The following is a 470032-nucleotide window of genomic DNA, read 5'->3' on the forward strand; positions in this document are numbered from 1 at the left end:
GATAATAGTCGCACTGATTTTTATCTTTCTTTCATCGCTTTGTTCATTTTCATTCATTCCTACGAGTATGAGCGGCAAGTGGCACTCGCATCGCTTACACCAACCCCGCTAATATCCGCTTTAATTACTGTCTATTATCACCCACTGCCGCTGTAGTAGACACTTGTCTACACTAATTCACTTAAGTATATGTACATAAATATGAGTATCCGCCAACAGTGCCACCTGTACGCCTCAATGCCTGCAAAAACAACTGCTTGTCATGTCGTGCAGTGGCTGATGTTAATGCACTCATTTACATTTTCATATTTCCCTCAGCAGTCACTCTGTCAATTTGTACAAAAAAAGAATTTGTTGGCACTGGCGGAGTTGCTTTGAAAGGCATACATATGTATGTATATATAAGCAATATGATTATTATTTTTTATTATAGCGAGTATATGTGTTGTTTTTGTTATTATTACACATAATTTTATGCCACCATTGTTTGTAGCGTTACAATTAATAAAATGCATACATTTGCATTGCATTAAAAAAAAGCGCGCAAAAACCAACACAAACACACACTCATACATCATAAAACACGTGTGTATATATGTATGCATGCATTCGCATAAAAGGTTAAACTAAAAACTGAACTGAACTTATCTAACCAGAGACTTTCCTTGCGAATTCTTTTTTACCTTCACATTCATGGCTTTGCAAAAATTCGCAATTTTATTACATTGTTGTTGCTTATAATTGTTTTGTTTGTTGCTGTTTTTGCACAATATATGTATATTATTTTTGCGTTTTTTGCTTTTGCTAGCCCAACCAAACGGATTTGCAAGTTAATTTTTTTGCAAAAACCCCGCTGCCAACTCCCTTGCTTTTGAGCACAAAAACACTAATATACAAAAATACATATATGTACATATGTATATACGCACATAAATATATACACACAAAACACATATAACATCATTTTGCCTTAAAATATAATCGCATGTGTCCATAATTTAATTTTATTTGTGTAAAATTTAAAACTTTAACTACTCTGTGTTTGCTTTATTTTGAACTGAAGCGCTGCTTTGCACTGCATTTACATATAACAACAACAAGCTCTAGGTTTGAGTTTCAGTTTCTATATACAAATTCATATATAAAGGGTGATTTTTTAAGAGCTTGATAACTTTTTAAAAAAAAAAAAAGCATAAAAACGCAAAATCTCATCGGTTCTTTATTTGAAACGTTAGATTGGTTCATGACATTTACTTTTTGAAGATAATTTCATTTAAATGTTGACCGCGGCTGCGTCTTAGGTGGTCCATTCGGAAAGTCCAATTTTGGGCAACTTTTTCGAGCATTTCGGCCGGAATAGCCCGAATTTCTTCGGAAATGTTGTCTTCCAAAGCTGGAATAGTTGCTGGCTTATTTCTGTAGACTTTAGACTTGACGTAGCCCCACAAAAAATAGTCTAAAGGCGTTAAATCGCATGATCTTGGTGGCCAACTTACGGGTCCATTTCTTGAGATGAATTGTTCTCCGAAGTTTTCCCTCAAAATGGCCATAGAATCGCGAGCTGTGTGGCATGTAGCGCCATCTTGTTGAAACCACATGTCAACCAAGTTCAGTTCTTCCATTTTTGGCAACAAAAAGTTTGTTAGCATCGAACGATAGCGATCGCCATTCACCGTAACGTTGCGTCCAACAGCATCTTTGAAAAAATACGGTCCAATGATTCCACCAGCGTACAAACCACACCAAACAGTGCATTTTTCGGGATGCATGGGCAGTTCTTGAACGGCTTCTGGTTGCTCTTCACCCCAAATGCGGCAATTTTGCTTATTTACGTAGCCATTCAACCAGAAATGAGCCTCATCGCTGAACAAAATTTGTCGATTTGTCGATTTTTCGATTTGTCGAACCGAACACTGATTTTGGTAATAAAATTCAATGATTTGCAAGCGTTGCTCGTTAGTAAGTCTATTCATGATGAAATGTCAAAGCATACTGAGCATCTTTCTCTTTGACACCATGTCTGAAATCCCACGTGATCTGTCAAATACTAATGCATGAAAATCCTAACCTCAAAAAAATCACCCGTTATAAATTGCTGATTTTATCCTAAGTGGTTAGTCAAATGTCTTTTATTTTTGCCAATTTCACATCTCCACCTAAAATTGTTATACTTTATGACTCCAAATTTTGATTTCATTTCATTTCTGCTACTCACTGCTTACTTTCGATCTCTTAATATTGCTAATTTGGTGCGAAAATTTTGTGTGTCAAAGTTTATGCGCTTTCGATGTACGTTTTTGTCATTTTCACACAGTTTCTGGGGTGATTTAATTAATTTTAGCAAATAAAGCAGTGAGTCATTTGTGTGCGGATTTAGTAGAAAATTGCTTTCATTTTCATTAGAAACTTTTTTCTTCATTTTTCATTGATTGAGCAATTAATGACTTCATACTAGAAAGAATTTTCTTACATTCAAGTATCAGTTAATTAGTTAGTTCTAAATGCGATTTATAAGTAACAAAGATTGTGATTTTGAAGTAGTTAAAAGGTCTGTTGTTGAAGATAGATAAGATCTATACTTTTTTGAAGCATAATAGCACAGTATTATTTTAATATATTATTAATTAGAACTAATTAACTCAATCCTGGGTCCTTAGTTGATTCAGTTACTTATTCAACTCATTGAATAAGTTTATTAGTTGACTCAATTCGCTAAAGAACTCAATTAATTACACTTAATTTACTCGATTAACGAATTTATTGACTTAATTAGCTAATTAACTTAATTAATGGGTTTATTTTAACAAATTGACTTATATATCTATTTATGTAACTCCATTAATGAGTCTCTTCGTTGGCATAATTACAAAAATAAATGGGTTACTTAATTTACTCAATTATTGGGTCAGTGAGTAATAGCGTTTTTACACAGCCAAATTAATTGATCAATCAAAATTTTTATTGAGAAACCCTTTTCTGACTGTTACACTGCCGGCTACTCGCCATAACCGACCAGCTTTTTGGTTTTGCTTTTCATAAGAAGTTGGTAAGTTTCATCAGCTGATTGATATTTTTAGCAGCGACATCTACCGTAGTTTTTTTTATCATAAAATTAAGCCAATCGCAGAAAAATAACGTATATATAATTACAAATGCGGTCTTTGTCACAGAGCTGCGTTTCATATTCATGTCAATTAAAACTCAATTAAAAATTAATGTAGATTTTTATTTTGTATGATAAAACGATCTTAATAAGCGCTTTAATCGAGCAGAGGCCGGTAAATTGACCAATTAGCTTCTGTGTAAAAGGGCTATAACTCATTTACATATTTAACTTAATTGAGATCCATTAATTACTTGACTCAATTAACAAATTAACTTAATTTATGTGTCACTTGATTTCCTCAACTGACCCATTAACTCAAATGATATGATTAATGAATTAAATTAACTAATTAACTCAATTAATGGTTCTTTTAATTGACTTACTGAGTTAATTAACTCAATTTATAGATCGCTAAATTGATAATTTGCTAACTGACTCACCTAAAAGGAATCTGAGTAGCCAAAAATGATGGAAAACACGTAACAATCTAATTCATGAAACACCAGTTAAAAGTAACTCAATATAATTCGGTCCCCATGCACCAGAAATAGCAAATAAAGTGGTAAACGCTTAGTCACTAGCCCATTAAAGTTTAATTAACAAAATATTTCTGCTAATTTCGTTGGAAAAAGTACTCGAAGGACAAATTGACCTTATTTTGCAAAATAGCAATTAAAACCTAGTAAACCACTTTAAATTTTATTTAGAGCAATATAGCATTTACAACATAACTAATAACAAACACACATACCGACAAACAAATATTACATTTTGGTCATTTTTTAAATTAATGGAAAGCACTAACATTTTCAAGCTGTCAACAGCGCGCTGCTGACTTTGCTAAGCAAGCAATAGGCAATAAGCTGTGATTATGTATGTGTTTGTATGTATAAGTAAATATATTTGTAGTTATAACTGTTTGTTTGTATTCATAACTGTATGCTCGTAATTCGCTTTACCGCTTTTTTGCTTACAATGTTGCCGTTATCGCCAACAGTTATGTTGCTGTTATGTCTATATGCTCTTATATATGTCTGCGTCTATGTATGTATGTATTTTTTTGATTGTTTGCCAGTAAATATTTCAATTGGCATTTATGGGTGGAGCTGCGGTGGCGGCTACTCAACTTATAGCCGTTCAACTTACGTCTAACCACTGATTTGCCACAATGTACTAACTGCAACATAGCATTAACATAGCATAGCACAGCATATACAAACATAGGAAGCACAACTATACAAAACAATAAGAACAACAACAACAACTTGCTACAAAAGCAACAATGCATGAACACGTCGCACAATAAATTCCAACAGGTGGTGAGCCACCAGCATATTAAGCGTGCTACAATTGTGGCGAAAGGAGGGTGGCGCTGCTTATGACGGCGCTCGAACGCTGAGTTTTGAAGACTGAAGTCCTAAGGCTGCTGCACTTACATAGTATATACATTTATGTCTCTATATCCATAGACGAGTTCTGTCCATTATTTATGCATACATGTACGAAAATGCGCAAAAATCTAAAATGTAACGGTACTTAGCTGCTGTTGCCGTGTAAAGTTGACAATTATAGCGCCAATGTGTTTTTTTTGGGAAGCAAAAATTATAATTGCTCTACATGCATTATAAATTTGGTATGATTTTTTTACGCGACTATGCGCTCGAAGATTGTGGATAAGAAATTAAAATGCTACTAACAGCCGTAATTGCTGCTGTTTTAGCGCAACAACAACAACACAGAAACGCTTTGTTTGGCAGCAGCGTTATTAATTTGGCAAATACTTGCCACTTACGTTCGCTTAGCGCATGACATCACGTCTCTTGTTGTTGTTGCTGGTAGATGAAGCTCGCCTGCAACGCACATTTCACATTTGCTCGATTTTCATGAAAATCAGCTCTTGGATTATGCGCGCTATTATGCAGTTATTTATAACATGTGCATGCCACTGCATTGTGTGGCAATTGTGCTGAACAGTCTCTACATCTGATGCTCTCACTTACTTTGTTCATTTCCAATTTGCTGCAGTTAATTTTACGTTTAAAGCCAACGAAATTACTGTTGCACTAATTAATGTCTGTGCGTTTTTCTCTTCGTTCTTATTTGGTGCCAGCGTTAATCCATTTAATGCTCCAGATATTCCATTTTGGTGTTAAAATGTTCGGCGTTTTTGGCTCTTTGGTGCGTGTGCGCCCACTTTGGGCTTGCCACATGTCTGGGTGCTCATAAATTTTCAAACTCTAATTTTAGTCCAGCGCTGTCGGTTAACTTTGTTGTTAGACATAAATTAATTTTCGCTGTTTTTGCCGTTATCGTTTCGATCGTTTAACTGATAAAGCCAGCGGTTGAAAAGGTGAGTGGTTTGCTGTGAGTTGTGATTAATGCTAATATAGGTGTCAAGTGTGTGTATTTGCATATCGAATTTCATATAATATACAGCTGGTAGTAAAGTGTATGTTCACATATGTATGTATATTAAAATATTATCGAATTTAACGTAAACTATCAGCAAGCGATCACAGCTAATCCACCGCTCAATAAGCCAGTAGGTTCACATTTTAGTTTTATTCCACAAATGCTACCTAGTCAGTGAAAAATTTAAAACAAAATTGACAAAAAACAAGTAAGGAAGTGCTAAGTTCGGGTGTCACCGAACATTTTATGTTCTCGAAAATTATTTATTTAAGTTTATTAATATAACAAACAATTTGACTCACATATTCGGCATATATATGGTATAAAGTCCATTGAAAGTTTGAAAACCCTAATATTAGGTATATGGGAGATAGATGAAGTTATGACCCGATTTAACTCATTTTTAGCACGGAGACATATTATTAGAAGAAACATATTCCCTAAAAAATGTCTTCAAAATATCTGAGAGTTTTAACTATAATTTCGGTTTAAAATTTGTTAGATGTACTCATATTCGATATATAGGGTCTTGAAAACTTACGGACAGATTTCGACGATTTTTAGAAGGGCGATGCCACTCTTTAAATGAAGCCTTTTTGCAAAGTTCTGTTAAGATATCTAGTTACACTAGTGCTTTCTTTATATATTATAAAGTAAACTATTCAGACCGTCTTCAAAGTTCTGGTATAACATACCATTGGGAAGTTAGGAAGATATTATGAACCGAATTTCATTGGAATTGGTCAATTAGTTTCGGAGATATGGTTTTTGACCCATAAGTGGGCGGATCCACGCCCATTTTTGTATATAATTTTAAGTGCAACACTTGAGTTTCAGTTTCATGAAGATATCTCAATTTTTACTCAAGCTACAGCTTGCACGGACGGACGGACAGACAGATATCCGGATGTGAACTTTACTCGTCACCCAGATCAGTTTGATATATATAACCCTATATCTAACTCGTTTAGTTTTAGGACTTACAACAAACCGTTATGCGAACAAATACTCTCTTTAGCAACTTTGTTGCGAGAGTATAAAAATGGATAATTAATATTAAGCCAAAAGGCTATGCTTATAAAAGGTTTGATTAATGTTATTCATGTTCATAAATAGATTGTCAAGTTCTCTGATCTTGTGGATTTTATAACAAATTCTACTTTTTATATCTATATAATCCTTTCATGGAGTTTCGAAGCAGTCCATCCATTTTGAAAAATCTTATGAAAAATCATCTGTTAAAATAAGGTAAAAATAGCTTGACAAAAAGTTGAATTTTCCATCATTCCTAAAAACTAAAGTCTTCTGATCTGTCCAGTATTTATGTATGCTACCACTCTCAATATTTGAAACTGCTAAACGAACTTGGGCAGCCGACAGGAACTACTAGGGATCCCACCTAAGCGGTCCAACTCGTTATATTCGATGAAAGCAGAAGCCAATAGAAGCCAATTAAAGTTATGAATTATTGCATATTTTATCGCCGCTATTGTCCTGAACTAAACCTTTGATCCACTCTACTCTATAAAAATATGCTATTATTTAATCCGAGTTTTGTAACAAAATCCGCTATGATATCAGTACGTGTCCGTAATTGAGCTGCATGTTCCTTTGATTGGCCACTGAAGGGATTAAATTCAATAAAATGCATTTTTTAAACTCTCGGAAAAATATTTGCATTTGAAGAACTAAACTTTCATTAGAGCAATTTCAAAAGCCAAAAATGAAGTAGTAATAGAAACGTAATTAACGTAATGAAAAATCAATAAAATTAACTACTTGCTCGTTCTATTCTAACAAATCTTACTTTATAATAAACACAATATTTTGTGTTTATTAAGTTAGAATCTTTAGAAAAATCTGCATCCTACGGTCTTTTAAGCGTCATTTACTATCTATATCTTCACTAACCTGAAACTCACAAACAATATCGCTGTTTTCAGTTAAATATGTCATTGACTCTTTTAAGTACCTATTTATATCAGTATGCCGATTAGTTACATTTTATCTTTGTCATATTCTTTGAAATATCATATGCATATTAGTATGTATGTATGTCTACTCATAATTCAAAGTATTAAGCCGCATACAGAATTGCGTCATCTGGTAACCAAAAAATTAGTCAGCTGCTGTAGAACCGCAAGAAAGCTATAAAAATACACAAACAATTCCATTTAATAAAGATACACATACACTTTCTCAAGCACAAAACGCTGGGAATCAACAACAAACGAGTTTAAATGAGATGAGAAAAAGAACAGTTAGCAGCAATCATTCTGTTAGGCGCTAAAGAAGAGGTTGAATAAACAAAGGCATATGGCATCACACACACATTCAACTTCTTCCAACCAAAGCTTGCGCATAAAAAGCCTTAAATTTTATTATTCTGCGCATATAAATTACTTTCGTTTTCACTACAGCGCTGCGAAAGTGTGTTAACTGAGTTAACTGAGAGAATCTGCAAATTAGCATACACGAATCTTTATATATGTGTGTTTGCCTATCAAAGTACCAAAGTAACAAAGTATGAAGTCAGAATAGACAAAGTCAAAGCAGACAAAGTTGAAGAAATAAAAAAATAAATAAATAATTAAGGGAAATTAAACCAGTTTCTTGGTTGAGTGTATTTATATGTCACTAATAAAGTCAAAAGTTACACGCTGTCAAAAAATATTTGCATATGTGTCTCATATGTTTGTATTTTGTAGTCCAAAAAACTCTGTTACATAGGAATTTACCTAGTAGTGGGTCCAAACTAGTCACTAAGCTTTCATTAAGCTCTGTATTATCAAGTAGTAATCCTTGGAATTCAAATTCTGCTCAGTTCATTCTTGATATTGATTTTTATTTTTTTCATGTTATATATATACATATATATTACATATAAATTTTTGCATGTCTCTTACGCTTATCAGTTATTATAAGCAATGCAAAAATAGCCTGTAAAACCTGCATCAACTGTTATGCTGCAAGCTAGAGAGCTTTTAATGCATTACATTGAAGTACTCATACATATACATATATTTAACTGTAATTTATCTCCGTAAGCTCACTTTTGCCGGTTGCATTCGTCAATATTGTTGCAAAGTCAGCAAAGAACTAAACTGATTCATTTGCTACTTTCAGTATACTCTTGAGATATACTAACTTTACTCTCAGTATAATGCTCTCTTTAAATCATTTAATGCGACTATTTACTCTTCTGGAAAATTGCGTTTCTCTTTGCAGAGTTTTCCAACTTAAAAAGAATTTAAGTACTGTGCGATTGTAACTGCATCAAATATTTTCCGCGATATTCCCTTGAAAAAAATAATAATGTGTGAAAATAAGTTGGCAGAAAATGTTGTTTGTTGAGGAAAACATTGTGTGGTTTTATAAGAATTTAGATGTATTCGATAGATTTTCTGGATTATAATATTTAACTGCGGTATCATTTGTGGAAAAATTGTCGAGATCAGATTATAACTTTTCAAGTTGTCTGATATCGAACATGAAGAACTCAGTGCTACGATAGGCTAATGTCGGTAAATCTCTCAGATATTTTAATGTAATTCAAGGGATTTTTTCTAATAACGTGCATCGGTACAAAATGGTTAAAATTGGAACATAACTTCTCCTAGTTCCCAGTGGGCTTTATTCCCCATTTATCGGTTAATATTAGGTTGTCAAATATTCCTTCCGCTTTTTTGCTCTTTATTCAATGCTTTATAAAAAGCGTTACAGTGATGATCTGTTTCCATCTAGACGACAACTTCATAATACCCCCCGCGTAGAAGCCCCCCTCCTTATTTGAGAAAAACAGCCACTTTTGAGTTCAACTTTACACCACCAAGGGCGTTCGCCATCGACAGGAACAGATGGTAATCGCTTGGCGCTATGTCCGGGCCATATGGTGGATGCGATAAAACCTCCCATCCGAGTTCCCGTAGCTTGTGACGAGTCATCAACGATGTGTGTGGTCTAGCGTCCTACACCCTTCCTGTTGGCCAATTCTGGATGCTTTTGGTAGCTCGTATGTTTCAAGCGGTCCAGTTGATGGCAGAATTAAGAGTCTGACCATATGGGAGCAGCTCATAGTGGATGATTTCCTTCCAATCCCACCAAACACACAGCAAAAGCTTCCTGGTCGTCAATCCCGGCTTGGCCACTGTTTGGGACGATTCACCGGCCTTCGACCATAACCGTTTGCGTTTGATATTGTCGTCGCCAGTCACCATCCGCTTCAAACATGGGTCGAGTTCATTCCGTTTCAGCTGCATGTCGCAGGCGTTGATTCGGTCCAGAAGGTTTGTTTGTGTCAAATCATGCGGCGCCCAAACATTAAACTTTTTTGTGTATTCAGCTTTCTGCAGATGGTTTAAAATGGTTTGGTGACTAACTCCCATCTCCTTTCACCTGAACTTACTTGTTTTTATTTAAACTCAATAATTTTCAATTATTTTGTCGTTCATAGAACCTTTCGATAATGACCTTTAAGAAATATTCTTTCTTCTTGAAAAATTTTCATTTCCGCATATGTTGAAAATAATCGCTAAAATATCTAATAAAATGGAAAATTGTTGAGCCATAGCATTTAAAATAAGCTCATACTATCTTTTAAGCAAGCTTGTATATTTCATGATCAAAGGTCACACCACTAATTATGTCATATAAGCACATATTGATCAGCTGTAGCTCCAATACTACAACAGTAATCTTTAACCTTTGAAAAAGCTTATCAACCGGCATTTACTACATTAAAGTCTAAACTTAACTGTTTTGTTAATACATTTTACTAAAAGTAATCATTTTAATAATTTTATAGCGTGAAAAGTTACACAATTTCTAAAGTCAATTTGCTCGTGTGTGTTTGTGCCCTTGCTGCAAGTTCGTTGCTTAAGTCCTTCGTTTTCGGCAAATCCAATTTGCGCTCCCTTTCGAATGTGCCAAAACAACGCATGCGATTTCACGCTCACTTTCTGCTGTGCTCTTACACGCAACGTCTCTTTGCGCTAACGGTGCACAAGCAATACAAAAAAAAAAACAACAAATTGCCTAAAAACAAATTCCATGCCATTCACCAGCCAGTCAACCAGCCAACAACGTAATGAATTGGTTCAGTCATTCATCGGAATTACAACTATCTCGGCGCGCTCGAGATTTGCATATTCATTCGTCGCACACACACACACACACACCAAAAAGCGAAATCTCAACGCGCTACTCAGTTGCTCTCCGCTAATGCATTTGTAGTATGCCATTCAGTAGTTCATTCATTGAAATCACGAAGCGGTCAGCGAGCGAGCAAACGAACAACAGCCGAGCGCGCACGAAGCGGCAAATCGGCAAGTGAGTTGAAGACCAAAGCTTTTACCACACTTCTGTGTGTGGCACTTCTTAAGCTAAGCTCTTGATGCAGCTTACCAACATCTCAGCTGTGTTGCGGATCAACGGACAACGCTGTCGCGCATGCAGTAGCAGCGACGCTGACGTCAAAGTGAGTGGCGCTTTGATGGTTAGCGCTTTGCAAAAGCAAGCGCATTCTTTACAAAGCTTGATGTTATCGCGCGCTTTGAAGTCGGCGCAGGCATCAGCAGCGACGCTGGCCGCAACATCTACTCACACATACTTCGCTGCAGTGCAATTTTGCAGCTCTAATGTGTGTAGCTGGCGCTCGCTGTTCAGGTAACGTCTAGCGTTGACGCTGCTGCATGGTTGGTCGTTCGCTCGCCAGTTCATTCGCAAGGTTTTATATATTCGTCCGTTCGGCGAGTGGAGCTCAGTTTGGTGCTTAAGCGCGGGGCGTGTATCTCGTACTCTGGATTAGCTTGCTAGCTGTTGGTTCGACGCAGTGAATTAACTGTAATTTTTAGCTAATTATTTGGGGCAGCAATTTTTTCTTGCTTATGTGCGCATTGTGATTAGTGCCAAATGTAACGGATATCCTCGAACTAAATTTGTCGAAAAAAATTTTAAAAATTATTGGCATAATAACCAACAAACAATAAGCAGCAAATGCAGCTGCTGCGTTTTTTCTTTTGACAAAAGCCTAATTTGTGCAAAAATTCAGCGCTTTTCAATAAAGAAAAAATAATGCTTTAAAAAGTGTTTGAAAATAAATAATTAATCTGAAATATTTCTGTGTGCCACAACAGGGTTTGGATATCGCCCGTTTCGCTGAACCTTAAATTAGTTTAACAATTTGTTATACTGCTGAAGTGAAAAGAAAACTATTTGCTCAAGAAAGGAGTATTTATTAAGCAAAAAAACAAAATCTGCATTTTGAAATACTGAAAAAATTCTTGCTTTGAATTATAAAGCAAACTGCAATATTGTGTTGTGCCGAAAGTAATATTAGACATGTTTAAGAAAATGTCGGTCAAGTGGAAATCGTTTAATGGATTACAAGTGACAGCTGTTCTGTTGGGAGTGCTTGCACTTATCACGGATTTACAAACAGTGCAGGCCGTACGCGTGGCTGGACAGCGCGGCAAAGGTAGGTGTTGACAATTTGTGAATGAAAGGAGACTTTCAATACCTTTTAAGTGAATTAAAAGCAAAAATCGCAAAAAAATATTATTGTTTATAAAGCAAATATCAATAAAAAAATAAAATATAAATATTATTTATAAATGCTCAAGGATATCAAGTGGCACATTAGTAAAAAGCAAGCAAATTATATTAATTGATAATATTATCATTACTGTGAATAATACCGATAATGATACAAATTATTGAACGTTATAAAATAAATGAAGATTTAAATAATAGCAAAATTTTAAAATTATAAATCAAACCCGCAGGCGACTTCATTAAAAAATATTAAAAATTATAAAATAAAAAATATTAATAACATTATAATTTAACACGTTGACTGCCAACTACGAGATAACTCGTAGTATGATTTCTCTTCCAGGAAGCCAACTACGAGTTAACTCGTACTACCAAAAACTACCACTTTTTGTGTAGCTACGAGTAAAACCGTATTATAATAGTGTTAGTATCGATAAATGGCTTCTGGGAAAATAAAAAAAATTTGGGTTTGGCTTCCGTGAGCTTTTTTTTATTAAAAAAAAATTTTGTGGAAAAATCCATTCAATATAGTGCAAAAATTCTTTCAATATAATGGAAAAATTAACTCAAATACAATAAATAAAGCAATATATTATAGTTTGTGGTAGTTTTCCACATAAAAGTATTGGGTTCTTGATAATTATAACAGTAATTTTAGAGAATGTTTATAAATCTAAAAAGAAAGGAAATAATAATAAAATTATGACAATTTTAATAAATAATAATAACTATAAAACAAAATACTATAGAAAGCAAAAATGATGTTTTTTTTAGGAAAAAAGGACCTACCTACTACGAGATAATTCGTAGCGTTCTTTCCCAGACGCCAACTACGAGATAACTCGTAGGTCCTTTTTCTCATCAAAAAACATCATTTTTGATTTTTGATGATGCCAATGATCTAGAAATAGAGTTTTTAGTAATATAATGTGAAAAAATCAAAATGTCATTTTTGGACAGTTTTCAGAAAATGACCTTGGCAGTCAACGTGTTAATATATATGTATGTATAATTATTTGCTATTTTAAGCAAACAAAAATTATTAGAAAATAATTTTTCATTACTGGTTTGAATTTCTATATATTTAAAAAATTAAGTTTTAGTTACGGCAAGTATTTATAAATATTCACAACTTTGAGAAGTGAACTAATCATTGAGAAAAACACTTCAAACTAAAATATTTGTCAATATTTAAGCCGGAAACCTTTATTCTTAATATTGCTAAATAGAAATATAAAACCATATAACAATAAAAAAATCGATAGAGCTCATTCGAGAACATCCTTATTTTTTTTTAAGGAATATAAATATTGTATATATTGATTTAATACAAAATTCGCCATCTTTATATATAATATTCTACTCTACGTGTGTATGTCACTGAATTCCTCCTAAACGGCTGGACCGCTTGGAATTAATTTTTTTATGTCTTCAGCGGGATTCGAAAATAGTTTGTATTCACCATTCGCACCAATTAAAAAAGCGAATTTAATTAATTTTAAATTTAAAAAAAATTTGATGTTTTATATTTGCCAAGAATAGATGTAGAAACTGCCTAAAGGTATATAAAATTTTTTTTGATTGGGAAATATTTCCATTTAATCCAATTATACATTAATTCCACGTTGTACCAACAAAGAAAATGCTTTGTTTAATATCCCAATTATCCGGGTACGCTAGTTAATAATATAATTTTGAATTCAGATATTAATAGAAAGACTTTGGTTATCTTCATTATTGCAACTCTTGAGTATTTTTTCAGACAGGAATATCAAATTACTTTTATGAATATGCCTAAAAATATAGAATATATTTTCTAAAAGAATTTCTTCCATTCGGAAGACAATTACTGGATCTTCTTTTTGACATCAAAACATATATCTTGATAATTATATATGTATATGTATGTATGAGATCCTTGAGTACTTTATCTGCAGTGGATTTAAAAAAACAATTAAAAATTCTTGGTGAAGTTGTCGACATTTTCTCACTAAAATACATTAGATTATATCCTTGCTTATAGAAAATGAAATTTCGATTTACTTTCATTTCGTAAAACTTTATTTTTTCTGCCTTCGATAATGTGAATAATATTTTACACACTTTTTCTTGCCATCAATGCTGATGAATACGGGGCACCTACCTCTAAGAGGCTAACAGCAGAGACTTGATACAGTAGAATCGCAGAAAATGACGAGTCACTAGTGCATTATCTCTGCGAATGCCCAGCCTTCTGCGTTTAGGAAGAGATACCTTCTATGGCTCCCAATACTCCAATCTAAGAGAAATTGGGCAGCTGGGGTGGAGAAAACTCAGAAGCTTCGTTAAATCGACCGAGTTATTCAGTTGATGCTTATCAAGGTACCTTCGGGGAGCACAATAGGCCTAATGATGACCTAAGCGCGCCCGCTTGCGGTCAGGCTCTCTTCGACTCCCTTTTCAACCAAACAACCAATGCTGATGCAAATTCTTTTCAATTCTTTAATCACAGGATGTTCGTGTACCCTTCCAATTTATTCAATATATGATAAAAATATATATATATATTTTTTTTATTAATTTATTATTTATTTTTTTTTTTTTACTTTATAAAAATCAGATGATTTAACTTTAGTGCATAAAATTTCTTTCTAAGTAACTGACTTATAAAATTTTATAGCCATATAGTAAAGGAATTCTAATAGCAAATTTTCTAATTTATTCACTTTTTCAATTTCTAATTTGTTCACTTTTCTAAGCTCAAAATGGGGAATTGCTAAGAAAATATGTGTTTATTATTTAACATTCTGAGCTCAATTTACATTACTTTGGAAGTATTATTATTAGAAAAGTTTGCCTACAAATCAATATTATCTCTTAGTTATAACAACGTCAAGCCACTGTGAAGAAAAATAATTATTATTTCGAAATGGTATATGAATTGGTTTTCTTCATGAATATCGAAAATTGTGCGTGCTTTAAAACGAATAATTTTTTTTTTTTTTAATTTTTTATCTGCAATATTAATCTTGCAAAGCAGAGCAAAAAGCCTGCATTAATTAACTGCCAAAAAGGCTAGGCCTGGCTAATATATGAACAAAAATTCAATATGAATTAATCATATGCCCTGCACGTGCGTGCGTTGCATGAGCAGATATAAAATATTATTATTTTTTTATTTTGAGGCACAAAACTATGATTTCAAAAGCCTAAAAACGCGTGCCACCAACGTCATTAGCGAAAAGCAAAAACGAATTAAATATTATGATTGCGATTGCCACAAAATGTTAATTGAAAAATGCGTTAGACCAAACAAAGCAACAAAGCAAGCAGCGCTTTGGAATGCTGCCCACCTGCTCATCATTAATCATGCGCTCATTAATCATGACGTGTTAAAGATGCGCTCGCCGCCGTCAACAGGTCAATATGGACACGCCGACGGCAATGCCAAGACAACGAACGAAAATCATCTTTCACACTTTAACGCCGCAACAGCGGCATGCAAATGTATGAAATGTTGTTGTTGTTGTTATTTTTGTTTGATAACTAATTGATTAGGTGCGTGGAAGGTGTTGCAGTGGACGTCAGAGGTTTTTAAATTTATTTTTTTTCGATTTTTATTTTAATCTATTTTTTAAATTTTTTGATTTTTATTTCTTAAAATTTCTGTTGAAAAATGTTGTTGTTGCTGCATACAATAGCCTCTAAATGAATCTTAAGCATGTGCAATAAATTCACTGTCACTTTTGACAACCGATTTCACTGATATTTGCCGTTACTTTCAAGCATCTCTCTCTATGTCTCGTGCCGTCTAATGCCAGCGGCCAAATGTTTCCTTTTCGAAAATAAAAAAAAATAACAATAATAACAACAATAATAAGCGTTGTGATAAAATAGTCGTGTAGCCATCAATCTCACTTGTTCATCAGCACATAATTGCTTGCTACTGTTTCAACTTGCTCTCGGTTTGTATGCAACATAGCCATAGTTGTTGTTGTTATTGGTAAATCGCAAAAAAATGAAAGTAAATTTAATTAATGTATGTAATCATTAGCTGCAGCGCTTGCCGCAATGAGTTCGTTGCCTAAGCTATTGTTTTTGTTTAGCGCGAAATACTTGTGGGAGGTGTTAAATAAATACCGAATACTCGCGTACTCGCTAGTTTAAGCGAAACAATGTGAGAGAAATTGCATTCACACATCGAAGGCGCTTATTGTTTTATTTATTCATTTTTTTATTTTATAGAAATATTATTTTTCATTTGTGGGTGTTTGTATGCAGTCGGTCTTAAGGGAAAAAAAAAAGTCTTTTGTATTGAATTTGTGGCGCGCAACAGAGTTCGTTGTTCGATTGCACACATAAACAGCTAATACACCGTCTTTACATATGTATTTATATATATAAATATGTGTGGTTGTAATCGCTTGTCTTGTGTGGCGTGTTTTCATGCAATTAATCTGCATTTCAGCGCTGTTGGTTTTCTTCTTATTAATTAACCAGCACTGCAACTGGTCATTATTTTATTAGAATTGTTAGAGGAAATTGTTATGCAAAAAAAAAAAATTAATATATGTGTGTATATATGTAAATATATGAGTCATGTTTGTTATCCATTGCATTGTTGCGTCTTTATATCAATGATAAAAATGCAGATGCGCCTCAATTTATGTATATAGATCTCATTATGCCGCTGATACAACTATGTATTTGTGAGTGATTTTACTCTCGCGCGCAGTATTATGAATATACATATGTAATTTTATTCGCACATATTTTCAATGATATCAAATCACAAATCAGATGTCACGCGTATAAAATTATAATAAAAATTATGAAATACTTTTATTGCCAAATTTTATGGAAAAAAGTGTTGCATAAAATTAATTCATTAAAAATTTATTGAAAATCAGCATTCAGACTATCACTGAATACATTAAAATCCTTATATTTTCCTTATCAAAAAAATCAAAAATATTTTTCTCTTGTCTAAATAAATATACTAACCTATAAATTTTTGGTCTGAACTCATAACTTCAATTATACCAGAGTCTTAAAAAAAAATCAGTGTAATTCTCAAGCCAAAAAATGACCTAAAAAATGTCTATCACCACTGAACTCAGCTGTACTAGGAAAATGGTCGCCTAGCAAATATTTTTGAGACTTAAACTCTAAATCACTACACTTAAATATAATTCTTTGGATAAAACTACCTAAATTGAAGTTAAAAATTTTATTTTCAAACTGATTTCTTTGTGTTAGAAATACTAGTTGAACAAAAATGATATTTTTACATATGGCAACCCTTTTTCTTAAAAAACATACATCAATATGTATACTAAAATACTTCCCACAAAACGCAATTTAAACATCTTTGAATCAAAGAATTCATTAGCTAGCTAAATTTCTGAAAAAACTTCTTTCAGTGGAAGACTAAGCAATCGCTACGGTCAAAACTGCTGTCCGAAACATTAATTGTGCAAGGACTATACTATTTTCCAATAGGTGTTTCTTGACCAGGACAATACTTCAGTTTCTAATGGAAAATCGTTAAACAAATATTCAGTGCAATTTTCTTGATTTTTATTAAAAGGTAATGCTTCGGAAAGTTGTTCTTTTAAAAAATTTAATTGATAAAAGTTTTAGAATATAATATAAACTCTCTTTGATACCATTGTGGGGATATTTTAACTAATTTCTTAATTTTTTACTATATGGCAACTCTATCCAAAGTTTTGTTATTTATAGTGACCCCAAAATATCTATTTGGCTATATTTTTGTACTAAATGAAATAATTATTCTTCGAATTGTCAAAAATATGGCAACCATATCAAAAGATTTTGCATATTTTTGACAAATTAAAAAAATTAAGACAACTTACAGTTAGCATTGACCCAATAAACTAACAAAATTTTTTCCAAGAAAAAAAATTCATTTTCATATGCATACATACCTACAAATATTTATATCTATAAGTAAATCAAAAGAATTCCGACTTAGTTGCCAACAAACAATAGCGTCCAGTTTCCACACAAGCCAATCTTAATTAAGAAATATCGACGATTTTGCAATAAAAAATGAAACAAACACACAAGTTCAACTGAAAAATGCAAGAATCAAAACAAAACTCAAATTCGGCGCAAAGCAGAATCGAAAAACAAAATATGTCAATAAAAATGCAACGAATATCGCACATACAGATGATGAAAAAACTATTCTTACAACATACGAGTATGTAAACACACGCATATGTATCAACATACCAACAACTGTGCTACATACACATGTGTTTGCATATCGATTGCGGCAAGTGGCAGCAACACTAGCAGCCAACCAGCCAGTTGCAACTCACAAGTAGACATTGACAAATGCCGGTGATCAGTTGTTGTAAACATGCATGCAACAACAACAACAACAATAAAATAGTCAAAAAAGAAGAAGTTGTTTACCAAAAACAACAAAAGAAGCGGCATATTGCCATTTGAAGTGTATTTGCAGCAGCTCCGGCTGTCAGTCAGTAGCTGCTGTTGATGTGCCGCGAAAACACGAAACACAACAAATAGCAGAAGAATGGCAACAACAGTGACGCTGAGAACGAGAAAACAAGAAGTGGCTGAAGCAAAATATTAAGTGTTGCAAAAAAAACAAAAACAGCGGCAAATATGCAACCATTCAGCGAGTGCCACAGTTTAAGTGTGTGCATTTACTCACTTATGTGCCACTTGGCTGCGGAGAAGAAGAATAAATTGTTACAACAAATAACATGAGCAACCGCAATAGCGACACATATTGCGCTATGTTTTGATGCGTTGACGTGTTGGTCGCTGCAAATGGAAAATTATGGCGACAAAAAATTAACAAAAACAATGTTGCATTTGTTGTATGCCATGGATGTCGCATTGCGCAAAATTGGCGCAAAGAAAATGTGTCTTCTGATTGACGCATAACATAATATGACTCAACAAACTAATGTTGATATTACAGTGGTGATTCTCCAGCTACAGTTGACTGCCGGTGGAAATAATTGATGACAGCGATTCGCAACAATGTTGCTAGACACAACAAAAATTGAAAATTTTACACATACTCAATGCAAAAGCTTTGTCGTCATATAAAGAACACCATAAATGAAATCACACTTTATGAAATAAATTTTAATTCAAAGAATACCTGGCAACCCTATTTTTGTAATTCTTATTTAATACCTGTTTTTTAATATTTTAATTTTTAAATCTGTATTCTACCACATTATTTTTCCAAATGTTAAAAAAATTTAATTAACTCAATAGTAACTATAATATTAATATTAATATTAAGTTTTTTTCATAGAGAGATGGCAACCCTATTAAATTTTTTTTAAATAAATGTTCTAAATATTTTGTATCTAATAGCAATATGGCAATTCAATTCAATTTTGGTAATCTCAATATATAAAAAGTATTGCAATTTTATTTTCTGAGATGGCAACCTTGTTTTGAAATAGAATTAAAAAATTGTCTGCTAACACTAAATTTATTATATTTTACGATAGGCGTACCTCAATATTTTTTTTAGTTTTTGAATAATATGGCAACTCTATTCAGCCATTATTAAACTCAACTAGTTTTATTTAAAATATAATAAATTTACAATATTTTATTTCCTAAACTTGCATACTGTCATATGTGCTTAATGGAATTGTATTACGTTGAGAAATGGCAACCCTGTCATATTTTTTGCCTCCTTGATGCCTCTTGCCTCTTTGAACTCAATATTTAGTGACATTTCCTAAGATTTACTATAATTCTTATAATTATTTCTTATCTAATTGAGACTATCCTTTTGGTTTATTATTAAGATAAGAAGCACTCAAAAGTGAAGTTAATCTTCTTATAATTTCAACAGTATCCATTCTCCAATGAGTTTATGAGTTACTATACTTGACTGAATATACAATATAGAGTTCCATCATCACATACTTCTTCTTATTCACATATGTATTCGTATATAAATAAATTACATATATGCATGTACAGTGGAACTTCTTTATAGTGAACTTCCCTACAATGAAGCTCTTCCTATAATGAAGTCATTTTGAAGACACAGCTTTTTGGTTCTACTTTCGATGCATTTTTGTCTCCTTATAATGAATTTCTATATAGTGAAGTTTTCTATATAAAGAACAAATTTTACTGCTTGAAAATCAAGCTTCACACGTTTTTGTCTCTGTATAGTGAATTTTTTTTAAATATGTTTTCGGTTACACTCAATTATTTGTAACTGCATATTCTCAGAAATAAACGAAATGTAATACGGGGAATCTCAAAATGAAAATACATACATATGTACATTGTAGTAGGAGTTCAGTTGTGTTAAGAAATTGAAGTATAAATGACGCATTGAAGCACCATTTCACTTGAAAAAAAGTTATTAATTATTAACAAAATTAAAGAAGGGAAGGTACGAAAAAAGATATTGCTAATCAGTTTGAAATACTTCCCAACACTTTATCAAATATTCTAAAAAACAAGGAAATGATTTTGAAAAATGTAGAATGTAAATGGAATAATGTAATTCAAACCAAACTTACTGATTATTTTAAATAAAATAACAAAAGAAAAAAATGAATTTCTATATAATGAAGTCTCCATATAGTGAAGCGATTTTCAGGTCCCCTGCGAATTCACTGTAGGAAGTTCCACTGTATATGATATATAAGTCGAACCAGAAATATTGTACGTGTCTCAATTAAAGACTTAAATGACTTGTGACAAGCAGAAGCTAGCAATCCCGTCTAGTCAGACATGCCATCCACCAAGACTTGAGTAATGCATAATAACTAGATATATATGTTATATATTTATATTGTATGTGTTTGAGTATGTATATGTATGCTTGGCATGTCTATTACATATTAGCAACTTCATGCGTCCGTGCACTTGTTGCAGCAGACACACCAGTTTGTATACCGTTTTACGCCATATTTTCATTTTATTTATTTCTATATGTCTTCAATGCAATTTAATTTAATTTTTTATTTCACTTATAAATTATATTAAACTACTTACTATAAACGACATACTTATATTAAACAAAAACATGCTTGCAACATTGTTGCACAGCAATATGAAAACTGTAAACAAAGTTATTGTCACTTTTTAGTAATTTTAATTTGTGCGCATTTCTCAATTTCCTTCCTACATGCCCATTTTCATAACTTTCCGCTGCATTTTTGTGGTTGTTGTTGTTATGTTTTCTGCACTTTAGTGTAGTAAATTGCAATTATACAGCAAATATATATTTTTGGTCGACTTGAACGAGTTTCCACTGGTGACATAATTTAGTTTTTCACTTCATTTTCTTTTACTTGAGTGCATAATGAGCATGTTTGTAGGTTTTGAGCTGCCTTTTATGCCTTTGTACTACATATATGTATGTGTGCAATAATATGTAATATTTTTTATTCTGTTTATTATTACACATAGTGTACTCTTATATTATATTATAACTTGTCATCATTAGTTTGCCTTTTTTATTTTACTTATAATATTTTTTTCTTGCCACCAATAACCGACCGAATGGCATTTATATAACAAGCACCTGTTGTAGCTTGTACTTATAGACATGATGTCTTGTGTTGTTTCCTTTTGAAGGTGATGTCAGTCAACATGGCGTATGAGCGACTTTTGAGTGACATAAAAGACATTTCAGATGCATAGTTATTGCAATCATATGAGATTGGAGAAATATATTTATTCAATTATGTTTTCAAAATTACTAAGAATTATAATGACTTGTGGCAGTTACTTCATTTGGTTGTGAACAAGGCACGCATATGCTTCTAAGTGATATCGGATATGGATTTTCTCAATACATTTTTTAACACACTAAAATAAAATAAAATAAAGTAAAATAAAATAAAATAAATAAAATAAAATAAAATAAAATAAAATAAAATAAAATAAAATAAAATAAAATAAAATAAAATAAAATAAAATAAAATAAAATAAAATAAAATAAAATAAAATAAAATAAAATAAAATAAAATAAAATAAAATAAAATAAAATAAAATAAAATAAAATAAAATAAAATAAAATAAAATAAAATAAAGTAAAATAAAATAAAATAAAATAAAATAAAATAAAATAAAATAAAATAAAATAAAACAAAATTAAATAAAATAAAATAAAATAAAATAATATAAAACAAAATAAATAATATCAAAAATAAAAAAATCAAGTTTTTGTTATAAAAAAACATTTTTAAACTCCATAAGCATGCATACATACACACCTACCGTTATTCGTTCAAAAAATTGGCTCAGTAGCACAGCAATAGAAATCATGTAGCCAAAAAATACGAAAAATAAAAATTTCATAATAACAAAAATATGCGGCGATTACAAAATACGAGTAGCCAAAGGACGCACAGTACAAGCGTTCATTCAAGCATTTAGCACAAGCACACCTACAAACAGCACACACACACATGTATACATACAAACAACAAACTATAAATGATACGTTGCCAGCGACGGCTGTAAAGCATAATAACTGTAACTGTAACAGCAACAAAAATTAACTGCAATTACCCCCAAATTTACTAACTGTATATATAAACTATATATCAAGCTTATGCCTGGTAGAGCGACTTCAATTATTGATTAGCCTGCCAGTACGTATGAGCGATTGAAGCCACTGACTGCTCGCTAATAGCCTACTAGCTAGTGGCCCACTACTTGACTCAACTTAAAAATTACAAAAACAAATATTGGAAAATCATATGTGTGTATATATGGAAAAAAAAGAAAACAGTTAGCAGCATAACAAGTACGAGTAAGCTGTTAGCGCTACTCCAACGACAGCGTGTCTGTGGCAGTTGCAGGCGTCATGTGTGCATGTGTACCGCTGTATGTTTGTATGCGCATAAAAACTATTGCGTGTTGGAAAAAATTGCTAGCTTTTAATTAAAAAATATGTAAAGTTGTTGTTTGGTATTTTGCAGTTGTTGATTTTATTGATCGATGTGCCATAAAAGTTGTTCATCATTTTTTTTTCGATTTTTTTTAAATATTTTTTTTTTTTTAATTTTTTTGCTCTCACATAGAGCTTTTTATGCATTTTCTTTTCTAATTTTCATATTTTTTTCTTATTGATTCATCCATATGATTTAATAAAAGAGTTTAGTTGCATTTTATATACTATATCTAATATTATTTTGTAGGATTGTTGTTGTTGGTTTTTTGAACGAATCATTCAAAAATGTAATTTATATAAATCCCACATATTTTTTAAATTTATTCATAACGACTTTTTCCATTAAGTCTTCTCATATACCAAACTCATTAAACAAAAAGTTACTCATACGCCACGCATCACCTTCTTAGAAAAACTCAATTTAATGCGCACCAAAGGCGGAAATTGAAATAAAATACAATAATAAATTGAACAGCATGTCAATTATCAAACCAACTGCTTGCTGGTGTAAAAAAAAACTCTCGATAACAACCTGCAGCATTCGCACCTGAGTGTGAAAGAGCATAAAAATTACCATAAATTTTTTACAACATGGCAACACCAGCTACATGAATACACATATAATTTGATTTTCGGAAATTTATGGCACATTTTTGTTTAAAATCCGGTAATTTTTGTTAACCACTTTCTTTCCAGCAAACTGCTTTGAACGCGCTAAAAAGCACATCGCTCATCTGCAAAAATTGGCTTGCTTTTGGGCTTTTGTAAACCACTCGTACATTATGGCAGCCATATTTTTGTAGCATTTACATTATTTTCAATGCGATTTTATTGTTATCTTTTATTACGTTGTTTAAGCATATGCTACACTTAATGAATAAGCTGCTATAGTTTACGAAGTAGATATGAAAGCTGCTTTATGATGCGTGTAAAGCGGATTACTCGAAATGCTTAATAAGCTTAGTGGCTTATATAGCGAGTTTGTATACATATATCAATGCTACTTTAGTTTAATGAAATGCTTTAACCGCTATTTACAGCTAAATAACAAACGCATTTTACCGTTATACAAATGTCATTGGCTATTGTATAGACGCAGTTTGTGTTGAATTTCGATTTCATTAGGTTTTTTTTTATTTTTACTTTTCACTTTCATTGTAATATAACTGTAAAGAAACGCATCACAAAGCGCTTGTTTGCGGGAAATTGTAAACAATATTGAAATTGAATGTATATTAAGCAAATCTATTTTGTAATCATGTGAAAGGTGTTGTGTATAAAATGATGAGGATGATTTCATAAGAAGTTGAATTGCTTGCTTACTTCCGCTTGACTATAACTTTTATATGCGTAGCTATAATTCAATGATGTTTAGCTTGTGTAATACTATCGTATATATTATTTGAGAAGAGTTTTTTATTATTATTTATATCTTCCTCATTGCGGTCACGAACTGTTGCAATTTTTTTTTTGACGTTCTCTTAATTTATAAAATTTTGCTTTCTCCCTTGTTGCTGATGGATATAAACCATCTCTGTCTATTTTTTTTTCTTTATTCAATAGTTATTTTTTAATTAATAATTTTGAATCTTGCCAGTCCAAAAGAACTCTTTCTTAAAGTATCACCAGAATCTCAATTTAATATATTCATCTGACATTGAAAATTACTTTTTTATTACAAATATTTGATAAATATATATATAGGAACCGCTTTAAAGGGGGGGTAAGGTTTGTTTCGTCGAAAAAAGACCCTTTTTCATGAATTTTTTTGGAAAAAATGATTGCTGTAGGTTTATTTTACTTATTATTATATGAAAGTACAACATTTGAATGATACTTAAAAAAAGTTTTACCGAAAAATAGCGAGGAAAAACGGATTTATCGTCGATCTCTGCAGACACCTCTAAAAAAATGTTGTGCGGTGACCAGCCTACAGCATCACTGGATCATCCGAAACCAAAAAATCAAAATGCTTTCTTTAGTTTATTAGTTTATCTTTGAATTGACGTCGAGTTTTTTTTAATTTTTCATTTTTTCAATTTTTGGTACCATTTTCAAACCAAAATGACGATTTTAGACGAAAAAATCGACCTAATTGTTATTGTAAAATTGTAAGTAATTAAACTTTTTGGAACTCGACGTCATTCGAGAGCTATATATATTTAGAATATTTGTTTAAAATTTCAAAACGATCGATGCAGTATTTTTTTCTGTAGGCTGGTCACCGACTTTAAAAATTACATATTTGGGAAAATCGATTCAAAGTTTTGTACACTCAGCGCAGGTAACTGGAGGTACCGTTATTCAACCTGCTGTAACTTCGTTAGTTTTTCTCCGAATGACCTAAAACTTTAACACAATATTCTTGAGATGTTGATGGTTCAAAAAAAAAAGTTGTCAAACCTTACTGAACTTCACTGAACCATGTCAATGCTCCCATATAAATCGTACAGCTCATCGTTCCATCGTCTGCGGTATTCGCCGTTGCCAATGATTAAGGGACCATAAATCTTCCGCAAAACCTTTCTCTCGAAAACCCCAAGAGTCGTATCATCGGATGTTGTCATCGTCCACGCTTCAGCAACTTGTAGAGTTTGATTTTGGTTCGTCGAGAGATGACTTTACTTTTCAATTGCCTACTCAGTCTAAAGTTGGCAAGATTGATTCTGCGTAGGATTTTGAGGCTGACCTTGTTGGTATTGTTAACGCTGGTTCCCAAGTAGACGAAACTAGATTATGAGTGTCAGCAGTGACGTGGGAGCCAAGACATGAGTGCGCTGACTGCTTGTTTGATGACAGGAGATATTTCGTCCTGTCCTCATTCACCACCAGACCCATACGCTTCGCTTCACTTCACCCAAATACGACAACAATTCCTTTATAATGAATTTAAATCATAGTATTCAAAAGTTCAGATTCCCAAATGAATATTTTAAACTCGCTTTATCTCTTTCTCTCCCTCTTTCTCTCTCTCTCTCTCTCTCTCTCTCTCTCTCTCAAATAAATAATCCATAAAGTCTTTTAGGATAAGAACTTAATAGATTGTATTTTTGTTCCTGCGCTATCTCTTTCTTCATATCTCACTCTCTCTCCATCTCTATCTCTGTCTTTATCTCTCTCTTACCTCTTATTGTATGATAAATAGTTCATATGATCCCTCAGGCTATGCACATAGTGTATTATATTTTGACAACTCTTTAACCATAATAGTCTTCAATGAAACAATATTTAAGCGCATAAACAACAACTTACTCCATATTACTTTGTTTCAAGTAGATCATTCGAAAGTAACTTAAAAAAATGGTTAAAGAAATAAAGCTTCCTTGAAAATCGTGTTTATTACGCTTTAAAGCGCCAACAATTTGTGCTAATTACAACAAGAGAATCGGCTATTGAGCAGCTGTATTAGGCGAAAACAATTTCCAAAACAACTTTAATTAATTTATGCGCGTTTAATGCTTATGTCGAAGACAACTAAACTGTGGAATTTAGTTCGAGTGATTTTGTGCAACTGCCAGGCATTTCACAATTTCACTAATGACATAATAGTGCTGTAATTACAGCAGTAAAATGGCAGGCTACACTTGCACTGCGCTTTAGGAGTCACATTGCGCATGCGCGGTGGCATTTAGTGTTTATTCGAAGCAAGATGGAGTATAGTTTCCGTTTAACTGTGGTTTATAAATTATAATTTTTTTATTATTGATTTATATTATATTTTATTATATTTATTTTTATTTATTTTTAATTTTTTATTATTTTTTTATAATTTTGTTTTTATTTATTTTTTGAACTCTATTTAGAAATTATTACTTATTTCACCACTTTCTTTTTTACAAACAAAAATTTGGGATTTATGGCTAATTGCCGCTTTATTACGGCATTTGACTGCAAGTTGTCATACATGAACAACTGTATATGTATATATGTATGTATGTATGTGTGTTTGTGTCGATGGCATGCATTTCTTTTTCTTTTTTGCTCAGATGTGTTTTTGTTTTAGCCTTAGAAAAAGTTGTGCGTCTGCTTTTGGCCATTATTAAATTTGTAGTTTACGGCCAAACAACAGCAAGTTTACGATCTAGCAACACCAGCGCATACAACAACAACATATACAAACACTCACAAACAGGCGATTGCACACTCGTACAAAGGCAATAATTGCGAACAAGTTGTACTGGTAGCTAAGCGAGCGAATGAACTAAAAGCCTGTCAGCTTGCACAGGCGACGTGCTTGCTTGGCTGAAAAAAAAAACAGTTGTACAACAACAAATAACATGTGTATATAAATTTTCGTACACACCCCTACTTAATACAAGTGAGTTTACGTTTGTCTTGTTGTTGCTGTTGTTATTGTTGTGTGATAAATTTCGCCAACTGGTTGACTGTCTGCATGACCCCTGTTATTGGCAGTGGCTCATCACAGCTGCAATTTCGATTTTTCATTTTATTTGTATATTTTGTTGTTATTATTGTTCAAATGATTTCAAGCGAATTCCACTGTTAGTAGTACGTGCGTTGCAAGTAGTACGATCTGTTGCAGCCGTGACTAATTTTTCGACCACACTCGGTTATTCGTTATTATTGTTTATATTTCCTTAATACAATTTTCATTTTGTTTTCGGTTTTTCTATTGAAAAATTATTTCAGCCACATATACCGCAATGAGTGATGCGTAATACTGTTATTTTTCATATATTTTATGGTGTGTTGTATGCAGCACATGACTGCTGGCTGGCATTTTGAACATAATGTTAACTAATTTTTCGATATTTTTCGTTAATTATTTGGCTAGTTGTTGATCTTTTAGATAATCAGTATAAATGTTTCGCCGCTGTCATAACAACTTATTCAATCAACGTTGCAACGGGAAATGAAAGGATAATAAAGCTTAAAGCTTTTCTCATTCACTAATGCCGTTTCGTTTATTATTTTTCCGGTGCAATACAACACTTGTGATTCGCATAAAACTGCATATAATGACCGGATGCCATTACTACCGACACATTCTTGTATGTAGTAGTTGCCATATTTAGCAAGAAAACTTCATAATTTCAGCAATGACTTGTTACAGTTATTACGGCGAGTAAAAGTGTTAAGAAAAATTGCTCTGTTGAAAGAAGTTTGAAAATCAAAGCTTTAATACTAAGTCCAATTCTTGGTTCGTATTTCTTCAGAAAGTTCATCACATCCTCTCAGAGAACACAAGCGAAGCCGAGGCTTTACAAACGGAATATCAAAGTTACAAAGAGAGAGATGTATCAACTGAGAGATGAACATAACTTTATAGTCGCTAAGAGAGTACTTTTCATCAACATTTTGAACATATCAGAAAATACAATCAAGTCTCCCACTTTTAATGAAACTTATGAGAGAACCGATTGTTTCAGAATGAAGTTTAAAAAATAGAAATAATTTATGGGTTTTCCGAAGGCTTTTTCATCTAGAAGTTTAACAAACCAATAGCAATTATTCACAGCCAGAAGGGACCAGTACTTATACCCGATATGCGTATGACTGTCCACTCGGAAATCTTTCTGAAATTCTTTAGGAAATATACTGCTTTAACAACAAAGAGTACAAGAAGTCATGAGTCATGACATTTGATATATCTCTCTCTCTTTTCTCGATGCGTATTCTCTCTCTTTCCTTCTCTCTGTGTATTCCTTTCTCTATCTTGCTCTTCTTCTGATAGGGAGTTTATGAGAATCCTTTTGATCTTATGAAATAAGCTGTTCCCAGATTTTTTTCCTAGGACTATTAACTTGGTACTATTCGTGAAAAATGTATGATTTAATGACTTAAGCCGCTACAACAACATTAACAATAACATGGATTAAATTGAACTTTTCGAGTATTTTTTTTGAATTTTTTTACAACGAAGTAAAGAACGAGAAATTTCGATGAACTGTAGCTAAATTCATCTAACACACAAGCAAATCTCCGCTGAATATCAGCATAATTACTCGAATTGTTTTTGTTGCTCTTTCGACAAACTGCAGGGAAGTTATTAATAACCGCACCAACGAGAGAAACCATATGTAATTACAACAACATATGCGCTGTGTCCAAATAAGCTATCAAGTGTGTGCTACTTTTTTATGCTTGCCACAAGTCAACTGGGACCACAGGCGCAGCTTGATGTAGAAGTCATTGATGCTTATTTGTTTGAGCGATTATGTGTGTGTGTGTGTTTGCTCCTCTTTGCAGGCATGTAATCAGTTGCCGTTAACTCCCATAGCTGGTAGCTAAATCGCTTCGCTTACAATCTTAATAATATATCGACATTTCCTACTTTTCCTTTTGTTGCGCTGATTGCTTGCTGGCGCGCGCATACGTACGCACACGCACACACTTATGTAGAAGTTGTATTTATTGCGGTACATACAGGAAATTTACAATTTATTTGCTACACTTGTCTTGCCTGCGACAGCGTGCCTTGCACTTTAAGCAAATTAATTATGAATTGGAAAAATAATTTGAAAAAGTATATTAATGGAAAATGCAATAAAAAGTTGAATTAAAAAAAATATTGCGCAATGTACACACATGCTCAAAATATTGCGCAATATTTTTTTCTTAGTACATATATGACTTTTTAGATGCAAAAGGTATGTGATAAAGGCCACTTGAATGATATGCGGCAATAATCGGAGCAACTTTTAAATATACCGATCCGCACATATGATTTTCTACAAATATTTATGTAAACTCGCGTATGTGTGTATTAATTTTTAAGTCAGTTCGGCGTCAAAATGCCAGAGTTGAAACACTATTACTGTCGCTGTTGTTGTTATTCACGGTAGTTAGTTGCCACACATTTTTCTTTTCGCTCAAAACTCGCTAGCAGTTGAGCTGTAGTTCGGTTTTCGAAACTAAGTAGGCGGATGGGCTGGGCAGTAACGGTACTTTTTGTCGCAGACAGTGGCTGTTGCCGCATATTGGGTGTGTTCCGGTAGTTGTCGCACGGTTTCCAGCAAAAGTGAGTTTGATAAAAAAAATATAAAAAATGAATTAAAATGACAAAAATGCCGGCGAACTTTAATTTACAATTTTTTGACACTTAATTGGTAACGGTAAATTTATAAATACATATTATACGTATTTACTATGTATGAAAAAGTTGTTGGTAATTTTATAAATACTCAAAATTTATTTATTTTTTCTACAAATCATGCAAAATATTTTTTGCCACCACCATCTGCATACTAAAAGCGAAAACGTGTTAAGTGAGTTAGCAAAAAATTTAATTTCTCTTTCACAGCTGTGCAAAAATTTCCTGATGAGCAAGCAAAAATTAAATAATCATTGAACCATGTGATAACCGCTTTTGGTTTAAAAAAGTGAAATGAAGTGCAACGAATTTTTTTTAATGTTTTATTAAACATTTATTCTCCACTTTCGTTACGCCAATTACTCATATTTGATGCCAATTAAACTTGTTCTAGAACTTGATTAAATTTCTTGTTTAGCGAGGATATGTATTACTTCAATGTTTGCTTAAAGATTTTTAGTGTGAAATTAAATTCTGAATTGCATGCAAATTGTTACTTGATTTAATCAAGCAATAATATAGCCTTAATTTTTAACATAACTTAGCTAGTTTTGTTTTAATTTTTAATTTTAATTATTTTAATTTATTTTATTATTTTTTCAATTTTTTTTTGTTATTTTAATTTTAACTTTAACTTTAACTTCAATTTTAATTTTAATTTTAATTTTAATTTTAATTTTAATTTTAATTTTAATTTTAATTTTAATTTTAATTTTAATTTTAATTTTAATTTTAATTTTAATTTTAATTTTAATTTTAATTTTAATTTTAATTTTAATTTTAATTTTAATTTTAATTTTAATTTTAATTTTAATTTTAATTTTAATTTTAATTTTAATTTTAATTTTAATTTTAATTTTAATTTTAATTTTAATTTTAATTTTAATTTTAATTTTAATTTTAATTTTAATTGAATTGTATCTTATTTATTTATATAATGCATATAAATCTCAAGACACATACATTGTATGTGTAATAGCCACAATGTGATATTTTGTGAGAAAGTCTTGCGTGTTAGCCATCTACTTACCGAAAGCCAATATACTTCATTTCACACAACGCCTTTCATTTGACATAAAAGTGAAATGTCTGCAGCTTATTGTTTTACCGTTGGCATGTTGTTGACATTTGACTGTCAATTGGCTGTTGTCACTAAAACTGAAATCGAAATGAAAATGTGATTGAAATGGAAATGGAAATTGAAATTAAATCAAATACATGCAATTGAATTACTTTGAGAAAAAAAAAACGAAGAAAATGGTTAACGAGTGAAATAGCTTGTCCAATTGGCCGCTTTGTTGCTGTTAATCATTAAATCGAAATAGATAGGAGGCAAGAGTTTCTTTTCCATTATTTTCTATAATGTATTTATATGTGACTGTTTTGACATATAACTGGAAAAGTGAACTGTAAACTGTCGCATACAAGCAATAAAAATGGAGCGGAAGAGTATAAAAAAATATTTCCTTTGAAATTAATGACTTTAGATAAGAGCAAGTAAATTAGTTTTCATTTATCGATATTCAAGAGCTAACTATTTTTACTTTTATATCCAAAAAGGTATCCTAATTTATATAAAAATTATTTTCTTGTATTAAATTACCACTGAAAAAGCAAAAAAATTATATAGATATCATTTCAAAACACGATCTTGAAATTAAATACTGAGCTTAGTTATATTTTTACCTGCAAACCTGAAAATATGTTATCTAGTCGCCAACAGTCCCACACAAGCATACCACTCACTTATATGGCCTTATCTAATTGCTGGCAAAACGTGCGCGTGCGCTGTGCGTAACCAAAAATATTTACAATACCAAATCACATACAAGACCAAATCCATGTATAATCATCATCATATATAAAAACGTATGTTTGTATGTATGTATGTGATTGGCGTTGCAACCGTTTAGCCGGTTATAGCCGAATCGACGATAGTGCGCCACCTGTCTCTCTCCTTTGCAGTTCGGCGCCAGTTGGAGATCCCAAGTGTAACCAGGTCGCTCTCCACCTGGTCCCTCCAACGGAGTGGAGGCCTTCCCCTTCCTCGGCTTCCTCCGGCGGGTACTGCATCGAACACTTTCAGGGCTGGAGTGTTTTCGTCCATTCGGACAACATGACCTAGCCAGCGTAGCCGCTGTCTTTTTATTCGCTGAACTATGTCAATGTCGTCGTATAACTCGTACAGCTCATCGTTCCATCGTCTGCGGTATTCGCCGTTGCCAATGTTCTGAGGACCATAAATCTTGCGCAAAATTTTCCTCTCGAAAACTCCTAGTGTCGTCTCATCTGATGTTGACATCGTCCAAGCTTCTGCACCGTAAAGCAGGACGGGAATGATAAGTGACTTGTAGAGCTTGATTTTGGTTCGTCGAGAGAGGACTTTACTGTTCAATTGCCTACTCAGTCCAAAGTAGCACCTGTTGGCAAGAGTTATTCTGCGCTGGATTTCGAGGCTGACATTGTTCGTGTTGTTGATGCTGGTTCCCAGGTATACGAAATTATCTACGACCTCGAAGTTATGACTGTCAACAGTGACGTGGGAGCCAAGACGCGAATGCGCCGACTGTTTGTTTGATGACAGGAGATATTTCGTCTTGTCCTCATTCACCTCCAGACCCATTCGCTTCGCCTCCTTATCCATGCGGGAAAAAGCAGAACAAACGGCGCGGTTGTTGCTTCCGATGATATCAATATCATCGGCGTACGCCAGGAGCTGTACACTCTTGTAGAAGATTGTACCTTCTCGGTTTAGCTCTGCAGCTCTTATAATTTTTTCCAGCATCAGGTTAAAGAAGTCGCACGATAGTGAGTCACCTTGTCTGAAACCTCGTTTGGTATCGAACGGCTCGGAGAGGTCCTTCCCAATCATGACGGAGCTTTTGGTGTTGCTCAACGTCAATTTACACAGCCGTATTAGTTTTGCGGGGATACCAAATTCAGACATCGCGGCGTAAAGGCAACTCCTTTTCGTGCTGTCGAAAGCAGCTTTAAAATCGACAAAAAGGTGGTGTGTGTCGATCCTCTTTTCTCGGGTCTTTTCCAAGATTTGGCGCATGGTGAATATCTGGTCAGTTGTCGATTTTCCAGGTCTAAAGCCACACTGATAAGGTCCAATCAGTTTGTTGACGGTGGGCTTTAGTCTTTCACACAATACGCTCGACAGAACCTTATACGCGATGTTGAGGAGGCTTATCCCACGGTAATTGGCGCAGATTGTGGGATCTCCCTTTTTATGGATTGGGCAGAGCACACTGAGATTCCAATCGTCAGGCATGCTTTCTTCCGACCATATTCTGCAAAGAAGCTGATGCATGCACCTTATCAGTTCTTCGCCGCCGTATTTGAATAGTTCTGCCGGTAATCTATCGGCCCCCGCTGCTTTGTTGTTCTTCAAGCGGGTAATTGCTATTCGAATTTCTTCATGGTCGGGTAATGGAACATCTGTTCCATCGTCATCGATTGGGGGATCGGGTTCGCCATCTCCTGGTGTTGTACTCTCACTGCCATTCAGCAGGTCGGAGAAGTGTTCCCTCCATAATCCCAGTATGCCCTGGACATCGGTTACCAGATTACCACCTTGGTCTCTACATGAGGATGCTCCGGTCTTGAAACCTTCGTTAAGTCGCTTCATTTTTTCATAAAATTTTCGAGGTTTGTATGTATGTCTGCTAAATTACGGCCACTGTGTAAATGAAAGTCAAGTCAAGTCATGCAACAGCCGGCGGCACTTAGAAACAATGCACATAATTGCAACATATGGTTCGAGATATTTTCGTTAGGTGTGCCGATCATTTGTAATTTTGTTGTAGTTGCTTAAATATTTACACGGAGCGATCGAGCGTTCGATCAATGGATCAAATGCTATGAATTCGGCGAAAACAAAGTCATTGCCAATAACATTTACTACTTGTATTTTACAATTTTTTTTTTTTTGATTTCGAATACCGGTATTTAATTGGAAAACTTGGTAGAGAAAAAATAAAATAAAATAGAATAAAATAAAATAAAAAATAAAATAAAATAAAAAATAAATAAAAAATAAAATAAAATAAAATAAAATAAAAAATAAATATAAAATAAAATAAAATAAAAAAAAATAAAATAAAATAAAATAAAATAAAATAAAATAAATAAAATAAAATAAAATAAAATAAAATAAAATAAAAAAATAAAATAAAATAAAATAAAATAAAATAAAATAAAATAAAATGAAATAAAATAAAATAAAATAAAATAAAATAAAATAAAATAAAATAAAATAAAATAAAATAAAATAAAATAAAATAAAATAAAATAAAATAAAATAAAATAAAATAAAATAAAATAAAATAAAATAAAATAAAATAAAATAAAATAAAATAAAATAAAATAAAATAAAATAAAATAAAATAAAATATAATAAAATATAATAAAATAAATAAAATAAAATAAAATAAAATAAAATAGAATAAAATAAAATAATAATAATCAATAAGTAATGAATATTAAAAATAGAAAATAATGAATTTTTAAATAGCTCAGGCTAAGTAGCTTAAGGCGGTATTTATTGATATTTTATTTTAAACCTTCTTCCTCCAAACAAATTTATCTCAATAAATATGTAAATTTAAATCATTTTATTGTATTATTAGCCTTAGATGTTTTAAAAATATAACATTATATATAATCATGAATGCAATTTGACATTGTTTCTCGGCTGTTAAAAACGGAAGCACAACAAAATAAGCTAACTCAGAATTCGAAAAAATCAAAAATAAAACTGCAACAACACCAAAAACAGGTAGTAGACTGCGCATAAAATGCACAAATATGCAAAATTTAAGATATAAAACAATAAACAATGCATGGTTGGAGAATAAAATTGAAAGGTCATGCTGAAAAGTAGCAAAGCGTAACATAATATCACACCAAACTAACTTTCCGAGGAAGAAAACAACAAATTCAAATGCGTCGGCATTTCTAAGTTTTAGTAAAATTTGCAATAAAAAAATCTAAAAAATCTACCAAAAACCAAACAAATAAATACAACAACAACAGCAAATAAAATTCAAACATGTATTTTTTTTTTGTTTTGACCGTTATTCATAATCCACTAATTAGTTTTACATACAAAGAGTTGTGCATTTTTTTGCCTTGCAATGCTGGCGAATTCTGTCGTTATGCTACGGTGTTGGCGGCGGCGGCTTTATTGGGCAGCTAGAAACAGTTACAGTTGCAGATCGCATACAAATTTTAATAAAGCCAGCTAATAAAGGTTAAAACCGTTAAATGCACACACATATGTACATGTATAAGCCGTTATGCGAGTCTGCACGCTTCTGCGCACGCCTGAGTGAGATCTTTAGCGATCGTGTGACAAAACACAACCAACACACCAAATTCAGCCAAGAGAAAAATACAATTGCAAATAAACAGCAAAAAAGCGCAGTTGAAACAATGCCAAACTGAAACGGGCGAAAAGATAAAAGACCAACTTCCATTTGGCTGCTGGCTGCTGGAAAAAAAAAATTGTCGAAGCATGTTTCAAATTGATTACTTCATCTGTGCAACTTTTTTCTTTTCTTTGGTTGCTTTGTATTTACTCCTTTTTTCGTTTCTTTTTGTTACACAATATTTAATATTTATGTTTTTGATGTTTTGCGCATTCATTTTAGTTAGTTCGCATAACCTTGAGCTCTAATTCGCCACACACATACACACCCATGCGAGAGTTGAGTGTATATTAGTGCATATGAACAATGCATTTACTTGTATATAGATGAGATATAGTAGATATGTATAAAATATGTATCTAAATCTTTTAATGTCAAGTAAACGACGAACAAAGCTAGATTTCCCAAAAGCGTTTAGTAAACAGTTGATGAAAAAAGTTTTAGTGTAATTATATTATATATAGATATAGCTTTTATATATACATACATATATATTTTGATACATATATACAACTACATTGGCGCTCAAACTAATTAAGATGCATGTAAAAGAAACCTGACCAGCAAAAACTGTATTATTTTAATAATTTTCGAGGTGGTCGCCCATGGCACTGGGCGTCTGTGTGTGTGTTTTCACTCGATATAAGCGTAAATGTGATAATTATTCTATTAATTAAGGCAAAAAATGGTAAAACAAAAATAATAGGATAAAGATTAATATTAGAATACTCGCTTACTCTTATAAATGTTTATATAAAAAAAAAAATTGAAAAAATTGTTGAAAAAATTTATTTAATTAATTAAAAGAAATAATTAATGAAATTTAATTAATCGTATTAGCAAAAATATTAAAATAAATATATTTTTTATATTCCCCATATTTACAGCAAAAATATGATCCAATCAGAAGATTGAATTAATACAAATATTCTAATATAACCTTACTGATGGAACCTTTCCTTTCTTATCTCTGTTGTATATACATAATTATAACTAAAAAACTCCATTATGTGAAAACTGATCCATCCTCATTTGGAATTTTTTTTACTTTGTTTTTATAACTTCATTTTATTTTTATGACTTCAGTGGATTCAGAGCATTTTCCAAAGATCCTCGAACACAATGATTGATTAAAGTTCAATAAAGTTCATTGCAAAAAGCTCTTGAGTAGATCTGGCCATATATACGATACGATTCGACGAAGTGCTTCAAATAAACAGCTAACTTTGACCAAAAAGTCAAGTGGAATTTCTTAGACGCCATTTTTTATCATCTTGATATTCAACTGTTTTGGAACGTTATCGTTTCGAAATATAGAAAACAGAAGCTAAGAGTATAATGAGTAAGAGAGGTATGACAAATTCCTTTCACTTCCAACCAAAACCACAATTATCTGTATTCTCTGGTACTCTTAAAGAACCACAAAAAAAGCACAATAAAATCGATAAAATGTAGGGGTTAATGAATTTATTTTAAAGGAATTCCATCATTTCATTCCTCAGTAACTTCTCACACTCTGGTTTAAAGTACGACAAACAGGTGACTTCCACTTAGAATTCAAATTATTTTCAATAAAGAACAACTTTAAGCACAAGCATGTATTCAATAAATATACACAGAATTTAGTGCAATAATTTTATGGCAACTAATTATAGCACCAATCCATTCGACCTTCAGTGCTACTGTAAGCATTTGGGACTCCACACACTGAAGCATAAAACCAAACTGAAATGTGCTACCGAATTGCCAATTGTTATGCAAATTCAAATCTCTGATTATTAAACAATAAGCTACAATAAAAGTGACAATTATATTAATTATAATTATTATGACGTTTTAGTGGTTTTTATCTCCACATTAATAGTTGAACCAGCCAATAAACATTTTATGCATATAACGGCGGTAGTTTAATTAGCGCATAAACTGCATCGTTTTTAGAATGGAAACTCTGATACATTTAAACATTTATAAAATTTCAAAATCGAAATAATGTTTTCGACCATTAACCGTGTATCGGTTATTACTTTGTAAGCCTGTGCAGCTGAAATTTGAAGTTTGGCATTTGAGAACTAGTTTTTGTCAACAATTTCGTTGACTTATCTATGTGTGTGTATGTTTGTATGAGTATATGGGGGTCTTAGTTGAAGCCTTGAAAAATTCCGCTAAATAATTCGCTGCATTATTAATTTTTGCATTAGCATATTTGTATGTTCTAGTCCACACATTTTCAGTTATGGCCTTCGGTTTGTTTTCAAAAAATTTTAATTATATTTTTATTAGTTCACTATGAGATCAAATTTGGACAAGCGCAGTGGTTTTTAGGAATTCTGTGTGGACATTTTTGTTTTGAAAGTGTATTTTAACACTACATTGTTTTTTTTAATATTTGATAAGTGGCAACTCTATTTCACAATAAGTTGAAATAAAAGACTCCCGCTTACTTTTCTGTAGGGTTTCTTAAAGTACAAAGCTTTGAACATATTTTTTACAATATTTTGATTTCTGTTTCGATGGGTGGCATCTCTGATTTTACATTCATTAGAAATAAAACATTAAATCTAATCCAGATATGGCACGCTATAAAAAGTATGAATAACAAATAGCAAAAATATACTCTAAACTCAAAAGAATAAACTAATTTCGATAGGCAAACAAAACTACTCAGTTTCGTGTGGCGTATTTCCAAACTATTACGTCACTCTCGGCAATAATCGATTGCACGAACTAAACACTATTTACTATATCCAACTACAAACACACTTGTACTACGAGTGAAGCAATAAGTGCAGACGAATATGAGCGATCATGTCCAAATTCACCTCTAACTCCTTAATGCATTTCGTATATAATTTGAATATTTTTGGCGCAAGCAGTCATTTGTACTCGTATATTTGTATGTTGTAGCCATTGTGGGCGGTGTTGCAGTGTGCTCTACTGGTAATATCTTTAAAATTGGACGATTTGCAAATTAGTGTAATCAAAGTTTGCCAAATGGGTTTCATTTATGCATTGGAGAGCAGGCTAGCAGGGCGATGAATAGCAGGTAATTGGGGGATTTTGATGAGGTATGAAAAGAGATTAGAATTTCGAAAAAAATTTAAATTCACTTGCCAAATTTCTTAGAAAAAAATTTATAAAAATGTTTTAGGACATAGACTATTTTTAAAATAGGTAAAATCTTTAGAATGCACTAATAATTTTTTGATGCTGTTTTTTTATACTAAAAAACCATTATGTGAGCCGAAATTGATTAGGAATTAGGAAGAAATTAAAATTAATAGATTTTCTCAGTTTTTAAAATTTCGATTTCGAAAATTTGTTTTCGAAAATTTGTTTTCGAAATTTCGTTTTTTCGAAAAAATTAAATTGTTTACTATAGCTTTTCAGTTTTAAGTTTTAGAAATCTAAGTACTCTCGCGTACATCAAATAATATATTTTAAAAAAAATTTTATTTCATAATTCTAAAATCTTATTTTTCTTAAATCAGTCTGGCAATACTGTCATTATTTTATAATCATAGATTCACGACCTTAATTTCATTATAAATTATGATTATCACACACATTATTTCAACTAAAATGTGTTGCATAAATATTATAAAAATGCTTGTTTATCTTCTATGCTTTATAATTTTTGGAGAAAAAAATCGTTATAAAATCGGCCTAAATATAGCAAAAATTTAAAAATTTATGATTTAAAAAATTATCTTGATATTTCATAATCTGTTCAATCTTATTGCACTGCGGCTTATTATGCAACCACGAAGTATTAGATCATTCCCTGGCATTCACTTGTCTCGTGACCTACAAGCATTGAGCCACATTGCAAACTCCATTGTATAACTTTTTCAAAAAAAAAAAGCAACAAAAAATTGCAGTACAACAATCATAAGCACATTTTCACTCTTTAAGTACGCATGCGCACCATTTTGGCGCAAAAATATTCTTGCCTACATGCCACGACCGATTGAGGTCAAATTCAAGCGAAACCAGTGCGCGGCATACAAAAGCGTGCAAAAACATAAACAAAGATTTGTTTTTATTTCAATTTAATTTTTTTGAAAAATATTTTTTTTTATAATTTTTTTAATTTTTTTTTTAGATTTTTTTATAATGTTTTTATTTTATTTATTTTTTTTTTTTAATCTTTATATATGTTTATTATAAACAAAAATCCAAAACAGAAACAACAATCAGCAACATAATTTATTGCCGCTTAAAGTCAATGTGAACTTTATCTCTTAGCACAATGGCAAGAACTCATGCAAGACAAACACAAACACACTCACTCACACTCTTAAAACAATGAATATATGTATGTAGAACTCAGACTTGAAATTTTGAGCAAGCAATAAAATTTTATTCGAAGTGTCGGAGCGCACGCCACGCAGTCATTATGTTGCCGTTGTTGCATATATATACATATGTATGCTCCACTCGTCAATGGCTCTTTAGCAAACTTTTTGTCTAGTCCAGCCTTTAGTGGTGCGCTGATTGAACTTCGCGCTGCAGCATTTCGGCCGGAATCGGCACACAACTGTAGCTAACACCGGACAGTAGTAATAAATCGATTTGGTTCTTTGAATTTTCTTATTGCCACAAAAGCTTGATGATCGTTTGTCACTCTTCTCTCTCTCTCTTACTCTGCTCTGCCGTCCTTGCAACATATTTTTTGTGAGCAACACATTTTTGTGTGAGCCACTTTTTGCTGCAACTCAAATTCAGATCTTGTGTTTTTGTGGCACCTACACATACCAACACGCGTGCTGCAGCACCTTAGAAAAACAAAAACAAAAATCGCAGACCATGTTATACTAAATAAAATTTTAGCACTTTATAAATCGGTGAAACTAGGTTACCACTGCGGCAAAACAAAAAAAATCATTAGAATAATTTCGTGACTCTCTGTGTGTATTCACTTTGTTACTCGCGCCAATGGAAAATTGCATAATGACATTTTTTAAATACTCAGCATCGCGTAAATATATTTGCGATCGTTTACTGCAAACTGATATGTCATAATAATCGATTAGATTACTTTAAGTGTTGAATATTTTCAATTGCTATTACTTTATTTCTTATTAATAGAACCGGTCGCTATTGGTAGCGTTGCAATCTGAAGTGAAATCAATTGTTTATTAAATGAAATAATTTATCGAGCTGGTTGGGTGTTACAAGTGGTCTCGAGTTTGAACTTTGAATCGAGCTACAAAAGCTAGTTTTAGCAATAATTTGACGACAGCGCCACCTATCAAATTATTTTTTATATATTTTGCCAAATATATTGTTTTGAGAACCAATTTAGATTGATTTTTAGATTGGAACATAAAATAATTCTTGGAAATATCTAGACTACACCGTCATCTGTCAAGATAGATCAGCAACCGAAAAATTGTTCATGCTAAGAGAGCGCACCATTAAAGAAATTATTATACAAAAGAGTGTACCATCAAGTTTAAGCTTTTGTCGGGAATTCTATTGAAAGCTTTTTCATTTCAAAAAAAGCTCGAAGGTTCAATATTTCCTGAATTGATGAAAGATTGTGAGTCATATCGGTAGAACGATGAAATTTGTCGATTACACATAAAAACTCAATTGATATACAAATGTAATAGCATTTTCACACAGCCAAATTAATTGTTCAATTAAAATTTTGATTGAGAAACCAGTTTTGGCCCTTCAAACTGCTGGCTACTCGATAACCGATCAGCTGTTATACATTTTTGTTTTTGCTTTTCATAAGAAGTTGGTAAGTTTCATTAGCTGCTTGCTGTTTTTAGCAGCGACAACTACCGCCGAGTAGCGGCAAGGCCAGTTAATTGATCAATTAGCGCATGTGTGAAAAGGCTATCAAAGTCAAATCATCAGAAAAATTGCACAAAAATGTACTTTTGGAATAGAAAGGTACTGTAAACCTACAAGGATTCAAAAAGTAAACAATTAGCTCTACAAAAATTATCGAAAGTAAATATTGACTTGATAACAAGAGTAACATGAGCATTGTAACACTAATGGAGCGCGAAAAGGCACATTCAAATATTACCTAATCACCATGAAACCCAAAAAACAATTTACATATGCAAATATATCACCGAAAATAGCCATTGCTCATACACATTAACCATTGCTTAGCCTTTTACACCACTTCACGAAACCAATTAATTTCGCCATTTGACTTATTAGTCACTAAACTAAATGCATAACACAAAAACCCACTTACCACAGCCACACAGATTACACACAAGCAACCAAGCATGTGACAAATGTTGCACAATTGCATAAAATGTTGCAAGCACACAGAATATATGGCGCATGCGTCCAGGTAAAAGCGCATATTTCACTCAGCATACGTTTATCACGACAAATGGCAAAGTAATAAATTATTGGATTTTATACACAACTTGTAATAGACAAGAGAGAGAGGCAGAGAGGGGGAAAGTGAGCGGTACTAGAGCAAAAGGCAATGCGACGGATTAATTTAAGGAAAAACTTACAATCAGCTGGGCCCAACAGCATATCTATCCTAAGTGCACTACTTTGAACCGCAGTAAACCTGGCATCCATGTTGCCACACAGCTGTGACTTAGAGAAAAACAGCGAAGAAAGCGTTTAATTGGCATGAGTGGGCAATGCGGTACATAAATAAATAATGACAAAGCGGCAAGTAATGAACTGCTGATAGCGCGGACATAAATGACACACAATTAAAACAGTTTTGTTGCTATTTTCATTTGTTGTTGTTGTTGTTATTTAACAAAACTGTGCACCATGACATAAGTCAAGCGAGTGACAGCCCGCGTTTGTTTGCCTTTCATTCTACGTGTGTTGTAGCCATCTATTTTCGGCGGTATCAAGTTAAAGCAACGTGACTCGAACTGATTTGCAGCAGCACACACATTCACGTTCGCTTAATCATTCGACCGGACTACTGTGAAATGCCCTGTTATATAAGCGTCTAACAATGCAGAAAAATGTGCGACGGTAAAAAAGTGTAGTAAAATTCATTCAGTCTAAAAAGCATTAAAGCATTAAAGCATTTGAGTATTACATAAAGAAAGCAACTAAATAAATAATAATAAGAAATAAAAAATGGACACAGTACTTTTACTCCCATTGTTCACGCTTGCCTCGTCGTGTACGTGCAACGTGCCACAGCGGCAGCAGCAGCTTGTTTGCACGGCTGTTTTTCTTTTTTGTCTTAAAGCAACTTCTTCCATTTTTTAGAAGCAAAATGATAGAAATAAAAATCAGCAATAACAAATTGTACTCTTGTTGTTGTTCCTTTATAATTTTATTACGCTGAACTCAGTATTACCGCTATATAAGTATATGTGCACCACTTCTTGAGCACTTTGTAGCACAGTCAGTCACACCATTAAGCGCGCGTTCGACCCACATTGTTGTCATTGTGCTGTTGTGTTTTTCAGCAGCAGCTGTTGACAGTAGCTTGTTTATAGCTAAAAATGTCACCTAACCGCGTAGCGTTCGTTACTCTTGTCATGATCTGTTGACAACACTTTTAATTTTGTTGTAGTCTGTGATTTTTTTTTTGCGCCTCTGATTTCTTCCATTTGTCTGCGCGTACTCTTCGTCTTGTCTTAATTTAAATTGGCTTTTCTTCTACAAGTGGTACAGCTCCCCAAAGTGCAGAGTAATTTTTATATGCCCATTTTGATTGGAGATTTTTTCCTCGTGACAAAGAAGCCGTACGTCTCAAGAAGCAGAATGCGAAGAAGAGTGTAAAGTTTGCTGATTGTCTTGTATTTTTTGTGTTTTTTTTTTGGATTCAGTGACATGTTGGAATTTTCAGCCAATTAAATTTCTAGAGGAATTTTTAATTGAATAATTTGTGCAAATTAGGCAAGGCTGTGCAACAATTTAATTAAATAATTAAAATAGAAATTAAATTGGCAAAAAATATTAAAGGAAACAATTTCCTCTTAATGACAAATGTTGGGCAATCATTAAAAAAATTGCAATACAATTATTAAATTATTGAAAATATTTCTCGGCTTTATGTGGAATTACAAATACTATGTGTTTTATGTGTTTTTATGACATATAATTTATAATTAATTAATTCAGACAGGAATAACCTATTATTTTAAAACATACTTCAAATAATAAAAACAATTAGATAAAACGTAAATAATTCAGTATTTAATTAAAATTTTTTATTTTATTTTATTTTATTTTATTTTATTTTATTGTATTCTATTTTATTTTATTTTATTTTATTTTATTTTATTTTATTGTATTCTATTTTATTTTATTTTATTTTATTTTATTTTATTTTATTTATTTTATTTTATTGTATTTTATTTTATTTTATTCTATTTTATTTTATTTTATTTTATTTTATTTTATTTTATTTTATTTTATTTTTTTTTTTGTTTTATTTTATTTTATTTTATTTTATTTTATTTTATTTTATATTATATTATTTTATTTTATTTTATTTTATTTTATTTTATTTTATTTTATTTAATTTTATTTTATATTATTTTATTTTATTTTATTTTATTTTATTTTATTTTTTTAATAATCATAAATATTTATAAACAATCCTTCTAATCAATATATATTCTCTTTTCCTTTCAGGTATGTAATTCTCAACTACTTTATAAGTTATAAAAACAACATCGTGTGACCGTTTGGCTCAAAACATACATACAGAGCACGAATGTACCAAAAGCGTCTGGCAAATGACCCTGCATGCCAACTAGATTTACATAACCTCTTTTTTCGAGCATAAAATGCCTGTGTAAGTACCCCGCCATAATTGTCGTTAAAGTCCACACACGTTCCCATAAGTGAAACACCGTTAAGTGACTATACAATTTTGCAAATAATTTGTTGCACGACGTGTGTGGCATGAACCGCCCACTGCGTTTGACTGGCTACTTGTTTAGCTCATTTTTTCCATGTGTGTTTTTAAAAAAATTTTTTTTTTTATATTTTTCAAATATTTTTAGAATGCTCGACATTACTGCCAGCCGCGCTAACGATAATCACCGCAATGTGGCACTTTGTTAGCCCGCATTTTTAGGACTCAAATACTCAGTATAAGTATGTATGAATGTTGATACAATACCAGAGTTGTAAGTATCAAATTAAATTTCTGGCAAACTACCACTCTATTTGGCTTCTAACTTTGGCGTTCATTCGCAAATCCCTTGCAGCAGCCAGCGTTATATGTAATTGGCTAGCATTTGGTTGAAAAACAAATTGTGTGGCCAACAGCGTTTATGCGCAAAAGTAGGCTCGAACTAATGAAACGGTATTTATAAGGAAATGCAGCCATATGGGTGTAACGATCTCGCGTGGGGACTAAGACTAGCTAAGTGAAAATGGATATGCGGAAATGATATTGCATGAAAATTATAATATTAAATTATGCAGTTAGCATGCTTAGACACACATTTGAGCTTTTTCAATAATTTTTTAGTTTTTTAATACATTTTTATAATTTTTAAAGTCCTATTCGACGAATTATGAGCTAAGTTGTCAGTGCGAAATTGACTTCAAATTGATTAATTAATTTTCTTTGACCTTAAAATCTATGAATTTTTGTACTATTCATTTAAAAAAATTCAAAGTTCGCAAATTCATTTCCACAAACTTTCAATCGTTCAAATTTCATTGCTACAATTGCATATGACTTCACTTCAACTGTCTGCACGTAAATCCACTTACAACTTAATTAAGTTAGCGTTAACTGATTACCTACATCACTAATTTATCTACAGACATATTGACATAAAAACACATATACATATAATACATATATACCTATACATAGTATATGTCGTCACGTCCATTTGGTGAATGAGTCATTAAAACCAAGAGCATGTGTGTAGACCAAATCAAAAGACTTAAGGCACAAACTTGCCGGTGACTAAATTAAGTCATGTGAATCTAAGCGTTTGTAACAAAGTTAATACACAACAATAACAATAAAAACGCAATACAACAATGTAAAAGCAAATTAAATAATTTATTTGTCAACAAATGCAATTACTCAACATGCAAATGCGAAACATGAAAAACCCAAATTAGTTGCTGAAAATAGCGAGCAAGACGCAGCTATTTATAACAGGCCACATATTATATATATAACACTATACATATGTAGCTTTGTTTTTGTGCCAACAACTGCAAATAGTATGTTGTAAAATTTCTTTCACTTTAACGGGCAGGTGTAAGTTGGGTGTTGCTTTGCCATGTTGCTTGTTGCTCAATGATCGACAACTAAATAAATGCAGGCGTCTATCGTTGCTGCTGCTGCTGCTGCTGCTGGTCGATTAAGCAGCCAAGCGTTTGTCGAAAACACGCAAATGTTGCAGCAAATCCAAATGAAAATACAATGTGCACTGTATTGCGCAAAGCTCTTGGGCGAATAGCAAAAGCTATTCAAAAGCCAAAAATTCATGCGAAAGTGAGTTAATAAAGTCAGTTTGTTAAGCAAAATAAAAAGTAACAATAAAATAACAAAATAAGTACATAAATTATATATATAGTGAATTAATTGCTCTAATTGAAGAGTCACACAAATATTTCTATGGTTTCATATACATACACTGTGTATAAGTGCGATGCTAAAGCTGAAGTCTGCTGAACTCATATTACGATTTTCATACAAATTGATACCGTTGTAATCAATTTGAAAAAAAAAATTATATTTATTCATCTACATAAGCAAATCAGCCGAATACTCTTCGAATTAAAAAGAAACAATTTGACAACATATTTTCGTTATCTTCATATATTTTGCGTCAGCTAACCCTGAATAAACTTCCGTCCACCCACACTAACTCTATCATTGTTAGTCAGGTCAGTCAGTCATTGCACTGCGCATGCGTCCCACTCTAATTTGAGTACATTTTTAGTTTTTGTTGTTATCATTATGTCAGATACAATGTAATGAAGCGTAATGATTTTGACATCATTATTTGCATGTCAGAGCGCAACTAACAGTAAAAAATAAGAATAACGGAAACAAATGGAAAAATTGCGACATTTGACATATTTTTGGTATAATTTAAATTTAAAGTCTAGAGTCTTCTAAACTTCACAGCTTTCGCAATACTACTGTTGAAACTTCTTGGACCTATCGTCATCTGAACAGGCGCCTCAAGTGATTTGTGATAGATTCAAGGCGCTTTGTCGTTCTATTGGTTATAATTTATTTTCAGAAGCTCTTTCTTCTTCTTCTTGACTGGCGTAGATACCATTTAGGCAGTTATAGCCGACTCCACAATGTTTAAGGGACTATAAATCTTCCGCAAAACCTTTCTCTTGAAAACTCCTAGTGACGTCTCATCGGATGTTGACATCGCCCACGCTTCTGCACCATAAAGTAGGACGGGAATGATGAAGGACTTTTAGCGTTTAGTTTTTGTTCGTCGAGAGAGGACTTTACTTTTCGCCTACTCAGCCCTTAGTAGCACCTGTTGGCAAGAGTGATTTTCATTGGATTTCAAGGCTGACATTATTATCGGTGTTGATGCTGGTTCCCAGGTATAGGAAATTATCTACAACTTCAAAGTTATGACTGTCAACAGTGACGTGGGATCCAAGACGCGAATGCGCTGACTGTTTGTTTGACGACAGGGGATATTTCGTCTTGTCCTCGTTCACCACCAGACCCATGCGCTTCGCTTCCTTATCCAGTCTGGAAAAAGCAGAACAAACGCGGTTGTTGCTTCCGATGATATCAATATCATCGACGTACGCCATCTGCTGTACACTCTTATAGAAAATCAAACCTTCTCCATTTACCTCTGCAGCTCGTATTATTTTATACAGCATCAGGCTAAAGAAGTCACATGATAGTCAGTCACCTTGTCTCAAACCTCGTTTGGTATCGAACGACTCGGAGAAGCTTTTTTGATATCGAAAAATCTTAGATATATGTACGTCATGGAGATTCAGAAAAATACTCATCCATAGCTAAATTTCAATTATTCTTCTGAAGTAGTAGAAGAAAATATTCAAATGAAAAAATACCACAAAGAACTATAGAAACAATTCTGAATAATAACTAAATCGAACAGAAAAAAATTACCAAAATTTATTCTTTAAATTTATAAATATTTAAAATTTATAGCTTTCCAAGATTCATTCAAAAAATCAATATAAATTCAATTTCTGCTGTTGTTTCCGCTTTTTTATCTGCAAATGCTTTGGCAGACAATTATGAACTAGTTTGACGACAGCTTAAATCACTTTATACAACAACAATTTGTGTTTCATAAATTAAATTAAAGACTGGAAAGTAATAACGGTATTCAGGTGTCCTAATCCGAAATTATTTTATATCGTCTCTATTAACACCTGTTATGAAGATGGCTAATATTATAAAAATATCACTTAACGGTTTTGATACCTATAGTTAAATAAAAAAAAAGGATATGGGAACTTGTCGTGATCTTCACACAGAACTAATTATGTAGCTGAGACCCATCGAAACAAAGAGACCCGTTTTTTCAAGCTATTGAAAGGGTAAATAATTTTGGAAATCTTTTTGTTATTTATTGCATGAAGAACGTGACCAGCTGACCAACTCATTAAACCAATATTAGCAGTACATATACTTGTACTGAACAAGTTTCTCTATTAATAACATAGAAACTGATTTCTTCTCAATTCGCTTATCTAAGAACTGGTTCGCCGTTTAATATTCATAAATATTTTTAAGAAATACATCTTCTGCTTTCTTCGTGCTTTCATGCTGCTGATTCACCGGCACTAATGAATTTCTTAGATTGATTAACATGCGACTTGAGTAAACAAATGACGAGGATCTGGTTTTAAGTTTCCTGTTTATAAAAAACTTTGAACTGTTGAAAAAAATGTGTTACGTAATTCTAAAAATTCTTAAATAAAATGATTTTGCTTCAAGCAGTGGTTCAACTTCACTAATTCAACAATACTACACTTCTAAAACTAACTAAGTTATTTTATTAGTTTTAATAATAGTAAAAAATTTTTGATAAAATTTTTATTCAAATTAAAATTATTTTTGTTTCATATTTTTATAATTTATAAACTTTTTCTTAAAAAAATATTTTGTTATAGAATATTTATAATTATTTTTCATATCATAATCTCACAATTTTGTCATCTGTTTATTATTTATTTTAATTCGAACGTTTTTCTATGTCACACCAAGCTGAGATCTTGATTTGGCAGTTTTTCATGAGACTCGCTTCATTCAATTTACTTAAAATTCAGCCATTCTGTTGCAGAGCCAGCAGAAAAATCCCACAAATATTTATTTAGCTGCCGCAGCTGGTAGCTGCCGCCTGACCTGCTGCTTTTGCTTCAATGAAAATACTTACTCGTTGAGTGGCACGAACTAAAACTTAGATCTAGAGCGCGTGATAACTGCATCGATGACAGACACAAATGAGTTGTGGTTAAAAGAAAAACAACGACAGTTTAAATAAAAATAAATTAAATTTTGCTTACCTTTTCATAGTTTGCTTTAAGTTAAAGTAACTTGTGTTGAATAAGTGAAATTGAAAAAACAAAAAATAATAAATAAATAATTAATCGCCAAAATGAATATTAAAATCAACATTTTCATAAAATATATATGTAAAAAAGTGTACGAAAATTTTTTAAAATTCAAAAAAGATATCATAACATCTTGTTATGTTCAATGTATTTTGTTTTATTTTATTTTATTTTATTTTATTTTATTTTATTTTATTTTATTTTATTTTATTTTATTTTATTTTATTTTATTTTATTTTATTTTATTTTATTTTATTTTATTTTATTTTATTTTATTTTATTTTATTTTATTTTATTTTATTTTATTTTATTTTATTTTATTTTATTTTATTTTATTTTATTTTATTTTATTTTATTTTATTTTATTTTATTTTATTTTATTTTATTTTATTTTATTTTATTTTATTTTATTTTATTTTATTTTATTTTATTTTATTTTTTTTTTTTTTATTTTATTTTATTTTATTTTATTTTATTTTATTTTATTTTATTTTATTTTATTTTATTTTATTTTATTTTATTTTATTTTATTTTATTTTATTTTATTGTATTTTTTATTTTATTTTATTTTATTTTTTATTTTATTTAATTTAATTTAATTTAATTTAATTTATTTTAATTTTATTTTATTTTATTTTATTTTATTTTATTTTATTTTATTTTATTTTATTTTATTTTATTTTATTTTATTTTATTTTATTTTATTTTATCTTATTTTTTATTTTATTTTTTATTTTATTTTCATTTATTTTATTGTATTTTTTATTTTATTTTATTTTATTTTTTATTTTATTTTATTTAATTTTATTTTATTTTTCGTTATTTTATTTTATTTTATTTTATTTTATTTTATTTTATTTTATTTTATTTTATTTTATTTAATTTTATGTTATTTTATTTTTTATTTTATTTTATTTTATTTTATTTTATTTTATTTTATTTTATTTTATTTTATTTTATTTTATTTTATTTTAATTTATTTTATTTTATTTTATTTTATTTTATTTTTTATTTTATTTTATTTTATTTTATTTTATTTTATTTTATTTATTTTTATTTTTATTTTTTTATTTTATTTTATTTTATTTTATTTTATTTTATTTTATTTTTCTTTATTTTATTTTATTTATTTTGTTTTTTTTGGATCAAAATTACTCTTTTTAAATTTTCAGCAATATGTGTTTATTAATGCCACAAATGTAAATCAACATTAGCATAGCGAAAAACAGTTCAAGGTTTCTAACAAATAATTAATGACATTCCCTTAACTTAAACATAGTTTCCAAGCACAATTTGATTTGAGTGGATTTTTTTAAGGTTGATACATGGCAAACACTAATGACCGTTACATGTGATGTGTGGGAGTGTCACTGCTAAATTGTAATCAAATATAAGAAAAAATAATTTCAAATGCAATTGCTTTGAAGGTACAGGGTGCTGGCATGACAAATGCAATAACCCATAGCATTCTGCAAATTAATCGATCACATTGACAATTAAACCAAATCTACTAATCAATGTTAATTGCTTATGCTCATGGTAGACTAAATCACTTCATGCTATTACTATTGCTTAATGACAAAGCAAAAGGTAGGAATTTACAAAAAATCAAGCTTTTAATTGCCAAAAAATATTTGTGCAACAAAGTAATGCAACTCAAGCGGACTAAGTGTGAACGGATCGCACTCAAGCAATTCAACTCGACACAATAGTGAATATTATTTATTTGCATATTTATTTCGCACTTTTTTCACTAATTGCATGTGAAGTTCGCATAACGCTCACCGATTGCATTTTTGTAGCACCAACAACAAAGTGTAACTAACTGACTTTGTATGCTAATGAGCTAAATAAACGAAAGACTTAAGACACAAACGCGCCGCCGCCAAGCCGACATGCCGACAATGTTAGCTTTGCCGAAATTGATACCTTTGCAGTAGAAATGAATGCTAAGAAAACGGTAAAGTCATTATTAATAAACTGACAATGTGTATATGTGTGTGTTTGTTGCTGTTGTGGCAAACAGGTGGGTCGGTAATTCGATATAAACACTTTTATATATAACTGCCTGCAACGCCAACGCCGCGGTAAACGTTCATAAATAAAAAACGCAAAATAATATTGAATTAAAGAAAATTAACCAAAATTAAATAGTTTCTATGCAAATATGTAGCTTTAGCTAAGCGTTTATTTAGCCAAATGCGCAAATGTGCTGCCTATAAATAGCGTTTATTTGCATTTGCCGCTCCTTTGCGCAACTAAATTGCATACCAAGCGTATTTTTACCACGTACAAGCAGCGCACGCAAATTGCTGCCACCGCTTCACAAACGCGCACTGCTGCCACTTAGCCATCACACTTGTGTACTTAAAGTGCTTGTTTGCGCATTGGCATAAATTATTGAAAATCGTTTTGAGGCAAAAAATACAAAAAAAAAATCTTATTTTTTCAAACATTTATATATAATCCAGCGCACATACACAAATATATAATGATCATGCCACATTAACACTTTGCCACTTAAGCGCATTTAATTGCAAGCAAAACAAAATATATACAAAAATAACACCAACAAAAGCGCCACTTTGCCGCCACAAGGCCTTAAACCCAAAAACAAAATGATCAGCACGGCTAATAAAGAGAACACTCATTATTGAAATTGCTACAAAAACAAAGCGCTTTGTGCCTTTGCCGTACTTTTAAATCGATTTCCATTATGATTTTCTATTTGTGCCTGCCAATACAGTTAACGGTTGGTCTAACTTTGTTCTGTTTATTAACTTTTACTTTACTTTGTGGCTTTTCATTCATTCTTGTTGTTTGCAGCTCACCTGCTCACCTGCTCACTTTGCTCACTGCCATATTTTACCGTTATAGTTTTTTTATTTGCTTAGTTTAGCACGTTTCAACCATTTAATTTTAGTCTAGTCACTGCTTCTGTTATAGTTTAAAGCGTTTGCTGTTATAATTTTAATTAAAAAGCTGTGTGTAATTTCGTAAATCAAATAATATCATCAACAGTTGGGTTGCGCATTGCTGCGGGTGGTTTCTTATATACATATAAATAATTTTTAATAATGGGTTGGGTTCAATTTAATCAAATATAATGGGAAAATACGGTATAATGGGAAATTCGGATAATAACCACGACCACCAGAACTACAAAGGTTAGGTTGAGAATTACTAAAAGTACGTTAACTCACTATCGAAAAACGTCAAAAACATACACGAAAAACGTCAGAACGTACAGAATAAATAGCAGAAAGAAGCTGCACTCAGATTTTTTTACAAATTGGAAAATGGGCGTGGCATCGCCCACTTATGAGTCAAAACCCATATCTCAGGAACTACTCAAAAGATTTCACTGAAATTCGGTATATAATATTTTCATGACAATCTGATAAGACTTGTGGAACATGGATGCAATCGGATCACAACCACGATAACTTACCATATAACTCAATTTTGAATTCCATCTTATTCATTCACTTTATAAAATATACATAAGGAACCAATGAAGATAGCGAAATAAAGCTTTGCACAAATACAATAGCGTCCATAGAGTATATGATCTGTGAGTCAAAATGTGTGTTATCTTAATAAAAATATAGCAATAAATTGCGAGATTTTAAAATGTTCGGTTGCACCCGAACTTAGCCTTTCCTTACTTGTTTTTTTATAAAAGTGATATCCCTGTATGTTAAATCTAGAATATTAGGCTGAAATTACTTCTTACTGATATATTTAACATATTTAGCGCTCCTTTTAGCGAACTCCTTTAAAATACCAAACAATAGTCATTAGGATGATATCGAATAACCAAGTGGAAAGGGAATCAGAATAATAAGATTGAACCAAAACAAATCAGAAGCTATTGAAGTGCCAACAAACAATAGCTTCGACAGCTTGACACAAAATATTTGCACAAACATTACCACTAAAAAAGTTTGTTTTATTTATTAATTAAAACACAATTATTTAATGTTTGAAGAAACAATCAAAACTACGAAGTTAAGCCAGTAAAAACGCTATATCTAATATCTGTAGTATTATGACAGATCTTATACTACCATTTTTCTCAAATTTTCCTTCATTATTTGTGAGTTAACATGACATTCAATGCTAATATTTGATAAATTTAAGTTTTTTGATTACCTTTATTTTTTGTAAAAAAATATCAGAAACAATTTTATGTTACCATCCATGTCAGATGCTACTGTAAGATTTGTGCTTGCAACCTTAGAATTGCATAATTAAAAAGTACTTCATTTTTGTGGCTTAAGCAATAAGAAGCTCACCCAGAATCTTCAAACAAAATTTCATGAAAGGTCGGTATAAATTTCTCTAAGCTCTGCGAACAAAAAAATCGCATGATAATAGATGTTCTTACATATTAACACATATAATATGGTATAAATAATTGGTGAAAAAATTTAAGTTTTTTAGTTCGTTTAAATAATATACAAACTCTTAGGAAGCCTAAAATCTTGCAGTATAATATTTCTTAGTTGGTTTATTCATTTGATGAAGTTGACAAATTGATTAAGGTACTCTAAGAGTAACCCTTAACTGGGATATGCTCTTATAAATTCTGTATTAGAAATTTTTACTTATTGAAGTATAGAATATAGATATTTTTAGACTGTGTGATGTTTATTTATGTACCTTTTGAGCTGTTATAAATTGATAAATATATATATACATTTATCTTTGTCCAAAACAAAATATAAACTAATGATTTTCCTTCTCTTTATTTTCAGGTATGTGTTTGTCATTCTAATCAATTCACTATTTACTGTTAAAACATCACAAAATACTTATGGTATGGTATAAAATTGAGGTTATCCCAGTTAAAAAGACTCTAATGAATAAACTGGTATTGATTGAACATATTAGGCTTTCTTATAAAAAACAATAAATTTGATGGCTAAATTTCTAGAAAGTTGTAAGTTATAAAAATTATTGCTAAAAACTAGTCGATCAACTTGCTCACGAACTTGAAATTTAAGTCAATTAGAAAAGTCGTATGTGAAAATGCGCATTCTATTCGATCAAGCATTGAGCATTCTTTGCAAGAATTAAATATTTTTTTATATTGATTTTTATGATTATTTGATGCCACAAATGTGCGCATGCATGCATCAAATTATCTTTTACACCGTTATGTGGCACGAATAACTCTTCTTATGACCAGCAGCAGAAGTTGCCGATGCCGATGATGAAGAAGAACTAGTCTTGCCACATTCCATTGTTGATGATGATGATGATGGCAACTTTCAGCAAACAATAAAATTTATAAGCAAACAATAAATCACCAAGCGACAGGCCACAGGCAACAAGCGACACCAAACAACGTGCAACAACACAACGTCACAAATGCCAAAATGTCTGCCTCAAATCAAGTAAATAACGCAGCATTAATTGTTATAAAGCACATTTAATTTAACAATGGCCATTTACGCGTTGCGACGCTAAGTGACGTTACATGACACATGTGTGTGTGTGTTGCCGACAGAAAAGTGCCGCAAAATAAACAACAAACGCACACTTGTGAGTGTCTTGCAGGTGGCATGCAGCGTTAGCATTGGCAGCAAAAGCAAAAAAAACCGGCGCTTAACAATGAAGCCGCGCCAAGCCAAATGCAGCCAGAGCCAAAGCTAAAGTAAGAAAATCACAGAAAATAAAAACAATAACAAATACTCGTAACTGTGGCAATCACCAGCAGTGACAAGCAAATCAAAATACTGGGTCAGTGTAACAGACCTAAACAGCACTCACATGAACGCTAGTGAACATGTGCGCCAATATTTTATGGCGCTGGTGTAGTTGTAGCATGTGTGCCGTTGCCACTTGTACGTGCAACCAAAACGTGCCAACGTCAATTGCTGGCGCAGAAAGATGTAAACAAAAACAAGCTTAGAGAGTGGAGACCCACTAACGTGATGCACAGCGTTGCCATATGTGACAACTCGTACAAGTGTGCTTGTATGTAGTAAACACAGCGCCTTTGCCTTGCCTTATGAACAATAGTGGGCCACTGTGGCATGCCACAGCACTGTGGATTCCACACACACACTTGTAGTAATTATAGCTGTGTGGCATCTTTGCTGTTGCATGCGCGAAATGCGTTTCATGTGACAGCAGAAAGTGAGCAGCATACGAAATGTACACCTCTGTACCTTGTCTGCGCCGTCGTTTAGCCGCAAAAAAGTTAGCAAAACAAGTCAAGCATATTAGACCGATACGACACGCACACACATACAAGCCAACATAACATTACAATGTAGCAGCGCTATTAATGTGCTTGAGACTATTAAATCGACGCATAACTGCACATAACTAACTATATATAGTGTATACATATATACATACATATATATTATATATGTATATATATTTACTATATAAACTCTTGGCTAATGCCACATATTTTCCTTTTTTTCTTGTCTTGCAACAGCTTTTCTTTTTTGCCACATCTTCACATTGTTGTTTACCTTCTTCTTCCAAGCACGAATTGCATAGGTTAATTGCCTTGCAGTTGCTGGCTACCGTAGCAAAATGTGTTGGCTTCGCATGTATCCACTGCTGTTTTCATATTTTTTTTTTTACTTTTGCCATAAAGTGTGTCACGGAAAGTGTAAGTGTAAGTGTAAGTAGTGCTATGGAAATGTGTGTTTTTGATTTGCATATACCACTTTCATAGATATTTGCATTTCTTATGAGTTCGTGCTTAACGGTAGTACTGACATAAGAATATGAGAGGCATTCTTCGTAGACTATACTGGTCTGTTCAAGGTGATAATGCAAAAGTTAATCGTAATTTAAGAATTTATTCGGCAATCTTATTTTTAAGCCAACTTGTGACTCTTAGAACAAATAAATAATATTATTTATTTTTTAAGAAGCATAAAAGCTTATATTAAGGTTTTTTATATCTACAATTTTAACCTTGTTCCGACAACCTTCCATAATACTTTATCTATACTTCAATAATCCATTATTAATTCTCCATTATCTTATTAATATACGGGCCATAGCGTTCCTCTGCTGCTTTTCTTAGAAACCTATCAAAACCCCGTGAATGAACAACGCTCACATTGGATCATAGATCTTTTCTTTTATCTCGAAATTTCTAACAGAATTATTTTTGTTCCCATATTTTACTATGATGAGAAGATTTTGAATAAGGTAATCCTGAGATAGTCTTATTCAACAATTTTGTCGGCAAGTTCACTACAATTATACAAAATCCTTTCTCGGACCATTAGTGCTGGAAAGTTTTTGTAAGTTGATATAAAGTAATACAAAAACCCTCTTTCAGAAAATTAAAATTATAATTCGCTTCGGTCATAAAGCAGTTGATCCACATTGATTTCATTATTGAGTGTTGAAAACCCGAACGCCTCACATATCTTGCCAAAATAAAAAAATAAAAAAGTCCATGACAGTAAATATCTATGCTCCTTAATATAAACATTGTCATCAAAACGTGATCCATTCAGGAGTCAAATATCATACCTATCACATTGAAATCTCAAATACTTTTTGATTTCTAACTCAAGTCAAATTGTATTGAAATGTGAAGCGAGATCGTCGCATATAAAATCTATACTCTCTTATTTTTGGGTTAGTTTAAACTATTGTTTTGGTAAAAGAACTCTAAGGACATACCGAGTTCCAATAAAGAATCAGATCTCCAAAAAACGATATATCGAAAAGATGATCTTAGAGAAATATTGAAACTAGCTCAATGAATTTTTTTAGACCTTTTACTATTACTGAAAAGAAACTCACCACATGGTGAAAATGAAATATTCTTTAAAAAAGGTGGCTATCATTTGTAGATCAAGATACTTAAATTTACTACATATCAATATCGCTTCGAAGACAGCTTTCAGGCCAACATCAAATAAAAGGCGTTAAAAAGCTATGAGAAATCTTCATATAACCTTAGACCTTAAAAACAGGATTGCATGTTAAAGTTGAAGATTGCACCCTGTAATGAATTATGTAGTATATTCATTATTCGTTTCGTTCAACTTTACTGACATCGAAAAGTCCAGCGCTTGGGCTCTTATTTCTGAAAAAGGTCTCCAAATATCTAGCGAAGGTCAACAATGGATCTAGTGGTTATAATAATACTATAAAGCAATTAATTCTAGTAGTACTAGTTCTTAGTTATTGAGGTCAATGTATGTCTGAGAATTCTGTATCTTTAACTGATGGATTAAGACATCGTAACACCATCGCCTTTATTTCTCATTTTTTAATATGGCTGGTGGTACATATAATGCAATTCTTATGTCATTTTTGTAAATTAGTATATGCCTTTCAACTCGCAAGCAACACGTCTAGCCACCTACTTGCCACAAAATACGCTATGAACATGCTTGTAGCCAGATTTTAAAGCGTATTTATCAATCCACACGTCAATTAAAATATAAGTAAATTGAATTTCAGCATTCGACACGATTTATAGACACAGTTTTGACCAGTGTTGCTTATACATAGTAAGCGGACTCACACTCGTGCTAAAATTTTAATTTCTTTTTAGTATTATTTCTTAATTCTATTGGCGCATGTTTGCCATTTCAACTGCTTTTCACAAGCATGCAAGCCCTGTCATTGCAGTCCGCAGCAGCAGCCAATTTATGTCTAGCACAAGCCTATACGTGCTTAGCCTACAATGTGTATGGGCACAACAACAGCACTCAGCATATGCTACATGCAACAATGTGTGTTAACGCCGCCTTTGCAATTTGTGCTGTTTTCGCTGCAAGCGTCTGTATTTGCTTTGTATATGTGTGTGTGTGTTTATGGTTTAAGAACAGCGTCAAAGTCGCAATGAATGTAGGAAATATTTGCGGTAAATAAAAGAAAACATTCAAATATTCGATTTCATTATTGGTTTTGGTTGATTGGAAGGTTGACTGACTGGCTGTTTGACTGCAGAGCTGGTTGCTTGCTTGGCTGTCTAGCTCGCTAGCTAGTTGGCCTGCTAACTGGCTGATCTGTGTGACTGCTTGCTGCGACTAGTTTGCTTTAGTTTAGTATGCATTAGCTTAGTGACTTAGGCAGCTAACTTGTAAATTTTGCTGTTGTTTGTTGTTGTTTTTATTGCTTGTCTGGCATTTTATTTCTTATTTATTTCGTGTTGCGGGAAATGTTATTGCTTTTATTTGTGTTATTATTCTATATATACACACATATTTCTGTATTTTTTTTCTTTTTTGTCTAGTCTGTGCTAGTCAGCGTCGGTGCCTTTTGGGCTCGCGCTCAAATAAATTTATTCAGCACAAACACGAATGCTGTAGCAAAATATATATTTGAACACCGACACTTGCGCGCCGTCTAAACAACCTTAAAATGTACTAAACTATATTTACATACTTGTGCAGCATGTAGTTGAACATTTATTTTATTTTATTTATCATTTTATATTTATTTGAATTGCATGCAACATTATGCAATCGCCATGCGAGTCGCCATTTGTTACATTTTCTGGCATTCTGCTTGTGGAAAAATAAATTTTTTGCTAAATTTTCTGCTAATTTTCGAATTTTGCAGTCTACATATAAATAATGCATTTTGTTTATACTTTGTCGGCTGGTTTGACATCCACACTTTCGTGTGCTAATTTATGGCGTTAGTTCCCATTTTGTTGTCTTAGCGTTGGCAGGTGACGCTTATTTCGAAAATATTATATTTTTTTCAACAAAATTTTGTGCTAAGCTGCTGTATTACATTCTACCGTTCGCTTATGCAGTTTGCGATTTACCGTTTGTACATACTTACACTAACGGGTTGTAATTGTTGCAGCCGTAAATGTGTCAACTTCTCTTTGAGTTGTGTTGTGTATAAAACACTCAGCGTTGTATTTTTCGGTTAAACCCAATCAGCTTATTAATGTCAATTAAGCATAATTAAAGAAAAACTAGCATACTAATTGAATAGTAATTCAATAGACGAAAATTGTGGTTACATTTCATGTGTGCCAATGCGGCTAAATTGCAAATTGTGAGCAATTAATAAAAATGTTGATATGTACACATGCGAGTTAAAAGTGCTAGCTTGCCTATTTATTTATGTGTCCTCATGGCAATTTGCACAATCTGGCTATATTTTTGCTTAATTTCTGTTGGCGCATTAGGGTGGTTCTAATTAAATTCAAGTTATTTTTAATTTTACAATTTTGCAACTTTTGTAAATTTAATTTTTGTATGCAGATAAACTCAATTTAAGGGAAACATGAATTTTGAACTTAAAACAAAAATTAATTTAAAAAAATAACAAAAAAATTTAATTAAAAAAAATTTTTTTTTACAAAATTAATTATGAAAAACAGTTAATATTTTCTTATAGAATTTTTATAATTTTTTAATCAAATTCCAGCTATTTAGAAATCTTTAATTTTACACATTTTTGTTTAATATAATTTTAAATATAATTTAAAAATTTACTCCTTTTCTGCATATATAATATGTAACTTATATTTAAAAAATATTTTTAAAGTTTTGATAAAAATCTAAAAAAAATATAACCACAAAACCCAATAAAAATGCAAAAAAGTAACCAATTGAACTAAAAAAGCATTTGTCTAAATTATTTAAGAAACTACATCTCAAAATTTTAAATGTATCAACATTTATGTTGGACGATAAAAAGTATATAAACCGCACCCTAATGTGAAAGTTATAAAAAATCATTAATTTAAAAAAAATTAATTAATTTTTCTGAAATTTACAAATAAAAAAGCATTTTAAGACTCAGTTTTAGGCTAAATATCATATTCCAAAATTAGCACAAAAATATAATATTAAAACTTAAATTTATTAAAAAAATATTAAAATATTAAAATATTTTTTTGAATAAAAATAAATTTAAGTTTATAAAATCAAAAAAAAAATTTATTAAATTTATTAAAAAAATATTAAAATATTTTTTTGAATAAATATAAATTTAAGTTTAAAAAATCAGCCAAATATTTTATAATATCTTCTAAATATTAAAAAAAAAATAATAATTTTTTAAATATTAAATATTTAAGAGTCAACCAAAAATTTATATAAAACCCCTAATGCAACATATTTGATTCGGCTCAATTATTTATTTAATAAGCAAGCAAGTTCGATATTTTTCATAATTCCAACGTTTCGTTCAACGAACACAACATTTTCAACATGTCGCATATTTTCGAGCAAGACATACACATATGCATACATACATAGATACATATATGTATAATCGCACATATTCACCATCAACATATGTTTGTATAGCATGTTTATAGATAAACAATGTCGTACAATTTAATTAAACCACATAATTTGTTATAAATAAGCCTTGTTGACTAGCTGCGATAAGTGTTAGTTGAAAGCAAAAACCAAAAAAAAAAAAAAAACAAAAAACGCAGAAACAACAAATCAAAATTGCAACAACAGCGCAAGTGACAACCGACAGTAGTCAGCCAGTCCGATACAGCCATTCACTAGTAGAGCAGCGGTGGCGCAAAAACAGTGTCCCCACAATTGCTTAATCCAAATAGTGGCTACAGGCATTGATTTAGGTGACTAGCGTGGCTGAAGGCAATATATTCATATATACTTCCATACATATGTATATATATATATTCAAACACGCATCGGCATGTGACATGATTTTTTAAGAACGGCCAGCTTGCTTATGAATTTTCGCGGCTTACACATGTTAGGCTAACACTTGCAACAAAAGTGTGTGTGTGTCTGTAGGTTATATGTAAAATATTTTTTATATTTTATTTTTTATTTTTATTTTTCAATTCTATTTTAATAGTCATTATTAAATGCCATTTTCTTCCTCTACTAACACCAGCAACATTTCCTTTCTTTCTACACAAAAGACACCTGTTGCTAAGCTTCGATTTCTTTGTAGACACCTTTTACATTCTATTTGTCGCGTAAATAACTGTCATTTTGCTTATCAAGCTTAGAACAGGTAGCGCTCGCGCACTCATTTGAATACAAGACTTGTTACCTAAATGGCGTTAAAATAATGTCTTGTTTTAATTAACGCAACGCTAGGTGGCAAAAAAAAATTTTGTAATTAAAAGTAGAACGAATTATTGCATTCATAATGAAATGCGAACGCTTGTTTTATGGCGGATAGTTAGTAAAGTCTATGCTAGTGCATAAAACGGCTATGATTTACTTTGGTGACAAAGCACTTAGTCTGTGTTGTTAATCTTATAGCATAATTACATCATGCTAGAACTGAATTACGGCTCAAGAACTGATTTAATTAAATTTAGAAATGGAAAAGAATGCGGCTTAACCTAAACTAGACATAATAAATAGTATAAATCATATATTTATGGTGTTTTATGTTAAGCACAACTAACTTTGTGGGCTTTATGTGCGCTTTATGTGAGCATAAAAATATCGCTGTTTTTACTGTATGTTCCTGCTCTGTAACATACCCTGTTCAATAAATTCACATACATATTGCTTGGCAAATATCTCCTTTCCGCATTTTTGCTCTTTATTCTATGCTTTATAAAAAGTATTACAGTGATCGGTTCACATATGCGCCGAAGAACTCGGACAACCACTTTTCACAAGCCTCTTTTGAGTTCAACTTTACACCACCAAGGGCATTCGCCATAGACAAGAACAGGTGGTAATCACTTGGCGCTATGTCCGGGCTATATTGTGGATGCAATAAAACTTCCCATCCGAGCTCCCGTAGCTTCTGACGACTCACTTTTGCTGTTGGCCAACTCTGTACGCTTCTGGTCGATCGACTGCTTCAAGCGGTCAAGTTGTTCGCAGTTTCAGCAGCATATCGCAGGCATTGATTAGGTCCAGAAGGTTTTTTTGCGTCAAACCATGAGACACCCAAACTTAAAGTAGATGGTTTAAAATGGTTTGGTGACTAACTCCCATCTCCTGGGAGCTGTCACGAGATGTCACACGCCGGTCTAACTCGATGTTTTAAATGATTTGATCGGTATTCGTTGTCACAGGTCTTCCGCCGGCTGGCTTATCCATGGTGTCGTTTTCAACCTTCTTCGAGACATTTTTTTATTTTGAAGGATTGTATAGACTTCTCCGGAATAACAAGATCTTCAGGATGAATTGGTCTGCCAATGAGTTCTCATTCATTTAAAATACTGTGGAAAAAGCAGAGACTTTAAAATATTCCATCACATCTGAATATTTGTAAAAACCTTATAGAATTCGATTGCAAAAAAAATTGTATCAAACTTCTCTCAAGAAATCGTTATAAGTTTACCTGTATATTTTCGTACTACTTGATTAACCCAACATTCCACCACTTCAACCATCATTACCACTGCATATTGTCGTTTCTGTATTAAATTGAGACTCAGACTATTTTAGCGGCAGAAAATAATGCTCAAATAATTTTAATTTTATTAGAATCACGTGATGATCGTATTACAATATGAATCCATTCCAATGAGTTAGACTCAACTGTCAAGGCAACTGCCTTATAAGAAATAGATCTATGAAGATACCATATCAGATATCATTATATGTCTTCAGCATCAAGCAAATCGTATATTTCCTACATTTTATTTTAGGTCCATTCTATATTTTGTGATCACTTAATGATTTCTTATAATACTTTTTACATATGTTTTAAACAAGTTCAATTTACAACAACACTTGAACACACCTTATACAGTTATTATTTATAATTTATTTACTGAACACAAAGAGTAATTTTACTAAATACATTCATAATTACAAACAAATATAAATACTAGTGACTTAGCCTCAGACTACAAGATATGCAAATCAGGCACTCACTTGTACTAAATACCATGATACATATATACATACATACTTATATATGTACTTGAGATAGTTTAAAGTTAAACTAAAATCAATTATTTACACTATTTAGTTAAGCGCTCAATTTGTTGTTGTTGTTTTTTGTTTTTGTTTTTTTTTCTTTTCAAATAATATATGGCATATAAACACATATTAAATTACTTAGTGCACAGCCCAGAGATGTGGGCACGTTTTTATGAGCGTCTGCTGACTTCTATATATATGTGTGTATGTTTGTGCATGTGTTTTACTTTAAACGTTCCGCTTATTATAAACGGTAAAGAATAGAATATCAATTATTAAACTCGAAGTATTCTCACGCTATTGCGCCAACACAGATTCCCACACTACACGAAATGTTAGTATAGAGTTCAGTGAGTATATAGTATATAGTCTAGTTTATGTTAGATTTCCGCATGCGGAAGTCAACTGGTGGTATATCTAGCATTAACTGCAGTTTGAAGCGCAATAAGTTGAAAAGCGATAAACTAAATATTTTTCAACTTTTTTTTATCAAAGATCTCGCACAGCTTGCGTTGTAGTCACTAAAAATGTCTTATTTTTATTAACAAAAATTTCTGTCAATTGCATATTTGTCAATAAACATTCCAAATATATTTCTCTAAATCAAAAAAATGCCTCAGCATATTTTAATTGCCCGCATGTTTTCCCTGCAGCCATACAAGTTCGTTGCTTAAGTCTTTAGTTTCCTCGCTTTGGCGCATGCAAGTTGCGGCTTACCACATGCGTGTCTCTTTATGTATGTACTTGTACACTCTCTACGCCAATGGCATGCAGACAAAAACTGTCACTGCGCGTTAGTAAATTTTATAATTTTCCGACAGACAGACACAATGCTAGGTTTTTATTTTCATTTAACGACAATATTACGCCGCAAAGGCAAATATTTTATGTTACGCAATTTCCTTCATTTTCATTAAGATAAAAATGCTATGCTTAAAAGTGGCAATTAAATTGCCTGCATGTGGGTTAAATGAAGCGTTCAAAATGTGAAATAAACGCAAAAAAAAAAGTTAAGAAAAATTTAATAAAAAAAAAATTTTGTATGAAAAAAATTTATAAAAAAAAATGTATGAATTTTTTTTTTTAATATTCGCAATCGCACAAAAAATGTAGTGCAATATATTTTAGCCACGCACGAAATCTACAATTTTTTCACTTATTGTCTGCAACATTTTTCTAAATTTTTTTTTCTCATATTTACCTCAGCACACTTTCGCTTTTTAGCGCTTCACTCACATTTATACACATGTACTTACAGATTTTCGCATAAATATATGAAATATCAAATCTTTATATATTTCTTTCCTACACATTTCTGTTTTGCTTTTGCTTTTCTGAGACTCATCTGCCACTTTCCATTTCACTTGCCCGCATTGTGGTTAAACTCTAGCTGCTTCTTCAATGTGAAATGTTGTTGTTGCTATTTTTGCACTAAATTGTTGCACCATAAATAAAATTTATAACAATTTTCATTGCACATAACTTAACTTTAGCACTTTCAACACGCAATCTCTTGCCATAAATAGTTATGTGTGTGAGTTTACATAGTTTTAACGGCTTGGCGTTGACCGCGGCTGTACTGCCGGATTTTTTATTGCATTTTTTTTTATTACTTAAACGAAATTAAATTAAATTTCACTCGCATAACAAGTGAACCAAATGTTAGATTTCCATGTTATGAGAGGACATGGTGTTGGCAAAGAAATTCGAAGAAATTTTTTATGAAGAAAAATAACTAAGAGAAAATTTTATGAATTCCAAAATTTTTAAATTTTATGTGAATTCTGTAAATTCCGAAAATATTTTTCAACTGCTAAAAAAGCACTGATTTATAGTTACCCATCCAAATTCTTAACTTAGTTCACTCAAAGCTTCCCAGAAATTCTACTGTGCGCTGCTAACCTTTAAAAAAGTCTTCAAATTTTATAATAAATCTTCTCAGTGCGTCTCTCACATGACACCTTTCGTTCAGTTGTCATGCACCAATACCCGCAACAACAAGAATGCTTGCACCGGCTGTCATAACTCGGTCAATAACGCACTGTTAGGTAACCTACCTACTGAATACTTAAGTGTAAACAAACGTTGGTGAAGCGTGAAGCGTTTAATTATTGACTGACCATCAAAACTATTTCATATAATATTTAATACAGTTAGTACTGTATAATTATATTTTTTTAATAAACTTGAATTTAAGGTACCCTGTACTACAAGCAATGCGATAATTGTTTATAATTAATATAAAAGCAATTTTTTTTCTATTTATAAATTTAATTTTAATGAAAATTATTTCAAAAATAGTTAAAAATATAAAAAAATTATAATTAAAAAAATTAATTTGAATTAATTAAATAAAAAATCTTTTCAAAAAAAGTAAGAAAACTAAAAACAAAAATTCAAAAATAGTTAAAAATATAAAAAAAAAAATTATAATTAAAAAAAATTTATTTAAATTAATTAAATAAAAAATCTTTTCAAGAAAAGTAAGAAAACTAAAAATAAAAAAAGTTATGTTAACTTAAAAAAATAAAAAAACATGTAATAATTTAGTTAATTAAAAAAAAAATAATTTTATTAAAATAAATATTTCTATAGGTAGTTCTTTACATATATATATTAGTATACCAAAATCCAGATAAATTTCGTAATGTTCACACACCTCTGTGACACATGCAGCAATTAAAAATCACACACAATTTGCAAAAATAAAATCAAAATTAAGCCCCAAAAAGCGCTTGCACTAATACTATATTTTATAGCGCTTGCATTTTTCTGGCCACATAAATAAAGCTCACTCCCTGTTTGGTGGGTGTAGCAGCTTACTCAGCATTTTTTGTCACAAATACTTGCATTATAAGCAATGGCTTATACAGTATACTATTTTAATACTATTTTCAATTTTTTGCCAATAGTAAACTCACATACTTAACCTAACGACATGACACTTAACCCTTAACAGTTGACACAAATAAAAATGTCAACAACATAAGCGACATTCGTTTAGCATTCGAATTTTTGAATTTATTGACTTAAAGCTTGGGAAAGTATCTAATAATTTAGATTTAAAATAAATAAAATTATTAGTAATATTTTCAGATAATTTAATTATCTTTTTTTTTTGCTTTTATCATTTGTCTATTTTTAATGTAATTTTATTTTGAAGTCCCACCCCTTCAAAAGTCGACAGCCATTTCACAAGAATAATTGAATAATTAAAATTTTTAATTTCGAAAAAAAAAATTATACAAAATTGTTGTTGTTCAAATCTTGCGACCTATTTTCCAAAAAACGGTAGTATAATAACTTATTTCAAAAGCATTTTTTCAATTCCACCACTTTTTACTCCCAATTATAAATTGTTTTCAGAACCTGTTGACCGAGTAACAGCGTAGACTAATAACCTACTCATCTCAATTGTCCAATTAGAGGCGTGCGTCATAAATTAGTGAAGTAACTGGGGAGTATAATTACAGTGTCATGCTGACATATGTTTACTTAATATTAACAAGCACAAAACAGACTGGTCTTGCCTCTCTAATCACTTTGCACAGTCAGTGGCAAGCAGCACCGTTAATCGCACGTCAACTAGACTGTGGGAGTGAAATTAATTTGACGTGTACTTTCATTCACTTTTCTTAGGTGAAATTAAAAAAAATGACAAATTGAGGGAATTGTGTGAATATTTCAGCGGCTAGTGGGTGTTTATTATTGCAGCGAGAGAAAAAAATTGTCAAAATAAACATATTTTATTTTTTTTTTTTTTATTTTTTAAATATTTACTATTTCTAGCTTTCGTAGTCACATCTAATTTCCACAGCTAAATTTTATAAAATTTTTACTTTTCATGTATTATTAAGCCCCACCAACTTGAAATACAACTCATATATGCACCATATAATAATTTTACAATTATTTGCCTTACTTAATCCAACAACAAAAACAAGTTGTGAATGAAAAAGTTAATGTTAGTTTATTGTACGGCATATTTGCCAATTCATTTCCTCCATAGAAATATTTGCAAAAACAGAAAGCATTAAAGCACTTATGATGTAATTGGCCAACATTAAACTAGTTTCTAGCATAAAACTTAGTTAAATACAACAACAATTGCGGGCATTTCCAGCTTCGGCATTTGTTTAGGTTCACCTTGAGATTTACAAGTAAATTTAATGGCAACTAACACGCACACCTACGTACGATTGCGCGTATTCAAATACATATAAATGTGTAATAAATATATTAATAAATAATATAATACAATAAAACATATATATAAATACGCAAAAACAATAATAAATTAAAGGAAATAACTTTGCTTTGAGTATTGACTAGAGTGTATATAAAAATATTCCAAATTATTATATAAAAAATAAAATAAAATTAAATTAAATTAAATTAAATTAAATTAAATTAAATTAAATTAAATTAAATTAAATGAAATTAAATGAAATGAAATGAAATGAAATTAAATGAAATTAAATTAAATTAAATTAAATTAAATAAAATAACATAAAATAATATTATGAATACTACTAACATACAACGTTTTTTTTTTTTCTAAGGAATACGCTCAAAAATTTTTCAACTTCTTTCGACACTAAAATATTTGAGTGTACATTTTTGAATGGAATAATTTTTTTCACTAAAATTTTATATGAATCACTATTTATTATTTATTAAAACAGAACAAAGCGTATAATTTAGTTAACCTATTTTCCACACAAAAAAAACTTTGAACTAATTTATGCCCATAAAAGGTAGTTGCCGTACCACAAAATAAATAATTCCGCGAAATTCCAACCCATATTTGGAAAGAATTAAAACATTTATGCTCTCCAAAATGACCATAACATAATTTATGAAGCTTCAATCAATTTTATACGAAAATAATTAAAGCCTAAACGCCAGTTTTATAATTATTTCATTAATTTTGCCATAAACACTGAGATTTATAATACCCAAAGTGAACGATTTTTTCAAGTTTCTTTTGGCAAACAATTATGAACTAAAACGTGACTGTGAAAATATGAGAAGCATGCAGAGAATTCCAACAAAAACAACAACAAAATGTTGTCAATGGAATTTTTGGGGCTGCTGCATGGCTTAACTGCACTAGAATTAAAAAATATATATAAAACCAATAAGAAAGAAATAAAAAGGCAAACATAGAGTTGTTGTTATTGTTCGCTTTTGTGCACTTGTTTGCCAAAAATGTCATGGGCAATTTTTTCAATTGACATTTGCCGACTTCAGCTGCTGTCAAAACAACGGCAGGCCTCAGCCAGCACAAAGTGGTCCAAACCAACTGGTTCAAAATATTTAGTTTTTTGTTGTTGCTTTTAAAGTATGTTGCATTTTCATATGAACTGCAATATTTATATCAAAATTATACGAAAATATACGCTATTATTCCACTAAACCGCATTTGCCACTAGCAACATCACTAAAGTCCGCAGTGCGGCTGTCAGGTGGTGTCTCTTATGGTGTGAGGAGCATGCATACATATTCAACAACAAAATATTTGTGGATGCTCGGTTTTGGCCAAATTGCTGCTGGCAGCGACATTCGCCAACACAATGGCGCCATTGTTTGCAATATCTATGGCGAGGATGAAGTTCATGAATTTTCATATAAAGACATTTAGTTCGGTGTTTTCTTTTACCATTTTTGGTGCGTTGCAGCAAACATGTTTACACACTTAATGAATATTTAATGCTTGTTGTATGCATAATAAAAAAGTATTGCTTGTTTGAATTGAAAATAAGTTTTTAAATTACATATGTGATTTTTTTTTTTTCATTTTAAAAAGCTTAAAAATTCGCTATTAATGAAAGTGTGCTCTGGAAAACTTATTTAAAGATTTCAACTTAGTTAAAAGCTTTCAAAATAAATAGAAAATTTAATGAGCTGGCAACTCATAAGTGTGTAAGGGATATCATTGTTACTTCAAAGTGCAACTGAAGCGTATTTTCGCTGTATAGCTTATAGAAATTGTTTAGAAAATTTTTCTCAGAAAAAAAAAAGAATTTTTTGCCCCAATTTCTATAAAAACAAGTGAAGATTATATCTTTTTCCATTTTACTGAATTTTTTTTTATGTTTTTCTGTGCCTTTTCTCCCTTGTAATGAATTCAGGCAGAAAAAAGTAACTTAACCAGTTCCTAATGCTTTATATGTATATGCAAATATTCAGATCATATTTATCACACGATTACTAATATATTTATATAAATATAGGTGAATAATTTACTTGGTGAAAATATATATGCATATTTATTAAAATATTCTTTTGTTCGCAAAAAATCAAAAATAACAATACAGAAGTTTGAGTGAAAGTTTCCTTCAGATATCTTTCTGAAGACAATTTGTAAAGTTTTTATGTCATAAAATGGAAATCAACTGTCTGAAACTAACCAAAAATTTTAACACAATTGATACAAATGCAATTTTATACCACACAATTTTCATATTATCAAAAAAGCGCTTTGTTGAAATAACACAAAATGGATTCAATTTAAATAACAATCGCTATAAATTCCGGCTTTATAAAATCATCTCATAAGCACCATTGCTGTAAGCCATTTGTTTAATTTTTCCCTATTTAAACATAAAATTACTTTGTTTATGTTTTACCGTTAAACGCTTATGACTATTAACACGCTGACACCTCTAAATTAGTAAGCAATAAAAATTTACCGCTAAACGTTTTATGCTAAACGCCTATTTAAAACACCCAAGTGGCATCAAACTACTAACTATGAAGCTCAAAAAAGGCCGAAAAAAAATTAAAAATAACTTATTGCCGAATAAACATTCATTTACATACGCATAAATTCAAACGCATTATGAATGAACGTAGGCAGGCAGGCGAGTCATTTAGCTGCGTCGCGCATGCGTAAACATACGCATACGGCCTAAAGTTAACGCTTTGCCTAGCGGCATTTGAACTGAAGACACACACGGCTTTGTGACGCGTTTTCGTTATTCAAATTCGTTAATTTATCTAATGCTGCCGAAGGAGGTGGCAAAATTCATTTGTGCTCGCTTCGTTTACGCATTCGAAATGTAAACAAAACATTTATCTTCATATTTTTTTGTTTTTTGTTGTTGTAATGTCTAAAGCTACTGCGGCAGCGCAGCGCTTTGCCGTAAATGTCTCGTAAAGTTACAACTTAATAAGTGATGGCGTTACATGTGTCGCCATAAGTCAACGGAAGACAAATAGCCAGCACAACAACAACAATAATAATACATGTGTGAGACATTTGGCTCCACTTATGCACCTGCTGGGCTGTGCTGGACTATGTGACTGTTTTTTTTTAGCTTTTTCATCTTCTTTGCGCGCGAGCATGGCTTCTTGTTGTCAGCACATGTTGTTGCTGCTGTTGTTTATTTGTCATTGTTTACAACACCTCAGCTGGCCACCAGTGTTATTACAGGTGTTATTTGTTTTCGGCCTGCCTTTCTGCTGTCGTTCTGTCGTTCTCCTTTTTCGCATTTTCGAATTTTTCGCAGCTCAACTCCTCGACTTTGTTGTTGTTTGATTTGGCGCACGCATGATTTGCGCATGCTTGCCGTCACAGCCCAAATATAGTCTACATACATACATACAAACATATGCACACACGTGTGCTTGTTGTTGTTGCTAGATATATGCGTGTTGGTAATCTTCGCCGCGTCATGTTTTATTTATTTATGTTTTTGTAATTGCTTCTTCTTCTCTTTTGTTGTTGTTGCTGTATTGATAGGCTCCACACTTTATGATGACGCTGCTGACACACTTTTGTTGTTGTATTTGCATTTATTGTTGTTGTGTGCGCTTTGCTGCCTTTGGTAAAAGCTGCTTCAAGTTCAAGTTCAAAGCTGCGGGAGGTTTGCGGCGCTCAAATCGTGTGTTTACATGGCAAATGAAGTGTGCACACATTTACAGGGTTACATACAAACATACTGTACATAAATATGTAGTTAAATATTGGTAGGTAAACTTTAGTGTGAGCGTAAGTACTTGCTAATCGTTGTGCGGTGACTCTTTCGCTTTTGTTGTTGTTTGTTTAAGTACCGTGTGAACAAATTAGTTTAGTTGATACACTTATTTCACACGATTGACAGTTGATTTATTTCGAAGGGTGTGCTTATTGACTGTAATTGGTTTTTCATTTAAATAAAAAAGCTATAAATATTGATCTAAAATAGGTATTGATTTCAATGAAAATTATTATTTATATATAAATGTTATATTTTCATCTATTTTGAGCACTTATAATAAATATTATTATTTCTTTTTTTTTCAGTAATTAGCTTGATTTAACTAATAATTCATACTTTATATATTTTATTTTTTTGTCATAATATCTTTACATAGAAAATTTGCTGATAATATTTACGAATATTGTAAACTTTGTATTAAATAAAATTCTTCATTTCACAAAAATTTTACAATTGTAATCGATAATATCTATTTTTGTGCCAAAATTATTCGAAAATTTACAATTCAGTACCTTAGAAACTTCTTTAGGACGTTATTCTCTTGAATTAAATTATTTTTTCCAAATTTGAAAAATTCAAGAATTCTGAATTTTGTTTTATTTTTTTTGTTTTATTTTATTTTATTTTATTTTATTTTATTTTATTTTATTTCATTTTATATCATATTATTTCATTTTATTTCATTTTATTTTATTTTATTTTATTTTATTTTATTTTATTTTATTTTATTTTATTTTATTTTATTTTGTTTTATTTTATTTTATTTTATTTTATTTTATTTTATTTTATTTTATTTTATTTTATTTTATTTTATTTTATTTTATTTTATTTTATTTTATTTTATTTTATTTTATTTTATTTTATTTTATTTTATTTTATTTTATTTTATTTTATTTTATTTTATTTTATTTTATTTTATTTTATTTTATTTTATTTTATTTTATTTTATTTTATTTTATTTTATTTTATTTTATTTTATTTTATTTTATTTTATTTTATTTTATTTTATTTTATTTTATTTTATTTTATTTTATTTTATTTTATTTTATTTTATTTTATTTTATTTTGTTTTATTTTATTTTATTTTATTTTATTTTATTTTATTTTATTTTATTTTATTTTATTTTATTTTATTTTATTTTATTTTATTTTATTTTATTTTATTTTATTTTATTTTATTTTATTTTATTTTATTTTATTTTATTTTATTTTATTTTATTTTATTTTATTTTATTTTATTTTATTTTATTTTATTTTACACGACAGCAATTTTAAGCATTAAAGTCTTTATATTTTTCACATTTACGAATTCACACAGTGATTATATTTAATGTACCCAAATTGGAGGTTTTCAAGCAAACTCGCAGACACAAATTTATGTAAATCAAGCTGCTAATCACGCTAGTCAAAGAAAAACTGGAAAAAAATACGAAGTAAACACATGCAAATGCCAAAGAACACTTACAACCATTCTAATCAAGCAGTAAATAAAAATACATACATGCATTCAAACTAAAGCAAAAATCAAGCAAAACAATTTCCGTAAAGGTCGTTAAGTGCAGTGGCATTACGATTGCAACAACAAGTAAACAAACGAACATTCGCCTTTGTATTTGTTTATGTATGTTTATATATAAATTACTCAACATATTAGCTCATTGGGTAGCATTCCACAGTTATGCATGTGATCAAAAGTTGTTCGGGTGTCTAAAGAAATCAAGCCCATCCTCAATTTTACATTGAAATATAAATAATATATCATCATAAATCAGCAATCAAGAAACCACTGTGATTTATGCACACTCACACACCTACATATCCATACATACATATGTATAATAGTTGCAACACATTCTCCACACATATGTGGACATGAACCCATAAATAACTAGTTAATCTAATACATCACAATGTCAAATATTGGTATCTTGTCTATATATCTATAAATATATGTGAATATACGGTCTCACTAGCTTAATTGCATTGAAATCCTATTAACTGCGCGACACTAATACGATTCGTAACGGATTTAATTATGAGTTTATGCATTTAAATCATAGCAACTAATACACCTAAATGAATATAAAAGAATTATCGTATAAAGACTCATATAAGTATGGCGGGATAACACCCTGTAGGAAATTTTTTACTGATATTCATATTAAATTAAATTTAAGTTAGTTTATCGTCCAACTCGAATTGGAGTATGATTTATTATAATATTTATATATATTTAAGTATCAGAAAAATTCCTAAAGAATTCGTAAATGCTTTTGTGGAACCTAATTCAGATAAGTTCCACATCTTTTAGGTAGAATAATATATACAACATTTTTAAATTGATCACAGAACTCTTTCGTAATCAGACCGCTCTCTTGCTGTGACTTGCTTTATGTTAAGATACAATAATTTTTTTTTTCAGAATCCACACTCTGTTCTAAATGTCCTACTGAGTACTTTAAAACATCACCGCCTTGTTGTTTTTACTTCATTTTATTTTCTAACACCCTATTGTGTGTTCGCATTTGTTTTTATACGCGTGATTGGCTATTTTCAACGCTTCTCCCATAGCTAATCGCCCCCGAAGCAAGCTTGAGAATTGAAACGGTGTTGTAATGCACATTCTTCATACTTAAAATATACATGCATACACTCGGCCCATTATATAGGAACATACTATGTATATGCAATTCATTCATTACCATACGTGTCGGCTCACGCGAGAGGCTACACCTATGTTTTGTTGTTGTTGTTGTTGCTATTTCTACACTCATGTTCTTTTGTTTGGCTGTCTACGCTGATTGCGCTATTTCCCAGCAATTAGCCACCCATTTGCTATGGTTTCATTAACTCAGTCAAGCGTCGTGGCGTGGCTTGGCAGTGTACAAAATCGGAAGACAAAGCCAAACATACCTGAAATAAATACATGCATTCTAGCACCCGGTAGACGGTGGGAGCTTTCAACGTTAAACACTTTTGACTGACTGTGCTAAATATTATTGTGCTTAAGTGTTCGCATGAAACAAGCTTAGCGTAATTATTTAGATTTAATTAACTTGAAATGCAAATTTAGTGCTCTACATATTTGTTGTTGTACATTTTAGTCCTTGTTTAGTCGTATGGAGATTGGTAAATTGTGAGATTAATTTGTAATAATTTAAAGTTCTGAAAAGGCGGTAAAATTGGTTTCAAAATTTACAAAAATATTTAAGATGTATTCTGGCATTTAGGCAATCATATAATATAGTACTTATTTCTCGCTTTTTTTGTCTTTATTATATCAATTAATATCTTTTTTTTATTTTATTTATTTTCAGGTAAATTAATAATAAACAAAAATGATAATCCATCCTTAATGAAATACAAACCAATTCGAATACAATTCAAATATCTGTAAGTAATGGAGAATTGAATTTGAGTCATCTTAAAAGCATGAAGAAAGCTTGTTCAAGTGTACGAAACAGATATAATTCACAGTATTAACTGACTTTGATGAAATATTCATAAAACCTCAGTACAAATGAGGATACAATAGACCGTAGGTCGCAGTGCGATCCTCTAATAAAACCTAAGTACAAATTTTGGAAAATGCACCGAAGTAATCCGAATGCGGTCTTATGAATCAAACAGAAATTATGATAGACAAATTTGCCATTTTTTTGTTCAATTAAATTCCCCATTCGATTAGCATATATCTATATATAAATATATATATATATAAATTTCATATTTTAATCGCAATGTCCATCCGCCAGTCCGGTTGGCCAATTGGTCAATCGATAACTTGATCTGGATATTCTAATATAACTTGACACACTTAACCCTTGGCACTATGAGAAAGTTAGCATTGTAGATGGTAAAAATCGGACTACTGCAACGACTAAAAAAATGCAGTTTCAAATTAAGCTATAAAATATGGAATACTTGATCATGGTACGGAAGGAAGAGTGGTTAATTGATAGGCGAGGTCACAGCCCAAAAGAGATTTTTACAGTGGATGTAGGCGACGACACCTTCCGAATTTCTAACTTCTGTTAAGGACAATGTAGACATCAGAATAAAATGTGGTAAAAGTATGTATTTGCAACGATAAGCTTTTCGAAAGAGTGAGGTATATCCACTGATTTCCGACAAAATTTGCCTAAAAAATGTTTGATATCGATTATATTTTCAAATAATTAGTAGCTCCCTAAATAATTTCATTTTATAAAACAGTTAACTAGAATATAATTTAACGTATACCTTACCCACAGCAAAATGTGGACCGGTCACTAGCACATATATAATTTTTTCAATAAATTGAATATTCCGAAAAAATTATATCCGATAGATACTTTTCAGTAATCTCTCTTTCCAATTCATTTAATTTATATTTTTATCCCAAATATCATTAAAAGTAAAATATTCCGAACAAAAAACTATCCGATAGATGGCGCTACAATGTTTAAAATCATAATCCCCATATTTTTATATGTTTAAATGATATTAAAGAACTGTATATTTTAATGACAGCATTCTGGCACATTTACGAGTCACAATCAAGTTCTTAACTAATTATCTACAAGTATTCATTCTTACTGATCTCCGCACTCCGAGATTAACTTAGATAATCCTTAGTTAAAATAATTGTGCCTTTACACGCACAGAGCTCTTGAATGCACCACTTTGCCATAAACTTTTTGGTTTCTTAATTATTTTGGCTTGACAGCTGTCACTCCAGTTACCATAAGTGGTGAGCAAGTAATCGTTGACTTCAACGCAATGCAACCAATCAATTAAATAACCAAATGTGTAAAATATTTCTTTTTTTTGGATTTTTGGAGCGAATTGGCAGCTTTGGTTGGATGTGAGTAAAAGTTGTTTGTCGACAAGCGACAACGCGATAAGCAGAGGAATAGCACGTGTGGCCGTGAAAGAGTAACCAAATATGAACTATAACAGTACTCTAATTTTAGAAAATTGCAAAAAAAAATAATTAGTTTGAACAATACTCTGATTTAAGGAGTTTGAAATAAATTATTTTTTTTAGTTTGTGCATTTCTCAAGTTTTGTTTGTAAATGACAAACCATTATAATGGTAGTAAATATGTATATATACGATTTTAAATAAGCCTTTAATTATATAACATCAAAACGTGTTATATTTCACACTCTCTGTATCAGCAATCTACAAATTTATTTCTGACCTATAATTTGTGAAAGAAACTGCTTTGCTGCTTCCTAAAAATATCTCGCAGCTAATAAAAAATGCGATAAATTTGGTTAAGTGAATAAAAACAATCAAATTCGGCCGCAGGTGAGCATTTTTTGAAAAGTGAATAAATTCACATAAATACAGGGTGTTTGAGATTAGGTCAAAAAAGCTATATTATTTAATGATTTGGTAAATGTTTCGAGCATACTTCTGCGAAATATAATACAATTTAATGGCTTTAAATTTCAATGAAATATATTATAAAAATTATTATTATTTATTTATTTATTTAGAAAAAATGTGGCAACCTTATTTAAAAAATTTTTTTTAATAATTTAATAAAAATTTTATTTTAATGAAATTTGAAAATAATATTTCAACAAATTTTGAATAAAACTTTCTTCGAATATTAGATGGCAACTCTGTTAAAAAATATTATTATTATATATATTAAATTTTTTCTTTTCGCTACTTACACAACAATATAATAATTTCAAATTAATTGGCAACTCTTGACAATAGAGGGCAGCATAGTATCGTTAGAAAAAATATGCACTTATTAAACCGCTTCACATCATTAGTAACAAACTGCAGACAAAATTGGCCTCAATCAAGTTAACCACCCTGTATTCGAACAAAAAATGCCTTAACTCCACAGCGAGAAAATAATTGCGATAAATTTGTTTGTGTAATAAAATCAAAAAATAACTTTAAGTAGATGTAACGGGTGATTTTTTTGAGGTTAGGATTTTCATGCATTAGTATTTGACAGATCACGTGGGATTTCAGACATGGTGTCAAAGAGAAAGATGCTCAGTATGCTTTGACATTTCATCATGAATAGACTTACTAACGAGCAACGCTTGCAAATCATTGAATTTTATTACCAAAATCAGTGTTCGGTTCGAAATGTGAAAATCCGCTTTTTTATCGACAAATTTTGTTCAGCGATGAGGCTCATTTCTGGTTGAATGGCTACGTAAATAAACAAAATTGCCGCATTTGGGGTGAAGAGCAACCAGAAGCCGTTCAAGAACTGCCCATGCATCCCGAAAAATGCACTGTTTGGTGTGGTTTGTACGCTGGTGGAATCATTGGACCGTATTTTTTCAAAGATGCTGTTGGACGCAACGTTACGGTGAATGGCGATCGCTATCGTTCGATGCTAACAAACTTTTTGTTGCCAAAAATGGAAGAACTGAACTTGGTTGACATGTGGTTTCAACAAGATGGCGCTACATGCCACACAGCTCGCGATTCTATGGCCATTTTGAGGGAAAACTTCGGAGAACAATTCATCTCAAGAAATGGACCCGTAAGTTGGCCACCAAGATCATGCGATTTAACGCCTTTAGACTATTTTTTGTGGGGCTACGTCAAGTCTAAAGTCTACAGAAATAAGCCAGCAACTATTCCAGCTTTGGAAGACAACATTTCCGAAGAAATTCGGGCTATTCCGGCCGAAATGCTCGAAAAAGTTGCCCAAAATTGGACTTTCCGAATGGACCACCTAAGACGCAGCCGCGGTCAACATTTAAATGAAATTATCTTCAAAAAGTAAATGTCATGAACCAATCTAACGTTTCAAATAAAGAACCGATGAGAATTTTATGCGTTTTTTTTTTTAAAAAAAGTTATCAAGCTCTTAAAAAATCACCCTTTACAAAAAGCGACGCTGCGATGTGAGCTATAAAATTCACAGAAGCTAAAAGCAATTTGTTTATCAGCAGTTGAAGATCTTTCGGCTTGATTGCATGCCACAAGCACATAAACTGACAAACATTTCACTCATGCATATATACAGTTATGTACCTGTATGTTAGCGTAAGAATGTCATGGATTTATATTGTTACCGTATATTGTGCAATAAGTTCGGGTTCACATGCAAATGCAGGCACATACACACACACACCAATGTGTTACTCTTTACTTAGATCCACCGCTGAAACTTGCCTAACGTGCACCGTTAAGTGCTCGCCATCGCGTCTCAGCTGCAACAATGCTGTAGTTCACATTGCAACACATCTGTTGTAGCATGCCACATGCACTTCGCGTCAATTCAGCAGCTGGTACGTTCATCCATTGCTGGTAATAACAATCAAACTCATTGCCGGTGCGGGTATGACACGGCGTATGCGGCAGCGGATATTACACACGAGCGCATTTATCGTGCAGGCGTACTAATTTGAGTGTGTGGCGCCCTTTAACTGTAGACAAATGATTATATTCTTGTTTGCACAGCGCTGATTACCCATTGTTTCTATTCAAACACACATGATTTTGTATAGACTATAGTGTGTGGGTATGGGTATTGGTTCTTGGGTGCAACCTTAAACTAATTTTTTAGCAATTAAATTACAACATTACCATGTCAATAAAAAACAGTTAGAAGCAAATGTACCGTGTAGGAATAAAATATAATATTTTTTGTGAAATTTTTTATAAAAATATTTTGATTAATATAACATGGGGGGTAATGTTAGAGCAAAATATGGGTATATTAGTTTCCAAAAACATATATTTTTTTATTTTAAAATGAAATTACATATTAAATAAGACAAATTATGACTTTGAAACGATATTTGGAGTCCTTCTAGAATTACAAAAAAATTTTTACCATTTCGAAATCAAATTTAACTGCCTGTCTTGATGTTTGAGCTAGTACATATGGATCAAACTTGACTATTATGTCCAAAATCATAGATATTCCTAATTTATTACAGCTTTCCTATAGGGAAGTCATTTGTGTTGCATGTGTGGCCCAAATTATTAAAATAATATGCATGAACTTATGCAAAATCAGCTTATTTGCAACACTTATATGCTCATATTCATAAGTAGATACATATTGTTCTACTTACATACATATACATATACATACATCGAAGTAAATTTTTACCACCATCTCAAGCTATATCCGATACAATCACCTAAATAATGTTCTATGTACGATATTTACATTAGATGTGAATGCGCAGGTCATAAGAGTTTTTTGTTAGTTTTAAAGGTGCAGTGTGGGTATGATTATTTCCTTAGCTTTTCCGTTATATCGTTCGCAATGTGTCCAAAAAATATCACACTACTTTGAAAATTTGTATAGCTTTCAATAGGGCGTGGGCGCAATCAGTTGGTGTTTGTTTGCCAAATTTATTTATTATATTGGAACTCTGAGTTGCCAGTTGCCACAGCGTGATTGCTGCGCCTGCATTTCACATTGTTTTTGTAACATTTTTTCTAGCAGCTAGTTAGTTTATGGGTACACAAGTGGCTTCAAATATTTACATATGTTTAATGAAGGGTACAAATGTTTATACAAAATTAAAAACAAAAACTAAAATTAAAAAAAAATATAAAAAAAATATTAATGAAAAATCAAAAAAAAAATCTTGAAAAATATAGGGCGTTTTTTTTTTTGTTGTACTGAGGTTTTTAATGAGACAATAACGATTATAAGCATTGTATTTCTTCAAGAAACCACACATTTAAAAATATGATCTTCATATTGCAATAAAAAGTTTCGAAAAGTTTTTTTAGGAATAATATACACCACTAAGCCCTATGAAATGATTTCTGTCAATCCAAAAATAACAACAAATATTTATTTAACACACAGTCACTTCCTGCGTGATTACTTCAGGCATGAATTATGATTACTTAAAAAATATTTATAACAATATTCCCACTAAAGAACAAATTAATAAAAACCTTGCTTTAAACCAATTAAATTTAAATTAAATTTAAAAACTACTTTCTACATATATAAATTCCGCCCACTAATTATGCATCGATGACAAATACTAAACGTTTCGATGCAAATTACTTTAATAACCCTTCAAATTCCATACGATTACACAAAAGACTTAAGAAACAAACTTAAACATGAACACTGAGCGCTGACAGGCAAAAGTACAATAAAAAGCGCTTATAACTAAAATAACACTCAAGCTTTCAAATGCCACAAAAGCGAATGAAATCTACGAGACATTAAGGCATAACAACAACAAAAAGTTATCAGTAAAAAGACAGAACAAGTACAGTTATTTTGCATATGTAACAAAATGAGCGAAGCAAAGTTGAAAGTTGAATGAATAAAAATTGTAACCAAATATAGACTTGCAACAACAACACTTACATTTTTACAACAATAAAGCTATAGAAATATTATAAGTCAACTTGCTTAGTGCATAAATAAGTTTTAACCAGCAGCAAGTGTCAACAATAAAAACAACAACAAGTGTAACTAAATAAATAAATACCAAAGTAACACACAAGCGACAAGCTTTTTAAAAGGCAAGTGTTGGAAATTCGTAATAAAAATTAAAAAAAAAGAAATTAAAATAAAAATAAAAATTTTAATGCAAATAAAATGTAGAAATGTAAAAAACAAGCCGCAGCTGTTACAATGACATAATTCACATGCCCATTAAGTGTGATAGTGACGGAAGGGTGCAGTAAAGTGCTGAAAGCATGCGCATGCGTTGCAGACAGAGCGCATGCGCGAACACCAACCGAACAAGCAAGGCGCTAACACTAGATAAATACACACACAATTGGTTTACTCGGACAGCAAATGGTAGCACAAAAAGCAACAACAAATGAAGTAAGTGTAAAAATAGACACTGTATTCCTAAGCCAGCACACGGGCTAAGCTTTTCAAAAGCGTCTGTTCAACAGGCAAGCAAACGCATTCAACAATAAATTGCCAGCGCCATGGACACTCTGGACACCACAGCGCATTTTTAATGCTTAAATAGCAAGGCTGCAGCCAAACAAGCAGACAATCGCATTTTCCCCAATTGGCGGACGAGTGGCCAAAAAACCGGCCGCCTAAATCGCAATATAACGAAACGTAGCGAATAGGCATGAAAATGAAATGAGCCAAAGAGGCAGTAGAATGCGAGTCTGCGAGTGGTAGACAATCTTTAGTGCTCAATATATATAACATGCGAGCGTTTATTTCCAACATTTGTAACTTCATTAGTGCAGCACTCCTCCCCATTGTGTACTTCAACAGCTATTTAACAAGTTGCCTTAGGCATTTGTTAGGCTTTTCTAATCATCAGTTGTTAATCGCAGGGGAGCGAAAGTGAAACTAAATGCCCGATTGTACGCAGCTGGAGTTGCGCTGGATTGTCGACCTGGGTGAAGGCTCAATTTTTGTGGGAAGTGCCTTTAGTTATGCGAAAGTGCAAATAAATACGCAGTAATTGTGCGGTCTGTTAGTTATTTTAAATGGTTAACAATGCAAATAAAAATGTGAATTTTATAAATGGCGTTAATTTGACTCTATTTAATAAAAAATCTTCAACATATTTCCGGTGAAATTTTTTTTCAATGAATTTACTGGCTTATAAATTGAAAAAATATTGCCAGATTTTAGTATTATATAAAAAGAAAAATTGTATTTTGAAGCTCCAAGTAAGCTTATAAATTTGAAAATAAAAGTTGTTCAGCCATGTATTAATCTAGATATATTTATATATGTACCAACAGCGCTACTAAATATAGTTAATTTCACACAAATTTCGCCTCTGATTGACCATATAAAAGTTTAAAAAAACAACCATACAAATTGTCTAAATAAATTGCATTTTAAATATAGCCATAATTGATCGCTTAAGCCTTTTTAGTGGCAGCGAGTGAATGAATGCGTTCAAGTTCAGACCACGACACACATACAAACTTACGCTATGAAAGCGCTCAAAGTGTGGAGTGCAGCATGATTTTCACTTTCATGCCTTCACTCAAAGCTTTCAGGCGAAATTGGAAACTTATTTAATGCAAAAAAATACCATAGTTTAACCTTGACACTGCAGGAGGCGTCGTTGAGTCTAAGCAATTTTCCAGTTGATGCGAAAAGCTAAAAATAAAATAAAAAGTGCCTTAAACAGCGCACTTAAATGACAGTCAAAAAACGGGCTATTTTCGGGGAAGTAAGAAAGTTCGTCGTTTTTCGTGCATTTTTAGCCAACTTAATGAACGGTTAAAGGCTATTAACTGATAGCGCAAACGTGGAGTTTTCAGCTTCACTCGTGTGAATGCAACAAGTTGAAGGCTGTGCGTTTAAATAGATTTAATTTCATGTATGTCTGTATGCACATGTAAGCTTCTAGTTAAATATATTTGTAAATATAACGGTATAAACTCGTACAATTCATTTGATTAATAGAAATCCCGTTGATTACACATTTCACTTTGTTTTATACAAAACACTCTCTATGTGTTGTTGTTGTTGTTTTCTACGTCAATTTGTTAGACCATTAACGGTGTAATCGTCGATTAACTGCCCTGCTTGACATGGCTCGTTTGTGACCTCCTGCCTGCTGATTGCTTGACCGGCACCGGTGCGCATGCACAAGCAAACAAACCTGATATACAATGTACTTATGTATGTAATGCATATGCATAATACAGGCTTGTTTGTTCATATGTGCATGTGTGTGTTTGTTATTGAAAGCGCAATTGATTGAGGCGTAAATTTTTCTTTCATTTTTTATACTTTTCATTTTATTAAAAATGTTTTTTTATTCTATTTTTCAATGCATGAAATCGCGTTTTTGGGCTTTCACTTTTCATTGTGCTAAATCAAGATATGTAAATAAAAATTTTGGGCGTATAAAAAAATCATTTTATTGCACTAAACAAATATACAAATTCAACTGTGATAATTTTCAAAAAAAAAATTATATAATTTCATATTCCTTGCCACAAATTTTATTACCTTATAATATGATTATACTTAATCATCATCTTATCCCATTTCCATGAACAATTTTTGGAACAATTTCCTCTAATGACCTCAATGGACTCATTGTATGTTCTTCGATATGAATTTCAAGATCCTTAAGGGTCAGAAAAAGTCGAATCATGTGAACATAGTGGCGAAGCGATGTTTGTGTTTCGCCAAAATTTTAAACATAATGTAATTAAAGTAAAATTAGGATTATTAATTGATGCTCCCTTTTTATTATATTCGCTTGGGTACAGAAAAAATGGTACAGAAAACCCATACTCTCTTGCTAAAAAAAAAGATTTTTTCTGTACCCAAGCGAGTACAATGGGAGGGAATGGGTTTAGACTAACACGATGATATTCGAGCATAATTTCATACATTGTCTCGATATTAAAACCGTTACAGCAAGTGAAAGTGACGAATCGCATGAATTACTGATTGCAAAATCTCCTAAAATTCACAAATCTATTTCAAATATTCTCGATGCCTTTTGCAATAGATTTTTTTTTAATTTGTCAGCAATTTTTACATTCGAACAAATAATCCTTCCCATAGAAAAACTGTTCGACCAACCTGTTTGTAAATTACAAGCATTAATATTATCATACCTCCCAATATAAATCTCATGTGTATTAAGTGGTTAGGTGGGTTTCAAAATTTCAAAATATGGAAATTTTTTTTATCTTTATAATAGTACAATATGTTTAAAAATGTTCCAAAAATATGAAATCAATCCGAGTAATATTCTAAGAGTTATACATTTTGGATGTTCCGCCCATCAGGCCACGTCAGTACGATTGTAAAACTTGATACGCATTTATCTTAAAACTAAAATTTTCAAGCCGGTGGACACGATAACTCAAAAAGTTATTAATCGATTTTGTTCAAATTATGAACACATCTTTGGAATACCATTTTACTAGTTACTAACATTATCTAGAACGAAGCATTTTTTTATATTTATATTATAACTATTTTAATCGATCCAATGATGCTGAAAATTTGACAAAAAAAATTAATGTTTTGGTTTAAATTCTGTCAAAAATTCAAATTTCAATATATTATTTTTTCCTTCGTCCATTAACTAGATTTATATATATGTACTATTGAAATATTTTTGGTTTAGTGTTTAGATGAACCAATCATGAGTTATGATGTCCACCGCAAGACCTTTTCTTATACACGTCATAGGAGATGAAAAAAAAAAAAATAATAAAAATTTTACAAAATATTGTTTAAACATTAACCTTTGATACATTGTATAATATATTTCATTAAAAAAATTCATTCAAAATTCAAAATATAAAAACAATTGTAAAAATTCCCTTGTTTTTAGCCACTGAAACCCACCTAACCCCTTAAAGATTCAATTGGTGTCCATGAAAATATACAAACCTGTTTTCGTTTTTAGATTCATTTGATCATTTGAAGATAATATCACTATTCCAAGTGCATTTTAGACTAACAAATTCTCCTCAAAATATTCATTAAGCTTACAGCGATGACTCATAATTAATTCTAGCATATTTTTACAAAAATAAGAAATAATTATCATGAATTTGAAAATATAAAAACAAATCTCAGATCTTTAGTATATTTGTGAGTAAAGTTGCCTCAAAGAAAATTCCCATTAATACAATAATTTCGTCAGTATACATACAAATTTCAACACTTGTTTTTAAATTATGTAGATATTTATCTTCGATTCGAGATTCTGTGAATATATCGCAAGCGGCTTAACGGCAACACATTAAACCCGTAGAACGGAAGCGGAATTGTGACAAAGCTATAAAAAGATCTTCCAATACCATAAAAAGGAAAGATCAGAAAGCTTGCTTATAAAAATATGAAGAACTATACATATTTACAGACAATATATACAAACCGTCCAGTACCGACAGCTGCTTAACGCTAATCATACCGCCATTTCCAGCAGCTCAATTGAAAAATTGAAAAGAAACTTTAGCCTTTTGTGACCAATTTGCAGGCACGTCACGTTCGCCAACGCAGCTGATGCGCTTTTCGCTTTGCTGCCAGTGAAAAACAAAAACAAAAATAAATACTCGTGTACTTACTCGTGTATATCCATCAGTATGCTTGTATGTTTACTTGTTAGTGTCAACTGTAATTTACGAGCTTGTACAATTGAAATTTACGATTATTTTTAATGTCATTCGGAAGCAATGTTGTTATTATTATTTTAGCTATATGCTTGTGCTCTTGTTTTTGTTTTCTTACCGTTGTTGTGCGGTAAAGTATGTAAATGTTGACGATTTGATTGCTTTCAAATTAGCGTAAAATGTAGAGCGACGTGTGCGACATAGAAGAAGACACAATTAAAATTTTAATGGAGATTGCGTGGTTGCGATGTGAAATTGAAGATTTCTTAACAACTTTTACACTCTTCTTTTTGTGAACTGACCTTAGTCGGGGAAATTTTTAAGAATGCACATATATAATTTTTGATAATGTATTATGATCATAAAATGTGAAAATAATAACAACAAAAAAGCAAAAAATCATTTCATTTAAAATTTAGCTTGAAGATTATAATTAATTTGGTTGCAGCTGCAACTTTTAAAACACTTTGAATACCAAAATTCCTCTATGTATTAAAAAAAATTTTGCATTCTATGAAATCTAATTATTAGCAATATTACTTTGTCATTGCATTCCACATTTATTAACAAATCGAAATGATATGTTTGGTATGCTCTTAAGTGTTTCCACTCCTACTTCTTTTGGTCACCCATGTTTAGCTTCATTAAATAAGGTATGTCACTAAATTAACAAATTACATTAAAAAGAGAATGTTAGCGCATAATTATTTATATATTTGAAAAAAAAAGTTTAAAAAATATTTTTCAATATATGTCACCCATGTTTTTATTCTTAAATATACACACACATATGTATGTATAATTGAAAATTACTTGAAGTAATTGTTTGGTTAAATTCAATTTATTTTTACCAAGAGCTTATATGTGGATCTAAGAGCACTACTAGTCAATGGAAATTATCGTTAAAAGTATTTTCTTCAAATCTACAAAATTCGATAAGATGTGGAGGAACAATAGTCATTTGCCAGCTCTCTACTCAGAGTGTTTGCTATTTTTTCTTTTCAAAAAAATTTAATAAATAATTAATTAATTTAAAACAACCAACAAAGTAAGTGTCGAGTTAGGTCGACGATGAGGCCGATTCCGTTTGAAGAAAAGAGTTGTTGAGTTTAAACGTTATAATATTTAGGGTTTATTTATACGGGTGTGTGTTGACAATATTGGTTAATTGTTTTATATTCTTATTTGTTAGAATTTAGTGTTAGTATATCGCAACTATATTGACCTGTGGTGCAATTCCTTGTGTTGTGTAGGGTATTTGCTCCGCTGTGTTGATGATATGTGAGTTGTGTTTTGTTGATCTTCTCCTTATTTAGTTACACTTTGTTTTGTATGATGTTGTGTTTTACCGATTTGTTGTTCTTCGTTATCACTTCTTTTGGGTTTTGTGAATTTGGGTTTATCTGTTTATTACTTTAAATTATGTGTTTTGAATTTATTTGTGATTTTCACTTTTCTTTAGAAGCGCGGGTTTTTGAGTTGAGCCGTTTTACTTTCTCTGTTTCTCTAAGTGTTGTGTTCGTAATGTGTGATAAGCGAAGTTGGGGCGGTTTATCTCTTCTGCATTACCTATCTATTACTTTTTGGAGAGTAATGCAGAGGAGTATTTGTTTGCACTAAACATCCCGGCCGCCTTGCAGTATCTGCGAAATAAATAAGTATTAGTGGGGTATGAGTAAATTTCTGGAGTATACTTATCCATTATAGGGTGCAAGTTAGGGTCCAGTTGAATGCTGTGCTCTGGGTTACCGCGGTGGCATTGTTTGGGTTGAACGATCCGGGTAATGTGTGGGTAGATATCCGCTCCGATCTCCAACATTATATATGCTTTGCTGTGAGTTTGAGGGTCAGAGAGGACTATGTTGTCAAAGGGTATTTGATCAACGTCACTTGAGTCTCTTAAGGGTCGGGTTTAAAAGTGTGTAAGGGTCTGTTTAGCCAGTAAGGATGATCGCCTGTTCTCTGTGGGTAGAGTTTGAGATCTAGGATTCTCAAAAACTTCGTTCTCGTTGGCTGGGTGTAGTCTTGGGTGACCGTGTAGAGATGAATGGTGCTTTCCATTGCAGGTGGAACATCGATTCCTACTTGTGCATCCTTCCGTCTTGTGTGACCTCGCTAAACAGTTAACGCAATAGCGGTTTTTGATGACGGTACATGTGGCTAACCGGTGGTCATCTTCGCATAATCCGCATGCTACTATATGACGATGAGTTGTTCGTCTGTGGGTTTTTCGAGTTGTTGTGATGATCATCGCTTTGATTTTTCTTCCGAGTAGTGGGTAGGGTTGATATATAGCGCCCATCAGATTTATTTTGGGTAGTTTTTTGAAACTTTTCTTCACATATTTTATTAGATCTGGGACTTACGGGATCCTTAGGGATTTCCTCCACCTCCCCAAAGCTAGTGAGTAGATTCTTCGGGTTAATAGTGTTATGAAACGATGCTATTGATGAGTTTTTGGAGGGTTGTGTAATGGGTCCGGACAGAATCCATCCGAATATTGTCTCTTGGGCTAGGAGTGAGCCTATAATATTTTGTTTTACTCCACCTAGTAGGATATTTGGGTAGATGTCACTACCAATTAATATGTCCACGGGTCTCGGTTTGTGGAATTGGGTATCCGCTAGAGTGAAGCCAAGATTATTTAGGCCCAGATTTGGGTTTATTGGGTATGTGGGTACATTATCGGAAAGGCTATTCATGATGAATGCTCGAGTCGATATTTTGTAATTTGTGTTTATGGGTGAACAAAGGGTAATATTGGAAATTTTCGTGGGGGTTGCTAGAACCGTGTTGGTTATTCCTGTCACTTGGGCTGATACAGGGTAAGTGGGTATATCCAGACTTCGTTGAAGTCTTTCAGATATAAATGTAGCCTCTGATCCTGAATCAATTAGTGCTCTTGCGGAATATCGTTGGCCATTATGTTCTATCTGAACCATTGCAGTACCCAATAATGTTTGCTTCCTACTTCGGTTGAGAGGGTCTTGAGATGTTTGAGTGGACTGTATAGTAGTAGTATAAGCTTGCTGGGTTGTGTTCTGGGTGGGTATTGCGGTATCAGGAGTTGAACTGGTCGCTATTGGGGTTTCCGAGGTTGATTCAGGTTGAGGTCTAGTTTCTCTATGTATCAGAGTATTGTGTCTTTTATGACATTTGCGACAAGAGTATTTACTATTACAGTTCTTGTAGCTGTGTGAGATTGCTAAGCAGTTATAGCAATAACCATACTTATTGATTGTGGCAATACGGGTCTCAACATTCATTGCTAGAAATTTGGGGCACTCACGAATCGAGTGATGCTTATTGCAAAGTTTGCAACTTTCTGCTTCCGGATGGGGTTGAGAAGAAGTGTAATTGTTTTGAAAGTTTGAGGTTCTATTTCTGGGGTTAAATCTTTTTTCATCGGACCTTTTATCTGTGCATAGGTTGGGTGAGTGGGGTTTTGTTACTGAATCCTTGAAATTTGATACGGATTCGAGGGTTTTATATTTATGGGTCAAGAAAGAGTCGAAATTTGACCATGTGGGTATAGAAGTAATATCTTCTAGGGTAGATTCGAATGCTTCTAGTGTTTGTTTCGGTAGTTTCGAACTACAAAGATATATCAATATCGGGTCCCAACTTTTTGTGTCAATCTCAAGATGGGTTAAATTGGTGAACACATTGTTAACCGTTCGTTGCAGGGCTTTTATGGCGTAGCCTGTTTCTTGAGTGACATCGGGTAGGTTGAGAAGGGTTTTTAATTGGGTGTTGACTTGCATTCTATTGTTTTCATACTGCTCGACCAGATTCTTCCAAGCCAGTATGAAACCATCATTCGTAAGGGGTGTGTTTTTAATAGATTCTCTTGCTTCGCCTCGGGTCTTCTGGGTAAGGTGAAAGAGTTTTTCAACATTACTTATTCTGGGGTTACGGATATACAAGGCCGTAAACATATCTCGAAATGTGGGCCAAGCCGTGTAATCTCCGTAAAATATATCGGTGTCACATGGTGGTAGCTCAATCTTGGGACCGAAATCTATTGTAGAGTCTTCTGAGGCTCTTTCCTTAATGGGTTGGGATGACGCGTGGGTTTTACGTCTGTTTACATCTTCGTTTATTGAGGCTAAGCAGGATAGGTACATATTATAGGATTTCTTGTATCTATCCTTGACTTTATTGAAGTCGATGGTTTCGCGGGTATCACTAGAAATTCTCCGAATAGCATCATATGCCCTTTCTGCTTTCTCGTAAAGCGAATTTAGTGTAACTCTTTTAATTTCTAGGGTGTAAACTGTTTCTTCTTCAGCTTGGGTATGGAAATGATCTTCCACGAATTCTATTAAATCGGTGGTAGTGAATTTAAAATCCTCCATTTCCATGATTTGGGTGGGTGTAAACAATATTATTTGAGTGGGTATGTATTAAATAAACAGGGTAGAGAGTAAAATTTATAATTTGAATTTATTTTCAAAATTTTCGTTTTTTGGCTTTTTTGTTGAGTACGGGTTAATATTTATTAGGAAAACTATTTATTTTTGTGATCTATGGGCGAATTATGGGAATAAATTCGTAAAACAAATTTGCAATGAGTTTTTGCAATTTTTCCTACTGGGTCACCTTACGAATTTCCTATTGGGTGCTTGCTTTAGTGTGCAGTGCCTGTTATTGGTGATCGCTACCAACAATTCTTATGCGAACTAGATCGCTAGTTCGTATGCATGCAAATGGGTGCGGGTGTTTGTATATATTAAATATTTTTGACAAGAAGAGTGCAATAGCCGACGGCAAACAATTATATGTTTTTTATTGCACTGCTTCTTTTGGGTACATGTATGTATGTAATAATTAGTGCAAAGCAAAATCAGGTAAACTCAAGGGAGACAAATAAAATGAATTTAAGTACGCTTAAATACACAATTTGAAATTTGAAATTTTTGATTCTGATTTGCACTTTTAATAAAAATAAAAATAATGGGTCGCACAAAATATTTCTCAAATCTTTATAATTTTAGTGTTTCAAATTATTTGTTGTTGGTGGTGGTCGGTGTACAAACTTTTTGTTGGGTGCACTGTGTATTGTTGTTATTGGGCGTCGGTGTATTCCAACGATGTTGTTACTGGGTGACTCCTCTTCTCTCCTCCAAACTATCCGGCTCGAAGGACCAAAAATGTCGAGTTAGGTCGACGATGAGGCCGATTCCGTTTGAAGAAAAGAGTTGTTGAGTTTAAACGTTATAATATTTAGGGTTTATTTATACGGGTGTGTGTTGACAATATTGGTTAATTGTTTTATATTCTTATTTGTTAGAATTTAGTGTTAGTATATCGCAACTATATTGACCTGTGGTGCAATTCCTTGTGTTGTGTAGGGTATTTGCTCCGCTGTGTTGATGATATGTGAGTTGTGTTTTGTTGATCTTCTCCTTATTTAGTTACACTTTGTTTTGTATGATGTTGTGTTTTACCGATTTGTTGTTCTTCGTTATCACTTCTTTTGGGTTTTGTGAATTTGGGTTTATCTGTTTATTACTTTAAATTATGTGTTTTGAATTTATTTGTGATTTTCACTTTTCTTTAGAAGCGCGGGTTTTTGAGTTGAGCCGTTTTACTTTCTCTGTTTCTCTAAGTGTTGTGTTCGTAATGTGTGATAAGCGAAGTTGGGGCGGTTTATCTCTTCTGCATTACCTATCTATTACTTTTTGGAGAGTAATGCAGAGGAGTATTTGTTTGCACTAAACAGTAAGCCTCTTGAAAAGTATAAAAGATGATGATTTTTTAAGTATTATAAGCTCTGAATATACCGTCCCAATTTTATTATACCAATTTATAGTATTTATATCAGTTTTTTTGTTGCCCGATGATGTTTGATGAATATAAGATAGCTAAGCTTTGACCATATCGTTATATGGGATAATTTCATTAATAAGAAATCAATGATACAATTATGTATATGAGCCCCCTAAAGCACAAGTGGTATAACTCCACTTTTTCTTCTGTCGAGATATTAAAGGGTTTGCTAAAAGTTGTATATAAAAATCAATATTGAACTTTTGGACTACTTTTTTCAATAAAACTTCAGAAAAAGGTGTTATTTAACTTAAATTGATGTTTTTGAAACTTTTTGTCCACTAACTCTTGTTTTATCGAGTACCGAAAATAAATTATACCATTTGTGCTGTAAATGGTTTTAAGATTTCATTTAACTTATAAATAGTTTAAAATCTGTTTCGTTTTCTCATCTAATTTTTCATGTATTATCAATAAAACTTAAATTTATTTCATTATTGACAGTATAATAAGTGAAAAAATATTTTTTTATTCATCGTCACTTTCTTGAAATTCTTCCTGAAGTGGGCAAACATCTTCAGCAGTCTCACTAGTAACAAGCCCCTCGAAATAATTGTGGTGTACTGGAGGGATGTATGGCAGCAAGTCCATCATATCTTTCCTTTTTTCTTTTGAAATAGGCCGAACTCTTGTGTACAGCTTACCCTGATCAATGATGCAAACATTAACGGGTCGTCCTTTTTTTCCTGCTGGCTTGAAATCCAATGTTGAAAACGGCATATCTTCAGATAGAGTTTCCTTAAAAAGGATTTTAAATGGCTCACTTTTTGTGTAGCGTATCCATTGCATTTTCAGCCACGATACAGGTTGGCCTTCACAATCTTTTTTTCTTCTGGTGATTTTTTTTAGGATGTTTTCGACTGACAAAAATATATCGATCGTCATAACTGTCACATGAAAGGCATTCTTTTTCCTTGACAACGCAATAGTTCTATACCAGTCGTCAGGTGTAAATATTTGTTGCGACTTACTAAAATTTTCAATAGATGCAAAGTCACAGTCATTGGGGAGGAATGAATGTCCACTTTGCATGAACTTTTGGTCCATCATTTCCTTCCGCATTTTCCTCTGCTTCACCACTTTCATGAGTACTGGGTCTCCCTTCCACATCAGTAGCTGCTTCATTGTCCCCTATGGAACCGGGATCATCAACGGCTGAAACCAAAGTTTACGTTCAATTATTTGAGAAAGTATAAACATTACGACATGAATTAGCATTTTCGATTAAGCACCAAATTGGGTTTTACAATAACAACAAACGAATGAAGAAATTTTGCCATTTTTCAGCTTAACACTTAATTCTTAATTTCACTACTGTTACCTTCACTTGAGTACATCTAAAGAAATTATTACAAAAAAACACTGAGAATAAGTCTTCCTCCCATGAAATTCACTGCACGAATGGTGAATTTGTCAATTATACCACTTGTGCTGTCAACGAATAGGCGGCAGCATTCACTGCACTAGTAATTTCTGCTTTTTATGAGGTTGCTGTGGGAACTAGAAGCTACCACGTTATTGCATTAAATAGAACACATTTTCCTCAATACAGTACCATAACTAACTCGAAAAAAAAATGGAGTTATACCACTTGTGCTTTAAAGGGCTCATATGGAAAGCACAGATTCACCGCTATCAGAACAATTGGGACCGTGACAATATCGTTTGAATCTTACTGTGTAACCTACAACATCCATAAACAAACCAAATCACTCACTGTACTGATACTGTAGCAGCAAGTCTGTTTAATTATGCACACGTTCACACTCTCATACAATTGCTTATCTCCTGCTCTCTTGCACTTCATGGCAATACGAATAAATACATATGTATATGTACATAAGTACCGCCGACTTGTATTACTTGTGTTGTAAAAATCGAAAGTGGTTAACGGTAATCACTGGTTTCGTTCCAGACCGCATAGCAAAGGCATGACAAAGCCGTTAGGTATACAATACTAACAACAATTACAAAAAAAAAACAACATTAACCTTGTCAGTGGCGAGTGCAACACAAATTGGTCACAGCTTGGCGAGAGACTCGACAACAATGCGATATCCACATTTGCATGTGTCCACTCAACGTTTGACAAAGATATGAATGATTGGGGAGATAGTGGATAAAGTTGGAAGAGATAAAAAGTTTATATGTATATATAATACATATTAAAAAAGTAAAGTATAAGTTGTATACCGAAACGCCAACAATGTTGTAGCAGAAAGTGAAAATTGTTTAGGCTTTGTATCGAAATATAAAATATAATCAAAGATTTTGTTGCACATAATTATTAGCGCAAATTTACGCCGGTTTGTCAAATTGTCAGCCTTTACCCCACTGTTACTCTTTGCAGTATTGCCTTGGCTTACGCTATAATGCTGAGTTACATTTTTCAATTTTTTATTTTGCTTTTGTTGTATCACCATATCGGTGTCTACTAAAGTGCTCAATGGTCATGGTTGAGCAACAAATAAGTTCAATAGAGTCTTTTATATAATTATGTTATAGATATATGCAAATATTTTTTAAAAAATCATAAAGAGTGTAAGAGGTATATATAATTTTTCACACAATTTCCCAATAGTTTTTTGATTTTTTTTTTTAGATTTCTTTATTTTTTGATTTACAGCAATTTTTTTCTCAGTGTATTACTTGTTTAACTTCATTGATTTTATCTTTTTTATTATTTTATGCAATTATTTGTAGTTTCTTGGACACAGATTTATAGGGAAAGCGTTCAAGGTGTTTGATTTGAACGTGAAATCTATTTTTATTGAATTGCACTTGAATTTGCAAGTGAAAACTAATCAGTTTTGACAGCTGTGGTACAAGTGACATTGCATAAAACTAACTGTAATTTTGTTAGTATATTTATTTTGTTTTACAAAGTAGTTAAATTTTGTGTTATCTGCTATCCAGGAGCTGGTTGAATTAAAGTATAAATTGAAAATTAAAATAAACTTAAATCTGAATCAATTCATTTGTGGGCAGTTCTTGGATCATTTTATTGTCTCAAAGATACAATTTTAATCAATATATGCTGTTGATATCTTGAAATTGGTCTATAGACAGTCCTTCAGGCTTGTTATGGACTTAAGGGGCTATATCAGGTGACATTTTCAAAAAATCGTTTTTTTTTTTTATATTTTGCTTATTCAATAATTTATATAAAAATATACTGGGAAAGCGGTAAGATCGTATCTTGAATAGTTATTGAATGTCAGCATTCTAAAGATCGACCGCTCGATGGTATGCATAAGCAGCTATAGTCGAAACTTTAAACGCGTTTTTCTCGAAACGACATTTCTCAAAATTGGTGACTTCATAACTCCGATCGACTTCAAATTTAAACTGAGTATTCTTCAATATATTTACTATACAATGACCTACGATCTTTTTGGTTAAAAAATGTCAATTTGGCAATACAAATAATACCATTTTTTTAACCTAAAAGACGATTTTTTTTAGAACTACGCCACTTTGTCAATTTGTGATATTTTTAAATAATCGTAGGTCATTGTACAAACAATATATTTAACTTTAATAGCCTTTTTGAATTTTTTTGTTTCAGCAACTCATTCGGCCGGTATCAAGTCAGCAGTTAGGGAACTTTTGTTTTTGGCACCTCCGAAGACGGCACATAACCCTATTATTTTTCAATATTTTTGTAAAAAAAAATTTTTAAATGTAGCAGAAAATATACCTTATTGTGTGTAATAAACTTCGAAACAATCGATCGAGTACTTATAATTTTATCTAATTTTTCATGGGTTACACTGGTTTAGCCCCTTAAGGAGCTGATTTTTGTATCAAAAATATATTCAGAAAATTTGCAATATACATATATAATAGTTACAAAGCCTTGAAAAATAAATGTTAATTAGTAGACATAAATTTAGAAAATACTTATTATAAAGAAGAATATATTTTTATTTAAATATGAAAAATTCATGCTACCTTGAATTTTGCAACCCAGAGGAGAATTGCACTAATTTTAATATTTTCCTATTTAAATTGCTATAATTGCCACTTAATTAAGATTACGATTAACTAATGCATCAGTTGCGTTGAAATCTGCAATTTAGTACATTTTTTGCTGCCACAAAAGAGTTTTTTTTTTGGGTTAATTCATTTGTTATATGTTTATATCTCTATATACCTAACATCGATATTCCAACTACATGTGCTTTGTTGTTATTTCCCTCGTGCGCGTGGCGCACTCAAGCGAGTGTCTTACTTAGCGGCCTTAATGACCTCAGACACTTTACCACCTAACCACTTTGCCAGCGAAGCAGCTAAACGCCGACTATATGACTGTGATCATAAAGTGCGCTGATGCTTGAAAAGTTCTGCCATAAAAATTATAAACAACAATAGCAACAACTACACACACACATACATATGAGTTTGGCATTAAATTAGCTGCATTATTTGCCTTTTTCAAGACTCACTTCATACCCAAACATTAGTGAGCTGAGACCCGGCAATCGATTGGCAATTGTTCTTTCAGCTGTCGATGTCGATGTTTTGCCTCTCGTCAAAAAAGAGGCGCACCCACCGCTAAGCTTTTCGACTGACTGCAGCAATAAAAAGTGAAGCGTGCATTATACGCTTGTTGCAACATCAGCAAACAAACAAACAACGGACGGTTAGTGAGAACAACAAATAAGCGCTATTTTAGTGGCATGCCATAAAGGTCAGGCAGTAGCAGTTTTTATTTTATTTTTGTTGTTTTTTTATTTAGTTTGTGTTCTGCTAGACAATGCACCAGCTTGGTTGGAGGTGTACCGGTTTGTTTGTGTTGCACATTAAACTCTTTGTTTTGCCCACTGACATTCAACACAAAAGACTTAAGACGCATACTCGCTGGCTTACTCTGTTGTGTGGCTTTGTTTGCAAATTGGAAAGTGAAGTTTTTTAGCATTTGTGGTTATGCAGTTGTAGTCACAGCATAATATTAGTTTTTTTATGCTACTTTACCGTTAGTTTATGGTATTTGTTTGAGACACACGCAGCAGCTACAACAACAATTGACAGCTTAGTCGCTAACACAAACAAAATGGAAAATCTGGAAAACGAAAACACATTTTGGCTGGCTGCATAATTTAAGCCATAAGCATATGGCTGATAACCATTTTCATCAGTCAATGTCAAGGATTTAATGCTAGACATCAGGCAGTACGTCAAGCGTTGCAGCATTAAGCAAGTGTGTGTGTGTTTGTTTGTGTAAGCAGTAAGCTAATTTCTTGTTTGTTGATTTGTTGATTTGTTGCTTGTTTTACTTGTGCTATACATATTTATATGTATTTTTATTTTTATATTTTTTCTATTATTTTCATATTTATATTTATTTTTTTTTTAATATTTTTTTTTTTACTTTATTTGACATTCATGTCATTGCTTTCTAAGCTTTGTAATGTTAATTTTGCGTGAAAGCAAAATCATATTCATAACTAAACAATACACTAATACAACCAGTATACAAAAGTGATAGTTAAGCATTTCTCTGCAGCATGCAACAACCACTAACAACAAGCAAAGAGTATAGTGAGTTGGCGTGCCACCAATCCCTGTGGCTTTATTATGCGAAGGCACCGCTAATATGTGGCAATAAGTGTCAATAAAATTGTAATACGGTTAAGGAAATAAAAATAATTTACATAACAGTGTCTTTATATATTTTATTTCTTTCCTCTCATTTCCAAAGCCACAACAACAATATCAAACGAATTACCGACTGGCTTGCGCTTTTCAATTATAATGAATAGTTAGACTTATTCAACTTGAAATAAGCGCTAAACAAATGAAGCGCACACAAGCAACAATAAAAGCACCCAACCCTCAAATAACTCCACCTCAGCGCTGCCCAGTCAGACCTTATAGACCCCGCGTCGCTGAGACGCCAGTAGTACAAAGACGCGCTGAATTTGTTTGTCTAACTTCAAGGTGTTTTTTTTTTTTGTTACTTCTAATTTTGGGGTTTTTAGTTTTCCGCTTGTTAGAAGAACCAATTATTTTATTTGCTATTGTTTACTGCTTTATTTCTTGCAACCATTCCATTTGTTGTTTTAATTTGGTGCGCTTTTGTGTGCCTTACCACAGTTTTCGACACTTAATTTTCTGCTCCAAAAAGAATCGAAATTATGTAAACTGCCTCGTGCTGATTTTCACGCCGCCAATGACACGCAAATTGAGAATAATAATGCGATTGAATGCGCATGCGCCAGCTGCTAATGCGCCGAAGTGCTAGGAAGTCGTGAGTAATGGGCGTGCTATTGTTTGGTATTAGCATATTTTCGAATTTTTTCATTAAAATCGATTTTCTTTGTTGTATTATTTAAGTAACTAGCAACTGTTACGTAATAGTTTTGTTAGGAAAAATATTTTAATTATTTAGAAATTTAGTGTTTCAAATAAAAAATAATATGAGTAATTACGTAAGAAAAAAATCATTGATATAATGAGGATTGCTTCAGTGATTGAACAAAGTAGTCAAATGCTTTGATTTTTGGTTGTAGATGTTTTCAAGTTTTTCCAAAACAATTTTAAAATTTTTTTTTCGACCCTAAATGTAGGCCTTGTTGGATATACGACGAAAACGTTGCCTACATTTAGGCATATTTTAGTAAATTCACATACAAAATAAATTTTAAAATGGATATGATATTTAATTCATACAGCATTTCATACTAATTAAAAACATTGAAATAATAAATATTTTTATTTTTAATCAAGAAATTACTAAAAGTCTCCAAAAACAAATATTTACACATCATTTCCTTTCCGCTATCTTCCAGATCAAGCAACCGCCGGCTCGTTATATACACCACGCATTGCGACCACATCACCATTGGAGTCACCATTCTTCTCCGCCACACATGGCGTTGTACAGACACATCCCTCATTGGGCGCCAGCATACCCAGTCCACTGCCACTAAATGGCAACAGCTTGGGCAGCGGTGGTGGTGTGCCCAATACGCTTAGCGTTGGCAGTGGCTATCTGAATTCACGTGGCAATTTGCCAAAATTCAATACCGCACGATATCCGACAATTGCGAACACTGTGGTCGATCCAAATCCACAATCGCCATTCCGTCATTTAGATTTCTCCACTAGTGCTACCGCGGAATTGAGGCGCAATCCGACATTATCGGCGCCTGATGAGTGCGCACGTGCCTGTCGCGAGGGTGAACCACCACGTATCTGCTACTATCATTTCACCATGGAATTCTACACCGTACTGGGCGCGTAAGTAGAAACCAATGGCTTGATTAGCTATAAAAGAATTTACTTGTTTGAAAAGTTGTGCTTTAGATATCTGAAATGAAAGTTTTGTGTTTTGCGGATAGATTTTCTCTTTCCTCTTGATATATCTTTTATGAGAATTACAAGTTATGAGATTTGTGTCTGAGTTATGAGATAATGACTTTTCTGATTAACTATGGTTTCCAAGAAAATAATATTAATGATATACCACGTAGGTTGACAAGTCCATATAGTTTCTGTAAGTGAGAGACTCTAGAATTAAGATCATATCCCTCGTTAGACCTTCATAAGGCACATGGAAGATTCTGAGTACTGTTTGGATCTCTTTAATTCAGATTGCTTCTAGTATATTCTCAGAATCTCGTTCTTGTTCTGGGAAAGATCGGGAATGATGAGATATCTATGTGACTGAGGCTTAGTTTGTAACAAAAGAATGATTGTAATAGGAAAATGCTGTCGAAAGTTTGGAAAAACAGCATAAACGGTCCAACAAAATATAGCTCTCGTTTAAACGAGGAAAGCTTTTTAGCCTACCAAGTGTCTTGTATTGTCTTTGCATAATAAAATTTCCCTCTCAGGTAATTTTTGAATTATTATGTCAAAAATTTGCTATAATTCATCAAGAAAAAGGAAGACATTTCGGCTTCATTGTATTATTTAATTGAATTTCATAATACTTAAATCCCAACTTGCATAATAATAAATAAAAAATACAACAAAAAAATTTTCAAAATTTTCACGCAATTTTCAAACAAAACTGACGGGAATATCTGTCACAACAATGATGAATACTTGACATACCGCGGGAAATTGTATCTTAACGAGCGCGCACACACACACATTCAACCAACAACAATTTGCGAAGCACATCAAAGAAATTGTCAACCGCATAATTGACGTAGCCGACAAAGTTAGTAAGCCATAAAGCATTCTGCTAAGGCAGCGTTGAAAAGTCTACAAAAGCGATATCGCAGATCCAGCAGCCTGTTATGCATAGCAGCAATAACGAATGCAGCAACAACAACAACAACAGTTATAGTTGTTTGCTTTTGCGGCAGAATAAAAACTAGTCGGATCAGATGAGGCTTGCACTCAAGCCTGTTGGTAGTGGCAAAAGTGTTGTGTTAGAAAAACAAAAAAAAAGGCAAATGAAAATGCAAATTTTCAAAGTAAAAGCAATGCAAATAAGCAAGATAAATCGATGCTGCAATTTACATACTTTCATGCACATATATGTATGTCTATATGTATGTGCAGGCATGCGTGCTGAAATGACATATAGTCATATACCAACACAGGCGCTTATTTATTGGGTTGCCATGATAATCACATTTATATGGCGCCGCAGTAGAATGCATATGGACAACAACAAGCGCGGCGTTATGGAAATGCAAAAAGTGAGAGTATTTATTTGCAAGTTGAAAAGAGACCCTGCAGGAAATTTTATGTGTTATGAAGGAGCGAATTTATAGCGGAGCCCAGAGAGAGGTTTCTTTTCGATTTTAAATTATAAAAAAATTAGTTATTGTTGTTGTAATAATGGAAAGAGATTTTTAGAATACTTTCAAGGAATATTTTCTAAAGTTGAAACACGACTCTCGAGCTAGCTCTTCATTTAAATATTTTTTATTTATTTTTGATTTTTATGTTTTTTAAGAAAAATTTTAACGTGATAATTTCAAATCAGATAAATTTTTTTGTCTAAATTAAATATAAAACTGAACTCTCCAAAATCTAAAAATTTTATGAAAAGTTTTTTAACCTAAAAAATTACTCAAAAAAGTACCTCCACTGGCTTATGAAAAATATACCTATTCTAAAAATTAAATAATCATAATTATATGGAGTGGAAGTTTTGAAATTTTATTCAAATTGAATTTAATATTTTTCTAAACAAAAAAAATATATTAAATTGTTCTCACAGGGCATGTACCAACCACTAGAAGTGTGAAGTGTGTATGAGTCTATACACACATTGATTACAAAATTTTCCATAGCCAATAGATTCCCACGGTAGTTTAAATGACAACAATGACAAAAATTGACAGTCATTATATGCGCGATGCCTGCGATGCTGGCTGAATATTACCGCAATAACAATTAGTGTGAGAATTTATGATTTGTTGTTATGATTTGTTAATGATATCGCTCAATTAGTAATTGATTCTAATTGTTAATAATTTTTCATTAATAACCAAGACATTTTTTTTCATTAATAGCGTAAGTGGAAAAATGAAAGGTATTTGCGATATGTTTCTAGATAATGATTAATGAATTGATTCGAGCATTTTTTTTTTTTTAATTTGTAACTATTGGATTTTTAAGCTCTATAGCAAAACTATGCTCCAACACACGTTCGCTTTTCGTTATAGACGATGGCAAGGTCCTTCAATATTATATTTAATATTACAATATTTTCAATTTATGCTACAAATTATACACTTCACTCTAAAAAATACACAAATACCCTAACATCCCAGCTCATAAATAAATATTTAGTTCAAGGTCGTACTAAAAACAGTCACAAATAATGCCTGATTAATACAGAAATATCTATGTTTATAATATTTTACGCAAAATTAAAGCTTAGTTGAAATTTAGTTTAAATACTTTTTGATTACCAGCTCTTTATTTCAAGTACCTACACCCAGTTTACCAATGAAGCACTCGCTTTTGCTTCCAATCGAATTTCGCCACTTTCAATTAAACTTTCTGGTATAAAATGCACAGCCTGTTTGTTGTTTGTGCAGCGATGCATGAAACGCCATAATCAGGGGTCTAGGAGTTTTTCCAACAATTTAATTACAATTATTTGCGCATAAAAACACGGAAAAGCGCCGGGTTGCAATAAAATTTTCTTAAAGCAATGCTTATTTTTTTGTATATTAAGAAAAAAAATACGAAATCTATTTAAAAAGTGTGGTTATGTAAACATGGAATTATTGACGAATTATTTACACAGTATAGTTAAATAGTAGTTAAAAGGCAATGAAAGCAAATAGTTATGGCTTAATAGGGGATTGTATGGATTTAGTATAGTACAAACTGTATCAGCTTATCAGGAATGGTCGCTTAATATGAGATAAAGTTCCATAATACGTAATATTTTCATAAAAGTTGTGGACACTAACACCACAAGAGGATGAGATCTTCTGGTAGGGGAAGGTCTTTTAAATGGCCATTGTTTCATCGGGATCCACGGATCTCGGGATCATCGCAATATCAGCGGATGCTAGTAGTAATAGAAGCTGCGTGGAAGATGACGAGGTGGAATTATCACAGCACTTTCTTCTGAAATATCCAGCGAGATCAATACAAAGATTTTTTTAGATCTCACTTTCTAAAACAAAGAAAACCGCGCGAACTAACGAATATAGGAATGAAAAATCTGTATATTTGTAGGGGATCCGTCGAGTCTTAATATCCAAACAAGGAGCGTGTTTATCTCTGGAGAACAGCCTCACAACCTAACCTCAACTAAGACTGGTGATCCATACAACCTAGGTTGTATTTATGTCCTTTATGTTAGAAATACTGTCTCTCAAATTAACACAGCTAATGTTCATGTAATGATTGTCATTTAAATATGTTCCTGAGACGAAAGTTCACCGTTTAGTAGAGTGTATTGTATTGTAAAGAAGAGACTTTCAAATTGTTTCTTAATGTTTAAGATCAGTTCTTTCGTATTTCAAATTATCAAATTATCCAAACTATCCCTTCAATCTGCAATATAGATTTTAAATTTGGATTTGATATAACTATAGTTCTAGATCGTACGCTGTGAGAACCAACAATAGTTTATGCCCCCATAGACAAAAGACATTGTTGTAACCCCTATAAAACTGTCATACTAATCAAATTCCATTAGTTGCCTTCTTACTTGACAACCTCAACCTACCCTAACCAGCTTTGGTACAACCTACTATATTCTTATGATAAATTATAAATTTACATACTAAATTTTAAGTGACATAAACAAGTTACTCTAGTTACTTGCCATTTTATCTAACCACTTTTACATTTTTGTCGCTTTAATTTGCAGCGCCTGTCAGGTGTGCACACCGAATGCCACCAACACGGTATGGAGTCACTGTCAATGCGTACTTGCCGATGGTGTTGAACGCGGTATACTCACGGTGAACCGTATGATACCCGGTCCCAGTATACAGGTGTGTGAGAATGACAAAGTTGTTATCGATGTGGAAAATCATATGGAGGGCATGGAGACAACGATACATTGGCACGGTATTTGGCAGCGTGGCTCACAATACTACGATGGCGTGCCATTTGTGACACAGTGTCCCATACAGCAAGGCAACACATTCAGGTGGGTTAGAAGATTGAGAGGAACATTTAAAAAATATGTAATATTTCATATAAAAAATATATATAAAAAAAAAATTATTTATATAAAAAAAATAATAATACAATTAAATAAATTTTTTTAATTCTAATTTCTTTTTAATTAAATAAATTTTAATTTTTTTAAGTCAAAAATTAAAAAAAAATTTACTTTAAAAATATTTTTTTATAAAAAATTTTATAATAAAAATATGTAATTATAAAAAAAATATATTTTTTTTTAATTTTTAAATTAAAAAAATATTAAAAAAAAAATATTATCGAATAAATATATATTTATATTTTTAAATGCGAATAAATATTTTTTCTTTAAAATATTAAAAAACATAATAATTAATAAAAAAAATTATTTAAATAAAAAAAAATAAAAATACGAAGAAATAACTTTTTTTTCAATAAAATATTTTTTTTTTCACAAAACAGATACCAATGGACCGGCAATGCTGGCACCCACTTCTGGCATTCTCATCATGGTCTGCAAAAATTGGACGGTATTTACGGCAGCATTGTAGTGCGTCAACCACCATCACGTGATCCCAACTCACATTTGTACGATTTCGATTTGACCACACACATTATGTTGATCAGCGATTGGTTGCATGAAGATGCCGCCGAACGTTATCCCGGCCGTTTGGCTGTCAATACTGGACAAGATCCCGAATCGGTGCTCATCAACGGCAAGGGTCAATTCCGTGATCCCAACACCGGTTTCATGACAAATACACCACTCGAAATATTCACCATTACACCGGGACGTCGCTATCGTTTCCGTATGATTAACGCTTTCGCATCCGTCTGCCCGGCGCAAGTGACAATTGAGGGTCACACGATGACAGTGATTGCCACCGATGGTGAACCGGTGCATCCGGTTGATGTGAACACAATTATATCGTTCTCGGGTGAGTAATACGATAGTATGATAAGTGATTTAGAGTAGTGGAACAATAGTAATGTTTGAACTATTTCTAAAAGTGAGAAAAAGGCAATATGTGTCACTTGTCAATATGTGTAACAATTGTTGTTGTTATTATTTATTTATTTTTTAATTGTTACTTGACTGTTTGTTGTTGTGATTTTATGCATAAAATTACTCGCATTTATTATACAAAACTCATGCACACTACCTAATACACCCATATCTCATGTTACTCTAATAACAAGCTGTCACTTTGATTGGCCAGTCATGCTGCGGTGCCTGGACATAGCAACGCACGAAACTCATTCATAATGTGAAAATACTCATTAATAATCAATTGAACTCGAGTGTTTGTGCGTAGTCTAGCGCCCCATTTATGGTTTTTAATATTTATAACTTTGTAATGTCATTCGCATGCAACACCCTGTACATTCAACTGCTAAGTCAGATCAGCGATCGATGGATCAGCGCGAAGTTGCCACTTGCTAAATGCCAAATATACCACACAATAATATGGTGTAAAGCATAGACAAAATAAGAAACTGTATAAAATTATAAAAACAACAACAACATAATTCTAGCTAGGTCTAGTTAACGTTAGAAATAAATTAATAAGTTAACATAAAGCACAGTTTCAAATGCATTACAACAACAGCAAAATTATGGCGATACATTGCTGCTACTTGAAAATAAAACTGCTCGCATACCACTAGTTAGCAGTATGTATAAATTAGTATAAATAGACAAGTGCGCGCCACAAAGTCATACATATACATATATTAGCACTTAACATGTCTATTCATTACAGTATACAAATAAACATAGTCTAAACGAGGTGGAAAGGAAACACTTAGTAGTCGACACTGATAATATTGATTTAATGCGAGTTAAATTATGGTGGCTTAAAGGCCACGCAGGTCCATATATAATCCATTCTAAATCTATATGTTTGCATATTTGCATAATCTATATGCTTGTTGGCAGGAAATATATACAAATATTAGTGTAATGGACGCTGAAATATTGCAAGTGAGAGTTTAAGGCAAAGGTGAATGAAATAATTTTCGTTTGCATTAGGGTGGTACTAAGTTTTTGTGGTTGAACATAACTTTAACTAGATCTGTAAAAGATAAATATTTATTAGCTACTTCTCCATACTTTTTAAGAAATAAATAAAATACAGCAGAGATTTTAAATTTTCGATGGTTACTTCTTGATCATCCGATAGCTGTAAAAAACACCGTAGATGGCGCTGTAGTCAGAATATTTATAATTCTCCTGTTTAGGGTCTGTTTTTATTAATTTTTCGAACACAAATTAATTTTTATTAAAAATTTCTAAAATCCAATAGATGGCGCTGTGGTTAAGAAATTTATTATTCTCATTATTAGGGAGATCTGGTTTCATTGTTAAAAAAATTATGTTTTCTCAAAAACTTCTCCATCATCTAGTGTCTATATAAAGTCCATAGAATTTATAGAATTTAGTTTTTCTTCATCATCTAGCTACAATAAAAAGGACGTAGATGGCACTGGGGTGAATTTATTTATTATTCTCATATGTTGAGTATATAGAGGTATCCTTTCATTAATTAAAAATAAAATATATATATATTTTGTAAAACACTTCTCGATCAACTAGTTTCAATATAAAATCCATAAGTGTCATTGTAGTCGAGATATGTATTATTCTTCTTTTTAGGTCTGCTTTCGTAATTTTTAAGAAAAAATATTTTTCTGTAAAAAATAGATTTCAAAACCCCAAATTTTACGCTTTTTCGCTGAGTAAATCAGTTCTTACTTCATTATACTTAATTAGTCAACCACATTACAATTAATTAACAAAAAATGTTTTTCACATCAAGTGCACCCCTAATGTACGCATATTTTAACAATCCATTATTTATTGTGAACAGCTTATTTTCATAATATAATCTGTTAAGGAAGTATATTTGTACAAAATACTTGTTCTATTTCTTAATTGAAAAATTAAACTCATATAACTGTAAGTCTGCGTAATGTATTTACTTTATGACTAAAGGTGCGAACAATTGCTTGGATTAAGCAATTACTTCAATTAATTTATTAAACTAATAACAAACAAGTGCAATAATAAATTAATAATTTTATGATTATTAGAGTTCTTACAATTTCTAAATACTTTAAAGCGAGTTGCAATAAAATATGCACACTCACGTAAGCTATTACGTTAGCAACTCATTAAAAACAAATTGCAAAACAAGTGTTAAAATAAATATAACTGTCATAAATTACGGCATTTTAAATGCGTGAAAGGCGTTTAGCACACAAACATTTTAGTGCATTAGGAAATTGATTTAATTGATAGGCAATTAGTGATTAGTAATTTGCTAAATTAAGGGTTCGATTGCAAGGCAAAAACATTAAAATTATTTATTATGGTTAACTGTCAAACTGTAAAAATTATTTTTAACGTAACGGATGTTATTAAAATATTTAAATTTTACTTGTAATAACTATTTTATATAACTTTTATGTTCAAAGTTGAATTAATTGTTAATGAGTGGTTGTGTAAAAACGCCTTAATTGTTCAATTTATTAAATAATAACCTGCAATTTCCTTCTTCATTATCTATTCCAAACAACATGAGTAATAATTTCGGAAATTTCACTTTCTCTTTCACACAAAAGAAACACCGCAACAACCTTCATAAATCGCATATTCATGCTCGACTTCTTGAAATTATCGGTAATGCGCATTCAATTAAGATTTTGTAACCATTGAGGTAGACAAAAATGTATGGAAATTTGTATGTGGGTCATAGCTTGCTCTGATTTTTCATAAATCTTCACTTTTATCGCCTATAATTGGTTAAACAATTATCCACTTCAACAATGATTACAAACCTCGGCAAGGCAAGCTTTTAAATACTGCTGCAGGTGTTTATCGCGCCAGGCCCACTTTCTTATCTCTGCTTCTTATCGCATACATAATTTCAGTTCACTATATTACACTTTATATGTTTTCCGACAAAAATATTACAAAACAAATTTTCTAGCCAGTCGTATAATCAGCTACCAGTGCGGTTTTAATGAATTGTGCATTTTATTGTGCTCCACAAAGGCAGTATAAAGCTTATGAGTACTTATAAACCGTTTCATGGAAATCATAAACACGCGCACTCCACTATTATTACTAATAATCAAGTGGCTAACGGCAATTAAAATTTGAATTTCAGTGCATTACACGCGCATTTACATTTTTGGTATAATTTTTGGTAGAATTGTCTCATTACATGTGAGTAATTGGAGATCAAAAGTTGAGTTGTTTGAAATGGAGTATGAGTATTACATACCCTGAAAAGAATTTGGTTATATTTATTTCTAAGAAATTTCATGCGATTTTTGTTATAAAAGTCGTAAAATTTTTCTTATTTCAGAATTGTGTTCATTAAATATTCAATGAAATATTTTTTGATTATTTTTCTATAACAATTAGTCACCATGCATTGACCTTTGCCAAAATCTACACACAACTGTGTCTTTAGCCTTTCTATTGTCTTATTAACTTTAAAACACATTTGCTATAATTAAGTGCTTCACAAATACCATTAATAAACATTTACCAACACAAGTAGTCAACAATGTGTAATTACAGAAGAATTAATTACACTTATTAATAACGATTTTTAAGCTCATATTTTTTAATTGAGTCATAAACGAAGCTTAAGCGTTAAGTTGAAATATCTTTTGGTCGCCATATCATAATTAAAATAATTAATAAAGTAACATAATGCACAGTTACAACAATGCACCGCTGCAGTTTTATCGCCAAGACCCTGTCTATTTATTAAATTTTTACTTTATTTATCTCTAGTTTTTTAGTCGATCAAAATATTCTGTAGATTAACTAAAACAAGTTTAAAAAAATGTTTCAAAGGTGACTTGTATCAATAACTCATACACGATTTACTTGTACGATGCTCTTAATAGAGTTCAATTAGCTTTGTCACCTGTAATTACAGAAAATTCACAGCTTGAATGCATTGAACCAATTTGTAATGTTATACTTGTACCTTGTTCATGACTAGCATCTAAATGTAACAGGTTAAGCATTGTTTAAGCGCTCCCTTTTGCGTTGAGACAAACAACTAAGTAGATAATTATGTGCTAATTATGTAGAGCAGTCAATTAGTGACTTGACAAAACAAATTTTACGCTTGTAAGCTATTTTATAGTAATAATTATATAGTATGTAGAGTGGACCTATTGTTTAGTGAACTTTATTGTAATTTTATTAATAATAATTTATTTTCTGGTTTGCGGAATTTATTGAACTAAACTCAAAGTTAATTTAACAGTAGTTATTAAAAAATTACCAAAATTTAGAACTAACGATTACTAAGGACTTTTGCTAGACTAAAAATTCCTGATTTTTGGTTGCTCAAAATCAAACAGTCCTTAGAAAATATATATTTCGATCTATATGTCTGGAATTTATTAAGTTACATCTAAACCTTATGTATTCTTCAATTGAATCATCAGAATTATGTAAAGTTTGTTCATTTAAATTGGGTGTCAAAAGCTCCAAAATCGAAATCATAGGAATTATGAAAGATACATTAACATTCTAAGATTTAATTCTACATAGATACAGCATAGAACATTACAAATACGGTTCAAGAAGTCTTGAGTTGCCTCTAAAATCTCTGTTGATCTATTTCTGCCATGAAAAAGCTTCTTCAGCTCGGAAATTTACTGTTAACTGCCGATGGGCGATCGTGATCAAATGTAATTTTGGATGCTGATCGAAAATAATGTGGTTCAAAAAGTCTTGAGTTGCCTCTAAAGTCTCCGTTGATCTATTTCTGCCATGAAAAAGCTTCTTCAGCTCGGAAATTTGCTGTCATCTGCTGAAGGGCGATCGTGATGAAATAAAATTTTGGATGCTGATCGAAAACAGAACGATCTTACGTCCGATCTGACAAATGTAGGGTTTCATAACTATTAAACCAATTCGAAATAGCCGATGGGCTTTTATAAGAAGCTTTTAAACATATAACTTCTTCTAACCACATAATACCCGCGGAAATAAGATACCCAAAAACTAATATTGATATTTTTATTGTTTTTTCTTTTCAAATAACAAATGCAGTTGAAAGACAATTTATTAACTGTAAATTGAATTAATGCTGACACATTACATTAATTTGCCAATATTAATAGTATTGGCATTTCCCAATAATTGTATTAATCAATAACCACACTAACTGATCAACGAGCACACCACATCAGCACTGAGCAGTCATATGTGAGCGCGATTCATAAACGGGCTTACAACAATTACGCTCTCAATAAATATGAAGCGGGTGTTCCCAAGTGGTCAGCTGCTAATGTGTGACTATTAAATGTTCAGAAATCAATTAATTAAAGAAATCATGGTCAAATCATTACAACAAACACAACTAAAATAATGAAAAAGAACAACAACAACAACAGTCAACTGTCTTATAGCTGTTGTTTAAAGAATTTTAAATTTATAATTAATATTTTTTCAAAATTTTACGCTTGTAAGTTTTCAACATTTCCTAGTTAAGTAATAATGTATTATTCAACAATATGTTACAGTTTGAACTTTTAAGCTATTTTTAGATTTATTTCTTATTTTTTATGATTTTTTTCTCAATGATTTTCCATTTTTGAATGTTAAACATACATGTGTCTGTACATGAACCTTTCGAATATCGCACACTCATTCACTCACTCCCTCACTTCTTTTGTGTCACAAATGCATTGCAGGCGAACGCTATGACTTCATTATCAATGCCAATCAACCTGTCGGCGCTTACTGGATACAGGTGCGCGGTCTGGGTGAATGTGGCATTCGTCGCGCTCAACAGTTGGGCATTTTGCGTTATGCGCGCGGCCCCTATCAACCAGCATCGGCACCACCAACCTACGATGTCGGCATACCACAGGGTGTGGTAAGTAAATTGACTTTTAGTTTTTCTACATTTTTTATTGTTGTTTTTGTTATTGCTCTACTAAAATCGAAACCAAAATAAGACAGATCATAAGAAACTATAACAACAATCACATAAACATATTTCACAAGTGTAATGGCTATTCAGGGCATAGCCTTTAACGATTTATTTGCATATTTTCGTTCCCATTTGAACGCTTTAATGTGTGCGCGTTCGAGAAAAAAACCCGCGTGACTCAATACACAGGCGCTTGCGCATGCGCAACAGCGTATATATGTGTGTTTGTACTTTTGCGCTAAGTGATTGTATGAAACTGAGATAATTATATTTTTACAATTTGATCGTCATCTACGTTCTGCATATAAGTTGGAGTCTGCGTGGTTTTGCTCGCAATTAAGCAAAAATAAATATTAAATGGTGTTAGTATGAATACATTGTACAATTAAGACAAGCGCAAGAATATTCTTAGACTATTTATATGGTGCAAATTTGTTAGATCATAGTTTATTCTAATTTCAATAACAAAAGCGTATTGATAGTGGTATTTTTGAGTCAAGAACTTAAATTTAAGGCGGAACAATTTTTGCAGAAAATATTGTGATATGTTTATAAAAGTTGGATTATAATTGTTTTTTGTAGTCCAAGCTGCTCATATATTATTTATTGAGCACAGATTTGAAAGAATTGTAGTTGAAATAGAGCGTACAATGGATGGCCATATATTATATACAACCTCTTAAGAAAGATTGTTGTATTTTTATTGAAGCGGATCAGAGATAGCTTAGCGGATATCTATGCTGGATTCTTTAAAAAATCAAGGAATTGAAAGTTGCAAATCTTAAGATATATTATAGACCAATTGAATAACGCAAATATTCCTAGTCTATAATAGATCAGTGTAACTAAAAAGGATTCACTATCAATGACTTTGCCATAGACCACCCTATATTTACTAGTGTTCCAAGACCATGAATGCGTTCTTTCTTTTCCACAAAATTGTTTCCTCGATATTAGCCTTAAGGTTCTCATTCTTTCATGATTCTAGGTATACCACCTTATATTAACTTAGTTTTCCAAGACCATAAAGTTAGTTCTCCAAGATGGTTTATGTTTTCCAAATTTTTACTACCTAGATATTAGCCTTAAGGTTGTGATTCATCATTAGATTACTGGAGGAATTAAAGACGGTTTCCATTTCCCTGAAATTCTGATTATTTGTTCTTTTTTCTTTTTAAAATAACATCTCCAAGCTAATTAGGCGACATCTTTGAGTCTGCTGTTTTGCTTCTCAATTTTTATTCATGAGACATTAACAAGTCCTACTAACTGCTATGTAAAATATTCGTATTCGGGGTTATATTACCCAAATTACTGTCAAGAACAGGAAAAAAGGAAAGTACGAATGCTTCAACAACCACTTAACATGGACCACCCAGATCTTAGGTCTTACACTTTTAACTATCAAATAGTACAAATTTCGTTGTCGTAGTCTGAATGTTTCATGAACAGAATTCGTTTTTGAAGCTCTCATCCTTGCAAAATTACTAGAAAAGCAACTACATATATTATTAATACATTGAAATTATTATACAGAACTTAGCTCAAATTCAACTGTTCAGCATAGTTTTTAAATATTATATTTCAAATTTTAGTTTTTTATTTTTTTTGTTTGTTTCGCCAACAAAAACGACCAAAGACCTCGCAAATCCATAAGATTAGTACGAAAAAAAGTGATTTACACAAAGTAATTAGTTCAATGACAATAGCAAGTTCATAAATCAATTAAGAACAATGAATAAGACACCAGACACCAACAGTAAAATCAAACAACTAAATAAAGACAAATTCAATTCCGTGATTACTTTTGAATAACGAAAATGCAGAACTCTTAAGTGAATAGCATATCCGCCGACGTGCATATAATTGATTTATGCCAATCAATTTGTAAATTCACAGCACCACTCAAACCAAACCAAATAAACTATGAAGGTATTAAATAATAATGAACTAAAGAACAATTGCTACCAAGCTTTGAATTTGCCATTTCAAATAAATTGCGGCCAAATGGCAGCATGTGCAATAATAAAAATAAAATTTATAAAAAAAAAACTTTAGCATAAATTGCATAAGAACATAAAAAAAACAGTTTACAAATTGTGTACCGAAAAAAATGGCGTCCGCTAATGCTTTGTTTACGCGCCAGATCGCCTGTTAGCCCGGTAAGTCAAAGACATTCCAATGCACCACCGACGCTTGGTGACTGTGTGACTAAGTTGTGCCAGCATCAGCGCCCCCCTCCTAAAACACCATACTCCACTCAAATCCCAACTATGTAACTCTCTTAACATAACCTACCCGCCAGTCCCGCTCCTTCTCATTTGCTCGCGCGCAAAGCATAAGATCACGCACCAATTTGTGCTTGCAATCACACAGAGAAAACGTGAGTTGCTAGAAATAAATTCAATAATATTTATTTAAACAAATATTGTAAAAAAAAAAACAACAAAAACAAAGCAAATTTGTACAGAAATGCTCGTAAGCAATTGTGAAAATTGTGGCATTTACAATGGCTTGTAGCGGATCCAAATGCCAAAAGCATACATATTTCCATTTATACCTATAACTATATTGTATCTAGCTAATCGCATATAGCACGTTTTATATATATACATATATGGCTATACATATATATATATATAAACTTATATAATAATATTGTAATTTTGGTTTATGGCTAAGCGCAGGTGCGCTTTGTATAGATCATTGTAAATACCGTTATATATATATATACATATATCAATATGCTTGTGATGAGCCTTTATTGTAGGTTTTACAATATTTTTTTTTTAATTTTCTGGCAACTCTATTTTATAATGAATTCTGAACAAGCTCGAAAATGGTGTTTCAAATTTGGCTAAATTGTCTATATAGCTAGCTGCTTTACAGGTTAGAGCGTCCAAAAATTATTTTTGTTCGAAAAAAGTTTAATTGCTTGAGATCAGAAGATCAGAGGATCAGATATGCAGTCTTGAAACAGAATTTCGATAGAATTTTGTCTCAAAAGTGTTCCACAAGAATTCATTATAAGACTGAGTTAGCTTGAAAAAGTATATAAAATTATTATATTTTATTATTAATATTATATATTAATTATTATAAAAATATAAATAAATATATATATAAATTAAAAATTTCACTCATCTCTTCCCCCAAGCTGTATATGTATTTTGCTAATCGATTTTTCTTTTACAATTTTTTTCTTTACAACCAACCAATTGAATACCAACCAATGAACCCAAACACCAAAAAAAAACCGTCATTATCTGTAAAAAAAACCCCGAACTGCTCACTGACTTCACATCTAAAATCGCGCAAATGCAAAACTTTTCGGCAATAAAACAACAAAATTTAAAATCAAAAACAACAAAAACACGATTTGATGTGAAATTTTTGTATATAAAAACCAACAAAAAACCTCAATTTATATTCCAAAAAAAAATATTTAAAAAAAAAATTAAATATTATGGCACAAACATATGTAAATAACTGCACACCACAATGCTTATGCTATAAAACTGTAAAAACAAATAATTGAAAATGAAAAAAACACGCCAACGCATGAAATCACAAAAAAAGGTCATGAATCCACTGGACGCACAATGTAATACGCCCCGTAATGATGCTGTGTGTGTGAGCCAGCTGAAGAGTGCTGTGGAAATTGATCGTGGCCTCTTGACGGAGAAACCGGATGTGAAGATCTTCTTGCCTTTCCGTTTCTACGTATACCGTCCCGAGGAACTCTTCCAGCCCAACACTTACAATCGTTATTTGGGTGAGTTTTTCTGAAGTTTTTCTAAAAATGGTGTTTCTATGTTTGATTCTTCCTTGCAGTTGCGCCAACTGGCGATCACGTCATCTCACTGATCGACGAGATCTCTTACTTGTCACCACCAGCGCCGCTCACCTCACAGTTCCATGAAATCAATCCCGAACAGTTTTGTAACGGTGATAATCGTCCAGCAAATTGTGGTCCAAATTGCATGTGCACGCATAAAATCGATATACCATTGAATGCGATTGTGGAAATGGTGCTGGTTGATGAAGGTGAGTTTTCATTTATTTTAACGAAAATTAAATTGAAAAATTATAAAAAAAAAACTTTTTTTCATCAAACTAAACAATTGAAATCGGAAATGAAAAAAAAAATAATATTAAATTTTTTTCGAAATTCTCCTTAATTCGATATCGAAAATTCGAAATTTAAATTTATAACAAAAATTTTAGTTCACTGAATCATTACAAACATATATCACAACAACTACATATCAAAAACCGGCACAACAACCAACCCGTATTGTAAACGAAAATTCGAAATTTAGCATAACCTCCATTTGCCAACCAATCGTGGTTATTAGCTTTTATCTCCCCTGGATCGTTTGATTTGTCTCGTCTAAATAACGTTATTACGTTTAATACATAGCTACGAATTCGCTGTTAAAAGTCGATCGTCATGATAAGCAAAAGCGCAATGCCTGCCAGCCATGCCAGGTGCCTCCCAACCGGATACAAAGCGATCGTAGAGCAGTGCAGCCGCTATAGATTGTAGAAATATTATAAAATAAAACATATTAATGTACATATGTACAATACAATTTGTAATTCAGCAAGCCCGGCACCCACGAGCCAACATTTTCAATTCAGCGCAAATTAACGTTTATGGTAAAATTATAAAATCAGCAAATCGGATTGTTGAATTGGAAATTGTGAGAAAATTGTCTAAAACAAAATGTTTGCGCTGGCAAAAAAATAAAAAGTAGCAGGTTTAAAATAATCATAAGCAATGAGATAAAGACAACGAAACTGTAACACCTACGGGCATTTCCGATACTAATTCATTCATTGAAAGAGATCACAGAATTTAGACTTTGCTTAGTAAACTGCTTTTTAAGAAGTATTAAGGCGTTTGCACTAAATTTGGACTGCGTAGACATCGTAATAAGTTTTAGGTGTGTTCTCACAGCACCATTATATAGTTACATAAGGTCCCGTACAAGTTTTCAGCTGTTGATTTTTATCTAACTTAAGCTCTTAAGTATAATTCCTCTTCTCTTCGGCTCCACCAATACAGTGGAGCTATCGCTTCATCGCTATCCTTACATGGAACCTTATTGAATACTTTCAACTCTCCATCCATTCTAGAAACATCTCTCGCAAAGTCTCTCTCGAATAGTCTAATAAACGTGTATTAACTAGTATGGCAGGTTTGAAGTCTTTAAAATTACTTGTTTTAATTGTCGAGAGAGATCTTACTTTCATCGGCTATCGTCAGATAGAACCTCATACTTTCGGTTCTCCATGCAATCTGGCAACAAAATGCAAAATCTCTATCGAATAATCCAAGAAACAGTACTAGAATTATTAAAGAGATTTAAAGTCTTTCAAATTATTTCTTTTAATCGTCAAGAGAGATCTAAAAAAGTGCAAATAATTCTCGATTCAAGAGTGACAGTAACGACTGTAATCACTAACAATATAGATATCGTGAAAAATGAGAACGAAGCGTGCAATGACCATCTCTGATGAGAGAGGAGAAATAATTATCGAGTTTACTAGTGTAGTCAGTTCTTAGAAGTCTAGCAATTTGAAATCGAATAAAAATTATTCTAACTTAGACTGTGATATATATTTATATATTCAATAATAATTCATATTTCTCAACAATTTCTTAATTTTTTCTCCACTTCTTTATCTACAGTACAACAACCCAACTTGTCACATCCATTCCATTTGCACGGCTACAGTTACAGTGTCATTGGTATTGGACGCTCGCCGGACACTAGCGTTAAGAAGATTAACTTGAAACACGCTCTCGACTTGGATCGACGCGGTCTGCTGCACCGTCAATATAATTTGCCACCAAATAAGGACACAATACCAGTGCCAAATAATGGTTATGTTGTGTTGCGTTTCAGAGCGGACAATCCCGGTAAGTTGGAGGAGAAGATTTCGATTTTTTTTTTTAATTTAAATGAATTGCAAATATTGTCATGTAATCTAATAACTTTGTTTGGTCACAGGTTTCTGGTTCTTCCATTGTCACTTCCTCTTCCACATAACGATCGGCATGAATCTCGTTTTGCAAGTTGGCACGAACGCTGATTTGCCACCAGTGCCACCAGGCTTCCCCACGTGTGGGGATCACAAGGCGCCCATACCGATTAATTAAAACTAATAAATAATCTAAATGGTGCCAAATTCTTTCTAGACTTCATCTAGCGTATAGAAAGTGAAAGAAATAAAATTTAGTAAAAATATTAATAATAAACAACAAAAGCCACAAAAGATGATACCATATAAATAATAATAATAATAAAAGAACAATGTGCTTTGTACAAATAATAAGAGCCACGAAACGTAAAGCGAGAAAAAAAAGCACAGTTAACGGGAAAAAATTTCAGACAAAAAAAAAGAATTAGCAAAACTATATGCTAATAAAGAGAATAATTTAAACAGCAAAACAACAACTGTAAATAAAAGCTAAAAGTGAAAGCTCCGTGCAAAAACTCAAGATAACAAAAACAACAATAACAAAAAATGCTTGAGTATTAGAAGTACATTTGGAGCTCGCAAAAACCAGCGTGCTAAACTAATATGTATACCAACCAACAACAAAAATAAAAATAATAATTTTGTGCTTTTTTGAGCTTTACGAATGCGCAAGCTTTCCCAACATAAGACTTTGCATTTACATACATACGCATATGTAAATGTATATGCGTGAATAAGCACATACACAACACCCACATACATACAACAGAGCGAGAGAGAGAGCGAGAAAGAGAGAGGAATGGCACATGAGTGGCTGAGTGGCGGTGGTTAAAGCGTTCTAGAAAGTGGGAGTTACAGCGTGGTGGACCGAACGTGGAGTTTGATACCGAGTAGGAAGCAATCGTCGTTTGTGCGCAGCAGTCATAAATAAAATATAATAAAAAAAAACCCACAAAAACAACTATACGATATACATATACATATAATAATTTTATTGATTTTCTTTTGTTTCCATCTATCTATCCATCTATCTTTCTATCAATCTTTCTATATTTCTATCTTTCTATCTATCTATCTATCTATCTATCTATCTATCTATCTATCTATATTTCTATCTATCTTTCTATCTATCTATCTATCTATCGGTCTATCTTTCAATATGTTTATCTTTCAATCTGTATTTCTATCCATCAATCTATTTGGCTTCTGCTGCTTCTTTGTGTATTGTATTTCATTTTCTTCATTTTTACTTAGTTTATAATTTGTTAGCTTAAACATGACTGTAAAATAATTAAGTTGCTTCATCATTCTTCTTCTGATTTTGTATTTGTTAGTTCCTTCTTTTCCTACAACGAAATTTCAGCTACAAATCTGTAGATGCACACTTGCCTTTGTTTTGTTGTCATTTATTTAATTTGATTTTTTTAATTTTTTGTTTTTGTAATAATTATAGTGCCTAGTTCGCCTTAAGTGTAAAGAAAAACTAAAAAATATATCGAAACTGATTGTAAAGAAATATATGTACATATATAAAAATACTGTATGTATGTATTTTTTGTATTTATAAATAAAACAACAATTTATGTTTTTTGTTAACAAGTGTGTGTAGCTAAAAGAAATTAGGCTTGAAACAGTTAGCGCAACTTTATAGGAGTGTATTTTTCAAAACAAAAATTCATTACTAGTTTTGTATGTACTATATGCATATGTGTTACCCCCAAACAAGAGCGCGCCATGGCACCAACAAATTTGCAAAAATAACACACACACAAACATATGTACATATAGCAAATACCTACTATTAAATATATGCACTCCAAACCGTTGTAAATAAACATACATACATATGCATATATGTCAAGCAGTACATATTTACTTATAAACCTTACATACACAACAACAACAATTGACATAATAACCAAATAATTATAGAACACTTGTTTACAAACTATTTATACCGACTGTATGTGGCTGGCGCAACGCTGCGTCCGACAACATCGCCAAAAATACAACAGAAAAAACGAAATGTAAATACACAAAACAAAAAGAAAATTATAAAACAATGACACAAAAGCAAAGCGTCAATTTTTTTCAAATTCATACATAAATATCTATTAAAATTTATAAAAAAGGAAGAAGCGTAAAATTTTTTAAAATACATAAAAAATTGTAATGAAAATATTTGTAAAATAAATAACTTAATAAATAAATATAAATTTTTTAGTTTAAATATTATTATTTTTTATGACTCCGCACAGCCTAACCATGCACTTTATGCAATTCACAACACATTGAAAATGTATAATGAATATTTAATAATATTTACTTGTATATAATATTTGTAAATATATTAAATTATGCATGAAATACCATGTAAATTTAAGCCAACAAGCACAACCGACAAGAAGAAGAAGAAAAAATAATGCCAATGCCATTTAAGGTTAGTATTTTATACGAAAAATATAACACATACTAAAAAAAAGAAGCTTTGAGAGCTTTCAGCCAGTAAAAGCTCACATAAAAGCTTTATTTAAGTTGAAATTTAATATAAAACTTTAATATGCAGCAAAATATTATTTTAAAATTGCTTAAAATAAGCATAACGACTTTCATTTACAAGTGAAAGCTCAGCGTTTAATCTTCGTCAGCAAACCACTAATTTTAATTTTCAGCATTTAATCTAAATCACGCATACTTTCATTCGTTTTCACACACACTTCACTCTCCATTATTCGATCTACTCCCAAACAGGTCATGAACCCCTTAGATGCCATCTGCAATCGGAAACGTAACGATGCTGTATGTGTTTCGAATTTGAAGAATGCCAAGGCAGTGGACAAAGGTGTTCTGGTGGAACGACCTGATGTGAAAATCTTTCTGCCATTCCGTTTCTTTGTCTACGATGTGAAGAATCTCTTTATAGCCAATACTTACAACCGCTATTTAGGTAAGTTGTGGAGGTCCTTATCTCACAGAATAGTTGTATCTTGTAAAAAGTAGTTGTTATCGTAGTTTATTATAATACTCTGCATGTTTGCGTTAAAAAAAGCTTTGCGCATGAATGACTCGTGTGTACTCGTGCGTACGTAGAAACGAGTGCTTTGTTTTTCGTGTTCGTCATGATCGAATGCTTTAAATATATATTTTCGATCGCATGATGTTCATAAAAAATATATATAGCCGCTAAATTAGTCGTGTTGTCAATAAAAAAAAAAATTCTACAGTAGTAAAAGCTTTGCTCTAGTAAACCTATGTTGAATATTTAGGGTTCTCACAATATTTATAAAATATAAATATATTCCAATATATATAATCAAATATTTATAGCTCGTCCAAGTTTTACGCGATCCATGCTTTTTAAGACAAGCTTTAGCTCTTCTTATACATATATATATATTATTTAGAGAATTCTTCTTTTGTTATTTTACATATTATATATACTTATTCAACAAAAATATTTGTTCCATTCTTTAAACCGCTTAAGTTTCACAAATATGTAGTAATTTTTGAGCTTTTATAGTTTAAGAAATCGTTAAATACGAGCTTGTTCCCAAAAACATTTGAAAAAACTAGTTCTGTACATAAACTCCGTTACTCCTATATTCCAAGCAAGAGAATATTATCTAAACCTGCTTCAAAGTAGTAATATTTAAGCTGTTTAAAAGAGCTTCTACAGACTCATCTAACTCTGTCTATCTCCGAAACTCTTCTGTCTGTTTTAACCTACCTGCCTTCGTCATGTTGACACCACAATTCCTTTTAAGATTTTTGAGATCGGATGTCTGGATATCTGAGTATAAAACTGACTAAAAGCTACTCCTTTATTCCACTTTGATTTCTCAGTTTTTACCATATAATATGTAGATCGTGCTGAGTTGAGGTTAGGTAAGTGAGCGGAATCAATGTATTCAAGCTATAAAATTTTAACTTTCTTTAAAGATTACCACATCCGTTAGCTTATGATTTTGCTAATAATTAATGATTATTTCTTGACGTAGTGGCCAACATTTCTCTCCAACTACGAAGATCCCCTTGAGAGTAATTGAAGTATCGTTTTAACTCAAAGACATGATAGAGCTTCTACTTCCTACGAGTTGATATTGTTTAGTCAAATAGAGGATTTTACAATTTTTAAAACACCTAATGAGGATAATTTTTATTGATAGAACCCAATTCGGAGCACAACTCATTTAGCTCTCGATGAAAATTGAGATCTGCTCCTCTTAAATAGAAGAAAACCATTCCCAAAACCGTTAGCACCCCACACAAAGTTACTAACCATATTTAACAATAACACCAAACCAAACAGAAACTCCAACTATGTAAATTACAGTTGCGCCCAGCGGTGATCATCTAACATCACTGATCGATGAAATCTCCTACATCTCACCGCCATCACCAATGATCTCACAGATGAGCGATGTGCCACCGGAACTCTTCTGCAACGGTGATAATCGCCCCGTAAATTGCAACAACAATTGCCAGTGTGTACACAAAGTGGACATACCATTGGGCGCAGTCGTGGAAGTAGTGCTCGTCGATGAAGTACAACAAACCAATCTCAGTCATCCGTTCCATTTGCATGGTTCATCGTTTTATGTTGTCGGTTTGGGACGTTCACCGGACAATTCAATTAAGAAGATCAATCTGAAACACGCTTTGGATCTGGATCGTTTGGGCATGTTGGAGCGTGATTTCACCAAGCCGACGCTCAAGGACACCATCGCTGTGCCGAATAACGGTTACACGGTGCTACGGTTTCGTGCTAGCAATCCTGGAGTTTGGCTCTTCCATTGTCATTTCCTCTTTCATGTGGCAATCGGTATGAATTTGGTCTTCCAAATAGGCACACAGGAGGATCTGCCGCCGGTGCCGCCCAATTTTCCACGTTGCGGTGATCACTTGCCGCCCATCAAGTACTTCTAAGGGGGGTGCTTTCAGGTGATGTGTAGCTACAAAGGAAGCACGACATCGCGTTGCCGTTGTGTGCGTGTGGGCGTGCCAGTTGAATTCTGTTTTGTTGTAAATAGCACAATTTCGCCGAAACCGCACCAGGTCTCTATTAATTTATATGTACTTGCAACTGTACAACTCTCACTTGCTTAATCGTAATTTTTTAGTGATTTCTACAGCTATACATATATCTATGTTTGTATGTATTTAGTTAACTTGCTGCAATGTACCGCTATTTTGTTACACTTTTTGTGTTATTCGAAATTCTTAAATATTCGTAATTTTTGTACTTTTAGCGTAAATTCTATCACTCCACATATTTATATCAATTGTAGACATTTTTGTAATTTAAGTTATTTGTATTATTTGATTCACTCACTATATATCTATTTGTATGTATATATACTATATAGTTAATGTACGATATTTATATGTATGTATGTATTTACGATATTTTGTGTTGCTCAAAGTCACAGCAGTAGCCTATTTCATAGTGTTACTTGTAATTAAATACTAAATTATTGATTTTTTTTATTAAAATATAAGCATAATAAAATTTCGCATACTAACTTGTTAAAAAAAAAATAATAAAATACACAAGGCCTTTACAAACGGTAAGTACAAGCTTTGCTCAACATAGTTAACCTATAAACCTCTAGTGAAATCAATTAGCATGAATTAGCGCACGAATTTTCTTTGAAATCATATTTTTTTATAAATAAAATATAAATAATAAAATTATTTTTTATCAAAAAAGTAAATACAGTAATAAAATAGTGTAAAAAAACATTTATTCTCTTACAAAAAATTTCAAATTCCAAAAAAACAAAAAAAAATAAATAATATACAAAAACTCAAATTTCCACTTTCCCACACACCAACTCTCCACACACAAGCATACTAATCGCCCACTTATCCATTTTACAGTCGCTTCGGATGCGGATCACTTGATCTCACTGATCGATGAAATTTCCTATGTCTCAGCACCGTCCGCCATACTCTCGCAGTACAACGAAATACCGCAGGAATACTTTTGCAACAGCGACAATCGCCCTGCCAGGTGTGGTGAGAATTGTCAGTGCGTGCACAAGGTGGACATACCGCTGGGCGCCATCGTGGAAGTGGTGCTGGTCGATGAGGTGCAGCAGGTCAATATCAGTCATCCGTTTCATTTGCATGGCACACCGTTTGTGGTGCTCGGCATGGGTCGCTCACCGGACGTACAGCTGCAACGCATGAATCTACAACATGCGCTGGAGTTGGATAGACGTGGTCTGTTGGAGCGTCGTTTTCTCAAGCCTGCGCTGAAGGACACCGTCGCGGTGCCGAATAACGGTTACACTGTGTTGCGGTTTCGCGCGGATAATCCGGGTGTTTGGCTGTTCCATTGTCACTTTCAATTTCACATCGCGATCGGCATGAATATGGTGTTCCAGGTGGGCAAACCCAGCGATTGGCCACCAGTTCCGAAAGGATTTCCACGTTGCGGCCATTATAAGCCATCGATTACGAAGTGGTAACGTGACAAGAGATGTTAAAAAGATTTCTTGAAATTCCTGAGTGAATTTTCGAGTGATTTATTAAATGTCTTTGTTGAAATTTATGCTCCTTGTTGTACTCATTGTTTTTGCTCTATGTTTAAATCTTTGCTGTTAACTTTCCAAGTATTTTTTTTTAATTACAAGTAAAAATGTATTGCGTTGGAAGATTAACTGTTAATTGATATAAATAAATAAATATGTGACTATAATATGTATGTGGTACAAAGAGCCTAGCAATTGGAAATGCATATTACTACTTTAATAATTATCCATAGTCATATCGCTATCATTGTTGTATGAGATTTAAGTAAATATAAACTATTAAAATAAAGAAATTTTAATTTTTGTATTAATTAAAAATAATATTTCTGTATTTTTTTAAATTAAAAAGCTTATAGGTTATGTTCTCAGCTCCTTTGTTTGATGAGTTCATGATGTGATGGTGAGTTAACAGAAATAAGGATGGAATTGTCTAAATTAAACGGAATTTTCGATTAAGAGAACCTGATACTTCTTAAAAGAGATCATTTTAACCTCAATGTGCAGGTTGTTTATGTTTAGAGATTATGAAGAGGTAATTAGTACTACTACTGTAATTAGTAGTAATACCTGTTACTGATTTCAACAGGTCGGATAGAGGTATGTAATTTTATTAAGCACAGTTTTCTAGGATGATTGGAATGATCCGATTTTCGATCGATAGCTTAATTCTTCATGTAATAAGTTGACGAAATCAAACAAAATCGACGAAATTAATCAAACACCGTTCCCACGACAGTCGGTTCTAAGTAACCGAAAGGGACTCGGATTTTTATCCGGCCAAGGACTGTCAGATCGGCAGCATTCCTCGAAATTGTTTGGGCAATGTTTTATGCCGCTACAACAACAACAACAATACCGAAATCAAACATTTTCCCAGACTTCGGAAACGAACTTGTTCCGGTAGCACCGGATTGTTGTTGTTGTTCGGATCGCATACAATGCCTTCTTCTGATACGCTGGTATATGCACTTCATTTCCTGGACCTTGCGATAGATGACATCGATTGCCACTGGCTTTGCGTTCCTTAAAATTAGGCTATAAATAATAGGCAGAACAGCAAATGCCGAGAACTTCGCCGGCTTGCCTTGGGTCGATATTATACTCGTAGATCAATTACTGATAACTCTTCTTATGAGTATCGAAATGATTTCGACAACTAAATTTGAGCGTTTTCAACATTTTCAGAAATTAAATATGCAAGAATTATTCAGATTCATTTAAAGTTAAATTAGAAGCGCTTGCTGCACATACTTCGAAGTCACAAAATATATATTCAATTATTTCTAAATTATCTACCGAAATTTTACGCCAAAAGGAATCAAATTGCTGACAAACAAATACTCCCCCTTATGCAAAAACATCACACTGATCATGCTACCACAGCTTGAGCTGCACTGACCAAATGACACTTTTTATAACTTTTCATAATAATAAAAAAAATCACTTTATTTCACTCAAGTCACGATCTCAACGACTTTCTTTTTATTTTAAATCAAAAAGCTAAAATAATAACTGTAAAGCAGCTTACAGGAAGTAAGTTCTTGGCTTTCTGTATGAGAACAATTTCCTGTTGCCCTTGTGGTGTACTCTTTGCACCAATGGGAACTTGATCTTGGAATCGTGGAATTGTTTGACATGCACACGACGTGTCTTGCTGGCTGGGATAGAGTCAACCTTGATGATTTGAATTGAATGAGCACGAGCACGATGACGAGCACCCATATCACGGTAACATTGTGTCACGGCACCACCAACCGCCAAGTCACGGTATTCGCGGTACATGTTGTGGGTACCGGAACGGGAATCGTAACGCAACCAAATGCCAAAGTTCTTAATCTTGGTTGGAGAAGTTTCGTAGACCTGTTTCAATGAAACAATTTCACCAGTGGTCTTCTTGAACTTCTTCAATTGACGCAAGAAATACCAGAAACGCGACTTGGCCACGATGTTATCCGGGGCAAAGATACGCATTTTGTAGAGAGGAGTTTGTGGCTCCTTCTCGGTTGGCAACTTACGGCCAATCACTTCGTATTCTTTCAACTGTAAAGAGATAATTAGAGAAAAACATGTTAGTTATAGAAATAAACAAATGCATTCCAATAAGTTGAGGTTCAAAGGAAATTCTGACAGCTGATTTGTTACAAAGTAAAAATATATGCACAATTTAAATTCACAAAGCATTTTCAGAAAACAATCGAATGCAAGAAGTGAAGTTTTAGAAACAGTAATTTAAGTGTTTTTTATAATAATCGTCCAATAGTTTTTACCCAACATCGTGTCTAATCAGAAATGACAGCTCCTCGCCGCCGATATGAGCACGTTGGTTGGCACATTCGATTATTTCTGTGTTATGGATGTTTCTTGCATTTATTCTTCAACACTTGTGCACTTCACTTTTATCTTTGTTTAAAATCATCATATTCAACGAAAAAATATTTAAAATTCAACTAAAATTTAATAAATTTTAGGAAAAATTACCTGTCCCTTGGCTTTCATTTTAGCAGCGTTCACAGAAAAGGAAGAGAAAACCACATCCAAGTTCACACCTTAACTTGTAGGGTTGCTTCGGTGACATTTAGCAACACAGAGTTGCATTTAACAACGGGTATTCGGTTTATTATTAAAATTTTTTTATATTTTTTAATATTATTTATTTAACAAATATAGAAAAGCTGACAATTCTCTTTACACAAGAGTTCATAGTTTTTATAATTTTAAAATTTTTATAACAATGGTAGCTTTAGTTTTGATCAGCCGATATATAGTATTAAACATGTTGACAGCCACTGTATTTGTCAACAACAGATGGCGTAGTAAACAGGAATTTGTTTACATTTATCAACCAAATATAAATCAAAAAATTATTTACTTAAAAAATATTTAAAGCAAGAAATTCAACAATGGTTAAACGAGAAGGTATTAAAATAAATATAATAATATATTATTAATAAATAACCACAATAAACATATTGCAGATCATAAAGAACACAGGCGTAGCAAGAAAACTAAACATGCGACTGCTTCACCAAACCTTAACAAAACTACGACTTCCTCACCATCTTTAAAAGAAGAAATAATATACGATGCTGAAATGATTGACGTGGTTGATGTAGTTGACCACGAGCAGGAAGTCGCCAACACGACAATCTCGTCAGCGCCCAGCACCCCAACGCCTACCACACCTGTACTTACACCACCAAAGGCAAGCACCAGCAAAAATGCGTCTAGCAGCAGTAAAAAGTTAGCTTCGAAACAACAGACAACAACTGCTGCTAGCACCAGTAGCTCACCAGCAGCATCGACAACACCCGGCGCTAATCCAAATGCAGCAAACAACAAGAAGTCCAAGAAGAGGCGCGATAGTAGCACCTCTAGCGAAGAGGAGCGCTGGTTGACAGCGATCGAGTCGGGTAAATTAGAAGAAATGGACGATGAACTGAAAAAAATGAAAGATCCAAAATTGATGACGGCACGTCAACGCGCCATGTACGAACGTAATACAGATAAGGAGCCTTCTCCTGGCGGAGAATTACTTATGTCGTTACCGAATGGTTATCGCGAAAAAGAAAAACCGCTAACGGCAGAAGATATACAAAAAGCTCAGCTCAAATCACAAAAACGCAAGCAACTTGCTGATGAGAAACGTGAAAAGGACAAAAAGAAAACCATGGAACGTTTACTCAAAAAGCAAGAAAGTAAACAACGCAATGCAACACGAAATAAAACGACAAAAACAACTCAACCAATGATTACATATCGCAATACATTAGATGGTGCCTACATACACTTACCAGCTGAGCATGAATTTCCACTGCCACCACAAGCGCCGCGCTCACCACCTAAAGTACAATTGTGTGGCATAACTGGTTGCGATAACCCAAAGGTATATAATTGCTCCAAAACAAATATGCCGCTGTGCAGCTTTGCTTGCTATCGCAAAAACGTGCAAAATATTAGACAAATAATGTGCTAATCATTACAATATTATTAATTATATATTTATGTTATGTTTTATATTTAGTATATACAAATACAATTGATTTCACTGATTCAGCAAATAATTATTAATTATTTCCTGTTGCTCTGACTCCACGCGTTGCAAGTACTGATATTCGTTACGCAGTCTTTCTAATTCAATATTTTTCTCATGTATTTTACTTTGATACACCTGCTGCTCTGCCTGTCGTTCCTTCGCAATAGTTTTCAACAGATTTTGTGTACCGATAGCTCGTAGTTTCTCTTTTTCCACATCTTTTGCGAAACCACTTATGATTTTATGAAAATCTTCAGCATATTTCTTAAATTCTTGCAATTTGTCTGCATATTCCAAACACTCTTCGCGCAATTCATTTGTTTCGTTAGCAATTGCTGGATCTTGTACACGCAGCCGATAGATATCATCAATGTATAGTCCGGCTTTCTCGAGTTCTTCCGACATATTTTAGTAAATACTGATACCAAAAATCACCAATGATTTATTAAATAAGAATTTCACTGAATACTAATATTTATTATGTGCTATGCAGACTAGACTTTAATGTAATTTTTCATAATTTACTGCATTTGTTTTGTTTATCCATTTAATAATTACCATAGCAACAACCGTTAATATCTTGACAAAACGTTTGATCAACAAATACGTTTGACAGCTAGGAAAATATTTGAAAATCTTTTTTTTTTTATATTTTCGATACATAATTATTATAATTTTTGTCATAACATTTTTAATAACAGATTTTACTAAACCTTGCTTTTAACTGACACATATCTCTAAATATTTCTTTGGAATACATGTTCATTCATATAAACTTACATATATATGTAAGTACATATGTATTCATCAAATAACTGTTTTTATATTTCTTCTTCTTCTTCCTTACTTTAAAAATTTAGTATTTACTATATGCACTACAATATGTATTTCAGATATATATATTTTCCTTTATCTAAATGTATATTTTGAAATAATAGTGAAAATATTTGATTCATCAATGCGATAATTTTTATTTGTTGGTATGTAAATTATATATGTATGTATGGATCTTACAATCTGCCTGTGTGTAAGTATAAAAAAATTAATTTTAAATATAAACCGCGTCCGTGAAACTTATCAGTTCCGCACTGGCAACAAACGCAATTGTATAAATATGAAACTAAAGAGCAATTTGTAAATTGCAAACTGATAATGAGAATGTTTGTGTATGCATTTAATACTATAGCGTGTACAATTGTTAAGCAACAGATCATCAACATATTTATATGCATATGATTTTATGTGGTGAAAAAAATTGTGATATAAAAAAATAAGTATGTTAATGTGCCCGAACATGGCAAATACGTTTAAGAATTTATGTAGTATAGACCTTTAGCGTAATTTTATGCGTCTAGTCTTTCGTGCACTGAACATACAGTTTTATTGTAAATTTTCGAGCAAAATTTGTCTTTAGCATTTTAATCGCGTACGCATGTTTTCAAATTCCCATAATAGTATCATTCTTTGGCGATTTACACACTACCTCCGCTAACATCCCGCCAAAGTTAGGGAAATGCGGTGCGTTGTCATCCAACGTATTGTTTCATGAATCAAGTGGGGTTATTGCGTTTGTTCGAACGTAAACGTGCCAAGCTGGTGCGTTCCTCCTCCTCATCACTGGTGTACTGCTGCATGCCGGGCGCCGCCACAGCACCGCGTACCGATGATGTTGCCTGCAATAATTCCTGATCTGGTGCATTACGATTCTCATACAAAAGTACTTGCAGCGTTTCCTCATATATACGCGCTTCGGGGAATTCGACTTTTGTGTGTTTTCGATCTGTGGCATACACAATGGACGTGCAACATACTTCAGCAACTTTTTTACCATGTCCATAGAATGACCAGCAACATATTTCACTTGGTCCAATGACATCTTTGATGAATAGTATGCGCTCATTGAAACGTAAAGACAGTTTGTCAAAAAGTTCGATATTTTTCAGCAGATTATCATCTGATGTGCTGGTGTATGAATATTTATTATTTTGTCGCTGCACTACCAAAATTACAGCTGGCTTTGACGATGAACTTATCAATAGTTGCTCCTCCTTTTGCGATGTAATTAATGGTATACGACAAATTGGTTTGGGTTCCTGATGTGCTAGTAGTGCACGCTCGCATGACATGGCCAATTCGGTGATGCAATAATATTTTGACTCGGCAAGCAATTCAGCTATTTCTTTATGAGATTCTGGTAGCGGTACCGTACCGTCACGTAAATAGTTCAGTATGGTGCCGAAGTGATTGCCACAACGATCGATTAAAATCCAACCTAAAATGCAAAACATTAAAAATTAAGAGGAAAAAACATCAAAATGTGGTACAAATGATTCATAACTGTAAGAATGTGATTAATTTGTTTGTTAGAACAACTTAATTCGCACTTCTCTTTTCAATTATAAGTTTTTCTGCCTGCTTACCTTCCGAATCAGTTAGCACTTCCATACGTCCGCTGAACATTGCACTCAACATGGTATCGTGTTTGGTCAGTGTACCAATCGTGGTGTAGTACAACCTGCCACCCACATTCAACTTAACATACTGCGATGAGTGTCCCTTTAGCAGGGTTTTCTGATCACCCGACATTTTACTTGTCGCCACTAATCCTGGTCCAGGTATTAACTGCACTTTTCCAGCAGCACCACTACAGCTTGGCACTAGACTAACGCCACTGGAGCTTTTGCAAACGCTATCTTTGGCGTTGCAGGTGCTCGACGTTATTATTGCGACGGTATCAATTTTGACGACCTTTAGACGAGTAGGAGAGGTTTTAATAAATATACTGCTGGTTTTGTAAGCCACCTAAACTTCTAGCTAGAATAGTTGCGTTGGTTTTGCAAGCAAACGATTACAATTGTAGCACTTTAAAGCCGCAAGTTTTCGTAAAAATATTATTCAAAACTCTTTGTTAAATACAAATTCCACCATTTTGAAGAAACACTACTTTCCAGCTGCAAAATAAAAATATATCTTTGGGAGGAGCAGAAAACAGCACAAATGCACCAAGTTGACAAATTTTTCAAGACCATCGTTGCCACATCGGTGATTTAATTTTATTTAATACATTTCGGTGGATTATGGGCTACACAGATTTTTTGAGGAATTGTGAATGTAAGACGATCTTTTGCTAGACATCGGATGATAGGTTATAAAATATTTTTAATTTTTGTTTATAAATTTCAGCTTTTCGGAATATTTTGTTTTTTGTGTAATAGAAGTTTACCAAAGATATCTATGTATATAGAGCTTTTTAAATACTATTTTCATTTTTGACACACAGCCGCACCAATCACCATTTTTTTTTAATTCTTTTAATTATTTTTATACTCACTACCCAATTATCCATCCCCGTCAAGCGAAAATAATAAGAACTCCACTTTTTTTTTATTATAACTGTTGGGGACCTTACTTTATTTAAAAACTAAGTATTTTATTTCATTTTATTTACCATTTCATTGTGTATATATTGATTTTGTAATAATAATTAATTAAAATTATGCCTTCTTGTGTATGTATTTATATGTACGAGTTATCTGTAATTTACTTTACAAAATATATAAGTGTATTATATGAAAACTAAATTGCTGCTCCGCCATCGCGTTCTTTCCACAAATTCCCACAATGAACTTTTAATTATGTATGTATGTATGTTGGTGGGTCGCCTTGCTTACGGATATGCAACAATAAAGTGTGATAATTAAGAATAGTTTGTCTGTTGATCTAAAGTATCGTCGGTGTAATTAGAGTGCAATGAGTGAACATACGTTCATTACTTGCATTACAGCAAAATCAAACGTACATAAGTATACTGCAACCAAAAATATAATTATACGCTCTTTGAGCTGACAGAAATTTCACTAATGAGAGCTTATTTTATGCCTTACTTTTATGTTGAACTCAAGAAAATATATTCCAGTTCTTGTTGCTATTGGATTGGTCAATATTTCGTACAAAAGGTGTATTACAAGAATCCACTGTAAACTTGGTATTGTTGTATTGATTCTGCCGCGAATCCGTTTTAAAATCTTAATATTAGTCATTGTGAAAATTAGAACTCTCATGTAGACGAGATTTTGTGATTTTCTTACAAATTAAACATATAATTCCTTCCGTTTTATAATAAATGGAGTAAACCAATTAGGGAATTCACACACTCCAATTGCTGCTTGTTGTTAACAAAATATATGTATTTACGTCGAGGACACCGCAATATTATCAGTATCCGCTGCATCATTGCTGCTTGCCGTAGTGTTGCTATCGCAATCCTTTTGATCCGTAATACTTGCAACTGCTGCCGCTGCCTCAGATGAGCTGCTACTGGCCGCTGCATCGCTGTTACTGCATGCAGTTGTCTCCACTGTGGTCTTGTTTGTGTTGGTTGTTGAGGTAGTATCCTCATCAGTCTTCAAACGTTTTGTTTTGTTGGCATTTTCGGCTTCATTGGAATTGTCATCGGAACTTGGTGAGGCTGCGCGCTTCAGACATGGTTGTTCATTCTTTTGAGCACATGCATTAGTGTTAGATGTTTTAGCGGCAATATCCTTAATAAGCACAATTTCCTCGGGTTTTAGTTTAGTTGGCAATTCCAAAATTTTGGATTCGAAACGCACAATGACAGCTGTCATATTGTCACAGCCCGTGCCATCGCCAATGGTATTGGGGGCCAAGCAAGTATCAAAAAGCTTTGGAAGTCAATAAAAATATTTATTAAATATTTACTACAATAATAGATATGTACAATTAGTTTAACTTACCTCCTCACAGATTTGTGATATTTTTTTGGAATCATCCTTCAAACGTTGACGCACAAAATCGACCACCTCCTCACTTGATAAATAGTTCCAAATGCCATCGCAAGCCAATACCATGAATTCGTCCTCTGCTGTGATAATAAGTTTTCGCACATCCGGCAACGCAGATATCATTTGCGCTTCGGCGGGCAACTCCAAATTCTGTCAAAAAAAAAAAAATTTGTTACTGAAAGTTGAAACTAACTTATTGTTTTCAAAACGCCTACCATTTTATAGGCGTGATCGCCAATAGCACGCGATAGATTCAAGCCGCCATTTACACGACCATCTAATGTCACACGTCCACCAGCTTTTATAATACGCGATGATTCTTCTTCATCTTCCGGCTTATGATCCAAACTCATGTCGATTGCTTTACCATTACGGCAAACTACACATCGCGAATCGCCAGCGTTCGCCACATATAGATCTCGACCGTTTAGTAGTGCAACGACAGCAGTGCAACCACTATCCTTGCCAGGCTCCTCAATCATATCGGCACAGAATTGCTCGTTAGCAAGTGCGGTTTCCTCATCCTCTTCTAAAGAACAAAAACAGGCATTTATTAATATAATCTTTTCAAGTTACTGATAATAATAAAGACAACTCACCCTCTTCTTCTTCAACCTCTTCATCAGACGAATATACACTTGAATTCTCAGCTAAAGGCAGAAATTAAATAAAATAAACTTTTGTATTTATTGTGTAAAATAATATGCCTACCTTCTTCAACTTCCTCGTCTTCGGAGGAATATACCAAGCTATGTTTAGCATCGCCTTCTTCAGCATTCTCTGTTTGCATAAATTATTATTTATTAAACAAAACCAACAAAAATATATACAGAACTCACCTTCATAATCGGCATCATCATCGGTGGATTCTTCCTCGCCACTCACGGTTTTCTTAAGCTTCTTGGACTCCTTACTGGTGGAAGTAATTGCAGTGCTGCCAGCCACTTGTTTATTTGCTGCGGAAGTACTGCCGATGGTGCCATTTTGTATTCTCTTCGCAGCATCATTCGAACCCGAAACAGTTGTGTCCATGTCAGCTGCAGCAGAATTTTGTTTTTTAATTGGCTTTTTCTCTGATGAAGATACACTACCATTCTGTTCAACCTCTTTGGTGTGTGAGGAATCCGGGCAAACCTCCTTATTATTTTCCGAAGACGTTGCACTATCAGTGGCCAATGTTGCTGCAGGACCGTTTGCAGAATTCTTTTCTCTGTTGCTCTCCGGTTTGTTGTTTTCCACCTCAGCAGAAATATTATTGGTAGGCTTGCTTGCGCTCGAGCTGCTGCTGCTGACGGTAGAATCCTCCTCGGGTTCATCTGTGTCCATTTTTGCCGCATTGCCGCTGTTTGATGAACTTGGTCCCGATTCGGAAGTTATGGATTCTGTCTTTGACGATGTACCTACAGCTGGTTTGTGCGAAGAACTGGCACCACTTTCGCCCGATAAAGCAGCAGCCGAAGCGGCAGCAGATGTAGAAGAACCCTCTGGTTTGGATTCTGGATCTAATACGGCTTTATTTGTAGCATCAGCTATAACTGCCGCTGCACGTCGACCACGTAAGTAAGGTGATTGCGGCTTGGAGCCAGTCGCTCCATCTTTAACGCGTTTCAGTGATGGCATGCACGGTCCACCTTTATATTTTTCCAATACTTCATCTAAAGGCAAATGACTCTCTTCATGTAGCTCAGCCAAGTCTTCAAAGTCTTCATCATCCTCATGAGCATCACTATCATCTCCATCAAAGCCTTTCTCGCCAGCCAACACTTTTAATATTTCCACTACTTGTGGTTCCAGCAATGTTTTATCAAAACCCAAAAAGGCCTCCTTTAAAGCCTTTTCGAATTCTCCACCTTTGTATGTGGACAATTCCTTTAGAAATTGCGGTAGCTTATCCGCACAATAGGTTGCTACTTCGGCACCCCCATGCCCATCGTAAACGGCAAAAAATGAGGTATTTCCATCGAAATTTAAAATGGAATTATGAGCATCCTATTATAATAATATTATGTATATAGTAAAATGGAAATATTTGTTTTTCATATTTATAACTCTTACTTCCTGATTATTGCGCCATCCTTGCATAGAGCTAGCTCCCACTGTCAATATATCATTAGACTCGTCCGTAGACACCTTGTCCGTTTTCGGTTCGGATAGGTACGCGCCCATTTTGCAGTACACAACGCGTCAAAACAGTTTAGCGGCAAAATTTATTTAACACGTAAAAACACAAACACTGCGGCAGGGAATTCAAATTCCAATTGTGGAAAATCAATGCTTTAAAGTCGAAGCGTTGTTAAGTTAACAATGTATACACACTCAATGCCGGTATTTTGTGAACGCTAAAAGCGGGAACAAAACTTGTGCAGCTATTACATAGCACGTGGAAGCAGAATATGTGAATAAGTATTTTTTTTATTTAGTTATCGATTAATAAACTAAATATCCAGGCGCATTCTTTATCAAATACTTACCACTGCTACCCCTTCCTAAAATAATTGATTTTATTTCTCGCCTTTGCTTTGCCCCGACTCTTGATTTTTTGCTTTCTTGGCTTTGGATAGCTTTCCTCGTTGTGTGTATCCAACGCCTTATTTTGGCAACAACGCTTGCAATGCTGTCCCCTTGTGATGCTTCTTGCAGCTGCTCTTCTTCTTTTTTTATTTCTTCGGCGTTTTTTCGCAACCGATTGAGTGCAAAAACCACTGCAAATTTTTGTAAACCAATTTGTTTTCAATGTCACCAACACTTTCTGCACCTTCCGGCACGTTTTTCTTCGATTTATTGTATTATTTGCGCAATTTTTTCACAATTTTTCAAGTTTTTTTCCAGGCGTTGACCTGCAGACGCAGACGTACTAGTGGCAGGCAGCGGTGGCGGCGAAAATGAAATTGGCGAATGAAAAGAAATTTATAAAGAACCGCAGCGCAAGGAATAAAAAACATAAAGCGTGGATAAAGATGTGGTTGCCAGACTCAGCACATGTAAGTATTTTTATTTTTATTTTTTCAAATAGGAATTTATATAATTACAAATTTTGTTAAGTAATGCGAAAATTCAATAAAATTAAATAATTTTTGAAAATCCATTATGTTATTTGATGAAAAAAGACATCGAAAGAGATTAAGGTTATTTGCTGTAATTCAATAAATCTGGTAATGTCATATTGATGAAATTGGCTGCGAATTGGATTTAATTCAACGGCGTCAAATAACAAGCTGTGATGTAATGAATTGGAAAGCTGAAATGATTGCACGCAATTGTTAAAATATCAATTTGCAATGGATTATAACTTTTAAAAATAAACATTTTATTTATTTATAAATGTTCATATGCGTATACCCAATAATAATACCCAATAGGACATATGTTAATATAAAGGAAATACACTTTTGTGCGCTCGCTGTGTGCAATTGCATTTTCTTTTATGCTCACATTTCATTTCCTCCTATTTTCGCTGCTCAGCCGTTTGACAGTTTGAATCAGTAGTCAAATATCATTTTACAATTAAAGATTTGCAAAAAGTTTTTATAACTTAGAGAAATTAGTGTTATTATTTGTTATAAAATAGTTTTTTTTAAATATAATGTGTATTAGTGTGCATGGTCTTATAGTATTACTGTATAAATTATATATAATATAAAGTATAGTCGGTGTTCAAGTGCTTTCTGTGAGTGGAGCGGTGCATCATTCGATTTCCGGTATGTTAATGCAATATTAGTAGCGTTTTGTAATGAAATATTTTATTAATTTACTAGGAAGTTCGAAAACCAACTGAGTATGCAACTGCGTTATTATTTTAATTTAAGGTAAGGAGTGTTGCTGAGTTAGTAGCAGGTATGTAATTACATCTATAATTATGAATGTCTGCCGATACTGAACAGCGCGGAAGTTTACATCAGACATTGAGGTTTAACATATAAGAAATATATACAATCAGTGGTTTGACATTGTCTTGTCGGGTGGTTACCACAATTAGAAAACATAACCTAAAATTTCAAATTCATTGCTGATATGCGGCTTTTTAAATCGTTTTACTTCAGACTCTGAAGTATAAATATTTTCTTTGTTAATACTTTAGCGATGATTTTACTATAATGGCCCAAAAATCACAGCAATAATAATAATGTATACTTTCACGTAGCTTAAACGATGCAAAGTTATTTTAATTTTGTAAACAATTTACATCGATTTAAAAATGCATTAGAAAAGGAGGCAGAAGTTCCAACAGTACTATTGATCAGCTCTATAATGTCCCAGCCTAATTGCTAACTCTTCAATTAAACATTGTTTTACTAACCACTCCTTGAATATTTGCTCTTCACGAGATAAAGATAAAAAAACTTATTTCCTCTTTGAAATTATAGAAAATTTTAGTTTTAAATTTAAATTAAAGAATTTAAATCAATACTATTACACATACCTCAAACATTGTCATATAAACGCAAGCAATTCACTCTCATTCCTGACTAGCTTAATGCCGTCATTGCAATATTCCCAGCTATGTAAGGTACATACGTGCGCTTGCTTACCTAATGCGCTATAAAACTAAAATTGACGAAATGTAATAAATAAGTGAAGAATAAAATTGCACAAAAATTGTGCTAACGGTATATATTGCAAAAAAATACTATAAAAAATGTCAACCAAACTAGCGACAGTGCAATGTCAATCTGTGCTTTAGTAGAGAGAGAGAAGAGGCGACGTGCAACAGCCGAAATACGTTGATATTTCAAGGACGAATTTGTAAAAGTCACATGCAAAATTTGATTTGGAAATCTGCAAACAACTAACAGCCGAAAGGAAGAATGTCATGCACGGCAGGCAGCCAGTGCGGGGGAGTTGCTGTAAAAGTTAAGGTTATGGCCATGAAGTCTACGTTTTGCTTGTGCCTGGTATTGCTCCTTTATTTGATGCAACTAGAAGCATAAATATATTTGCATTTCTATATATGTATATTTATATGTTGGTTTATAGTGTACCGTTGAAGGTTGATACGTGCTTGCCGCTGTTTGCAGATTTCGTAAAAATCTGTACCGCGCGTCGCCTCACTTCACATTAAAAGCTGCATACAAAGTAATTGGAAGCATGCTGAATATATGGCTTAGTCGCGTTACTGGTGTGGTACAGTGTCTATTAAAAGAATTATATTTAATGTAATTTATTAGCATTGGTTATTAATTTTCCCACAGTTTCTAGATGGAACATAGCGCGTAATTGAGTCTAATTGGATAGTAGTTCGTAAACCTAAGCTCTCCATGGTATTGTAAATTTATATTGGCGCCTAAAAGTAGACTAAATGGATATTCTAGGTACAGTTATGAGATAGAAATAGCATACCTTAGGAAGTATTGTTTTTTTTTTTAAACAATGGTAGTTTAGTATTCTAAATGAAGTAAACTTGACCGTTTGGTATCCACAAATATTTTGAGAATCGTTTATTGTTCTAAAGTGTCCCACATGGAACTCTTTTTATTATCATATATGATCTTAAATTTTGACTTGAAAGGAGAATACATATTTCACATTATGTTTCATGTCAATTGTGTGATTCTTAAAATCTTATTAACACTTTTAAATATTTTTTTTTTACAAAATAAAGTACTTCTGAAGCACAAAGGTTGATGAAGAAGCAAAAAAAAAAATAACAAATGAAATGGAACTGAATGTTTCTCTTCAAATATAAGATATTTGTCACTTGTTGCCATTATATTGAACATGACTGTAAATCCTAAACAGAGCTAATAATCATCAGAGCCATATTTGTAGTATACTTTTAGGCTTTATAATTGATTTTGACTTGATTTTGGATATATGGAATAGAAATCCCTTTAGCATTTCAAGTCTATCGACAAACTTTGAAATTAAAATGAAAGCAATTATATTCCAAGCAACTTTACACCAAAAATTTCCAAATTCACAACCACTGTACCTCTCAAAATCAGCATCCAGTGTCTTTTTGTGCCGCACAAACACTTGTGCGAAGAACTCAAAAGCGCGGAAGTGTCACTGCGTTGGTGTGGCAATCCAAGAAATGCCAGTCAGGATAACGAAAGTTGAACGTGCCTACGTGCGAAATAATCTCTTATCTCATTGGGCTTTCGAGGCTGCTCAAGCACGTTAACGCGAAAGTTTGCGCCTGTTCAACAAGAGTCGCTCTCTCTCGCACAAAAAAAGAACACACACACACTCAAAATAAAATGAAAGACATGCAAACAAAAAATACTTAGAATACTCGTATAACAGTGAATTCTATTCGCAATAATAAAGTGAAGTGCAGCGTGTATGAAGCCTCATTGGAAGCACACCAAAACAGCCGCAAAGGGAAGCAAAAGTTTTTGCGAAAAAGTCAAATTTTGATGGTTGCAACCAACAATGGCGTCGTGTCAATGATAAAGCGCACAAACACATACAAACATGCCACATACAAACGACAACAACAACAAATATATATAAAACTTGTGCATTTGCATGGCAGAAATGCCTCGTGGCAGTCAAGTTTCTCTACTTTATTTTTCCTGTTGACCTTTAACGTGGCGTACGTGCAAATGCGCGCAAAATTAAAATTGTTAGTACCGTTATGTTTGGCTGGCGAAGCGCAGCAAATCAGTGTGTGGCGCTGGCATGGCACATCCCACCGCTGCAGGTGTGTGTGTCTGTGTGCGGCTGCGCTGCGCTTACGAAATTGAATTCATAGCCGAAATTGTTGCAAATGAAATTAAATAAAACGCTACAAAAGAAATAAAGTGTTGCTTACCACTCACTTTTTGTACGTACATACTCGTATATTTGCATGTTTCAGCTTGTTGTTGGTAGACTTTTGAGTTGCTGCCAAACAATTGAAATTTCAAGTGCAAACACTTTTTTTGGCATTTAACATTGTGGCATGCACTTTTCAGCGCAAATTAATTGAAAGCATTTGCAGTTGAGCGAATTTGATTGTTTTTTATATTAATTTTGATTTTGGAAAAATATCACCGTTATGAAATGTTTAATATTATATTAACAATAATGGTTGGATTTTAATTTTACCAGTCAATAACTGTTTACTTATGCACCAGAACAAATTGAAGGCATTTTTTTAATCAAAACTTAATAAAATAATATTTTTTAACGGTTATTAAAGGTTCACATTTTTTAAAATGTTCAAATTAAGTTCAATTGGATTAAGGGTCTTTGTTAATAAAAATATCCGAAACTTTTTACTACAACAGCATTGAATCATCGTCCTTTCCTTATTGATAGAAAAAACTTAAACATTTTTTTGAAAAATTTATTGTCATAAATGTTTATTTCATTTAGCCCTTATGTGAGCACCCAGTTTTAGCCATGTTAATGAGCATCCCGGGTACCCACCACACTAATAAAATACTTTCGAAGTTTAGAAGCGAACGAAATTCTGAAAAAAAAAAACAATTTAATAATTCTCTTAAGAGTATATAACAAGTATTTTAGCTGTGTTTGACTCTTGTCGCACATTTTATTTTTTTTTCTGGAAGAGAAATCGGTAGAGGGATTTCCCGCGCTCTGCGGGTGGGGCACGATCAGTTTTCGCCTTTACACGTCGACACATATCCGAAATGTTTGTAGTTGTGGTATTATCGAAGAATATCCTCATTTCAGTAAATTCGGAGTACAGAGTGATGCAGCTTGGTCATAGATAAATTGAAATGAAACTCTTTGATTCGAGAGAGAGCTTTCAAAACTCGTATTTTTTATAATATTTACCAAAGATGCCACTGCTGAAAAATATTAGATTGAACATTTTATAATTAAGTTTTGGATAGTTGAAAGTCACTGGTTCTTGTCACGTTTGCTACCAACTGACAATGAAAAGGCGAAGAAAAACTGGAAAAAGTTGTACCAACATCAAAAGGCCTGTATGCGATGAACACTCTATATCGAAAATAACATGTCCTGATTGTGCTGAACAATAAATGAAGTTTTACTAAATTTATGCTGCCAATTCATGTAATTATTTATTTATTATCGCAAGTTATCTAGTTGAAACATTTCTCAGTATTTAATCTCATGTGTAAATGATGATTGCATTGTTTTATTTATAGTGGGTACCCGGGCACCCGGGTGCTCCCTGCGAGTTCACTAATTTCAAACATATTTTTCAATTTCATTAAATTTTTTTTTCAATTTTGAATACTGAAAGAACTTTGTTGAAAGCTAAATCGCAAGGATCCGGAAGCTCAGTTCGAAAAAAAAAATATTTCACCGAATTATTAAAAGAAAAGTATGATGGTGGGTACCCGGGTGCTCAACGTGTTCGCCATGGACAGGAACAGATGGTAATCACTTGGCGCTTCTGATCGATCACCTGCTTCAAGCGGTCCAATTGTTCGCAGTAGATGGTGGAATTAAGCGTTTGGCCATATGAGAGCTGCTCATAGTGGATGATTCCCTTTCAATCCCACCAAACACACAGCAAAACCTTCCTGGCCGTCAATCCCGATTGGCCACTGTTAGGGGCGATTCACCGGCCTTCGAACACGACCGTTTCCACTTGATATTGTCGTATGTGATCCATTTTTCGTCGCCAATCACCATCCGCTTCAAAAATGGGTCGAGTTCGTTCCGTTTCAGCAGCATATCGCAGTCGTTGATTCGGTCCAGAAGGTTTTATTGCGTCAAATCATGCGCCACCCAAACATCAATTTTATTTGTGTATCCTGGCGCCTGGCTCTCAAAAGCACAACTTAAGGATTTCCAATCGCTTAGTGAGACAGCTGCCTCCATCATTTTAATTTAAAAAATTTTTGAAAAATTTCATCGAAGTACAACAGTTACATATTTGGAAATTTTACAATAGCAGGTATTGAAACTGCCTTAGGAATCATATAAACAGTTATGAGATCTTGTAGAGAATTGTTTTTCAAAACGTACCCAATGGATAAAAGAAAGCTTTGATAATCTGAGTTTTCTTAATATAAAATCTGTAAAATGGCCAGGTGCTTGTATTACTACTTTTCTGAATACTTTAACTACACACTACAACGCGCATTGTAAAATTTCCATTATTCGAAAAGAAAAGCACAACCTTGAAGCTACTCACTCACACCCCTCCTCCCATATCTATATAATAATTGAAGTTGTAAAGAAAGCGTGAAAGAATATGAGCAAGCGCGTGTGGACAGCCGTGTAACACAGTTCGTCTCAATTATTTTCTTATCTTTTGCCATTTCAACCGATTTCGATGCAACGTTTCAATGTGTGTATTCGTGATTTCACGCTCTTCGTCACTTACATTGTCGTTTCTGCAGTGTCAAGTAGCGTTGCGTAAGTGTCTGTTCCTCATTAAATTTGCTCAGTTGACACATTTGTAGTGACTTGTGTAAGTGTGTGTGTGGACGGACGGCGGTACATTTTCACATATATATACCGTTATACATATCCATGTGTATGCGAGAGCGCTCAAAGATATTGAGGAATGAGGAAAAAATATTTAATAACAATAACTGAATGTAAATATAAGACTCATCTTGTCTTGGAAGTCGGTTTGAAGACGTGGGTGGATGTGTAATCTGTACATATGTAAGGCAAATAATTCAACAGTTAAGTGGCTTAAGTCATATTGACAGCGCTTCTCTTGCATGTACATATGTATATATATACTTGATGTACTGTATGTATGTGTTGATGTATATAGCTAGCTGTTGATATTAAATGCGGTGACAATTCAATTCTCGCATTGCTCAAGCACCTGTCAACTATCAAGTGGCTTTCGAGTATTCTCAAGTAGCAAGTGGTTATATTAAAAGAAAATATTTGATATAATTACATTAATAAAATGGTGGGTGGAGTAATTCCGCTTCAAATTTAATTATGCGAATTTTAGAAGAAGAAGAAAATTTTATTTATTTTATTTAAAAACTATTTTACTTTTTTTACATGATTTTTTCAAAAAATCTGTGTTTTAAGGTAAAAATAGTCGATTTCAATCATGAAATTTTTGTTCGATACCAGATGGGATTTTAGACAGGTTGATTCCTTCCTGTGTGCCTTATCCGAGCCGCAGTACGGTAGAGCTTGGTCTCTTGATGAACTATAAGGCTACACACAAAGATTCCTCGCTGTTTGTAGCAATAAATTTTAAAAATTTAAGGACTTTGTCTATCTCGGAACCAGAAAAAATATCACCAACAATCGAAGCCTGGATATCAAGTACAGAATAACTCTTGCCAATAGATACTTTGGGATCGGTAGACAATTATGAAGCAGATTCCCCTCTTGACGGCCAAAATTACGCTCCATAAGTCTCTTATCCTTACTGTCTTATTATACGGCGCAAAAAATGGACGATGACGAATCGAAAAGAGAAAGCACTTGAAGCATGCGAGAGTACTGTTCTCCGCAAGGTCTTTCGAGCCGTCCGGGTTAGCGATGAGTTTTGAAGAAGATAGAACCATGGTCTGTATGAGCTCTACGGCGATATGGATATAGTTATGGGCATAAAAATCCAACGAATTCGCCGGTTGGGCCACGTACGCATGGAAGATGAAGTCTCACCGAAAAGCTTCTTTGATACGAGACCCATGGGTGTCAAACGGAACAGTACACATTCAATGGAAGCACCAAGTACATACTCACCTGTCTGCACTTGAGATGCATAACTGGAATGATTTCGCAACAGATTGAGAGAACTGGCAAGGTTTTGCGTTGTCTGTTCAGACCGACCCACGCGTGGCCACGGTTGTAGAAAAAATATCAACTTGCATATATATTTGTCACATAAGTTCGACTAGAATCTAGTTCAAGCTAAATGTTGTATATGCTTTCTATGATATATAGGATATATAGTGCTTAACAATATATAAATTATATAAAAATCTCTTTGTAGATCTCCCTATATCCCATTCTCTCTTATTCTATTTTGAAAACCTAACCAAACTCTTGTATGCTAACAATTCACTTGTTAAACATATATTGTCTTAATATAAATTGTTTGCCTTTAATTTATTACAACGCGTCGTCGTCGTGTGCGCGCCTGTCTAGGTAAGCGTTTGTCTTTTTGGCTTATTGCCTGCAAACCTGATTGACTGCAGCGAACCACGGGGGATTGCCACATTGTCTATGCCACACATCATGTAACGATTACAAATTTTGTTATGTGTTGCACGTGGCGACTAAGACAAAACAATACATGACTCGTATTACACGCACACACACATACATACATAAATACACGTGTACTTGCGAGATTTATATAGCTGTTTATTTATTGTTGCGATGATTTATAAATGAAAATATGGCAAAGAAGGAATTGGAGGGGGAGAAATGATATGAGATATGTGTGAATGTGCGAAGTTGTTTTTGTGGCTTAATTTGAAAAAAATTGTGTATAAAATCTTTAAATTGTTTAATGTTTTATAAAATTTATAAAAATAAAATCATAAACAGGAATTAAAAGAGTGTAATTTAGAGTATGCAAAATTGACTGAAACTTGATTTAGATGACCTAAAACTTTATTATTATTTAAATATATCGATTAATAATGGTAGTGTAATTAGCTCTATCTAAAGCAGACTGGCGAACCCGATTCCCCAATCGATGACGATGGAATAGATATTCCATTACCCGATCATGAAGAAATTCGAATAGCAATTACCCGCTTTACAACAAGCGGCGGGGCCGATGGACTACCGGCCGAGCTATTCAAATACGGCGGCGAAGAACTGATAACGTGCATGCATCAGCTTCTTTGTAGAACATGGTCGGAAGAAAGCATGCCCGACGATTGGAATCTCAGTGTGCTCTGCCCAATCCATAAAAAGGGGGACCCCACAATCTGCGCCAATTACCGTGGTATAAGTCTCCTCAATATCGCATATAAGGTTTTGTCGAGCGTATTGTGTGAAAGACTAAAGCCCACCGTCAATGAACTGATTGGACCTTATCAGTGTGGCTTTAGACCTGGAAAATCGACAATGGACCAGATATTCACCATGCGCCAAATCTTGGATAAGACCCGAGAGAGAAGAATCGATACTCACCATCACTCACCGCGATGTCTGAATTTGGTATCCCTGCAAAACTAATACGGCTATGTAAACTAACGTTGAGCAACACCAAAAGCTCCGTCAGGATCGGGAAGGACCTCTCCGAGCCGTTCGATACCAAACGAGGCTTCAGACAGGGTGACTCACTATCGTGCGACTTCTTCAATCTATTACTGGAAAAAATAATATGAGCTGCAGAGCTAAATAGAGAAGGTACAATCTTCTACAAGAGTGTACAGCTGCTGCAGTAAAGTCCTCTCTCGACGAACCAAAATCAAGCTCTACAAGTCGCTTATCATTCCTGTCCTGCTTTACGGTGCAGAAGCTTGGACGATGTCAACATCAGATGAGACGACTCTAGGAGTTTTCGAGAAGAAAATTTTGCGCAAGATTTATGGTCCTCAGAACATTGGCAACGGCGAATACCGCAGACGATGGAATGTACGAGTTATACGACGACATTGACATAGTTCAGCGAATAAAAAGACAGCGGCTACACTGGCTAGGTCATGTTGTACGAATGGATGAAAACACTCCAGCTCTGAAAGTGTTCGATGCAGTACCCGCTGGAGGAAGCCGCGGAAGAGGACGACCTCCACTCCGGTGGAAAGACCAAGTGCAAAGTGACCTGGCTTCACTTGGTGTTTCCAGTTGGCGCCAAAAAGCAAAAAGGAGGAACGAGTGGCGCACTCTGGTGGATTCGGCTATAATCGCTTAAGCGGTTTCTACGCCAAATATATGTATATATATATATAGCAGACAGTAACATCTTTAAGAGAGTTTGAAGAATCTCTTCAAAACTTTAGCATATCTCAGAATATATCTTAATTCTTTTCATTTCAATAAGAAATCGCACAGAAGAACCCATATTTACGAGGTGTGTTCAAAAAATATCGGGATTTTTTCGTTTTTTGAAAAAAATATTCAATAATTCTACATTAACATTGTCGTCTTCAAACTAACGTCCATTCGGTATTATGCACTTATGTCAGCGCCTCATTTTCCAATTGTCGAAACACATTTCAAACTCGATCTTTGGGATAGCCTTTGACTCTTTCAGTGATTTCTCGTACTTCAAGGGTATGCTTATCCACATAAAAAGAAATTGACAAGAGGACTCTCTCAACCCGTGAAATTTTAAATTTTACAATTACCGTTACTTTTTAAACGCGTTTTAAAACACGTATGATTCGATTTCGACTATTCATACAGTGTAAGTATTAAATTTTCTTGGGGCAATGAAGTAAAAATGAATGTAAAAATGAAGCAAACGAAATGAACACTTTTCTGTCCACACTTATATGAGTTAAGAATTCTGAGTATATTTTTTCGGTTCAAATAAAAAAATGTGAAATTTACTCATTTCCGTACCGCACCACAGCATTTTCATTATTTTTCCACTTGCCACAATCACTTCAATGCTTGCAGCTGCAATTACTGTGATTTTAAGACTTCATCATGTCGTGCATTCAATTTTATAACCGACAGAGATAAATATGCATATACATGCCAGGCAGAACTACGGCAATATAAGCGAACAGGTACGGCGAAAAATGCAAAAATGCAACTTCTTGGTTATTATACTGATGGACGTTGCTGTGGCAACTTGAAGGAGAGTGATTTATGCAAAATGAAGAAGAAGCGCAAACTTTGCAGCGCTAAGAGAATTGATTCAGCTGAAGCTTTATTTTTTTCTCTAAAGTAATTTAAAAAAATACCATTTAACGTCAAATAACCGCATAAAGCGAAGAAATAACAAACAACAACATATACACAATGAGCGCACGCAACACGTATTGAGCGCAAATGCACAGCAACTCATATCACTAAAGTACTGTAATATGTCAAATATAACATATCACAGATACATATATGGAGCGTGCAGCATGCCACATGCCATATGCATGACACTTGCAACATGACATATACGCAATAAACACATTTGCAATTCCCTTTGTTGGGCGGACAAGTGATGAAACCGGACATCTGCTTGCCACAAGCACGTAACTGGCACATACACAGAATGCAACTTGACTGCAGCACAATGAAGCATGTGAGCGCTTTGTTGTCCACGTTGCGCACGTGACCTCATAAGGCAAGAGCAAAAAAATAAAAGAATTGTAAAGCGCACATAAAAATGAAAAACACAGCAAAATAGCGCCGGAATTAAAGCGTAACACTTTCACCACAGAGCACGTAGCTAAGTGCATGCAAACACACACACACATACACACACACGGAATGCAGGTATTTCTATGACACCTTTGAATGTTACGCATACGCCGTGGCGCACGAAATGCCAAAACAGCGAATGGTCATTGCTTAGCACCCAAAAAGAAAATATATACTCATTTGTAAGTGTTAATGTATTTACAACAACAACAACTCAATCACTGTGTTGGCTACTTCAAATCACTTTCACTTATAAATCATATAACCCCTTGCGCTTAGCAACCCACAAGTCCCTCCCCAAGCGCCTGCATGCCTCATTGAGCACAATAGCTACTTAGATTGAAGAGGGGAAGGCGAAGAGCATTGGCACAAAGAAATCTCCACTGACACTTTAACCTCAATAAGTATGCTTTCATTCAACTTCTACAGCTCAGCTGCAACTTGCAACTTGCACGTCGTGCAACATAGCTTTAGCGCAGCTGCTGCATGTTGCAGTGCGCATGAAGTTATTATATGCATGCATGTACACACACACACACACTCACATTGGTGTACATATAAATAGCATAGCATTGGATTTCATGCGCTTTTAATGCTGCTGGTGCTCCTGCAACACCGTGGTTTGGCATATTGCATTGAGGCGATAGTGAAACGGTATCAGCCAGCTGACATGTTGAAAGCTGCTAACTGAATTTTTAATGCTGCGCTTAGTAGTGGTTTTGTGTTGCTGTCTATCTTTATTTAACATTTGCTTTTCTATGCGTACGTATGTGTGTCGCTGATGTTTGCCGTGTTTGCTATAGAAGCGTTTTTTCATGGTGACCAGCTTTTCAACACTAATTTTGCAATTTTACTAATTTCAATGCAACGAGCTTTCGAATTGGAAGTTCTAGACTAGTTTCACCTACATTTAAAATTTAACAAATATATGTTCCCGAAAATATATACACTCATTCTTATTAGAATCTCACACATTAACCCACATTCTCAAACAATGATTAAAAGCAAACAAATGCATGATATTTTGTATATAAACTTGACCTCCTTCAACTCATGTAACGAATTCGATCTATTTCTCACTATCCCCATCACTCCACCTTCACAATTTGTACAGCTTGATTGCTCATGACCCCCAGACTCCCTTCACTCGAGCCATATAAATTTAAACAACCTCATGCTCACATAATTCATAAAAATATAAACGATATTGATTGCACGTAGCCTCGGGAAATCTAAAAAAAATCATACCCCGCGTCCCTTCATATTATAAACAAATTTAAAGCAATATTTAAACCAACTTGACCCCACGTAAATCTTCAAAATTTAAACCAATATGACCTGAAGTTATCCCTAAAAATATAAATTAAACGTACGTCACGTGACCAATTTAAATTTAAACCAAGCCGACATTAAGTTCCCCTTCCAAATATAAAAAAAATTTACCTAACGTGTTCTTTCCAGATAGAAGCTATCTTGACTTCAAATTACCCCTCAAAATATAAACAGACCTGACCTCATGTGACCCCAAAAAAAATAAACAAACTTGAAATCACGTGACCCCAAAATGTAAACAAACCTCTCATCACGTGACCCCAAAATGTAAACAAACCCCGATCAAAGGTCAATGACCTCGACCAAAGGTTTGTTTACATTTTGTTCGAGGTCATTGACCTTTGGCCTGGGTTTATTAATATTTTGGGTCAGGTCATTGACCTTTGGCTGGGGTTTGTTTACATTTTGGCCGGGGTTTTTTAATATTTTGGGTCAGGTCATTGACCTTTGGCTGGGCCTATGACCTTTAGCCAGGGTTTGTATACATTTTGAGTGGAGGTGAGTTTACATTTTGAGGAGTCAGGTGCGAAGAGGTTTATTTACATTTTTGAGGTCGCGTGAAGGCAAGTAGGTTCACCTTTTATAGATCACGCGAGGTTAGATTAAATTATATTATTAAACATCGCTTTAGGTGGGGATGGTATACATTTTGGAGGGTTACGTTAGGTCAGCTTTTTATTTTGGGAGCGGTTGAAGCCAATTCGGTTAATATTTTGTGTTGTCAAGTTTTTTTATATTCTGTGGGGTCACGTGATGTTAGGTCTGTTTACAGTTTGAGTGGTCATGCGAGGAGGAGGTTCTGTTAAAATTTTGAAAGGCCCCTGACGTCAGGTTGGTTGTAATTTTGGGGAGCACGTAGGGTCAGGCACTTGGAGTGAGGCTAGTATACATTTTCAAGAGTCAAGCGAGGGCAGATTTTGTTACATTTTGAGGTGCCGCGTGAGGATAGGTTGGTTTATATTTTGAGGGTCATGTGACGGCAAGTAAATTTACCTTTTATAGTTCACGCGAAGTTAGATTTTTTAATATTTTTAGTGCCACTTAGGTGAAGATGGTTATCATTTTGGACAGTCACGTGAAGTCAGTATTTCTACATTTTGAGGGGTTGCGCGAGGTTAAATTGGTTTATATTTAAAGGGACCACGTGGGGTCAGATCTTTTTATATTTTGATATATTTCGAGGTTCACGTGAGGTAATGTTGGTTTACGTTGTGAAAGATTACATAAAGTCAAGTTGGTTTACATTTGGAATTCTTAAGTGTGGTTAGATTTGTTTATATTTGGACGAGTCACCTGGCCATCAGATCTTGTTTTTTTTTTATATTTCGAGGGGTCAAGTGAGGTCAGATTAGTTCACATTTCAAAATTGAGGTGAGGTCAGGTTTGTTTATATTGTTAGGGGTAACTTTGGTTGAAGTTAATTTACATTTTAAAAGGTTACGTGAGGAGAGGTTTAATTAACATTTTGAATGGCCAGGCGAGGTCAGTTTTTTTCACATTTTTTGGCGGTTGGGTTACATTTTGGGAGTCATATGAGGTGAGGTTGGTTTATATTTTGGTGGGTTACTTGAGGTCTGGTTGATTTAACATTTGGAACGCTCACCTAAGGCCAGTGTATATTTTTTAGGGGTCACTTGAAGTCAGATCGGTTTACATTTTGAAGAGTTACATGAGACCAGGTTTGTTTATATTTTTAACGGTTGATTTAATTTCTTCCATACCATAATCGAAGTTGAAATTCTACTAAACTCCAACTGTTCAGCGTCATCCAAATTGAACGCTTTCGCTAAATCGAATACCAGAACATTTTCAATTACATTCTTCAGGAATGTAAATTCAATTCTGCAATCTTAACGCGAGTACGCGGTTGTATACCGCTGCTGTAATGGAAATTCCTGTTGCGACAATTGATTGATGTGCAGCGAGGACGTGGCAACGCCAATGCCATGGCCAGGTCGCGGTGACACCCATCGTGTCATTTAAATTATGATGCCGTCTTCGAACTCGCTGCACGGATATGCGTGTGCAGCGCGCCAAAGCTCGCTCGTTCGAATTAAAAATGAAATATTTAGCGGGGGTTTGTGTTTGGACGCGCAAGTGATTTCCCACAAATGCGAGTAATTCATCATTTAGTAGCAAGTGCGGGAATCGCGCACGAAATTGTGGCAAGAAAAACACTCACAAACACTTCACAACACGTTGTGTGCGGGTGAGAATGTGTGCAGCATGGCGAACGCGGAAATGCTAAATTACGCAATTTCACTTGTGGCAAGCTGTGGCGTTCGTTGGCTGGCAACGGCGAAGGGGTATACGTGACTGTGAAACACCAAAATAAATGGCGCTAAAAGTGAGAGTTCATAAAATAAATTTTTTAAATGACAAACGCTCCGCGAAGCACACAAGTGTTCTTAATGCACAAATTCGCACAGGTGCGCGTGAGTTAAACGCACACAAAAAGTGTATAGTGATTTGTGGTAAGCCAGATAATGTTGGTTAGGGTGACCTTTGTGCCAGTTTTTGTATGCTTCGAATTGGAATTGCTTTTAAGAGATTTTGGAAAAATGTTGTAAAGCAGATTCATTCAAGAATTGAGTGCTTAATGGAAAACATTTTGAGTAAGGAAGTAAAAAGAGTCGGCGAATAAACTCAACAGATCGTCAAGGATTATGTACAGCGTTTAAACGTTTTAGCTATAGTTATTGAACCCGGTATGAAGACAAGGACCAAAAAGTCAAGTGTAGAGTAAGAAAATTCGCAAGAAATTCGCTCATAGAGACACTTTAAAAAATGTTGAGAACAGTCAAGAGTTCCCTTTTGTTGTCCATTCCTTAAGGGCGCCTCAGAAAATTTACTTTTTAATATAGATATTGTGTACCGGCCTTGAATTTCGGATATATATTTGTTTGAGATAGCGATGAAAATTCTATTGCTGCAACTAAGTACACTTCCTTGGCTCTTCGAAGAGGTTGGTTATAGAAATGATTGAAATCTGAACATTACCACGCCCACTAAATACCGTTAAGCTATCACTATAAAAATCCATATCCCAGCAACTACTTTAAATATAAGATATTTATTATATAGACAGTAGTATTGTTTAATGAGACCAATGAATTTCACTTAGCATCCATTTTACATATCACTTCAAATGTTACGTATACGACATGACGTCTACTCTCGCAAATAAAGCAACGATAGGCGCAGTTGTGATGGAAGACCTACGTGTATTAGTAAACAGCAACAACAATGAGAAATTTAGTGCTTAAACCAACAACCACGTATTTCATAGCAAACGTATGGCAACACTGCAACAACAAACCACAAATACAAAATATATGAGGCGCTTGAGCAGTACTCGTGCTTGAGGAGCAATGAACCATTTTAAACGAAATAAATATGCTAAGCGTTGCAGCATAAGTGGCAATGGAATGCAGTAAATGCGGCTGGTGGCAACAAAGCAGAGCACAGCCGTAAGCAACAAATGGCGTTGCCGCAAATGTTGCAATACATACTCTTATACATACATACTCGTATAAGCAACATACATATATGCACATATGCTTTCAACTGCCGCAATAGATGCTATCCTGTGTGGATTTTGACTTGTACACCAACAAAACCGCCTAAGTCTGCCAAATTGTAAGCATTGCTTGTGTTTTTATCTACGAAAATTGCCTAGAAAGCATGCCTGGAGTCAGAGTGCTTGTTGGTTTGGCTGCTCAGCCGCCATTTGATGCAATGCTTTCGGCTTTGATGCTATCGAAATTGTATTATACGCTAGTTCTGTATTTGCTATGATAAGCACAACACTGTACGCCACCAAAAGCACATGTGTGCAATTCGCATATTTTATGCAATTTACAGCTGACGATGCGGTGCCAGCTTGGCATCTGAGCTTCGGAAATGCATTTGTGGCATGCCCAAGTGATTATTTGCAGGGAGAATATTTTGAATGCTTTAGTGTTGATAAAGTAGAAAGAAATTGAAGAGAAATGCGAAGAAAGTTAAAATGTCTTTCGATCGAAGATTGATTGAATGCTGCATCATCTCGGTAAATGTTGGGGATCAGAGCTCCTTCCAGGTTATTGACGAATAAAATTTAGTTTCTGATCGCGATTGGTATTGCTGTTATTAAAAAGCTTCATTCAAATCAGCTGTGGGGAGCTTAAAACTTCCAAGCAGGTGTGTTAAAGAAGGTCAAGATACCTAGTACACAAAAATAGGAGAAGTAGATCGAACAAAACAACGATATTTGGAATCTTTTTGACCTTACCATGACCTTTTTGAAAATTACCATGAAAAAGCTTGGCGCGATCAGGTGTGTGGAGCTTAAAGCTTCAAGCCTTTTGTGTTAAGGAGAATCTAGATGCCTAGTACAAGTCGACAAAAGGATAATATTGAACATAAAAACGTCATTTGGAAGTACGACTTAATCCGTCTGCCATTATTTGTCTCAACAAAGCTTTTGGAGAAAATGAAAAAAATTAGGTTAGCTTAAGTTCAGTTCTATGGCTGCTTCCCGAGATGGAGATAACATTTGGACAGCTAAATTTTTGTGTTGCCAGAATACTGCTGAAACTAAGTCTCATTTATCGAAAAGTGCTTTGAACCCATCACGAGCATGTTAAGACATGTCCATCTCAAAAATAAAATAAGAAAAGATGAAATCGCACCACAACGAAAAAATCACCTGTAAGCCTATGTGTGCACAATAAAGCAAAAACAGTGTAATCGCAAAACAAAAAGAATCCTGCAATAACAAACATCCCGAAAATGTTAAAGGAAAAGTGGGCAGACAAAATATTTTAGCAATGTCGGCAGCAAGTAAACAAACAAATAAATAAACTAACTCGCCATTGCTGTCGACCTCTTCCGTTTATGCGCATAACAGCTAAAACAAACATAGACGATTGCTTGTGAAAATATGCGCCTGTCAAGCACAGATACACAAACACCGCTACACTAACACCACCGCAAGTATGCGCAAGTTGGCATGTGTGTTGGCGTTCGCAATCGTTCAAATTCGGAAGTTCAGTTACAGCGCCAGAAATTTATTGTTCACACATTTTTCAGGTCAGGGGCGACAAATAGATTTTCTCGGTTACTGACACTTTCCTGCCATTTTATAGGTGGGCATTTATTTGCTGTTTTCGTGGAGTTTTTGTGTTTTTTTCTGGTTTTTGTTTTTGTGCTAGCCAAATGTAATCTATGGGTATATTTACCTTTAAGGTTTAGTCGTTCTCTGTGCATGTGTGTGGAAGTTGGTAAAAACAAGCAGGCGTTTAGTTTTAGCTTATCTATGCGCTTGTTAGCATAACCGCTTATGTACTTATGCTGAAAGGTGTGAATATATGTAATAGTATTCGCTAATTCCTGTATATATAGGCATATGAATGTGTGTAGGTATTTTGAAGGAAATAGCAGTGAAAATGTGAATACAGGGAGACCATTTCAGGTTTTCTATTTCATAAGTTTTAGTAAAAAGAAATTCATTATATTTGGTTAAAATTAAATATTTTACTTAGTAAAGTTAGAGAAAAATCTTATATGAACCGTTCGTTAGATAACTTGTTGAGATTTTGAAGGAAATTTCATAATGTCACTCAAAATTACTCAAGAGCTAAAGAAGATTGGGACAGTCGATTTTCACAAGCTTCTCTTGAGTTGAATTTATCAACAGCAAAATCATTCGTCATAAACAGGAACAGATAGTAATCTCTTGGTGTCAGGGTCGGGCTATAAGGTGGATGCAAAAGAACTCTTAAACCATGCTCTCGGAGCTCCTGCCGAATGCCTACGACGAGTGTGTTCAGGCGTTGTCCTGATGGAACACAATTCTTTTCTTATGGGTCAAAGCCTTCCTACAGAGCTCGTATCTGGCAATACTATAAATCTTTGAAAGGTCTTGACATAACCTACAAAACGACGCTATGGATGATTAGTTTGGATATTGGGATCATTAGTTATAGATGTGTAAACATGGAGTTCACTAAAGCAGAAAGTCGCGCTTTTTAAAGTTTTCCTTCGTTAAAGGCAAATCCGCTAGAGAAACGTTCCGTGAGATGAATGGTGTTTTGGGGGATGGTACTCTATCACTATGAACTGCGGAGGAATGGTTTCGATGATTCAGAGCGGGTGAAAACTACACCATAGATAAGCCAGCCGGCGGAATACCTGTGATGACGAATACCGATCAAATCATGGAAAACATCGAGTTAGACCGGCATGTGGTAGTTAGTCACCAAACCATTTCAAACAATCTGCAGAAGGCTGGATACTCAAAAAAGATGTTTGGGTGCCGCATGATTTGACGCAAAAAACCTTCTGAACCGAATGAACGCCTGCGATATGCTGCTGAAAAGGAATGAGCTCGACCCAATTTTGAAGCGGATGGTGACTGGCGACGAAAAATGTATCACATACGACAATATCAAGCGAAAACGGTCGTGGTCGAAGGCCGTTGAATCGTCCCAAACAGTGGCCAAGTCGTGATTGATGGCCAGGAAGGTTTTGCTGTGTGTTTGGTGTGATTGGAAGGGAATCATCCACTATGAGCTCCCATATGGCCAGACGCTTACTTCTACCATCTACTGCGAACAACTGGACCGCTTAAAGCAGACGATCGACCAGAAACGTCCAGAATTGGCCAACAGGAAGAGTTTAGTATTCCACCAGGACAATGCCAGACCACACACTTCGTTGATGACTCGTCAGTGGCTGCGGGAGCTCGGATGGGAGGTTTTATCGCATCCACCATATAGCCCGGACATAGCGCCAATTGATTACCACCTGTTCCTGTCCATGGCGAACGCGCTTGGTAATGTAAAGCCCAAATAACGACGGGTATTTTACGAGAGGGATATTATGAAGTTGCCGGCTAGATGGAAACAGATTATCGAACGAAACGGCGCATATTTGAACTAAATTCGATCACTGTAACACTTTTCATAAAGCATTAAATAAAGAACAAAAAAACTTGTAAATCTCTTTAAATAACTCTTTAATAGCTTAAATTTTGCAACTTTGCATGAAATTAATACATTTAAATTATAGCTTAAGCAAATTTTCCACTCATTAATTTCATTAATAATTAAACTCACAAATTTCTGTCGATTTTTAAATTTGCTTCGGGCAATTGCAATATAACACTTTCGCCACCGCGCTGCCCTAAACCAGCACCGCCCAACCGCCCAACTGCCTAGAGCACAATCGAAACACTTTCACCGTCAGGTGAAACGTGACAAACATGCACACACATAAATTCACACATTAAATATATGCGTACATACTTATATACTTCTATACATATATACTGACCATTCACATTGCCATTTTCGCACGTCCACATGACCACCCTTCAAGCCATGAATCTTCCTCTAACCAGCGCCACGCAGCGCATAGCAAAAGCTGCATAGCACAGCATAGCATAGCGTAGCGTAGCACATAAAATAAGTCAGTATTGCAGCTTATTGTTCTCGCACTATAACGGCTTTATTGCTATCTGCAGGTGGTTTTATTGCCTTAAAATCAAATTCGGATGCTGCGTGTCGTGCAAATGAAGACAATCTGCACGTTGACTACAACAACAACAGCAAAAAACATATAAAGTACAAAAAGAAATTTACGAAGAGAAAAAGCTGCTGAGGTAGCTAAGGGCAGTGGGAAAAATCCCTTCAAAGCTGCTATTTGAGCAATTCGGCATTGTAGAGGAAACCAGTAAAATTTGGCAGGAAGCATGAGCAAATGTAAAAAATACTAATAAAAAAGATTTCCATAAAATTTATTGTGATTATGTTTCGTGTAGCGGACAAAGGGTGTAATGAACAAATATAGGGTGTGTTTTTTGGAATTGTTTAAAGATTACTACTGTCAAATCAGCTGTCAAAGTAAACGTATGGTTTTTGACAGTTATGTTTAGAATATTTTGACAGTGACAGTGGCATGAAAGAACTTACACTGGAACCATTTTTTTAAGAATTTTGAAAATTACACCATTTTAAGGACGAAATTCTGATGACCTAATCACATCAAGATATATGCTGGTGAAATTATTGCAAGATCTGTGATTTGACTCTGTTAGTCTAAATCTTTTTATGTTATATAAGGCTTATTTGAAAACTTGGACTGAAGGATGGCTCTTATACCATACAGTCATGCTGTGAATTTGTCCGAAATTGATTTCAGACTTTAATGCCATTTAACTTCCGTACTATTGAAGTCGGAATAATGGCAATATCATTATTTTTTCTGTTAGATTTAAAATAAAATTTCCTAACCTCTAAAAAATACCCTTTAATTGTAACATTCGACTGGTTGGAAAAACGGAAGTTTCCATTACATATTTACTCATACTGATATTACAAGTACACAAGTGTGTATGTATGTGTGTGTGGCTTGGAGACGTGCTTGTGCGTTAGTTTGTTCCTTGCACAACTTTAATTGCAAGACCTTTGGCAAATTTGTTTTTGTGGTCTTGCACAAGACGAGCAATTGCGTGCAATAAAGTAAAATATAAATGCCAGGTTGCATTAAATTTGCAATGGATTTAAGTTTTATTTAAAGTTGAAAATTTAATAGCTTAGTAGAGAAGGCTAATAGGTGAATTCTAACGTTTTATATATTACAAGAGATTTGTTTGGAAATTTATTATTTTGCTCAAAGGAAGGAAGGAAAATTAGTTTTTCCAATGGAAATTAATTATTATAAGTTATAAGTTAACGGATCTTAAGAAGATATATTTGCGGTAATTAAAGGTTTCAGAGTTATGTGAGAAATAGATGTGGTTGATTTCGGGTTTATATATTAGGTTGGCAAACATCTCCCTTCCGCTTTTTTTGCGCTTTATTCAATGCTTTATGAATAGTGTTACCGTTATCGGATTTAGTTCAAATATGCGCCGTTTCGTTCGATAATCTGTTTCCATTTAGACCGCAACTTCATAATATCCCCCTCGTAGAAGCTGTCCTCCTTATTTGCGAAGATCTCGGACAGCGGCTTTTCACAAGCCTCTTGGTCTGGTATTGTCCTGGTGGAACACTACCTCCTTCCTGTTGGCCAATTCTGTGAGCTTCGCCTTTTTCAAGTGGTCCTGTTGTTCGCAGTAGATGGTAGAATTAAGCGTCTGGCCATATCGGAGCAGCTCATAGTGGACGATTCCCTTCCAATCCCACCAAACACATAGCAAACCTTCCTGGCCTGTGATCCATTTTTCGTGGCCAGTCACTATCCGCTTCAAAAATGGGTCGAGTTCGTTCCGTTTCAATAGCATATAGCAGGCGTTAAACATCAAGCATTTTTGTGTATCCAGCCTTCTGCAGATGGTTTGAAATAGTTTGGTCTTCTGGGCTCGATGTTTTCCAGGATTTGATCGGTATTCGTCATCACAGGTGTTCCGCCGACTGGCTTATCCATGGTGTCGTTTTCACCCACTCTGAATCGTCGAAACCATTCCTCCGCAGTTCGAAGTGATAGAATACCATCCGCCAAACACCATTAATCTCACGGAATTTTTCTCTAGCGGATTTGCCTTTAATGAAGGTAAACTTCAAAATAGCGCGAATTCCGGCGTTAGTGGACTCCATGTTTACACGTCTATAACTGTTGAACGCAATATCCAAACTAATCATGCATAGCGTCGTTTTGTAGGTTATGTCAAGATCTTTCAAAGTTTTATAGTATTGCCAAATACGAGCTCTGTATCGCTTTATACATAGCCGCAAAATTCAAAAGACAAAAATGCGGAAGGGAGATATTTTTGAGTTTTAAGAAATCATCATGTTTTCGACTCTAATATTGATTGTAAAGTTAGAGAACTAGAATATGACTTTTATGAATCGGAGTTTCTTTCTTATACACTTCTTAGTCATGTTGAATTGTTCGTGAGAAAATCGGTACATTTTAAAAATTTTGAATTTTTAAAAATTCTTTATTTCTTTCTTAAAAATGATCAGCTCTTAATAGATAAAAATAATATTTTTTTGAAACGATTGGGTTTCTCTGAGTCAATAACATTTTATATATTCTTTAAAGCCAATGTTGAAGTTTTTAAAATTTATCCCCAAATATAAATTCCAATATTTGGGGATACTCAATTTTTAAAAACTTCAACATTGGCTTTAAAGAATATATAAAATCGGTTATTAATACAATAAATGAAATGTTTTCTTTGAAATAAAAACAATTTTGTATTACGACTTAAAATCAAATTTGCACTTTTCCAACACATTTTGACATATGGCTAACAATGCATTGTCCGCCGAACTTTTGTAAGTAACGAGAAAACATCGAAAAAATATTAAAAAATTTTATACCACCATAAATTTTATGTGGCACATAAATTTTTAATGCTAATGCTTGCTTTTTTACGATTTTATGAATGATTCGCTTTCCGCTTTGCATTACTGTGACATTGCGTTGGCGCTCTGTGTCCTTTGTTTGTTTATGCGTACGGCAAATGTGATGCTTATCAATATATGTTTTTTTATTTTTGTTTATTTGCGCTGCAATTTGATTACTTTTACCACATTATTGTCATTATTATTTTTTGTGCTGAGTCACGGACAATGTACATACATACTATAAGTAACGACAAATTGTAGGTTTTTGCCCATTGCTTTGCTGCTATTGTAATTTACGATCTACCTGTTGTTATTGTTGTTACCTTGCACACACAATGTCTACTCGCGTACTTGTGTTCCTTTCTTGGACATTACTGTTAGTTTTTATTGTGCTGCCACTCAAACGCACACACACACACACACATCCACCGCGAAGCAATCTCACAAATCGCCTTAACGGACTGCTGTTTTAAAGCAAAACCCATTTAAACTTAATGTCCAGCAATCCGATTGACTTTCATGACGGTGTTAATGTCAGGCAGTTTTTAAGAACAATAAAAAAGCAACAAAGAAAAGTCTGCGCGGACAAATAAAATGGACACGCGTAAAGACTTGGCTATCGTTATAGTGCAAGCGGCGGCATTTTGTGGTATCTTATTGGCTTGTCATAAGCTGGAAAAAGGATGTTGAAGCCCCTAACAGTCGAGATATTTTTCACGCAATTGCGGTTGGACATAATATGTCTATTGATATTGTTTTCCTGACATTGTTTCTTTTTTGTTCGAGAAATATGACCATAAAATGGATTTGGGACAAACACCGGAACAAATAGATCCTTTTGGATTATATAAGGATTTTCTATTTCATTAAAATTACATTATGTCAGACTTACTAGAATCTGGGTGGATTGTGATCTTGGGGTAAATTGCATTTGATATGGAAACATTTTAATTTGTTTCAAAGCTATATAAACCAAACATACTGGACATATTTCCCAATACCACCCTATCAAACAGTCTGAAAATGAGTGAGACTCTCTCACAAAAGTAGCGTTGAAGATTATTTAAAGTGATCTATTTACATTGCTACCGAAAAATGCCTAAAATACTAATTTATATAAAAGTGGTGGTCGAGAGACTGCACTCAGATTGTTATACAAAGCTTGAAATAGATGTGACCCCGCCTACTTATAGTTCAAAAACCATAACTCAGGAACTACTCGACCAATTTCAACGAAATTCGTGACAATTGCTCGACATAGTTTGAAAATGTGCGAAATCGGTTCACAACCACGCCTTCTTTCCACATACCACAATTTAAAATTCAATCCGATTCTTTCACTTTACAATATTTGAGTTAAGCAACAATGAAGATAGCTTAATAAAATTTTCTACTAACTTTATTTTTAAGGTGTGGTATCGCCCATCTACAAATTGTCCAAACAATAGTATAACTTTTGAAGGTCTCAGATACCAAACTTTAGGGCCTCAGTGCACATAGATAATTTTTATCGAAAATATCGATATTTTATAGAAATGCAGAGGGAATCTTTATTAAGATTTTGAAACTTTCACTTCCACTTTGTGATATCTATACTAATATTATAAAGCTGAAGAGTTTGTTTGTTTGAACGCGCTAATCTCCGAAACTACTGGTTCGAATTGAATAATTATTTTTGTGTTGGATAGTCCATTTATCGAGGAAGGCTATAGGCTATATAGCATCACGCTGCAATAGGAGCGAAGAAACAGTGGTAAATGTGTAAAAAACGGGGGAAATTATTTATCTTTGAGGGCTTCCGTTCCTTGCGCTGCGAAAGCGGTTCAAGATACACAAAAGTTATGTATGAAAGAATTATTTCTTCTTTAATGATCTAAAAAAAAGTGAGTACCGTTTTTGTGATAACTAATAATTTCTAAAATTTCAATAATTTTTTTTTATTAATTTATTTTTCTAATCTATCTATCCAAAAAAATATTGGAAAACTCGGGAAAGTGGTAACAGAGAATTCAGAATTGCAAATGGAACATCTACAATGAATCATTGGTGTGATTGAAGATTTGTGTTTGCTTATGAGTGGCAAACTTTTGACTGAATTTCATTACTGAATCGTACATTGGAATGTGAGCGTGCATACGACAGAATAACTTTGGAACAACAACTTCAAGAAATGTTCCATTATTGAATGAGCAGCAAAAAAGTGCCTATGATGAATTGATGAAGACTGTCAATGATGAAAACAGTGGACTATTTGATGCGCTCGGCGGAACTGGCAAAAATACGACCTCAAAATGGAATTGTGTTGGATCTCGCATCTACTGGAATTGCTGCAATGCTACTAGAAGTTGGAAAAAAGGCGCATTCGGTACTGAAGCTTCCGTCAAACATGCAAATCAATGAAAAACCTGTTTGTCATTTTGAAGCAATCAGTTATGAAAGATTTGTGTAATAATAACTGTCGCTTTGGTGACGTAGTGCTCCTGTTATCAGGCGAATTTTGACAAATATTTCCTGTTATTTCGAAATCAATAGTGGCGGACGAATTGAACGCATCTCTCAAGTCATCGTATTTGTGGCGACTCGTGAAAACCATACGATTGACCATGAATATGCGAGTGTTCCTGCAACAAGATAGCACCGCAGAAGATATTCAAGGAATTGGAAATGGGCAAATTCCGGTTGACACTTCTAATGATTTGATATCAATCCGAACATTGGCCAAAATTATCGTAACTACTATTGGTTGAGTGCACGCGCAATTTTAGCTGCCAAAAATACCGATGTCGATGACTTAAATTATACGATTCAATGATGACTTAAATTATACAAGTCAAATTCCGGGAGATTTGTGTTCGTACAAATCGATCGAAAATGAAGTGTTGAAAATGAAGACGAAGCCGTGAATTATTCAGTGGAATTTCTAAATTCTCTGAATTTGCCTGACAAGTCACCGCATCCTTTGCGTCTCAAAGTTGGATTTGTCATTATAATGCGCCGAAACCGTGTAATTGAATCCGACTGATTGTGACGCAGCTATCGAATAATGTAGTAGTTGCAAGAATTTTGAAAGGGACAGAATGCTTGATTCCACGAATTCCTTTGAATTCCAACGATTTGCCATTTCAGTTCAAACGTATTCAGTTTCCAGTGAGACTTGCATTTGCGATGACAATCAACTGGTCACAAAGACAGTCGCTGAAAGTGTGTGGTATAAATCTGAAAATGTAATGTTTTGCACACGGCCTGCTATACGTGGAGTGTTCACGAGTTGGAAAACCATTTCACATTTACGCACCGGTAGAAAAAAAAACCAGAAAGTTGTTTATCAAGCTGCGTTGAAAAAATGAAAAAATCTACATTGAAAAAATGTAGAAAAATCGCAAATAAATGCTTTTCAATACAATATCAATTCAACTTAATATTCTTTTAAAAACAAATAATTTCACGCAGGGCAACGACTGCGGGATCAGCTAGTATTGTATATTTTTGAAATATCATTTGAGTTTGATTTTAAAATTTTTCAGACATAATACAGTTTTGTCTAAAATAGGAAGAATCAAGGATTTTCATTCTTTCGATTTACTCTAACCTATATTTCGGCTATGATATCCGGGGTGATATCGATATTAAGTGGGCATGTTTCTAGGCAAATATGAATGAAATCGGTCCAGACCTTTCCTTTTAAATTAATCGTATAAATGGATTTTCAGCTCTTGAGGTTTGTTTTATCTCATAGGTATTGAGCCTTGATTTTTTGATTGAGATGCATTTTTTAAATTTTTTTTTTTAAGTTAAAATCTTGGTCATGTAATTTCTGGTGATGGAAGGCCCCCTCTGAAATTCCATTTTTACATTCGTCAATGCTAAATTTTAATTTCACGTAAATCATATTCAAAAAAAAAATTTTATTTTAATCCAAGGCACGAAGGGGTGGGACTTTAAATGTGGGATATTGAAAGCAAAAATGAACGCGCTCCCCAGCATTTCTTATTTTTTCGATTTATGCAGATACATATATTATCTTCGAATACTTTAATGTGATCCGGCTTACATGCCAGCTGCGATTTGCATATCAAATCCATGGCATTGCGTAGCAAAACATCAAAAATTTTCAGCATTTCACTTATACACATAAGAGTAGATGTGTGTGTGTGCAAGTGAGCATTTGCTATGCAAATAAACTTTGTTTTGGTTTCATTTCGAGTGAAATGATGAACATTTTGCATTTGCCAGCAAACGCCAACAGCAAGCGAACGAAACGTAACGGGCAGTAAGCTATTCAACCACGCAAAATTCAATGCGAATTTTCGTTTTGGTTGATTTTCACAAAATTGCTCAGAATGATTTTAGAAATTGTTGCTTTGATGTCAATGCCACGCATATTATGCCATTATACCACTATGTGGCAAAGTTTGATGGAAAGTGGATACGGGGACGAGGGGTGTGCAAAAACGATTGCTTTCGATTGTTTTCTTTTTCATGTGTGCTTGTGTGTGTGTGTGATTTGATCACCATTTTATGTGTAAATTTGCGATTTTCTGGACAAGTTACGACGGACGTGTGTGTAAAATATATACATACAGACTGTTAAGTATTTATTTATATACCTCGACTATTGTATTGTATTGTATATATGTATATTATTTTTACATTTCACTGTGCTGTTATTATACCTATATATATGTTTGTATGTACTTAAATACTCTCGCTCAATTTCAGCTAATTTTGCACTTTAATGCGCATTTGTTTGTGTTTGTGTTTGTGCTTGTGAGGCATCGATGTGTGCTATTTGAACTCAAAATCCTCGCATATGATTTATATAGTCGGCCGCATATGTATATTCTGTATGTAAATTAGCCTAGCATGGCGGTTGTGCTCGATTTGTATGGCGCTTCATTGTTTTTCTAAATGTATTGGCATTGTTGCTATTGAATTTCACTTTGTCTGTGCTATTTTGTGGCCATACTCGCATTGGCAAGTGCTTAAATGTATGCAAATATTTTGAAATGTTTCTTTTTTCCAATGTGTCGGTGCAAAATTCTGCGTGTGTTAGTTTATCGGATTTTATATTATGAGTTATTATTATTATTGTTGGTGCTGAAATTCACCAACTCTATTATTACCTCTCGGAAAAAGTAAATTTAAACATTTGCAGTGAAAATCTGTGCTTGTATGATAAAATGGCTTAAGTCGACTTAAGTGAAAGAGTTGAATTTGAGTAATTTTAATCAACATATTTGAGAGTTGGCATTGAATTTACTTTTATAAAATAATTTAGACTCAAGAGCCTAAAATTACCATAAATTATTGATGAAATTAATGATCAGAAATTTTCTAGATATCATAATAATTTTGTAAGCTTAAGTCAACTTAAGCAATTTAATAAATTCCCATTGAAATGTATATATTTTCGTCCAATTAATATATTAAAGTATGTGTTATTATATTGATATAGTTTTATTAAGATAACACACAATTTGACCCATATGTATATTCGTCCAATAGAATAATGAAAACCATCATATATAGTATATGAGGGCTGAAGTAATTCCTGAACCGTTTTAGTCATTTTCACCACCTAGGTACACCATATCCAAGACTATGCTTAATTTTGCTAAGATATCTCACATATTAATCGATATATGCGGTATGGAGAAACCGGAAACTAATCTGAGGTGGCCGGATATGGGGTAACCGGAACCGGAAATGAGCCAACTGAAACAGTGAATTATGTTACCGGAACCGAATATGGGGCACCATGAACCGGATATGGGTAATGGTCTTACCGGAACTCCAGCACCGATGTTACCGGCACCGGAAATGTGGTAACCGGATAGGGCTAATGAAGTTACCGGAATACTGGTTAACCGGATATGATGTTACGGGAACCGATGTTACCGGAACCGGAAATGGAGCAACCGGAACCTGATATAAGGTGGCCTGCAGAAAGTCTGGTTCATATAGCTTTATTGGTTTCCGAGATATTTACAAAAAAAACTTATTTAGGAGCGGGGCCACGTCCACTTTTCAGAAATAATTACATCCAGATATGCTTCTTTCTAGTTCGATTCGTTATACCAAATTTGGTTTCATTTCGAGTGAATTGCTTACTTTGTCTGTGTAGCAGCCGCTAAGGCTAGACGTGTTTATATGAGCTTGACGATTTTTGCTTATTAAAAGCTCAGACTTCGTTGCTTCATCGTAAATTTTTGGTCCATGTTCCAGAATCCATATTCCCCAGACATGACTCCAAGTGACTTTTCCTACTACCAGAAATAAGGCGAACCTTAAATGGCTGTCGTATTACAAGCATCGTTGAAAAAAATCAATGAAAGAGCCAAAGGCTATCACACAAATCGAGTATGAGAAGTTTTTCGACAAATGGAGGAATCGCTGGAACAATTGTATAATATCGACTGGGGACAACGCAATAAATTTTTTTTTCAAAAATCGCAAATTACCGTTATTTTTTTAAAAGACCCAATACTGAGTTCTTTTAAAGCCAGCTTAAGATATCAATGTACTACCGTTATGCCTTAAACTGCTCATATAAATGACTCTCCAATCATTCACTTTGTACTTGGTAACAAAAACATACACTTCAGTAACAATATAATTCCGGAAGCTTCACTAATTAAAATTCGTATTTTTTCAAGTAACCACAAAGACACACACAAACACATACATATATGCATAAACACTTTCAAAATCTTGTACTAATAAAGCCCAGTGGACTTGTAGCAACACCTTTCATATTTGGCGCCTTACAGCTTACACCGACACACACTCATAGAGAAGTCTCACCTGTAGGTTTACAGCATTTTTCTCATCTTCAAGTGCGATTAACTAGCCCGCTGTGAGAGGCATAAGCTGGCGCTATAATATCCAGCATTCCTGTGGTGTTAATCGAAGCAAATCCAAACAAATTTTCCACTTGAATTTGTGCGGCCGTGAACTTTATGCTAAATTAAAAATGTTTCTATACTCCTGTGTGCGCGGAGGCATTTGTATTGCTGGGCTGTTGAATCTCTCACCTGTGACATTTAGGCGGCGCTGCTGCTGCTGTTCGATGTAGGTGCCGCTATAGAGACAAATTTAAATACTCCTAGTAACGTAGGCTGACTGGTGTGCAAACACCCACTGTCACAAAGATATGCACTTTAGACGCCCACTTGTTCAGCTCAATGGCTGCTGCTTGGTGTGATATGACAATGGCTCAGCAGTCAAAGCTAAACCGGAAGTGGGCGCGCGAATCTTGTGTTGGCATTAAAAAAGAAGAGAGAGAGGGAGTGATGGCGCTTTAGAAGTAAGCGAAGTGTGAAGAAACAAAATGCGGGGGAAAGCTAGGTTTCTTTGTGACCGAAGAATATATATATAGAATAAGTCTAATAATATTTTCCGCCTTCTCAAAACTTCACACTAATTCTTAATTTTCTAACCTTAAAAATAGTGCGTAACCTTATCTCAATAAACCTACAACGCTTCCATCTTAGTGACAGCGGCAACGTAATGCCAATTATTGCAACCTCTAAAGTGAATGAAAATCCATGCGATTTGACGGATCCGTGTCAACACTCAAGCAGTTTAGTTGAGCTTAGCTTTGTAGAGAGTGATGTATGAGCAAAGCACCTATATACATATATACAAATAAGTGTGTGTCTGCTAATAAGATAGAGAGACAAATAAGCAAATCGTCACAGGCCACAGGTAAGCGTGACAGCCGCAAAGTATCACGTGACGGTTTATATTTCCCATGCGACATTTGAGTGACACTCTCTGACATTTGCCGTGTATGTGTGCGCTGATACTCTCGCATTTCGGGTGCTTATCACATTCCCTTTTGACTTTTGCTTTTCTGCCTTTTTGTGACACTGCTATTTGCTTGCATTTGTAGGTGAGTTTGAGAAATGTTTTTGAGTGAAATTTCTCTTAGAGTTGTGCATGCGCAATGCGGATGAGTGGTATCTCTTGAGTGATTCTCTTTATTAGTTTAAAAAAAATTAGCTTTATGGCTTGTATAGGAATTTGTAGTGAGGATAAAGGAGCCGTTGGTATGTTCAATCGAGGAAAATGCATGCGTGGGATATGTTTCAGTAGTGTCCAAATATTTTTTATAGGGTAAATGATGAAAAAAAGGTAGCGGTAATTCACTAAAGATTTGTTGTGGAAGATGGACTACTGTACCAAAATACCAAACTATTACTAGTTATCTTTTTATTTCCGTATTGAAATAAAAAATATTTCGTATTTGTTCTCTCTTCACTCAGATCATCTTATTCAACCCAAACCTTTTGCAGAAACATCGTTCAGATTACTTTCGTGTTAGATATAGAGTTATATAAAGTGATCAGGGCGACGAGTGGAGTTCAAATCCGGATGTCTGCCAATCCGTCCGTCCGTCTGTGCAAGCTGTAACTTAAGTAAAAATTGAGATGTCTTGATGATTGACTTTGCACACGTGCTTCTTGGCACCATAGGAAGGTTTTTTTCGAAGATGGGCGAAATTGGACCACTGCCACGCCCACAAAATGGCGAAAACCGGAAACACATAAAGTTACATTACTAATTCATAAATAAGCTATGACAATAAAATTTGGTACAAAGGATCGCACTGTGAGGTAACATATTTGGTTGTCATTTTTTGGGGAAAGTGGGATGTCCTCGCCCCCTACTAAGTTTTTTGTACATATCTCGTAAACTACTAAAGCTATATGAACCAATATTTCTAGAGTCGTTTCTATTAGGTACTACCTTATACAGTACAAAATGGAGGAAATCGGTTATTACCCACGTCCACCTCCCATACAAAGGTTATGTTGAAAACTACTAAAAATGCTTTAATTCAGTAACGAAAACCACCAGAAACCTTAAATTTCATTACAAAAAAGGTACGGAAGGGCTGCACTGAAATTGGTAGGCAAATTTTTAAGTGGGCGTGGCAGCCCCCTTATGGGTCAAAAATCATGTCTTCGAAACTACTGGACAAATTTCAATGAAATTCGATTCGTAATATTTTCCTGGCATCCCAATGATATGTTATGAACACAGGCCAAATCGGTTCACAACCACACCTTCTTTCTATATACCAATCTGAAACGTTTACTTTACAGTATATAAAGTAAGCACTAGTGAAGATATCGGAATAGAACGTTGCACATATACGGCATTCATAGTGTGAAATCTCCCTTCTAAAAATCGCCGAAATCGGTCCATAAGTTTTCAAGACTCTATATATCAAATATGAGGACCTCAGTGTTTCAAACGATTTTTTTTTACCGAAAATATAGTTAAGTTTCTCAGATATTTTGATGAAATTCAGAGGGAATATATTTCTTCTAATAATATGTCTCCGTGCCAAAAATTAAATAAATAAATAGAGAGAATATAAAATGTTCGGTTACACCCGAACTTAGGCCTTCCTTGCTTGTTTTTCATTAATTTTATAAGTCGAACCATTAATTTTTTCTCTCTAACGGTAACTTAACCTCTTATTGTCTCAAGTACTTGGGTAAAATTTGACAGATTATCTTACAAATTTGCCCAGTCCATGTAATTTACTCATGTTGGAAGTGAAATATCGTGAACTATTTTGATTGGATACAAGTCAAATATTCGTTTCCATTTCATCAGTTCAGGATAGGATAAGTGACAGTTCTACTTAACTCATAGTGCCTCGAATAATTTGCTGATAATTCATTTTATTTTTAAAACGAGGTTCCTCATTAGTAACCCAAGGAAGCTGATTTACGAGATCTTGGAACCTAAGGATCCATGAATTAATTAGTTAGGACATTTTAAAATGTTCAGAAGTATTCGAAATATCATTCAGATACCCGATTATAAATGATTTCTGAATCTTAATTCAATTTGATCTGTCTATATTTGGAAGTAGCTTGATGATCCTGAGTTCTCTCTGAAGAGGTATTCAATAGGTACATCGAAACGTCTTTAATATCAGTACTATTTTCAATCAATTTAACCAGAACCACTTGTGATCCTGATACTAAATGGTTAGATATAGAGGAGTATACATTTAGATTTCCTTCAGCGATTGTTTTCTCTATATTCGAAACATTTATTAAAAAACTCACTTAGCGCTAGAAAAACATTAGTCAATAGCCACTTGGTCAACACTTGTAGGAAACGCTTGTATATGCAACGCTCTCAAAATTATAATTTCACTTAAGTTCCACACAACTTGGCGGTTAATTAAATTTACACACCCTACCCACCGCGGTTATAATTATTGTGAAGCAAACAATGCAAGCTCATTTAACTAACAGTTTCAACTGCTGTCAATTTCATGCAAGCGGCCGCAGCGCGAACAAAGGCCGACACAGACCTCAACCTCAGCGCACCTGTGGTGACAAGGATATCAGCGCTATGCCAAAATATTCCCCGACGGGACAGCGTCTATGTAAAGTTAAGCGACAAAGCCAAGCAGATTTGGAGACAACAATACGAAGAACAACAATAACAGCATGTACACAAATTTATATGCAAAGTGAATCGCTGCCGCTTCAGTCGACGTAGCCAACTGAGTTTGCAGTGAAAAATCTTCATTCTTCTTTAAAGTCTTTCAAATTAGCCTTTTTTCTACATAGCCAGCTTAGACATTTAGACGCCTGTGGCTGTGGTCATAATAGCATCTTTTCTAGATAAAATCCCACTCAAATTGAGTCTAAGCATTGAGTGAGCATAGTGGCGCACTTAGAGACCGGTTTAACGGTATTTTCGTTTACACTCATTGCCAGCTTTTGCACTCAACTCAACTTGCCTCTCAACTCAAAATGAGTTCTATTGCTCACTATCAAAAATGGCTTGCTGTTGCGCTCTCGAGCGTCTGGCGCCTTAAACAGAAATGTGTGAATATCCGAAGCGTACGGTCGGTGGCGGTTAAAACTCGTTTCGTTCGACGACAAAATTGTTGAAATGTGAATTTTTTGTAAATCTTTTGTAGCGGTAATTCCTAAACGAAAAATCAAAACGAAATTCGCAATTCGAGAAATAAACGCGTATAAGCGCCTAAAAATATGCAAATGATTTTGTGGCAAATGTGTTAAAAAAGTGAGCGTGTAATAAAACGGGACTTATACGAATTTTGCTTGCATCGCGCTTTCGTGTGTTATTGCTTTATTTTTTCGTACAATTCAAAGGACGAGCAGAAATCATTAAATCAATTAGGCCAAAGGATAAAGAGCGCACAACGGCGGCGGCAGATGTGCACACAGTATTAAAATATATGTAACCGTAAGAAATGCAGAAGTTAAATAAAAACGTAGAAAACGCGCGTGAAAATTAAGGAGAAACGCAATGAGTAAGTGAGCGCGACGTATGGCAAGGCTAGTAAAGGTAGTACGAAAAAATATCAAGCTAAGGAAAAAAGCGCGCCCGCCGCATACACTCTCACGCAGACCAACACAAATTTGGTATATATGTATACACCCACATAGCGTGTAACGGTGGTGAATGAAAGTGAAAGCGAAAGCTGCTAAATAGAAACGAAATAAAAACGAAGTTAGTATGAAGTTTGTGCATTTCGTGAAATTCGTACGAAAACGAATATACACAAAAAGTGACAAAGCGGAATAAAGTATTTAATATATATTGAAAAAATAATACAACAAAAGTTGTAAAAACTACACAAATCATACGTATTTAGCTGAAAACATTGCATACATTTAGGCGCTTGTGGCAAAAAATCAAGAAACTGCTAAAAATTGGACCACGAAGCACGCTTAAAGGCGAGACAACGTTAATGCAACAACAACAAGCAGGCTGTCTTCAAATGTCCTTAACGCTACACTAAACATTCATTGGTTGCGCACAAAAGTATGCAACGCGCTCATTGAGATGAATTTTTAAAAAGCTACACGAAAAATAAAAGACAAACTAGGTCAGTTTGCGTGTGAACGCGGACGCGCGACGCCAAACTGAAACTGCTGAGCGTACAACACAAAATGGGTGTATAAAAACAAAAGGGTACAAACAACAAATGAAGTTTACAGGCAAAAGCGACGAAACTACTAAAGCACAGTAGAAAAGCGAAGCAAAGCGGCAAGGCAGTGAAAGCATGAAATAACAAAGGCTAGGCAAAAGAAAACTAAAAACGCAAAGTGAAACAAGTTTTCCAAGCGGAGCAAAAAGAGCGAGCGCTCCGTGCATGTGAGTGTTGTGTGCGTGTGAGCTTGTTTGAGCCAAAGAGCCGCAACGTGTGCGTCCCGACAAAGGTGAGTAACAAACGAAAAAACTAAAAAAAATTGAAACGAAAATAGGAAGTAAACAAGAGAATTAAAAAGAAATCTGTAAGCGTCGAAAATTTCGGCAGAAACTGTAAATTTTTCTTTTTCTTTGTCTCTAACTTTGTGTTTGTGAAGCAGCCGTTGTAAAGTAAATTCTGACTGCAGGCGTTTCGCACACACAGTCAACTTGACAGCGTACGCCACAGCACTTTGTGTTGCATATTTGATGTCACACTTGTTAACAGCAAAGCGACACGCTTGCGTTACAAGACTCCGTGTAGGCGTGTGGTTTGTTGGCGGCTGCATTGCGGCTTTCGCTTTGCCTCAAGCTGTTTGCACTCGTGTGTTGGAGATGTAAATTTTCTTGTTATTGTTATTATTTTTTTTTGTTTTTGCGCGAAGTTTGTTGGCTTTGAGTTAACACAATTTCACATTTATATTGCATATTTTTAGCGTCTATCGCGTTTGAGCGTTGATTTTTCTTATGGTAATTTTTACTTTGACAATTAAATTGTGAGGGCCTCTGAGATATGTACCTATATACATATAGAGGTATTTTTAATCTATATTTTTTCGAACAATAATTTGTTAGATAGGCTGTCTTTAAAAACGCTTAATCGTGTGATTTTGAACAAGTGGAGCACTTTAATATGATACTTAAATCTTTTTTATCTATTTTTGACTGTCTCGGATAGTAATCCGTGTTTCCATAAAATTCATATAATAGCTAAATAGAAAAGCTCTTTCTTATAGATATGGGTCTTAAAAGGTTGTAAACAACAGCGTCTCATGAATAGTCATATCAAATATGGTAGAGCCAATTCTCGAATTATCTTAAGACATCTTTCACCCATATACAATATGTACAGAGACTGGAAAATGTAAATATTAGGTTTTCAAATATCCTCTCTATCCGCTTTATTGTATTTTGGATTTCGCGACTATATATAAAGCGCTACAGAACTATCTGTAACTATACATCTTTGAAAGACCTTGACATAACCTACAAAACCGACGCTATGCATGATTAGTTTGGATATTGCGTTCAACAGTTATAGACGTGTAAACATGGAGTTCACTTACGCCGTCATTCGCGCTGTTTTAAAGTTTTCCTACATTAAATGCAAATCCGCTAGAGAAACGTTCCATGAGATTAATGGTCTTATGGGGTATGGTACTCTATCACTTCGATCTGCGGGGAAATGGTTTCGACGATTCAGAGTGGGTGAAAACGACACCATGGATAAGCCAGCCGGCGGAAGACCTGTGAAGGCGAATACCGATCAAATCATGGAAACCATCGAATTAGACTGGCATGTGGCATCTCGTGACATCGCCTAGGAGATGGGAGTTAGTCAACAAACCATTTTAAACCATCTGCAGAAGGCTGGATACACAAAAAAGCTTGATGCTTGGGTGCCGCATGATTTGACGCAAAAAAACCTTCTGGACCGATTCAAAGCCTGCGATATGCTGCTGAAACGGAACGAACTCGACCCATTTTGAAGCGGATGGTGACTGGCGCCAAAAATGGATCATATTCGACAATATAAAGCGAAAACGATCGTGGTCGAAGGCCGGAGAATCGTCCCAAACAGTGTCCAAGCCGGGATTGACGGCCAGGAAGGTTTTACTGTGTGTTTGGTGGGATTGGAAGGGAATCATCCACTATGAGCTGCTCCCAACTGGACCGCTTGAAGCAGGCGATCGACCAGAAGCGTCCAGAATTGTCCAACAGGAAGGGTGTAGAGTTCCAACAGGACTACGCTTGACATACACTTCGTGGATGATTCGTCGAAGCTACGGCAGCTCGGATGGGAGGTTTTATCGCATCCACCATATAGCCCGGACATAGCGCCAAGTGATTACCACCTGTTCCTGTCCATGGTGAACGCTCTTGGTGGTGTAAAGTTAAACTCAAAAGAGGCTTTTGACAAGTGGCTGTCCGAGTTTTTCCCAAATAAGGAGGGGGGCTTCTACGAGGGGGTATTATGAAGATGGAAATCTAATCTAAATGGAAACAGATTATCGAACGAAACGGCGCATATTTGAACTAAATCCGATAACGGTAACACTATTCATAAAGCATTGAATAAAGAGCAAAAAAGCGGAAGAGAGATATTTGACACCCAATATGTATCTTAAGGTTCCAATAATTATCTCAGGATTTGGTGCAATCATTTTTTCTCTTAAAATAGTAAGGTTTCATTTACCAACTGCCACTTATCGGCAATCAATGGCGTTTCACCGAGTTTATCTCTCAAAAAAATCAATCAACCGTCCGGAAAGAAATTTAAAAATTGTAGAAACAAGAGAAACGTTAACTTCGGCTGTACCGAAGCTAATATGCCCTTCACAGGTGCATTTCTTTTAGTAACTATGTGTTTAAGCAAATCTAAAGACGTAAGAAAAAGTTAGTAAAAAAAAAGAAAACATTTTACTAATTCTTTTTATCCGGGTTGTTTGCTAGAAACATTAAGGTTATATAGTTAACCGATCTGAACAATTTCTTCGAAGATTATATTATTACCTTAAGCAGTAATCCATGTCAAATTTCGTGAAGATAACACGTCAAATGCGAAAATTGTCCATACAAGCCATTGATTCCGATCGTTCGGTTTGTATGGCAGCTATATGCTATAGTGAACCGATCTGAACAATTTTCTCGTAAATTAAATTATTTCTATGAGCAATAACTCACACCAAATTTCGTGAAGATATTTAGTAAAATGCGGAAGTTTTCCATACAAACCCTTGATTCCGATCGTTCAGTTTGTATGGCAGCTATATGTTATAGTGAACCGTTCTGAACAATTTTTTCGGAGATTAATTTATTTCTATGAACAATAACTCACACCAAATTTCGTGAAGATATGTAGTAAAATGCGGAAGTTTTCCATACAAGCCGTTGATTCCGATCTTCAGGCAGCTATATCTATCAGCAGCTATCGGCAGTTCCGACAAATGAGCAGCTTCTTGAAGAGAATCGATTATAAAGTAACAGGTTTGTGTTTCAATAAAAAAAGACTTTGCGAACATGTTTTGAAAAGTTTACTCGACCTTTAATAGGTCTTATGATTCTTTTTTTACTATTCATTATAAATCTTTAAAAAAATCAATGATAAGGATAAAATTTAAAATTTTTCAAAAATATGGTTTTCGTTTGGCTTCATAACAATTACTTGACATTGTTTAATCACTGAGAGGTTTTAGTGAATATAAAATTATTGGAACTAAGGGACTTAATTTCATGGTACTTCAGAAACATACAAATTGAAAATAATAAACTCTTCTTTCATAGCTATTTATATCACAAAAATTTAACACAACTCGCTCTAGCATTACAACATACATTAATTAAAAACAGAAGTGCCCAAAATCTCATCATACATAATACTCAAAATACATATGTCAACTACTTTGCATAGAAATAGCTCGATGGCAGTGCTAGAAAACATCCTGAAACCTAAAACCACCAAAGTCATTCAAAACTATGTCAACACTTACCAAAAGCTAAAAAGGTGCAAACAATTTGACATCAGCGAAATTCGGTCGAGACTACACAACCAAATTCGCACAAATACAAACACACATACATACATACACACATGTACTTGAGTAGCAAACAGAGAGCGTGAAACATTAAACCGTAGCGAATATATTTATTTATACAGCTTTGCATTCGACTGCTTGAGTGGCTCTGAGTGGGTGAGTGAGTGGGTGAGTGAGTGAGTGAGTCGATGAGCTAGTGAGCGCGCCAAAGCGTTTGTATGCCTTCACACACACTCACATACACTCAGTGAGAACGCCAGTGAGAGTGTAGCGCAAGCAAAATTCAAAATAATATACGCACTTTTAGCCTTGAAATTGTAAGCTATAAGGATTTAAGCTTCTAAGTGTCGGTGTGTGTGCGTCCCCGTGTGTATGAGTGTGTGTGTGTAATTGTTGTGCAGGATAAGGAGGTAGCAATGTGGCATAGTGGTGAAGGAAGTAGACAAATGTTTATATAAAGTTGTAGAATTTAGGCGAAAAAGGAAATAAGAAGTAGTGAATTGGCGCTGAAGGAGAATCTACGAAAATGTTAGAGAAAAGAAATGTGTGAAAATACAAACTAAGGTTGAAACAAAGCAAGGACAATATGAGATTAAAGTTGCTAAAGTACGAAATTGTTGCAGTTGGTATGCTGCACTGTTTGTGTGAATATTATTATTGTAGAAATAAAAGTTGATTCTTACGAAATTCCAATTTTATTTATTTTATTATCAAGAAACCATAGCAATATTTCGCTGCTTATATTTAATATATTTTTTTACAATTTTCTCTGTTGTTTTGTTCTTAATTTTTCCTTATCGGTTCTTCTTTTATATAAATATTTTTCATAAACGTAAATCAGATCTATATCAATGATGTCTAAAAAGTTTTGAAATTTTTATTTCAAAATAACAGAAATAATCCAATAAGGAAGGGCTAAGTTCAGGAGTTATCAAAGATTTTATACTTTTATAATTTATTTATTTAATTTCATAGAGATAATACACAATTTGACCCAAATATTCGGCATAAATTCTATTAGAATAACAAAAATCATTATATAATATATAGTATATGGATGCTGAGGTAATTCTTGGACCAATTTCACCAATTTTCACCATTAAGGTACACTATATCCAAGATTATACGCTCACATAATTTTGCTAAGATATCTCATATATTAACCTATATATATGATATAAAGTACACTGGAAGTTTGAAAACCCTAATATTAGTATATTGGAGAAAGGGATATTTAGGGACTCGATTTTATCCATTTTGACACAAAGCGATATTATTAAAAGGACAGGACTCCCTTTGAATTTCTATAAAATATCTGAAAAATTAACCGATATTTTCGGGAAGAAATTCTCCAAAGACACTGAGGTCCTTATGTTCGGAATCTGGGGCCTTTATAGTCCGTTTTCGACAATTTTAATATGAGTATTTTTACAAAGTTTTATTCCGATATCTTCATTAGTTATTAATTTAGGAAGTGAACGAAACAGATTGTATTAAAAATGGTGTTATATGGAAAGTAGGTGTGGTTGTGAACCGATTTCGTCTAACTGTAGCACTGGAATCTTAAGAAATTGTTAGAAACCGTTGGTGGTTTTAATGAAATTAGCGAGTAGCTCCTGGGATACTGTTTTTGACCCATAAGCCCTAAAAAATTCGAGTTATATTTGCCTTGAGTGACCTGCCCTATATACTTCAACTGTTCGAAGACATGTCAAAAACTTGTAATAACATTAAGAAGATCAGTTATATGCCCGTATGTATTTGTCCCTGTTACTCCTGCAAAGAGCCATAGAGTCGAGTTATAGTTAATTTTTTTCCGTATATTACTGGTATTTTAGTTCTGAAAACTATTCATTTGTCCAAATTTCTCTAAAATTCCAGTATTTCTTAGAATATCGGTATTTATCTGTAGAAATAATAATCAAAACCATAGATCAGTGAAGCTATGATTTATATATTGCATAGTACAGTATCTTTTAAATTCTTGGATTTCCGAATATATATTGGTTCCATAATTAAAGCAAGTAGTTTGGTTAGATAAAGACAAGCAGACATATATGTTTTAATACTCAATACACTATATTTACAAAAAGTTGAGTATCTTTGTTGAATATTGGGAAATTGTCGTTGTCGAGGTTCAAGGTTAACAAATAAAAGATCTAATATAATATAGATATAATCGAATAGTTATTAATTATAATTTATTGATGGCATGGTTTTATACAAATAAATTGATTTTTTTATTATCATTCGAAGATTTATTCTAACTTCCTTGAACTTAATAGTAAACTTCGTATAAATCATTAAAAAATACTCACTTTTAATCAACACTAAAAATAACAGCTTTAATCACTGGCTGAATGTGGGCGGTGGTGAAGAAAATCTTGCAGTGAAAGCGTGGGTCCGTATGGATGTGGGAGTATGCAATATAGTATGTACTTATGTGCCTACAGTACGTAGGCGAATGTTAAATGAAATATGCATTATTTATGCGAATAGCATTGAAAGCGTAATGCACAGTTCAAGGATATTTTTACGTTACGCAAATATCAGGCAACACACAGATTTGCCACATACACACACACTTATATAATATATACAATACAATAACAGTTTTAGTGAACACGCAGTGTAGCAGGCAATAAGCGCACTGAGCAACTGCATGCTTGCTATAATGCAAAAACGATGGCAACAAAAATAAAACACAGAGATTGAGTAACAATAATATTTGCGAGGCTTTAGCCTTACAATGCAGCATATTTGTAGTTGTTTTTGTATGAAGCGCTGCCGAAAAAACAGAGAGTCACATGTGTTGGTGCTTGAGTTGAGTTTGTGTGTACGCTTGTGTGCACTAGCATAAGGACAGTGTGTAGTAGTAAGTGCCCTTGAGTCGGCAAAAGGCATTTACACGCAAACACACACACACACACACACACACACACACATGTATACAATGGCAGCTGAGCTTTAGCGTATGCATTTGCGTTGACTGCAGAGACAAAAGTATTGATTTTACGCGGCAAATGCTACCGCTCTTATTAGTCCTTACGAATACTACCAACAGAGCGGCGACGACTACGTTCAACGAGGATGATGACGACGTCGAGTGCGACAGCGTTGAGATGATGACGATGTTAACGACGACAATGACTACATGACCCTACTACGGCTTTACTTGCTGCTGGTATTGCTGTTGTTATTGCTGGCGTGCGCGTAGTAACACAAAAGCAGCGCAAAAGCATCGGCATCATTGCTGTTGATTGCGTATACGCTGTGGAGGACACACAGTACTGAGCCACAAGCATACAAGTGTTACGCAATTGTCTCGCTTGTGTAACGCTTGTAAATTTGCATGTATGTGTGTTTGATTGCAGAAAATGATGAATATACTTTTTGTTTTTAATTTTTGTCTATGAGTTCGATGGAAGATGAGTAGAATGAGTGTGGCATAAAAAGTAAGTTGCTTTACTTCTAGTGTACAAACAATTAAATTATTTTGGAAGACTACATTCCTACATTAAAATTAATTTTATTTAAATAAAAAATAAATTTTTATGAAAAACATATTTTAAGTACCGATTATTTTCAGGAATAGAAATATTTTATATTTGATAAATAATTAAATTCTGATTGTAATTTATTGTAAAATAACTGTATGTATAGGGTATTATTTTAGAGGTATTGAATTTTCTATAAATTGGCATTTGTATTGATATTTACGTTCGGAATATTTCGATAATCATTCTTAAGGCGTTAAGCCACCCTGAGTGCATGAGAATCTGATGGTTTTTTAGGATTTTTTTGACAAAACTGTTTGAGGTAGGACTTCTTTACATTTATTACTAATTGAATACACATCCTTTATAGATATTTAAAAAAATATCGTTTTTAATTAAAAATGGAAGAGATGTAAACATTGGTGTGGTTAAATTTTTCTGGAGCACACCTTGATGGTGTACATGATTGGCATTTCAATGTTTGTCTGAAAGAAGTAAAACAATATTTTTCTTAAAATGTGATAAATTTTGAACAGAGTGTCGTGGTGGTTTTTTAAAAAGCAAATTTCTACGCAATTGGAAGCACTTCAAAAATTGATTTTATATTGTGGGCTAAAAATATCGTATAAAAAATTTGATGAAAAATTTTCAAATTATTCAATCGTAAAAATCCCACGTCACTTTGTGGAAAATCTACTTAGGAAGAGGTGTTTTAATTTTCAAGTCAATCGCTTGAATAGTTATTCAGTTATTGCGTACACCGTCTTGAAAAATGAAAAATGTGGTTTTGAGAAAAACCTTTAAGCAAAAGAAGAACCAAATATTTTCTCGGCACACTCCCACCGCGCTGAGTTCTAATGATCACAACTTTCGTAATATTTGAGAAATTGTTTTCGGTAATTAAACAAAAAAAAATGAAATAATAGCCATATTTTCAGTGCGTATAATTCTAAAGAGATCCTACTCTATAAAACATAACCTGGGCGACATTTGGATGACTTAATTACATTTAAAAAAAGTCGATCTATCAAATAGCTATCTAGCCCATCTAATTTGACTCCATTCGAAAATTTTTTCTTGGGGTACCGCAAGGTTCATTGATCTATGGACACAGATAGATACTAAGTAACCACTTGGAATCTAATATTCGTTTATTTATAGTGAGATCTCGTCGAATATGTCGAAAAATTAGACCGTCACGATAATGAAAGAGTAAAGCCTATCAAATATTCTATCTCAATAATAAAATATTTTTGCAATATTCATAAATTTGTCTGTGCTCTATTTGAAATAAATAGTATCTCTAAAAAAACAATTTAAAACATTTTTTCGTATATTAATAAGGGATTTATCGCAATAGGTATATTGAAATCTTTTTTCAACTAAGAAAAGGTATTAGCTAATTGATTTCTCAAATTCAAATATATTATGAACAAGTAAGGAAGGGCTAAGTTCGGGTGTAACCGAACATTTTATACTCTCGCAATTTATTTATTTAACTTTATTTATATTACACAATACACAATTTGACCCACATATTCGTCATATATGTTGTATAAAGTCCATTGAAAGTTGGAAACCATAATATTAGGTTATAAGCACCGAGGTCCTCGTGTTCGATATATGGGGCCTTGAAAACCTATGGTCCGATTTCGGCGATTTTTAGAATGAGGCTGCCACACTATAAACATAGTATTTGTGCAAAGTTCTGCACCGATATCTTCACTAGTACTTACTTTATATATTGTAAAGTAAACAATTCAGATCGTCGCAAAGTTCTGGTATATAGGAAGTAGGCGTGGTTGTGAAGCGATTTGGCCTATTTTCACAATATACCATTGGGATGTAAGGAAACTATTACAAACCTAGTTTCATTGAAATCTGTCGAGTAGTTCCTGAGATATGGTTTTTGACCCATAAGGCGAGATATCTTAATTTTTACTCAAGTTACACCTTGGACAGACGGACGGACGGACGGACAGACAGACATTCGGATTTGAACTCCACTCTTCACCCTGATCACTTTGGTATATATAACCCTATATCTAACTCGTTTAGTTTTGGGTGTTACAAACAACCGTTATGTGAACAAAACTATAATACTCTCTTTAGCAACATTTGTTGCGAGAGTATAAAAAGAAAAAACGTATTTTTGGTTCACCTTAATGTTGTAATGTTTAAAGCTTTAACTTCAACAAATAGATTATTTTTCTACTCCAACTAACTACAATATTTTTCCCGGAAAGAAACTTGTCAATACCAAGAATTATATAATTTCCAGAAAATTTTATTTACAGTTATCAACTTATTGACATTGCTAAGAAAGCTTGAAAAAATTAAAACCCCAAAAACCCAGTTTCTACGAAGTGAACTTTTATCTGCATAAAAGTCGAATAAGTGTGAATAAGTGATATTTCCGTAAGGTTCTAAATACTAACAAACACAGCAACATAAGCTCGAACGGATTTAAAACCAAACAACAAAGATACACACAAAACATACAAATATATTTGAAAAACAACTTTTGCATAGAAATGAGTAAATGCTGCTGAAGTGGAATAACCTAAGCACATACATATATACAACCATTGAAATCCATAATACATACATATACTATTCAACCAACACACACATATATATAGAAATCACATTTAGATAACACTTTCGTATGTATTTAGTTAAAGAATTCAATTCAACACGTGCGCAAACATTGTTAAGATTTCATTTTATGTCTCTAGTCTCATTGACAGTGTAGTGTGATCAATCAGCCTTTGCCGCACTAAAACTCACGCTCGTACATACATATAAATCTTAGTTTATTTAACGCAGCACAACAGCGCTGTTTGTTGATTTAGCCACATATAGGAGGCAATTTTAATATGTATTTGTTGTTGTTTATTATACACAGACCGTATGCTGGCCATTTAAAGGTGTCTGCCCACACTGCCGCCTCGTATTTTGTTCTTGCTTTGTTAATAAAGCCAACATAACAAACAAAGCAAATTGCTTCTAGGAAGGTCGTCATTGAAATCCTTTCGTCTTATTTTTTTGTGCTTTTGTGCTGGTGTTTAACGCTGTTAACTTGCTGCTTTTTGTACTTTTTCATTTAGTTAGTTAGTATCGTAGTGGCCTTTTCTAGTTGTCTGCCCCTAGTTTGGCAACCACATATTTTTCCGGTTAGTTAAATTCTAGTTGGTGGTAGCCTATGGCTATATTAGCGTATGGTGTTTATATACACAGTTAGTTGCATGTATTAGTACGTGAAACCTCATTGTATTTAGTTTTGTTGGAAAATTCATGATTTTTGTGCCCAGGACATACCCTGTAGGGAATATAGGCTCAGTGTTAATGAGCACAAAAGGGTAATAAAATACAACATTTAGTAAAAGTGAACTCTCTGTGTCTTAAATGTAAAGATTCTCCGTTCTAAGGTTGTAAATTTTATGAAAAATAATTACAAATACCGCGATTGGTTGTATTTTTTGATAGAAAAAGCTACGGTAGATGTCGCTGTTAAAATATCAATCAGCTGAGGAAATTTACCAACTTCTTTTGAAAAACTAAAATGTATAGCAGCTGATCGGTTTTCGAGTAGCTGGCAGTGTCAGAGGCAAAAAAAGGGTTTCTCAGTTTTAAGTGAAAGCTTAGCTATATGCTGTTTGTGTCGCTGTGGTCGCAGACAATTTTCTCGAAATAATTTTTATGAAGTCTTCCGAATTGACAATCCTTAATCCTTAATCCTGGTTAAAATTCCGTGATCCTTCCCCTTATCTAGACCCATCAGTCGTAAGAACGGAGCTTAAAGCTTCTAAAGTTTTCTTGGTTGAAATGCTGTCTAATATTTTCTCATTACGATACTAGATTTTGAGAATGTGAAAAAGAAGCATTTTTCAGTTCAAATTTATAAAGCAAATAAATTATCCGTTAGTTCATCATTTCCGAGAGCTTTTGAGATAATATGTTAAAGCTTTTTTCTTTATGTATTGATAATTGAGTTCCGTTGTGGGTAACAGAGCTTAAATGTCTTTAAATTTTTCTTGATTGACATTTTGGTTGTTTTATCTCATAATGTGAGCAATTGTTGAGAGAATGAAGGAGAGACATTTTTTAGTTCAAATCTATAGAGCAAATAAAAGAACTAATTTATCTTTTCGAGACCTTTTTGCCATGATAATGACGTCTATTAGGTTAGGTTAGTCTGGTAGGTAAAATAGGCCACAAATAGAAACTAAGCCCGGTTTTGTGGATCAAAAACGGTCCTTGCAGCTGCTGTCGCTTAGTAAGGCTCATCTCTCGGCAACCATTTGTGTGCTTACTGGTCATTGTCCAAAAGGCACACACGCGGTGAGGCTTGGAATCAAGTCGGTTATACCACGTCGGTAGGCACATCTTCGACGAACCTAGTGAAGTGACTGGAATTCAACATTAGCCGACTTAAAAACTTTATAAAAGAGTCCAAGCGTTTTGTCGTATCTGCCTTAGAGTTCCGACAGGTGTGTCCGTGTATCACAAAAGACAGTCGACTCTATCTAAGTAAGATTCTCTGCAGTTACGGAGATCTACCCCTTAACCTAACTTAACCTAACCTAAACTAAGCATGGTTTAAGCCTGATTTTGAAGAACCGTTGTTCTATTATATAAATTCCAATATGACTACTTTAAAATAAATTCTAAAGATTATTTTATCTCATTCAATAATAAAAATTTGTGGGCGTGGCTAGGGTTTATGAAGATATCCTTATATAAACTCAATTTATATGAACAAATATGTATTTAAGAGAGCGTGAGAGACACAGAGAGAGAGGGAGAGACAGCTACATGCAATGTAGTAACGAAACGGTTAAAAAACTTTACAAAATCATAAGCCTGCTTAATAAGAACCTATTGGGTATTTAAAATATTTATGTACAGACAAACTCATATATGCATGTGTATCTCACAGTACTATGTTGTGTGCAATATTTAAATCTCTTTCACGTTTTTATGTCTGTTTGAGAGACATTCAGCATAATCTGCCAAAGTGGATACACGTGTCACTGAATTTTGCATATGTTGGTTGCCAAGGTATCTATGTGTATCTGTATGTATATAGCCCGTGTCGCAAAAGTTTTTGCCTAGCAATCACTCATGCAATTGTTCTCTATCTATGTATGTATGGATTTATTACGAAAACAAAAACAACATTTTGTGGAGGGACCTACATATGTGCACGTGTGTTTCAACTGTGGTTTTGCTTTAATATTTTATTGATTAAAACAGTTGTTAAATGATGAACAGTTTATTGATTAAAATGTGGCAGAGAAACCAACATTTGTATATATGAGTACAGATCATAAATGAAATTCAGCGCTATTAAAGTTTTTAAATTTTCGAAAATTTACGAGAGCAAATATAATATTGTTTGCATTGATTAATAATCCCACATAAATCATAAACACTCTATGCACTCCTCCATATAAGTATCTGCTATACTTTATACTATTCAAATTTACCTAGCTACAATATATAACTAAATGTTTACCTCTCTCTCGCCTTCCACTACTTCCTTCATAGCTACGAGTTTTTTTTGCCGCTTGCGCTTTTGTGCGCGCGCGAGTCAACTTTGGTTTTGATTTATGTGGCAATTCGTTATTATACTGCAATTGTTGCATAAAGAGAAGTTGTAGAGAATACAAGAGTGTAGAAGAGAGAGGAGGAGAGTACCGTGCATGCAAATACAATGGCCCATAAAGGGCAAGTGCAAGTGTACACTTGCATAGAATGGAGACTAAGTGCACCATTAAAAATACCAAATGCACGAAGCGTGAAAAATAAATGCACTACTCCATAGCATGGAGTGTAGGATTTGAAAATAATCGAATGCTGCTGTGTGTATGAGTGGGAAGGATTGTTCAGCAGAGGAAAGATTGAAGAAGTGCTCATAAATTTTGGTGTATTTCTTTAAAATATTTTTAAAACTATTTTTTGGATTTCAGAGGGTTTTCTAAAAATAAGAAATGTCATAACTTTCTAGAGTTCATCAATTAATATAATGGAATTAAAAAAAAAAGAAAAACAATTTAATAAACGGTAAAAAATTTAATGGCAACTCTTCACTTTCCGTTATTTTTTATGCCTGTCACATCGCATTCAACTCTTTTCTAATTTGTGTATCTAAGACTCTGCTTCCAACATGCTCTTCGCCAAATGCAAAGCGGACTAATGAACATAACCTCAAATTCACTTTTATTGACATTTCTCTCAACCGTTATCTTGTGTCTGTCAATTTGCATGCAGAAGGGTTTTTGACTTTTTAATTTCATTTTGGTACTTTTACATTTTCCTTAATTTTTCACTTTCTTTTCTTTTCTTTTTTATTTTCCTTTATATTCTTACCACAATTTTGTAATATATAGCCAAGTCTTTGTTTTGATGGAGTTCATTTGATTGCTGCAAATAGTTAAAGATAAGCTGTCATTTGATCTGCAGACATATTTGTTTAATGCAACAAAAAAATCGCCATTATTTGCATAAATTCACTTGCATACTTTTGGGTCATTAGCGTATGAAAGAAGAAAATAAAAACGGTGTTCATTGCTGGCTAGTAATTTCCAACAAATTGTCTGCAGACATTCTTATCAAATTGCTCCTGTCAATGGCAAAAACGTGAAACCTTTCAATTGCCGCAGGAATTGCAAAAATACCAAAAAAAAATTGGAAAAGACTTGGGAGTGTAGTGATGTACAGTGGTGTGCATGGAAATGTGAACAACCAAATAAATTCGACTTCGGAGTACCTACAAAAATATACAATTTCAATTTAATAACGGAGAAAGAGCATCCGCACCTTAATACTCTAGAGAATTTCAATGACTGCTTTAATTATTGCTTTGAAATCAACGTGAGCTTCTTGAAAGCTTTTTGAAGAGAGCTTTTAGGGTAATAATCTCACACCAAGTATAAACATAATTCGTTTGAGTAAGACAAGCTCTTAGAATCTTAAATATAAATCATCGTTTAATTAATGAGCTTCTCAAAGCTTTTCATGAAAGCTTTTTTGAAGAGAGCTTTTATGATAACATTCTCACATCAAGTACAAATATATGTCATTTTGGTAAATCAGGCTCTCAGATGTTAATTTCGGGAAAAATAAATAGTTCTTTGATTAATAAGGTTCTCAAAGCTTTGAAAGCTTTTTTGAAGAGATCTTTTTGTGTAATAATTTTACACCAGTTATAAATATATGTAATTTGGTTAAATCAGGTTCTAAGTTGCCATTTTCGGCATTCGGAAAATACAATTCGTCCTCATTTTGTGGTCCAGTACTGTAAATAAAAACCAATACAAACCGAACTCCAGGCATGTGCCATTTGGTCAAGCAGCAAACAAGCGCTTTCTTTACATTTTTCAATGCCTGCAGTTTCATGTCGCTTCTCCACGTCAGTTTTCAGCTTTGCTGCTCGGTTGGCTTTTGGTCTACAGTCAGCTGCTTTTATTATCCTTTTTCTCATTTTCTGCATGCCGCTCATATTTAAAAATTAAATTTAATAGTTTCTATGTAAATAGTGGCACGTTGCTGCATTCATTTTGCCAGTTTCCTTTTACTATCAGTATTCTTCGACCATTCTTTCTTGCATTCTTGCTGGTTAACCGAGCATTGCATTGGTATTTTTTTTAATCAGTGTCTGCCCCCATGTTTGTGCGCGCGGTTGACCAGTTTAGTTTTCTTGGTCTACACACCCACCAAGACACACATATGTATATATTCCTTCAGAGATAGCAGCAGCTGCTCTTCTTGGCAACCTGTGCAACTCTGCGTGTGTGTGTGTGCATATAATAAATGGTGGCTCTCATTATGCTTAACTGATTTAAATTTACGATAATATTTATTTTTACCCGACCACGTAGTGCGCTGGCGAAGAAAGGAAGGAAGATGAAGCTATAAAGTAAGAAGATTGGAGTGTTGTAAAGGCACACCAGCGCCAGCTTGAAGTTGGTTTGTTAGAGAATTATGTCAAGAGCTAGTGCTGTGTTGGTAGCCAGCAAAGACAACCAAGCCAAGGTAAGCGCGCTGCAGCTTTATGTAGGCTTTTTTACTCTCTAATTTGCTGCTTTGCAATTTTGCGCATTTTTAGCGTAGAATACTATTTAGCGCGCCTTACTGGCGTACTTGTGGGCGATTCTGCGCCTAAAACTATGCTTCGACGGTATTTGTAGTTTACTTTAATCTTGATTGTCGTGAGCTTCTTTACTAATTTTTTTCTGATAAAGAAAGTAGATTTAGATATTAATGACATACTATGTAGTCTAAACAGCTTAGAGCTTAAAAATAGGAATTTCTTCGAATTTTTTTTTATAAGGTTAAGAAGTATAGTTTTAGGCTCAGGATAATTTTTTGGAGTCGAGTGGACAATGATCTGATAACCCAAAAAATCGCACGAAACTACTTTATAGAGCAAGTTCCAAGTATTTAACGCGCCCTTGTCAAGGTCTTCTAACAATGATCGGGGTAGTTTGTAATATACTATATACTATATCAAAATATATTATATCCCACTCACTCAGCCAAAGCTAAATAGCCCGACAAGTGACACCAGTGGCCGTGGCAGTAAAACTTTTGGCATATTGAACTTTAGATAAACTAAAATGTGCTCAACAATGACTTGGACCTTCGACCTTTACGCCGCTGCAAAGGCACTGTGAAACCCTTTACTTAAACTATATATTATTTTAATACTAACGCAACGTTGCTGGCGAGCAGCTGTTGCAAATTAAACTTTTTTGCCTTTCGTGTCTTTTCTTTTCCTTATCACTAAAGTAATATTGGCAGATTTGTAATTTTCTTCTCAATTTTCTAGTAATTTTTTCGTTTAAGTTTTCACACAATTTTGCTATTATTTCACATGCCGCCTTCGTTGTACGCCACACACACATCCTTAGTTGACTATATATTTTGCAATTTTTTCTAGATTCTTTTCTTGTTTTTGTACTTCCGCAAGCAAAGTAAGTTTCGCTTGCTTTTTTTGTTGTGTTTGCGCCCACACTTGAGTCATCTCTCACTTTCATTGCTTTAGTTAGTTAGAGAAGAGCAAGAGAACAAATAAGCCACAATTGAGTTGCGTCTTTTTGTTGTTGTTGGTGTGTACATATGTATATACAAGCGTGTGTTGGTGTCTGCGGCGTTGTCTTACCAAGGCTTGATAACACAAGTTCAGTAATGGCAAGGCAGCAGTAATAGCAAAAGCAAAGGCAAAGGCAAAGTTTATCCTTGTAATTTTGAGTTTCTTATTACAAGTACCAGCAGTTGTTGTTGTTGTTGTTTTTGTTGTTATCATTTTTTTTGTTGTTCTTCTTCATTTTTGTAACACATTCTCATGACTGGTTATTGGCCTGCTGGCTAGTCTTCGCAGGCTTAAGGCATATATATGTATGTTCGGCAGCAGGTAGCACAAATAATGCCGACACTTTCACCTACAAGACAGCTAGAGATATACACACGTCTTTATATATACATATGTACAGACATATATGTATATATGTACAACCGTAACTGCTTGGCTTTGTGCATTTCTCTTGTGTAGCAAACTTTTACTTGCTTGCCAATGCCCATATATTTTGTTTAAGCACACACTGATACACCAGTACAACAACACCAGTATCAACAACAACAATAACAACAAAAAATTTTATATATATACTTATATAAATGTACCTACATATGTATGTGTGCTCGCGTATTTATCTCTGCCGCAATTTCTTCGCAAATATTAAGTCGAAATTAGGCGTCCAGCAGCAGAGACACAGCATAAAAGTAATAGAATTTTCGTGCAAGTGGGCGTTTAACTGTACTTTGCACCTACACACAGTGTACCTCAACCCCCACCACACTCACACACACACATACATCCGTTGTAGCACTTAACGCACGTGGGCGCTTCACACTTATTCCATTTCATTAATTTGTCTAAAAGTTAAGTATTCTGCGAAATTTTTTCACACAATTTGAATTCGATCGCTGTACTATATGTGTGTGTGCTCTTACATTGTTGTTGTTGTTGCTGTGTCGTCTTAGGACCAACAGCTGCTGGTATTGGTGTTGCTGTTGTGCGTCGGGCGATTTCTTCACTTTTGCCAACGCCTCTGCAAAGCAAACAAGTGGTTTACACTTTTCACTTTTGTATTACTCCTTGGGGGTGTGTTGATTCCTGGCAAATCTTCTTGGGTCGTAAAGTTAATATATTGAATTATTTAAGGTTTAAAGACATTTCCGGCATGTTGCTTTAAAGCGAAACTTTGTACTTTTGTGCTCAGAAAGCTTTTATTTTAATTGGTTGTTCTGGCTCACATCTAAATACTGTTGGTGCCAGTTAAAGCTAGTCAATATATTGCAGCTTCGGTTGAGAACCTGTTAATTTTTAGAAATTTTTGAGTTTTGTTGTTAATTTACTAAATTTGAAAATACTAAGCCTATAGACTACTAGTACCTTTAAAGATACGCCATTAAAATCCCTTTCCCGAATATTAATGAAATATTGCAGAATCTCAATCTTTGACTGTTGAGGATCGTCAAAAGTACACTCATCTTCCTTAAGGGGTTACATGGGTTTTGTCGGGTAAAAAAGGCCTATTTTCAATATTTTTTTTCTATTATAAAAAAATTATTTATTTAATTCAAACATTTTTCCGTCTTATATATACATATTTAAAGAATAATTTCTGAAATTAAAAAAAAAAAGATTGAAACTCCTCCATTGTGACTTCATTTCCGGTGACCCTCGGAAAAAAGGTGTGTCCGCGTTGTCAGCATAACTCCTGACAGGATCATCCAAAATGAAAAAAAAAAAACAAATGCTTGAACGAAAGAAAGATAAAACAAAATTAAAATTGCATTCCAAAAAAATAAAAAACTCGGTCAAATTTGCTTGGCATTTTATTTTTTTTTTAAATAGTTGTAATTGAAAAAAAAAAATACTTCGTTCAAGCACTAGTAAATTGTATCTCGAACACCTGTGCAAAATTTCATCAAGATCGGCTGATTAGTTTTCGAGAACATTTGACAACCCGAGAACATTTGAATACACGGTTCCGAGAAAAACGCACACCTCTCAAAGGCTGTATTACCGAAATTATTATTCGGATCGACTTGAAAATTCTTGAGATGCTGTAGAATTTTGAATCCACGAATCCCATGTAACCCCTTAAATTACTCATGGTTCAATTACAATAGAGTAGTGAATGTTTACAGTCTCAAATTGAGAGTACTTAGACTGGAGTATTTAGTACAAAGATGACTGTTTATAATACATTTGATCCGAAAATATTTATACTCTACAGGTGTTTATAAGTCCTAAAGCTAAACGAGTTCGATATAGAGTTATATACAAGCATATTAGGAACTACTTGGCCAAACATTATATACCAAACATTTTCTTGACATCCTCATTTACGAATAAAAAACAGAAAAAATCGGTTCACAATTATGCCTACTTCTCATATAACATAATTTTGGATTACATCTGATTCGTTCTATTTATAATAAATTAATCAAGTACCAATGAAGATATCTGAGGTGTGGTCTACCTATAAATTGTTGAAATTGAACTATAACTGTTCCAAGATACCGAAGATGAGGACCTAATTTTTTACCAAAAACATCGTTAAATCTCTCAGATATTCTATAGAAATTCAGAGGGAATCTTTTACTTGTAATAATGCGCCTCTGTGTCAAAAATCTGTTAAATTGGTTAATGATTTTCGTTATTTTCATGCCGAATCTATGATGCTTGATTTAGACCTTGGTCTCTAAGAAAGTTTTACCAATATCTGAATTTGTTTCCCTATCTTTTGAGTGAGGCCGAAGAGACCACCAAAACTACGACGATAGTAATAGTAATAGTAAATAGTAAAATTGGGGAAATATGTAGGTTTAACACTTTTCAACTATATTCCAAAGAAGCAAAAAGGATGCTGGAACTCGAAACAACATGAGATGATCCATGAATAAGCTTCATAATTGATCCAAAAAATACCAAAAGAGGACAGAGAAAATATGTACTTGTAAAAAAGAATAAAAAACATGAAGAAAAGGTTGAAAGTATTGAAATTAGATGGTAAAATGGAAGAAAGATAAAAGTAATACAAATTGAACAATCAGACGCTAAGTATTGTGAAAATAGTAGCAAGAAGAACATGGACTTATTAAAAAAAAAACTTTAATAGCACCTCAAAAAATACATCGACCAAAATATTTTACACGAGTTTAAACAAGATCCGTAGTATATATCTGGTGATAAAGAAGCGAAGACCAAAATAGACGTTTTTATAGCAAAACTTTAACTGTTGAAAGCGGAGGTCTCATGAAGAGAATGCTCACAATTAATTAATCAAAAGCTGTATACAACAAAATACGTATATATAGCATAATTGTAAACTTTGAAAGAATTTTAAATCAAGTGATGAGTTTCTTTCTTTCTTTCTGTGATGAAATATTTATATTTATATGCATTAACTGCAATTAAAATTGGTTTTTTTTTTGTTTTATGAAATACGAATACTAAATTTAAACCCAACAGCCTTGACCTGTCTGAATTAATGCATCACAAATGGAAGTAAATTCACCTTTATATCAAAAATAATCACTGCAACTACTAAAAGCCAAACTGCAAATAGAATATTAATATTCAGTACACGTGCTGCATTTTTAATTGCAAACACAAGTTGGTCTACACTAATTATTTGGAGGTGAAAAACAAAATGAAATCACTCAAACGCTCTTAAAACAATTAAACTTAATAATACACGAGAGACTTGAAGTCATAAAAACGAAAAACTTATGAGCATTCAACAAAGTCAACTCATAATAAAAATGAACGGCCTACACGTGTCGATACAAAAGCCAAGTGCATGAATGAATTTGTGTGGGATGTGTGATTGTAAGTGCAAGTGTGAGTGTGAGCATAATACGTATACACCCACGTGTATGCTCAAAAGTGAATTATTCTTTATTAATACTTACCACAATTCGGTCAGCTCCCCCAACAGGAAAAAAAGGTAAACAAACATAAAAATGTATAAATACTCCTGGAATATGTATGAAACTTGTGTGTGTGTAGTTGTTTGAGAAGTGCATGTATAAAAGGTAATTATAAGCGATTAGCGCGCAAATACTCAAGTTCGAAGCGCTTGCTGTTAAGAGGGCGTCAGTAGTTTATTGACAGCTTGCTGTGTGACTACAGTGTAAATCCGTTTACACATAAATGCGAGTATTATGGCATGTTTCACACGCTCTCAATGCAATCGCGCTGGGTCCGACCCGGTATGATGGCGGCCAATATGTTTGGCATTATGGCTACTGTTGAGTGAGTTTTATTGATGGCTGTGCGGAGAAAAACATATACTTAGCGCTTGTTTACTTCAAGCATTTAGCTGTAGAGTTCTATACTATGCGCTATTCGCGTGTCAATGTCAGCAGAATCGAAGTAATGAGAGGTTGGCTTGACTTTTTTCCTTATTGAACTTAAGGTGGAGTTGTGCTACTAGTCGCTTGGATAATTGCGCTGCGTGATTACTAAGTTTTTAATTTCCTGGTATGCTTTTTTCGCTTACTGCTTACTTGTTTGGGAAAAGTTTTCGTTAGAAAGGTACTTATATAATCAATGGTATACTGTAAGTACATATTTACTAATTGGTTTCTTGATTATTGTTTATATAAATGATATTTAGTTCGAGTTTTTCAACATTTAATTAACTACAATATTTTTGCTGGAGGTTTTTTAACTTACTTACTTTACCTAACGTAACTTAGAAATTTAACTTAACTTAGTGACATAACGTAAAATTAATCGAAAAAATATAGAGAATTCATGACCGAAGTTTTGGAAATCTCATTCAACTATCAAAAACTCTAATTCAAAAATTGTCTAGGCTGGAATGTTTTGGTATATATAAGGTTGTCAAATATCTCCCTTTAGCTTTTTTGCTCTTTATTCAATACTTTATAAAAATTGTTACAGAGATCGGATTTAGTTCAAATATGCGCCGTTTCGTTTCTGTTTCTGTTTCTGTTTCTAGCTAGACGGGAACTTCATAATACCCCCCCTCGTAGAAGCCCCCCTCTTTATTTGCGAAGAACTCGAACAGCCACTTTTCACAAGCCTCTTTTGATTTCGACATTATACAACCAAAGCCGTTCGCCATGGACAGAAACATGTGGTAATCACTTGGCGATATGACCGAGCTAGATGGTGGATGCGATAAAACCTCCCATCCGAGCTCCCGTACCTTCTGACGAGTCATCAACGTAGTGGTCTGGCGTTGTCCTGGTGGAAAACTACACCCTTTCTGTTGGCCAATTCTGGAAGCTTCTGGTCGATCGCCTGCTTCAAGCGGTCCAGTTGTTCGCAGTAGATGGTAGAATTAAGCGTCTGACCATATGGGAACAACTCATACTGAATAATTCCCTTCCAATCCCATCAAACACACATCAAAACCTTCCTGACCGTCAATCCCGGCTTGGCCGGGAAGATTTACCGGCCTGCGATCACGACCGTTTTCGCTTCATATTGTCGTATGTGATCCATTTTTCGTCGCCAGTCACCATCCGATTAAAAAATGGATTCCGTTCTAGCAGCAAGTTCGAGTTTCGGCGTTAGTAAACTCCATGACTACACGTCTATAACTGTTGAACGCAATACCCAAACTAATCATGCGTCATTTTGTAGGTTATGTCAAGACCTTTCACATATGTATAGTATTGCCAGATACGAGTATGGCATTTTCACTGATCTTTCAGAAACTCCATTTAAATGTTTCTAGTTATCCAATTCAGATATTGGCTAGGCTAGAATTTTTTCGGTATATAATATAGGTATATAATGATTCTAAATAAGTAAGCGCTCCCATCAGTAATGACGCTTCCATGTTATTGAAACTACGCTCAAAAAAACCAGCTTACTTTTCAATAGCTAACGTTTTCATTATAGTTCCTTAGATGCCAGTGAGATCTTCTTCACTATGGACAAAATTTTGGTTCGAGTATTCGTTGTCATTTTTAGAGATATCAAGTCAAGAGATCTCTAGAAAAATTCTAAATTCTCATAAGAACTCCTAAAATATTGGGAAGTGTCGGACTATCTTTTCATCTCTTGGATTCTCAAGGAAATCTGAAAATTTTCCTACATATAAGAGACATTGGAGAAAAATTATTTGATCAGATTTCACAAGGTAAGGCCCACTACTACAGCATAGAAACTGAATTTTAATATTTGGGATAGAGAAGTTTTAGATGAGTATCTAGAGAGTTTTTCAAAGAGCTGAACTTTTACTTAAATAAAGTTTAGTAAAACTAAGCAATCGTAGTCTCAGAGCTCGTGGCAACCCTAGTCTTTTCTAATTGAAATTCCTGAAGAATGAACTTTAAGTACATAGTACTTCATTCCATATAGAAAAGGGCATACAATTTGGCATTCTAAATATTTCAATGAAATTCTAAAGTGCCTAGAATTTATTTTTGGCATTAAAATATAATATTAATTATGTTTCCTTAGGTTCTTTAAATAAACCTAAAACCATTTGCCTACACTCATACCAATTTAATTATTTGCCTAGCTCTTTGAATATCGTTTATTTTCTTTTAAATATTTTTTGCTTTCACTTGCCCTTTTATATTGTAATATTTACTCACTGCTGCATTGTTCTTTTGACTTGTAATTTCGTTTTTTGTTTTAATTACTCTACACTATTCCATGCATACACACACAAACACTTGTGCATGCATTTAATATTTCATTCATTGTTTAATATTTATGTACCGTTGTTTCTATGTGTGTGCCTGTATGCACTCCTTTGTTAAATTGCATATTGCTCATGTGAATGGGTACATGAGTGCAGGATGCGAAAAAATATGCTTGAATAAGTTTTCATTTTATTAAAAGAGGGGGAAAAAAATACATATTTTTGGTTGGATTTTATTATTTTCATGAAGCGGAATTGAAATTGAAATATGAATATGTATGTATGTCCACTTGTATGCATCTTTTAATATTTTTATATTGGTACATCAAATTTCATGTTCCCAAGTAATTGTTGGAAAAAATGTTAGCATAAATTGACAAAATTGCATTCTTATTTCTACTGTCGAGAGTTTATTGTTCTGTGATTTTTCGTTCAATAGTTTTTGCAAGATACATTTCTCAATAATTGAAACAATATTGAGTTTGAATAAATATGTTATGAAAATTGGATTTCAAAACGAAGATAAAGAGATTTCGTATAAAGATATGAGAACATTAGTTTTTTAAAGTGTGATGAGATGAATAGACAGTCTTGATAATAAAAGACCTTCAATTATGTAGATCAATATAAAATTTTCAGAGAGTCTTCGTCTATAAACAGGCATAAAAAGCTCCAGAGAATACCAGACTCTCATATGATACTATTGTAATACTACAATGTGGTACATAAAGATATATCTCTAGATCTAGAACTCTGGAAATTAACCAATATCTGCATACTGAAACGTCGAAGGGAAAGAGCGTTAGGTTAGATTAGGTTAGGTTAGGTTAGATTAGCTTTTAGGTTAGGTTAGCTTTTAGGTTAAGTTAGGTTAGGTTAGGTTAGATTAGCTTTTAGGTTAGGTTAGCTTTTAGGTTAAGTTAGGTTAGGTTATGTTAGGTTAGGTTAGGTTAGGTTATGTCAGGTTAGGTTAAGTTAGGTTGGAGTTATAGAAAGGCATAAGTAAAATCAAGTAAGACAAGCTTTCAACAATCGTCATAAGGACTTGTTCAGAGACTCACAAAAGCAAATAATATAAATAAAGACTTTAAGCAAGTATTCCGAATAAAGTAGATAGATAAAGTCTCTGAGATCTAACATAGATTCGACAGATACCTCTATCACTTCTAGAATTCAGGGTTTGCTGGGATCCGGTGTTCTACCGAAATAATGGTATTCTTGGCTATGGTGTTCTTGGCTGATTGTACTTTAAATTATGAAACAAAGAAAAAACTATTATATACAGAGAATTCTTAGGAGATGAATCGGAATTACAGACTAAGAATACGATGAATCGGAATTAGAATTGTTTGATTCTAGAAAATAAGACTCAATCTCGATTATTAGCTGTATATTGTCGCTAAAATCCTTGCAAAAATACTTTAATGTTGCTTTATCATATTCTTTAACCCCAAATCTAAAATCCAACCAAGCTTAGTCTAATACAAATGTCCCCACCGTTAACATGGACCGTCATACAAACTCCAACTACATTGTAACACAATTTCAAATCGTGACGAACTCAATACATGCCACAGCAACATGATAAGTGGATTATTAGCAAAGTTGTTACATTCGTCTCCCCAACGCTTAGCTAAACTCAGAGCAAAAATTGTGTTAAGAATGCAAGAAAATGCATATTTGAAAGATCACTGACTTTGCTGACTGGCAACGAATAAATACATTAAACCAGTCAACGCGCAAAAAATTGCATTGCATTCCCTGCACTACTTAGCACAGAGCACAGAACACGCGCATACAACGGATCCCCCAGCTTGTCGAGGCGGCAAGACCAAAAGACGCCATGTCAAATGTAATTCCTCGTTCCTTGGCTTGACGTAATGCAAATTTCCACACACAGCGAGTGGCGAGTTTGAAGTAAGACTGGAATTTGCTGACTCAGCGCTGGGATTGGCATAACGATTTGTGACGAGCAGGCGAGGCGAAAAGCGAATGCGTCAGCTAATCCCAGGGTTGCAACGAAAGTGCAGAGTTTTGTACTCATCACGCTTTACTGACTCCACAAGCTATCATTTGTTGCTTTTTTGTTGCCACACTGTTGCAACACATTGCCAACATTGCAACATGACAATACATTGCAAATATTTTGCTACAATTTGAATGGAGTGGAGTGTAGCGGAGTCCTGCTGCTGGAATTGTCGCATGGTTGGTGTCTGACGCCTGCTGTTGACTGTTGTTCGTCGCTAGTTGATGTTGATGACGATGAGAAGATACAGCAATTTACTGCGTTTATCCAGTGGACGCAGCGCTGGGCCATTGTTGTTGCTTTTTTTGTACATTCGTCCTTTTGTACTGCCTTCGTTGTATGCTACTTTGTTGCAAAATATTGTGATGCAGATGATGGTAATGCTTTGCTTGTTATTGTTAGTGCTGCTATTGCTGTTGCAAGCGCGCGGTTGTCAATGCAAAAATATTGCGCAGAGAGATACAGGGGGCTGACGATAACAAAAAGCGAAAGAACTTTGCTCCGCCAGCTGTGACCTGCCTCCTAGCGACGACAAAGATTGCTGGACTCATGGTCAAATAACCGAAACGACACTCGAATCTCCGCTGCAATTTTTGGTGTTGTTGTTGCCTTTGTTGCTTTTACATTTGTTTTGCGTTCAATTAAATGAACTTTTGTGTTGAGCGCTGCGTGTGGCAATGCACCCAATCGCGTTGCATGCTGCAAGCTCACAAAGAAAGTAAACAAACAAAAAAGCGCCCACAATTGACCAGCCAAAGCCGGGAGCCGCTGGAGCAAGGCACTGGTTTTCTGCTGGTAAGCAGTGAAATTGCAGTGGAATTGCAGCGATGAGCAATTGTGTGTGTGTGTGCGTGCGAAAGGGGTACAGTTACTGCTATGAAAATAATAACAAACGCTGTGAAAACAAATGGTGTAGCTGCATCACTCGAGGCTTGCCGCTGCAGATTTCTCGTGATTGCAGTCTTTTACTGCATAAATTGGACAGCAGTAGCAGCGCTGTGCTACAGTTTGTATCTCTTGCTCATAGCCGTTGATGGAGAAAGCAATTTCAATCGCTTGCATTCGTAGTTCACACAAATGAAAGTGCAAATGTACCACGTAGTGAAGTGAACTGGTTGCAAACTACTTATCAGACAACTACTTTGAATTAGATGAGTTACTAGTCGGATAATTTTTCATAGAAGTAAGTAGTATTTATTAAGACTGATTATACAACGAAATGACATTTTCCAGATATCATTTAGAATCAGACCAGTTTCATACCACTTCAAAATTCTCAAATAACTATCTAGTTAAATTTTCAGTCTCATAAGCAATTTTTATTGGGATTTTGTTCAGGCCAGCCGATTTAACTATAATTAAAATATACTGAATTTCTTCCAACAAATTGTGAGCTCTGTTGTCTTTCTGTCTAGTTCGATTCTAGTCAAGATCTAGTTATGAGTCTAGTTATTAACTATTTATTTCCAGACCATTTTGCTTTCACACTGCTGGGTATATTCACACCCGTTAGCATTATTGTCTGTGCCAAACAAGCGTATTCCATTTACATGCATGCAATATTGTTATTCTTGCTCTTATTTGTAATTTTGGTTGATGTTATTGGCACGACGTTAGCTGTATGCAATCCACAAGTGGGCATGTATATGAAAATATCCATAAAGCCAACAAAATATTAATCAAAGAGCCTGCCTTGCGAATTAAAAAAAAAATGCAGTCTATATTCTATTACATTTCGGAAATCCTTTGGAATCACATGGCTCCTGGTTAGGTTAGGTTAGAGTGGCTGATCTCCTGCGCCACAAGAGATCTCACTTGGACAGTTAAGGTCAGTCCTTTGTATTGCCGCAAACTCCTCAAATAATGACAAAGCGTTTTGAGCCTTTTATGAATTTGTGCTGGCAAATAATTTTTTAGTCGGAATACTGTAGCTGCCCCTGAGTTTCCATATTGTTTTTGTTTGTTTCTGAAAAATTATTTATTGGCTTTAGGAGAATTGATAAGTTCACTCCCCACTGTTTCTGGCATACACTCTCTGGAACGTTCGGAATTGGAGCGGTGTTATCGAATTTGGGGTATTCACGTGCCTAAGTTACTGGGGTGAGTTTTCAGGAAACCACGAATGGATAATGAAGTACTACAGGGATGAATGAAGCTCTGCAAGTATTAAAAGTTGCTAACCATATGTGTTACATAAAAATTGCTCCGAAAATTTTAGAAAAGTGGCAACACCTCAATTTATATTAATTTTTCACGTATTAAAAATATGGAAGCAAAATTTAATTTGTTCGGCAAAAATAGTTTTCGGTTTTTACATTTATTCTTAATTATATATAAAACACACAATATTTACAAATTGTTTAAACATATATTAAATTCAGAGAAAAATTGCAACACTAAGGCAAAAGTATTAAAATTTTCACGTTTTCGACGTGTTTCACTGCTATTTTTTTCGAAATATAAAAAAAACATGGCTACCTTATATGGAAATATATTTTTTTGGCTTGAAGTTTTGACATTTACCCTTACTTACATATATATAGGTCTACAACTTTGCTTCCGCCGTTTTCCAATAGTCGATTAAATCGATTAAATCGTTCTTGGACATTTGTGTCAACATTAACCCAAAAAAATATTTGTATTTGTATATTTGTGTTTGCATCCTAAACTTATTCTCAACTGAAAATGTCACTTTTTGAGCCGAATTCTCGACTTTTGCGGGAAATTTTGATTTTCTTTTTAAATTCCAAGAAAAGTGCGGCTGAGGCTCATCGAATGTTTTCGGATACGTAGGCTGTTCTAAGTGAAAGAACATATCGCGAATGGTTTCAACGTTTTAAAATGGTGATTATCGACTTCATAACCGGCATGGTGGTGGAAGGGAGAAGATTTTCGAAGATGCTGAATTGGAAGCATTACTCGACCAAGATGCGTTTGAAACCCAAGAGGAATTGGCCGAATCGTTGCAAGTGACACAGCAAGCCGTATCAAAACGCCTCAAAGCCATGGGGATGATTCAGAAACAAGGAAACTGGGTTCCTTACGACTTGAAACCAAGAGATGTCGAACGACGCTTCTTTGCTTGTGAACAGCTGCTTCAAAGTCACAACCCAAAGGGATTTTTACATCGCATTGCAACTGGCGACGAAAAATGATAATCCTAAGTGAAGAAAGTCATGGGGAAAGCCTGGACATGCCTCCACGTCGACGGCAAAAACGAACATTCACGGCGCCAAGGTCCTGCTCTGCATTTGGTGGGACCAGCTGGGGGTGATGTATTATGAGCTGCTGAAGCCAAGTGAAACCATCACAGGAGATCGATACCGAACGCAATTGATGCGTTTGAGCCGAGCACTAAAAGAAAAACCGCCACAGTGCGAGACGCGATAAAGTCATTCTCCAGCTTGACAATGCTCGGCCTCACGTCGCAAAAGTGGTAAAAAAATGTTTGGAGACGCTGAAATGGGAGATTTTACCCCACCTGCAGTATTCTCCAGATGTTGCTCCATCTGACTACCACTTGTTCCGATCGATGGCACACGGTCTAGCTAACGAGCACTTCAGTTCTTATGAAGAAGTCAAAAATTGGTTTGATACTTGGATCGACTCGAAAGATGGCGAGTTCTTTTGTCACGTTATACGCATGCTGCCAGAAAGATGGTCAAAAGTAGTAGCTAGTGACGGCCAATATTTTGAATATTTTTATACTCTCGCAACAAAGTTGCTAAGAGAGTATTATAGTTTTGTTCACATAAGTGATCAGGGTGAAGAGTGGAGTTCAAATCCGGATGTCTGTCTGTCCGTCCGTCCGTCCGTCCGTCTGTGCAAGCTGTAACTTGAGTAAAAATTAAGATATCTTAATGAAATTTGGAACACTTATTTCTTGGCACCATAGGAAGGTTGCTTTCGAAAATGAGCAAAATCGCCACGCCCACAAAATGGCGAAAACCGAAAACACATAAAGTGCCATAACTAAGCCATAAATAAAGCTATGGAAATAAAATTTGGTATGAAGGATCACACTATGAAGGGGCATATTTGGATGTAATTTTTTTGGGGAGGTGGGCGTGGCTCTGCCCCCAAATAGGTTTTTTGAACATATCTCGGAAACCAATAAAGCTATATAAACCAAACTTTCTGCACTCTTTTTTTTTAGTCACTTCTTAATACAGTCCAAAAATGAAAAAAATCGGATAATAACCACGCCCACCTCCCATAGAAAGGTTCGGTTGAAAAGTACTAAAAGTGGGTTAACTCACCAACGAATAACGTCAGAAACACTAAATTTCACATAAGAATTGGCAGATGGAAGCTGCACTCAGATTTTTTTACAAAATGGAAAATGGGCGTGGCGTCGCCCACTTATGGGTCAAAAACCATATCTCAGGAACTACTCGACCGATTTCAATGAAACTTGGTTTGTGATAGTTTCCTTACATCCCAATGGTATGTTGTGAAAATAGGCCAAATCGCTTCACAACCACGCCTACTTCCTATATACCAGAACTTTGAAGACGATCTGAATCCTTTACTTTACAATATATAAAGTAAGCACTAGTGAAGATATCGGTGCAGAACTTTGCACAAATACTATGTTAACAGTGTGGCAGCCCCATTCTAAAAATCGCCGAAATCGGACCATAGGTTGTCAAGGCCCCATATATCGAACATGAGGACCTCGGTGCTTCTAACCTAATATTATGGTTTCCAACTTTCAATGGACTTTATACAATATATATGACGAATATGTGGGTCAAATTGTGTATTATATAACATAAATAAAGTTAAATAAATAAATTGCGAGAGTGTAAAATGTTCGGATACACCCGAACTTATCCCTTCCTTACTTGTTATACAATAAATCCTTAAATTTACTAAAAACGGCGGAAGCAAAGTTGTAGACCGACAACAGCACAATTTTATACACTGAATAAAAACTTATTATATTTAGAGAGAAATGGCAACTCTAAGCAACATTTTTATCAAATGCTCAAATGTAGTATTACTAAAATTCTATACACTTAAAAATTACTTAAATTGGCTGTATAAATATAAAATAATTAGCAACCCAATTTTGATGACGTAATGCAAATACTAAATTTTCATATATTTCATCTACATATACTATATGTTCTTACATATGTGGATTATTTACGTATCATTTCAAATATTGCGAAAAATTGCTTTGATTCGAAAAAAAACACAAAAACGACAACATTTACAGCCGCTAAAAATCAAACAATCACAATTCTAACCCAGCTGAAGGTATCAAGCTCATATGTATCTGACTCCTTTAACATGGTTTATGCTGCGCTGCATAGAGCTAGGCACTCTCATATGTATGCATGTTAGTGCGAATCATTGCAAATAAACCGTTAGCGATATGTATGCGCAGAAACGCAACGTAAACAAAGCAGAATATACACACTATGATTCGCCGCTGCTATTGGATTGTGCGCCATGTAGATTCCTGTTAGATACTAAACGCATTCAAATGCATAACTGTATTTATGTATGTATGTATGTACAACAACAATAACTTTGGTGTTATGCTCGACAGCAAGTGCAACGCTTTTACGATAACATTCGCTAAGCAAAATGCCATTTCTGTATAGATAGATAGTCGTGCTTGTAGATTCTGTTTAGATTTTTTACCAGTTTGTTGTTGTTATTGTTGCATATTTCGCTATTTCACTTTATTATGCTGTCACATCGAGAGCACATAAATCAAACACTAGATTTGTGCTGGCAGTGACAATGCAATTTCAGCTCAACATTCTGTGCTGTGCGCATTTGTATTGTAGCGGCAAATACTTTTATTGTTGTTTTTTTTTTTTATTTTTTACTTTTCACTATTTTCTTTGTGATTATTACACGTTTCGTAAATATCTCTCAACGATTTTGCATGCACTTTGCCAATTTTCACACCTTTTACGTAATATTTTTTATGAAAAAAAAAAATGAAATTTTTTTGCAACATTTTTGCATTCTCTTTTTGCCGCTGCGCTTCATCGCTGCTCTGCTGCGTCACACATTTTCATATTTTCAGCACAACTTCATTTATGTGATTTCGCAAATTTGTTTGAATGCGATTTGCACTGAGCTTACTTTAGTCATTTTTATTATGAGTTTTTTGCGCTCAGTTGCTGCTGTTGTTATTGTTGTTGCAACGAATTGGCAGCAAATATTCCATTGGGCATGTGGCAAACAGAATTGAGTTGCACTTTTTTTTGTTATGCAATGGCAATGCAATTTGCTGCGCACATTTGGGTTGGCTGGGACGATCGGAGGATTGAAAATAAAGTTTAGTTAAATTGTTGCGTATACGCAGTGTTGCAATTTGTAAAAATCAGCGGGGAATCAGTAAGGATTTTATTTTGCGTAAAGAAGATGGAGTTTGCATGAGAAGTTTTGGGTGATCAACTGTTGATAATGATTGTTGGGATGATATTGGCAATTTTTGGCACTGCGTGAAGTGGGTGATTTTGACAATTTTGGATTCATGTAAGACCGTTAAAAATACTAAAAGAAAAGTTAATATACATATGTATATTAAAAATATATTCAAATTATAAATTTTAAATAAATAAATCTAAAATATAAATCTATAATAAATCTAAGAAGACCTTTTTCAATGAGTATAAGTTTAGGCTATCGGGTTGCCACCTGATGTTTTAAAAAAATTTCAAATTATAAATTTTAAATTTTAATTATCTTGGGCAAATTAATCGTTGTTTTTTTTACAGAAGAGATATTTCGGCACCATATTGAGTTATAGGGTTGCCATCTGATGTTTTAAGAAAATTCAAATTATAACTTTTAAGTAACTTGGATAAATTAATTGCTGTTTGTTTACAGAAGACCTTTTTCAATAAGATCTAGAACAAATTTAGGTTATCGGGTTGCCACCTGATGTTTTAAAAAAATTTCAAATTATAAATTTTAAATATCTTGGACAAATTAATTATTGTTTATTTTACAGAAGATCTTTTTCGAACAGCTATGGCACAATATTGAGTTATAGGGTTGCCACCTGATATTTAAAAAAAATCAAATTATAACCTTTAAATAAGTTGGACAAATTAATGAAATATTTTCAAGAGCTTTTTCGTTAAACTTTAGTACAAAATTAGGTTATAGAGTTGTCATCTGATTTCATTAAAAAAATTTAATTCAATAAATTTTAAATAACTTGGACAAATTGCTAATAAAATAATTACAGGAGAGTTGTTTGAATAAACTTTAGTAAAAATTGTTTTATAGAGTTGCCAACTGATTTTGTTCAAAAAATTAAAATGAATAAATTTTCAATAACTTGGACAAATTGATAAAAAATATTAATTGAACAGTTTTTTTTATAAGCTTTAGTACGAAATGAGGTTACAGGGTTGCCAACTCGTCTTTAAAAAAATTTTTTTTGAAGTAAAAATTATTTCAAATTGATATGGGAGTCCTTCACGAAGCCAGAAATATTCTCATTCATACTTGGTATATACACATGTGTCCGTAATTGAACGAGGGAAGAATTTGTATGACGCAAATGCAGACTGCTGTACATATTTACAATTATATATAGAATAAGAGCCGTTACAACTGAGAATCTGGCAAATCTAAGTAAATAATATGACCTTCACGAAAGCAATACACGTGTATAAATACATAATAAATTGATTGATGGTGATCATTTAAATGAGAAACCAGATTTAATGAAGAAATGTGCTATTTTTACACTTAATAAATGCGAAAAAATTGTATTTTTTAATAAAAAAAATATCTATATTTGTATTTATTTGACTAATATGACTAACATGCAGCTAATATATACCAAGGCGTAACAGCTTAAGCCACGAATAGTGCCCCAAATTATAAGTCAACAAAGCATTTGTAGGCAAATACGAAAAAAGTGTACACGTTTATTTAGGCATACAATTTAGCCGCAAGCATTAACCCTTACTTAACTAACAAAACATACACACAAATACTTACATATGCACAGCACAACAATAACAATTCCCAAAAAGCAAAAGGTGAACCGCAAAACAAAAAGAAAATAAAAAGAAAAAAGAATCACTTACCTAACTGTCAAAGCAGTTCCCCATTACGCATTGTCCGCAATGATTTGATAACATTTAGGGGTAGGAAGCGTGCAAGCTCAATTGCTTGACGGGGTCACGGTTTGGGGTTGTTGGTTGTGGGAAAGTCAAGAATTTGGTAGCTACAGAAAGATAGACTTAACGTCAAATAAGCCATTTGAATGTCGTGTATGTAGACAGCGAGCAGTCGGTTAAGCTAGACGACAAAGCAATAACAACAAGTAAGGAAGGGCTAAGTTCGGGTGTAACCGAACATTTTATACTCTCGCAATTTATTTATTTAACTTTATTAATATTATATAACATACAATTTGACCCACATACTCGTCATATATATCGTATAAAGTCCATTGAAAGTTGGAAACCCTAATATTAGGTTAGAAGCACTGAGGTCCTCATGCTCGATATAGGGGGCCTTGAAAACTTATGGTCCGATTTCGGCGATTTTTAGAATGGGGCTGCCACACTATAAACATAGTATTTGTGCAAAGTTCTGCACCGATATCTTCACTAGTGCTTACTTTATATATTGTAAAGTAAACGATTCAGATCGTCTGCAAAGTTCTGGTATATAGGAAGTAGGCGTGGTTGTGAAGCGATTTGGCCTATTTTTACAACATATCATTGGGATGTAAGGAAACTATTACAAACCAAGTTTCATTGAAATCGGTCGAGTAGTTCCTGAGATATGGTTTTTGACCCATAAGTGGGCAACGCCACGCCCATTTTCCATTTTGTAAAAAATCTGAGTGTAGCTTCTATCTGCCATTTCTTATGTGAAATTTAGTGTTTCTGACGTTTTTCGTTAGTGAGTTAACCCACTTTTAGTAATTATCAACCTAACCTTTGTATGGGAGGTGGGCGTGGCTATTATCCGATTCCTTTCATTTTTTGGACTGAATTAATAAGTGGCTAAAAAAAACGACTGCAGAAAGTTTGGTTTATATAGTTCTATCGGTTTGCGAGATATGTACAAACGACCTATTTGGGGGCGGGGCCACGCCCACTTCCCCAAAAAAATTACATCCAAATATGCCCGTTCATAGTGCGATCCTTCATACCAAATTTTGTTTCCATAGCTTTATTTATGGCTTAGTTATGGCTTAGTTATGGCACTTTATGTGTTTTCGGTTTTCGCCATTTTGTGGGCGTGGCAGTGGTCCGATTTTGCTCATTTTCGAAAGCAACCTTCCTATGGTGCCAAGAAATAAGTGTGCCAAGTTTCATCAAGATATCTTAATTTTTACTCAAGTTACAGCTTGCACAGACGGACGGACGGACGGACGGACAGACAGACATCCGGATTTGAACTCCACTCTTCACCCTGATCACTTATGTGAACAAAACTATAATACTCTCTTAGCAACTTTGTTGCGAGAGTATAAAAATAAATGTATATATAGTACACTCATGTTTGAGCGAAACATTAATAAAACCAGAAAATTACGTATTTGACATGGCTTCCACTTATACTACTTTTAGAAAAAAATATGCATTAATTTGAAGCAATAGAAGATAGAAGTAAAATTTAACGCAAATAAAGTGTATAATCCTCAATTAATTTCTTAAATTATTTACTTTTGTTTCTAATTTATTCTATGTGAAATATGAGGCGCAATATTTTTACTTAAAATCTGCTAAAGAAAATCAGTTGAAATATAAAAATAAAAATATTTAAATATCAGCAAATCCTAAAATCCACATAATCACACTTGATCCATTAATCAAATCATATTAATTGTGATATTTTTTCAATATTCGCCGCATTCCATACAAAATGTTACGTATACGCCCCGGCAACCACTGGTTGTTATCACAGCGCACTATATATGTATTAAATAAATCACATGCCGTATTACTAATGGATTTAATTAGAGCGTAAATGAAATATTTAAAGCGCTTTAAAGCCACAACTCATTAAGCATTTAACGCTTTTGTATGCATGCGTTGTCATTAAGCCCGACATTGATTGTGTGGCCCACACCCATGACTTTCGTTAAGCAAATATTTGCTTGTTATGCACTGTGTGTTTGCAGTTGATTTTTAAATTATCTCACTACATTTGTGTGCAAATATATCGTTGCTGCTGCTGTCAGCTGTTGTCGCATTTTGCGACATTCAATGGTGATTGCGTCTGATTTGGCTCACCTTTCAAACTGTCGCTCTGTCTGTATATCTGTCTGTCTGACTCTTTGTTTCGTTGCTTGAGTTGTATTTTATAATTCTTTCCTCCACGTTTTGTTTTGTTTTGCATGTCGCTCACCTTTGACGTTCAATTTATCATGCTGTCGCTTGCAGTGAAAAAATTAGTTTTGCTGTTCACATACTCTTTTATATTTGATGCATGTGAGTGCAATTTTCTGCTTTGGATTATTTGTTTAAGTATGAAGGGTGTTTGAAAAAAAATGTTTTCATTTAACAAAAATTGATTTTCTTATAAAAAAGTTCGCTGGATTTTACTGTAGCAATGGATTTTCAACCATCACCTTCTCTCCACCTTTTCATTCTCACTCAGCCCATTCACTTTAATTTTTCTATTTTCCTCGAGCTTTATTAAATTGTCTAAATATTTTTGGGTGCAAAAGCAAAGCAGAGATTTCTATTAAGATAAACGAAAGCAAAAATTTCAAATAGGAATCTCCGACATGTGTGTGTGAGAAAATATTGCGAAACAGAAATGTCAAAATACAACAAAAACAAAACAAACACAAATTGGCTTGTGAAACAATGAAACAAATGCCACAACAATCCAGTAAAATATAAGCAAAATATCAAAAACAAGTAAGGAAAGGCTAAGTTCGCGTGCAACCGAACATTTTATACTCTCGCAATTTATTAATGTTATTTTATTAAGAAAACACACAATTTGACCCATATATTCAGCATAAATATATTTCACATATTAACCGATTTATAAACTATTGAGCTCATCTTATTTTTGAAAATCCTATAATTAGGTATTCCCATATATTCATATATAAGGGAAGTTGTGATCCGATTTTAACTTTTTCTGGTACAGAGACACACTATTAGAAGAAAAATATTTCCTCTGAATTAAATTAAGATACCTGATAGATTTACCGAAATTTTCGGTGAAAAGTTACTATGGGGCACTGAGTTCTTCATATTCGATATCCGGGGCATTGAAAAGTTATAGTCAAATTTCGGCGAATTTTTCACAAATGATGCCACAGATCATATACAGTATTTGTGTAAAGTTTTATACTGCTATCTTCATTGGTTCCTTATGTATATACATATTATAAAGTGAAGGAATAAGATGGAATTCAAAAATGAGTTATATGGGAAGTTGTCGTGGTTGTGAACCGATTTCGCCCATTTTCCACACGTGTCATCAGGGTGTCAAGAAAATATTATATATCGAATTTCATTGAAATCTGTCGAGTAGTTCCTGAGATATGGTTTTCGACCCATAAGTGGGCGATGCCGCGCCCATTTTCCATTTTGTAAAAAAATCTTCAGTGCAGCTTCCTTCTGCTATTATTTCTGTGAAATTTAGTGTTTCTGACGTTTTTCGTTAGTGAGTTAACCCACTTTTAGTAATTTTCAACCTATCCTTTGTATGGGAGGTGGGCGTGGTTATCATCCGATTTCAACTATTTTCATGGTGTGTGGTGAGGTACGTAAGAGAACCGACTGCAGAAAGTTTGGTTTATATAGCTTTATTGGTTTGCGAGATACATACAAATAACCGATTTGGGGGCGGGGCCACGCCCACTTTCCCAAAAAAATTACATCCAAATATGCCCCTTCCTAGAGCGATCTTTTATTCCAAATTTTCAATTTCCAAGTTTCGTTAAGATATCTCAATTTTTACTCAAGTTATCCGTTGCACGGACAGACGGACGGACAGACAGACATTCGGATTTTGACTCGTCTCGTCACCCTGATCATTTTGATATATATAACCCTATATCTAACTCGTTTAGTTTTATGACTTACAAACAACCGTTATGTGAACAAAACTATAATACTCTCTTAGCAACTTTTGTTGCGAGAGTATAAAAAGTGTACGAGCTGCCTGCCACACCAAGCATTTAACACAAGTCATTTCGCTGTGGCAGTACGAAGAGTCGAGCAGCTCACTTATTATTAGCCAACAATTTAGTTAAGATAAGCGAGTGCAAAATAAGGTTGCTGACAAAGGGAATTGCAGGAATAACGGCATAACCTCTGCGTAGCATGACAGCATGACTTTTGTTTTAGCCTAGCGTTTATTGCTGGCATGACATCAACAAATTATGGGATTGGCTATGAATTAGACATGCCTCTGCATGTGTGTATGTGTGTGTGCTGCGTTGCGATGGTGCTGGGATAAGGTTAAAGGAAAACGGAAGTGTACGAAAAATACCAATATGCGTTGCGGTGATTTTAATCTAGCAATTGCTTGCAAATATTCTGTCTTTTTTTGTGTGGCACAAACAATGGAAGTGGAAGAAGGAGCACAATGGTTTGGCGTAGTGGATAGTGTATAGTGTTTTGGATATTATTTTATTATGAGAATTTGGTACACCTGTAGACTGTAGTATTCTTTATATTCTCTAAAAATTTATGTAGAAAAGTGGGAGAGCTTTTAAGTTCTATGGGTTTAACTGGTTCTATAACAAGCTCCATAACTTTTAAGCTATTGCTTAATATAGAATATTGAATTAAATAAAGTGATTTCATAGGAAAATAGATAAAGTGTGAATTTCATATATAATATATTAATCAGTATAATAATTATTTTTAAGTTGTATAGCGATTCACTATACTCTCTTAGTTACATTATGTTCTTCCTACTAATGCCTCCTTACAGACTCTTTCCTTCAAACCAAGTTTTTGTTCTATTTATGAGGAGATTGGATCTATTTTCGATGCTTTTTCTATTTATATTCTTATTTGAATCTTTTTGCATGGATTTATTCGATCCCAACTACTCTTTGTTCCAAAGTCCCTTAAAGGGCTACACCAGTGTACTCTTTGAAAAATTAGGCGATTTTCGTGATTTTTTTTTAAAGGAAAGTACTTGATTGAATGTTTCGAAGTTTTTTGGACATTATAAGGTATTTCACAGCTGTAAGTACTAAGGATATCTTTTACAAAAATATTTAAAATAGTTATGTTATTTTTTATATAGTTATGTGCTTCCTTCGAAGGTGCCAAAAATAGTTCCCCTACTGCCGACATGATTCCGACCGAATGAGTAACGGAAACAAAAATATTTAAGAAGGTTATTTAAGTTGGGGGTATTTCCTATACGATGACCAATGATTTTTATTATACATTAACAAAATGGCGTAGTTCCGAAAAAATTGTCGTTTTTTAAGGTAAAAATATGGTCGTTTTTTAATGCCAAATTCAAAAAAAATCCAAAAATTAAGAATATTCAAGAATACTAAGTTTAAATTTGAAGTCGATGTGTAAATTTCTCGTGGAGTTATGATATGTTCTATATGTTTTTATTATGTTTTCAAAAATGTCTTTTCGAGAAAAACACGTTTGAAGTTTCGACTACAAAGGTTTGTATCTGCGAACGGTCGCTCTTTAGAACGCTTCCATTAAAAAACTATTCAAGATACGACCTTGCTGAATTCCCAAGATATTGAAAGTATATACTTTCGCATAAGCATAATAAAAAATCGATTTTTTGAAAGTGTCACACTGCTCCTAATTGAGCTGCTCACACCGAGCTAATTGATTAATTTACCGGACTCTGCTCGATTTAAACGCTTTTTAAGATCGGTTTATCATACAAAATAAAATCTCCATTTTTTGTAATTGAATTTAAATCGACTTGAAAATCAAATGCAACTCTCAGGCAGAGATGTATGATATACGTTCTTTGTCTGCGATTGGTTGAATTTTTCGATAAAAAAAGCTACGGTAGATGTCGCTGCTGAAAAATATTAATAAGCTGATGAAACTTACCAACTTCTTATGAAAAACAAAAACAAAAATGTATAACAGCTGATCGGTTATCGAGCAGTCGGCAGTATAAAAGGCAAAAAAGGGTTTCTCAATAAATATATAAATTAATCAATTTATTTGGCTGTCTAAAAACGCTATTAAGTCCGGACCAAGTAGTCCAGGTGCCGTTTCTTTTCGTCATTTAACGACAGATTTTATTGTTGTTGTTGTAGTTTTGAGTATTATAATCCATGTAATCTAACGATAGATTGTGAGACGAACGATATCTGTTCAATAGAATATCCAACGTGAAATTCGATATAATATTAGCTTAATCGTTTAATTAGACTCTAAATTGCTCTATCTTCCACTATGAAATGATGGAAATGATATTTGACTCTCACAAACAGAATATTATTATCATCCTTCGTTATCACCTTCTCTGAAACGTGCTAGCAGTGAGATTGCTTGAGAATAAATTATTGATGAACTAACTGTTTTTTGTTAGTATAGTCGGCGCCATTTTGAAATTAAAATACATTTTTGTTTTACGAAAACGAACAATTTCTGGTTACGATGGTCGAATTCCACAAGTTAATGATGGAAGCTTCTATTATAGCACTTCCAAATGAATACTTAATTCACCAAATTTAGTCGATGTAGTTTTGGTTTTCCTTTAGTATAAGAGAGTATGGTTTAATATTTCTAAAAATGATTTTCATCCAAAAAAAGTTGAAATTTTCTCAATTTTCGAACAAAAATCCGTTAGCAAATGTTTATTTCTCTCATTTTCAACAGTCAATATATATGCATATGACTATATATCTACTATCACGCACAAGCAAGTTCCGAGCAATAAGAATTTCGTTACCCCAACTTCAAACATATATTTCATCAAAAATAATCCGCTTAAATGCTTGTGTTTACAGTTAAAAATGTTTCGTTTTTATTTCATTTTATATAAAATCCTTGAAATACATAAATCACAAAATCCACTTAAAAGTTTTGCAAAGCTGTGTCAATTTGCCGAAGAAAGCAACAGGCAAAAAAAATGAAAAAACCAACAACTAAAGAGAAATGCATTTAGTTAAATAAAAAATAAAAAAAAACATGAAATAAATGCCATAATCAGCAAAACCGCAAGAGCGCATACAGAGTCAGGCTCCCACACACGTATCTTATATATATCTACAGGGAGTGCACATGAAAGCTGAGCACGTCTCTGTGTATGCGCTGTGAGCCTTGCTGTTTCACATATATTGAAATGCTTAAAATTAAATAATTGCAAAAACAAAGTACATAACAAGCCAAGCAGTAAATGAGGTAATGAGTTAATATGTGCGTGTGTATATGTGGAGCTATAAGCTCACATGTGTGTGCGCCTGAATTTATGTAAACATGCGGTTAGTAATAGCAATAGAGTTGAGTTGGCAAAGTGGCTGCGCTACACAAAAGCAGAATAGCACTCTAGCCGCTTACTGCGCTCCAAATCATGCTCCTCTCCGCTACACTTCAATCAAAAGTTGCTTGACTACAGCAGCAGCAACAACAACAACAACAACACTCGCTTCCGCCCATTTGAATTTGATGTAGCAGAAATAGCTAGAGTTGTAAATACATTCATATACATGCTAATCTCTACATAAAGCTCTAACGCCAACAACAACAACAACAAGAATTAGTGTTACAACAACAACAACTGCACATGGTTGTAGTAGTAGAGTGAGTGAAGTGAGTTCACGCGGTTGCCGGCAAGCATTTCGATTCGTTGGAGTACTTGCGGTTGCATGCCTGGAAAAGTTGGCAACTTCGGCAGCAGCTGCCACATCAAGTGAACAGCGCCACACACTAGAGTGCACAGCACACACACACACTCACATATAGACTTAGTTATACATTGAGTTGGCGTACCGCATGCGTAACCACTAACACATGCTTATGTGTGTGGATTTGTTGTAAATTATATATATAGATATATAAAAGCGCATACAAAGTCTATACAATATATTTAATATTTGATTCATGTATTCCACTCACACACACACACACACACACCCACACACACACATACATAAACATATATATTTAACAAATTTTGTAAGCTTTGCTTGTCCTGCTTACTGTTGCTTCGGCGTCGCGTCAAATTAGTGCTGCACTGTGAAGCATGAAGTGGAGTTATACTTGTGGCAGCAACAACAACAATAGCAACTGTTGGCAGCTACTTTGTATGCCAAGCAGCGCCAATGTTTGTTGTTGTTCGAAATTAATTTCAACATTCCACTCATGTTTTGCTTGTACTTAGCGCTATTATCAAGCTTTTGTTTCTCGTGTGTGTTTTTCGTTGTTGTTTTTAGCCAGCAGCAGCCGTTGTGTTGGCTTATCTGCAATAATTGCACTTCTGACTTTTTTTCTAGATTAATCGACCCGTCAATTGGGTGGATTACGGGTTTAGCAATTCCATGCCCGATTCAGCACAGTGCACGCTGGAATGTGCGTGCAATATTTATTATGAAGATAATTTTTGAAAATGGAAAGTTTAAGAAGAAACCATTAATAAGGGGTCTTGATAATTTTTTGAAATTTTTTTTGTTAAGAGTTTGATTATTTATAGTGCTCTAAGATATCATGTGACGTTAGGTTAGGCTTTTTCGGATTAAAAAAATTACCCTGTGGATCGGCGAATATCCTTTTTTGCTATATTTATTTACGGTTTTATGGAAAATATGCGTATTAGGGGTTACTAGTTTTTTTTTAAATATATATATTTTAATAAAAAATTTTACTAAAAAAAATTTTGTTTTTGTATCTTTTTGAACATTTCCTCTCATTGAAATCCTTATTGTGACATAAAAAGTCTCAGTTTTAGTTTAATTTCTATGATAAACAAGTAAGGAAAGTCTAAAAAAAATTTATAATTTCCAAAGTTATAGCTGTCTGTGTTGACCCGGTTTCAAAAAAAGGTCCTTGCGGTGACAATCATAAGTCCTTGGAGTTTTGGGCCTGATCAAAGTTTTTTTTTCAAAAATTAACAAAATGGCGACCTCAGGAATTTTTTTTTTTAGATTTTTGGGAAAAAATCAGCAAATAATTGGTCTTAAAAATCTAAATTTTTGAAAAAAAATCCTCTCATCAGGCCTGAGTTTATTATATATTCTAAAAGCTGTAGGAATTTCATTAAAATCTACTGAGCGGTTTTCGAGTTACAGTTGTCACCACAAAAAACCTAGTTATTATCGGATCAACTTCAAATATTTTTAAGATATTACACTTAACGAAAATGTAATGAAAAAATATTTTTTGAAAATCCTGACTACCCGTAACCCCTTAATATAACACACAATTTGACCCATACAGATGGCACAAAATCCAATAGAATAACGAAAATCATCATATATGGTATATGAGGGCTGAGGTAACTTATAAACCGATTTAATTAATTTTTCCTATCAAGCTACACTATAAAATATCTGAAAGATTTACCGATATCTTCGGTGAAAAATTAGCCTAAGGCACTGAGTTCTTCATATCCGATATCCGGGAAAGTTATACATATGTGTTTCGATTTCGACAATTTTTCCACAAGTAAAGCCACAGCTCAAATACAGTATTTGTGTAAAGTTTTATTTCCCTATCTTCATTGTTTCCTTATGTATACATTATAAAGAGAAGGAATGAGATGGAATTAAAAATTGATTTATACGGATATTAGTCGTGATTGTGAATCGATTTTGCCCATTTTCCGTGCTATCAGGGTGTCAAGAAAATATTATACACCGAATTTCACTGAAATTGGTCGAGTAGTTCCTGAGATATGGTTTTTTATCAATAAGTGGGCGATGCTACGCCCATTTTCAATTTTGTAAAAAATCTGAGTGCAGCTTCTTTCTACCATTTCTTTTACTTGTACTCTTCACTTTTAGTAATTATCAACATAACCTTTGTATGGGAGGTTGGAGTGGCTATTATCCGCTTATATCAATTTTTATGGCCAACCTTCTATTTTCAATACCAACCTTCTCAGGGTGCCAAGTTTCGTCGAGATATCTTAATTTTTACTCCAGTTATCCGTTGCACGGACAGATGGGCGGACACACAGACATCCGGATTACAACTATACTCGTCACCCTGATCATTTTGATATATACAACCCTATATCTAACTCGTTTAGTTTTATGACTTACCCACAACCGTTATGTGAACCAAACTATAATACTCTCTTAGCAACTTTTATTGGGAGAGTATAAAAATACAAAAATGTGGCAACCCTGAAATAATTTAAACTTATTATCACTAATCTCATATTTACATATTTTGTATTTATTACAATTATGAAGTATAACAAAGGTGGCAACTCTGTTAAATTTTTGATTTGAGTGGAGCTACTTGAAAACTTTAAAATTTCATACAGATATACCAGATTTTTTAATTTATTTATTACCTTAAGTTAATTTAAATTAGGTGGCAACTTCATAAAATACTATTACTGTTAATATTACCTTAATTCACTGTAATTATAAAATTTATACATTTTTAAAATTTTACTTCTTAAATATAGATGTATGGCAACCCTCTTTTATTTTATTTCGAAATTTCAAACATTATCAGCTGATCGATTAGCCTTAAATTTATCTTATATTCTGAAAATTATTAATAATTCCGTTTCTTTCTCACTTTTTTTCAGACATCGACTAAATAAAATTGGTAAGTCTTCGAAAATTATGTTAAAACTATAGTTATAATAATTTTAGGTATTTTTGTAAGCAATTAGAATGCATTAAAAGTAACAGGATTAGTTCAAAATAATACAAAAGAAAATATTTAATTCTTTTAATTTCATAAAAATTTCCTTCTTTATATCCTTAATAAAAGCTAGCAAGTAAGCCAATATTTTTTATGACACGCTGTATATATCATACAAACACATTGTAATAACCTCTACGAAATGAATTACAACACTTTGCGCACGTTTATGCTCACCTGCTACCGTCTTATTTTAACCAGCTCTCCGCGTGCGCTTGAAGGACATGCACGTGCATGTACATTCGGTGATACATCCTTGATATTTAGCCAGCTGCTAACCATATTTTTTAACCTCTACTTTTCATTGCTGCTTAGCAGATAAACCGGGAGACAGTGAATTGCAGCACTCATTGCTGCGAGTTAGTGTAGAGATTTGCTTTCATGTTGGCATTTTCCTTTGGTATAATTTGCTCTGTAAACACACTTTTATGCGCTGAGTGGGCAAAATTGCCGCACGCGTACATTTTGCGCTTTGCTTTGTGCTTTTCCTCTATCTACTTTAGCATACAAACAAGCTAATAATAATTTCATTATGCCGCATTTTAGGCGCACACGCATGTTCGCCACAACAACAACAACAACAACATTCAAGTCATAAATATGCTTTTGTGTGTGTGTGTGCTGTATCTAGTGCTTTGTAAAAATGCTAAAGACTACTTTCTTGTGCGTAGTTATTCACTTGAGTTCTCCCACTCTCCAATGTTAGATGACAAAGATAGCGGCATATTTCTTTAACACCTAAAATTATGCTGGCTTCACGGACACGGTTGCTTACATTCAGTGTTCACTAGGCTGTAGTGTGCTTTAAGTGCGTATTCTTGTAAAGCGTAGTAACAATAACTTGCGTAATTGCGCTATTATTCATGTCCATGTGTTGAGCATTTGTTGTTAAGTGCGCATTTGAGTTGAGGGAGGCAATGACAAGGTGCTGGTGTTAAAAGCGTAGAAATATGTCAAATGTTAAAGATATCTCATATCACATAGTCATGTGACAACATTTTTTAGGGTGTCATTTATACCTCCTATCTGTATTCCATGGTCTCAATCTCAGTTTTGATGGCTGTAGAAGCAACAACAGTGAAATTTGAAGATCTGATTCTTGTTCCGATTCTACCTCTCTAGTTGAGATTATCCTTGCCTTAGAAGAAACACTTTCAAATTGTTCTTGAGAACACAATTTTGAAAATCATCTATAAGAATAATATAGACATATCTATTATAGTTTAGAGTGTGTAATATACTATAGACCAGTTTCTTATCACATCTCATAGAGAGCTATCGGAGTTCTACCAACATTCTTTTGATTTTGCAATGAATATGTGAAGCTATTTGGCTTACTTGGTCTCGTCACGACCTATAAAGGATATCTGAAGCCTATCTATATGTACGAGGTGTGTTCAAAAAATAACGGGAATTTTGTATTTCCAAATATTTTCTACTATGCTAATATACATGCTTATTTTGTCCGTAGCAGTGTTTGTCAGCCTCCACACCTTACTCCGTATGACAAACATACTAGAACTGCTGAAATAGTCAAAGGCTATTCCATAAATCGAGTTTGAGAAGTGTTTTGTCGATTGGAAGAAGCACTGGCATAAGTGCATACTATCGAATGGGGACTATTTTAAAGGCGACAACAATAAATGTAGACGAAGGAATAAATATTTTCTTCAAAAAAAAAAAAAAAACAAAAACTCCCGATATTTTCTGAACACACTTACTTTTGATTTTGCGATGGATATCTGAAGCTAATTGACAAATTTTGTCTAGATAGTCCTTTGCGGTATATATTTTTTCTGACCGATGATATTAAGGGAAAATCTGAAGATCGACATGGATGTCTTATCTTAACATATAGAAGCCTGTTACCAACAATGAATCAGTAAATATTTTCTCCTGACCTTTGGCAGATTTTTCGGTTTTCATGGACTAAGCACTTTATAGCTTTTGGTCTCTCAAAAATTCACCAAAAAACATATTCGAATACTAATGACGTTTTTATATTTACATTTCATAGCTTTTCGTTTATTTATTCTGTTGTTTTTGTTGTGGCTAACTTTGTTTTCTCCATTTAGCTCGTATTTTTTGCCAATTTGGCTGTACACAAATTCCACTATTTACATACAACTAAACGAAATGCTTGAGGACTGGTGCCCACTTGATGAGTCGAACACTGCTTCCGCCTCATACACATTAGATCACACCAAAGTACATTAGCAGTCACAACTCTCTACACCCCCTGCAACCACTTACATACTTTGTGTTGGCTAGCAAACATTAGCGCAGACTATGTCAATGACTCCAAGCCCACGACAACGACAACAACGACGATGAGAACGATGAGGACGACTGTTATCAAAGTTGACTGGCATGTGTTGTAGCGTATTTCCGTTTGTTGCGCATTGCTTTGGGGTAATTAAAAGCCGAGTATACGCAGTGTAGTACATCAGTTGTGTTGTTTGATGACTACTACTCCTAGCTAAAGGCTAGCCTAGCTAGCTACCAAGCGGCACAGTAGAGAGCCTATTGGAGTGCAGGAGTGATGGAGAGCGCGTGTGTGAGTAATTGCTGGCGTTGTTGGTTGGTGTGTGAGTGCCTGCTCTGCTGTAATTGTGTTTATGTAATTGGTTGACAGTATGCTCGTTCAATTTAAAACAAATGCACAATAAAATTCTTAATTATTTAGGCACAATTTAGTTGATTAGTCGGCAGACTTGTGTTGAGGCGCGGAGTGGTGTGTATGAGCGTGTCTAAAGACACAATATTTGCGAATAAGATGAATTGTTTGTGGGTTGGGTTGAGCTGTTGGATTATTGTTGGTGATGTTGGTTGATTATTTTTAGTGCTTCATAAATTATTGTTGAGGTCATTGAACATGAGTTTAATGTAACACTAATTATTCATATTTTTATAAGAATAGTCATATATATTATATATATTTGATAAAGTTTGGGACTTTAGAAATTATTTGAAAATCGTATCCTTCGTGATTAAAAAAAAATATTTAAATTTATTACCATAAAATAATTCACAACAAAAAAATATTTAAATTTATTACTATAAAATAATTTACAACAAAAAAATATTTAAATTTATTACTATAAAATAATTTATAACAAAAAAAAATTAAATATATTGCTATAAAATAATTTTCAACGAAAAATTAAATTAAATTTATTACTATAAAATAATTTATAACAAAAAATTAAATTAAATTTATTACTATAAAATAATTTACAACAAAAAAATATTTAAATTTATTACTATAAAATAACAAAAGGCAAAACAATAATTTAAATAACAAATCAAAAGCACAACCAGATTACCAGGAAGCCACAAACTATATTTATTTATACAATTGTACTTCTAATCTTTATAATTAGTGCGCTTCCTAACCCACTCCATCATGTACAGTTAAAGCTTTTAATTTTGGATTAATTTGAGCCTGATGCGCCACAAAGCACGGACATACATAGTAATCAACAAAATAGCAGTATAATTACTATTTTAAATGCTCACACACACACACACCGACAGAGCGCCACAACGTGCAACAATCAACCAACAGCAATCAAAGTGAGCACAACAGTATGCACATGCAAAGTTTCAAGCATCAACCATAACAAGCAGAGAGTGTGAATTCCGCTTAAAATAAATTTAATATAATTAACTATGCTCCAATTGCAAGCAATTTATTGTTAGGCGCTTACGTCCATTACACCCAGGACCTCATTAGTTGTTACGCTAACAGGCTGATTGTGCAGAGAGCAAGCGAGTGAGTGAGTGAGAGAGATGGTGAATGGAGAAGGTGTGTCAGCTAGTGTAGAGACTAGCGGGCTTTGTTGCTGTGAAGCAAAAATTTACAAAATGCCTTTGAGTAATTTCCTACAAAAACATAGACATTTCTGGTTGCCAAGCTGTTACTTGAGTACGACGTTGAGGCAGATCGTGGCAAGGATGCCTCTCACCCTAACGCTACTGTTGTGCATTAGTGGCATTTAGTATGCCGTAATTTGGTAGGTTACCAACATGAACTGACAATAGCTGTGGTGGTTGCAAATTAGTTATGCCTGGCTGCTGGCATTCACCGATTATTTAGTTTGGTTGTGACGAACGCCTAAAGTTTAGTAGTAGAGACTGTGGACGGCTTGAATGTATTCGAACAGGTTTGCTGGACAATTGTTGTGGGCCTTTCATTAAGAATTTCTGCTTGGTAGCTTTGCTTGTTGCTTTGCTGTTGCTTACGGTATACTATTTTTTTTTGTTAGATTCCTCAAATTTGCATCACTGCTTGGCATTTCTGGAATAAAGCCCTGCAGCGCAATTTATAGTTGCACTGTGAAACCTGAAATACATAGGCCGCCTGCATTTGAGTGTTGAAGTATTTGAAGCGGCGCTTTTGTTGTAATTGCAGTTGAGAAGCAAGGTAAAGGCAAAATGTGTGGTTTTTAATTTTCTCCTCTAAGCGCCACATGACGTTTCTAAAATAGAAAACCTGCAGAAATTTAAATGAGCAACACAAAAGGGAGGCTTTTAACACTTTGCTGTTGCGCACACATAATAAAGCATAAATAAAGGCAAGAACAGATGGCAACCATAAATAGTGAGACCAGCAATGTCGTTGAGTGCAGTTAAAAGTGTTGTCAGCTCATTGCCGCTTGCAGCTGGGAACAACTAAACGCTCATACATTTCTATACATTATATAAACAAACCAGCTCTCACCAACAGCTCACACGTTTAATTTAGTGCTTTAGCAGCGCAAAAACACCGGAAATTGTTATAAAACTTGTTAGAAAAGTTTTTCGCTTGTCTGGATGAAGAATTTTATTTTTTATTTTTTTTTGTCAGTTGTGTGTGTGCAGTCACGAGTTTAATCTTGCCAATACCACTGGCCGCACAAATCGATTTTTTTCGCCTTTGTTGTTTGCCAAACAAGTTCGAAATTCTCATATGCCAGGCAAGCTTGTACGTGTTGATATATGGTGCAGAAAAAATTACTGTTAACAAGTGAAAAAATTAAAAACAGGAAAACCAGGATATTGCGAGGATATGTCAGGTGCAACAGCGTACACGTACATATGTTGCTTGCTTGTGTCTGTATAAGCTCTTGATTTTTCCGGTTTGTGCGGCACGAATGTACATGAGTAGCATGCAGTTGGGGTAATAGAAAATTTCTAATAAACAAACACGACAAGCATATGCCGAAAGATACAATATTTTTTTGTTTATCAGCAAAAAAACTAAAATTGAAGTGGGAAAATTTGCGATCAGCAAAGAAAGATTGAGGCTGACAGCGTTTGAAATCGATTGAGACAACTAATTTGGGAAGAAAAATAATGGCATTGAATTGGTATAGAAAGAGTGTAGAAAATAAGAAGACTAGTAAATGTAATTAATTTCTGAAATGAAAAAAAAAAGAAAGCTAAAGGATCATAAATATGAACAGAAAAGGGAAGTAAAACTAACAAACATTTTTTTCATTTTTTCTATGATACAAATATTGACAAGCAAAAAATTTGGAGTTGTATAAATATGAACTGAAAAGTGAGGGAATCAATCAAAAGCTTCTTTATTTTTTTTTTGTTAAAAATATACTAATCTTTCTCATTTAAGGGTAGATGTAACTGCCTTTTTTCGCCAGATTAGGTAGAAATCAATTATGTTCATGAAATAACGTAGATAGAATGACTTTATTTGATGATACGTTATGACCTAAAGTCAAATTTAATGACATTAATTTGATAATATTTTATGACATGTAAATGATTCAGTATGAAATAAGTTGTCAGTTTCAACTGTCATAACATTTGACAATTCAACTGACCCGCACAAATTTCTTTACTATTTTGTCAATTGATAATATTTCATGACATGTAAATGATTCAATATGCAATAAGTTATCTGTTTCAACTGTCATAACATTTGACAATTTCACTGACCCGCACAAATTTCTTTACTATTTTGTCAATTGATAATATTTTATGGCATGTAAATGATTCAGTATGAAATAAGTTGTCAGTTTCAACTGTCATAACATTTGACAATTTCACTGACCCGCACAAATTTCTTTACTATTTTGTCAATTGATAATATTTTATGACATGTAAATGATTCAGTATGAAATAAGTTGTCAGTTTCAACTGTCATAACATTTGACAATTTCACTGACCCGCACAAATTTCTTTACTATTTTGTCAATTGATAATATTTTATGACATGTAAATGATTCAGTATAAAATAAGTTGTCAGTTTCAACTGTCATAACATTTGACAATTTCACTGACCCGCACAAATTTCTTTACTATTTTGTCAATTGATAATATTTTATGACATGTAAATGATTCAATATGCAATAAGTTGTCTGTTTCAACTGTCATAATATTTGACAATTTAACTCACCCGCAATATGTGGTCATAAAGAGCTATAAAAATTAAGTGAAAGCCATTTTGATTCATTTGACGATAATTGTCATAAATTTTGACATAACGTAAAACGCACTGACTGTTATAATAACATAATTCTGACATGACTGACGAATGACAAGTTATAATGACATAATTATGACATAACTGACGAATGATGTTTTGACTGGCTGCTTCTAAGTCGGTTTAAAGCTTCACAATTTAGATTATGAGCAAAAGTAAATAATGAAAGTTTTGTATCTGCTAAGCTGGCTTCACTGTTCCATTTGACAAAGGGAAGCACAGCAGGGAACCTGTAGCAAGTATTATGCAAATTTTTTATAAAAAAAAATATGATATTCTATGAATTCATTTCTCACTATAAAATCTCACTGAAAATCTCATTAAACAAAATTTTTCTGATATTTGCCAATACGTATGAAGTTCGATGAATTATTTTACTATCAGCAAACTGCATTTCCCTTGAAACTGCTTAACTTAGTAGCAAGTGAACTACAAAACGTATGCAAATAGAAGGTTCTACCAATAACGTTTTTTTACAAATTTTCAGTAAATCCCCATTACTTTTTGCTTTACCGTTATACAAAATTTATGCGTAAAAAGGTTATTTGGCTTACTTATCCATTATATTTAAGCTGGAAATCGAAAAGTTTGACTAACATTTTGTGCTCTATTCCCATTTGGATATTTATTGGTAGTAAGCAAAGTTCTACAATACCGAGTTTTGCATACGCATACATATGGAAAATATTATACATCCAAATACATACAAGTTAGCATAATACATAGAATTAAAAGTTTTTAAACCAATATTTACATACTTACATACACACTTACCTACAAACTGATGCATGTAGGTATATAATACTTGCAAAAAACTTACGAAAAAAACTTTGAAGAAGCTTATGAAATTTGAGCACCTAATTGGAGTTTTTGGATTGACAGTTCAACCCTCGTTGCGTAGCTGTCATGTTGACCTCTCAGTTGCGCTTCAGCATTGTTTGTATTATTACATAATGTCTAACTTTGTTGTATGTTCTAAATGGATTCGGTGTAATTTATATGCTTCGATGTGTTTATATTGATTGTAGATGCTTTATCTAAAATTTTGTGTCTAAATAAAGGGTGCTTCCATTTAAAATTTTATATTTTCCTTGTCAAATTTGAAACATCAGTCGTGTTTTATGAAATATTCAGGTAAAAAATTTGAATTAATTCTTCGCTTATAGTAAAATCTTCCAGCCTTTGAGAATGAGACTTAAAATAGGTAATAGTCCCGATGGTATCATACTTTTTTTCACACCCTTTTCATGTTTTGTAAATTTTTATATATGTGTAATCGTAATACTATATATGTATGCTCAAGGGAGTATGGTTTTCGGGTGTGAGGAGCGAGGTTCTTTGACTGTCATTTATAAAATGAGAATTCGTAACAAAGAATATTTGACGAATTCTTGGCAGAAAGGATAACATGAGTGCGAAATAAATAATTACTGAAAAAGTAATATACATCGGAAAAAGGAAAAAATATATTTTAAAAGTAGCAGCAAGTCTTGAACCCTCAATTTTGATGCTGACTATAGCTAATGATTGTAATATGCCTACCCATATTATTTAGTTTACGCATGAGAAATAATTTGATATGATGTGAAGTTGGCTGCGATTGCCAATATTTTTGTATGTATTAAACGTCCAAATAATAAAGTTGACCAAATATTCAAATATCTGTCAGTTGTTGATACAAAAAAACCCATAACTTTCTTATATAAAACCACGGAATACATAGTAAAATCGCGCAAAATGGTATCCATGCAAATGAATTTGGATTAGTTTGCAAAAAGATTGGATAAAAATAAACCAGCAACATAAAAGCTTTGAAAATCCACAACAATCGACGTGCCATTCCACTTTCACCAGCTTCACACGCGCAACAAAAGCCAGTTGCTCGCAGAGCGGAATGAATTCCGTAAAGTTTTGCGTGAATATTTGGCGCTTCTTAGCTGTTTTTTGGTGTTTAGCTGACAGAAAGTTTCCACGCTTGCGGCATACGCAAACGCTTAGCCATTTTGACAATACAAAAAGGAGAACTTCGTGAGCATTCGCCAATTTAAGTGAATCTGAGTGTGGAATATAAACGAAAACCAATTTGCGGAATTGTCTAAAATAGCAGTAAAACTTAGAGCAATATAAAACGCGGCATGCAAACGAAATGTGAAATTGTTGTGAAGTACAGAAAGTAAGAATATATTTGTACATTCATATATACATTAAGCTTTGGAAATTTTTTCGTAACATATAAGAGTTTTTCCGCACTATATTTCGTGTTTATATACATATATATAAAGAAACTAATTAATTAAAAGAAATAACATTTATTTTTCACAATCGTAATTCTATCATTATGACAGTCGAATGACGATGTGTGAACATTTTTCATTTTCAACGCGTTTTAGATTCAATGACAACACATTAAATGTCTTTGCTCGCTAAATTCATTAGTCAGTGTTGTAGTTTTTCTATTGCTTGCGATTTCATTATGTCAAATTTAATGACAGTCATCGTCAAACTAACAAAATGGTTGTTATTAAATTTTTATAAAAATAATTTGGTCACATATTCCAGCAATTAAATTCATTAGCCATTCAGCATTTGAATAATTTAACTCAATGCAGTTGAAATTATTGTCAAATTACTGTCATTAAATTTGACAAATATGAAATCGCCACTAATCTGTATAGTTTTTATATAATGCATACACAACATACAGTAAATAAGTTTTGAGAGGTCTCTTGACACCAGCGCCATCTATCGGTCATATTTATAGTCCGTATACGGGGACGTTAAAAATTTCACTGAGCACTCTAACCTTCAAAAACTAAATACCTCTAAAATAGCGTCCATTTTGCGGGATTTGTATACCCTTTACCGAACCACTACTATTATATTATATGTCTAACCTTGGCTGCAACGGTAGCAGAAAGGGCACCCGCTGTGTTAAAGGTTGCTGGGTGAAAGTGTCATTGAAAGTTTAGTCTGCTGCCACCAGCACAGCTGTCTTCATTTAGCGCAGCATGGTGTCTCATGAGAGCAGCACCCGACAGCGTCACAACTCTTTAAGTGATAGCAAAGTCTGCTGCACTGTTCGCACTGTGAAAAATATATTTCGCTGCTCGAATGCTCAATCAACGTTAGTATAATTTAACTTTGTACAACAATTTTACCGTCCCATTTTTTTTTTGTTGTACTCAAAAGATTGTTCATGCTCATTTTGCGCTTTTCGCTTTTCTTTTGTCATTTTGTAGCTCGTTCCCGTTTTAGCAAATAGTTTTCGAACATGAAAACATTATACTTGGCCTTCATCGGGCCACCTTAGTTGCTGCTTGTAACAATAATGAAAAACAAAAACAAATTGCGAATTTCATAAGAATAGTTTAAGCGCTGCGAATGCCAAGTGAAATTGAAAAAAGGAAAGAATTGGAAAAACAGCGCAATTTGGAGAGCAAACGTAAAAAGTGTCACAAAAAAATGCCAGCGAAGTGAAAATGTTACACAGCAACAGCAGCAATGCTGTGTCGCGCCGGAAATGGGTTAAGCAGCAGCTGCTATTCGGTTCCCAGCTCAATTGTCGCAGCTCGCTGTTCCGAATTCTTTTGCAAGTCGCCTTGACATTTCGCGTGCTATTTTTTTTTACATATTTTTCCAGTGAAATTCACTGTCGAACCCATTGCAAATCTATGATGGCGCGCATTCTGACTCTACATGACGTATACGCTACATTTGTGGGTTGAGTTGGAGATTCGTGAAAAATCACTTTTAATTGAACACTTTTTGCCACTTTATTCGCCGGAATAGTTTACACAAAAATGCAATAAATTCGCTGCGCCCTTTTTAAATGCGCTAATTGTTTACTCTCTCTACCTGCCGGCAGTGGTAGCGTGTTGGTTATGTCGCTAACGCTAACGGCAATGACGCAAACGGAAGGCAATGCGAGTAAACGCTAATTAAAATTGGATATTTAATGGCATGGTGCAAAACAGGCACGAAGGAGGTAAAAAAGTTTAATGACGAATAAAATAAAAATCAATGCTAGTGAATATCTATTTAAAGCTTTTGTACTTTTAACAATGCTGGTGAAGCTATCTTGACCTTACATAACATTTTTTCACGTTTGCTTGAAAGGAACAATAAAGGAAGACATTAATTATATGATGAAATTATCACTTTTCAAGGTATATGTATTAAGACACCTAAAAAAGCTTGACCTTTTAACACAAAATATTCAGGTTTGAGAAAACTTCAGCTACATTTATCATTAAATGCATTGACCTAATCAGAAATCCATTACTCTGCTGTCTATTTGTTTTATAGCGTTCTCTATTATTTATTTATGTCGAGTTTAGGTAATGGAAGCCAAAGTTTTCGCAATTTTTTGGAGCTTTCGATTTTTTAATATACAATTGTTTTGTAAAAAGTACACATTGAAGTAAAATATTCTTTTAGGGAAATTCGAAAGATGGAAGCATCCTAATAATCCCTTAAATCGGATACTATAAGCTCTCTCCTCCTCCTCCTTGGAACTGTATTGTATGAAAAGCTTTTCCCTGACAGAAATGCACGCGAAGGTTAGTTGTGATACTCTGTCATAAGCTTGTATTATGAAAGCTGTAGTGGAGCTTTCACAAAAGCTTGTGACTAATTACAATAAACTTTTTTCTTTACATAAGTATGTTAGGAGGTTTTCAAATGCTTACAGCTGTAGTTGAGCTTTCACAAAAGCTTGCGGTGGAATACCTGAAAATTTCCTTTCCATGATATAATTAAATGGAAAGGAAATGAAGTTAGTCGTGCTCAATACGCTTGTATTATGAAAGCTTTATATGAGCTTTCACAAAAGCTTGTGACAAATTAAAGGAAGCATGCTTTCATCACAAAAATACATTCGGAATTTTTTTTAAATCTTAGATTTTTAGAGTCGAAGATGTGCTTTCATAAAAGCTTGTGACATATTACTTTTAATATCGACCTTTTTTGTAACATAAAAATATTTGGAGGCCACAAATTTAGCAGGAGTTGAACTTTTTAAATCTGAAAAAGAGCTTTCACAAAAGCTCAAAAGCTTTTAAATTTCGTTAAGTACTCACAAAAAATTATAATAAATTACATCTTATTCAACACATTTCTTTTTAGTTGAGCGTAGGAAGGAACTTCATAAGTGCAGCTGACGGAAACTGCCAACGAAGTTAAATCTAAAATATATAATAAAAGGTGATAAAGACGTCGCATGTCAAGCTTACATATAAACGAGAATGTCACAAAAGCTCTTGAAAATTAGGCAAGCACACCTAAGTATTATATATTTATATTTTATGCGCACATGTGACTAGCTAAGCTTACACAACGGTATTTACGAGCACATCACATTGTTGTTTAAACAACATGTACATGCATACAAACAATTGTATGTAGTTGTATTTGTGCACTTAGATTTGCTTAAAAATAGCGAATAAACGCTCACAGCGCTGTGTGAATGAACTTTTTGTATGCTTAACGGAACCCAAATACAAATGTATATATGTCTCTTACAGTACAATGACTAACTGCATATGTACGAATGCGCACGACACAATATACAGTTAGATATGCATACAGCAGTCCAAAGTAAGCTCCACTAACAAATGACAGTGTGGCACTACAAAGTACAATACACTGGTGCAAATATGTCTGTGAATTTACATACAAACGTTTATATGTATAGTATGTACAGACAATGATTTATATTTGCTGTTAGGAATACACACATACATACTTAAATTTGTATATGTGTACATTTGCCACTTGCATATGTGCTAGTGACAAAACTTAAATTGGAGTAGTGTCTGTGACAAGTCACTCAACCAAGTCAACCGTTGACTTGAATAGCTAGTTGGTTTGGGCTGCTAGTTTGCGCTGATTATTTTACCGTTAGCTTAGGCTTTGTTTTGCTACGTGCTTAAGGACATTTTTACTAGTGCAGCTGCTGCTGCTGCTGCAATCTACCAATCCACCAATGCAGCAGTCGACACATACAACTTTATAGCTCACTTTGGTTGTTGTTGTTAGAAACTCCAACTCGACACTTGTACTCGTTACAAAGCAAAGCTATTATAGTTTTGCACTCTAGTGTTGTCACTTGCGAATGACCGCGTTGGCTCTTGTTTGGTATAAAGTACTGACAAATATTTTCAACCGACTTTTGAAGCATATATGTATATATATATATGTACACGAAGTTGTATATATATATATATATATATATATATACATATGTGCTTATGTTATAAATTCGTAAATCTTGCGTATGGTTCAAAACAAGCTTGTTAAAGTTACCAGATTATTGCTAATTGAATGAAAACAATTAGTGATTGGCAGAGGGAGCAAGAGAGCGAGAGCTATAGGTATATACTATGGATAATGGAGCATGTTGAGAGAAGTAAATCGAAAATGTTTAAATTTTAATAATTAATTTCCATTATGATCAGCAAATTTTGAATTTAATATATTATTCCAAGTTTGAGGTTATATGTACTAAAAACGACTACTTGTGGGAGTAGTTCAAATATCGACCTAAAATCTGTGCAGTATAATGTGGATTTTGGAGTACCTCATACAGAAGATCGTACATTAAAAACATTCAAGTAATGTTCCTAAACAAACATTAATACAAAATTATTATTTTACAGAGTTGCCACCTGTTTAAAATATAAAATATTTTTTGTATAAAAACAGTATGATAAGATCTTCAAATATTATTTTCGATAGAAACATTAAATAATTAAAATTTCTAAACAAAATCTAAACTTTAATAGGGTTGCCACATTCTTGAAAATCAAAAACTTACAGCTTTTTGCTAACTTGACACTTTTGCTTATTATGGAGTACCTCATACAGTAGATCGTACATTAAAAACATCCAAGTACAAAATTACAAAATTTGGTACAAAATTATTATTTTACAGAGTTGTCACCCGATTACAAATAAAAAATATTTTTTGTATAAAAACAATAAGATAACATCTTCTAATATTCCTTTTGATGGAAACATTAAATAATTAAAATTTTTTTTCGTTGAATAGGGTGGTTACAAATTTATTATTTACCGGAGTTGCCACCTGATTTTTTTTAATAAAAAATTTTGAATATAAATTTAACTTTCATTTTCAAATATATTTTTCGATACAAAATTCTAAATGATTTTTATTTTTTAATAAACGATAAGATAGGGTTGACACAATTTTTAAAATTAAAAAATTATAAAAATTTTATAATAATTATAGAATGAGCGTTACTAAGTTCACAGTAAGCAAGAAAATTTAATTAAAAAAATTAAATTACAAGAAATCTTCATCAACGCTAATGAAAGCATGAAAGCAACTTAAGTGCCACTAAACAGCTGCTGCGACTATATAAGATTGCGACAGCAGCATATGGGAGACAACTAGATTTTTACAGCGACTTAATCAAAGTCATTGCTAAAGGGAAAAGAAAAAAATCGCATGCAATAAACTGCTGCTAAGACAAATAATCATAATTTCTGTAATGAATGCATGTAAAGCGAAGCGACGCAAACCTTAAACGTCTTACAACTTACACTCTTTTTGTTTATTTTTCGTTGTTTTGCTTTTGTGTGCGAAATAAAGTACAACTTTAGCAATATTATTTGCAAAATTCATAAAGTTTTTTATGAGTTGTGTCAGAGTTTTATGGCCACTTTGCTATGGCGCAGCTGCCAGCTGCCAGCTGTAAAGTGAGTGAAAGTCTTATCTAAGCGAGCAACGGTGTTTTGCAGGCACACACACACACATACAAACATACGAAAGTATGTATCGGTGTCCCGTTATGTCTGCTGTCTAGTTGCTTGCGAAAATTGCTTGCCATAAATCTAGTATTTCTTGTACGTACTGTAGTGTAGCTGCTGGCGCTGGTGACTGATGCTTGCCACTGCTGTTGACGTAAATTTCAAATGTACCGTTAGTCTGCGTGCACTGCAATGTATTTGATTGCATGCGCAGTAGAAGAATGCGCAAACTATGTGGAAGGTGTAGTGGACTCTTCTTGCAATTTTAATCTTTTAATTTTTTGCTTTCTGCTCTGAAATGTGTCATTTTGCAGTGTATAGAGGAGCACTAAGTAATTGTGTCATTTAATATTTGTAGGTGATACATTTAATGTAAGTAAATGCAATTATTATTTCATAAATGTCAAAATGTCACATGTCCAATCCAATATTGCCAATATGCTTAGCTTTTAGTTCAAAAATATTTTATGATTTTGATTGCTTTTAATTTTATTTATCACCTAACTGCATATGATACATAAGTATGTATCTACGTGTGCCAAACATCGCAAAGCCACAATATCAATTCAATTAGTTGGTATGCTTCTTCCGCTCACAACTATTTGCTTGGCCACATGGACGCGTTCATGTTTATGAATACTTTATGGAGTCGATGTTATAAGTGAAAATAAATTATGCTCACGTTTCAGCTGACAATGCAATGCCAGCGCGTGCTTTCATTTAATGAATTAGAAGTGGGACTCAGAGTTAAATTAAGTTTTTTTTATACTCTCGCAACAAAGTTGATAAGAGAGTATAATAGTTTTGTCCACATAAAGGTAAGTCCTAAAACTAAACGTGTTAGATATAAGATTATACTATATATATCAAAGTGATCAGAATGACGAGTAAAGTTGAAATCCGGATGTCTGTCTGTTCGTCCGTGCATGCTGCAACTTGAGTAAAAATTGAGATATCTTGAAACTTGGAACACGAGTTCCTTTACACCATAAGAAGGTTAAGTTCGAATAGGCGGAATCGGATCACCGAAAACACATAAAGAGCTATAACTAAGCCATAAATTAAGCTATGAAATTTGGCACAAAGGATTGTTCTAGGAAAGGGCATATTTGGATGTAATTTTTTTGAGAAAGTGGGAGTAGCCCCGCCCCCTACTAAGCTTTTTGTACATATCTCGTAAGCTACTAAAGCTATATCAACGAAAGGCGAGAGGCATTCCTTTATATAGTCCAAAAATGGAGGAAATCGGATTATAACCACGCCCACCTCCCATACAAAGGAAACTACTAAAAATGCTTTAACTCAGTAACGAAGATCAACATAAACCTTAAATTTCATCATAAAGAAGGTACAGAAGAGCTGCACTCAAATTGGTATACAAAATTTTAAATTGACGTGGTTCCGCCCTCCGAAACTACTCGACCAATTTCAATGAAATGCGGCTTGTAGTATTTTCCTTGCATCCCAATGATATGTTGTGAAAATAGGCCAAATCGGTTCACAACCACGCCTACTTCCTATATGCAAGAACTTTGAAGGCGATTTGAATCGTTTACTTTACAATAGATGAAGTAAGCACTAGTGAAGATATCGGAACAGAACTTTGCAAAAATATTGCATTTATAGTGTGGCATCGCCCTTCTAAAAAGTGATTCTAATTTTTTTTACAGAAAACATTGGTAAGACTCTCAGATATTTTGAAGAAATTCGGAGGGAATATCTCTCTTTTAATAATATGTCTCCGTGCCTAAAATACGTGAAATCGGGACATAACTTCACCTAACTCCCATATACCTAATATTAGGGTTTACAATTTTTAATGGACTTTATGCTATATATATGACGAATATGTGAGTAAAGTTGTGTGTTATATTAACAAAATTAAATAAATAAATTGCGAGAGTATAAAATGTTCGGTTACACCCGAACTTAGCCTTTCTTTACTTGTTATTATTGGAAATAGGAAAAAGTCACACGGAGTCATATCTGGCGAATATCGAATATGGGCCAAGAATTCACGAACAAACAACGAAGTGTGAGTTTTTAAGAAATTGGCCTATTCAAGCCTGTGAAATTGTAAATTTTAAATTCCCGTTATTTTTTGAACACACCACGTATAGTGAATGTTAGTATTAGCTTTCAAAATCTGTCTATTTCTAACACTTAAAGTGCTCTTTAAAGCTTTTTTTTCAAATAAATAACGCTTTTCTTGTGATTCAGTTTTTAGTTATTCTATATTTGAGGATTTTCTGAGTTGAAGACACAGAAATCGTATTGAAGTTAGTCTTAGGGGATACATGAATAAAGAACATGATGAGTAAATTATGCAAAGATTGTTGTCTCTGACCAAACCTTTCCAAATAAGTAAGAATTTTTAAGGAATAACAGCGTCATATTGCAAATTCTGATTTTTATTGTAAGAATCCGTTATTTTTTCGTTAAATCGCTGAAAAAGTGGGTCACACCTTAAATTTACCAGAGAGGCAGAAAGCAATCTGCACTAGTAACGAATCCGCTTATCCATTAATTTTTCCTGGCAGTTTATCAATTGTTCGTCTTCGTTAGAACCTTTATGCTCTTCAAGATAATATTAATGTATTTAAAAACAAAAATAAATTTACATAAGGCCAACTATAAACTTAATAATGGAAGCTCTTGCTAATGAACCCAGACTGATTGAATTTATGCTCAGTGAAATCAGTTTGCATCCATCTGTAGTTAAAAAAAATTAACTTTATTGAATTTCATATATTTTCATATTTTTTTATTATTATTAGCTTACTTGTACTTTTATTAAATTTTTCTTTTAGAAATATTTGTATATAAATATAAAATCATTTATCAAAGTACGCTTTAAGACGCCCAACTTCACTACTTCTGCACTATGGACGTATTATTTAGCAGCCAAACCATTTCATATGCATGTATTTTCCATTACCTGTACTCTATTAATTATTTTCCAAGTAACCGCTGTCGCAACCTGACACCAAAGTGGCGGTGTCGCCGCAAGACAGCTGCTGTGCAACAAAAACAACTAAAAACGGCACAAGCAACTTCATATTTCTTTATGAAGTAAGTTAAATAACTTTGAACTTGAACTTTTTTAGTACATAAAGTTTTCATAGCAACAACTCGGTTGCCTGCAAATTTCCGCATTGCTTCTACGTACAATGTAAATAATTAATTTGTGTATTGGTGCAGGGTCACTAGCAGCGTTGCTGTGGCTTGTACTTGAAGAAAATATTAAATAAATGCTGGTATATATACTCTGTATAGACTGTATATAGTTTCATGCATTTACTCACTTGTGTTTCACCTTATTGCACATAAACTGCATTTGTTTCTACCGTAGCCTGCACAATACCCTCACACTGTGCCTGCATTGTTCACCGAGGCGTATGAGTAATATTTAGTTAGCACATTAGCTCTCATACCCATGTGTGTATGTATGTAATATGCGTTCGTTTGTGCATTTGTGCGAGTTGCTCAGTTGGAGCTCGTAAATATGACTTCGTGGTATTATTATTGACGTTAATGTCAAGGTCAGCAAGTGAATTGAATATGAAATATTAAATTTCATTATAGCTATACAAATGCATACATACTTATTTGTGAGGCATATTAAGTGATTTGTGAATTGTATTTTTTTATTAAACTTGGATTTCAAAAACTCGAAAAATCAACTTCGTATAATTCATGACATACAGCAGTTCCATTTCTTTGGCCAAATGGTCCAATTTTCTTTCCACTTGGTCTGGTCGAGCGTCATCTAATTCGTTGAAATTGAAATCTAACATATATTGACGAACTATACTTCTCAAAATTCGGGAGCAGAGAGCAGACTAAAGCTTTTAAAATGGCTTGTGGAATACTAACGAGACACAAGAAGATTTCATTTTTGGACATATTTTTACAAATACCACTTTGCTATTAATGTGACTTTGTAGTGATGTTACATTAAAATCTGTCATAGATCATAGCTTCGTGGCAATATTGGCAATCAATTACTTTGTAAGACCAGGGCTCAAATAAGTATTTGACCAAATCTCAGTTTCAGATATTCAACACCTTGGCATTTGCAAATTATACGATTTCTATAATTTGACGGTTTTTAAGTGTCATAATAATGACTTAAAAGCACAAAAATTTTTTCAAACGATTTTGCTGTATAAGAAACTGATGAAAGCTCTAAGCTTTTGAAAAAGCTTTCGAAGAAAGAAGGGTAAAAATGTATGATTTTCTTAAAAATAACAATTTGGAATTAAAATGTATTCAAATTTAAATTTTAATTGCCAAAGCTTAAAGCTTTGGAAAAAGCTTTTGATAAAAATTGGTTAAAAATACATGATATTCTTAAAAATAACTGTTTCCAATTGAAATGTATTAAAATTTAAAATTCAATTACGAAACCTCTAAGCTTTGGAAAAAGCTTTCGAAGAAAGAGTGTTGAAGATGTATGATTTTCTTAAAAATAATAATTTATAATCAAAATATATTTATATTTGGAATTTAATTACGAAAGCTTTAAGTTTTTGAAAAAGCTTTTGAAAAAAAAGTTTAGAAAATGTATGACTCACTTACAACTAATCAATTGTAATAAAAATTTGTAATTTAATAACGAAAGCACAAAGCTTTGGAAAAGCTTTCGAAAAAAGGAAGTTAATAATTTATGATTTTCTTAAAAATCTTTGTTTGCAATCAAAATTTATTTGAATTTCCTTGAAACAGTCAAACTCTTGCATTTATACCACAAAGTTATTTAGCCTTAATATAGGCGCGTAAATAATCACACTTCTCGCGCCCACATAAATATGCAATCTTAATGGAGTTGACAGGCCGTTGACACTTGTTTGCCATACACATACAACAAAAACATAACAGCCAGCTTTAAGCAGTGAAGCTGAAGCTTATTTAAAAACAACAACAAAAATACACAAATGAACTATGCCTGCAAAGTGGTGTTGCTTATAAATTGGTTGAATTGGTGTAAGTTTCGGGAAACTAGCGAATTGTGGTGTTGACATAAACCGTATTTGTCAAAAATCGCTGACATGCGTTGGGGTTGCCATTCCTTCAAAGCACACACATGGCTGTGGCTGGCAATAAGCTCATATTTCCGCAAAGGATACGCATATGAGTGTGGCGGAAATGGAAGTGTAAAAGCAAAAAAAAAAAAATTATGAGTAAACATCACAACAAAGCGTGGGCGTAAAATCTGTTAGGCGACGACAATGTGTAAATGGCGAATTGTCGGTGGCAGTTGTGGGTGCTCTACAAAGCGAGAGCACTCAAATTTTCTCAGACAGCTGTGGCCAACAAGTAAATATATATGTAATGAGCAAAGTGAAAAGGGGGAAACGTATAGTAAAGTGTGCTGTCTGCTCGTTAAGCTTACACGGCTACTTCTGGTTGCTTAAGTACAGTACCTATGCGCTGTTATGTTATGCGCCTGCTTAAGTGTGTAGAGCGTGAAAATGTTTAACTACTCACTGCCATATCTACACTTGCTTCACTTATGTCTTGTAATTGAAGTTTGAGTATGCCACTTCGCCGCTTTACTGTCCTTCCTTTGTAAGGGCAAGTGTGTGTGTGTGTGTGTGACTGCACTATCACACTTATATCACTGTTAACCATAGTGAAATCCTGTAATGGGCATAAAATTTAATGCCATTACCACTTCATGGTTTTCAGTTGGTTATACTCATTCCAACTAACAGCCCTTCCCTCCGCATAAGCTATAAAATTACCAACAATTTAAGCGTAGCAGTAGAAAAGCATATATTTTGGCGAGAGCCCACGCATTCTCTAGTTGAGATGCTTCCGGAATGCCACATGTGTTCTGTGCATAATACATACATGGAGTCAGGGATGTAGTTAGTTGAAAATTTCGAAGGACGTTGACTATGATATTGGAGAGTTTCTATTTCTTGTTTCTGTTCAAACAGCTTTTTCGTTCCCAAAGCTTCTCAATCAAAAATGTCTTGGTATAAAAAAGTAAATTTAAAGCTAACATACTATTTCTCGGGTAACTTACTGGTAATATGAGGGGAAATTTCCTAACAAAATATTCCTCTAACCTACTCATACTTCCCAAGAGGTCTTCTTTCAGTCTTCAAAGGTTCAATAAGCTGTGAAAAATATATATTAGAGTTTCTAAACTTAATCAGAGTTTTGTTTTTTAATTTTACAAATTCTCATAAGTCATCTTAACCCCTTAACACTTACCCCTCCACAACTCAGCTTCAGCGACTCCACTGCTAATATTTCAGGCACCTTAAATTGCTTTTACTATGTGGGTTTCCGCGTCGTTTATTTCCCACTTTTATTATTGTTTATTGTTCGACTTTGTTATTTTTGCTTTAGTTGCTGTAAAACATACTCTCTTCAATGTATATACAAACATAGTAGAATATAGCATACATAGTCCTGTATGTTTGTATGTAAATAAGCACAACCACATCCAGACCTAAGAATATACATATATGTATTTTGAAGTGCTCAACATGCATTCTAGCCGCTTGTTGCTTGCGGTTTGAGTTTCCATAAGCCTTAAGCCTTGGCGGTGCGAACAACAATCACTTAATGTCATTTTGTGTTGCTGTTGATAGGTGAATCTGATTTTCGACATGCTCGAAATGCATAAATAAATGCAAAAGGATTTTATTTTTGTCGGTTTTATTTGTATATAAACTAAATGAGTAAATTTGTATATCCCGTACATATGTATGTCTATATGTATTACAGTATTTAAGCATGTGGGCGTGCAAGTTTTTATATTTATGAGCGCTGTAATAACGGAAAATTATGATGCTAGTATTTATGAGATCATAAAATATATGTATTTAAGGCGGAAATAATATGACTACCAGTTTAGCCTGACCAGCCCATAAGAGCGCCACTGTACTTACATTGCATAATATGGGAGTGTATGTGAGAGATGTTGTAATGTTGCTATAACAGTCCGAAGTCAAGGAAAAATATCAGTATTTATGAGAGAGTGTACTGGAGCTTTACGCTCTGTAATATAATATAGACAGAAGCAAGTGCAGTGAGTGTGTTCTTCATTACTACGAGCGGCGAAGATCTGCCAGTAGACTATTAGATCATTTCGATATCGGGTTCTTACTAGTTACACTTCGCGAAAGCTTTTAAAAAGTTTTGAAGATTAAGCGTGATAATAATTATCTGTAGACCCTCTCCTTCTTTTATCTAGCATTTGTCACTCGGCACTCGACCAAACACTGTACAATATAGTCTAGGGAGCGGTAAGTACAATGAGAGGAGCTTCATTACTCAGAGTGGTATCGGAGTCGTCGGATCTATAAAAAAATAGCGAACACCTTGAGAAAGCTTTATAAAAGAGTGGAAGATCGAACAGGAGAATAATTATCTCTGGAAATGTCTGGATTTTATCTCTTCTCTTCTTTCTTATAACGTTGTTTTTGTACACGTTGGATTAAGTTCGTACTTAATCTCTATATCTGGGCTCTGGACCGAAGAAACAGAATTTGTTTGCGTTTTGTAGTTCTATATTAGAAACTCAAGACCCTATTTACAGGATTGACGTAAATAAAATCCTTATGGATGAGCTTTTAAGCTTTATATGAAAGGTTTTGATATAGCAAGATACATATAATAAAATTTAATAATTTTTATTACCTTTTTTGCTACATACTCCATTAAATGTGACTTGATTGATTACCATCATACTACGAACTCATTAACTTGCCCGCATGAGATTTTCAGCAAAATCATTTTGGTCAAATAAACCAAGAGTAATCACTCAGGAAATAAAATAATTTTCGGTTTGACGTCAGTTTGCATGCGCTTAAAGACCTACCACAAACAAAAAAAAAAAAATCCAAAAAAATATTGTGTGAAAGTCAATAAAAACCGCACGTTACTTCAATACTTATTAAGCAAAAAAGTCAAAATTTACACAAATCCATTCCCAAACTACTACTAAAGTGCGTGCCATTGTCTCGCACTCTGTAGACAAATTTGCTCGGCCGTACCGGAAAGAGCAGTTAAGCATTTGCACACGCTAACCGCTAACCGCCGTTATATAAATTTCCGAATATTATATTTGACAGCTGTGTGGCAGAAATATGACGGAAAGTGGCGTTAAGATGACGTCAAAGTGTCAAATCGAAGGCAGCGCAAATATACGAGTAAACAAAGATTTCTCAGGCAGGCAGGCAGGCAGGCAAAGTGGGAAGTGATAAAGTTCATGCAATTATTTGCGAGTCGATCAAAGATAATTAAAGCTGAAATATTAAGGTGTTGCCTATGAATAATGTATTGCATAATGTTGTTTACAGACGGTGTTATATAGTCGTATATATTAATTTATTTAAACAGCTGCGTTTAAAGCGACAGCGAAGTATTGGAGACAAATAAGGAAAGTTACAAAATATTGCGCCATGTTGGATAATTTGATGGAAAAGTCATATATGTATATCCGTATTCCAAAAAAGACCTGAGATCCAATGTAAAGGGTGTACGTTCCTATATAGGAAAAAATCTGGAACCACATACGAAACCCAGCTTGATTATTTTCATAATAAATTCCGTTTTACTAAATTCATTTAAAGTCACATAGTTAATGTCACTGCTAAGCTTATGGTTAAACCACACTTCACTACTATATAGTATGTATTATCTATATATATATATGTATGTGCTTTTGTATGTGCTCAAATTGAATTCGCGTGTTTTGTGTCACATTGAGTCTTCTTGGCTTGCCGCCCAACATAAAAGTTCAAGTAGTTTCATTGACTTTGAGTTCAATGAGTGTCTGGTGTCAACAACCGTGATGGTTTGAAAAAAGTCAATAATGAAAACTTAACGGTGAATGATAGACATATATCTGCCAGCATGGATAAGTTTAACTATTTTTCATGTCACGCGGCAATGAATGGAAGCTTTATGAAGCTTATCATTTAGGTATTTCACTTCCGATAAAATTATAATAGATATTTGAACAATAAGAACATAAACGGTTTTAAATTATTGAACAACATATACTCTGATATATTTAAGGTCCTCTTTGGGGACTTTATTTTATTTATTTATTCTTTACAAAGATTTGGCTCAAATTATTTAAATCTTAAGATATGTATATCATCAAAAGATATATGTTCTAATGTCGCCGTTTTGGAATAGAGAGAGAACGATAGATATGATATTCTTTTCAGTTGTGAAACTATGAGAGAGAGAGATAAAGAGAAAAAAAACAAAAAAAAATCTCATCCTATCATTCTGAAACATAAATAGTCAACCAAAACAACACATCATGAGTGCATCGAGATTATATAAAGCTGGATAAAACTTTGCGATGCAGAGCCTGAGGGGATCTACAAAATATTGTTTTTGTTTTGATTTCGTAAATCACAAAAAGATGCAGATGTATTTCTTAGACTTCGATAAAAACCTTACATCAACAAGTACTCGTATTCGCCAATCGTACGGTTCTTACTTGATCACTAAGAGGTTTGTGTATTCAAGATCAGATAAATTTCTCTAAGAAATCGCATTCATTCTTCTTATTCCTTGGTTAGTAGAATTTTTTTTTTTCTGGAAACAGGCAATGAAATAGATAACTGACTACACTTCATTTAGCCTTATACATGAGCTTTTCTTAAGTGTAAAAAAACATCATTATTCATAATATGGATTGTTCGAAGATTTCTAAATATCTCCATTTGTAGTACAATATAAAGAAGCTCAAAAAAATGGGTATCGAAGAATTTAGATTGTTATCTATAACCCAAAATTCTTTCTCACATGTCGCTATTAAAGGCGTAGTTGCGGGATACAGAGTTAAGTAAGTGGTTTGAATGGCACTAATGAGCAATCATTCTTCACTCCTTCATCTCTTCGGATCTTTTCCACATAAAAGAAATCTGAAAATGCTTTTCGCGATAAAAGATCTTAGTCAAAATGTGTCGAACTTTTCAAAAATAATTTGAAAACTCGGTATGATTTTCGAAAATTCTACATAACGGCATTATTTAGTAGTGAAAGTGCTTTAAGTTAGTAAATGGTTTGAAATTTTACTCATTTTCTACACCTTTAAACGCCAAAATTTACATGCACTAAAACACACACCTTTACTCTCCTTCGCACACTTTGTGTGTGTCGGTTAATACTTTAATAGAAATTTTACGGAAAGCTGCTAACTACAAAACTGCCAATTACGAGTAATTAAAAAAAAGAGCTGGAATTAGTAGAAGTGTGACTATGCACCAGTTAAGCTGACCTTGTGTGGCCTAATAAAAGTAACACCGTTAGAGAGAGTACAGCACGCATCGACACTCAGCCGACGCCTTAGTTCCCCCAAACCGCAACGTGTATGTTAAATGCAAGCGAAACGATGCGAAGCTGTCGACGCCACGGGCGAATTGGGGCCACCAAGGACTGACGCCGCTGAATGTGAAGTGAGCAAATGTAAAGCGCAAGAAGTGAAAGTGAAGTGGACGAGTTGCGAGTTGAGTCAAGGACCATTGACGCACCACTACGCTTTGTTGCTGGCAACAAACACAACAACAACAACAAATAAGACGAAAACACAAATGCGTGCAAATGTACACAGTTATACGAGTATAGAGAGCAGCTGTTGCCCTTCACGTACCGTTACGCGCCATAGATGCGTTACAGGCATACAAACATATATACATACCTATATAGTATATGTATAGACATTATGTAGGCGAAAATGTCAACAGCTAAAGCGACAACAATAACAAAAGCGCACAGTCTCATGGAGAGGGAAAAGTGACTTGTGAATTGGCTGAAAAGAAAATGGAACGAATGGCGCAGCTGATGACACAATGAATGTGTCTAACTGAAAGGTTGTGAGAAGAAGTGAAGAAGAAAAGAAGAAGGGGGTGGCGGCAGCAGCGCAGCTTATAAAGAAAACGCAATGAACGCGAATGTAATGCGTAATTTTTGTTGTTCTGTTCTGTTGACAGCAGTAGGCGGGGTGGAGCGAGAGCGGCGCAGGGAACAGAGGCGAACGAGTGCGAAATGGAATTTGATGTAATTGGCAACATTAAAAGGAAACGAAGCGTGTTCCTGCATAATCAGCATGACGCGCGCTAAAAATGAGCAGTAGATCAAGTAGCAAAAACAACAACAAAAACGACAAATACAAAAACAAATAATAATAAAAAACCAATAAAAAACAAACAAGAAAGCAGCATACAAACGAAAGACAGCTGCTACAACAACAATAATGAGACAAGTATGAGAAAGTAGAATATAAAATGAATTAACTAAAATCGTAAGCGCGCTTGTAGCTTATAGTAGGCTGATGAGCGCGAAAATCCAAAAGAAAATGTTGAAAAAAAAATGCTATTGAATGACAAATGTTGAATGAAAGACATATAGCATCGAGCGCAGAGTTGGTTGGCGTGTGAGGATTTTAGCTACGTAAATAAAAGTGACATAATGCGCTGGCAGACGTTCCAAAGGAAAAATAAAACGAGAAATAAATAAACAAAAAAAATTAAAAAGCAACAACGTCAGTTACGACAACAATGGCAATGACAATGGTGAGCTAGGCTGGCGTGTATAGGTCGTTTGTATGTGGCTCACTAAATTACTTGTAAATATGTAATATAGATAAGCTCATAGTTGAGGAAAGTGAACGTGTTTTTAATTCTTTCTCAGGCTTATGTTGAGATGATTTTAGGAGATGATTTTGTAAGCGGTTTTGTGAAAATATTAGGTTGTCAAATATCTTCCTTTCGCTTTTTGCTCTTTATTCAATGTTTTATAAAAAGTGTTACAGTGATCGGATTTAGTTCAAATATGCGCCGTTTCGTTCGATAATATGTTTCCATCTAGACGACAACTTCATAATACCCACCTCGTAGAAGCCCCTCTCCTTATTTGCGAAGAACTCGGACAGCCACTTGTCTCCACCAAGGGCGTCATGGACAGGAACAGGTGGTAATCACTTGGTGCTATGTCCGGGCTATATGGTAAAACCTCCCATCCGAGCTTGCGTAGCTTCTGACGAGCCATCAACGAAGTGTGTGGTCTGCCGTTGTCCTGGTGGAACGCAACACCCTTCCTGTTGGCCAATACTGGACACTTCTGGTCGATCACCTGCTTCAAGCGGTCGGGTTGTTCGCAGTAGAAGGTAGAATTAAGCATCTGGCCATATGGGAGCAGATCATAGTGTATAATTCCCTTCCAATCTCACCAAACATACACCTGACCGTCAATAACGGCTTGGCCACTGTTTGGGACGATTCACCAGCCTTCGACTACCACCGTTTTCGTTTGATATTGTCGTATGTGGTCAATTTTTTGTCGCCAGTCACCATCTGCTTCAAAAATGGGTCCAGTTCATTCCGTTTCAGCAGCATATCGCAGGCGTTGATTCGGTCCAGAAGGTTTCTTTGCGTCAAATCATGCGGCACCCAAACATCAAGCTTTTTTGTGTCTCCAGCCCTATGCAGATGGTTTAAAATGGTTTGGTGACTAATTCCCATCTCCTGGGTGATATCACGAGATCCCACATGCCGGTCTAACTCGATGTTTTCCATGATTTGATCGGTATTCGTCGTCACAGGTCTTCCGCCGGCTGGCTTATCCACATGATTATCGTTATGAATACTATAAATATTTTTCTGCTCCAATCATATATATATGTATGTACATCAAAGCTATTAACAAAAACTCCACTGACCCTCAACTCTATCTCATCATTCCCTTGCAACTTCACTACCAGAATATTACTTTAACAACAAACCGGAACCACAGCGCTTGATCCGCTTAGAGTGTAAAGAAGATTTACAATATAAAACCTCTAAACATTTTAACAATTCTTGGCGCAATATTATACCCCACAACACGTCCCACACTCTCACTTTATAACTGCACAGCAGCATCACTTCCGAACTCACTCACTCACGAACAACTCGTTCGCTCTTGGCACTGACACTGAATTTTCCCGTTAATTTCAATGTGGCGCACAAGGCGTTTGGCAGCCGTCCAGCGCCGAGGTGTGTCTAAGTGGATTAAGAGCTGTTTGAAAGGCATTTAGAGCAAACAATTACGGCTTAAGGCGCAAGCTGCTGTGGCACAAGCGACTTTAGAATAAATAAGCAAGCAAGCCAGCCAGCAGCGCGTTGGAGTTTATGCTTTAAAAGCGCGCGGCACAAATAGCTTGTGTAAATCTGACTGAGTTGGAAATGGTTTGAGGTTAGTTTTTAGTATTTGTGTGATTAAAAGTGTAATATCAGTAGTAAGTGGGTGGTCTTTGAGCGAGAAATAGTGAAGGGGATATTCTGAAAAAGATGAAAAATAATTTTGAAATGAAGAAGCTTCAAAATTTGTAGATAATATGAAATGCTTGGTCAACTCTTTTTTTATAAGACATGTCGAATTCTTAGTTAGAGTAGTTAAATCAGTACAAAATCGTAAAAAAAAATGTAGTAGAATGTTAGAAATTAATGCCTCTTAAAGCTTTAACACGGTAGAAATATCAAATGTACCCTTTCTTAAGCCGAAAGGATTTGCCCGCAGTCTACATATGATTGCCTCATATAAGTGTAATAACATTTTATTATACGATCTTTCAATATACAACTCTATCCTTGTTCGAATACTTCAATATACAGACATATACACTCAGCTACATATGAGACTATTTACCCAAAGGCTTCTCCAGGCAAATCATACGAGTGATACATATCCCAGCAATATTAGAGCTTGTAAAATGAAAGTGGAAAGAAATACGAATTCTTGTTAGAAGCAGCGTAACAATAAGCGTTACACTTGTATATAAACACACATGTGATGTAATGGGATGTGCCCGAGGATATGCACAATTGGTTACACATTCGAGTGGACGTGGCAGAAAAAAATATATGTATGTATGTGTATGTAAGCATATTTCATATTTTTATCTTTCCAAGTAATATTTACTTAACTGTAACATATTGAACACATTCGGTATGAATATGCAAAGCAAAGTGTGCCAGCTTCTATAAAAATCGCTTATTTCTATATACAATGCCCTTATGTGTGTAAATCTATGTCTTTATGTAAGGCATATGTATTAACCTGCGGCTATTCTGGTTTTTTCTTCCTTACAATATTGAACGCTTGTTCCCTAAACTTCGTACGTTGTTTTCGAAAAAGTTGTGCAAGCGACACAAGTACCGTTAACACACACTTGCAGTTCGAAAAATGTTTTTATGCTTCATATATTCTCATGATTTTATTTATATTCATGCCGCAATGAAAATAAAATTTTCCCTGTTGTTATATTGAAATATCGTTGGTGTTGGTAAAGTAAACTTCATTTAAAGTTTTTTGTTTGGTATATTGGAAAATAAGGCTTGCAGGGGTGCGCTCTTGCTTTGTAATAAAAATTTCATGTTCGTACTTTATTTACGATTATTAATTTGTGTATTTTATGGCAGGGGCATATTCGAAATTAAAATCGAAGATGAACGTTATTTCCTCTTTCCATTTCTGTGAAATTGAAAATTTGAGAAATTCCATATTAATCTGATTTGCATTTTATTTTGCAGAGTCGTGTCCAAGTAAAATGTGGTAAGTAGTTCGAAAAAGATTTATTATTATTATTTATTTGTTTATAAATATATTAATTATAATTCAAAACTGAACAAGTAATTAAAATACTTGTATTAAAATATATATTTTTCAATTAAAAGTATTGTTAAGTATTTGGTTAGGTTAAGGGGTAGATCTTTGCAACTGCAAAGAACCTCACTCATACAGTTTCGATTGTCTTTTGTAACACCCGAATACACCTGACGGTTCTCTAAGACCCTTATGATACGACAAAGCGCTTGGACTCTATTATAAAATTCCTAAGTCGGTTAATGTCGATTCCAGTCACTTCACTGTGTTCGCCGTAGATGTGCATACCGAGGTGCTTTAACCTAAGTCTGGCGAATGCTGGACATTGAAGTTGAAGGTGCTTGGATTATTCTTCTCGACTTCCTCCAAACAGTTTTGGTAACTGACTGACTTGATCCCTAGTCTCACCACGTGTGTGCCTATTGGACAATGAGCAGTAAGCACACCAATTATTGCGGAGATATGAGCCTGACAAAGCGACAGCAGCTGCAAGGACCGTTTTCGATCCACTGCAGGCCAGAAAGAACTCGCTACTGCACAGGTGCTGGTTGTTCTCCAGCGTTTGGCGAGCTCACTTGAAGTCAGGTCCAGCGCTCTACCGCAAGTGGACCACGGACTACCCACACGATTGCACTCCGCGTTATTAAGTATTAAAAAATATATCTTCAACTCCAAAATAAACACTCTGAAATCTAATACCCATCCCATCTTTTTAATGTGGAGTATTGGCTTCCGAATAATTTTTACTGAATATGTCGTTGTGGACGATGTATACCTGAAAAAATATATTAAGATTAAATGATTCGTTAATCTCGTCGATGTGATGTTTCTATAGTTCCATAGCATATATATCCCATATCTACGGCGACATAAAAGTCATGAAAAAACCGTTCAAAACAAAAAAACGGAAATAAACTATGAAGAACTCAGGCATAGATCTTCATTCCAATTGAAATCTTAAAAGTATGGAGAACCTTGCCCGAAGGTTAGGGTTGCGTATTTATTCACTCATAAAAATTCCAGTTTTTCTAATGATTCTCAGAAACCGGTGATCGCAAATATCCACTAACCAATTCGATTATGACACTCACACTGCATGGGCTATATCATAATTTATATGTTGACCAAAAGCTACTATCAGCAGCTTTCCGAAAAGTTCTGTGAAGTGAAAGCTCTGAAAACGATTTAAAATTTGTAATATAACTGTTTTGACAAACATAAAAGCTTTGAGTATTATTTTCTGTATTAAATTATATATTATATTATATAATCGGAAAATTGGATTATTCCTCAGCACATGCTGAACAAATGTGAAATGAAAGCTCTTTCCTTCGCAATTCGAATTTATTCGCGATAAGTTTATTCAAATATTTTTAGTCTTTTTTATAAGTTCTCTAATTCATTTGATATGTCCTGTAAAACTTTAAATATGATTTCTCTCTGCTGATCTATACTTTGTAAGAGATTCGTGAGCTCTGTGGAGTTAAGTTTGAACCAGTTTAGAACATTTCACAGAGTAGTCAGTTTGCTACACATTTAATACACTTAGGACAGTCACTTTTAGGCAACATAGTATAGAACCGTAATACTTCATGATATAGTATCAACTTCGAGAATTGACTCCAACAGTCCATTACTTCTGACTGGCAGTCTTGACATTATATATCATTAAACAGGGTTTCGAAGTCTTCATTAATGATCTTTCTAAAGTTCCTACCAATAATTTGCTGAAGCTGAAGTTTATCATATTCCATACATTGTAATTCTATCTAGCTTGATATTGTAATAAGAACGAGTTAATCTAACTTAATAGACGTAAAAAATTAAAATTCTAAATATTTTTTAAAAATATCCAAATATAAGAGTGATATCATTGAGAAATGTTTTTGATATGAAATGACTCACTTTCAGCAATAAATAATAATTATTTATGTTTGCGCGTATGTACTTCCCGTTATAAAACAAAAGTATTTATACAGCAGTGGTATGACTATTTGCAGTTGAGCAACAACAGTTTTTTATAGCAAAATAAGTGAGCAAAATTAAGTAGTTAATCCACAAAATGCTGCCTCGGCTCATGTATATCAAGTAAATATATACCTACTTAAATATATACATGGGTATATACTTCACTACCGTAATGCATGACATTTATTTAAACAAGTGTTTTCCAAACAAGATAAGAACTATCTGGAAGTAGCTTATCTGGATAAACAAAAGTTCGTACGTACGCATGTCATGTTTGTTGATATGTACATCTGTATTTGGCTCAATGCTAGTGAATTTAAGCGAATTTTAACTTTTGCGATCAGTTTGAAATTAAATACAGTAGCAGCAACTTGGAGTGCTCTGATAACAGCATCTCTCACTAACTTACTTATTAAGCCTTTAACAATAAGCTCACAGCATGAAATTTGCCTTCGCTTTTGTGTTCGTTGCATTATTTGCACTCGTGACAGCAGCCAATCAAACGGCGAGTCATCACTTGATCCTGGGCACGCGGCTACCTGGTGATCGTCATTTGGTGCGTGAAGTGGTTTACTCTAAATCTGGATTTATGCGCAAGAAGTCCGGTGACTATGCCTTCGATCAAAGGGTGTGTACTAAAAATTCCGGGGAAATTTGATATTATTTTAATTTTATAATTTTTTCCGCTTTAGAATGTACCTTATCCCTCGATCATTACCAGTATCGAAGTGAAGGATCAGTATATTAATGGCAATGGTGGCTATGCAACGCTAACGAGCGGCGGTCCAGGCTTCAATTTCGTCAAATTACATTTCACTAGCCAATGGTGGCGTGGCTATAATTTCGTTATTGATATTTATGGAAAGTGACTGTATTATGGTTAAAGCGTTGAAGTGTGGAATTCAAGTATAATGTGATCTTCGCATAACGAATTAGTGCAATAAAATGTGGTTTGACTTGGAAATTATATGATAGTGTTATTTTTGTAGTAATTGAGACTTTTATGTGGTGGAAAGTGTTATAATAATAGAATATAATATGTTAATAACCAGTATTTAGCTTTGAAAGCTTTTCAGCTAAGCTTTTGTAAATATATATATATTTTTTTAGTTTTAGAATACATAAAGAGCTATTAAATTGTGCCCCTGCTGACTAGTTTTCTCTACCATAAGGGCTTCATATTTTAATTATAAACATAATTGTGGAAAAGCTTCATAACATTACAAGTTTTCCATTTTTGTGAAAGTGAAAGTTCAGCAAAAGCTTTAAAGTTTAAATTATACTTAATTTTTTCCAAATGTAATTACAGTAATGAGCATTAAAATACTATGATATTAGAAAAATGTTGTTTCACTAAAAAGAACTTTTGATATCGACTTCAGCTATATAGAATCAATGTAAAACGATCTTAATTCATTGACTTCTGAAATTTTGACCACGAATGGCGAATGCAATGATAATTAGATAGCGTTTATACTACATGCTCTTAGTTATTAATCGGAAGTAAACTCTGGATCCATTTGTTGTTTGAATTTCAGTTAACTATTTAAACGGCAGTTTACGATCTCATCGAATTCAGTTGGATAATCAAGTTAAAAGCCAATTTTGAAGACAAAAAATAATTCTGTATGCTTATTTCGATCTTTAACGGGTCTACTTTTCTGTAAGTGCTTTTAGTCTTCTTGCCAGATCTTGTATTGTATTAAAACTTAGCTTAGGACTGCAATTCGCAGACATATACAGTTTGGCAAGTAATTCTTTGCAAAATGAAAATTGGCATAGAAATATAAAAGCTCTCCGAATTATTTTAGGCTTTTTTCGTGATATTAGATGTATTGAGTGCTTTTCGAGCTTTTGAAAGTTTTTCACATACTTATTACATATAAAGATCGTTCTATGTGAATCGTTTCAGAAAGATTCCGTAACCGCTAAGGGAAAAAATATTATGGAATTATTTATAACGTGGCTGAAAAAAATGTTTCTGTCCCCCACCTACAAAATATTTATTAAGTATATACTCGAGAAGAACTTGAGCTATGAAAAGTAGATTATGGTTATATTGAGGTTGAGTAATGTCACTTAAGTTGTAATTAAAATATTTCAATGTCTGCTATGCAATGCCGGAAATTTGAATCAAATTTCAAAGCAGAACAACAACAAACCAACAACACAAACAAACTTACTACATACTATATAAATGTATAAACACCTGAGTGTGTCTCAAATCTAGTGAGTGTTGGTTAAACAAATAGCTTAATTTGTTTGCACAAAAAAATTGAGGCACCTACGGTGAACAAGGCCCGCAGCAAAATAGTATATAAACATAATTATTTATATAATGTATATATATATATCAGCGTGTATTTATGTAAATATTTAAGTAAACAACGCTTTTGCGCACCTTTGCAAGCGGCATGGAATATAATTTTAAACCAAAATAGCACTGAAACCAAAGTCAGAACCGTAAATGAAACTGCATAAACTCGCTTAAGCGCACACACACACACACGCACAGCACCTACACAAGGAGAGACACACACGCACAAACAAACATCGGCGAAATAACTATAAAGTCAAATAAAAGCGAATGCCTATGTTGTGAGGGCAAAGGCGAAATTAATATCTGCGTGTCCAATGCAAATTATCAGGGGAGTCATTTGGTGGTCCCGCATGGGGCGGCTGTGCCCGACTGTTTGGTTGTTGGCATAGATTATGCGACGCTGGACAGGTTGGTGCGCCAATGCCGGCATATAGCCGCCGCCAGGCAACGCAACCAGTAAACAGTAATTCAGTGCCAGAGCAAATAGCAGCGACCATTGTGTGACTCTCTGACCGTTAACCTGCGTATGTATCTATGCTTGTTTGCTGCCGTGTACAGTTAGGCAGCCAGCGTGCGCTTGCTTAGCTTAGTAACAACAACAACTTTTTAGGGAGTACTAGTATCCTGCTGGCTATAATCTAAACAGCTGCCAACTTTATGCTTGTTTTGTTGTTGGTTTTTTTTTACAAAAAATATATTTGTACGTTTGTATGTGCATTGTGCCCCAAGGGTTTTGGCTAATGATTTCAAGCTTTACAAAGTTCTTTTGTATATTCGATTGGTTTTGAAATGACCCAGAGACTTTTGTTTAGTCGTTTCTGGCTTTGGTAGAGGTTATGTTGTGCCTCAACTTTGTTGTCATGTTTTGTTGTTGTTGTTCGAAATGTAAATTTTTGGCATGAAGTTGGTGTATGATTATATTTACTCTGGTGAGTTGTAAAGTCATTTTCCCATAGCATTCAAACACGGGGTTTTTCATAGCAAAATTTACCGTAATATAACTTTGTGGATGATAGTGTAATCTGACCCTTTTTAATGCCACAGATGATCACTCTATCGATTGCGGAAATAACTGAATGGTGGGAATCTATATAGTTGATGATTTTGGTTTGAGGGATTAAGGAATGTTATTATCATATATGAATCTAACAAACTTTGTACGACAAAACAAAAGTCTCTGGGTCATTTCAAAACCAATCGAATATACAAAAGAATTTTGTAAAGTTTGAAATCATTAGCCAAAACCCTTGGGGCACAATGCGATTATAATATATTGTTTTCCTATAATGCCGAACAACTCGACATCTGTTTTATCTGTGTTCCCAGCCTTAAGAACATGTACGATAATGAAAGAGCTGGTGAGTTGGTTATCTCTGGCCCATTTTTATAGAATACCAAACGGAACCTTCGCATGTTCGTGAGAGAACTCTAAGTAGTTGGACCGGCATATCTAACTCGGCGAACGTCACACAGTCCGGGATAAGTCTGGTCTTATTCTATAGAATAATCGAAGAGATCAATGAGTATTACATACGAACAGATGATTGTCATAATTGCCATAACATTGGAAATCGAAAATAGCAAATCTGGAAAGGTATATACATACGAGTAAAATGTTCATACCAGATATAAATATATTCATTGAGAAAAAACAGTGATTTACTCAAGATAAAAGATGAGACATATTAATAAGAACACAGCAAGATAAAATGGTGTATCCTTTATTAATTGGGACCAAGAGAATAGATCTTGGAGAGCCTCTATTCAAGCGTGTAGGTTCATAGTACTATTCTCATGCCTCGAGTAGACTATTGAATGAGAAATAAGTACCTCACATTCTAACTCTTTATTCACTTAACAATGTTTTTACTTGTTGGAGCCATAAACAGCAGTAGTTTATTAAAATTGTATTCCAGCAGAAATTCCTTTTTCTGTCAGCACTCTTATCTTTATATTATCCACAGTAATAAAAGTGGATATGCAAACGTTCATTTTGAAATATGACATGAAAATCAAGGACACGTGCACTGTGTCCTCGACGAATGACACAAATTATCATATTTAATGTGCAATCACACACACATCACACATACAAGAGAGCACTGGCAATGTAAATAAACAAAAATTAAAGTTTATCATAAATTTCAAATATAACAAGTAAGGAAGGGCTAAGTTCGGGTGTAACCGAACATTTTATACTCTCGCAATATATTTATTTAACTTTATTTATATTATATAATGCACAATTTGACCCACATATTCGTCATATATATTGTATAAAGTCCATTGAAAGTTGGAAACCATAATATTAGGTTAGAAGCACCGAGGTCCTCGTGTTCGATATATGGGGCCTTAAAAACCTACGGTCCGATTTCAGCGATTTTTAGAATGGGGCTGCGACACTATTAACATAGTATTTATGCAAAGTTCTGCACCGATATCTTCACTAGTGCTTACTTTATATATTGTAAAGTAAATGATTCAGATCGTCTTCAAAGTTCTGGTATATAGGAAGTAGGCGTGGTTGTTAAGCGATTTGGCCTATTTTCACAACATATCGTTGGGATGTAAGGAAACTATTACAAACCAAGTTTCATTGAAATCGGTCGAGTAATTCCTGAGATATGGTTTTGACCCATAAGTGGGCGACGCCACGCCCATTTTCCATTTTATAAAAAAAATCTGGGTGCAGCTTTCATCTGTCATTTCTTATGTGAAATTTAGTGTTTCCGACGTTTTTCGTTAGTGAGTTAACCCACTTTTTGTAATTTTCAACCTAACTTTTGTATGGGAGGTGGGCGTGGTTATTATCCGATTTCTTTCATTTTAGGACTGTATTAGGAAATGGCTAAACAAAACGACTGCAGAAAGTTTGGTTTATATAGCTCTATTGGTTTGCGAGATATGTGGGGCCAAGCCCACGTCCCCAAAAAAATTATATCCAAATATGCCCCTTCATAGTGCGATCCTTCATACCAAATTCCATAGCTTTATTTATAGCTTAGTTATGGCACTTTATGTGTTTTCGGTTTTCGCCATTTTGTGGCGTGGCAGTGGTCCGATTTTGCTCATTTAGTTTTGGGTGTTACAAACAACCGTTATGTGAACACAACTATAATACTCTCTTTAGCAACTTTTGTTGCGAGAGTATAAAAATATATATATATATATACAAATAAATCGCGCATAGCACACGTCTGCTCCTAATCAGATCTGTTATGAAGGTTAAAGCGATTTCTAATGTTCACTTCACATGAAATACCAGATACACAGGCAAAAGGACAGGAAGTACTCACACATATAATATAGAGAAATGGAATCGCTAATATGTATTTATTTGTAAACATCAAATGGTAAATATACATATATGTATGTATGTTTGTCTGCATGCCATTTGTTTTGCTTGTTTGAGTTGAGTGGAACATAATTAAAGTTGAAACGAGATGTGTTCGCTGTGGCGTGTGATTATTGATGTTTTTTTAATTGTATGTGGTTGTTTGTTTATAATAACATTATGAGTGGTTCCGAGCTCTCATCTGCCGTTTTTTGCCGCCATGATTGGCATGACCTCGTGGGAGTAATAGGAGTAGGAATGTATGTATTTGTTAATATACTTTTTGCTGATATCATATATATAAATATTATTGCTGGATTAATATTTAATATGAAATGTAATTATTGTCATCATAATTATATAAATAACACAAAGAGAATATAACATTAATTAAAGCAAAAATAATTGTGTGCAGCAAAATAATATTAATTATTGAATTAAAGTAAACTTAAACTTTCTTTTATATAAAAACAATATTTTTTTTTTAATTTCATTAATTATATAAATTTAATTAAAATTAGTTAAAAATTCAATAGAACAGTATTTGGACTCCTTGAAATATAATCCAGTATTAAGTGTTACTGACGTATTCTCCATACTATTACGATACGCGTAAAACTAACTTAGAGACATTACGAAGGTCTCGAACCATAATCGAAATGACATTCCTCTTTGAACAGACCAACAGACGCTTATAGTTGTAGAAACATCGTATTTATAACAGTTTACACTCTAATCGGGTTATGTGACACGAACCTTCTTATATGCAATTTTATCCGAACAAATATTAGGTTGTCAAATATCGCCCTTCGACTTTTTGTCTTTTGAATTTTGCGGCTATGTATAAAGCGCCACAGAGTTCGTATCTGGCAATAATACACATCTTTGAAAGGTCTTGCCATAACCTACAAAACGACGCTATGCATGATTAGTTTGGATATTGCGTTCAGTTATAGACGTGGAAACATGGATTTCACTAACGCCGAATTCGCACTATTTTAAAGTTTTCCTTCGTTAAAGGAAAATCCGATAGAGAAACGTTCCATGAGATTAATGGTGTTTTGGGGGATGGTACTCTCTATCAGTTCGAACTGCGGAGGAATGGTTTCGACGATTCAGAGCGGGATAAGCCAACCGGCGGAAGACCTGTGACGACGAATACTGGAAGGGAATCATCCACAATGAGACGCTTAATTCTACAACTGGACCGCTTGAAGAAGGCGATCGACCAGTAGCGTAGTGTTCCACCAGGACAACGCCAGACACACTCCGTGATCGTGGACTCGGGAGCTTGTCCTCTGACGGGAGTTCGGTTGGGAGGTTTTATCGCATCCACCATATAGCCCGGACATAGCGATTACCACCTGTTCCTGTCCATGGCGAACTACCTTGGTTGTGTAAAGTTGAACTCAAAAGATGCTTTTGAAAAGTGGCTGACCAAGTTCTTCGCATATAAGGAGGGGGGTTGTGTTTTCTTCTGATAAAATAACAATACTAAATTCACTCTTTTCTGTATTGAAAATCAGAGACTCAAGTCCCTAAAGTAATGCTTTATTTTATGACAAGTACTGTAGAGCCTAACTGGTTCATAAGGGCTTCGGTAATGGAGGATTGAAAGAGCACAATAAGTAGTTATGGGATTCAAAGTGTTGAACTGAATTGTTAAGTTTGGGCCAGTGCACTTCGAGGGGTTACGATTTACATACCTTAATTTACTCATACATATATAATATACAGTACAAAATTATGTCTACCGTATGCCTTCGTATATATATTTTTTATGCTTTTAGTAGTGGCATCATGTCCATACTTGGGCGTTTATTTTCATTTGCGCCTTGATAAATAGTCAAAAAATAAGTAATTTACAGTTAGCGCACAAACAGCGTCGCATCAGCTTTGTCGACCTGCCTTTTGCTTTCAACTTTGACATTTTTTTGCAAGAAATGTTTGATTTTTTATTTGTTACTTCAACTCTTTTGACTTGCGCTCTATGAAGGAAATTTGTCAAGACAACTACATAGCCAATTGGAGTTCCCTAGACTAGATCTAAAACTAATTCAATTTGGGTCCAAATTAGTAGAGGCTCAAACATTTTCAGATTATGTTCAAGCAATAAAATTTTGAAAGTCTCAAAATAGAGAGAAAGGGACAAGTATTTTGATTAGATTATATGAAAGAGTCTAAATGGAAGTGACATGTATAAAATACCCGGAGTTCTGCAAACCATATACATAGAATAAACGAAGACTCTACCCACATACTAAATTTTATTATGGTGCCGACTACATAATTCATAATTCGATTGCTTGACGGGTATATACATATATTTATTTATCATATTTTCTCCAAAAATTGTAACCCTTTTATAGCATAGTTTAATTTAAAATCATATCCTCAATTTTCCTAGGCTCCATTAGCAAAAATATTCAACTCCAATTTAAATGAATAATTTTAGCATATGCAAGGCAAGGTGCAACTAAAAGCCTTCAGCAATAAAAATATGAAGCGCAACCATACACATACTTTCTTTGTGAGCACTATACTCATATGAATTTTTGTTTGCTGCTATACATTTGCAGTGGCGCGAACATTTTATATAAATATGTGATAGCATATGTATACGTTCATGAAGGCACATATAAAATAAATTTTCTGCCTGCATACCGCTTTGACCGACCGGCCATTGAACCACAACTCAACGATGCAAATGGCTTGCGGCTGGCTGCACTGCAGTGAACTCATTATTAGTAGTTTTATTGTTGTTTTTTCTCTCGCTCACTTTATGTTTTTAATTTCATTGCAATAATTAAAATAAAAATAAAGTAAAAATTGTGTTTAAAGCAAAGTAATTAAGACGTTGCAACCGCGGTAAAGAGTGCTGCTTTTTTTAAAATATTCTTACGCCTGTCAGTTGCACGCTGTTTTGATTGATGTGGTAAATAAAGGTGTCATGTGTAGTGATGTAAGGAACTGGCTTTATTTTATAATATTGTTTGAAAGCTTTGAATATTCGGATAAAACAGTATTTCTTGAGTTTGATGAAATCGGTTCACAGGTTTCTCGAGCTCCCATACACACCAAATTGTTAGTTTCGCACTCCTGTTTGATTCTATGTGCGATTATCCATCAATTCTCAATAATATTGAATGAGACAGTTCTACGAGGTGTGTTCAAAAAATAACGGGAATTTTCTTTTTTTTGAAAAAAAAATGTGAATTCGTTTATATAAATTAATATTTTCGGATTCAAATAGTCACCATTTGATACTATGTACTTATGTCAGCACTTCTTCCTAAATTTTGACAATAGCACTTTTCGGACATTTGGAAATTCCCGCTATTTTTTGAACACACATCGTCTATTTTACTATCAGAATTAGTTGAAATGGGTTCCTGTTGGCTTTTATATCCAAAATTGGTTAGATATTTCGTACTTATTTCTCTCTCTCTCTCTATCTTAATAAAATTCACTCATTCTTATATGTTCGAACTGTTACCGACCTTTGACCCCATACTACTTTGCTGTATCTATCCTGTTTAACTACACATGTTTGAACAAAAATACCTTGTAAATTCAAAATTAAAATTGACAGCAATTTATGAACACCGAATATATTGCCTTCTAGCAAAGACCTGCCACCAACAACAAGCGCGCTAAATCAATGTGATGTTATTTTAGTAACAAGCTGTATATGACAGCATAATCGATTGATATATATATATATAGACTAAACTAATATGTGTGGTTATGCACAGGATCCTCAATAACCGTGCAATAAATTAATAAATCAGACGCCATTTGCATTGTACCTACAAGCTATATCTACATGGCTCAAAATCCAACAGATAGCCGAGAGTCAATAAACATTTATGAGCGACATAAGTTAAATGATTATGTTGCACCAATTACAATGAAGCGCTAATAGCACACAGCCGAAATATTGAATTGATTTTTGGATAATTTTAAAAATTTTATCAACAACAAAAAAAGAGCGATAGAAGCGCTGCAATGCTTTCGGCATTCGCTTTGTGTCAACTGCCGCACTGAAGCATCGAGTTGCTGCAGCATTTGCTGAAAGAATGAGGCTAATGCTCATTTTGTATGCTCATTTGAACCCAATCGCACACCAAATACAAAGCCGTTAACTTGAATGGCGCCATTTTACCGTTATTGATTACCTATCCCAGTGGATGTGGTTTGCTGAAATTCCGGCACTTTAGAGTGCCTAGCGGTGGGCAAACATACAATAGATGATATATATTTAGCATTATGCTTATATTTTATAACGGAAGTGCAAATCAATAAATAACAATGTTGTGCATAAATTTTAAAGTTTAGCGAACTTTTTTGTATATAAATAGCCAAACGAAAAATGGCAGTAAGCAACTAAAATGTAAGCTTTCATAATAGAAAAGCTTATAGTTGAGTTTACATATACATTTACAGGGTGTTGCTTTTTAAAGAATCTTAAAAAAAAAATGTTTTAAATGTCAATCTCAACTACAAAAAATATTTTAAAGAAATTTAATCCCCGAAACATGAGCTAATCTAACCACTTACGCACAAAAAATATTATTCGTTTGTCTCTTATAATGCGTTTGTTCCAAATTCAAAGCAATTTAAAATTTTCTGTACACTCCCCTAACACCACACCCTTTATGTGTTTATAAACTGTGGTATTAAATGGCAGCATGGCAACCAATGGGTATTCGATAAGCAACGCAAAGCTATAAAAGTATAAATAAATTATTTCACTCTATGCCGCAAACAGCGGCACACACTCATACAACTATAAAGGTTTTCCTCTATACATGCTCAAAAATTGCTCTGACCATGTGGCTGCGTCAAAACGTTTCACATGACACGCTACAATGTCACATGCTAGCGACATGTACACGAATATTTCTTTACTTACCTTCTATAGGTTTATGTATGTGTGTAGTATATTTATAAACCACAGATCTGCCCTAAATTGCAAGCGCATCTCGTATATGCCATACTTGTATGTATGTATATATGGAGGTCGCTTAGAAATGTTGTTAACATATTAAAACTGGGTAGTTGTAGATATGTAGTCAGCAGCGTTGTGAGTGAAAATCATAACCCAATAAGCATTAAATGAAATGTGTTAAATAATATTTATGAGCTACAAAACTAAGCGGATGAATTGTAGATGCTTGATTGCCAATAATAGGATACTATTATTTTGTTAATTTAATAAAAAAGTCAATAATAGAAGGTTCTAAGTAAATTGAGAACTATCACTTCAAAGCTGAGCAGAGCTCGGGAAACATGAAGTGCTCTGTCAAAGAACTCTCTAAAGTTGTTTTGATCTTATATTTTTAAATTAAAAAAAAAAAAAATTGGTGTTGAACTAGCATTATTAACAAGGGTTAAGATGGAGTACTCTCGAGAAGAACCTTCAAAGCGTGACGCCTTTGACTACTTTGATAGGTGATGTAGGAGCTAACTGCGCTATATATAGCATTTCCGAATACGGTAGAAGAGAAAACGCGATTTTAATCTAAAGCAATATAGAATTTCCCTAAACGACGCTTATAGGAATGATAGATACAGGTAACTAGGCATGAACCTTGACTCAAAAAGATATATGTGACCTGGTCTACGAAAAGGGAGCTAACGTGCGAAAACTAGTTTTCAGGGAAACAGCTTTTAAAAATCTTCCATCCGAATCAACTAAAAAGGGAAAATTGATTTTTTGACACCTAAGCCCCCTTTCCATAGACCAGGTCACATATATGAAGAAGTATGTTCGAAACCTTCATTCTAGAGATGAGAGTTTTTAATTGGTTAGTCCAAGGACTTTGTTTAACCCGAATTATTCGTGATTGCTGTAGATTTCCGCACATTCCAATACTCCTTTAAGCTATAACTTTACTAAGGTGTTTTTGCAAAAGTGTTATCGAGAAACATTTTTTATCTTGAAACATGGTTAGACTAAGGAGTCTCTAATCACCTTGGACTTTTACGTCAACTAGTTAAAAATATTATTTATTAGTCGAAACGGTTATCTGAATTAGAGTTTTTTTCGCTTTACAGTACTCGAGTTCAGGATGAAGTGCTATATAGAACATGACGGTTGAAACAAGATCGTCCGCTTGTAACATAATAAAATTAATTTTGATTTAAAATGGTAATTCAGCATTAGATAATATATAGTGCCCAAATGTAAGCATAGCTTTGACATTGAATTTTTTGAAGACGAAAGGCATGTCTTCAGTGATTTTTACCTATTTATATAATACTCAAACAGATCAAGATCGAATAAATTCACAAATAAAGAAGAAAGGCTTGACAAAAAGGAGGACAAATTAACTATATGAAGAAGGTTTGATAGTTCGTGAAAGCCAGCAATAATAGCGTTTGTAGACAGGAGCTAATGAATCAATTTACCGGCCTCTGCTCGATTTAAACGCTTCTTAAGAACGATTTACCATACAAAATAAATTCTCCATTAATTTTAAATTAAATTTAAACTTGAAAATCAAATGCAACTCTGCGACAAAAACGTACGATACGTTCTTTCTCTGCGATTAGCTGAATTTTTTGATAAAAAAGCTACGGTAGATGTCGCTACTGAAAAATATTAATCAGCTGAACAAACTTAACAACTTCTTATGAAAAGCAAAAACCAAAACAGCTGATCGGGTAAGCTCTTATCGACTAGCCGGCAGTATAAAAAGCAAATAAGGGTTTCTCCATAAAAATGTTCATCGATCATTTTATTTGGCTGTCTAAAAACGCTATAACCAAGAATTAGTTTCATCAAGTGTTTAATCGAAGCGCGCCGGCTTCCTATTCCTAATTCTCAATTCAAACCACTATGCATTGGGTCGCACTCATATGAAAACATCTAAATCAACTGCTGACATACCAACAAACATACACACACAGGCACCTGCCAGGCAAGCGCATATGTGAGTGCATTATTCAGTTGAAACGTGTGACCGGATTTTGAGGTCAAAAGTTTACAAAGTTCATGCCGCAGCAGGGATGCTGTAAAGCGCGACTGCTACCCTAGCTCTCGTTCGCTGATCGCCACTCACGTTTTACTGCACATATTTATATATACATATATATTTTATAATAAATAAATTTATATGCAATATACAGTGGACAACGCGAGCGGCAAGCGCGCTCAATGCCACAAGTAACTGTGAGTGGTGAGTGGTGAGCATCGGCAGCTTATTTCAGCTGCCCCGGCACACCGCATTAAGCATAAAATTTACTGCATTTCGCCAATAAAATAGTATAAATACATAATATATGTGCATTGGTATGTGTGAAGGAGGGGAGGAGCCTTGCAATGGCGAAAGTGAAATGTAATAAAAACGTAGCAACACTGCAGTTGTCGTAAAAAGTGACAGCATGCCGCGACTTCAGCATCTTGTGTTGGGGTCTCGAACTTGCGGCGCTTATTAAGTAAATAACTTTGTATTAAAGCGAAATTGGCGGATTTGCCATTAACTTTGTTTATTATTATTACTATTTTTGCTCCGCTCAGCTTGTAGTGCTGGAAGATTGCAGGAAGATTGGAATTTAATAATTTATTTGCGTTGCTTGAGGTGATTGCTAAGATGTTTGTTGCTTCTAGTTTTAGTTGCAGCAATGCAAAGGAAATAATTTCGTAATTTTATTATACAAAATTAAATATTTCTGCTCTTATTTTAAAGTCGAAGTGATATATGTGAGTTAGAGCTTTAATTTGTATTAAATTTCTTCGATTCTTCAATAATTTGCTGCTTCATTTATAACTTAAAGACTTTACTTAGCTACTCTGTCCATGCAAATTTAAACAAATATTTATAACAGCACATTTGTATATACTTTTAGTTACATAAATAAATATACAAGTGTGTTTGTGTGCGCCAAAAATCAACATAAAACCAAAAATAAATCATTTCAAAAACAATATCAATACACCAGCGGCAAATTTAAATTCAAATAGAAACGTGTCTTTCGTATATTAACAAGTATTTGAGCAATCAAAAATTAAACACAAATATCAAAAATGCCTATAGGCTGGCAAATACCTACATTTTCGCACACATACAAGCGAACATATAGCCAACATTACACTGTGTGGTACATATTTCACATGCTTTACATATCTACATGTTGTTATATGTAGTTGTACGTAGATTAATATGCAGACATGAGAAATATGCGTATAGCATTCAGTATTATTATTATTATGTATGGCGTATTTAAATATTATGTGCGATACATACAACCATACATATAGTAGTATTTAGTATATGGGGGTGCGCCATGTGGTATGAGTGACATTTGGTATTTGACTGGTATTTGGCTGAAATTAACCTAAACAAATATTTTTGGCAAAGTGACGTGACACGCTTTTCGACATTTTCATGCACGTACAGACGTACACACATACAAACACTTAAATATATATACTACAAAACATAGCATACCAACGCATAGCATAACATTAGGCGCTTATACATATATAAATTTAGTACAAATGTATTTATATATTCTCGTATTCTACGCTATGTATGGATTTATATTACATTGCATAATTTTGTTACATTCGCATTCGTTAAATAATTTGTTGTTGCCTTGCCAATTGGAATTTGACAAATATAATGCATGCGGCTTTGTTTGGGTGAAAGTTTAAATGCTCTGTGCATGTGTGCTTTTGTGTGTGTGGTCAGTGTATGTTAAGCGCTAAAACGAACTTGACATGGGACTTGGTTACAGTTCATTTCCAGTTGAGTGGTTTTCCACATGCTCATTGTGTTGCCTAGGTATGCCTAGCTAGCTTAGTAGATTATGTCAGAGTACAATTATTTCAGACAATTATATGTCGGAGAGAAGCTTGTGATATTTACACTGTTGTACAAAAATTAATTTGCAATATTTGTTATATCAATATGTGTGGTCCTTTATACCTTAAATATAAGTAGATTATTATGTAAAAAGTATCGTTTAAATACCATTTGTTGAAAGCAGTTGTTTCATCAATTATTTGTAACTTAATAATTAACTTTAAAATTGCTTTACCTTTTTCGGTTCTAGAGTCGCTGATGAAGGGATTTGAGGGGAACTAGAAGCATAAAATATCGGCCAAACACATATTGAAATCAAAATCATCAACATTTCATTTGCCTAATTTTTACTAAATTATTTTAAGAACAAGTAATAAATGGCTACGTTCGGGTGTCACTGAACATTTTATACTCTCGCAATTTATGTATTCCATTTATGAATATAACAAAAAATTTAACTCACATATTCGATATATATAGTATAAAGTCCTTTGAAAGTTGGAAACCCTAATATTTATTATATATATTAGTTGTATTGGGGAAGTGATGTCCCGATTTCACTAATTTTTGGCATGGTGACATGATTAGAAAAACATATTCCCTCTGAATGTCTTCAAAATATCTGAGAGACTTACCTATATTTTCGGTAGAATTTGTTAGAAGTACTGAGGTCCTCATTTTCGATATATGGGGCCATGAAAACTTATGGTCCGATTTCGGCGATTTTTAGAAGTGCGATGCCGCACAATAAATGTAGTATTTATGCAAAGTTATGTTCCGATATCTTCACAAGTGCTTACTTTATCTATCGTAAAGTAAACGATTCAGATCGACTTCAACGTTATTGTTTATGGGAAGTAGGCGTGGTTGTGAACCGATTTGGCATATTTTCACAACGTATCATTAAGATGCTACGAAAGTATTACGAACGGAATTTCATTGAAATTGGTCGAGTAGTTTCAGAGATATGGTTTTTGACCCATTAGTGGGCCCATTTAATATTTTGTATACCAAATTAAGGTTTCTGGTAGTTTTACTTATTGAATTAAAGCATTTTCAGTAGTTTTCAAAAAAAAAACTTTGTGTTAGAGGTGAACGTGGTTGTAACCGATTTTCTGGTCTGTATAAGGTAATACCTAAAAGAAACGACTCTAGAGAGTTTCGTTGCTATAGCTTTAGTAGTTTACGAGATATGTGCAAAAAACTTAGTAGGCGACGGGGCCACGCCCACCTTTTCAAAAATATTACATCCAAATATGCCCCTTCATAGTGCGATCCTTCATACAACTTTCATAGGTTAATTTATGGCTTAGTTATAGCTCTTTTTTTGTTGTTGGTTATCGCCATTTTGTGGCCGTAATAGTGGCCCGATTTCGCCCATCTTCGAACTTACCCTTCTTATGGTGCCAAGTAAGACGTGTACCAAGTTTCTCAAGATATTTCAATTTTTACTCAAATTATAGCTTGCAAGGATGGATGGACAGACAGAAATACGGATTTCACTATACTCGTCATCCTGATCATTTTGAAATACATATATAACCCTATATCTAACTCGTTTAGTTTTATGACTTACAAACAACCGTTATATGAACAAAACTATACTACTCTCTTAGCAACTTTGTTGCGAGAGTATAAAAACTCATAATTCTTATTTTTTTATTTCTTACAAATCCTCTGGCTTTATTTGCGGTCAATTTCCCCGCCATTTATTAAAGCTCACACAAAATCCAAGTTAAAACGAAACCTCTCACATAGCAACACTAAATCCTTAAGATAAGACTTATCTTCTAAGTCGAAAATACGATTGAACCCTTGAAGAATACTGTGGCACCGCCAACGAAAATCTTAAAACCACGTACACATTCAAACAAATTTATGTGCACATAAATAAAGCGCTTGCAGGCAAAGTGTTAAGGCATAACATTAAAGTTTGGCGCGATAGAATTCAACTTCAACAGTGTTGCAAAATGCTGCTGGCATGATTTGTTATGGCAATGTTGCACGAGTACGACTATATATTGGGAACATCAAATACTTTTGGCGGGACCTTTTTCAGCATACACTGTTAACTCAAACTCTCTTCGAAATTTATTTATACTCCTACACAAATGCCGGCGGCGCTATCGATAAGCGATAATTTGCCGGCGGCGTGGTGATAGCTGAATGGGGGATGGACTTGGCCGAAGGTGCACAGAATGGGCGGTATATACAATATAGATTCATATACAGATTCAAATAAATAATGTGGCAACTAAGAGTATCCGCTTCCATATAAGTGTGTGTGTGTGTGTGTGCTTGTGTGTGCGCCATTTTGAGCATCACTACTACTGGTCGGCCAAAAGCATGCCGGTCAATGCCAAACGGAACACAATGAAGTGTGCGTATTGATTGGTGTGAATGCTGAAGTTATCTGCAAAGCTAATCCGTGCGTTTGTGGGGCAGCAGAGAAACGGTGAAGAGGAGCGCACAATGGTAACCGTAAAAGTAAGTGCGTCGCTTGATTGCCAACTCAAGTGGGGGGTCGAAACAAAAGTGGGCCCGGAGGTAGGGTTGATTTTAGTGATTGGCTGATTATGTAGCGGTGTGTGCGTTCATCCGCAGGGAATCGATTTATGTTTGCATGCTGTTGTTGTTGATGTTGTAAATGTGTGTATGTGTTTGTATTTACATTTAAAGTTTACAAGCAACAGCAAATTTTGCGGTTGAATTGAGTGGTGTATATGCTTACTTGTAGCTGTGTGTGTGTGTGTTTGCTTTTATTTGTTTTCATTGTAGAGTCGAGTGCTTTTTTTTTGGATTTCTTTGTTGTATAAAGTAAATTATTTGTGTAAGCTCTTAAAAATGCTTGCTTTTTTTGCAAATTTATGTTGTGATTTAATAGTGTTTGCGCTGCAAAAATACCGTTACCATTAAATGTGTTTGCAAACATGTGTGTGCGGGCGCCGGTGGTTAGTGGTGTTTGAGGAGCGAGTTCAAAGCTGCAAACAATTTAAATTGATCGATTGAATTACTCGCGGCGCTGCAGTTAAATATTGAATGTAAATAACAGCGGAATTACATTTTTTCAGAACTCTCCATATAAAAAAGCTGCAAGTTTTGATGCGGTGAGTGGCTTTCATTTTGTGAAGTTTCACTTTTTGTCATTATTATGTAAAATGTATAATCTGCATATGTAAAATTATAAATAAATAAATACTCATAAATGTATTTGACTGGTTAGTGGTGATATGAAAGAGTTGCTAGAAAGAGCTAAAATTCGCTTGTTTGATATAGTATATAAGTAATAGTCCGATTCAATTGACTCTATGGTAACCAATCTGAGGAGCATGATTACAGTTAATATAATATAAACTCCCAGCCGCTTTTTTTCTTTATTAATTGCTTTTTTAAAAAGTGTTATAGTGATCGGATTTAGTTCAAATATGCGCCATTTTGTTCGATAATATGTTTCCATCTAGACGAAAACTTCATAATAGCCACCTCGTAGAAGCTCTCTTCCTTATTTGCGAAGAAATCGGACAGCCAGTTTCACAAGTTTTTGAGTTCAACTTTACTCCAACAAGGGCATTCGCCATGGACAGGAACAGATGGTAATCATTTGGCGCTATGTCCGGGCTATATGGTAGATGCGATAAAACCTCCCATCCAAGCTTCCGTAGCTTCTGCCGAGTCCTCAACGAAGTGTGTGGTCTGGCGTTGTCCTGGTGTAACACTAAATCCTTCCTATTTGGACAATTCTGGACGCTTCTGGTCGATCGCCTGCTTCAAGCGGTCCAGTTGCTCACAGTAGATGGTAGAATTAAGCGTCTGGCCATATGCGAGCAGCTCATAGTGGATGATTCCCTTCCAATCCTACGAAACACACAGCAAAACTTCCTGGCCGTCAATCCGTTTTCGCTTGATATTTTCATATATGATGCATTTTTCGTCGCCAGTCACCATCCGCTTCAAAAATGGGTTGAGTTCGTTCCTTTCGTCAAATTATGCGGCACCCAAACATCAAGCTTTTTTGTGTATCCAGCCTCTGCAGATGCTTAAAAATGGTTTGGTGTCTACACATGTCGGTCTAACTCGATGTTTTCCATGATTTGATCGGTATTCCACAGGTCTTCCGCCGGTTGGCTTATCCATAGTATCGTTTTCACCCGCTCTGAATCGTCGAAACCATTCCTCCGCAGTTCGAACTGATAGAGTACCATCCCCCAAAACACCATTAATCTCATTTCTCTAGCGGATATGCCTTTACAGAATGAAAACTTTAAAATAGCGAGAATTCGGCATTAGTGAACTCCATGTTTACACGTTTATAACTGTTGAACGCAATATCCAAACTAATCAAGCATAGCGTAATTTTGTAGATTATGTCAAGACCTCTCAAAGATGTATAGTATTACCAGATGCGAGCTCTGTAGCGCTTTATACATAGCCGCGAAATTCAAAAGACAAAAAGGCGGAAGGGAAGTGATATTTGCCAACCTTATATATATTTATATGTTGAGTAACGCTGGGATTTATTGAAATTTTAAAGATTTCGTTAAATAATATTCCTTCCTTATAGTATCTATCCTTTTCCTATGATTATTGTTTCACTGAAAAAATTATATATTTAAAGTAGAATTTAAAAGAGTAATGGCCATGGATTCAAGTGAGGCCTGGTTGCTGATGAGGTGGGTTTTTAATAAAATAAAGTATTTTTCATTTCAATTTCTTTTTTCAACTGCGAAGGAATGTATTGCTTTGTATGCTCTTCAGCATTAAATTAAATTAAATGTTTTTTTTATCGAAATAAATTCAATAAAATGTTTTGCAAAAAAAAAATAAATTATTTTACTATTATTATTGCCTGTTGTTTTTACTTCATTACAGCTCAATGGAGCTCAACAATGCGGGTTAAATATTTAATAGTGAAAGCTGAAAAAACTTGGCATTTTTTTTAACTACAAATATTTTATGTTATAATGTAAAATATGCAGATAAAGCTGGTAATATGCATTTCAACTTTATAAAAAATACTTCTCTATATATTTACATTCGAGGTTTGTTAAAGAATTAACGATAATTTTCGTTTTTTTTTATTTAAGCATTCGTCTATATTATATTGTATATATGTACTGTCGCCTTTAAAATAGTTCCCAGACGATATTATGTACTTCTGTAAGCACTTCTAGCTATCGTCGAAACACTTCTCAAACGCGATTTTTGGGATAGCCGTTGGCTATTTCATCGATTTTCCATATAAAATTTGAAATTTTACTATTCCCGTTATTTTTTGAACACACCACTTAGGTATATGTTATAACAAGTGATAGAATATGTTTATAATGGAATTATTTTATAAATATTTGAATTATGCAGTTTTTTTTTGAAATGTAGACTTACGCATTCATATATAACTAAAATTATTAGTGCTCGTTAAAACTTGTTTGAAAATCTGCATTCACAGATCCGAAGTCGCACATTAATTAGTCCGAATTTGTTATTCATAGAACAACTAGCATTATGAGTAAACAATAATAGAAATATATATGTATGCATATGTGTGCTCTCCGCTCTAAACAAAACCACATTCTCGGAATTTCTTGCTCTAATTTCTAGCTAAAATTGTTGAGCTTAAGCTAATTGCAACTTTTGTCTTAAATAGTTGTATGCATTTAATTTGTCTTTCATTATGCAAAATACTTAGAAAATCTCGGACAATTTTGTAGCCTCAGTCCATGCTACAATATTCGAATCTACGCTACAACGAAGTCTCTCTAATTGACAACCAAATTGGCAAGCAATTGTATATAATTGCAAATTACTGATAATTTACATAATGCCAGTGCCATATAAATAGGCGTTTGGTTTTGAACACTTGACTGCGTTAGCATTGTGGCAATAAGTTGTTAATATGCTGACCAAATCTTTTATGGAATGTGAGAGATAATTTTAGACAAATGAAAATTAGACAAGTAAGGAAGGGCTAAGTTCGGATGTAACCGAAAATTAAATACTCTCGCAATTTATTAATTTCATTTTATTAATATAACATACAATTTGACCCATATATTCGTCACATATATGGTATAAAGTCCATTTTAAGTCGGAAACCCTAATACTCGGTATATGGGAGTTAGGTGAAGTTATGACACGATTTAAAGCATTTTAGGCACGGAGACATATTATTAAAAGAAGGATACTCCCTCTGAATTTCTTCAAAATATCTGAGAGGCTTACCTATATTCTCGGTAAAAAAAAAAAATTAGAATCTCTGAGGTCCTCTTGTACGATATATGGGACCTTGAAAACTTATGGTCCGATTTCGACGATTTTTAGAAGAGCGATGCCACACTATAAATGCAGTATTTATGGAAAGTTCTGTTCCGATATGTTCATTAGTGCCTACTTTATATCATGTAAAGTAAACGATTCAGATCGTTCTGGTATATAGAAAGTAGGCGTGGTAGTCAACTGATATGACCTATTTTTACAACATATCATTGGAATGCAAGGAAAATATCACAAACAAAATTTCATTGATATTGGTCGAGTAGTAGTCGCTCTTCCATACCTTCTTTATAATGAAATTTAAGGTATCTAGTGTTTTTCCTTACTGAATTAAAGGATTTTTAGTAGTTTCAATATAACCTTTGTATGGGAGGACGACGTGGTTATAATCCGATTTCCTCGGATTACTTTCATAGCTTTATTTATTTATATGTTTTCGGTTTTTGTCATTTTGTGGGCGTGGTAGTGTTCCGATTTTGCCCATCTTCGAAAGCAACCTTCCTATGGTGCCAAGAAACAGGTGTACCATTTTGCACGGACGGACGGACTGACAGATATCTGGACTCGTTTAGTTTTGGGTGTTACAAAAAACCGTTTTGTGAGAGAGAGTATAAAAATTAGCATTGGTAAATATAGTGTTATTTAAATATTTTCTAACTAGAGATATATGTAGCTGTAAGCATAAGAACAACTTTGCTCTTAGAGGAAGATTAGGTTGGGTTATGGTTACCTTATATGGGTCGAAGTCAACTTTGGTGAAATCGTGGCCTCTTTAACATGCCTTAGACATTCATATCTTGTTCAATGAAAAAATAAATTCCAATTTTTTGAGTTACAACTCTTGAACATACCGGTAATTGTCGCAACTACAAATTTCAAACAACAGTGGCAACACTATGACGCACTTTCTCTCAACTGCTTTTAATAATTAAAACATATTAAACAATTTTAAAGCAATTACCTGCAAGAAAATTGTTTGCACAATAAAATATTTAATTCTCAAACATTTGGCGGTCATTTGCACCTTAGCGATAACAGCAACAAAAAACACAAAAGAAAGAATATATTAAGTCAACTAAAGGGAGCGACCGTGATGAAATTTCCATGACTTTTCGTTCGCAATTGATTGTTGTACTTGTTGTTGTTATTCGCTTTCGTTTATTTATGCCTTTTAAATGTTTTCTATTTGCATGAACGGTTAGTCACGCAACAAATGATCGCGCTGGAGTGCGCCACCGTGATTGTGGGCTGAGGGAGACAGCGTAAAAGCGTAAAAAATGGGGAAAAATATTATAAATGCGCACCGGGCACATCACGTGATACCGTGAACTTTGCACGACTGCGGTTTCCTGGGAAAAACTCGACTTGAATATTTGCCGAATAAAAATAAACAAACAAAACAGCGCAACTATGCATGAATATTGGAGAAATGGCGCTTACGCGAGCTATATTTGGCGTCGATTAAACCGCAGACGCGAACGTGTTCTATTAGATGTAGGTTGGCGGCAATAACAACCACTGCCGTTAACTAAAAATGAGTATGTGTGGTCGTGTGTGTGGAACAATGGAAACCGGCGTTTTATATAAATTCTACAGTTGAACTGCCGGCTTAGCGGATGTGTTGAGTTATTATGCTGATTCAGCTGATAACGGGCTACCGGGTATTGGTTGTTTCATGGTATTCAGTTGTTTTGGGTGCAGACTACTTTTGCGTGTTTTGAACCCAACGTAGCACTGTTGGGAAAGAAAACTGATTTGTCTTTGTTTCAGAGACTGAGCTTGATGTTGTGGAACGTTTTCTTTATCTGGTCTCTTTTAGTTCGAGCAGTTCTTCAATTCGATTACGGAGACCAACGAACATTGGATACATTTCTTTTTCCAGAGGATCTCTTATCGTTGACATCCGAAAAGTATTTTCAGAATTCTATTATATATGGGTCACATATTCGATAAGCTATCAGATTCCATAGTTCTTTATGAATGAACTCTAGATTCTTCACAATAATGCTATTTTATATACAAGATAATATGCGTTATTGTGATTTGAACTATCGTTCCTATGGCTTTCACGATCTCATTATCGATCTTTTGAAAAAAAAAGTTAGCTGGTTCCTCGACCATTATGTCCACCATGTTTCCCTGTTTATAAGAACATTTTCAAAAAGATTATTGTTGAACTCATGATCAATCCACACGGTCTTCAATGATATATTCTGGAATAAAGGAGGTGATGGATGATTAAACGCTTACATTAAGCTAAGGAAGCTTTTAGATGGCCCCACACAATCAGCGATAACCATACACCTTATGAGACTTATAAAACTCTACTAGAACACGTAGTTTCTATAAATGATAGCAACAAATCGAAGAGGCTATGAGGGTGTACAGAACAACATCTCTCCTTACTATAATCTATAGCTTTATTTATAAAGTTCAATCTTTGTTTATTAAGGATAAGAAAAAAGTTATATGAGATGAGGAATAGTTATCAGCTCGAGCAGTTCTTTTGAAATACTATTCATCTATAGGGTACCTGGTACCCTGGTACAAATTTCTTCAATAATTCTTTTTTTCTGTACCATCACAAGCGTGACGTATGCGTTAGCCATAACTAAGTGCCTGCAAAATACATTTTAATGCACACTCAACGAATATTGATGAGTCAGCTGAGTCGGTTTTGAATTTGAATAAACTTGTGGCATCCACGACGGGTGTTGTACAACCGAAGGGCAATTAGGCGCCCGCCACCAGAAAGGTGTTGAAAAAATGCAAGGAAATAATATTCGTAGAAAGAAATGCCGTCGAAAGAGTTATTAAATGGTAAAAGAACAACAACAACGCAGACACAGGCAGAGCGTTTGTAGCAAGCAAGCAGTCTGTGACCACAAATTACATTTGAACATGCAACTTGCAAACTGACAGCAATGAATTATAGCAACAAATAGAGTGCGAAGAAGGAAGCGTAGAAACAGAGTGAGGAATTCGAAAATAAAGCATTGAAGAACAACAAGAACACACTAGCAGACGCAATTCTTGTTTGCCTACAAATAGTAGTAGTTGTCTTCGCAAACACTAACAACAATTGCAACTTACAAACCGATTCGTGCACTTTTTTGTTTTTGGTTTTTTGTTATTTCTTTTTCATTTAGTTTTCTGCTTTTACAATAGACAAATTGAAAAATATAATTTCCCAGTTGAGCTGTTGAATTCTGATAAGCGACGGCAACAACAACTTCGCGCTCTGCCAAACGCACACACAAAGGCAGCGCCAGGCAGGACTAGGCAAGGCAAGGCAATGCAATTGGCAAATGCGATTGCAGTGGCAATGTCATGGCTGTTAGTAAATGCCGTGGTTTACAAATTTTGGGGTCTTATGAATATTTGAAAGGAGTTTTTTAAATCAAAACAAATTATTTTAAATGAATTTCGAAATTAATATGAAATAATAAACTAAATTTTTTACCAGAAATTAAAATCAAAAAAGTTTTCACAATCGCAAAAAAAGTTACTATCACAGATTATAGTTTTGTTCACATATCGGTTGTTTGTAAGTGATAAAAATAAACGATTTAGATATGTAAAGGGTGATTTTTTAAGAGCTTGATAACTTTAAAAAAAAAAAAACGCATAAAATTTGCAAAATCTCATCGGTTCTTTATTTGAAACGTTAGATTGGTTCATGACATTTACTTTTTGAAGATAATTTCATTTAAATGTTGACCGCGGCTGCGTCTTAGGTGGTCCATTCGGAAAGTCCAATTTTGGGCAACTTTTTCGAGCATTTCGGCCGGAATAGCCCGAATTTCTTCGGAAATGTTGTCTTCCAAAGCTGGAATAGTTGCTGGCTTATTTCTGTAGACTTTAGACTTGACGTAGCCCCACAAAAAATAGTCTAAAGGCGTTAAATCGCATGATCTTGGTGGCCAACTTACGGGTCCATTTCTTGAGATGAATTGTTCTCCGAAGTTTTCCCTCAAAATGGCCATAGAATCGCGAGCTGTGTGGCATGTAGCGCCATCTTGTTGAAACCACATGTCAACCAAGTTCAGTTCTTCCATTTTTGGCAACAAAAAGTTTGTTAGCATCGAACGATAGCGATCGCCATTCACCGTAACGTTGCGTCCAACAGCATCTTTGAAAAAATACGGTCCAATGATTCCACCAGCGTACAAACCACACCAAACAGTGCATTTTTCGGGATGCATGGGCAGTTCTTGAACGGCTTCTGGTTGCTCTTCACCCCAAATGCGGCAATTTTGCTTATTTACGTAGCCATTCAACCAGAAATGAGCCTCATCGCTGAACAAAATTTGTCGATTTGTCGAGCGGATTTTCTGCCAACTTTTCTAGGGCCCATTCACTGAAAATTCGACGTTGTGGCAGATCGTTCGGCTTCAGTTCTTGCACGAGCTGTATTTTATACGGTTTTACACCAAGATCTTTGCGTAAAATCTTCCATGTGGTCGAATAACACAAACCCAATTGCTGCGAACGGCGACGAATCGACATTTCACGGTCTTCAGCCACACTCTCAGAAACAGACGCAATATTCTCTTCTGTACGCACTGTACGCATTCGTGTGGTTGGTTTAATGTCCAATAAAGTAAACTGAGTGCGAAACTTGGTCACAATCGCATTAATTGTTTGCTCACTTGGTCGATTATGTAGACCATAAATCGGACGTAAAGCGCGAAACACATTTCGAACCGAACACTGATTTTGGTAATAAAATTCAATGATTTGCAAGCGTTGCTCGTTAGTAAGTCTATTCATGATGAAATGTCAAAGCATACTGAGCATCTTTCTCTTTGACACCATGTCTGAAATCCCACGTGATCTGTCAAATACTAATGCATGAAAATCCTAACCTCAAAAAAATCACCCGTTATAAGGTTATATAACAGGTCAAATACGGATGCCTGTATGTTCGTCGCACTATGAAGGGGCATATTTGGAACTTCAAAAACTATTCGACCGATTTCAAGGAAATTCGGTAATAATACTTTCTAGATACCCTGATGACACGGTCCGGTTCCGGTAACATAATTTCCGGTTCCGATAACATCGGTTCCCATCATATCCGGATACCCAGTATCCGGTTCCCGTAACACCATTCCCATATCCGTTCCCGTGTGACCACATCCGGTTCTGGTGGAATCATTTCCGGTTCCGGTAAAACCATTGCCCATATCCGGTTCCGGTAACACAATTTCCGTTTCCGGTGACCCAATTTACAGTTGCCCTATTGCCGGTTCCGGCCTCATATCATCATATCAGGAAACATCATATCCGATTTTGGTAACATCACTTCAGTGTAGATCACCACAACACTTTGAAGAGTCATAACTCCGATTTCATAAGTATAACGTTTTAAATTCAAAGTAATTTTCTAAAAAAATTTTTTTGAACCATTATATCAAAATGAATGTCCGTGCAACGGATAAACTGGCATAACTAAGCCATAAATAAAGCTATTCAAGTTAAATTTCAATGAAATTCGGTACATAATACTTTCTAGACACCCTGATGACACGGAGGGAATAAGAGGATAGTATCATATCCTGTTCCGGTTACCCCATATTCGGCCACCTCATATAATGTTCCGGTTCCGATAACATAGTTTAACATGACTTCATATCCGGTTACCCAGTTTCCGATTCCGGTAACATCAGGCCACCTCATATTAGATTCCGGTTGCCTCATTTCCGGTTCCGGTAACATCAGTTCCCGTAACATCATATCCTGTTGCCCAGTTTCCGGTAACATCAAATCCGGTTTCTGTAACATCATTACCCATATCCGCGTGCCCCACATCCGGAAGAGTAGAGCACCACAGTGTGTTTTTTTATTAAATTGTTTTTTTTTTATTAAATTTTTTATATTTTATATATTTTCATTGTTAATAAAGAACATAGAAATATAAATATATATTTTGTTATTTCCTGGATATTTAAAACTTTCTTACTACACTAATGCCTATGCTTACATATATCGCGCTGTGTCTAAGCAAAAGCTACATAAACCCATTTTGCGGCGCGCCTGCTTTGCGTCTCTGCGGCAGCTGATAAAACCGACAAATAGCAGCGATAGCTCGAACAAAATGTTACTGCCATTTGAAGTTTACAAATTGTGCATTAAAGTAGTTGCACTGCTTCTGTGAACAGAGGTTTGAAAAGAAGACTTAGTGCCTCATTACTGTTGTTGTTATTTCCGTGGAGCATTTCACAAGAACTTCTAGCAATATAAGAAAAAAATTAAATTTTCTTATCAGCTGGTGGAAATGTAGAAATAAAAGTAAGAGATGTAGGTACGAATAAATACTAAATCTATTGCAATATGCAACTTAGCTTTCAGTGATTTTTTCTGTATTATTTTTTAACTTCTACTTACCACACCTCACTTCAAGTTACTTTAACTTAGTATTATCAGTATTACAGTTCATTGACCTGCAGCTTGGACTAATTGAAAGCAAGTGCATGTTAATTTTCCATATATTCACCTTCTTAGGAAAATTCTAAAGTTCACAACACCGGCAACTACAAAAGTTTTCATTGCATTTTTCACTGTCACTGCGCTGGCAGAAGTCTTAAAAATTCAACCAAACTTAATTAGAAAACTTTGTGACAGTCTATAGTGTGAAGGTGAGAGAAATATTTGCTTTGATGATATTTTAGTGGAATAAACTCACTTGAATATGTACTTGTATATGTACTTGTATATGTACTCGTACATATGTATTTATTCTATAAATTAGAAGTTTTGTCTAAGTTTTAGCTGGTAGTTGCTGAGTTGCAGTGTTGCTGTCGTAAACTTTTTGAAATGAAGTTAAGAGCGTATAGCTTAATTCTCTTAATTCTAGTAAAGACGAAATTTAAACCAATAAACCACATAACAGAAGTGTGTAAGTTTTTGAAGAAACCGCTTAGGTGCTTATGTTATGTTCTTGAAAAGCTCAAAGCTGTAACAACAATACTAATAGCTTTTAATTTTAACAAAGGCATTATCTTTGAAAATAGAAAGTTTGCTCATGAAAAGAGAATTGAAGGAAAAATTAGGGTTAATAAGTAAAAAAATATTTATTAAACAAATAAGGAAGAGCTAAGTTCGGGTGTAACCGAAAATTTTAAGCTCTCGCAATTTATTTATTTAATTTTATTAGTACATATAAAACACACAATTTGACTCACATATTTGTCATATATATGGTATAGAGTCCATTGAAAGTTGGAAACTCTAATATTAGGTATATGGGAACTAGGTGAAGTTATGACCCGTTTTCACGTATTTTAGGCACGGAGTCATGTTAGTAAAAGAAAGATATTCCCTCCGAAATTCTTCAAAATATTTGAGAGACTTACCTATAATTTCAGTAAAAAATGTGTTAGAAGCACTAAGGTCCTCATGTACGATATATGGGGCCTTGAAAATATATGGTTCGATTTCGACGATTTTCAGAAATATAGTATTTGTGCAAAAGTTCTGTTTCGATCTATTCACTAGTGATTACTTTATATATTGTAAGTAAACGATTTAGATCGACTTCAAAGCCCTGATATGGGAAGTAGGCGTGGTTGCGAACCGATTTGGCCCATTTTCACAACATATCATTGGGTTGCAAGGAAAATATTACAAACATAATTTAATTGAAATTGGTCGAGTAGTTTCGGAGATATGGTTTTTGACCCATAAGTGGCTACCTTCTTTATAATGAAATTTAAGGTTTCTGTTGGTTTTCCTTACTGAATTAGAGCATTTTCAGTAGTTTTCCACGTATCTTTTGTATGGGGTGTGGGCGTGGTTATAATCCGATTTCCTCCATTTTTGGACTATATAAGGAAATGGCTGAAGAAAACGACTCCTGAGAAACAACATATACAAACCTTTCTTAAATAACTCGCTTTATTAAATAAATTTTCTTGTTGAAGAAGACTTCCTTACACAAATATACATTTGTATGCAATCTAGGCACTAATACACCAGTGGCATTGCAGCAAATTAGAAACTTGATAATTTAATTAAGAAATCATTGAAATTGTTGGCAAACTCGAAGGCATCTTTGATAGTTGCTTCAACGCAGCCACACACACATAATAAAGACAACAACAACGCCAAGGCATTGCCAACACACATAAACATTTATTTTGGGTATTCCTGTGTTTATGCATTCCACTTTGCTAGCAACAACAATAACATTTGATATTTGAAGTCCCACCATGCATGCGCATGTGGCTGCCACCACAATAACTTGCACGCAACCACACACTTGTCTGCACACTTTCATGACATGATGTTCGCGAAAACTTTGTTTTGCCAAAGCTGTTGTTGGGCGTTTCTTGTTATTTTAGTGTTGGTAGGGTTCTGCAAGATGCTGCTTCGGTTGTTTGTGGCCCAGCTCGAGTTGAATTTCAATTTGCTTGTTTTAGTTTTACATCTTCGTACTCAAAGTGGTAAGATAGCTGGTGATGAAATTACTACAGACTGATATACACATATGTATATATTATATATGCATCAAAAGGTATATAAATTTCTTTGTGCCAACATCTATTAAATATCACTGCATTTTCAACTCTGTTTACTTCAAATATTTGTTTAATAATTATAATTAAATTTGCTCACTTTATTAAATTTCATATTGCATCAGTATTTTCAATAAATTAGTGTTTTTCAGCAATAATTCAATATTTATGCAATTCTAAAAACACCTCTTTTTTGTTTTTGTTTGTCTCGCTGTGTTGTGAGTAATTAACATTTTGGTGCGGTAAAGCTTTTAATGATGCGCATGAAAGCATGCGCAAACACACTCTCATATTTAATTAGGGTACTTATGCGTATTTTTTGTTTTCTATTGTAGATAATAATTAATTTCGATAAAAATATTTTTGTTGATTGATTGTTAAAATGGCTGATTTTCAATGTTTATAGAGTTGATAATGGATCGTTGGCATACAAAAGAGTGAGACGGCACATTAAAACTAATAAGAAAATATTCAATTTATTCATTTACAATTAGGTTGAAAGTGATTCAAAATATATGAAATTGTTATTTTTAAATTAAATTATGTTTCGCAATTTAAATTAATATTCAATTATGTTGGTTTTTTTATTTTATTTAAAATGTATATACTGGGTTTGGAATGTTATAATTTTAATTTTTCAATCGTAAGAGATTCTTAGACTTTCAAACGAGCTATCTGTTATCAAGTTCCATGACCTAAGTTGGCTTGTGATAAGCTCAAGGGTATTGTTAGATCTATTCTCAGCAATTTTTGGTGTCACTAGATACTTGCCTCTGAATAACCAAGTTTAATGTCTTAGAGATTAGTCAAAAGATTTAGCCTAAATTAATTGTATATTTAAATACTAGTTCTGACAAATAAATTATGAAAATTCTTTGAGACATCAGAAATTGTACACTCCAGGATTAATATCCGATAGTACATTTAATTGTCTTTTGAATTTCGCGGCTATGTATAAAGCGCTACAGAGCTCGTATCTGGTAATACTACACACCTTTGATAGGTCTTGACATAACCCACAAAACGACGCTAAGCATGATTAGTTTGGATATTGCGTTCAACAGTATTAGACGTGGAGTTCACTGACGCCGAAATTCGCACTATTTTATGGGTTTCCTTCGTTAAAGTCAAATCCGCTAGAGAAACCTTCCGTGAGATTAATGGTGTTTTTGGGTACTCTATCACTTCGAACTACGGAAGAATGGTTTCGACGATTCAGAGCGGGTGTAAACGACACCATGGATAAGCCAGACGGCGGAAGACCTCTGACGAGGAATACCGATCAAATCATGGAAAACATCGAGTTAGACCGGCATGTGGCATCTTGTGACATCGCCCAGGAGATGGGAGTTAGTTACCAAACCATTTTAAACCTTCTGCAGAATACTGGATACACCAAAAAGCTTGATGTTTGGGTGCCGCATTATTTGACGCAAAAAAACCTTCAGGACCGAATCAACGCCTGCGAAATGCTGCTGAAACGGAACGAACTCAACCCATTTCTGAAGCGGATGGTGACTGTCGACGAAAAATGGATCAAATACGACAATATCAGACGAAAACGGTCGTGGGACCAAGCCGGGATTGACGGCCAGAAAGGTTTTGCTGTGTGTTTCGTTGGATTGGAAGGGAATCATCCACTATCAGCTGCTTCCATATGGCCAAACGCTTAATTCTACGATCTACTGCGAACAACTGGACTGCTACGGGAGCTCGAATGGAAAGTTTTATCGCATCCACCATATACCCCGGACATACCGCCAAGTGATTACCACCTGTTCCTGTCCATGACGCCTTTGATGGTCTGTCCAAGTTCTTCGCAAATAAGGAGGGGGCTTCTACAAGGGAGGTATAATGAAGTTGCCGTCTAGATGAAAACACTATATTTTAATTTGGACCAACCTCCAGAATCATGTCACTGTTGCCAATTGGCTAAAGTCTCTTTAAAAGCTGCATGAATCGCTAATTTGGCCTGTCAAAGAACCATCTGTAGCTGAAAGACTCGGTTGTCAAACAAAGAGAAGAGAAAACCTCAAGTGTTTAGTGAATCATCTTCCTTATTTAGCAAAGCCTCTATGCAACTAATTGCAAACTATTTCAAAGAGTCCTAGCAGATATCAAACTATAATCTTCCTTAAGCTCTACAAGAAAATATTAAAATAACTGTAGAATACCATTAACCCCAAATAATTCACTTCGAAAGGCTTTATAAAACCTCTCTTACAATTGGTAGCTATTGAGCTACTGTATTTAAGTTTTTGGGCTGTCAGTAATGGTGTCTATAATATCACGATCTGTTTAAAGCGAGTTAAATCCATTTTTGTCATCACTAAATGTATAAAAGCTGAACAAATTTAAACAATATTATAGCACAATAAAATTATTTCAAAATAATTCTAAAGTTTATTGCACCTCTAGCCAATGACTGGCAACAACAAACCCGATGGCATCACCAACACAATTCGCCTGTAAAGTTTATTATGCGCATCGCAACGAACGTAATTTCATAAATTCGCATTGTTTTTAGGCCAATAAAATTATTAAAGAGCGTATAATTTATGGCAAGCTGCTAATAAAAGCGCAGACACACTCATAAATATGCGATAAAATTATATAAACATACATAAATACATGTGCATGCAAGCTATTATTTGCATTGATTGGAATTCAAGGTCTCTGTGTCGCAATCATTGGCCTCTCATACAAACCTCAAGCGATTTTATTTATTTATCTACACTTTTGACAGCCGTATTGTTTCTGTTTCTTTGCCTATGTCTAGCTAGGGAATGTTTCAAACAAAGTCTTGTAGCGCTTACCCAACACCACCACTGAGGTAAGAAGCTTTTGTTAATTGGCAACTGTGCAGGCATTGTTTACAAAAAGCGCTAGCATACACTAAGGCGCGCACAGCACATCAATAATGTTTGACGGCAGCGAAGGGCACCGAACAGACGTAAATAATTAAGCGCGCACACACACACAGGCATATTCTGGCGCACAGATTGGCAGCGAGACAGACAAATGGCGCGTTGCGTCTACAAAGCAGCGTGACAAACAGAGCTGAACGCCGGGTTTCTAGTTGCGCTTGCTATTGATGAGTTCGAAACATGCGCGCAAACAGACATGCTTATACATGTTCATTCATGTTTTGTTTTTGTGCGTTTGGTGCGGCAAATTTTTGTGTCTGCCGCGCCGATTTGTTTATCAAACTATCTATATGCACGGTTAGTGTTTAGTGTTATTGCTGTGTCGCGTCTGTCGAAAGGTCGTACGCGTCGTATACGCAACGCGCAAATTTATGTTTGGTCGTCGTCATCATCATCATAATCAACTCAAGCGCTGCACAGCCTAACTGCATGCGAGTATGAGCACAATTGAGCCTTGAAATGAGAGCGACAATGTGTGTATGTGTGCATATGTGTGAGTGCGCTCATAGCGTGCCGTTGTGTTAACGTAGTTGCGTGCACTTAAGTGATTATGTTACGTGTCATGCCATCAAAACGCATTTATTGTGTCTGCGCCACTGTCTGCTTGGCAACTAGTTTTGTTTAAAGTACCGTTACCAGTATAGTCGTACACCCACAAGTGGAACAAAAAGGTGGCAATGCTTGTGGGTAACGACAAATTGTGCTCTTTCTTAACCTTCAGTCGACGTAAATGCGTTTAGTTTGTAATTTGAAAAGTTTACTAATAAAAACCGTTAGTGTGGGTTTGAGTAATGTAAATTATTACTTTCGTATATTCATTTGGTGATGTGTGTAAGTATGTGTGCATATATTAACTTGGAAAGTTTCATAATTTGTCTGAGTCGGTGGCGGCTTAATAGTTATTTTTTCGTGTTTTTCGTAGCGTTTGACAGGCATTTGGACTGAACTTTTTGAGTGCAATATAATCGATTTTTGTGCTAAATTTATGTGTTATTTCTTTATAAATACATATGTAGAGCTAATAAAGGATGAGCTTGTAGAGAATTATTGAATTAGTTTTTCTAACCATTTCTAATGCATTGAAGAAATAGTCTGTAAACTGATATGAATATCAGGGCTTTATATTACAGATAACAGGTGCCATGGGTGTTGTTTTATAGAACAACTTTATACAGTGACGTGGCGATTGCCCGATTTCGTCCAAATCATGCTTTCAGTAAATAAACTATACAACAACAATTATGAAACTAAAGTTCTAACTATTTATATCGATTTACTAAGCATGGCATGAAGAAATTAAGGCTTTAGTACTATCTCTATTCGTAACGAAAAAGCGCTGCCGCTAGTGTAATAAGGTACCATAGAAATTATATTAAATTCTTTTAAACTTTGATTAATTTGTATCTTTCAAGGTAAATAATGAAATCGTAGAAAAATTCATCGTATCAAAAGCAATAAGAGTCAGAGATTTGGCCGAAGCTCTAACTGTGTTCTTTCTTAGTATGATATTACAGTTTTGTCTCCCTACCGTTTTTTTGCTCATTATTCAATGATTTATAAAAAAGGTTACAATGATCATATTTAGTTGCGTCGTTTCGTTCGATAATCTGTTTCCATTTAGACGGCAATTTCATAATACCCTCTCGTAGAAGTCCCCTCAATGTTTACGAAGAACTCGGACAGCCACTTTTCAAAAGCCTCTTTTGAATTCAACTTTACATCACCAAGGGCGTACGCCATGGACAGGAACAGGTGGTAATCACTTGGCGCTAAGTCCGGGCTATATGGTGGAAGCGATAATACCTCCCATCCGAGCTTCCGTAGCTTCTGGCGAGTCATCAACGAAGTTTGTGGTTTGGCGTTGTCCTGGTGGAACACTACACCTTTCCTGTTGGCCAATTCTGGACACTTCTTGTCGATCGCCTGCTTCGAGCGGATAGCTCATACGGGTTTATTCCCTTGCAATCCCACAAAACACACAGCAAAACCTTCCTCGTTGATTCGGTCCAGAAGGTTTTTTGCGTAAAATCATGTGGCAACCAAACATCAAGCTTTTTTGTGTATCCAGTCTGCTGGTTTAAAATAGTTTGGTGACTAATTCCCATCTCCGGGATGATGTCACGAGATGTCACATGCCGGTATAACTCGATGTTTTCCATGATTTGATCGGTATATGTGGTCACATGTCTTCCGCCGGCTGGCTTATCCATTGTGTCGTTTTCACCCGCTCTGAATCGTCGAAACCATTCCTCCGCAGTTCATAGTGATAGAGTACCATACCCCAAAGCACCCTTAATCTCACCGAACGTTTCTCTAGTGGATTTGCCTTTAACGAAGGAAAATTTAAAAAATAGCGCGAATTTCTGCGTTAGTGAACTCCATGTTTACCCCTCTATAACTGTTGAACACAATATCCAAACTAATCATGCATAGCGTCGTTCTGTAGGATATGGCAAGACCTTTCAAAGATGTATAGTATTGCCAGATACGAGCTCTGTAGCGCTTTATATATAGACGCGAAATTCAAAAGACAAAAAGGCGGAAGAGAGATATTTGACAACCTTATATTTTTCGTCAATAATAAGAAAATTTTACCATCATCTCTTAAAAGAGAGCCAAATAATAATATAAATGAGATAATCCAGCTGATATACTACCCTCCTAATATGTGAAGAAAACTATATAAAATTTTAAATTTTATACACAAAATCTCATGCGATTTGATGACCAAATTGCACAGTAGAAACCCTCTTACGAATACGAATCGATATTTCGGAATTGCAACACTTGTATAAACCAACCGCATACTCATAGCAATTCTTTAAAGTGTGTGTATCAACATTCCAATTGATATGCCTACAAAGCATTATGCCAACTGGGATAACAAAGGATAACGGCAAAGATCAAAAATAAATTTTCAATGTGATACAAAGCTACTACAATCGACAATCGAATTGAAAAAGATGGCAACAGCCAAAGAATTGATGCCACAAGTGGTCATGCGGCAATACGGGTACAGTGCCTACTTGCAACAGCACGAGACAAAAAGGCGATTTTATTGAGCTCTGAAATACCACTACATAATAAGCATGTGTATCAACCACACACTCACACATTTAAAAGACGCCCACACATAGATACGAGTGCTGCAAGTGTGTGCCCGCTGTCACAGTTGCCTACAGTTATGCCACAGGCATGCCGGAAATGCATTGTCTGCGACGCCTTCGTTTCACTGCTTTGTTGTTTTTATTATTCTATTTTTATTTTTTTTATTTTTTTGTTCCTTCACCTTCCGTTTGGTGCGTTGCAGCAATGCGATTGAATTCAGCACAAGATGAGTGCTCGCACTTGCATTTGTGTGGCTATTTGTGCGGAGGAGGGAGAGTACCATTGCGAAACAAGCAATAAGGAAAGTGAGACAAACAAGCTGCAATGCCAGTTTGGTGTAAATGCAATTTGGTCGCAGTCAATATGTTGTATTGCAGGAAATTTGCTGTTGCATTTGTAGCCATACTTGTCGCAGTAGTTGTTGCTGTAGTTGTATTTGTAATGGCACTTGTGTTTGTGAGAATTACCGGTTCAAAATGGTATTAGGAGTAAGAAGTTTATTCGATATTTTTGCACGTCGTCCCTTTATACAATTACCAGCAACCCTGTATTCTATTACACATTCTTGCCTCCGTTTCTCTACAACTGATAGGCGGTGGTTAAAGGAAGGGTTAGTATGTGAACATTTAATACGCTTTAAAGTGTGGGTTTTTAAGATTCTCTAGAAATTTTTGCGAGATTAAACGTTTATGATAAGTATAAGTTCAAACTAAGCGATTTAGTTGTTAAGAGAGTATTATAGTATTTTTTCACATAACGGTTGTTTGTAAGTCATAAAACTAAACGAGTTAGATATAGGGTTATATATATCAAAACGATCAGGATGACAAGACGAGTAAAAAGGTCCTTGGAACTGTGGGAAGCTTGGTATTGAAAATGGACGAAATCGGACCACTGCCACGCGAAAACCGAAAACCTATACAGTCTCACAACTAAGCCATAAATAAAGTTATAAAAGTAAAATTTGGTATAAAAATCGCAATAGGAAGGGGCATATCTGAATGTATATTTTTGTAAAGTGGAAGTGGCCCCGTCCCTAAGTAAGTTTTATGTGAATATCTCGCAAACCAAGCTTTCTGCAGTAATTTCTCTTACGTGTCTCTATAATGGGAAAAGCACAATAATAGCACATATAACACAATTTTGAATTCCGTCTGATTCCTTCACTTTATAATGTATACACACGGAACCAATGAAGCAAGCGGAATAAAACTTTACACAAATACTGCATATAATCTGTGTCTTCACTAATGGAAAAATTGTCGAAATGGGACTAAAACTATTCAAGGCACCGGATATCGAACATGATGAACTCAGGGTAATTTTTAACCAAAAATATGGGTAAACCTCTCAGATAATTTAATGTAATTCAGAGGAAGTTTTTTTCTTCTATTAGTGTGTCTCTGTTCCAAAAATTATTAAAATCGGATAATAACATCTCCTAGAACCCATATACCTAATTATAGGTTTTTCAAAAATACGGTAGGCTTTATTCCGCATATATCGGTTAATATGTGAGATATTTTAGCAAATTAATAGTGAACCTTGGTGGTGAAAATGAGTGAAATCGGTTCAGGAATTGCCTTTAACCCTCTTACACTATATATGAAGATTATGCCAAATATATGAGTCAAATTGTGTGTTATCTTAAATAAAATTACATCAATAAAATGCGAAAGTATAAAATGTTCGGTTGCACCCGAACTTAGCCTTTCCTTACTTGTTTAATTTTTTTTTGAACAACAGTTTGCTGGGTATTGGACAAAACTATTTTTTTTTTCGGGAGATTGAGACATAAGAAAAAAACATTGCATTCTCCGATTGTCGAAGTTAGCCCTAAAATCGAAATATTTGGATTTGAAATTCGAAAAACGCCTTTTTTTAAATAATAATTACACAGTCACACAAAAACATATTGTCATGACCTGGGGATCTTCCTATGTGTAGCTCATGTTTTTGAGGTCGCTGAATCCGAAACCGAGGCCCATTTAACCCCATCAGATCAGGGTTTTAAGATAACTCCAGAAAATCAATGTCGCTAAATGCGAGTCCGGTGACTGTATTTCAAAAAAGCGGATTCAATATGGCGGGCGGTTTTGTAAAAATTCATCGGAATCGCTTGAATCTCGTAACTCGGGAGTTTTCGGAGTCGCTAATTACGTATCCGGTCTCAGCATTTCAAAATGGCCGATGCAATATGGCGAATTTTTAAAATGTGTCCCCCATATTGGTTCGCCATTATGAATTTTTAAAAAGTAACGTCAAATTCGTAATCAGCGACCCGGAGAACCCCGGAGAAACGAGATTCAAGCGATTGCGAATATTAAAAAAAAAAAATGATTATTGTTATTAATTACAGAATTTTTAGTAACTATAAAAATCCGAAATAGGGATATAGTTTGGTCCAATACATAGAAAAAAAGTCGATTTTGGCGTATTAGAAATCAACGGCAGAAACAGGTTCGGCTTAATGAGTTCGAAATTTTTTTTTGTAATTTTGTAGCACAAGTTTGAAGATTCGGGTTATCAGTCAGGACTTGTATTTTTCCTAGGAAAAAGAGACGCTGAAGAGTGTATGAACTATTGAACTATTTCTAAGGATGTCTAAAAAATGGAATTTTTAGAGTAACTTCTAGTTTTGAGAAGGTTTAGTCCTAAGTACGAGTATTGTAGCATTTCCTTTTTTTTATTATTATTAACCCAAACGATTACTACTGTATATATTATATAATTTCAAAAGCGTGATACATAAAGATTTGGAACCAGATTAAAAAAATATAGTTTTTAAAGTAGCATAATTTGTAATTAATTATTTTGTCTTTTTTATTGCAGTTAAATTCAGCGCGAATGTTATTGACTTCGTGACAACGTAAGCGAAAGTCATTAAAAACAAATACAAAACAAAGTAATGTAGTAGTAAAAAAAAACAAAAACAAAAGCAACCAAACATATCAACAGTGCCACAATAAGCGGAAAATAGGTTAATAGGCAGAAGAATAGAATTAAAATAAATAAATTTAAAAGGAAAACTCTACAAAACAGAGAATACATAATCAGATGTTGTAGAATTTTATTTCTCAAAAAAAAAAAAAACATTTAACTTCAAAGGAGCCGGCAAACACAACAACAAAGGAAATTTTATTAGCGAAAAAAATAATTGAATTAAATGCACCCATCACTTTGATGCGAAACTACAACTGGAAATAATATTAATTTTTCCTTTGTTCTGTTCGACAAAGTACAAAGTACAACACCAACAATTGCAAGCAATTGCAAAGGCAACAACGACAACAACACCATACAAACAAGCTAAAGCAAATAGAAAACATAATGTTTGCTTTTGTTGCAACAAATAAAAAGTTATGCCTTTGCTGCAGCGCATAATAATGCACAACAAAAGCAGCAATAAAATAATAGCAACAACAACAACAACCAGAGCTATTACAGCAACGATATCAAAGCAAACAAAGGCACTTCAACAGCAGACCGAAAAAAACCGAACAGAATTCTAATTGAATGCAAATGAAACGTGCAAGTAGCGACGCCAGAGGGGAGAGAGACGGTGCAACAACAAATTAATAAGAACTGGAAAACAGGACTGCATGCAACACCATTATAATTACAAATACAGTAAATGTTGAGCGCGACAACGGAAATGTTGCAATAATAATAAAATGAGTGAGAGTGCAAAAACAACAAAATAAAACAACAACAACTACGGCAACAATATAAAAGCAACAAAGTGACAACAAGCGCATTTGAGACGGTGCAGAACAGCAGTGGCCGGCAGGCGATAAGCAATAAATCGGCTAAGAAATATATAGCAAATAAAGCGTCAAACCGTATCATAATTAACACAGACAAGGTGGCAAAGAGGAGACAACAAAGACAACAGCTAAAGAGCAGCAGTAGTGAATTTCATAGCAAACAACAGCAACAACAAGCAACAAGCGAGTGTCAATGACAGGCAGCTTGAAGTTAGTTGTTGTGGATACATTGTGAATACAACAACTAATAGCTAAGCCAACTGCATTACAGTGGTTGTTGTGGATATATTATGTGTCTATAGAATGACGCCTCGCAACCATTACAGCGATGCTTTAGTTGAACGATCGAATAATATACAGCGATTTTCCACATAGACGCTTCGCCAGAGCGCGAACAACAACCGTTACTTTGGTGCATTAGTGTATGTGTGTGTGTTACAGGCAGCAACTTCATGCAACCCTGTGGTGTGTGTATGCTTGAAGTTATGTCGGCGCATTGAAGAAATTGAACAGCAAAAGCGCGCTAAATCTAATTATTCGCTACCATGACTTTACATGCCAAGCAGAATTGTTATAATAACAACAACAACACAGACTTCTACTAATAATACCAACAAAACAAGAGTGAGGTAAGTGTACAACAAAGGCAGTAAGCAAGCAGAATTGCTCACTCGATTGCCGTCAAGTGGCGCAGCAACTAAGTAGTCGCTTTTATAGCGTATAAACAACAACAAAAACAATTACTACAACAACTTTATATCACAGACAACACAACGCACGGCAGCAACATTTCGCCAAAGACAAAGCGCAAAAATCTTGCGCTTCATTGCACTGCAGCGCATCCAGCGTGGAGAGAACTCACACATGTATATATAGAAGACACATACAGATAGACTGCATATGTGTCTATTTAACCGTTCATTAGACAAGTGAAGTCAGTCAATGTGATAGCAATACTGCACGAGTAGCGTGTGAGTGTGTGTGTTGTAGAGCTTATGCTCACGTTGCTAGAGTAATCGTGCTCGTGTGGGTATCTGTTCTATTCTGCAACCATCTATTGTTGTCGGCATGTGGCTGGCGATGTGCTGTCATTAATGCAATTTGCTACAAAGCGGAAATAGTTGACGGAAATTAAACGGCCACTTAAGTTCCGGTGTAAAGTGATGCCATTCAATTGGTGCAGCGGCCGCCTTAACAACAATAACCGCAATAACAACAACAACTGCAACAGCAACGCCAATTGAAAATTGTTAGCGGCAATAATAACTGTTTGAATGTTTACCATAATATTCTATAAAAACGAGTACGTGGCTGTCATAATAGTAGACTAGCAAAAAAGTAATAATTGACAGCTTTCATGCAATTGAAATATTTGCTAAAATATTTTTGGCAAGCGGTGTGTTTTTTTTTTCTAAATATAGTAGCGAATTCTTGCTATTGTAATCGAATTGCTGCGAAATAGCTGCCAAAATGAGGTTAAAAATATTTTTGGAAAGAAAAAAATATGAAAATCGAAATAAAAATAGTAATGGCTTCATATAAAAGCTTCACAGAGTAATATAAAAGCTTCAGAGTAACATAAAAGCTCAAAGTTAAAACTAAATTCTCTTTAGTGAAAGCTCCGCAAAGTTAAAAGGCTCTACCGAAAGCTATCTGGTTACAATCGACTCTAGAAAGCTTTCAAGGCATTAAAAATTCAAATATAGAGCGTTAATGTAATTGATGAAAGCTTCATGAGATCAATGAAAGCACGAAAATCGAAATTAATAAAGTATAACACCAAAATTCTGTCAAACTGTGCTTAGATATCAATTAATTTAGTAGAAAGTATTTGGACAAAGTGAAATTATGAAAACTTGGAGAACTCTTCTTACGGATGAAACAGGCTTGAAAGCTATAAGCAATAATAAAACGAAAAACAAACCCAACAACAAAAATATAAGCCTAATGCTACAACAAAAACTCATAAATTGAAATTAAATTGTATTTAATTCGAGAAAACCACGCATACCAAGGAGAGTAGCACATTCAAGAAGAAAAAAAAACACCAACTTACCAACTATTAACAGAGCCAAACCCATACGACAATTACGTGCGCAGTTAATTAAATATTTTATTTGCTTCTTCATCCCTGGACTCACCCAACTTTATTATTAAATTAATACTGCGACGAAAAGTTTCTCACACCTGTCACGGCTGATTTGCTGCAAATCCGCTCAGCGTTTAATATCAACCTGAAGCAAAGCAACGCTGCTTACTTTCATCTTATACCGTTAATTTGCTCTCCACCTCTCTCTCTCCCACCAAAAGTTCACAGCTACTCGCACACTTCCACTGATGACCGCCGCTAAACGACGCGCAAGCAGTGGCGCGACAAATAACAACAACAACAATAACAATAATGATACGGATGAATATCGCGAACAGCAACAACATCTGTTACAACATCCACAACAACAATATCATAGTACACAACAACGTTATCATTTTCATTATCAACAAGTGCAGCAACAACTGCAACAACAACAACCGCAACAACAACAACATTATCAGCACCAACAACAACAGTATTCACATCATTCTGCATCGCATACAACATTTTATCAACAAAATCAACAGTCAAATCCACAACAACAACAACATCAGCAGCATCAACAGCAACAACAGCGACAACAACCATCGCTGTTGCGTGATTGTTCGGTGAAATTGCCTCTGGATATTCTGTGAGTATATAATAAATGAATTTATATAGATTTTAGTAGTTGTTTAGTGGCTTTCTACCTCACGGAATTCATTTCAAGCTATTTCTTAATATGAAAGAAGATTTCGTACCGAAAGGTTTAGTACATGACATTTCATGCATATACTTGGAGATATAAGATTTCTTGTTATAGAGCGTGACTCTAGAAAAAGGAATCAGTGTTGCCAAAATTAGTTTAGTGAAAGCTTTAATACGTTTAAAAGCTCAAGTGAAAGCTTTTTGGACTCAGTTGATACAAAAATCTGTCTTTAAAGCATTAAACATACAACAATGTATTAAAATAATTCATAATTTCAAGTTTCTTTTACTCTTAAACAAATCATGAAAGCTTCATTAAAGACGAATGTCGAAAATTCGGTTCGGTTCGGTACAGCCGAAGTTACCCTTCACAGGTGCATTTCTTTTAGTTACTATGTGTTTAAGCAAATCTAAAGTAAACATATTACTAATTCTTCTTAGCCGGGTTGTTTGCTAGAAAGGTTATATAGTTAACCGATTTGAATAATTTCTTCGGAGATTATATTATTACTTTAAGCAGTCACCCATGTCAAATTTTGTGAAGATACCACGTCAAATGCGAAAATTTTGCATACAAGCCATTGATTCCGATCGTTCGGTTTGTATGGCAGCTATATGCTATAGTGAAACGATCTGAACAATTTTTTCGGAGATTAAATTATTTCAATGGACAATAACTCACACCAAATTTCGTGAAGAAATTTCGTAAAATGCGGAAGTTTTCCATACAAACCCTTTATTCCGATCGTTCAGTTTGTATGGCAGCTATATGCTATAGTAAACCGATCTGAACAATTTTTTCGGAGATTAAATTATTTCTATGAACAATAACTCACATCAAATTTCGTGAAGATATTTCGTAAAGTGCGGAAGTTTTCCGTACAAACCCTTGATTCCGATCGTTCAGTTTGTATGGCAGCTATATGATATAGTGGTCCGATATCGGCAGTTCCGACAAATGAGCAGCTTCTTGAAGAGAAAATAACATCTGCAAAATTTCAAAACGATATCTTAAAAACTGAAGGACTAGTTCGTATATATACAGACAGACAGACGGACATGGCTAAATCGACTTAGTTCAACATACTGATCATTTATATATATATTTTATAGTGCCTCCGACGCTTCCTTCCGATCTTAAAAACTGAAGGACTAGTTCGTATATATACAGACAGACGGACGGACGGACAGACAAACAGACGGACATGGCTAAATCGACTCAGTTCAATATACTGATCATTTATATATATATTTTATAGTGCCTCCGACGCTTCCTTCTGGGTGTTACAAACTTCGTGACAAACTTAATATACTCAGTTCAGGGTATAAAAATCACTTTACTTAAAGCTCAAATTAGTTCAAAAGCTCTACCAATAGCTTTCTGGACACAATTTTCCTCAGGGACCGTTCAAAAAATTACTTTAGTGAAAGCTCAAGTAAGTTGAAAAGCTCTACCAAAAGCTTCCTGAATACAATCGACATCAAGAGGTATTTAGCTGAAGACCTCTCATGTAAATTATTTTCAATAAAAAAATAAAGCTTTTATTTAAAAATAAAATTGTGAGATTTAAGAATGTCTTCATTTCATTCTTATCTTAAATTTCGCACATCTCATTTTGGCCTTTAGCTCCGTAATCTTTTCGGCAATATTGTCATTTCCTTATATCAAGTAAATAATGCTTGCATATGAACGCATTAGCTTATCTCTCCGCATTTAACTTGACATTGAGCTAATTTCATTTCCGCGTCAGCTGTCACTTGTTGAGAATTTATAGCATTTTATTTCACGCTTACGCGTACACAATCTACATATTACTTAGCTGCTTTAAATATTACCGTTAGGATACGTTAATACGCTGTATTTAATATGTATGTAACGGCACATGTGTGCATTATATAAATTAAATGCTTGCATGCGATATTCCCACAGCGAAAGCGTACTTAAATTGCGCTTGAATGTATTAAAAGCAAATAATTCATGAGAGTCTAAACAGCATAGACATGTTAATGTCAATTCGATAATGTCACTTACAGACAAAAAGGTTGACTTTTATTACACAATAGCATATTCAGGAATATAAAAGGGAGACAAGAGACAATGCAAAGTGCTTGCCACAAATTTTGTGAGGTTGAGCTGCGGGAAAAGGCTATGAAATATACAGAGATAACGTTTTAGAGGCGACTACAATGACTGTTGAATATGTATGACAACGAATACATGCATAAACTCTCGTACATATATACAATAGCCGCTCATATATACACCTAAACACAAGCGAAAGGTTAAGCCCCTGCGTGTAGATAAATCGAAGCTTAATTTATGCGTTCGAGATTTTGTATGTCCATATGCGTGTCATGTAGACACAATTATTAGGGTTTAATAGCAGTCGATACGTATCGAATCTGCCATCATATATACCATAAGAGATTTACTTAGCAAAACATTTGACAAGAGTAAAGTAAAGTACATTTAATTATGATATGAATATGCAGGCAATTTAATAAATAATATTATTAAGTACATTCCCTCGAATTTCATGAAATAACTAGATATTCGTATATACAGAGGTAGTCAAAATTATTTACATAGCGGACGTTTTTTTACAAGTTTCACACAAAAAGCTTTCGCTTGTGATGAAGACTCGCAGTAGTCAAAAGTATTTACACACGGCGATTTAACCTTTATCCTTGGACTTGGTTTAAGCTAGAGTGGTAATTGGATTCTATTGCATTCATAACAACCTAACTCAGCCTTAAAATATAAAATTTGGTAAATAAAATGTCGAACACAAAGGAATTAACGAATATAACTAGATTGGAGGCTGTTACTAAGTTTAAAACTCGGCTTTCGGCTTCGGAGTTAGTTAAAACTTATAGAATTTGATGGAATACTGTTTATAATGTTATTAGAAAGAAGGACACGAACAATTACAAGGATAATTTAAAGAGAACTGGACAGAAACCTGTTATAACTCAAAGATAATGCAGAAGATTAGTAGGAACTGTCATACAAAATCCCACAATTAGTCCTGTTAATATTGCAGTAATATCGAATCAGCATATTGCATGAACAGTCTATGATGCTACACTGTTAAGGATATTTAAAAATAGTAACATAAACACCGACGTTGTGCATAAAGCTGACCACTTCTGGAACCAAAAAAGCTTTATTTCCGAAACCACAAAAGCGATATGCCTCTCATTTGCCTTAAAATGCATCCTAAAGCCTGTCGTGGGCAGATAAGACTGAATTTCAGTTCCAGGGCTTCTTTAGTAAACGCTTTATGCATTTACCACGTGAGAAGAATAATAATGCAGTTTAGACGCTAAATAGAGTCGGGAGTGACATATGATTTTTTAGGGAAATTTACCTTACTTCTGTTTTGGAGATTTGGTACTAATTTAGGGACCCTAAATCATCCGGATATATCAGAATTCACATGACCATGTCATTGTAGTGGTCCGTACGCCTTTTCCAACTATTGACTACATTTTACGACAGGATAATGCTCCATTTCATGAAGGATCTTCACCTACGAAAGTTTTAAATGAAGCAAACCAAGTTGATCTCCGCACAGCTCTGACCAAAACTTTAGTCAAAATGTTTGGTCTTTCGTTAAATATCAGAATATAATTGATATAATAACCGAAAACGCCGAAATTACCAACATTTGGTCTAAATTAACAGTTAACTTAGCGCAGAATTGTGTTGAATAATTTCGGACCATAAAGCAGGCTGTTACTGATGCCAATGGTAATGAAACCCATTATGAATTTATCGCCTTAGAATAGGAATTTATACTGAACATTATAATGTTATAGTTATCATTAAATAAGAACAGGATAATAGAGTTGATGTTGTGTGTAAATACTTTTGTCTACTCCGAGTCTTCAGTTCATTTGATTATTTCTCCGCCATATTTCTAGCTATTCTTGGCAAACCGACTTCGTTCGCTCGGGAATAGATCAAGGTTTACAACAACATATCATTTTGTTACCCTGCGACAACAACAACAACAATCGAAAGCTCTTTGTGTAAAACTTGTAAAAAAACGTCCGATGTGTAAATAATTTTGACTACCTCTGTATATTATACAGGCCGTAAAGTTCATAACGTACCTACCATAAAAGAGCTCCTTAATTGGTTCATGACCCCAATTTTACTCATTCTCAGACCTCTAACCAATAAAAATTGAATACAGAGGATTCCACTAAGAAGCGCGTATTTGGATGAAATTTGTTTGAGAAAGTGGACGTGGCCTCGCCCCCAATAGATTTTGCCATATAAATTGGCAATTATATAAAAAAACAAATCTCACTGTCAAACTATACTTTAGTACCCCATCATACATCCGGAAAATGGGAGATATCGGAAAACAACCACACTCACCGCTCATACGAAGGTTATGTCAAAAGCCACTAAAAATGCGTTAACCACTAATGAATGAAGAAAGTCAGAAGCACTAAATTGTATTGAAGAGATGATAGAGGTAATGAAAAGCTGGTTTAGAAATGAAAAATGAAAAATGCGTGTAGCGTCATCCACCTATGGGCCAAAAAGTATATCTCAGGAACTACTCGACCAATTTCAATGGAATTTGGTAACTACTATTCTCTCGAGATTTTGATGTTACAAATCGATTAACAACCACGCATTCTGAATTCCATCTGATTCGAAAACCAATGAATATAAGTATTTGAGCTGTCACTTGTGGAAAAATTGTCGAAATCGGACTTAAACTTTTCAATGCTCCGGATATCGAACATGAAGAAGACAGTGAGTGCCTAAGCGCAAACTTGCGGTGAAAAATTCACGGTAAATCTCCCAGATATTATATAGAGATTTATTAGGAATCTTTTACTTCTAAAAGTAAGCCCTTGTGCCAAAAATGAATAAGATCGGGTAATAACTTCCCCTAGCTCCCATATACCTAATTAAAGGTTTTTCAAAACACGGTGGGCTTTATACTGTATATGTATATATATTGATATGTGAGATATCTTAGCAAGTTTAAGTGAATGTATACTCATGGTATACATTTTTTCTCAACAACAGATCACTCGTAAAATCTATAAATTCACCAAGCTATTACATGTAGTAGAGTACACATACCCGGAGCGACTAAAAATTAGATAAAGAAATACGTACATATTTTACCGTAAAATTGTGTTAACGACGTGTTGCGTGAAGCAGATCGTATGCGTTTAGCTGTCAAATAAATCGTTGCTGTTTATTGTGAAAACAAAATATACGCACATGCCAAGTACAGCTGAATACACATATCCGAAAAAAAGGTGGCAACCACAAGCGCACGCCGTACGCAGGCTACTGCCAATAATAATAACAACGCCATTAAAGGCGTCAAAGCAAAATGCTATAACGACAGCGACAACGTTAATAAATACGCGCAATACGCGAAATATTGTGAAAATGTTACGTATACGCAATGGCGGCACGAGCGCTGTGTTTATTATTAACAAAATGATATTCCAGCGGCACATGAAGCATGCGTAATCCGCAACAGAATTAAGTAATTTACGCGCTTTGATACGCTGATAAGATGCGTCGCCTGTCTGCGCGACCAACAGGCAACCGCCAACCCATTGATTGCTTACAGCAGCTCTTAAGAGCACATACATATGTAAGTGTCTGTGTGTGTGTTTTTATGTATTGTAATTTGATTTAAATGAGTATGCAGCCATGTGTGCACACACACACACACTCAGCCACTCTCCCGCCAAATATCAAACACAGCTCGAAGCAACTTTATTTGCGCGCCAAAAAAGAAAAGAGACGCAAAATAAAAACAACAAATATTTAAATGTTATTTATTCGAAAAAAAAAAAATGCTTTTTAATGGGATTTGTCGTTGCCGACGTCTGAGTTTGTTATTTGAAAAAGACCTCAATTGCAAATGAAGTTATTTCCATTTGATGGCATAACGAGGCAACCCGCAATTTAGACACATTTAAAATGGGATTTACTTACCCACACACACACACGCACATACATACGTCTCACACACATACAAATACATTCGCGTGTGTGTGCTTATGTTTTTTAATGTGTTTACTCTCATGTAGTCGCCTGTGTTATTAACATCTCTTTTAAATGCACGATTCATGTGCATTTTTCATGCCAGACGGCAGTTAAGTAGAGCACAAGTTGTATAAAGAAAAATAATCATAAATAAAGAAAGTGGCTGCTGAAAAAGGGAAAATTAGCATTCAACATTTTTTGCACTTTAGAAAAAGCAAATAACGCACGCGAATAATGGCTGTATGAAAAAACGTGTGAAAATGAAGAAAACTCTATATTGCTTTAATAAGGTAGTACTAAAGTAGGTATGGTTTAACAAATTAATGCAATAAATTTCACAAAAAATTAAAATGTTTGTTTTTGAATTATATATTTAACTATGGAGTATGTGCTTTGAACTTTCCTTATAAACATTAAGTTTCCTTAAGCTATCTATCTTAATATCTATAGAGTGAGACAGGTTTTAGGTTCTATGGCTGTTTCCCACAAGAGGAGAACTATAAAGGACAGTTCTTAGTGACATAAAATATATTAAACCCCTTAATAAGATTTAAGAATCGTTAAGCGCCTAGAACCTACTACATATCCGCAGAGGTTTTTTAGTTCAAGGCATGTTTGCATATATCTCTCGAAGCCGGGGCGTTCCAGAAATAAATGTTGGCATAACTCTCAACTCCTGGGCGATGTCACGAGATGCCACATGAAGGCCTAACTCGATGTTTTCCATGATTTGATCGGTATTCGTCGTCACAGATCTTCAGCCGGCTGGCTTATCCATGGTGTCGTTTTTACCCACTCTGAATCGTTGAAACCATTCCTCCGCAGTTCGATAGAGTACCATACCCCTAAGTACCCTTAATCTCACCGAACGTTTCTCTAATGGATTTGCCTTTAACGAAGGAAAACTTTAAAATAGCGCGATTTTCGACGTTAGTGAACTCCATGTTTACACGTCTATAGCTATTGAACCCAATATCCAAACTATTCATGCATGCCATCTGCGCTACTGATATGTCCAGCCACATTTGATGAGGTGCATTATAGATAGCCCATATATATAGATAGACGACCATTGATAGCCCATACTACTTTTCATACCTTATAATCTTGCCACCCTTTCCACAAACTTACAGTGGCAGGGAATAATAAAGCCTGGCGTGACCTTATAATGAAGTTAATGTGACCGTAACGAAAAGAAAAATGTACTTTAACAATTCTGAGAGAAATGGTATTTATGTTTATAGTTTCAACTATCTCAACTTTTTGGCTAATTTACACTCGAAGTACTCATTGAATATGTTAGCGAGGGTAGACCTGCAGAGTTCATTAATTTTCACTTATATATCTTCCTTTAATATCTGCTGTTATATCCAAAGGAGCTTACTTGAAACCATTTCATGTTAAATTTAATGTTCCAATGGTCTTTATTGATTTATTACTCTATTGTTTAAAAACAAATGAAAACAGTAATTATTAATAAAAATAAGACATAAACTAAGTCCCTCCCAGAGCACCGACCACTTTATTTGCCGCGTAGGTCATACAAAAGCCTTCCAATGGTATACTAACTGCTAGCGCTTCGTCTAAGGGCATATTGAAAATTATTTATTATTAATTCACCGTAACACACCATTACGTAATCGTATGCTTATCATCATGCAACTACAAGTGTCATTGAGTATAAAGCGAACACGAGAAATTTGAAAAAACCGAGTGTAAAGCAGTAAATGTAGTTGCGTTATAGTTTTTGCGAGCTTTTCACACATTCAACTCATATTAATTTATATAACACGCAATATTTCGGAAACTTAAACGTGGGATTAGTTGTCGAAATAGCATATACAGTTTGTTCTCCCTGCAGTATACACTTAACTCTACTTACACTCATACCTGCATAGTAAGTCCTATTATATGTGTGCAATACAATTATCCCCTTTTTGTCGTCCTATATACTTATATGTATATCCCTTAGTTGACTCACAATAGTAGTTTAAAAGCTCTATTTATTGCCTGCTTTGCATAGTCGTCGTCGGCGGGCTTCCTCTTAGCAGCGTGCCTTAAGCTCTGTATATACTTAATTTGGATTAGCGTTTTGCGTACCTTAACGAAATGGCTTTTGCCATGGAGAAAACAACAAAAAACATTGGCTCACACCATCTTAAAGTGTGTGCGCAGCACACGTAAAGTAAAAGCGGTTATTTGTATGTATATATTTTTTTGTACGCGTATTGGCGGTCACGTTTTTCCAGTTCAGTTCCAGTATGTATATGTAAGCAGCGTCTTTCTTTGCTTATCGCAGCACATTGCTACAAAATATTTTGACACAATACCGAAAATGCGCTTATTAATATGCGCATATCACGTGATTTGAAATGCTTTTAAGGAATAATACATTTTTGGTTATTGTCAGAGTTATATGGATTTTGAATTTCGCTTCATTAACATTCTAAGCTTAATATAACGTCCATTAGATATTACTTTACCAATAGTTAGCGTTAGAAAGATAAAATTTCGTTCCAAAAATGGTTGGATTGCTGAACACAGTATTACTTAAGAACGTGTCCGGTGTCCAGTTAAGGGAAATTTGCATAATATTTATGATGCTGATACTGTCCAACAGTCCAATCAAACGGAACTATCCGTTCCGGTTATGTAAATGTCAAAAATGCAGAAAGGTCTCGAAAGCCAATTGTCGAACATACCTTATCGTCGAGTCCGCCGTCACATTAGCACCGTTGTGATATATATGTATGTACATACAATCCAGACAAAACCTTTAGGAACCATTTAAATAAGGCTGGATACAAACGAAGCCCGGACATGTATAGAATTTCTATCTGACAATTGCTGCTGAATCGCAAGAAAATCGAACCATTTCTGTAACGGAAGGTTACTGGTGTTAAAAAGTGGGACACTTAGAATAACCTTAAGTGAAAAACATCGTCGAAGAATCGCAGCTGGCACAAACGCTGGACAAGGCAGGATTTACTTAGGTTAGGTTGATTGGGATTGGAATGGCATTTACTATGGCTACTCCCCTACGGTCATACTCTTATTAACGATTTGTACTGTTCACAATTTGACCGTCTAAAGGAAGCAATTATCTAAAAGAGGCCTGCTTTGGCCAACATGGGAGGAGAGCTGTGTTCCATCAGGACACCACCAGGCCATACACATCAATAGTCTCATGCTAAAAGCTCCGAGATCTAGGTTGGGAGGATCTTATTCATCCAGCTAATAGTGCCAAACTGCTACCAAGTAATTCGGGTCTGATCCTGTCTATGACGAATGATTGTGTTGTTGGAAAATTATCCTCTAGAGAGCCTCCCAATGTTTTGGCAATAGGGATGAATCTTTCTCTGAAAGTGGCATTATGAAATTACAACAAAATGGTATATTTTTGACCATAAATCCTGATCACTCTAACTATCCTTCAATTTAATGCAAAAATTACGCATTTCTGGTTACTAGTTGTACTTCTTGAAATAATGCCTTATTAAAGCCTCAAAAGCACATAAAATTAAAATTAACTGCTTCCTCTTTAATATGCCACACACTTTCAATATTAAATTGCGCTGCAACGCCAATCGTTTTTTGGGTCAATGTGTCACAACTGACGTGCAACGCACATTCATGTAAGTGCGAAAACGACAAAAAAGGGGTTGGACACGAAAAAGGAAAAATCGAAAGCAGAAAGTGAGTAATGATAAAAATGCGAATAAAAAGAAATTGCCTGCAATAAGTGCAAGTGAAAGTGATTGGCATTCGCACTTGTTGTTGTTATTGCCGTTTTCTTTTCTGAAAGAATTTAAGTTGACTACGTGTGGCACACATATTATACATGCCACACATAGCACACACATATGTACGTCGTTTGCCCTTAGTGTTGGTGCGGTGACTATGCGGCATTTTCAGCAGCAAGAGACGCGCCTCTTTTGGGTAGCCGCTACCGTTGGCTTCCTGCAACATACTTTAAATGTTTAATTAATTCCATAATAAATGTTGCATCCTTAGCCTCAATAGGGAGCTAAGCGCACACAAAGTAAAGCCATTAACACCGGGAAATTTACACGCGCATCGAGGTGGTGTTGGTGCTGGTGGTTGAGTTAACGCTGGCGCTTAGTTGACGCTTGCTTGGTGTTAAACAGACACAATTTCTCTATGTCATCAGGTGTTGAATTTTTAGACGTATGTACATATATATCTACTAACTTATTTATGCATACACACACACCTGCTTATATATCCTTATAACTGTATGTGTTTGTGTATGTGTGTGCCGTTCGTCTTCAGCAAATTGGGTGACTCCATTACAGTGCAATGACGTCGCCGACTGTCTCTACGAGTATATAGTATACTTTGAGTCTCCAGCGCGTTGTTGTCGCATATCGAGCAGCTTCTGATGCCTCTGACTAAGGTGTTGTCGAGATTCGCCGGCGGCAGTGTGCTCATTGCTGTTGCTGCTGTTTGCTAAAAGTCAGTGCATTGTTATTGCTATGCAGCGCTGCAAGGGAAAATGCATATTAACCCCTTTATATAGCACGACACACGTAGCACGGCACTCATTCATATACATACACACTTGCATAATTATGCTTGCAACTAAAGAGACAAATGGACGCATATAAGCACGTGCTGGCAAATAATGGCGCCAGCACTTTCTTTTATGCTTTTACGCTTTTATTTTCTATCGCTCCCTTTACTACTTCCCTACTTTATATTTTGCATTTTTTGTATTTTTTACAACAAACAACACTTCAGAAGGCCCGGGACTACAATAATAAAAACAACAATACATTTGTAAGCTTTTTGTATAATGTTTTTGTTGTTGTTATGTTCATTTATTATTGTTGTTGTTATGTTCATTTATTATTGCTGTTGTTGTAATTTTCATTTGTTGTTATTGCCATTCTCATTCTCATTTTCATAGCTCCATTCTGGCATTGTATGCATTGTTGGTTTTTTTGTTGTTGTTGTACGGTCCTTTAAACTCCTTATGACCACTACAAAAATAGGGATGAAACGAAGAAAAGCGAAATTGTAATGCTGGAAAGCTGCATGTATATGCTTATACGCCAACAAATATGCGCCTGTGTTAGTAAGTGCTCCTTGCCTGCATTATATAAGTGTCATATAAGTATGTGGCACATGTCTTTGCCGCCACCGACGCCGCCACAAGCCAGCGGCTTTACATTCTCGGTCAGGTTCTGCAGGCGCGAACAACTTTATTTCCAGCCACACATTCGTACACACTTCAGTTGTCGGTACTCGCCTGCTTGCTGGCATCTCCTCACTCTCCATCAAGCCTCACAAGCAATTCTTCCACGCATTCCCCTATATACCGAGACATAACTGTAACATAGTACTGTGTATATGTACCGTAATTTTATGTCGCCCTCAAGTAGTTCTTCTAGCACTTGCACTACTCCATACACCAGGCAACCCCTCTCTCATGCACACTCCTTATCACCTTTGTGGTGAGTATTTTGAAGTTGTTTGTTGAAAGCCTCAACTGCGCGCCGCTTGTCTAATTGCTAGTTGCCGTGTCGTCGTCGTCGTTGTAAGTGACTTTTACTCTTCGACGTTCAGACAAATGTGTGTCTGTGTGTTAGATAGTTATACCGCTACACATACAGTTACTCATACATACTCGTACTAGACATTAAACACATTTTAGTCATTATCGTTGCCATACTTAAGCAATATACCCAAGCATAATTACAGGTGGCGACTGTGTGTGTGTGTGTGTGTTTGTATGTTCAAAGTGTTCGCCTCGAGAATTATGTAATTATGATTAAGCTACATTTCACATGTGTGTTTAAGTGGATTCTCCATCTTGGGCAGTATAACATTTCTTTATAGAGTAATTTAAAACCATTAGGAAGTGGTTGAGTTGATGAGGGGGTTGCAATGTGGAATTGTGCTTTAAACTATATAATATATACTGTATATTTGTATTAAATGCATGAAAATATATTAAAAATTTAATATAGAAATTTATTTTTGATTTTTTATTTTTTATTATAGAAATTAATCAAAATTTTCTTTTCTGCCTTGACTTTGTGTTCATAAAATTGTCTACCAATTTTTTTATCTAAAATTTGAATTACACACCAGGGTTGCTTTAATTTCCAGAAAAGCTTTCCTTAATTAATCATACTACCTAAAATTTAAGCAAAGCGTAATATTGAATTACAAATGTTACGTATACGCACTGACGAACAATAACCAAACAAAATCAGTAAATAGCACTGGCGGAGTTTATTAGCTTAGCATGCAATAATTGAATGAAATAACCTGTTTGTTATGATATTAATCCATACTAATCGATTAGCAATGAAAATAGTACAATCTGAGCTATTGAAATTTGATGGAAAGTAAATGTTGAAGATTGGAGTAGAATGTTAAGCTACTCCGATTAATTTTACTTCAGCTATGATAATACGAAATTTGAAAATTCCACTTCATCAATGTAAAATGGAAATATTCATTGTCAATTAATTTCTAATATTTTTTATAAATTCAGTGAATTCAAACAGAGTGTCAAGTGTAGAATTTATATCTTATGCCGAATATGCCAAATATCTCCCTTCCACTTTTTTCCTTTATTAAATGCTTTATAAAAAGTGTTACTGTGATCTGATTTAGTTCAAATATGCGCGGTTCCGTTCGATAATCGGTTTCTAATTTAGACGGCAACTTCATAATACCTTCCTCGTATAAGCCCCCCTCCTTATTTGCGAAGAACTCGCACAACCACTTTTCACAAGCCTCCCATCTGAGCTCCCGTAACTTCTGACGAGTCATCAACGAAGTGTGTGGTATGGCGTTGTTCTGGTGGAACACTACACCCTTCCTGTTGGCCAATTCTGGACGCTTCGGGTCAATAGCCTGCTTCAAGCGGTTCAGTTGTTCGCAGTAAATGGTAGAATTAAGCGTCTGACCATATGGGAACAACTCATAGTGGATAATTCCCTTCCAATCCCAACAAACTCACAGCAAAACCTTCCTGGCCATCAATCCCGGCTTGGCCACTGTTTGGGACGATTCACTGGCCTTCGACCACGACCGTTTTCGCTTGATATTGTCATATGTGATCCATTTTTCGTCGCCAGTCACCATCCGCTTCAAAAATTTCATTTCAACTACTTTGATTGTGACATGATTATCTATCTATACATTACATATACATATGTATATGCTTCGATTAATTGTTTATCGATAACGCAACTTGACAGTAATATGATGATGAATCGCTTTCAATTCGTAAATGGAAATATCTTGCGGCAGTGTCATTAGCGTAAAGGTATATACTTATATATGCTTTCACCTGCGCATTCGCTTTCGAATCGCGTATTTCATTTAAATCCCGAATGTCTTCAATTATGTCAAACAACAAGCGCACATATAAAGCCAATTAATTAACCAAATGGATTTGAGTTTATCAGCGAAACTTTTAGCTATTTGAAAGTCAATGCGGGCAAGGGTGCACACTTGCATGCAAAGAGAGATATTGAATGGCAGCGTATAGGGACACTTGATGAGTAGTAGGGTAGACTAATAAATTCGAAATTTTTTATAAGAAGAAGAAATACAATTTTTAGTTTAAAGTTTATTTTAGAGTTTAAAAAATTACATAATATGTTTATTTGTTAACATAAAATACAACTTTTATAATAAATTTTAGGCACTAATTAGAATTTTATAAAATTGTTAAAATTATTAAGATACATTTTTGCAATGTTCCTAAAGTTCAAAATGTGTTTTAAAATTATAATCTGTCACCTTTTGTAAAAAAAAAGATTAACTTAAATTTAAGATTCCACAATCAAAATAAAATTCCCCACCCTAATGCATATCAAATCCGCTCTAATTCCTACAAAAGCGTATTTTTAAATGAGAGCACCCCAAATTGCTTTAACTGCTGTCATTTGGCATGATAATAGTGACGTTCGCTGCTTAATAGAATTAATGACAGCCCGATATAAGAGCTTTGAAGAGCATATATTAATAAGTCATTAATATAATGGAAGCACATCGGTTGATAAGCAATCTATGTACGCAGATTGTACACATGTGGATGTCAATTTATTAATTAGCATATTGATGACTAAATGCAAAACATGTAGAATTTGGTATAATTATAGGCGTAAATTAACTTTGAAGTGTACTAAAGTAGCTTAAGATACTTTAGATACTAAGCTGCTTATTAAGATAAAATAAAAGGTCGAGTCTATCGAGTATATTTCGTTGATTTAAGTCGACTTAAGTCCTATTAATATATTCTAAAATATATATTTTTAATTACAGTAAGAGCTTTTCTATATGGACCTTTAGTATCTCCAATATTATATGACAAAAATTTTGTCTCTTAAATGCTCATATTATTCGTATACAAATTTTTTGTCGCACCGAAACTAATTTCCCCTCTCTTTCTCTCTCCTTCCAGATGGTTACCAAAATCTGCGATGCGGCCAGTGGGGCCTGATGCCTCGCACACCGACTGCATATTGGTTGTTGGTGTCTCCCGTCCGAAATTAGCTGTAGTTTTTCTAACAGTTATGTTAATATCACTATTCCTCACCTTCCATGTGCTCTACGACAGCGCCGTCTATAATATACAAGCAGCACAGGTGCTTACCGAACGCCATCGGTTGCGTTTGCTGAGCAGCGCGGCAGGCAGTGGCGGCGGTAGTGCGGGCGCTAATAATATCAACAGTAATCATTTACCAGAATTCATTAAACCCGCCGCGGCTGCTGTGGCTGCAGCAGCAGCACTGGCCGCGGTACCCTCGTCGAATCAGATCAGTCATCCAATGGTGTTTCCATCGAATCGTGTGCACTTTCCGAAGACGAGTCGTCGATTGCCGCAGGTATGTATATATTCTTCTAAATCTTAGATGCCTACCAATTCTTATTCCTTATAAAATTCGTTCCCTTTATTTTTGGAGTCTTTTTAGACTATCATTCTAATTTCCCTAAAATATTTCAAATAATAATTTTCAGGCTCTCATCATCGGCGTTCGAAAGTGTGGCACCCGCGCTCTCCTAGAAATGCTGTATCTTCATCCTCGCATACAAAAAGCTGGTGGCGAAGTACACTTCTTCGATCGTGATGAGAACTATATGAAGGGTCTAGAGTGGTATCGTAAGAAAATGCCACACTCGTTTCGCGGACAAATTACGATCGAAAAGAGTCCCAGTTACTTTGTGTCCCCAGAGGTAAGTAGAATATACCAATCATACATTTTTACTACTTTAACCAAACTTAAACACTCTACCAAACTGACGTTAAATAACTTGACATTCTATAACTGTTAAATTTCGAACTCATTCATTCAATTATAACAGTATTATACCTTTAACTTTGTCGCTACACTTTCTTACACTCCCCTGCCTGAATCTATTTGCGCAGTTCGTTATTTCTCACACAAACTTTTCATATTCGCAGATTAAAACTGTACTTTTTCTCCCTTATTGATTTCGTTTGGGTATTTCGAGTTGCTGTAGAAGTTTCTGTTAATTACGAAATAACTTTCTAATTGTTTATGATTTCTCTGTCATTTATAGACAGAGTTGCTCTGCGGAAAATTGTACAAAAACTTTTACATAGTTTTCGAATAGTTATGTTCGAATTTGTATTTATATGGACAGGTATTGATTTGTTGTAAATAGCAGTTGGCCTTCGTCACTTTACTTTTAGATTAAATGAGGTGAAGTTTGTGGAAAAAATAAGTATTAAATGGGTTGGAAATTTCGTTACTGTGGTTAAATATATGTAGGTCAGGACTTGTAATAAAAGAAAGATTTAAAAATAAGTAGCGAGGTATTAAGTTGGAAGAAAATAGTTTATTTTGGTGTTTTTCGAAAGACGATGCGAGAGATGCAAAATATTCAGAACTTCGAATTTCGAAAAAGTTCGAAATTTTCGAAAATTTACTTTTGCTTGAATATTGAATTTTTCAAAAATTTATGAAATATTTTCCATTTGATACCGATAATGTCATATTGAATTTTTTCATATAATACTTGAAATGAATTTTTTCATACAGATGGCAACTCAAATATATTTCAAAATAAAACATTATTTAAGCCTTTAGATTTTTATATTAAATTTAATAATTCATTTTGATAAACAATCTTATTAAATTAACAAGTAAGGAAGGGTTAAGTTCGGGTGTCACCGAAAATTTATTTCATTTCGTCATATATATGGTATAAAGTCCATTGAAAGTTTGAAAACCCTAATATTAAGTATATGGGAGATAAGGGAAGTTATTACCAGATTTCACTCAATTTTTGCCACGGAGATATATTATTAGAAGAAACATATTCCCTTTGAATTTCTTCAAAATATCTGAGAGACTTACCTATATTTTTGTTAAAAAATATGTGAGAAGCGCTGAGGTTCTCTTATTCGATTTAAAGAGTCTTGAAAACTTAAGGACCGATTACGACGATTTTTAGAAGGGCGATGCCACTCTTTCTGCCAGTATTTCTGCAAATTTTTAGTAGTTTACAACTACTAAAAAGGACTATAGAAAGTTTCCTTGATATAGTTTTAGTAGTTTACGAGATATGTACAAAAAACTCAGGAGGTGACGTTTTTTTTTTCATGTTTCACAGAAAAAGCTTTCGCTTGTTGTTGTTGTTGTCGCAGGGTAACAAATAACTATGTTGTTGTAAACCTTGATTTATTCCTGAGCGAATGAAGTCGGTTTGGCAAGAATAGCTAGAAATATGGCGGAGAAATAAGCAAATGAACTGAAGACTCGGGGTAGTCAAAAGTATTTACATACATTTTTTTGCGTCAAAAGTATTTACACATGCGATTTTGCCTTTATCCTTGGATTTGGTTTTAGCAAAAGTAGTAATTGGATTCTATTGCATTCTTAACAACCTAACTCAGTCTTAAAATATAAAAATTGGTAAATAGAATACTGAAAACAAAGGAATTATCGATTATAACTAGATTGGAGACTGTTACTAAGTTTAAGACTCGGGTTTCGGCTTCGGAGTTAGTTAAGTTATGTATATAAAAAAAAATTACTTGAGCTGTAAGTTGTTTTAGAATACTTGAGGATGAACTAACCATCTCACAAAACTATAAGCAACAAATATCTAGACGCGTAGATTAGTGCGAGCATTCTTCAACTTCCTCCTTTCACATTAACAATTTAAACTCTTCGCCAACTTATTCATATTCTATGGATTTGTAATCATAAAACCACATATCCCGTTGCATACAATTTTCGTGCTGACACCAATACATGCACAATCATTGGTACACTGCATTTAATTTAAGTTTCGCCACCACTTTAGCATTGCAGATAATGGTCGGTTCTTGTCTGCACTGTACAAAATCCAACGTAATTATTTTCGTGCAACAACTGGCGCTGCAAACACAATCTGAGCTGTCGAAATTTCACGCTTTAATATTTCAGTCAGTTTATAATTAAAAATATTTTCTGCCAACTTGATTGTAAAAGCTGCAGCAAGTCAAGCAAAGAGCTTAAATGAATATAACGAGTACAAGCGTAAACACAAATACAAATACAAATAGATGCGTCAAACTGTGCCGAGGGAGGGGAGAGAGAGGCGATAACGTTTGAAATGCACTGACCAACAGCATTTAAAGCGGCCACAATCGTTGGTACAAGCATACATATATGGAGAGCCATTGTATGAGTGAGAGTGAGAGAGGAGAGTGTGAGTGGAAAAGGATTGACGCCGCAATGTATGCTATAAATTGCACTTTGCGAAAGACCTGCATATACATATGTATATATAATGCCATGTGTATGTGGACTTTTATGTATGTGTGAGTGTATATATATGTGCTAGCATGTGTGTATGTGCCGCTGTATGCTCAAAGTGTCTGTTGCATGCATCATTAAAAATGAAACGAAAATTGCTGACTTAACTGGACAACAGCGCCAAATGGAGAGAGATAGAAAAAAGGCAGACACTCACACACACGCACATGCATATGGGTGGGCACACACACATATATATATGTATACATTTATATATAAAAAGTGCAACAGCCGCTGTTGAGTTACTCCGCTCGAGAGGATGCTCTGGCGACTGACTGCTCGGCATGGGCGTTTACAGAAAATTACATAGAACACAAAAATTCAGTGAAAAGAGAATTTCAAATGCGCACCCACACACACAGACTCAAAAATATATTTATATACATAAATATTAACTACGCTGAAATGCAACAGCAACTAAAATGGCAGCGTAGCTCTACGAAAAAGTGCCGACAGATGTACAACTTCAGACAGAGCAAGGAGACAATAAGCAAAAATAAATGAAAAATTGAAAAAAATTCAAAAATGCCGCATAAATTCTACTTACATATGTGCACACATATGTCCGTATGTATGTATGTACATGTGTGTCTTTTTATATGAGCTCTTAAAAAATAGCAGCTGTTAGCAATAGGAGCATGGCAAAAGTGTGTTTTTGCTGCCGCTGTCCATTTGCGGCGCAAAAATTGAATTAACACAAATAAAGCACTTATACACTGAGGGCGAAATATGGTTGAGTGCATTGCGCACTTTTTCAACACACATACACAAACACACATATGCCACATATGGCGCTGGTGTTGTAGAAATTTTAAATGCGCATATACGAAATTACTTTAGCTGATGCAAATAAACACTTACATATATAGATATAAAGCAATTTAATGTAGAAGTAGTTGCATTTAAAGAGATAAAGTAGCCCACGCTCCAAAAATCGATCGTTGCGAAAGAGATTTTATATTAATTGGTTGAAAACTGAAAATACGTACTCTACTCTCCAATATTTGAAGCCCAAAGATTTTTCAGACCATATATACCATATATATATTTAATATGTTTCAAAGTATAGCAGAGGAACTGCCAATATATCCATTTCATTCATTCCATTTCATTCCAAACTAGTAGATATGTTGAGCTCCTGCATAGCTTCACAATATATGTTTAGCTTCAATGCATATATTTCATATAGATCTCACGCACTTCACATAAAGGCGCCATTTCGCACGCTTTCTACAACTAATACCAAAAGCAAACATTTTTAGCTGATATAATATCGCTTTTATACTGATGCATATCGTGTGGTGCAACGTTGTTGCTGTTGCATATCAATTTCTTTACTAACTGACAGCATGTAAAACGTTCGCTCCTCAAAGTGGTAAATTGAAAGTGAAGCAGATAAATTTCACATCAAATGAAGTCATGAAAGTGATTGAAAATCTTACAAAAGAATCTAGTGAGAGCTTCATCAAATGCTTAGAAACGCACATGTTAATGCTGGAGCTTATATGGTGTATAATACATTAGGTGGCAAACAATACAGGGTGATCGAAGCAAATTTGAATTGAGTTTGATTTAGTCTTCTATGATTTTTGAGGTTATGAAAAATGGTAAACTAAAAAAAAAAAAAATATTTTTAGCCGCATGAATTTTTGTAGAACTCTTTAAGTGTTCTTCTCTTGAAATATTTCTCTTGTGATATTTAAAAAAAAATATATATATATAGATACCCTATATCCATACAGCATAAGCTTATCACGATGCACCCGAAAGCAGTGAATGTCAGATAGTAGTTGTTGCTACGTGAGTCAGACAGCGCTTAGCTAACCGAATAGTCACTCAGTGTCAGTTGATATCTAGAAGCAAATGTAGATATGTAGAATGTCAGTTTAATGAACTACTCAAAACGGAAAGTGGAAAACGTTGTCAGCAAAAGCAGCAGCAGGAGGGCCAAAAGCATAAAGTTGTGCTGGAACAAGCGCTAGCGCTAGCTGGTTGAAGCGTTCATTAGATGCATTAACTGCACTCACTCTCCGCTCACTATCCCTTCAGCCACCAGTTACTCACCCATCAAGTTGTTGCAGCATTTCGGAAGCGATGACTTGCTTAACGCAACTGCTTAGCGACTGACTAAACTTTGTTGCACGCTGCCATCGCTCAAACCAACTCACATATACGTGTATATAGATATACACTCCTGACTAACGGTGCATTTATGCAACACAACTGCCATGTCGTGACAGCCATGAAATTGCAAAGCTCAGAAGTATAAAAAATTTACTCGATTCTAAAACTTTACTCGGTCGAGTCGTCGAGCGTCCCAAAGCTGTTGCATTCTCGGTGGCTTGACTTAGTTTTGTGAATGTCATAAATCTTCATTAATGCGATTATTAATATTTATTGTTGTCGCTGTTGTTGCTGCTGCTTGAGTGCCGAAAATAATGCCACTCTGCGCACCCGGTTGATTGTTGCTCTTTAAAGTTGTTATTTTGTCGTTAAAAAACTTTGAATTTATGCATTTTAAGTGGCGCAAAGTCTGTTTACCTCGCGTGATTGATGAGCTTGGCTGTTGTTCAATATTGTAGATATTGGGGGAAGTTGTTGTTGTGCTTTTGGGTTAACAGTGAATTTCTTAAGTGTGAAGATAATTATAATTTTTGCTTGAACATTTTTTTATAGGTTTTTTAAATAAATTTGGACAATTTTTTCTAATTAAATTTCAGTACAATTTATAGTAGAAATTTTAAATTTGTTTTATTATTTTTATAGCAAATAAATTTTGCTGGAAAACCGCAACTTTATTGGTATTTTGTTTAAAATATTTTTATTATCTCCACATCACATCTACAAAGAAGGCGATATTATTGCGTAAATATGAATTCTCTCGCGTAAACGCTTTAAATTAATGCCGATTCCCAGGCGTGACATATTCTTGATTTATTTGCCATGCATTGCAGCATAATCAACTGCGTTATTTAGTGCAGCGATGCATATCGCATAATTTTTACACGAACACATACAAGCCTATACATAAGTATTTGCTCTGCTGCAGTTGTCTTTAGGTCCATATAGTACATATGTGTATTATATGTCAGTTTTTGTAATCAACACAAACTTATTGATTGGTAAATGTGAAAGCGTTGTAATTGCCGCCAATCCGCGTTGGTTTAATTAAGCTGAAAATGAAAATGTTCACATGCAACAATCTGTACTTTTTATTGGTTGCCACAACGCAATGGAATCAGTGAAATTTTCCGCTGTAAATACATAAATGATTGCAATTGACGCTCTTGTAATTTGTAATAATTTTTGCATGACAATTTGTATTGTGAAAGCAATTTAATAGTTACAACATTTTACTGAAAATTTACATTTGAATGTAACCCTCCTCTTATCAGTTATGATTATTAAAGGTTTTAATGGAACGAAATGGAAAAAATCATAATTTATGAGATTTTTCATCATATTTATCTCAAAAAATCTCATAAACCATACTGACTTGTCGCTCGAAATCACATACATGCACTAAATTAAGTTAATACCTTTAGTTTATAATTGAGAAATCTATTTTTGCCTTTCGCACAGCCGGTCACTCGATTAACCATCATCATTTTATCTGATCTCGATTTGTATTCGTTTACAAATGAACGTAGTAAAATATAATATGATTTTTTATTTGTATTGTAAATCGATCTAAATCAGCGCTTTATTCGAGCAAAGTACGATTAATTGTTCAATTAATTCCTGTGCAAAAAGGCTATAAAGCCACACTCACGGAAAGCCCCATCCCGTTTGGCAAACAACTGGTAGAGTAGATTTTCAGAAGCTTCTCTAGAGGTGAATTTTTCGTCAGCAAAAACATTCGCAATAGATAGAATCAGCTAGTAAGCACTTGTTGGTCCGTTGCGGAGTATAAGGTGAATGGATAAGAACCGCTCAAAGAAACTCGGAGCTTCTGGCGCGTCACTACCGATGCGTGTGGTCTGGCGTTGTCCTGCTGGAAGACAATTCCACTCCTATTGGCCAAAGCCTGTCTCTTTTGTGCGACTGTTTTCTTCATATGTTCCATATTATTAGCAGTATAAGTCCCAGTTAAGAGTTTTGCTGTAAGGAGCTTATAGTAGTTGATTCTCTGACAATTCTAACAAAAGTACTGGTTCAGTAAACTTAACTATATGAATTTCAATAAATATATTTACAGTTTTCTTTCATTTTTATACTCCCTATCACTCACTGCTCTCTTCCACAACCAACTTGAAGCACAAGAGCTGTCAGAATTTATTCTTCTTTCGCTAGTTTGATAAAAAAGCAGAAATTTAACTCAGTTCTCAGAAAACTATTATAAATTCTTGCATTGTTATGACTTGAATAGTTTTTGACAGCTTGAGTATTGCATCAAAAATTCAAAATCGATTAGTTTACTTTAAAATCAATGTATTGTCTTCAAAGCTTCATTGAAACTCTTTTGTTTAACGCTATTATATCAGATAAAAGCTAATGCATTTTCAATTGCATGCATTGCGCTTTAAAGCATTCAATATTCAAATAAAACTGAAAAACAAGCTCACAAAAGAAGTGCTAAAATTTAATTTAATACAAAAATTCCAATTAATAGAAAATAACAATTGAAAGACTGGCAAATTGCCAAGAAACTCCACAGTTTCTTAGTGTTTTTATGCTTGCATGCACACAATAGCACCAAAAAAGCATTTGGCAAATATGAAAATATTTTGCATGATGTATGGTATATTATGTGCAAATATGTTGAAATTTGTAAATAGAAACGGTAAAACAATAGCATTTTGCAAATTAAATAAATAAAATATGAAAGGAACAGTATCTCAGATATTTCCGACACATGCCATATTGCAAACAAATTGTAATTTAACAAGGAAGTTGTGCTATGTTTATAGAAGTATGTATTTGAATATGTATTTGAGAGATATGTGTATACATTAAATGACAAAAGATTACCATGAAATAATTTAATATTGTTAGTTATTTGCGCAAAATAATTTTTTAATATTTAATATGAATTCTTGTTACATGTCCGCCTTATTTATGCACATGTTTTCGTAAAAGTCGAAGAGCTAACAATAACATTAGGTTAGAATAGGAACGTTTCCAGCTAAGAGCATATTTTTTTTTTTAATCTCGGACAAAACAATGGATATTAATATCAAATTTCCATGTATTACTTAAAATGTACTGCCGATCAGCTTCTATACATTTTTATTTTTGCTTTTCATAAGAAGTTGATAAGTTGTATCAGCTGATTAATATTTTTTAGCAGTGACATCTACCGTAGCTTTGTTTATAAACGATAAAAGCTCAAGAAATCATATACCAGCATAGTGACACACACGTAGTATTGTACTATGTTTACATCCATCAGCTGATACAAATAAATTCAAGCAAAATATAATTATGAATAACAGGCAGGAAAATTGATCCTGACTTAGTTATAATTTCAAACAATCTTAAAATATTATTGTCCAATATAATTATTACATATTACATACTTTTCACATCATTTTTTTTTTCAAATTTTGATTTCAATTAATTTTGCATTTAATTTATTTTCTGTATGTCAAAATGTCAGAAAACATATGATTGTGGCAGAAGAGCTTAAAGCTTTCGATGTGTTCAATGCAATCCATTGTAGTACATTTCACAACACCACAAAATTTCAATGGTTTCTAGAACCGAATTCAGATTTCGAATTCAAACAAAATGTAATAATTCACAAACAATGAGTGGGTCTACGAAACCTAAAATACTGTATTTCAATCAAATTTTTCTCGTGTTGTCCAAAATGAGTATAAAATGGTAGCACTAGCGCATTTTTCGATTTATGGCATGGTTCAACAAGAGACTTTTCGTTTTATGAAATATTTACCATTCAGAAATAATATCTGATAAACGTTAACACAGACTTTCAATATGGCATAAGGGTCAAATAGTAATTATTTTTAAATGAACATCGATAATATCCATCAATAACTACTCCTTCTTATATGTAAATATTTTTTAAAATTACTGAAGGTAAATTTTTATGATATGAATAATGAAAAAAACATTGTCTCAATTCAAGTGATCCCGCCCATTTTTAGTGAAATAATAATATTATCGTTAACTATTCGAGTTATCAAATTGTGTAGATAATATTATTTTGCAGACCACTTAGGTTAGGTTTGTTTAGGTTAAGAGATAGATCTCCGCAACTGCAGAGAATCTCACTTAGACAGATTCGACTGTCCTTTGTGACACCCGGATACTCCTGACGGATCTCTGAGACCCTTATGATACGACAAAGGTGCTTTAATCTAAGTGTGGCGAATGCTGGACATTGAAAGTGGAAGTGTTTGGATGATTCCTTTTCGCCTTCCTCAGTTAGACCCCTTAGCATAGTTTAAGGATGAGAGTAATCGCTCGAAAGTCACGCTCTCTTTTTGTATGATTTAAGTAAAAGAGTACAAAAGAAATATCACTTAGTAGACTTTGGGTAAATTGGTATTGAAAATGGATAATACCGTCTAAAATGTGCTTCCAAGCCTCTTGTGATGAATAAACTGAGACTTCGGATACTAAACGAGATATCTTAATGAACCGAAGAAGTCCTGTTACATGTGGTATACTTATATATCTGAGTATCAATCGAAAAGCACAAAAGCGAATAAAAATTATTTCACCAAATGTTGGCAAACTTTCAACACTTCATTCTCGTATCCTCAAGTTTGCCAAATTATTGGCTGTCACCACTGACTGGCCCTTTGCAAAGTGCTCACCCAGCCTTGTATGCTTTTTGGCAACACCGTTAGCTGTCAATTAATTTACATGTCTGCCGAGTTCAATTGAGTTCAATTTGGCGGGCAATATATACGCTTTTTATGGCTGCACAAACGACTGCTTGTGTCTGCACAAACGGACTCAATGACCAAATCGCCGAATGACTGACTGCCTGTCTGACTGGTTGTTTGGCTGGCTGCCGGCTTGCGGCAATTGAATGGCTTAAATGGTGCACTTGTTGGCAGACATTAAATTTGCGACTCTTCAACATACAGCACAGTGCAAATGAGCCGTTTGTAGCATACATTTTGGGGCTGAATAGTAAGCAAATCGTGGTAAAGTGGTAGTGTGGCTTTAAAGATTTCTTTCGCTTCGCATGCCATCATTAAATGTGTTTTTTTGCTGGGCCAACTCAGCCATGCTTTGATTTGCTTTGATATTCATTAGTCTGGTAGCTGCCTGCTGCCGCTTGTCTGTGTGCGCGCTCTTATTAAATATTTCATTTAATTAAGTTGGCCGCATAATCCTTTTGTCTGCTATGGATTGACCCCTTCACATGCACTCATTGCAACCCTTGCTTTACTTGTTCGTCTTTTCTTCCTTTTTTCGCTTGGTTTTGTAATTATTTATCGCTATTGTGCTCGTCAGCGGCAGCCACAGGCAACCAGTCTATTGCCCAGCCAGTTAAAGAGCAAAACTAGTTGTCAGCGCCTAATTATATGCTAGACAAAACGTCTTTTTTTGTGTGCCATTCATGTTCATGCACCACAGAGTCATTAAAGCGGGGGTTTGAGCGCTCGAAAGCCAATTTTGTGCATTCAAGCTAACATTTATGACATCGCAACGCGGTCGCGACTATTCAACGGTTATTAGGGTCAGTAATTAGCAGCGGCTTGTGTAATTGTATAATTGTATGTTGAGCGCGTGGCCTTGAAACATTAATGCATTAGCGGCGATTGAATATTCATCTGCTCAGCGAGATGTCAGTGTGGGCGTCGCATAAAAAATGAAAAAAATAAATAAATATTTTTGCTTCACTTTTCTTGCTGTTGTTGTATGTATATTCATTGCTTGTTTTTGTAAAAAGGATTGGCTTTTGAAAATTGAATTCATGGCGCCCTTTAAGTGTTTTTAATTAGTATTAGTTAACAGGTCATGCATGAGCGCGGGGGTGTGGCGCGGTGGTCAGTGTTTATAATCAGTGAATATCGCATTTTAATGTGCAACGGTGGAAATAATGTTATTAAAAAAGTAAATTGCTGGCATTCGAGCTGAGTGGATTTGTAATGTTGAGTGATTGGGGCAGAGCACAAGAGTTGGATTATGATACAATTATTCATCGTCTTTATAAATTAAAAACTAAAATTATTTATCGAAGAGATAAAGGTTACGTTGTATCATTTAGCATTATTTTAATAAAGTTGTTCTATAAAGCTGGTTGATATCTATCTCTTGTGAGTCAAGATTTCTTAAGTACTGTTCATTTAAGTAGAGTAAAAAATGAACAGATTTTTTGGTATTCTAGACTACTTGGTGGTTCATGAGTTCAGACCCTAAGATAAAAACTGAAATTATGCAAAGGTTTTTACGTAACCAATCACTCTTGGGTATCATATATATTAGGTTGGCATATATCTCCCTTCCACTTTTTTGCTCTTTATTCAATGTTTTATAAAAAGTGTTACAATGATCGGATTTAGTTCAAATATGCGCCGTTCCGTTCGATAATCAGTTTCCATCTAGACGGCAACTTCATAATACCTTCCTCGTTGAAGTCCCCTTATTTATTTGAGAAGAACTCGGACAGCCACTTTTCATAAACCTCTTTTGAGTTCAACTTTACACCACGAAGAGCGTTCGCCATGGACAGGAACAGGTTGTAATCACTTGGCGCTATGTACGGGCTATGCGATAAACCTACGGGTGGATGCGATAAAACCTCCCATCTGACGAGTCATCAACGAAGTGTGTGGTCTGGCGTTGTCCTGGTGGAACACTACACCCTTCTTGTTGGCCAATTCTGGACGCTTGGCCACTGTTTGGGACGATTCACCGGCCTTCGACCACGACCGTTTTCGCTTGATATTGTCGTATGTAATCCATTTTTCGTCGCCAGTCACAATTCGCTTCAAAAATGGGTCGAGTTAGTTCCATTTCAGCAGCATATCGTAGGCGTTGATTCGGTGCAGAAGGTTTTTTTGCATCAAATAATGCGCACCCAAACATCAAGTTTTTTTGTGTATCCAGCCTTCTGCAGATTAATCTCTCGGAACGTTTCTCTAGCGGATTTGCGTTTAACGAAGGAAAACTTTAAAATAGTGCGAATTTCGGCGTCAGTGAACTCCATGTTTACACATCTATAACTGTTGAACGCAATATCCAAACTGCATAGTGTTGTTTTGTCATAGTGCAGTTTTGTAGGTTATGTCAAGACCTTTCAAAGATGTGTAGTAATGCCAGATACGAGCTCTGTAGCGCTTTATATATAACCGCGAAATTCCGAAGACAAAAAGGCGGAAGGGATTTGCCAACCTAATATATTTCTTTCAAGAAATAATCTTCATAGAGTTCGTATATCAGTGCTCATCGATTCATAGCTGTTAAGACTCGTTTTAATTAGCTATCAAATATGCTTGGCATCGAAAAAGTGGCACATGTATAAGAGAGAAGTAACCAGAAGGAGGACATTTTCCCCTTAGCTGAGTATTGTTAGTACGTGACCAGCAATCGGCGGAGTTGGTTCCAAATCGTGGACTAGGTGACATGTTTTAAAAAAATCTGTATATGTTCCTGTACATGGCACATTAAATCAATGTTATAAACTATATTTTGGCATAATTCGACAAAACTGATATCGAGTGCTATATACCGATTAATCCGATGGGATATTTCAAATTTTTGTTTCGATTATTATAGTGTGATTAGTCTATAACTTCAATTAGCCGAAGTATTGGTGAATACCTTATTATTATGGTTGAATTTTGGGAATCCTCTTTTTTAAATATTTTCTTTTGATTTGTGACACGGTGCATTTCATTCTCGTTTTCTCCAAATTGAGCAATTTTTCTGATCGTAGGTCCTATTAAACATTAAATTCTCCATTGATACTGATTCTGCTTTTGTAATTATTTCCTTTTTGTTCTTGTAAATTGAGTACATTTACATTTACATTTACATTTAACATCTTTTTCTGCTGAGCTACTGCCCCAAGCAGCAACTACCTTGCAGCACTGTAATTACTCACAACAACAATTTTTAATATGTGCTGTGAATATTGGTGTTGTTGTTTTGATACACAACTTGCGCCTGCCTTAAACTTATTAAGTTAATTAGCAGTACAGTGGCTTGTATATATGTATGTATGTAATGGAGTGCATATACTCTACTGCTGAACCAACTGGACACCATCTATTGGAAAGTAAAGCATATAAAGAATACGAATATATGCGAAGAAGTAACTCGCAACAGTAAATTAATTTGGCAGCAGCTGGCGGCCAGCAAAAAACATGTGCAGCAAAGTGTAAAGTATCAATGGAAAAATTGAGGAAAGTCAATAAAATGCAAAAAAAAAAATAAAAACTCCAACGAAGACAAATTCAATACTGCACTCATTACAAGCACACACAATCGCAAATAACTGAATTTTCACTCCCTCCTTCACTACACATTTAAAATATTTTGCAATTCTAATTTATACTTTTTGTACTTACTAACTTCGTACACTTGTTCTTCGTTTCGCCCGCTTTAGGTGCCGGAACGTGTGCGCGCCATGAATGCCAGCATCAAACTTTTGCTCATTGTACGCGAACCGGTGACAAGGGCCATTTCTGATTACACACAATTACGAAGTCACGCGGCCACGGCCACGTTGCCGCTAGCCGATGCAGCGCCACCAACGCCAGCGCCAGCCAAATACAACAGCGCCAACAGCTATCAAAGGCGACGTGGACGCGCCATCGACGCGGCTGGCTCTGGCTATGGACCGGGCTATACACAGCAACAGCAGCAGCTGCGCGCTTCACAGCATATGGCGCTGTATGGCAGCAAAGCGAGCAAATCCTATGCAGCGGCACAAGTGTATGATCATGCAATTGGAGGCGGCGGTGGTGTGGATGCTGAGGGTGGCGGCGCGTCACGGAATCATCACGGTGAATCCTCCTATACGACCGCGCCAACGACTGGCTCAGCGGCCGCCGCCGCAGCAGCAGCAGCGCAAATTGCAAGCAAGTAAGTGCCGACAAATAAATGTGGAAGTGCAAATTTGCATGTATCTGTATATGTATAAGTGTGTGTGTTCCGGTTGCGGCGCCAAAGTGTATGCTATGAAAACAGTAATAAAATGTTGCAAAGAAAAGGAAGTGTGTGCTCATACCGTCTATTTTGCATACAAATGAAATGTAAAACGTTAGAAAATTGTAAAAACTCCGCACGGCAAGCATTGGTTAGACCGCGCCACAGTGGTATGTGCTGTAACAAGTTACTTACGTTTACGTTCTGAATCAACTAAATGAATTGAGCAGACGCGACTTTCATTTTAATTTGTTAATTCAATAAAATAAGTGCGCGTCCTGTTGGCGTTCAATTTAAATTGAGCGAAAACAGAAATGCTTTCTGACTAGATAACTGCGTATGCAAATTGAAAGGGCACACCATGGCGTATACGTAATCACACTCATAGTAGCAGTACGGAACATAAATATAGTATTATTTGTATATTTATATGAAACTTAATTATATAAATACTTAATTAAACACTTATTCCTTTCACTCTCTCTCTCTTTCACACTCAAACTCTCTTTGTTTGTATTTCATAGATCATTCGAGGAGCTCGCCATATTCCCCAATGGCACGGTTAATGAGTCCTATCGTCCGCTAACCATATCTCTATATCATTTGCATTTGCATCGTTGGTTGGAAGTCTTCCCGCGTGAGCAATTACTCGTTGTCAATGGTGATCGATTAATTGAGGACCCCGTTTCGCAATTGAAGCGCATCGAAACGTTCTTAGGTAAGTCGTTAGTTAGCAACGGCGCACACACCACTCACTACTATACACAAATCTATAAATATATATATGTATATATAATAGTCTACTCCCTGCCTACATAATTACTTCCTGTCTGCCACCGTGTGTCTATGTGTGTGTATGTCTGCTGTTGATACATTTCGCTAATTGTGTTGCCCTAATTTGATTAAAATGTATTGAAAGCATGTGCAGACTCTCATACACATATATATATCGTTATTATACATGAGTACGTGTTTTCATTAAATACTTGTAGTGTTGGTATATTGGCACGTTCTAAGCGCCCTTATGGCTGACAGCACGTGATTACTTCGCAATGGCATTCGTAGTAAATAATAGGCGATGCTGGTTGTGGGGCAGCAGTAACATCCAGCAACTCACACCAATTCAGTTACTTAGCTAATACGATTCAATGATTTGGAATGTCACATGGATTTATTTTCGTCTCTGCACATCTGCATATACTCGCTACAGAATTATATTGTTGGGACAGTAATGCAGTATATTCAGTCAGTCAGTCTGTGTCAGATATGTACAGCAGAAAAAAGTAACGAGTATCAATAGCACTTCAAGGTCTTTGAAGTTTAAATTTCACTTAATGAATAGTTATTAAAGCAGAACAATACTTTAGAAAGGTATATGAATGTTAGTGGTATATTTAGTAAAATTATACTATAAATTCTGTCAAATAATTACCCGGAAATTCTCATATTAGTTAGTAATTAAAAAAATTAAAATTGGTTTGTGTGGAATTTTGTGTTTCAAACGAAATTTCTTGTGTCAAAACGTTGAAATGTTGGAGAAAACATTTGTTGATTCAACCATGTCGAAAACTATAGTTTACAATTGGTATAAATTCTTCAAAGAGAGACATATAAAAATCGCAACGCACACAAAAGATTGACTTGTTCCTAATGACGCCGTAAAGAAACTAGATGACACATAGCAATAGAAATTGACGGAATAGTGGCTGACAGTTGTGCCAACCTGGGAAAAAAAATTGGAAATATTCTCAGTGGAAAAATTTAAAATGAGAATTTACGGGAACTTATTTGACTGAAGTATTCAGAATTCAGAGTTTTCACATATCAATATTATATATTTTTTATCATACATTCTTGAATCATTATAAAATAAACCCGAAAAGATAGACTAAGTTCGAATGTAACTGAACACCATTTTGCGAGTTCTAATATTTGATATATGAGAAAATTAAAAGTAAAGATATAGTACATGTAATGATTGACCATTTTTGGCAACGAAAAAAATTATTAGAAGAAAAATTTAAATTCTATAAAATATCTGATAAATATTCCTATATTTTCGATAAAAAATAATAATCTATAGGCACAGGACCTCCTTCAGTATCTGAGGTCTTGAAAAGTTATAGTCCGAATTCGACAATTCTTAGATGAATGCAGTATATATATAGCAAAGTGAGCAAATTAGTTGGCATCCAGCTTATTTTTGAAGTTTGTCAACCGATTTCAACCATAGTCGAAATATAATATTAGGAAGAAGTTTTAAGTAAAAAATTCGTCGATTTATACATCAAATTAGACTTTTTAAACTTATGAAATGACATTGGAAGATATAATTAATCGATAAATTATAGACATTATCGAAAAGTGACTCAATTTGACATTTGAAGATATAATGAATCGATAAATTATAGACATTATCGAAAAGAGACTCAATTTGATTTTGTAGAAGTTGAGAAAGAAGTCTACTACTTAAACTATACTACACTTTTAAGAATAGATTATAAAGATTCGTTTATAATGGTTGGGGATAAATCGCTCATTTATTTGAATAGTGTCACAACTCAAAAAAGTCGATTTTTCAGGAGAGCGATTTAAAGTTTTCAATTGTCTCTTATTTAGCAAATATAGAAAAATGCCATCAGTTTATTGACAAATCTAGTGGCCTGTAATATATTATATACGATGGTGAGTATAAATGGTCCAAATAGGGTGTTTTTCTAAATAATAAATGCTTTTTCTTGGGCATAAATGTGACCCACTTTGAATTATGTCGTTATTTGTGAAAAATGAGTTTTGAGTTATGACACTATTCAAGTAAATGAGCGAAATAATTAAATAAATATTATACTTATTTCACACGATTTGATGTCTGATTAATGCGCTAGAATTCTTATAGCACCTTCATTACAACTAACCATTAAATGTAAATTAGAAGTGTACCTTTTTGCTTTTCTAATTCTGATTAACGTGTTTCCTGGTAACAAATAACTTGCTCGCGGCAATGAATGTAGACGACAGACTCATAATCATTAATAAATCTCATCTCCGTTATATGATAATATAATACAAATTCCACAAACATTACACACATAAGCATACACAGTTCACAGTCCATTTAGGCAGTGTGGTGTAACAATCAATCAGTCAAATGCAGCAGTACTCAGGTGCATGAATGTAAGTATTCATGTGTGTCATCCCAAATTAACTCTCAACAATGCAAGTCAGAGATCTAATTGAGCATATTTTAATAGTAAATTTTCATTATATTGTACATATGGACAATTATGCATTTGTGTTGTTGCATAATAGACATTAATTTTGCATGCCAGTTGTTGTTGTTATTGTCTGAGAAGTCAAGATATCATAATTGGTTATGGCTTTGTAACGTGGACAAAGGTAGCAAAGTGCTAATCCATCACGAGATTGCTTTTATATGCATATACATAGATATATGTAGAATGTAGTATGTAAACAATTTGCTCTGGAAATATGTGGGGAGTTATTTACTTGTGTTTAATTAGAAAAAGTAAAGAGTTGTTTATTCGATTCACTACTCGCTTCGCTACTGGTATATCGAAGGCAGATATTACGAGATGTGTTCAAAAAATAATGGGAATTTCCAACTGTCAACATTTTTATACTCTCGCAACAAAAGTTGCTAAGAGAGTATTATAGTTGTATTATAGTATTAACGGTTGTTTGTAAGTCCTAAAACTAAACGAGTTAGATATAAGGTTATATATACCAAAGTGATCAGGGTGACGAGTAAAGTTCAAATCCGGATGTCTGTCCGTCTGTCCGTCCGTGCAAGCTGTAACTTAAATAAAAATTGAGATATCTTAATGAAACTTGAAACATGTGTTCCTTGGCTCCATAAGAAGGTTAAGTTCGTTGGGCGGAATCGGACCACTGCCACGCCCACAAAATGGCGATAACCAAAAACACATAAAGAGCTATAACTAAGCCATAAATACAGTTATGAAAATAAAATTTTGGAACATACGATCGCATTAGGGAGAGGCACATTTGAATGTATTTTTTTTGGAAAAGTGGGCGTGACCCCGCTCTCAAATAGGTTTTTTGTATATATCTTGCAAACCAATAAAGCTATATAAACCAAACTTTCTGCAGTCGTTTCTTCCGGCCGTTTCCTTATACAGTCTAAAAATGAAAGAAATCGGTTAATAACCACGCCCACCTCCCATACAAAGGTTAGGTTGAAAATTACTAAAAGTGGGTTAACTCACTAACGAAAAACGTCAGAAACACTAAACTTCACATAAGAAATGGCAGATGGAAGCTGCACTCAGATTTTTTCACAAAATGGGAAATGACCGTGGCATCGCCCACTTATGGGTCAAAAACCATATCTCAAGAACTACTCTACCGATTTCAATGAAATTCGGTATATAACACGTTCTTGACACCCTGATAACACTGGTGCAATATGGGCGAAATCGGTTCACAACTACGCCTACTTCCCATATAACTCAATTTTGAATTTCATCTGATTCTTTCACTGTATAATGTATACATAAGGAACCGATGAAAATAGCGAAATAAAACTTTACACAAATCTGTATTTGAACTGTGACATCACTTGTGGAAAAATTGTCAAAATGGGACCATGACTTTTCAAGGCCCCTGATATCAAACATGAAGAACTCAGTGCGTAAGGATAATTTTTCACCGAAAATATAGGTAAATCTCTAAATAAATTGCGAGAGTATAAAATGTTCGGTTGCACCTGAACTTAGCCTTTCCTTACTTGTTTTTTTATTTTTTACAATTTAAGGTGAGGTTAGGTGTGTTTTTCTGCGCATATTTCGTGATTTTCGTTTGTTAGAAGCTCACACTTCGTTGCGTGTTCGTGAATTCTTGCCAAAAAAAAAAAAATACTCTAACGATGCCACAGCCTCCATATTCGCAAGGTATTTGCTGTCTGTGTATTTTCCTATTTCTAAAAATAAAGAAAATCTTAAAGGACAGACGTTTCAGCAGCACACGAGTTAACGCTGAAAGTGTCAAAAGCTATTCCAAAAATGTAGTATGAGTAGTGTTTCGACAATTGGAAGAATCACTGGCATAAGTGAATAATATCGAATGGGGACTATTTTGAAGTCGACAACGTTAATGTAGACGAATAAATTAGTTACTTTTCAAAAAACCAAAATTCCCGTTATTTTTTGAACACACCGTATATGCCTCTATTTAGGCCTCTACGTAGATAGATATATGTAAATGTATCATTCTGGAAACTATTCGTAGAAAATGATACAAAAAATGGTTTAATATTTTGTTAGGGCATTTTTTTAACATTTCAATGCTCACTAACCGAAACCTTACTCCACATACTTTACATATGTTTCTCATACCTGCAGCATGAATGCACACATTTTTACTCCACAAATACCACAAAAAGCTCGCAATTAACTTTTCTACTGTTTCACATTGCGAAAAAGAAAAGGAAACCGCAACTAACTTCATGCATTTTTTTCATTCTTCCTTCCTTGCATACAATTATTACGGACTACTGCAATGCTGACACTTTTACATGCGCCGCTGTGGCTTGCACCGTTACCTGCTGCTACTACTGCCAACTGCAACGCATTAAATTTTCATATTGCGGCTGCTGCAATTACTTACCTTACATCGGATGGTCGCACAACTGCAACGCGACTTCACATGGCGCATCAAAAACCAACAAAAACAACACACTGTGAACACCATGAATGCCACATAAAGGCATTGAGCATCGTGTGACCAACAGTCATTTCTACTTCAACGAGACAAAAGGCTTCTACTGTTTAAGGTATGACAGCGGTGACCGATGCCTGCGCGAAACGAAGGGACGCAAGCATCCACATGTTGATCCTGTGGTCGTGTCCAAATTGCGAAAATTCTTTGCCGAACATAATCAACGATTCTATGAATTGGTTGGTGAGGATCTTGGCTGGCCGGAAGAGTAGGCGGGCGGCGACGCTGGTTGCATGCAAACACACACACACAAGAAGAACAACAAAAACAACTAAAAGAGACACAGTGTAGTTGTATGTGTGTACATGGTTATGGGTCTATAAAGCAATTGCAGGACAATCGCTTGAAGACTAGTAACACATACACACACGCATACACACTTATAGTGTCTCCAATATGCGGTGCTGTGAGGTGTGTGAAAGTGAAGGAGCGCCATCTGTAAACGACCACAAAGCGACCAGTGTAACAATGGGTGACCAACAGTAGCTGTAATTGAGAATTAAGGACTGATGGGAAAAACAAATTTCAGTTACATAATTAATTTTAATACACACACACTCATGTATATTTTTCGATTTTTCGCAGGTATGTAAATTACACAAACACACACTCATATATACATAGACATAAACTACATACTTTTAATGATGTATAATTCTAAGCTTAAGTCGCGTTCTCATAGTGATTGATACTAAGCGTTCGTCAAACACAAACCAACTAGTTGCAGCATTAAGTTTAAACTTTAAGTATTTCTTTTAAGCGAAAGTCTGCATGTGGTTGTATATATATATATACAGCTGTGTATATGCATGTAGTATACATTTAGGCTGATGTTGTTATGTTATGACTGTACTAGAGTGTCAGTATGTGTGTGTATGCGGGTGCTTATGTGTTAACGATATCCTGTCGACGAGCGTGTTAACTCTGTGCAATGAAGTTTTGTTCGGTGGAGGAAATTGTATTATTTCGCATAGATAGAGAAAAAAATAACTCTCATATGCCTATGCATGTGTGTATATGTTTTTTCGGATTTTTTTTCGGCATAAGCGAAAAACAGAAATGAAATATGATTTCCAGTATAAAAACTAAAATGCGAAGAAATATAATACTTTTGTTTAATACTTTAACAATTTGACAGTAGTATTTTAGAAATATGTTTACTCTTCTGAGTAGGTAGGAGGTAGTCAGAGACAAAATTAGAATTTTCAGTAATTTTTGTTTTTGCTATTAAATCATGTTATTTTACAAAAGTAATAATATGGCATATATTTTTACTTGAAGTCACGAAAATTTGAAAAAAAAAATTATAATTTCTAAAGCTATAGCAGTTTGTGTTGACCCAGTTCCAAAAAAAAGGTCCGTGCAGTGACTATCAAAAGTCCTTGGGGATTAATCTAAAATCGATAAGAAAAAAAAATGTTATAAATAGATAATTCTGCGTCAAAATTAACAAAATGGTGGCCTCAGGAAGTCTTTTCTAAATTTTTGGGAAAAAATCTATTGGTCTTAAAAAAATGAAATTAAAAAAAATCATTCGATCAGGCTTGAGTTTATTATGTATCCTAAAAGCTGTCATCAAGCAAACAGTCGGCGCACTCGCGTCTTGGCTCCCACGTCACTGTTGACAGTCATAACTTTGAAGTTGTAGATAATTTCGTCTACCTGGGAACCAGCATTAACAGCAATAACAATGTCAGCCTCGAAATCCAGCGCAGAATCACTCTTGCCAACAGGTGCTACTATGGACTAAGTAGGCAATTGAACAGTAAGGTCCTCTCTCGACGAACCAAAATCAAACTCTACAAGTCGCTTATCATTCCCATCCTACTTTATGATGCAGAAGCGCAGATGATGTCAACATCAGATGAGATGACACTAGGGGTTTTGCGCAAGATTTATGGTCCTCAGAACATTGGCAACGGCGAATACCGCAGACGATGGAATGACGACGGGTACGGGTTATACGACGACATTGACATATGTAGTTCAGCGAATAAAAAGACAACGGCTACGCTGGCTAGGTCATGATGTCCGAATGGACGAAAACACTCCAGCTCTGAAAGTGTTCGATGCAGTACTCGCCGGAGGAAGCCGAGGAAGGGGAAGGCCTCCACTCCGTTGGAGGGACCAGGTGGAGAGCGACCTGGTTACACTTGGAATCTCCAACGGGCGCCGAACTGCGAAGGAAAGAGAGGAATGGCGCGCTCTCATCGATTCGGCTATAACCGACTAAACGGTTGAACGCCAATCACACACATACAAAAGCTGTATAAATTTCATAAAAATCTGCTGAGCAGTTTTCGAGTTACAGTTGTCACCAGTTAAAAAAAAATAGCACCGAGACACCGGTTGCTTGCAGCTTTCGCTAACTATATGTTTCTGAGCACTTTGGAGTGCCCGAGCGTTTTTGTTATTTGTCGAATAACTCGAAAAGTAATTATCGAACCAACTTCACATTTTCAGAGAATGTTTTCAAGATTTTACACTTAACGAAAAAGAAAAATTTTTTTTTTTTGAAAATCATGAGTACCCCTAACCCCTTAACGTAAAATTCACCATTTACATTCTATTGGGCAACAAAATTATTAATACAAATTTTTCAATGCGTATTTTCCGGTTAATTTTTTTGTAGGTAAAATTTCTTAAGACTGTTTTTGATTTTTTTGAGGAAAATCTTCATCTCATTCTTGATAATTCACCTTCATTATAATTCTTGCTTAGCTAATGTTATGTATTTTACCTTTTAAGTCCTGAAAAAGTTATCTCATAACCGACTCTAATAAAAATCTATAAGGATTACGAATCAAAGTATTGTCAAAGTTTTAGATAATTGGATATTATAATTTTGTATACTATATAAGATGATCTCATATTCGTTTCTTCAAAAAAAATGTATTTGGAAATTTTTTTAATAATACTGCATATTTTAATACCACATCTAGACAATCTTGGCCAAGAATAACCTATCTTTGGAACATTAGTTTTCATGGCAATAAGGATGACTAAGGAATAATATAATAACTAATGTCTAAAACCTTTAATTGAAATCAAAAATCAATATTATCTGACGGACATAATTAACTATTATTAAACAATATTATTTAAATTGTTTCTGAAATGATATCCAATCATATGCGGATTTGACGAGAACTCAAATAATCTAAATTGTCATATTTAAAGTGGTAGCACACCTGAACCTGTTCTCTTGGCCCTCTACCATCTGAAAAATGTTACTGTCTGTTTGTTTTTTAACACCCCAAGGCACTATTGTTTTTTCAAAATTTTAAAATTTTAGATGGATGGTTAACGTTACCCTTATTGGGACCTTTTACTAACCAATTTATATCAATAAATGGTTCTACCATCCCACGAATCTCACTGGAAAGAGTCCATACTTTTACCCAGCCAAGAACTGACAAATCAGTGGTATTCTTTAGAATTATTCAAAACATTTTCTACTGCTACAACAATAAAAACAACCAATTTTGTGGAAGTAGGTCATGTAAATCATCCAAGCTTATCAAGCAACTACAATCAAACAACAGTGAATAGTTGACTTTTTTCTTTCAAATTAATAAAAATTAAGGACTTTAACCTTAGTACCAGAGACCACATGATCAAAGTCACATTTAAAAAAAAATTATTTTGATATAAAAAATTGGTTTTGTATTCTTTACTTTAAAATCCGATTCTCGTCGGTTTGAGTGATTCTCATATATGTAATAAAGAAATATTATATACATGCACATACCCACACATATATAAATGCAAAGGAAAAACTGCAGATAATCGCGATAAAAAGGCAAGTTGCTGCAACACTTCAAAGGTGTTGCTAACGCTCTCGAAGGATTGGCGTATACAAATGACTGTATGTAGAAGATATTCAAGAATATCAGTGATGAGTGTGCGAGTGAGTGAGAATGAATATGCATATCTCTTAATATATACATAGGTAAGTAGATGAATGTTGCGAATGCAATAAGAAACCGTTATATTCATTTTATGTTGCGCGAAACTGATTTTTACACGTCAAAACGAAATCGCATAAATGCAATAGAGAAAACGCAGCAAAAAAATGTGGAAACCTAAAGCATATATAGCACATGTTGCGAAATATAATTTATACAGTCGTCAGACATGCGAGGTTATATAACCATATACATACATATATACAAAATACTTGTTGTGTGTTAGCAATATAAAGTGTACGAGGTGAGAAATCGTGTGCGAAAAACATAATTTATGTAACCAGATTTATCAAAATCGAGACATATACATATCTACAAAATACTCGTATACTCCTTTGAGACTTCACTAATGCAAACATATCGCAAAAGCAAAAGCAAACATATCAAATTCAAATGAATGAAAAAAAGTCTAAAACAAAAGTTATGTGAAAGTCCAATATATATCATAAACGTATACACATATACATGCATACATATATATGTGTGTTTGAGCAAAACTTTAAGCATAAGCATACTACAAATCGAGCGTAGACATAAAAATTAAACACAAAATTTATAAAACGAAAATATTTAAAAGTACCAAAAAATATTCAACAACAATTTCGCAAATGTTATTACTCGAAAAAAGCAGACTAAAATATTTACAAATGAAAGAAAAAATGAAAGAAATGAAAAAGAGTGAAACATTTTTATCAAAATTATGAGAAAATATTTTTGAATAATTTTACTCATTGTATTTTCATTTAAATAATATTTTGCTTTTATTAAAAAAATATTTGGTTTAAAATTATCAAACCACCCACCAGTCATAATAACGGCACATATTTGGTTTATTTGACAAGCGTAACAGTGAATAATTGATGAAAGTGCATAAACAAAATTTTCATTTGAACTTTATGGTCACGGTTTGGTTAAATAATTGTAATTATTGGCGTGAAATACGAACTGGCAGCCACACATGTGTTAATGAAAGCAGCATTAGTGTGGTGAAATAATTTGAAAAATGTGTGACCCCGAAAATGTTGAAATATTTTATGTATATAATTTCTTAATTATTCATTGCGTTTCCATATGAAATTTATATGTGATATAACTTCAAATCCGAAAATATTTTCAGCAAATACAAAATAAACCATCAATTTTAATGTTATGGATATTTTACAAATTTAAAAAAATTAAATTTTAGTTATCTAATATCTATTAAGATTTGATTCTGATCCGTGAATGATATCACATTCACGATAAATGGTTAAAAAAATCTACTAACAGCATAACTTTTCGAAAATTTCATAAAAATGTATTTGTCGGCTCGTGAAATATATATAAATATGTCAGTTAAGCGATCTCAGATACTCATTGGTAAAGAAAATTCTCAAGATTTCGTCGTAATATTCTGTCATTGAATGATAAAAACTGTAAGCTTTGTCAAATATTAATTGGTTAAAGACAGAAGACCTAACTACTGCGGTGCCTGAGATCACGAATTACATTTGCTTGGCTTCAGGGATACATTTCCCGCTTTCGATCTTAGATTTTCATGTGTCACTTTCGTTTAAGAAAGCTTGAAAGTGAACATTTTATAGGGCATCAACGTCAAGCATCTATCATAAAATCGAATTACCCTCTTCATGAGAATCAATAAAAAGAGATCATGTAAGTTTTTGATTATCAATATACAAATATCTCCCTTCCGCCTTTTTGTCTTTTGAATTTCGCGGCTGTGTATAAAGCGCTACAAAGCTCGTATCTGCCAATACTATACATCTTTGAAAGGTCTTGATAAAACCTACAAAACGACGCTATGTACACCATGGATAAGCCAGCCGTGGGAAGACCTGTGACGACGAATACCGATCAAATCATGGAAAACATCGAGTTAGAACGGCATGTGGCATCTGGTGACATCGCCCAGGAGATGGGAGTTAGTCACCAAATCATTTTAAACCATCTGCGGAAGGCTGGATACACAAAAAAGCTTGATGTTTGGGTGCTCGACCCAGTATTGAAGCGGATGGTAACTGGCGACGAAAAATGGATCACATACGACAATATCAAGCGAAAACAATCGTTGTCGAAGGCCGGTTGAATCGTCCCAAATAGTGCCCAAGCTGGGATTGACAGCCAGGAAGGTTTTGCTGTGTGTTTGGTGGGATTGGAAGGGAATCGTTCACTATGAGTTGATCCCATATAGCCAGACGCTTAATTCTACCATCTACTGCGAACAACTGGACCGCTTGAAGCAGGCGATCGACCAAAAGCGTCCAGAATTGGCCAACAGGAAGGGTGTAGTGTTCCCCCAGGACAACGCCACACCACACACTTCGTTGATGGTTCGTCATAAGCTACGGGAGCTCGGATGGGAGGTTTTATCGCATCTACCATATAGCCCGGACATAGCGCCAAGTGAATACCACATGTTCCTGTCCATGGCGAACGCCCTTGGTGGTGTAAAGTTGAACGCAAAAGAGGCTCGTGAAAAGTAGCTGTCCGAGTTCTTCGCAAATAAGGAAAGGGCTTCTACGAGGGGGGTATAATGCAGTTGCCGTCTAGATGACAACAGATTATCGAACGAAAACAGTGCATATTTGAACTAAATCCGCTCACTGTAACACTTTTTATAAACCATTGAATAAAGAGCAAAAAAACGGAAGGGAGATATTTGCCAACCTAATATTTTTTTAGAATTTCAAGCAATTGTTAAGCGGTGCGTTGCTCTAGAGCTCTTCTAACCACTTGACTTAAATATTAAAAAAAACAGGCAATATTTTCATTTAATGTGTTTCTCGGATCAATACTTTATACATATATTTAGATCATCTTTGGATGTCAAACACTCGATCATTATTTAAGTTCAAGTTCGAGTTCGAACTCGGAATTCCTAAATTCATGAGACATCCCCACTCTATATACTAGAACATCACTTCTAATATGGCTATTTTTAATTAGTGTGGTATTCAAAGAGGAAGAGGACATTCTCATGAGGTGATCATACAAAAGCTTCTGTAAAGCCTTTGAGTGTAAAATGAGTTTGTTGTTGTGTAAGAGAAGATAAGCATTCAAATATACATAACCAAATTAAAAACACCAAATTTTTTATAAAAAATCCTTTTATATTTGCATTAAAATATTAATTTTTACAAAGTCGTGCTAAAATAAATAATGAGTAATATTTGTAAAAATAAAAGAACCCCCAAAAGCAATATAAATTATGTAATATTTTAAGTTAACCGAAAACTACAAAATCGACCTATTTATTTAGGAACAAAAATATATATAGAATATTCATTTGTATAAGCCCCGTGAACTTTTTATTAATTTTTATAACATAGAGTAGAAATTAATAAATAAGAAATTAGCGAAATACAGCAGATTAAATATTTTCGATTTACATATATTCTTTGTGATTTCTCGATCTTACTTTGTATGAAAATGCGAACCTATATACATAGAAACAGATATTATAAGGAGTGAAGAACTTTTTAAGCAACTAAATGTGATTTTTTAGCAAGTAAGTAAGTTAAAAGAAAATTAAAAAAAAAAAACATAAAATTATATGTAAATGTATTTAATTATTTATAGTGTGCATATTCTAAGCAAATGAAAGTTGTAAACGATAAAAATAAGTTAAAGTGGGTGAAGTACTTAAAAAATATGTGTGAAATATAGAGATAATTAAAGAGAGAATACGTGTGTGGAAGATAACGAGCGATAATTAATATAAAAATTTACAAAAATAGTTTAGTAAACACTAATTTAACTTAAGAAATTTACAAATAACTTGAAATCAAGCAATTAAGTATATTTTAGCGTTAAAGCCGCCTAAAAGTAGACGCAACGTATCGAAAAGCGTTAGTTGGGTTAGCGTTAGTTGCAACGCGGCTGAATATCTTCAAGCGCAACTTAATTAAAAGCAAAGCAGTCAAATTTACAAGCTTTGAAGCGACTACTGTTAAAAATGCAGTTAATTGAACCAAACAAAAAACATATCAAAATTTAGGCTGAATAAAAGGTGTGCATACATTTAGGATTAAAATCTAAAAAAAATCGTAGCGAAAATATAGGTAACTATTTAAAAGTAATGTTCAAACTTAGCATAGCACAATATATGATTAAGTTTAAGTTTTGGCATACTTTTTAGGCGTAAATATTTTAGCATTATTTGAGGTTCTGCATAGTTCTAGGTATATCTAGAAAACTAAAGTAACTATTATAATTAAAATGATAAAGCATGCGGTGGCAAGGTGAATTTAAAAATGGCATTATTATTTTTTTTTTATGAATAAAGAATTAAAAAATAATTAATTTGAAAAATCTCAACTAATAAATTAGTTTGCAAATGTGATAACTAAAAGTGAAATGAGATATCAAAATGCATTAATTGATGAATTGGATAACTAATTAGCTTTATGTAATGCAGAAAACTTCAAAAAATGTTTAATCTTTTTCCATACAAAACACATTATTTTAAATTAAATTTTTTTATTAATCAGAAAAATGTTTCTTTAATATTTTTTATTTATTGTCACCGCCTGCATATGCATACATATCAACATATAGAATTTAGAGCAATTTAGCTTTTAGCAAAAGAATTAAACTCAGCTTTTTTTGAGTGTGTACAATTTGTGACAAGCGAAACATATCAACCATGAAATCGATACATATCAATTGCCAATGGCAACAAATACCAACTATTTAAATAAGACCTAAATTATTAATAATATACATACGTATCTCTAATTATAATTAGTAACTCTAGTTATAATTTAGAAATAATTAAATGGCTTAGCATAATTTTTGACATAAAATTACTATAAAATGCAACATATCACTATAATTAAGTATTAAACTTTTTAAAAATTAAAAAAAAGCAAATTGTTTCAAATGTCTAGTCCAATCTAATTGTTATAAAAACTATTTGTTTAGGTTTTTTTTTTTGAAAACTAAAGTTGTAATTGATAAGATGATATATTTTTAGTTGCTCTTAAAGCAATAATGAAATTATTTTAAAATTTGAGATTTTATAGCTGTTATTAAATTAGCGAATTTGTTTTTATTTTAAGTCGAAAAAAAAAATATATTTTAAAACTGTTGAAAATAAAATTCAAAAAATAAAATATTTTTTTTTTTATTTAAGAATATTTTATTTAATTTCAAAATAAAATATTTTTTTTTTATTTAAGAATATTTTATTTAATTTCAATTACATTTTACAAATAAAATTTTTAAATTTATTATATTTTAGTTTTAATTTTTATTTTTATTTTTATTTTTATTTTATTTTATTTTATTTTATTTTATTTTATTTTATTTTATTTTATTTTATTTTATTTTATTTTATTTTATTTTATTTTATTTTATTTTATTTTATTTTATTTTATTTTATTTTATTTTATTTTATTTTATTTTATTTTATTTTATTTTATTTTATTTTATTTTATTTTATTTTATTTTATTTTATTTTATTTTATTTTATTTTATTTTATTTTATTTTATTTTATTTTATTTTATTTTATTTTATTTTATTTTATTTTATTTTATTTTATTTTATTTTATTTTATTTTATTTTATTTTATTTTATTTTATTTTATTTTATTTTATTTTATTTTATTTTATTTTATTTTATTTTATTTTATTTTATTTTATTTTATTTTATTTTATTTTATTTTATTTTATTTTATTTTATTTTATTTTATTTTATTTTATTTTATTTTATTTTATTTTATTTTATTTTATTTTATTTTATTTTATTTTATTTTATTTTATTTTATTTTATTTTATTTTATTTTATTTTATTTTATTTTATTTTATTTTATTTTATTTATTTTATTTTATTTTATTTTATTTTATTTAATTTAATTTAATTTAATTTAATTTAATTTAATTTAATTTAATTTAATTTAATTTAATTTGAATTAATTTAATTTAATTTAATTTATTTTATTTTATTTTATATGATTTCAAAGTAGTTTATGAACTATATATACTGACCTATACACACTGTATGTATATAAATGCTCCAAATAAGCCTGCAATACATTCTTGCATACTTTAATTAATTACTAATATATAGATAAAGTAAATACTTTGGTAGGCAATACAAAATAACCCAACTAATTATATAGACACACAATATATAGAAACAACGAAATTTAATTTTTTATAATTTTTATACATAAATAATAAAATTAGGTAAATAAAAAATATTTTGTAGTGAGAAAAACTAAAAAAATATATTTAATTGAAATATATAATAAAGAATTAACTATAAGATATAAGTGTATAGCTACTAATCATTATTTTCTAAAAATAAAAATATAACTTCTTTAAGTTTTGTTCTAAACTAAATGCTTTAAACTGTATCCTTATTTTCAACTAAAGTATGGAAAAAAAATAATATTATATATGTGAAACCAAATAAAAATTTTTGGCCGTTCTCAACTAAATAATATTTATGAGCATTCTCCAAAAAAAATACAAAAAATTTAATATAAATAATTGGTGTGCAAAATCTTCAACATTTTTAAGTATTAAAAGTATTAAATACAACTCAAAAACTTAATAAACTTAAACTTAACTTGAACTTCACTTTACTAAGGAATGAGCTAAGAACTAGTAACTAAAACTCAATCACAAAAAATATATAAAAAAATACTTTTTCTTTCGCTAAATAAACATACTCATACATACTTGCATACATACACATGTACATAGCAACACATAACAAACAAAAAAATCTCAACCAACATTCAACTAAATACTTTTTAAAGAAAGACGACTTTAAAGCGAAACTAGTAAATCTAAAAACCAAATATGTCTGTATGTGTGTTTTTCTCTCATATAATCGTATAAAGCTGAATGTTACTTCAAATAAGATTTCTTTTTCATATTCAAAGCAAAGATGCAGTAAGCATGCGTAAAATCTAAACTGTTATGTACCTAAAAAGATACAAAAAAAAAAAACAACCAAAAAAAAAAAAAGAATACAATTTTAATAATATAAGTTAAAAAAACAAAAAATGTAAAAAAAAAAATATAAAAATAAACAATTAAAAATTCCTTGCATTGATTCTCTTAACTTTAACAAGAAATTTCAACGTCTAACATTAGTTTAGCGCATATCAGAAAATAATATTAAAAAATAAAAAATACATTAAAACATACATATATATATTGAAAACTGTAAGCAAGTAATTACGAATGGCGAATAAATGTAATTTAAATTGTATGAAAATTAAGTGTTAATTTATTTTGTTGCTGTAAAATATGTGTATGGGTAAGTTTATAAACTAAATAATTACAAATAATATATTTTTATTAAGGGGTAGTCAGAGACAAGAAACAATTACAATTTTCAGTAATTTTTTTTTTTTGCTTTTAAAACATTTTATTTTACAAAAGTAAAATATCACTTGAAGTCACAAAAAATTGAAAAAAAATGTAATTTCCCAAGTTATAGCTTCTTGTGTTGATCCAGTCCCAAAAAATGGTCCTAGCGGTGACAGTCATAAGTCCTTGTAGATTCATCTAAAATGAATTGGATAAAAAAATTAGTTTTATAAATAGATAATTCTGGGCCGGATCGAAGTATTTTTCTTTTTTTTTTCAAAAATTTACAAATTTGGGACGTGAGGAAATTTTTTTCTAGATTTTCGGGAAAAAATCGACATTTAATTGGTCTTAAAATATCGAAATTTTTGAAAAAAAAATTTTTTGAAGCCTCGATCCGGCCTAGGCTAATTATGATTTCTAAAAGCTTCAGAGCGGTTTTTCGAGTTACAGTTGTCATCAGTTAAAACAAGTTTCGATAAAAACGCATTTAAAGTCCCACTTTAGCGTGTTGGATTGCCCGAGCACTCTTTGTTATTAGTCGAATAACTCGAAAAGTAATTATTGGATCAAATTTTTTTAGAGAATATTTTTAAGAAATGCAAAATTTAATTTTTTGAAAATCCTGACTATCCCTGTGTATTAAAATCAATAAATGTAAATACATTTTTAATTTAATAAATTTTTTGAAAAAGATGGTAACCTTGTTATAATGTTTCCATTAGAAATATTTTTTTAAAGCTGCCCTAGTGTGATTTCGATAGTCCTATATTCCACTTAATTAATATAAATAATAATTTAAATATAAAACTGTAAACAAGTGGCAACTCTTCTCACTTATTTTTCAATTGTAAAGGTTTCGAATTTTTTAAAAGAAATTTCTTCGTAAACACACTTTAAAACCTATCTAGTACGGATGCAAATTGTTTTCTAATCAAAGAACTTTTTCGTACTGTACCACAAGCTTTTTGTTGAATATGAGTCACTCTGTGAATTGTTGATAATGGTTTGAAACTTTCTTTGAAGCTTACTTTGTGGTACAGTACCTGACTATGTTACAACATAAAGCTTTCTTTGTGAAAGATTTCTACTGTAACAAAGCAAATTTGTGCCAAGCTTTAGTTGCGTACTGTACTTGAAATATATTTATAAATTTTCAGATTGTTGTAATAAATAAAATATACGTTTAAAAAAAAGCTGGTAGAAAAATAATATTGTCATTGTTAGAATATAGAGAGAATACTCAAACTACTATGAAGCAGAGGGCAATGAACTTAATCCCGTTTTTTCGGGATCATAAAATCGGGATCCCGAAAATTTTTAACTTCATTTTGCCGTAAAACTGAATTTTTTACGTATATTTAAATTCACTAGCAAAGCGAAAATGACAGCAACAACAACAACAATAACTTGGTGATAAATTTTACTTTGTACAAATTAAAGCGAAAATATTTTTTTTTTTTTAATTTTGTTTCATATTAGTGTAAATATAATTTTTTGTAGTTTAATTTTATTTTTATTATTTATTATTTATTAAATTTAATAATTTATAACATGTTTATTTAAATAACTTACGATTTTCTCCTATTATTATTATTATTAAATTAAATAAATTTCCCTCAGTGTAATTGGCATATGCATTTATTTTGCTACCTATATCTCCCCTAAAATTTTCGACAATAATCTTTGTGTCTCCTTTACAATTTCAAAACTTGATATCAATTAAATACCAGCATTACAGCCGCTTGAATATTCAGTAGCGCTGCGGGTTTCGGCGACTTCAGTTCTGCAGCGGTTTTGCATTAATTGCATGCACACTCGCATTTTCGGCAATACCATATTAACCGGCAAAAAAATAAGGAATACAAAATAAAAACAACAACAATAAGTAAATAAAAATAAGCGCGTACAGTAAAAAAGTAGCGAAACAAAATGTGGAAGATGCGATATGCAGTTAAACAAACCGGTCATGGGCTCGCTCGACTTCCACAGCTCAGCTGTGCCGCTCAACAGGCGCAACAGCGGCGTACCGGCTTTTCGAGTGCGGTGAGTGCTACTGAAATTTGTAAAGAAATAATGCATTTGGAGTATTTACAAAAAAAAAAAAAAATTGTTTAAAGAAATTACAACAAAAATATATTTTTAAAAATTGACTAAAAATATATTTGCACTTTTAAGCACAAAATGAGATGCCATCTCATCTTATATTGTATATACTGCTCAATATCTGTGACTTAATATACAGAAAAAAAGCTTTTAATTAAATAAAAAAAATATCAAAAATGCATATTTTATAAATAGATATATCTGTATATATGCACATCCATGTGTGGAGATTTTAAATAAATATGTATTTATGCATTTACAAACATTATTTAGGGTGCAGTGAACTACAGTGACAAAATTGTTGTTGTTATAATTATTTATCTCTGCCGTATTTACTTTTTTGTATTCTTTATTTTGTCCATAAAAATTATCACGCGTGCATAAATATTACAGAATTGTTAAAAAAGGAAGCAAATTCTACTGCAATTTTTTTACATATTTATTATATAAGCAGATATGTACGTGATGTACACTTATGAACGGATAAAATTATAAAAGAAATATATTAATTTTGTAATAGCAGGGGGAGAGCGGAAGTTTGGGCTGTGAAGAGCTCTTAAGGAACAATAATACTCCTATGAGTTCGTAAACACTTACAGAAGCCATATTGCTCAAGTTGGGACCAGTAAGTTAAAAAAGTTAACGAATGTCGAATGCCGGAAAGACTTTTGTATGTATATCATCTCTTCCGTATGATAGGTAAAAGATCGTCCTCTAACTACTTCATGAAAGCTATAGCTTTACAGTGCTTCTACTATGGCAAAATGTTGCAAAACTTCCCGATGAGTCTTGTCTATATGCACTATTTAACACCCGAAGTACTTCAAATATCGTATTTCCTAGTTGACAATGTATAAGTATATATCAAGTAATATCCTCGACCGCCTCTCTTATATCGGCACTGCTCTACACTGTTCTGATACTATAACTATCTAAAGAATCATCATAGAAACTTAATAATTATGAGATGGAGATATAGAAATTTGATGACTTTTTCCTGTGAATAGATGTAATCGATCTTTTCATTAGCAATTTATAGACACAGTATGGATTGATACCTCAAAATTGAAGACATAGCTTCATATTTTTCCTTAACTTCTATATAAAATTTATCATAGAAAAATCGTATTATCTTATAAATTGTTCCTTGTCTACTACTAGGTTTATGCTTCATTTCTACTCGGTTATATTATACACGGGTAAGTTCAACCCACATGCATAAACACTTTTTCACCACGAGTTAAATGTTCTATTCGGATAGAATATACAAATTTTCTTTACGTATATAGAAGAGTTTACTCGGATGCATAAACGGATTTAGAGTTAAGTTGAGTTACTATCGGCCTGGTACGGTGTAGTATTACAGTAACCGGTTATTAGTTACTTTTTGGCACCGGTTTTTTTGTGGCCCACCCGTGGCACTGTGGGTAGTCGGATGGTGCAGCGAAAACCGGTTTTTTGCAAAAACTTCGACGAGTGGGTAGTCTGTTTTCGTAGAAAAACCGGTTTTTTGGGTCGGTTTTGCTCGTGCATTTCTGCCCGAGCACTTCTCAACCGATTTATGCCGCACACCCCTTATATCTGGAAAATACGGACATATTTATAATACGTGGCAGCCCTCAATTTAATTCAATTTAGAATTTACCTCGAGTAGAGTTTTTGCCGTTTATGCTTATAGGCTTTACCCATGTAGAATATAACCGTGTAGAAATGTAGCATAAACGTAGTATACAATGAATGCCGAAACACTTATGCTCGATGTTTGGTTTAGCTGGGGAGTCCAAAAATCACCATTAAATACGCTGAACTCCAAATACCATTTCTCAAAAATATTAAAATTATGTCATTCTAGTTCAAAAGGTCTTTAAAGAGGTCGGTAATAAAAAATAAGTTTGAAATCTGAGGTTAGACATATACATATATTTGTACACTAGGCTTATTAACTGCTCAACTAAACTATTGTGAATTACAACGATTTGCTCAATTAAATGTTCTAGGAACAAAATTTGTCTTAATCGGTCCAATAGATTGTATTAGCTTTCAACATCAGATTTTTTTTTTTTTAAATAAACCTTCTTTTAGACCGAACAACAATTAAGAGAACTCATCGACGAAAATGCACCACATCGCACGGATGCCGAATGGTTGAATGCCAAAGAGTACAGCGCAATTCCCGGACCTTCTAAATATGGATTTTTGCTGAACTTTCTGCCTGGCGGTAATTCTCTTGAAATCCTTAAAACAAACTTCGAGTGAAATTAAAAAATTCTAATTTGTACGCTTAGGTGAATTCTATGAAATGAACTATGTGGATATGAATAAAATACTGCGCAAGCGTTACGGTGATATATTTCTCCTGAAGGGTGTATTTAGTCGTCCCGACACTATATTCACTTACAATGCGGCAGATTTTGAAGTGGTCTATCGCAATGAGGGCATCTGGCCGATACGTGTGGCTCTCATGAGTTTTGATTATTTTCGAAAAGTCAAACGTGTGGATTTCTTCAAGGGTTGCAGTGGACTTGTGACTGAGTGAATATTTTGTTTAGATGGCAACATTGTTATTTTTTTAATGAAAAATTAAACGTTCTTTGCAGACATGGACGCAGTTGGGGTGATATGCGCAATAAAGTGAATCCAGTTATGATGAAATCGACCAGCATACGTGAGGATCTGCCGGAAATCGATAAAATAACCATGAAGTTTGTCGACAGGTGAGTTTGATACAATATTAGCTATAAATTGCTTTCTATAATGTCCACTTTTAGGCTTGAAACGTTGCGCGATCCGATCACTGGACTCTTGAAGAACGATTTTCATATTGAGCTTAAAAAGTGGGCCTTTGAGTCGGTCACCTATATCGCGTTGAATAAACGCCTAAATATGTCTAGTGAAGAAGGTAATAAGGAAGCATCGGCGTTAGCACAAAATTTAGCAGATTTCCTAAATCTAAGCTTTATCTACGATATGACACCCACCATGTGTAAATACTTCGAAACACCGGGGTTCAAGAAACTAATGCGCGCCTACAACAGCATCACCGAGATCACTTACAAGTATGTACTCGAAGCGACGAAACGCATCGAAAGTGAGCGCAATGCGGAAGCGAAGAGCGTGTTGGAGAAACTATTGCGCATCGATACACATTACGCGATGTTAATGAGCATCGATTCGTTAACCTCCGGCATGGACACGGTTCGTCTACATAGCGAAATTATTTATATGAAATATTAACCTACTTAATTACAGACCGCTTCCACTTTCATTACAACGCTCTATCAAATTGCGCGTAATCCCGAGAAGCAGCGTGCCTTGCGTCGTGAGTTAATGCAAATTATGCCCGATCCACACACCCCTTTAAATGCACAGAACACCAAACACATGCCATACTTACGCGCTTGCATCAAAGAGGCGCAGCGCATAACACCCATAGCGCCCGGTAATCTGCGCACAATGCCGAAAGATGTTGTGCTCTCCGGATATCGCATACCGCGCGGCACCTCGGTGCACATGGGCAATATGGCGCTCTGCAACAGCGAGAAATATTATCCGCGCTATAAAGAGTTCATACCGGAGCGTTGGTTGAAATCTGGCGAAAATGCTTGCCCAGAATTGCGCAGCAGCAATCCGTTTATTTATGCGCCCTTCGGATTTGGTCCACGCACTTGTGTCGGTAAGCGCATAGCCGAAATGGAGTTGGAAACCCTATTGGCGCGTCTGCTACGTTTGTATCAAGTGAGCTGGGCCGCACCGGAGGAGATGCAGTATATCAGCAATCTCATTTTGACACCAAAGGCGCCCATGAAGTTCAGATTTATGCCGCTCGAAGAGGAGGACTGCGCCATTGGCAGTTTCTCTGTATAAGTAATCGGTTTTTTTGTAGTTTTGTAATTTTAAGACTTCGTAAATTGTTGTGATGTTATTATTGGAGGTAATTGGTAACTAACTTGACATGCAAAATTTATGTTGACAAGTGGAACACACTAAGTCGACTAAATTTAAATTTTGAACGATACTCTGTCTCTTCAGTATATTCTGACGATTTTCCTCGACGGAATCTATTATAATATATCTACATATAAAAATACGAGTATATGCTTTCATAAGCCGAAAACATGGTTTATTCCAGTACTCGAACTAAAAAAATGGATTCCCTTATAATCTTAAGCCTAATAGTTTGCACTCGATACAAATATCAAAATTTTCTCCCTAATAAAGTCTTTTAGGTCATTAAGAGCCTATTTTATCAGTCACATGTCATGCAAATTTCTTAAATTCATTTTTATTTGCCAAAAATTATATATGTATGATCTTCAAGAATACACTTCTAAAAACATTTTTAAAATTTGACTTTTTAATATTTTAAGATCAAAAATTATTTTGAAAACAATTATTTAATTGCAAAAAAATGATTGTTTTGAAATTTATTTGAAAATATTAAAATATTTTGTTCTATTATATTTCGTGTTGTTGTTTTTAAAACAACTGTCTAAGAAATTGTACTTCCTTAACAATTGTATTATAATAAATATTATGCTAAAAATATATTTTTCCAAAATCAAATAAAAATACTCGAGCACTGTCTTACTTATTAAATACATATTTTTACCTCCAATATAACAATTGTTTCTTAAATGTTAAAATCTAAATTAAAATTGTATGCGAAACATTTGTATGTATTTTAGTGTTGGCTTGTGATATTTGCCATAAATTGTTTAATAAATAAAAAATATAATATAAAATGAAATACTAATACTCTTGCAACATGTTGCACAAAGTATAACAGTTTTGTTCACCTAACGGTATTTGTAATACCTAACATATACCAGTGATCAGGGTGAAGAGTATATTTGAAGTCCGGTTGACTTCCTGTCTGTCCGTCCGTCTGTGCAAGCGATAAATTGAGTAAAAATTGAAATATCTTGATTAAAAAAGTGAAATTGAAGCAGCGCCATAAGTTTGGTTGATATTATAGATGGGAGAAATCGAACCAAAATGGTGACAACCGAAAACTTATAATATAGATATATATATACAGTGGAACTACTCTAACTCGAATCACCATAATCCACAAAAAACGTCGAGTTATAGAATTTACATTAAAACATACCAATTTTCCAAAAGCGGTAAAATATAGATTTATACCATGGCTTATTTATTTACTTCGCATAAAGTTTTGTGTACATACGTTAAAGGGCTATACCAGTTTAACCCATTAAAAATTAGGCGATTTTCGTGAATTTTTTTTAAGAATGTTTCGAAGTTTTTTGGACATAATAAACTGTACTTTTAACTATATTTTTATATATTAAATTTTGAAAAATAACGGAGTTATGGGCTGTCTTGGGAACCAAAAAAAAAAGTTCCCCAACTGCTGACATGATTCCGGCCGAATGAGTTACTAAAAAACAAAAATTCAAAAAGGTTATTAAAGTTGAATATATCCCCTATGCAATGACCTACGATTATTAAAAAATATCAAACATTAACAAAATGGCGTAGTTCTGTAAAAAATGGTCGTTTTTTAAATGTCAAATTGACAATTTTCAACAAATCAAAACGATCGTTGTATAGTAAATATATTCAAGAACATTCAGTTTAAATTTGAAATTGATCAGTCAATATGTCGTTGAGTTATGATGACAGCAATTTTATGAAAAGTCGTTTTGAGAGAAACGCGTTTACAGTTTCGACTATAGCGGCTTACACCTGTGAGCGATTGCTCATTAGGACGCTGTCATTCAAAAACTACTCAAGATGCGACCTTACCGCTTTGACAGGATATTTTTGAAAGTATCAACTATCGAATAAGCAAAAAATAAAAAAACGATTTTTTGAAAATGTCACACTGGTATACCCCCTTAAAACATCCCATCCTTTTGTTATATAATTTATGAGATCCTTCATACTATATAGAGGGACTGTTTCAACATTCTGCCTCGATAGTAAAACTTTAAATTTTGTATTATGCCCTTGTCAGAAAGTTCGATTTATGGAAGGCAATTTGTATGGAATTTGACTTCTATTGCCAGTTCAAAAGTTCGAGTTATGGTGATCTTCGAGTTATGGAAGTTCCACTGTATATGTGTGATAACTTAGCAAAATTAAGTGAATATAAAATCTTGGATATAATGTAACTTAGTAGCTTCCATTGTATATAATACCATAATTTGTATAAATAAATTGTGAGAGCATATATTGGCGCGGTAAGTTTCTTGAAAAATGAGAAAAATTAGATCATTGAAACACTTCCCTAAGTAATAGGATATAGGAACATTTAGTAAGGCTTGCTTATGATTTGATTGGATCCGGTCATTGAAATTGTGTAAATTTTTTTTGGTTGTGTTAAACATAAGCGCAAGTAGAATCCTATTAGACATAAACATTATATTTTTATTGACTTATCGATAATTGATATATTTTCTTATTCTCTCGGCCGATTTCGTGTCGATTATTTCATACAAAGTTGTTGTTTAATCACACCAAAAAATAGTATAAATTACTGGAAGTCTTGCGTAATGCGATGTGGTTTGATTCTTTTAAATTTTATAGGTCTAACAATTAAATCTAATTTCCTGCGAACAAGGTACTAATATTATAAAAATCCTTTAAGTAGACCACATCCTAAAAATTTTATTCAAAACCGCAATACTTATTAAAACAAATTTGTTCTATGTGTTGTTAGATACTTTCAGTAAACCAACTAGAGAAACACTTTTGAAGACATGTTTTCGAACTTATTACTAAACGTCTCCACAAATCGCTTGCAAGTCGCCAAATATCTCTGTTGTGTACTGTCCTGAATTTAGTTTTCTTTTTTTAACATTTCATATGAGAACTGTACTCCAATACTGATTCCCCCGCTGTACCATTCTCATTGTATACTACACAAATTCGGTTTATTCTTAACTTTCTCCTTAAATGCAAGTAGTGCAATGCTTTTACTTAAACTTTACGTGGAACAGCGGAAGAGTTCAGTGCCACTGCAACCACCGTTGAGTTCATATCAATATCGGTAGCGACTTACCTGCATTAAAATTAATTCCTCAACTCAAAGAAATATATCAAAGTGTGTGTTCCAACAACTACTGATCTCAGAAATAGAAATATATAAAGCGAAATCTAAATACGCGTATATTCATAAATAAGTGTAAAAAATAATAATAAATAAAATGTTTCGCAATCGATTCCAACCGCTCTGTCGCTACATGCAACAGCCGCGTCTGGCGCCCGCCACGCATTTAAGGCCATTGACTACACGCTGTCCAGCATTGGATCAGCAGGTAAGTACCGCAATTATTGTATTTGAGTGCAGCTGCACTCATATCTTAACTTTGTAGAAATTTGTGGAGCACGAGCAAGAGCTGTTGTCGTACGCCTTATCAGCTGATGAGAAAAGTGAATTCAATTACTCTATATGTATTTGTATGTATGTGTATGTATCTGTATGTGCATACGCTGTTGCATTTACATATATGCGTATTTTGCGCACAAATATTTATATGGTCTTTTTTGGTCTTGCAGCGGGTGCATTGAACTTGTTTTTGCTCAATTTCTCCTGCTCATTTTTATTATTTTGTATTTTTTGTTGTAAATAATTAAGGCGTCTCATTTATTGCGTACGAATTGTAAATAAAGCCTTGTTTTCGTATGCAAATGTTATATCTTTTCAAGGTCTAAAATAAGAATTTGTGGCTTTTATTTAGTTTAAGAAAGTCAGACTGCTTGTTTACAAGAAAAAAAGAGTAAAGTCTTGCCTCCTTGCAATGAACTCAAAGAAGTTCGATAATTTTGTCAGATCGATAGTCGATAGTATATGAACATTTCACACAAAAAAATCAGACCAGAGGAATAATGAAAAGTTCTGAATTAGCGTCTTTCAATTTTTCATAGTGTACCTTCTTTCCATTATTATTTTTTTATTTTTTTAAATAAATAGAATTTCTTAAACATGAGATTAGGACTGTAGTTTAGCTAATAGAGCATACTGAGGACCAGCAAATGTATAATGGGTACATTATTCTAGCGAGTGGGTGAAATTGTGGCTTCACTGTTGACAACTGATCTGTCTTTAATGGAACATATTCCAAAATTCTTTATGTAGTACTTTCATAAAACTATATGCCGTTTATCAGTGAATGCCTGAAGCCCATAGACCCATTAACAGATTCTTAATGTTCAGTACTGTATTTCCACGTCACACTCTCCCTTCCTTCCTTCAAAGGCTTGGGCTACTGAAAAAAAACCCCATTATTTCTAACGAAAGGTGGTGTAGAAAGTGTTTATCGAGGAGGGACTTGACTTTTGAGTTGTCTACTCAACATAATCGTGCAGCATGAGGTTGCTTGTATAATATATATTTCTATTATATAACTCCCTACAACCAGATATGTACGCTTCTACATTCTTCAAATGAAGAAAAACTATGCTCAATACAAATTGGACAGAATTCAATAGGAGTATAACGAACATAATCATTGTCTTCAGTCAAAGAGTTTTATTTAATAACCATCGATGGCCTAACATTGATTATTTTATTTTGATGAAAACGGGCTTTAGTTCAAATTTGCTTCCGTCTCACTCTTACAATCCTATCCTATTTCGACTATATTTATAATAATTTATTTGATATCCGCTTTCGAGAAAAAATCTTGAGATCTTTCTTGATATATTTCAGCATCAACTGACAGAAAAATCGCCAGAAGACGAATGGGCGAATGCAAAGGAATACAAAGATATACCAGGACCAACTAGTATTGGACTAATGATAGACTTCATGCCTGGCGGTAAAATTTAGTTTAAAGTAAATAGATCAATTAAATTTTATATTATAATTCCTTCTATAGGTGAATTGTATGGCGCTAACTTTTTGAAAATGTACGCAACACTACGCAGACGTTATGGAGATATCTTTGTATTAGGTGGTTCATTTGGACGTACCGATTTGATTTGCACTTATAATCCAATCGATTTTGAAAAAGTATTTCGAACTGAAGGTGTGTGGCCAATACGTGAGGGTATTGGGAGTGTCAAATACTATAGGCAGGTACAAAATCCGGAGGCCTACGGTGGTATATGGGGTTTAGTAGCAGAGTGAGTGGCAAGAATGTTTGTGAATAGAACTAAGAGTTAACTTTTCATTTGAATCAAGGCAAGGCGAGCGCTGGTTCAATATACGTCAGAAGATCAATCCCATTATGATGAAGGTGCAAAATATACGTGAGGCATTACCGGAACTCGATAACATTTCTATGGAATTGGTGGATAAGTGAGTTATAGTTATTATCTTTCTAATCTTAAAAATAATTTTCTTTCACTATAGAATCGATACCATACGTGATCCCGATACTGGCACTCTCACTACGGACCTCCTCAATGAGCTGCGCATGTGGTCTTTTGAGTCCATTTGTTATGTGGCGCTGGATTCCCGTCTAAATCTCATCACCGGCAAAGCTGATGCGGACGCATTGCATATGTCCAGCGCAATGTCGGATTTTATGCAGTACACTTACGATCACGATATAGCGCCTTCCATATGGCGTTACTATCATACACGCAGTTTTAAGCGTCTTATGGGCATACACGATGAACTCACGGAGTTATCAAAAAAATTTGTGGATACAGCGCTGCAGCGCATTGAAGTGGAGGGCAATACAGAGGCGAAATCTGTATTTGAGAAACTCTTGCGCATCGATAGAAATATAGCGGTAGTGATGACGATCGATATGCTGTTCGGCGGCTTGGACACGGTAAAATTAATTGAAAACCACTTATCGAAATTAGTATAATAACTATATTTCTATATTTCTATTTTAGACCTCCTCTTCAGTCATAACTGCATTATATTTTCTTGCAAAAAATCAGGATAAACAAGATATTTTGCGTCAGGAGTTGAAAACACTACTACCGCAACTCAAATCCCCATTGAATGCGCAAAACTTCAAAAATATACCCTATCTACGCGCCTGCATCAAAGAATCGATGCGCATAATGCCAATCGTCTCGGGCACTATGCGTCAAACCGGTCGCGATTTGGTACTCTCTGGCTATAAGATACCCAAAGGTACCGCCGTGCATATGCGGAATATGGAACTCTGCAATTCGGAGACGTTCTTTCCACGCTGCAACGAGTTCTTGCCAGAACGTTGGCTGAAAACGCCCAAAAATGTGCCAAATCCAGTCGAAGAGGTCAAATCGCAGAATCCCTTCGTTTATTTGCCGTTCGGTTTCGGACCGCGCACTTGCATTGGTAAACGTTTAGCCGATTTGGAAATGGAAGTGCTGCTCGTACGCTTGTTGCGCAAATATAAAGTCTACTGGACCGATAAGCAAAAGGAATTACAATATAAAAGTAATTTAATTCTAACGCCTTGTGGTGAGATGAAATTCAAATTCGAAGCGGTGGACTAGGGATGTTCAGACGCTGATAACATTTACTGTCGGATATAGTTGATATATTATATATAGATTTATAGGTATATATAGAGATATAGTATTTTAATAAAATATCATAAAAACCGTAAAGAGGATTTACATATTTTATCATAGAAGACCACTAGTATTGTCTGGATTAACTTGATTATGAAGTCGGCTTAAAACTAAGGCGTGACTTTGTCATTTAATAACCTTCAATAATGAGAAATACTTCTAAGTTTCTATAGAATTTTGGAAGTTCTATAAGAAATGTATTTTGAAAGAAACTTCTAGAATTCTTGAAATCCCAACAGAAATATTTTATTACTTTCAAAGAAAACCCCAAAATTTTCGTAAGTTTTATTTATTTAACATTTAATAGTAAAAAATTACATTGAAATCCATATTATTTAACAGACAATTTTAAAACCATTTTGCTTACAAAGACGTTCTATATTTTAAACTAAGTTAAAAGTATTATGTTTATGCGTAGATATGTATAAAATAACAGGATTTTCAACGTCGGTTTCTGCGGTATCGTTGGTGGTGTGACTGTTTATGTTGTTGCTGTTGGTGTTGTGGCTTATGCTCGGGATGTGGTTTCGATTGCTGAGCATGCTGCGAATGTTCATCACCATCTTCAACGGATGGATCTGCTTTTGATGAAGGAAAAGTGGTTTTTTATAATATTAAGGTATTTCAAATAATAAATGTTTTAGATAGAATATTACTAGCTATAGACTAGTATTTACAATTACGATTACTTGTAATTCCCATGTTTTCTGGCATTACTGTAACCTTCATCTTTAAATACTACATTTCCCACACCTGGAAGTTTTATAATTTGAAATTATCATTACTGTAATTGTAATCGCGACAACTTTTCGCATTACTATATTTGATTACTATAATTGTAATTATTAAATACTTGAATTTTGAATTTCAAAAATTTTAAGAATTGCCAAGTAATCGTAATTATTAAATACATAATTGCTGCAATTGTAATTCCGGATATATTTAGTATTGTCAAGTAATCGTAATTATTAAATACGTAAATTGTAATTTCAAAAATTTTTAGAATTGCCAAGTAATCGTAATTATTAAATACGTAATTTGTAATTTCGAAAATTTTTAGAATTGCCAAGTAATCGTAATTATTAAATACTGAAATTGTAATTTCGAAAAAATTTAATTGTAATGCATTATGTTTAGGGTGTAATCATTACCTTCTAATTCACCAAATTTCGAATTGGAATTCTGTTGGCTGGATAATGGCTTATGAATTGTGTTGAAGTTTGGTGGAGAGCCTTGAAAAAGGAAGAAAATAAAATATTATAAGTAATAATTTTCTTATACATTACATGGGAAACATTACATGCTGATTTGTAATGGAGTACAAGTGAAGGATTACTGAAGATCAATGATTTCAGAGTACACATTAAAAAAGGATGGGTGATTGAGAGGATTAGTAAAAAATATGGAGTCGAAAACAGTTGTTCTAGGTATTGTTTTGGAGGAAGAGCTTACAAGAGACGTACAATTAGTCCGTAATTTAAAAAATTTGTTTTTAAGTAAACATAGAGAAATTTCTTAATAAATAATTTATTATTTAAAAAGCTCTTGTTATATTTTCAAACTTTTCGTCAAACTCTTACTCCAACTACAATTTCAAACAATTATTTTTGAGTTACAAAAAAAAAAAATCCGACACACACCGAACGGACTCAGATAGATGTCCTCTGTCGACGATGCCGTATTGAGTGAAGGCGTTGGTGTCGGCGGATCACTACGACCGTCGTCAACAACGAAATCATCACTTGTCACAAACGAAGCTAACGAGGAGGTGGAGGATGTGGTGGAGCAGGATGGAGACGAGAGTGTTGAGGAATATGACAATGGTTGTTGTGTTGTTGGTAGTGGTAGTTGTTGTGGTTGAACTGGATTATTGGTTGGGATATCAATTGGATTAGCAGAACAAGCATCATTAGCATCTTTGTATGTTCCATCACTGGGATCTTTGGAATCAGGTTTGATTGAATATGTAAAGGGAATAACAAAAACAAAAGCAAAATACTATCGATTAAATACAGCTAAAATATATAATTATAAATAATTAAATAAATTTTATTTGAATCAAATAATGTACGATTGATAATTACTTGCATTGGCAACAACATTGCCCAGCAACGATGGCGGTAGGTGCGGTTTGGTGTGAGCGGCGCTTTCATGACCCGGCGTTGCTTTCTTTTGCTCATCATTGTGACCATTTAAAAGTGTAAAAAATTTCTCACTTTGAGATTTTGTGATCTCATGCGCGGCCTGTGTTTGTACTGTGTGGGAGAGCGGCACAAAAGAGAGAATTATGCTGAATTTTTTAAGGTTTGCAACGAAAATTTTGCCAAAAGCATACAAATAAATTTTGAATTGAAAAAGAGTTGATTTAGACCAGGTAAGTTTAGCGAATTACGGCAAGATAATGGCATCGAATAAATTCAATGAAATTAGTATCGTATTTATGTATATATTTCGAGATTTGTTCGCATTATTTTATAAAAGACACTTAATCAAATATTTATATGTATCTGTATAGTTATTGATTTCAGAACTTTACGATAAAATTTCTTTTCGATAAAAATGGTTTTAAATTGATTTTTGACTCGTTTCCACTCAGCTTTAGTACTAACTCAATTATTGTATGTACGTTTCAAGGTAGACTTGTAAAAAAAAAAGATTTAATGCTAATGTATCATAACATAATTAAAAGCGTGAAAGCATAACTTATTAGTAATTTATTCAATATCCATTACCGACTGCCGCCTCTTCTCCCGGCCCAACGCTTTTGCCACTTTTACTCTGTCCATTATCCAGCGGTGTGTGTGGTGTTTGCGGTGATTTGGTTATTGTTTTATCATTCACCGATTGAGCTGCCTGCCCTTTCTTATCGTTATGCTCATTATTGGGTGTCGAAGTACTTCCCGCTTCTTTGGCATTAATCTCAATTATTGGTACTTTCTTTTCCCTCGGTGATTTACCGTCTTTTATATCTTTTTTCTCGGTAAAGCTTAGATCTTTGGCATTCTCATCGCTTGTATCCTGAATTAGGGGAATATAAAACTAATAAAATATAAAATAAAACTTTAAAGAGAATATAATATATTGGGCAATGAAATAATGGCCTCTTTTATAAATAGGGTCATAATAATAATAATAGAGTGGGTATTACTGTATAGCTACTCTAATATATTCAGAATAAAAGGCCCTTAGAAGAAAGCTCAGTGCACTTTAAGAACAGCATCGTTTCCACCAAATCAATAAAGAATTGAGTTCTTGGAAACAATTTTTGAATTTAGAAACCTAAGGACAAAAAAACGAGACTGAAAGAGTAAACTGGGTACTCAGAGTGTATATCATCGAAGACCATTTTTTCAAACTAGTCTACCCTTTATCTCTGAGAAATGTATTGGTATGGCGTTTCAAAAATATTTTCTTCAATTTCAGTACTATAAACTCAACACACTTACCATGCTATATTCACCTTGCGTATCGTTAGAGGTATTAGCGGATATAGTCGATTCATTATTGGTATCTTCATCTTCCAGTATCGGTATATAATCAGAGTCATCATCGGAGTTCTCATTGGCATATTTGGTTAATAGCTGTGAACAGCTCAATTCCACCTCGGGACTGTCATCCTCACGTTGACGTTTATTAAATCTGAAACGTGGTGATTCGATGGGCTGCATAGACGTTAAGTAAATATATAGTAAGTACAACAACAAAAAATTAAAGTAATAATACACACCCTTAGCAATTCCTGCATAGCAGGGTTGTTCGCCGAAAACACCACACCTGCTGGTTCACAATGTATGCGCGGTCGGCACATAGCCGTGGTGAATAATTTACTCAATCGCACCACTAAACTGTTATGATCACTTTCCGCAGCTTTGCGCTCTTCCTCGCGCTGCTGTATGGCCTTCAGCCCATGCATGCGTATGGAGCGCAATTTGCGACGACGCGTCTGTATAAAATAGACCAGACTGCTAGCGGTCACTGGACCATCACCGATCAGTAGTGCTACCAGCGAGAGCCAAATGCGTAGCTGACGTAAGAACACGATCAAGAAGAGGAACGGGAGCCATGGCAAAGGACGTACCAAGGTTTCATCGGCCTTGTCTGAAGGTGCGAGAGTGAAGTAATTTTAATAAGAGGAAGGAAAGGAATAATATCTTCACTCTACTCTCTCTCCTTTTTTAACTTACCTTGTGGCAAACTCCATTTGGCCGTGTCCTCAAAAACACGCAGTACTCGATCACCACGCTCCAACACAAATTGTCCGATGCGCATCGATGAGAATCGCTCCATCATTTGGTAAGCTTTATCGAAGATTATGCTGCCACTTGTGGTAACTCCGATCACCGGTTCCGGTTCTTCATCCACACCGTCTGTTTGACGTTGTTGCTGCTGCTGCTGCTGTTCCGGTTTTGGATCGACGCTGGTTTCTAGCACCATTTTAAGTAGGAAACTTAAACTACAAAAACAAAAATAATAATAGAATTAATGACAATGACAAGATTGCGCTTCAACACACGTTCGACTTATACATATATACACTTATGCACATACATATATTCATATTATTATACCCGGCTCTATTTGCTTATCAGCGAATTTCATTTCATTTGTTTTAAGCTAGTTCTGTTTTTATTTACATATATTTAAATATACCGTTAGCTACATAAATACATACAAATAAATGCAAATGATTAGCTATATATGTATATATGTCTATATGCCGGTGGCATCTCTGCGCCATGAGACCAAACTTATGTTGAACTTGACTCATTGAAAGCGCTGTCCAGACGGAAAGCCTTCGATTGCTCGAAAAAAAGTGAATGAGGTAATCATTGCTTGCATAAAAACATAACAGTAAACACGCATGTAAATTATGTGCGAGAAGAACATAAATATATATAAGAAGAAGCACATGAGTATATACATAGCATATAGAACAAGCCGTACTTTGAACAGTACAAAACATAGTTTGTGATTGTTTTGTTATTGTTGTGTTTTTTATTGTGTTTTTTAGAACTACTGCAGCTTATCAGCTTATCAACAACTGGTATTAGAACTAATAATTAAAATTAGTTTGTTTTTGTGGGTGCAGTTTTCACTATCAGCAATCGCTTTCTACAACAAATGCTTCAAAATATTAAAAAAAAATTTAAATAATTTTTTTTTTAATAAAATACTTTTTTAGTCTATTTTAAATTCTATACTATTTTGTATTGTTAATTTCATTTTGTTCACGTGATAAATACTGACATATATATTATCATTCTATGTATGTGATGGCAGGTTCACTGGTGTCATTGATAGAAAAGTTCAAAAACGTATTTGCGCTTCAAGCACAATATTGGCGCTTGAAATGTAAATATTGCGAATATTTTAAGGGATCGTAGGCGTTAAGTATACTTTGAATACACAGTTACACTGCCATAACAGCTGCGTACATATAAATAATGACAGCGGAATAGTTTTGTAAATATGTACATATATTAAATCAAATCTACATTTCAAGGTAATGCTTTACAAAATTTATTTATAAAATATAAACGCTAATTAAATTTATTTTTAAACAATTACAGATGTAAGTATGCCTGTGAGTGAAATATGTAAATAAAATAGCTTAGCAAGCAAAAATTTATAATTTTTAATTTTATTTAAATGTATATAAATTATTATAAATTTATATTTATTATATTTTATATTATTGTTTTATTTTAGGCCATTTGTATGCACAATGCAGCTAGTTTCCACTAGAGCGTGTGATTTATATTCCCATATGGCATATGGCTGGTGTAAAGTGAAGATAATATTTATATTATACAATATAAAATCTTTTATTTAATCAATAATGGCTCTATTATTGTTTTTCGACAAATTCGTATTTTTTAAATTTAAAATGCAGAAAAAATCATATCAGCATAATAAATAATAATGTTGATCAAATATGTCAATTGTTACAACACGTGGGTAAAAATGAAATTTTATTCCATAGGAAACTGTATCGGTGAGGTCTTCGAATCCTATTAATAATAGGAGTAATAAAAATTTGAGACTCGTAATTTTAAATTTTTTTTTTATCACAGATATGAAGGTTAGTTAAAAAAAAACTGAAGAGGGACGCGAGACGCATTTGCAGACAAAAAAGAAAGAGCCCGAAATGCGTGAGTATGAAGCTTGACAAGCTGGCCGACAGGGGTAATGGTCGAAAATTCTACGAAAGTATCCGGCGACTAACAGAAGGTTTCAAGACCGGAGCACACTCCTGTAAGACCCTCAGAGGTGATTTAGTGGTTGTAGCGCTGAGTACACTGAGTTTGTGGAGGGAACACTTCTCCGAACTGCTGAATGGCTGTGAAAGTACAATACCAGGAGATGGCGAACCCGATTCCCCAATCGACGACGATGGAACAGATGTTCCATTACCCGATCATGAAGAAATTCGGCGGCCGCATTCGCGTCTTGGCTTCCACGTCACTGTTGACAATCATAACTTTGAAGTAGTAGATAGTTTCTTGTACCTGGGAGCCAGCATCAACAACAGCCTAGAAATCACTCCTGCCTACAGATGCTACTTTGGACTGAGTAGGCAATTGAAAAGTAAAGTCCTCTCTCGACGAACCAAAATCAAACTCTACAAGTCGCTTATCATTCCCGTCCTGCTTTATGGTGCAGAAGCGTGGACGATGTCAGCATCAGATGAGACGACACTAGGAGTTTTCGAGAGGAAAATTTTGCGCAAGATTTATGGTCCTCAGAACATTGGCAACGGCGAATAACGCAGATATGTAGTTCAGCGAATAAAAAGACAGCGGCTACGCTGGCTAGGTCATGTTGTCCGAATGGACGAACACTTACACATGAGATCTCCAACTGGCGCCGAACTGCGAGGGAATGAGAGGAGTGGCGCACTATCATCAATTCGTCTATAACCGGCTAAACGGTTTCCACGCCAATTACATACATACATAGAGTAAATTAATATTCAGCCGCTTCCATTTTTAAATAAAATATACAAACATACATTCAAACAAATAATTGAATAAATATAAATAATTAATACAATACAAATAATTTTTATATACAAATAATATATTTTAATAATACAAATCATTTTAATCAAATGTCGCGAATGTTTGCCAAAAGCAATAATTCAAAATATTTTATATTTAGCGGTTATTTCATCGCTTGAATAACATTATAACATCAAGAGATAGACTCGCAAAATTGCGATGTTTTGATGAAAAAACTGCAAAGGAAGTACGGCTGCAGAGCACACAAGCATTGCAGCCATGAAGAAAAAAAGAAAAAATAAAATAAACTAAAACAAAAATGAAACTGAAAATTATCAACCAGCAAAGAGATCAAAGTGTATCGAAGCAGTGTGAAAAAAATTTCATTCAATACGATTTCAGAAAAAAAATCTAAAATAATACAAAAAGGTGCTCTGCAGTCACAACTGTACATACAAACATAAAGAGACTCATTTATATGCATGTGCTCGGTATACATGGCGTTTGCAGAAAACAAAAATACGCACTCGAACGTCAATAGACCATGGCATGGCCCCCTTTCTACGTCCCTCAGGAGACAACACCGGCTTCGAGTGCTGGAACCCAGCAGCTGCTACAGTCGCCAATGCACGCTGTCGGCTTTTGTGTCCGTCCGTCGTCGACATTATTTAGCAAATATTGTAATAAAATCGCCATCAGAAGCGGACAGATAGAGAAGAAGACGAGGCAGGCGAGCGAGCGAGCGCGAAACGAAGCGGTGATATTAAAATATGAAGAAGAAGCAATAAAATTAAACAAATGAAATGCAAGTGATAAAAATAGATGTGAAAAGTAGGAAAGCAGAAGTTGTGTACGAAGTAAAGTCAGTCTAGAGAACGGACATCGTGACCGCGTGCAGGCGCAGAGCAATTACACAAAAATTGACCGCGAAAATAATTTCAAGCAGCTTGACCACACCGGTAAGGCGGTGTAAATGTAAGTAAATACATAAGGCATTATATAACACTGATAACTGTAGTATTTATAACTTCGAAAATTCGAACACAAGAGACAGAGGTATATAAGCCGGGTTTTGCAAGCTTCGTTGTTGGAATTATATAAATTATTCAAATAATTATATATAAAATTGAAGAAACTTACCAATTATAAACGTAGAATTCAAACAAAACGAATTTAATTTCTTAAATTCCGTTCTTCACAAATACACACACAAAATATATATTTCGGCACGCCAGTTGCACCTGCACTTTTTTTACTTTTTAAAAAGTTTTTAATTTTTTAATTTGTATTTTAATGTTTTTATTTCTATTATCGCCGTTGTATTTGCTTATCACTTGCGTTTATTACTTGATTGTGCTTAAATTAACAATTAAGTCCTCCTACTTTAGCACATTTCTTTCACCACCTGAACGGTAACGCGTTTCAGCAACTTGTGCATCCGTACAATTTCCGACTGATTGCTGATGGACAACGAAAGCCATTCGTTGGTCTGTTGTGGGCAGCTTGAAAGTAGATTTCGATCCGTCTTTTGTGCGCATTCGGCATTCACTTTCGGCAACGGCAACGCAATCGATCAGCATCGGCTCTGTTGCCATCGACTCGCCGAGTCTCTCTTTCAATGCATTATCAGCTATCAGCTGCTGTATTATCTGTCATTGTGACAAACTGCGCTGAGAGCTTCATTTGGTGTTATTAAAATCACGACTTTAGTCAGTGCTTGTGTTTGTGTGTTAAAGTGTAGTGTATTTTGTATTATTTAACATAATTTAAAGTTGAGTAAAGATTATTTATGCCATCACCGGAATTTTATATGCTCTTTATCATGGTATATGGATTGGTTTTGGAGATTATAGAGGAGATTGGAGAAGGAATATATTGATATTTTTCTTTAAATAATATTTTATTATTTCACTAAAAGTTATTAAGACTATGATAAGTCGGTTGAGAGAATAGAATGACTGTTACAAGCAATAAGTATCGTTAACAGTCACTTTTAAACCAACCAACCAACTAAAATTGTGTAGCTTATTTTACTAGCAATTGTAAGTTGGTCGAATTCTCAGGTACCCATCAGTTTGAAAACATGTATGTCTATCGTGTCGGAAAGCCTTACTCCGGTTATGTTTTTTTTTTTTTCTTTTTCTGTAGAATATTTCGATAATTGTTGGCCTTTTAAATGTCTGTAATATTGAGCTTATTGATTATGGAAGGATAGCCTTTTCGATTCGTTAAATATTTTCCCGATATATTTGAAGTCTTGTAAACAAAAAAACAACATAGTAAAGACTATGATGACGTGTTCGATTCCTCATTTGAAATCAATGACATATATTAATAATTTAGACGACCGAGTGCTCACAACTCATACCATAGTAGGAGTATTATCATACAAGAATGATAAAGACAAGCTTTCAGTAGACCCCAGCTTCATAGTAAATGTAAGCAAAGTCACCTGCTTGCGTTTATGATGTCGTGAACTATAAAATTTTATTTTAAACTCACTCCAAATTTATAACTATTGCTATTATGCAATTAGAATTCATTAAAATGGATATGGTCTCTGAAGAAATAATGTCCAACGAACAAAATTCTGATGTCTGGAATCGGCTGTTGGGTTTATTGAAGAGCGTGATTATCACACAAAAGGTTAGTAAACGAAATTGGTTTTGAAATACAATAATACACAAATTTCACAATAAAGCTCAAAAGCTCCCTGGACAGCTTAAAGATACATTACCGTTATTTAAAGCAGTCAAAATTAAAAAAAAAATATTATTTTCCGCCACTAAAGCATATTTAAACCTTTTCGAATTTGCTTTCTAAAATAATTGCTTTTAAAAGTGCTTTTTGAAATAAAATTTTTAATTTCTATTGTACTATTTAATAAATATACACACCGCTTAGAGGGTTAATGAGCATATATTCAATTATTCGTCTGCTTATTTTTCTATAAATATGCTGTGAAAGTAAAAGTTGTTGTTTTTATATGTAAATAATTGTTTACATTATCAAGTCAAGCGCTCTAAACGATTTATGCTCAGAAAAACGCGTGCAAACACATACATCTTCATATACATACATATATTTATGTACACTAATTTATTATTGCGCGAATTTATTCGAAAACACCGCAATATGGCTTTTACCGGCAAAAAGTTAAATGAGCACACAAATCGAGTGTTTATATATTTACGTACATATGTATGTATTTGAAGAGCAACTTTTATTTTTGCCGAGCACTCAGCCATTATTGTGCGTTGAAATTAATTTCGTTCAAAGCAATAACTGTCAATACTTTTCATTGGATTTATTTGCAAAATCACATGTTTTTCTTTTGTTGCCGCTCGGGAGAGCAAGTAAACAGCATCGAGAGAGAGAGTGTAGGCAATTATGTGGGCACGTGCAAGTGAGCGAGCGCATGTCCTCAAGCCTGAATGTTTGAGCGGAAAGCTCCGTCAATCAGCTGTTTTTACCGCATGCATGTAATTATATGTGCAGGTGTGTGTGCTTTCTCAGAAGTAGAAAGCTTTTAAAGGATATTTTTATTATGGTAGTACATGTAATTATGTCAGAGAAGTTGCCAGACTGAGATTTCTTTTAATTTTTTAAACTCTGATTAGCATTAAGTTCGGTTTTTACTATTAAAAAAGAAGAGTTTCCATTCGAAATTGGTGATTTTAAAACTCATGTGTATTACATTCAAGTTTAAATTTGTTTCGGAACAATTTTCAAGGTTCTGCGTAGATACTAATTGTACCAAAGAAAGTAGAGTAAATCGCATCAAAAAAGAAGAACATTTTTTTGTTCGATACGGTGGCCTAAAAACAAATAAAATATATTGAAATCGGGACAATCCATTAGAAACAGTTGTGAGAAAAAATCTGAAAGCAGCTGAAGTGTAATTGAAACCATCTTTTTAGATCAAATATATGCTTGGGAGAGCTTCAAAATCTTGATATAGTCTATATCAGCATTCACCGATCGTTTTATTTTCCCAGAAGCATTAAGCAGGGTGCATAATTTCATCAAAAGCGGAAATTTTGGGGGTACTTTTTTCTAGTTTAATGTATAATTTTCGATTCTCTAGACTACTATGTACATTTAAAATAGACTCCAATAAATGCTAAAACAATTATAGCCAACTTTATATGACTTAGAAATCAGTTTAAGTATTGAATAAATAATTAATGAATCAAAATCACACATTTTCAACATAAGCACTTTTCCATATAAACAACCACATATCCACTACGTGTGAACTCTTCTCAATTCTTCTCACCGAAGTGTACCCACTGGCAATGGTTGTCATTCATAAAAGTGTCCTTTCCCCAACAACACAAGCGAGCAAGTATGCCTCCAGCGATACACACCAACACAGCTGACAACTGAAGTATACAAATAGAAATAGGTTCAATTGAGTAGAAATTCCGAGTGGAGCGCAAAGCAGTGCAGTGAGTTGTTGTATTTACGCTATCTAAGGGGAGCGTTGCGAACTAAGTTGAAAGCTTTGACCGCGTGCATATTGTTGCCACCAAATCTGGCGAGCCAGCCAAGTAGCGGAGCGAGCTGTCAGTTGCGTAGGAACACTCCAATTCGATGGACGCGATGCGTGCGACGCGCAAATAAAGAACACAGGACGCAGAGTGTGGTGTTACACAGCAGTGAGAAAAATGAAAATGTTGTAAGAAAAAGAATATGAATAAATAAATTTAAATAAATTAAAGTGTTGTGCAAATGAGTTGAGGATAATCTGTGAATTAAAAATATGTTGAAATAATAGTGATAATATTAAAAAAAATATTCAAGTAAAGGAGAGTGTTTGGCATTTAGTAAGAAAAGGCTCACATGAAAATTGTTGTAAAAGTGTAAAAAAAAGTTTGCTTCTCGGTCCAATTACCTCATTGCCGGGATTACGTGCGCGAGTGGGGTATAAAAGTGCACATACAATAACACCAACAAACACACACGCCAATAATCAAAGGAGGTGAGAAGTGCGAATATGAATGCGAGGCTTTAATGTTTAGTTTCTGTATATATGTATATAAACATAAATATATTTTACTGCTGCTGAGCGTATGGCAATCAAGTAATAAAGTGTGGCATAAAGCGTTCACAATATTTGGGTTTGCAAAATCGACGTAAGTAAACAGCAGCGCCAACAACAACAACAATAGCAACAAAAGAGTAAAATAAAATCAGTGTCAAGCAGCACGAGCCTAAAAGGCAATAAAAATAGCAGCTTGGAAGGGGGGCGCAATGGCGCCAGTATACACACAACAACAAACATGCGTGTAAGTTCCAGCGTTTAAATTTATGTATGTGTTTATTGTTGTTTGCTTGAATGGAATAGAAAATAGAACTAGAAAATAGAATGTGTGTGTATGTATGTATGTTTCGGTTTAACAAGTAAGCGGTTTTATTTTTTTTTTTTCAGTATAAAAGCCACAAAATCCCCATTCTATAAATCTCTCACATACTCAGCTCAGCTTTTTAGCTTTTTTTTGCTGTCTTTTGTATGTCAACAACAACAACTCGGGATAGCCGCTAAATATATTGAAGTGAAGTGGAAATAAAAATCTGCGCTAAAATTGGATGCGAAAATCGAATTTATGCTCAAGTCATGGTTTTGTTGTTGTTGCTGCGTTTTCTGCTGGCTTTTCAATGCTCAGCTGATTTTGGCCCATAATGGAAATTACAAGTGTGCGCTTCCTTAGTCGTGGTTATAAGGGATTTGTTTAGTGAGTTTGAATACGAAAATGATTTCTAAAAGAAAATTTTAATTTCATTTTTACAGCTTTCACGTAAATGTACCGCCGTCTAATCCTTTTACTTATTTTCTTTATATAGAAGTAGTAGTAGGAAGTTAAGGTCCTTATCATTAGATCAGAAAGAAATATGCAGAAATCAGCTTTGGAATTCATGACCTTCACCAGAAAAGGATGAACTACTCTTCACAGCCACATGCAACCGACATTATCCCAATTCTCATAGAATATACAGTTTTATCAATAATCGTCTGATTAGCTGTCCAAAAATCGATTGATTAGGCGGTACATGGCCTCTGGCCCACGGACTCTCATATTATTGTAATTCGACCAGATAACATAACCGACCATCGTGCTAGCTCAGCATACTACCATGAGCATGAGGGAGGTTGGGCAACGAAAGATACCAAACCGGTTGATAAATACTCAATTATCGATCTTGAGCTGTTCTTGATAATATTAGTAGTATTCGGACACTTTTTAGAGTGGCAAATTGAACAAACAACTGGTATAAATGTAATTGTTTGCATAACCAGGAGATGCAAGAAGATAGTTGGTGAAGATTAACTTGTTTAACATTTGTCCCCAAAGAACGGTAGAAATACTACGATTACTATGCTACCCAAGGGCTAGAGATAGAAATATTCTCCGAGGAAAGACAGTAGGCAAGGATTATTAAAAATTTTAAATAACAAATTTTATGTGACGTCCCACTCAGAGTTAGTCACACATGGGAGTACAGGGACTTAAATTATTTTAACGGATTATATACATATAATTTTGGGAAATTTAATATTGTGTCTTGTATGTACATATATAACAAAAATGTAGGCACATGAAGCACGTACAAATGTCTACACATCCACACAATTCAATGTCAATTCCTGTTGATGTTCAGGATATTTCCGTTTCACGACATCGAGCTTTAATTTTTTGCGGTAGGCACATGCCCATAAATACTGTACTCCCTCCAACGAAGTTATGAGCGGTGCGGGGAAAAGCACCAGCAGCTTGTTGATTTAGCGGCGGATTTTGCTTGTCATGTACAAGGTATGTGTTTCAGATATACAGGGTGGGCCATCTTCTTTGTCTGAAAGTAAACAGGGAATAATTAACCGATTCAGTTGGATAAAAATATTTTGAAATCTTCATATTACCATAATTCTAGACGTGAAACGCTTTGCGTCCAAAGCGACAAAAGAGGTTGCTTTATATTGAAAATAGTCATTCAGTTGAGTTAGTTGGACATTCGAAATCTATGAAAAGCCATGGTGTGAGCAACAAGATATTGCTTAGGGACTCATTTGCGAAGCCATCGTTTGTCACACATTTAGAATCTAATTATACCTTTGATGAACATCAATTTTGATGACATTTGACTCTCTAAAGCTAATCAAAAATGCTTTTTCCCGTTCTTAACGATTAATTGTTGCAAAAAGATCTCAGGATTTAACTCTCCCTCATTTATTATGGAATGTTTGTTGATTAACGTGTTCAATCCTTCAAGTCGAATCAAGTTCAAGCATTCAAGTCGAAATCATATACATATCGCTCATTTACTTGAATATTGTCATAACTCAAAAAACACGATTTTTGAGTTGAGTATGCAGAAATATGCACAATTTCATCGTCCATATTGTATAAAAATTTCATTCCGATGCGTAGGAAAATAAACCGAATTAGTTTTTAACCACAATAACGACACTTCTCAGTTGTGCCAGAATTTTTTTACGAAATAACGACATATTTTGTGTTCCAACACATATTGGGAAAAGGTGAATTTGATTCACTTCTCAGAAAGAACGACACATGTTGTATTACAACGATATTGGTGACAAATTAATTAAATTTTTCATATTGCTTTTTTCAGCAAAAACGACGCATTTGACTTATGACGGCGAAATTGATTTATATTTTTCACAAATAACGACATAATTCAAAGTGGGTCACATTTATGCCCAAGAAAAAGCATTAATACACTCTATTTGATCCATTTATGCTCAACATTGTATTTAATATATTACAAGCCACTAGATTTGTCAATAAACTGATGGCTTTTTTTTTATATTTGCTAAATAGGAGACAATTTAAAACTTTAAATTGCTCTCCTGAAAATCGACTCTTTTGAGTTGTGACACTATTCAAGCAAATGAGCGATATATCATATGATATGAGCGAAAAAGTAATGAAAAACGCTTCCAGTGTACTGTAACCAATAAAAAGAACAACTTAATTGATGAATATAAGATCAAAAAATTGTAATAAGTTCCAAATTAAATACAATTAGCTCAGATACCAAAAAAGGGTTATTTTGTTTTTTTAATCCAAAATTATTCAATATTTACATACCTACTCATTAGTCATCGCACCCTGTAACTGTGTAAATACAATACTAATAATAAATATTGACGCCTGTCGAGCAGTCGCGTATATGACATCTGTTCTCAGCGCATAAATAAATGAAATTTATTGGTTTTCAAAGCCGTTCTAATTCGAGAGCGCGTTTTTTGATTTGTCATGGCTGGCTTTTCCGCTTCATGCATATACATTTTAAAATAACTTAAAATAGTCACAGCAATTAAATTTATTTAATTCGATAGTGTATATTATTTGCAATTTATTCACATTTTAATTGTATCCAGTGCATTGACCCTTTGGCAGCATTAAAATCCATGCGTACGTGGGTTTGCAAAGCCAATATGTGTGGCGCCTGCAAATCCTCTCGTGGGTGTTTATTTAATAATCATATCCAGTCATTCATGTTGCATTTCATTTACCCATTACGAACATGTTGGCTCAAAGTCAATTGCATGAGCGCGAATGGCATGTTAGTTGATAGAATGCGGTTAGTCATGTGCACCATGTGGGCATGGCAAATATTATTCTAACAGCGTGTATACATATACTATATGAATATATTTATGTAAGAAGACATGCAAAGTAACGAAATTGTGCATGACTTCTGGCAATTACAAGCCTCAGTCAAGTTGTGTCTCAATTTAACACAATGCATGTGGGGCACATGGCACATATGGTACATAGCAGGCATGGCATAGAACAAATGCATAGTCATGTAGACTTGTGTACTTTTGGCTAGATTGACATTATGTACATTGACTTTTGAAGTGACCGCATGTTGTAAACTCATGTTTTTTATTTAATGAGAAATATTTGTACACATGAAAATTAGTTTAATGTGGTTTTAGTTTGGCATGTAGCTATGTTCATGGGGAGATAAATATTATATAATATTCTCCTTCATTGCAGGGTCTACTTATCTATATGCATGTGTAATCACGTGGTCCTATTTTTGTTTTGGGGTTCTTAGTTTTGTTTCCTCAGATGCATGATCAAAGGTTGATAAAAAAAATTTTGAAAATATTGAATATTGAAGATATAATATGTTGATGATTGTCGAATTACCATTAGAAATGTTGTTAGGGAAGTACAGCCCACATGGACCATGAATATTTCGGATATGTTCAAATTTCTTCTCGAAGTTTGAGCTGATCTGCCTTTCTCTTAAACTGCTTTGTGGTTTCCAGTCGATAGCGTTCCGGGTGATTGTATTAGCCCCATTTTCTTTAGAGAATTTCGGCCTACAACGGAGATGTGACGTGTCGGAAGATGAGGCAAATGTTGCGCAGGCATCGGTTTATGATATTTATATATTTATTAAGCTGATAACTATAATTGAGTCAATTATATGATACTTTTCTGTTTAGAAAAAGATCTACAAAATACTTTGGGCTAGAACAAAACGGAATTTAAGAGGTTAAGGTATCGCGTAAATTCTACAACCTTTCTGATTATTGTCGTAAAATTTTAAATTGATCCGAGTAAGAGTTTTGCGTGAGGTTGCGTGCTCTAGTGTAGCTTTATTGTCATTGAAAACTTTAAATGCTTTCTCTCAAACCTATGTTTTCAAAGTCGGTTGTCAATGATATCTCGAGAACTACTCAATCCATCTTGATGGTATTGGAGACAGGTCTTCGAGATACAATTTACAAGGAGCTTTATGAAGGGGAAGGTTAATAAACGCCACGATTTTAGTCAATTTAGTTTAAAGTCTTAACTAACATATTTTTCACCTCAGATGATCCCACTACGAGTTAAGCTGTCAATACCAATGTACCTTTTTCTCCAAGGTCTCTCCCGTAATGATTTAGTTATTCTTCATTAAATGTGTATCTTTTAGAAACTCTTAAACAAAATATTTACATTTTTTATTTAAAAATATAATTTTAAGTAGGCCGTTTTTTCGCGAACGAAACTCATGTAGCCCCTTGATTTGATGTTATGGAAGAGCAAAATTTAAATATAAATTTTATTCTGAACTTTTTCTAATACTTCTTCATTATTCACAAAACAAATATGTGCATCCTACTTTGGATATTCGTATGCACGTCCAATAGTTTACAAAAGAAATAGAATTGCTTGCACGTTTTCTTCCACATAAATGCCATACATATACATATATATGCTCATATACATATGACAGTTATTTCATTTATAAGTCATAACGTGAGTGAAACTATCGATGAGCATGAGCACTACCAAAGCAAACACACGCAGATTTCTGTACAAATATATTATTTTAGTCGTGTTTACAACAAAATGTGACTCTGTTCTCTCACAAAATACAAAATACAGTATATAAACACTAAGCCTCGTTGGCTGCACATCGACGCAAGAGGCAAGTGAGCGAAAAATCAGTTAAACACTCATCCGGCTCGCCATCAAAGCCAATAACCTTGTTGTCGCCGCCTCTCCTGTCGCCTGTCGTCTGTCGCCTTTAACCAGCTCAAGCATTTTCGTTGCGCATAAATAAATATTCCGTTTCTCATTGAAGCACTTTATGGATTCGTAGGCATGTCGTCTACCATATACTTGGCATTCGTAGTATCCTTGGCCATCACACAACGAGCGCTCTGTTGTTTGCATTTAAATTTTGGCTTTGTGTGAGTGCCCAGTTGTTTTTGTTTTCACTGTTGTCATTTAGTTGATTTCTTCTTCTTTTCTGGGTCATTATGAGCGTTGGCTTCGCCTTCAGTGCGGTTATAATATATATATCCATTGTATACATATTCTCTTCGCTTTAATTTTGCGCAATTTTCTGGCTGCTTGAAGTCACAACAACAACAACAGCAATAGCAGCATCTTGTCGCCTTTCACAAAAGGATGTTGTGCCCTATTAATTTCATTAAATTCACCATTAATTTTGTTTATGTTGAGTATTTTACGGCAGCACATCAAAGTTTTACTCATGCGAACATTTTATAAATATAAATATGTGCTTACATGTTGTTTACATATTTATTTTCGCATAAATGTGCTTTATACATAAACATGATGCTCATCGCTTGTGACTTTCTTGCTGAATTTTGTCTCATAAAATATTTAATATCTGCTGATTTTCTGAACTTTCTTTGTTAATAGAAATAAAGTAATTAAGACACAAAAAGATCCATGAAAGTAATAGCAAAGTTTAAAATGCAAAATTAGCGTCGTTAGTGTAAATATTTGAATATTTGGTGAGGATGACAGAAGTACATAGAAAAAATATATATATGATATATGTATAATATATATATATACATATATATATTTGGCGTAGAAACCGCTTAAGCGATTATAGCCGAATCCACCAGAGCGCGCCACTCGTTCCTCCTTTTTGCTTTTTGGCGCCAACTGGAAACACCAAGTGAAGCCAGGTCACTTTGCACTTGGTCTTTCCACCGGAGTGGAGGTCGTCCTCTTCCGCGGCTTCCTCCAGCGGGTACTGCATCGAACACTTTCAGAGCTGGAGTGTTTTCATCCATTCGTACAACATGACCTAGCCAGTGTAGCCGCTGTCTTTTTATTCGCTGAACTATGTCAATGTCGTCGTATAAATCGTACAGCTCATCATTCCATCGTCTGCGGTATTCGCCGTTGCCAATGTTCTGAGGACCATAAATCTTGCGCAAAATTTTCCTCTCGAAAACCCCAAGAGTCATCTCATCGGATGTTGTCATCGTCCACGCTTCAGCGCCATACATCAGGACAGGAATAATGAGCGACTTGTAGAGTTTGATTTTTTTTCGTCGAGAGAGGACTTTACTTTGCAATTGCCTACTCAGTCCAAAGTAACACCTATTGGCAAGAGTGATTCTGCGTTGGATTTCTAGGCTGACATTGTTGGTGTTGTTAACGCTGGTTCCCAAGTAGACGAAGCTATCTACTACTTCAAAGGTATGACTGTCAACAGTGACGTGGGAGCCAAGACGCGAGTGCGCTGACTGTTTGCTTGATGACAGGAGATATTTCGTCTTGTCCTCATTCACCACCAGACCCATACGCTTCGCTTCTTTATCTAGTCTGGAAAAAGCAGAACAAACGGCGCGGTTGTTACTACCGATGATATCAATGTCATCGGCATACGCCAGCAGCTGTACACTCTTGTAGAAGATTGTACCGAATCCACCAGAGCGCGCCACTCTGATGCATGCACCTTATCAGTTCTTCGCCGCCGTATTTGAATAGCTCGGCCGGTAGTTCTTCAAGCGGGTAATTGATATTCGAATTTCTTCATGGTAGGGTAATGGACTATCTATTCATCGTCATCGATTGGGGAATTGGGTTCGCCATCTCCTGGTGTTGTATTTACTATCACTGCCATTCAGCAGGTCGGAGAAGTATAAGAAGATATATGTATAAATATTTATTTATAACAATTTATTTAGTCTTTGGACTGAAACTTTGTCCATTTCTTAAAAAAAAAGTTATCTTTCTAAATGAGTGCGTGAAATTTGTTTGAGATACCCAATCTAACCCAAAATTGTGGTTTTTCGATAGTTATGTATTTGGGATTATAAAAAGACTCAGTGTTATTTTTTTCTAGCGAATATTTCAGAGTCACCTCTTTATGAATCTTTCTTGAAAATTTTCGACGTAATAGTTAGCTGATCTCTAACGCTTGTTTCCTAGCTCCAGCTGCATTATGTCAGATGTCAATAAGTGGGTCATCCCAAGTGACTACCTGTTTTTTAGTGATTTTTTAGACTTTTTTCTACGACCAGTACATAGATAGAACCTTAAGTTTATTATCATTTATTAACATAAATTTCGACAGTATAAATATAAATTTTTAGCTAAAATGATTGTGTAGACCATGAGTTATAGCATTGTGCACACCCCTGCTTCGAAATGGACTCCCACTGCCTCCACGATTCCGGCTGATTGGCTTATCGGAAACAAAAAAAGTTAGCGGCGTTTTAATCTGTAAGCTTAAATGCATGGAACGCACTACGATGTGGATATACCAAAAATTCGAATTTTGGTAGACATTTGAAAAAAAAAAAGCCAAATTTGCGGTTTTATTTTTATTTTTTAAATTTCAAATAATAATAGAGCGTTTCATGCATTTACATGTGCTGAATATACCCTACAAACTTCAAGTCATTCGGTCAAACCGTTTTAGATATACGATGGAGAAAAGTTTGAAAAACCTGGTTTTGAGAAAAACGCGTTCAAACTTTTCAGTTGCCACTAGAGCGCTTCGGACATCTCCGTCAGCTAACTGCTTTATCTTTAAAACGACTTCGAATTTCTCGAAATCACTTTACTACCGCATTTTAGACATGTTATGCAAGAAATTTATGATAAACCTATTGTGCTCTCCAACTGTTTTCAACTAGACAACATTCAAGAACTCGCTGGTTTCAATATGATTAGTTCATTTCAACCTAGAAACTAGACTTTCTTGATTGCTGTGGAAAGTATCTCAACTCAGTTTGCTGAAATCGCGACACAATTATACACTAATGACCCCTACCATAGTGTTGAACTTTCTTTTTCCTGACAGTGGACGCTTTTGTCTGCCCCATTCAATCCTACTAACATAAATCAATTTTGTAGTATTTCTACAATAGTATATATTAACCATTCATTTGATGAATTTGAATTTGGTATTTGGGTAGTTCAGACTTCAAGTTAATATAATCTTATAAGAGAGACCAAATCTAACCTTTCCTCACTATCCAAAACATAGGGAACTTGCATATTAAAGCGATATTATAAACAAAATAACAGTCGAACAGCCATCTACGTTCCATATATGACTCCGTTTTACAATTGATGATATATTGATTAATATGTATGTATATTGAATGCTCCTTATTATCGCTTATTAATTACTTACCTCCATGCTGTAATTATGCTTTTGTATTTATCTGTTATGCAAATCTTATGATTTCTTATTTCAGAGTCACAAGGGCTATGTGTGATGAGTTCTTATCACCCAGTACAATATAGTATCTGTAATCACGCTGATGCTGATCCCAGTTGCCTAAATATTTGTGAGACTACCTGATACTTTACTACACTATTTATTGTGGTAAATGACTTACATAACCTTTACTGAGGTAGTACTTTTAGATGATTGTCTTTTTTAACCAAATTTGTGCATTATTTGAGAGATATCTGATAGTTAAGCTAAGACACTTTGCTTTATAACTCTCATATCTGTATGTACTTAACTACACAATTTAGGTTAATAGTATGAAATACGCAAGCCAATAAAATATAATTTCATTACCACTTTGTCCACCAAATTACATGAATTGACTGTGTAGTGCCGTTATTGATACAAATGTTCAAGCTAATTAATATGTCGTGGTAATATTTATTAGAAGGTGTAGTACGCAGACACCCATAAACACATATACCAGTTTGTAATAAAAAAATAATATTTATGTGCAATTGAAACACCAAAGCAAATGAGTAAACAATTACCCACATGTTCACATTAAAACAAACAGCAGATGTAAGTGTATGCGAATGTGAATGAATGAACATACATATTGTACTAAACACATGAGTGTCGAGGATTTGACTTACTCCATATTTGCTGTTGGCATGTATAAATATGTTGATATCAGCATAAAATCAACTGAAAACATATGCATTTGGACAGCCATAAAAGCGTAATGTTGTTGTTGTCATATGAATAAAATAAATGAGTTGATCATTTGTATTCATATGTTCGTGTGTATATTTGTAGCTAAACTAACGGTGCAAGAAATTGATGGCGCGATGGTAAAGATAAATTATTGTAGGAAAGTGATAACCTTTTATGGATAAATAGAAGAAGGAAAGGTAAAAAAGTAGACCACTGGTTTAAGTATATAGATAGCAACATTCCTTCTTCTATTTCACCGAAGAATAGCGTTGTGGGTTCAAATACCTATTTTCAAATTACAATAAAAACGATTATTAGAAAAGTTTTCATTTAACCCTTCATCCACTTAATAATAATTACACAACCCTTCAATATCTTCAACCCTCCGCTTAACAAGTCAATAATTCCAAATCGTAAAATTTAATACGAACATAATTAAATTTTGATTGTAATATCTATGTTTTCCTGCATTTTCATTAATCCGATTATACTCGATTATACTCGCTTTCTGCACGCATAATAAATTTCCATGCATTACTTTATTGCACTCGAGCGTTCGATATGCATCAGCAATTTACTGACCTTTGTTAAGCGTTTAGCTATAAAAAAAGCTATTATTCTGAGTATGTCATGTGTTCTACACATATAATATAATAACGATGGCAATTGAGATATTAAATATACGAGTATTTGTTGCTTTGTTGTTATAATGCTATGTGACCATAACACGAGAACAGACAGTTAGTCAATGCACTGCGGCACTGTTGGGCATAGAAAAGATGTTGGTAGGTTGAATAAGATTTTCTATTATAGAAGAGGCTTATTTATTTCTAAGCTCCACGTGCTCTTAAGTTCTACGCAACGAAGATAAGCTTCGAAGCTTAAACCAAAATTTTTCATAGACTTAGGTCGAAATTCGGGTTTTGAGGAACTAAAATATAATTTTTCTTGTAGAGTATACGTCTACACTGTTATATGAGAGTGAGACGTTATTTTAGAGTTTAATCTTGAGCAGACAAACTAAAAAAATATACTAATTAAGTTTAGTCGGATATGGGTAATGCAATTGCTGTAATGGTTCCAATATAATCCAATAGTCTAAATTCCCAAAATCTCCTCCTCTAATATCATTTAACTGAAATGCAAGGCCAACTGATCGCCAACTTTACGTTCTCTCCTTTAAAGTAAATTACACAATAATAAAGTTTTGAGCTTGATCTCACTCCAAGAGATTATATGATTTTCTCATCAAAGCCGAATAAACACTCGTTACATATCTCTATCTCTTTTTAATTATACCAGTTCATTTATACCAGTTCTATGTTCGATTCGCTGCTTTTATTTAAATATAAAAAAATATTTGTTTTATGATTTTTTTTTTTTTTTAATTTCTAAAAAAGAATTAGTAAAAAAACTGTTGATTCTCGATCTGAGCAACTCTGCACACAATTACGAATGAATTTAAAATTTTATACGAGTACACAAAGCAATATATTTTCATTTACATAAAACACAACATCACAGGGGACTCTTTTGATGGTTGGAGACCTGCTTTTGTGTAAACAAGTCTCACAATGACAAACTTCGTAACTTTGACGCAAAGCAATTAGTCAATAACATGTCACCGTTAGTTGACTTTGTCAAAATTTGACACTTCGACACGAGCTTTGATGTTATGCATTCCTGTAAATCCTTTGTGTTTGCTAAACGTATACATATGTTATGCATGTAGATAGCGTTGGGAGAAGGATTTCAATTTGGTATGCCAGTGGTATAGATGAGAAGGAAAGGTGTTGCTTTCAAAATCATGCAAATTCGTACTTTCATGCATTTGGAAACAATTTTTGGTATTTTGGAATATCTGTGGGTGGAATACATACATCATGCCGCCTCCATGATGGAGTTGGATTTAATATCAAAGCCACAAATTTCAGTTTAAATAAAAGGGAAAGTTTCAATAAAAAGGAAGGATTTCAACACCAAAAAAAAAAATGCGAAACTTGAATTTATTAAAATAGAATTGATAATATTTAAATTTGTATATTTTTGTTATTCAAACGTTTTTTTGTTCTTCTAAAAAGAGCCTTCGCTACACCCTTTAATGTCTATATTACCGAAATTTATTTCGTAATATGATAAAATATGCGCTGAATTCAGCGCAAACAAAAAGTGAACGCCTTACAAAATATAAATTTATGCAAATTAGTACCCTTACGTCATGCTAAGTACTTATGCTTTGACATCACATCATATTAAAAATATACCATGTACGAGTATGTAAGTAGTGACACATTCAGCTTGAATATTTTGTGCCAAAGCGGCATCCAACAGCCGCGCTTGTTGTTTTTGTTAACAAGTGGCGACCTCGATGTCGCCACCAAGCTGTGGCAACCAAAACCTTTTAATTTCATGCAAATTAATGTTTACACACACCCACACCACTCACTTTGTACGAGCGTAAATTCATTGTTTTCACCGCTCATATCCACACCTGCAGCAACATATTGCTTGAGTAATTATGCTCGCATGCGCGTGTTTTTCGCTTGCATGTAAATCTAGATAAACTCATTTTTATGCAATTTACGCTTTAAAGCTAAATAATGCCATTAAATTAAGAAATGTTGCAGAATGTGATATAAATTTAAAGACACGCATGAGTTGATGCCACTTTAGGCAATTCAGAGTACTTCAAATAGTTTTTAAACAATTGCGAAGCAATAATTTTCGTAGTAATTATGTCAATTTAATTATTAAAGTGATTTAGTACAATTGATTATGGAAATTGTTTAAGAAACTATATTAAAGCACTTAATAGGCTTATGTATTAAATAGAATATTTTCCTTCAAAAATTATATTATTCATATATATATATTTGATGCTATAACAATAACAACTAGAAATTACATAAGTATCCTTTGCTGATATGCTGACTTCAGCTAACTAAATTATACCCGAAGTATTCTCCTCTTTAATAAGTAATTAACTTTTTAACTTGTTCGCTAACAAACTTTGCAAAGAGTCTCTGCGCCTTATAAATTATTTGAGTAAATTTATATGTTTTTCGGCTTATATACATACATATGTCCTTATATATTTACATGCATAATATTATTCATTTCTTTTATCCGTCGTTAAACTCACTTTAAGTTACCAACTATGTGAGGATAATTTCGCGAAAAAAAGCAAAAGATAATTTCAACAAAGCTGATAATTTTGCATTCATTAAATAAAGTTGAAAAGTTGAGTAATGCTGAAGATTGCTCAGCATTTGCAAAATTTGGGTATATTAGGGTACTTGGGTATTTCGGAAAACCGACCGGATTTTAAGGTCATTAAAAAGAATTAAAGAAAAAAACTAAAAGTGTTATAACTATCTAAAGAAACGTGGGAGAAAATTTTCGAAATCGAACTATAACATTTCGAGACCCTAGTTACCGAAAATCAGAACCTCCATGCATATGACTGAGTTCTTACCGATAATATCGATAGACCTATGTGATACTTTAATGAAATTAAGAAAGCATATGTTTCTGAAAATAATATGCGCTGATGCTGAGAATTATTAAAATCGGTTCAATACATTCTCTTTTTCAATATGCCTACCGAGGTGCTTTAATATTGGGCAATGACCAGTATGAACTCCAGTGATCGCATAGAGATGAGCCTGACTGAGCGACACTGGCTGCAAGGACCGTTTTCGATCCACTGTGGGCCGAAAAGGACCTCGCTACGGCGCAGGTGCTGGTTGTTCTTCAGCGCTTGGCGAGCTCAAAATAGTGTGTTCAGCGCTCTGGAGTTTCCAGCGATTCCGCGGTGACCGCGTACCCACACAAGTAGGACACAAGTAGGCTCACTGCGCCTCTTCTTCATCGGGTTCTCCTCTCCCACTTTTTTTGAGGGTATGTGTGCAGTGAAGAAACCTAGGAGCCAGTTCCGCGGTGCAGCGGTCTAGATGATGCACACTAAGTGACGGAGAATGCCCGTGTTTCGGACTCTTCATGTACTCAGCCTCTCTGAGACTAATGGCGACCTTTGTCGCAATGTACCGACTATTGTGCTTTAAATTCATTAATTTGAAATCGGGGCGGATTTTAGTCCCGCCCACAAATAACAACCTACTCGAACTCTTATCATATATTCTATTGTCAAATACATCATTTGATAAATATAATTTGCAGGCAATAAGTAAAAGTTTTATCTCACACAAAATGTGGTTTGATTTGTTACACTTCGTCTTTCCTCGTTCAATTGTTTGTTGATATTTATTGGATGTCGTAGTGAAATGAACAAACCATTTATGATCTCGTATTTCAAAAATAACCCCCATAAAAATATATTTGCTGTTAAAAAGTGTTGATGCCAAAATACACAAACTTTCTTAAGAGCTCAATTGCAATTATCGCGTTATGGAATAAATAAAAGTAAAATAAGCAAAGTTTTTCAAAAAATTCCAAAAGTTAAAATATAACTTGCAGATAATTATGAAAATTATTTGCACTGCTGCTTGCTAAAATATACTTGCCAAATTTATTTCTTTACACAACATCATCCATTGCGCTTATGTCACTTAATAAAGCTAAAGCTATACTTTTAGTTTATGCATTTATTTCACACTTCTCCGCATACAAATTATATGCAAATGTGGTCACTCAAACATGGCCGCCTGAGTCCAGCCGCAGGCAAGTAATTCAAAATTCTTCGCAGTAATTTGCATATTTTTTAAGAACTTTTGCCACATCGCACTTGTGCTCAATGCGAAATGGACATTTTAATACATATAAAGAAATTTATTCGCGCAAAATCGCAAAGCGTGAAGCAAAGTCAGTGGCAAAAGTGTTGAAGCAGAAGTAATGCAATATAATCAAGCATTTGAAAAATGCACAACTGCCACTTAAGCGCATAAATGAAGAATATTTGCGAAAAATACCAACACATTTAAGCGAAATGTTGTGGAGAAAAAAGGCACATATTAAATATTAAAGCAGTGCAGAGATTGCACAGCAAGTTTGTTGTGGTGTTTGTTCTATACGCCAGTGCGGTTTGTTGCAAGCAATCGATTTTTTATGCACTAACATGTTTTTGTACTTTGCTGTGAGTGAATTTGTGTGAAATACACATCAAATATGGAGCGCGTTCGAAAACTGGCAGAGCACGCAACATCCTTTTTGGCGCGAGCACTCAAAGGACTCGCTTAAAGGCTTCACTGAGCCATAGTAGTAGAGTATTTTATTATTTTTATATAAGCAAAGTGTTCTTAATAGTTTTTCGCAAGCATCACGTTGCCTTAAAATTCAATTCTTTTCAGTTTATTTTGTATTTGTTGGCATTATGATCGTTCACTCGCAGCGCCGCATAACTCATACGCCATGTAGAGTACATACATAGTAAGCAGTAATCCAAGACGTAGCGGTGGCGGCACGTAAACACTATGAGTAGTACAAAGATGCACAAAAATTCAATAACAACTTCTCATTCTTCCGCTAGTCTTCTCCGCCTTCTGCGCTCTCCCACTCTCCATCTTCGTGGCAGTTCCTACGAGCGCGTGCCCACATTTGAAAGCCGTTAGGCATTAAAATTTAATTGGAAATTTCTCCGTCGCATTTTCATTTTATCTAGCTATGTACATATACGAGTATGTATATGTGCCACAAAGCATCCTTTGACGGCTATTGTTCGCATCGGTAAGTAACTTCAACTATCTGACTGCTCGCAATTGCAGCAGCAAGCTGAAAATTACATAATAAACATCGAAGAAGTGCAAATCCGTGAGTGTAAATTAGCTTGCCAAGCGGCGATTACACTAATAAATTACAAACACTTAAACAATAGTTAGCGCATAACAATATATATGTATGTCTGCACAACACATATGTATGTATGTAGGATGCATTGCTGCTGCTGCTTGTGCTTGAGTTTTATGTTTGTCAACTCGACAACGGCTATTAAAGCAAGGGCTAATTAAGTCGCTCTTAACTGCTCTTGAATGTTATTGAATCGATTAATTAATTGTAGCAAGTAGCGGTGAAATTTGGTGGATGCTCGAACTAATACAATTTTGGAATGATTAGAGACTTTTATTAAATCGATTAATTATATTATGAAATCTTCAATACAGAGATATCAGTAAAATAAACTCAATCAAAGAGACAATACAAACAGATTGAAGAAAATATCAATAATCAATATCATACCGGTATGGGGACTAGACCAGTGTCTAGATCACCATATGGCTATAAGGTCTTAGAGAAGGTCTATACTCTGTTTCACGAACTTATATAAAGAAAACTTAGAATTTGGCAAATCTAGTCACCATTAAGTGTTCTAGAATAACAAAGATCATTATATGGTCTTATATTTTATCCCAAATATACCTTCGAAGCTATGTAGATGGGGAGAAGCCGAGGGAGAAGAGGTACAATAGGTCACGAACGGATCGAAGCTCAAGGGGAAGTCTGTCGAAAGTTCTCAATCAACTCCAGTCTTAGGCTGGCAGACCATTGCTGCGTTTTTCAAACAGTGATGGGGGCCATCAAGGTAGAGGTAAACATAATGCTACGAAGATTACTAGTTTTGAACTACTTTGCTATTCGACTTATATGTGTACTCGGTTAATGCAGAATCTCTAGTAACTGCAGAACGGCTCAGCTTGGAAGAGAGGGTACACTAGCAACATTGATGTTGCAGTGTAAGCGGGTGGGCAGACCGCGGTCCACTTGCGCAGGAGCGCTGGACACACCGACTTCTCATGAGCTCACCAAAATCTACACAATAACCAGCACCAGTTCATTTACGAGGTTTTTCTGGCCCAAGGTGGACCGAAACGGTCTTCGCAGCTGCTGGCTCTTAGGAAGGTTAATTCCTCCGCAATCATCTTTGTGATTACTGGTCAGGGTCCAATAAATAGGCGAAGGAGAGGGTGCGAAGAGAAATCTAAGCACTTCCTACTTGTCCAGCCTTCGCCAGACTAAGGTTAAAACACCTTGGTGGGCACATCTTTGGCGAGCCCAGCGAAGGGCCTTTAATTAATTAGGCGACTTAAGAACATTGTAATAGAGTCAAAATTCTTTGTGACGATCAAAAAACCACAAAAGACAGTCGAAGCCGCCTAAGTGAGAATCTCTGTAGTCGTAAAAATTTACCTCTAACCTAACCTAACCTGCCGTTTAAATTCGACCGGAAATACGTTCGGAAAATCATTTATAAATAGATAGCGAAAGTATATACTCGATTTTATTCGGTATCAGGTACAACTATTACCAGGAACAGACCCTTTCTTAATTTCATTAAAACATTGCATAGTTTTAACGACACTTTCGGCAAAACGACTGTCATTTGCACTGAAGTCACCATGTACGGTATCTGGGGTCCTGAAAAGTTATAGTCCGATTTCGACGACTTTTCGATAAATCTCAATTAATATTCACTAAAGGGAGTGAGCGATTTAAAAATTGATTAAGAAAGTATTATAGTATTATATGACTTTGGGTAAAAAAATGCAGTTAGTCTCTCTACAGTCAGTTAAAAAGACTGTTCTGGTGGAGTCTTTTATTTACACAATTATTATTAATAACAAAAAACTTTATATGTAGATCCATAAAAAAGTTTCGTTCCACAATAATAACCCTTTCTTTCCTCTCTTTACAGTTATGAATTGCAAATCAAGGCAACATGCCGCCTATTAAAAAATACTTAAACTTAAGTGAAGACATTGCAACATGCAGTGAGCTATTTGACGATTTCTTCAAACGACGCCAATCATAAATGAAAGAACAACAAAAACACACAACTTTCCTTGGAACGTAGACAAGCTGGCTCAGAATGGGCGGAAGCATTTACAGTCACAATAAAGTTTAACGACGCAGAGTCAAAGGTGAAAATGACGAAACTGGCATATTTAAATGGCAACTGAAGCAAATATTTACACAGACGAGGGTGGCTATGCGCGACCGGTTTGACTCTCGAGAACACGCAAACCAATAAAAAATGATAAAAAGAACACAACAAAGAGAAAATAACTTCGTTGCGGCTGAAACGCAAATGCAAATGGCGCTATGAGTGGTTAATTATCGCGTGTTGACAACACATCAAACTGAAAGACTAAATCAAAACAACGGCGAAATTGTGATAATAGTTAGACGAGTGCTAGCAAAGCGCTACAGTTGGTTAGTGAGACGATTGAGGTGGAGTGCGCTACGAAGGTGCGGCTGCGGCAGAAGTGATGAATGGGTGGTCGCAACATGATGTGGCAACGGCTATTATAGCTAAAGTGGCATGCAACATGTTCAATTAATGATAAACTAGGTTCAAGTGCATAATAGTTTATTGAATAGTAGCTATTTTTAATACAAGTTTTGGTGAAACTCAAAATAGATAATTGCGACTAAATAGAAATGTAGAAAAGAGTAAAAAAAAATTAAGAAAAAAATAAAAAACACCACGGCATTAATAGAACTTAGTTTCGGTGGTTAAAATAGAATAAAAAGACAACTGTAAAACATAAAAAATAACGGTAAATACTAAGTTAGCGTTTAAGCAGCAATAACAAAAAGTGTGTGCACAAACGAAACAGCAACAAGTCACAAAACGTCAGACAACACAGTATCAACGTAAGCAAAGTGCATTCAAAATTACAGTTAACAGTAGTCTTCACAACAACAACTCCGTTTGGCAGCCATCACATTATTGCACTTGCTTACGTCCTCCTAAATAGTAAGTGTCGTCCGTGTTATCGCCAACGTCAAAATGTCATCGTCGGAGCAATTTGCAACGCCGACTTCCTCAACAGGTGAGTTTTTGTGGCCAAATTGGTTGTCACTTCATTTTTCGCTTCTTCTTGTATTAACTGTCAACTTCCGCTTTGTTGCTGCCTTTATTTCCGTTTATTTGCATTCTGCGGAATGTGGAAATTTCACTTTGTATGGAAGTGCTTAGAATAGAATATGCAAACTGCTTGTATATATGTAGAAATAGAATGTTAAGAAAACTCAATTGCTTGCTCTTCGAAAGTTCAGGCGGTGTATACTAAAAGTTCGCTCTGAAATCGCTTTTATGGCAATTTTATGAAGCTATTCAAAATGTGACTAGTTGGAAGAAATATTTCTATAGCATACAGTTCCGACGGGTCCAAAAATGTTTCTTGTCTTACATCGAAGATCTATGGTACCTTAAATATTTATATTTTCCTAGATGGAACATGGGTCCCCTCACAAGGTCTACTAAATATTCGTCAAATTTCTCTTAATGTTAGATTTACGTTATCCGAGCTATTGAATAAAAGATTTTGGATGGGCAACAAGTGGCCTCTGACCCGTATTGAACAAAGCTCGCTTTGTCTTCTGTTCCCATTCATAAGTGTGAATAACAGAACATTGATATACTGAGTCTCTTCCTATCAAAAAATCAGACTCTTAGTCCCTTCATATTGCCACTGATTTTAACCATGTAACCCACATTATATCTTTTGGCTGCTGCTGATGTCTAGTTTTAGTCTTTTCCGATTTCATTGTAGTAGTATTTACACTTTAACCGACCACATCACACGATGGAACGAACACCACTCCCTCTATAGGTGGATCCTTTAACCATTTAACGTTCACAAAACAGCACCCAGTTGATGACCGCGCCTTATTCAAGGTTTGCCCACTCTATATCTAGTAATAAAAGGGGAAATTTTGTATAACCTTGAAACTCGATATACATACCAAATAGAAGCGTCTAAGATCAAAAAAGTCTGGTACAACAAAGGTATGTCACTTTGGCGATTATAGTAAATTTAGTTGTCATAAAGACTACAATTTTTTATATGTATGATAAATGATAATGCTTTAAATCTGATGGATATATGAATGTGATGATAGCTAGTAGGCTGGATTGAGAGGCCTCAAATAAGAAAATCGATTAAATTTGGCTGAGGATTAGCTAAGATTTTAATCAACCAATAATATATTCGGTATTCCAAAACGTATATAGTAACATATTCATACAGATGAGAGAATTATCAGACACCGTAAGGCTGTTCGAAGTCCTTTGCTTTCCTTGCATTAAAATATTACCACCAAAACAAATGTACCAACAAATGTTTTCATAAGGAAATACACGAAAATGAGGTTAGATATTTTTAAACTCTTTTGCTTGAGGCAGCTGTTCGAAGCGAGTCTTCCTGGCTACTATAATTTGCCACAACAACACCCTTTATACGCGGTGAAAGCACTTTCATATTCACAGCACACAACAGGAGAGCCGTAATGCGTACGACAAAAAGGATAACAAAAACACAAAAAATAACAATTTGCGTCAAATTTCTCCCAAAGCAGTGCGTTGCCACGCTAAAAATGCATAAACACATACCAAATTACGAGCATTCAAATATGCATACACTATAAATGGTAATAACCCAAATGAATGCACATGTGGTTATGTGTGCGGAACTTGCTGCTCTCGTTTCGCCTTTGACATGCATTGGCATTGGATAACAAATAACACAAGCCAAGCAGCAGCTGAGTATACAAAAGTCCCAATGTGCTGGCATTAACTATTAATGTGAGTGTATGTGTGGGTGGAGGAGTTGTATAGAATTGTCGGTAATTTGCCGGAAAGATAACAGAGCATTGAAAAAGCGGAAACAGAAGGGTAATCGCATGTTATCAGCGTAAGTACTACATTAATGCTTACGTGCGTATGTAACGTACAGGCAAATGAAGTGGATGGTATATAAAAATAACAACAAAAAGTATTGGTGTTCCCTTCAAAGCATTTTGTTTTAGTTTTTTTTAGGTCTTCGTTTCTTGTTTTTTTGGTATTTTGCTAAAAAGATGATAGAATTTTCAAGAAAATTAAATTAAGTTTGAGACCCATACAAGTACACGCATAATTTTGTTTCTCTTTCCTCGTCGACGCGCCTCACGCAATTGAGTGTTGTCGCTTATAAAAGTGATGTGACGGTACTTCTACAGTTAATTAAAATTTGTCGCAGTTAATTTGGCAAAGTGCTTTCGTGTTCTCATCCAGGTGTGCGTACTGTTGTCCAGGCCATTACTGTATATGACGTGTTGTTAGTAAATGCAAGCGCACTGGATAGCCATAAATGACAACCTCATTGTGACTTAAGCGCGTAATTTGCTGGCTGATATGCCACTACTTTCATATTCAGTATGACAGACAATTATTACCTGTCTATGGCATGCCGAGCCAAGCCTAAATGACATTAAGCAACACATAAATATTTTATTATGATAAGCAAGTGCAATAATGAAACTACTTTTCATATTTAGCCACTTGATATTTTGTGCTGTATGTACAGTAAGGATGCAAATTAACGCCTCAGTGTGTGTATATTTGGCGTTGTGTATATTTGATAATTTATATAAAGCCTAGTTTTCATAGTGTCAAATTTAACGACGAAAAACTGACAATAATATAATTTAGACACACAAGTGGTTTCAATATATTAGAAATAATTATCAAAAACTGTCAATTCTGTTCTCCGTAAATTAAGAGAAAAGTGTAAAATCGGTCCACTGCCACGCCCACAAAATGGCGAAAACCGAAAACACATAAAGTGCCATAACTAAGCCATAAATAAAGCTATGGAAATAAAATTTGGTATGAAGGATCGCACTATGAAGGGGCATATCTGGAAGTAATTTTTTCGGGGAGGTGGGTGTGGCCCGCCCCCAAATAGATTTTTTTTATATATCTCGTAAACCAATAGAGCTATATAAACCAAACTTTTTGTAGTCGTTTTTTTAGCCACTTCTTAATACAGTCCAAAAATGAAAGAAATCGGATAATAACCACGTCCACCTCCCATACAAAGGTTAGGTTGAAAATTACTAAAAGTGGGTTAACTCACTAACGAAAAACGTTAGAAACACTAAATTTCACATAAGAAATAGCAGATGGAAGCTGCACTCAGATTTTTTTACAAAATGGAAAATGGGCGTGGCGTCGCCCACTTATGGGTCAAAAACCATATCTCAGGAACTACTCGACCGATTTCAATGAAACTTGGTTTGTAATAGTTTCCTTACATCCCAATGATATATTGTGAAAATAGGCCAAATCGCTTCACAACCACGCCTACTTCCTATATACCAGAACTTTGAAGACGATCTGAATCGTTTACTTTACAATATATAAAGTAAGCTTCACAGTAAGTGAAGATATCGGTGCTGAACTTTGCACAAATACTATGTTTATAGTGTGGCAGCCCATATATCGAACACGAGGACCTCGGTGCTTCTAACCTAATATTATGGTTTCCAACTTTCAATGGACTTTATACAATATATATGACGAATATGTGGGTCAAATTGTGTATTATAAAACATAAATAAAGTTAAATAAATAAATTGCAGAGAGTATAAAATGTTCGGTTACACCCGAACTTAGCCCTTCCTTACTTTTTTTTATAAAAGTTCATCAAAGGATATTTGTTACTACCGAAAGTTCATAAATGATATACTGTTAATGAATCATGAGAATATAATTAAATAAAAAATCGAAATTTCTGTACGTCAAAATTTAGATACTATTGTCTAATAATATAAATAATATAATAATATCGAATTGATTAATTTTCAATTTGTGTAAATATTTAACGGTTTAACTTAAATTCATCATTGAGCCAAAAAGTACTTTTTTAATAGAATTTTTGAATAATAAAGCCAAAAAAATTCAACGCTAGTTTCGACTATATGTATTAAATGTTTATATTAAAAATTTTTCGCAGAAAATCGAAAAACAGCTGTCTCTACAATATGTTCCAGTTTTGTTTAGCCTCCAAAATATTCAAATATGTATATATTGCACATGTAAATGAGTCTGTATATATTAAAAACACTTCGAAAAAAGCGAAAAGTTTATGTTTAGATAATAAACTTGCCGTGCTCTGACCACGAACATGCTCACCTATTCGTATTTTATACATAGAATTCTGAACTAAACAGGTGGTGAGAAAGTGTCTAGCACTTTTGCTCTGAGCAGAGTGAAAACAAACAATAAACAAACAACACCTGCTGCAATTCAAACTGTCCCATTTTCATTTTGACATGAACTATTTATATACTTTCACACTTTGGTACTATAAGTGTGCGTGAACGCTTATGTAAGCTTACATAAATGTTAAATATCTGCATAATAATAATTGAGAGAATCAGTGGAAAATATATACGTACCCATCTGTATATATAAGAATTCCATGTGGCTTTTGCGGTTAGATTTTAGGCTTTTGACATTTGGCTTGGAGGAATGGTGGAAGACCACCACAGTAAAATTGCGGTAGTTGGCACCATGTAATGAAATGGGAATAAAATTCAAGTATTTTACAGAAAAATTTTTAAGGTCAAGGTTCATTCTAAAATAGTTTGGTAAGCAGTTTGGAAGCCATATACTGAATATAGAGTAAGATATTGAAGGACGAAAAGAGAGAAGGAGTATATTAGAATAACTAAATAATTTTCCTACAGGGTTTCTTCCATACCATAGATATATATGTCATAAATATGAATTTATGTCTTTCCACACCCACGCTCACATCAAACCAGTTCCTTTCAAATTTGAACAGTGAAAATTGTATAACAGTTGGCGTAAAAATTTCTCACATCCGGTAACATTTTTCCACTCAAGCAAGCGCGGCTGTAAGTACATGATTTGTATGCACTTAGCACACTTTTGCGCATATAGGCACCTGCTTGTATATGTGTAACAAGACGTACGTGAGAAGGCAGCGCATAAACAGTTTTCAAAATTGGTTCACCTAGTCAACGGTGAATGCACTCACCAAACAACTACAAGCATAACGAATACAAGTCAGAACATGTAATCAAAGCAACCCACAGTAACAACAACAGTCAGTAGCTGTAGCCGCGAACAGCATTATGAGCAGCAGCAGCAGCTTCCTTTGTGTTAAGGACTGTGGCGTATTTCAAACATACGGATATATACATATATGTGTGTATATTTATATTTGTATGTATCTCCTGGTGTGGGTGTTGCATTTGTGGTATGTGCCACTCGAACTAATTTCCACAACACCAACACTCACTGGCAACTACCCACACACCCCACCTACATACAAATGTACGTACACGTTTATATACAGCGCCTGGGGATATGCTACACGCTTATTTGTTGTTGTTGGTGCATGAGTTCGTATGAGCACATCTGCAATAAAAATATTTACAAATTATTGTGGGCACGCGAGTGCTGTTCAGCGCAGCATAGTACACATCAGATAACATGCAAACGCTGTCAGACAGTCAGGAGAGGCGTTTATTTTGAAGCGCAGCGGGTGTCCAATGTCACATACCGATGACAGCATGCGCGGGCGCCCCCTGATGCTATGGCTGTGGCTGTCACTGTCACTTTGCTCGCCATCGTTGTCGTTGACTTTACTGTCGCGTCGTAAGCATCGTCGGCATCGCAGCTGTCGTCTCATCACGTCACTTTTGTGTTCACACGGTTAGCAGTCTTTTAGGCGCTCTGCACACAACCGGTTCAAAATAGTTTGCAACACTGCGTGCGTTGCGTTGCACGCATCCAAATCTTAGCGCGCTAATGCGTACACATTAACTTGCAATGGGTTTCACCTCTGACAATTTGTGACTTTATTCGCTGGAAAACTATTTTGTGTGTGACAACTTGGTGCGAAGATTCAAAAGTGACAAATTCAGCTTTTACAAAGTGTTTACTTTTAAAATTGTTCTTGAAATGTTTACGTATTGGGCTCTAGTTATGTGACGGGCAGTGCGTATGAGTAATATTTTTTGTCGATGCCGTTGTAAAGTGGATAAAATAAAAAAATCTTTTAAAGCCGAGTGAACAAATAAGAAGTATAAGTAAATATAAATATTGTATATAATAAAATAAAATAAAATAAAATAAAATAAAATAAAATAAAATAAAATAAAATAAAATAAAATAAAATAAAATAAAATAAAATAAAATAAAATAAAATAAAATAAAATAAAATAAAATAAAATAAAATAAAATTAAATAAAATAAAATTATAAACAAAAAAAAAATATCCAATTTTTTTTAATATGTGAGTTAAATGCGTGATATGAAACAGTAATTCTGAAAAATTGTTACGTATCATCAACATTAGCCCAAATTATATTCTTCTACGTTTGAAGCATTTTTTAGTAATAATTTCCTATACCATATTCGAATTATATTTTGGATTCTGACGTTGGTTTTCTCGTTATTTTTTATGTAGAAAAATCATTTGTTGCTATTTTTTATTATTACGAGAGAACAATTTCTCATTAGTGAATTACTGATGCTTGGTAGGCTTATATCTGTTTTCATCAAAAATATTTTTTCATTTTATAAAATCGTGAGAGATACTGATATCGAGATAGCTCCTCTCCCTCAGTATAAAGAAGCAGACATACGGATTTTTCTAAAAAAAATTCTATAGAATACTACGTGAATTTATATGAGAATTTTCTATATATTTTGTAATAGATCACCCTCTCAAACTATTCCAAAAACGTTTATGAAAAATATGAAGTTTTTCTTAAAGGTTTTTCCCAGAAAATCCATAAAATTCGTACAAAAATATTCTTCACCAGTTTTTCGTAAAGAAATAACAGATCTGTTTCCTCTAATGAATTTATATATTTATTATTTAACTTCAACAAATGGCAGAAAAATAAATAATTGAAACTGCATGAGATTTCTAGTATTATTTTCTGTGACACCATGGCGTATGCGTGATAATTTCTGTACTTCAGTGAATAGCTCCTGCGCACTGTAGAAAATTTCAAATAAACATTAATAAAAACAAGTGTGCTGTGAAATAAAATTATCTAAATTAAATTTATATACCCAACACAACAATGCAACTGGAAATAAGTGCATAGTAAATGCACAGCAGAGCAACGCATAACTCCAAAGGGAGCACACATACTATATAACATAAATAAATGTAACAAAAACAACTACAAAGTGTATATATTTTCGAGGATTGTAAATTATGCGGATAAGTGCAATTTACTAGTGCATAAACCAACAAATAATAAATTGTGTTATGCAAGGAACAACGCACACGCGCTTGCTTATTCGTATACAAACATACAGATATATATCACATGACCCATGACGCACTCTTCTGTACTCGTATAAAATGGAATTTGAAAATTTATAGGCAAACTTTGACATTTCGTATGCAACACAATAGAGTATTGCTGGCGCAAACAAATAAACTTTTCCGTTAATTGAATAACCAAATCGAACAACAATGAAGCGAAATAATAAAGTCAAAAACTTTTATTGACAACAATAACTGCGCCAAACAATTATAACAACAACACTGTGTGCTATTACATATAATATTGCTATACAATACATTTTTTATGGCAGACGGCATACCAAACAAAAGGTACAAGAAAAGCTTCAAATGCCCAGCGGCGCTTTGTGCTTGCTGCAGACCGAACAAAATTCATCCAGGTAATTAATGAGCGCAACCAAGCTCAACAAGAGCAATTAACATAATTTGCTATTTTAAAGTATAATAAGAAATATAAGAGGCCTCTATATCAGGCGTCTCAAACGAAACTTTAACCTTTCCTTCACCGGCGACCGTGAATATATTGAGAACGTTTTGCGTAAACAAATTTTGTTTGTGTCAACCATTACTACACTCTCCGCCTTGACCTTGTCAACTTTGCTCTCTTGATATTATTCTGGCTAATAAATATGTCAATTTAATTTGTCTGCATTATTATTGGCGTAATTTTCTGTCATAATATTTGTTTATTTTCATTTCTTCTAAAGCTAATTTTGTGCTTCAGTAGCTCAAGTTGAGGTTAGGTAGTATGTCTGGAGATAGTGTGTGGATAATTTATTAGTTTTTATGTAGGAAATATACGGTTTGCTTATTGTTATGAGGCTTTATAAGTCTAGACATAGTTGCTTTGCTGAAAGAATAAATTTGATTGTTAATATGTCGCAGATCATCATGATAGAGAAACCAGGTAAAGACTTGACACAGCCGTCTTCATACAGACCAATCAGTCTTCTACCCTGTCTTTCTAAAATATTTGAAAAAGTGTTACTATCAAAGATGTCTCCTTTCCTCCATGAAAATAATGTAATACCAACGCACCAACGCGAGTTTCGTGCAAAACATGGCACTGTAGAACAAGTAAATAGAATTACTAACGAAATCAGAAGGGCGTTCGGGTATAGAGAGTACTGTTCTGCTATATTTCTAGATGTGGCTCAGGCGTTCGATAAAGTGTGGCATGACGGGCTTTTATATAAGATTAAAAAAAGCTTACCTCTCGAAATGCATAAAACCTTGCAGTCTTATTTAAAAAATAGAAAGTTTACTGTCAAAGTAGGAGACTTCATATCTGAAGAACGACCAATAAGAGCTGGTGTACCTCAGGGCAGTGTTTTAGGGCCAACTCTATACATAATATATACAGCAGACCTTCCAAGAGCTAATAATATTTTGACATCAACTTTTGCGGATGACACAGCTTTAGTGAGCCGAAACAAATGCCAAATTATAGCTTCAAAAGTATTAGGAGGGCATTTGATTTTTGTCGAAGAATGGCTAGCAAACTGGCGTATAAATGTAAAAGAACAAAAGTGCAAGCATGTTACATTTTCTCTAAGACCAAAAACGTGCCCGGCAGTTAAAATGAACAATATTTTATTACCCCAAGCGACTGAAGTAACATATCTTGGTATTCACTTGGATAGAAGGCTGACGTGGAGAAAACGGCATCCAACTGTGGGGTACGACCTGTGCAACCAATATCGATTTAATTCAGAGATTCCAATCAAAAATGCTTAGAACAATCACGTGCTCACCATGGTATATGCGTAATGAGAATATCCATAAAGATCTTGGTATTCTCATGGTAAAGAAAGAAGTAGAGAACAGCAGAAATAAATATTTATCCAAACTCCGAGATCACCCAAACCCATTGGCAAATGCTTTATTACATTCTTGTAATCAATCACGTCTAAAAAGAAGAGATATGCCAGCACACTGAGGAGCAACGTTTCACCAAAACAACTCAATCAATTGGTTGAGCTTGTCTAGTTTTAATTAGAATAAAGATTTTATAACTTATTGTTAGGCTCTAAAGAGCAGATTCAATAAATAAAGAAATATATGAAAAAAAATATGAACTGCAGTAGTAGAACCTAAATTAATTCATTTACATAATAACTCTTTAAAATGCAGTCTGTGCTCATTACACCTAAGCGATTCGTTAAGCAAAAGAGCTCAGGTGTCACGAAAATATAATTTGGCGAAGAGCCAACTCAAAGAATGAGTGCCAACGCTGCGATTCTCTAACAGTGCAGTCTGTAAATAAAGTAAGGTTAACTGGAGAACTACTACAACGATTTTCAACTAGTTTGTTGCCATGAAAAAATTTGTATTATATATTGGCTTTAAGTAAAAAAACTATTAAGTAAAAAAAATTATTTTGGATTTAATTATTTTGTACAATGTGGGAACAAAATTATGGAATAATTAAAAATACTAATAAATTTTGCATCACTCTCTTAAGTATCCAAGAGCACCCATGATGTAGTATGTATGTACATGGAAACATATCAGTATGCTACATAAGGCCATAATTGTATAGAGTACATGTCACTATTTCCTCAAGAGTACACACCTTAGCAGTCACGTAGAAAAAAATGAAAAAAAAAACTCACAAACACCTAAAGCTAATCTGCTCTTCTGCTATTCAGAGTAGACAGTCAAAGCAAGGCCTAGTGGATATGAATGAAATTCCTGCATATGAATTTTTAAAAGCATCAAGGGGCCTAAGAATGTATAAGCAATGACTGCTTTGTGCTTTTTCGGCGCAATGAATGGAATTTGTATGCCCCTATGTATGAGAAGAACATGTATATACTGTATATAAAAGCACATTCTTACAATAATAATAAAAATTTAGCACCACTGCAGTTGTACACGTAGGCTGGCTAAGTGCACTCGAATATCAAAAACACTCAATTGAAAAGGCATACAAGTACGCGCAAGTGGAAGATTGTTGCTTTGCTCTTGCTTTTGTTTGATAGGCTCGTAAAGCAGGAGAGGTAGTGTTGTTGGGATGTAAAGCATGCAAGATACCTTTGTGTATATTTTTATCTTTAAGGAAGACCTTTGACTTTTATTTTAGCAGAACTGTAGTAGTTTAAGTTGAGTTTGTCATCTGAAGTGTATAACTTTAATTAAGTTATTATGAAGTGAAAAGGTGGTCTGTATTACACTGGCATCCAGTTACTGCTGTAGAACAAGACGTCCCAATGATACGTCCTTCTCACTTAGTGTTAAGATTCCTCTATATATATTCCCATGATTCCTTCCATTAATTACTTTTATAAATAGAACAAAGAGTTCTTGAAACACTGAGAAGATACAGTGAAGTAATCAATTGAGTTTTAAAGCTGGATATACTTCAGATCCGCGTCGATTTCATTTAGAGAACGCGGAAAGGCGTGACGAAAAGTTTCATTCAAAGTCTACTAGTGAGGAGTTCTACATTAGGAACCTAAAATTTTTATTATCAACCAGACCATATATGTTCATAAAACCAATTTTGGAAAAAAAAACTCCTTTCTAACTTTCTTACAAATAAATTGAAGTCTAAATTGATCTAAATTCTTCTAAAAGTTTTAATAGTAAAAGGCATTTAAATACAACCTCATTTTGGATTATTTATTTAATACTAAACCATATGCCAACAGTTTATCAGCTTACCTGTCTCTCTTTATACGCTATATTTCTTTTGCGCTGAGATTTCCCGCATTGATTGCAGGAATACCACAAAATCCCTTACGAATTTATTACCATTGCTGACAAAACAGACGCCTGTTCAAGAGGCAGCAACAACGCGGAAGTATACCTTGCATACAATAAAACTAAATCCTTTCAACTTATGTACACTTTGCGATAACCTACTTACGATGTTTCTTCTCCCCACTTTTACTTACAGCGCGTATCCACTACAGCGAAGACTTACCGAGCGTCAGCGGCCAATATACACAACACTACAGCAATAACGGCGGTCAAGCATCACAAGGTGCCACACCACATGGCTCACCGCAGCTCACGCAACGCCTGGGCCGTCATTTAAGTAAATCCGCATCGGAATTGAATGGACACGACTGCCATAGTGAACGTGATTCGCCACGTACATCGCCGAAACGTGCCAAAAGTGCCGCTACAACGCATAGTGGTGTTGGTGGCGCAGGATCGGCACACAGTGGTTCGGGTAGTGTCTTCCAAAAGACGCATGGTTTCTTCAATACGCTGAAACATCGTTGGAATCGTGCGAAAAGTAAGGATCGTTCGGGTCGCAAGTCGCCGAGTGACTTTCTCGAAGAGAGCACTGACTATGCAGCCGATTATAGTTCCGAGAGTAGTTCGGTTACACAAAGTCCACGACATCGTGCTACAACGATAGGTGGTTCACCGTTGGCGAAAGAGTTTAGTGCTTCCGCGAGAATGGCGCAAATGATACACCGTTTCGGTGGCTCTATGGAGGGACGAATCGAAGAGCATCCGGAAAATGGTAGCGGTAATGGCAGTGCGGTCGGTAACAGTGGTGCGCCGATGGAGGGTTATGTGTCGTCGAAGCAAATCGAAGTGCTGCAGGTGAGTTGGTTGGGGAAAAAGTAGGAGAAGAAAGTTTGAAATGAAACCGTTACCCGACGAACTTTTCTATTCCGAGTTATTATTGATTCACTATCGAGAGAGCGCTAAGAAGTGCACGCAAAAATGCTTTTATTTTTATCATCGAATTCCAGAAACTTTAATTTACTTTCATGCAACGCTGATCTAAATAACTTTTCCTTTTCGCATTTAATTAAAACAACTTATTCAACTCCTCTCTCTCTCACTCACATTAAGCCATTAGCATCCACTCCCACGATTTCCTCGCAACATTCATCCTTTCATTTAAAGCTTTGCCTCCGCTATGCAGCTGGCACTAACTCACGTTTAATCTGCTCTGCATTCATGCGACACTCACAGTTTTATCTGTTTTCTTCTCGACTGATTTTCACTACTTAAGCTAAACTAATTTCATTTGTAACTTTCGCTAGCATTTTGTGCTCCTTTACTAATTTCGTATGTAAAATACTAACATTCTCATTTGTCAGGCGGAAGAGTTGCGCCGCAAAAAGGAAGCACAATTACGACAGTACGTCTTCTTTCAGCTACGCGTACATCTGAAGAGCGGCAGCGATTTGATGGCCATGGATAAAAATGGTGAGTAGCACTCTTAATTTATTTGTGTTGTTATTGTTGTAGGGTTGTCGACAATATTTTTTAAGTTATCCAATTTATTTGCGGTATTATTCGTGTAAGCGCTTTATTGCCACGCTCCGCTGCAACCCAAATCTAATTTCACTCATTTTTATGCTTTCTTCCTCTTCCTCTTTCTCTTTACCTTTGTTCTTTGTGCCGTTATGCAGGTCTAAGTGATCCTTATGTAAAATTCAAAGTTGGCGGTCGTCTGCTGCACAAATCACGCACAATTCATCGAGACCTGAATCCGGTGTGGGACGAAGTGTTCATTGTGCCCATCGAAGATCCCTTTCTGCCCATTAATGTTAAGGTGAGTAAACGCATATTTTGAGTTTTCGCGGTGCCGGTATGGATATGATGAAAGTGGAAGTAATGTAATGAATTTTTAATCAGCTTCACTAAAGGGATTTGCTTTCATGAAATAACCTTCAACTTCATACTCATAAAGGAGGATGAGCTGCAACATATTCTCAGTGAAAATTTTTAAATTTTCAGAGAAAAAAAAATTGTATTATAATATTTTTCATTTAACTTTAAAATTAGTTAAAATACATTTTAATATATATTTAACAAAACCTTTAGGATTTCCATGCGTCATGTTTTATTTTCTGAATTTAATCCCTTTTGTTCTACCAAGGAATGCGAGAAGAACGCCAAGAATATTTTATACTAATAGAATACTAGAATACTGAAAAATTTACCCATTTTTTTATGAAAACAAAACCTTCTTTACTAAAAGTTCTGAGATTCAATTCTGTTCACTAAGAAACCATAAAGATCTTTTCAGAATTCCAATCAAAACTTTCAGTCTAAATAAATTGTCCACTTACTAAACGTCGTCATGAATTTTTGTTACATTTTGATCGGAAGAAAGAAAAAAATTAAAAACCTTGTCTCCAAAATTGCCAAAAAAACTTAACCAAAGTCTGGAACTGAAACCTGCCATGAATGAAAGACCTGCAGTCCTTCAAGTGTTTAAAAAATATCGAGGTTCCGAAGTTACCATAGCTAGGTCTTCTAAATCAGCTTCAATATGTGCATTAAAAGATATTCGGATTGAATCCTTTAAAGCTGTAAATTGAGGTTTTGAAGCGAAAATATACAGATTAAGAGTTTGAGCATTATCGAACTGATTTTTATTCCTAACTCGATAAAACTGAACCTACTAAATCTCTATTACTCTTCCTAAACTGTGGGATAGGTTTGGGGTGAAAATATCTCATAAGAATACAGACTTTTACAAAAGGAATATAATCGAACCATATCATCCTCTAGACCATATATACCGAATATATAGTAATTCCCCCAATCCTTAGTATATATTTGGGATAAATAGACTTATGGACAAGTGAACTAAATATTTTATTTTCCACAAACAAATTCAATCTCTTTATAAATTCTCATTGGATTTTATGTAAATACTTTCAAAAATAAATAAATAATGCAATCCACCAATAAATTTCACCCACTATTCATTGTACGCACATATGTAAGTAGGTGTCACTATAGTCAGAGCTTAACCTCACCTGAGGCTACAGTTTATTTTCCATCAATTACTCATGCATGTAACTTCGTGGAACGTAAGGCCACAGGTAAAAACTTCTTTATGCTTATTCGATGACATGCCATGAACACGCTGATATATGTACATTTAAGTATGTATGGATGAGTTTTATAATACATAAATGTTTGATGTGCAAAAACTTTGTGACTAAAAGTCATGTTTATCATGTTCACACATGACTTTTATTGCCAGCGTGTATGCAAATGTGCGTTTTCGTAATTTTAACACCCGTAAATAAAACATATTCATATGTAGATACACACACAGATTACACTCGAGTATATTTATGCACACATATAAAATATTTAAGTAAACCACTTAAATGTATATTTTTATTGAAAATCAATTGGGGATTAAAGCATATTCCCTCTGCGCTTTTCGTTTGCGATGCCGTGAAACTGTTCAATTAGTATTTATCAAATTTTAATACAAGTGCAAATAATTAATAACTCTGCAGTACTTGTAATATTTAATTTAAAATAATAAATATTTCAATGGCACCACCCATTTGGCTTAATACTAAGTAAGTAGATATACATTATCAAATACCGACTTTGCTTGAAAAAAATTATTATGTCTCCAATAACAACTTAATATCCACTGTTCGGTGTCAATATTTGATATTTAGTCTGCAATTTATTGATGCCGACATTTAAAACTTTGCTTGTGCAAACACTTGTCTTCAACAATTGCCAAATTCCACTCATTCAAAAAGCAGCATTGTATAGGTATATGTATGCGTCTACAGCAAGAGTGCAAATAAGAGTACAGCGTGCTGAGAAGCCAAAAATGAACCTATAAATATCTATCTATATATTTGCCGCCGGTAAATAAACAATAAATATGCCGTTAGTTAACAGGCGAATCAAGCATTTTCATGGGATTTGAAATATAAATGGAATGAGTAACGGATGTGCCGAAATGGCGCTAATGCTTCAGCCGAAATTCAATAAAAAAACTGTTTGGCAAATATTTTCCGCGAAGTGATTTTGTATATTCGTCTCGTTAAATTGATGAGTAAATTACGCAAAATAAGAAAACAAAAAATTTCGGGGCAGATACTAAAAATAGATGAGTCCACTGTGGAAGACTTCAATATATTTTCCACAGAGTGATTCAGAGAAAGGAATTGATAGTATGAGGAAGTTCTAGTCCCAGTGGTTTCACAATAGGCCTACTAAAAGCCTTGATTCGTCGTCTGACAATAGTGGATGACTTACCTACTTAGACTACTAGGTTAGGTTAGGTTTGTAGGCAGATCTCTGCAAAAACACAGAAGATCTCACTTAGACAGCTTAGAGCGCTGTCAATTGTGATACCAGTAAAACTCCCTATGGGTCAAAGATCCTAAGATTCAGGAAAACGCTTGGAAAGAACGCCGAAAAAGGGCCACCTCGCCTTCCTCCATACAGCTTTGGCAACTTGCATCTGTCACGATTCCAAGTCTCAACGCATGGGGACCCATTGGACAATGTCCAGATCGCGCTAAGATGGATCTTGTCCAGAGAAAGCAGTTGAGAGGACCTCTTACTTAGACTACTAAGTCTCTAAAGAAATTCCATTATGAAGCTCTCAAAGAGTCTTCCCGTTCATTTTTCGACACTATTTGTCGTTTGCTCTTCATTGTAGTTAAATTATTTCCTTTCTCTCAGTATTCTCTTCAAGTCTGAGACCCGAAAAAAGTCACCGGAGATCCGCAGAATACAGTGGATATAACGATGTTGAATCAGTTCATCATCTACTTATATGGGATTTCATTCTTCAAACATTCCAATACAACAGTAGATTTTTATTTTGTCAAGATTCTTTTATATTTATAATCGATAATATTACTCAATGAGCCTCTAAAAATATAAACGATAGTGTCTTGCGTCTTTCAATGTTTTTATTTATCGCTTGCTGTCCTCTGGGACTACTGATGATTCCTTTGATATCTTTAGAATATAAAATACTTGCAACAACTTCATGTTCTTCTTTCTTCTGTCAGACCTTATTTTACACATTTTCAACATTTCTTAGTAAAATATATAATATATTATAAACGGCATTTTAATTAATTACCATAGATACTTTACACTTCACTTTTGTCTTTCATTTATTTATTAATATCAAGAAAATCCAACAAAGTCTCAGATTTCCAATCGTCTACAGCATTATTATTGTTAATTAATGCAAAACGAGTGATTATGAATTTAATTAAACCGTACAAAATTCCCCACAGGTATTCGATTATGACTGGGGACTGCAGGATGATTTCATGGGTTCCGCACAAATCGATTTGACGGCACTGGAGCTGGGTAAAGCGGAGGATCTCTGCCTGCCATTGCATGATATCAACCATCCGGAGCGGCAAATGGGTGAAATACTTGTAAATCTAACACTTTGGCCGCGCAGTCAAGAGGACAAGGAAATGGTGAGTTAACAGCAATTAAATTCGCATTTTAATTTGTCGCCTTTGAGCGCGAGGACATAACAACAATAAAAGCGCAAAACGCGTGATATTTGAGAACGATTTCATTATGCCACCGCGCCGGTGTAGTCAGTGTTGTGGAAACTCAATGGTGATACAAGTACACCCCAGTCACCCCAGTCAAGTTCAGCGCAGACAACCTGAGTGACACCTCTGCTAGTCATTTATCACTTTTGCGCTGTTTTTGTTCATTGTTGTATTCTTTAACTCACGTGTGGGAATAGCATATGCTGAGCGGAAAAGTGCGTAAAATTGGTATGAGGAAGTAACAGAGCTGTCAGAACGCATAAGCAGTTAGTTTGGAAAATATCATGTGTTTGCTGCGGAAGTGTCGTGAAGTGCTGCTGTTGTTTGACTTGTGCTTTGTTATTCATACATTTTTTACGAATGCTGGTATATTTCATATTACTGCTTTAAGCTAAAATGAATTCTGCATATTTTTTATTGGTTGCTCGTAAATAAATTTAATTCACCTTAGCTGAGAATATTTATATTTTTGTTTTGTCCCCTAACACTAATTTATTAGCAGTTTTTATTTCACTTGAAATCAAATACAAATACACTAAAATTTGAAGTGATTTGGGAATATGGTTTCCGACACAATAAAATTTATAGACCCTTTGGGGCTTGTTGTTAATAGTAATTTATTCTACTTCGTCGAATTGATATTGTAAAAAATTAGTCATGGAAGTGAAATCTGTACATCATTATTACTATATTTTTTTATATTTCTCATCAATAAATATTATTTGAATGAGAGGTCATTAGATGTACTGAGTTGTCTCATTACAAAAATAGTTTTATATATTATTTTATTGAATTGAATTTCCAGTTTTTACGTACTTTGAGCCATACTAATGGAACAGATCGTATTATCCGTCATTAGAGTAGTGTAGCTATCCCACGAAGTCCCTTATCTATCATATTATGGATTAAGTTATTCATTTTCCTAACCTATGGATGAAGAAACCATGAGGAATAGGGAATATTTTCAAGGCAATAACAATATAATGAACGAACGGATGAATATGTATTATTTAAAAGAACGAAAATTCCCGATATTTTTGAACACCCCTTGACTTGCATAATATGACGATAGGATATCAGACCTATCTTCCACAGCAGTACTCAGCGGGGTATTGGATAATAAGGAAAACTATGCGAAGAGAGATCGATCCGACTTATGCGAGGTTATAATATGTTCATACAAGAGAAAAAATCGATTATTCCTCATATTGTAGTACGGTCTCTATACTTACCTAACTGAGAAAAATCCATGAAAAAATTTGGATATTGTTGATCAAAATATAACCTTTTACATTTGTCACTTCTAGACACTCAAACCCTTACTTAGAATATTAATAGCTTACTTTTTTTTAAATATTAATATTATTTACAGTTTTATTATATTTGTGAAGCTAATAACATATTAAACACCAACAATACCATATAATTTCAAGTTGTAACTTTCAACTACTACAACATATATACACATATACATAGACATATATTCTCTCTAACATTAAGCTCACAACTTTTCAAACTTGAACTTCATAGCACCAGTGGGACGCAAAATTAAGTCATTAACATATTCCAGTGGCTTCTCACCCTCCCAAGTCACATGATAATTGCGTATCAACCTCACTAAGAGCGTTTCCATCTCCAACTCAGCAAGACGCTTGCCAATACAGGTGCGTGGACCGAAGCCAAATGGCAGATAAACGAATGGATTGTGCTTTTGTGAGACTGGACAGGTGGCCTTTGCTGCTTTAACCCAACGTTCGGGCAAGAATTCGTTACTTCTTTCGAAGTACGTATCATTGTTGCAAAGTGCCATAGTTGCCATATAAACGCCGACACCTTGGGGCACCTTATAACCGGAGAGCACAATATCGCGACCGGAGAGACGGAAATTACCGTTGGCAATTGGTTTAAGACGCAGTGATTCCTTAATGCAAGCGCGCAAATAAGGCATATTTTTGGTATTCTCCTCAGTTAGTGGCATATTTGGATCAGGCAGCAGCTTAAAGAGCTCTTTCCGTAGTTCTTCTTGTTTTTCGGGGTTCTGGCCAAGGAAGTGTAGTACCGAAATAACTGTGGCAGAGGTCTATGAAATGTCGGTGAAAGAGAAATACATTAACATTTTGTGGTAATCTCTGTTTTTATTACATACCGTATCTAGTCCAGCCATCAACATGTCTATGGCCATCACCACAGCCACATTCTTATTTATGCGATAGAGTTTCTCCAACACACTTTGCGCTTCCGCATTTTGTTCATTCTTGAACTTCTCCATTGCCTGTTCAATGTAAAATTTAGTACCCTCCGTTACGTTATCATAAGCTTTTATGAGTTCTTTAAAGCCTGCTGTTTCGAAGTACTTCCAAAATGATGGTGACACATCGTATGTATAGGCCTTTTCGAAAAACACATTCATGCCGTCGACAATTTTCATTACATTAGCATCTGGTTTGTCGCGCGTCAAGAGCCCCAAGCGTGTGTTAAGCGCTATAACCGCAACAGATTCGAAAGCCCACATTTTAATTTCTTCGGTGAAATCGGTGGACAATCTGCCACTGCTGTGGTCCAATTTTGAGTCCAGTCTGTAAGATAATGAAAAAGTTTCGAAATCGAAAATTTTTGAGCGACTCAGTATGATCATATATTACAGAGAGACTACCAATGTGTTGAAGTCTCTTTGTACTCAAATTAAACCCTGTAGTTAAGCAAAATTTATTCTCCCTAACTCACCTTTCCAAAAACTCTTGTGCAATAATATCAACAGCTGGCAAGTTCTGTCTAATATTCTGTACCTTCATCATAACGGGATTAACTTTATTGCGTATATCACCCCAAGCTTTACCTTGTCTGGAGTAACAAAAATAAATAATTTGGATTTCTTATTCACTAGATTTTTATTTGTCCAACTTACGACGTAACCAAACCCGAAACGCCTTGAAAAACATCCGATCGTTTCTTGAGCCGGTAATGTGCGAAACTCTCTAAACCCAATCGTACTGGCCAAACGGTTTCATTGCGATAAACTGTTTCAAAATCTGCTGGATTGAAGGTGAACACAGTGTCGGGCTTACCCAAAATTCCATTTACACGGAAAATATCACCATAGCGTTCACGATAATATGTTTCCAATACTTGCATGTTCGTCTTATGTAGGCGTCCTAGGTACAATATATTTAATATATATAATTGATTTGTAATATTTATACTCTTTACCTCCTGGTAATTGATCTCTCAACATGCGAAATGTGCTAGGTCCGGGAATTTCTTTGTAATCTTTTGCATTCACCCATTCGGGATCGTCACGTGTTTCTACTTTTTGTTCGAAGTGCTCAAGGGCCACCTTAAATTATTAGGAGACATTGTTAATGGATAGTAATAAATGATTTTGAAAATATATATCGATTTTTAATTCATCGACGAAACTTGTATATAATATATTATATATATAAGAAAATTATGAAATATATTGATTCCACAAAATCTCGTTTCCCGTTATATAGCTATACACAGAATATCTTATCAAATTTCTCGAAGCGAAAGTTAAAAATTACGCATTGTAGTGAGAATAAGAACATAATGAAAGTCGTAAACCAGGTGCTCTTTTAGAATCGGCTATGATCCTACGAACTTTCATAGAAAATAGAGATACATATACAACCGCCATGTTCTCTTCTTGAGATACCTTGTATACTTTGAACAAATTTCAAGAATTTAAACATATAAGAAACAAAATATGTTGACAAAAATATCTGTGAATTTTCGATCTATATTGATCATTCGATCTATCAGTTATAGGTAAGAATAGAAGAGATGTAATATAAGAGCAGGCATCGACTTTAGAGTTGCTAGTTTAGTTCCAGGCATGATAAGCACCAAGAAATGTTATTCTCAAAACACTTTCACAATTTATCTATAGCTTATTTTAAAGAATACTTCATAGCTGCCTATATACTTCAGTTTTCCTACTGGGTATTCAAACACCTTTAAGTTGTTTGTAAACAAACGGTGCTGAGTACTCGTAATAAAAAAAAATTCTAGTTAGAGAAAATGAGTGGAGCGGAGAGCAGAACTTGTTAGCCTCCAATTTACGGATATGAGAGCTAAGTACACATGCAATAATTTTGCGCGCTATCAAAAGCTTGATAAAACTGAAAGATCAAAGAAAACAAATCAATTAATCTCACTTCATTATAATTAGAGTTTTTGTGAAAACGATTTTATAGTTTTGTGCGGTTGTAAACTTTTTTAATTGCGTTGCCGAGTAGTAGTTATTATCATTTGAGCTTTATCAGCCGTTTACAAATCTACATTGCTATGAATTTTTTGAAAGTCATCGTGAGGTGACAAAATATATTTACAGCTATTTTTTACAATAAAGTGAAGAGGTTTTCATATTTTTTTGTTATAATTTATTTTTTTTCCTTAATTTTAAATTAGAATGAGTAAGAATGTTTTCATAACTACTGCTAATAAATCCTGGAAAGATGCGTGATTGTTGTTTTTGTTTAAATAATCTATATATGACAAAAGAAGAGATTAAGATAACAACGAATATAGAAAATGAAGGAAAATAGCATAAACAAATGATTATGTTAGAAGGCCAAACTATATATTTTGTTTATGTGTGACAGAGATGAAAATGGGTAATAAAGAGCAGAGACAACTGTATGTTCCTCTCTTGAAAAAGAAAATTTATATAAAGTGGTAATATGTAAAAAAAAATAAAACTATAACTAAGGTAACAAAAATTGATTAATATAAATAACTTAAAAGTTTTTTAAACACATAAACTATCACTTACATGCTGGGCGCGTGGCAAACTATTTGACAGCTGACGCACTAGCAGCTGATCCAATGCGCATTTTGTCGCCTTCTGGCCAAGTGTAAACTTTGATATCATTATTATTAATTATTTGTAATAATACTCGTAGCAAATGTAAAACGAAACTTAAAAAAATATGAACACAAAAACAAACAAATTAAAATTGTTTTCTATATCACAGAATTATGCACAATAATATATAGGTGAATCTATTTGTGACTGCTAAAACTTATTTATTTACAGAATGTGTTTGCTGCCGGCAAAGCGAAAAGCTAAACTAAGCGGCAAATATAATTTTGGCAAAGCAAAACCAAATAGAAAACAATTAATAGTTGAAAGCTTTCACTCTAGCAAATACAGGGTGGGGAGTAAAACTTAGTATTTCCCATTAAAATTGTTGTTGTTAAAGAGTTTGACATACGTTTTTAGCGAGAGCTTTGAAATCGTTTGATTATGCATCAATTAATTAAAAAAAAAAAATAATAAAAAAATATTATTTAAAAATTTAAATTAATTAAATAAAAAAATCTAAATTTATGATCTGATTAGAAAATGTTTCTTCGACATAGCCCTTTTTTCCTTATGAGTATTGGTATTACCATTACATCATTTGTTTTCACTGTAATGCTGGGAAATTAAAATAAAAAATCTCAAAATTATTCCGACTCTATCTACTGTCATACCCTGTATTACAAGTGTACCTAATTTCCGTGTTATTATAAAAGCTCAAATCAAAAGCTCCCTTATGTAGACTATCTAACCCACATTTACACGGTTTATTAATCTTGTTAATATATTTCGGTGGTTATTTACATGAGCTATATATGATTTTGTATGTAAGTCTAAGGTGCCCAGTTCGGTTCCTACAACTGGTGTTTGTCATCTGAAGCGTACTGGTGATATTAAGGGGGGGTAAGGTTTGACAATTTTTTTTCATTTTCATTTATTTTTTTCTGAACCATCAACATCTCAAGAATATTGTGTGAAAGTTTTAGGTCATTCGGAGAAAAACTAACGAAGTACAAGCAGGTTGATTAACGGTACCTCCAGCTACCTGCGCTGAGTGTATAAAACTTTGAATCGATTTTCCCAAATGTCATTTTTAAAGTCGGTGACCAGCCTACAGAAAAAACTACTGCATCGATCGTTTTGAAATTTTGAACAAATATTCTACATACATATATATAACTCTCGAATGACGTCGAGTTTTTCCAAAAAATTAAATTACTAACAATTTTACAATAACAAATAGGTCGATTTTTTCGTCTAAAATCGTCATTTTGCCTTGAAAATGGAACCAAAAATTGAAAGATTAAAAAAACTCGACATCAATTGAAAGATAAACTAATAAACTAAAGAAAGCATTTTGATTTTTTGGTTTCGGATGATCCAGTGATGGTGTAGGCTGGTCACCGCACAACAACATTTTTTCGAGGTGCCTGCAGAGATCGACGATAAATCCGTTATTCCTCGTTATTTTTCGATAAAACTTTTTTTTAATTATCTTTCAAATGTTGTACTTTCATGCAATAATAAGTAAAATAAACCTACACCAATAATTTTTTCTAAAAAATTCATGAAAACAGGTCTTTTTGCGACGAAGTGTTTACTTTATAGATTGTAAAGTAGGCGTGGTTGTGAACCGATTTGACCTATTTTTACACCATATCATTGGAATGCCAGGGAAATATTATGAATCGAATTTCATTGAAATTGGTCGAGTAGTTTCTGAGATATGGTTTTTGACCCATAAGTGAGCGCAGACACAACCTTTTAAAATTTTGTATACCGATTTCTTGAGTGCAGGTATTTTTCCTTACTGAAATAACGCATTTTTAGTAATATTCAATATAACTTTTGTATGTGAGGTAGGCGTGATTATAATCCGATTTCCTCCATTTGCACTGTATAAGGTAGTACCTAAAAGAAACAATTCTAGAAAGTTTGTTTGATGTAGCTTTAGTAGTTTACGAGATATATAAAAAAATTAAGGGCGGGACTATGCCCACTTCTCCGAAAAAATAGTTCCAAATATGCCCCTTTAAAGTACGATCCTTTGTACCAAATTTTACTTTTATAACTTTATTTAAGGCAATATTCGAAAGCAATCTTCCACACGTACCAAGTTTCATCAAGATATCTCAATTTTTACTCAAGTTGTAGATTGCACAGACGAACTTTGTTGCTAGACACTTTGTTGCGAGAGTATAAGAATTTGTAAATATTATCGGTGATAATCAATATAGTTTTCCAATGCTTTGACTACATTTTGGAATCACTTTTTGGAAGTTTAACAATCAGTTTCGTGATATGAATTTTGAAATCATGAACTGCTTGTTTTACAATATAATATATGCTTTGTTCGTGACATCATGAATCAAAAATTATTCGTATTAATTTGTAGAAGGTTCATCACTTACTTACTTATACCCGGATTTTACTATTTAAAGAACTGTGATGGAGACTTTAGTTTAATTAGATACATGTGAGATTCCATGAATTGATACAAATACACTTATAGTTAAAGCTGTTTAGTTTGTAATTGTATATTATGCCTTCGGAATAACTGAGTCCCCATAAGGTAGCTTCTGTGTAATATTAATTAATAATTTTAGCTGCATACAAATAACTAGTGTAATGGTAGCAATTGCATGAGTTAATGTGAATCATAAAACAAGTTATTGCATACATTTATCATGTCAGTCAGTAATTGTATTAGCTCTAGCTGTAATTACCGGGAGTGGTACTCTAAATTTCGCCGCAATAATAATTTATAGATATATGATATTAGCTGACAGAGTAATATTCAGCTTTTATAAGTTTCATTATTTATCTACCATAAAAGGGATAGATGCTTGCTATATAGACTCTTGGATAGTTATAGAGGGTGTGGTGGTTTTTTACACCGGATGTGGTAAATCGTTCATACGAAAAAAAACAAGTTGTTTTAAATTGTGAGCAATACTATACCTATACTTTCATAAAAATATTAAATCATGACTTATTGAACAAAGAAGCAGGTTGAATAGGTCTGATGATAGAGAATGTGAATGTAGGATGTGGTAAATCGTTCATACGAAAAAAAACAAGTTGTTTTAAATTGTGAGCAATACTATACCTATACTTTCATAAAAATATTAAATCATGACTTATTGAAAGAAGCAGGTTGAATAGGTCTGATGATAGAGAAGTAAATATATACATACAGCACACTTTGAAAACTACATTGAAATAGACACTCAAATTATGGCTGAGGCATAGATGGATTTCCGAACTATTACGCTGAATTCATTAGGGTAACATAGCACAGTTTAGAAAGGGATGAAATTCGGAGCGTTCTTCTTCGCTAATTATTAAAACATCTGTGGAGACTGAATTATATTATGAATATTAGACCCATTAGTACTGCACTAGTTCACAAGCTATCGTTAAAACTATCGCGCAAAGCAATCTATTTTAGTATACTGATAAGCGAAATAAATATAAGCAAATGTAGACTCTGTGTACGATGCTTCTTCCCATTCATATTTTACGGCGATGCCGATAAGGCTCATAATGCCACTATGCGATAAGTACCCACGGCAGCGTAAGTATAATTAAATGCTCAAACAAATCCACAATTACAAATTTACATTGGTAAATATTAACAAACCATAAACATAAATATTTACATGTGAAACGCCAAGTTTATGGTCAACCCACGCACAGATAGACACACAAATGCCACAAAATAAGCATACCGCAGGTGGAATTGACAAGCATTGTATCGTATATTGTAAAATTGAGACTTAAAGTGGCAACAAATATTGACTTTATGGGAAACACATACATACGTATGCTCTTAAAGACTCATTAGACTCTTAAAGATAATGTAGGGCGGAGCGTATTGAAGTGAAATGCTGATAAGGCCGTAAGTTGAAAAGGGCGCGTAAAAAAAAAAAAATAAAATAAAAATTAAAGCTTGAGATTGCTATTCAGTATCTTTTCAGTAGTATTTTCCAAATATATTAAATATCCCACAAAACCATCGAATATATAATTTTTTATCAACTGACTAAAATGCCAGCGCCCCAAAATCGGTTTTTGCATTCCCTTTGCCTATTGAATGCGCCCATGTTCTGATGTTTAAACAATGCTCGTACCGTAGAATTAATTTATTTTTTAGGATCTCTGAAAATCGAGGGCAAAGGTGACTATTCAGTTATAGTCGGAGCAATATATTACTCTTTATGTACTTCTATATTTGTTTTATGTCGTTTGAGCATATACATATGTGTGTAATTTATAAAAAAACCCAAGTATGACTCTTCGCTTCCATTGTGCGAGCTTGTAATTGTTATGACTCCTATAGTCATTGTTCTTCGCACTTACATATGTATACATATGCTCATTTACATACTCGCACTGGTAAATACCCTGTAGGAAATCAATAGTCGAAATTATTTTTTGTATATCAAATCAAATCTTTATAATGCTTATAAGAGAGAAGTGTTTTATATGGAATTTAACGTTGAATCGAAAATTGTACAAGTTGAATAGATTTTTGGTAAAAACAATTTTAAGACCATTAAATGAGTTTTCGAGTCTGACGGAATTAATACATTAATTTAATTGTACATTTTTTCAAAAAATTTTAAATTAAAAACAACATCTCAGTGGTTTCGAAATAAAAATGGTTTTGAGTGATATAAAAATTAAAATGATTCTCCTATCAGAAAATAAAAGCTCACATTATCCGAAGTATCGATTTAATTTCACATTTTCCATCTAGGAGAGTGTCCCATACCATTTGGATTAAAATTTTATATTTACCGAAATTTCGAATATCATTTTTTGAAGTTAGAAAGTTTATTTTCTGGTTTTGAAACTCAAAAATATTTATGAGTTAAAATAAAAATATAATTTAGAAATCTTCCGACAAAAAAGTTGTCTTTATCTCCGTACCGTTGCATTTCCAAAAAGGCTTGTATACATTGTTCACTGTAGTTGTTGTATTATCGACAGAGCATGAATTAGCCGCTGTTGCAAGCCAAAGCTTTATCTACACCGTCTGTGAGTAACTGAGTAAACGAACAAATGGGTTCGACTTGAAGTTAGTATTGCGCGAAAACATTCCGGTGTCGGTAATAAATTTGTAGCGCATTACAAATTCCTGAAATAAAAATTAACAAAAAAACTTAAAGCAAAAAATAATAAGAAAATAAATTTCTAAAACAAACTCAAGCCATCTAAAATCAACGAAAAAACGAAATAATTTTCGATTGCAAATTTAAACTCAACTTGCTGCTTCCAACAGCTAACGCCATGGAGAGCTATGGGAGCTACGAAACAGGCAGCGGTGATAATGGCGACGAGAAGACGTACACAAAAAATAGCGTCGTTTTTTACACCAATTCAAATAGCATTAAAATCGGCACGGACAATACAAATCGGCCAGTGGATAAAGTCAAAAGAAGCAACAGTTTACAAGTGCCTGGCAACAGCAAGCCGCTGGGTAAATGCACCTCGGAATTGTTGATGCAACGACTGCGCCGCAAACGTTCCGTCGTGCGGCAACGGTTGCAAATGGAGTTTAGTGAGTTGATGGAGGTATGAGAGCGGGCGTGAGGGGTGGCGGGAAAAAGAAATGCGAGACAGCTGTCGGTTGAGTTTTAGTGGGTTAGTTGGTCAAATTGGCCACGGCAGATTTGATTTGATTTTTTTCAAGCTGCTTCCTGCTGCGTCTGACCTTGTTAAAACACGGATTCACTACACTCGATTACATAACATAATTGGTTTTTGATGTCTGACGAATTTTTGCAAAATCTCTTTTTATTCGCAGCACTTTCAGCGCAACACCAAATTGGCCGAGTCATCGAAGCGTTTGAAATCACAGATCTGGAGCTCGGTCGTCACGATATTGTTGGTCAAAGCCAAAGATTTGCCATTGGCGGACGACGGCAGCAAACTCACCGATATACACATTAAATTTAGGTGGGTGAAATAAAAGGCTAAGAAAAACATTAAAAATTTGCTCTCTTCATTTCTCGCCCTTTACTCACCAGACTCGCCAATGAGAAGTACAAAAGTAAGTCTTCCTGGACCGAACGTTGGCTGGAGCAATTCGATTTGCATCTATTCGATGAAGATCAAAATCTGGAAATCTCCCTCTGGAACCGCAATGCGCTCTACGGCAAGGCCAACATCGATTTGAGCGTATATCAACGTGAGACCACACATGGCATTTGGCGTGCCTTTGAAGACTGTTCCGGCGAGGTGTTTCTTATGTTGACCATAAGCGGCACTACCGCACTAGAAACCATTACCGATCTCAAGGCGTACAAAGAGGATCCACGTGAGATGAAGATCATGCGCGATCGTTATCGTTGGCATCGTTGTTTTCAGAATCTGCGCGATGTGGGTCATCTGACAGTGAAAGTATTCGGTGCGACGGGTTTAGCAGCAGCTGATATCGGCGGCAAGTCCGATCCGTTTTGTGTGCTAGAGTTGGGTAATGCACGTCTACAGACACAAACCGAATATAAGACGCTGACGCCGACGTGGAATAAGATTTTTACATTGTGAGTAGAAATGAGTTTGAGGTTAAGTTTATTTTAAGTTAAGTTGGAAATAGAAACTGAAGACATTCCAAATTTTTAATTTTTTTATTTTTTTTTATCGCCAGCAATGTCAAAGACATCACACAAGTCCTCGAGATAACTGTCTATGATGAGGATCGCGATCATCGTGTGGAATTTTTGGGAAAACTGGCGATTCCACTAATGCGTATCAAGAATGGCGTAAAGCGCTGGTACACACTGAAGGACAAAAATCTTTGCTCACGTGCTAAGGGCTTATCGCCACAAGTATGTTTCTAGTTCTTTGATTATAGACTTCCTTTTGGAGTCTCTGATTCCCATAGAACCGTACTTGAAGTCTAATTAAATTATTTTTCGCTTAACAAACCACAGATCTGCCTCGAGATGACCGTACTGTGGAATGACGTACGCGCCATTTGTCGCATATTACAACCGAAAGAGGAGAAACTGATACAACAGGAAGCGAAATTCAAGCGGCAACTTTTTCTGCGCAACGTCAACAGACTGAAAGTGATCATTATGTATATCTTGGATGCGGCACGTTACGTACAGTAAGTAATAAACTGAAATTAAGAAGTTAAGCACATCAGGTGTTTTTCACGAATTTATCGTATTTTTTCTTTCACTTTACTTTCGCAGAAGTTGCTTTGAATGGGAGTCACCGCTGCGCTCGGCCATTGCGTTTGTGCTATGGATATTGGCCTGCGTCTATGGCAATTTGGCGACTGTGCCATTAGTCTTGCTGTTAATCATAATCAAGTGCGTTTTTGTTGCACTCCCGTTGCACATATTTTATGTATTCGCAAATCATTATTTATGCTTTTACAGAAACTGGTTGGTGCGCATGATTACCGGTACGAGTAGTGATCCTGCCGCTGGCTACTATGATTACGATTACGATGAGGATGACGATGATGACAAGGAGAAGGAGGAGAAGAAATCAATTAAAGAGCGTCTACAAACCATACAGGAAGTCTCGCAAACAGTGCAAAATACCATTGGTTATCTGGCGTCGTTGGGCGAAAGCACGAAAAAGTAAGTGGAAGTTATGTGTGTGTCTATGAAAAGTGGTGTGGTTCGGTAATAGAAACGTTTTCGAGCTGCTCATTAAGCATAATACTTACGAAATTCCATCAGTTCTTTATAGCATTATTAAAAAAATATATATTAAAAAATAGGTGGCAACTCTATAAATATTTTTATAAAAATTAAGTGGCAACTCTATAAATATTAACCGACAATTTTCACTAAAAAAAATATATGCAATTGAAATTTTTCCCATTTATTAGATTTTTCAATTAAGTAATAGTATATTATAATAAGGTGGCAACTCTATAAACAGTTTTTTCAATTGAAATTAATTTGCTTTTAGAATAATTCAGCAAATTTTTGACACAAAAATGCTTTAACTATAATTGAATTTTCTAAACTCTTTCCGCGACTGTGGTGTTCCAGCACTTTCAATTTTTCCGTACCGGAACTGACGTGGCTCGCAGTGGCGCTGTTAGTTGGTGGTATTGTAGTTCTACACTTCATACCCATACGCTTTCTGCTGCTCTTCTGGGGCATTATGAAGTTCTCCCGACGCATACTACGCCCGAACACGATACCGAACAATGAGCTCTTGGACTTCCTATCACGTGTGCCAGACGATGAGCAAATTGTGAGTATCTGAAGATTTCAAATGGATTTTTATTTCGAATTTTTTATATGAAGCATTTTTTAATTTGAAATATTTTTTCCTTTCCAGAATCAATTCCGTGAACTGCCACCCACCGCGCCCACCGATCAGTCGCGCAATAATCCTAAGAAGAAATTCAAACCCTCATAGTCCATTGCCAATTTAGATGCCAGCGGTGCGTTGCAACACTTCCAGACCGCGACAATGGCGCAGCAGATTGGTGTGAATGACGCTGGCGTCGGCATGTTGCCGCAACATGTTGGTGGCGGCACCACAACACGCTCCGTGCGCAACATATTCAAAGCGAGTCGTGACGGCTTGAAGCAACAGCTGAACAAAGCTTACAGTAAAAGTGTGAAGAAATCGAATTAGCGAAAAATTAATGTAAATAACAAGTGATCCATACATACCTTAGCATAGAATCTCAACTGAAAAAATAGTACTAAATATGTCTCTAATATACTTAAATGTGAATTTTCGAAAATCTTAAGCAATTTATTGAAAACACACAACAACGCACTTCCAAGTTCCAAAGCTCACACAAGTATAAATATTATATATTCAAATCTAATGCAATTAACTGTTGATGAAACTGAAAGAAATTAACTAATAACTAATATTTTTACTTACAAATATATTTACACTCATACAATCAATCATTCATATAAGTATTTGCAGTATTTATTGTATCAAATAAAGGCAAACTACACTATTTACAACAAAAGAATTCTTAGCACTTTACGAAAAACAATTTCATTCGTCAACTTAATTAGCGTAACTGTAAATATGAATATAGTTGCTTAGGTATTTATTAATTCCACTTAAGTCACACACCTAAATATTTTTCACAAAATTAATAAATAATTTTTTTAACCAATATATAGCATAATATTCAAATTGTCAAATTAAAGTTTAATTACTCAAATACCAAAAATCGCTAGCACATACCCAGATATATTGAAATTAATATTTAGCATAGTTATTCGTATATAATTTAAGCGATTTGTTACAAGATTTGTGATATTTTCTAAGAGATATATATTTATTAGACTTATATTGTATTTAATAAGCACACAAATTTAGTTAACAAATGTTGTAAGCTTAATTAAAGCCAGTGCTCCTCCAAGCAGTTTAGAAAACTATGATTTATGTAACAGTGTACAGTTTTGTTCAGCTTATTGGGTACACTTTTGTTTAAAGCGTAAAAAATATTATATTTATGAAAAGCTTAAGCACCATTAAAACTATTAACAACAACAAAATATATTAAAATGAATCTTTATATTTTTTTTATTTTATTCAACATTTAGATAGATAATAATCCACAAAAAACAGATTTCACTAAATTTTGTCGAAAAAATTTTATCTTGATTATAATTATTTTAGAAGTTCGTATTGACAGCTTTTTATGAATGAAATTTTTACAACTTTCCTTAATATAAAGCAAAAAAATCGACAGAAATAATTTAAGCTTTTTAAGCTAGCAAGGCAAAATTTTTATTCAAGTCCGTTCGGAAAGTTTTATTAATTAATTTTGCTATATGGTGCTAGTGGTATCAGCAAATCTCTATATGAAAGCATTGGAAGTTGTACAATGATCCCTGAGAGTTTTATAGAAAATGTGTGAAAGTTTTTTTGAAAGTGAGTAGCACATTTGCATATACAAATTTCATGTGTAAAAATTTCTATCAGCACTTGTTAACTCACTCCCATCAAGGTCTTCAAAGCTTTCTGTAGCTTTCTTAAAATCCCACTTAGTATGTAGTACCTACTTAGCATGTTTTTTAGAATAAAATGAGGTTAGGCAGTAAAACTAGCAGTTTAAACTAGGAATTTTATAAGAAAAAAGCTCATATGAATACTTTCTATAACGCAACTCATTTTAATAAAAGCTTTAAATACTATTATATGCGCCTTTAATTCAAAGTAATTTTAATATAGCGATATTTTATGATTTCCGGCTGCATTCGATTCTAGCCCTTCCCTATTAATTATGTTTAAAATCATACCAACAAATTCACAAAGCGACATTCAACACACTCAATTGAGTTCGTACGCAAGTTCAATACGATCGTGCGAACGAAAGAAAAGCTTTTCACTGCGGTACTTTTTTTTGCTTAAAGAAATCATAAATAAAATTGTACGCACACTAAATGGCGTGATCGCACAACAAATCTATTTCAATGTAGACAGCACTCACTGGTATGAAATTATGGAAAGCTTTCTATTTAGTAAAAGCTCATACATATCTGAGCTTTTTGATAACACATTGAAATAATGCGAGCACTTTTACAGATTTTAATTTAAAAATACTATAAATGAAGGCAAAGGTTTTTGGAAGAAGCTTTTTTAATAAATGCAGTGTTTACTCTTGCAAGAATACTTTCTAGTTGTTCGCATTTCCTTGTGGGTATTAAAAGCTAAGTGTCATTTTCCAATATACAACACACCTCTTTCGAGAGCTATATACAGTTGGCTACTCGTGTGTGGTTGTGTAAATATATAATTATAGAAATTTTAATATCTGCTATATAACTGATACGAAAATCCGTGCTGATAAGTAGAACATTTGCTAAATGCTAAACTTTCTAAATGCTTTATTATTGCGTCCCTTGGGGTGTTTTATGAGTTTTTTTTCATGATTTGCTTAGCAGTTATATAAGTTTTGCCTTATCACAAAGAATTAATTTTGTATCTAAAAATATATGTATGTATTTATTATTATTATTACTCTTTACTTATAAAAGCTCAACACTTAACTTTCTAAACAACTAGATATACAATCATTTCAAATTAAAGTTAAAAAACATATTTCAATAAATGCAATTCTGGTTAGAATCATAAATGCCACATGTACTGTTATGGGAATTCCAAAGCGTTTCACACGTCTCACTTCCTCTAACGCACTCCATACGCCCCTTAATTGTTGGCATCGTTCTTCATGAATTCATAGACAACAGAGAAATCCTTGTTGCCCAAACCATGTGCCTTCAATGTACGGTAAATCTGGTGAGACAGAGCGCCCAATGGAATGGGTGTGTTTGTGGCGGTGGCCACACCGGCGGCCAAACCCAAATCCTTAGTAATTAAATCGGTGGAGAAACCGCCAGCATAGTCTCTATTACTGGGTGCGGTGGGTGTGACGCCGGGCACGGGGTTGTACAATTCCGACGACCAACAGCGACCAGTCGATGAGTTAATGATCTCAGCGAATACGTTGGGGTCCAAACCTTGGCGTATGGCCAAGTTCATGGCCTCCGATGTGCCAATCATGGAAATGGCCAACATCATGTTGTTGCACAATTTCGCCGCCTGACCCATGCCATAGCTGCCGCAGTAGGTGATACGTTTACCCATACCCTCGAGAATGGGTTTGACGGTGTTGTATTCATCTTGTGTACCGCCAACCATGAAGGTCAGTGTCGCCTGTTCAGCGCCGGGTACACCACCCGAAACGGGCGCATCAATGAAACGCGCACCCTTTTCGCTAATGAACTTCTGCAGCTGTTTCACCAAATTCGGATCGATGGTGGATGAATCGATGAAGACGGTGTTCTTGTTGACGCCATCGGCAGTCATATCGTTATATGCCTTCCACACGATATCATTATTGGGCAACATTGTGATCACGAAATCGGAGTTCTTCGCCAAATCGGTGGTCTTGTCATAGACGGTAGCACCCTTGGCCTTCAAATTGTTGCAGGCATCCTTGGAGATATCAAAGACATGCAATTTGTGTCCCTGTTTGATCAGATTGCTAGCCATATGACCGCCCATGTTGCCGAGTCCGATGAAGCCGACATTCTTGGAGGCACCAGCCTGTGATGACATGGCACGCACCAAAGTTTGGCTCATTGCCTTGCTCACGGGCATTGTGAAGACGATACGTAACGCCATTTTGCTTGCAATTTAATTAACTATAATCGAAAAGAATGAAAAATTTATTAACATTTTGTTACGCAATTGCAACTTCAAATATTCCACGCAGCCACATAAATAAAAACATATTTGCTAATATGTTTGCTTATGTGTGTCACCTCCCATAGAATATTCAATCACACCTAAATACATATATTTCTACATACCAGTTCTACAAAAGTTCCACGAAAACGTTCCGCACTGTTCAACGCTCAGCAGCACACTGAACTATCTTCAGCTATCGTATTGCTGGCTAACCTCCTAGAACACTTGAAGAATTTGTTTACTTGGAAAATAAAAGCAGAACATATGTCTACGTGTTGACATTGGCGGTTCGAAGAAACTCTTCTTGTGGGGGTGAATTCAGGACTGTTTGTGATCTTGCACGGAAAACCCACAAATGATCTTCTATTGATTGACAAGAGACACAGTAAACTATTCGATTTTGGAACACGATCTTCGATTAAAATTTTTTTTCATCAAAGTTTTGAAATTAAATCAATATATGGACCACCCGGTATTTTATGAAGATCAATACTTTAAAAATTATAATATTAAATAGATATAGAATTCTAATATATTAGCCATATTTAAAAGGTAATATATATGTTTTTAATTATTTACATGCAAATTTTTTAACCCCCCAATATCCCCACAGTAATATTTTTGCTTAGTTCTTTATAAGCTACAAATTTTTCCATCACACATATTAGAACTAGCATATATACAATTAAGCATGAAGAAAAAAGTCACCAGCGCGTGTCCAATACGCACACCTCTGTTTCACCGTCTCTCCACTGACTCTCCCACAAAATAAATATGTATGTATATACTCAATTGTGTGGGGGCACGATTGGTAACGATATCGTAAACAAGATAAATGCTCTGTCAATATATATTTATATATTTTATATACTCTAACACATAATATACAGCGATATAAATGTATTAGTTCATGCATCTGTTTGTACGCGGCAAACTTGCTAATTCATCGTGTTTATATGTATTTATGTATGACTTTAGAATTGGGAACTTGTTGTACGAGCTTTGCCGGCAACTCTCACTTCGAGAACTAAAACATTGAGAGAGCGCTAGTGATATCAGTGAGCATATGTATAGTAATATGTATATAGGATTGCCAACTCAATAAGAATGTGGCGTTTAATTGGAGGGTTTGGGTATTACAAAATGAAATTGTGGAATTAATATTTATTTAAGTGGAATATAAAATTATTATATTTTAAATTTTAATTTCATATAAGTTGGACTCAGAAATATTTTTTTCTAAATAAATATTGTTAGAAACAAATTTTTAATTGAAAAACAGTAAGATAAACTAAATAAAAAATATTCTATAATTTTTTACAAATTAATTATTATAATTAAAGACTTTTATTGTACAAAAAAAACCACGTTGTCAAAAAATGTTTTAGATGTAATATTAATTTCATAGAATTACTGTTCCTACAGAGATGTCTCTTAATATATTTATTTTTATGTTGATAGTTTGCTGTATAATAATTTTTATAAAAGTACTCATATATTGAGGAAGTATTCGATTTACAAATGAGTTCAGCAAGCCGTTTTCTTAATTGAAAGCAATAGAACAGAGAAGTAGTTACTCAATTAAATAAAAGATTAGAAGAAAGGAAAATTTATCGAACGATAATCTTGTTTCTAACTACAAACAGACATATTTATAGAAAAACCTGTAATCACACTTATGATTTCGACAGGTTTATGACGAGCTTGTTCTCAAATTTATGGCGTGTTCCTTTCTCCACGTGTAAATACATATGTAGTAGAGCCAACAAATGATATATCTGAGAGTAACGCGCTCTTTAGCTCTCCAATCTCTCAATTTAATTTCTATAAAAAAATTTAATTAATTCAATTTCATTTAATTATGCTAAATTCTCTATAGAATCAATCAATGTACTTACAAAAGCTCTCCACACTTGCTGATACTTTTTATCACTCAATTTACCTAGCAGACAAGCTTATATACAAACAAATAAAAATATGTTTTTATATATGTATGCACATGAAAACTTATCTTTGTATATTGTTTGTGTTGTTGCGGCTGATTAGTGCGCGTGCAGATTTTTGTTATTTTCTAGAATACATAACCACTGTATAAACTTATATAGAAGTATGTATGCAAAGCACACGCCTTCATAACAAGAAACGTCAGCAAAAAAAGCTATTTTTGTTTGCCAATTGTGTTTTTTTTTTTTAATTTTTTTTTGTTTTCAATATTTTTTACCCCCGTTGTGAACTATCCATATATGTACATTTATGATATATATAACCTACAAAATAGTGAAAAAATGTTTTTATTTTTTTTTTACTTTTTTTTTACTGGAGGGATTTGCTAGTACTTCTGTTATAGGGTGTTCTTCTTAGAGGTTACGAATTTTTATTAAAAAGCACCACAAACAGAAAATAAATTGAAAACGTAAACAAAAATATTTGACTTTATTAGTTAACAAATGAGTTATTTAATCAGATCCGCTAACCCTTTAAGAACTTATATACCACGTCAGAAATTCCACTTTATATCTCAGTATATAAATTATATACTTTTTTCTTATGTATATATAAATAATTTCAAACATGTTTTCGAAATATTTATTCAGATTTTGAGGTTAATTGTCTAACATCTATTAAATTAGTTAGCAACGCCAATTAATTAATACTCAGCCTAGAAACATTTTTTTAATATTTAAGCAAGTTCGAATTTTTGCCACTTTAAATTTATATCCGTTTAAGCAGAGTTCTTATAAATACAATTATTTTTATAAAAATATTTAAAATGCTGTTAATATATTACTATTAAAAACACAACAAAAATGTATTGCCTTCAAACTTCCTTCCCTAAAATATATTGAAATTTATATTATAAAAAATTAAAAGCAAAAAATATATAAAACTGCATGATAGTGACTTTATTTGCTGAGTGAAACTATAAATCGAATTTTAGCTTTTAATGAATAAAAAACTTCAAAAAATTCAAAGACCCGTTAAAATATGCACATTAGCCAAAAACTTAAAATAAAATGCATTAGACTCAAAGTACATAAGTACCTAATTGCTATTAAATAAAAATGTTCAAATTAATGCACACTAATTTTCTTTACTTAATACGAGCAGTATGCACTTAACTATCTCTTTGTATATACACTCTATAGGCTGCTGTTAATACTGTTACATCAAATTTACTGTAACTTCTATAATTATGTATTTGAAAATATATTTTTTTATTTAAATAAAGTATTAATAATAATTAAACAAAAAAAAAATCACTTTACTAAAAATAACTAACAATTGCCAACATTCCTCAAATATTTATTTATAAGTTTCACTTAGCGCGAAATTCAATTATTGCACGGCGACTTATGTAAATTCACACTATTTACATTTAAATTAACATTTACACAATTCTGGTAAACATAAGATATTTTTACAACAACAAATTAACATTAACTTTTGTAAATCATTGAGAGAATATTGAATTTGTAACACGAAATAAAATTCTTTATACATACAATACATACGTTAATTAAGAACGATAAATGCAAAAACAAAAACAATTAAAATAAAGTTCGATTGAAAATTTGAAGAGTTTTATTTCATTATATATATATTTATGGGAGTACGTGAATTATTGGACGTATTTTTAATTGTACGTATCTTTATGTCATCCAAATCAACGGAATGTTAAACTGTAGTCCTAAAGCCATACAGATTTTTTAGCTCAATAGACGATTAACATTTTGATTATATCTAAAGTGAAACCCGAATATTTTCTCGCCCGTTTGAACCGACGGCATTGGCTGGGAATAGGTAAACTCTGACTCAAGCAATACTTAGACTTGAAGTGATGAACCCAAGTTTGAGGTATCCTTAATTCCAGAAGAGCAGCCACACTGTAGCTTCATCTTAACTAGGGCAGATGACGAAATCTTATGAAATTTATTATAGATACTTTACTTGCAGAAATACTTGATCGTAATCGGTATATATGAATATCACACCTAAAATGACTTCGTCCTAATCAACATTATGATCTGGTTTGGTACTACAAAGTCTATTTTATCTGGAGGGTACATATATAATTATAGGATTCAAATGATCTTGAAAGCAAATAAATTACATATGGCACTATAGGAGAGAGATAGAGATATTAACAACAAGCCTATTTCATAAATCCAACAATGTGCCTAGAGAGAGTCATAACAAATGAGCTTATCAATCTAAAGATGATGTATGAAGTAACATATTCAGAAGTTCTACGAAGTGATACTGCATTATAAAGAAATTTGGAGAAGAGATGAATTAATGTTCGGTGAATTCATTACCTCAAACAACAATATGTAGCTTCTAGTCAGAACCTATTGTTTATCATTGGAGTATATCACTGTGATTTGGGTAAACACACCGTTGAGCTCATGTTTTTCAAAACGGAACCCGGAAAACCAGATATCTACTGGTTGTTTAAGAATTTGTAAATAAAGAAAGCTCATAATTCCAGCTCTTAAGGGGACCCGTCCCATTCTCGATTTCAAATTTTGACAATTTTCAATTTGCTGGTAAATGAACAAAAACTATTTTTTGGGTTTGAAGATTTGAAGAAGAAAAAAAATTTACATTATTTTTTGTTGTTGTTTTTTGTGATCAAAAAAATCCTTTCTTTTTGGCGGCGCTAGTGATTTCCGCTCGCTGTAACATCTGAAACCAAAAATTAGGATTAGAAAGAGTGCATGTTTGGCTCTGGTAAGAACTAGGATTATTAATTTCGCACAAAAATTAACAAAATGGCGGCCCTTTGAAAAGTTTTTTTTGAAAATCGCCTTTTTTCAGCCACAAATCTAGTTGAAAATTAAAGAAGATTTTCACCGATTTGATTTATCCTAGTTCATGCCATAGCTATATATGTAAAGAATAACGTATTCAAATTTGGAACCGAGAGAGTTTCAACAGTTTTTAGAATTTTAATTTGAATAGTTATAGATTCGAATAAAATTAAAAACAAATGATTTTTTGTAACCGAGAATGGGGGGTCCCCTTAATAGGGAAATAGTTGAAAAACCTTAGTTAGTCTGTGAATTTATTTCATTATAAGCAGGTGTTGCCCCAACCTGTTCATTTGAGCCATACTGACAAGTCAATAGTAGAAGGTGAATGGTAAGCCACAGGTGAATATTTGAAAACTCGCATATAAACATATACAGTTCAAATAAAATATGACTCATATGTACATACTCATATGTACATATTACTTAATATAAAGTCGTGAATTAATTTCAACTGCGACTGCCGCACCGCTCTCCCCTCTCATCAAAGTCAGTTGGTCAGTTATTTTTAGATTGCAGCACGAAATGCCAAAGGCATAAACCAGAACAGTAATTATGGTGAACGCAATTTTCACGCAGCAAAATTACACAGTAACTGTGTTAAAAATTAAAAATAAAAATAATAAAAATAAAAATAAAAAAAAAGAAATAAAAAAACACTAGTTGACACACTGTGACATGCGTAATGGTAGATACGAGCAGCACTTGCAGATAAGTCTCGGCCTCTGTGAGCAAGTGTTGGTTTGTGGGAATTGCATATGCAGCAATATTGCACCAACATTGCATAATGGAGAGTTGTTGATGAGTGTACTAAAAAATTAGCTTAAAAAGCAGTTTGTAATTTTAAAACAATAATTACAACAACAAATACATAATTGTATATGACACCGTGTGGTCAATTAAAAGACACATACAAAGAAAGAAATGCACAAAATTATTTTTTTCTGGCTGCTTTGCTTAGAGCCACAAAAAACTGAGTACAATTTGCAAAGCATTTGCGAGGATCTAAAATATTATTGTACACTAAGCAAACCTGTTGCCTAGGAAAGAGTTGGATTGAATGTACATCTCATACTCGAAAGTTGTTGTCCTACTTCATAATTGCAACAAATGAAACTATTAAAGAAGCAACAACGAAATTATTTAAAAGAAGCTGGAGTTTATTTGAAAAATAATTTTAAAAAAGTTGAGGCATCCTGAACGATGACTACTACTCAGGGAACACGTAAAGGCACTCCATTATGGTATCGCAAAGGACCATAGCTGGTCTAACCTAAAAAAGTTGATGGTGATTAGGATTATGTTCAATTTTTTTTTTTTTTTTCAAAAACAACAAGGTTGTGATTATTTTTTTATTATTTCCTTAAAACACTTAAAATTTTTTTAATTCTTTTATTTTTAGTTTTTGATTAACTCTCTAATACCCAAATTTCTTATACAACAGCACCACAAGTTCATTGTACCACCTTGATTGTGCCCCACATTTGAACTTTTTAATTCAAAATTGACTTTGCTCAATAAAAATAACAAAACTTTACACCCGTTTTAATTAACAAACTTGCATAATCTTTAGGTCAACCCATTTCTCGAAATTATTTCACTTATTAAAGTAAAATCTGCAGTAACAACAACAACAGTTAAAACCAATCAATGTTTATTTACCAGCTTTTCTCAGCGATCCTCTTTACATAAGTAGAGCGAGTACCAAATCAAAACAAAAGAAACATACTTACTGACAAACATAACAAGAAACATGAGTATATATATGTTAAGAGTACACTTGGAATCAATTCATTCAACTAAAGTGGAGCGTATTTCGAGCGGAGTCAACATGTTGACACACCGGTCAACAGTTGACGACGCAGACCAAGCGCAGCATTCGCAATGTTTTGGCCACGAAAAGCAACTACAACAACAGTAGAGAAGCGGGAGATAATAATAATAACACTAAAAAGATAATGCAATATTTTTGATTCACTTATTTGGTGCTGACAATTGCAACAGCGCGTCGTGTTGCGAATTCGGTGAGCATGAAAAGACTTTGAGGAAAGGTAAACTGGTTGTTGTTCATAATAAGAAAGCATTGAAAGATGAGAATTTCGAAATATTTTGTAGTTAAGACATCGTTGCGTAAAATTAATATACATATATTTATTTCAGCTTTTTCGTTCAACTAGATTAGATTAGATTTTATTAGAAGATCGCACTGCGACCTACGGTCTCTTGTGCCCTCTCCTGTTTACACAGAATACCATCCAGTACTATAGCTCTGAGAAAACTTAGTAATGCTGCAGGGCTGGTGGTCGCGATACTTTCCCTATAGTGACCCCATTGCCTGACTCCTTAACCCCGCAATCGCGAGACATTCCAGGAGTAGCTGCTCAGCTGTTTCCGCTTCCAAATCACAGAATCTGCACAGGTCCGTTGAGCAGACCCCGAGTTTGTTCAGATGATGCCTTAGTCTGCAGTGGCCAGTATAAAGTGTCACTATTTGTCTAATTTTGTTTCTTGGGAGCGCAATAAGTTGCTTGAATCTCTTGCGGTTGTACCCCCCTAGAAACAGTTTGGAGTGGCGAAGTCCCTGCAATTGCAGCCAGTAACGACCCCTACTTACCAATTCGCCTTCGAGTAGTCTATTTCTGAGAACTTGCGGACCAACAGCAATGAAGGGCTCCGGCCTCACCGCGGTCACCTCTGACAGCCGCGGTCTTCCTAGCTAGCTGGTCGTTACCTTGTATGCCTCTGTGTCTCGGTACCCAGAACAATGTTAATCTATTGTTGCTGCACACTCTATTGAGTTTTCCGATGCAGACCAGGACCAACCCCGAGTTTATTTCGAAGAATGACAGTGCCTGGAGAGCCGCCTGACTATCACTGATGATGGCAATACGTTCGCCCTGATAGTTCCTGTCCAATATTACTTCAGCGCATTTGCCAATAGCATAAACCTCAGCTTGAAAGATACTGGGAAAATCTCCCAAGGGCATCGACAGCTTGATATGTGGTCCCATGAGCGCGGCACCTATATCATCTGTGGTCTTAGACCCATCAGTGCACCATTACTGTGTGCTTTTGCTTATAACTTCCTTAAGGGAGGAATCCTCCCAATCCCTTTTATTATTCAATACTATCTTAAATTTCCTTTCAAAGTGCACATTTTTGATAATACCGTCCCTTGGAGAGCCAGCTAAGTAGAAACCAAAAAAAAGCAAACATATAAAAGCTCCTACATAGAAAATGTGAAATACTGAGAAATAATAAAAATTTGAAATTTCCCACAAAAGTCAGTTAATAAATCACTCTCTAACTCATATTGCACACATATCGTTATCATATAAATCATTGAAGGTATATATCAATCGCTTACACTAAGTGATCGACATCAGAGAGAAATTGCCGAACACTTTCAAAAGAAGTGAGAAAAGGATGGGTGAAATATAACAAAAAAATATATATATAAAATTCCTACAATAACAAATACAGCGCTGAGAAAATTTTATTCAAATTCGATTTGAATATCCAAACTTCACACACAAATCAAGCGTTAATGGGTTTTTAATGTTGTCAAGACGCTGGCAACACGCTGCAGTTGTCAATAAATTTTCGGTGAAATGTTAAACTGAAAAAAAAACGCCAACAAATCAATGGCTTGTGTAGCGTAGACGGAAGTGCAGACTTCACACACATTAATTTAAATATCAGCGGCTGCAAACAATGCGAAAAGATGCCCATAAACAAAAGACTCATGCAACGAACTTCACAAAGCTACACACCAAATTTAATTTAAATGATAATTAACGCTGGAACTGCAGGTAAAACACTGACAATATAAATTTAATCAATGATTTCGAATACAACAACTTAAAGCACTTGCCTATATTAACAACAACAACAGCAAGTATTTAATTTAAAGGCACTACGCACGCACTGTTTTATTGATTTCTATTGGATTTTCGCTTGCTTTCACAAATGTAAAACAATTTTTTTTTTTTGTATTTTTTTTATCTTTTTCCAGTTATTTTAAATACAAAAGTATTTTTTTATCATTATTTTGCATTTTTATTGTTTAGTTTGTAGTGAAAAGGCTACTGACCTACGTCAGATGCGCATTAACCATTTTAGTTGCAACAATTTGCGCACACAAATTTACATAAATTTCGCTTTCTTTTATTTTATTTGCACATTACTTGCCATCACTTAACACTTTTTAATGAGCGTAATCGATTTTCGTTTTTTTTTCTTTGTTTTGTCTTCAAATCTAGCAGCCAATTTGACTTACATATTTTTGCGTAGCAATTGCTGAGAGACAACTGCACGCAGTCCAGTTTTTTTTTTGTTACTTTCATTTTCTATCGTCATCTCTTTCTATCACACACACACACTTGACTCATATGCTTGTCATAGTTTAACTATTTTTTACCAATCACCCGTTTTATCCACTTCAAATCGCTGGCAAAATATATGTCTGTGTGTCATTGTGCTGACTGCATTTATTTCCACTTGTCATGCGTGTCAAATTTCATTTCCTTGTTAGTTTCCAATGAAATACTTTTTTTCAATTATTTTGGCAGTGAAATGATGTGTAAATAATTTGTGTGAAATTCATTTAAAACGCGATAAATCATAGCTTAAGTGGCGTCATATTAAATTTATGTTTGAATATTGGTTGAAAAAAATTTTCATATTACTTACAGTGATTTTTTCTGTGTAAGATAGACTGTCTGAGCTGGCTAATTGACGTCGTCTTGTGGGATCCTCTTTAATATACACTGGAATACCAATCAACGGGTTCAGCCCTTCTTCCAACCATATCTTGCATAAAAGTTTCCGATGTCAAGTAATCCAGGACGAGAAATTCTTTCCTCGGTTTTCTAGGATATGAAACTGGGCTTTCAGCTCTATTTTCTTCACATTCTATCCTGTTGATTTTCCGTTCCAAAATAAGAGTTAAAAAACTAAAGTACTCTTTGGATATCAATTACAAAACAGATTTCGTTGCTGCCTATATATCAGGTTGTCAAATAAATTAACAAATTAGGTTGGTTGGATAAGCCAGCCCGTGGAAGACCTGTAACGACGAATAGCGATCAAATCATGGAAAACATCGAGCTAGACCGGCATGTGGCATCTCGTGACATCGCCCAGGAGATGGGAGTTAGTCACCAAATCATTTTAAACCAACTGCAGAACAAAAAACCGTGATTGACGGCCAGGAAGGTTTTGCTGTGTATTTGGTGGGATTGGAAGGGAATTATCCACTATGAGCTGCTCTCATATTGCCAGACGCTTAATTCTACCATCTACTGCGAATAACTATACCCTTGAAGCAAGCGATCGACCAGAAGCGTCCAGAATTGGCCAAAAGGAAGGGGGTAGTGATCCCCCAGTACAACGCCAGACCACACACTTCGTTGATGACTCGACAGAAACTACGGGAGCCCGGATAGGAGGTGTTATCGCATCCACCATATAGCCCGAACATAGCGCCAAGTGATTACCACCTGTTCCTTTCCAGGGCGAACGCACTTGATGGTGTAAAGTTGAACTCAAAAGAGGCTGGTTAAAGGTGGCTGTCCGAGTTCTTCGCAAATATGGAGGGGAGCTTCTACGAATGATGTTGCTGTCTAGACGAATATGAATGAATATGATATGATGATATTTGCACTAAATCCGATCAATGTAACACTTTTTATAAAGCATTGAATAAAGAGCCAAAGTCGGAAGATATTTGCCAACCTAATATAAGTTCTTGAACTTTCTGGTCCATCTTTTGAAGTCATTCATTTCGTCACTCTTTAATTTGTATTATGAAATCTTTCCATTTTCTACGCATGCTTCGTCGAAGCGGTGGTTACTCCGTAATAATTTCCTTTTTTGCTCAATATGTCATTAAAATCTAATCTAGTACCAGTTAGAGCCGTGTTCCACAAGTTCACAAAATTATTCCTTAATGAACTAGTAATTCTCTAATGTGGAGAAAAATGTCAAGCTCTATTTACGAATATGACGTTATATTCATCCAACAAAGTGCTGATTAAATCTTATAATATATCTCCTCCTATTGACGTACTCCTAACGATTTATTCTCATTTCTATTGCATTTATAAATTTCCTAGTGTACTGTCAAAGAATATCACCTACATAATAAATATCCAAAATAAAGATATTAAAAGCATTTGCACTTAATCGCCGCCAAATAACAATTTCGAGACGTAACTCCATACATAAGCTGACCATATTTTTACGTCAAATCACATTGGACCAGCCATAAAATTGCGTAACCAGTCAACGCAATGCGAACTGCAGCGAAATCGCCAAAAACAGCTGCTAAAATTTGTAACTGCTGCGAAATAAGTACGAGTCGCCACATGCAAGCAAACAGCAAGTGGAACAATAAGCGGTGAATTTAAGTCAATGCGAGTGCATGCTGTGGGATTTAGTAGAAATAACAAATATATAACATTCAGCCGGAGGCTCGTGAGTAAACAACAGCTAAAGATAATACAAATATATGTAGCAATGTATATGTGTGCACTCAGGAGCCTGCGCGCTCTTTGTTTCGCAAGTCGAACAAGCAAATGCAACCATGCAACGTGCCCGTAATTAAATTTGTAACGAATCGACGTAGCAGGAAAGCGGTGTGGCCAACAGCATTTAACACTTCCTGGTGACCAGTTAGGCAGGCGAGCAGTGATGGAAAAAATTATAAAAATAAAAGTTCGAAAAATGCAAAAATTTGAGTCAAAAGTTTGACTAGTTTTGTGAATTGTTTGGAATGAAGGATCAACAGGGTTGCCAATGGTAGACGAAATAAAATTTAAAAATATTTTTTTTTACTAAACAAAAAATGTTTTATTCTCATGATAGAGATAACTCATGGTGTAACAAGTGAAATATTACCCAGAGGCCATAAGCTATATATAATCTTGTGGAGTTTTAAAGATAGCACCATATGGTTCAGTTTGGTTATATTAGCTGTCCAAATATTAGATCTAAATATATAAAAAATTTAAAAAATATATTATTTTAGTAAAGATTAAAAATACCCAAAAAATATATAGGTCAACTCTCTTCTACTTATGCATACGAAGGCAACTCTGCGTGCAACTAAGTACCCTATAAAATAACCAATTGCACTAAAGACTGTATTTTATGCAATAACAACAATTTTAAGCGCAATCGCAACAGGTTTCTTCTAGTTATGCGCGTAACAGAGCACTACTGGCTTCCTTCCTTGTTGAAAAGTGGATCAAATCGAGTTGAGGTTTTTATGATGTCAAGTTTTCAGCTAAAGCAAAAAAAACACGAAATTTGTTGAAAAATTCTCATAAGAGAGTAAACTATAAACTGGCTTCATTTCGTATGTATATTCGTATGTATGTAGTCTACGTAGACTTTTCGTATTTTCAAATACTCAAGAAAGCCTTAAGACCATAAGTAGGAAATGGTAATACTTTATACTTAAGTAATTTATAGCAAGAAAAAAGTACGATTACCTAAGTCACGTATTGAAAGCTTCGGAAATTCTTACATGAGCGATTGCATAAAATTATGCCCATTTTGAAACAATAAATTAAAAAAAAAAAATATTTCATAACTCAACTCGCACTTATTCTCAAACGTAATTGCCACAAGTGGTAGCACTTTAAGCCGGATATTGCGTCAAGGCACTTGCGCCGGAATTTTCTGCCTAAATGTGAGCTTCTGAGTGCATTAAGCTAATGCTTTCCCTCTTCACTTTCGATTGTTACTGATTGTTGTTGTTATTACTTACAAATTTTTTCAATTTATTAATTTCACTAGAGACTTTGGCACGCGGCCGTGCCTTAATATGTCTAGCTACACAAGCGATTGCTAAGCACTCTTTTCAACTTGGATGGATTCATACGATTTCTATTGAACTCTACGCATGCGTCGCTGGACGCGCATAGACGCGCGTTCGCTTAGTGCTGCACAATGCGTGCATGCTAATGAGCTACACGCATTTCCAGTAGACCTAACAAACAAGCTTGGTTTGTTGTAATGGGAAAAGCACTGCTTAGACAAATATGAAAATGGAAATTGCCGAAGCCCTTAACCGTACGAGTGATTTGTGAAAACAAAAGCCGCTTAACAATCGACTTAAATGAGTTTCATTTTACTTTCGATTTCGATTTCCCATAATTACACGTACGCGCATGCGCCGGCGTACATATGCCGATCTAACGTCGAGACCAGCTTGAGCTTACTAATCCATTCGTGCGTTCGTTGCTTGTATGTACTTAGGGAAAATCTCAAACGTCGTGCACTTCACGCCGATGAATTTACAAATTGATGTGCAATCGGCTTATCAAACGAATGCGTGTTTTGTTGGTGCGAACTTATGACCCGAATTATTGAAGAGGAGGAGGCTGGTGTCTGCAGCCGAGATTGCGCTTTGAAGAAGAGTAGTATGAGAGATAAACAAAAAATATTGATAATCTATACTATACTATTATTATTATAAAGAGGAAAGATTTATATGCTTAAAACATAGGCTATATTTATAGCTAGAATCACAACTTTCGAGAAATAGTTCTTAGGTGAGGGTATCAAAAACACATCGTGATGGAGAATCTAAATCTGAAACTGAAAATCGTCTTGAAAGTCATTCCCTTCGCATCGCAACCGCATGCCAGAGACTCGAGTAAGCGCTCGCAGCTGCTTGCTGAACAAAATTTCAAAACCTCCCAAGTACGCGCAAGTGTTGAGTACGGAGCGACTGTCGTGTGAACTTGGACTCTCATCAGATTTTTTTGGACGTCCGATTTCAAAAAAAAAGGTAAGGATAGTCACTCAGATCTCCAGATTTGACCCTTCATGACCTAATTTTGAGGACTTATTTTAAAATCAAAGTGTACACCTACAACCCTTGGATCATTGAAGAGCTCGATATTATTACTCGTGTCAAAATTAATCGCTATAGCGTCTGAAAGAGCTCTGCAGAAATATTTAATTGATCAGTGAATTGTACCAGTGGTCACTCGATTGATATTCAAGCGATGGTCCAAAATCAAACACACCGATATTTATTGATAGTGATTCAACGCTCATCTGGTTGAATTACAGAATACTTACACAGATCTATCCAAGTGTCAGGAAGTTATTCGAACAATGTGAAATTTTAGACCTTTGGTCTATTATGTACGTCTCTATATCCTATAAATCCTTCTTTAAAATGGGAAAAAACTTGATAGATTTCTGAATTTTTTTCCTCCATAGAAGGAAATATTAAAAGTGGCCAACGTGTAGTCTACTATTTAGTAGTAATCTTGGTACGCAAGACTTTTTAGTCAATGTCAGGTGTTCTTATGATTCTATCATATCCTAGAGAAGATTTCCTGAGAAGATTTCAAGATATTGTATCTTAAACTGTGCTCTTTATGTTTCATACATATATGCTACACACGTAAAAGACTTTACATATCGATCTCACATACAAAGAATGTGTTCGCAATGCTTTGTTATGTACACAGATGGCGCTGAAGTCATGTAATTTTATGTATTTAATTTGCAGGACATTCTTAGCCGAAAGTTAAATAGTATTAGCATTGAATCGAAAATCTTTAAAACCATAATTACAATTTGATTTCAATACTGATCACTCACACATATGAATAATAGCTATGTATTTTCTAATGAAATAGAGTCATCAGATAAATTATGTATTCATTTGAGTTGCAGAAAAGCGAGAAGGCGTTTATTCAAAGATTATAAATTTTTACCACCCACGATATAAGCATTGCTATTTATCACTGTTAACAAAACTCAATAAACAATTGTTAGCGAAGTACCAAAAACAATTACAACAACATTGCATTGCACACCTGTTTTCACATTTCATCTTGACATTCTGGTTACGCTTCTTCATTACCTCATGCGCTCGCAAGACATTGCGTAAGATGAAGTTGAAAACAAAAGAAAGAAATGAAAAAAAAAACAATTAAACAAAACCGAAACCAGCTACAAATATGTGTATGCCTACACACAAACACACACGCCATACAAACACTTTCACCTACACACCACGGGCAACAGGGTTGAGTAGAAAGTAAAGACCGGAATGTGGTATTACGTGTATTGTATTCAAAGAATGTAACAGGTTACACGATATGGAAGAAAGAAAAAACAAAAACAAAAACAAAAATGCAAATACAACAATAAAAACAAGGTAAAGTAGTAGAAAAAACTGTCATAAAAACAAAAGCTCAAATAAACGATAAGAAAAGAAAGCAAATCGATTTGCTGCGGTCGGCGTAAGAAAAACGCTTTTCGGCGGAAGAAATGCGCAGAAGAAGTGACATTGCAGCTGCACAGCCTCTGCCTCAGCGGCTAACAAGTGAAGTGTGGCTAATAAAATTATGGCATTATTTATTTGCAGCGAAAATGCCGACTTTTTCCTTCGCCTCTTTTCTGCTGGAGAGTGTCTTCGCGCTTAGCGCTTGATTAATTTTTGTGGCAACTTTGAAACTAAGTCAACGCTCTCGCCATGACAACAATGAACCCAAATGCTTTGCTTTATATGCATTTACTGGCAATGCAATTACGGTGCAGCAACAACAATTTGGTGTAGAAAAAAATAAAACAAAAACAACAAAAGAGCCGTGAGTTCGCCAAAAGGTGGTGCTGTCGACGGCTTGTTGTAAGCTTCGCCGTTGGAATGAATGACCTTCAGTGTACAAGTGCGCGCTAGACGGCTGGGGCGTCGCTGGCTTTACATAGAAACTTGTGAATTTTATACATTTTTATTTTATTTCTATAATGCCACCCGCCAACAGCTGCGCCGTTTGCTTGCTTTTATTATGAACTTTGCTATTTTCTCACAACGCTCGCCATTTTCACACAGTGCTTAGTATGTTTGAAGTCAGCTTAGCGAAAAAAATTTCAAAACTCTAATCTAAAAATATACAATTACAATGTTTATGCCACAAATGCGGAAAATGTTACACTTTGCTCTGCATATCTCGCTTATCTCACACATTTAACTAACAAAACGTTGCTTTGAGAAAGAATCTCATTTATTTGTTGTAGGAAAAGAATTGAACGCAGCTGCTTTGCAAATAATAACTGAATGGTTTTGCCAAGTCACTTAAGCGCTAATTTCTCACAGTACTTAACAACTTATGAATGAGCTGGTTGAGAATTGTTTTGCTCAAGCGTGAAGTGGCAGGTTTTTATTTCATGGCTTGCAACTTGGTTTAGTTAACAAGATTCTTGAAAAGTTTCTGTATGGTCTAAAGACTTTTTATCGTGGGTGAAGTTGAATAATAAATACTCCATTTTCTCAAGGTTTTTGACTGCCTACTTTTCAAACTACCTTACCAACTATTTATTACAAGTTTGTTTAACAAATTTTTCTATTACTTTTTTTTCAGACATTGTTAATTCATATAATTTTAACAAATTTATTAAACTTCAAGCTAATTCCATTTTAGCAAAAAAAACATTTTTTCATACCAAAAAAATTACAAAGGTGAGAGAAAGACATGCTTCTGAATTTGAAATCTGCATCTGAAATCTAAAAGATGAAATCTGCTCTATATACATATGCATCCAAAACTGATTCTCGAAGAGAGAGAGAAAGTGAAAGAACACAAAAATTACGCTAACGTGACGTAAACAAAACCAATAAGGCTATAGAAGCAACATTCATGGAGAGTATGCGCACGAGTGGCTTTGACTCTTTGAACTATAAATTCAGTATTTCCTAGAATATTCCTATCTACTCTAACTGACTCTCTAATACATACATATTGGTCTTAGCTCCAGAGAGAGACCTATTTGTCTCGCTTCTTTTGAAATATAAAGAAACAACAACATATTACGATTAGATCTCAGAATGGTCCATCTCTATTTTGAGAGAATGTCAATAAAACACTACCACGCTAACGATAACGATCACTCATCTCTACAAATGCCACCAATTTAATATTGGCATCTTAGATATGATTGTCTAAGTGTAAGGTAAGTATATTACTCAAAATAATGTCCCAAAAATTTTGGTATCAGCTTTGAGCTGATCTTTTATGTTAAACTGATCCCACAATCGCTGTGTACTCTCAGTTATTACCCTCTCAATTTCTTTATTGGTTTTCTTAAATTTATTGTTATTTTTTAATCTTTCCATACACTTTGGTTTATTATAACAGTTGTTTACGACTTGGAAACAGGTTAAAGAGAAAATCTTCCTAATTTGTCATGTGTGTTTAGTTTATGACGGCACATGCCACAGATATCAATCACATACTGGCGGCAAGTGTCGACATGTGCGACGCACTTGTTATACAAACTGTTAGGCAATCAGTTGGACATAAAACTTGTATATTTTGAGGCAAAATATTTTAGGCATACTGAGATTTTTTACTTATGTATATTGTTAAAAAAAAAGAAAAAAAATATGTATATGTTATTAATAGGTATCTCTGAATAGTCAGAGTGAAGAAAATTATATTTTAATGCAATAGTTGAAAATTTAGTTTACCCCTCAATAGCATCCAACTCAATTTTTCAGTAAGTTTTGACCTGAAACGCCTTTAATAAACCAGAAGCGGAAAAGCTTTAATGTTTCAATGAGCAACAATTTCTAACCATTTAACAGTATTTTCAAACCAAACTTAAAAAAGGAAAACAATAAGCTGCATTAAAAATTAGGCAATAAACTAAGTCAGTCGCTTGCATACAAATAGTCGGCAAAAAACCTAACTTTGAATATATAACCGCACAGCATACATAAAACATACCACAGCACTGCAAACAATGCCGAAAATTCTTGAAAATTATGCAATTCACAGGCACAATCCGAAAACACGCTGTGAGTGAGCTGTGAAAAGCTTAAGTTTTTGGGGGCAACTGTACAAGTAATTAATTTGGTGAGTCCACAGTTGTTAAGTAGTGCTATGCTTAATACATTATGCTATGTATATATTTATGTATGGTAAGGCAAGGCCGCTTGTTTGCGCTAAGAATTGTAGCAAATATTTAAATTAATTAACTTAATTTCCATGAAAATCAGCTAACTCAAGTTAAGTAATCCAAATACTCTATTTAATTAGCATATAAAACTACATTTTTTCCTTATCACATAAAAAAAAAAAAACAAAAAATAAATAAACAATTTAAAGCGCAACTTTGGCATTTAAACTGCACTTTTGAAAACCCATATAAATATATGCTTGCAGTTATGTCATAAATACACCCAAAAATCACAATGACTAGCTGCAAATAAAGCAATTTGTTTGGCTCACAATGTATTTCGGCCACAAATTCTTCAAATGCCTGCATTTTTTTTTTTTTTTTTTGATAATTTAACGCGGCCTTTGTTGCCTATAAATGCCAATTTCCAGTTAACCTTAATTGTTTGGTTTGTCGATTTTCCTTGAAAATGCTTGAATTTGTCGCGAATTTTATAAATAATAATTTACCTTGAAGATTATTTGTTACTCGCTGGAATTTTTGCAATATTTATCAATTTCATTTTTGTTATTCTTTGTATTTATTGATTTTTCATTATTGTTTTCCTTTGTCACACTGCCAATTGACGCGCCAATAACAAATTTGGGTCGTTCATTAAAGTGGCAGAGTTGCGCGTGCCGCCTCATCCTAAGCCTGCGCTTATAATAACTGTACTTTATTTATTAACCTCAATACATCAATTATGAATAAATATTGATTGAGTAGTACTTGTTTGGGCGCCAATTTTTTATTTTTTTTATATTTAATAGATTATTTAATAGTGATGGCTTTATGTGGAAATAATTAGTATATCGATTTCAGATAGACGCTTAATTGAGCCAATTAGCATTATTAGCGATACATTTTTGTCTAGATAATTTGCTAACTGATACCCTAACGGAGACATATCTTGTCTTCGGGTAATAAAATTGATCTACTTCTAATGTGGGTCCTGATTGACATAATTCTGGACAGTATTGTCATCATAGCGCCAAAATTGATTTAATAAAATACCTCTTTTTTCAAAGTAATCTGTCATATATAGATTAATTTCAGTCTGTGTCTCACAAAGGTCATGCTAAAAGTCTCCAACGGAGTAATATTACCCGAGACATTTATATTGCTTAAACATATTTTTTGTTTAATATATGCTTCCGATGCTCAAAAATACGGCCATTTAACTAATCACACATTCGATCGATCAAATCTCCAATTAGTAAAATCAGAATTACCATTCTGACTTTTAAAAAAATTAAAAAAATTTCCATTCAAAAAAATTTAAATCTTTTTTTCATTTTTTATACTAAAAACCAATAAACATTAGCGCTAAAATAATTTAGTAACCCCTCAAAGATAAATAGAATTTTAAATTAGCATTTACCCATTACCTTAATCGAACCATAACCACGATTAATTAAAACAATCTCTCAAGTGAGTCTCAATTAGCTACAGCACTCCCCCATTTAACGATGAATTATTACACAAAGATGCGCGCACACACGCACAAATTATTGCAACATAAAAGCCAAATAGTTAAACAAAATTGTGGCGAACTGATAGTTAAGGCATCCAGAAACGAAAAAAAAAATAAAAAGAAAAATTCCCCAGCTGTCATAAATGAAATATTTAGTTCAGCCATAAATTGGGCGTCTTCGCAGCAGCAGCAAAAATCGAAAAATCCAAAAATCGCTTTTTGGCATTCATTGCATTGCCATAATGTGGCGTCATGTAACCAAATAGCTTAAAGTCTCAAATTGCCTGCATTTTATCGCTCAAATTCGCCTAAATTGCGAGGTTGTATTAAAAAATAAATAAACAAAATCCAGCTGCAGTGGTGGTCTTAAATTAGAGTTTTTGTTGCATTTGTTGTTTTTTGTGCTGAAATATTTCGAACCAAAAACTCTCAATGGTATTTTAACGCACACATACACATATGTACTTAGATGCAGTGTAAGAAAAATATAATGCCGCGCAATTTGTTGCATAAAAGTTTGAAGTAGACTGTAAGAAAAACACTAACAAGCACAAATTGTTTGATTGAATTACTGTAAATTAGTGCATATTATGCGACAAAGATTACGCAAATAGGTTGCAGGCTCCGAGTAGGTTGATACAATTGTAGTAGCAATGACAAAAAACTACTGGGTTTTCCAATTTTTTTTTTTAATTTTTATGTCTTTTCTAACATTTTTTAACAGTTTTTTTTGTAATTTTTTTACACCAAAAATTTCTTAAATTTCATTTTTGTTTTTATTGTTTGCCACCAACCACAAATTTGATACCGAAATTAGTTCACTCTGTGGTTCCACTGTTCTGCACTATTGTCCGCAAACAAAAGCGAGTTTCTGGCTTGAGTCTTTTGTTTGCGGTATACATGTGTTTCGACTATTTGAAAACCGGCAACCACACAAAGAGGGTTTCACAAATTAAGCGGCACATGATTAACCATTAAGCAAATTGCATTTGGACAATGAATAAGTGCCAACAAAGGTTAGTATTTGTATTGTCTTTGATTGAATTTTTCTTTTAGATTTATGGGAGATTTTACTAGTTTTGAGAGTTGACTGCTTTCTGTTGGGAGCTAAGATTTTTTTTAATTTTTTATTATGATTTTGAATGATAATTTAAATAAAAGACTGTCCTCTTGGCACATTGTTTTAATCATAATCAGGTGTTGCTGACAAATCCAACTATTCTTCGGCACTTTTTATGTGAATATACAAGATATTTTATATTTAATTTATTTAATAATTTTAATTTAAATTAATTAATTTAATTTTAACAATTTTTCTAATTTATTAATTTTTTATTAATTTAATTGAATTGAAATGAAAAATTTTCCCAAAAACAAAATAAAATTAAAAAAAAAACCTAAATTTTAGTCCTTTCCAAAAATATATAAGTAATCACTCGCCTATGATAGCAAGTACTAATATCACTCATAAGCCTTTCATTTCCTGTAGGATAGATAGTAGGGTATGGTTATAGACCTGCTTCCTCACATTCTGTTATACTTCTGATCTACTTTAGATCAGAAAGAAAACACACGATGCCCAAATTGACCAATATAAAACTTTATGAAGACTGAGAAGTTCCTCAATCTGAAGATATTGAAAGAGATTTTCTTGTTCAGCTAAAGAGCTTCTGACATCCAATGAATACGCAATGATCAGACATTCAAACAAGCCTTATAACATCTAAGAATTATCCACTTACTTAAAGCATAAAACTATCGTTGATGGTGGAGATTTGATAAAAGACTCCCCCAGTAAGGTTCTGCCCAAGCTTCGCTCTACCCGTTCCATTAGAAAAACATCAGTTTTCCATTAGACTTGCCAATGGACATCAGACTTTAATTGTTTTTTCTTCTTAAAAATATTATAATGCTTAATTATCATTAGTGAAAATAAAAATATAGAAGCTAGTACAGAAAGGTTTAAAAATTAAAAAAAAAAAATATATTTTTATTCAAATCTTTACTTTTCAAATTGCCATATTAATTTATTGAAATATGACACACTGTGCCTAGCACACCCACTCATTCATACTTTCACTCAAAACTCACTATTTCACTCATTCACTACACAACAAACATTGTTCATTTCCATGTCTACATTATGTGCTTTACCAAACCACTATTGTATAAACATTGCTTAGCAACATAACACTTAGCAACATGTATATACATGCATATGTTGCCAGCAACATTTTATGTGGTAGCTACCACGACCAAAATAGGTAGACGCGCCTGCGGTTAGCACAGCAGCAATACCAAAACAAACAACGAGCAACCGGCTAAGCTGGGCAACCAACTAGTAGCAGCAACAACCAACCAACAAGCCCACCGACGAGTGAGTTAGGCAAACAGCTGCAGCAGCACAACAGCAACAGCTTCAACAGACAGTGGCCACCGCGGCGCATGGGTACTTACGTAGCGGCGCAAGGCTTTTCATTGCTTCAGTTTGTTAACGAAACGCAAACGATGCAGACGCGTCTACACGGTAGCAGCGGCAAACAAGCGACTAACTAACTGTTTTGCATTTGAAAATTAGAGAAGTGTCCAACTGGATATTTATTGTGTATTAATTTATGCATTTTTTGTTGTTGTTGTTGTTTTGTGGCAACTAGTAAAAGTGACTTCCTCGTGCGCCTTTCGATACGAAGTGTTTGCGATTTGCGCACAAAACAGTTTTATTCGAACAAAAACAAAAGCAAAATTTGCTTTCGATTCTCCAAAACGAGTGCAGTCAGTGGTGTGTGTCCAGCGATCAACGGCTGCAAGCGGATTAGAAATCTGCGCAATTGAGCCAGTATTTCACCGAACTGCACCAGCCGCCACCCACCGCCATTGGCGCGGCGCGCATGCTTGGAAGCCATTGACGCCTGGCGTTTTTGTTGCAGTGAATGCACGGCACGCGAAAAAGCCAAACAAAGTGCAACGCGGTGAAAATCGTTTTCGTTTTTGTTTTTCCTGCCAAACACTTAGCGCGCTCAGCGAGCGTTTAAGCAAAATAATCTGCGTTTTTCCATCTCTACTGCAACGCAGCTACTAATTTGCAGACAAAGTGTTACTTTGCGTTTGATGGCTTAATTAATTACAAGAGCGCATTAAAATAAAATAAACAGAAAGTGTGCGAGAAGAAGCTGCCGCAGAACACAGTAGATAATTAATGCGCGAAGAAGAAAGCAAAAGCGCTGAGGTAAATTCAAAGCAAAAAAAATCGCAAAAAGTCAAAACAAATAACTGTAAAAAGTAGGTGAAACTCAAACGGAAATTGCAAAAAATTTAATTTATTAGCAAAAGCAAAAACAAACCGTAAATTCTGTTTCTGTATTGATTGAGCAAGTTGTGCATTGTGCAAGTGAAACGCTGATTCTAATAACTGTAAACTTATTATTGGAGTGTCCTGCATTTATTGCGTGCAACTGAGAAATTAATAATTTTTCGGTGATTTTTGAAAGAGACCGTTAGAAAGTCAAGAATACGCAGGCGATATATTCACTGTGGTGAGTATGAGAGTTGTTAGAAATGATAATTAAGAATTAAGAAATATTGAAATCAAAGCATTAATTTAAAATGGCAAAACATAAAATAATAATTGGAAAATTAGTAATAAAAATAAGAATATTAAATTATAGGAATATTACAAGGATAAGAAAAAAATAAATATAAAATATTATAAATTCAACAAATGAAAAAGTATATAAAAAATAAAATACTTAACTGAAAAAATTTAAAATATAATTAAATTAAAAATGAAGTAATATTCAAAACTTTAGAATTAATATTTAAATATTAAAAAGAACAATAAATAATAAAAAATATAAAAAATCAGAAAAATAAATTATGGAATTAAACAAAAAAAAATATTTCAAAAATTAATTAATAAATATAAATTAAAAAATAATTAAATAATAAATTAAAAAATAAGAAATTAAAATTAATTAATAAAACAAAATTAATTAAATAAAAAATAAATAAATAAAAAATCAATTAAATTCAAATTAAATAGCAGAAAAGTGAATTAAAAATAAATTAAAATAAGGGAAAAAAATATTTCAAATACAATTTTCAACTAATATAAGTAAACGACAATATGAATATTATAGATATATTAAAATGATACAAATTAGAAAAATTAAAAATCGTAAAAATAAAAATATATTTATTAATAGTTTATGCATAAAAAATAATAAAAATTTTAATACCAACGAAAATATTTTTTTTTAATAAACGACAATAAAAGTTAAATATACAATTCAATATGAATTTGAAAAATATAAAAAATATACGAATATCACAAGGATATAAACTTAAATTTAATACAAATAAAAAAAAGAATTTAAAAAATTAAATCTCGAAATAAAAAAATTAAAATTAATGTTGTATATAAAAAAACAAAAAAAAAAACAAAAATTGACAATTTGAAAAATTTATGTTGCTTTCAATTTTAAAATTAAAAATATATCAATAAACAAAGATATATAAAAATAGACTTCAAAATAAAATTAAAAAAATATTCCAAAAATATTAAAACATTAATCAAAATAAAAAATAATAATAAAAAATATACAAGAATAAATAAAAATTAAAAATATTCTTATTTTTTTAATAAAAATTATATAAAAAATTAACAAAACATTGGATGCAATAATTTCAAAATGCAAATATAAGTTACATCCAAATATTCAAAAATAGTACATTTTGAAATTTATTTTTTGTTTTTAATATTAAGTTTTAAATGTAATGACAATAATATATATTTTTATTGTATATGCTTTCTTGCTTTCTTCACATCAATAAAATAAATATTTGTAATTAATATTATTTGGAATTTGAAAAGCGAAAGTGGCAAATAATATCGCCTACTTAAAAGGAATTAACGCGCAGAAACAATAGCAACAATTAATATGCTACCATATGCAGACGTAAATTATAAATATATTACATTAATATGCATAATGCATAAAATTAACGCAATCCGATGAAGAAGTGAAGCGTGAATGCCAAGGTTTAGCGACGCACCAGCTGTGTGGACAACATTTACATATGTAAATAGCAGAGTAAGACAACGAAAGTTAGTCGGTAGGCATTAATTAATTATTAAATAAAATATAATTAATTATTAAATAAAAAATTTAAGTTTTGAAATCGATTAAGAAATGAAATTGTGAAGAGAAAATAAAAAAAATTAAATTTTCTACCAAAAACCAATTTTCTTTGAATTCAACAGATGTTTTGGAACACAAAAAACTACGCTTTCATTGTCAATGAAATTTTCAAAAGACTTGCAAGTAAGTGAGCCGCATTGAAAAGCGCAAAACTAGCCAAGAATCTGACACATTTTTGGCACGCTCCAAGTCAGTGGCAACAATAGCAACAAAAGCTATGCACAATGCCACTTTTACCCACACATTTCTTTATTGCATTGAGCACTTGTATCTAGTATTATTAATTGCTTTCATTTCAATTGACAATTTCATATAATTATTTGCCTAATAAATGAAATTGCTGTAAACAAACAATTTAATTTCATTTTATTGAAAGCAAAATTAAAAGCGAATTACATACATACACACGTGTAGAATCAGTTATATGTCGCCAAACGCGCCATTAACCCAACCATCAAACACACAACAATTGGCCACACAGCGATCGATAATGAAAAAAACATAAATCGCTGCGCTGAAGAGCAAGAGCTCAAGATAAAAGTGAAATAATTTCGCGCATTTAAACGTTGTATGTGTTTGTGGCAGCAAAATGTCACCGGCACGCACAAATTTTATGCTTTCTTGTATATCACTCTCTATGTTGGTGTATGCATGTCTCCATATTTTTGTTGTTTTTATTGCTTTCAGTGTCAAGTCTGTGCAACGCTTATGTACAATTGTGCAAACATTTAAGTTAAATACTTTCTAATTACAAAAACAAAATAATGCTGGCAATCACAATGCGTTGGACAAGTGAAGTGCAGCCAATTGCGACAGACAGACAGACACGTACGTACATATTTCTACGTTCGTTGGTATGCAGTGTTGGCAACATTGTAAAAAAATGTAAAATCCAATGGCATGTGCAAGTCAGTTAGTTAGTTACTTATTAAAATTTTAATTGCAATTTTTGCACTTTGGAATTTCGAAAAAATTAAACGGATAGCGCCAAAAGGGGACATTGATTTGCAGTGAAAAATATAGTGAAGTTATTAAGGAAGTAATGCTGCTTTTGCTATAGCAATTTTAGTAGCTTTAAGTAGAGATGACAAATCATGCTAGTTTGGAACTAAAATTTTCATTATTTTTTATCAAAGAAAATGTTTAGTAGGTATGCCAGACAGACTGAAAAATTCGCATAATTTCAAAGAAAAACATATTTGGCAAAATCCGATTGCATAATTCAAAATACTTGCCTTTCTAGGTGATAACTCGGTGTCCGGCATTTTTATACCATTTTTATGGTGATTTGTTTTTTTTTGCTTCAAAATAAGCAACAAGCTCTGCAAAAACCTTCTAATTTTCGCTCAAAATCTTTCTTGCAAAACATTTTTTTGAGCTCTCAGAATAGGTAAAAGTGGCACCGTGCGAAAGCCGGAGAATATAGTGATGTAATGCAGTTCGAAGCACAATCCATGAAAATGTCCATGCCTTCCTTTGATTTGTGGCATGTTCATTCTTCTTCTCCTACCAAAAGCACTGGTTTACCAACTGGCTCCTGCTTCTTTACACTCTTTGGATACAGTTCATTGTAAGCAGTCAACTCGGATGACTACAGATTGAACTCTAGAGTGACTTGATGATAATAAAATTCAAAATGTATTGTAGTGATGATAAGGGTCTAGCTATTCACTCATCCCTGGTCATTTCTATATAAAATGAACTCACCTCTCTTCGGGGTATCACATTTTAAATGAATTTTATATGGAATGTATTCTGAAGAATATTTTTTAAAACGTTTTGTGTATGAAAACACTGATTCTCATATCGCTCATTTACTTGAATAGTGTCATAACTCAGAAAACACGATTTTTGAGTTGAGTATGCAGAAATGTGTGCAATTTCATCGTCCATATTGTATAAAAATTTCATTCCGATGCGTAAAAAAATAAACCGTGAAATAAGGATATGACGTTATTCAACTTGTTATATTGCACTATTTTTTAACCACAACAACGACACATCTCAGTTGTGCCAGAATTAGGCATGGTTTTTTTCTTTCAGAAATAAAGACATATTTTGTATTACAACGATATTGGTGAAAAATTAATTAAATTTTTCAAATTGCTTTTTTCAGCAAAAACGACACATTTGACTTATATTTTTCACAAATAACAACATAATTCAAAGTGGGTCACATTTCTGCTCAAGAAAAAGCATTAGTACACTCTATTTGGTCCATTTATACTCAACATTTTATTTAATATATTACAGGCCACTAGATTTGTCAATAAACTGATGACATTTTTTCTATATTTGCAAAATAAGAAACAATTGAAAACTTTAAATCGCTCTCCTGAAAAATCGACTTTTTTGAGTTGTGACACTATTCAAGGAAATGAGCGATATACTCTTAATAGTTATTTTCGTTTTTACATAAGTTTTTATGATGTATTTTTATGTGGTTTCAAGAATTCGAAATATACATTAAAATATCAGAAACAAAATAAATATAAATTATAGTCAAGATTCCTGAATGCATTTCTGCCTACAATATTAATTTTTTAGAAAAATTTTATTATTATAATTTTGATAATATCTCCACTGCATTAAGCCATACGCCTAAATTTTCGAAATTACAACAACTTCATTTTTGCCTTCATGAAATTTCAAATTCAACACGTAATCGCGCTAAAAGTGTCATAAAATAGCTAAACTTCATATTCGAATTCAAAACCATATTCCATAATATGCGCGCTTCCTTGCCACGGCACGTGTTTATGAGCTTCATTTCAAAGCACTAATCAAATGCTAACAGTACCTGCCGATTGACTCAAAATAAATGCTGTGCGCGCGCATATATCAAGAAATGCTAATAAAATGGTTTAAGTAAAATGTGCCGTTATTTACATTGGCGGACGTGCCAACAACGGACGTTTCAATGAAAGTGAAAACTAACTGAACTGAACTTCTACAAAAACAAAGTAAACAAAATTAACAGCAAAGCGAACATAAACTTAAACGTAAGTGCAAATACGTTTTTTATGAACCAAAAAAAAAATAAAATAAACAATAACAACAAGTAAAAGCAAAGCATGCTGAAAGTGGCAAGTGCGTGAGCTTGCACATTTCACATTTCATCAATTGCAGCTTCGCTTTCGTTTTTGTTTGATTTGTAGTGTTTACCTTTGCCTTTTGCTTGTCTACTCTACTTTTTTGTGATTTGGATTTTGCTGACTGACATTTGCCTACAGGTGTGTATTGGTCATTGGTGCATTGGTCCATTAGTGTTAATTACATTTATTTGCGCAGCAACACAGCAACAATATCCGGTTGAGACTAAGACGCTTCCGCTAACGGTTTGTGTTACGTTTTTTGTTGGAAAAAAAATATTTTTATTTTTTGCAATGTCATTTGGCAGTAAAAAAAGCAAAAACAAAATTTACGTGAATTTATTTGCAACTAAATTATAATATAAGCGCTTAGTCAATATAGAGGCGTACAAAAGACTTAAGCAACGAACTCGTATGTGTTGACTGCACTGAGTTTGCTTGTAAGGTTGCTGTTGCAGACTTTGTGTGGGTGTGAGAACAAAAAAAAATAATTACAAAAACGCCAACAGCATGTTAATTTATGCTTCAAGAATACTTTGAGTGGCAAGGTGAAGCGCTGAAGTAGCAGAAAAATCAAATTCATGAACACAGTGGGGAAGCTTATGAAATAGGTATAGTGCTAGAATTCTTGCATAAACCTAGTCAGAACTTTTATTTAATTATTAAAATAAATAATTAGATTTAAATATATGTGTTTATCCACACTTCCGACTTAGCAGTTCATATTTCACTTCCGCTCTTTAACCGGAAAAGCAATAAAGTCATTTACGAATCGTTACTTAATTTTCTCACTTCTGACGTGTCTGTGAGATTTATAAGGCTGAATTAGACAGGTAGCATATAATTAGATTAAAAACAGTTAGTTCATAAAATTAATTTTTGACTTGGTGCCACCAATGACTATTTTAGCCACAGAGCCTACGATGGAATAGGGTTCAGAGGACTATGAATTTTGAGTGAATCTCGAAAAAGTCTTAAAAAATGTAATGCGAAAATTTTTGTAAGCCTTATGAGACCTTTCTTAATACTCTTAGACAGACGTGGCTTCCATGGGTGAATTAATTTAGTATAAAATCTGACGTCATCTCACACAGCAGTGACTTTTGCTTAAGAAAATTACCCAAAGTAAGGGCAAAATTTAATAAAAAAGATGTGAAGTCAATTTAGCTCTCACTACGTCACTTAAGCAAAATTATTTATATAAATTATTTCAGAAAAACCAAAAAAAATCTTCTTCTCAATAGAAGCAATCTATAAGTTTCCCCACCAGCAAAAAATTCCCACAAATTACATAAATTTAATCGAAGCTCTGTCAAGGTTACACCACTGTTCGAGCGCATTCACTCTGTGCTTTATTATAAATTATTTACAGAAAAATCTCGAAGCGTTGTAAATACAAACTCACGAACAACGCCTACAAGTGCATTTTTACAACAAGAAAAACATGTTACAACAACTAAAAATAACTAAAAAATAAGAAAAATATGTACCTTGAGCTCTCCATGAGACATTTGGAACAAACAACTGGCTGGCAACTCAGCGCTCTAGTCACCTCAACGCAGGCCATGAGTAATAGCAAAGCATATTATTTTGCAAACTAATTCAATACTTATGTAGCTACACTTCAATGCCGTTTGGCTGCATTACTCAGCTGGTCTAACCAAGATCTAATGCATTTACATATATGTATGTGGTTTAGTCGCTCGCCAATTTCAACATGCATGCAATGCCATTTGTGCAGAGCTTTTGCAAACGCAAAAAAAAGTATTTGTTTTAATAAATAAATTACAACAAAAACGGTGTGCACGACAATGCTCGAATAAATGGACGTTTTAGTGCAAGTTTTTGTAACAACAGTGCTTGCGAATAGTCAACAGCTCCAATTGAAATCGACAATTCTACTGTCTGAGTGTTTTTTGTTATTGTGGCAGCTGTTAGCAGGCGTCGTCGTCTGTTCGTGGTAAGATTTTTGCAATGCATAATTGCAACAACACAGCCAAAGACAGACAGCGTCTGCTGTGGATGTGTGTGGGTAATATCTATATATCTGTAAGTGTAAGTACATTTGTGTATCTATTGCTCTCATAAAACCGTCAGTTAGCCACTAGCAAAGTTACACGCAGCTAAATTGCCTTACATATAAGCAAATACTTAGCTTATATTTGGAAGAATTACAAAACTCAAACCAAAAACAAATGAAATTTAATACATCTGTGAATTTTTCTTTTTTATAAAATGGTATGTGGGGCATTGCTTCATAAACTGAATACTCCTTAACATTGGCTAAAAAATTAAATTTGGAAATTCGACTGAAAAATTTTATTTCTTCATAATTGTTCAAATTGTATTTTTTAATATTAGACTTTTTTTTTTAAATAAATAAAAAATAGTTGAGAATTTTTAAAGCCATTTTTTTATTTTTTCTATTGAAAAAGGTTAACGGATGGCAATAATTTTCAATAAATATGACTAATAGGCCTTCTTGATACCCACATTCAAATACAGTTGAAGTTCTTCATAACTCGAACTTCTATAACTCGAAGTGGCAATAGAAGTCAAATTTCATACAAATTACCTGCCGTAACTCGCAAGTTTCTCTTACTCGTAGTTTCTTATATCGATTATAGTGATTCGAGTTAGGGTAAGTTCAACTGTAATTGTTTATTTAGTCGACTTTATTAAAAGAAAATTATTAAACAAAAGGCAACCCTGCCCAAAAACCATTTATTTTCGATAAAAAATTCATAATCCTCTTAAGTTTCTGAATTTTATTTTTTATTGACTTTATTTTCCATTAATTTTATTCATTATATTGAAATAAAATTTTAAATAATTGGCAACTCTGTTCAAAAAAATCAAATATTTTCAGCAATAATCTTTCTTAAACATTTTAGGCTTATGGTGTTTCTTATTTTTAATTTTTTTACATGTAGGGTTGTCACATATCCATTTTTTGTTATAAACCTCAAGGTTAGTAAAACGAAAAATGGATACAAAATATGTAACTAAACAATTTTTTTTTTTTTATTTTTTTTTTACTATGTAATACTATGAAATAAAAAAAAATTTTTTGATAGGCATATTTTAATAAAAAAAGAGTTTTTTAATTTTTTTTCTAAAGAAAAAATACTAAATTTTAGCTCTAAAACTAGCGCACACTTAAAAAAATTTTTTATGCCACTGCAATTGCACTGTCGCAACATAAAAATTGAATTTTATTTTTTCAAGCTACCGCACTCATTCTCGCAATCCACAGACGGATATGTCACATAGACATTTCTTTTTGCGCACCACCACTTTGTTGCGTCAATTTTTTCCCACACTTTGTCTGCAGTCAAGTCACTTCGTCGCAGCTGGTGACAATATGCATAATACTTAAGTAGATACATATATGTTTCCGAGCATATGTAGTATTTATGTCTTTTGAAAAGAAAATTGCTACTTATGCCATAATTTGTGTAAAATTATAGCATTTTGTCTGTTATATTGCGCTAAATTATGGCATTTTAAGTATCGAAATGTTGAAATATTGTAAAATTTCCATTAAATGCAATTACCGGTTGCAACGTAACTGTAACTAAGTGGCAGGTTATATTAGCTAATGACTAACTATGTGACATTCCTATTACTTGTTTATAAAATCCGATTTGCATATTTCAAAAAAAAAATATATATTTTATTTGTTTTAATGGTAATGGCAAATAGCAGGTGAAATGGTTATACTTGTAGTCACTTAAAACAATATCCAAGTATTATGTATGGTAAATTATAATACAATCAGGTGTTGAATTTGCAACCTTTCATTTAATATAGCATCCACATTTGTAATACATATTCAACCGAGTTTCAAACCTGCCAATGACTTTTAAGCTTAAAAAGTTTCTGAAACAAAATTACCTTAATTCAGAAAAAATTTGGATGGGAGCTCTAACAGAAAGCAATTAATTATAATTTTTGTTAAATTATTAAAATTTATATTAATTGACACTATTTATACAAAAAAATTAAAGAAGGTGGCAACGCTCTTTAATTTAAATATTTTTTTTTGTAAATTCCTTTAAAAATTACTTGAGTACTTTGCTTAGTTAATTAATTTTTATAAATTTTATAAAAATATATTTTTGCATAGGTGGCAACCCTATTGTATCTTTAAACAAGAAATTGGTGAGATTTTATTTTTTTTTTAATTTTGAGCAATCTTTTGGTGATACCAATCAATCCCAATTATGTAAAAAATTAATTAAAACAAATCTTAAATTTTCCTTTTTATTTATATTCATTTTAGTTGGCAACCCTATTTAAAACTAACAAGTAAAAACTTTAATTATGACATTTTTATATAAATATCTCTTAAATAATTGCTAATTTATAATTTTTTAAGAAAAAAATATTCAATTGTGTCAGATGGCAACACTGTTTGAAAATATTTATTTCACATTTAAATATAGAACAAAGATTTTAATTATTTTGAGTAATAGATAAGCAAATAACTACATATTCTAGATATATTTGTAAAATATATAAAATATAAATACAATTTAGGTGGCAACCCTGTGCAAAAAAAAATAATTTTGAAACCTAACTTAAGGAGTATAACAGTAAATTAATTACTAAGTTAGAAGGAATTTGAAAGCAATTTCCAGTATGAGCCAATCGTTAAGCAAGAATTATAGTTTTTCAACTTTCAAACAATCACACTTATACTCATTCACTATATACATATATACATATGTTACACATGAAAATGTAGTGCAACTCTGTTGCAATTTGACAAAGAGCACGCGTGCGTGACACACACACCACATTGTACTTCGTCTGCGCACGGAAATTAACGACACGATTGCGGCAAGTCCACAACTAAGCCGTGACAATAAATCTAGAAGCATATGCCACTGTGACACGGCACAAAATTAGTAAACGCCGCAGACAAGCAACAAGAAAATAGATATTTTAATCAAAAAGCAAAACGCAAGACAAGCGAAACATTAACAAACCGAGTTACGGCGGCTTGCCGTAGAACGGTGTAGGGAAAATGTAAGGCACATCCGTCACAAGCAGGTGTTGTCTACAGTAGTGGCGCTCAGGCAAGCCCAGCTTGTGCCAGCCAACAGCGGGAAAATATAAACAAAGCGTCAGACGCTGGTGAAGGAAGTTGTTGTTGTAAAATATAGTTAAAAAACACGCATGCAAAGTGGGTTAAACATTAATTGAAAGTGTAAGATTTGCCGGCGTTTTTTTGTTAAAAACTAGCAGCCGGCAAGTGTTAGCTTATCTAGTTAACAATAACAACAACTAAAAAACTAATAAGTGCTTGTGAATTAGGTTGCTGTGGGAAAGCCACTGCTTTGGCGCTATCAGCGGTAGGAATCTGGCGAGGTTTTTACAAGTTAATGTTAGTAAAAGTCAATAAATCATAAGCAGGTGTGTGTTCTGTCAGCTTAAGTGATAATGAAAGTTAATTTCGCTGAAAATTTGTGGAAAAACCTGGTAATTGTCGGCATGTTGTGCTTAATTAGCATTCATATCTTATAAATGTTGAGTATGTAATATTATAATATAGAATAATATGAATACCGTCAACTTAAATGGCAGCAATTTAGCTGAGTTCTATATGAATGCAGAAATAAAATGAAGGCACCGCGATAACCTTCTCAGTCTAATTAGATAGCGGCCGAGTGGTTGCTCGTTGAATGCATCTTATACTGGTTTCTAAGTGGTTAGTCACATTAAATCTATACATATCGGTCATTAATTTGACATATACATCCAACAAAAATAACTCTAAAATAGTCATATTATATGACATAGGCGATCAACCAAAAGACTTCTTGTTATTATTGAGCTATGAGCACAGCCAGCCTATTGTGGTTTACTACTTGACGGTTGACCCCAGTTGAGCTGGACAAACTCTGGTTATTCCTTCTGGTAGATCCTTCTGGCTTTACGTGAATCGCAGAAGGTCTATTGAGCTCTTCGTTTTTAGCAAAGTTTTTCTCTTCTTATAAGTTCAAACTGCCCATTGCCTCATCGTGGTCTACGATTGGATTGCAAATCTCAGCCGATGCTAGCTGAAGAAGTTGCATTAAAGACTTAGATGTAAAATGATTCCAACACTTTGGTTTCGCAAACGACTATCTTTTATAGTCCTTACAACCTAGCCTAAGATAATCTATAACTAGTTGCACTCTCTTTCTGGAAGCTTCTACCGCTTGAACGTTTGATATTGACGCGAGCAGGCAAAAACGGCAACCATTAATTGTATATAGTGATCTCTTATAACTATAATATTGACTCCACTTACGTTTTTTTTTATCTCATTCAGTAGAAGTTACTTTGGTGGTAAAGAATGTAAATTTTTTGAAAATATTGTGCAGGCAGCTTAGAGAAAAGGTCGATAATTGTCTCTTGTTTTTCAAAATAACCTCCAGAGAGCTCAAAACACATTTCATTGTCTCCATTTCTAGCGATTTTTGAAACATAATTTTTATGTCGGATGGGGTTTTCAGGTTTTGCCAAATGTCGCTGAGGACCGTTTCATATTTTTTGTAACGACATTAGTGCCATATCTTAACACAAATGTTCCAAAAAAATTGTTTTAAAATTTATTTCTCTGATATAAACTTAAAAAGACTTTGGAGAAAAATAAATTATAATACATTCTGTCAAATAAGTACCCGGAAATTCTCAAATTAAATGAATAAAAATATTGAACAAAGAGTTTGTGTGAAATTTTGTGTTTCAAACGAAATTTCTTGTGGCAAAACGTTGGAAATGTTGAAAAAAACATTTGGCGATTCAACTATGTCGAAAACTCAAGTTTACGATTGGTATAAATCGTTCAAAGAGGGACATATAAAAATTGCAAAGCACACAATAGGTTGACTTGTTCCTAATGACGCCGTAAGCAAACTAAATGACAGTTAGCAATAAAAATTTACAGAATAGTGGCTGACAGTTGTGCTAAACTGGGAAGCAAAATTTTTTTAAATATTCTCAGCGGGAAATTTTAAAATGAGAATTTCCGGGAACTTATTTGACAGAAATAAATATATTATAAATAAAATAAAAATCTATGATGATTTAAATTTATTTTAATACATTTTTTTATTTAATTAATTTTATTATTTAATCCAATTATTTATTATCTTAAACTCTGTTTTTTTTTAGTAAGTTAAGCTTTTTCCTGTTCATTAAGTAAGATTTCTTATTAAAATGTTACATATTAGTCGCAACAAATATTTTAATTGATCTTCTCACAGTTCATTACACAGTATTGAGGAACATGTTAAATACTTAATGATTACTGGTTACAGTTAGTAAGATTTGAAAAAGACATATCACTTTACAAAAGTGATTAAAAATTAAAAAAAAAAACTTAAAATAAAAACTACTGTTTTTCCCAACATTCCATTGCGTTATAAGCTATATTAAGTAACCACAAACAGCTAGTTAAATACACTACTTATTCATTTGCCATTAAGTGTTGCTAATGTAAGTGTAAAGTTATAGCCGGAAATTTGAAAAAAAAATGCAAATGCTAGAAATCATTCACACGTCTTGAATACGAACAACAACAAATGAGCGTGGAAACCGAACGTTAATTATGAAAATTAGATTACTAATAGCATGTAACTTAAATACCGTTAGCAGGTGACGGTATGCAATATAGCAACAAAATTTTAAAATTAACTGATGAAAAAGTGGAAAACGGCGTCACAAACAATTAACACACACACCAGACGATTGCATAATACACAAGTGATATATATATTTTGAACGACAGACTAGAGTTTGTAGAAATATATATATAGTGTGTGTGTTAGACCGTCTTTCAGGCGCATGCGCACACACATGTTACACAATTTGTGGCAATATGAAGCTATGAAAATGTGTAGGAAACACAAATAACGGTAGTAATCCATCATTAAACGCAATAATTCATTTAACATGTACTAAACGCTAACTAAATTTATACAAAATATAAACATAAACGGAAACCATTTCGGGAGCGAAAAAAATATAAAAAAAATTTAACAGCGTGAAAATATGCAGTAATCACGACGCATAGCAAAAGTAATCATAAACAAACATACAAAAAACAAACAAACAACAACAAGTGCGATGTGAAATGCTACACATGCGTACATTATGCACATGCGCACATCTCGCCACCGCCTTTATGAGCCAATAAAAGTGAAATATGCGACGCCAATTCTTACCTAATTTGCCTTGATACACACAAGCGTTTGAGTAATCAAAGAAATATTTTGAATATTATTTTTCGGCATTACACTTTCGCTTTCAACGCCTCGCCTCATGTCGCACTTGACGCTTGACTTCTCTGCTGTGCGCGCACTTGTCTCTCTGCCGCTTCACCGCTCAACATTCGTCATTAGCAGCATTAGCACATTAACATGCTGCTTCTTCTTTTTGCGCGCAAATTATGCAAGTAATGACGCATGCGCGTTTGAGACAGGTGTGCGGCGCGCATTCGAATGAAAAGAAAGTTCGTGTCTTAAGTCTTTCGTTTGCCAAGCGACATTTACTTATTTATGATTTATTGTGAATACTTGCATTTAAGGGTGTTCACACTTGAAAATGTATTTTATTTTTATTTTTTTTTTTTTATTAAATGAATATACCAAAAAGCGCTTGTCAGCGGCTCTTAAGTGGTCTGGTCAACAAGTTAAGTGACTTATGGGTGTTTAAATAATTTGATTTCAAGTTGACAGTACACATTAGTGCAATTATTTATGTGTATGCTTGTGTAGATAAATATAAAAATATATGAAAAAAAAAAATTAAAAATACGAAAAAAATTCAAAAAATATGCTAAATAAAATAAAAAATCGTGAAAATGAAGGTTTAGTGCACTTGCTTCGCTAGAAAAAAGTAAAAAAAAATTCAAAACCAACTTTCCAATAAACGAAAAATTGCATGCACGCTTCAGTTTGATGTCTTTGAACTCCAGCATCAATCCAAAAAATCAAAAAGTATGCGCTAAATATTTTTCGCTAGGCAAAACTGGAAAGTTACACCAGTTTCTGGCAAACTCAAACAAAAATCAGCATGAAATCTCTTAAACATAATGAGTGATACGGCGCGCCTTGCTGTGCAGCGTGTTCAAGCGCAATTTTGTGTAGCTCTTAGACTATTTTTATACTACGTCTAAGGATTTTATGATTTACTTGTTTGCAAATATGGTTGACTAGCTAACCTGCTGCTTTTATGCAATAGTTCAAAGCCATCTATTTGTATATGACAGTGTGGCATACTTGTATAAGACATAAATTCGCTTGAGATTGTATATTTTCGTACCATTTATCTCTTGTTAAGTGCCGCAAACCTACGCCTTGGTCATTCAACTGCTTTGTAAGTAAAAGGTTGTAAAGGAAATGGTTTGAAATAATTGCTGGTCATAAATAAATTTGACAATGAAAGGAAATTATATGAAAAATTGCAAGCAGCTGACACAGAGAGGAGTGAAAGGACTAATAATTCGTTATTATAAGATACTCAAGGTACATAGGAAATTGCTTTGGAAATATTTGGGTATAAAATTGGTGAATTTCCATTAAGTGGAAGTCGAAATGAATCTATTAAATATCATAAAAAATATATTTAATGATAATTTAGGCTAAACATTTTATTGCATATACCCTTAATAGATGGTTTAGGTGTTCCATTGGTCTTCACAACAAATAATAAAAACATTTCCAGAGCCTTATGGACTTAAGCTCTCAATATGATGCCACAGATTCTCGAAAAATTACTTAAAATGTTCATTTCAGCATCACAACTTGTAAATATACTACTTCTACGAAATCAGAAAATATACTTTGAGCCCAAATATTATCGCTTTCACAATCCCAAAAGTCTCAAAAATCAATTTTCTCATCCAAAATATAACAAATCAAATTTTGGTTACTCATACGCAACCGCCTCCCGAAGCGAATCGCAGCTAATTACATACAAATGTATAAACATATGTCTTTCTGAAAATCATTAAATTAGTAATTTCAAGTAAATTGAAAAAAAACGAAAAATCGAGAGCAACTGCATTAAATAATTATCACCATTGGCAGTTCCATGCAGCGCTTATTTATGGCTGCATAGGCGCGAGCTCAATTTTGTAACCACAAGGTAATTAAGAGCACAAATAAGCAGGCAGTATGTTCAACAAACCACACATTTTTTTGTGTGTAAATAATGTAAGAGTATACGTTGTAATTTATATGTATTACCTCAGGCCTACAAATTACAGTGTCATTGACAAATTAAAGCAGTCACAAGCCTTCGGGTTTTGTATTGAGGGGAAAATAAATAAATAAAACATGCGACGAAATCAATAGTACACGTAAAGACTATTTATTTTTGAATTGGTGTATATGTCTCATAAGTATATATATATATACCATCTATCTAGGTAAATGTTGCTTAGAAAAAAAACTGAAAAATTACATTTAATTAGATCGGAATTTAGTCAAATTATTTTTCATAAAAATTGCAATATTTTTCTTCATATTATTATTATTATAATTATTTTATCTTTTACAAATCAATTGCACTATAAATAACACAAATGCGTTCATTTATCTCACAAGCAATATACAAATGTTGCTAAACATTCAAAGGCCATTGGCACAACATTTCTCAAGCATATTAACATACACCTCCAAACCTAAACTACAAGCAATCACTTGTTGCCAAAGCCATATGTGTAAACACCAACTCTGAATCTCTGCAAATCAATTACCGAAATATTTCGAGCAATTGCAACAAACACTGCCTTAAATACATAGTAATCACCTATTATTTGTTTGGGCATTGTAATGTACTTACCGAGATTACTGCAATTCCTCCGCCTTTGAATGTTTTCGTTCAGTTTATTTACTGCATATTTATGTGTTGGCCCACACATTTGCACTAAAAAGTGATACACATAGGAGCGGGTATTTAAAAAAATATTTTCGTGTGCAAATTACAGGCGTCGCTGGTAATCACATGAATTTGTTAACGCTTTCAAAACGCATTGCGCATTTTTTCATGCGTCAAAGTGACTGAAATATATATTTTTGCGATGGTAATATATATTTAAATATTAGCAAAGAGTTTGCTTGAAATCATCGTAGTTATCTATTGTGAAATATTGAAGGGTTGAAGGTCTGTCGCGAAATATCTGAATGTAAACTGAAACACAAAGTGAAATGTCAAGGAACTTTGATCGTACTGCGTTTTTTGGCGTTTTAGGGCTGAGGAAAAATATTGGTTGGTTGCTTGAAAAGGGCTACGAAGAGAGCCTGATCGCAAGTGGCCGCACTTAGATCATTATTAGTCCCATTGTGTTCCCTGAAGGTACCCTGATAAGCATCGCATGAACAACTTGGTCGATTTATTGAAGCTTCTGAGTTTTTTCCATCCCAGCTGTCCAATTTCTCTCAGAATACAGTAATGGGAGTCATGGAAGGTATCTCCTCTTAACCGACAGAAAGCTGGGCATTCGCAGTGATAATGCTCTAGTGTCTCGTCATCTTCCGCGCACGCCCTGGATTCGGCCGATTCTACTATACCAAGTCTCTGCAGGTGGCCTCTTAGAGGTAGGTGCCCCGTGATAACCCCTGTGATATAGCTTAGTTCTCCTTTGCTTAAAGTAAGAAGTTTTTTGGTCTGTCTAGTGTCAACACTACCCTATAGTAGTTTTTTGGTACGACCCGCGTTGCACATGTTCCCCGATACCTAAGATGTTCCCCTAGCATCCATTGCTTTAGGCAGCCCTTGAGAGAACTGAAATCTTATCAGCTCTACAAATCAGATTATTTTTTTTCAATAATTGCAAGAAAGGAACTTTTTAAGCAAATTATTGCCTTAATTCAGGTCATAATGAATCACGAACCAATAAGGGTCTTCCTCATTATCTAAAAAAGATTTGAAAGCATATTGCTGTTAGAAAGGTATTAATTCCGAGCTTGAGAGCATTAAGAAATTAGAGGAACTGATATATTAGTGGTCGTGTTCGATACACCACTTCTGTACTCGCTAAACTTGAGCTCTGCTCTTAATAAAAAAATTGATATGAAAGGTTGGCGGCAAGTTATCTTATTGAATTTCTCTTTCAATAAATACGTTATAGATAACTCATTTAAGAGGTTTCCATACTATAACTAGTTCATTATATCAGTTTATACTATTTATACCAATTACTTGAACGATTTGCTCGGTCCAAAAAAATACCAACTAACAAAGTTTCAACTGATCAAACATTTCTCACGCCAATCTATAAATACCACGCAACCTTCATCTAATTTAATCTAAATACGCGAAGCTGAGTTTCATAAAACCAAGTTGACATTGATTTTGCCAGCTTATTTTCACAAATATGCTTTAATTGCATAAAATTGCAATTCACACTGCTAATTCATGGCGACTCAAAAGCCAAACTTTTAACACCTTGCGCGCCAAAGATGAAAACCAATACTTCAGCGAACGAATAGCAAAACCAACTACTTGAAGACGACCACAACCGTATAGAAATTTTGATATTTTTAACTATCAACTATTTGCCTACGAGTGATTAATTGGTTGCACGGCCTATGAGTGCCATGTAGTGCATGCCTCACGCAGCCAGCTAGTCAGTTACTCAGTCAGTAAACCACTTCTTTCTGCTCTAATAAATCATGCATACAACAAGTGCAATAAATTAAGAATTTCTGCAAAGTGCAACTTATAAAAAAACAACAAAAACAACAACAACAATAGCAATGTATTAAGCATCCGTACAAAGTGATATTTGCGGTGTTGCAACACACATCTTTATGCTTGGTGTTAACCAGCAAAAGACCGCAATAGCATCTAATATAAGGTATTAGTATGTGCTAATGTCTGCTCTGCTGCTAAACGAAGCGTAACTCACCATTTGATTTGGCCGTTGCATAGGTGTTAGCAGCACACTCGGTTAGTCAAAGTTGTGCGTTGGCGGTCAGTGCATAGGAATGTTGCAAGAAGCAGCACAAATGCTCACGTGCATATTTGTTGTTGCGGTGACTAACATATTTACATTTAATATAAATATGTATTTCTGCGCTTTCGCACGCTAATTAGCACATATCAACATATAATCATGCTTATTTCCATAGCTTTAGCCAAAATATTATAACTGGAATGTTGCAGCAACATTTTTCGGATGTTTGTTACATTTCTTTAAACATATCTAAAGAGTTGATATGTGTATATATCACATTATTTTAGTGTTATAATACAAATTTTACTCACTTTATTATATATTAAAGGTTGTTTTGGTGTTCCCATCTGCCTGCCACACGCTCAATTTACTCCAAAATTAATTGCAATTTCGCACGCGTGTTGCTCTACTAAGTAAAGAGACTCATGCTACACACTCATACCTAAAATTGCCTAAAATAACGTTTTTTTCTGGTTGCTTTTGCTTATGTTTCCCTTGCAACATATGTACATTCGTCCATGGTCCCGGCTTGCGTGCGTGTGCGCATGTCACATGGCAATTGCCGCAAGCAGCACTTAAATATGTTGTCTTAACAAAATTGAAATTAACTTAATTTGGTTTGTTTATTTATTTGTCATTTTGTTACATTTTTTCATTTTTGTTTTTCTTTTTTGGTTTCTTGCAGATTTCGTAAATTTGGTTTCGAACGCTTGGCACGTACTTGAGTTTATGGTAAGTCACTGTTTTTGATCAAATGTGTGTAAGTAGAAAAATCGAGAAATAAGCATGAAATTCGGAACAATATAGACTTTTTAAATGAGAGGGAAATATATATATATAAATCTTTGGCGTAGGTACTTACGCGATTATAGCCGATTCTAGAGCTCGCCACACGTTCCTCATTTTTGCTTTTTTTGCGCCATCACATGAAACTAGATCACTTTTCACTTGGTCCTTCCAACGGAGTGGAGGTCGTCCTCTTCCGCGGCTTCCCCCAGCGGGTACTGCATCGAATACTTTCAGAGCTGGAGTGTTTTCATCCATTCGAACAACATGACCTAGCCAGCGTAGCCGCTGTCTTTTTATTAGCTGGACTATGTCTATGACGTCGAATAACATATATAGCTCATCATTCCATTTTCTGCGGTATTCGCCATTGCCAATGTCTTGAGGACCATAAATCTTCCGCAAAACCTTCCTTTCGAAAACCCCAAGAGTCGTCTCATCGGATGTTGACATCGTCCACGCTTCTGCACCATAAAGCAGGACGGGAATAATGAGCGACTTGTAGAGTTTGATTTTGGTTCGTCGAGAGAGGACTTTACTTTTCAATTGCCTACTCAGTCCAAAGTAGCACCTGTTGGCAAGAGTGATTCTGCGTTGGATTTCGAGACTGACATTGTCGGTGTTGTTAACGCTGAATACCAAGTAGACGAAACTATCTACGACTTCAAAGTTATGACTTTCAACAGTGACTTGGGAGCCAGACACGAGTGCGCTGACTGTTTGTTTGATGACAGGAGATATTTCGTCTTGTCCTCATTCACCACCAGTACCATACGCTTCGCTTCCTAATCCAGTCTGAAAAAAGCCGATGATGTCAATATCATCGGCATACACCAGTAACTATACACTCTTATAGAAGATTGTACCGTCTCTATTTAGCTCTGCAGCTGGTATTATTTTTTCCAGCAATAGATTGAAGAAGTCGCTCGATAGTGAGTCATCCTGTGTGAGGAAAATACGTAGTAGTTGTATTAGCACCCACATATGCATATTTTTTCAGCTAAAGTAGCCTAATTATCTGAGAAATCCTCGGTTTTGAACATCACCCTAAAACAAGTGATATTAGACTTCGTCAATAAATCATCGAGTGAGTTGGGGAACGTCTTAGCTCAGCATTTATTTGACAAAACAAAAAACATTATGTCCTACCACGTCAGGTTCTGTGAGAGAGGGTTCCTCAAACTGAATTTATTTCTAATCAGAATTGAGATAGAACTTTTACTAAATTTTCAAAACATTTATTATTTCTCTTTTCTCATTAATTGCCTGACTATTTCAAGGATATTATAATTGTCTTGGTAAATCAAAAATCTCCATCATCATGCCTTAAATAGTTTCCTGTCAAATCTTTCAATTTTTTTAAGCTGATTAAAGTACGCTTTCGTAAAGTAATCGGGTTACTTGAAAAGGTTACGAAAATTATGCAATATACAAAGCGGATTTTGAGGTGTGAAAAATCAAAATAAAAAACCACAAATATTGGTAAGCCATACCTATTTCGTTTTATTGTAGCAAACCAAGTGGTTACCTTGTTCGCAAAGGTTTATGTACAAGGCTAAGAGGATTACATTACAATAACAATTGCTGTTTACACACATTTCTTGCATAATAAGCTTAACGTACGCCACATAATACGAGAAACAAATAGAGTAAATGAAGCATGAAATGCAAATGGATGAAGAAAAATAAACTATAATAGCAAGTAATCAAGACTTTGATGAAATGTCAACAACTGAAATACAAACGCGTTAATTTGAGCTTAAGAAGTGCTTGGCGTCATAGGCATATTGAATATATATTTTTTATTTATTTTGTGAAAAAATTTATATAAATAAGGTTTAAAAAATTGATATCGATTTAAAGCGATTTTCAACAAGTAATATTATCTAAAAGAAGTTGAGAGAACATAATCTGTACGAACTCTTTATTTTACTTGAAATCTAAGGCGGATGCTGTCAATCAAAAGAAATTGTGAATGTTAATATTTGATTGTTTTTTCTCATTTTTCTTTTGCATTTCACAAATTTCGTATTTCAACATAATAGAGTTCTATGAAAATTCAGAAAAAGTATTTGGCATAGAAAAATAATAACCCAATGTATTCACAAAGCATTTCTCCATCAAAAATTTCTTCAAGTTTTTCCCAACTTTCTACTACCAACAACAATAACAAATGAGGTGAAATATTAAAGACATTGCCAAAAAGTTTCCCCTTCAATATTGCCAAAACAATTTGCTCAGGGTTAATAGGGAAATAATAAGCAACAAACAACAACAATAGCAAAGTAATGACGCCAAAGCATGTAATTGTAAAATATTTTTGTGTAAAAACGCGCATTATTGCCACACAAAAGGTATATATTTTTGTTGTTGTTGTTGTGGGTAAAGTATGCCACACCCAGTTGATTGCACAGTTACAATATGTTGTATGGCTGTTATTATACATACATGTGTGTGGCAAGTAGCAAGTGGCCAAAAATGAAAATTGAGAATTTCTTGAAATTTTTCAACTATTTATTGTTGTTGTCTTTCATATTTACTACACCACAAATATGCTCTATTAAACAGAAAATATTTTACCAACTTTGTTTTGCTTTCAGCTATTTGTTATTGTTGTTAATTTTGCTTTGTAAACTGGCCATTGAAAGCCCGAAACTGTATATTGTTGTTGTTATTGGCATTTCTAAAATATTATCGAGTGCTCGTTTTACTTATTTGTATGCTTTTCATAGACTCATAATTGCAACTAAATACATAACGAGCGCTCACAACTGCACTCCACTCCTCTCCTCGCTATGTGTTTATGTTTTTTTCTCTTTGCTTGAGTGCTTTAATAAAAATAATTGAAATTAAACTCAAGCGCATATCAAAGCAGCACAGACGACATGTGTATAATATTTATGCGCAATATAAAAGAAAAAAAAGCAAATTTATGAAAGAGATTAACGTTCAAAAAGGGCTGCGCAGCTCTTTCAGCGCACTTTCTTTTCCACTTGAGATAAAAATAAAGAAACGTTGTAATCATAATAATTGCTGCTTTAATGGCATTTATTGGTCAGTAAGTTGATATGAAATGGCTAAATGCAGATAATATCTTATGCTGGCGCATATGAATATCTTTAGAGTGAGAGTGCAAGTGCATTAGGGTAGATCATTTTTTGTGGAAAAAAATTAAAAAATAATTGAAATCAATTTTTATAATTTTTAATAAAAAAAATATGATGCAGAAAGCAAAAAGTAAATCTTATATTTAAGTATCGCGGTATATCTTCATAATAATATCCGAAGAAACATTTCATAATTATATTTTTTTTTATTGAGAAATTCAGCGAACATAATTTTCGTGCCGAAAGGCTATGGAAAAAGTAAAATATATCTTTTTTGAAATAAGATATTGATATTTTTTCACCAAATGTCAGCCATTTATATGAATGTATTCACCTGAAATTCTCCCATAGCCAGTTTTATTGGTCTTACAATGAGTAATACTTCGAGACAAGAACCGAGACCCAAAATTATTTTATGGAATATAAATTAAATACAGTCAAACTTCCTTAACTCGAATCACCATAATTCACAAGAAAACTTCGAGTTAGAGAGACTTCCGAGTTACGGAAGATTATTTGTATGAAATTAGACTTCTATTGTCGAGTTATGGAGAACTTTGAGCTAAAAAATTCGAGTTATGAAAGTTCAGCTATAAATTTTAACAAACATTTTTTTATTTTTTTTTTTACATAAAATTTTTTAAAAATTATTTTTTAATAACTACCCCACCCTAATACTCAATTTCCAAAAACTTCACAAATTAGTGAAATAATTGAAATATTAGAAAACCGCTGCTACTCTAATTTCTAATCTTCCACTTTACCCCGCGCGAACAATGCATTTTGTTGCCACAAACAACAACAACAATCAAAACAATAATATTTGTAATGATATTATCTGCCTCAAGAAATTCAACAACTTTTGCTTTCATTTAACCCATATCTACAATGCACGCTACACAAATGAGCATTATACTTGTATATACTTATCTTAGGTCTCCCATTCCCCTTAAGCGTATCCGCTTACTGCTTACAAATCACTTCATAGTATTACTGATAGTGCTCTGCTCGTGTTATTGTTGTTCTTGTACTACATGCGCTCACATGCACGACAGGCAAGAAATGTAATTGCACACGAGTAATTCAGTGGAAAAGTGAAAATGAAAGTGATCAACTAGCCGGACCGGGCTTGGCAGCCAGCCAAGCCGACCAGTCAAGTAGCCAAGCGAGCAGTTAACCGAGCGCAACATATGTATGTATACAATGTATATATATTGTTGTTGCTGCGCTTTAAAGCAATTTAATGTTGCAGTTGTTGTTGTTTTTTAAGTATTTTTTGCTTTTTCTGTCGACTTGCTACAAGTTGCTGTCTCGTTACAATTCAATGACCACAGACATCACGGTGCTTAAGATACGCCGATAGGCTCTCATGTGTGAGTTTGTTTGTGTGTCTGTACACTGCCTTTCTCGTCAGCGCATCCATAAGTAACAAAGAGCAGTCGAAGCACTTGCTTTTGAAGAAATATATAAGCTCAAATATATATGTACATATACAAATCTATCTTCCAACATCTATACATATATACAAGCTCAACTGGCATTGCAATGGCCATTCGGTTATCATCATGTGCATATTAGACACGCTAACAATCTAAGCAACATCATAAACAGCAACAACAACATCACAGCGTATTGATAGCATTGGCGTTATTAGCCTTGGTTGCACATAAATCCATCAACACTTAAGTAGTTTTTTGCACTTTTCCGTTTTCAATTATTTCGCCTATTGTTCGCCATTGTCGGCGTTTTTCAGTTCATTTTAATTAAATTTAAATTAAATTGGAAAATTATTGCAAATCTATGCAAATCGGCAGAGTTGCAGTTTACAAATTGTGGTTCATAAAAATAAGTTGTAGTGTGCGTTTAATTAAAATAAAGTTTATTCACTTTCCTTGGAGCGGAGAAAATAATCAGAATTGTTAGTTTAATGAACTTTTTCATTGGCGAGGTCATGGAGTCGAATATTAAAAAAAAAATTACATAATATATTAAGCAATAATTATTGCTATTGTAATAATCAGTAGCAATAATAGTAAAAAGTTTTGACGCAGTCGGAAATAGGACACCGGAAAATAATAAATTTGAGGAGCATGCCGTGTTTTTTATCCGTCAGTCATTCAACTAATTGCTCACTCAACTAAATAGTCAACTAATCAAGCGATTAGTCGAGTAATCCCTACAATCTTAAATATGGCAATTAACTAAAAAGTCAATTAAATTAACTATCAAGCATGTAATCAACGAATTTATAAATCACAAGCTAAATATCTACATATCACACTGAAAAAAAACATATTGTTTAACTTTGCATGCAAAAATAACGCGTTTAGTTATTTTTTTCAATATTTTTTTAATGCAGAACTATTATTAAACAAATTTTAAACTAGTACGCACAAAAATAAAAACAATACAAGAGAGGGAAAATGTTTAAACAACTAATTATGAGTTTACACATTTTTTACACTGTCAAGAAACTCTTTACACACTTTAGTTTTCGACTCTTTTTTGTTCTATTTGAAGAAAAAACGGTACTTTACTGTTATCTATGCTTCACTATGTGCTATGTTTGCATTCCTTTTCATTTAATTGCGAAATCTTTCTGCACACGTGTCAAAAAGCTAATTTTAAAATTATTTAACATGCCTGGAGCTAGAATGACTTTTGACGTTACCCAATTGATTTATTATAATCACCAAATTGGAAAATGTAGCTGAGCTAGTGGAGATGTTTCGTGTATCGCGAAAAACAATTTATAATATTTTAAATCGAGCCGAAAATGAAAACATTCTGGAAACAAAGTGTGGAAGTGGTCGAAAGAAGAGGATCGACGAGACCGGGCAGACCGCCTATCATGCGTAAGGACCGTCAAAACCCCCAAATTTCGACCAGAACCCTTGCCAAGGAGTTGGAAGAAGAGTGTGGCACGGTCGTTTCACATGAAACCGTCCGCCTACTAATTCTGCGAAACAAATACTCTTCAAGGGTTGCGCGTAAGAAGCCGCTGCTTTCGAAAGTAAATGTTGAAAAGCGCATAACTTTTGCTGTCAACATGAACATCAAGCCGGACAACTATTGGGATGACGTCATATTCTGTGACGAAACCAAAATAATGCTGTACTACAATGATGGACCAACTAGAGTATGGCGCAAGCCGTTAACAGCTTTAGATCAGCGTAACATCACTCCGACAGTAAAATTCGGCAAATTGTCGGTGTTGGTTTGGGGATGCATTAGCAGCAAGGGAGTGGAGGCAATGAATGCTGAGCAATATCTCTCCATTCTCAAAACAAACTTGAGGCAAAGTGCGGAAAAATTTGGCTTTATTGTCGATAATAAGCCAAAATTTAAATTTTATCAGGACAATGACCCCAAACATAAGGACCTCACTGTGCGCACATGGCTCCTTTATAATTGCCAAAAGGTCATAGATACACCTCCTCAGAGCCCCGACATGAACCCTATTGAAAATTTGTGGGTTTATCTGAAGAAAAAAGTGGCAAAAAGGCAGCCCAAAAACCGCGCCGCCTTAAAAGCAGCAGTACTGGAAGAGTGGCATAAAATTCCGTTGGAATATGACTTACAAAAGCTGGCCAGTTCCATGAAAAATCGCACTAGGCTCGTAGTTGCAGCTAAGGGGGGTCATACTAAATATTAAAATTAGTTTACTTTGTGTAAAGAGTTTCTTGACAATGTTAAAAATGTGCAAACTCATATTTTGTTGCTTTAAAATTTTCCCTCTCGTTGTATTGTTTTTCTTTTTGAACCTACTAATTTAAAATTTGCTAAATAATAGTTCTTCATTAAAAAATATTGAAAAAAAAATAACTAAAGGCGTTATTTTTGCATGCAAAGTTAAAAAATATGCTTTTTTTCAGTGTGTAAAGAGTTTCTTGACATACTGTATATATCGAGCTAGCTATGAATAAATATATTTTTTAATCGACAAATCAATAATCAGCAAGTCAACTAATCAACCAATTAATCAAACAATAATTTTTATCAGTAACTGAATTAATTGATCAGGACTTCTGTCAAGCAATTAATCGTTTAGTTAGTCTTGCGTTAAATCAATTATTCGATTGATTGATCAATTAATCAAACATTGAATAAATCAATAAATGAATTAATCATTCATATAGAAGTTGTGGTAGTATACATCAACTTGTCTATCAAGCAATTATCAATTCATTATTTATTAAATCAATATTGCCATTACTTTGTATATCTATCAATCTTAATCATTAATCATTCAATATACAAGTATATATCTACTAGTCGATCAAGAAATTATTCAATCCTTTAATTATTTAATCAATCTTTCAAATAATCTTTCTAACTATTTAAAAATTTGGCAATCAATAATCAAATAATCAATCAGTCCATTAACCAATCAAATAATTAATTAGTTGTTCCACCTATTAACCAAACAATTGATCAGTTAGTCATTTTAATCTATATATCAACGAATATTTTTTCTAAATGTCAATTAATCAATTAGTCGCTTAATAATTCAACGAATATATCAATCAATTATTCGTTCAATCAGTCGATTCGTTAAATAATCAAGCAATCTATTAATCATTCATTCAATCATTTAATAAGTCGATCAAAACATTAATAATTCCATTTTTTTTTCTATCTATCTAGCAGTCAATCAGTCGACTTATTAATTAGTGATTTAGTCAGTTAATCAGTCGATCAATCAATTAAAAAAGTCATTGCCAAAAAGAAATAGGGTTTATTACATAACTTCTCAAGAAAAGTATGAGAAAAGTGTTACATAAAATCCGCAACAAACCAGGTCGTAATTGTTGGCATTCCCTTTGCAGCAATGAACCTGAACTTCCGAAAGCCACAAACGGGTTTTTACCGCAAATTATGCCGTAAGCGAAACAATTATAATTTAAGTGGCACTTTGACTGCCAGTACTTACAACAACAACCTTTCTTTTTATTTTAAATGTATCGCGGAATGCGGATATTAAAAATTGGCTGGAAATTTTCAAAATCAAAGCACTTTGGGTCATTAAATGTCAATACTAAATCAACCGATACAACAAAAATAGAAGGCAAACCGTTGAAATGAGCATAAAGTGGAGTATTGTAGAAGAAATTAAATAAATGTCTGGTATTAAAATTAAAGCGTAACAATGAGGAAATTCGATTTTGTCAATAATTTTGAAGTGCAAAAACAAAATTGAAAACCATTAATTTCATTGCGATTGCGCACAAGTGCGAGCATACAAATTAAATGATAGACATGCATATGTGAGCTCATAGATATATATTTATATAGAGAGGCGAGTGATATTGCCACAAGTTACCGCTATGCATGAAAATATCAAATTATAGCACAGACCCGCAAGCTGCTCTTAATAACGATCGATTTTGTGCGCGAACGCATATAATTTTGGAAATCACCGACTTGCCAATGAGTGATTATGGTAGACAACAACAACAATAATTGTAAATATATCAGGCAAGAGCATTTCAGTTTCATTTTCGCAGCAACTGGTCCTTGACGAATTGGTGGGCGTTAGCTTTGAAATCGCTAGGAAATCAAAAGAGAGATTATGCGTTTGACTAACAATATGTATGCAATAGCGATTAATTTTAACTTCCTCGATTTAATTTAGGTTATTCAGACGCGTGTGGAGTAATTCAGTTATTTTTATTGCTTTCAATTAAAACACAAAATCAACAGCAAACACACAGGCTTATTAGAAAATTATAAAATTCTTTGCATGCGCGCGGCGTGAGTACGTGCAGAGCGTGTCAAAATAATTTGTAGTTATATACAGCAAATTATCCACAATTAATTCTAATTGCATTCTTTCGATCTGTATCGCTTGCAGGCCCAACAATGACTCGACAACAACAAACATTTAACACCGCCAGCGGCGCGCTTATCGCTTGCATCTATGTCTGCTTGTTCGCGCATGTGCAAGCAGCTGAAAAATGGTCACGTCAATTGGAACCGACTTCACCCGGCGTTTCGGACTCTTTCGACTGGGTGCCACTTGCGCAACCGGTGGACAGCTCGACGGCAGCCAAGGATCGCTCATCGAATGCACGTGTGCTCACCTACTCGCAGGCTTTTCCACCCAACGGCCGTTTTGGTGATTTACCGAAACCACATAATCCACCGCCATCGCAACAGCAGCCTTTCGATTTCCCCTATCAATTCCAACGTTTCGTAAGTCAGCCACAGGCACGACCACAAGTCGGTTCGCCTTTCGGCGCGCCACCGCTAAAGGCATCCGCTCTCCAAGGTGGCGAACCAACTTCGCAGTCTTTCTTCAAATTCGAAATGCCTTTCCGTCCTGATGGCGGCAATCGTGATGCCGTCGCTACTGGACCAAGCTCACTACAGACTGGCTATCAGATACAGCATACCTTTGGTGGTGGTGGCGCACAGGCAACGCTCTTCAGTTCACCACTATACAATCAGCAACCTGTGTTCCCACCTGAATTCCATCCAGTACCGCAGAAACCCATACAGCAGTCTTTGCAAAAACCGTTACCACAACAAAACTACATCGAAGACAGCTTCCCAGCTAAGAATATTTATCGTGAGTCCAAACCGAATCCAACGCAGCAATCCTTGCAGAGTGTCACACCACAGGTGTTCCCCGCCGAACCGCAAGTGGATCAATTCTTCGATTTGAATAAACCACAATCCGGCTTCAATGCGCAATTACCTTCGTACCAACAAGCAGACAGTTTACAAAATAGTCCTTTCCAGCAAACCGCACCGACCGCACCCGCCTTGGCGCCCAACAACAACGCTGGCAATCCACAAGATGTACAGTTATTGTATGTGCCATATGACACGCTCTATAATCAACAAAAACCTGAATCACAAGCTTTCGAAGTAAACAAATACAATGTGAACCCCTCTTTGCCAACGGTTAATCCCTTCCAAATCAATCAGTTTTACACACAAGACTCGCTCGGTCCGCTTGATCAACAGAACTATTTCCCATCAACAACCAGCACGAGCACTAGCCGTCCCAAGACCACTACACTCAAACCTTCAACTATTTTCCAGAGTTTCGTTAACCCACAGCAACAACAATTGACGACACCACGTCCGAAACCAAAAGCGCATCAACCACCACTCGCCATGTTCTTGGTACGTAACTCAGCGCGCCCCACACAATCCGATGTTGTATCCGCGCTACGTCGTTCCAATACTATCGCTGTTGTAGATGCACCTACAAAGAAGATACCTGAGATATTCGTCGGTCCAGCTGGTATGTCGACACCGGAAGGTTATGTGAAGTTTGAGCTGCCTTATTTGTCTCAACTCACACAGACACGTGAACTGCGTGAAATACCGTTCTTTGTAGCACCGCTCAGTTACCGTACACCAAGTGGTTTCAATAAGATCTTGCTACCAGAGCCACATGTTGGCTCAATCGTCATTAATCTCGCCAAGAGTAACAGCGTCACAGAAGAAATTGTCAGCCAGCCGGCTAAGCCGAGTGTTGTTTACAGTCAAAACGATATTAATCAGTATCAGCCAGCACGACCCACACAGCGTGTGCGCCCGCAACGTGTCAAACAGCCAACGACAACGAAAGACTACTATCCAGCATTGAACGAGCCAGTACAAAAGGAACGAGATCAATTTGAAGTCACGACTCAACGTGCCACTTTGGCGCCTACACGCGGTAACAAGTTCAACTACTTCTACAACCAAGATGCCATTCACGAGGTCAACTCACCAAAGGTCACCAAACTGGATCGTCCGAAGAAGAAATGTCCACAACATGTGCAACAACAACAGCAACAACCCATTGAACAACCTGCTTTCACACAAACTATCAACAACCCCTATGCTCAATTTCAACCAGCACCCAACCAGATCATCAACGATGACATCTACAAAGTACAGCCTAACCGTCCAGCGCCTAGCACTTCCACGTCGACCAGCACTACTACCACGACTACCAGCACAACTTCAACAACTGCTGCACCAACGCATACATTCTTCACATACAATCCCAATGGACAGGTTGATTATCAGAACGCAAACGGTCCTCTCTACTCTTTTGGTACCATACCAAAAGAACCAGTTGAGGAGCAGTTACCACGTTTCACCACACGTCCACCCACGAGCACAACAGCGGAGGAGGAGTATCGCATGAAACAGTATTTCCGTCAACAGGATGCTTTCCGCAATCGGCCACAAATAGTAAACCCAACAAATCCACCTTTCGAACAAGTACAATATACACCTGTTGACTTAGACTATGAACGAAATGTACCGTCCACCACTCATAAGACTACATCGACTACCAAACAACGTATTACATTCTACTCACCATCGCAATCAGCAATTTCGGGACCAGAGGATACATATAATATAGTCTCTCAACAACGGCCGGATGTCTTGGAGCTACAGCGTGAAAAAGACATACAGACTGAATTGAAACCACACCGCCAACAAGCATCAAATCAACGTCCTTTATACAACCAAAACGAGATACCCGATAGCACCGTTGAATATGAACCCAATCCTTATCATGTACCATCAGAATTACCACCACTCACACCAAATCTACCAGGACTTGTAAATAATTTGCAAGAGAAGGACAAACAAAGTACTGCGGGTGAACTCGCTACCACTACGCCAAATCAACCCGAGCCAGAATCTGAACAGCCTACGCGTCCAACAAGACGTCCAATTAATCGTGTGCGTAAGCCTCTAGTTTCCAAAGTAACTTCTTCTGTATCTTACTCTGAAGCGGAAACCTCTACACGCCGCCCCGCACAACGCGTGCGTCGTCCATTTGGTTCAAGAGCAACAGTCAGCACAACTGCATCACCTGATAATGAAGGAGAGATTACACCGACAACACGTCGTCCATCGTCTGCAGCACGTAATCCACTTATACGTAATCCCAACCGCATACGCTATCAACCTACACAAGAGGAACGTCAAAGCTTGCGTACAAAACAGCGTAAGAAGTATGGAGAATCTGGCAAAGATGAAGATTTGGATTATCAACGTGATGTGTTGAAGCAAAACTATCCAGTCATAAAGCCACTGTCATCACGCACACCATCCAGCCCGACTGCAATACCCAGTTCTTATGCTACAAACTTTGGTTCCGAAGTGCCAACATCGGAGACTCAACAAGTGTACACGGTCACGCCGAGCAATACTGTAGAAACGAATGAACAGACATTCCCTGCCGGTATGTTGGAACCAATGCAAATCGCTCAACAATATAGTCAGTATACTAAGGACAATTTCGGACCAGGTTATTTCCCCAATCAAGAGGATTTAAGTCCTACCGAACCGATAATACGCAATGAGATCAATCCAGTATTTACCACATTGCCGAGTACTACAAGCACCACAACTACTACCCCAGCACCAACAACCACTACTGAAGAACCGGAAGTGACCACCAGACGTTCGCCATTTATACGCCGAAACTATCCACGTTTGCGTACCACAACTACCGAACCGCCAACCACAACCACACCGGAGACTGAAACGAAATCTTCGGTAAGTCACAAATGAGATTTTCGGTTAAAAAAAAATATAAATTTTTAACGCATTCTTCCATAGCTACGTCCACGCATACCACCACGTAAAGTGATTAGGGTACGCGCACGTACGCGTCGTCCACAAATTTCATCAACCACAGCGACTCCAGAGGAGGAAGCTGAAGTCGAAGAGCCCAAGAACAATTTCCGCAAGATAAACCGCTTCAATCATGATTTGTATGAGAATGAGGTGAGTTTGTTATCTAATTATTTTGAAGCTCAGAAATTTCACTTCTTAAAATACTCCCAAAAAGGCCTCACCACCACAAAGACGCCGCCAAAGACCAAACTTCCAGCTTGATGGTCAGGAATCACAATGGTCTCCAGCACTTAAATTCGGCAGCAACCACCACTTCAAACCTACGAACCCCAAAGAACAGCATAAAGAGAATGAACATAAGTTCGAAGAAGAGCCCGAAATTGTAACCATAGGACCTGAAGATGACAAAAAGGCGGATAACTTTGAAGTGAACGTGTCGGCGAGCCTTGGTGATACAAAACCATCACTTAAGGCACCAAATTTGAAGTAAATTTATTTTAAAATTTAAATTTTAGTTAAATCACATTTTCACTAAACTTTGCGATAAACCTTCTTTCAGGCCTGAGAAATCCTTCGCTGAACTTCTGGAAGAAGTCATGGGCAAGGCACCTGAAGAGAAACCACTCGAATCAGTGGAGGAGAGCACTCAGCGTACCACAGATGGCACATTCTTCGAGTCGCAGAAAACGACGATATTCAACCGCATCAACAGACGCAACAAATTCAAGAAACTCAGATTGCCCTCAACACAAAACAGTGAAAGTTTCGAGACGGCCGAGTCACAAGGTCTTGGCTCGCAACTCTACAATTCACTCTATGGCAAGGACAAGTCTACAGACGAAATAGTAAAGGCACTTAAGACGACCACACCACTAACACCGGTTTCTACGACATTTACAACAACAGCCGGTCCACTAAGTACAATGAACACCAATGAACCGACAACGGCGGAACCATTAGAAGTCACCTCGTACGCAACAACAATCGCTATGGATGATGATTTGGATAGGAGTACAATTGCGCCAACAGGAAATGAAGACGAAAGCGCCACTGCAGAGAGCGCTACACGACGCATGGATGAAGCAGTAGATGATCTGGAATCGCAACCGAGCATATTTTCCGAAGTCAAGAGACAACTGCATGACCTGTTCGCCATCGATGAGTCGGAAGATCACGCGGTAACCGCGGCGTTGGCTGCAGTCGGCAAGCGTAGACAAGAATACATGAATATTAAACGCACCAAAGCCGATACGACCACACAGGCGATGAACGCCGCCACGGAGGAGGCTACAGAGCCAACGCTATCGGTGACGGCTGTGAAGGCACCAGCCGATGATCAAGCTAAAAAGAACTTGATGGACAAAGTCGTTTATGCAACGTCCACATCGATGAAGATGTCATCCGAAACGGAGATTTGCTACCGTGGTCGCTGTATACGCTCCGAGGATTTGCCGTCGAATCATAAATTGAATTGAGTCGGAAAGCGCTTAGCGCAAGTGAAGTATGGTAGAAATGTCGCGCAACGAACTTAGAGAGTTGAATTTACGCTCTCAGTTTCGTGTTGGCTTATGTTAGTATGTATTCATGCGCATTATCGCTTATGTGAATTCGTATGCAAGGGAGTAGATTGTGATAATATGAAGAAAGAAACAAAACAGAAAATTCCAAATTTTCCATAACTACACAATCTGTACTTGGAACATAACAATAACCTGCTTAATATTTCTACATTAATATTGTCTATATAATAGCTTATCACTCACGAATTGAGCTATGTTTGTATGATAGTTTGTAGTTTCTTCTGGAATTTTCCACTTTTCTAGTGCGCGCTGTCTCTATGACTTTATTGTATGTAATTATTTATAGACTTAATATAATTTTACGAAAATCTAGTTTAATTTATAAAGGGGAATAAAAGTTCCAAAACCTGCGACGCGTCCAGTGAGTTTTCGTTACATTTATCCTTCCATTATATTAATATAAGTTTTATTATTAAAGAAAGTGTATTTTATATGCAAAAGTAATCAAATACATTATTTACTCGTAATTAATATAATTAAACGAAACGAATTATTAAACGTATTTCTAATAAACTTTTGTAGCCACAGGAACGATTATATTGTATTGTATTTTAATATTCTTAGTAAGTCTTATTTGATTGCGAATTAAGTAGCCTTAAGTCTGTAATATATTTAACTAAAAGACCAATAAACTTAACATTGAATAAAATTAAAATTTGTCAGTCCTCAAATCATTTAAAAGATATGAACTGAGTTTGACAGCAGAAAACATTTCCCAAGTAATTTTTGGAAATACCTCGAGTTGATAGTCCTTGGCCGAACGAAAATTCAGATCCGTTCCGATTTAGTAGACTGTAAAAACGGATATGTTGGATAAAAACATGGTTGGATGATCTTTTGGCATTATTTTGAGTATCTTCCTGTCAGTTAATACTTTAGATTCTCCCTCTCTTTGGTGTTTCCCCCTTATTTGCTCTCTCACAAAAGTGGGGACCAACGGATTTTCTCCATAACTCGCTGATTTTCAATACTCTAAGGACGTATTCATGAATTTGAAGATGTGAGCTCTATATTCCGATGGCCCATGTAGATAAATTAAAAAAATCAAGCTTGTGTGGTCTTTGGTTTTATGAAGTGTTCGTTTACAAGTATCGTTATCGAAGATATGATTAATGTCACATAGGCTGATTTTTAGTTCATTAGCTCAGCTGAGAAAGAGCTCAACCCGTCCGACTCTAGAGAAGCTGACATTTACTTTATACCTTTCCAAGTGAATCCCATGACCATATCTGGCTGAGGTTATGTTTTCAGGTTCCCACTGTCTTACTAGAACTTCACGACGATGGTATGGGGGATCCTTTAAAAGAACTTAATTGTGTATGTATGTATATTGGTCTGTCTATAGTGTCTGACTATTTTTTAGACAATCACCCAATTTCAGTCTGGCCAGGCGCCCTGATGTGAAAGAAAAGAAAATCTCAATCAAAAACAAAGTAAAATGGAGGATGACAAAAACAAACCGAGGACTCATCAGTTTTCTAGAGAAATTCAAGATCTTACACTACGAATCGGTCGCAATATGCCCACTTAGGACTAGTAACGAAACTTGCTGTATAACGAACTTGTCACCTGATCTTTGTTGTTCTGTTGATAGGAAAATGCACATGAAGAGAATTTGAGAGACTGAGGTTAGTATTAAGCAGAAATATTTGCGTAGCATAGAGGGTATATATTTGACATGTCGATGCCGAGGTTGGGTTAAACGGAGTTTACTGATGTCGTTTTTGTTGTGGCGATTTCCAAAACACTGATTGAAGAGGGAAGCCCAAGTTTAATAGTCGGGAGACTCCGGAAACGAGCTGTTTCTACAGTTTTGGACCTTAGGGAGAGGAAAAATAGATAATATGTTAAGAAATATGTTTTGTATGTTGGGATCTTGTCTGGATATGTAGGAATAGAACCTACAATATCCAGAACGAAGACGAGGGTCACTCTGATTTCGCAAGAAACTCATCGTCTGCATTGTATGTCAGTGGAAGGAAGTCAAAAAAGGTTAAGGAAGTCAAACGGTTGTCTGCGTTCGATTTCATCGACGTACTGTAGGAATGACCTCTTACAGAAGGGAAGGGCTGTTGTATGTGGAAAGGAAATAGAGAATTTTCAATTCTAATTAATGGTATTTTTTCTCACTCTCTCTTTCTAACTAACTATAGAATATATAATATTTTGAGAAATAATCTATATTTCGATATCCTTAGAGATCTGAAATGCTCAAATATATTATATAAATTGAGTATAATTATATATTTAACGGTAAATATAATATTCAAAAATTTCTTATTTATTTGTGCATATTTATTAATTATTAAAGACACTTTATTACATTGACATACAGAATAGAATAATTTATAAGCCCACTTATGCACAAAAAATTACAGATGTATGTACAACAGCACAAAATATTTATTTAGTTTATAATAAATTGATTTCGAATTATTTTAAAATACAGATGTATGTAGCAATGAGGGAACATGTAACGCGTTTACTGCGAACATAAAATATTTAAAATTACAATAAAAGGTAAAAAAATAAAATTAAATTAAACATTTAGTAAAAGTCTGGCAATGTCATGGTAAATATATTTTGTGAGCAAACAGTTTATGAGCAGCAGTTATACGCAATAAACGAGCGTTTGTACGCCTCCATACTAACTAACAACATTTTATACTACTTTAGTTACTTATAATTGCATTTCGAGCTTAAAATTAATTTTACAGAAGTACATAGTTGTTGTTACAAAATATAAATAATATTATTTGTGTGTATATTTATGTATATATATATATTTATATTTGTATGCACCTAAGTTTTTTTAAATTCTTTTTTCTTACTGTACGAGACATTCATTCACCTCAATTAATGCTGAGAAACATTGAAAAAAAGTAAAAAAAAAAAAATAAAATAAAATATTTTATATCACAAAAACATAAAATTGTGAGTTTTCACGAAAATGAGAGATAAAATGCAATGTCATGCCATTAACACCATGAATTCACGGTGCAGCATTGCGATTCAAAGGCGCCGTCTCATCATCTGTAATTTCTTGTATGTCATCGACGTTGTGTGGACTGCTATCACCACGGCCTGCAGCAACAACCGGTTGACCTTGTGGGAAGTTCCATTTTTGCGGACTCGTACGACCAAAGACGAGGAAGAACAGATTACCAACGAAGTAGAAGAATGCGCTCACATAGAACACAACACGCCATTGTGCGGGATTTTCCTACAAAACGAAGTAAACATATGAACATTAACATGCACAATGCAACTTAACACACAAATCAGCCACAACTGACCTCATCTGTCACAATCAGTCCCACTGTGAGCGGCGCTATTATGCTTATCACATTCGCTACACAATTGGTAATGCCCATTAGGGTGCCGGCGAAATTTGGTGCGATATCGATGTGATTGACTTGGAAACCCAGATAGGTGGCCGCATTTGCGCCCACCGCGATGGTCAACAGTGTAATAGCCAATTTAACGCTGCCGCCTGCATTTATATAACCCAAACCAATCAGTGCCACCATCGGCACCCACTGACCGATGGTGTTGAAGAATTTACGAGACACCCATAAACGTGTTGTGAAGCGCGCATTGATTATATCGCCCACAAAGATGAAAACATATGACAGCAGACACATCGCGAGGTACGGGAGCGCAGAAAGTGGACCATTACTGCGTATATCTACACCGAGTATATTTTTCATGTATGTCGGTATTTCGGTGAGCAGTGTCCAGAAGCCCCAATTGTTCGCTAAATGCACGAAAATCAGTGTTAAGAATGGTGGCGAAGTGAATATTTTAGCCCATGGTAATTTGTGTGGTTGCGTTTGTGAGCCACTGCTTTGACGACCAGCATCTGAGGGGCGACGTGTTTGTCCGGATGATTCAATATAACGCAACTCGGCCACACTAATCGATGGATGTTCCGCAGGTGTGCTAGCGCTTAAATATAACCAAACGAATGACCATAAAATGCCAACAACACCGGAGAGATAAAATATGCTAGGCCAACCAAGCCATGAAGATGCTATGTAACCGCTAACCGATAGCATTACGACTGTGCCGAATTGTGCGCCCGAATAGCAGTAACTGACGAGACGTGCGCGCTCCTCAGCTGGCGCCCATTTCGATAGAAATGTATGTGTCGATGGAAAAATCATGCCTTGCGACAGACCTTGTGCGGCGCGCAGTGCGAGCACTAAAGGCCAGTCACCGACTTTGGCGCAGAACGGTGTCAAAATGGCGAGTGAGGAGCATATAAGCACGCCAAAGAAGAACGTATACTTTGCACCATAGTGATGCGCCATGTAGCCGCCGGGCACTTGTGTTACGACATAACCCCAGAAAAAGCTGCTCAGTAGATAGGATTTAACGCCTTCGTCCCATTTGTACTCCTGCAATAGTGGAGAGAAGAGATAAGAGACTAGTTAGTTCACAGCATAACGATAAGCATACATAATTTAAAAAAATGCAAATTTTCCATAATATAGAATCTGTAGATATGTAGGTGCAGTGTATTTATTATTTATTTGCTTTTTTTGTTTAACATGGATATGAACACAAGCAAAAAAGTATTGTGTGGAGCCAACTGTGTTTACATTGCGTTTTTATCAATATGGAGTCTGAAATTTAAAAATTCTTTTATGTATGTATGTATAAATGTACTGCACAAGCAAATGGAAATATATTTAATATGAGAAATAATCATAAGAAACTCGGTTACTATGTAAAAATGAGCCTACTACCTACATACATACATATGTCAGTATATAAATGGCATATTACTGATAATTTTTCGTGCTGTTGCATTTGATGAGCAATAGCGCAAACATATTAATATAATATAGAGGTGCTACTTTATCTTTAAATTTACAATAAAGAAGCTAATTAGCACACCCACTTAAAAATGCAAAAAACTGCTAATTTCATTAACAAAACAAAAATTTCTAGGCTGGCACTTACCTCAAAAGCTGGATTTGTGGAATTATTATCTGTCATGGCCACAATGGCTACAGAAAGATTTACACGCAGTGCATAGGCCACTGCCAGGCCACAAAAGGCGAGAAAACATTGTAGATGACGTATACCAAAACGTGGACCTAAGCAAAAAAGAATTGATGCGTAACTTGTAATTTATATTCTATCTAACAGCAAACATATGTGTGTATGTATTATATATTTAACTTACCTTGTCGAGCAGTATCAATTTGCTGATAGCCACCATTGAAACAATCACACCAGAAAACCATTTTACCTACGATTTACACTTGCATTTATGTACGCGATACATACGCCCACCTCAAATTTCTTCCAATCAATTTAACTATATTCGGCAGCTACTGATTGCGTATGGCAATGGATTTTTTTTTTTTGGTTACTTTGTTGTCTTGGCGAAACTCAATACTCCATTCTATTGTGCTTGTAGAATTTGACGAGTTTGCACTTTTTCACACAATCACAACTATTACACTCTACATCAGTTTTCTAAATGATGAGTTTTGTATACGTTTCCAAATGCGTCAACACAGAATAGACGATAACAATATAACAATAAGCAATTTGGAATCTCTGCCTGCAATGTAATGAAGGAATGGTGCAAATAAACAAAGGGAAGACGCAAAACAGCTGATTAGTGCTAGCGTTACTACTTATTTATAACGTTTTATCGATAAATATCGATATTTCACGTAAATACTTGGCGGCAGTATTTGTGTTCATATAAGAATGAAATATACTACGTTATCAGTTTATGGTCCGTAAATTGGTAAACATTATTAGATAATACAGAGTATTCGAAACAATTTTAAGTTCTATGTTTAATACTGAATATTAAACGGACATTTAACAGCCACTGGAGTCCCAAACTCTTCACAGTATTATGCTCATATTTTCATCGCTGACTATTTATTTCACACTCTATTCGCTTAAGTCATTATTTTTTTGTAATCCACGAACCAAATATTTACCTTAAACTAAATTGATTTTCGAAAAAGTGAGCACCGAAAGACACTTGAAGCAACTAACAGCCGCACGGATAAACACCCTATTAAAAAATATACAAGTTCCGGTGAATAGATTAGACTAGACTAGTTCCGTATAGGGTTGCCACAAGTTCCCGAACTTTACCGAAAGTATATCATATTTTATATTTGTACATATTTGCTTTAACATTTACCAATAAATTTTCAATAGTTTTTTTACATTCTAGAGAAACTTATTTTAATTAGAATTAAACGATTTAATGATGAGTGATCTGATTATCATGAGTTCCACTATTACGAGTTATTTCTTAAAGAACGAATTCCTTCCTTTTGTACCGTCGAACACTGTGGCAGCACTATCACTCGGCGGAAACTAGTTAGTGTGATTTCGGATATTGTCGTGTGCGGTGATTGTGATTAATTCTGCCGGTTTATGTTTAATTGAAATTAATTTCCGATTCTTGTATAAATTATATTAAAGTTAAAGCGCTAATTAAGTGAAATTCAAATTCAATTCAATGTGTAATGTCAAATAAGTGCTTTCTCACGAGCATTGGAAGGCTAAGTGCTGCTGTAAGTTCAAAGAAGCAGTGCAAAGTGTGTCCGTATGTGATATTTGCATACACATTTTGTTGCCTCAGTACCATATAAGCGATGAAAGGCCTATATAGTGAAAAAAGCTTTTAATTTATAATTATAGTGAATAAAGTAATCATGAAATATTGTAAGATGTGTTCAAAAAGCCAATATAAAAAGTTGCAAGTGAAAAGTTTTG

At 34.1% G+C, this 470032-nt stretch overlaps 15 protein-coding genes across 26 annotated transcripts; 7 read left to right on the forward strand and 8 right to left on the reverse strand.

Moving 5' to 3' along the window:
- The first annotated feature begins 11207 nt into the window (after positions 1-11207).
- Positions 11208-122021, forward strand: LOC105209329 (uncharacterized). Of its 6 annotated transcripts, none has more exons than XM_011179687.3 (10): positions 11209-11359; positions 11653-11993; positions 97528-97978; positions 102039-102323; positions 102782-103257; positions 109052-109236; positions 112873-113068; positions 113128-113340; positions 114992-115222; positions 115314-116296. In XM_011179687.3, the coding sequence occupies exons 2-10, from the start codon at positions 11858-11860 to the stop codon at positions 115460-115462; spliced, it is 2322 nt and encodes a 773-aa protein (XP_011177989.1). In that variant the 5' UTR covers positions 11209-11359; positions 11653-11857; the 3' UTR covers positions 115463-116296. The 6 variants fall into 6 exon arrangements, 5 of the variants coding, with proteins under 5 accessions (XP_011177991.1, XP_011177990.1, XP_011177989.1 ...); XM_029038469.2 differs by having other exon boundaries at positions 11312-11430; XM_054233129.1 differs by lacking the exon at positions 11209-11359 and adding an exon at positions 11389-11405.
- A 1243-nt stretch (positions 122022-123264) lies between these two features.
- Positions 123265-124451, reverse strand: LOC105209330 (60S ribosomal protein L18a). Its single transcript, XM_011179691.3, has 2 exons — positions 124299-124451; positions 123265-123860 (listed from the first exon to the last, which is right to left on the reverse strand). Exons 1-2 carry the CDS (start codon positions 124314-124316, stop codon positions 123345-123347), a joined length of 534 nt encoding a protein of 177 aa, XP_011177993.1. The 5' UTR covers positions 124317-124451; the 3' UTR covers positions 123265-123344.
- A 143-nt stretch (positions 124452-124594) lies between these two features.
- On the forward strand, positions 124595-125793 carry LOC105209332 (INO80 complex subunit B). Its single transcript, XM_011179693.3, has 2 exons — positions 124595-124736; positions 124796-125793. The coding sequence occupies exons 1-2, from the start codon at positions 124721-124723 to the stop codon at positions 125791-125793; spliced, it is 1014 nt and encodes a 337-aa protein (XP_011177995.1). The 5' UTR covers positions 124595-124720.
- Positions 125788-126573, reverse strand: LOC105209331 (intraflagellar transport protein 20 homolog). The gene is made up of 2 exons (XM_054233055.1): positions 126412-126573; positions 125788-126271 (listed from the first exon to the last, which is right to left on the reverse strand). The coding sequence occupies exon 2, from the start codon at positions 126256-126258 to the stop codon at positions 125863-125865; it is 396 nt and encodes a 131-aa protein (XP_054089030.1). The 5' UTR covers positions 126259-126271; positions 126412-126573; the 3' UTR covers positions 125788-125862.
- Positions 126574-126799: 226 nt separating this feature from the next.
- On the reverse strand, positions 126800-129037 carry LOC105209333 (BTB/POZ domain-containing adapter for CUL3-mediated RhoA degradation protein 3). Its single transcript, XM_011179694.3, has 2 exons — positions 128274-129037; positions 126800-128125 (listed from the first exon to the last, which is right to left on the reverse strand). The coding sequence occupies exons 1-2, from the start codon at positions 128437-128439 to the stop codon at positions 127404-127406; spliced, it is 888 nt and encodes a 295-aa protein (XP_011177996.1). The 5' UTR covers positions 128440-129037; the 3' UTR covers positions 126800-127403.
- Positions 129038-129281: 244 nt separating this feature from the next.
- On the reverse strand, positions 129282-133592 carry LOC105209334 (probable protein phosphatase CG10417). Of its 2 annotated transcripts, XM_011179697.3 has the most exons (9): positions 133127-133592; positions 132711-133021; positions 131747-132644; positions 131495-131692; positions 131367-131435; positions 131255-131305; positions 130871-131184; positions 130608-130805; positions 129282-130535 (listed from the first exon to the last, which is right to left on the reverse strand). In XM_011179697.3, exons 2-9 carry the CDS (start codon positions 132819-132821, stop codon positions 130044-130046), a joined length of 2331 nt encoding a protein of 776 aa, XP_011177999.2. In that variant the 5' UTR covers positions 132822-133021; positions 133127-133592; the 3' UTR covers positions 129282-130043. The 2 variants fall into 2 exon arrangements, with proteins under 2 accessions (XP_011177999.2, XP_011177997.2); XM_011179695.3 differs by having other exon boundaries at positions 131495-132644.
- Positions 133593-134395: 803 nt separating this feature from the next.
- On the forward strand, positions 134396-321449 carry LOC105209397 (uncharacterized). Its single transcript, XM_029038455.2, has 9 exons — positions 134396-134489; positions 212214-212233; positions 241142-241163; positions 281306-284963; positions 299509-299932; positions 300066-300281; positions 313410-313888; positions 314476-314669; positions 319697-321449. The coding sequence occupies exons 4-9, from the start codon at positions 284578-284580 to the stop codon at positions 319918-319920; spliced, it is 1923 nt and encodes a 640-aa protein (XP_028894288.2). The 5' UTR covers positions 134396-134489; positions 212214-212233; positions 241142-241163; positions 281306-284577; the 3' UTR covers positions 319921-321449.
- On the forward strand, positions 243515-244149 carry LOC105209335 (probable salivary secreted peptide). Its single transcript, XM_011179699.3, has 2 exons — positions 243515-243810; positions 243875-244149. The coding sequence occupies exons 1-2, from the start codon at positions 243622-243624 to the stop codon at positions 244049-244051; spliced, it is 366 nt and encodes a 121-aa protein (XP_011178001.2). The 5' UTR covers positions 243515-243621; the 3' UTR covers positions 244052-244149.
- An 11286-nt stretch (positions 321450-332735) lies between the features above and the next one.
- On the forward strand, positions 332736-343632 carry Cyp12b2_1 (uncharacterized). The gene is made up of 12 exons (XM_011179701.3): positions 332736-333048; positions 335191-335326; positions 335394-335640; positions 335706-335822; positions 335877-336303; positions 336358-336969; positions 340269-340391; positions 341786-341894; positions 341955-342201; positions 342260-342376; positions 342431-342857; positions 342925-343632. The coding sequence occupies exons 1-12, from the start codon at positions 332935-332937 to the stop codon at positions 343516-343518; spliced, it is 3270 nt and encodes a 1089-aa protein (XP_011178003.2). The 5' UTR covers positions 332736-332934; the 3' UTR covers positions 343519-343632.
- A 237-nt stretch (positions 343633-343869) lies between these two features.
- On the reverse strand, positions 343870-352128 carry LOC105209340 (transcription factor stalky). 5 transcript variants are annotated; one of them, XM_011179706.3, is made up of 9 exons: positions 351738-352128; positions 347781-348049; positions 347324-347694; positions 347043-347258; positions 346329-346635; positions 345681-345851; positions 345237-345536; positions 344748-344828; positions 343870-344174 (listed from the first exon to the last, which is right to left on the reverse strand). In XM_011179706.3, exons 2-9 carry the CDS (start codon positions 348028-348030, stop codon positions 344038-344040), a joined length of 1833 nt encoding a protein of 610 aa, XP_011178008.2. In that variant the 5' UTR covers positions 348031-348049; positions 351738-352128; the 3' UTR covers positions 343870-344037. The 5 variants fall into 5 exon arrangements, with proteins under 5 accessions (XP_011178008.2, XP_028894231.2, XP_028894232.2 ...); XM_029038398.2 differs by having other exon boundaries at positions 343870-344177; positions 351738-352127; XM_029038399.2 differs by having other exon boundaries at positions 343870-344177; positions 346329-346614; positions 351738-352121.
- A 21684-nt stretch (positions 352129-373812) lies between these two features.
- On the forward strand, positions 373813-404263 carry LOC105209339 (multiple C2 and transmembrane domain-containing protein). 2 transcript variants are annotated; one of them, XM_054233449.1, is made up of 13 exons: positions 373813-374089; positions 385278-385939; positions 386446-386554; positions 386761-386903; positions 390379-390570; positions 401292-401443; positions 401515-402030; positions 402135-402315; positions 402421-402599; positions 402688-402807; positions 402877-403083; positions 403504-403711; positions 403799-404263. In XM_054233449.1, the coding sequence occupies exons 1-13, from the start codon at positions 374047-374049 to the stop codon at positions 403877-403879; spliced, it is 2793 nt and encodes a 930-aa protein (XP_054089424.1). In that variant the 5' UTR covers positions 373813-374046; the 3' UTR covers positions 403880-404263. The 2 variants fall into 2 exon arrangements, with proteins under 2 accessions (XP_054089424.1, XP_028894230.1); XM_029038397.2 differs by lacking the exons at positions 373813-374089; positions 385278-385939; positions 386446-386554; positions 386761-386903; positions 390379-390570 and adding an exon at positions 400539-401059.
- Positions 391869-395752, reverse strand: Cyp12b2_0 (probable cytochrome P450 12b2, mitochondrial). Its single transcript, XM_011179703.3, has 6 exons — positions 395450-395752; positions 393862-393988; positions 393560-393806; positions 393379-393495; positions 392801-393230; positions 391869-392734 (listed from the first exon to the last, which is right to left on the reverse strand). The coding sequence occupies exons 1-6, from the start codon at positions 395546-395548 to the stop codon at positions 392156-392158; spliced, it is 1599 nt and encodes a 532-aa protein (XP_011178005.1). The 5' UTR covers positions 395549-395752; the 3' UTR covers positions 391869-392155.
- Positions 404264-406416: 2153 nt separating the features above from the next.
- On the reverse strand, positions 406417-407959 carry LOC105209341 (probable 3-hydroxyisobutyrate dehydrogenase, mitochondrial). The gene is made up of 2 exons (XM_011179710.3): positions 407815-407959; positions 406417-407646 (listed from the first exon to the last, which is right to left on the reverse strand). The coding sequence occupies exon 2, from the start codon at positions 407624-407626 to the stop codon at positions 406649-406651; it is 978 nt and encodes a 325-aa protein (XP_011178012.1). The 5' UTR covers positions 407627-407646; positions 407815-407959; the 3' UTR covers positions 406417-406648.
- A 21456-nt stretch (positions 407960-429415) lies between these two features.
- LOC105209342 (mucin-2) lies at positions 429416-463219 on the forward strand. The gene is made up of 6 exons (XM_011179711.3): positions 429416-430479; positions 448880-448926; positions 457942-461609; positions 461673-461840; positions 461905-462176; positions 462250-463219. Exons 3-6 carry the CDS (start codon positions 457950-457952, stop codon positions 463163-463165), a joined length of 5016 nt encoding a protein of 1671 aa, XP_011178013.1. The 5' UTR covers positions 429416-430479; positions 448880-448926; positions 457942-457949; the 3' UTR covers positions 463166-463219.
- LOC105209343 (putative inorganic phosphate cotransporter) lies at positions 463157-468857 on the reverse strand. Its single transcript, XM_011179712.3, has 4 exons — positions 468465-468857; positions 468239-468375; positions 466567-467670; positions 463157-466493 (listed from the first exon to the last, which is right to left on the reverse strand). Exons 1-4 carry the CDS (start codon positions 468523-468525, stop codon positions 466263-466265), a joined length of 1533 nt encoding a protein of 510 aa, XP_011178014.1. The 5' UTR covers positions 468526-468857; the 3' UTR covers positions 463157-466262.
- Between the last annotated feature and the right edge of the window lie 1175 nt (positions 468858-470032).

The sequence above is a fragment of the Zeugodacus cucurbitae genome, chromosome 6, assembly GCF_028554725.1.
Source record: "Zeugodacus cucurbitae isolate PBARC_wt_2022May chromosome 6, idZeuCucr1.2, whole genome shotgun sequence".
Classification (NCBI taxonomy): domain Eukaryota; kingdom Metazoa; phylum Arthropoda; class Insecta; order Diptera; family Tephritidae; genus Zeugodacus; species Zeugodacus cucurbitae.

Excerpts from the sequence above, each read along its gene's own strand:
- Cyp12b2_0 (XM_011179703.3), bottom strand. The coding sequence starts at position 395,548 with ATGATATCAAAGTTTACACTTGGCCAGAAGGCGACAAAATGCGCATTG. Across the intron at positions 393,989-395,449 it reads GTTTGCCACGCGCCCAGCAT|GTGGCCCTTGAGCACTTCGA; the intron begins GTAAGTGATAGT and ends TAATAATTTAAG. Across the intron at positions 392,735-392,800 it reads TGATGGCTGGACTAGATACG|ACCTCTGCCACAGTTATTTC; the intron begins GTATGTAATAAA and ends GACATTTCATAG.
- LOC105209333 (XM_011179694.3), bottom strand. The coding sequence starts at position 128,439 with ATGTCGGGTGATCAGAAAACCCTGCTAAAGGGACACTCATCGCAGTAT. Across the intron at positions 128,126-128,273 it reads AGTGCTAACTGATTCGGAAG|GTTGGATTTTAATCGATCGT; the intron begins GTAAGCAGGCAG and ends TTTGCATTTTAG.
- LOC105209343 (XM_011179712.3), bottom strand. The coding sequence starts at position 468,525 with ATGGTTTTCTGGTGTGATTGTTTCAATGGTGGCTATCAGCAAATTGAT. Across the intron at positions 467,671-468,238 it reads CCACAAATCCAGCTTTTGAG|GAGTACAAATGGGACGAAGG; the intron begins GTAAGTGCCAGC and ends CCACTATTGCAG. Across the intron at positions 466,494-466,566 it reads GACTGATTGTGACAGATGAG|GAAAATCCCGCACAATGGCG; the intron begins GTCAGTTGTGGC and ends TTCGTTTTGTAG.
- LOC105209341 (XM_011179710.3), bottom strand. The coding sequence starts at position 407,626 with ATGGCGTTACGTATCGTCTTCACAATGCCCGTGAGCAAGGCAATGAGC.
- LOC105209397 (XM_029038455.2), top strand. The coding sequence starts at position 284,578 with ATGACCGCCGCTAAACGACGCGCAAGCAGTGGCGCGACAAATAACAAC. Across the intron at positions 300,282-313,409 it reads GTTACTTTGTGTCCCCAGAG|GTGCCGGAACGTGTGCGCGC; the intron begins GTAAGTAGAATA and ends CGCCCGCTTTAG. Across the intron at positions 313,889-314,475 it reads GCAGCGCAAATTGCAAGCAA|ATCATTCGAGGAGCTCGCCA; the intron begins GTAAGTGCCGAC and ends TGTATTTCATAG.
- LOC105209335 (XM_011179699.3), top strand. The coding sequence starts at position 243,622 with ATGAAATTTGCCTTCGCTTTTGTGTTCGTTGCATTATTTGCACTCGTG. Across the intron at positions 243,811-243,874 it reads ACTATGCCTTCGATCAAAGG|AATGTACCTTATCCCTCGAT; the intron begins GTGTGTACTAAA and ends TTTCCGCTTTAG.
- LOC105209334 (XM_011179695.3), bottom strand. The coding sequence starts at position 132,821 with ATGGGCGCGTACCTATCCGAACCGAAAACGGACAAGGTGTCTACGGAC. Across the intron at positions 131,436-131,494 it reads TGATGATGCCGATTATGAAG|AGAATGCTGAAGAAGGCGAT; the intron begins GTGAGTTCTGTA and ends TTATGCAAACAG. Across the intron at positions 131,306-131,366 it reads AGACGAGGAAGTTGAAGAAG|CTGAGAATTCAAGTGTATAT; the intron begins GTAGGCATATTA and ends TTCTGCCTTTAG.
- LOC105209342 (XM_011179711.3), top strand. The coding sequence starts at position 457,950 with ATGACTCGACAACAACAAACATTTAACACCGCCAGCGGCGCGCTTATC. Across the intron at positions 461,841-461,904 it reads ATGATTTGTATGAGAATGAG|GCCTCACCACCACAAAGACG; the intron begins GTGAGTTTGTTA and ends ACTCCCAAAAAG. Across the intron at positions 462,177-462,249 it reads CTTAAGGCACCAAATTTGAA|GCCTGAGAAATCCTTCGCTG; the intron begins GTAAATTTATTT and ends ACCTTCTTTCAG.
- LOC105209329 (XM_011179689.3), top strand. The coding sequence starts at position 11,858 with ATGTTTAAGAAAATGTCGGTCAAGTGGAAATCGTTTAATGGATTACAA. Across the intron at positions 102,324-102,781 it reads CAGCAAGGCAACACATTCAG|ATACCAATGGACCGGCAATG; the intron begins GTGGGTTAGAAG and ends TTCACAAAACAG. Across the intron at positions 103,258-109,051 it reads CACAATTATATCGTTCTCGG|GCGAACGCTATGACTTCATT; the intron begins GTGAGTAATACG and ends AATGCATTGCAG.
- Cyp12b2_1 (XM_011179701.3), top strand. The coding sequence starts at position 332,935 with ATGTGGAAGATGCGATATGCAGTTAAACAAACCGGTCATGGGCTCGCT. Across the intron at positions 336,304-336,357 it reads TAACCTCCGGCATGGACACG|ACCGCTTCCACTTTCATTAC; the intron begins GTTCGTCTACAT and ends ACTTAATTACAG. Across the intron at positions 336,970-340,268 it reads CCATTGGCAGTTTCTCTGTA|ATAATAAATAAAATGTTTCG; the intron begins TAAGTAATCGGT and ends GTGTAAAAAATA.
- LOC105209331 (XM_054233055.1), bottom strand. The coding sequence starts at position 126,258 with ATGTCGGAAGAACTCGAGAAAGCCGGACTATACATTGATGATATCTAT.
- LOC105209339 (XM_054233449.1), top strand. The coding sequence starts at position 374,047 with ATGTCATCGTCGGAGCAATTTGCAACGCCGACTTCCTCAACAG. Across the intron at positions 386,555-386,760 it reads GATGGCCATGGATAAAAATG|GTCTAAGTGATCCTTATGTA; the intron begins GTGAGTAGCACT and ends GCCGTTATGCAG. Across the intron at positions 386,904-390,378 it reads TTCTGCCCATTAATGTTAAG|GTATTCGATTATGACTGGGG; the intron begins GTGAGTAAACGC and ends AATTCCCCACAG.
- LOC105209340 (XM_029038398.2), bottom strand. The coding sequence starts at position 348,030 with ATGGTGCTAGAAACCAGCGTCGATCCAAAACCGGAACAGCAGCAGCAG. Across the intron at positions 347,695-347,780 it reads CAAATGGAGTTTGCCACAAG|ACAAGGCCGATGAAACCTTG; the intron begins GTAAGTTAAAAA and ends TCGCACCTTCAG. Across the intron at positions 345,852-346,328 it reads GGGAGAAGAGGCGGCAGTCG|TACAAACACAGGCCGCGCAT; the intron begins GTAATGGATATT and ends TCTCCCACACAG.